The sequence below is a fragment of the Heterocephalus glaber genome, unplaced genomic scaffold (genome assembly GCF_053883595.1).
Source record: "Heterocephalus glaber isolate CG9 unplaced genomic scaffold, H.glaber_assembly_v1.0 deba00000676, whole genome shotgun sequence".
Classification (NCBI taxonomy): Eukaryota; Metazoa; Chordata; class Mammalia; order Rodentia; family Bathyergidae; genus Heterocephalus; species Heterocephalus glaber.
The window spans coordinates 551,728-981,432 of record NW_028258156.1 but is presented as its reverse complement, the minus strand read 5'-3'; the positions used below and the strand labels follow the sequence as shown (position 1 = coordinate 981,432).

Sequence of the window (429,705 nt, the reverse complement as noted above, 5' to 3'; positions counted from 1 at the left end):
CCTGAGTTCGATCTTGGGTACCAAAATAAATGAATAAATAAAATAAAACAGAGCCAAAATTTTAGGATTTGATTTTTATTTCTACATTTTTATTTCTGCAGATGTTACATGAGATCAGCCAAATACAGTCTTCAGCTTGCCTTAAAATTATTTAATGAGTGTTGGTTTTTAAGCCTCTTTTGAAAAAGCTAATAGCATGATGATTTGCTTCATTTATTAATGGATAGAGTGCTCTGATTGCATGTCTGCCAAGTATAAAATTTATAAAGATTAAGAAAGAGGGGATACTGTGAGGTTCAACCTCACAAGAGTCTAGCACAGTTCCCTGCCAACGAGGGTGAGATATCTACATTTAATTAATGAATGGATCTCTGAGTATTAATCAAATATAGTGTTATTTCATTTTAAAACACAATTAAAATAAATTTATATCCCAGTTTAAAATGTAAATATTAACATATGATAAGGAAAGTAATATACAAAAATGTACATCAAATTTTTCATGTCTGACTCAACAAGATTAAACAAGAAAAAAACAAATGAAAATAAGACACATTTTAACATCTTTATTTTATGAGTAGCACCAAAGAAACCTTTTTTTTTTTTACTTAAATTCTTTTATTGGTACATTTTAGGTATACAACACATTTACATTTCTCATTGGGAACTTGTACTTTTACATGATGCATCTTGGTTCTTATTTTTTCCCCATTCCTAGCCCTCCCTTCACCCCCTCCACCCTTCCCTATTTACAAAGACTTTGTTTCCATTTTTTCCATTTCTCATCATTTTTCCTTTGCCTTCTTTCCTTTCTCCTGCCCCTCCCCTTACCCCTACCCCTTTGCACCTTTTCTTCCTATTTCCCATTATCAATTATTCATTCTAATCATTGGTACATTTTAGGTATGCAATATAATGACATTCATCATTGGAAATTTGCATCTTTACATAATCTTTCTTGGTTCTTATTTTTCACCCTTGCCCAGCCCTCCCTTCAACTCCTCCATCCCTCCTTATTTACAAAGACTTTGTCTCCATTTTTCCATTTTCTCATATTAATTCCATTCCCTTCTTTCCTTTTCCCTACCCCTCCCACTTCCCCTTCCCCTTTGCCCCTTTTCTTCCTATTTCACATTACCTATTATACATTTAGTCCTTATTTACACTTTCAGTTTCCCACACTAGAGAAACTATTTGGTATTTACATGTGGGTCCTATTTATTTCACTTAAGAGTATCACCTCAATGTGCATCCATTTAGCTATAAATGTCTCTAATTTCTCGTTTTTTATGGCTGAGTAGTACTCCATTTTATTTTTAAAAACCACATTTAAGGAAGCCTATTTTTAAATTCCAGATCTTCACTGCCCATGATGTGATTCGTGGCAAAGTTATTTAACCCTATTGTACCTGATTTTTCTCCCTTGACGATTGGGGATAATTATCATTGTGCTGCTGTCACTGGATAAATGGGACAGTGAATGTCAGATACCCAGCATATTATCAGCTGTTCTTACTATTATTATCATTCCTATGATCCTCTCCTGCCAATGCACATTTCTATAAACTGAGTATCACCATGCAGCAACTCACCTTTGTCAGCAGAGATAATGGAGGGTTTACTGCAAATTGCAAAACTCAGAGGCATTAATCACATGAAATGTGAAAACTGAGCTTTCTGCCATCTTTCTCTCCTAACTCACAAAAGAAGAGACAAGGGAATTGCTGAGACCATAATTATGTAGAGGAGACAGAAAGCAATTTACCATCACCTCATCTGGCATGTGCCAATGGGAGATGAAGACATCACACAAATATCTTTGGCTGTTGGTCTTGGTCCCTATCTCCCTATTTTCTGGTTTATATAATTTTCAGGAGAGGGGGCCCTATATACTTTTAATCTACTAACTACAGGGCATTTAGTGTTAAATCACTGTTCGTTAACTTACCAGAGACTAATCAAGATTGAGTGCCATAACAAGACTGAATTTGGGGGTGGTTGCTTTTTTTTTTTTTTTTTTACAAATTCCAAATTGTTTAATGCCTTTGATAACAACAGAAGCCCCATATTTTGAAACTGATTTGGTCAATGATTATTACAGAAGCACTTAAAATCATAATTATCAAATTCTCTCAAAAAGTTGATCAAAACTGAAATAAGGTGAATTTTTACATGTTTAAACTTGTAAGATTAAAAATAATGCTACTTGCTATTAAGTCCTATGTACATAAGTTTTTACCTAAATGAAATAGTATTATTAGAAGCACCATGAGGTACAGAGCCAAACTCCTATAAATATTAACATCACTAGCTTATACCTGTGTAAAACATTATACAAAAGCTTAAATTAAAATAGTTTGTATTATCCCACATCACAGGAAGAAAAGTAAAACCACTGCTTTTTACCATTTTTCTATTAACATCTAATTTTACAAATAAAACAGATTTCAGTTTGAAGCTCAAGTACAGATAACAGACAAATGTAAAACTTAAAAAGTGCCAACATGAGATAATTCAAATACAATATATGTTATATATTTATTTATTTCAGTTTTCAGATGTTTTAACCATTACAGGTTATCATGACTTAAATAAGAGAAAAGAAAGTTCAGAAAGGATAAGAAACCTTGTGTTCAGAGAATATAAACTGTTAATTCACTGTTAAACAGAAGAGGTCCACAATAACCAAAGTTACTATATGTTTTTTCAGTATGGCCCAAAAGAATCATTTTTTTCTCCAATTTAATGGAGATGTAGATCGAGTATAGACAAATAAAAAATAATTTTCATTTTCTTGAGTCTGACTTGATGAAAGGGGATATGATGTCCCCAGAAATGTCTGATGAGTGAGAACATTAAAACGACTAAGCAAATGGGACATATTTAATGGACTCTGAGAAACCTGAAAGATGCTATATGAATCTTGTTCTGCTAAATCACTGTTCTCTCCTTCAGGACATACTGTATCAATAGAAGCACTCTCTTCAGAATCAATTTGGGAAGTCTTATCTTCTAATAAACTTTTTTGCATCTCAAGAGATGATTGCAACCCAATTTGAGTATTCTTTTTTTTATTCTCTTCCACTTGATCCTTTGATTTCTTTCGCCAAATATTTCTGAATGAGAATTGCTGGATACTTCTATATGTGAGATCTCATCCTCTGAATCAAGAAACATTTCCTTTTCATCGTTTTCTAAAAGAGCTGACTGTGATTCAAGATTCTCATTAGCATCAAGGAACGGAAGGCTGTCTTCTGCAATTGAGTTGTGAGAGCCCACAAGATTTTTTAAGTTTTGCATAAAGTCTTCAGCAGTTGCAACAACTATTCCATTATCTATATAACTGAACAGCATCTTGATATTTGTCTGTTAAAAAGACTATGCGTTGCTGCTGTACGTTTTGAGCCTGAAGTCTGATAAGATAATCCAGTTCTGGAGCATTTCGAGTTTGTGAATCACAACCACCATGGTATGACAAAATTTCAACCAGATATTTCTTCTGATAGACATTGGTTGTTTTTTAATAACCAAGAAACTCAGCCAGAGTGTCCTCATGTAGGAGAAGAGGGTGAGAGGCTGACAGAGCGCAGCAGCGTGGGTAAATCTGCTTTCTGAACATTGAGATGCCCTTTTTCTGCTCAGATCCTGAGTTTACTGTGCTTGCACTGGAGATTTGAAGATCCTTCTCTGGAAAAATTCAATTGATGTAAAGAAAAGTTTCTCCACTGGATTTCAACCTGCCAAAGATTAAAACTAGACCCATACCTATCACTGTGCACTAAACTAAGATAGAAGTGGATTAAAGATCTAAATATTAAAACAGAAACACTAAACTTGCTGGAAGATAAGTTAGGTAGAACTCTTAATGACACTGGCATAGGAAAAGACTTTTTGAATGAATCTTCAGTAGCACAGGAGTTAACACAAAGAATCAACGACTGGGATCTCATCATATTAAAAAGCTTCTGCACTGCAAGAGAAACCACCAATAGAGCTAAAAGACAACCTACAATGCGGGAAAAAAATTTTAGCAGCTGTACCTCAGACAAAGGTCTACTATCGAGAATATATAAAGAATTGAAAAAAATCAGACCTCCTAAATTCAAAGACCCAATTCAAAAATGGGCATCCAAAATGAACAGACATTTCTCAGACAAAGAAGTAAAAGCAACAAATAAATATATGAAAAAATGTTCAACATCACTGGTCATTCGAGAGATGCAGATGAAAACAACACTGAGACTCCACCTCACCCCAGAAAGAATGGCTGCTATCAAGAAATCAACCAATAACAAATGCTGGCGGGGGTGTGCAGAGAAAAGAACCCTTCTCCATTGTTGGTGGGAGTGCAGACTGGTGCAACCACTGTGGAAATCAGTATGGAGATAACTCAAAGAACTAGGACTACAGGTCCCATTTGACCCAGCTATTCCCCTACTGGGTATCTTCCCCCAAAGAATTAAAAGAATCATACCACAGCGATATATGTGCACCTATATTTATAGCGGCACAGTTTGTAATAGCTAGAGCTTGGAAACAGCCCAAGTGCCCATCAACTGGAAACTAGATAAAGAAGATGTGTTTTTTTTTATAAAATGGAGTACTACTCAGCCATAAAGAATGAGAAACTAGAGTCATTTATAGCTAAGTGGATGCACATTGAGGCCATACTCTTAAGTGAAATAAATAGGACACACATGTGTAAATACCGAATAGTTTCTCTAGTGTGAGAAACTGAAAGTGTAAATAAGGATGAAAATGATTAAAATGAATAATTGATAATTTGAAATAGGAAAGGGTCCAATAGTGTAGGGGTGGTGGGAGGAGAAGGGGAAAGGAAAGAAGGGAAAGAAAAAATTGTGAGAAAGAAAAAAAATGGAAACAAAGTCTATGTAAATAGGGAAGGGTGGAGGGGGTGAAGGGCGCACAGGTAATGGGGAAAAAATAAGAACTAAGATACATCATGTTCAGGTACAAGCACCCAATGATAAATGTAAATGTAATGTATACCTAAAATGTACCAATAAATATATAAATAAATAAAAAACAAAATTTTCTCCAAATGCTGCCATCATGGGTTTTCCAGTAAAGGGCTCTGTCTTTCCTGATCCATGGCAGAGAAGCCCAGCAATCATAATGGTTCATCCATAGACAGGAGCTGCTAACTAGCACACAGATTTCAACATATTTTGACAGCAAAAGGTCACCCAGCGTTTGAGGAAAGCCTCTAAGAAGACAAAACCAAACAACAAAGAAGAACTTGGAGACACAGAAACAACAATGGAAACAGACGAAAACTCCTACCCATTCCAGCCCCACTTAAAAAGAGAAATAGAGGTAAGCAAAGGTACTGCATCTGTGAAACAGGAACAATTATAGAACAAGAAAGGACTCTTGGAACTTATAAAAATGAAGGCCAGGGCCGCGGATTTAGCTCAGTGGTTTTGCTGGCTGCTACGCAAACACAAGGACCCGAGTTCAATCCCCAGTACCAAAAAGAAATGAGGGCCAAAGTAAAAAGACCACAGCAAATTCAACCCAAAATAAAATAAAACAACATTAAAATTAGAGTATCACCTAGCAGGACTGTACCAGGTAAATGTACAGTTAACTACATAAAAGAGAAAACTGAAATAATAATGGATTAAATAAGGATTTATTCTCTCTTCAATAGAGGTAGACAAATTAAAGCTGATATAGTATCTCCTGAGCGATTTTTTTTTCAAATATATTTATAATAAATGTAGCCAATACATCAAAACATTCCTAGACTTTAAAAATTGTTGTTATTAATTCATATTAATTATGCAGATAAATGTGTTTCTGCGTCATTTCCATACATACATATATCATGCTTTGTTCAAGTCCTCCCTCCCTAATAATTATGTCTTGCTTTCCCCTCTCTCTCCCCTCCCCTTAGTTCCCTTCTCTCTCCCTATTAGTCCCTCTTCTACTTTCAGATTATCTTTCTTTTGTAGATTTCACATATGAGAGAAAACAAGAAATACTTTCTGAGTCTGGCTTATTTTGCTTAATATGATGGTCTCCAGTTGCATCCATTTTCCTACAAATGGCACTTCTTTCTTCTTTATGGCTGAACAATAATTTATTGTGTATACATACCTTATTTTCTTTATATCCATTCACCTGATGACAAGCACCTCAGCTCATTCCATAACTACTGTGAATAATGCTGCAATAGATATAGGTATGGAAGTATCTCTTTTGCATGCTGACTTCATTTCCTTTGGATATATGCCTAGGAATAGTATAGCAGGATAGTATGGTAGTTCTATTTTTAGTTTTTAAAGGAACTTCCATACTGTTTTTGTAATGGCTATATTAATTTACATTTCTGTGTGTGTGTGTGTGTGTGTGTGGTTTTTTTTTTGGTACTGGGGATCGAACTTGGGACCTTGGACTTGTGAGGCAGGGGCCGGAACCACTGAGCTAAATCCCCGGCCCTTAATTTACATTTCTACCAACAGTGTATGGTTCCCCACCCCCATCCTCACCAATATTTGGTTTGTTGGGGTCTGCTTGTTTGTTTGTTGTTTGTAGGGTTTAGTTTGATAATAGCCATTCTGATTAGAGTGAGATGGAATCACAATGTGGTTTTGAATTGCATTTCCCTGGTGGCTAAAAATGTTGAGCATTTTTCCACATATCTATTGTCCATCTATACTTCTTTTGAGAAGTGTTTGTTCAGATAGTTTTCCCATTTAATGATTTGGTTACTTCTTATTTACTTTTTTGAGTTCCTTATATATTCTGGATATAAATCCTCTTCCAGGTGAAGAGGTGGCAAACATTATGTAACATTTTGTAGGTTGTCTCTCCACTCAGTTGATTATTTCCTTGCTGTGCAGACATGTACATCAATGGAATAGAACATAGAACCCAGAAATAAACCAACACATCTACACCCATCTGATTCTAAATAAAGGTGCCAGAAACACACACTGGAAGAAAAACAGCCTCTTCAATAAATAGTGCTGGGGAAATTGGCTATCTAAATGGAGAAGATTGACCCTAGATTCTTCTCTCTTTAACCCTGTAAAAAGGTCAACTCGTACTAGACCAAATTCTATAATGTAAGACCTGAAACTTTGAAAGTTCTAGAGGAAAACATAGGGGAAAGCCTCCAAGATATTGGCACAGGCAAAGATTACTGAATGGGATTCTAATAGTTCAGGAAACAAAAGCTAAAGATTGACAATTGAGATTGCATCAAATTCAAAAGAGATTTCTATCTTTCTGTTCTGTCTTTTTCAGTATGTGGTCTCTATCCTCAAATTCACTTCATGGCCTAAGATAGCAGTTGCAACTCTGGCCACCATGTCTGCATTCCAGCACTAGGGAAGAAGCCAGGAAGGACAATGGGCACCACTGTCAGCTAATTCACCTCCGAAGTAGTTTTCTAAGAAATCATATATCAACACCTCCACTTAGATCTTATTGGCCAGAACTTAATTACTTTGTCTCATTAACTTCAAAAAAGCCTGAGAAATGTACTTTTTTATCTGGGTACTTTCAACTAATAAGTGTCTTCCAACTAAGGAAGAAGGAAGAGTATAAACATTTAGGTAGACAATTAGCAATCGATTATAGGGTCTAACCTCTGATTCATAGGAAGTCTTCAAAGGGTGAACCCAGAAAGTGAATGGGAAGTTACTCAGAACTGCTTAAAATTATAACAAGGGACTTGTTTCCAGACCAATAGACTGCCAGGTGCCAAGCATAATGAATGAGAAAGGATTCCACCAAGGCCCATGCGTACAATGTTTCAGATTACTGCACATAAGGAGCAGATCTAAGGTATGTTCACAGACAAGAACAGGGCTAGTATAGCAATGGACTTCTCACCAGCACCATTGGAAGCCAGGGGACAGTGAAGCAGCACTGTCAACATTCTGACTAAACTAGTAATAAAATATGTGAAGAATTTCAACTATTGAAGAATCTGCTTGGGAAGTAACCCAGAAAGAAGAGGATATAGAAACAAGGAGACAGGAGAGCCAGCCCAAGAAGCGAGATCCCCAGGAGGGCAGCTATTCAACAGAACAAGGGAGCAATCAGCCCACTTCGCAGTAGAACAGAATGGTTAGAATATCTAATATTTGCATTGAAAACTGCAGGGGGAGGCAAGAAAATGAAGCAATAGATCCAAAGAAAATTTAAAAATGAAGCAATTGCAAAGCTAAATTTTCATCTATCATGTTAGAAGTTAGATGATAAGGTCTAAAATATATCAACTGAGAAATTTTAGTTTATGCATATTTTTTAAATATGGTCACCAAAAGAAGATTTTAAAAAAGAGCTGAGAGTAATTGCCTCTGCAGAAGAGAAGTGGAACAAGGAGATTCTGTTTTTCATTTTAGTACTATGTTTAAACTATGTGCATTATCTTTTATATTCTAAATAAAACAATTCTTAACAATGAAAAACAACCATGTTGTTGCTCCTCTACTAAATTATCCAAGCTATTTCAATGTCATTCTCCATTGGAATTACAGAAACAAAATACTAAATGAAATGAAATAATTGATCTGCATTAAGCTTATCTTTAGTAGGATTACAATATACCTATCAACTAATCCTATAGACTGTAGCAACCAATGTTTCTACTTTCAAGATTTTGCTATCTCAATCACAGCAACTACAAAAATGCCATTTTATCTCAGGAAAGTACACTAAACACATGCACAAGTGTGGGCACAGATGCCATTTCCATCTATTCTCTCTGATTCTATTTGAAGTCTGTAGAACAAAAGATACTCAGGCCTGGTTTACCAAGCACCAGACTGTTAAATTTCTGGGTCCTTAGAAACCCACTTTAACTGTTAATTTTTTTAAAAGCCATGAGTGAATTAATGAGATAAACTGTAGAAAGAATCTGTCAAATTGAATCAAGAAAGGAGACAGCTAACATAACATCTTTCCTCAGACAGCTATTGTTAAAAAACTCACCATACAAGTTTGTCACCAAGAAATCCAACTACTCAAAGCAGCATTTTCCTGAGCTGACAAAGACAGGAGAGTGTGTATGTACTGTGTTATTTTTCATGTACCCAAGAGCCCATGTGTTTTGTTCTTGCTTTCTCAGAAAGGGCAGCTGATTGAAGAGCCCAGGAAGCTTTTTTCTATTTTTAGATAGGAACTGGAAGACACTTAGTGGGCCTTTCAGTGTGTCCAGCAGGGCTGAACAATGTAAGAGGCAAATCAAGCCCTTTTCCTTGTGTCTACTGGCTAAACTGGGACTCTGTACTGACCCCAATCAGTACAAAGAGTAGAGAGAGCTCCATTTGTCCCTAATCGAGCTCCATGCCCTTCCTCTCTTTGCTGGCTTGTGATTTGATCCCTAGGGAAAGTCATTTTATTTCACAGATGAAGACTTTGTGGCCATTAGTGTTGCTAGACCTTCGCCTCACTCCAAATTAACACTGGTTCTTAAATCAAGGTGTCTTTGAGAAATGTCACTTCCAGATTAAATCATCAAGAGGTGAACTTCAACAAAGCTTCGGATTCCTCCGACTCTCTCCACTAGACTATGTAATAAGGAAATCTGCTCATGATGTAACGCTAAATGAGAAAAGCAGAATGTGTGTGTATACATATGTCTATAGATGGGTGTCTGTGTTTCAAAGACATGCATGAAAATATCTGGTTATCTATGCTGTTGAATAATTATGGATGATTTGTAATCTTTTTTGTTTCTTTCTTTTCTTTGTGGGGTTGTTTTGTTTTGGTGGTACGGAAGATCTCTACCATTGAACCATATCACCAGCCCCTTTTAATTTTTTATTTTGAAACATGGTTTGCCAAGTTGTCCAGGCAGGACTTGAACCTAAGGCCTTGCTGGGCTGTGTCCAACTTGTAAATTTCCTTGTAATTTAAAAATTCTCTCTGCAGACTGGTGCAACCATTGTGAAAATCAGTATGGAAATACCTCAAAGAACTAGGACTAGAGGTCCCATTTGACCCAGCTATTCCCCTGCTGGGTATCTTCCCAAAAGAATTAAAAGAATCATGCCACAGCGATACATGTGCACCCATGTTTATAGCGGCACAGTTTGTAATACCTAAAGCTTGGAAATAGCCCAAGTGCCCATCAACTGGAAACTGGATAAAGAAGATGTGGGTTTTTTTAAAAAATAAAATGGAGTACTATTCAGCCATAAAGAATGAGAAACTAGAGTCATTTATAGCTAAATGGATGCATAGGGAGGCCATACTCTTAAGTGAAATAAATAGGACACACATGTGTAAATACCAAATAGTTTCACTAGTATGAGAAACTGAAAGTGTAAATAAGGATTAAAATGAATAATTGATAATTTGAAATAGGAAAAGGTCTAAAGGTGTAGTGGTGGTGGGAGGGGAAGGGGAAAGGGAAGAGGGAAAGGAAAAATTATGAGATAAGAAAACAAAATGGAAACGAAATCTATGTAAGCAGGGAAGGGTGGAGGGGGTGAAGGGTGCACAGGTTATGGGGGAAAAAATAAGAACTAAGATACATCATGTACAGATACAAGCACCCAGTGATAAATGTAAACGTATTACATACCTAAAATGTACCAATAAAAGAATTTTTTAAAATTCTCTCTGCAGAAAGCTAAAGAACATATATTCCTTTAGTATTAAAACCAAAATAAAATATACTTTGAATAAAATTCTTTTCTTTCTATTTAAAGCAAAAGAATGTCCCTGCCTACCTGTGGAGAGGGAGAAGGAGCAGGTAAGAGGGGCTTGCTAATGGAGTTAATGCATGAGGTTGTATTGGTCCATTTGTGTTTCAAATATCTGATTCTGGTAATGTGAAAGTACAAATAGAATGATACTAGCATCTGGTGAGGATGCCCTGGCTGCATCACAACATAGCAGACTGTCTTATATGGCACAAGAGAAATCACATGGTGAGAGAGGAAGCAGAACAATGAGGAGAGGCCAGGCCTGCTCCTTTTTAACAACCTGCACTCCTAAGAACTCATCCACTCCTCAGAGGACTAACCCTATCTGTGAGGCCAGTATTAATTCCTCCACTGGGCCACACTGCTTAAAGTTCTCATGAGCTTTCAATACTTTGCACAGGGTACCAAGCTTCCAGCATATGAACCTTTTATGGTTTGGAAAACAGAGTCAAACCACAGCAATGGTCTTCACTTGCCCCCATGTGGAAAAGCCCAGTGAGTTCTGGTCTCAGAAACAGTGTAGAGTGATAGCTAAAAGTAGAAGCCAGAGGGTGAGACTCATGGTTATTGTGAGGATGAGATAAATTCATACAAGAAAAATGCTTAGAAAAATGCTTAGAACAGTGCCTATCACACAGGTAGGAGAGGTCTAATAAACGTTAGCTATTATTATTATTATTATTATTATTATTATTATTACTACTACTCCTCTAAGATTTTTGCCTCTCCCTACTCCTCCCATTCCTTTCCTCTCCAAAATAATAAACAATTGCTTATTGTCCTAAAGGAACTTCCAGGTATATTTTCCACCTGATACTATCTACATTATGATACAGATATTGAATATGTACTGGGAGTCATACCCTGAAATTCCTGTGCATTTTTTCCTGTAAGATACCATGGTCTTTGCTCTTAATAAGGCTCACTGCTGGTATTTCACACTTCAGCAAGTTTTTCTTGGTTCATTCCTTCTCCCCTTCTTCACTAAGTGCTTCCTGGTTATTTGCTTCAATAGCCAAGAAGGATAAATATATTCATCTGGTTAGGTTGTACTTTGATTTACGATCAACTCCTTTCAAGCATTTTTCAGGATGCAGCCTCTTATTTTTACCAAGTTGTAGAAAGCTGGTGGGCAGTACCATTAGACAAGCATGGTATTCTTTCTTTCTAGGTGATCTTGTGTATCTTTCCTTAACTTTACATTTTCTCTGTTCTACACATACAGGCATTGGGGCCAGAAAGCTATGTTTAACAGGAAACACACAACCAACCTTCTATTTGAACTTCCACCTTTAGATATGGAAAGAAGAAGACAAAGTGTTTCTCTTTTTGAGAACTGACTAACCAAGGCCCAGCTATGTAACCTGGAGGACTCACCCTTCCAACGAAGGAGCTGTCATCTTCCCTTGTTTCCAAGAAGTACCAATTTAGTACCACGTCAAGTGGCATCTTTCTTAAAACCTTAATGTGCAGAACACCAAGACTTTCAAGAACAGAGAATTCCTGATCATCTTGCAAACAGCATGTCTGTTTAGGGAGTATGAGCACTGATAGCCCCAGATGGCAGAAGGATCTAGAACTCATCTGCTTAACCTTGAACTACTTTTTATTTTAACATTTGGAATGTGTGCAGCTGTTTTTCAGAAATTTGCTTTAATATAAAAAAAAAGCTACAAAGAAGAGCTCTGACTCAGGATTGCTCAGAACCAGTCACTTTCATTTTCTATCACTCTGTTCCAAAGGTTTGCATGATTTCACATCAAGCAAATATAACTGGAGTCCTTTCCCACGGAGGGAGAAACACAGCATCCACTTTAGCTGTCATGTCACTTCTAAGCTGTGGTCTTTCTGGTGCAGAATTTTTCCTGGACATGTAAGAAAAAGTGGGCTAGATAATGTTGTGTTAACTTACTAATCACTTCAAGATTTATTGAGTGCTGGCTTATTATGTGATACCAAATGTGGCAGGTGCTAGTGGTACTAGGACAATGACATTGTTCTGCCCTTATAGTAGAGATGAATAAAGAAGCAGTTATGATACCATGCTCTAAGTGCTCAAGTAGAACAAAGAAGGGGGCATTAAATGTTCAGAGGGCCCACGGCCTATCACGAGGGTTCAGGAAGCTTTTTCAGAATAGGAGAGTACTGACATTGAAGGAAGGGGAGATGTTCTCCAGGAAGGAAGGAAGGAAGGAAGGAAGCGAAAGCTATTCTGAGATGAGGAAAGGACTTGGATGAAGGCAGAATCAGGACAGTATATGGTGAATCTGAGGGACCCAGTCCTTCGGGACAGCTGGAACACATTGTGATATTGGGAAAGCAGAGACAGAGATATGATGGGGGGCTGGTTCTTACAGGTCTTTATAGATAGTATAAATTATTTGTGCTTTATCCTAATATATAAAGAAAGCAAGTGAAAGATTTTAAGCAGATGAGTAAACTAAATAAAATTTCTCTTCAGGAAGATTATCATCACTGCAGAGGAGAGAACAGTTGGAAGCAAGGAGCCCAGTTTGGAGATGACAGCAATAGTACAGGCCTGAGTTGAAGCAGCAACCACAGGAGACAAGGAACAGGAGGTGTCTGGGCAGCAGAATTGAGAAGGGTTTTCTGATGGATCAGATGGTGGTGGTGGAAGTCAGGGAGAAGACTAGGATGAACCAGGTGCAGGACTGGAGAGAATTAGTGACCATCTGTGTTATTAGCAGAAACAAGTAATCCAGAAGGAAGGCTTAATCCCCTTAAAAGGGCTTCCCCTGTAACAGGATTGTTCCTAGCAGGATGGGGGTCACCATGGTGAGATGTCATAAGCCATACAAGCTGCAGTTCTAGTGAACACCCCAGCAGCAGACCTTGGAGTGGGCAGTGAGGTGACAGTCTTGTAGCATGGTAGCAAGACAGGATTCCTTTCTACCTACCTCTTCTTGCCAGCTGTGGGAGGTTTGCAAGCCCATTGACTTCTAAGTTCCCTCTTCATCATCAGATATAGTGGTCAAACGTTCAGCTAGTCCAGATGATGTTATGATAACAGGAGAAGGCCTTTAACAAATGGTAAATCACTGTAGGCCTGATAACTATTTCAACAAAGAAGCTGACAGCAGAGTTGGCCTTGTGGATAATGGATGATATGGACTCAGAGGAGCGAGATAAGGAAAGAAAATGAATCTTAGAAGGTGACAGACCTGGGGAGAAATGAGGAAGAGACCCAGTGTATCCATTAACCCCTTGTTCCTCCATTGCATTGACAGTCCCTTCTGTACACAGTGTAAACAGAGGTAACCTTTTTGTAGATAAATAAAAACACTCTGGAACAGGCTGAGAGAGATTGAATGTGGGAATAGTTATCAGTAACACTCCTCATTTTAAATAATTCTTGTCAGTAGGTGTAGATTAATTTAAAATATGTTAGAGTAAAATAGGTACACTTCCTTGTATTTCTGAGGCCTTTCATTATAAAATGAGGTGCATTCAATTTGATGACCTTCATAGAATCCACCTCTGGTTTTTCTGATGATGAGTCTGTGGCACAGCTAAAATCACTGATCCATTTTATAGACGAAAAAACTAAGACTCTGAAGGTCTAACAAGCTATATAGGTAGTTGAGAACAGCTTAAATTCACATTATTTTTTGTCTTTAAGATCCAGGCTTTGACTTTAAGTCATTAGGAGGACAAAAGGCCATGAAAACATTGTGAAATGTTGCTAAGCAAATCTTTTTTCAGTTTTTCAAAGAATAGGTGAAAGAGAGTGTTTCGGAGAATTCTTTTTTCTATTTGCAATTCTTGTTTCCCTAGATCTTGAAATGTTTTCTCCACTGGCTCTTTTTCCTTAACCTACATGGTAGGAGATCTGCTTCTTTTGATTCTTCCTCCCCTGTGAATATGACTTGTCTCTCTCCTCTTTGCAGTCAAGATTTAAGGAAAGAAGGGAAAGGAAAAATGATGAGAAATGGAAAAAATGGAAATAAAGTCTTTGTAAATAGGGAAGGGTGGAGGGCATGAAGGGAGGGCTAGGAATGGGGAAAAAATAAGAACCAAGATGCATTATGTAAAGATACAATTCCCAATGAGAAATGTAATTGTGTTGTAGACCTACAATGTACCAATAAAAGAATTTAATAAATAAATAAATAAATAAATAAATAAAGCACATACCAGGGTGTGTCCCGTGCTTCCTCAGCTCCCTTTCACATCTCAGCTCTCTAAGATCAGGCTTCTGCTTGATGTACTGCACTGAACTTGCAAATACTAGGGTCTCAGATGACCTCTTCCTGTTGTCAAGGTTTTTGGCCATTGAATGTGACACTTTCATACAGCATGACACTATGGGCCCCATTTCCCTCCCCTTGGTGTCTGAGGTTCTGCTCTCTCTTCCACCTACTGTGTGGGCAGGCTCCTCTTTCCATGCCTGTTCAGTAAAGCTCTATGTTCTACACAGGCCTCAACCTTCCACATACGGGGAAGGGAGATCTCAACCCATTTATGTTTCAGGACAGAGTGGGAGAATTCTCCGAGGCAACATGATGTGATTAAACTGCACCCACAAGGAGTGAATTCTTCCCAGGGTGTGCCTTTGGCACAGTCACCATTTGATTAGAACTCCCTGCTGTCTTCTGTTTATTATTCTCCGAAGTCAAGGTCCTTAGCCCAGGAACCCGCACAGCCTTGGCCTGGTATGAAGTGATGGAATACAGGGCCCTTAACTCTTACCTACTGCAAGGTGGTAACAGAAATGTCACAGAAGGCTCAGATCTGCCTTCTGCCTGATAGGGATTCCGTACTTCAGTGGAGCAGCCTTTATAGGTGGTGGGACCCACTGCCCTAAGCTTTCACACTGTGAGCTTTTATCTTATTTTATTATTACTTTGCTAAAACATACTTAACATGAAATTCACCCTTTAAATCATGTTAAAGGGTACAAATGAGTGCCACTAGATGCATTCAAAGCAGTGCACAGCCCTCGCCACTATCTGTTTCCACATTTTCATCCTCCCAAATAGAGAACTATGCTCCCATTAAGCAGTTACCCCTTATGCCCCTTCTCCTGGCCACCAGCAACCATGGGTTTTGCTCTCAGTCTCTGGAGATCTGCTTCTCCTGGATATTTCATATAAAGGATCTCATACAGCATGTGGTCTTTTTTTCCTTGCCTTCGTTCACTTAGGATAATGCTTTCAAGGTCCATTATCCGGAAGTATGTATCAGTACTTTGATCCTTTTTATTGTAGAATAATAACCAATTGTACAGACATACTACATTTTGTGTGGTCATTCATCTATTGATAGAAATTTGAGTTATCTTCATGTTTTGACCATTATCAATCATGTTGCTATGAAAATTCATGTACAGTAGTCCCTCATCTACAGTTTCACATAATAAACTGCAGTCTAAAAATGTTAAATGGAAAATTCTAGAAATAAGTCTAAATTTCTTGTGTTCAAATGACTTTAATTTTACTTGATAATGGCCCCAAAGCATAAGACTAATGATGATGACAATTTTAGTTGAGTACCTTATTATAATTAACCTAGTTTATCATTAGTTGTTTTTGTTAATTTCTTACTGTGCTAATTTGTAAATTGAACTTTATCTTAGGTATGAATGTATAGGAAAAACATATTGTCTATAGAGTTTGGTACTTGTACAGTTTCAGGCACTGATTGGAGGGTCCTGGAATGTAGCCCCCATGAATATGGAAAGACTGTTGTGTAAATTTTTATTTGAACTCTTGTGTTGAATTCTTTTTAGTAAACGTGTGGAAGAAGAATTTCTGGGTCATATGATAATTCAGTGTTTAACTTTTAGAAAACTTACAAACCTTCTTACACAGAAGCTATATCATTTTACATTTTTACCAGCAATCTATGAGGGTTCCAACTTGTGGACAACCTGGCCAATACCTATTATTTTCTATTTTTTCTTTATGGCTATCTTAGTGGGTGTGATGTAGTATCTCATTGTTCTAAGACTTTATTTTCAATGCTGATGACTCTCAAAACTATATTGCTAAGTATTTTCCTGAGAGAAATAAAAATGTTTATCTACAAAAGATAAACAGTCAAAATTGTCTTATTTATAATATTCCAAAACTGGAAGCAACCTAAATGTCCACCAACAAGTAAATAGATAAACAAATATTGGCTTATCCACATAATTAAATACTAATCAGATGTAAAATTATAAATAATATGAAATAGATCAATTATTTTAAAAGTTATGCATAACACGTGGATGAATCTCAAGCCATTATGTATAATTCTAGTACACGAAGCTCTAGAAAAGACAAAACTAATTAGAGTATCAGATCTATGGTTGCCTGGGGCCAAACACAGTGACTGGTGACAAAAGAGCAAAAAAGAACTTCCTTGGGTAAAGTAAACAGTTTATATCTTGGCAAAAGTGGTAGCTACACCAGACTATACATTTGTTAGTATTCAGTAAACTACACATTTAAAATTGAGTGTGCTTCTCTGAAAAAGGAGATTGAGGAGGATATAAGAAAATGGAAAGACATCCCTTGTTCCTGGGTAGGAAGAACCAATATAGTGAAAATGGCCATACTTCCAAAACTGCTATATAGATTGAATACAATGTGATTGAAATTCCAACAATATACTTCACAGAACTAGAGAAAACAATCCAAAAATTCATTTGGAACCAGAAGAGACCTAGAATAGCAAAAGCAATTCTAAGCAACAGAGACATGGCTGGGAGTATCACAATCCCCAACTTGAAACTATACTACAAAGCTACTTTGATAAAAATCAGCATGGTACTGACAAAGAAACAGACCTGAGGATCAGTGGAATAGATTAGAAGATACAGAAGCAACTCCAGACATACTCAGCTACCTCATCTTTGACAAAGGAGCCAACCACTATCATTGGAGGAAAGATAGCCTATTTAATAAATGGTGTTGGAAAAATTGGATTTCAATCTGCCAAAGATTAAAACTAGACCCATACCTATCACCATGCACTAAACTAAGATCAAGTGGATTAAAGATCTGAATATTAAAACAGAAACACTAAACTTGCTGGAAGATAAGTTAGGTAGAACTCTTGAAGACGTTGGCATAGGAAAAGACTTTAGGAACAAAACCTCAGTAGCATGGGAACTAGCACAAAGAATCAACAACTGGGATCTCATCTTATTAAAAAGCTTCTGCACTGCAAAAGAAACCACAACAGAGCTAACAGACAACCTACAATATGGGAAAAAAATTTTAGCAGCTGTACCTCAGACAAAGGACTACTATCTAGAATACATAATGAATTGAAAAAATCAGACCCCCCCAAAATTCAAAGACCCAATTCAAAAATGGGCATCTGAAATGAACAGACATTTCTCAGACAAAGAAGTAAAAGCAGCAAACAAATATATGAAAAATGTTCAACATCACTGGTCATTCAAGAGATGCAGATGAAAACAACACTGAGATTCCACCTCACCCGAGAAAGAATGGCTGCTATCAAGAAATCAACCAATAACAAATGCTGGTGGGGCTGTGGGGAGAAAGGAACCCTTCTCCATTGCTGGTGGGAGTATAGACTGGTGCGACCACTGTGGAAATCAGTATGGAGATACCTCAAAGCACTAGTACTAGAGGTTCCATTTGACCCAGCTATTCCCCTGCTGAGGATCTTCCCAAAAGAATTAAAAGAATCAGGGGGCCAGGGATTTAGCTCAGTGGTTTCACCACCTGCTGTGCAAGCACCAGGACCTGAGTTCAATCCCCGGTACCAAAAAAAAAAAGAATTAAAAGAATCATACCACAGCGATATATGTGCACCCATGTTCATAGCAGCACAGTTTGTAATAGCTAAAGCTTGGAAACAGCCCAAGTGACCATCAATTGGAAACTGGATAAAGAAGATGTGGTTTTTTTATAAAATGGAGTACTACTCAGCCATAAAGAATGTGAAACTAGAGACATTTATAGCTAAATGGATGCATATTGAGCCCATACTCTTAAGTGAAATAAATAGGACACACATGTGTAAATACTGAATAGTTTCACTCATGTGAGAAACTGATAGTGTAAACAAGGGTTAAAATGATTAAAATGAATAATTGATAATTTGAAATAGGGAAAAAGGTCCAAAGATGAAGGGGTGAAGGGAGGGGAAAGGGAAAGGAAAGGAGGGAAAGGAAAAACTATGAGAAAAGAAAAAAAATGGAAATGATGTCTGTGTAAATAGGGAAGGGTTGAGGGGGTGAAGGGCACACAGGTAATGGGGAAAAAATAAGAACCAAGATACATCATGTACACATACAAACACCCAATGATAAATGTAAACGAATTGTATACCTAAAATGTACCAATAAAAGACCTTAGAAAAAAAATTGAATGTGCTTTATTCATGTAAATTTTCCCTCAGTTAAGTTGAAAGAAGACTTTCAGAGCCTCTCATATGTGTAGGTCAAGGCTGTAAACCCAACTTGTCCTTTTCTTCTATAGTTCAGTGCATCTGAATTGGGGGTTTACTACAGTAAGTGCTAGCTTCTGTGCCATGAGATAAGGGTACAATGACACAAGTCTCCTAAGATCTAGTCTGGAGGACAGATGTTAATCTAATTATCAAACAGAAAAATGTCATCATTACAATTGTAATGCGTGTTACACAAGAAAGGTACACAAAGTTATGAGTGTTTATAACAGGGCAGGTTGACCTTGGTGAGATCCAGGTAAGTGATGACAAAATGTAGTTGAAATCTAAAAATTGAAGAGAATTTCATCACTTGGGATGTTCTCTACAAAGATGGAACAGCATATACAATGGGTCTGTGACAAGGAGGAATATTACCTGTTCAAGGCTTTGAATGGAGGCCAGCATGGATGGAGTACAGAGATGAAGACGGAAGGCTGTGAAAGATATTTGGAGAAAGGGTTAGAGTAGACTTTCAGACAAAGCTTAGGATCTTAATTATTACCATCATTCCAAAGGGAAGTCCTAAACTAAAGATAATGGAAGTTAATGAGATCAGCTTTGGGCTTTGAGATGATCTCTCTGGCCATTTTGTGAAGAATGGTTTGGAAGAGAGAAGTAGCATGTTTACAGAAAGGGTCAGATGCAAGATGTAGTATGTCCCCCAATGGTTCATAGGTTTGAGGCTTGGCCTTCAATGTGGTGGTGTTGAAATGGTGGGTCCTTTAAGAGGTGGGACCCATTGGGGGTTGGTTAGTTCATTTGGGGTATGCCCTAGGAAAGAATTAAGGTAGTTCTCTTGGGACCTGAATTAGTTCTTCTGGTGGTTAATCTCAATTGTGTCAATTTGATTGGCTTGGGAAATACTAAGGGATTTAGGAAAGCACACTTCTGGGTGTGTTGAGTAGGCCTTGGATGATGACTGTGGATATTACACCTGGTGCCTTTCCCCCTTCCTCTCCAATACCTTTCCCCTTCTCTGTTTCCTGGCCAACTTGAACTAAGACTTTTTGCTCCACTGTGCCCTTCCACCATAATGTTTCTGCCTTGGAGCCAGCCAACCATGGACTGAATCCCTTGAATCTGTGAGCCAAACTAAACCTCTCCTCCTATAAGCTGTGGGTGTCAGGTATTACGTCCCAGTGAAGGGAAAGCTAACTAATATAGTTCTCCTTAGAATGAGTTATAAGAGCAATCTGATCCCTCAAACTCCTTCTGGCTCCCTCCCTCAACATAATATCTCTCTGTCACACACACACAAAAATGCTGCTGCCATTGTGACATCCTCTAGAGGGGCTATAAGGTGAAGCAGTCACAGGGACCCTTATCAAAGCCAGCACTATGCTGTTTGGACTTTCACCCTCTAAAACTGTGAAGTATTTCATTATAGTGATGAAAATCTGACTAATACGCTAGATAAGATGTTACTCTGCAAGTCTTGACAGGGTGAGTTCTCTGGTAGTGGTGGTGGTGGTGGTGCAGATGCACCAATGAGATTGGATAGATTCAACGGGTAAGGTTTGATATCTCTCTCTGGATGGGTGGAGAGATGGGCAATAATGAGAGTGAATCAGGTTTGGGACAAAGACCATGATTTGGTTTGAAACATGGGGCTTGAAGTTCCTGGACTACCTCACTCTTTCAAGCTTTCTTTCCCCTGAAGTGTTTTCTCTTCCCAAGTTTCTAGCAGGAGAAATTCCTGTTCATCCATGGAAGCTCACCTCAAGTATCACTGTCCCTTTCTACCTCCCATAGACAGACTACATCATTTTTCTGTATTAGCTTTCTATCCAGGACATGCTCCTTCATGACAGAGAATTGCAGCACTCTATTTACAAGTTTGTGTCCACTACTAAGCTGTGAGCTCCCTAGGTGCACAACTGTGAATCCATCTTTGCACTTTCAGCCCCAGTTCAGTAACATCTGTAATGGCTGATCTACAAATAATTGAGGAATTGAAGTGCAGACATGTAGAAAGCAACTAGGATTTCTATACTGCCTTTCTCCTAGAGCTCAGAAAGCTACAGAACAGATATAAATACATGTTTGAAATTAGCAGATGAGCTATTCCAAGTAGATGGTGAGTGATGGGAGTAGAATAAAGGCTTTTTGCCTTTTACTGAGTCATTCCATTAGTTAGGAATATATTTGGCCACAAGGTTAGAAAACTCAATCTCACTGGCTTAAACAAACAAGAGCTATTTTCTCACATAATAAATAGTTTAGAGGTAGACAGTTGTCGTCTTTGGTTCAGGTGCCTAGCAATACCACATTGACTCTATTTTCCCCAGTGTTGTCCTGAACTATTAGCTTTTTGCCCTTCCATTCGCTGTCTCTTGGTTGTAGCCCACTAGGAAAGTCTTTCTCATTTGGCACATAAAGACCGTGGGAAATGGAAAGGCAGAGCTAACCAAAGATTTTTTAACTCCTCCCCACTAAGCCCTCATTCAACTCATTGGTCAGAACTGGTCATGACTTCCTTAGCTGTAAGAAAGGCTGGACAGTCTGCAAGGGGGCTGTCATAGTAGTCTTGGATCCATCCTGAGCCTACGTTCGGTCCCCAGGAAGAACCAGAGAATGGTTGGGCTTTCAGGAAGATGACTCACAGGGCTGCCACTGAACAAATGCCATCCTCCAAGAAGAGCTCATTTCTTCTCAACAGTATACACATTCTGGTGGAACTGGATAGGAATGAATCCTGCTGTAATGTCCATAGAAATGAGGTGCTAATGGGAGGGATACCATGCTTGTATGTGAGACTTTGGGCCTGAATGTGAGGCCTCATGAAGCTTTCAGCCCCAAATGTCCCCATTTTCCAGATTCCTCATTTACTATCTTTGCATCTTTCAAACTTTAAAACAACAACAATTACTTGATCCACACCAGCACCCATCCCTCTTATAACTAGCTCATGTTTGGGCTGCTGTCTCTCCAGTCCCACAGAAATGCCATCTGCAAATGTATCCTTTTGTCCTTTTTCGAATTGGGATACTAGTAGTTATATACTTAATGAGCGAGGCCATTAGGAGCTTCTGGATATTTTGGATTTTATTTTTAGTAACAGCATTCAAAATGGTTGATGACTTTCAGATTGGAGTACTGTTCTTCAGATTTCTTGTGCACTATCATTTATTATGGTCCTAAAGAGAACAGGACTGGAAAAGCACAGGACCAATAGAGGAAGCAAGTACTTTATCAGTTTCCACTGGCCACACACACACCCCTCTTCACCTAAACCCAAAGAGAAAACCATGTTCTTGACAACATAAAGGTGAAATACATCCTGAGAGCATTATTAATCTTTGCTATAAGCATAAGCCTACACACTGTCGGGCTATAAACATGACTAATTAAGAAAGCAGCTGAAGGCTGTTTGAGGAACTTACTTTGAGAGCAGCTGCTACAAAATCTAAACCTGGAGCCAGGTTGCAATCCCTGTGTGTGATACCCACTGCTGGCTATGACTGCTCCTTCCCCTGTGTTCCCATGCTCTTCTTCAGCCTCCTGGGAGCACTGAGCACAGGCCTCCCTCACCAGCACACCCTGGGGCCCCAAAGAGTCTGTGGCTCACAGATACTTCAAGACTGAAGGAGCTAGTCGAGAGTCCAGGAGTACACTTTTAGCTGGCAGGAATTCCCAGGCCAGGAGAGATAGCCAATGCTGCCCACTGATAATTGCACTTGGAGGAATATAGCACATCAGCTGCAGACACAATCTTCCTCATCCTTCAAGGGTCTGAACTTGAAATGTGATGGGGATTTGCTGGCCATACCAAGTTCTTCCTGCCCCTCACCTTTCCTGTTTTCTCTGCCCTCTGGCCCCACCTAAAATCACCTGTCTCCCTGGGTCACCAGGATAACATGAGCTTGCCCTTCAGTTCTCTGGAGTGCCATCAACTGCTGGAGAAACCTCTGACCTGCCCTCCATGTCTGGATAGGGTGCCTCCTCTTTGTGTGCTCACAAGACCTCAGGACACACACACCCACGCGCAAGAGCGCGCTCACGCGCGCGCGCGCGCGCGCGCACACACACACACACACACACACACACACACACGACTCTGTGTTTCAATCGCACACAGGTTGGCTTCCCTTTCCAAACTACTAGGGCAATTCCACTAGGGCAAGAGGCTACCTTGCTCCCTCTTTTGTTCCTATTTACTTATGACACCGACTGAGCTAAGGATGGGCTCGTGAATTTGGGAATGAATGGCAAGAGTGGTGTGTCCCCAGAGTGGCTGAGCTGGGCCATAGGTCGCCCGCAGAACAGCCCCTATCTGGGGAATTCTAGCCCGAGGTCCCGAGCTCCCCGCAGCTCAGGCTGGGGACTCTGTACCTGGGAGGCGAGTCGCGCGCTGGGCCCGCCTCCCGGGTGCCAGAGCGACCCCGCCCGCCCGGGCAGCGTCCCTGCTAGCTAGGCTGCAGCGGCTGCCGGGCTGGAACCCGAGAGCAGGTGGGGGCGACGGCCCCGCCTCCTCGTCCCAGCAACACCAGAGCTGGGCCGGGCAAGAGCAAGACACACGGAGCGCAGCGGCTGCACTGGCTCCGCCTTGGAGCACGGGCGCTGCGGGACGGAGTCCGGAACCGGCAGGCGACGGCGGGAACGGCGGCGGGAGCTCGAGACCAGCCTGACTCAGCACGGCCAGCGGCAGGTAGCGGCTCCGAGCGCGTGTACCGATCAGTGCCCTACGGGGAAAGGGTGGTGTCGTGGCTCGCTCAGGCCAGTCCCCAGCCAGAGTGGCCTCAGGCGGAGGCAGAGGTGCTGCGCTAGTGCCAGGGCCCAAGAGACCTCCGCCGGGCTGCAGCCCTAGCGCCCGACACCCGCTGTCCACCACACCTCCCGGACCGGGCCAGGAAGGGACCACGGAAGGAACCAGGTCACCACGGGATTGCCTGGTGACTTCCCGGGACCCGACTCTCCCGTGACAGGCCCTGGCGGCAAGGCCTCCTCGGCCTGGTCCTTCTCGACGCTTTCCTTCCCCCACCCCTGAACAAAAGGCCGGGGTCTCTCTGGGATGGGGGCTGTCGCGGGAAGGCTAGGGCTAGGGAATCATGGAGCCAGAGGTGCTTCTGGAAATACAGAAGCAGCCCCCGGTGAGGAAGCCAACTCCAGAGATGAGAAATGACTTGCCCAAGGTCACACAGCTCTGGTGAGGGGGACCGGGTGGGGTGCCGAGCGCAGGTGTCCGGACTCCCCTTCCGGGCCTGGAGTCAGTAGTCAGACTGTGTGCCAGCAGATGACATCTGGCCGCAGAAGGGGTTTAGAGTCCTTTGGAGGGGTCGGGGAGAAGGTGGCAGACACCCCTGCTCGATTTATCCGGAGAGGGGTGGGCGCCCCGCCGCCTGGCATCTCTGGGGAAGCTGGCCAGGTCTCCGTGGGCTGGCAGGCGCTGGCTCATAGGAACGGCGCCTTCTGAGGTGGCTTGCCCGCAGCGTGGGTGTGCCCGGGCCGGGCGTGGGGACCGAGTGTGCACGCTCCCTGGAAAGAAGTTCTTCGGGAAAGGGCCGGGAGAACAGCTCCTGGAGCGCTGGGACAGACCGGCAGCAGCCCTGCTTTGGGGACCGGCTGCATTTGGAAGGAAAGTCACTCTATAGCAGGAAGTAGGGCTGTCACTTTGCCTTTCTGTGCCTCACTTCCTTGGGGGTAAACGAGGGCCTTTGTTTGCCCCACCTGTGTGAATTAGAAAGTTTGTGCTCCTCAGTCTCCTCTTTGCCAGAATCCTTTGTCACTTTAGAGGAAGACTGAGGTACAGGTCTTGCGTCAGTGTTCATCGTTATCACTGAGACTGCAGGCTTCTCTTAAACAAAACCAAAACTCTACCCAAAGGACAGGGTCAGAAGAGGCTCTGCCTTTGGGCCTTGTACTGACCCAGTCAGGGGAGGAGGGAGGCTCCGGGTACTGGAAATCTTCCCCACCTTGCCCTACGTGGTGGGCACATAGGTGTGTACATATGCAAATTTAGGGACGTAGACCCTTGAGACTTGTGAACTTTACTTATGTAAGTTTTACCTCAATAAAAAAGTAAATAAATGTTTAATACTAAAATCCACTCACTGTGGTAGCACAGATTGCTGCAGTTTTCCAGTTAATGTGTTTTAAAGATACATTTAAAAACCACAGAAACCAAAGCAGGAAAAATAGAGGAGGCCAGGGGAGCAAAATAAAGTTCAGAAATAACAGGAAATGGCACATCCACTTTGCAAAATGCCTGTTCATGTGTTACCTTGTATGATTCTCAACAGGTCTTGAAAGGGAGGTGTTATTATTGTGCCTTTTCTACAGATGAGAACAAAAAAAAATGACAGATTAAATGACTTGCTCAAGGAATCTGAGAATAAGAACCCAGGAACATAGGCTTAAATTCTAGACATGCACCACACCATTAACAGGCAATTTGGAGGCACCCCAAACAGGGCAGAACATTAGGGTGACAGGCTTGTAGGGTAGCTTACCAGAAATACAGGGCTGCAGTAGAGCTGCAGTAGGGCCGCAGGGTCCCTCCTTTTTGTTCCTCCAGGAGTCTGTTTCCATGTGATTGTGAGAGTGACATTGTGCTACACTAAGTTCGCCAGCAGCAGAAGGGATGGAGGAAGTGTGTCTAAGAACATACAGTTTTAGGAACAGAAGAGAGCCAGCTGGTCCAGCCTGGCAACGCTCTTATTTGGGAGATGTATTGTTCAGAATCCATATAGTACAGGTTGTGATTTTTGCAGTCACTCCAACACACACAAAGAATCAATAATAGAACCTAGAAAAGATCTGGGAAACAAAAATTAGATTAACAATTGAAGAGAACAAAAGGAGGAACAGTCAATTTTTCTTGTATTCTTGAATTTATAAATATATTTATTAATGTTACAGCTAAAAACATAGAAAAATAACTAGGAAGAAGGCAGAAACTTTGTTTTGTAGCAAAACCTTTTATACATATACATATATATAAACTTTAGGGTACAGTAAGATTATGTCTAGGGAGAAATTTGTCCAAATGTGTGTTCTAGTGATTTTATAATTCTGCCTAAAATGTAGAAGTTAGAGAAATAGAAACATGCTTGTTTTACCCATCACAGAGTTGAGTGCTTGTCTGATTTTTGGAATTATGAGGGTTTGATGTAGATGCTGGGTTAAGTGGGGGCATCTATGGAGGCATCGCTGGGTGAGTTCCCTCAGCCAAGTGCCATCAAGTGTGATTATGCATCACAAAGTTATCTTTAGGCAAGTTTTGCCTTGTCACAGTAGTGTTCCTGCCATCTGGCTGCTGGAATATTTAAAAAGGAATAGTAATATTTGACTGACTTTGCTGATAGCATAGCAAAATAAACTTGAAGAGGGAACTATCAAATAAGAGTGATAGTGAGAAAATGATTAATTACTTCTTACTTTGCCACTGCACAGAACCGATGAGACATGTGCTTCCCAGCTGATGCAGAGCAGGTGCAGCATATGAGGAATTGTGTAGTGAACTGCAGAGTTCAAGTGTCAGGGAGATAAAGGAAAACAGAGCAAATGGGGCACAAACACTGGGCGGGCATTATGTGAGCCAAGCACTGTGGAGGAAGACGTTCAAGTGCATCTCAAAGAAATACTCATCCTGTGTGGGCGATGCATGCCAGTGAGACCCTGAATCCACCATGGTGGCATCCAGAAGAGAAGCCTGCCTATGGACTGTGAGTAAGAGTCAGCCCAGCCTTAGGTGGGAGGGGACAGCAGCCAGCCTCAGAATTTTGAGTTTCTGGAAGCAGGTGTTCACATGCATGTGTGCATCTGAGCTAGGGTCCAGCCTGCCCCTCACTGCTCCTTAGGAGCTGTGAGCAACTCATGAGGGGCCTGGGCTGAAAGCTTCATCTGTACAAAATGATCACAAGAGCCCTGTGAGGAAGCAGAGTTATCCTTCCTCCCATTCCTAAAGGGAACACAGAGACCAAGGGCTAAGCAGGTCTCAGAATGATCACGCGTGTCCTGCTCTGGTCTCCTTTGAGTCCTCTCATGCTAGTCCCATGATGCCCATGATCCACCTGGCTCTCCCTTGTACTTGAGTTCCTGGAGGGCAGGTGCTCTGTCTGTTTTATCTCTGTTCCCAGCACCTGCACCGTGTCTGGCGCATGGTGAGTCCTCCCTAAATGTTGTGGGATGAATGATTGAGTGAGTGAATGAGTGAATGTATGAACATCTTTAACAGTGTTTCAAGATGAAAAGCTGATTGTGTTTTAGATCTTTTATTCTAACTTTCATTGTTTCATTTTTCTCTGCTGATGTGGGCCATTTAGCATTGTATGGATGAAATGTATATGTTTTGCCTTTAGGGCTCAAGGATGCTAAGCTCAGCCTGTAAGATCAGAAGGCCTCTAATTCTTCAAGAGATTAAATATTATTTTTCTTTTGAATAACTTATGCTATTTAGGATATCTGGGCTTGAGTCTTCCACTTATCACTAACTTGCTGTATGATTTTAGACAAGTTACTAACCTCTCTCTGCCCTAGTTTTGTAGACTGTAAAATGAGAATAATAAAAGTATTTATCTCATATTTAGGCTAAATAAGATAGGCTCAATACTGAGGACAATGCCTTATTTATGTCAATATTCAATAAATTACCAAAAATTTTATTATGATGATGATTTGTGCTTTTAAAAGTTATTTGCTCTCAATATTCTCTGTTCCATAAAGCACTTGAGGACTTTTCAAAAACAGGTAGTAAGCCAGAAGTGTAGCTCAATGGTAGAGCACTTGCCTAGCATCCATGAGGCCCTGGGTTCAATCCCCAGTAATGAAAACATAATGGAGTAAACAACATAAAATTAATAGGCTATGAACTGGGCTAAAGGGCATTCAGAGAATAGAGACTTAGATAGAGTTAGAGGTAATTTAGAGAACAAGAATATATCATAAGGTGAAAGCAGTTTCCACAAATAGGATTAAAAAATTGTTAGAGCTTCCCAGCAGCCAAAACAAAAAGGAAATAGTTACCCGATCCACAGCGACCATGAGATAAAAACAGATCAGTTACATAGCTTTTCCTGGTCCTGAAACCTGGGATAACTTTCTCCTGGCAGCTCTTCAAAGCAGTTCCTGTTGCCATAGAGATCCAAGTCTTCAACATCCTCCCTGCCTGGTCCCTCCCTAAACACAATGGAAGTTTTGTCGTAGAGTAAGTGTTTCCTAGAACTTGATAGACTGCAGTTCCAGAGACATAATCCCAGGGCACACCCCACTAAATGCTCCTCTATGTGGTCCAGGGGCTTGCTATTTTCTTAGCTAGGCTTGCTGAGTGCCTGAGAGAGTAGAAAGATTCTTCCTTCCAAAGATGATAATTCTTCTGAGTGCCAAATGGACACCTCATCTATGAGAATATTGGCTCTGGTTGAATCCAATTAAATTAAGAACCAGATCAGTTCACATCATCCGGAAAAGGTCTGAGGATGTCATTATGCTCATACGTTCATTAATAGATTATGTAGTCATGAATTTTCTTGGTGTTAGTACTTCAGGGTTTCCCTTTAGCTGCAATTTTTACCACCTTACTTGGAAAAGAAAAAAGTTTAGTGCTAATAAAAATAAACGATATTGAATTTTTAAAACCTTTTATAATTGAAATAATAGTGGTCATATTGTTTCAGTCTTTTTCCATATGTACATTTTACACATACTACATATATGTTTTATATATGTGTGAGGTGATTGAAAAATGTGACGAATGTTTCAATTTTTTTAAATTTACAACAATAAAAGACATTCCCATCAATCTCTCTTAGAATACTTCCCCTCACTTCAAACACACTTATCCCATTGTTCTTGGCACTTTGTCAAGCAGTTTTGGAAGTGCTCTTTCCTAAGTGTCTTTATGAGGTGTGATCAAAAAACACAGTGAACGCTGCTGTGAAATGCCACCCGATGCAAAGGCAGGCTCATAAAAACATGACAGCGAGTCCCCATCCACTTTATTCGCTGGATCTGGTGCCACGTAATTTCTGGCTCTTCCCCCAAATCAAAATGACCATGAACGGTAAACATTTTTAATTGATTCGGGACATCGAGTAGCTGCAACAACACAACTAAAGACATTCGCAAAAAAAGGACTTCCAGAACTGCTTCAGAAAGTGGCAAGAACAATGGGATAAGTGTGTTGCAAGTGACGGATAGCATTTGAAAGGGGATTAATGGGATTTTGTCTTTTACTGTTATGTTTTGTAAAATGTAACACTCAGCATATTTGAGGGGCAGACACAAGTTTATTTGTTATGTGGAACTAGACTCCCAGCAAAGGCAGTCCCTGGCTGGTGCAGGAGCCCACCTCACACAATGCTGTTAGAGACCAACCTCTTTCATTTCCCCATTTCTCAATCCTCAGCCTGTAGGACTTCATTCTAAATCTAGTTGCCTCATGGTTACAAGATAGCTGCTGTGTCCCTAAGCTAACATCTATTCTCTAGGCAAGAAGAAAGGAAAGTGCAAATTACTAAAGAATGAAAGTCATTTGATTAAGGATGTTTTTGAAAGTGATACCCTTCCCAAACTACCACTTAAATTTCACTGGTCAGAAAAGTGTTACAAGGTTACTTCAAATATGAATCTGAGAAATAAAATATTTTAGTTGCATAAATTGCAACGCTTCCTTCCAATTAGTGCTGTGAGGAGGAAGAGGAAATGATTGAGTAGACGCCCACTAGTACAGATCTCCTCACTGATCGCCATTGTAACTCACGTCCTCGAGTTACTTAGAAATGACAGCAGGTGACTCATTAGGGTTAAATGTTATACATCTCTAGGTCTTTATGGAATTAGCACTAGAGAAGGAAACACATCCAACTGCCTCTGTGAAGATTCCTAACTCACTGTCACTGGCCTTGCTCCTTTTCTGAATATCAGATCTAAAATTGCCATTTGACAAAATACCCTAAACTCAGGGTTTCAAATTCAACTTGCTCGTCCTTGCTCATTTGTCACCCCCCACCACCACCACCATCACTTTCTCCTGCTTTTCTTTAACACTAAGGAGTCCTAGAGTTTCCTGGGCTCTTCCTTCTCTCCCATCCTAGACATCCATTCTAATTTTCTCCTTGGCTCTATCTCATTACTGTTACCCTAATTCAAATAAACACCCTTTCTTGCTCATCTGGATTTCCAAATTGGTCTGTTTGCTGTTTCTTCTCCTTACAATTTGTTTGCCATATATAGGTTTCTCCAGTGTGCTGTTTGGAAATCACAAATGTCTAACAAAGTCTTTTCAAATTGTTATTAACACATATTAATGGGACTCACTGTGGTATTTCCATCCATGCATACATTGTGGATTGATCTAAAACTCTCAAGTAAAGCCCACCTCTGACAGCCTGGCTCTATGACCACATCCACAGACTCCTACACTGGCACACGGCACAACTCTCCCATACCCTCCTGCAGCCGTGGTTTTTACTTGTCGGTGACCCAGGAAGCAATTACCTTTCATTTATGTTTCCAAAGTGTTTATATTTCTATTGATATTTTTTGCCCTAGATTCTAATTTGCCTGATATTAATAATGATGTATCAGGGCTAGGGATTTAGCTCAGTGGTTCCGCTGCCTGCCTCGCAAGCACAAGGTCCCGAGTTCAATCCCCAGTACCAAAAAAAAGAAAAAAAGACGCATCAGTTTGGGGTTTTTTTATTAACAGCTTTATTGTGATATGATTCACATAACATGAAAGGCACCTTTTTAAAGTATAAAATCTCAGTGGTTTTTAGAATATTCACAAAGGTGCTTCCATCACCATTATTTAATTTAAGACATTTTCATTAGCCCAAAAGAAACCCATATACAGTCATTTCCTGCCTCTGCAGTTCCTATCACAAATCTACTTTTTATTTGTTGCTTACATATTTTGGACATTTCATATATGTGAGGTTTTTTGGATTGGCTTCTTTCCTTAGCACCATATTTTTAAGGTTCATCCACATTACACCATCCATCAGTACTCCATTTCTTTTCATTGCCGAATAATACTCTGTTATATGGTATTGTGTTTATCCATTCATAAGGTGATGGACATTTGAGTCATTTCCACATTTTATTGTGAGTAATGCTTCTGTGAAAGTCTTTGTGAACATATGTTTGCACTTTTCTTGGGTAGATCCCTTCAGTGGAATTGCTGGTGAAATCATGGTAAAATTTTGCGTTCACATTTTGAGAGGCAACCTTTTGCCAAGTGGTTGCACTAGTTCACATGTGCGTCAGCAGTGTATGAGTATTTCACACCAATTTTTCAGTCTCTTGCTTTTATTTTCATTTTTCCATTTTCAACTTTGAAGCATCATTTTATTTTGGCAGTGCTTCTTGTAAAGAAGATACCAATATTTTTAAAAAACAATTTGAGTAGTTCCGTCTTTTTGTAAGGGAATCTAAAAACCTTTTTACTGCTGATTGCTGATACACTGGAAAGTATTTTGGTTTTTTTATATACCATATGCTTTCTTGTTACCTCCCCCACCCCTTTGCTGCCTTTTCCTAGAAAAGTTCCTGGCATATAGTAACCCTCAATAAGTAACCATCAGCAGTTATTATGAGCTATCATGTGTGGATAAGAATCATGTATCTGTAGATTTATTTATTCATTAAATATTTATTAATTACTTGTAATTACGTTCAGAGTTTTACTTAGTGACCAACATAGTGACTAACAAGTGGAAGGTCAGTAAATATGATCATTACTCATTGTATACATGTATTGAATTGTCACACTGTACCTATAAATATGTACCATTATTACATGTCAATGAAAATAATCAATATTTACTGCTTTGCATGGACTACGCAGAGATCGGTGTACTTGGAAAAAGCTAGGGAAGCAGTAGAAAAGGCATTGATTTTGGATCAGACTCATTTAGGTTCCATTTTGTTTTGTCACAACCCAGCTATTTGACCTGAGTGTGACTACTTTACATCATTGAGCCTTCCTTTACTCATCTGTGACTCTGTCATGCAGAGTTGTCTTGGGGTGTGAAAGGTAATTATATAAGTAAAAATCAGAATGACTAAATAGGGAGTATAGTCAGAACATTTGAACTGTTTTGTTAATGAACTGTTTAACAAAACAATCTTCCATGTGTTTGTCTCTTTTATTTGTGCTGAGCATAGTACCCTGGGCCTTGTGCATGGGAGGCAAATGCTCTACCAGTGAACTAAACCCTTAGCCCCAGTGTCCATCAGTATTAAGACACCAACCACATAAGCTCAGGGAATAAATTTATAATGTAAAATGATACTGGTTCTTTCCTATGTGTTTGACATAAACTGTTACTGCCCTATCAGAGCACAGGACAGTTTCCTCCCTCATATGGGAAAATCAAGGAAAAGAACCAGTGGTGTGCTTTCTACTCCCTCTTAATGAAACAAAATTAAATTTTAAGTCTCCACTGCCCCTTAGGTTGTTTTTTCTAACATTCTTTTAAGATTTGAACGTCTTAATTGTGCTGCTTTACAGCAATTCAGTGGCAAAATAAAGTAGCTTCAGAAATAGGTAAGATAATTACCTAAAACATGAGTTTAAAATTCACCTTCCTCACCTTTTAACAGGTTTATCATGACTTATTGGTGTTCTGGCTTTCACCCAAATGTATATGCCCTAAAAGTTTTAGAAATTTACCTGCGGACTTCTAGAAGGAAGGCTAAAGTGTAAACTAGGTTCATGCCAGGTACTCTGCATTCCTGTTGTTCATGGATGCTCATTGAGTTTTAAATGATAGTGTTTGATCTGTAGTCATTTTAACATTATTCATGTAAATTACATACCAAAGAATGGTGGGCAGAATAGCGGTCTATAGGAACTGGAGGTGCAGTATTTTGTAGCTAGGGGAACAAAACCATCAGTTGTTACTTCAGACCTGTGTACCTCCTGGACAGAATCCTTGTGTTCTTGCAACTGATGAAGAGCAAGGATCAGTTACAACTGGAACCAACTTACATATGATTTATGCCCAATAGGGAATCATGTCTTAAAACCATCTCTTGTTACATGCTACCTGTGTGTTAATAAGAGTTATACCTTAGGGTTATGATTGGTTTGAGGAGAACCATTTTATTCCACTCTTGCCTATTTTACTATGCCTTTGGTCAGCCACCTCTAACACTTGTACATGGCTGTAGGAGTGAGTTCAGTTGCAGCAAAAGTCTGCATGTGGTGATGCCCACCATAGTTCTAGTAGCTCCTCAATTGGATCAAGTCACCAAGATGATTTTAATTGTCCTCTTAATTCATCTGTATTTACCTTTTAGGCATCGAGCATTCTCCTAATTCAGATAACACAAAACCTTCTTTTAAAAAATATTTCTTTACAGTTCTTCCAAATAGAGTTCTCTGTGTTGGGAGCCCATGAGTTTTACATTCTCAATTAATTTTTGGAATAGGTGACAGTGCACACGATACCTATTTCCAAAAGTGTAAAAAAGATATGCAGTGTAAAGTAAGTCTTCCTCACACCCCATTCTCAGGCCATTTAGTTGTTGTGCATTCTTCCTACATAGGCCATATGTGCGCACACATATGCTTAAGAATGTATGTGAAAATGCACAGCACCAGTGAAGGCACTCTAGGTTTAGATACACTTCTGCTGCTTATCATTCATTTACTATAACCTGAAGGCTATTTCATATTAATATACATAGGGCTACCATATTCTTTTGTTGTTGTTGTTACTGGGTATAGAACTCAGGACCTTGCGCTTGCAAGGCAGGCACGGTGCCACTGAGGTAAATCCCCGGCTCTAACATATTTTTTTTAATAGCTATCTAGCATGCCATTAGAGAATATAAATCATTACTTGTTATCTAGTTCCCAGATGATGACTATATAAGTCATTTCTAGTCTTTAAATATTTTTTAAAATGTTGAAATGGATGTCACTGTACATGCTTTTCTTCACAAATTATTGGAAAGAGAAGTTCCTAGAATTGGAAAATACATGTTAAAGTTTCATACATTTGCCCACTGTCCTTTACAGAGTTATGCTAATTTATATTTTCACCAATAATTACGAGAGTGACTGATTCCCTGCATTCTCCCCAACACATATTTATCAAACTTTTGAGTTTAGCCAATCTGATAGATAAAACATGGTATTTTATTGTGGTGTTGACTTGCATTCTCTCATGGTGAAGAAAGGGAATGTCTTCAAAAGTGTTTTAATGCCGTTTGTATTTCCTTAGCAATGAATTGTTTGTGTCCTTTGTACCTGTCACATCTTTTATTGGATTATTGCTATTATGGCCTATAGGAATACTTTATACAGGAAATAAAACCGTCATTTAATTTTAATTTTAATTTACTGTAATCCTTCCTCCAAATTGTGGTATGATTCATTTTAATATAACTATCTTCCAATTTATAATATAACTTTTGGTTTTATCATGTTTTATGCATGCAAGTACTTAATATTCTGCAGAAACTTTTTCCTTTATAGCTTTTAGAAAGGTCTTTTTGACTTTGAGATATTTTAAAAAATTCTCCCATATTTTATTTTAATATATTATGATTTCCTTTTGTAGAAATCAAAATTTTGTTGCTTTGGAATTTATTTTAATGTAAGATACGTGATCCTTACATTTTTATCCAACTGAATTCTTTCCATATTGCTACCTAATTTTCTTAATAATTGTTATTATATAACTTATTCTCCCTTATATGAAATGTCTTTTTCTGTAACCATAACCAAACTCTGCAAAAATACTTAGATCTATTTTCGGGCTCTCAGTTTCATTACCTCACTGATTCTCTTTTTTTTTTTTTTTAGTACCAGGAATTGAACTCAGGACCTTGCACTTGCGCGGCAGGTGTGGTGCCATTGAGCTAAATCCCTGGCCCATACTGATTTATCTATATATTATTACCAAATTATTTTAATGAGTGAAGCTTTATAATTTGTTATGTGATGACTAACATTTGTATAATATGTGGACTTTCTGCTCTTCTCTGTTTTCCCCACGTCTTCTCTGTTTCTCAGTATGGTTTTAAAGTTTTATTTCATGTTTTGCTAAGTTTCTGCTTAGGCATCCTTTTGTAAAGTTGCTACTGTGAACACAATTATTTCATGATATTTTCTAGCAATTATGTTTATTTACATGTACTAGAGCTAACTTTTGGATTTTGTTTATTGATTTTGAAGAGCCACTTTTTGTAACTTTCTTACAAGTGGAAATAATTTCTCAATTGAGTATTTTAGGTTTTCTGTACATATTGTCATATCTTTTGAGAAAAATGACAAGTTAAGCCTCCTTCTTACTAAATAATATATATTTTATTTCTTTATCTAATTGAACTGACTACAACCTCTAGGATGATGATACAGAGTAGTGACTATAGTATACATTCTTGTCTTGTTCCTGACTTTAACTGGAATTGATTTAATCTTTCCTCATTTGCCATGATATGTTTTCAGTGGTATCATGAATATTTCAGGGCCAGCTATGGAGTTATCTTATGGTGTATTTTTACTAGTACATGTTTACAGTGCATAATGTTTACCTTCTTTATGTGGAATTGGTATATGTACATGACACATCTTAATTCCTTTTATCATCTCCTTTCCTTCATCTTCCTCCCCACTCTCTCCATCTCCATACTTCCTTCTATCTTTTATTTTGCTATTTATTTATAATTTGGATTTCTCATATAAGAGAACCATTTTGATTAAGCTTGTGTGTCTTATTTATTTCACTTAACATTATGGTCTTGAAGTGCATCCATTTTCATACAAATGAATCAAGTTTATCTTTCTTTATGGCGGAGAAGTACTCCATTGTGTGTAAAGACCACATTTTCTTCATCCAATCATCTGTTGGTGGATACATAGGCTGCCTCCAAGATTTAACTATTACAAATCATGCTGAATCTTTCTAGTGTGTTGAATTATATCAGTAAATTTCATAGCATTGAGACATTCTTGCATTTGAACTGTACTTGGTTGGTATATATTTAGTGTGTCACACAATTCTGCTTATTTAGGCATATTGTTTTGTTCCTCTTTGTACATAAATGAGATTGGTCAGTAGTTTTGGTCAGTAGTTCTTTTTCTCATGTTTGGGTCTGAATGCTACCTGGTAAATTAACTTCTTATGGGCTGAGCAGAAGCCAATGATATGGCATTCATGCTTCTTGGTGGCAGTCTTTGATACTTTTTGTTGTTTCTTCTCTTCAGATTTTTCTCTCTTGTCTCTACTACTCTAGTAATTCATGCTTTCCTGGAAAGTTGTCCATTTTAATTCAGGTTTTCATATTTGAGCAAAATCTTGTAATATCTTCTAATGCAGTCATTATTTTTCCATCTTCTTTTCCAACTTTGTGTGTTTGTGCTCTTTCTCATTTTTTAGTTAGATGATAATTATTTTGAAAGTTTTTTTAATTCCTAAGTATTTTTAAATTCATAAATAAAAATTAGTATCTTTCTTCTACTTCCCTTAGGTTTCAATTGTTGTTATTCACACTTCCTAAGAGATTTTAATGCTTTGTTTTTTAAGTGTCATTACTTACAGCTGAGACTTCCTCTGAACATTGCCTGAGCCATGCTCTGTGTCTTCTGACTGCTACACAAAGTTTCCATTAACCTTATTTATCACTACTCATTAATTCTGGTTTTTACATCTTTGTTCCAGGAGTTATTTGATAGTTTTTAATTTTTCAAGTGATAGCATTTTTATTTATTAGGATTCTGAGCAGAGAATATTGTCTATTGTGTGTCTACTTTTTCGTTATTCAGGTTATCTTTGCATTTTTTACAGCTAATTTATAGTATTCCTATGACTTTCTTAGGAATGCTTAAAAGTGCTAATCTTATATTTTTAGTATAGATAGTCATCTTAATTTTTTTTTTTTTTTTTGGTACTGGAAATCGAACTTGGGCCCTTGTGCTTGCTCAGCAGGCGGCAAAACCACTGAGCTAAATCCCCGGCCCAGTCATCTTAATTTTTTTCTCACTTTCATTTAGCTTATTTAAGTCTTACTGTTTTATTATCCAATAAACCTGACGTGGGCAGAGAGAGATGCAGTGAGAGTCCTGTTCTGAATATAATTTTGTCTGTCCTTGAGTATATTTAAGTCTTACTGTTTTATTATCCAATAAACCTGACATGGGCAGAGAGAGATGCAGTGAGAGTCCTGTTCTGAATATAATTTTGTCTGTCCTTGAGTATCCTGTGGTTTTTATCTTATTGATTTTGTTACTATTTGACACAATTGTGTTTATGGCTGCTGACTCAAACTTTGTGTATTATACCCTTTACCATTGTAAAGAATCTGTCTTGTTTTATGTTTTCATAATTATTTCAATTTTTTCTAATTGAAATTAGGTGTGTATCTTTTATATAGCTTATAGTTGAATTTTTATCCAGTCTGAAGGCAAATCTTGTAATATATGAGTTTAACCTATTTCCATGTGTATGTTTGCTATTACTTCTATTATGTTCTGTTTTTATTGTTTAATTTGCTTTTCTATATATCCTTAATGATCTGTGTTTTTCCTTTGTTTTGTATATAGTATTTACATTTTTTCTGTTGTATTTGTACTTTTAATACACTTATTTGCACCCTTAAATATACATGATTAGTTAACTTTAAAAATATTTGACTACCTGCCTAATAGCTATAGAATCAGTATATATTTTATTCTCCATTCTATTTTTTTTGTTTGTTTGTTTTTGTTTTTTGTTTTTGGTACCAAGGATCAAACTCTAGTCCTTGTGTCTATGCAGCAGGCAGCAAAACCACTGAGCTAAATCCCCAGCCCTATTCTCCATTTTATATTCCTTTTAACGTAATAAACTCTTCCTAGTTAGAGATCTCTATTTTGATATTATTAATAGTAGTTCCATTTCTTTCAGTTACCATAAATTCATAGATGTTTCAGTCTTGATTATACAGTTAATTCATTTTCACTGTCATTTTTTAGATTCTACTTTCTCTTCTCAGCTCTCATTGGGCTGAAGTTTTTCCTTTAGTAATATCTTAAGTAAAAATTCAGGGGATAAATCTGGCATGTTTAGAAACATTTACCACTTGCCTTTTTACTGAATTGACAGTATGAGTGGGTCTTACATTATTTCTCTGGGAAATTAGGACATGGCTAATATGTGTCCAAAGCTGTATCATTTTTTCCTCCTATAGCATGTGCCTGTCTAATAAGACATAGAATTGTGTCTCTTTTAAAGTATATACAGTATTTGCCGCTATATATTTGAATATTTTTCTCCTCCATTTATTTTCCTCAGGAAAACCAATAATCCTTTTCAGCTTCTCTAACCTTTTTCAGTTCTTTGTCCCTCTCCACCCGCTCAATTTTCTCACTGTTCCATGGTGCTCAGTATGTTTTTAATGACACCTGTTTTCTTTAGGCTTTTAGTTTGGTCTTCATTTTTCTCTTTCACTTCTGCTACCTACTTTATGCTTCATCTTCTATTATCTTGCTTTATCTTCTCAGAATTCTTATCTCTGTTCCTTGAGTCCTTATCTTAAAGAGTTAATTGTTTTATTAAATTCCTTGAGTTGATAATTATATTTTTATCACAGCTTTCATCTGCTTCACAGCAGAATATTTTTCTGATGTGTCTTTTACCTGATTTTTTTTTCCTGTTTCTTTCCCCATCTTTCCCCTGATTTCTTTTCCCTATAAACCTTATACTGGTTCCCTTTCACAATTGTTCATCATAGAATGAGATGAATTCTTCTTGGAGTAATTGTTTGCAGCTTCTATTGAGGAAAAGAGCAGAGCAGGTTTGAGACCAAAAAGAATTCTCTTTGACTCTGCAAGGAGTCTCTTCCGAGAAAAAGAGGGGAGAGAGGCAGAGAGGAAAGGAACAGGAGAGAGGGAGTAGGGGGGTGGAGGGGGAGAGAGGAATGAATTTGTTACAATACCCTTATTGAAATGTAGATTTGTGTGCATGCATGCAAATAATTCTGGGCCCTCTGGTCCCCAGCCAACAGACAAGCACGGGTAATCCGGGTAATCATGAAGCTGCCCAGGACGCAGTCTCTCCTTTGCCAGAACACACCTGCTAAGATGCCTTGCCTCTGCCATACTGCTGCTCCCTGGTGGGTGTCAAGGATCTTGGCTCAATCCCGCTGCCATCCACATACAGTTCCTGCTGTGCAGGTTCTGTGTGAGGTCTGGAGCTCCCACAAATGGGACCTCTGCACCTTAACCATCCCGTGTTTGATCATCCTGGGCCCTGGGCAGTCCTAGCTCATTTATTGAAGTTCCAGGTTACAAATCTAATTTGACCAAAGAAAATGAGTTTATATTTCAGACTTCTCCTTCAATTTTTATTTTCAAATGATTTCCAAGAAAGGGAGAGAAAAGAGAAATTTTCACTCAGCCATTTTAAAACCAGAACTTAGCTTTACTTTGAAAAGTACTTTTTAATTTAGATGGCAAATGAGTAAGCTGTCTTCTTTCTGCTGCCATTTTAATAAGACCATTTCCATTTCCAAGAAACCACTATCTCATTACTTAGAAAAACAACATCTGAAAGAATTTTGATTTTAGCAAGGATCATATGCTATTTTTAATTTCTTTAATATTTATCTCAAAGAAGTACTCCTTTGCTTCTCACAGTTGTTCACATCAGGAAGGAACTAAACCTCTTCACAATTTTTAAATGGAAAAATAAATGGACATTAAAGTAAAACTGGTGGCCTATTCTCCTAGTTATCAAACTGTTCCTCCCTGGCTACACCATTTTGCAACATGTGAGGTAAGGCCTCTCAAGTAGGCACTATGAGCTTTGAGAACCCAGCTTTCAGAATGTATTTCCCACACTGAGAATGTGGTCTACCAATGGGTAGAAATTCTGCATGTCTCGTGCCTTTTAGTGTGCAATATTTTTCTCTAATAATCATTATGATTATCTAACATATGGACGCAGAGACAGAAGATTCATAATATGCCGCTGCCAAGTACAGCTCTATCTTTTGCTTGAGCAATTGGCCTAATCATTGATACATGTGTATTTACTATTGTCTGGATATATACATTCCAATGCAGTGATGCTTGGCATTTTGGCATTGTCTTTGGTCTTGGCAATTCCAAGATACCTAAGACATAGTCCCCATCTTTGAACCTTTGAGGAGCCCATGATCCAATGAGAGAAGACACATAGACCTATGAAAAAATAATTGTCAGAATACCTTGCACCGTAATAAAAGTGTGACTATTGGTCATTGTAAGCCTGTCCCAAAGAGAAGAAAATTTGTGCAGAAAAGCACAAGAGTGGCACAAGAGTGAAATTTTTAAGGATTAATAGGAATTTTCCAGGTGGTGAAGGCCATGGCATGCAGGTTCAATAGCATGGTTAAATACATAGAGATATATAGAAAAGCTATGTGTCTTAGTCTGTTTTGTGTTGCTCTAGCAAGGTATCCAAGGCTAGGAAGGTTAAAAATAAAAGAGGTTCATGGTTCTGGAAGCTTAGAAGCTTGAGATTCTGTGTCTGACAAGAGCCTGATACTATATCACAATAGGGTGGATGGCATTACATGCGGAGAGAGCAAGTGAACAAAGGAGGCTGATCCGTTATATTACCCTATGTTACAGTGGCTAATCCAGTCCTGCTCCCTCTGAGAGGTGGACATTAGTTCCTTAAAGAGCAATATTTCCATGACTTAATCACCTCCTACTGGGCTCCAACCCTGGAACGGTCCCTCCACTTCTAAATGCTATTATATTGGATCCTTTGGGGAACAAACCATATTCATACCATAGCAGTGTATAAGAAAGTGTCAACAGTGTAGTATAAATTATAGGTGGTACACAGCAGAGTTCAGAATGAGATGTAGAATTTGGCTTCATAGCAGAAAGCCTGGAGAGAGTACACGTTAAATCTGAGAGTGAGGCCATGGAGTCTGAAAGGTGACAGCTGCCATTCAGGGTATCAGACCTGGCTGTCAGTGAACTGTGCTGGTTGCCGTAGAAGGGAATCTGCTAGTGAGTGAGGTGAGGATGGTTCCTTGCAGAAGACTGAGGTTCTAGTGCAACTTCAAACTAGACAAGGGACCCAGGGTGTCAGAATCTCATTGATACTTCTCTGGCCCATAGTAGCAGCAGTAGTGATAATAAGAAGTACATGAGCAAATCTAAAATGTCACAAGTAAGCCCTGGAAAGAAAAGCTCTGACTTTTCTGGTATCCAGGAGCCACCTCCAGTCTACACACTATTTCTTTGGTTTTTTTCAGGGTAGCATTTCAGAGGTACTCAATCCTCAGGGATGAGGTACCACCTACCCTTAAGAAAGAAAAAACACCTCCTGATAAACTCTAACATCATAAAATAAATTAAAGGGGTGGCCATTCATTTTTTAAAAACAGCTCATTATTTTGTAGTATTAATTGCAGGTTTTCAGTGAATAACCTTTTTTAGTGCACAATAAATGCCTGTATTTCCTGAAACTAGAAATGCCATTTTTCAGAAGCATAATTATTATATAAAATGAAGTTGACTTATAAATGTGTGATTAATCTGATGTATTTTTAATAAACCCATTTCTTTTAGTTAATTCAAGAGTGGGGGCAAAAACAGATAGGAAACCAGTATTTCTACTTTTTACCCTTGGGAACCACACATACAGTGATTTTTATGGTTCTCAGCCTTAATTTAAATACCTGAGTCAGTGATAAATGTTATCAATATCTCCATTTTTCCTTTCTGCAAATACTGTTCAAATATTATAATGAATTCAATGAATGAGCTGGGAACAGATTTGCATTTCAATAAGTCTTTTAAAAGGAAACCAATTTATTAGCTCATTGTGGGTGTGAAATAGTGGGTTTTGTATTAGAGTGTATTAAGGTGTGTCTTCATTTTAGAAATTACACAGACAAGTCCACGTGAATCCTTTATGCACTTCACCTGATAACTAAATATAATTCCAGGTAGGGCTGAGCCATTTCAGGAGCTGGTATCTGGGATCAGGGGTCAGAAGTCCTGCCTCTCATGTGTGTGAGAGGGCCATGGGCCCTCAGTCATTTTCTCTTTCACATCAATTCCAAGTACAGTCTGCCATTTTCCTGGACCCAGCCTGCTGAAAGTAAGTGAATCTACAAAAAAGTGAGTCTTTTCCCTAGATGATATACTTCTGACTGTATGAGACAGAGTTTTCACCATCTTAGGTATCCTGGAACAGAAAACTTGAGTAGACTTACCTATCCCGTGCTGGTAAAATTATTCCCAAAGATTCTGATTCTTTGAGCCTGGGGTGGAGACTTTGTCTTTCTTATAAGCTTTCACCTTGGAGAGATTCCCAAAGTATGTTCTCCAGAGCAGCAGTGTTGGGAGATCAAGGATTTTGTTAGAAATGCAGACTCCAGGCCCCAACCCAACCTGAACCCAGTGAGTTGGAACCTGCACTTAACAAGCCCCCTGGATGTTCATCCTCCATCGGGAATTGGTAAACATAGCCCCCTGGAGCTCTGTGGAGGCGCCCTGGGGAAACCTGAGATGCTTTTAGGCAGATAAACAATAAACATTTTTATTTGGATAATTACTGTGTTTATTCTTATTATTTTCCATTTATGGCAAGTGGCGTTGGTTTACTGTTATGGTAAAGATTTAAAGTCAGGTATTATTTTTCAAAATAAAGTTATTTATTTAAAACCATGAGTTGATTTATAATAAATGTGAAGTGAATATAAGTTCAGATGGTATGTGGATATATATAAAAACTATAAAAGTTGTTTGTATATAAGAGAGCTACTTCAGCATGGGGCTTACGTGACTGGCATCTGGAGCTAGACACCCTGGGTTTAATAACAGCTCTTCCACTAACTGATTGTGTGACTTAGGGTAAGTTTCTTAGCCTCTCTGTGTGTCAGTTTCCTCTTCTGAAGAATGCAGACAACCATAATGTCTATTTCATTGGACGTCATGGTGCTTAAATGAGTTACTATACAAAAAGCTCTTAGAACAGTGCGTATCCCATAGTAAGGGCTGTGTCAGAACCAAATTGTTTCACTATTATCTAAGACAGGAATGCTCAGGGACTTTTTTTTCCTGTACCTTGTTCCCTCCTTACTCAAGCCAACATACCCAGCCTCCTATCAAAGGCTGTAGACTTCCAAGTTCTTATACCATGGAAGAGAGTGAAAGCAACAGCCTCCATGTGACCATTGGAGGACAGTCTGACCTGGAGGAGTGGCTGGCTGTGGCTGAGGGTCTCCTCACCAAACCACAAGAGGAAGTGACTACAGAAAGTGAGGGTTCCACAATAGTATCTGCTATCACCTGGAGAGAAGGTTTGAAAATGAAATTCCCTTATTATTCTACTTATCATTTTGGAAGCCTTCCCAGATGTATTTTGAGAATGTTTTATTTGGACTTTGTCTGCACAGGGCTTGTGAGCTCAGGGTTGTGCTTTCCTGGCTGCAGGGCACCTTTGATAGATTAATGCAAATGCCTGATCTTTGGATGTGGCAGGACCGTGCTGAGGCTTGTGAGCTATGGACTGCCTCAGGGGGAACATTTGCCTCCCTTAGTTCAGAGGTGGGACCTCTCTGTTCTTTTCCCTAATTTCATAGATGCAAAACCAAGGGACTCAGAAGGACCATACCAACACATAAAAAGTTAGAATAGACAGGGAATCTTAGTTTAAATGTATTTTTAGAACCAGCCAAAAATGCTTTTGTCAAATGGTAGCTGCAACCCTTCTTGTTTATATGTTTTTTTTTTTAATAAGCACACATTCTATTTGTGAACAGCTATAATCGGTCAGGCTACTCTTGGGGGAAAAATTTATAAATGTTTTGATGAGAGTAAAATTGTTCACCATGAATTATTTCTTTCTGAGACAAAGCTCAGTTGGTATAGAGATATACTACTCTTTATATGAAAAAGATAGGAAACCCAGTCCACATGTATTGCTGAATGGGTACAGATGGGCAGAGGAGGAAGGGAAAGAAGGGGACCAGAGGGTGGCCAGAAGGATAGTTCATTTCCTGCATCAAAGGGGTGCCTTGCCCATCAAGCCAGAATAGTTCCTGTTAAAGAGGTCAAACTGTGGCAATCTGTTCTTTTGGTCCACTGGACTTCAAAAGATGCTTTTCAAGTTACAGTCAGCCTTCATACCCATGGGTTCTCTGTCTAATGATTGAACCCAATATGGATTAAAATACTTCGGGGAAAAAAGTACGTCTGTACTGAATATATAAATACAGGCTTTTTACTCTTGTCATTAATTCCTAAACAATACAGTGTGACAACTATTTACGTGACATTTACATTATATTAGGTACTATAAGTAATCTAGAGATGACTCAGCAGTGGTGGTGAACCTTCGGCAGGTGGGCCATTTTGCCATTGAAAGCTCTGACTTAGAGTATAAGGGAGAATGTGTGTAGGTTATCTGCAGTTACTATCCCATTTTAAGAAAAGGATTGAGCATCTGAGGATTTTGGTATTCGAAGGTGTCCTGGAACCCAGCCCTCGTGAATACCTAAGGACAACTATACTTAGCAATAATTTTATTAAAATTGGATTTCATGCAAAAGTCTAAATATGGGCCTTTGTGGGGCTGGGGAGGTTCTGGCCAATACTGAGCTTATATTCCCATGAAATGTCAGTGAGCCAGAGCTGAGAAGGGAACTTTCTTCTCTTAGCCCTGTCCCCTTTGCACCCTTTTCATCTGTAATCTACCCCATCTGTGATAAGGGTCACAGCCTGTTTTCTTTCTACAAGAGATGGAGGGAAAAAGAGTTCCTGGCCTCTGGCTGCCTCATAATGTGAGGAATACCTCAGGCACAGGAAAAGTGTCTAAGAGATGGTGGTGACCACAGCAAGACTAATGTCTGTGCCTACCCAAGGAAGGAGACACTTGCAAAACAATTGAATGTCATTTAAACCCCTGAGTGTTCCCAGCCTTCTCCCCTTTTCTCCCACATGTGCAGAGCCCTGCAGGCAGCATTAATTCTCCCACTTCTGTCTCTGCTTGTATTATCTCAGCCCTGCTAACTAGAACAAACCCTAAAGCCACCTGTTGATCTACTAAAAATGCAGTAGTTCTACCAAGTGTTTACTTGTACCTTTCCCTCAAGATTGAAATGATGATGGTATTCCTCAGCAGTCCCTACTTTTCTTGGGGGCATTTACCCTATTCCTCCTTTTATCATAGTTTTCTGTGGTGGTGGTGATGCTAAAAGAGCTTCCAGCATGTGTCTGCTATGTGTCAGTCAGTACTGTGGTCTTTATTTAAGCCTATCAGTAAACTAAGGATTAAGTATTCTAGCTCCTATTTTACAAATAAAGAAAATGAGGCCCACTGAGGTTACGTGGCTTGACCAAGGTCGTGCATCAGAATAAAAGCCAGAAGCATCACCCAGTTCTGTCTGATTCTAAGGGCAGAACTGGCCCTGAGTTTGGCATCTCATGTGGATGCACCCCGTTGCTTCTCTTTCCCTTATCACTCTCTGTGATCATGTTTGAATACCTAAAGTGCATTTTAATGCTGATTCTCAACTCTTTCACAAGTCATGAGGCAGTATAAAAGCTTTTAAGAGACTGGCTTTTTAAAAACTCTTAAACATTTGAAATATAGTTCAGAACAAAATAGCATTTTTAAATGGGTCACGAGAGAATACAAAGGATCAAAGAGCTCATGGTACAGCCTGTGACTTCCTAGAGCTCTGTATTCTTAACTGTCAGATTTTAACAAATACTTCTCTGGATAATTGCTTAATTATTATATCTGTCAAGAAAAAGCCTGTACAACCATCAAGTTCCACATATAAAAATATCCTTTAATTCCAGACTCTGAAAAATCACTCTCCCTGTGATTGCAGTGAGGCAGATCCCAGTGGCACCTAATCATTCTCAGATTCCTAGGGATAAAACTAGCTGGAGGACAAAAGCACACAGGGAGAAGGGAGTGGAAGGATTGTTCTCACCTTTGTGAGGTCCCTTTCACTTCATAGTTCCAAAAACACTTTTAGATCTTTGCAAAATGGAAGCACAGAAGTAATACAACCTGAATCATACCCATTTAATAAAGTAATGAAGTGCAAGGAAAATTAGGTTTTGGATCAGGAAGGCCAGGGCTTTCAACTCAATTTTGATTCTGTCTCTGAAATTTCGTAGAAACTGCATAACCTGAGACAAAACTTGGTTGTCTGTTACATGGAAATACCACCCATAAGACTGATGAGTATAAAATAAAACAATGTATTAAAAGTCCCTAATGTTGTGCTGAGCATATATTGGACTTCCAAAAAGTTACATAGCTGATCTTCATTACTTGAATATTCTGTATTTGCAAATTCACCTACTTGCTGAAGTTTATGTGTAACTCCAAAATCAATATTCATGGTGGTGTTGTGGTCATTCACAGACATTCAGAAAGTGGTAAAAAATAAAATAAAATTGTCACCGACCATGCACATTACCAGCTGAGGTGGAACTAGCAGACAAAAAACTAACTTTTTCAGCTCGAACACCAGAAAGAAGTGTCCCTTCTCAGAGTCTATCTAGTACCTCATGTTTTGAATGTTTATGCTTTTGCTGCTCAAGTGGCCCTCAGGCCTAGTACTGCAGTGTTGCTTATGTTTCTACGCCCAAGAAAGCTGTATGGATGACTGGTAGAAAATATGTGTGTTAGGGCCGGGGATTTATTTAGCTCAGAGGTTTCACAGCCTGCTGTGCAAGCTCAAGGACTTGAGTTCAATCCCTGGTACCAAAAAAACCCCCCAAATACGTGTGTTAGACAAGCTTTGATCATACATGGGCCACAGTGCTGTTGGCCAGGAAATCTGTTATTCTGCTCATGCCCACTACAAATGGAGTAATACCCACCCACATTGGTGAGAGAGATCCATCATTAGTCTTCAGATTCAAATGCTAACCCCCTTCAGAAACAACTTCACAGAAACATTCAGAAATAAGTTCCACCAGCTACCTGGAATCCCTCAGGAGGGAGTAACTGAGGGCCATTGTGGGCACATGTGGAATCCCTCAGCCCAGTCAAGTTGACACATAAAATTAACCCTGACATGACAATTTTATATAGAACATAGCTATAATGACTAATAATAATTGACTGTACTTTATTCAGATCCTGTATTAAATAGGTTAAGTATTAGTGGCTATAGCAAATTAACTCTAAAATCTCCGTTGCTTAGCACAACAGATGTTTTATTTTTTCATGTATATAAAGTCTCAGGTGTTTGGCAAGTAGTATTACAAAAGGTGTGTCAGAAACCCATATTCCTTTCATCATGTGGTTTGTTGTTGTTGTTGTTGTTTTGGGGACCAGGGATGGAGCTTAGGACCTTGCGCTTGTGAAGCAGGCACAGGGTCACTGAGCTAAATCCTTCATCATGTGGTTTTGACAGAACATAGGACAGTTGCTTTCCAGCCAATGGATAGAGAAAGAGAGGAATGATGGGTAGAAGGTCTCTATAAGCCAGCCCAGAAATATAGCACATCACTTCTGGCTTCATTCTATTGGCCAGAGCTCAGTCACATGCTTACACCTTCTTGCAAGGGATGCTGGGAAGTGAAATCAAACTGTGTGCTGAGGATTTCATGAATAACCCTGCCATTGTTTTCTTAAAGGTATTTTCCTACAGTCATTTTCCCTCAGGTAAATAGCAAACTTTTAGGTAAGTAGCATTTTAGTTTTTTTAAGCTACTCTTCCAAACTCTTTCCATCAGCAAAAGTGAGTCTGTTTCCTCTCATGTGTCATAGTTAAAAGATGAGGTCCTTACATAATGACACCACTCTATATTCTCTTGTTCTATTAATACTTCAGCCAGCCTGCTGTGAATTTTTGACTGAAAATATTTTTGCCACCTCATACAAGATTATATAAAGAATATACCCTATGCTGTCTATGAAAGAAAGTGTCAAAATACAAATAGCTGCTAATTTATGTTTGTTCCAATTAAACTGTGGACTCACATCCAAGTTTGTTTTAGCATTCAGCCTGTAGGATGCTAGCTGTGTTGGATTTCATGTTATCGTGTATATTAGATTGTGAATAAAATAACATTGACAGTACTTGGAGCAAGCATCTACTAAACTCTGAAATAACTGCTTGATTTTACCGTGGTTTTATGCTGAGGGCTCTGAAGAGTATTTTTCTGTCTTTCTGCTCTTAATATCAAAGAAGCAATAGCAATGATTATAAGGCTCCTTTTTTCAAGGGGATACTTTATAAGAAAAGTGAGGTCTTGTTCAACGATCAGCTCACATATATCCTTGTAGCTCTTAGAAAAATTATCATGGACTCTTTCTCCAAAATGTTGCTCAACATGTACATCTTATACCATTGTCAATTTTAGAAAATTCTTAATGCTACTGAAAAGAGGCTTGTACCATAGGATCCAGCTCTGCAATACCTGAGAATAGGCATAAAAAAAATTCAAGGTGGTTATAGTGGCACATGTCTGCAATCTCACCATCCAGAGGGGCTGAGGCAGAAGGATCAGCAGTTCAAGCCCAGTCTGGGCAACTTGTCAACTTAGTAAGACCCTCTCTCAAAATAAAAAATTAAAACAAAGCTGGGGATGTAGCTCCGTTTGAAGACCTTGCATTCAATCCCCACAAATGAAAGAAAGAGAAAGACCACAATGAAAGGGAAGAAGGAAGGGAGGGAGGGAGGGAGGGAAGGAGAGAGAGAGAGAGAGAGACAGAGAGAGAGAGAGAGAGAGAGAGAGAGAGAAAGAAAGAAAGAAAGAAAGAAAGAAAGAAAGAAAGAAAGAAAGAAAGAAAGAAAGAAAATTTGAAATCAAGGTCTAACAGAGACATTTGTACCCCAGTGTTCATAGCAGCATATTTCAGAATACCCAAAAACTGGAAGCAACCCAAGTATCCATGAGCAGATGGTTAAATAAAATGGGGTATAGACACATAAAGGAAAAATCAGGAATTAGTACATGCTACAATGTGAATATACAGAAAATATGTTACATGAAATAAGCCAGACTTAGCCAAAGATTGTGTAGTCACATATACGTAAGTAAATTCTGTAGAACTGGCAAATTCATAGTTATAGAAAGTAGAATAGAGATTACCAGGTGCTTGAGGATGGGAACAATGTAGTTATTGTTTAATGGATACAGAGTTTCTGTTTGGGATGATGAAAAATTTCTGGGAGTGGGTAGTGGTCATGGTTGCATGACATTGCAAATGCACTTGATACAACTGAATGGTATACTTAAACTAGTTAAATGTTTTGCCACAATAATTAAAATCACATTGGAAAAACTCTTGACTTTGAGCCTTTAAACCTGGCTTCCAATCAGGTCTACCAGTTACTAATTATGTATGACTCGTCAAAACCTCATGTCTCTGCATGGCTTTTTGCTTACCTATAAAAATGGGATATTGCTACTGACCTGAGAAGAGCATTGTTATGGAAATTAATGTAGTTATCTTGTCACGTGGTAGCCACAATGTAAAAAAGTAAAAGAAATAACATGTAAGCAAAATCCAGTGGAATGTGTTAAGAATAAAGAATTATGATGCATAATACTGTTTTTCGCTTCTATAGAGGTAACAGTATTTCATGAAAGGATACAAATGTCATAGGATGTTAAAAATGAAGAAACAGAGGGACAGGTCGTGTCTGGCCCTCTAAAGACAACAGAAACACAAAGTCACTCCTGCTTACATCTGATGTTTATTTCAGTCTCTACTTAAATTGTATTTAGGGTCTCATGTAGCTTTTCCTAATTCTTGTGGAGCTTTCTTTAATACAGTGTATCCTGATACAGGTCCTAAGACACACATCTGCACCCACACGTGCACGTGCACACACACGTTCGGCACAGAAATACCACATTTACCTGGAATTCAAACATCCCACAATATTGACTGGTTGAAACAAAGCCAAATTTGGAGAATCTTGCCCAAAAGACCTGTAGAGAAAATACCAGATAGAGAGAGGTGCAGATGAGAGGTGACATGACCTACCCAGGGGTCTGTGCAGAAACCACGACCCAGGGACAACAAGGAAAGTCAAAGCTGGCGGGAGAGGAGGGGGCAGGAAAATGACTACCGCCCCTTGTGAGCCTCACCCGAGGCTGGCATAGTGAGTAATGTTGAGTCTGTGACATTCAGAAAAGGTTAAATTTCATTCTGTTTCTTCTCTTCTGGTCTAGAAGATGGGCATCTATGCAGAATGCATTGAAAATAATAAAACTATAGGTTCAAGGCTAATGATATAGAATTCAGTTATCTGAAAAACTCATTATATGATAAGGTGTAGCTATTTATATATTCTATTTATCCTGAGACACAAAATGCTAAATTCTATCAGCTTTATCACTTAAGTTTCTCTAGAATCTGGCTACTTTTGTCTGTCTCCAATACATAGCCCAAGACCAGCCTCACAGTGAACATCCTGTGAGTGAATGAACGAGTGAACTAATGAACAAGTGTAAGAATGAAACTGTCTACAATGTGCATGTCTGCAAACCATGTATTTCCTGTGTGTGAGTAAAGACATCCAAGTTTAAAACTACCTCTTTTCTTTTTTTCAGAGCAGAAACGACTCTCTTGGGACCATTTATTAGCAAGACACACCAACACTGTGACATATGCCCGTGCCGCCACCACCACCGCCTCCTTTGCCTCCACCTCCTCCGCCCCCGGGGGCTCCTCCCCCTCCCCCTCCATCAGCACCCCCGGTAAGACCTGTTTTTTCTGTCTGCCCTACTGTGAAGCCTAAGCTCATTGGATATGCTTGAGAAGGGGGTTTTCCATGTTCAGAAGCAGCACTGCCTAGCTCCTCTGTGGCAAGTGGATGTTGGCAGCATCAGAGTCTGATTTCAAACCAGCCTGGCCCAGCTGTGTCTCTCCCCTCCTCCCCGGCAGCTCCATCCTCCACCTCAATGGCCTCACTTCCCCTCACTTCCCCTATGAATCCTGCTGCTTGGTTCAGAATTTCTGACTCTCCCTCAGTAACTTTCCATCTCGCTAGAGGCCTCACAAGAGAGACTATGCCAAAGTGCACAGCTGATAAGGCTTGGAGAAGTCAAGTTCCAGTGTGTTACTTGAAGGATAATAATGATAACTTGGCCTCGGTCCCCTAGATCTAGGTTTAACTCAGTTTAGTGCCCTGTAAAATGCCACAGTGAAATATAAATCTCTGCTTGAAGCTTCTCTGACTACACAAGACTGAAGTGAGTCCCCATCCATTTGTGTTGCCTGTTGGTCGCTGTTGGCTTCATAGCTGGGTTTGGGTTTAGGAAGAGCGCTGAGAGGGCAGATATTTTGTTTTCAAATAGGAATTCTCAACCTTGATTCACTGACATTTGGGACCAGATCATTCTTATTGTGAGAAGACTGTTGTTGTTGTTTTAGGATGCTTAGCAACGTAGCTGGCCTCTACCTACTATATGCCAGTGATACCAATGGTGGTGGTTAAATGTCCCAGGGAATTGCCAAATATTCCCCAGTGGGAAATAAAGTATATAGAAAGAACAGGAATACATAGTGGAGTTTCATTGCTGAATCTGACCTCAGAAAGTCAAATTCACAGTCATCGCAAGGTGATGAACAATTAGTAAAGGAAACACATGAAATTATCATATGGATCTTAAACAGACTTGCTAGCACTGAAAGTGCAATTTATAATAATTTCAAATACAACGCTACAGAATTAATAGCCAGAAAAAATAAATTTATTGAAACCCATGTTATGAGAGATTTGGGGAGATAGTATCTTTTAAACATTGCTTGTGACACGCAAATATCTAGGGCTTAACAAATGATGAGCAGGTCTTACTGAGGAATGTTCTCTGGCAGAAAACAATAAGCCTGTGTGTAGTATAGTGTTTCCCATGGTAATCAGGTTGGGGATTTTTGGTGTGTTTGTTTGTGTGTGTGATGCTGCACCTTGAGCCCAGGGCCTATGCACTGAACTACATCCCCAGCCTTTTTAAAAAAATTTTAAATTTTGAGACAGAGGCTCACTAAATTAATAAGTTGGCCATGCTAGGCTCCAACTTGTGTCTTCCTGCCTCAGCTTCCCAGAATGCTGGGGTTGCAAGCTTTTACCACCACACATAGCTAGGTTAGTTTTGTTTTTAGTTTGAGAATTAAGGAAACCCTGAAGGAACCAGAAAGAATGGATACAATGATGTGCAACAATGCCCTTTATACTAGTGACAATTAAATGTATTATACTATACTATTAATTAAAAATTGCATTTGTCATGTTGTTGATTAAAAATTACATCTATGGTGATTATGAAAAAGTAGATAATGAAATTATGAATTAACAACATACCTTTTGTGTATAGTGAAATCAGCTACATGTAACAAACACATCATAAATAGCAAAGACCAGAAAAGAATTTGATAATGCCAATAATAAAATTTAATATTTCATTAAGGAGTTCTTCTTCTTTAAAGATGCTAAAATTCAAAATAGTTCTAAATTTGTTAATGTTTTCCATTATTTCCCTCATTGCTTTTCCATCTGTCTCATAAAGGAACAGGTTAATTGTGATGACATGAATAACAGTGTAAATTTCAATTTTCTTTTGCAAATGTCTTTTTCTATAATCTAAGAAAATATTTACAATATGTATTTAAGATAAAGAATTAATGTCCTTAGTGTATAAAGAGCTCTTACAGGTCAATGCATAAAAGATGAATAAAAGGGTTGGCACAGAATATGGTCAAGAAGAAGAACAAACATTTTGGCCTTACTGTAGTTGAGTAAATGCAACTGAGTAAACCACAGGTTGAACATCTATAATCCAAACATCTGAAATCTAAAATGTTCCAAAATCCCAAACATTTCGAACTTCAAGTCAATGTTCAAAATTTTCAGATATTGAGTCATTTTGGATTTCGTATTTTCAAATTAGGGATATGCAACCAGTAAGGTATATGCAAATATTTCAAAATCTGCAAAAACTAAACTCTGAAACTCTTTGCTCCCAGCATTTCAGTTAAGGGATGCTCAGCCTGTAATGAGAAACCATTTTCTTTTATTAGTTTGTTAATGATACATTCTGAAGTTTGGCTGAACTGTGAGGAACCAGGCTCTTATAACTCTTACTGAGTGCAAAATTTGTTATAATTCCCTAAGACGCAATTTGTCGATATAGACCAAATCCTTCAGAAAATGGTTATAGCTTATATGACCCAGGATCATTTCAATTTTTCTTTAAATACTTAATTATAGGAGTCTATAAATATATAGCCATAGAATATTAATGGTAAACATTACTTGTAATAGCAACCAAAATAGACAGAAAAGAAATCATCTAAATTTTTAATTGGAGAAGATTCAATAAATAGTTATATAATTCACAAAGTGGCATATTAGACAGCCATTAAAAATCATATCCAAATTATTTTGTAACTTCCAGTGTATCATTGTTCTAGACAGGAACTTATCCATGGAAGCTTAAATTACTGAGTGAAAAGTTGTTTTGAAAAAAAAAATTCTCTAAACAATCCTAAGTTTATATGGAATCAACAGAGATCAAAAATAGCCAAAGCAAAGTTGAGTAACAAGAGCAAAAAAGGAGGCATCACAATCCTGGATTTCATGTTCTATTACAAAGCTATAGTGATAAAAAGCAGCATGGTACTGGAACAAAAAGACGTGGATCAATAGAACAGAATAGAGGATGCAGAAACAACTCCAAGCACATTCAGCTACCTGATCTTTCACAAAGGGGCAGAACATACAATGAAGGAAAGATAGGGCCGGGGATTCAGTGGTTTCCCCGCCTGCTGCGCAAGCGCAAGGACCCAAGTTCGATCCCCGGTACCAAAAAAAAAAAAAAAGAAACAATGCTTAGGAAAGATAGCCTCTTTAATAAATGGTGCTGGGAAAACTGGCTATCCACATGCAGAAGATTGAAGCTAGATCCATATATACACTAAACTGAAATTAAAAATGGATCAAAGATCTAAATGTTAAAACAGAAACACATAATCTGCTGGAAGATAAAATAGGTAAAACTCTTAAAGACATGGACATAGGCAAGAACTTTCAGAACATAACCCCAGTTGCACAAGAAATAATATCAAGGATCAATAAATGGGATCATATCAAATTTACAAGCTTCTGCACAGCAAAGGGAACAAACAACAGAGTGGAGAGACAACTTATATAACGAGAAGAAATTGCCAGCTACGTCTCAGACAGAATATAAAGAACTCGAAAAATTAGACACCTAAAATAAAAGATTCAATCAAAAAAATGAACAACTGAAATGAATATTCTCAGAAGAAGAAGTACAAATGGCCGATAAATACACTAAAAAATGTTCAACTTCATTGGCCATTAGAGAATTGCAGATTAAAACACTGAGATTCTACCTACTCCAGTAAAAATAACTATTATCAAGAAACCAAAAAGTAACAAGCGCTGGTGAAACTGCAGGGGAAAAAGAACCTTTATACATTGTTGGTGGGAATGTAAACTGGTATAACCACTATGGACAGCAGTATGGAAATTCCTCAAAAAAATTAAAAATAGAAGTCCCATTTGACCCAGCTCTCCCCCTTCTGGATTTCTTCCCCAAAGAGATAAAGATGTCATGGTACAGTGATGCATGCATATCCATGTTTATAGCAGCACAATTTATAATTGCTAAATCTTAGAAGTGGCCTCTACGTCCATCAACAGATGAATGGTTAGAGAAAACGTGGTATTTATACAAAAAGAGTACTACTTTACCACAAAGAAGAATAAACTTGAATCATTTATGGGAAAATGGATGCATCTTGAGACCATAATGTTGGGTGAAATAAATCAGACACACAAGCTTAAATATCATATGGTTTATTACATGATAAACCCAAAATATAAAGAACAAAATAAAAGAGAGATAATGGAAACAGGAAGATAGATCTTTTTTCAAATGGAAGGGGGACAAAGAGATGGAGAAAGGAAGGGAATGAAAAAGAAGATGTGTTGTTTACATGTACCAACTTCCTTTAAGGAGTGTAATTATTATGTACTTCAAACATGCACCTATAAAAAATAGAAACTGGAAAAAAATAAGAAGAATATTCTCTGTACCCTACCCATCACTCACAAATTAATTCTTTTGTGGGGAAAGGTACAGATTACTTTTAATTACACAGGTGGGAAAGCCCCTTACAACAGATCAGACTCAGTATCTCCTGTAATGGACAACCTTGTATCACAAGTCCTTTGCTATGATGCAGTGAGAAATCCATAGCATCGCCATATAACAATCTGCCCAAATCACCCAGCCCTCCATTCATCACCAGCAACCAGGAACCTTGGTGCACTCACATGAGATCTTGGTCCTCCTCCTCTCTTTACTTCTCAGGGACTTCTCATCCACTCTTCACTATGGCCCACCCTACCCTGCATTGTGTGGGCCCTACCCGCTCCTGGGACCCGTCCCCCATTCTCATAGCTCTTCCTTCTGCCTTCTGCCCTAAAGACTCTTCCCACTAGGTTCAGCCCAGAGGTCACCTCCTCCTACCCTCCACTGGCTTTAATACATACTTTAAAAGCCCTCTTTCGGGGCAGTGACAAGCCTTCAATTCTGGTTTGTTAGTTGGTTGGGTGGGTGGGCTTGTTTGCTTGTTTGTTTGTTTGTTTGGGGGTGGTTTTTCTTTGGCTTGGGGTCTACATTTGATGTTTGTGCTCTCTTATGTCCCTTCCTCTTTTGGGGCTTGTAATAGGCACTTAGCTCATTGAATGAATAAATGAATATTTGTATAAAAAGTTTGAAAAATAGAGTTAAAGTTTCTTATAGCCAGTGTGCAGCACTCTAAATACCTGTGCTGTTGGTCAAAGAATTATTTCAGTGGTGTAGGACCACTGAATGCATACCAGTGGCATTTTGCTGTGGTGAGGGAGAGAATTGCACTCAACTCAGAATAAAGCCTGAGCAAGGGGAAATTTGTAGCCAAGGAGCAAGGAATGGCGGTCAGTGGATGGAAAATTGATAGGAGGAAACATTAGGAGCAAGAAAGAGTGGGGCTAAACTGTCCTCACAGGGTTTTTCTGTAACATGGGCCAGAGGAATCCAGCATCTTCTAGGGGATGACGAAAGTTAAAGACAGGATCACATGTAGTGGATGGTCAGATATTGAGGGTTCAGGGAGGGAGCAGCAGCTGAAGTGACTTGGAAAGGTTCTTGGGAACTTTGCAAGGAAGTACACAGATAGGTCTAAGAGAAGGTTTGGAAGACAGACTAAACTTTTGTCAAGCAGAAAGTCTTTGTCAGTGGAAAGATTTCTCTCTCCTTCCTTCATTTCCCCTTTCCTGCCTCCATCCCCTGCACATCTCTTTGCTTTTTTCTAAGAAGGTAGGAAAAGAGGAGGAAGAAGAGTAGAGGAGGCTGCCAAAGCTTTGGAGCAAGCTTTCACTAAGCCAAGAGCACTGACACCCTTGATCTCGCATTTGTCTGCTGCTCGCTTCTCTCTCTCTCTTCAGATTTACCCCTTTGTGTCAACTCTTTATAATCTAGTTACAATATCAAAATGGGTTCCCTTATAATGAAATTATTGTCATTGCTTTGTTTACAAGGTGTAAGTTTTTAAGATTTGATTTTTGAAATGTAGCATAATTTTACTGAGCTTTTGTTGTCAAATGTTTTTGTGGCTCTGTGTGTGTGTGAGTGACTGAGGATTGAACCTAGAGAGCACTGAGTTACATCCTCAGCCCTTTTATTAAATTTTTATTTTGAGACAACACAAGGTTGCTAAGTTTCCCCGCTGGCCTCAAACTTGTGAACATTCTAGGCTAGAATTACAGGCACACACCACCACACCTGGCTTTCAAACATTCTTTGACCCCTCATCTCCAAGGGCCCTTGGACCTAGTGTCCATGGTAAGTGAATAAAAGCTTTGAAGTCCTCTGAGTTCTGTTTTCTTGGCACACTCCCCTAGGATGAGTGGACTCTACCCAAAGGGAGCAAATCTATGTGCCACTGACCAGCTGATAAATTTTGCAACTGGGTTGCCCAGGCAGGGCCTGACAGTAAGTAGGGTTCGTAGCCACAGCATGTGTGTTTATTTATAAATAGATTTGTTGGGTTTTGTGGCATTGTTTTAATGTTGCCATTCAAGCTGAAACAATCTCAGAAGAAAAGGAAACAATTGTCCTGGGCCAGCCATACCTTATAATTTCATCAACAAGGGGATACTGGCTTGGTAATTGTCATGGGTAAGCCAGGTCCTGATGCTACAAACCAGCTCCTTGCTCCTTTGTGCCTTCGATGAAAGAATTTAGTCGAGGTACATAGGTGCTCCCACAGAAGTATGGGTAGAGTTTACTGTAAAGCAGATAAAGAGAGATTTAGATCTTCAACAAGAAGGCGCCAGGTAGGATATCTTTTGTGCACACAAGAGTTATTCCTGGGGTTTAGTCAAGTATGGTGACAAATAGGATGTCTTATAAAAAGACACACGAGTTATCTCTGAGGTTTAGGAAAGCTATGATGTTTATGATGCTTATCAATGTTTTTTTCTTAGAGGTTACTTTGGAATTACAAAATGTCTTACTTGTTCTTTTCAAAAGGTCGGTTTTCCCTCAGAGACCTTAATCATGTAAGAAATTTAGGAAAGGAAAAGTTATAATCTAAATAGGATGTCAGCCCAAAGTAGGAGAGGTTTCAAATGCTCCCCTTTCTGATGTCATTGGGCCATAAGCCATGGCAACCAGGAATACTGAATACCTTGTTTTGGAAATAGACATCCAGGTGGCCAGGTATTGGAATGAATGTGCACAGAGGAAATAACCTTAAAATGTCATTGTGCTCCTGCAGTCATTTGGGGTCTGAGACCTAACAAGTGATTATCAATGTATTATACCCTGATATCTCTGTTTCTTCCTTTGACTGTAACTGGCAAATCATGCTATTTTGGACCTCCTTTGTCCCGCAACCCTGCTCTTGTCTTACTATCTGCCTTTATCAAGAAAAGCAACACTCTAAGGAGGAAGACACCATGGTGCCACACATTCCTGCCTGTCCATTCTGGTCTGATGTTTCAGGATAATGCTGAGTGAAAATTATGAGAAGTCTGTCCTGGCCCCTTGCTATTTTGCTCCCTCATTACTGTTTGCCACAGACTTTGTTTGCATTCAGGAAGCTCAGCATCATAGTTTTTCTCCTCACAGTCTATGGATTTCATGATTCATGAGCAAAGCAGACTTTCCAGTGTTGGAAATATCAGCGGTGACTGGCATGGGAAGGTTTTCTCACCAAGTCTGGAATGCAAAGGCTCATAGTATAGAAAAACATGCCAATCTGTGAAAGGCAGTATAGAAAATAGTGTTCTCGGAAGTTCCATGGGAGACTTGGAGTCTTGTGTTTGCTGTTGTTTAAAAAAAAAACCCCAAGGTTGGGGAGCAGGCACTTGGTGGAAGGGCACTTAGTAGAACTGCATATTACACTATGTTTTGGCAAAGGTAATTTGCATGTCTACTGGTCCATTTGAAATAATGAGAGACTTAAAAATTCTTAAATAAGTTCTCCTGACACTATAATACTTTTATTAGTGTCACTATGATGGATTGGAGACATTTACCCATGATCATTACTGGGCAATGGAATATGGAAAGGCATATGCATTACACCTTGCGATTAGGATGGGATTAAATTGACATTTGGTCTCTGCTTACCAATCTGTGAAACATACCTTTGTCTTCATGTAATTTTGAAAACTTGATTCTTCTCTTCTTTGTTGGTTCGCACCAGGATCAGTAAGGGCGCTTTGGTGAAAACCAAGCCATCTTTGCAGTAGATTCCCTGTCTGTAAGAGAGAGAAAGGTGTGTTAGGTCCTGCCACTCATACTTCCAAAGGACCATTCAGGATTGCATTTGAACGTGTTTCTTCTTTTATAGCTGTGAGGAGGGAAAGGTGGCAGGGACAAAAAGGAAAAGGCTTGTGGTTGTGTGCAGGACACAGGGATTGGGCACTGATAATGCCTGGGACTGGAAGGAAAAGCCTGAGGGTGCTTGTGAAAGGCCGTATCCAGTGTCACAGGAGCCCAGGAGCCAGAGCTACTCCCACACAGTGTCTGAGCTGAGACTCCAGCAAGAAGGGGACATGCCATGCAATGCCAGAGGGTGACTCATGGATGTGACTAACCCAGGGGCGCGCAATGGTAAACAGGCCGGAGAGGTGGTTTGAACTCTAGCAGAAGGGCCAGCTATAAATGCAATGGATGGTCAGTCTACTGGGATTTTCAGGAAGCAGTTCCAGGGATTGCTTCTGCCTTTTAAATGTAAAGCCAGGAAGTCAATGGATTGCACTCTCTTGACATTGGAAGAAGCTTCCGAATTTCCTTCCTGTATCCCTAACCTGCTCCTAAAATGGCAGTTTTCCTTTTTCTTTCCTGTTCTTTTTTTTCTATATGGCTTCATCATTTTCCCACTTGCTTTTTTATTTCTCCCTTTAAATAGAAAAAAAACCCATACTGCAAGTTATGCTGTAAGTAAAACCCAGAGCTTAGCAGCAGAGTATCAGCATTAAAGAAGTGAGCACAGTGCAAAGGAATTGAGTTATGTCTTGTCTTTAGCTTACAGCTGCCTGGAGATGAGCTCAGGAAGACAGTCTCTGATGCTAGGAATCCTAGGCACACCGTGGGGGAGAGGGAATAGTAAATGCCACTTATGCCCTGTGACAGCAGGCTGCAACTTTCACCTTGACCAAGCCATCATGCCGGTTTGCTGGGGTTTGGCTGCACAGAATCCTGAGTCTCTGCCTTAGAAGAATTTAGAACCCAAATCCAGAGAAACCTGGGCTTGTCATGCATCACTGGAAATGTTGGGTATAGAATTGGATTCTGATTCCCAGGCAAGAAACTTGAATGATATATTGCTCTTCGTTAAGTGTTTCCTGCCTGTAAGTCCCTTGTTGTCTCATCTTTAAAAAATCTTGTACCCAGAATTAATCACCTTGCATCGTCTAAGGTCACTTCTCTAATCATTTGAGCTCGCTCCTGAACACACAAGAGTTGGGTGAGGGTTAAGAGAGGGTCTTGGGGCCAGTAGCCACAGAGCACCTAGTGCATGACTCAGAGACGGAGGGTCTGTGCATAGGTCAGTGCCTGGTGCATAGCAGACATTTAGCATCAGTACCTGCCAGTACCTGGCATCATCTGCTAAGCTGGTGAGTTTACTGATGATATTGTAAGTGGCCAAGTAAACCTGTCAGCCAGCTAGCCAGCCACTACTTTACATCTTCCACCTGCCAAAGCCTTGATAGTCAGAATACATTGTATGTTGTGTGAAAACAGCTTATAAAAAAGTGTGGTTTTATCAGAAGTAATAATTCAGGGTCAGCAACAATTCAGCATTTGGGTATTATTTAAAAATCCATAAAATATCCTTTGGCAAATCTTCCCCATTCCAATTTACTGTTTCCTAAGAGAACAGATCTGTATCTTTGCTTTTTATGAAAATATTTTAAAACTCATAGCAAGTACACAGTGTGACTATTTTGTAGGTGGTATCAATAGATTTCCGTTTTCATAAGATTTGTTCACAGCAGAGGAATTTGAATGTGTTTTCCATTTGGTGAGAACAGGATTCCACCTGTACCGCAGAGTATTTAAAACCCATGTTTGTGTCCTGCAGCCCTCTGTTCAGCACTCATTGTGCTTAGTTGCCAGTAGAGTTCATGTAAAGATGCAGCCTGGTTGTTAAAAAACAAAAGCATAGGTTTTAGAGTCATACAGATTGGAAACTGCATTCATGATGTGCCATTTCCTAGTGATATTATAACAAATAAATTGACAACTCTCGAGCCTCAGTTTCTTCATCTGTTAGTGAGAAAAATAATGGCCACTTCCTAGAGTATATTGCCTCTAACATGGAAGCTTAATGAAGGGAGGAATTTTTGTCTGTCTTCCTCACAAGGCATCTTCAGCACTTTGGGCAGTGCCTGGCACATAGTGACATTTGGCCAAATATGCAGAATAAATGAATTGTGGAGTCTGTGAGATTCCACTAAGATAACAGTAGCAGTTGTTGTTGATCAAATGCTTGCTCAATAATGATTGGTAGCTACTATTCCTTCAGAGATCAGAACACAACTGGGCAAATCTTGAACTGACATGTTCAAGTCAAAGGTCCTTGTCAGTGCAAAGCAGCAGGTCAAACTCTAGAAGTCAAGATAAGGTTGAGAGCTTGAGTTATCCAAAGGAGATATTGGGCCAGAAGTCTGAAAATAGTCCAAAAACAAAGAGATAGAATTACTACTTTTAGGTTTCCTGGGGTTCCTAACTTACTATGCCAGAACCTGCTGCTGCAGGCAGATTCTGAGTTACTGGTTTGCCTTTTGTTTTTACTACTGAGTTGAGGGAAGCTAGGTGCACAGGTATAGTGGCTGGTAGCTGGAACAAGACAGATCAGAGCCACATAGCTTTAGCTATGGAACTGTCCCTACTGGGATGAGCGATTCAAGCATGGAAATCTGGAGGTGTCCTTCAGCATCTACTCCAGTGAAATGGCAGTATAGTTCAGATATTTTAAACATTTGGAGAAGGCTTTGTTTTCTCAGCTGCTGTTTCGTTTGTCATGTGACAAGCAGCTTCAGTGGTAGAGCTCCAAGAGGCTGCAGAAGGAAAGGACATGTGTTTTCCTAGGAGGTTTGACTGAGACACCTGTGAGAATCTAGATTGCCTGGCTCTGAGCCTCTCTGCAAAGCAGAGAATGCAGTTCACTTGGTTTTGTGGCAGCTCTGGGAAGTTGAAGTTCAAATGTCGTGGCTTGGTCTTTCTCTACATAAGCCAAACATTCATATAAAACTCTAATGACTGGGTAAATCTAAACATAGATGGGATTTTTATATTGGATGATATAAGGAAATTATAGTTAATTTTATGGTTAATTTTGTGTATTTAATGGTAGTGTTATATTTTAAGAGTTCTTTTATAATAAACACTGAATTATTTGTGGAAGATACACAGTATTGTTTTTAGTAAGCAGGGATTGGGAGGGGAAATTGTATTGGAATAGAGATGGCAGATTGCTGGAAGCTCATAACTGTTGAATTTGGATGATAGTACCTGGGTGTCCTTACACGTCCCACCATTTGTATATAGTAACAATTTTCCAAACTAAAAAAGAACTGTAGTGGCACCAACAAACTTTCATTTAATGCAAAGTATGGATAATTTTGCAGAACCAGGGAGTAATGTAGCATGCTTTCACTGATGCAGAGGGGCGTTTGAGATCAAATATTATATGGCTTTTAATTTTACAAAATAAGAGCTATGTTGACACAGATTGTCTACTTGAAATTCTGTATATTGCTGCGATTTATTTCCTCCTCCCCTTATCTGGCTTCTGTTTTTCTAAGGATTAATGTTAAGGCCTTTTGGTTCTCCTCCCTACAGCTGAAAGGTCATCTATAACCGGAATGGTTTGGAGTTTTCCTCTTAAGGAGAATGGATTCAAGCAATGTAGACAAGGAGTGTCCAGAAAGCTGTGGGCTCACCACATAATCTCCCTTCCCTAACATAGTTGCTCAAATAAACCTTGGAAACAAGTGAACACCAGATAAGTGTTTTGTGAAACTGTTGCATTTGCTGTTCCCTACCTTGTTCCAAGGACATCTGGCATTACTTGGTGTTCTCTCCTCAGACAAAGCACAGAGGACATAGGGATAATGATTAAGGCAAGACTCCCAGTCAACAATTCTTCATAAGGACAAGGTCACAAAATATGGAAGAATTTTCACCTTCAGTATTCTCTCATTTCTGACTGGTGAATGAGAAGGCAACTCTGAGGTGAAAAACCTATGGATATAGAGATAGCTGGCAAAGTGTGTTATGGCTTAAATATATATGTGTGTGTGTACACATGAGATATATATGTATACGTGACAAATGTATATAGCATAGATCTCGTATATTATATATATATATATGTGGATTGTGTATATATCTGTGTATATATGATGTATGTGCATATATTATATATAATTGAATGTATATAGTATAATTACATATCTCATCTATATCATTGTTTAAGGGGAACACAAAAAATCATTGAAGGAAAAAGAGGTCCCTGATTGTGCTGGTAAAGGGTCTTAGCAAAGATCTGTTTACATCCTGTAACAGAAACACATCAGGTTAATAGAGTTTTCTAGGAAATTAAATCTACGATAGTGTTTAATAATTAAGATCAAAGAATCATCGGAGAAATTTTTTGTGTTTTCCTCGGAGTTTTTTGTTTGTTTGGTTTTCTTTGGTACCGGGGATCGAACTCAGGATCTTGTGCTTGCAAAGAAGGCAGCTGAACCACTGAGCTAAATCCCCAGCCCTTCCTCTGAGATTTTTTTCTCATTTTCCATCCCACTAATTTCTCAGCCACATGCAAACTCACACATCAGTTCCTCATTATTTTCTTGTGATTGTGCTTATAGCCCAACCTCCTGTCCTTTTTAACCAAGTATTTTCAGTTGAATCACCCTTCCTGACTCACTTGGAAAAATCATGGCTGCTTCTCCTCATCAAGGCCATTCATCCCCTCCCACCACTGAGTTATGTCCAAATGAATAATAAATCTCCATTACAGACAGTGCAAGCCCTGGCCCGCTGGGCTTGGATAAGACCATTAATCATGGAATGCATCTGGAAGTTACGGTGAACTTTGTGAAGCTCAGGGTTGTTTCTTCCTTCTTACTTTAGCGAGACCAGCTATGGGGCCATGTGTGGTAGTGGCTGGCTGGCTCTGGTTGGGGATCCAGGAATTAGGACAGAGGGATGCTGTCTGAAGCAAGCCTTGTTGCCAGCCTGAGCAGCCATGCATGTGGTATACACAACATCTGCCTCAGTCATACTTACCCCGAGGGAGAAACATAGGCTCAGCAAGGACAAGTACTAGCTCAGAGTCACATGGCTGGTGGAATCTTATAATTCCTTCCTCTGCATTCTGTGCCCTACACTTCATTGCCTCCTGGGCTGCGGCTGAGTAGAGATGCCTGGGTACAGGGATTCCTTGATAGTGCTTCCTATATGGGACCTTTGCTGCCTGGTGTGCCCCCCTCCTTTAGCATGGTGGCTAAGATTTTTAAGCCAAACTGTATGTGTTCCTATCCTGGACATTGTGTGGCTTTCATTGGCCAAATTACTTAAATAGTCTGTGCTTTAGTTTTATCCTCTACCAAAATTCTTTCTATTTCATTATGGCCAATTAGAAGACAAAATGAATTAACACATGTAAAGTACTCAGCCAAGAATAAGGACCGTAAGTGTTCACTGGTCATGGTGTTTTGCATAATTTGAATACTCTTTTCCCTTTTATTGATATTTTCCTGGCTTTGAAGACTAATGTGCATATGCTGCAAAACAAAGACATTTCATTGCAGCATGCATGCTGATAGGCATATTGCCAAGTGTAAACACCATTACACTGGAGCTGATTTGTTTACCACCTGTCTTCACCACACATTGGTGGATTCCCTGAGGAAGGAGCTGGTGCTTGCCTTCTCCGTCCCAGTATCTACAGTGGGTATCAGTGGGGTGCCCAGCCTTGGGAGCTGCTCAGGAAATACCTGTTCCCTGACTGAAAGCATCCTTCCCTTGGGTTCGCTGGTGACACCACAGCTCATGTCACAAGGCCAAGCCACCTGCTGCAGTGGCATCAGCCTAAAAAGAATTTAAAAGGTTTCACCAAAGTTGCGCTCCTCCCAGAATTTTCTCAGTATTTATAGAACACTATTCTGAGGCCCTCAAAAAGTTGTCAGCTGTGGTTCAATTCTTTAATCCTGAGTGAGATGAAATTGGAAGCTAAAATATGAACTATGGCATTCCCACATGCGCTATTACCACCTATTACTAATTTTGATGGCAATGTTTTATTTATTTATTTATTGTATTCAATTCTTTTATTGGTACATTGTAGGTCTACAACACAATTACATTTCTCATTGGGAATTGTACCTTTACATAATGCATCTTGGTTCTTATTTTTTCCCCATTCCTAGCCCTCCCTTCACGCCCTCCACCCTTCCCTATTTACAAAGACTTTATTTCCATTTTTTCCATTTCTCAGCATTTTTCTTTTCCCTTCTTTCCTTTCTCCTGCCCCTCCCATTACCCCTACCCCTTTGGACCTTTTCTTCCTCTTTTACATTATCGATTATTCATTCTAATCATTGGTACATTTTAGGTATACAATATAATGACATTCATCATTGGAAATTTGCACCTTTACATAGTCTCTCTTGGTTCTTATTTTTCACCCTTGCCCAGCCCTCCCTTCAACCCCTCCAGTCCTCCCTATTTACAAAGATTTTGTTCCTGTTTTTCCATTTTCTCATATTAATCCCATTCCCTTCTATCCTTTCCCCTAGCCCTCCCACCTCCTTCCCCTTTGCCCCTTTTCTTCCTATTTCACATTACCTATTATACATTTAGTCCTTATTTACACTTTCAGTTTCTCACACCAGAGAAACTATTCGGTATTTACACAAGTGAGTCCTATTTATTTCACTTGAGAGTATCGGGTGGCAATGTTTTAGTATAGATAACTCTAAATGGTAAGAGGGGAACTAAATTTAACATATGTTTGCCCTTGACACACCCTTTAAGATGGGTCAGTGCCAAATTGAGGGGTTGTGTTTTATAGTTGGGAAATTCAGACCCACTGCAGTGTGCAAATGACCCTGTGGCAGAACTGACCGGGGTCAAATTGCTTGTTCACAATATCGAGTTCTTTTTGGTAAATGTCAGGGGGCCCTGTACTGGCAACCTCACTGTCATGTTGCGCACCCAAGGGCTATGGACTGAAAGTGTGCCTTTGGCCATTGCCAATCCCACATGCTAAGGTCCTAATCCCTGGGACTAAATTTGGAGATAAGGTCTTTAAAGAGGTAACTGAAGTAAAACAAGGCCAATGGGCCAGGACCTAATCTACTAAGACTGGTGCCCTTGTACGTAAAGGAGATGAGAACACAGAAGACCTGTGGGACTAGAGAGAGGTCAGCCATCCACAAGCCCAGTGGAGAGGCCTCAGTAGGAAAGAACCTGGCTGACATGTTGAGCTTGGGCTTCTAGACTCCAGGACAGTGAAAATTAAATTCCTGCTGTTTAAGCCACCCAGTCTGCAGTGCTGTCTTATGACAGCCTAAGCAGCCATAGCACAGCACCTTTATGCACCTGTAAGCACAGTGACTCCCTGACTCCATCTTCTCAGCAGAGCTCCAGCTTCTGCACCTGTAGCTGCTTCTACCACACCTGAGAAAAGGCCAAGGGGAGGTGGCTGCATTTCTAGACAGTTCCAAGCATCCCCAGACAGAATCTGCACCTTGTATCTTCACACCTCTGCTGCTGTGTTTTCACAATCCCAAGTTTTTGTGCTGTTTTGTTGTGCTTTTATTACTGTTTGGGAAAATACAGAAACTCTGATTAGAAGGAGGCTTTTGACTCTAAAATCTAGTTTGAGCCTTTGCTTCTAGTGACGTTAATGCTGAGTATGTTACAACAGTAATGCATTTCAGAATCAATGGCCAGATAACTGCTATTTCTAGAAGCTTATGCAGGCAGTTACGTCAATTCCTTGCAACCTTGGATCGTTTTAGAATCCATTATAGGCTGGCCTTTCAGCAGTCGCAAGGCAATTTGCCCTGTTCATCTGCCACACTGCAGCTGCTAACTTCCTTCTCGGGTTCTCCTTGTTCTTAGTGGATGCTTGCTGGAGTGCTGGGGCTTGGGTGTGGCTGGAGCTCACAGGCAGACCCTGGGTGAGCCCAGGAGGTCGAAGTGTAGACATGCAGTTGCAAAACTACAATGTGCTAAATGAATGATAATCCACTTTTTACAAGCAATCTCACAGCTTCCATTTTTATTCTTATTACTTTCTCTTTCAGCTTTGCTCACTCTATCTAGAGTCCTTTCATTGTTTTATCCCTGTATAGTAAATACATATATAGGATACTCAGATAAATTAGAATTTCATAAAAATAGTAATTCAAGTATAAGTGTGAAGCATAAGTGGAATATACCAAAAAATATTGGGTTTTTTTTTGTTTGTTTGTTTAGTTCTTCTGTTTCTTTCTTTCTTTCTTTATTTTTCCGTTAAGTTTATTGGTACATTTTAGGTATAAAATACAATTGCATTCATCATTGGGATCTTGTACCTTTACATGAGTATCTTGGTTCTTATTTTTTTTTCCCCTTCCCCTGCCCTCCCTTCACCCCCTCCACCCTTTCCTATTTGCAAAGACTTTGTTTCCATTTTTTTCCTTTTCTCATATTTTTTCTTTTCCCTTTTTTCCTTTCCCCTACCCCTCCCACTTCCCCTGCACCTTTAGACCTTTGCTTCCTGTTACACAATATCAATTATACGTTTTTAAAATTACAATATCAAGATCTAGGAGACATTACCACAGATTTTACAGAATTTAAAAGGATATAGAAAGCATATTTCAAAAATCTGTTTTGAAATAAATTTCACAACTTTTAAGAAGTACCTTGGAAGACAAATTAATGAAACTAACTCTGGAGGAAATATAAAATTTGAATAGCATCTATTAAAGAAAGTATATTCCTAGCTTGAAAACCTACCTATATGACAACAGCAGGCTCATATACATTTTAACTAATAAATTATATCAAACAATTTAAGCAGAAAAAAGAAGGAACACTTCTCCCCTCATTTTAGGAACTCAACATTGTGCTAATCCTAAAACTGGATAAAGATAATAGAAGAAAAAAGTATGAACATAGATAGAAATTTGTTTAACAAAACAAACTCTTAGAAGTCAGATCTGGCAGGATGTAGAAAGTGGTTTTGTTATAGGGATGGCAGTGTTGGTTCAGCATTGGAAGATCCACCCCCAAAAGTCATCATTTTAAAAGAGGAAAGGAAAAAGCCATATGATCCTGTCACTAGTTGGAGAAAAAGTGTTGGACTAAATTCTATAGCTGTTCATGGTAAAAGCTATCAGGAGACTAGAAGTAGAACAGAACCTTCTCAACGGATTAAAGACCTGTACTCCATACTTCCAGCGAGAATGCCTTATATAAATGGAGAAGATACAATGCTTTCTCCTACTCTTCATCTGTCCATTAGACTTAGAAACCTAAGCCCCACCAAAATAGTCTGGCAATAAAATGACACAATTAGGATAGGATTGGCAAGGTAGAAGCAAAATCTTTACATGTAGATGAAATGATCATCTACAGAGAAAGTACTAAGAAATCTCTAGGAGCCCCTAGAACTTGTATTTGAATTTAGCAGGATTAGAAAACACAAGGTATATATAAAAATTCAGGTCTGTGTATACTTGCTATAAATGAAGAATTGGATATTGAAATTGAAAAGTTATGTAGGAGTACAAAGGACCTAGAAAAGTTAAAAAAAAAAAAAACAGTGTTGGAAGACATTTAATACCTAATTCTAAGACTTCTAAAGGTACAGTAATCAAGGCAGTGTTGGTGTAAGGAAAGATATATAGATCATTTGAATAAAACAGAGAATCTAGAAATAGAACCACACATATATGGTCCACTGAGTTTTGAAAGATTATTTAGCAGTAGCATTTTATAGAATATAAACTCAATTTAAGAGCCGAGGAAGAGATAGTGTTTTCAGCAAACGGCACTAGAACACCTGGTATCCGTATATAAAAAATTAACCTCAACCCTTTATCTCCATACATGAAAATAACTTGAAGTGATCTATGAACCTAAATATGAAAGCCTAAAAGTATAAAACTTTAAGAAGAAATTATAAGGGGAAATGTTTATGAATTCAGGGTAGGCAAGAATTACCTAGTATACAAAAGACATGATGTATAAAAGAAACAAATTGATAAATGAGATTCCATCAAAATTTAGAACTTTAAATGACATCATTAAAATGAAAAGTAGTCCTCAAACAGACCATATTTACAATGCATATAACCTATGATCAGATTATATAAAGAATTCTTAGAGCTCATTAATAGACAATCCAATTAAAAAGAAGACATAAGATGATAGCCAGTACAGCACAAGGAAAGGTGTGCAACTCTAGAATCAGAAAAATACTAATCAGTACAACAACAAGATTGAATTATACACTCATTAGGGAGATGAAGTTAAAAGTTTTAGGGCTGGGGATTTAGCTCAGTGGTTGTGGCGCCTGCCTCTCAAGCGCAAGGTCCTGAGTTTGATCCCCGGTACCAAAAAAAAAAAGTTTTAAAAGCCTTGTCATGACTTTTTCTTTTTGTTGGATTCTCACCCTTTGCATTTAATTTGTCACGGCCAATGGATTCATTCTGCTGGGTTTCCTGGGGTTGTGATCCTCATTGTCTTTTTCCTAGGGTATTGTCTAAAGATTTTTGGAGTGCCGGTTTGATATTCATGAAGTTCCTGAGGTGCTCTTTATCATGAAAGTATCTTATTTCTCCATCAATTTTGAAAGATAGTTTTGCAGGGTACATCAATCTGGGTTGGAGGCTGTTTTCCTTTAGGGCTTGAAATACATCACTCCAAGCTCTTCTTGCCTTGAGGGTTTGCATTGAGAAGTCTGCTGTGATTCTGATGGGCTTTCCTTTGTATGTGATTTGTTTCTTTTCTCTCACTGCTTGTAGAATTTTGTTCTTCTGTTGGATTTCTGAAATCCTAACAATTATATTCCCATGTGTAGATTTTTTTGATCAAGGCTCGCTGGAGTCCTATGTGCCTCACTTATCTGTATGTCAAGTTATTTTCCCCTCCTTGGGAAGTTTTCTGCCATCACTTCTGTGAAGAGATTTTTTATGTCATCTGCACCCTCTCCTCTTTCTTCATTGACTCCAGTCAGACTTATGTTATTCTTCTTTGCATCGTCTAGCAGCTCCTGGATTGATTTCTCGTGTTCCTTTACAATTTTAAAGCAATTTTTCTTTTCCTGGTCACTAATTGCAATCTTTTCTTCTATATCTGAAATTCTGTCCTCACATTGGTTCATTCTGCTGGGTAGACTTTCGATGGAGTTTTAATCTCCTGGAAATCTGTTTGCATCTGTTTTATGGATTCCATTTGTTTCCTATGTTGGGATTCCATCATGTTCTTCAGATCCTCTATTTTTTTTTATCTGTGTCTTATACCATGAGCAAAATCTTTGCTGTTATCTGAGTAATTATTTCTGATTTCATTTTTCCCAGATCCTCCTTTGTTGCCAGTTCAAAGAGTCCAGGTGGTTGAGTATCAGATTGTTCCATCTCGTTTCCCTTTGGGGTTGCTGTAGGTGATCTGGAAGTCTGGTTTTGAGGCTTTTTTACATGTCTTCTCATTTCCATGGGTAGGGGGTGCTTCTGGCACCCACGCGGCTCAGCTTCTCTGCCCTAGGAACTTGGGATGGCAGCGGGGGAGCTTCCTTTTGGGTGCTGGGACCGGCTCAGCTTCTCTGCCCTAAGAGCTTGGGGTGGTGGTGGTGGGGAGTTTCCTTCCCACCAAAAAATATTGTTGTTCACCTGAAATTCATACTCAGCTGGGAATCTTGTATTTTATCTGGTAATATGATTTCTGTCTCTCACTATGCCATTTGTGTGCTTCCTACATATGCATGTTTATAGATGTAACTGTAGAGCTGGGATAGAAATATCTCCACAGAGTTGCTTGCTGTTTTCCTCTGTGAATCTACCACATACTTTCCACCCTTATTCATATATACCAGAGAGGTTATAAATATCTCTCCCCTCTCCTTTGTTCACTTTTCTGCATTCCTCCCCTTATTTCGTATCTCCCAATTTATTCTTTAGAACTGTAGTTGCCTTCCTCTATTGTTGACCATATTTAATAAAATAACTTCTCTTCCTTCTTACATTAAAAATATTTGATAGTTTTCTCTTTAAAACCTAGTAAAATAAGGTTTTTATCAGCTTAGATATTCTGATTTGCTTTCTAAAATTTTTCTTATGTATTTATTTTGATGTGTTGTATCAGTGGATTGATGGCCTTTAAAATTGGATCATATCCTTGGAAGGTTCATGGGTTAGAACATGCCATGTACAGACCTTGTGAGCAGCATAAAAAGTCTGAGAAATAAATTTTTCATTCTCATCACATTTCATTAGCATCCAGCAGACATAAGTCACTGTAATATTTTGGGATTTTTTTTAGAATCACTAAGCTAGTTTTTGGGAGACCCAAATCAGTGAAACCAAATCATATGATATATGAAAAGGTAGGAATACAAGGTAATGTATTCACTGTAGCAAGACATAGAGTGTCAGATGAGGGGACTTAGTGGCAGCAGACTTCAGTCATTAAGGGGCCAGGCAAAGATAGCTGTCTTCCCCACAGTGGGGGCTATCGTTCTGGGGACTCACCTCCTTAATTAACTTGTTGTCCTAAAAACACCTCCCTCACCCCTCCTTTGTGCCACCTTTGGACAAAGTGCAGTTAAACTTTGTTCCCCTATAACCTAGTATTTTAGAAGTTAAACTAAATTGTCTCTCTTCAGAAGAAACATAACATCTTCCAGTTATGTTAGGAAAAGTATTCATATTTTTGATGTACAGTTATGTCTTATCTCACACCATAAAAAACTGAGACAGCTGTTTTTAAAAATTCTGCTTCCACAAAGTTTTGCTAAGCCCTTTCTGCAGTACTTGGCTTCTGTGGATTTCTTTTTCTAGTTTGTAAGGTGTCGATTCATTCTTTTATAAAACAAATGCAACAGCTCTGTGCAGGCATCCACCAGTACAAGGATAGGACACACTTTCCAGGTTTTGGACTCTTGTTGACCAGCTTTTGGCCACTGGTGTTACCTGGAGTTTCTACTATTTCCCCCTCCCCAGTGACTTCAATGCCAAGTGTGTCTGAATATCACAGTTTTCTCTAAAACGTCTCCATTGGAATGTATCTGTGTGTATAAGATTTAACTGGTAATAGATTTTATTTTTTAGGGCAGTTTTTGTTCACAGTAAAATGGAGGAGAAAGTACAGAAAGTTTTCACACATTCCCTGTCTCCGCATACACAGCCTCCCCCACTAGGAACATCAGATTTTTCATCAAAACTTAAATTCGGTGTTTTGTTAAAGATTCACTATTTTAAAGATCATCTCTTTTGTGACATTTTTACTCATAGGAGTAGAGTAAGTAGCAGACATTATTGGAATTTTTAATGTGATTTCTTAGTAATGTTTGTGTAGTGATTTTTTTTATAGTCAGTGCCTTACATTCATATAACTTGGTCATATATTCTTCCAGCACAAATATTTTGGTTCTCAAAATGAAATTAAATATACTAGAGATCAAAATAGTAGCTGCCACATCAAAGGCAATCGATGTTTAACCATACAGATATTCTAGTCCTTAAAGAGCCTTGGGACTTCCAGAGACTTCCTAGTCTTTAAGTGGCCTTTTCCCTGAGCAAGGCCATTTTCTCTTCCTTAGAGTGCAGAGTTAATCTCACTAAGATGCCTAGAAGGCAGAGACCCATCCACACAGAGGAAGGATGGAATAAGTGGGTCCGTCTCAGTTTGCAGAAGCAAGGGTTGCATCAGCCCACGCCACTCTGATTACACACAGCCTCAGTTAGCAGGCCTAATTTTAGGAGGTGCAAGACAAAAATACAGTTGAGAAGAGTGTACTAAAAATAGCCCCCCCATTTACTCTGTTACAGTTCACTTGCTCAGATAGTTTGTGTGCTCCATGTAAGTAAAATTCCTTCCGTCATAATTAGCACAAAGGTATTTTTGATAGCTATAAAGAACAATAAGCGCCTGAATTTCATTTTGATTCCTTGCAGCTGTCAAGACCTTCAGCTTACTTCTGGTCTCCTCTAAAATAGCTGACATCCAGTTAAACAGATGCTACTGTGTTTTTCAGGGAGGGTTTGCAGAGGATCTATTTTATTAAAAATATACAAGGAGTGTCATTAGTGAGAGCATGTTGTCTGAGTCTCACTCAGGTGTACCCACAGGCCCTTTATGCCATTTTCATGGCAAAACAATTGTTTTTGTTTTCAACTCACCCTGTATTTTTCACATGAAGAACAAGTCCTCTTTTAGTGACTTTTTTTTTAGAGCTTAGTATGTTTAAGACTGTGCTGAGTTCTGAAGAGTGGATGGAGACATAACTTCTGCCTCAGGGAAACTACTGGAGACAGATGCATGTTGGAATGGAAAACATAATCTCTGCAGCTGGCAGCAGAATTTCTCTTAGGAGAGGGCTTGTTTGAGGGAAATATCTTGATGAGTCACAGGAGAGGAGGGCTGGAATTTGAGGGGAAGAATGAAACATCAAGAAGGAAGGCTAATCTGTACCTCATGAGGCTAGGTGGAGAACCTCCTCCATCCATAAGAGGTGAAAATAATGAAGAAGGAAGGTAAGAAAGAGGTCACAACAGTGGTTTGAGGTTGGTGACTAAGAGGATACTGAGCTACATGAAGTTCCCCAGTGTTGGGACGGCCAAAGGCCATTGGAGGGCCAGTGCACATGGGAGGTTGTTGATGAAGACTGAGATGAAAAGTCTTTCTGTTCTCCACCCACATTTCAGTCAGTCTGCTGGGTTCACAGTGCTTTAGGTGAACATTTTGGGGGCAAAGAGTGTCACTGGAGGCTTTGTGCCTTGTTCCCAAGACCATGAGAAGCGGAGCAGGGACAGATGTATGAAAGGAGATAACTGGAAGCAAATGTGCCCATGAGACTTAACCTTTCCTGAACTTGCAAAAATCTTTTGGAGGCTTCAGGCTTCCTGAAGGCATTCAGAAGGACACCGAGTCAGCCTCTTCTCCAAATCAGGGTCAGGAAACTCCAGCTATATCTGATTTACTGGGCTAAATTGAAAGTATACAGCTGTTACACAATAAGTGTGTAAGAGTGGAAATGGCAAGAACAGAATAATTAATTCCGACTCTTGGATTAATGTAGAGTTCTCTGAAAGAGTCTTCATAGCTGGGCCTGTGCAGACGAGTGTGATTTTAAGAGGCAGAGTTGGAGAGGGTCGTATCAGGCACAGGGAATGCATGAGAACTGGCTTTGAGACACTAAGTGTGTTAACAGTGAGGGGATGAGGAACTCGGCAAGCATGACTGATATATAGTGGGTGTAGGCTGGTGGAATCAAGAGACGTGGTCATGTTCTGGAAGTTCTTCAACATCATTCCAAGTGAATTTGGGCTTAATTCTGTTTATGGCTGATTTAGATCTAAAGGGGAAAATTGGAATACAACATGAAAGTTTAGCTAGAGAGGAAAGATTTGAAGATAAGAGTTGCATTAGGAGGCCACTTAGAGCCATGACTCCCAACTTCCAACTCCCAGCTACCCCCATGAAGGATGACCTGCTCTCATTGCTAAGATCAGAGGTGTGGGCTAAGTGGTCTGGGTAAGAAGTGAAGAGAGTGACTACAGAAAGTGGTGGGATCTAGAAGGGATGGTAGGAATTAGAAATCTATTTTGGAAGGACAGTTGATAGGAGATGAAATTGACAAATTGTTGAGACAGAGGGTTGTTGATTTTGAATGTGATTGGCTTACAGATATTCCTGGGATCCACAGCACAGGAGGAGTAACAGGAATGAGAGGGAGTGTGGTGGAGTTGATGCGTTTGTTTAGGGAGTCATAAGATTAAGGTGCTGGTGGGACACTTACATGGAGATGTTCAAATATAAGCCCGGAGTTGCAAACTCAGTGAGTTCTGAAATGATCTATGTTGCATAAATGCTTTCAAGGCCAAAAGTAAATGAGTAGACTCTAGGTATTTCTACTCTGCTAGCACACTCCTGAGCTTTCCCACAAAGGTCACATGCGGAAGTGTCTGGCTTCCCCTGCTTTGTCCCTGCCCATAGAAAATTATCCTCAAGTACTTGTGTGAGTGGGAGCAATACAAAAACTAATCAAAAAATACAATGTGTATTTTTAAATTCTTTAAAGTTCATTACGGTAAAAAACACATTGCCATCAATCCCCTCAAAGCATTCCCCCTTACTTCAAACACACTTATCCTGTCATTTTTGGCACTTTCTGAAGCAGTTCTGGATGGAAGTCCTCTTTAGTGAGTGTCTTTAGGTATGATCAAAAGTATAGTGAATGCTGCTGCTAAATGTCATCCCATGGAAAAGCAGCCTTATAAAAACATTACAGTATATCCGGATCTACTTTAGTCACTGGATTTGGCACCCTGTGACTTCTGGCTCTTTCCCAAAGCCAAAATGACTATGAAAGGTAAACATTTTGAAATGATTCAGGAAATAATCGAGGCAGCCACAACATCACAACTAAAGACACTCACAAAAGAGGACGTCCAGAACTGCTTCAGAAAGTGACAAGAATGATGGGATAAAACGAGGGGTAATATTGTGGTGGAGATTAATGTCAATGTATTTTTTTATTGTAAGAAATTTAAAAAATTTTGTCATTCACTATCTTTTTGGATCATACCTTGTAGCCTCAGTTTGGCAATGCTAGAAGAATAAGAAAAGAGTTTGTACTTTTCTTGCAAATTATGGCATGGGGGTACTGATTTACTGTATTTGTGTTTGACTTTTCATTCATATGCAAATGGCTGTACCAAATACTTTCCTATGGAAAAAATATAACTTTACAAACGAGGTTTAAAATGCCCTACCAAGGTCCCGAGTCGCACAGAAGACACTGAATCACCCCCTGCAGACAGGCAGCCACCTGGTTCCACAATACGAAGACGCAGAGGACACCAGACCACCAGACCACGGTACTGAGTCCCGCTGCTCCCAGCCCAGAGGTAGGGGCTTCTGAGCTGCCATCTCACTGCTCCTGGTCCAGAGGAAGGGGCTTCCTGGTCACCATCCCTCCCGCTGGTCCCAGCCCAGAGGAAAGGGTTTTTGGGCCACCTTCTGTTCTGCTTCTGGCCCAGAGGAAGGGGCTTCTGGGCCACCATCCCTCCCACCGCTCCCGGCCCAGAGGTAGGGGCTTCTGAGCTGCCATCCCACTGCTCCTGGTCCAGAGGAAGGGGCTTCCCGGCCACCATCCCTCCCGCTGCTTCCAGCCCACAGAAAAGGGATTTTGGCTCACCATCCCTACCACTGCTCCCGGCCCCTGGCCCACCTCTCCCAGATCAGAGGAGGTAATCCGTGCAGGCGCTAACAGCCCCCTGCCCCAGTTGAAATGAGAAAACACATAAATAAGTCTCAAAACCAGACTTCCAGATCACCTACAGCAACCCCAAAGGGAAATGAGATGGAACACTCTGATACTCAACCACCTGGACCCACTGAACTGGCAACAAAAGGGGATCTGGAAAAAATGAAATCAGAAATGATTTCTCAGATAACAGGAGAAATTGTGCCCCTAGTGCAAGACATGATTAATAAATCTAGAGAGGAGCTCAGGAACATGATGGAATCCCAACATAGGAAACAAATGGAATCCACAAAACAGATGCAAATAGATTTCCAGGACATGAAAAACTCCATTGAAAGTCTACACAGCAGAAGGAGACAATGTGAGGACGGAATTTCAGATATAGAAGATAAGATTGCAGTTAGTGACCAGGAAAAGAAAAATTGCTTCAAAATTATAAGGGAACATGAGAAATCAATCCAGCAGCTTCTAGATGATGCAAAGAAGAATAACATAAGACTGATTGGACTCAATGAAGAAACAGGAGAGAGTGTAGATGACATAAAAAAATCTCTTCACAGAAATAATGGCAGAAAACTTCCCAAGCAGGAGAAAAGAGCTTGACATACAGATAAGTGAGGCATATAGGACTCCAAATAGCCTTGATCAAAAAACTCTGCACATAGGCATATAATTGTTAAGATTCCAGAAACTCAACAGAAGAAAAAAGTTCTACAAGCAGTCAGAGAAAAGAAACAAATTACATACAAAGGAAAGCTCATCAGAATCATAGCAGACTTCTCAACACAAACCATCAAGGCAAGAAGAGCTTGGAGTGACATATTCCAAGCCCTAAAAGAAAACAGCCTCCAACACAGATTGATGTAACCTGCAAAACTAGCTTTCAGAATTGATGGAGAAATAAGATACTTTCATGTCAAAGAGCACCTTAGGAACTTCATGAATACCAAACCAGCACTCCAAAGAATTTTACACAATATCCTAGGAACAGACATTGAGGATCACAACCCCAGGAAGCAAAGCAGAATGAACCCACCTGGCATGACAAGAAATTAAATGTAAAGGGGGAGAACCCAACAAAAAGAAAAAGTCATGGTAATGACAAGTCAATACATTTCAGCTATAACCATCAATGTTAATGGTCTCAATTCACCAATCGAAAGAAATAGACTGGCAGAATGGGTCAAGAAGTAAAATCCAACAATATGTTGCATGCAAGAAACACACTTAATTCAAAAGGAAACTCATAGACTGAAAGTTAAAGGGTGGAAAACAATACTCCATGTGATGAGAACCTGAAAAAAAGCAGAAGTAGCTATCCTCTTTGCAGATTAAGTAGATTTCAAACCAACACTGATTAAGAGAGATGAAGAAGGATACTACATCCTTGTTAAGGGAACGATCCAAGAGGAAGAGATGACAATCATAAATATCTATGCACCAAACACTAGTGTGCCCAACTATATAAAACAAATACTAACAGACATGAAAAGTCATATATGCACTAATACAATTATAGTGGGGGACCTGAACACCCCACTGTCACAAATAGATAGATCAACTACACTAAAAATAAGTAAGGAAATACTAGAACTCAATCGAACTCTTGAACAAATGAACTTAACAGATGTTTACAGAGTCTTCCACCCCACAAAATCAGAATACACATTCTTTTCAGATGCACATGGGTCATTCTCCAAAGTAGACCACATACTCACACATAGAACATGTTTAAGTAAGTGCAAAGGAATTGAAGTTATCCCCTGTATATTACCAGATCATAGTGCGATGAAATTGGAGGTCCATAGCAAAAGAAACTCAAAAACTTTCTTAAACACGTGGAAATTGAACAATACACTTCTGAATAACCAATGGGTCACAGAGGAAATTGAAGAAATCAGACAGTTCCCTCAATTAAATGACAATGACAATATAACATATCGGAATCTGTGGGACACAATGAAAGTAGTCTTACGAGGGAAATTCATAGCAGTGAATACGCATATTAGGAAAACAGAATGAGCCCAATTAAACAACCTGATGCTGAACCTCAAGCTTCTAGAAAAAGAAGAGCAGGACAACCCCAAAGCTCATACAAGGGAAGAAATTATAAAGATCAGAGGAGAAATCAATGCAATGGAGACTAAGAGAACGATGCAAAAAATCAATGAAGCCAAGAGTTGGTTCTTTGACAGAATCAACAAAATTGACAAACCCTTAGCCAACCTTGTCAGAAAAAGGAAAGAAAAGGCCCAAATCCATGCAATTAGGAATGAAAAGGGTGAAATGACAACAGACCCAGCAGAAATCCAGAGGATCATCAATACCTACTTCCAGAACCTATACGACAATAAGATGGAAAACACAGAAGAAATGGACAGATTCCTAGATATATATGAATTACCAAAGTTGAACAAAGAAGACCTAAAAATTCTGAACAACCCAATATCAACCTATGAAATTGAAAAGGTAATTAAAAACTTATCAACTAAGAAAAGCCCGGGCCCTGATGGCTTCACTGCTGAATTCTATAAGACATTTAGAGAGGAACTGCTGCCACTACTGTTTAAACTCTTCAATGAAATTGAAAGGGAAGCAATACTTCCAAATTCATTCCTGGAAGCAAGCATCACCTTGATCCCCAAAGCAGAGAAAGACCCAAATGAAAAAGAGAACTATAGGCCAATCTCACTAATAAGCATAGATGCAAAAATCCTTAATAAGACAATGGCTAACAGAATGCAGAAGATCATCAAGAAGATCATACACCCTGATCAAGTGAGATTCATCCCAGGGATGCAGGGTTGGTTCAATATATGCAAATCAATCAATGTAATACACTGTATCAATAGAGCCAATGACAAAAACCATATGATTATCTCCATAGATGCAGAAAAAGCATTTGACAAAATCCAACATGCATTTATGATAAAAACCCTACAAAAAATTGGAATAGATGGTCTCTACCTCAAACTGATAGAAGCCATCTATGAAAAACCAACAGCCAATATCATACTAAGTGGTCAAAAACTGAAATCCTTCACATTAAAATCAAGAACAAGACAAGGATGTGCACTATCACCACTCTTGTTCGATATAGTTCTGGAAACATTAGCCACAGCAATTAGACAAGAGAAAGAAATAAAAGGAATAAAGATAGGTAATGAAGAAGTCAAATTGTCATTATTTGCAGATGACATGATACTCTATATAGAAGACCCCAAGAACTCCACCAAAAGTCTTCTAGACTTAATAACCAAATTCAGTCAAGTAGCTGGTTACAAGGTCAACACACAAAAATCAATAGCTTTCCTCTACACCAATGACAGACTCACTGAGAGAGAAATAGGGCAAATAATTCCTTTCACAATAGCATCCAAAAAACAGAAATACCTAGGAATCATCCTAACGAAAGAAATCAAAGACCTCTTCTCTGAAAACTATGGCACTCTGAAAAGAGAGATTGAAGATGATATCAGAAAATGGACAGACATCCCCTGCTCCTGGGTAGGAAGGATTAATATAGTGAAAATGGCCATACTTCCAAAACTGCTATATAGATTTAATGCAATTCCAATTGAGATCCCAGCAGCATACTTCATAGACCTTGAGAAAACAATCCAAAAATTCATTTGGAAAAAGAAGAGACCCAGAATAGCAAAAGCAATTCTAGGTAACGGAAACATGGCAGGGGGTATCACAATCCCCAGCCTGCAACTCTACTACAAAGCTACTGTGATAAAAACAGCATGGTACTGGCAAAGAAACAGACCTGAGGACCAGTGGAACAGATTAGGAGATGCAGAAACAACACCAGACACACTCAGCCGTCTCATCTTCAACAAAGGAGCCAAACACCCTCACTGGAGGAAAGATAGCCTCTTTAATAAATGGTGCTGGAAAAATTGGGCTTCAACTTGCCAAAAATTAAAACTAGACCTATACCTCTCACCATGCACTAAACTAAAATGAAAATGGATTAAAGATCTAAATATTAAAATAGAAACTCTGAACCAGTTGGAACAGAGGTTAGGGAGAACCCTTGAAGACATCAGTGTAGGAAAAGATTTTATGAACAAAACCTCAGTTGCCCATGAACTAGCACAAACAACCAACAAGTGGGATCTCTTCTTATTAAAAGGCTTCTGCACAGTGAGAGAAACCGCCAGCAGTGTGAAGAGACAACCCACAATGTGGGAAAAAATCTTCACCTGCTCTTCCTCAGACAAAGGGTCTATAAAGAACTTAAAAAGATCAGACCTCCCAAATTTAAAGACCCAATCCAAAAATGGGCATCTGAAATGAACAGACATTTCTCAGATGAAGTAGAAATAGCAAATAAATACATGAAAAAATGTTCAGCATCACTGGTCATTTGAGAGATGCAAATGAAAACAATGCTGAGATTCCACTGCACTCCAGAAAGAATGGCTGCTATCATGAAATCAACCAATAACAAATGCTGGCGGGGCTGTGGGAAAAGAGGAACCCTGCTCCACTGCTGGTGGGAGTGTAGACTGGTGCAAGCACTGTGGAAATCAGTACAGAGATACCTCAAAGAACTAGGACTGGAAGTCCCATTTGACCCCGCTATTCCACTGCTGGGGATCTTCCCCAAAGAATTAAAAGAATCATACCACAGTGATATATGTGCACCCACGTTCATAGGAGCACAGTTTGTAATAGCTAAAACTTGGAAACAGCCCAAATGCCCATCAACTGGAGACTGGATAAAGAAAATGTGGTTTTTTAATAAAATGGAGTACTACTCAGCCATAAAAAATGAGAAACTAGAAACATTTATAGCTAAGTGGATGCACATTGAGGCAATACTCTTAAGTGAAATAAATAGGACCCACATGTATAAATACCGAATAGTTTCTCTGGTGTGAGAAACTGAAAGTGTAAATAAGGGCTAAATGTATAATAGGTAATGTGAAATAGAAAGAAAAGGGGCAAAGGGGAAGGAAGTGGGAGGGCTAGGGGAAAGGATAGAAGGGAATGGAATTAATAGGAGAAAATGGAAAAATAGGAACAAAATCTTTGTAAATAGGGAGGAATGGAGGGGTTGAAGGGAGGGCTGGGCAAGGGTGAAAAATAAGAACCAAGAGAGACTATGTAAAGGTGCAAATTTCCAATGATGAATGTCATTATATTGTATACCCAAAATGTACCAATGATTAGAATGAATAATCGATAATGTAAAATAGGAAGAAAAGGTCCAAAGGGGTAAGGGTAGTGGGAGGGTCAAGGGAAAGGAAAGAAGGGAAAGGAAAAATGCTGAGAAATGGAAAAAATGGAAATAAAGTCTTTGTAAATAGGGAAGGGTGGAGGGTGTGAAGGGAGGGCTAGGAATGGGGAAAAAATAAGAACCAAGATGCATTATGTAAAGGTACAATTCCCAATGAGAAATGTAATTGTGTTGTATACCTACAATGTACCAATAAAAGAATTTTTTTTAAAAATCGAGGTTTAAAAAATACATATGGAAAGGGTATGGGAGCAGTTCTGCAGTCTCAAACCTGCCTTCCTACCTTGTTCCCATTTTTTGTCCGATTTTGACCTATTAGCATAATAGTTTGTGGTACCTTCTGTTTGTCATTTATTTACTTCTTTTGGATATTGTTTGTTTATATTTAGTAGATATTTCCCCATTACAGATCAACAAACTGAGGCTGTCTTTGTAGAGAACTTTGGACCAAAATGTTGTGCTTAATAGATCAAGAAAGTCCAATAAATATGGGCTGAACTCCTGGTGTGCAGCAGGCACTGGGCTTATGTGGTGGAAAATGAATGAACTGGCATTGCCCCTCAGGATTGCTGTGAGATGCACATCATATGCACCTGGGAAGACTTGTAAGCTGTAAATGTTTTGCGACTACAGCACCGAGTCATTGTTGGTTAGGAAGGATCAGTGGGTGAAAGAGCCACTAGACTTCTCAGAAAGCATTTGATGGAAGAGGTGTATTTGAGCCAGATAGAGCCATGATACCCTCCTAACCTGTGGAGGGGCTGATGGCCTTTATGTATGATCTATCTGAAAGTGTTTTTGCAGTAATTTGGCCACTAAGTGATTGAAAGGCCTAGCCTGGTTACTGAAATGGCAGGGGGTGTCTTCTGGCCATGGGTGCCCTGAGAATATAATTCCCGCAGGCTCATTCTTCTTACAGCACATTTGTATTAGCTACGTAGCTAGTTGTACCTTCTGGACCAGAAAACTTGTTCCACGAAGACCTCATACATGTACAGACTAGACTGTTAAACAACTAAACTTGAGTTCAAGATGAGGCTGGGGTGGGAGAAGGTGCCCTTCTTTTTGTTTTTTAGAGAATGTATAAGACATTGTTATTTAATGATGAAACTTTCTCATATTATAGACAATCTAGCAGTGATGGTGAACCTTTTAGAGCTTTCAGTGATAACAAACAGCACACTGCAATGGAAGTGCCACAGGTTCACCACCACTGCTCTAGGGCCATGAAGTGGTAATGGGCTAGGGAGACCCTGGGATAGCAGCTAATGAGGTCAGGAAGGCTTCAAAGGCCTGGCCATTTGTTAGCCTGAGGATATGTCATTGTCATTGTTCTGCAAATGATCAGAAATCAGAACCTGGCAAGCTGCCTAGTGGGCATCTCAAATTAATACATACCTGTGGTTAAAAAATTAAGTAGTGTAGAAAATTGGTGATGAAAGAAGAGCAACAGTGTGTGTGGGGATATAGTTTGAGTGTATGAATGGTTCTTACTTTTTTGGCTTATTTGGAGTACAAGAAATGATGAGTTTGTTTGGATGTGTTGAATTTGATGTGTAATCTCTAAAAAATGCGCCAGCACTGTTCGATACTTATTTATCACATTGAGACATCATCTGTTGACCTGTTGCTATGAGACTTGAGGAGTTAGCTCCCTTGTATTACCCTCACCTCCTCTGTCCACCTTTTCCATTACTTTTGGTACTTGTGAGACTACTTTTGAACTTCCTTTTGTGGTCACCTTTGATCTTCAAATAATACCCTTAAGCTCTATTATTTGTGGTCAGGGTTGGATGGTGTTTTGACTCTGTTATGTGAAATGAGCCCATTGGTACTCTTGCCCCTTACTCTTTCTCTTTTATCTTCCACTTGCCAAATTTTCTCAGCTGTATTTTTTATTTTGCTTTTATTTTTCAAATTAACAGTAAGGGTGACTTTCTCAGAACAGAGTAACAACTCTATGAATGCCAACACATGAGTAGATTTGTGCAATCAGCTGTACATGTCCAGCACCCCCTCAAAGCCCGCTTTGTGCCTCTCCTTTGAAGTTCTACCCTCCTTTCATCTCTATTCCCTGGCCGGCATTGATCGCCTTTTTATTTTCTCCATATTATTCCACTACTGGGGAGCTCCATGGTTTGTTTATCCACTCATCTGCTGAAGGTCATTTAGGTTGTTTCCAGGTTTTGGCAATTATGAATGAAACTGATATAAGCATTCATGTACTATATACATTCATGTATTGTATACATCTTTTCTATGAACATAAGCATTTCTCGGGTAACTACCAAGAAATGAGATTACTTGATTATTTGTTGAGTTTATATTTAATTTTATGAGAAAAAGCCAAACTGTTCATTACCATAGCCATACTGTTTCCTAATCCTATGAGAGTTTCAGTTGTGTACATTTTATGGTGTGCTTGTAATATTGTTTCGCTTTTGTTTTTGTCTTTTAGCCATACTGATAGGTATGTAGCATCATGCCATTGTCATTTTAGTTTGCATTTCACTTATGGCTAATGACATTAAACATCTGTTCCTTTTCATATTTACATTCCATGTATCATTTTTGGTGAAATATCTAAGGCTTTTGTTCTTTTCCTAAGCAGGTTGGTTTTTTTTTTTTTTTTTGGTCTTATTGTTGAATTTTGAGTTCCTTGTACATCAGTACCTCGATTCATGAACTTAATTCGTTCCACAATTCTGGAGAAGATGGCCACTGTCATGTTCATTACCCGATGTGGCGTTCAGAAATAGAAGCAAGATTTTGCCAAGTTTCTATTTATAAACCCAATTATTCACAAACAGAAGGTCTTATTGTATATTCTAGATACAAGTCCTTTGTAGGATATACAATTTGAAAACAATTTTTTCCAACTTGTAGCTTGTCTTTTCATCCTGTTAACCATTTATTTCCCAAAACAAAACTTTTAAATGTTTTATAAAGTTTAATTTTGTAATCTTGCATTTTTTGAGTTGTGTTTTTTTCTAAGTCTGGTCTAAGAACTTTTCTCCATACTCCTTATTTCTACCTTTTATTTTGCTATTTATTTTTACTCTGGGTTTCTCATGTAAGAGAAACCATGTGCTATTTAAGCTTATGTATCTGATTAATTTCACTTAACATTATGGCCTCAAGGTGCATCCATTTTCCTACAAATAACTCAAGTTTATGTTTCTGTATGACAGAATAGTACTCCATTGTGTGTAAATACCACATTTTCTTTACCTGTTCATCTGTCAGTGAACATATGGGCAGCTTCCAAGATCCAGCTATTAGGAATTGTGCTGGTATAAATGTGGGTATACATGTATCACTGTAACGTGATGTCTTTAACTCTCAAAGGGAAGGGGATCAAGAGATAGAAAGTGGCCGAGGGAGGGAAAGGATAAGGGGTTGGAAAAAAAGGAATCGGGGTATGTTATATACATGTACCAACTCTACACAAGGAATGTAAACATTACGTACTGCAAACATGGACCCAAAAAAAGGAAGGCGATCAAGACACTGGTGGGGAGGGGAAAAGAAGGAGGGGAAAGGAATGAAAAGAGGAATGAAGATGTATAATGTGCATGTACCAACTTCCCACAAGGAATGTAAACATTATGTACCACACACATGTACTAAAATTTATAAAGAAATACAAAAGAAATCTGCTATATTTTCATTTAAAAAATACTATAGTTTTACATTTTCTATTTAGATCTGTGGTTCATTTTGAGCTAATTTCTATATAAAGAATGATGCTTAGGTCAAGTTTCATTTTTTGCATATGGATCTCCAATTGTGCCAATACCATTTGTTGAAAAGTCTATTTTTCTTCATTTCAATTGCCTTTGCACCTTTGTCAAAAATCTATTGACTCTTTGTGTGAATTGTGTGACTATTTGAAGCTCTGTTTCTGAGCTTCTTCATCTGTTCCATTGATCTACATGTCTATCCCTTTGGCAGCACCACAACATCTTGATTACTATAGATTACTGTGAAGAGTAAATTAGGTAGTGTCAAGACTCCAACATTACTGTTCTTCGGCAAAACTGTTTTGGCTAATCTAGTTCCTTCACATTTCCATATAAATCTTAGAATCAGCATGCCTATATCTATTTAAAAATTATATTGGTGTTTTGATTGGGATTGAATCAAATTTGTAGACCAACCTGGAGAGAATTATCATTTTTGCTGTGTTGAGCCCTCCAATTCATGGACACAGCATGTCTCTTCAGGTCTTCTTCCTTTCATCAGAGTTCTGTGCTTGTCAGAATCTATATCCTATACATGTGATCTGTACATGAATATTTCTTTTATCCTTGGAGCTATTTTAAAGTATTTTTAAATTCTTTCTTTCCTGTTGTTTATTGATGGTATATAAAATATGATTGATTTTTTTGTGTTAATGTTGTATCCTATTACCTTGCTAACTCATTTCTTAGTTGTAGGAGTTTTCTACATAGAAAAAAATTTATTTCTTCCTTTTCAATCTGTATACTGTATATTTATTTGTCTTGCTTTATTGCACTTGCTAGGATTTCCATTATGTTGTCAATTATGACTGATGAGAGGGAAGGAACCTCCTTGCTTTGTTCCTAATCACACGGGGAAATACTTTACCACTAAGTATGATGTTAGCAATAGTCTTTTTGTCACTGCTCCCTATCAGGTTGATGGAGTCCTTCTCCATTTCTAGTCTGCTGAGAGTTTTTGTCATGAGTGGATGTCCATGCTTTTTCTGCATCAGTTGATTGATCATGTGATTTTTCTTCTTCTTTAGATTCTCAATATGGTGAGTTTTATTGATTGACTTTTATTTATGAAACCAAATACTCCTATATTGCATTCCCGGAACAAACTCAATTTAGTTGTAGTTTAACATTCTTCTTCTAGATTGCTGGGTTCTGTCAACTTCTCCATAGCTAAAGTTGATAACATGTGCCTTCTGTTGTGTGATCATAGTCAAATGTTCCCTGCTTTGTCTCTAAAAATTAAAATTCCTAAAACAATATTTTCAAGATTATGAAGTACAGATACAATAGTATGGAAGCAAGTGGGATTGTGTACTTACATTTTTGTCTTTGAGACCAGCATACTCTCGACAATATAATGATATGATAACTCCTTTCTTACTCTTTTAAGTTGCTCACAGTCAATGTCTTTCTTGGATAGTTATCCCTTTTTCATGGAGTTTCAGATTCTCTTTGTTTTTATTAGGGATAAAGAGAAGAAACATATTCTTTTTTCTTTTGATACCCAACACCATTCAGCTTTTTACATATCCTCTTTCTTGGAATTTATTCTTTTTTTTCTAATTTGAACTGGCGATTTTCTAAGCCTGCTTACACACCTATCATCTGGAGATTTTAAAAAATTTTTTTGGTTTGTTTCCTAGATTCCTAGCTTTATTCCAGGAAAGACAAGCTTTGCAACAGGAAAAGGTGGGAGTCTGTGGAAACTATTAGAGGGAGGTGATATTAATAGCTAACATTTATTGAATAATTGTGACTTACCAAGTGCTCATTATGTGGATTACCTCATTTAATCCTCACCACAATTTATGCAGTGGTTGTTATTCACTTCCCAATTTTACAGATGAGAAAATTAAGGCCTGAAGAAGCCAGGTAATTTGCTTGTTATGCTACTAATGAATAGCAAGTCCAGGTTCCCATTCAAGATACCCACCTTTTTTTTTTCTGTACTGAGAATTGAAGCCAGGGCCTTCACACTGAGCTACCTCCCTAGCCCGTCTTTAAATTTGTTTGAGGCAGAGTCTCACTAAGTCACTAAGTTGCCTTGGCTGAACTCGAACTTGCACCACCACTCCTGGCTTACAGCCCATAATATATTTAGTGCAAAGAAAAGCTGTCTCCCACTAATGGGAGCTAATGGGCCCCTCTAGGGGTTCTTAATCTACCAAGAACTCTTGGCTACTGGCAAACTAGACCCAGGCCCTTCCTTAAATGACAACTCAGTGAGAACAGGAGAAAACTAAAGAAGCAAGGCCTGAACTCACTCTTTCCATTGCACCAGACTACCTTCTTAACCATTAGCTAGGGAGATGTTGGGATCCAACTAGAACCAAAAAACAGTGGCCCGGGGAAGAACAAAGGAAGTGGAGAACATGGACCACAGAGACACTGGGTGAGGTATAAGGATCCCTGAAAACCAAGGCAGAGTGCTTTGGATGCCACATAGGGAAAGAGAGGCCTTGATCTCCACTAAATGGTCCGGCACTGGAGTGAGAGCCAAGGGTGTTGACAGAACTACAGAGCACATATGCTGGGCATCCTGGATGTGCTGAGCCATGAGCAGGGCCTAGAGAGGTTTAGAAGCAGATTCTGGAATGAACCAGAATCTCATCATTGGTGCTCTTCTTGGGCAAAGCTATGAATCATTGTTCCTCTAGGATCCAATCCAAGTCCAGACTCAGGGGCTTTCCATGCAAAGGACCTAGAGAAGTGACTGTGTGAAATGAAAGTCTAAATCCACTTATGTTTTTATGATTTCTAAATGGCACCATACTGTTCTTTGGAAATATCTTGAACTTGCCAGAAATTTTGGAATTTTACCCTTCTTGGTTATTTTTTCTTTTTTTGTCTCCTTTTACATGTGAGTCATGTTCATGACTCCTATTATTTCAAAGTTAACAATGCTCAGAACCCTGCTTTTACCCTGCAGCCAGCAGGGAGGCAAGAATGGAGATAGGGACCCAACTCTGGAAAGAAAGAGGTGGACCGGCAAGGCTGATGCAGAAGAGGTTCTGTGTTACCTGATGAGGGAGTTCCAGGTACAGGTAGTTTACAGCTAGGCTATCAGCCTCACAGCATAGGGTTACTCTATACAGTTTCCATTTTAAGTGCCCCAGCCCTCCCCTGCCAAGACAGCTGCTGTCTCACATTTAAGGCCCTCACAGGCTGTTCTTGGAGTCCATCATTCAGCCCTGGTTATCCTTCTGAGCCCTGGCAGAGGCCTAGCACTTAGAAGCTCTGCTCTTTCCCAGCCCTTCCTTTTTCTTTGAGGCCCCTTTCCTGTCCCTTCCTTCTACTTGGGCTCCCACATTCCTTATGAAGCGGCATTTATGGCTGGTCCCAGGCCAGAGGGAAATTGTCCATCTCCACCTGTCCAGCTGCAGGCCTGCTTTCCATTTTCTGGGTGACATCACTGCAGAAGAGGCTGTACAGCTCAGTGGTTAGGACAGCCACTGGTGCCTGGGTTACCTCTCAGCTCTGCAGTTCCTGGCAGTGGAATCAGCTTCACTTCTGTGCCTCATCTGTACACTGGACACAATACTCACAACTAGTACCCTCATAATGGGGTTGTTCAAGGGCCCTTGAAATGGGTTAGTATACTTGGAACAATGCCTGGCATACAAATGCCTTCCCAGTAGAGTACTTTTTGTTATTGTTTCTGCTGTCATTGTCACCCTTTGTATATTGCATCCCCCTTGCTAGTTCCCTTACCCAAATTTCAAAGTCACCTCTGTGTGCACCCTAGAGTAGGCAGAAGGAGCCAGTTCTCAATGAAAGCTTGGTTATTTCAAATGAAGGAGAGAACATGACTGTAGGTATCCTTGAGGTTGCAAGTTTGGGTGAATGGGGAAAAGCCTTTATCAGAAATGAGAATGACAATTTAAGAGTTGGAATTGAGGATAGTAGTGATGTTTTATTTGTTTGCAACTTAATTGGCAGAGAGGAAGCTGATATTTCTTCTTTGTAGTACTTTTTGTCTAAAAGAAAGATATGAAGCCTCACTAGTTTTTGTGACACTGTTCAAACTGTGCATTACTTAAGCTGTTCCTGTGCCATACCCTTGACTCCTAGCACTGGCCTCTTCTTTCGAGTCCATGAGTTAAGATTCTAATTTTGGAGACTAGCTATGAGGCTCAGATCTAAAAAATAAGTTCTGAGAAAAGACGCATATACATACAGGTATGTATATATAAACATATAAAAATGTGTATATACATGTATGTATCTAAACATACACATCTAATACACAAACACATACATACACACATATGTACATGTACTCTCTGAGAACAAGATCCTGTTGGTCTTAGCCCTGTTGCATTCCTGGCACACAATCAGCCTAACACAATGCCTACCACATAGCACTCAAATCTGAGAAATTATTGGGTTACATTAGTAACAATGGTTTTCTCTACTGATTTCTATTTAACAATTGATTTCTATTTACCAACTTTCCAAGCCCCCTCTCTCCAGCAGTTTCCTTGAACTACTAATAAATTCATTTTATTAGTTAAAATAACCATCATGTACATTTAAAGATGTGATTTGTCCAACACACCATCAATGTTTAATGCCCTTTTGAATGTGTGGCTTGAGAGTGGTTAAGTCTATGAGAACTGCCTCTGTCAGCCTTGTTTGTATATGTCTCAAATCCCTCTTTCTCTGTATTTCTTCACTTTTACTCTTCCCATCCCCAACATTTATTCTCCTACTTTTCTAGTTAGTTTCTACCGAAGGGACTTGGGATTCATATTGGAATTAAAATTCTCATGATTGATAAAAATAAGTACTGTCATTTATCACCAGAAGTATAGCTCATAGTTAGAAAGGGACTGCCACACAGTGGGGCTGGTTTATAACACAGGATTGGGTAGAAAAGTGCTAGCATTTCCAAGTGAATGCAGGGGATGCAAGTGGAAATGCTAAGCCAGAGAGTGATATTAATGGGGACTTTAAATGTTCTATTCTGAATAAGATGGACAGCCACTGCACGTTGTTAGAAGAGTGACATGGTCTGGGTGGCAGGTGCTTTGCTGAGGATCAGGATGTTGCTCTAGGAACATAGACAGGGCTCTTCATCTGGCCTTCCAGGATCTGAAGGCTCCTTGGAAGGCTGCCAAGAGACAAGTGTGAAAAGAGCAAGGAGATGAATGAACTCAACCACTCAACCAAAGGTCTGAAGGTGAACTCCAGTGTGTGGAATGGAAAGCCTGGGCTGCTCCCTAAGGGCAATGGGAGGGATTTGAACTGGATCCTGAGAGTAGTGAAGAGCCAGCAAGGATCTTATGGAGGGGGATGACATGATAAATGCCATGTCCCTAGGAATATCACTGTGCTGCTATGTGCAGGAGGCCAAGACAGGGAGCAGGATAAGTAGGTGATGCACTGCAGAGGCCATGCTGGCCTGCATTTAGACAGCATCACAGAATGGGGCATGGTGGGATATGCCTGTTATTTCAGCACTTGGGAAACTGAGGCAGGAGGATCATGAGTTCAAGGCCAGGCTGGACTACATAGTGAGACTCTGTCTCAAAAAAAGAAGAAAAGAAAGGCATGTATAAGAGGTCTAGATTCCAGAAAACTCATTCGGGAAAAAGCTACAGGATGTTGTGATGGGTTGGCTGGTGGGAGAAAAACTGAGGACCTGGGATGGCCTCTGGGTCCTGGGTTACAGAGCGCATGCCACATGTAGTAATCAAAGTTGTCTCAGTGGGTGAGATACCCTGATGGGTATGTTTTTATGGGTGTAAAGAACCAAGGTCACCTATAGCCCACAGCCCACATGAAAAAAACCCTAATTTGGCTTCACCTCCAGATGACAGAGGCAGCACAGTGTGAGGAAAGTCAATGCTCAGGATGTGGACTGTGTGGTTTAAGACATTAAGCTTCAGAAAAGTTTAGAGGAGCCATTTTTTCCGCTATGGATTTAAATTACAATTTAGATTTCCAAAAATGAGACATAGAACTGTTAGAGCACAATATGCTTCGTTCTTGAACAGTCTGACTTATGCACATTTGGGCACAAGGAACATTGTGTCAGGTCCAACTAGGGAGAGTCTGTATCATTCTGAAAATATTTCAGTCTCTTTGGGACCCCAAGTTCCTTGTGTTCTACAAAAATATGGTAGGTGGGGGAAGGGACCACAGTGCGTTCCTGGCTGTCCTTGTGATCCAGACTTGGGAATGAAACCCAAGAACCAAGGCCACTGATACCTCTCTGTCCCAAGGCTGGGAAGCCCAGGGTAGGCTGAGGGCTGGCAGGATGAGCATGCTCCTGTGCATGGAAACCTGTGCACTTCCCTGAGGTTTAGCAGCCACAACAGAGACTGCAAAGCTGGAACTATATTGAAATGATTAGGTTTAGATCATCTTTAAGAGAAATCACCTGCTTGAGCTGGATCAACTGGCTAAATTCTCACAGAACCCTTATCATAGAAACCATTATCAGAAAGATGCAGGAATAGCATATGGTGGCAAGGTGACAAATAGCAGACAACGTGGATTTCAAAGTTTTAATCTGCGCTGAACTCTCGTGCCTTCCCCCAAACAACATTGTGCCAAGGTTGACTCATTGGTTGGTATGATAAATGAATGTGCCAAAGCATTGTTTGATCCATCAAGATAAGAAGACAGGCACCTCACCAATTTTTAGTCCTACTTTTGGCTTTGTTGGTACTGTCATTCGATTTTGTTATTTCTAATCTTACTGGCTCACTTGTTTTTTGGCCTTTACACCCAAGGGGATGAGTTAATGTGTATATCTCTTCCACTGTCTTACATCTTTTTCGGATGCTGGGTCATTTCTTTTGAACCTTGTTATAGGTAAACTGAGTAAACCAAAGCTTTGTGTGAAACCTAGCAGATTTTCACACTCAATACCATTGTTAACAAGGAAAAACAAGAGTGCTCTTTGAAGTGTCTTGAGTTTTTTTGTGGATTTTTTTGGTTCTTGTTTTTGGTGTATTTGCTATGGGAAAGTGTCCAGGAGTGGCTTTCTTTTCTTTGGTTATATTTTTAAAAGTTGTCGCTGCTCTGGTTTTGCATAGAACAATACATTCAATGAATATTTAGGAATCTTTTCTCCTGTTTCTGCATCCTGTAACCACAGTAACAAGAATTCTTAGGGCTTAAAAGATTTTTCAAAAAGAAAATTACAGTTGAATTATTAATAAATATTGCAGATGGAGGAAAAAATGACTGCTTTGAGTGACATGATCTTCAATGTGAGAATGAAAATGTCTTTTTGTATAAAGCCTATTAAGTCTAAATATATATGGGCACTTAAGCACACAGTAAGCAATTTCTCCCTGCCTGGTGGGAGAGCAGAAGGTGGATGGATACCATGTTATGCCAGGTGAGGGAGAGCCCTCTAGTGGAAAACACCAGGGTAGACACTGGAGCAGGAAAGAAAGAAATGAAAAGAGAAAGAATATTAAAATTAGCACCAAGTTGAACTACATCATGTAAACATTATGTAAATTTTCACATCCTCCTGTTGATGTGAAAGTTGTTTTTTTAACAAATCTATCATCAACATATCTGCCATGTAATGTCAGGAACTTACTGAGGCATGTGCTAAGTAGGTCCTAAAATTAAAATCATTATTTCAATGCAACATTTTCATAACCCCACGTGAAATACCAGGTATGGGCAGTAGGGTCAGGGAGTGGGAGATGCATTTTGGTAATAAACAGGAAATTGAGTCTGAATTAGGTGAGAAGACCTCTCTCCCAGGAGTAGTGAGGCATAGGGCTTTCTCATCACTCCAAGTGCTTCCTTAAACAAAAGAATGCACCATGTGAACTCTCACCTTCCCCGTCATTTGAGTTGGGCCATGAATATCATTATCATTCTCTGCTGTTTGTCTCTCTAGGGGGAAAAAATTACAAAGTACTTCATCTCCCATATCTCTGGCCATAATACATACCTGAGATTGTAATGTCATGCAGACAAAAAACTTCTGTGCCCTTTTGGCTAAGGTCATAATGTTTCTGTTGGTCCCTTATTTCAGCCCTTGTAAGCAAAATGAGAGGAAACTTGAAAATTCTTAAATTTTGCAATTTAAAATGACTTCTCATATTAATAGTTTATATAGGGTGTCTAAAAATACGCTGTGTGGGAAATGCCCTGTTGTGTGTGTTCACTTAGATATGTACTCCATGTATCTATATATTGCCAATGAATCTGAGTTAGGACGCCTTGCTCTCAGCTGTCTCATTCACCCTCATCCAGAAGCCCCTCTCAAGGGCTCAGAAAGCATGTTTCCAGGCAACAAGAACCAGACTTTAGAGCTTGTGCCTTTCAAAGCCTGCATAAGATTCACAACCCAAGCTGTAGTCAGCCAGTGAAAATGTGGGCTCAGCACATTTTAGCCGAAACCACAGTGGGCTTTGTTTCTAATCTGTGATACTACATAGTCTAAGAGTTTCTAGTCAGCAAGCATACTTTGTCTTTTCTAAACAGAAAATGACTGTAGCAAAGATTTGTAAACCTTGGTTACACTCCAGGGGCCATAGGGTCTCACATCTTCCGTGAAGTCTGCTAGCTATTCCCGTTGAGTATCTTCCCCAAAGAATTAAAAGAATCATACCACAGTGATGTATGTGACACATATAACTCTTTCTGAGCTCTCCACGGTCTTCCTCTCTGTGGGACATGGTAGATGCTCAGTCATATGCTGCATTAGAGGTGACCAAACTCCTTGCAATGTGTCCCTGGGTCACTGTGCCTTATGCCCCCTGGATCTCGTTCATTCATTCATTCATTTATCCACCCATCCAGTAAATACCTATTGAGCCTATCTTAGGTTGGGTCCTGCCCTACTGCTTGGGGATGTATTGGTGGGGAAAAAAAAACAAAACAGGATCTTTTTCTGATAGGGAGGCCATAGGGGTGATAAACATTAAACTCATAAACACAAGTGGAAATTTTTCACAATAGAAAGAGATATAAACTTACATCTCAGGATAAATATGACTGAGAAAAAAAGAACACAGCACTCTGAGAACAGTATTTGGCATTATTTAAATTTGGGGTCAGAAAAAGCATCTGACATGGTGATGTTTAAATGGAAACCCAAAGACAGATGGTATTCCCTATACAGGAGGGACTAAGGAATCTTTCCCACTTTAAGAAGTGTTTAATCATCTCTAAAGCTGCATGGTATAAACCTCTTAACTGGGGGATCCTCCTGGCTATGTCTCCCAAAGCAGCCCCTTTCTTTCCTATTGACCAAACTCCCATTCATTTTTTTCTGATGCTCCCTTGTTCTGATGACCCATGGAAACCCCTGCTGCAGGTCAGCTCAAGCTACAGTGGAAGTGAAACAGCTAGATTTCAGAGTTATTTGCAGAGTTAGGACAAAAGATGTTTTTTCTAATGTATTTATGAAGTATTTTAGCAGTCTCTAGGACACATATTCTATAGATGGTATGTGCCCTTGATTGCTAATGTTGCAAAGTAAAAAGCACATGGCCTTTGGGATTCAGCTCATTTGGAGTGGAAAACCAGCCCTGAGACTTCAAACAGAGGAATTCATAGTCTTAGATTCCTCCTCTGTGAAAGGGGAGCCAACTCCATTTAAATTGATACAGTTTTGTAAGCAAGGAGTCACTAAACATTTGCTAAAAGCCCTGCCTTCCCTTTCTTTCCAATTCCCTGACCTTTCTGGGCCCCAGTTTCTGTTGAGCACCCTAGTCCTCCCCTCAGCTCCAAGATTATGTGAAGGTCACCATTCCTCCCTCAGTGCCAGCTCCCACAGACCAAATCTGGTTCAATTAAAAGAGATGATGGACTCATAATGGATCACCTCAGACCCAAGAGTGGGAGGATGTGAGCACCAAAAGACCTCAGTACTGCTCAGAATAGTCCAGGATCAAGCAGGACACAGCAGCAATTTCCATCAACAAGCTGGGGTCAGCCACAGATTTGGTCTGCAGGACCTTGGGACACCAAGCAGGGTGAACATCCAGAACCTGTGGTAGGACCAGGTATGCAGAGAATGGAACTTCAAGTGTGTCCGTGGTGCTTACCTAGGAAGGGGCAGGGGGCCTATGATAGAGGGCTTGCTAGGCCTCTAGATAGAAGGCCTCTAGGCTTATTTGCACAAGATGAGCATTTGGCCAGGGCCATCTAAAAGAGTCCATTCTGGGTTCCAGGAAGCAAGGTGTGGGTAGGGACCAAGGCAGTCCCAGGAAAAGCTAGAGGTAACTGAAAGTGTGTGATCAACCTTGGGGAAAACTCCCACCAGACAGGGCATTTGCTTATCTGTACATGTTATATGTGATTACAGTCAAATCCCTCTTACTTCCTCACAGGTTAACACAGACACTTCCAGCTTGGGAAAGGCAGATCCGAAAGGTCGGAGTGCACTGTTGGCTGATATCCAGCAAGGAACTCGCCTGCGAAAAGTCACACAGATCAATGATCGCAGTGCCCCACAAATCGAAAGTAAGTGAGCAGCTCCATCAGGCCTGCAGGACAGGGTAGGTATGTGGAGTGTAGCCAGACACCCCTGGCTGGGCTGCAGTTGTGACCCAGGATACACCTGGGCCACCTCTATAGACAGACCAAGCGGGCAAGAAAATCAGAACTTCCTTTTCAGGTTTGCAGATGGTTTAGACCTGCGCATATCTTCCATCACTTTTCAAGTGTTTAAAATATAAAAATTGCATAGTGGGGTATCTTTTTATTGTGATAAAATATGCATAACAAAATTCATCACTTTTACCATCTTAATCTATCCCATTCAGTGGCATTTAGGGTATTAACAATGTTGCTATGACCAACTATCCCCTCCATCTAGTTCCAGACATTTCCATTACCCCGAAAGGAAAGCCCATATCCATTAGCAATCACTCTCCATTCTTCTCAGCCCCTACCCACTGGCAACCACTCATCTACTATTTCTGTGGATTTGTTTATTCTGGATATTTCATAGGAATGGAATCATATTGTAAGTGGCCTTTTGTGGCTGGTTTTTCTCACTGAGCATAATGTTTTTGCACTTCATTCATGTCATAGCTTATATCAGCATTGCATTCCTTTTTTCATATAATCTCGTGTATGGATGTGGCCCATTTTGTACCCGTTGTGGAGTAACACTTAGAGATCATTTACTCTGTGTCAACATAGTCCTCAAATTTAATGATAGAAACTGAAAAATCTCAATATTTTAAAATGCAGTTTCTGTTTCATTTTTTCACAAGGAAAACAAGATTCAGAATTCTGTCTCAAAGGATCATATGCCTCCAGCCTTCTGTCTTCTAGAGCGTGACAGAGAAAAAGTAGACCTGTGCATGGGTCAGACAACCTGTGTTGAGGTCTGCTGCTGCTACTGGGCAAATAGAGAACCACTATGAGGCTCATTATGCTCATTTGCATAACGAGGGAGATAATAATACCTGCCCTTGTTTGTCAATGTTGTTGAAATAATACATGCAGAACTATTTAGTAATGTAATGTATTGCATCTTCATATTTTTACAATGGGTGCACGATGATAATTCTCAAAGGTAGTCCTAAAAATATAATTGTACCTCATATATATTAATACACAAAGACATATTTTTAAAGAAATATTTTCAACATTGATTATAATTTTAAAAATTAGTTTCTGCTTAGACTCACCTTCTAATTGCTCAAGCTCAATTAACAAATTAACCCAGTTTATTGGAACACCTATTTCCTAATCACTCCAATGAGGAAGCAATGTATATTAATACTGTGCTCAGAATAATCTTTCATCCACCAGTGGGCACTGTGCCCTAATTTCTGTTACATATTATCTTCAGCTTGTAGACGAGTTCTGCCAGGAGTTCTTGTTAAAGCCAAACATCTTCTCAGTTTCTGCAGGTGGTAAGCACACACAGCTGGAAGGCTGGAGTTACGATCCCAGGCTCCCAGGCTTTCTGAGCCATAAAAGAAACAGTTCAGGGGAACATGAGGGGCTGGGGCCTGAAAGCTGGAGAACTGGGAAGGAAAATTCCAAAGCAGAAATAATTATAGGCCTTCACTTCCTGCTTGAAATTCTGGTCAATGCTCTATAGACAAGAAGTTAACATGACTGACTGAATTAGATCTGTGGGTTTCCTTTGTGTTGTCGTTCCAATGACAAGTTGAAGAAAGGTACATCTCTACAACTACCATGATTGATTTTTCTAATTTGCAAAGTGTTGCCAGTTCCTCTGCTGGCATCCACCAAGTAACAGTCTTCAGGTATCTTTTTCCTTGGTTACTTTTCCGAGTGGTTGCTACTACAAATGGTCAGCTCTGTGGTAGGAAGAGAGAGGACAGCAAATAGATCTAGGCACATGAGTCTTCAAGGGAAGGCAGAGTGTGCTTGGGGAAATGCTGAGTGGAAAGGGGATACTGAAGAGAGGATAATGGGCAGCTGCCAAGGACAGTGTTAGACCATGGCCTAGAGTGAGAATGAGCTGCCCAACTCTGCTCTCAAGCCTCACTGACTAGCCTTTTCTCTCTGAAGGTTCCAAGGGAACCAACAAAGAAGGCGGAGGCCCTGTGAACTCCCGAGGAGGAAGCACACCCCCAGCCCTGGGAGATCTCTTTGCTGGTGGCTTTCCTGTATTGCGACCAGCAGGCCAGAGAGATGCTGCAGGTAAGGAATACATTTTTTATACCTTTTGAGTCATCTTCTAATTTTTCCTTGATTCCTATAATTCTGAGGTTGGGTCGTTTTGTTTTCGTCATCTAGCAGCTGTTGGATCTAGCTTGCACAACATCTTGTCATTTTTAGGGTATCAATGAGTTGATGATGTACTATGTAAATCTTGTTTTCTGATATTTTGTCTTCACGTTGGTCTAGTCCTCTACCCATACTTTCCATTGAATTTTTCATAACACATGCTTCTGCTTGCTTTCTTTTCATACTTTCTAATTCTTTGCCAAGTGGCCATTCATGTCTTGTCTTGTTTAGCTCAATTAATTTATTGTTTGTTTCTTCTTTAGGCTTGTCAAACACTTTATTGGTAAAATCTTTTATCTGTTTAATTAAATCCTCTTTGAGCTCATTAAACATCTTATGCATTTGTTTATATGTTTCTTATTTTATCTCTTCAAACATTTTGACCATTTGGTTTATTTCTTCGCCTATAGCTTCTTCTACTTCAGTGACCATGAGATAAGCTTTTGGGGAATTACAGAGGTTTGGAGACACCCTGTCACCTTTCTCATGTGCATATTGTTTTTGCACTGTTGGCTGAATATCAGTTAGGGTAGAGAAGCTCTGTCACTACTGTGGAGACCTCTTTAATTCGATACTGTCTCCCTGTGATGTGTCCTTGGATTTGGTTATGTTTTGCTATTTATACTCCTCATCCTATTCAATAGAACATTTTAAGTTTTTCTTAGTGCCCAACCTTCTTCTGCAAGCTTAACCCTCAGCACCACTCAGAGAGGAGAAAACAAATTGAGGTAATGTTGACAACACAAAGGCAAACCAGATATTGGCATACAGTAAAAACCATTTAAAAGCAACAATTTTGCTACTGTCAAAAATAGAAAAGAAATCAGCAAAATAATAGGATTATTACAGGATGTTGACATATCATAAGAACCAATAATAGCTACAACTATACCATCCTTAACAGTAGAAAAGAGATCTGCAATAATAATGTAGACACAAAGACAAACCAAATATTGACACTTAGTAAATACCTACTAAAAGCAATAACTATACCACCATTAACAATAAAAACAACTCAGCAATAATAGCGTAGAGTCAACTAAATAGCTAAAAAGTAATAAAGCATAGTAGTAATAATTTTTAAAATGGAAGAGGTTAGGGAATGGAAAATGAAAGAAGTAAAATTTGAAAAGAAAAAGAAGAGAAGAGAAAAGTAAGAAAATTAACAGAAAGTTAATAGAATTAGGCAAGGGTAAAAGAAAGAGACAAATAAGAAAAAGAAAAATCAATAAAAAGAGTTAAAGATAGAAAAAAAGACACAAAAACAAAACCCAAAGAAACCAAAAAGAGACATGAGTTCAAAAAATTCCTCCATGAGTTTAGGTGAGTAGTTTCTCTCCAGGCCTGTGGTATTGGAATCCACCAGATATGGGTGAAGGATACTGAATCACAACTAGGGCCTATTTTGTTTGGATGCCCACTTTGTGTGCGTGAATGCTGAGTCCTGCCCTACCTTTCCCTCAGACAGGGTCAATCAGTCATGCGGAATCTGCCTTAGGGCTATATTCACGCCAGCAGTTTTTAGGGTTTTTGCCCTCCTGTATGCCCCAAGTCCCGTTTATCTCTGACTAGCTTTATGGTCTATGGGCTCATGAGATGCCTCCAACTCCAGAGATCCCTCTTCCATATACCCCAGGATGTGGCAACTTTACAAGCTAAGGTATCTCCTTGATCACACTGGCGGATGGGAAAAGGAAACAGACCACTAAGCTCTGTGCTTGAAGTAGGTCTGCCCCTTTTCCATAACTATCTCCCAACAGTCAGGGCAAAGATCTATCTCACTGTGGTAGGATGATCCCAGAGACTGTGATGTTCTGTGACTTCTGATTCCCAGAGTAGCTCAGTAGTAAACAACAAACCCCTTCCCCAAATGGTTTCTGAATATATCACCACTCCCAACTACAGCAGACACTGCAGTGAATTTCTTTCCCAACTCCACCCTGAAACACTGCAGGAGTCACTTTCAGAGCAAAACTCCACACTGTGTTGGCAGCTTACAATAACCATGGGCTTTCTTGGGGCCAGCATTGCCACGATGGTTTTCCCCTGCCGCCTGGGAAGGCCGGCTCTCTGAGACTGCCTTGTGCTATGGAGAGGATAACACCCCAGGAGCTGGCATTAGGGTTCCAGACTCGTCTGAGGGTTTCAAAAACTTGATGTCTGATGTCTTCAATCACTTAAAAAGCTTGGATTTGGTATTCAGGGGCAGACTCCATTCTGGTTTTCAAATGTATTATCCCTTAAATTTCATCCAACAACTGGGCACATAGGTAGGCTCTGCCATATTGAGGGAGCTCCCTGGGTTCTCTGTCATCATCTCTGTACTACGGAAAAAGGTTGGAGAACTGTCAGGCAGAACTCACTCCCTGAGTTGACCTTTGCCCTAGACGGCACATAAAATAACTTATGTTGGAGTTGCAGGTGGAAGATCCTAACCCTGGGAAGGCCAGGTTGGGAACTTCCGTTCCTGGTCATGGTCCTAGCTATTGTGGCAATGCCTGCCTTTGGCCTTTGGCCCCTGGCATCAAGTCAGCAAAGGTAGATGCAAAGACTGCAAAGACATTACATGTTCCAGAATCACCTCAAAGAAAATCCTCAGCAGAGGAATGACAGCATCACTGGCCTGCCTTAAGAACAGCCATCCCATAGTAACATTGTCTGGGTGATGCTCACAGCCGGAGGGTCACCAGGCTGGGAAACCAGATAGTACGCACTGTACTATCAGGCCACTACCAGGTCCCGCCCACTTAGCATTAGACACCCAGTCCCTTGTCCTCTCCCTCATTGGCCTTTTAACATCGGATCCTTTAGTGTATGATTTAACACCTGGCTGCAAAAACACTGGAGACTCTTACGAACTAAAAAGCTCAGAACTCCCAACAGATACTGGGGCTCATGATCTGAAATGAAACCTGTGTTTTCTTTGTGGCAGCACCCAGGAAATTTTAGGTGAGAGCAACAATGATTTTTTCAAGTGTTTTCTACATGCTGCCATGGAGATTATAAAATATAGGGAGGGGCACTGACATAGGGGAAAATGGAATTCCTTTTAGGGAGAATGCTACATTTGGAAGAAGTATTTTGAATCCCTCCTGACAAGACAATGACAGAACACTCCAAGATTGTATGTCAGGAGCGATTTCAGAGCTTCTATACAGTAAACAGGGACAGGAAGTTTTCCTCTAGAAAGAGGCAAAGAGAAATAAAGATGAGAATTAGCAATCAGGTGCAGGGCTGGGCAGAGTAGCAAGGATCTCCTGACATACACCCCAGTCTTCCATGAAGCCCACCAAACACAAATGCTCACCATGAACAATTTCTTGTTGCTTAATTCAGAAGAGGAACTGAATTTCAAGCTCAGGCTGGTGTGCTGAATTAGCTACTATATAGGGTGAGAAATCCGGGATAGCAGGAAAGAGGCAGCTGCTAGGAAGCCAGCAAGTCTTTGGGAAAGGGGACTTTGAACTTCCCAAGGTCATGGAACTAGGAGGTTCAAGATCACTGGATCTGGATTGCCAAGGGCAAGTGTCTCCTGCTTATATTCAAGGAATCATGAATCTTCTGTTCTCAACACAGAAAGTAAGAAAGTCCTTGCTCACAAAATGCTGGAAGGAAAACCTCCCTAGCCAGGACTTCTGGTTGGTAACCTGAGGATCCTAACTAGAGCATAGGGCTGGTGGGCCTCGCAGGTAGCAATAAATGCCCTAGGGGCTATCCCTGAGATGAGGAAGGGTGTAGAGGTTGCAGAGATCAGGGCAGTCCTGTGCTCTGCGCTAGGGGACCCGGCGACTGCTGGCAGATGAGAACGGAGGTGGCACATTAGAGGAAGGCTGGAGGCCTGGGTTTGTCTTGGAAGACACCGGATCCTTCATGCTGGGAGGAGCCTTGGGGCTGGGCCGGCTGTGTGACAGCTTCTGCACCTGAAGCTTCTCGGTGGACAACAGAAAAAATGGTGCTTCCTGCAGCTCCTGGACCTCGTGCCCGAGGGTGTCCCAGACATCGGGACTTTCTCCTTCCTCAACTGCTGCACTAACCTAGATTTCCTTTCACTTCCAGGTGGCAAAGCAGGGCAGGGCCCTGGCTCGCGCTTGCCTTCCCCCAGGCTGCCCACCAAAACCCTCAGCGGCGCCCTGAACCCTCCTGCGTCTCCCCGGCTGGGCACCGCCTCCGAGGGGCCCGGAGCCCCGAGAACAGTCCCTCCGCGACCCAGCGTGCCCGCCCCGCCGCCGCCGCCGCCGCCCCTGCCTCCACCTCTGCCCCCTTCATCTCCCAGCAAAACCCCGCTGGTGTCCCCCCCAGGCCCGCCGAGCAAAGGGAGCCCCGCTGTGGCGGCGCCGCCTCTCCCCTGCACGCCCCCGCCTCCACCCCCGACTCCACCCCCGCTGCCTCCTGCCCCCGCACCCAATGACAAGGCGGTGAGGCCCCCACTGGCCCCCTTGCACCTGCCGCCCGTCCCGCCCCCGCTCCCGCTCCTCCCGCCTTGTGGGTATCCGGGGCTCAACTCGGAGCCCGCCAGCCCCGCCCAGGAGGTGCGGGAGCTCCCGGCCCCGCCACCCCCTCCCCCGCCCCCTCCGCTGCCCCCCTTCGCAACGTGCTCCCCCAGGGCTTCTGCACCTGCGCCCCCGGCGCCAGCCGCCAACTGCAGCACCGAAGCCCCTCCGCCGCCGCCCCCTAAGTCCCCCAGCTTCCAGGCCCAGCCGCAGAAGGCCAGCGTGCAAGCCTTGCCCGCGCCGCCCGGCCCTCCAGGGTCGCAGCCGCTCGTGCAGAAGAAGAGGATTGGCCGAGGCCCAGGTAAGCAGGCCGAGGCCCGGGTAAGCAGGCCGTTTGGCGCGCGGAGAGGCTGTCCTGAGCCATGTGCGAACGTCGGGATCGCTCAGACGCTAAGATTTTGTTTAACATCACAGCTCTTCAGTGCCCCCTGGTGGAACACAATAAAACCTTGCTCTTCTATGGGACTTGACTGAGGTATCATTTTAGACATGGAAACCGAGGATAAGGGAGGTTGGAGACTTGCCCAAGATCATGCAGAAGAGAAAGCAGGAATTCTGGCCTTGATCCCCTTGCCATTACTACCTGTGTGACCCCGAACAACCACTTAGCCTCTCTGGTTCCTTCTCTTTTCTAAAATAGGAATGGCGACTGTTGCTGCGTGGTAGGATTGTTGTGAACATTGAGTTCTTCCATATATGGTGATTGGAACGGGCCCTGGCAACAGTGAGCTCTAACGAAGGGTTGTCTATTGTGTCAACCTCTGGCTTCAGATCTGTTCCTTAGGGCTGAGGGGATAGATGCAGCTCATTTCTCAGAACAGGGCTCCTTTTGGTCTTTGCCTGGGTTATTCCAGTCTGGCTCCCGGCCCACATCTTTCCTGGCCCTCTATAGATTAGACGCACATTCTGCCTTTTGGTGAGTCCTCCCACTGACTCAAGAAACAGGGCCTGCATTTTTTGAGCCAAAGAATAAGGATAATTCCTTCACATATAGAGCCAAGAGGATTGTCCTTTGAGTGTACCTGGCTCAAGACTAATTTCATGCGCCACACATTCACACGAATCTGCGCCACACATAGACATACTCAGAAACACCTACATCCATACACACACTGACTCATCTGTGCACTCAGACATGGATAAACACACACCTCATACTCAGCACCCGTACGCAGCTACACTTAGACACATACCACATTCTTCAGCCTGTCAGCAAATGTTTTGATGTGGAAAGTTTCTTAAATTATTTTCTTGAATTAAAAATGATACAAACTCATGGTACAGCAAAATAGAAGGAAACCGAGCTAGTCATAGTGACACATTCCTGTAATCTCAGCCCTCTTGGAGGCTGAGGTAGAACTGGAAGTCCCAGCCCTGTCCGGGAAAATTATTGACTTAGCAAGACCATGTTTCAAAACTAAAAACTAAAGAGCTGGGGTGTAGCTCAGTGCCCTGGCTTCAGTCCCCAGTACTGCAAAGAGAAGAAAAGAGCAAGAGGAAGGAGGAAAACACTCATAATAATGTCATCACCCAGAGATGAAAACTACCATTGGGACGGGTCCTCTTCACTTTTTCTCTGAATATATGTCCATTTAAATGGACATTTTTAAGACTTGATCAGTAGAGGTAACATTTTAATCAACTTGTCTCTTTTAACTAGTCACCTGGAGGGCCAGAATTTATAGTTGTGAGCCCTTTCTAATATTTTGATTTTTAAATATTCATGATGGAGTGAAAAAAAATCATGCTTTCGATTTGGAGGAATCTGAGTTCAAATCTGAGGTTCCCCACACTGCTGTATAATCTGATCCCTGTTGGGTGTTTTTTAAAGATCTTTGGGGGTTTTTTTTATTTGAGCAATAGGAACAAAATTATACTACCTTTCCCATAGGATGACTGTGGATATTCAGTGAGGGCCTGCATGTGGCTGAGGCTGCAGTGCAGTCCTTTCTTCTCCCTTCTCATAAGGAAGGGCAGCTTCTCATTTACAGACAGTTTGTAAGAACAAATAAATGCTTGCTGGATGCTGCTGCCTAGGAAGGGAAGTCCAGAAAGGAGGAGGAAGGAGACTGGGCAGATGCCAAAGGCAGAGCAGAGGCTGGGATGGCTCAGGGAGGGTCACAGTCACTGCTGCTGGGGCACCTCCTCCTGCCCTGGACCGGGACACCTGCTGCAGTAGGTGCAGTAGGTGCAGTAGGCCTTTCTCTTTGCACCTTGGGTATGAAGCTTGGTCTGCTCATGTGCAAAGTGAGAGTAAATTCTGCTTCAGCACAACTCGAGAGAAAGGAAAGAGACTATAACTGTAAACAGCACAGTAGCAGTGGCGTCATTGTCATCAGACAGGCAGCTGAAGATGTTGGCAGTCACTAAGGAAGCAAGCAGCAGTGGAATGCCTAAACTGAAGTGCCCAGACAGGGAGTCCCTGATTTCGAATGGAGTCAGACGGAAAAGTGTTGGCAGAGGAGACAGGGCGTCTCTCACACATGTGACTGAGAAGGCTGAAGGATATGGGTTGGATTTGAGTTGGTCCCTGGAGGGTTTGGATTGAGGGAAGGAGAAAGGGGGTTTGCAGTGCAGGAGAGCTATCAAACCAGAAGGTGGGGTCAGGAACAACCCCCTGCAGCTGAGCTCTCACCTACTCTCTGTCCTTCTACTCCCACCAGTCTGCAATGGCTTCCCTTCTTTGGCTTGTACCATGTGCCAATGAGGGATATTGCCATCAGTAATAGCCCAGTAGCTAATCAAGTCCTTACCAGATGCCAGCTGACTTAAATCAGCTCTGTTCATCTTCCTGAGACACAACCCCCAACATCACAATTTTAAAAAGGAGAAGTTTATTTTGGGTCACTATCACCTGGGCAGAAATGATATGGAGAAAGGATATGGGCAGAGGAAAGCTGCTCACACATGGCAGCTAGGAGGCCGAGGAGAAGAGAAGAGATGGGGAGGGAGATACACCCTTCTGGGCTCACCTCTAGCCAGGCCCCAATCTCCTAACAGCAAGTCAGCTATAGCCCCCTATAATCCAGTCACCTTCCAGACACGAGGCTTTGGGGGCATACCCTAGATTTTAATCCTAATGTTATACAGTCTTCTCAACAACCCTAGGAGGTGTATGTACTGTTACGATTCCCATTTTACAGATAAGCAAACTGAGGCACAAAGAGGCTACATTAGTCATCCCAACAGGGGAACCATGAGTGAATCCCAGATTGGCTTGAGATATTGCCCTCTTACTCACTTTGTCATATTACATCCTAAGATCTAAACCCCTACCCGCTTACATAAAGCTGTAGAATCCACTGTACACATTCCTTTATCTGAACACCCCATCATCTTCTCTGGAAGGGACCGGTGGAGGAAAACTAAATCCACCTCCTGCACCCCCCGCAAGATCCCCCACCACAGAGCTTTCCAGCAAGAGCCAACAGGCCCCAGCCTGGACCCCCACCCCACAGCCTGGAGGCCAGCTGCGAAACGGAAGCCTGCACATCATCAGTAAGTGACGTGTGCTCAGAGTGGGATGCTGGTGAGGATGTGGCCCCTCAGCCTCTGGCAAGTGGGTTAGGGGTGTGTGCTTCTCAGTGAGTAGGGGGGCTCACTCAAGCATAGAACACCTGTGCGGTCTGTGAGACAGGGTTTCTCTCAATGCATTCTGCATGGTTCCGGGGCCTACTCTTGTATTCTGATTCAGATTTGAGAAAGGAGGAAAACGGACATTTAAACTAGCTGTGCTTCTCAGTTATGGTAGCACACACCTGTAAGCCCAGCACTTGAGAGGCTGAGGCAGCAGGATCACTGGGAGTTTGAGACCAGCCTAGGCTATATTGTGAGCTCAAGGCCGGTCTGAACTACAAAGTGAGACCCTGTCTAAAAAAAACCTATGTGTGTTCTCACACATGTATATGTGTGTGTGTGTGTGTGTGTGTCTGTCTGTCTGTCTGTCTGTCATCACAGAGAAATTAGTGTATGCACCTAAAAGACCAGAATGACTTGGATAAGGGAAAAAAAGGGAGTCCAGGGGCACAGTCAGAGCAAAAAAGTGAACATAGGAGGGAAAGCCACAAAACTTCTGCATCCCTGGGATAGTGTCTACCAGATGCAAGGGCTGAACCACAGAGAAGGGAATCAGCCCAGGGAAGGACCACACGGCCCCTCCCTCCCATCCTCTCCCAGGAGCTCTGGGCAGAAGTGTTTGCTCTGAGGAACCCGGTCCCACACTGGACACAAGCAGTTCCTTCTCACCCACCAGTGAGTCCCTGCCTACCTCCCACCTCCCTTGAAGCCCTCCAGCTGTCAGGAGCTTCAGGCTGCGGGTCCTTGTTGGGCCAAGGTTCTCCACCCTAACTCTGGACCTTGGGTAGCCCTGGCCACTTCTGCCCCTTTAGCAGCTTCCTTGTTGGTTGGAGTAAGTTGGAGGAGTGATGAGAATGACTGTGGGTTTCACCGCCCTGCCTTCCCTTATCACAGCCACTCCCTGGATCTTGAAAGGCAGATGGGTGGGTGTCTTAGAGGGAGTAGCCCTGCCATCCAGCCCCTTGCACAGAACAGGTGAGCAGAAGACAGAATTTTCAGTTAAATTGCCTGTGCATTCCTGGAAGAGATCACACAGGGGTCACAACAGTCACCCCACTAACTTTTACCGTTTCCCACATGTGCAGACGACTTCGAGTCTAAGTTCACGTTCCATTCTGTGGAAGAATTTCCCCCTCCAGATGAATACAAACCAAGCCAGAAGATTTACCCCAGCAAGATCCCCAGAAGTAAGTACCACCTTGACAAGACTCCTGGCTGTTATGACTGTCCAAAAGTAGGTACTCAATGTGTGCTGACTGACCACAGACTGAAGGATGATGTCATGATCTACTGTCCTAAAGGGATGTAATGCTTTCCCTACTTCTGGAAGTTTCAGAGTATTTTTTGTCCTGATACCTAGGGATTTATTTGGGGGTTTTTTACACACCAGGGTTAACTCTTTGCCATCAGATTTGGTTGCCTATATTAACTATGTACCTTTCCCCTTCCTGGAGCCTTTGATAGGGAACTAAACACCTCAAAACATCCCAGTGAAATGGGATAATGCTCTGCATTAATAGCTAAGGAAGAAACTGAAATTCTCCAGTTTAGAATTTCCACAAACCATGAAATGGAAAATGTCCTCAGGCCAGTGATTCTCAACCTTGACTACACATTAGACTGATCTAGGAGCTTTTAAAAACCTTGACGTGCAGGCTGGATCTGATCAGAAGATCCAGGGTGGCACCCAGATGTCAATAGTTTTGAACGCTGCCAGGTCATCCCAGTATACAGCCAGGATTGAGACTCGCAGCCCACCTGCCCCTCAGATCCAAAATTGAAGGGAGGAAAGGCAAAGGACATAGGGTTGACATATTGCCCAGTCAGTGATGCTGCCCCCTAGGGAACAGGAGTCAATGCTTGTACAGTGCTGGGCCGGATTGGACAGGAGGTAGTAAGGAGGAAGGGGCAGAGTCAACAACATGGGCTGAGAGTGGATATGTTCCTGTTGCACCACATAAACAAGACCCGTAGTACACAATCTGTTCACCCAGCTGGAAAAGTATCAGTGTCCAGGGCCAGCACCTGACCAGGAGTCAGGAACTAGGTTTGGTGACCCTGTCCTTTTAGAGGGACCTTGGTGAAGTCCCTTCTGATGGACTCAGCTTCTTGCAGAGCAGACAAACTCCAGCCTTCTCTGCTCAGGACAGAGGCTTTCTCAGTACCAGCCAGGGTGCAGATGTCCCTACTGGCTATGGGACTGCATGCTGGAGAAAGGGGCCTGTGTACTCTTCTGTTAACCGTGTGTACCTCCCACTTTTCTGATCTGGAGAGAGAGAAAGGGAGAGGATTAGTATAAAGGTGGACAGGGTGAGGGGATAACACATCCACTGAAGGTTCCAGTGAAGATCCAGCAATGGGAGGGCAAAGCTGCTGTGTCTGTCTTGCATTCCTGCTTAGTTCAGCAAATGCACATGAACTGGCCATTGTACACTAGGCACCCTGAGAACATGAGAGGTCGTCAAGTGTAAGAAACAAGGCCCCTTCACCAAGTCCCCACCACGCACACTTCTGAGATGTGTGTGCGTGAGAAATGAGCTGTGGTGAATGAGAGTGTCCTAAAGAGTGTTTAGCATGCCCAGGGTCTGCATGATGACTAGAGGGGTGGAGGTGGAAGTTGAGGACCCAAGTCCTAGAAAAAAGTGACATTTCCATGTACGTGCATAGGAAGGCATCTAGGCTGAGGACAGCACGGACCCAGGAGAGATGACAGTGGTGGTGCATTTAGGAACCATTGGTCCTCTGGTATGTCAGGGCATAAAGTGTGTGGCTGGGGCAAGGCTACACAGGTGACCAGGGGTTGTAGAGTGTCAGTAAATAGTACCTCTTATCTCAGCTTGTATAACATGCACAGGTATCAGAAAGCAGAGTACTTAGGTATTCAAATTCTTAATGAGTGACATGGCTTAGGTATTCAGCAACAGCCAACTTTCTCAGGCTGCCCACCAGTGCCTGAGAATAGAAGAAAGCTCTATCCTGTCACCCCACACAGCTTGCCAGAAAGGCCACAGTTGGAGTCTGCCCTCTGTTCCTTCCTTGTTTCAGAGAAATGTTCACATCAATCCCCACACCAAAAGTCATCTTCTGTGCTCAAAAGGAAACAATAAAACACCAAAAAACAAAAACCTATGAAATGAGCTGACATCCTACAGACTAGACAGCACAATTTCAATTTCAAACATAAGATGACTTTTATGTTGATGTGGCATCTGTAGACAAAATTAACTGAGCGTCTTCCTGCCGTCCCATGAGCATTAGTGTAGAAGTTTGTTAATGATACTACTGAGTTATCTCTGGGTTGTGCCTGTCTGACTGTGTTTCGCCATATTCTCTCACCATTGACCAAGTTAGGATTCTTTATGGTCTGGGAGGCAATGTTGGCTCTGTCACATGAGGGTGTTCTCATGCTGTGGGAGTGGGGCTTCCTGTCTGTCCCCTCCTGCATGCTTGCATTCTCTTTCTCCTTCCAGGGTGCACACACACATGCATGCGCACACACACGCACACACACACACATGCACAGCACACAGATACCCTAATGCTTAGCTCTTCCCATAACCATATTCACTTTCTCTGTTCCACCATTACTGGCTCTTTTATTAGTAGGATAATTTTGTCTAGTTTTTAAAGTATTTTAAGTCCATTAGATTCCTCAATAATTTAAACATAGAATAACCATATGACCCTTGTTAGTCAGCTTTCCATTACTGTAACAAAATACCCAAGACAATCAACTTAAAAAGAAGAAAGATTTATTTTAGCTCATAGCTTCAGAGGTTTGAGTCTGTAACTGATTGGCCCTGTTGCTTTTGGGCTTGTGGCAAGGCAGCACATGATGGTAGCAAGTGTGTGGCACAGCAGAGCTACTCCCTGCATGGAGGCTGGGGAGTGGAAGAGAGAAAGGAAGAGGCCAGGGTCCCACAGTCCCTTTTGAGGGCACACTTCCAATGACTTAAGACCTCCAATGAGGCCTCAGTCTTAAAGGTTCCACCGACTCTCAATAGCACTACTGGCTGAGGACCAAGCCTTGCACAAGTGAGTCTTTGGGGGACATTCGAGATCAAGCAATAGCTGACCCATCAGCTCCTCTCCTTGTCATAGAACCAAAAGAGTTTTAAACTAGTGTTCAAATAAAAACCTGTATACAAACATTCACGGGAGCATAATTCACAGTAGCCAAACAGTGGAAACAATTGGTGAACAGATAAACAAAATGTGGTATAGCCATCCAGTGGGGTGTGATCCAACAATAGAAAGGAGTGAAGTGCCGAGACACACCACAACACGGACAGAACTCGAAACATGAAGCTAAGCAAGAGGAACCAAATACAGAAGGCCACATATGATTCCATTTATATGAAATATCTAAAATTAGCAAATTCACACAGGCAGAAAGCTGAATTACTGGTTGCCAGGGAATCTGGGATGGAAAATGGGGAGTGATTGCTAAAGGGTATGGAATTTCTTTGTGGGGGATAAAATGTTTTACACAACATTGTGAATGTACTAAATGCCACAACTAGTAAATTTTACATGTATTTACTACAATTAAAAAAAAAGGACAAAAAGCCATATCAGTGGGAATCTTTGGGAAAAAGTACATAGGTCACAGATGTTTATTAACATGACAGTAGAAAGAGCAAAACCATCATTATCAGCAGATACTTAATGAGTTCCTTAGTCCTAGTGATTTTGCTTCATGAAATATAATGTGCCCTTGAGAGTCACATTATATAGTAGGAAGAGGGGGGAGAGAGACACCCAAACATGTCATTTTAGTTGGTATCCCCAGAAAAAACATCTTCCTCACAGTCAGTTCAGTAGGAAAGTGGCTGATTTTGAACATGACTATGTTGATGTCACAACTTACATTTATTTTTAAATTTTTAACTGCAGTACAAAACACATACTGGAAATTTACTATCTTAGTCATTTTAAGTGTACAGTGAAGCTAAGTGCACTCACATTGCCATGAAACTATTTAAATTATTTTATTATTATCTCTATATCTATTAAATAATAACTCCATGTTTCCCTTGCCCCAGCCTTTGACAGCCATTATTCTATTTTTCTGTCTCTATGATTTTGAGTAATAGTACCTCATAATAAATGGAATCACACACTTCATTTGGAAGTCCTATTTCTTGAGTGTCTATTCATGGCCATCTCAATATCAAGAATCAATTCAAAACATTTACCTTTCATGATCATTTTGATTTTGGGAAAGAACCAGAAGTCACATGGTGTCAGATATGGATGAGAAGACACTGATGTTTTTACGAGCCTGCTTTTCTTTGGATGGCACTTAGTAGCAACATTAATCATATTGTTTTTTATCACACTCACAAAAGAGGACTTCAAGAATTGCTTCAGAAAGTGGCAGTTGAATAGTGGGGTAGGTGTGTTCGAAACAAGGGGGAATATTTTGAGGGGATCAATAGCAATGCATCCTTTACTGTAATAAATTGTTTAATTTACACATGCACCATACTTGTCAGTCACCCCTTGTATTTCTGCCTTGTGATAAGCAGTTAGGCAGAAGTCTTGGTTCCAGGGGGCATTTTTGGCTACTCCTGATTATTACTGTTGACCACATACATTCCTTTATAAGGAGTCTGCCGGCATCCCATTCCTCCACTGCTGCTTCTCTTTCCTAGACACTTCTTTGTTTCTCTGAACCCACAGAGGTGCTGTAATGTCTACAAAATACTTCCCTTGACCCACTCTGCTCCTGAGTCTTCTCTGCTTGTCTTGGAGCCAACTCTGTCTCCAGATCCTCCCCTCCTATTCTCTCTCCACCGGAGTACTCCCCGGCTTTCTGCCCACACACCATGGCAAGAGCTCAGATCACAGCCACCAGTGGACTTCCATGTTGCCAAATCCCATGGTCAGAGGCATCAGCCACATTCCAGACCCCTCCTCCCTTCCAAAGCATTTCTCTATCTAGATTTTCCTGCAGCCCTCTGCCCTTGCTCCTGCTGCTCCCTGTTACACCAAAAGCTTCAGAGTCATCTCTGACTTGTTTCTCTTCTACTCCTACATTCAACTCACAAGGAAGCTCTGGGCCATCTTTCTTTGAAACACACCCGGAATCTGATCTATCTCACCTTGTTTTCCACTCCCACCCTGGCCTAAGCCACTGGCCATTTCTTCCCCTAATTGCTGTGAGAACTGACTAACAGGCTTCCTGCTTCATACCACAGCCAAATGATCCATCTGAACCTCAAGTCCAGTCATGCTGCCCTAAGATCAGAACCCTTCAGTGAATTCCCACCTTGCTCCAAATCAATTAGAAGTTTTTGTCACAGCACATAAGATCTACGTGAACTGTTCCACTCCCTTTCCACCATTCTCTTCCCACCTTAGCTTTGCTCCTGCTGCAACACCTACAATTTTTAGAACATTCCAAGTACATTCCTGCCTCTGAGTTCTTTGCATGTTCCTTCTGTATAAGACACTTTCCTCAGACATCCATGTGACTCACTCTGCACTTCCTCTCGATATTTGATCAGATGGTATCTCAGATGGTACCCCAGATCAACAGCTCAGGCTACCATAACTGCTCACAGTTCTGGAGGATGGAAAGTCCAAGATAAAGATGGTGGCTGATTTAGTTTCTAGTGAGGGTTCCTCTTGCTCTTCAGCATGCTCACATGGTGGAGAGAGACAGAGGACACGCACTGTGATGGTCACCAATCCCTTCGTGGGGGCCCCACCCTCATGAACTCATCTAATGCTGATCCCCTCCCCAAAGTCTCCATCTCCATGTAGCATCACACTGAGGTTCAGGCTTCAGCATATGAATTTTGGAGGATCACAATTCAGTTAAAACCAGTACCTTATCGGAGAGGCTTCCCTGACCACTCAATTTAAAATGGCAGTTCTATCTGCCCCAACAGGTTTTATTTTCTTCATGCTGATTTATAATTGTTTTCAAAGCATTTAGAGAGTATATATTTCAAAGCTTACATATCTCAAGTGTTTACCTGCCACCTATAATGCTTTGTCTCCCCAACACAGTATAAGGCCTCAATGCAGGGTCTGCATCTGTTTTTATTTTTATTTTTTTCCCCATTAACTTCATTGGAATATTTTAGGTATACCATACAGTTACATTCATCATTGGGATCTTGTACCATTATGTGAGTATTTTGGTTCTTATTTTTTTTCCCGTTCCCTTGCCCTCCCTTCACCCCCTCCACCCTTCCCTATTTGCAAAGACCTTGTTTCCATTTTTTTCCTCTTCTCATATTTTTTTCCTTTCCCTTTTTTCCCTTCCCCTACCCCTCCCAATTCCCCTGCTCTTTTAGACCTTTTCTTCCTGTTACACAATATCAGTTATACATTTTTTAAATTACAATATTAAGATCTAGGGGACATTACCACAGATTTTACAGAATTTAAAAGGATATAGAAAGCATATTACAAAAATCTTTTTTGAAATAAATTTGACAACTTCTAAGAAGTAACTTAGAAGACAAATTAATGAAACTAACTCTGGAGGAAATATAAAATTTGAATAGCACCTATTAAAGAAAGTATATTCCTAGCTTGAAAACCTACCTATATGACAACAGGAGGCTCATAAACATTTTAACTGATAAATTATATCAAACAATTAAAGCAGAAAAAAGAAGGAACACTTCTCCCCTCATTTTAGGAACTCAACATTGTGCTAATCCTAAAACTGGATAAAGATAATAGAAGAAAAAAGTATGAACATAGATAGAAATTTGTTTAACAAAACAAACTCTTAGAAGTCAGATCTGGCAGTATGTAGAAAGTCGTTTTATTATAGGGATGGCAGTGTTGGTTCAGCATTGGAAGATCCACCCCCAAAAGTAATCATTTTAACAGAGGAAAGGAGAAAGCCATATGATCCTGTCACTAGTTGGAGAAAGAGTATTGGACTAAATTCTACAGCTGTTCATGGTAAAAGCTATCGGGAGAATAGAAGTAGAACAGAACCTTCTCAATGGATTAAAGACATGTACTCCATACTTCCAACAAAAACTCCTTCTGTGAATGGAGATGATACAATGCTTTCTCCCTAAAGTGGGGAACAAGGGCAGATATGCCTACTCTTCATCTGTCCATTAGACTTTGAAACATAGGTCTAAACCAAAATAGTCTGGCAATAAAATGACACAACTAGGATAGGATTGGCACAGCAGAAGCAGAATCTTTATATGTAGATGAAATGATCATCTACAGAGAAAATACTAAGAAATCTCTAGGAGCCCCTAGAACTTGTACTTGAATTTAGCAGGATTAGAAAACACAAGGTATATATAAAAATTCAGGTCTGTGTATACTAGCTATAAATGAAGAACCGGATATTGAAATTTAAAAGTTATGTAGGGGTACAAAGGACCCAGAAAAGCCAAAAACAAAAACAAAAACAGTGTTGGAAGACATTTAGCACCCAATTTTAAGACTTCTTTTAAAGCTACAGTAATCAATGCAGTGTTGGTGTAAGGAAAGACATATAGATCATTGGAATAAAACAGAGAATCTAGAAATAGAACCACACATATATGGTCCACTGAGTTTTGAAAGATTATTTAACATTAGCATTTTATAGAATATAAACTTGATTCAAGAGCCAAGGAAGAGACAGTGTCTTCAGCAAATGGCACTAGAACACCTGGTATCCATATATAAAAAATTAACCTCAACCTTTTTTTTCCATACATGAAAATAACTTGAAGGAATCTATGAACCTAAATAAGAAAGCCTAAAAGTATAAAACTTTAAGAAGAAATTATAAGGGAAAATATTTATGAATTCAGGGTAGGCAAGAACTACCTAGAATACAAAAACCATGATGTGTAAAAGAAAAAAGAAATTGATGAGATTCCATCAAAATTTAGAACTTTAAATGATATCATTAAAATGAAAAGTAGTGCTTAAACAGACCATATTTGCAATGCATATAACCTATGAGCAGAATATATAAAGAATTCTTAGAGCTCATTAATAGACAACCCAATTAAAATGTAGATATAAGAAGATGATAAATAGCCAGTATAGCACAAGGAATGGTGTGCAATTCTAGAATCAGAAAAATACTAATCAATACAATAATAAGATTGAATTATACACTCATTAGGGAGATGAAGTCAAAAGTTTTAAAAGCCTTGTCATGACTTTTTCTTTTTGTTGGATTCTCACCCTTTGCATCTAATTTGTCACTCCCAATGGATTCATTCTGCTGGGTTTCCTGGGGTTGTGATCCTCATTGTCTTTTCCTAGGGTATTGTCTAAAATTTTGTGGAGTGCCGGTTTGGTATTCATGAAGTTCCTGAGGTGCTCTTTATCATGAAAGCATCTTATTTCTCCATCAATTTTGAAAGATAGTTTTGCAGGGTACATCAATCTGGGTTGGAGGCTGTTTTCCTTTAGGGCTTGAAATACATCACTCCAAGCTCTTCTTGCCTTGAGGGTTTGCATTGAGAAGTCTGCTGTGATTCTGATGGGCTTTTCTTTGTATGTGATTTGTTTCTTTTCTCTCACTGCTTGTAGAATTTTATTCTTCTGTTGGATTTCTGGAATCCTAACTATTATATGCCTATGTGTAGATTTTTTTTTATTAAGGTTAGCTGGAGTCCTATATGCCTCACTTACCTGTATGTCAAGTTCTTTTCCCTTCCTTGGGAAGTTTTCTGCCATCACTTCTGTGAAGAGTTTTTTTATGTCATCTGCACTCTCTCCTGTTTCTTTATTGACTCCAGTCAGTCTTATATTACTCTTCTTTGCATCATCTAGCAGCTGCTGGATTGATTTCTCATGTTCCCTTACAATTTTAAAGCAATTTTTCTTTTCCTCCTCACTAATTGCAATCTTATTTTCTATATGTGAAATTCTATCCTCACATTGGTTCATTCTGCTGCACAGACTTTCTATGGAGTTTTTAATCTCTTGGAAATTTGTTTGTATCTGTTTTATGGATTCCATTTGTTTCCTATGTTGAGATTCCATCATGTTCCTCAGATCCTCTATTTTTTTATGTGTCCTCTCTAGATTTATTAATCATGTCTTGCACCATGAGCAAAATCTTTGCTGTTATCTGAGTAATTATTTCTGATTTCATTTTTCCCAGATCCTCTTTTGTTGCCAGTTCAGAGAGTCCAGGTGGTTGAGTATCAGTGTTCCATCTCATTTCCCTTTGGGGTTGCTGTAGGTGATCTGGAAGTCTGTTTTTGAGGCTTGTTTATGTGTCTTCTCATTTCCACGGGGGGGGGGTGCTTCTGACACCCACGCAGCTCACCTTCTGTGCCCTAGGAGCTTGGGACGGCAGCCGGGGAGCTTCCTTCCGGGTGCTGGAACCGGCTGAGCTTCTCTGCCCTAGGAGCATGGGATGGAGGTGGGGGAGCTTTCTCTGCATCTGTTTTTATTCAGGTCCTGTTGCCAGCTCCCACTGAGCAAATATTTGTTGAATTAATAATTAAAATTTTCACTCATACATATAGTACTAAATCACATACAGAAAAATAAATTTAGAAATGGGACAAATTATCAACGGGGTTAAATAAATTAAGGCAAAGCCACACGGTAGAATACCATGCAAACATTGCTGACTATTCAGTGACATGGGAAAATGTTAGCACTACTATGTTAAATCAAAAAAGAATATCAAAACAGTATATAAGAAGAACATAAAATAAAATCTAAACTATGTAAAAAATGAGTATGTCTATGTAGAAAAAGAAGAATTTCATCAAATAGAGAAAAGAGACTAGAAATACATCAAAATATCAAAAACGGTTATCACTCAGTGGTAGAATCCTAGATGACTTTCATTTTTTTCAATATGATTTTGTCCAAAAGTTTTTTATAATATATATTGCTCTCAACAACTATTAAAACTAATTTTTAAATTGCCAGTTATTGGGGGAGATGATTAGCTCACCCCATCCAAGCACAGGCAGAGAAGGACGTGAGGCCCAGGGTGACCTGCCAAGGATGAGGAGGCCTGAGCCCTCTCCAGGGCCACCATGTCAGGGAGGGAGTGATGGTCAGGACAGTAACAGTGACAGGAAGAAAGAGGGGGAAGGCCAGATATGCAATGTCAAGGTTTAGTTAGATCCAGTGAAAACTATCATTTCCTCACTTAGGCATGATGAGAAGGTCCTTTGAGTTATTCAGCCCAACTCCTGCATATACAGCTGAAGAAACCCCAGGCAGGTAACAAATGGCCTGCCCCTGTCTCCAACTGAAAACAATCCCTAAAAGCCCAGAACTTTCATTAAAACATTATATTGTCCAGTGTTCTTCATTGCCCAGTGGTTCTCACATCGGGGGATGTTGCATCCCAGAGGCCAGTTGGCAGTATCTAGAGTTATGTTCTGTTACTACAGTAGGCCTGGGCATGGGCAGGGCTGCTACTGGCACCTAGTGAGTACAGACCGTGGATGTTGTTATGTAGCCTACAACATATAGGGAAGCCCCACAATGAGGAATTACCTAGTCCAAGATGTAAATAAAGCCTGGATTACAAAACTCAGACCTAGAAGTTTTTTGTTTATCAGACAGGAGTTTCTTAAATCTAAGAACAGCGATTTTCAAGGTTATCCTCTGGCATGGAATGAGGTCAGGGCCTGTCAGTGCCTTTTTACTTTTTATTCAAGCTGACTGAAAATCTAACACATTCTGTTGTTTGCTCCAAAATATTTTTATCGTAGAACAAGTGTACTCATTGATTTTTAAAAGTTCATCTGGGCATGGTGATAAACACCTGAGGTCCCAGCACTCTGGAAAGCTGATGAGGCAGAAGGATTGAAAGTTTGAGCCAGGCCAGGGCAACTTAGTGAAACCCTGTCTTAAAACACAAAATTTAAAAAGCCTGGGACTGTAGCTTGGTGTGAAAGCCCTGGGTTCAATTCTCAAAAGAAAAAGATCACCCCAAAGAAAAAAATATGTTTTAATGAAAGTTCAGAGCTTTTTTTGGATTGTTTTATAAGCTGCCGAGACCTGTCTTAAGATAGTTCATTTTAAAAACTATCTTACCTTAATAGGAGTTTTACACTGGCTTATATATGATCATTGTACAAAAATGCACAAATATTTAAGGGAGTTTTTTAAAATGGTAGTTCTGTCACCCAAGAGGAAGCATTATAGTTTATTATTTATGTTTTTGATGAATTTTAAAAATAATTGAGACTGTTCTATTTATATAGCTTCATCTTCCTAAAACAAGCCTTTATAAACATTCAAACAGCTGCTTAGTACCCGTGTCACATGATACTGAACCCCCGACGTAAAACCTTTTGCTGAACACAGGTTATTATCAGTTTTTCACTGGATAAATCTGTGATGAATGTTTCTTCATTTCATGTTGCTTTTAAGTAGCATACCAACCTGGATTGTTCTGAGGGCTTTGGGACATGGTCCCTGACAGAATTCCCTGACAGAGCAGGACAAGAACATCTCCTACCAAATGCAGCAGAGGAGGAAACACTGAGATGCACCATTCAGAACACCTGATTGAGGGGAGAGGTCTAGAATGCCTAGGGTCATGGCTTTAAAACTTGGGCACACCAACCAAACCATATATCAGCACGTATACAGATATGTATAAGTAAATACCAAAAAGAAAAAACTAGGGGGATTAGCCCCAGGCTTTTCACCACGGTGACTCTGGGACAGGAAATTGGGATTAGAGGGAGAACCAAGCAAGAGACATCTTGGGGCTTTTCCATTATCTTCTATATTATTTCTTGAATGCTTTATTATGAGTGTGAATTCCTATGTAACATGTGTAACATTGAAGCTCAAAATATGTTTGAGAGTTATTTGGATCTTCATGGACTACAAGCCTTATTCAATTCAGCAAATGCATTTCCTTGTTCTACCCAACCGTGGCACATACTTGACATGGTGCAGTAGCAGGCAGATGAGTGTCCCCAGAGGCCATGCTGTGTGTTATCAGGAAGCTGTACTGTGTATTTAGATGATGGGCCTTAGTGTGCTCTCCTCACAGCATACTGGACTTGACTCCTGTGTATCCATGGTCTGTGACGTAGAAGACAGGGTGGAAACACATGGTCTAGGGCCAGAGCCAGAAGGTTTCAGGTTGATGGGCTCATGTTGCTCTTGCCTCTCTGGCTGATGTTTTAAGCTCTGTTTTAGCAACTGTTTCTCCATGAAGTGTGCACAGCTGACCCTGAGCCAATGGATGGTGAGATCATTCTTGTTTCAGGCCGCACTCCTGGTCCCTGGCTCCAGGCCGAGGCAGCAGGGCAGAGCTCCGATGACATCAAAGGTAGAAATTCTCAGGTAACAATACACCCCTAACAAACACACCCCACAGGTCTCTGAATGTAAGGCCAGGCATTCTCCTCGGGGTTTCTCCTTCACAGCTGAACATTTTTCCTCAGACTCCTTTTCCTTGGGAAAGCCATTTGGTGTACCTTTGTTTCAAGCCAGTATGAGGGCCGGGGATGTAGCTCAGTGGCTCTGTGCCTGCCTGGCAAGCACAAGGTCCCAAGTTCAATTCTGAAACGCCCAGTTTCAGACTCTGAAGGGAGAAGGGGGTTCCTTGGAATCACTGCCACATGCAGAAGCAAGTGTAATCACTGGGAACCCCTTCAGACTCACTCTGCTCCATCGCCCCTGGTCTTCCCTGACAATGATGGTTGGAGAAGCCTGTGAGAAAAATTCTGTAACATTTATAAAATCTAATTAAATGTTTTCTTTCAACTATGGTTTCTTTTAGCACCCTTGGTATGTTTTCCTCATCAATATTATAATTGATTTTGACCAAATATTACAATCCAAGGCCCCGTGCCTACAGGAAATAGACAAAGTTCATCAGGATTTGCCTCAGCGCTTATACAGGACAATCTTTGAAGAAAGGTCTTTATTCTCAACAAAGGCAATTTCAGAGTGTTTTCTAAAGTGGACAGAAGTCATGTCTCTCACTGCACATGATAGGGCCTCACCTTTAACAAATGACAGGCTCTCATCTTTAAAAGTCCTTTCTTTTTAGAATCACGTATTCAGTCCTTCCCTGGCCTTCTCCAGTTTCAGAATTTGGTGTAACAGACAACAGGCTGGCTGTTCTTAAACTAGGCCATTCTGCAGCTGCACAGAATGTCAAGAAAAGTGATCTGAGAAAGAAGGGACTTGGTTCCTGAGAGGTAGGACAGTTCTGAGGAGAGGAGGACTTCCTTCCTCTAGCAAATATCAGGTGACTCAAGAATTGCAGGAACCATTCTCAGATGATCTCAGGTTCAAAAGTGGGTGTACAATTGTAGTTAAAGTATGTATGCGGAAGGAAGGGAGGGAGGGAGAGGGGAAGGAAGGAAAGAAGGAAGGAAGGAAAGGAAAGGAGAGGAAAGATATTTGCAAAACTGTTAGTAGGAAAAGAGGATTCTGGGAAGATGGCAGGATAAGAAGTACAAGGAGTCTGTCTCCTTGCCTAGATAACAGTTGCACTGGTGGGATCTGTCTGGTGGAACTATCTTGGAACTCGGGGGTCTGTTGAAGGTGTGTAGCATCCAGGGAAAGTTCAGTGCTAAACTGCAGTTGATTTTAGTCAGTTTCAGCTCTTAATACAAGAGCCCGTTCCCTGGTCACCAGAGTAGGCAACTGGGCACAAGTATCTGGAGCAGCTTGTGCCAGCTGATGGGAACCAACATGAGCAACACTTTAAAACCCCAACCTCCAAATACTGAGGATCTGTGCTCTAATAGCTTGTTGTTGCTTCTGTTCACAGATGTGCAGATAAAAGAGGTGGGCAGTCATGGTTGCATCTTTTCTCCTATTGTTCTAAGCTCCTCCCCTTCTGGCTGAAGTGACTTACTAAGGATTATTTTTTCCTTCCCTTCATTTTTCTCTCTTTTCCCTTTTGGGAGCCAAGCATTAAAAAAAAGTTTTTACAGTAAGATATTTGACAGTAACTTCGTATCTGGGGAGAATTGGAAAGTGAGCGTGTATGCCTGGGAAAGGCGCAGGCTCAGGAAACACCTAGGACCTCCTGTGTGCACCTCAGGCTGATTCGTGGCACAGAGACAACCAGTGACAATCCAAAAAATAAAATAAAATAGAAACAATAATGGAAAAAATAAAAAATGCAACCCCCAAGGAAGAGAAAGAATCTGATTTCCAGGGTTACTGCACTATTTGATTCAAATGTATAGTTTTCAACAAAAACACAAGTTATATGAAGAAACGGGAGTAGGGTTCATTCAAAGGAAAAAATAAACCAACAAAAACCACCCCTGCAAAAGACCTGATGGCAGATCTGCCAAAGACTTTAACACAGCTGCCTTTAGTGATGTGCAAAGAAAGGGAAGGTGTCGAAACTCAGGAAAGTTATGTCTAAACAAAAGGGAAACTCAATAAAGAGACAGAAAAAAAAGGAGGGCAGGGCATGCCCCTCTGTGCAAAGGTCCTGGGTTCATCCCCAGAACCCTAAAAGAAGGCAGATTTGAACTGGCAAAAGAATGAATCAGTGAACTTGGAGGTAGGACAGTCAAAATTGAGTCTGAAGTCAGAAATTCTAAAAAGATCCACAGTGAACAGAACCTAGGAGACCTGTGGGACACCGTCAGGTGAACCAACACATTTACTGTGGGATTTTTACAAGGAAAAGAGATAGAAGAGGATAGAAAGAACACTCGAAGAAATAATAGCTGAAAAAGCACCCAAATTTGATAATAAGCATGAATATAAACTTCCAAGAAGCTCAACAAACTAAGTAAGATTAACCCAGAGTCTTACATCGAGAAACACCGTAATTAAACTTCTGAAAGACGATGAGGATTTTAAAAGCAGCAAGAAAAAATCAGCTTGTCACATACAATCTTATCCTTGATAAGAGTGTCAGCAGATTTTTTTTTTATCAGAACTTTGGAGGAGAGAAGGTAGGAGGCCAATATATTCAGAGACTAAAGAAAAAAGCTGTCAGCCAAGAATTCTACTATATGTGCCTAAACTATCCTTCAGAAGTGCGGGATAAATTAAAGTATTCACAGATAAATGAAAGCGGAAGGAATTTTTCTTACTAGACTTGCTGTTCTTCAGGAAATTTATTACCTTCTCTTTCCTTAATGTCCTATGCAACTACAGAGCTTGAGAATGACCCAGTTTAGACATTGGCACTGGGTTATCGTGGATTTTTACTTTCTTCTTAGTGTACTTCTGCAATTTCCATACTTACTACTGTTAAGATTATTAAAAAATATAATTCTTATAATCATAGTCCCATACCTTTATATGGCTCTTTACATTTTTCAGTTAGCTTGTCTGATCCTTTTAAGAACCCTATGAACAAGCTGGAAAGACAGCTTTAATGGCATTTTTACAAAAGAGAAAACTGCAACCCAGAGAGTCTAGCAGCTTGTGCAAGGTCATATGAACACACTTTCTGACCTCTGTCCAGTGCTCCTGACATTGAACCTCCCTGTTTATCCCGGTGTGTTAGAATCTCCAGGGATAAATGCCATCTTCACCACCAGTGTGGCAGGGCTGTGGGACATTGTGCAGAATCTGGTCCCCACCCTCATGACAAGCGCATGCCTAAATCAGCCCAGACTGATGATTTTTATCTCTGACCATGATTGTGCAGTAAAGGATGGATTATGAATTCTCCTGTGTGCATCCCACAGTCAAGATCTTTTATGTCTCAACGGAGACCTCCTCAATTCATTCTCAGTGCACCAAAACACAGAGCAGTGCCCAGAAAAATCACTGGTTCTAGATATCGAGCAATGGCTCAGTGAATGCTCTTTTTATGGATACAGTGAGCACTTCATGGGTGGGAGACCTGGGCTGGAAGTCTGAGGCCTGGGCCCCTTTCTCCCTTTTCTTTTACCTTCACCTGGTACCTTCAGAATATTCTTTGTGTTCCTTGAGTGTCTTCCAACTGAATTGCTGATGCTCGGTCCCATAAATGTTTATAAGACAGCATTAAGTCCCCGCATATAAGCTCCATTTGCCATATTGTCTGTTTGCCCACCCACAACCCCTTGGGTAAAATCAGCTCTTTACATGGGTTGGAACCATCTCCCCAACCTTGATGTCCTTGTATGAGTGAGGCAAAACCTTGGGCAAGTCTTTTGTGTGCAGTGTGTCTTCTCGCACCACCCAGCAATGTTCTGCCATGTTTCCACAGTTAGCCCTAAAGATGCTCCGGTGAGAAGATGATGAAACCAGTCCTGGGGCTGCATACGGCAGGATGGTACCCACTGAAGAATGTGTCTCACTCTGCTGTACTTAGACTATATTCGGCTGACATACAGGCTCTGACAGAGCACTTATTTATTGTAAATAGGTGGTTTGCACGGGCTTTAAAGCACCATTTTAGTCGACTTTTATTTGAGTCATATTTTTTAAAACTCCATGTCTCCATTTTTTAAAATGCATATTGGCATTAGTCTGTCTGTACAAATAGAGCCCTGTCATACCCCGTAGTGTCTATTCTGTGACTGTAAATATGCTTGCAGGCTGGCCCTTCCTAGATTCTGAACCGTTTTTAAGAGTGTTCTTAGTTTGCAAGTAGTCCCAAAGTCATAATTACCCACCATGGCTTCTTATTGGCATGACTTTATATTCTCATTGCACCAACTGCAAAATCAAACCAAATAATGCCTTATAATGATGCAGCTCAGAGGAAGTAATGTGTCCCCACACCCCGACAGTGCCGCGCAGCCTCCAGTGAGCGAGATGCCACATCTTGCTTCCGTTTTGCAGTACAGGGATGTCTTTTTTGCTGCCTAATGTAAATACATCGCAATGTCAAAGCAGGAGTAGGCTTAGCCCCTCCAGAGTCTTCCGCAGGGCCCCTTTTGTAACTGAATTATTTTACAAGTAGTCAATGCTCTTACTGTTTACAGTATCCCTGGTGTCCATGTCTCTGTCATTTACCTCCTGTCCCTGCAAGATCCTAGCCCCATCCCAGTAGTAAGGATAAGGTCAGCTATATGAGATTTTGATATTTTATTTTTTTGAAGATTAAATAATGTACACAATTCATGATTATAATAAACTACAAATTCTGTATCAGAGGTCTGTCCATCCCCATCCTCACCCTGAGTTCAGGATTTCCATGGAAAATATGACATGAAAAAGAACATCTTGTAAAATATGTGCCTCAAAAATCTGGCCCCATCCCTATGCTTTAGGACCCTGGGAACCAGCCCTCAGGCCAAACAGAGCTCCCTTCCGAGCTTAGAGAACATAGAAGGCTGACCGTTTCCCCTGCCTTCTGGTGGGCACCTGGGGCCCAGGGATGTGTGCCAGTTCCACTGCCCTGAACACAGAAAGGCTCAGGCCCTGCTGAGACTGCCCTCCTACTTTCCTTGAGCCAGCAAATGTGGAAGTGTATCTGCTTGCTGCCTGACCCCAAATGCTCCCCAACCCTGGCAGAGAGGGCTATATTAGGGAAAGGAGAAAAAATAGAAACAGACTGATCCTGGGCTGTGCTCAAAATAGCTACAAACAAAAGGAAATTGAGAAGGGAGAGGAGTGGAAAATGTTTGTTTTGGAGCCACCCACTCACATCTTTAGGATATCAGGTGGAGGCAAAGCCATCCAGAAATGGTGGACAGGGACGAGGGTTTGGCCGGCCTGACCGCAGACACCTGGACATTGTCTGGAGCAAAGATTAAGCTGGTATCCTACATCAGTGCTGTGCTTTCTGGATCCAGACAAGCAGCTGAGAGTCAGGATAAAGTTCCTATCTCTGCAGCATGACTCAAGTCAAAACTGTAATAGTGAAATTTACAGGCCTTTTGTATTACTGATGTGTTGTGGAAGGTTTCAGAAAGGTCAGAATTTCTTTGTTGGAACGGTATCCACTCTGCCTTCCTCCCAGGTGTGTAAGTAATTATAAAAGCTTTAATTACCATGTCGAAGAAGCCCTAGACAAAGGCAAGCCCACCTCCAGAGTAGACCACCTGCCCTGATGCTGTGTTCGTACGTGCATGTTCTGCACTGCTGGTTTATAAATCAAAAATCAAACTAGTCAAGGACAGAGGAGAGGAACAAGCAGAAACCAAAAACAGCACGTAGAGAGAAACCTCAGGACTCTGGCATCACATCGCTCCTCGAGGCTGTCACTGAATCCATAGCCTCTGTTCTTGAGTGCTGGTGCACGAGTTCCCTGGGCAGTAACCATGATGTCACAGGGAGAGGCTCCTTTGCTGTCCTCCCAGATTCCCGCTGACTCTGCCGTCTGTGACTCCCCAAGTGTGTCTCCTGTATTTTATATTTATTGATGTCTCCTCTGCAAGTTCATTTCTTTGTACCTAATAAACTTTAATAAGCAGAAATGCTTCCAAGATTGTTTCCTAGTAAAGTTCCACCTGTGGTCACCACTACTAATGTAAGCCAATTTTTTTTAATTGGAGTGAAAGAATTGTACATATTTATGGGAGATATATATATATGATCAAATTTGAGTACTAAGCCAAACCTTTGTAAGGATTAGGAGGGATTCTAAGAATGCCACAGCAAAATGGATATTACAAGGACCCTGTGCTTGCTGTAATAAGTGCTTATTGTGTTAGAAACCAGGCCTTCCTCCTTTGAGCTAATTTCATGAATGTTTCGAAAAATCAAGCAAGGTAAAAAAAATTGTTTTCAGATGCATTTGAAAAAGTAAATAGCACTATATTAAGTTTTATTATTATAGAATGGGCGGAGTGTAATGCTTATAAATTCTGCTAAAGTGTGTTAAAATGGAACAACTTGCTGCTTAAAGCCCCCTTAGTTCCCTTCCCCCAATTCAGCAAACCTCTCAAAAAAATCTGTATGAAGCAGAACTATTTCAACCTCCATTTGTGTTTTATTTTATTTTATTTCATTTATTTTATTATTATTTTTTTTTTGGTACTGGGGATTGAACTCGGGTCCTTGTGTTTGCGAGGCAACTGGCACCACTGAGCTAAATCCCCGGCCCATTTGTGTTTTAAATGGATGCTGGAAGCTGATACAGGGGGGTGAGGTGTATCTGCTGTGTGAGTTTGGAAGGCAAACACAGACCTGAATCTTTTGTTTTGTCTCTTACAAGTTTGGGAAAGTAAGTCTGTGCCTCTGTTTGTTCATCTGCCCAATGGGAGCATGTGTATCCAAGCCAGCCCTGAACCCTCAGAGCCAGGGAAGGACACACCTCACACTGACAAGCAACCAGTTTACATATTTCATGCTCAGACACAGCTCTGCTGGCTGCATCCCGGGAGATCCACTTACATGTTTGCTGAGCTGCTGAGACCACATTTCACTAGCCCTGCCATTGGGTAACAAAGCAAGAGGGGTAATTAAAATTGATAGATGTTTCAGAAATAGATCTCATCTAGAAACTGGCGTTAAAGCTAGCTACTAATTTTGCATCAGAATGAGTTAAGGGGCTGACTTATTTTGCCTGTCCCAGACTGGTGGAGGTACAGATAAACTGTTTAAGGACTGAAAGAGCCAGTCAGAATGGGGAAGAAAAGCAAGGGCCCAAGTAATCTACAAAGCAGACGATGAACTTCAAAGTCATTGACCATCGAGGGTGGTGAAGGAGCTGTAACTGTAAGGACCCCTTATGGAGTTAAGAAGGGGAGGAGGTGGTCCCCAGAAGAGTGCGCAGAGCAAGTTAACGGGAAGGACTGCAGATTCCAGGAGCAAGTCCCGAATTCTCAGATCATCCCCCAGGAGGCTTTGGCATCCTTCATGAACCCATCCTATTATGGGATGCATTGTGCTCCCCCAGATTATACTTAAGTTCAAATCTTGAGTACCTCAGGGTGTGACCTTATGTGGAAATAAGGTCATTGCAGATATAACTGATTAAAATGAGGCCACCCTAAAGTAGAGTGAGCCCTAAATCAAACATGACCGGTGTCCTTATTAAAGGGGGGAGCAGTTTGGACATAGCCAAGCACACAGGGAGAAGATAGTATAAAGAGGAAGGCAGAGATTGGGGTGATGCCAGAGATTTCCAGCAAAGCAGCAGAAGCTCGGCAAGAAACTTGGAACAGATTCCCTCTCACAGCCCTTGGAAGGAATCAACCCCACAGACACCTTGATCTAGGACTTCTTGATCCAAAACTGTGAACATTTTTCCTGGTTTATGATACTGTGTTACAGCAGCACTAGCAACCTAATATGCATTCTGTCACCTTGGAACTTTTCCTCTGTGTGTTATGTTTATTAAGAACAAGCTGGGAAGGGCCAGGGATTTAGCTCAGGGGTTCCACGCCTGCAAACGCAAGGACTCGAGTTCGATCCCTGGTACCAAAACAAAAAAACAAAAAACCAAGACAAAGAACAAGCTGGGAATAAAGATGAAAGAATTAGTATTTCCTTATCATGCACATGAAGCCATCATCTAGACAGACCTTGATAGGTCCATTCATTACTGGTAATTAAGTCCTGTTTTTCTGAACAAGACAATCAATTGTGTTCTGCCGGCACATGAGTGAAGAGAGCTTTTTTTTTCATATTGGTATCCTTGAGTTGTGGAGTTGCTAAGCCTTTAGAATAAACTATCTGATGATCTAGTTTGGGTTTTTTTCTTCTTTAAAAAAATCATAGTAAAATACACATAACATAAAACTTGCCATCTTAACTATGTTTAGTGTTTGGCAGCGTTAAGTACATCTACGTTGCTGTGCACCCTTTGCCACCACCCATCTCCACAACTCTTGTCATCTTCAAAAACTAAGTATCTATCAAACTATTCCTTATTTCTTCTCCTACCAGCCCCTGGCAACCACTCTTCTACTTACTGTTTCCTTAATTTTGACTACTCAAGTACTTCATGTAAACGTAATGTCTTCCTGTGACCAATTTATTTTACTTAGCTGAATGTCCATACATGTTGTAGCATATGTCACAATTCCCTTCCCTTTTTTAAAGACTAAATAATAATCCACTGTGTAGATGTACCACATTTTGTTTGTTCATCCATCCATCTGTGCATACCTGCTTCCACCTATTAGCTACTGTGAGTAATGCTGCTGTGAACCTGGTGGGCAAATATTTCTTCCAGACCTTGCCTTCTGATCTTCGATGTATACACTCAGAAGTGAAATGACTGAGTCATACAGCAGCTCTATTTTTAATTTTTTAAGCATTGTTTTCCACAGTGGATGTACCATTTTATGTTCCCACCAGCAGTGCACAAGGGTTCCAGTTTCCCTACATCCTCAACAACATTTTTTTTAATAGTCCCTGTCCTGATGGATCTGAGTTAATATCTCATTGTAGTTTTGTGTTATTTTTAAAGAGTGAATTAATCCAAAGAAAGGTACCTAATACGGGAAATTGGGAGAATGATAGTTTCCTGAAGTTTCCAGTTAGAAAAACATAGCCCCTTTCATTCATTTTCTATGTTGTGACTGATGCCTACATTTTTTCATGAGACACAAGACAGAAGACATTAATCTCAGTATCTTTTATTGTATGCTTGATGCATTTAGAGACAATCCCAAGGCAAGCACTGGATAGGGGTGTTATCTGGCTTATAGATGTGTTTATACAAAAGACTGTTAAGACTACACGGTCAGTTCCCACTGCAGGAAACAGAAAGATTTTATTTTCCCTGGCAGTAGCATTTTCCAGTTAACACATTTAAATTCTCACAACATGATTGCAAACATGTACATATTGGTTCCCACAAGAAATCTGCAGATGACATTTTGGGGTGTTTGGCATCAATCGGGTAAAGCACATTTTGACACACACCATAGAAGGGGAGCGGGGATTCTGAACTGGGTGGAATGAAATGCCACAGCTACAGGAAGCATAAGGTTGTGCCAGGACAGCTGGGCATATCACCTGCCATGCCTCCCCCTGGATGTGAAAGTGGCCAGTGAAGTAGGTCCCCTCCCATCTCTTCCCTGGGCTTCCTTCCTGAAGCCGAGAGCTCATCCTTTCCAATACAGGATGCAGGGCTCTCCAGGAAAGAATGCAGAGGTGTCATGACTGACACACTGGTCCCACCTGGCTTCCTTGCTGAGCCAGCCAGAGATACGTGTCACCTGTGCCAATGCTGGATGATGTCATTTAGGATGCAAAGTTATTTGGTCGATAATTATGCTTTATAGCTAAAGATTCACCCAATAGTAAGGGAACTTCATGACTAAGATCTAATAGGCATACACCTGCTCTGTTAGCTTGTAAGGTAGACTCCTAATAATAACACTGAGTCTTATGTTATTGAGCACTAGAATCTCTGTAATTTTGATTATATCCTTATTCTACCTACAGGTTCAAGTCACCTCCAAGAATGAAAAGGGACTATTTTTGCTTTGCTAATTAACTTTCACTAGTGTATCTGCCTTAAGTCTTCACCTATGGTGAATCCCACTTACTAGATGAGACTAACTAGCTTATGTTAGATCACAGGGAAGAAGTGGGGGAGCGACTTTGTCCTTTATGGCCATGATTTCTTTCTGCACAAGGCATGCACAGCCGCCTCATCTTAATAGATACACAAATGATACTCTAGGAAGCTATTTACACACAGTGACCTTTAAACATTGTCATATTTCATCTTGTATATTCATTTCCTATATTGGCTTCAGAAAAGCAATCCCTTGTGAAGAAATTATCCATGTAATGAGCATCTTTCCAAATCACTGTTAGGAGCATTTAAAAATGAACAGTCCCCCTACAACAACCCACTCAAAGTCCAACAATGTATTTTCAGCTGTTAATTTAAAGAAGATAAAGGTCACTGAAAGTGAGTACATCCACATCAGTAGATTCCTCTCTCTCTCTCTCTCTCTCTCTCTGTCTCTCTGTCTCTCTCTCTGTCTCTGTGTGTGTTCCCCTAGCCATCGTGATCCCCAAAGAACCAGTCCACTGCTACTATTTGGGTTCTGGCTGCACACAGACCACCTCCATTGCCTGGCAGCTTTTGCCAGGCTGTGCCAGAGGGCTGTGGTACCCTCTACTGGTGAGGCAGGGACCTCACAGCTGTGCTGTGCAGTGCCAGCCAAGACCATTCTCAGGTAGAGTTGGCCCTTCTCTGCAATGCTTGATTGAGGCCAGGGCCCCTAACCGAAGTAGCCATTGTGTTCCCCACTGCATAACTGGGTAATGACATCAAGCTAGCAGCCTTGCCTGCGATCTTGCCTGCGATAATGAAAGGAGGCCTCTGTGTAATTTACTGTCTTCTAGATTCCTCATCAAACCTGGAATCACCTTGGCATTCGCAGACATGGTGAGGGTAGGGAAATGTTTCCTAACAGCCGGAAGGTAGAACCATGCAGTGAAATCCTAGGGTGGCTTTCAGCATCGTCTCATTTTACATAACCCCTCATCAGGTGGCCTTGGGAAGGCATAGGTACCTGTATCATCCTTGAGCCCCATCCTTTCTTCCTGAGCAGCTGCAGACTCCTCACAACTACAAGGCGCCACAACCAGTAGCCATTAATCTTGTCTACTAAAATACTCTTCCCATCTCACCATGGGTAGGTGGGAGTTTTACATACAGAATTTACCAAACAGCTGAGCAAAAGTAGGAAGAAAAGGTTTGTTCCAATAAAACCTCTGATCCTTAGTGTCCACACCCATATGATGAAGGATGGGGGCCCTTTCAGCCCTCATGGTCTAGGATTCTGCTGCTGGGTAGGAATTACTAACCCTAAGCCATTTCCAAGACTGCAGATGTTCACAATATTTTTGTTTGCAGATTCCTGTCAAGGATGGTAAAGCATAATGAGGAACAAATGGCATTCTCCCACTGGGTGCTCTATTATCTATGCCCCTGGCTATTTCAGGAGTGGTTGAGAGTTTCAGTGGAGCTCAGCCCCCACCACCTTCTACCCACTTCATCGAGCAGTCTAGGGCACAAGGACTAAGGGAGAAGACCCAGGAAGCGAGCTGCTTCATATACCAATTCGTGAGACCCAACAGGCTGGGCAGGAAGGGGGTGGGTGGACTCTTACCAGCACCAAAATGCTTCTGCATCCTTCTGTCACCTAGTTGCCCTCTGTCCTCCCAGAGCCCACCTGGTCTTCCCTACATGTTTTTCTGTACTCTGGTGGCAAACACAACATTGGGAACAAATCAGCTTAAGTACATTCTCTTTTCTGAGATAAAGTAGTGGCTGCTCGACTTTCAGCCACTTTGACTGCAATCTAAATAGACAAGAGTTTCTCCTTTTCTCTCCCTTGTTAGCTGAGAGAGCTGCAGCTGTGTGAGATGGAATTCTGCCACAGGGCCATTTAAGGGATCCTAGACTAGATGTTAGCAACTAGACCTGGATCATTTCTACCCAAAGGTGCATCCATAGGGTGAGTGCACTGCCATGAAGGAACAGCAGCCATGCCCTTTGGGAGAGCCATGCAGGGATTCAAGGAGGTCACCTGCATGTTGTCCCGGGATCTCTAAGACCCAAGGGCTCAGACTAACACAGATGCCCAGACTCCTGCCTGTGGAAGCAGGTCTGGAACCACACAGAAGATGGGTCCTTCAGGATCGTGAGCACTGGGATGGAGCTGGGCCTGAGGAGGCCCCTCCTGATTCCTTCCTGTTCATCTATCCCAGGAGACACAGGTGGAGACTGCGCTACACACAGCTATAGGCTCAAGGGAAGGGGAGAGGTTCTCCCTTGACTCCACACACAGGAGCCTGTGTACAGGCAAATGCCTTTTGTTAACCTGGAAGAAACTAGTACTGAAAGACTAAGACTTCAAAAGAGCTTGCTTTTCCCACCAGCTCAGCACAGTGAGCCTGTCTTTCAAGGCCCAATGAACTCTAGCTCTCCCGGGAGAGGCTAATGTGTCCACTGTCACTGAAATAAAAGGTTAGCAGCTTTGAATCCACAATTCATCACACAACCAAACACCGGGCAAGGGGGATACACATTACATAGCAAAGGAAGGGGAACTATGGCAAAGAAGGAGCCGTTTAGAGACACAAGGTAACAATTGGATCTGGCTTCAGAAAAAGAGGCCACATCGTAACTTTCTCGATTGACTCAAACAGGAGAGTGGTTTGTTTTGCTGGTAATTTAGTCAGGTGGGAAGTTTTAAATAAGAAGGGGGAAAGGAATGCTTACTTCACTTAAAGAACTTAATCTCCGTGTCGACACAGTCATAGAAAAGGTCCCCCACCTCGGCGGGGTCCGGGGGATAGGGGCTACTCAGGATTTCCTCCATGGCTTCCAGACCTTGCTTCTCCAGCTCCAACATCGTCTTCCTCAGTGTGCGGCCCTGCTCCTGAGGAAGGACATGGCCACTTCACATGTCAAACCGTCATGACAGTGGACACTGACAACCCACTGGCTTCCTTACCAAAGTCTGGCCCACCGCCTCCAATATGGTCCACACCCTGCCACAGGGACTCCCTTTCTAAACTCATCTGGATTTACTACCAGTCTTGCCCCTTTTTACTTCCTCCTTAGATAGTCCATTGTGCCAAACATAAGAAAATAAGCTTGTACAGGCCACAGAAATACACGCACCAGTTTATCTTCAGGACAAATTGGACCTACTAAAAGTTGGTAGCACAGATGAATTCTGACACATATGTTCTTTCCTCCTCCCCACAGCAAAATACAGCCTTAGATTTAAATTAAAGTTCCTCACTATTGATTCCTGCGGACATTGATTAGATGCTGGGGAAACATACATTGGGCATTTTTCTTGTTTGAATTGTTATCTTTTAACTTTGTTGTTGTTGTTTTTGTTTTTGGTACCGGGGATCGAACTCAGGACCTTGTGCTTGCGCGGCAGGCGCCGGAACCACTGAGCCAAATCCCCGGCCTGTTGTCTTTTAACTTTATTAGCCAAAGCTTTGAAAGTGGGAGGAGCACTTGGAAGAATTACTTTAAAAGAAAGTAATTTGAGGGAACTTGAGAATCTTTTTTAAAACTGTATTTGTATTATGGTAAATATATATATATATATATATATATATATATATATATAATAAAATACATATATGTCCTATATATATATGTCATAAAATTTACCATTTTAACCATTTTTTCAATGTACAGCTCAGTGACATTTAGCACATTTACACTGTTGTGTAGCCATCACCACCATCTGTCTCCAGAATGTTTTTGGAGAAATGCTTATTTGAAACAACATATGATTGCATCTTTAAATAAAGCATTACCATCAAGCATCCTTTTTATCCTCAAAAGTACGCAAAGAATTTTAGACAGCACATTGAGTATCCCTACTAGAACCGTGCACTTTGTTACTCCTAAATTACCAGTAAGTAAGAGATATTCTTAGCCCACTGAGTTCCAGAGTAAGATCAAAAGCAGAGGCTTTGTCTTACTTGGCTTCAGGAGAGCGGGTGGGCGAATTAACACCAGCATTCTGGGGAGAGCTGGGGTAACCTGGCTTTCTGGAAGGAGACTGCTCGAGCTGGACAGGAGAGAGAGGAGCTTGCAGGCTGCTGCCCTGGCCCCTTTCTCTCTCACCTCGCCACCCACCAAGGGCCCCCACCCAAGCTTACCTGGTCACTTTCCATGACAGCGCGTGCCCACTCGTGGGCCTTATACAGCTCATGGCGGCGGTCTGGTTTCTCCTGGAACCGAGGCTCTTTTTTGGCAGGGTCATCGTCCCCAAAACAGGGGGACTGTGCTTTGGGGACAAGTTTTACATCATCAACAAAGATGAAAGGCTTGAATATTGACCTGGAAAGAAAACAGAGCCACTTAGGCTAGACTGAGCTCAGAGCCTGAGGACACCCAGAAATGGTCCTTTTACTCAACAAAGAACACTGAGCCAACTTTCAGCCAGGGGGTGCTGGGTAGTGGGTGAGTACATGCCAAAACAGACACACGGAGTGTGCTATTAGCTATTTCAGTAAAACTAACAGCCATTTATAAGCTTTACGATCTTCTACTTATAGCAAGGAAACATCAAAACAGAGTGTCTCTGTTCAGGGTGCACCATCTGAGAGACCCTTTTCAGTTCTACAAAGTCAGGCAAATAGACGTGCAGTGTTGGGGGAAAGGGTATAATGACCCATCAGTCTGAGGTAAAGAGCCCTTACTGCTTCTTTCCTGGATAAGGGTTTCTGTTTTTGAGGTTCTGTCCCACTGAAAAAATCTTTGTAACGTCTCTCACAGACTCAAGGAGGGGACAGATTAAGGCAGATGACATTGAAGGATCCCAGAGCCCCCACAGGGGCCCAGTTTATCAGATCTGGATATTTTTTTCCTCTTCGAAATGGGCACACCTTGGCCCGCTCCAAGGAGCCTCACATGGGACAGGAGTGAGCTGCAGTGTTGACTCTCAGCCCTGAGGGAGGTGGGGCCTGGGGCAGCCAGAGCAGCCTCATCAGTGCACCATACAAACATTTTTCTGAGCCTATGACTGAAAAGGATAGGGAACCAGTCACCGCTGCTGCCCAAGTCCAGTCCTGGACTTGCAGCAACAGCAGCACTGCAGAAGCTGAAGCAGAAGGTGCGGCTAACAAGATCCAGAGAGACTCATAGCATCCAAGTCTGGGGGCACTGCTAAGCACACTGGTAATGAGAAGGGCCCCTAGGCTAGTTTCCTGCAGCGACCATGGGAAAGAGGGCTCAAGAGAGGAAAGACACTAGTCACAACATTGGACACCAGAGCAGACCAACTTAACTGGAAAGCAAAGGCATGGGACCTTCACATCCCACGCTGGCGAGGGAAACTAGATAAGGACAAGTGTCAGGGACTCTGCTGTCTCCTGCAGGTGACTCACTTATATATCGTCAATGGGAGATGAGTCCCCTCCCCGGCCCTCTCTGCTGGGAAGCACACAGCATGCTGGGCTGCGCCCTCCCAGGGCCCTTCCCTCCCCTCCCATCATCAAAGGGAGTCCCCAAGACATAGGAGAGCCTCATGGGAAGAGACCATGCCTTTCCCTTTCTACTGACTGTTGGAGGTGAAATAGGAACAAATGCAAAACTTCCAACTGTCTAAACCAATTCTGATTCTCAGGAAGTGCGGGTAGGGGGAAGAAGAGAAGGAAAGTGTGCCCGGCACAGAGAGGCATCCGGAACTGCCTGTCTCTGGCTGCTTCCATTGCCTCACCCTGTCCTATAGGGCCAGACAGCACCAGAGCATCCCTGGAAGGCTGGCGCTCACCAGATAGCAGTGGCAGACAATGGCCTGCAGACTCCTTAGGGGGCGGGGGACAGAGACCCTCTGTAGCCTCCAACCTGCTCAGTCCACACATTCTCAGCTCCCGGGCTCTAAGCTGGGCAAAAATAGTGACAGCGTGGCTTCCCCATGCTCACCCCGGGCTCTGAGGCTTTTTGGTGGAACTGCTGCCATCTCCACCGCAGGCAGCCAAGGGGCTGCAATCTGTACAGAAGCCTCCTGAGCCTAGGCCAGAGAGGATGCCTCCTGGGAGAGGAGTTCCTGGCTTCCCTTTTTGTCTACCCAAATCATAGTGATGTCCACTTGTGAGATGCTACTTCCTATTGTCCCCACACCTACCTTTGTCCTCCACCACTCAAAAATAGGGCAACAGGAAGCTCCTCATCAGGACACCTGCACTCCCCTCCTGAAACCCTGGTGCTTTACTTCCTGTGTGTCTCTTCTGACACAGTGGCCCCAGGAGAGAACCCAGTCAAGGGGTCCAGGAGGGGACAGTGTGGCACCAGAGGGGCAGAGAACCATGCTGGGGATGGGGCTGGCACATGAGGCCTCTCTCTGCCTCTGACCCACTGTGGCCCCCATGCTTCTCCTCTCTGGCTCTTATCTGGACTAATGTGATCCTTCTGGTCCCTTCCAGTGTCTAAAAGTATTTTGCTATTTCTATGTCACATGTTTGTCATGAGGCCCATGGCCCCACGGCTCCAACTTCAAAGTAAGCTCATGCTAGGGGGTGAAGGGCGCACGAGTAATGGGGAAAAAAATAAGAACCAAGATATATCACGTACAGGTACAAGCACCCAATGATAAATGGAAACGAACTGTATACCTAAAATGTACCAATAAAAGAACTAAAAAAAAATTTTTTTAAAAAGTAAGCTCATGCCACCTATAGTCAGTCTTCTGCATCCAACATGTAAGAAATCGGGATGTTTTATTGGATGTAACTTCAAATCTACTCCACATCACTGGAATATGGATGTTAGTTTAATTAATGGATGTTTCTGGTGCTTTTCTAAGATAATAAGTGCTATATGTTTATTCCTTCTACCTATCAATTTTGTTTTTAAAATAAATAAATACAAGCAGCAGGTGCCCATAATATTTAAAGCAGCCAATGTGTTCTAAGGTTTTTTTTCAAAGTCTGTAAGGAAGTCAGTGTTCCCAACTGCTAAAAAGATGAAGTTAAGGTAGCTGAAGAGGGATTTTCTGAGACTAAGTAATATAAATAACAAAAGCATATAAAGACAATTACTATTTCAGAATAATCAATAAGAACTATTGCTGATAATGTGTAATAAAAGGAATATTTACTTCAGATTTGGGAATTATGTATCATTCAGGCTTGATCATTTGTCATGTCCCCAAAACAGAACTGTGGGTGATTCAGTGACCCCCAAATGTTCTGATTTCTTATCAATCCTTACTGAAAATCACATTTAAAATTCCAACTAGGTAAAGAGGTACTCTGGTATTTTCCCACACGTGAACCACAGACAGCAGGTTCTTCAATGCCACACGAATAAATGTATGCCAAATAATGACCCAGAGAGACTGAATGATTTGGTTAAGGTCATATATCCAACTAGTGTCAAAGCTGAATCTGGGTTGTGACCACTTTCCTACCACCCGTCCAGGATAAGGCCCAATTGGCCATACACATGGAGCGCCCCAGTGTCCTATGGACAACTGTTACAGAACACAGCCTCATTCTCCAGAAAGTTCATGGTGCTCCCATCCCCACGGCTGACTCTGAGAATGATCTTCAGAAAAGTCACTTAGCTCAAAATTCGTCCTGGCCACTTAGCCCATCCATGATGTGGTATGAAATAAACATCAAATGTTAGGCTGAAAGGGGGAAGTGCTTGCAATGGCCACAGGCAGGCAGCACACGGCTAGTTAACAAGGAGTTTAAAGCTGGCTGAGCCACTTTAAAGAGACCCTCATGAAGCACAATTAAACCAACAAGACCTTGTGCAACATACAGAGTCATCAGGCCCCAGGCACACAGCTCATGACACAAAGCACATCAGAGGCCTCGAAGTTCTTTCTCAGAGCCACAGAATTTTATCCCTTGAGTGACACTTTTTAGGCATAGCCAAGGAAGGTACGCCACTGGAGGTACCTAGTTTATCTGTTCTTTTTCCTTCAAAAACCTTGTGATGGATTTACCAAACTATAAAAAAAAATCTGTTTTCCCATCATTTGTTTTCTCATTTTGGAAGAATAGCAAAAATATCATAAAAATCTCTTAACATGTCATACCATAAGCCACTTTGCATTTGGTTCTTGTGGCTTCAATCAATCATTCACATATTCATTCAGTAATTATGTGTTGAGCTCTGACCATGTGCCAGGCACTGTTCCAGGACCAGGGACACAACGCTGAGTAGCGTGTCCTGTTTTACAGATGAGATGACTGTGGCTCACAGAAGCTCTGTGCTTTATCCGGAGTCACATTCCTCATAACTGCCAGGTCAAGAGCTAAATGCAGAACTTCTGGGTCCAAACGATGGCCTCCCATTCTTGGATCCTTCCATTGCTCTCTTATACACATTGTGCTGCTGCAAAAATCATCATCATAATAATGATGTTTTGTGCTCTGGGACTTGAAGTTTTATTATGAGTGGCCACCCAACAGTTCTGACCTCAGGCCAGGGCTCTGTTCTTGCTGAAGAGGTGGACATTCCCCCAAGCAATTAAACTAGACTGATCTTGTGACCTGGAGAATCCAGTGAAGGACGTTAGGTACAGAAAGGAACAAGACAGAGGCCCCTGCTCTGATGAATCTGCTAAACTGTGAATCAATCTGCAAGGAACCTAGGAATAACCAGTTTGTCTCAGAATACAGGTGTCCCTCTGAGCAATCCATCTTTGGGTCACTGCAGCTTTATTGCCACAATATGTCACTTTAATCACATCAAAGCCACACCTGACTGAGAGCGGCACCAATCCATGGAGAGAATTTCAATTTTACAGGGAAAGAGAACTAATGCTTTTGGAATACAGGACAACTTAAAGATGGTGTGCTTGGCCCAGTGCTTGGGAGGATTTAGAAAGTCAAAAGTGTAACATGGAGAGAGAGGAGACACAGCGCTGGAAGAATTCAAAATGCAGTTGGAAGGGAGAATGCCCTTCCGCGGGGGTCCTCAGCGCTGCGAATCTGTGCGGGTTCTGCCCTGCATAAGTTATGGTGTCTGGCCTCAGGACATTTTCTTCAGTAACAAAAAGGTACGCCCCCATGGCTGCCACTGAAGTAGGTCAAACACTCCATTTTCCTTGTATATTACCATCCTGTATCTTGAGTATTTGTGCACTTTCCCATATGCAAGGACCTCTTAGTACTTTGCTAGTCTAAAATATCTTTGAAAAAAAAATAAGCCCAGTCTGCTGACTTCTGTAGTATAAATACTTCCTCTGTGGCATATTTTAAGCTACCAATGGCATCAGGGAACACAGAGTTGGGCAGAGATGCATACAATCTGCTCTCCTTGGCTCCAGCACACTCAAAGACTCTATTCCTACCCAATTCCTGATATCAATGAAGCTTTAACAAGTTGCAGCTTCCTAGGAAATGGCTTCCAAAAGTCAGAACCAGCGCACCAAAGCCAATTAGTGTTGCTATATGAATGACTTAAGTACCTGACTCGACAGAATATTGATACTGTGGAATTTGCCTTCCCCATAAAATTAATGAAAGGACTTGCACATCCCCCTCAATCACTTACATGGTACCTGGCTCACTGTAGGATGGAGGGAGGAAAGAACGAAGGGATAAAGTGAATGTGAGAGAAGGTCTTTTCAAGAAAAGGATTTATAATTAGTTCAGTGAGCAATGAACAGAGAAGTGCTCAAGCAGACAGGACAATAGTGAGACTCCATTCTTTGGTTCTAACACTGACTGGAAGAAATAAATACTGTATTATAGTCCTGCTCTTAGATCTAGTGATTTGCAAGCCCACTGCTCTGAAACTATCTAAAAATTTCTAATATTATTAGCACTCACAGAAGCCAAGATCTCCTTAATTGTGTTACCTAAAAACCTTAAGAGTAGGTAAATATGCTTCCTGCTGACAAAATACAAAATGTTGAACATGCCCAATTATAGAGAAACACTGAAATGTTGAATAGGACAAAAAATAACCTATGACAGTTCTACAGTCACAGTGGGAGACACAGCCCATGTAACTAGGGAAGATAAAAATGAATGTCTTCCAGAAAAGCCTTAATCTTCTACAAGGTCTTTTCAATTAATTTAACCATGAATAATTTTCTTTGTAAATTACTTGAAATTTTCCATTTTAAATATCAGAAGGCTATTTTGCAAACCATTTCTATAATTGGATTAAGCCATGTACTTCAGCCTGAGAAATGAAATTCCCCTACATTCATGTCCTGGCATCACAAAGCCTGTCTCCTAAGCAGGATGACAGCAGGTATGTGAGGCAGCAGGGCAGTGAGGGGTGCTTCAGTCCAACCCCCTCCATGAAAAGCTCCTGCTTCCTAAAAAATAATGGCCAAATACCTTATCTGAACATTCCAGGAGCTTCAGAATAAACATCCATTCATACCCCCAAAAGGCCAGCAGGGCCATCAGCACTAGGGGAACAAGCTAGGGCACATCCGTCAAGAGAGGAGCCCAGACCCCAGGGAAAAGAGGAGCCCCCAGATCTGCAGACCAAAATGTGGGTGGAAGGTGGGACCATGGAGCCGGGGGTTCAGAACTGGGAGATGAATTGCAAAACAGGGTCTGGACTCAAAGAGGAGCGTCCAGAGACGGGTGGGGACACTGACCCACTGAGCGGCTGCGGCTCCCTGTTAAAGGGCAGCAGGGGACCCCACCAATGTGGCTGGGCTTGTTTAATGGAGAGGCAGGAGGCAAAGGAGATGGAAACTTAATCACCAGCCTTGTCCACAAAAGGAACCACACTGTAACCTGTGCTACCTATAACCTGTGCCATGCTCTTTCATGCTCCTGTGCCATTGCACATGCCAGTCTCTCTGCCTCCTGCTTTTTACACCTAGTAAACTCCCATTCTCCCCACAATGTGCCCCTGGCATTCCTCAGGGTCCCCTCAGAGTTCCTTCCTCAGTGAAATTCTCCCCTTCATCATGTCATCTATGGGACTTCTTTCCTTGTCCTCACCTCATCCCTGATACTCCAGAAGCATATTTGGTATGCAGTGATTCAGTGGGTAACTAAGTATTTGCTGAGTGAATGAAAAAATTAAGAATAGTTTATACTAAGTTCAATAGTCAGATCTTGTTAGATGATCTACTGATATTGGCAGTAGTTTTAAAAATGAGGCCAAAGGGCCAGGAGAAATGTTTGACTTTTCCCCTGAGTCATTTAAAATAAGGAGGTGAGGGGAAGAGGGGAGGGGAGAGAAAGAGGAGAGGAGAGGAGAGGACAGGAGAAAGTGCCCTGGCTAGACACATCCTTGTCTCGTATTCTTGAAATAATAACAGGAGAATGAACATTTTCAGCTTCAAAAGGAATGAATTTTATCAGTAGCAGATTCTTTGGTAGCAGATTCAAAAGCTTAACTGACATTAAACAATGATTACAGTTTTTGCCCAGTAGAGCACTGAAGTGCTCCAGAGAACCTACAGAATAGGCAGTCTTGCAGAGCTTTTCATGTTGAGGATCAGACTTACCTTACAGAGTTCAAGGTCCACCTTGAAGATTCTAACACAGTAGCTTTGGGTCAAGGCATGTGTATTTTTCTAAGACTTCTTCCCAAATAATTCTAATAGTGAACAATTTTTAGAAAGCACTGAATGGTTGGTTCTAGGCTACTGATAATGTGACCTGTGACATACATGACATTACTGGAGAGGGGCTGCTCTCTGACTGGTAGATCATAGACGGTCTAATAAATAACAGTTAAAGCTACTAGATACATACTTGGGTTATCTCATTTGTTCCTCCCAACAAGCATAAAAAGCCAAGGTCTAGTTACAGAAAGTAGCCCCTGCACAGTTACAGTAACTGAAGCTTAGAGAGGTTAAGTTACTTAAACAGCCACTGGGTGACTGGGGTGGATTCAAAATCCATTTTAGAGGCTGTGTTCCTAACAACTGTGCAATCCTCCCTCTTTACTGAAGTATGTGAACAGAAAGCAACTCCTTAAAACACAATGTCTTCAAGAATACCTAAAGTTGCCTTAACCCATAATTCCTTCAGGCCATTTTGTTCAGTGACTTATAGGAACTGATTTTTCTGATAAATTTGGGCATCTCTGTATCTCACTAATTGCATTTTGTTCATCTTTGTATCCCACATCTATAGCACAGTGCTTAGGCCACAGTACATATATTCTCAACAACTATTTGATGAATTTAAAAATAACAATTTCATTTGGTGATTGTAATAAATACTATGTGACTACAGCCACTTCACCCAATCAAATTAGATGGAGCTACAGCACTTCACCTAATCACACCTCTTTGTGCTCTACTGCCAGTGCTGAGATGGACTGAAAAAATGTGATTTCACTATCAAAGGAAAAGCCATGGTCAGGAACTTAGTTCATGCTTGTTGAGTGAGTTTTCAAGGTGGTGCACACTTTCTGATTCCATGACTGTGCCTCAGACAAACCTGGAAGGATCTGGAGTCCCCGTGAAGTAGTGAATGCATGGAGAGCTTCCATTCTGAGGCAGGACAGACACTATACTGGCTGTGGTGAGGAAAGATTCAGAGTCTATGCAGATTCCACTGGCTTTGTCCCTTAAGATGTTAATCATCGTCTGGACAGTGATGGTTTCTAAAAGAGGAGAGATGGAAAGAGCACATGTAACTGTGGCAGGCTAACCCAAACCTATCCACTTCTTTCTCCTTTTACTAATAAGCCACCTACAGTTACAGCTAAGAGCATAATTATTCATCTACAGAATATATTTCCCAGGTTCCCTTGTGCCTAGTTCTGGCCATGTGGCAAGTTCTGACCAATGGGAAGTGAGCAGAAATGCAGTGTTCAAATTCCTGGTCACACCTACGTCCTTACCCTTCACTTTTCTTTTCCCCTCTCCTGCTATCTGGGAGACTAAAAATGGAAGACTTGTGTTGAACAGAGTGCCCCCGACCCTAGTATCTTATTTGTCACAAAAACAGGGTTGTTCTTCCTGTAGTATTCTGTAGTCTGGACTCTGCCGATGGTGTTCTTCTTGTGTTGTTCTGTATGTTCTTCCATCCTCTGTATCTCCTGTAAATCTGTAGCTAGATTCAAAAGCTTCATCAGATTTCAGGCTGATATTTTGGCAAGACTATCTAATGACCTTTATCAAGCTAGTTCTTTTAATTAAAAACTTCCAGCTTTTTTAAGTTCCCATTTAAAAATGAATACTGTCTTACCTTCCCATCCAGAATATATTACTGAAGTTCTACAGCAAAAGTTCTAACAAATTCTTCTAGATTAAGGACCAGGAAACTTTTTCTTAAAGAACCAGATAGGAAGCATTTTAGGTTTACGGGCCATATTGTTTCCATTATAACTTGCCTGTTGCAACTGCTCAACTCTGCCACCATAGCATGAAGCATAAACAATACATAAATAAAAAGGAGTACTATAGTTTGGATTCTGAATGTTCCCAAAGGCTTGTGTGTTAAAGGCCTAGTCACCAGCCTGTTGCTCTACTGGGAGGTGGTAGAGCCTTCAGGAGATGGGGCCTAGTGGAAGGAATTTAAATCACTGGGGGCATGTCCTTAAAGGGTATATTGGGACAGCAAGGGTCTCTCTCTCTCCTCTTCTCCCCTCCTCTTACCTCTCTTTTCTCCGTCACTGGATGAGCAGTTTCCTTACCACTTGTTCCCTGCCTCACCCAGACCCAATAGCAATGAGCCAACTGACCATGAACTGAAACCTCTGAAATCATGAGCCAAAATAAACCTTTCTTCCTTATAAGTTGTTTATGTCAGGTATTTTGTCACAGTGACACAAAGCGGAGAAACTGCGTGGTTGTTTTCCAATTAAATTGTATTTACAAAACAGACAGCTGCTACAGGACACAGTGTACTGACACCAGTTCTAAATGGTCAGAAGTTTGGCTTACTAAATATATGTACAACTAAAAAATGTTAGAGATTTTTGGAAGAGTTTATACTCAGGTACAAAAGTAACAAACCATCTAGTCAACACAGTTACTTAAATATGAATTCTGACTTTTAAATCACTAACTGGGTGGCAGATAGAATGTTTGTAAAGAGAATTCAACACAACAGTTCGACCCAACAAACATTCATGGAACAAAGGACCATGCTGGATCACAAGAGGAACCTCAGATGAACAAAAGATAACACACCTACCATTATGGTCCAGCAAGATAATGAGAATAGGCAAGACAAAAAAATAGAGGAAAAAACTAAGTCAAATACGTCTATAATGAACCCTGAGGAGGGCTACAATAAATATCACAAAACACAACAGAACAACATTGATGATTAAAGGGGAAATGGCATCAATAGAAACAAGAAACCTCCATGGATGAGGAAGCACTATATAAAAATAAGCACAAGGTGCCCTCTTGCCAGCGTACCAGGGACTTTGGGTACAAGTTGGTTATTACAGTCTATTCTCTACTCTTCCTCTTTGTTCAACCTCCGAAGTTCAGACCAGTTTTCTGGAATTGCCATAAGACAACAGGTATAAGAAGGAAAATCATAAGGGTCAAACTCACCTTCTTGCTTTTCTAAGCTCTCTATGCCTGCACAGCAGTCCAGGTGGTCATCAGCTGGAGAAAAAACGTGGGAAAAATTGAACTCGTCCTCTCCTGTCCACCAGCCTTGACTCTGAGCATAAGTTCTGAGTTCAGGATGCTCTGCATCCATCTTAGTGGTGAGTGAAAGTTGATTGCAAATCCACTTTACTCCCTCTGTAGAAAGTGCAAAGCCCAGTTAGTGGAAAATATATTTATGGAAACTTAATCAAGAGAATCCTTTCCCTGAAATCCTGACTGTACAGAGAGGAATCAGTTCAAGTTTTGAAGAAACTTTTGAAGAAACTGTTTGGTCCTCTTTCCAAAAGACCTCTTAAAAAGTTTGAGCAGTCTTGACCAGGTATCTTCACATTTTAAATGAGCAACAACTTTACTGATCATGGTTTTACAATCAAAAGGAGATATGGGATGTTTTTCATTTTACCTAGATAAACTCCAAGTATGTAATATTTAAAAGAAAGGAGAAAAGTTCTTTGAAAGAGATACTGCACTAATAAGACAGAAATTTGTAAGAAACTGCTCCATGGGAATGCTCTGTAGCATCCATAGGCTCCTTGTTCCCACCTTGACTCATTTACACCTGGAAGAACACTTTATACCATTCTCTGCCCAAACATACATGATTTTCTAAAAAATACAAATCAGTTGCTTCTTCATTCAGCTTTTTTTTTCCAGTTCTCAATATTTAGAAAAACACAGTGGAAATGAGAATGAATTGCTTGAAAATAACAGACTGTACTTGCAAATGTATGTGTCTGGGTGTGTCCGTGTGTGTGCATGAAAAATATATGAGAATTTTTTTTCTCATAAAAACAGAAGTATAGCTAAAGAGACACAGAATCAGAAATGTCTGCATTCTGGGTATGCTCTGCTTCGATGATAGAGTTAGGACAGAAATCCTCATCAGCTGGCAGGCTTGCTATGTGTTCTATAAAACATGAGCTCAGATACAGAGGATGATTTGGCCTTCAAACTTCAAGATGCTGTCCAGAGTGAAAACAGCATCCTAGCAGTGCTAGCTCAAAAAGGCCATTCATAGCTGCTGCTCCAAGGGAGTATGCTGAGAGCTTCCAGGTTCTTGGAGAATAAAGTGAGAAAGAGAAACAGAGGTCAAACTACAAGATGCAATGAAGCCATTCCTGCCAGAAATCTAGTCCCTAGAGGCAGGATCAGTGTTGTACTAAGTTCTCCCAGGATGTTTTGCTCTGATTTATACTTCTAAAAGTGGCTGATAGGCATAGTCCTTTACTGTTCATTTTTTCATAGGGCACTACAAAATTAAAATTATAAACAATTCAAAAATTAAAAAAAGTTTTGGCCTAAGCAAGTGATTTTGACATCATTCATACTAAGCTAATAAAAAAGAAAATAAAGGTTTATGTAAACAACTCCACAGATGTTATTTTCCTAAAGGGTTGATTTATAGTAGACATTTGCTTTCAAGAATCAGCATTTAGAGGACAGAGTGCATTAAACCCTACTGCCATCAATCACATGGGCTACTGGGATCAGAGGACATGAAATCAATGAGTCCAAGAAATGGCTGAGATTTTTTATTTCAATGTTTAGTGAAAGACAACATTTATTTTGTGGAGATAGATTTTTTAAACTATTATGATGAAGGGAAGCTCAGCTTTTGAAATGCAGTTATAGATCAAAAAGTCTTAGATTCTACTCAAAAGCAATCTGAGTGCTTTGGAGCATGACCCACAGGCCTTCTTGATGGAGCCATTCAGCATTTAGAATTCATCTTAGGAGGGCGTATAAAGGAGTTTTAAGTTCCTGCATTGCAAGGGAGCTAGAGACCTGAAGGGCCATCCTGGCTGCCTCTGTTCTGTAAACACCACAAGGCAAGGCTCTGCTAGATGTATGTGGGGCAGACAAGGGTGGGAAAACTCCCCGTGGCTGCTCATTTTGCACCCTTGTGAAAATGAAAAGCCACTCCCTCTTCCAAACAGACACAGCCTTCACACAGCTTGACCAGGAAATCACAGACCAGATTTCTCTGCCTCAGTGAGGCAACTTTGTATAGGGTTTAACGTAGCCATCGAACTGATCACTGGGCTTTGTGCACAGGCAACAGGCTTCACTCCCAGTGAATGCACCAAATCTGCTTCTAACTCAGGTCAAATATGGTTCCAACACCCATAAGGTAGGGACAGCAAACAAGTTTCACTCTTCTGATTAACAGGAAGGGATTGCATAGTAAAACGTAGGCCAAGTATAAGCCCAACAAGAGAAGAATGCAGTGATCTACTAGCCATATCTGCCACAGGTACCGGAGAGGGAAAGGCAGCACATATGTCATGTATATATCATCCTGTCCTAAGGAATATAAGAGGAGGGTCCGGGCCAATTCTCTCTTACACCTATTTAGTCCTCTTTGAGGCCCTTTTCCCATTCCGGATCCCATTCCATCCAGAATATGAAGGCGCTGAGGTGATACTCTGAGACCACCATGCCCAGCTCTAACCTTTCCTTCCCAGTGTCTTTGAAGCAAGATGCTGCACCAGCCACACAAGAGGAATTCTATGGACACTAAATCCTGTATGGATGACCAAGTTCTCTGCTTTTCTAGGAACATTATCTCACAGAGAAATGGCCTGGTTGGCCCAGCGAGGCATTAAACAGTGCTCACACAGATCCAATCTCCTATTTCACAGCCAGATTCCGGCACAGGGCTGGAGGGTGACAACAGACAACTCCCTGTTGAAGAGATTCATAATAGTATGAATAAAGAACCACCACTTGGCCAACTAACAGTGTAATGGTTTGGATCATGGAGCTGCTGGTGATCAGAACTGAGTCCTTCGCAGGAAGCAAACAGAAAATATGAAGTGTTTACTGCATCATTCCCCTGGGTCAACATTCCTTCACTCTGAATTTGGAGACTTCAGGCTCACATGTGGACAGAGATGTCCACGAGTAAGAGATATGCCTGAGCATGGAAAGCCAGCATGGACAGGGTCAGCAATCAGCATAAGTCTGGGTCTGGTGCCATGTGTCCAGCCAAATTTCAACCTTGAAACTGTGCTCACAACTCTTCCATCTGCACACACGCTCACCTGTGATTTTCTCAGCAGCCCAGTACTTCCCTACAGTCTCAAGCACCCAGGCTTCTTCACGATCTACAATCAGGTATGCGCTTTGAAAACTTTGGCAGGAGCTGGCATCTTCATAATAATTCCCACCTTGTCCATATTCTTCCAACAAGGAGACGATGACATCTAAGGCTTCTTTAGCTGTTGTTCCTCTTTCTAAACCAAGCCTACAGTGAAGAAAAGTGCACCTCAGTCATCTCATACCACTTGATTATTACCACAGCAACCAAAGGCTGGGGCAAGGCTGAGTCCTAAAGCACACCAACAAGTATAAGCATGTTAAATATGCAGGCTAATAAGCAAACTGATCAGCAATACTTTAACTGAGAATACCTGTCTCATGTATTCAGTTACCAATCATGGGAATGTTTAACATGCTTGGAAATCTTTCTGGGAAGAGAGAAGAATGGGGAGCCACTGGTCTCTCTCTCTAGAAAAGAAGGTCAGCCCCTCCTTTCTCTGCTGACTCTGTCTCCTAAGGGCCTGCAGCCCTGCTCTAGCCCTTAGTGAGACCCCTTTACCGTGGCACATGCCCCTTCCTGACTGTAGCCTAAGCATAAGGAAATCTCTGCCCTGCCCAGCCTTGGTCGCCACTATACTACAGCAGGTATTTTAGTTTCTGCTATGACCTGTTTGTGTCCACTGAAAATTCATGTGTTTATATTCTGACACTCAATATGATGGTATTAGGAAGTGGGGCCTTTGGGAGGTGATTAAATCCTGCCTTGCTCTATCCACCATCTGGGGACACAGCAAGAAGGCACCACCCATGAATTGGAAAATGGTCCCACAGCAGAATGTTGGCACCTGGATCTTGGACTTCCCAGAACTATAAGCAATTTATTTATGGTGTTTACAAGCCATCCTTTCAATGGTGTTTTGTTAAAGCCGCCTGAATAGACCAAGACAATTAGTAATAAAAGTGTCTGCTTACTGACCATTGTCCTGTATGCATATAATTTGCTCAGAGATCTCATTAGGAATGGGTGGCTGATTAGGACATGATCAATCCCTTTTCTACATATTTCCCTCCTACCCATCAGCCTACATCTATTGGTGTGGTTAACAGTGTCAGTTATCAAAAGAACATAAATTCCTTCTGAAGTGAGACATCCATCTTCCCTGGCCCTTCTAATTACTAAACTCTTTAAGTAAGACATAGATCACCGCCCTTTAAGTGACACTAGGCAGATTACATAATATATTTGAACTTCAGTTTTATGCCACCTATACAATAAGTGCCTATCTCATTGAGCTGCTATGAGAATGGGTTTTATGAGATAATGAACATGAGACTATGTAGCAATACTGCCTAGAATCAAGAAAGTGTGGTAAGGACATTTCAGGAGGTAGAACATTGTGGCAGAGAAATACATGATTCAGAGATAAAGAGACCCAGTTTCTAGCTCTGCTTCTGCCATTCACTGGCAGTACAGTCTTAAGTAATGTGATCTTCCAACTTTTTATTTCCTTCTTGATAAAGTAAAATGATACTACTCCCCTCTTGGACTGATATGAAAGAGGATGGCACATGATATATACTCAGTTCATTTACTCATCTGTTCATTCAAATTATAATTCTACTGGCAAGAGCTAAAGTCTTAACACAAGGACAACAGCTACTGAGATGGTGGTATAAGCCTCTTCCTGGTGAATTTTTCAACAGTTTAATACTTCCTGATTCCATTGTGCTGCCATAGAGAAGAAAAGCTAATGTAACTACAACCCATGGATTTAGTCTTGTAACAGGCTTATTATTTTAATCAGATCACTATGTACAAATCCATTTGACATTTTTCATTTTTAGCTTATTTAAGAAGACTTGGTTACAAAGCTGGGATTTACAAAGTCCAGTTTACAAAGATCCTAAGGCCTTAGAAGAGTGATAAAAGAATAAACCAGATGCTTTTGTGTCCCATGAGCATGATAACTGGGTTTCCACACTGCTATCTGAGATATGCCCCTTCAAATCTTGTTACAATGTTGGCACATTACTCATCTACACGAAAAAAGCAATGAATCCATCGAAAGATCAAATTAAGTAGACTTTTCCCTTGGCAATGTAATCTTCTCCAAGGGGTAGTAGCAAAAGCAAGTGCTCATACTATCTTGAGTATAAGGACCAAACAAGTATGCCGTGAGACATCTCATCACCCAGAGCTGTGCACTCTGCAGGGGCCCTAGTCACAAGAACTCATAAACACATTCCAGGCAGACCCCTGCCCGAGTCCCTTCACACAGCACTAGGTGACCCCTATGAACATGTGCTAGGAACACATGGATACCTGGCCTTGTCCAACAGCCAGATTTTTGGAGTTTGAGATTTCTCTTTTGTAGCTTCCAATTCTCTCTCCTGATGTTGCCTGCTTATGTTCCACTGAGACCGCTATTACACTTGGCTTCCACCCTGATCTGGATGTCCTCCAGACAGAGTAGGACCTCAGCACCCACCTAGAGGCATAATTCTGACTGATATGGGTAAAAGATACTCCTTTCACCCACATGACTCTGACTGATCTGAGTAAAAGATACTCACACCTGGTCTCCTGGCCACAAGGTGAGGCCAGGCTTGCCCTCTCCAAAGTACACAGGTCATGAAGAACAGCATAGTTATACACTCTCCACCTGAGACTGAGAGATGGAGCTGAAGCCCACCACACTGGGCATAGAGGAGATGCCAGAGAGCAGCCTATGGTCAACCAATCATATGGTTACACATGTCACCCAACAACTAAAAGATGTTCCCAACTTTCTCACCTCCCAGATGGGGTCAATGTGTATGATTCCAATTGCAAACAACTCTTTGATAGCCCCAGTGGTTAACTTCACTTTGCCTTAGCCCAAGCAGAACCAGGACACAGAAAGAATGAAATTAAATGGGCCAAGGTTACAGTCTCACTCTGACATCTACTTTCTGTGCAGTTCAAACCCTTCCAAGGTGTGTGCTTTGTCTGGGTTGTTCTGGATCTGAGCCTCAGAAGTTCCTGAATTCAATTCTTAGTTTTACAGGAACATCTTTATTTGGGTCCGTGACCTTCTCACAGGTATGTCAAGCTCATCCTGCCAGTTCCTGAAAGGTCAATACATCTCACTAAAGAAGATGAGAAATATCTGCATCTTTGTTTAAGAACTCTGATTGCTGGACTAGAAGGATCCGATCCCTTTTTATCCCATATAAATTAAACTAAGTTAGAACTCAATTTTCTGTGGACATATAATTGTTGCCCTGGAGAAAATGAAAATACTCACTACCCCTCCCCTTAATGGGATGGGCCTGGTGTCTTATAGGATTCAGCTAGAAACTACTTTCCTTCCTCCCCACAATCGATAAGTCTACAAGGCCTCTCTGAGTTTATGGCCTTTTGGATATTAGAAGATTCCCAGCCTTTAGTCAGAGGGTTGGAAGCAGGAAGGTAATGTTGTGAACTGGTATGTGTGTCCCCCTCAGAATTTCTATGTTGAAACCTAATCCCCAGTGTGATGATATTTAGAGGTGGGGCCTTTGAGAGGTCATGAAGAACTAGGTCATGAGGATGGAGCCCTCAGAATGGGATTAAAGCTCCTATAAGAAAAGAGACTGGAGGTAGGCATGGCAGCTCCAGCGCTCTCAAGGCTGAGGCAAGAGAGTCTCAGGGAGTTCAAGGCCAGCCTGGACTACATACCAAGACCCTTTCTCAAAAACAACAACAACAACAAAAAGAGCCCACCCTCTTCTGCTGTTTGCCATGTAGGTCACGAAGAGCAGTCGGCCATCTACAAACAAGGACATGAGTCCTCACCAGACACCAGATCTGCTAGTATCCTGACCTTGAACTTCCCAGCTTCCAGAACTGAGAAATAAATGTGTTATTTAAACCCCACAGTCTACAGCATATTTGTTATAGCAGCCAAAACAGACAAAGAAAGGTGGTAAGTAGATGTTAAAGTGATAAGCAGATGAAGTAGATAGTTTGAGATGTTAAAATTATGGAATTATTGTTTTCTACTGAGGTCCTGCACTAAACCCCAATAGATCTGAAGAGTCCAAAAGAGTCACTCATGCTAAATGCCCCATAATCAAAGTGAAGCATTAAGGAAGGAGAGAAATCCCACAACACACTAGTTTAAAAAAAAATCCAGTCTACCTTGGTCAACACAATAAGGAAGTCCCTCCTGTTTTAAATCAGCAAAAAAGTAACATGAAGTGACCTAATGGTAACCAATTGATTTTTTCCTATTGTTCTGTTCCATTTTTTACACTTTATAAAATCCGCTATTCCACTTTTACCTGGTGGGAGGTCTTATTCTATTTTGTAGAATTAAGGCTGCAATGATTCATGCAACATGAATGAATGCCAACTCGACCTCCTAAAACTAAATGTATTGTCACTTTGTCTTTTGACAGGGTGAAGAATGTATGAAGCTTTTTGATTCATCTCCATCTCTCGGAGTCTTGAGCTTCCTGTCTCATTAAGAGAAATAAAGTGCAATTTAATATGGAGTGTGCTGCCTCCTACCCGGGGTCAGCAGGTCTGGTATCCCTGGCTCACCACCTTCTAGCCCTGAGCCTTTGGCAAGTCTCTTAGTCTCCCTAAGCTCCAGATTCTTCGTCCACCAAATGTAGGTAAGCACATCTACTTCATTAGGTTGTTGTGAGAATTAAATGAAATAATACATGGAAAGCACGTCTTCCCAGAATGTTAGGAAAATCCTAACTGTACATGTACACGAAAATCCTCCTACAGACATTCACCCAGGCCTCCTTTCCAACCACCTGTGAGTTCTCACATTCACTAACAATCTAAAGACAAACTGCAGACTTTCCAAATTTTCACACTGGCTTCTTTTCAAGGACTGCTGTGTTTTTTAATGTGCTGAGGGACTGACGGGATATGTTCAGAATTATAAGATGTTCTGAAATGCTGAGATTGCCTGGGTTCTAGTACTAATATTAAATACAAATGGGAGCAGCAAAAATGAGTCTACAGCAGTTATGCAAAAGAAAGAAGAAACAGAGAAAACTGAAAGAGTGTGGTGACCTGCTAACCTGGTGCCAGCTTGGGAGGAGAGGCTTACATTTCAGGGATTGCGAGCCAGTTGTTAAGGCAGTGGTAACTTGAAATCTGTCATGGCGGGAGGATTTACACCACAGGAATTGGAAAAGGCCACAAATCAGGGCTGCCTACCCCCACCCCGAGCTGAGTATTAGACATTTCCAGCATACCACTGACCAGTGGGTTCCCAAAGTTCTTGGTCCTCACATATATGAAGGACATACTATCATGACAAACAGACCTTGGATTGTAAGAGACACCTTGACATGGAGAAAATAAATTTCCATCTTTTCATCAGCTCCTGTCAGCAGCTTGATACTTGAAACCAATCTCATAAAAGATGTGAAAATGTCTGTATGTGTTCATATGCCTTTTCTTGGCAAAAATAATAAATAAATAAATAAATAAATAAATAAAGGACTAGTTGTCAGACTCTCACAGAAATCTGTGGATCAAAAGCAACAAAACAAAACAAAAACAAGTAACAGGCAAAACTTGGCTTTTACCATCAATGTCACTGGAAATGAATTTTAAAAGCAGTATTGCCTAAGGCTTGCATTCCCCCAAACCTCTAAGAAGCACACAGTTTGTACCTCAGTTTTAAGGTCGGTGCCTATTGAAATGCTACTGTCATTCACTGATGTCTCTTTGAACCACAATTGGATTGGGCATGTGGATGGAAAGCACAAAGGACTGGGGTACCTACGGGGAAAATGCTGTGTTCTCTTAATCATCAGCCACAGTCCAAAACAGAACTGAAGTAGAGTGTAAAACACAAATAGTCCACTCTCACAGGAGGTGTCCAGGAAAGAAGTATGTCCTATCAGGACAAGCAAGGGCAGAGGAAATAGAGGTACCTCTGACAGCAATACCTAGAGAGATTCTGAGCCCAAAATTGAGGGAATGTAACCAACCCACAACAAGTTCCTCCTACAGCAATGTTTCTCAGCCTGTTTTGTGCATCAGTCACCTTAGGAGGGCTGGTTAAAACAGACTGCCAGATTCAGTTAAGGGTGGAGTAGGGCCTGAGAATCTGCATTTCTAACAGGCTCCCGTACCACACCTGGCTTCACAACCACTGCTCCAGAACCTAGCTGCTCAAACTAAGGTTTGTAGAGCTTCCTGGAAATTAATACAGGAGGACTTCTGGATCAGGAGTCACCTGTAGGACTTGGTTGATATGAAATGGCCTCTTACATTCTGACAAGGCTTGGGTGAACTAATTATAGCTGGTTTAAAGCTGAAACCAGAAGTTCAACACCAAGATCCACTGAAGGTACAGATACCTGCACCCCACCTCCCTCCAGGAATCTGCCCATGATGGGTCCTCTTCACACCCTTTTCATTGCAAGAGCCAGACAGGCTAGCAAGGGAAGGAGATGGACTTAAATAACTAAGGTTCAGTTCTCACCCTGTCATCTCCTCTGGACAGCTGTTATTATTCCAGACCTTGCTATCTATCACAATACCAATTATGTGCCAAATATACCTTCTCTGTCTACATCCTTCAGTCTTGAAGATCCAAGTTAAACACACCTCCCCCCACCATCCCAAATGTGCTTAGTCCATGGCAAACTGAACGTCCAGCTGTGTTCACTGAGGGCCGCAGCCTGGAACTCTGACATTCATGTGACATCACATCTCCTCACTTTGAGTCTCCTCTCCCCTACTGTCATCCCTTAAATTGTCCATAAAATCTGCACTGCTCAATTTTCTGTCTTTTCCCTACAACAAGACTAAAATCCCTTTGAAGTTTTGAGCTTCTTCACATGCCACAGAGTCCAGCAAAAAGTAGATATTCATGAAAACCCTGTTGCATTATTGGTTGATAATCTTGAAAAGATAAACTGAGGGTTGGAAGAATAAAAGCATTTTCTTCCATCATCCTTTAGAAGTTAACTGTCAAAACGGTGATTTTTGTCATTCTGTAAGTCCCAGACTGAAAATACAATAACTCAGAACACAGGTTATAAATGAGGAATTTCAAAGGCATATTTTTCATTACTAATTCTTCATTTTCAGAATTTCTATTAAGTACAAAGGTAAAAAAAATACTGGAAGAGCAATCAAAACCTAAATTGAAAACTTGTTATTCTTATATTCTATTAGTTAAGAAAAAACTGGGTGTAAATAAGAGAATTTTTCTGCCTTTTTCCCAGTTCAGTAATATTGCAGTGAGTATATACACTTGATCTTAGCCAAAAGGCCGAGAAGCGATTGCACCAAGTGTATAAAAACCAGGAATAACAAGGCATAAAGGCAACATGCTACCTAACTGGGGTCCCTACCAAAGCCATGCATTGAGTGACAGAAGTAGTGACCACACAGGCTTCTGTCTAAATGTGTAATTTCCCCCTACGAAACCAACGTTAAACCTTCAATTCCTTTTCAAGGAAGTTCATTTTGGAAGGGTGCTCAGAAGCCATCCAACTGAAAACAGAAGGGAAGCTGGCCCAGGGAAGGGGTGTAACTTGGTATACCCACACTAAGAGCCAACACCTCAGCTCAGCCTGATCTTCATTCAGCTATGTTAGGATTCCATTTCACTGCTTCAGTTTTTTTTTAAAGTCATTTCAGAAGGTTGTGTTGTTCTACTCCACCCTCTACTTTAGTCCTTCACTCAAAATTCAGTTATTCATCACCTATTACGCACCAAGCACACAGTTCCCAGGGCTTGTGGTACAAGTACACAAACAGATGAAGATCCCTGCCTCATCCAGCTTCTACATGCTGCTCTTTCTGGTTCACGGTGTCTGGGAGGGGAAGGAAAGGAGGAAAAGACAACTGAGATGCAGCAGGGGAAGAAAGTGATCTCTGCTCTTTTATTTATTTTACATATTTGTATATATCTTTTTCATACTTCAAATACCATAAAGTTCACCTATTTAAACTATACAGTTCAGTGAGTTTTAGCCTATTCACAAAGTTGTGCAACCATCACCATGATCTGAATTTAAACTATTTCAATACCCTAAAAAGAAATCCCATACCCATTAGGAATCACTGTTCATTCCCTCATTCCCACCCCAACTTCAGGAACTATTAATTTACTTTCTGCCTCTATGGATTTGCATATTCTGTATATTTCATACAGTGTGTGACTTTTGTGTCTGGTTTCTTTCACTTATGTTTTCAAGGTCATCATGTTGTAGCACATAGCAGTATTCAATTTTTGCTGCTGAATAATATTCCACTGTAATCTATTCTTTTTTTCCCATCAAAAGGTATACATCATCTTTAGGAGAACTACATTACAAAATATGAGGTTTAGGAAGAAATAAATCTTGTACCCATTTTCAACATATTCTGGGCAGTTATTTTTTTGAAAATCACCACGTAGTACCTGACCAGATCCATCCCCAGTAAGGCTTCTGTCTCAGCGGCCGGTTCTCTGGCATTGATGGCTTCATTGGCTATGCACACTCCATGTTCGTTAGCTCCCATTTCTGCCCCCCACAGCCAGGCAGGTCTGCTTATCACTATGGCATGGGTCCTCAGAACTTGGTCGATTGAAATATAAGTGCACTAAAAAGTGAAGACAGAGAAGAAAGAACCATGATCTATCAGGTACCACTGAAGTATCTACCTTGGTACACACACAGGACCATCATACAGAGTTACAGAGCCAAAAAATAAAAGACCTTGGGAATATCCAGCTTTTAAAAAATCTTAATGCAGCTCAAAGGCTTCCATGGTGAGTTTCAGTCCCTCTGATTCAAGCTAACCTATTCAGGTACTTCCGTATATGTGATCCCTTTGAACCAGGTATTCAGCACATGATTGTCCAGAACACTTTGTGGCTGGTCATCTCCATAGTCACAGACTCCCACCAGCAATTCAAAGGAGCACAGCTGTTTATTCTCATTTGCAAAAATCCTCCCAGATCAGTGGTTTTTGAAACTTTTTTGAAGTTACAGAGCTCTTGCTTCAAGAGAAACCTTACCCAGAAGCCTGACATAGAAAGAAGATAAAAGGGAGAATGTTTTGTCTAAAGAAGAGAGGTCCCCTGAGCCCCTGCAGTGATCTTTATGGCTTCGTGGAACTTATGTGACTGCAGTAGAGGTAGAGAATGGGAAATGATGATAATATTTACACCAAACTACTGCATTACAGTGTAAACTCTCTTGTGAATAGTGCTTTCCTGTCTGTCCCATTTGGATTTTCACTCTAAGGCAGCAAGGGAGGCACATAAGGAAACTGTCCCAGGAAAGTATATTTCTAGTTGCTGTGGCTGCTGCAGTACAAACCACTTAGGTATGTATGTCTTATCTTCCTCAGGCTGCTGTGTCTTTACCTGAAAAAGGAAGGAGCTACTTTAGAACAAACTATTTCTTCAAAGTATTTTTAATCTCAGAACCCTTCCTTCATACAAACTCTTGCATAGAAGCATAAACAATAAAACTGGTCAGTGAGTTGGGACAAAATGAGGAAGAGCTTAGGGACCAGAGATAACCACTTTAGTCCTGGCCTGCTTGTCCTTCTTTTCTCCCTCCCCACATGGTGGCCCGAGGGGACTGGGCAGGAGTGCTCGGTGACCCTGGAACCTTCCTGACTCTCACATCCCATAAGCATGTGGCACACACTTTTTTTTTTTTGGTATCAGGGATCAAACTTGGGACCTTGCGCTTTCGAGGCAGGTGGCAGAACCACTGAGCTAAATCCCTGGCCTTGGCACACACATTTTGATCTTTGCTTTTGTATTTGTTTTCAGTAATAGGGATTGAACCCAAGGCCTTTGCACTAAGCTACATTTCCAGACCTTTCTATTTTGAAAGACAGTCTTGCTAAGTTGCTAAATTACTCAGGCTGTGCTTGAACTTATAATCTTACTGCCTCAGTCTCCTGGGTAGCTGCTATTAGCAATGTGCACCATGCCCAGTCCTTTTTAAAAACTTCAATACAGCTATATCAACTGAATACAGCTCACAAAGTTACTCTGCATTGATTCCCCATAATTTCTAAACCTCAGGTAAGAACTGAAATGCCATGTAGCACAGGTACTTGTTGGTCAGGTGACCTCTTCACCCACACAATTAACATCAGGTGTTGCTCTGATAGGTACTGTGATACCACTTAATACACATGGAAAACTGTAGGCCAATTAAGTCTGGAGGCTGCCAAGGAACTCTTGAAGGGTTTTTTTGTGGCAAGTTGATAATAAAATACTCTTGAAGTGTTTTCCCTTATTCAGTTGCCAAAAATTATTTATTTTTAAAAGTGATTCTTGTAAAGAAAAAAGCTTGCCAAAGTAGTAATCATAACTCTACTCCTCTGTGCTTTCCTAAATGAAGCTCAAGTTTCTATCTTAAAACTGCAGTCTTCTGTGTGAAAAAGTATTTTAGGAATTCTATGGTTTGGATGTTGAATGTCCCCCAAAAGCCCATGGGTTAAAGCACTGGTCCTCAGGGTGCCACTGTTTGAGAGTAGTGGAGCCTTGAAGGGGTGAGGCTTAGTGGGAGGTCACTAGGTCACTGGGGTGTGGCATTGAAGGGGACAGTGGGACCCCAGTTTCTTCCTCTTTCCTCTTTGCTCCCTGCTTCCTGATGTACACAGCTTTCTCTGCCACATGTTCCTGCCATGATAAGCTGCCTCACCAGACCAAGGCAATGGGGCCAATCAGTCACGGGCTGAAACTTCCAAAACTGTGAGCCTATTTTAGTTAATTATCTCATCTAAGCGCAAGATCCCGAGTTCAATCTCCAGTACTGTAGAAAAAAAAGCTAGCCAACACAGGCATTAATCAAGACTTTCCAATACACTGTCCTTGATGAGACCATGACAAATTTTCTCTTAAAAAGAATGAGTAAATCAGGAAGGAATGGCAGCTTCTTAGGCATAGATTTATCATAAAGGCTTTTTATAGACAAGAAAAAGTAAAAATAGTAAATAGCTTTATTGATTTGTCCTCAAATTCATTTTTATGTGTTTATTTTTGTTTTACCAATTATTACCCACTATAGTCAAGGCATTTTATGCCAAGAGCTGCTAAGAGAAAAGCAGTGAGGTTAGCCAGTCCCTGTTCTTTGCTTAGGAAAGAAAAAAGACATGCACACAAATTACTATAACCACTATGATGACCCATAAATGTCACTGAGCCCGTCCATTTCATACTTACAGCATCTCACCCACTCCTCTGATCAGTCCTTTCCTGTTCTGGCTTTTCTTTTTCCCATTCCATTCCCTTTATCCCCTTCTAAAATATTATTTCTTACAGGTGCCTTTTTATGCATGCTATCTCACTCAATTAGAATGTAAGCTCCATGAGGGAGGGGAATATCTTTACTGTTTAGTTAAATGACATATCCTAAGACTGGAAAATAGTAAGCATCAATAATTCTTTTTTGTGGGTGGGTGGATGGGTGGATGGATGGATGGATGGATGGTTTACAAAGGTCTAAGGGAGCATAATAAAGGCCAAAGGGAAGATGGAACACATCTACTTGGTCAGAGGCTTTAGCAAGGGAGTAACATTGAAGTTGATATTGAAAAATGGGTCCGGCGTGGAGGTATTCCAGACAGAACTAAGAGCCTTAAAAAAACCAGAAATGGGGATGTCCAATGTGTGTTCATGGCCCAGGGAGGTCTCCACTGTGCAGCTAAAGGAGCTACTATGATGTCACTGCGGCACAGAACTAACTGCAAAGGCTCAACAAGGGCTGACTGATAAAAATGTGGCACATGGAATTAAAAAGACCAGATGGTTCTTGAGGGAGTTCAAAATATATGCAGCCAACCTGACACCTTTCAGGCCAAATTCAGAATGATGAGGAAGGAAGGGATCCCCAAGCACCAGATGGGCCAAATCAGCCTGTCGTAAGCCCCAGCTTGAAAGCCAAAGAGCCAAATCCCTCTCACAAGCAAGGGAACCTTAGGGAGCCTGTAACACGTGTGCCTTGCAGCCTCTTTGTCAAGGACCACAGAAGCCTGGGCTAACAAGGGCCCTCTGTGAGAGCTATTCAGGCCTGCTCCATTGTGTTTTAAATCTGCTAATCACAACCACCTCTGGGGTTTGGGGGTAGGGTGGGAAGGGATGAACACACTAGTCTCACAAGATTGGTTATTTAAAATCCCAGTTTGAGAACAAATCTCACAAACTAAGGAACATTTAAACAAGATGTAATTAGCTAAACTTTATAAAGCCAGTCATCTAGAACCTGAACTCCACAAGCAGTCTTTTTGTAAATAAAATTCGCCGATCTTGACAACTGCCACATTATTAATGAGCAGAGAAGCGGGATTTGAGGTAGCAGAGGTTTCAACAGAGAAAAATATTCAAAAAGCATATGAAATCTTTCAGCGTAGCAAAAACAATTTAGTGCTCCGAGTCAAAGTCCTAGCTAGATTTCTATTAGAAAAGAAAAAGAAAGAAAAACGTGTTCAATACTTGGATGGATCTTTACAAAGGTGGTTTGGTTGTCAGCTCCAGGTATTAGAAGTAACCCGGGGAAAGAGATGAGCATTTGTCTTGCTGCCCCAGGGGTACTCACACTCTATCTTTCATAAAACAAATCCATCAGCCAATGCTACTTCTAGGTGCCAAAGCCACGTCATCCAAAAATGCCCCAAGCAGGGAGGGATCATGATGAGGCATACTTCCAAATGCCAGCACTGCCTAACTGCTGAGTCATGAGGTTTTAAAGGAATTGCCTGTCCAGAGCTTGCCATTCTCACATCTGCAGGGGGACACCTGCCAAGATGGAGGACAGAAAAGGCGAGCCTTGGAAAGGCCCTACATACAAAGACAAAAACAATTATTCTGCAGAGCAAGCCCTTTATTGTCTTGTGGCATTGGGTCGACAGTGAAAAGCAAGATCAGCTTCATGCCAGAGCCAACGCCACCCACGTTCCAGCACACACTATTTCTGGGCATCACCCAGTGAAAGGGGAATACACACTCGCACAATAGGCATTTCAGTTAATGAAATGCAACCATTGTGCCTTTCCTACTGTACTCAGATGGTGAACACAACCCTGGCACCACCAGTGAAAACCACTGTGGGATGTGTTGATGAGTCAGCCAAACTCCTTAAGGAGTGAGGAGAACAGGCAGGGAAAATGGGATGCTTCAGAGAAACAGCTTTAGTTTTAGGAAAATTGCAATTCCAAGCACCATTGCTCATGAGGGTTTTTGCTTGTTTATTTTAATTTTTTTTACATTAATGTCTTGCCTGCTGTTTGACTGATTATATGTCCTTAAAGTTCATCAATCTAAGTAAAGACTAACAAAGGTGTCAAGGTTAAAGGGCAACATGGTTAACTACATTTTAGAAGAACTGCTTTGCAGTTCCTTGAAGCTTTAAGTGATCTTTGGGGCTGAGCAATGCAGAGCCCTGGGGTCAGGAATAGTTTTGGGAGGAGACATGCTGGATAGACAATCTCTGCTCAGCCAAGATCTCATGGAAGTTAGGGGGACACTTCTATGTGGCCCCTAATCCTGACACTGAAGAAAGAAAACAAAAAAACAGAAAAACAGAGGCCATGAGCTCCATTTCACTCTGTCAGGTCCGAGAATGATTTGCACTTTGCCATTGTAAGAAATAGCCTTCAAAATTAAGTCAGGTCTTTCCCCACATAATCACACATACCACATATATAGCCTTCATCTGAACAACTTTTCTCACAGTGCTACCATGTCATCACTAATTTTTTTTTTTTTTGGTACCGGGGATCGAACTCAGGACCTTGCGCTTGCAAGGCAGGTGCTAGAACCACTGAGCTAAATCCCCGGCATCACTAATTCTTTATCTTCTGTTCTCAAAATATTTTCATTGGTGAGGAAAAGCGAAATGATCCTCCAAGAGCATGCTCCGAATCATAAAATTTAGATAACCTCCTTGAGGATACTGTGTCCTCTTAGCGCTTTGTGCAGTGGAAAAGGGACATAAATTAAAATTGACTTTCAAAAAAAGGAAAACAATGGTGATGAGATTTAATACCAAATAGCATACTCTTAAAAATATTATGTATCATATCTAACTTTGCTATCAAGAGTTCTCTCTGTCTCCATAAACTATGGTATAATTAGCCTCTTGGGCACCAAGTAAAAGAAATACAAAGTTTAGCTATTTTTCTGGAACAATTGGTTTTCTGGAACAATATTCTAATATTGGTTCAACATTTTTCTAAATAGAAGGTTCAATCATGTAAGAATAGACTTACACCATCCATGGGGATGCATACACAAACAGGTGTACACACACACACACATACACACATATACACACATGCAGAGCACACAGTAATCCAGGAAATCATTTGCTTCCTCCACCTTCCCCCACTCAGAGGGAGGAAATTCACCTGGAGTGAAGTCGAAGTGAGGTTCAGTGATACCTTCAAAGAGGAAAGAGTTTTCAGAACTAAATACATATTTGCCCATCCTACCTTGCAACCCAAAAAGAAGCTGTTAAAAACTCAGTATCCACAAGAGAAACAAAGAATATAAAATTAAGATGTTCCAATCTTCTGTGTGGCTGAACAAAAAGGTGCAGCATAATTTCTGATCTCTGTGGATCTCTGAAGGATCTTATTTCTTATTCTTCTGGACTTGAGTAAGTGGACTTGATATATGGTAGGTGATGAATGGATGGAGCTGACTGATGAGACTGGATGAAGAGGGGGGTAGGTGAGTGGACCAGGTGGAAGGAAGACAGCCTAAGAGGGTGGACCAGCTGGAAGTGTAAGCGGGCAGATAAGTAATCAAAATGACTCTGGCATGTGGTTATCCTCAGCAAATGAGTTCCTGGGACCTCAATGTTGGAGTATGAAGTTCTGGGGAAAGTTCAGGATACAAGTGCTTAAAATATCATAGAATGGATGTGGACTAAGTAGGTTTTTATAGAAAGTTGTCACTCCTTAAACCTTAAAAGAAAAGAAAATACATATGCTAAGGAGTGCTTTTAGGAAAGCTACATAATAATAATTGTAGCTCATATATGCTACTTTCATAGAAAAGAGTGAGAAAGTAAAGCTAGATAGTCATAGTTTCCTTTGTTTTGTTTTGGTTTTTTGCATTTGCATAATCCCTTGGAGGAATGAGCAAAAAATTAATAAAAAAGGATACAGAAGATAGGAATCCAGATAGGTAGAGATGGGAGGAGGAGGATTTCTTAGTTTGAATCTTTTTAATTCATTTAACCTCTGAACTACATTAATATATTATCTACTCAAAATGTAAATTTACATTAAAGAGTAAATAAGTTGAAAACTTATGTTTACACAAAAACCTACACATGAACACTTATAGTGGCTTTATTCATAATTGCCATACCGTGGGAGCCATCAAGACATTCTTCAGTAGGTGAGTGGAAAAATAAACTGTGGTTCATCCCTACAATGGGGTGTTGGTAATAAAAAGATATGCATTATCAAGCCTACCAAAGTCATGGAGGAAACTTGCACACCAGTAAGTGAAAGAAGCCAACCTGAAAAGGTGACATACTATATGACTCCAACTACACATTTGAAAAGGCAAAACTATGGAGACAGGGAAAAGATCAGTGGTAGCTAGAAGATGGGGAAAGGGATGGATATGTGAGAAGCACAGAGGAGTTTTAGGGCAGCAAGAATATTTCTGTGATACTATAATAGTGGATACATGTCATTATATGTGTGTCAAAACCCACAGAATATACAACACAGAGAGTAAACCACAAACCTTAGATATTAAAAAAATGTACTTATATCAGTTCATCAATTGTAACTAGTGTACCAGACTAATGCAAGAGGTTAATAAAGGGAAGACTGGAAGGCAGAATGAAGGGGTAGATGAGAACGCTCAGTACTTTCTATGCATATTCCTGCAAGTATTAAATTGTTCTTTTTTTAAGCCTATTAATTTAAAAAAGAAAAGAAAGCAAAAGTGAGCAGAGTGCCAGTTGAGAAGAGTTCTGAACAGCATACAAATCATCCTAGACTCACCCTCTAAACAACCAAATATTTTTCAATAAGGGAGTGACAGAGCTGTGTTCTGAAAAGAAAATTTTAGTAGCCTGCATGGAGAAGGATCCAGGAGACCATGGATGAATAAGATTACAGCCAAGAGAGGATGGAGCCAGCTGAAATGAGACTGGGCCAAAGGGAGGAGATGGGGATATAGTACAGAAAGCAACAAGACTCAATGACACTGTCCCTGTGCATCCAGAAATGTGGGATAATGAAGTTCAATATCTCCCCCTGGTTTCCAGTGTAAATTATGTAGCAGACAATGGTGCTGTTAGAGCAACAGGGACAAATGACATGGAGAAAATAAATTTGGTTTTTGTCCTGGGAGGCTATATTACCTGCAGAATATACATGTGGATATTACAGAGGCAGCTCAAAACCCAGGTACAGAACTTAGCAAAGAGATCAGGGTTGGCCTGGAGAATAATTATGATATATATCAAACTGCACCTATTTATGTAAGGGGCCATGATTTAACCTACAGACTACTCAAGTAATAATGTACCATGGGTTAACCAGTAAAAGAAATTTAGTCTCTTTCCTAAAATGACTGTTACCATGAAAGTAAAATACTAGGAGTTACATAGCCTATAGCACCAAAAAAGAAAACAAACTTTTTTCAGACATGACTATAAATGATGTTATAGATACTATGGCTTCTTAAAAAATTACTTCCAAAATATAGTGGTATAACTAAAACAACTACTTCTTATGCTCATGGATTGGATAGGCCAGGCATGTGGACCACAAACAGCAAGGAAGGTGCGTGTGCCCACTCAAATGTCTGGCCTGGAATCATCTGGAAGGTCTTTCATTCACCTGTCCAGCAGGTGCTGCTAATGGTCAACAGGGACCTTAGTCTTCTCCATATGGGTCCTGCTGTGTAGACTTGGTATGTGGGCTAATTTGAGTTCCTGCCAGCATGATGGATGGCTGAGTCCCCAGGGATAGAGTCCAAGGTAACAGACAGACACACAAGCAGAAGCTATATCCTTTTATGACCCAGTCTTAGAGGTCACATATCACTTCCACATGGTCCACTGGTCAGAGCAATCACAGCCCTCATTGAGTTACCTGGTGGGGTGAAAGATATGGATGTAGAACTTACCTCTCCCTGGGAGACATGCCTTTCACATTTTAGAAAGTGTAAGTGGGATGAGATTTGGTGCAGCTATCTTTGGGGAATTTACGTCTGTCTGTGTGAAAAGCCAAGAAAGTATTGTTTCAGTTCATATGTCTGGGGTTAGAGGTAGAAATATCCAGGGAAGAGAGACAGGGAATGTCAGGAACAACTAAAGCCAGCAAATTTCATCCATACAGTGTCTACTCTGCTCTGGAAAAAGGGAGAAACAGGTTCACAGTGCAGAGTAGTAGGCTTCTGGGCCAACATACCACCGCTCGAAGCATAGAGCACGAGGCTTCCAGGTTGATGTGCCACTGCTCCCAGCACAGAGGAGGAGGCTTCCAGGCCAAGGTACCACTGATACCACCACAGAGGAGGTGAGCCACATGGGCACCATCAACACCCTGCCTCCCCTGTCGAAATGACAAGACATGTAAATAAGCCTCAAAACCAGATTTCCAGATCACCTACAGCAACCCTAAAGGGAAACAAGATGGAACTCTCTGATACTCAACCACTTGGACTCCCTGAACTGGTAACAAAACAGGATCTGGAAAAAATGAAATCAGAAATAATTTCTCAGACAACAGCAGAGATTGTGCCCATAGTGCAAGACATCATTAATAAATCTAGAGAGAAGCTGAGGAACATGGTGGAATCCCAATATAGGAAACAAATGGAATCCATAAAACAGATGCAAATAGATTTCCAGGAGATTAAAAACTCCATTAAAAGTCTGCAAAGCAGAATGAGCAAGTGCGAGGACAGAAGTTCAGATACAGAAGATAAGATTTCAATTAGTGACCAGGAAAAGAAAAATTGCTTTAAAATTGTAAGGGAACACGAGTAATCAATCCAGCAGCTGCTAGATGATGCAAAGAAGAATAACATAACACTGATCAGAGTCAATGAAGAAACAGGAGAGAGTGCACACAACATAAAATAAATGTTCACAGAAGTAATGGCAGAAAACTTCCCAAGGAAGGGGAAAGAACTTGACATACAGATAAGTGAGGCATATAGGACTCCAGCTAACCTTAAGAAAAAAAATCTACACATAGGCATATAATAGTTAGGATTCCAGAAATCCAACAGAAGAATAAAATTCTACAAGCAGTGAGAGAAAAGAAACAAATCACATACAAAGGAGAGCCCATCAGAATCATAGCAGACTTCTCAATGCAAACCCTCAAGGCAAGAAGAGCTTGGAGTGATATATTTCAAGACCTAAAGGAAAACAGCCTCCAACCCAGACTGATGTACACTGCAAAACTATCTTTCAAAATTGATGGAGAAATAAGATACTTTCATGACAAAGAGCACCTTAGGAACTTCATGAATACCAAACCAGCACTCCAAAAAATTTTAGACAATACCCTAGGAAAAGACAATGAGGATCACAACCCCAGAAAGATCAGCAGAATGAATTCATTGGGCATGACAAGAAATTAAACTCAAAGGGTGAGAATCCAACAAAAAGAAAAAGTCAGGATAATGATAAGTCAATACATATCAGTTATAACCATCAATGTTAACGGTCTCAACTCACCAATCAAAAGAAATAGACTGGCAGAATGGGTCAAGAAGCGAGATCCAACAATGTGCTGCATACAAGAAACACACTTAATTCAAAAAGAAACTCATAGACTGAAAGGTAAAGGATGGAAAACAATACTCCATGTGACAGGAACCTGAAAAAAAGCAGGAATAGCTATACTCTTTGCAGATCAAGTAGATTTCAAAACCAACACTGATTAAGAGAGACAAAGAAGGACACTACATCCTTGTAAAGGGAACAATCCAAGAGGAAGAGATGACAATCATAAATATCTATGTACCAAACACTAGTGCACCCAACTATATAAAACAAACACTAACGAATATGAAAAATCATATAAGCACTAATACAGTAGTAGTGGGGGACCTCAATGCCCCACTGTCACAAATAGATAGATCAACTAGACAAGAAACAAGCAACAAAATACTACAACTCAATCAAACTCTTGAACAAATGAACTTAACAGATATTTACAGTGTTCCACCCCACCAAATCAGAATACATATTCTTTTCAGCTGCACATACTTGTGCATAGAACATATTGAAGTAAGTGCAAAGTAATTGATGTTATCCCCTGTATATTATCAGATCATAGTGTGATGATACTGGAAACCAATAGCAAAAGAAACTGCAAAAATTTCATACACACATGGAAGTTGAACAACACACTTCTGAATAACCAATGGGTCACAGAAGAAATTGAAGAAATCAGACAGTTCCTTCAATTAAATGACAATGACAATATAACATATAGGAATCTATGGGACACAATGAAAGCAGTCTTACGAGGGAAATTCATAGCAGTGAATACACATATTAGGAAAACAGAGCGAGCCCAATTAAACAACCTGATGCTAAACCTCAAGCTTCTAGAAAAAGAAGAGCAGGACAAACCCAAAGCTTATACAAGGGAGGAAATTATAAAGATCACAGCAGAAGTCAATGCAATGGAGACTAAGGAGAATGATACAAAAAAAATCTATGAAGCCAAGAGTTGGTTCTTTGAAAGAATAAACAAAATTGACAAACCCTTAGCCAACATTATCAGAAAAAGGAAAGAAAAGGCCCAAATCCATGCAATTAGGAATGAAAAGGATGAAATTACAATGGACCCAGCAGAAATCCAGAGGATCATGAATACCTACTACAAGAACTTATACGCCAATAAGATGGAAAACACAGAAGAAATGGACAGGTTCCCAGATACTTATGAATTACCAAAGTTAAACGAAGAAGACATAAAAATTCTAAACAACACAATATCAATCAATGAAATTGAAAACATAATTTAAAACTTACCAACCAAGAAAAGCCTGAGTCCTAATGGTTTTACCACTGAATTCTACAAGACATTTAGAGAGAAACTACTGCCACTACTGTTTAAACTCTTCAATGAAATTGAATGGGAAGCAATACTCCCAAAGTCATTCCTGGAAGCAAGCATCACCTTGATCCCCAAAGCAGAGAAAGGCCCAACTAAAACAGAGAACTATAAGCCAATCTCACTAATGAACATAGATGCATAAATCTTTAATAAGATACTGACAAATAGAATGCAGAAGATCATAAAGATCATGTACCCTGACCAAATGGGATTCATCCCAGGGATGCAGGGATGGTTTGACATACACAAATCAATCAATGTAATACACTATATCAATAGAACCAAGGACAAAATCCATATGATCATCTCCATAGATGCAGAAAAAGCATTTGACAAAATCCAACATGCATTTATGATAAAAACCCTACAAAAAATTGGAATAGACAGTCTCTACCTCAATCTGATAAAAGCCATCTATGAAAAACCAACAGCCAACATCATACTAAGTGGTCAAAAGCTGAAATCCTTCACACTAAAATCAGGAACAAGACAAGGATGTCCTCTATCACCACTTCTGTTCAATACAGTTTTGGAAACATGAGCCACAGCAATTAGACAAGAGAAAGAAATAAAAGGAATAAAGATAGGAAATGCAGAAGTCAAACTGTCATTATTTGCAGATGACATGATACTCCATATAGAAGACCCCAAGAACTCCACCAAAAGTCTCCTAGACTTAATAACCAAATTCAGTAAAGTAGCTGGATACAAGGTCAACACACAAAAATCAATAGCTTTCCTCCATATGAACAATAGACTCACTGAGAGAGACATAGGGCAAACAATTACTTTCACAATAGCATCCAAAAAATTGAAATACCTAGGAATCAACTTAACTAAAGAAATCAGAGACCTCTTCTCTGAAAACTATAGCACTCTGAAAAGAAAGATTGAAGATGATATCAGAAAATGGAAAGACATCCCCTGCTCCTGGGTAAGAAGCTATCAACATAGTGAAAATGGTCATAGTTCCAGAAGTGCTATATAGATTCAATGCAATCCCAATGGAAATTCCAGCAGCATACTTCACAGACCTTGAGAAAACAATCCAAAAATTCATTTGGAACAAGAAGAGACTTAGAATAACAAAAGCAATTCTAGGTAACAGAGACATGGCTGGGGGTATCACAATCCCCAACTTGAAACTACACTACAAAGCTACTGTGATAAAAACAGCATGATACTGGCAAAGAAACAGACCTGAGGACCAGTGGAACAGATTAGAAGATGCAGAAACAACTCCAGACACACTCAGCCACCTCATCTTTGACAAAGGAGCCAAACACCCTCACTGGAGGAAAGATAGCCTCTTCAATAAATGGTGCTGGAAAAATTGAGCTTCAACTTGCCAAAGATTAAAACTAGACCTCTATCTCTCACCATGCACTAAACTAAAATCAAAATGGATTAAAGATCTAAATATTAAAACAGAAACGCTAAACTTGCTGGAACAGAAGTTAGGTAGAACTCTTGAAGCCATCGGTGTAGGAAAAGATTTTATGAACAAACCTCAGTTGTCTGTGAACTAACACAAACAATAAACAAGTGGGATCTCTTCTCACTAAAAAGCTTCTGCACAGCAAGAGAAACTACCAATAGAGTAAAGAGACAACCCATGATGTGGGAAAAAACTTTCACCTGCTGTTCCTCAGACAAAGGTCTACTATCTAGCATCTATAAAGAACTTTAAAAAAATCAGACCTCTCAAATTTAAAGACCCAATCCAAAAATGGGCATCTGAAATGAACAGACATTTCTCAGACAAAGAAGTAGAAATGGCAAATAAATACATGAAAAAATGTTCAACATCACTGGTCATTGGAGAGATGGAAATGAAAACAACACTGAGATTCCACCTCACTCCAGAAAGAATGGCTGCTATCATGAAATCAACCAATAACAAATGCTGGTGGGGCTGTGGGGAAAGAGGAACACTGCTCCACTGCTGGTGGGAGTGTAGACTGTGGAAATCAGTATGGAGATACCTCAAAGAACTAGGACTGGAAGTCTCATTTGACCCAGGTATTCCTCTGCTGGGTATCTTCCCCAAAGAATTAAAAGAATCATACCACAGTGATATATGTGTACCCATGTTCACAGCAGCACAGTTTGTAATAGCTAAAACTTAGAAATAGCCCAAATGCCCATCAACTGGAGACTGGATAAAAATAATGTGTTTTTTTTATAAAATGGAGTACTGGACCAGGAATTTAGCTCAGTGGTTCTGTCGCCTGCCTCGCAAGTGCAAGGACCCGAGTTCAATCCCCGGTACCAAAAAATAAAAATTAAAAATAAATAAATAAATAAAATGGAGTACTACTCAGTCATAAAAAATGAAAAATTAGAGACATTTATAGCTAAACGGATGCACATTGAGGTGATACTCTTAAGTGAAATAAATAGGACACACATGTAAATACTGAATAGTTTCTTTAGTGTGAGAAACTGGAAGTGTAAATAAGGACTAAAAGGTGTAATAGATAATGTGAAATAGGAAGAAAAGGGGCAAAGGGGAAGAGAAAGTGTGAAGGGTAGGGGAAAGGAAAGAGGGGAATGGAATTAATATGAGAAAATGAAAAACTGGAAACATAGTCTTTGTAAATAGGGAGGGATGGAGAGGTTGAAGGGAGGGCAGGGAAAGGGGGAAAAATAAGAACCAAGGGAGATTATGTAAAGGTGCAAATTTCCAATGATGAATGTCATTATATTGTATACCTAAAATGTACCAATAAAATAAAATTTAAAAAGAAAAGAAAAGAAAAGGGAGAAACATTCAGATTCAAACATTTGCATTTATGAATACCCATTGAAATCTAAGAAGCTCACCAGAAAATCTAGCACTCTTTTTCACCTACAGGAAAAGAAAAGCCCAATGAATTTCAGGGGCTGGACTGTTGCCTCAACATGAGAGACAAATCACTGTGGTGAAATGCCTGTGGGGAACAATGTGCTGACATCCACAGATGGCCCACACCCTCTCTGTTCACTTCAGTGCTTTGTCAAATTCATCTAACATAAGCAGCTTCCATAGAGTTCTGTTGCTCTTTATTGTTGATTTGTGTTTTTAAAAGACTGAAACTAAATCAGTAATTTAAGATGCAGACAAGAAAACAAAGTATTGTATGGATAAATATCCATTTAGAGCCAAATATGACAACCAGAAAAACTCCACATAGAACACCAAAGAGTAGAGGAATGGAAAGAGCTTATTCATTCACCAGTCCCAAATTTTTCTCCAAATTCTTCTCTTCATCTTTGAACAAACAACTACTGTTCAAACACAAACATAAATACCAACACAAACATACACACAAATATACCATAACCAACAAAGTTATTCCATGAATGTAAACATGGATCAGTTTACCAAATAAACAGAAAAAATAGGTAATATTTCTATAATGAAAAGACCTTCAACAAAATTTAGTATCTATTCCTGAGTTCTCCTTTTTTAAAAACACTCAAAATATAAATTCATGTAGAGTTTTTGACATGATAAAACAAAGCAAGTATCAGTCCCAAAGCCAGCATCTTATCTAATAAGGGAGCCTTACAAACAGCCCCACTCAGATGAGGGACAAAGATAAATACATCCACAATTTCCCTACTCATTCACATTGCATCTAAGACATATGCCAAACCAATCAGACAAGAAAATAATTAGAGATGTAAAAAGAATCAAAGTACTGTATCTCCATTTGCAGGTGATATAAAAAGATGCATGCAAACCAATGCCAAGAGAATCAATGATAAAAGCTGACATAACCAATAAAAGAATTTATTAAAATAGCAGAATAAAAAATTAATCAAATGGATCATTTTAACATGATAAAAATACATAAAAATAATACCAGACACTATGATAGATGCAAGGCTATAATTTCCTTCAGCACTATTTATAATAGCTAAAGATTAGAAAATAATCCAAATGTCCAGTAGCATTATGGCACATCCACAGAATGGAACACTGTGCAGTTCTAAATGAGGAACGAAGAACATCTGGATGTACTATATGCCCTGATCACCAAGGACAGAATTTTCGTTGAAAAAAGCAAAATGGAGAAAAGTATATGTAACATGCTATTGTCGATCTAAGCAAAGAGGAAAGCATATGTATATGTAATATATTACATATATAAGTAAAATTTTAAATGGAAAAATACGTTTAAAAAGTTTCAGCCAGGGATGTAGCTCAGTGGCGCAGTGCGTGCCTGGCAAGTAGGAGGTCCTGAGTTTGATCCCTGGTACCAAAAAAAAAAAAGTTCCAAAACATGTATCTATAGAGGAAAAAGAAAATGGAATAAAGAAGTCAAGAAGGGGAGTTAGTCTTTTTAAACTATATCTTATTTTATAGACTTGACTTTGGAAGCATGTAAATATTTTAGTAAAATTATAAAACCATAACAAACACAGAATTCCCCATGCACCTTGTTCTGAAAGCTATGAGCAAATGTGAATGGAAATGGGAATCAACAGAAACAATGTGACAATCTGACAAGTGAGCAGGCTTCCAAGAAGGAAGTCTGGTGGCTGGAGACAAAGCCAAAGAAAGAGAACATACACAGACGAATGGAGAGAATGCAATGTGTAACTTACCTCAACTTTGCTCTCTGGTTCATGATCAGCAGCTGAGAAATACACAACCTCCTGAACTTCATCCCTGGGCCGGGCTGAATTTTTCCCAAACACCACCAAACCATCCTTAGCACGTGGCGGGAAGGCCACAAAACAGTAACTTGGAGGAGCCACCGCCATCCTAAAAAGAGAAAGGCAGCAAGAAAGTGGGAAGAGGCCTGACACATAGCATGCCAAAAGTGAGATCTTCAAATGTATTCCACTAGCTCAGGGACTTCTAGTGAGCTGGGTGAGTGAGCTCATTCAAGGATCCCAGCTGGCATAGGAAGCTGTGGTGCTGGGAGTCGAATTTCAGAGCAGAGAGGCCAGATACTGTTTTGGTACTCTGTGGGATTAAAAGAGCTCAGATTTGCAACAAACCCCAGTCAATGGCAGCCAAAAGTGCAGTGATGTAGGAGAAAGGAAAGGAGATTATTGTTTCAGGCAGGAGACACACGCACACTCACAGGCAATCTGTCACATGAATAAATGAATAAATAAATAGTCCATCATCCTCTGGTATTTGCAGGGATTAGTTCCAGCACCCCTCACAGAAACCTAAATCTACAGATGCTCAAGTCCTTTATATAAAAAGCATAGTATTTGCATATAACCTTCACACATCTTCTTGTACACTAAATCATCTCTAAATTATTTATATCACAATACACTATAAATGCTATGTAAATTAATTCATACACTGTACCATTTAGGGAATAATGGCAAGGAAAAAAGTCTGTATGTGTTCAGTACAGATGCACTTCCACCCCTCCCGCCCCAAATACTGTATTTTCCATCCTAGGCTAGCTGAATCCACAGATGCAGAACCTGAGGATGCAGGACACACAGACACAATAGCCACCTGGACTCTGTAACAGTTCACTGTGCAGGTGCCTTGGACCTAGAGATGCATGGCCACCGCATAACAGATTTTAGGGTGTAATGAGGAAATTAGTCTAGGAATAAACTGAAAGATATCACCATCACCCTTTTAAAAAATTTTACTCTACCTCAATGACATAATGCTCAAGCACATTTCAGGTTTCCTCCCACCTCTCCAGTGGCTTGTTCTCTTCTAAATGGTAACTGCGCATTCTTACTGTTTAATCCTCCATTCCTCATTTAATGCTCTTTTCTTTCTGGGAAAATTCATGTACATCCAGAGTTTCCCTTGTCAGGTAAGCACCAGTAACCTACACATTTAATTCCCACTCACTTCTCAACTTGAGCTCCTGATAGGCAAAGTTGATTTTATCTTCTTCCCCAAAGTGGGTCCCTTTCCAAGGTTCCCTATTTCAAAGGCCAGTGCCCCATCCATCCTGTTGAAGGATCTAGGGCTCAGGAACTATACCTGCCATCTGCTTTTCCATTACCCAACATGTCACTGCATTCTGTAGATTTGACCTCCTAAATCTCTATGGAAACTAGCCACGTCCTTCCATCCCTTCTGCCACCACTTTGCACCAAGCTACATCATTCTAACCTGGACCACGCAGTAGCATCTTACAGGGTTACTGCAAAACCTCTATCATTCCCCTTCCAAACACTCTCCATGTTGCAGCCAATGTAATCTTTTTCAAAAGAAAATCTGATCATGTAATTGAATAGAGACCAAAATCTGATCATACTAGTGTCCCCTCCCAGCCTTATCTGACACCACCCAACCTTCACTTTCACAACTCCAGCACAGAGGCCTTTTCAGTTCTTCTGTACCTCTAAGGCCATTGCACCTGTCCCACACATAAGCATTCCTTTCCCTGCTCCCTACATCAAAACTATTTGCTTAGTAACTCCTGTAGCTTCACAAAGCAGCTCAAATGTCAGTCTGTACTATGTACAGCTCAAATGTACATCACTGTACTATACTCTCTTAAGGAATTCTGCCTTTTCCTTTATGATAACCATCACAATCTGAAATATTTGTGTAATCACTGTATTATCAACAATCAATTGTTCCTACCCCCCAAAGACTAAGCAATCTGAAAACAGGAACCGGGTCTATTTTGCATGCCATTGTAGACCCAGCTCTATATAATGCCTTATGCACAGTACATTTTCAACTAATAATAAGTAGATGTTCTTTTCTGGTTTGTTAATATTTCACAAACAGAGGTTGAATCTCTACAACTCTTTTCTTACCACCATGCCTACACCTGCCCAAATGCCCTTTCCTTAGTCTTTAGGCACAGCCTTCAGAATCTAATTCAAAACTGCTTGCTTTCAGGAAGGCATCTCTAAAGGACTCAGTAATTTCTTCAGTACCCACAAGCTTTAACACACCCAGTTTGTTCTCGATTAATGTGCATTTGTTGCTTGAAAATATACAGTTTCAAAGAATGCTCCCCAAGGGCAGGACACTTGCCACCCAACTACAGAAGCCTCCTCTTTAGCCTCCTGCATTATAGGCACTCAACAAACATATCTATTGAACCAACTATTGAATTTGTATCATCAATTATCCAGTGCAAATGTGTTTTATTCCAAGTCCAAAATGTGAGAAGTAAAGTGCTGTGCTCAGAAGAGCATTCACTAGACAGATACAAAACTTAGCTCCACCAGCTACAAACTGTGTGACCTTGGGTAAGACATTTACCTCCCTGTGCCTGCTTTTCCTCTTGCAAATGTCTTGTCCCAGCCCACTGGTTTCTCCTAAATGTCAAATAACATGATGCTTGAGAACATATTTTGCAAATTATGGAGGCTACATAAATGATACCTTGGGGTTTGACAGTTAAAATAGGATTAGCATCTCAAAATTTCTGCCAAGCAAGGCAATCAAAATTGACTTGCCTCGTTCATATCTGTAGCAGTCATCAAATTGCAGTCAGCAATATTCTATGCTTAGAAACATCCCTGTGAGGGACAATGGTGCTATTTCTGACCAGGCCACATCAGGCTCAGCTGTACATGCCTACCCTGAGCTGTCGGAGTCCTCACTGCCCTGCTTACAGCAGGTCCCTTCCCAGGGTGCAGAGAAATAGGGGACCTCTCACAACTCTGGAAATAATTCCTTCCTAGCTCCCAAAATGTTCTCCCTCCTCTGTGAGAAAGAAAACCCAGGGAGGAAAGACACTCTAGTTCTTTCTTCCCTTAACTTTCCTTGTGTTCACAAAAACTGCTTAATTTGTACACTTGATGGGTAGAGAGAGACAAAGAATCCCTATGTACAAGAAAGACCTAGAATAACTCTAACATGAAATGGCTTCATAGAGGCTTCCTAGAACTATTGGCTTTATAGAGAGCAGGAAGAGTGGCTGGCAAGTGAAGTAAGGGTAGCAGACGGAGAGAAATCTAAGTTGGGGGAAGGAGGGATTGATCTTGGTTTTCAGCCTTAAGTATGTAACAGGACTTCCCTTCTTCCCCCATCCTTGCACCATTTCAAAAGTGCTTATGTCTGATCTAGGAGCAGAATCTCATTTTACTTGTTCCTGAAATCGTAAGAGTACATTAACCTTGCATTTACAAGATGTATCTGTGGAAATTAAGCAAAACCTTTAGGGTTTTTAACCAACACCTAGTCTTCAGATAGGGTATCCACTTGGTCATCAAGTCAGCTAAGCCACTTGACTATGATGTGGATATAGGCAAGAGAAACAAGAAATGTGGGCCCAGGGAGGCTGGCTTTCCACTGAATTTTGTGAATGACTGGGAATGCCAGAAAAGAGCACATTTTCAATGTGTACAGCTAAATCAACCAGCAAACTACGACAATCAGTAGCAAACTAGCTGAGCTAACTGTCCATTTGTTTTGCCGGAATCCACATTAGTAGGACTCTTCCTTCCTCTAGGATAACAAAAATGTCCAATCTCCACTCTTCTATAGGATGGCTACTAGCCTCAAGTGACTACTGAAGTGTAGTTAATATGGTTAAGGAACTGAATTCTCACCTTTATTCAAAACACTGATTAATTTACATTTTAAGTGGCCACCTGAGTTTATTAAGAACTCCACTGGCCAAGGCAGCCATTCCATTTCCCAAAGAAACCCAGAAAAGGAGATTTCCATGTTAAGGCTTCTGATGATCCCGAAGTACTTATTTGTGAATTTCCACTTATCCTAGAAACAAAATGTGCTCTCATCCATAAAAACCAAAGTAGCAAAGAAGAGGTAGGACACTTCTGAAAGACCGAGGAGAGGGAAAAAAAAAATCCTTAGCAAGTAGCTACTGAAGTCACCAGGTTTGGTTTCAGGAAGCTCTTTCCTCCAAGCTAAAGGTAAGAGTTCTAAGGGTCAATTCCATTTCTCCTGATGTGCAGCTCCTCATCCTTACTCTGAATACTCAGGAAAGCACCCCTTACTTCCACCTGGAAATCCTTTTGTACTCGGTGGGTCAATTCTCATCTTGCTCCTAAATGAATGTGTGATCCCTTCACTTTTCTTCAAACTTCCACCTACCTCCTCTAAGCAGTGCCTCACTTTCTGCGGCACAAAGGGGGTGGGGGCTGCTCCAGAGAGGACATGCAGGTGGAGTGGGGCCACAGTGTGATGCTGTAGGCCTGAAACTGAATCCAGGAGCATACAAATCAGTGTTTCTCAGCAGTGTGCTGTGGCCCTCTCATGGGTAACAAAATCAATACAGTGGATAAGAACAACATTTTTTTAGAAAAGCATTTTTTAGAAAGAACATATGCATCTCACAGAGATTTTCATAAGTGTTGGTAAGTGTTGATATAAGAAATTTTAATTTTTTTCCCCAGAAGTGGGGGAATTGTATCCAGGGCCTTAGCACTAAGCTACATCCCCAGCTCTTCCTTTTATTTTTGAGACAAGGTCTTGCTAAGTCACTAAATTGCCCAGGCTGGGCTCAAACTTGGAATCCTCCTGCCTCAGCCTCCCAGAGTGCTAGGATTACAGCCTTGCACCACCAGGCTCAGCTAAGAAACTCTACCTTTAAGTCTGGATATATACATAGGCACATATAAATGAGAGTATACACTGTATAGAGAAACAGCATTTCTCTCTCATTGTGGCTCTCAAGGAAAAAGCCTTAAAAGCAACAGGCTTAAACATTAGGCCTACGGAATAAGGCTGCTTTGTGGCAAATGCCTATTAAGATTCCTGCCAGGCTAGCAATAAACTAACAGTGCTAATTAATGAGACACTCCAATTTAACTCCCACCAGTGGGTAAGCTGACAGGCATTTGCTAAGAAGCTTTAAAGTGCATTTACCTGTAGTCTGTACTGTATATCCATGTTCTCTAGGTTCTCCAATTGAAATTATTTTTAATGTTTCAGGCTACTGAGGGGGAGGGAATAATATTAAAAGACAGAAAGTTGGGATAAAGCCACAAGATGGAAATATGAAAACATCTTGGTGCTTGTATCATTTTTATGGTGGATAAAAGATGTCAGATTATTCATTAGCTGGCTGGGTACAAAATAATACAGCTAGGCCAGGGATGTACCTCAGTGGCACTGTGCCTGCCTGGTAAACACAAGGCACTGAGTTCAATTCCCAGTACCAAGGGGGAGAAGAAAAAAATATATAAATAATATATGGCTGGTATTTTTTCCTCCCAGTCCCCACTCCTATCAGTTTTCAGTGTAATCCACCAGTTTTCTGTCCAATAACACTTCTTCAGTTGTTGGAAATATTCTCATCTGTGCTGTCCAATACAGTAGCCACTAACGAGATGAGGCTACTGAGTACTTCAGCAGCTAGTGCAACTGAGAAGATGAATTTTTAATTGATTTAAAATTAAACAGCCAACATTATACTAAATGAAATTAACCAACCACAAAAGGCACAAATACGAGTATCCCTTATTCAAAATGCTTGGGAGTAGAAGTGTTTTTAGATTTCAGATATTTTCAGAATATGCATAATGAAATAGCTTGGGAATAAGACTCAAATCTAAACACAAAATTCACTTATATTTTATATACACATTAAACATATAGCCTGGAATCAACTTTATGTAATATTTTTAGTGTTCCTGCATTTTCACTGAAACCCACATTATATGTGACCAGGTGTACTATTTTCCATTTTGGTGTCAAAAAATTTCAGATTTCATATTTTCAGATGCAGGAGGCTCACTCTATATTATACAATTTCACTTACATAAGGTATCTAGATTCGTCAAACACCCAGAAACAGCAGGTAGAAGTGGGGTTCTAGGATTTGAGAATAGACAGTTCAATTGGTAGGGAGTTTCCATTTGGCAAGATGAAAAAGTTCTGGAGATTGATCACATAACAGTGAGAATGCACCTAACACTACCGGGCTGTACAATTAGAAACGGCTGAGATGATACAGTTTATGTACTGTTTAGTACATTTTTTAAAAGTTTTAAATAGTCACATATGGCTAGAAGCTTCTATAGTGAAATGCAGCTTTAGACATGATACCATCACTATGGTGAAGTGTCCCTAGCTCAGTCTCTAAGCCTGCAGAACCTCCCTCAGGATACACAACTTCCTCTTGGGAATAAGACATTAGTGCTCTCCTAGAGCTGGCTACAAAGGGTGTCTCTCTCAACACTCACCCTCTTACTGGTGGCAGGAGGCTGGCCTCCGGGCTTGTGGGATCGGAGTGCTGAACTCCTGTAGCTAGGAGACCACTTGCAGAATGTCTAGACTAGAGGGAGGAAGCCGCGGGGGAGAAAAGATCTTTGTCCTCAAGTTCAGTGAGGAGTTTTGGAAGGCATGAATGCCCTGAGCCCAGGCAGGGGTTTTCTTTGCATGACTGCCAAATGCCCTGCCTCTTTATCTCAGTGAGGCTAGAGTTATCCTCCTCAGGCCCTTAGCCAGTAAAAAGAAAGCCTTGAGTCGCCCGAGAAAGGAAGAAAATGACTGTCTGTATGAGCTATAGGCTTGTTAACTGTCTTGCAAATAACTGTGACAAACTGTTTTCCTCACACACGAATGAAACCCAACTCACCAGCAAGGCTTTCCCTCCCAGTTTTCCTAAATTTCGATATCTGTGCATTACCACTTTGTAGAATTGCAAAGAAAAAATTATCTTCCTATTTTATTTAATGATGAATTCATTTTTAAAAGTATTGAAATTTCTGCTGAATTAAAAATAGGGCAAATAATATTCATTTTTTAAATTGATTTTTCTATCACATATCTTGCTACTGAAATAGTAAAGAATAATGAAGTGTTTGGGAAGGGAATTATTAAACTAAAAATCAGGATGTAAATTGCAACTAACAAAATCATATATATACATATACATAAACATATATAAACATAAATATACATTAGCACAGACTCATCACATATTGCCTAAGAGAAAGATAGAGTCTACTCTTTCACCAAATGCTCAAGACAGAGCACAAAGCTTTAGGCTTCCACAGCCAGTGAGATCCAGCTCCTAAATCAGTGCCTTGAGTGAGGAATTATCAAGAAAGACCATATAGAGTATTAAGTGTATTAGTCAGCTTCCTGTCACTATAATAAATACCTGAGATGATCAACTTACAAAGTGGAAAGCTTTATTTGGCTCACAGTTTTGGAGATTCCAGTTTTGGAGGCTGACTACTCTTTCCTCTGTGTGTAGACAGCGCATCATGGTGAACAGTGCATCATGGTGAACAGTGCATAGTGTAGCAAAGCTGCTCATGTTATGGCCAAAAAAGCAGAAAGAGAGAGATAGGAAGGGGCTGGATTCCCACTAACCCTTTAAGGACCCACCTGTGATAACCTAAAACCTGCTATTAGGTTCCACCTCTTAAAGTATCCACCACCACTCAATATCACCACCCTGGGGTCAAGCCTTTGACATATGGGTGTTTGGGGACACATCAGATCCAAATAACAGAGATAAGTAAGCAGGCTTTGGAGCCTACCTGGGTTCAAATCTCAGCCTTTAGAAAGCTGAAATAACAGGAAATACTTTAAGATCTAGAGATCTCCCACAGACATTCAGATATTTGACAATTCCAAGATCTGGCAACACTGAACCACATACTTTGATATAGCAAGAGTTAGGAGTGGCTCCTCTGAACAAGATCTATACTCCCTCATGGCCCTCTGCTCCCTGACACTGCAGCCAAAGGACTGACTCTCGTCACCACTGTGCAACTACACATATTTTACATTGCCTCGCTAGTGCTGTGGCCCTTTGTGCATAGGGCCCAGAGACACACAGACCCATTCTCATCCTGATTCCACTCACTAATTCTAAGCCGCAGCTTCCCACATTTGGAAAAGGGACTAATCCCCCCCCGCAACATAGCACATGAGTTAATACGACAGCATATGGAAAGCACCCAGCACAGAGGCTGCATACAGTGGGCACTCAATACATGTTCACTTTCCTCCCTCCTACTGTGACAACACAGTGAAGTGTTGTCAGCACCTGGCTCATCAGACTCACTCATTTTCCCAAGTACAACTAGAATGTACTTAAAGGGACAAACCACTAGATCTAACCATCAACTAACAAAAAAACCCAATTGACACCATATAATATTCGTTCAGCAAAATCAAAATTCTGGGAAAATCTATAGGACAAAACTGGTTTTTTCAACCATCAAAAAGAGGAAAAAAGAAATAAAGTTATTTAAGATATACTAATCAATTTTAATGAACAAAACTTATTTGGATCCTGACATAAGCAAACTGAAAAACTTTACAAGACAACTGGCATAACATGCACATCAACTGGATAGTTGGTGATATTAAGAATGACTGTTAATGTCTTAAATATGACCACGATGCTGTGGTTATGTATATAAGAAGAGCCCAGGTCTCTTAGAGATACAGACTGAAATAGATTCATGTGACATGATACAGTGGAAGTGCAGGGCTGGAAGAAATGATCAGAGCTAAGATGAAACAAGACTGACTGTAAAATAAAAATGGTTAAAGCTGGGTGATGGTTAGGTACACCGGGTCTGTTCTCACTGTTCTCCACTTTCATAGATGCTTTAAGTTTGCTATAACAAGTAACTTTCTAAAGGTAAAGCACACAATATTTAAAATTCTTTTAAGGTTAAAGAATGATGTTCTGGACTGATATACTACTAACGAATGTTTTTTGGAGTTTCTACTCGTAAGTAACTTACTCAGGGGCTCAGATACATCCTTGAGAAAGGCCTGGGAGAGATTTTAAGTGTGGCTTTGAATGTTCCAGCACTATGGAAGACATACAGCCTGTCCCTTTACTTTCTTTCTTTTCCCTAAGTTTTAAAACAGCTGTCTCTGTTTATCAGATAGTCCCATGAAGACAAAAACCCACATAAATCCCTACTTCTCAGCACCCAGCTCAGAGACAGGCATAGAATAAGATGTTTGTTGAGCAAAGGGCAGTTCCTATATTTCACCTTCAGAGAGAGAAAAAGATGAGCAATCGCTTCTCGGCCTTTTGGCTAAGATTAAGTGAGAAAAAGATGAGCAAAATCTGATTTGGACAAGATGCTCCCAGACTGTGGTTCAATCCATAGTATTCAACTTTGGCCAAGTGTCAAAAGTCTGGGGAGCTCGTTAAAAAGGCAGGTTCCCAGACACCCCTCCTCAGAGATTCTGATTCAGAGGATCCAAGCTGAGACCTCAGGAAGGGTATTTTTAACAAACCCAAGTGACTCTGATGCAGCCAATTATGACTGGTACATAACAGCCACAGGGTTATTAATCTCTTTGTCTCTCAAAAGTATTATTCTTTTTTTTCTGCCTGGTCCACCCCCCCACACACATACACTGTGGAAACTTTCAACACAACAAATAAAAATAATGCAATAAATCCCCTGCAGGCATTAGCCAGCCTTAAGGTCATCAACTTTCTGCCATCCTTATTTCTCCATTTTATTTTTAAGGAAAACATTTAATTTTATCAGAAGTCAGAAACTGCCTTGGCAGTAATACTTTCTGTCCTAGCGATGAAAGGAGGTGAAGCCCCTTGTCCCAGGCTAACTTGAAAGAGGGTGATTTCCTTTTCCCAACACTGGTATGACAGATAGTTGTAGAAGGCCTGGTTTTCTCCATCCTTTGGGCTTTAAAACTGAGAAATCAGATTTGGATTAATTGTTATTTAATGTTTCACATTCAATTTTTCACTACTTTATTTAAATCTCACCCAACGTTTTTTCTTTTTTCTTTTTGATGCAGGGGATTGAGTCAAGGCCTAATGCATGCTATGGGCAAAAAAAAAAAAAAATCATAAAGAAATACAAAAAAAATTTAAGTGTAGTAATAATATGATTGATGAGTCACATTTTTAACCTTTATATATTCAAGCATTTTCAAATCCTCCACATGGAATTAAAGAATCTATAATGAAAATTTTTTTTTCATTAAATTCTTTTATTGGTTCATTGTAGGTCTACAACACAATTACATTTCTCATTGGGAATTGTACCTTTACATAATGCATCTTGGTTCTTATTTTTTCCCCATTCCTAGCCCTCCCTTCACCCTCTCCACCCTTCCCTATTTATAAAGACTTTATTTCCATTTAAAAATATTTTTTTTAAAGTAGAAGAGTTGCAAATAAAATAATCTGTTATCTAATTCAACAAATACAGTTCTGAAATAGGGCAGAGACTCATGATCGGGGAGAACCCCACAGATCAGCCATGGCAAATGAACCAATTTTACCTTGTGTCTGCATATGATTCTGCCTCATTTGCCAAGACATGATCCCAATGAGAAATACAAACTGAAGCAAGATGTCTGATTTAATATCTTGAATCATATGACAGACTAGTAACTAAGAAAATATAGAGGCTTCTATAAGACAATGAAATGTTTGCTTCAAAATTTATATTTACTCTTAGGTAATCATTACAAAAGTAGTCTTCAATTCTAAGAGTTTTATGATGCTTTCCAATGTTTTCAGAAAATTTTTCATGGGCATCCTCACATAGTCACTGTTGGGGAAAACATGTAATGAGTATAACTCATGAATTTAGTTACATTTTCAATGAATTTACACATATTAAAGTACAATGGAATATTTATATACTTGAAAGATAATAGTGCAGATACTTACATCTCATTATGGGTACATCCAATGTTGAGACACACCTGAATTCAAAGACCACTCACAAAAATTTCACCACATCCAGTTATCTTCTGCCCACCTCTCTGGTGCATTTAAAATATGGTTCCACTTTTTTAAAATGCAAGCTGCACAAACATCTACAATGTGAGAGTTCTTTAAGAGATCCTGAAATAATAAACTGAGTGGCATTCATTCCTCCTTGACACACAATATTTTAAAATCCAAGGGATAGACAACCAAAGTTGGATTCATTTTTCACTGAAGCTAGTCAAATTAGAAAAATACAGTCAGATCAAGTTCATTGTAATGAAGATGTTCTCCTATGCACGGCAGATGGGAAGACAGTTTTCCATATTTCATAAGGAAGGGAGGGAGGGAAAAGAAAACAGTTGCATCACATTACTGGTATAAGTTAGCTGTGCACTGTCGGCATAATGACTCTGAGAGACTGTATTAAGGCTGTTTAAGAAAGTCAGATAGACTTAGATTCTGGATGCATTTTCTACTTGCTAAATTCTTCTTCTGTAAAATGGGGCCAAGATGTCAATCACGTGTAGCTATGGGGATTAAATGAGATAATGTATCCAGAACATCTGGAATAAAGATACATTCAAGAAAAGTGTGCTTCTTTAACTTGTTCTTTAAAAACAGAATGCTGGAGATAAAGGAAGAATTTGTTTTAAAATAGGCAGTCCTGTGGTTAGCTGCAAAAGCATTCTCTGTGGGAAATATTTGGGAGCTACTCAGCAAGCCACATCTAGGGCCTTTCATTTCCTTCTGTTCTCATTTCTGACACTGCTGCCATTGTGTCCACTAATTTGGCAAGGTTGCTTTGAATTATGACCTCCCTATTCCCACCATCTGTCTTCCTCTCCCATCTAAACTGTTCATTGTCTACTTTGATCTTTTCCCATTAATGTAACTTGGTATGTATCTGTTAACTCTGTAAATTGGGTACCCAAGTACAAGATTGGCTTCCCAATCTTGGTACTTGACTAACTCTGTGTTACTGTTTTAAAAAAAAAACTTCAACATCAATTTTCTAAAGAAGAAATAAAGTAATAAAATACAAATCTTGGTAAGTGTGAAACCAGAGGATCACTTAATGTCTTGCAAAATGGAATGTAAAACTACATTAATGTTAGAGCTGTTTGATGTGTTATACTATTAGCAAATTTATCCCACTATACTATCAAAAAAACCCTGTATGCATGCATATGAATATATTCATATGTATCTGTATATCCATATATGTGTATAACTGAACATTCACGTAAATATAAGTATGTATGACACATGGGTAGGTATTAGAGAGAAAAACAGGCAGAGATAGAAATGGACCTGAAAGGATTAACATCTGATAGGTGGGAGTGGGGGTAAGGTTAGGGATATAAAAATAGAAATTTAAAATTTCTTACAGCAAGGTCATATTACTTTGTTGGCTTTTTAATTATCTTAAAATTTTTATTATTATAGTGCCTAAGGATACTTTAAGACCTTCCATTAAATCTTTTGGGTCACTAGGGTAATACTAAGTACAATAAAAAATACACTGAGGCTTCACTTTGAGAGAGAAAAAAATATTCAGGAGGGCTTTTTTCACTACATAATTTTAATTAGGATTTTTAAGAAGTCAGATGAAGTATAACTCATATTTTGAGCATCTAATCACCTACAAGCACTAAGTTGAACCCAAGGGAAGGTGGCGTGAAGATGTTCTCAGGGACTTTGTCATCAGGAGGAAGAGCATTCATGTATGTACATAGCAGAGAGAGGAGTGTCTAAGCCAACTTAAAAGGATCAGAAAGGCTTGGGGAGCTTTCCAGGCACTGGCTCACCTCAGGGGAGGAGACTTGGCACTGACAATTTATGTTAAATAAAGGAACCATAACAGCAGAAGAAGGGACTGTGAGACAGCTCAAGTTCCCCTCCCAGCTTCAGCTCCTCTCCCAGGCCCCTGTCCCTGTCCCTTTCCTGTCATTTGACTGACTGACATCCTATCTAGTTCACTCCATCCCTGGCTGGCCCAGGGAACTTCTGAGGAAGGCAGGGCAGGAAGATGTGACGAACACGGTTCACTTTTTTCTCCTTAATTTTTTTTTTTTAATGCAGGGGATGGACCCCGGAAGCACTAGGCAAGCACTCCACCACTGAGTTATACCCCTCAGCCCAAACTTTTTTTTTTTTAATCGCCAAGTGCTTCCAGAGTTCTTCTGGCCCTGTGTTTGGAATTACACCAAATTTATAGATTCATTTGATAGAAGCAACTAAAAGCAATATTCATACAATCTAAAATTTTATGTTAGAATATTATGCATTTACTGGGTGCTTAATAATGTAATAGTAATAAATAATATATAAATATATGTATAATCATGTAATCCTTACAACAACCCCATCATGCAGATATTGTCCCCATTTTACATATGAGAAAACTGACATTATTTAGCTTGTCCAAGGTGGTAAAACAAGAAAGTAGAGAAATGGGAATTCAGACTCCAAAATGTTCCAACTGTCAGGCTGCCTAGACTCCATATTCCCAGTCAAGGACAGAAAGCATCTCTTCCCTGATGTGAGCTTTTCTCCAAGTCCATCATCAGAGAACTATAATTTTCCTTATCAGGATTCTTCCCATTTCCCGATAAGTTTACCAAAGAGATGCATTTCCTCAAAATGAAAAAAAAAAATGTAGGGCTTTATGTGGATAGAGAAAATTGGAATGGATAGAAAATACTCCTGTTCCCTGCTGGAAAGAGCCAATGTTACATGGAAATGTCCATCCTCCCGAAATTAACCGGTGGAGTCAACCTGGCAGCAATGAATATACAAATAAGGCTTTTAGAGAAAATATGTCAAAAATGATCTTTGAAGGAGGGAGGTGTAGCTCAGTGGTAGAGTATGTATTTAACATGTTCAAGGCACTGGGTTCAATCCCCAGCAGCACCAAAAAAAAAAAAAAAAAAAAAAAAAACAAAAACCTAGAAGGTCATTTACAAAATATATGTGGGATTAGCCAAATTGTTTTGGGAATGAAAAACTAATGAAGAAAGACTAGGCTCAAATGGTATTAACTGTATTACAAAGTTTCAATAGTTAGATGATTTGATATTGATGCAAAAGTAGAGAATGCTCAAGGATGACCATCATGTAGGAAATTACTATATGATGAAGGCCAAGAGTGAAACCAAGGTGAAAGATGCACTAACTAATGAATCCTGCTGGGATAATTGACTCTGTTGCATGAGAAAGGAAGGAAAGAAACTGTCCAGGTCCCCAATTCACTGCTGTCAAAAATAAATTACTGCAATTTAAAATTTAACAAAATGTAAAACATTTAGATCTATTTTAATGACATTGAGGGGAGCCTATGTAAACAAGCAAAAAATAAATAAAACCAGTATCTCCCAAAGGAAAACATTATAGACTTAAATAAAAAAATAACTTAAAATTTCTTACGGGGCAAAACTTTATAAATGAAATACTATGGCTGATATGTTTGTGCACACCTGTACTTCTAGCAACTTGGGAGGCTGATGCAAGAGGATCACAAGTTCAAGATCAGCCTAGAAGACATAGCAAGGCCCTGTCTCAAAGTAAAATATAAAGGCCTAGGAATAGAGCCCAGCATAGAGAGGTTGCCTAACATGTATGAGGCCCTAGATTCAAACTCCAACACCACAGAAAGAAAGAGAGGGAGATGGGGAGAGAGGGAGGGAGAGAGAGAGAGAGAGAGAGAGACATAACATCAAAAAGAGACAATTTCCTTAATATATAGAGTTCTTATAAGTCAGTAAAGATTACTCCAAATAAAAAATATGAAAAGTACAGAAATATCATTTCAAAGAAAAATAAATACAAATAGCCAATATATTTACTAAAACCTATTCAATCTCATTCAGGAGGAACTACAAATTAAGTCAGTATTTTGATATAAAAGGTTAATAAAAATTTAAAGTTTGATAACAATGACGTGGGGAAAGTAACTTTGGGAAATTTGGCCAAATTTAACAAATTAAACATGATTTGTATTAGTTACACTTTAAAGACAAAATTACAATGTGTGATCAAAAATAATATATTTTTTATTACAGTAAAAGATATGTTCCTTAAACCCCTCTAAATGTTCCTCCTTGCTTTGAACACACTTATTCCATCATTCTTGCCACTTTCTGAAGCAGTTCTGGAAGTCCTCTTTCATGAGTGTCTAGCTGCACTGTTGTGGCTGACTTGATGTCCCCAATAGATTCAGAATACTTATGTTTCATGGTCATTTTCACTTTGGGAAAGAGCCAGAAGTCACACCGTGTCAGATCTAGTGAATAAGGTGGATGAGGACACAATGTAATGTGGCACTCGGCAGCAGTATGCTGTAATTTTCATCACACCTTGTAAAGACATGAAAGAAAACTTCCAGAACTGGTTTAGCATGTGGCAAGAATGATGGGACAAGTGTATCCAAAGTGAGAGGGAGAATTTTTAGAGAGATTAATAATGTGTCTTTAACTGTAATAAATTTTTTAAATGTAAACATTCACTGTATATTTCAAACAAGTCTTGTACCTCGTGGATATGTCAACCAATTCACTACATAATGATATTACTTTTTTCATTTGTTTTTACTTTCCTTTAAATACCCCTAATATCCACTCCACTGGAATAAAGAAAAAGGTAGGCCAAATATTACTTGCTGTACTTGCAGCTTTAGGTCTGCAAACTCATCTATTGTTACCATCAAACCCCAGGTTGCACAATGTGGGAAATGATAAAGGAAAGGAAGTTGGAAAGTACAAAACAGAATCTTTGAAAACTATGCTATTTTTGCCAGCTGCAGGGAAATCCCATGATAGAGACTGGGGGAACTAAATATAAATGGTCATTTCAATTAAAATGCCCATACTACTTAAGTATAGTCTGTGTTGCTTTCGTACATAAAGACCATGTGCAGATGCATCCTTGAGTGTGACCTCTGATTCAGATGTTCAGTCCAGCAAGTACAAAAATGAAATTGTCAGCATCCGTGAAATCAGTCCACTTAGAGAACAGAGGAAGGCTCGTCTTTTTTGTTCTTGTTGTTCTCTCATACACAAGTACAGAAGTAAAAGTTATCTCATTATATAGTGTTCTAATAAATCAATGTGAATTCCCTTGTATTTTTTAATATGTCATGTCTTATCCCATGGAAAACACCTACTGTCATGGTGGACAGCTCTTGTTCATTCCGTTTTTAAAAAGGAGACAAAATAACAAGTGCCTTGTTCAAGGTCATGCTCCTAATTACAGGCAGAACCAGAGCTGGGACCCAGGGCCCCTCATTTGCTAGGGTGCGCTGTCTGTCCTGGGGTTCATTAATCTCCTTTGGGTGATTCAACACAGATATGTCAGATTGGGGAAGTTACTATCCAAATTATTACTATCCAAATGTACAACACAGTTACTTCGGCACTGAACCATCCTAGCTACAGTCCCACCACCATGACACCTGCCAACCCTGTTTCCATTCCTGAGTCCTCCAATCCCTTTACAGCCTGCTTATTAAGTTTCAAAGGTATTGCAGGGCTGGGGATGTAATTCAGTAGTAGAGAAGAAGCCTACATGTACAAGGGCCTGGATTCCATCCCCAGCACCATGGGAAAAACTGCTATAACCCAGCCGTTCCAAAGTACCACAACTTCTCCCCCTCTGCAAAGTGTTACTGATCACTCACTCCTTGCACTGCTTCTCCACTTGTGGTTTGGATCAAAAATGTCCCCTAGAAGGCTTACAAGCTCAGAAGTGGGGCTTTTGGAAAGTGATTAGATCATGGGAGAGCTAATCTCAACCTCATCAATGGATTAATCCATTGATAAGTTTACAATGAACGTGCTGTTAGGAAGTGGGGCCTGGTGGGAGGAAACATCACTGGAGCATAACCTGGAAAGGAATATTCTTGTCGTCAAGTCCTTCCCCTCTCTCTGGCTCTCTACTTCTTGGCTGCCATGCAGTGAGAAGCTTCCCCCACCATGCCCTTCCATCATTATGTTTCTGCCCTGGAGACAACAAGCCATGGATTGAAACTGCTGAAACTGAGAGCTAAAATAAACCTTTTCTCCTTTATGTATGTTGAGCATTTGATTACAGTGATGAAATGCTGACCAATACAACACTCACCCTATCCTCTTCCAGTGTCTGTTTCTCCTTCTATGCCCAGTTCTAATACCATCAAGAGCCTCCACTTCCTGTTAATGACCTAGACCAACACTGCCCACAGAAATTCAACACAAGACAGACAGAAGTCATATCATCCAATTTTGTATTTTCTAGTAACTACATTAAAAAGATAAAGACTGCTGAAGCTTTTTAATAATATATTTTATTCAACCCAATATAGCCAAGTTATTACTTCAATATCATATCTATATAAAAATTACTAACAACATACCTTAAATTCTCTTCACATTAAATTTTTGGAACCTGGTGTGTTTTTACATTATAGGACATCTCAGCCACATTTCAAGGGCTCAGTAGCCACAAGAGGCTAACAGCTGCCAAATTGCACAGCACAGAACTTGCTTCTTGCCTCAAAGAAAATGGTGATTCCTTAAAAATAAGTTTTGTAGCCGGGGATTTAGCTCAGTGGTTCCAGCACCTGCCTTGCAAGCGCAAGGTCCCGAGTTCAATCCCCAGTACCAAATAAATAAATAAATAAGTTTTGTATATTTGTATTTTTATTGTTCTCCACCAAACATATTTATGTATTGTTTTATCTCAGATCTATCTTCACATTCATGCTCAATGAAAGTTTTTTTAATGGCCTTTGTCTCAGCATAACACATCTACCCCACACCTAGTACCCATCTACCCCACTGTCACAAGACATTCTCCCTGCTCTCTGCCTCCTACCCCCTTCTCCTTCCCACATCACTGGCTGTGAACACAGAACACGAGAATGTCCATGTCTACACCACCACTGTATAAACACTAAACCCATACACAATCTCTACTTCTGCTTTGGTAGATTCAGAGTCACTGATCATAACATGCAAACTTCTAATTCAAATTACAGAAAAACCTTCTGATTTCAGGGCAAGTTATTTTAAAATGGACTTGTTATTTACTTCTACTTACAATTAATACACTCAAAAAAAACTAGATACATGGACCTCTTAGGGTTTTTCCAAATAAACTGGCCAAACACAAACAGAAGCGTCTGATTTTTAAATAAAAGAATATACTTCCCACCTCGGAGATTTTGGTTAAAATTAAGGTTTTAGTTCTTCAGTGAATGTGAGCTGTACACAGATTAAGAAGGTCAATGGTCTTGAAATAAGAAACTATGGTAAAGTCCCTTACTTTAAACACCTATAGGTTTTTAAATTCATGGAACAGCTTGGTTTCCCATTGCTCAAAGTATCTGCCATCCTAACAAGAGCAAAGGTGCCCTTTTCTCCCCGGCTTTGAAAGGAGGCATGTGGAATTTCAGACTGGGGAATTACAGGGCCTGGACTTGGATTCTCACTGTCAGTAGCCAGTCAGCTCTATGATCTTGGTGGTCCATCTGGCCTGCTCAATTCAGCCTCCTCACTGTAAAAAGGGGGCTGACAGAAAACTTGCTCAGGATGCCTCCTGCTTTGCCACTCCTGGCCCACCTTCCTCTATTCCATTATCCCCACAGCACTTGCTTCCTCCTGCATCTCCTCCTTCCTAAAAGACAAGATGGCTGGCAGCAAGGCAGTGCAAAGGGAAGGGAAAAAACCCTAAAATGAGTCACCTTTCAAGAACTTGCCATTCCCTGGTACCTGGGTACTTGCTCATGGTGCCAAATCAGCTCTTCCAATGCAGCTTTCTGTCTGTACAGTATTTGCTCTTGGCTGAGGCTTACACTCTACACCCATCTCTTTTAAGAGCTGCTTGTAGGTACAAAACAGTATCTAAGTTGTGCATCGGACATCAGCAGTCATATAGTCAACTTTAGCTGAGCCTGAAGAAAATCAGATCAAAATGTGGTTTTGTATCGCTTTGACAAGTTAGAGAAAATAATAGCAGCTCTCCAAACTTCCCACTCACCCCCTAGGATTCTGCCAAACGCTAAAATTTAACTACCTACAAGAATCACTCTCTACCTGAAACCCAAGAGAGACTTCTCTCCAAGGCTGAAGTCAGAGGGCAGCCGTTGCTGGCTGTGGTCTGTTGCTGCTTATCCCTGGCCTGATTTTTCATGCTGCCATTTTGAATTAACATAGGTTTCAACTGCAAGTGATGTGTCTTCTAGCCAGGGATGGAGCACAGCTCACACACACACACACACACACACACACACACACGCACCAAGAAGCTAAACACAGGCATAGATTAAGGTACTTGCAAGCCACAATTACACAGACAAGCCATATTACTTAACAGAACCCTATCAGGTCAGCTTTGAGTCACTGAAAATGAGTTTTAGATGCAAATGGGTGTAATGGACATTTTTACCCCTAAATCCTAATTCTCATCAATTCTCTAAAATTCAAGGATCCTTCCTGCTTTGCACACCTCATGGGTTATGTCGCCAAATAATCGGTCCCCAAACAAAAAAAGCAAACCGAAGAGGCACAGGTAAACTGAGGACATCTCTCAGAAAGACACGGGTGCCTTTTTAAATATGTACCCCGGGGCCGAGGATTTAGCTCAGTGGTTCCGGCGCCTGCCTCGCAAGCGCAAGGTCCCGAGTTCGATCCCCGGTACCAAAAATAAATAAATAAATAGCCGACCCACCCGTTAACACCCAGGTGCGGCCTGAGGAGAAGTTGTGTCAAGTCCTGAGCGCGGCCAGCGCAGACGACAGCAACAGCGTGCTTTGGCCCTGGGGGAGAATCGGAGGCCCCGGGACACGTGCGGTGGTCGCGGGTCAGGTGCACGCAGGCCGGGACAGAGCCGAGCCCGGGGCCGCGGCCCGCAGGCGGCCATGTTCACCGAGCTCGCCGCGCCGCAGGTGAGCTACCTTGGGGAAGACGCCGGGCTCGCTCCGCCACCGCGCCGCGCCAGCCGAGCCCCGGCCAGAGGGGCGCAGGGGTGACGGCCACGCAGGCACACAGCCCGGGGCTGCAACTTGGCCGGCCGGGAAAAAACACGCGGAAAGCAGCTGAGAGCGGGGCGGGGCGGGGCGGGGCGGGGCGGGGGGGGGTTCTCGGAGTTAAGGGGAGGTAGGGGGAAGACAGGTGGGGGGGGGGGGGCACGTGCCTGCGCCCCGCAGTGGGGTGTCCCTGTCCTGAGCCCTCGCAGCCTCCGATTCCGAGTCACCCCGTCCGCAGCCGAGACCATCTCTCTGCTGATTCCCCAGATCCCCAGCTCGCCTAACCCAGCACCCTGGGCTCTGAGGGACGGCGATGGCTGACCAAGGGGAAACCCGCCCAGGGAAGGGGCTCTGTGGACGCCCTGAGCTCAGGGTCGCAGCTCACCTGCTGGGCAGTGGACTCCGGGATCCGCCCTGAGTTGCGGAGACAGCGACCACCCAGGTGCGGGCGCTGCCACGGCCAGATTACTGCGGCGACATCGGCGGCTGAGGCTGCAGTGGCGAAGGCGGCGCCCGGCGCGTCCCGCTTCCCAGATAAGCAGCGCTGTGGGCCCCCGCCGCCCTCGCCAACAGCTGGCCGGGTCACGTGACGCCGGCCCTGCCCTCCTGTCTTTGCGCTCTGCGTCCCCGGGTCCAGTCTCTCGCCGCCTGGGCTACAGTAGTATTGTGCTCCGCCTGCTGGAGGGGCGGTCCGGGAACCATCAAGAAGTGGCCCCTTTTGCTTGATTTTTATGTCTTGGTTGCCGCTCTCCCAAAAAAAGAGACCTGAGCTTTAAGGAGCGAGGCCCAGCTTCCTCCCGACGCCTCGGCGTTGGCTCCTAGGCAGGATTTCCCAGCGGAGAACTATGTCCTGGGCTTCGTTGATATGTGTGTCCCAGAAGACGCCCTGGTTTAGGACCACGTTGATATGCCAGACCTTTGCACATAGTGGCCCAAAGAGTTTAACTCGCCTAAGGTGACACAGCAAGTAGCAAAGACAAGATTTCATGCCAGGACTAATAAATTTATACAGCAGTGCACTCGTGTGTGTGTGTGTGTGTGTGTGTGTTGCCAAAAAAAGTCTACCTTTGATAAATTAATAAGAAAAGACCATATCAAAAGAGAAGAGATCATTCAAGGTTTTAATATAGTGCCACCCAGGCTCATGAAAAGATACTCAAAGTCACCTGCAAATCAAATATACAAGGTAGTATTTCTACCTATTAGATTAACAAAAATCAAATCTCTGTAGAGGACAATTTGGCAATATCTCCCAGAATAATGAATGCACATATAGATGTGGACCAGTGATTGCTTCTGCAATTTATCCTACAGATACACTGACATAGGTGTCAAATGAGCACAAGGTCATCCATTGTATATTATTTGTACTAGCAAAGATTGGAAGCAAACACCATCTGTCGAAAGACAGGCCAGGCGTGATTGCTCACACCTGTAATACCAGCAATCTGCAGTCCAGCCTGAACAACTTATTTAGATGTTTTCTCAAGATAAAAAATTTTTTTGAAAGGTGTGAAAATGTGGCTCAGTGCAAAGGCCTTCGGTTCAATCCCCAATTACACATGCACCCACACGCACACACACATACACACACACAAAGACTGTACAAATAATTACACCATCAATACCGTGGAATGCTACCCAGCAATTTTTTTTTTTTTTTGATACCGGGGATTGAACTCAAGACCTGGCACTTGCAAGGCAGGTGGTGGAACCACTGAGCTAAATCCCCGGCCCTATCCAGTTTTTTTAAAAAAAATAAATGATTTCTATGTAGTCATACAAAAAGGTTTCCAATATATAAAGTGAAAGATTTTTTTAAAAGCTAGGTACAGAATACCGTGTTATATTGCAAGAAGAAAAAATATATATGTCTGTACTTATATTTACCAGTATACATAGGATATCTTCATAATACACAGAAAACTGCAATAGTAGATGCCACCATTTACTTGGGTGAAAAGCTTGGGTGACTGGCTGCTAAGGACAGAAGGAGACTTTTCCCATGCCTTTGGAATATTATGTGTACTCACAGTTTGCAAATGAGTGAACAGATAGCAAAAGAGACCTGAAGGAATCAGTGTGAATACTGTAGAATAGAGCATTAGTTCATAGAGTCTTGGTACACAAAGCTGCCTTTTGTTCATTTACTCCAATGGAGGAAACTGTAGCCCAGTGATTTTTAAATAATCAATACTAGAAAATCCTACAGAGCTTGTTCTGGGGCCCCATCCAGATCTATTGGATTGAGTCTCTAGGGGTGAGGCCAGGGAACTTGCATTTTTTTTTCATGCTCTCTGATGTTTCTCTTGCACATTAAAGTCTGTGAAGCACTGTTTTAAGGGTGCAGTTTAATGGTACTCAGGAAGTCACCACCACTAGAAAAGCAAATCCAAATCCAATTCTATGCTTTCCTGGTGCCTTTGTGTGTCACTTCTCATGTGCAGGACAGCACCGGCAAACCATGGCTCTCCCTTGGCAGAAGGAGCCAAGTGGCAGATAAGGCCTTAGTATGTAGACATGGGAGCCTCCCAACCTACCTACTTGTCCTGATTTGGGGGGAGGGGGGTGATGGTGGTGGTGCTACCAGGAATTAAATATAGAGCCTTCACACTGAGCTACATATCAGTTCTTTTTTATTTTTTATCTTGAGATAGTATCTAAGTTGCCCAGACTGGGTTCAAACTTGTGATCCTCCTGCCTCAGCCTCCTGGAGTGCTGGGATTATAGGCATGTGCCACCACACGTGGCTTTGTCCTGAAATCTTTGAAGCCTATTGGTGTGTCCCCACACAGCCACAAGGACTGCATGGCAGGAGCCTCCAGAACATGTGATGACAGAGGACTTACTGTCCCCAGGTCTGAATGGCAAAGTTACTACCTGATCTGATTAACATTTATTAAGAAGTAGCAAGACATTTGTCTCAGCTTTGTATAGGAGAGACAGCCCCTGCTGCCATTCAAGTCACAAAAATAGAGATAAGGGAACAGAACACTCCAACAAATATAGAGAACATCAAGAAATATCAGTTAGGGCTTTCATCACTAGCCACTATCAATGATGTGAAAATTAGCTTCAGATAAATTACAAGATTTCTGTGAGCTAGCTGGCAGGGTAAATTTGTCTTAAATAACATGGAGTTGTTACACAGTCATTTATGTTTCATATAACCATGTTCAGAGACTTAAGAGCTTAATAAATAAAAGTGTACCAGATGACACCTCCCGCCCCCCATAGAAGTAGGCAAAGATTTTTCTTTGCACAGAAAAAACAAAGAACAGAGTTAAGGTGGTGATTTCAGCTTTTATGCATTGTCATGTAGGGTTACTCACAAAATATCCCTCTAGGGAAGTAGTACTGAAGGACCCTAGTTAGCAAGACAGACTCCATATTGCTGCTTGACCCACCTGCCTGCCCTTTAGAGGAGCTCAGAAGGAGGAAGCTTAAAAATCTCCCCTTAAAAAGTCTCTTAAGAAATAACAATTAATCAACTATTGTTTTACAAATGTTCTAACAGCGGGACGTTCAGCTTCTGTACCTTTTGCTTGCTTTACTAGTTCTATCCCATAGGGGGGCCTAGAAACTGTTAGCCTCAAAGGTGTATAAAACATGTTTGTCTCCCCCCAGTTGGGGCTCAAGTCTGATGCTTGGCTCAGTCCCGGCCAGTAATAAACTCCTGTATGGATTTAATATCGGTCTCTGGTTGGTTCTCTTTCACTGGGTCTAACAGTACTATAGAAATATTTCTGGTTTTATTTACAAGCAGTAAAATGAAAATAAGATTACCAAGGAAACCATAAAATATTCAATCCTGACAGGTTTGAAAAGTATAGAACTGTATTTCTTCATGTACTATCCCCTCCCCATTTAGATTACTATTGAGAACCTTCATAGATTTTTAATTTATTCTGAACATGAACAATGAATTGGTTGCTGTAACAAATCACCACTTGGTGATTTAATCACCACTTGGTGGCTTAAAGCAACAGAAACTTATTCTGTCACAGTTCTAAGGCAAGAAGTCTGAGATGGTAGAACATTGCACCATTCAGAGGCCATGGGGCAGAATCTATTCCCTGCCAGGGCCAATGTCTGGTGGCTGCCAGCATTCCTTGGCTTGTGGTCACATCACACCAATCTTCTAGGCCAGCATCTTCCAATTTCTGTCTGTGTTCTGTAGCTTCCAGTATGACCAAATCTCTCTGTGCCTCTAGCATTGGTATACATGGGATTGTATTTAGGGCCCATGCCTGGTGATCCAGGATAATCCTCTGTGCTCAACATCCTTAGCTTAATAATGTGGACAGTCTCTTTTGCTGACATATAAGATAACATCCCCAGGTTTCTGGAATTGGAACATAGATATCTTTTATCAGGCTATTTTCATCCTGTCACAGGTTGTGTTTTTATTTTATTTCACTTTGATACTTTTTAATTTCTCTTTTTTCTTTTTCTTGTGGATGTTTATAGTTTTCTCTCTAATTTTCAAATATTTGAGTTCAGGGATATTATTGTTACTTTATTCTAATTCATTTATTTTTTTAGCAGTGCTGGGAACCAAACTCATGGCCTTGTGTGTGCTAAGCAAGTGCTCTACCACTGAACTGCATCCCTAGCCCTAATTGATTCTAATGTAATTCTATTTTGGTCACAGAAAATATATTATTTCAGTTCTTTAAATGTTATAGAGATTTGTTTAATTAGTCAGATGTGGACCATCTTAGAGTTTCATGTGTACTTCAAAAATGTGTCTATTCTTCAGGCCAGGGATTTAGCTCAGTGGTTTTGCCGCCTGTTGCGCAAGCGCAAGGACCCAAGTTCAATCCCCGGTACCAAAAAAAAAAATGTGTCTATTCTTCTCTTATTGAGTATAGTTTTATAAAAATCAACTAGATCAAGTTGCTTGACATTTTTTTTCAGATCTTTTCTGTCCATATTGATTTTTCTTCCTATTCTATCAATTATAAGAGAGGATTGCTGAAATCTTGAATTATATTTGTGGATCTTTCTGTTTGCTTCAGTTCTATCAGTTTGGGCTTGTTGTATTTTGAAGTGTTGTTGTGAGATGCATTCACATTTAGGGTTGTTATGAGTTATTTTTAAATGTTTCTTTAAAAAAAAAAACTCTGATGGGCCCAGGATTTAGCTCAGTGGCGCCGCACCTGCCTCACAAGCACAAGATCCTATTTTCAATCCCTGGTACCAAAAACAAACAAACAAACAAACAAAAACTCTGATTATCCTGAAGACAACTTCAGCTACCTCAGTGGTTGTATGGTATATTTTTTCCATCCTTTCATATTTTAACTTATCTCTGGATTTATATGTTAGTGGGTTATATGAACCGAATAGAATTAGATCTTGCTTTTTGTTCAATGTGACATTCTTTGCTTTTTTAAAAAATTAGAGTGTTTAGATCACAGGTTCTTAAACAGGGTCAGTTTTGTCACAGAGGATATTTAGCTGCATTGGAGACATTGTTGTCACAATGGCAGAGGTTGGCAGGTTTCTAATAGCATCTAAGTCTGCAGCGGCCAGTTGCTAAACATCCTATAAAACAAAGGACAGCCCCTACAACCAATAATTATCTGTCCCTAACTATCAGTGGTATTGAGGTTGAGAAACTCTGCTTTAGACTGTTGAAATTTAATGTAATTCTCAATAGCGTAGACTTTAAATATAGTATTTTGATACTGCTATTTGCCCCATCTCTTCTTAGTTCCTTTTCTTGCTATTTGGCTTATTTTCTTTCTTTCTTTCTTTTTTTTTTTGGCACCAGGGATTGAACTCAGGACCTTGTGCTTGTGAGGCAGGAGCAGCACCACTGAGCTACATCCCCGGGCCATACTTGGCTTATTTTCTATTGAAATTTTTAGTATTTTATTTTATAACAACTCTTGTTTAATTAGTCATATCTGTTTTTTTATTTTTAATTATCCTAGGATTTACAGTATGACTTCAAACTTATTACTGTCTACTTTCACATAATACAATTCCAAATATAATGCAAAAAACTTTCAACAGTATACTTGTTTGTTTCTCTCCCATCCCTCCTGCACTTGCTGTCATTTGTTGTAGGTACAGATTTAGTGTAGTGAACTTTCTCAGTTTTGTCTGGAAATGTTATTGATTCTTTTTCATTTCTGAAAGATATTTTTGCTAACAATGTAATTTTTGGCTGAGTGCTTTTCTTTCAGAGATTTAAAGGTACCATTCCATATTCATAAGATATTGTCATAAGCTTACACAGTTTTTGTAGATAGTTTATTTTAAATTATCTTTCTTCTCCTATATAGCTTTTTCCCTGATGACTGCTTTTTAAGGTTTTTTTCTTCATCTCAAATTTTGAAAAATATGATTATGGTGTATCTTGGTATGGCCTTTTTCAGTGTTTATCTCACTTAGAGTTCACTGAGCTTATTGGATCAGTAGGTTTATAATTTTTATCAATTTTTGATTGCTATTTGTTAAAATATTTAACCATCATCCCCCCTAAATTGCAGAGATTCCAATTACGTATATATTATATCATGCAATATTGTCCTGTAGGTCATTGAAGTTCTGTCTTTGCCTGTTTTTTTGTTTGTTCCTTTTCTCTCTGTGCTTCATTTCAAATAATTTCCCTTGGTATTTATTCAAGTTTAGTTATCTTTTTTCTGTAATCTCTAATCTGCTGTTAATATCATCAGCGAGATTTTTATAGTTGTACTATATTTTTCATCTCTTGAAGTTTTCATTTGATTCTTTTTTTATATCACTTATTCCCATGATATACTAATTCCATAATTTCTATCAAACTTTCGTTTGTTTTACTGATCAGCTTCTCTCCTGTCTCCTTGCTTATTTGTAACTTGGCTGCTAGACTTAATGAATGCTACACTGTGAGTGATAGACTTTTCTTTATTCCTTAAAGCGTATTCTAGCAATTACTTAAGAATCCTCTTGGTGCATTTGGGGCTGCTTTATAAAGTGGCTATGCCTGCTTCAGGGTGACTTTAACTGTATGGTTGCTTTAGCACCATCACTAAGGTGTGAGACATTTGGGGTCTGTATGAATATTCCATGTAACCAACAAGCTGATAGAAATTCAAACAATTTCCAGTTTGTGTGAGCTCGAGATTGTGTGGTTTGCAGTGCCTCAGTAACTATTCTTTCCTCAGGAACTAATTCTTGTCCAGCCTGTGGCGTGTCACTGTTTGCATGCACAGGTAGGTATTCAGGCAATGTCTCTAAGGGACAGTTTCTGAAGTTCTTTCTGTTTAGTTTTCTCTTTCCAGTGCACTGCTTCGCAAATTCTAGCTGCTTTGAACTCCCTAAGCTTTTCTTAATCTGTTTCTTTCACTTAGCTGGATAATCAGGCTTTGTTTTGTCTCATTTTGTTTTTTGTGGGTTGTTTTGTTTTTTGAGATGGGGTCTTGCTATGTTGCCCATCCCGATTTCAAACTCCTGGGGCCCAGCCATCCTCTTGCATAATCCTGCCCAGTAGTGGGACTACAAGCAGGTACCACCATGCCTGTCTTGTTTCCTTTCATTTTGCCTTCAAGTAGAAAATTGATCAACTGATGGTTGATTTTTTTTTCCTCTTTTTTTTTTTGTACCAGGGATAGAACTCAGGTCCTTGCGCTTGTGCAGCAGGCAGCAAAACCACTGAGCTAAATCCCCGGCCCTATTTTTCCTCTTGAGAATAACATAATTCCATATTACCCAATGTGTTTTCATATTTTCCCCCCTGATTTTCTAATTGTTTGCAACAGGACAACTATGCCATGGTAGTTTTTCCTTCCTAGGAGCACTAATTTTAATGCTGCTAAATGGAACCAAATATTTGTATACAGACTAAACTAGACCCATTATTTTAAGAATTACAAGTGCAGTCTACTTACAGAACTTCTTCAACATACTAATTTAACAAGAAATTTATCCATCACACGTGGCAGGAATTGCACTATTGCTACAAGGATGAAAAGGAGGTGGTTATCATAGACTCTCCTTTCGAGAATTATAATTCCAGCACTAGGGAGGCTGAGGAAGGAGGATCATTGTGAGTTCAAGGCCAGCCTGGGCTAGACACAGTGGAAGAGAAACACACACACACACACACACACACACACACACACACACACACAGAGAGAGAGAATATTCAGCAGCAAGCATAATAAGTACAGAGGTAAAACAGAGTCATCCCTCAGTGGTATATCTATGAGAACTGTTTCCAGAATTCCTATGAATACCAAGATCTGCAGATGCTGTTTCCTTATATAATAACACAGTATCTGCATATAACCTATGCATATCTTGTGTATACTTTAAATTATAGCTAATACTTATAATACCTAACACAATGTAAATCCCATGTAAATAGTTGTCATACTGTATTGTTGAAGAAATAATGGCAAGAAAAAATCTGTACATACTCAATACAACACAATTTTTAGAATGTATTTGCCCCCCCCTTGGTGGAATACAAGGATGTGGAACCTGGGGCTACAGAGAACTAGCTGTGCAACTGTGTGTGCATATATTTATTGTATGTTGCATCACAGTGACATGAGAGTTATGGAAAGACAAATACCTTGATTTAGCATAGTGAGAAATGTAAACAAGTTTAAAAGATAGTCATAAATAAGGATTACTCACACATAGACAATTTTTTAAAATGATCACTGATTTTGCCCTTTCTTCTAATCAGTGTTATCAAATGTCTAAAGACCCCTAAGCAGTGATTCTGAGATAACATATATGTAGTTGAGAAATGCCTTTAGCACATTGCATATGGAGATATTTTCCACTTAGTGCTTCCTTTAGTGTATAATGGTAGGAGGAGGAAAAAAATATCTATCATGGGGGTAAATCTCATGGGGATGAACTAGACAATGTTATGTGAAGGAGACACTTACACATGAGTAAGAAAGCCTCATAATTGCCTCATGCATCACCTTTGAGAATCAAAGGAAGGAGCTGACAGTAAAGCTGTGGAAAGATGAGGATGAAAAGCACTAGTCAAGATTAGTCAGCCACCTGTCTTTATCCTATGACAGCAGTGTTTAAAAGGTTAGTTTTCTGAATTTGGTTCCCATAGTAACAGACCTTTAGAATGCCCTCAAATCAATTTACAGAATTACTGCCCATATTGAGCATAGGCAACATAAAGAGATTGTTCAGTTGTTAAAATCTATCTTTAAATTATTTTTAGAATTTAAATAATCCTCAAGTTCTTTGGATATATAATTTAGACAACTATAAATTGCATTTTGTCAAAAAGAAGCTTTAAAATCGTATTCATTATTATTGGGTGATGAATTTAGAAATTCAGTTATTCAACTATGTCATTTCAATGATGGCTACTAATTAATTTTAAATAGAATCCATGAATGTTTTAGATGTAGTTTTAAACACACATTTATTATATATGCTTCATACTCATTGCTAGATGTTTAGGAATCATTCATAGAATTGTATGGATAATTTAAAGGGAATCCTGAGACTTGATCTTGGCATCATCAATGAGCAGACTAGATGGTGAAACTTATGACTTTCAACCTAACCCTTCTTTGCTGATGCATATACTATAAATATATTTTATACTTTTTTTTCTTTGCTGGAATCAAACCCAGGGCCTCACACATGCTAGGCAAGTGCTCTATCACCAAGCTGCACACCCAGCACTAATTTTTTTTCTTATGTTCACATGTATGGAAAAGATCTAGCTCACCCTATATACAGTGTTAAAATAGGACTTGTTTTTACTATTCGAGAAACATCTGAAGCCACTTGTTAGTAGATAGTTTATGAAGAATTGTACATGTTGAACTTCTTATATCTGCAATTTTAACAGCATTGCTCACTTAAGATAATGTCTCTTTAACAGAGGTTACTATTATTTTCTACTTCTTCAGCGAACTAAACAGTCTTACATTGCTGTAGGAATTTTCAGTTAAAGGAAGACTTCTCTTACACAATAAGCAATTTCAAGACTATTAATAATATTCAATAAAAATTAAATGTGAAAATTATTTTACTGTCAAATGAATTTATTGGAGGACTTATCTTTACCCTAGATAGAAAGGGTTGAGCTTTCAGGATTAATAGAAAATGTGCAAAATGGGCAAAACCCTAGAGAGAGTGGACCAATGGCTGGAGGCTTGTGTGATGGTGGGGGAGCAACTGCAGGGTTATGAGGTGATGAAAGTGTTCTATAATTAATTGTGTTGATGGTTGTACAACTCTGTGAATATATTAAAATTTATCAAGCCTTGAAAAAATCACTGTACTACATACTAACGTTACAAAATAAAATAAAATAACCCCACTCCTCAAAAAGAAATATTAGAAACCTTTGAACAGAGCCCAGCTCAGAGGAAATAGGACACTGACAAAGAGTTAATAGTTTTGAAGATACTCCTGCCATAGTAATAAAATGTTAGGGAAAAAAAAACCCACTGCAAGTAGAGTTGATTTACTCCTTGGTTGTAATGTAAAAATCAATTAATTTTAGTAGGCTGCTTAATTTTCTTTATAGATTATGATGCAAAACATAAGACCTTGGTTACTTCCATATGTGGCAAGGAAAAAAGTATATGACATCATGTGAAAGACTACATTCTTTATAAAGTTTAGCCAAAAGAATACAAGTAAATATTCTCAAAGAATCATTGATAGGAGGATAGAATGAGAAAATAATGATGCTCTGGAAAAAACTTGCAATTCCAAATGGGAATTTCATTGCAAGACCCTTCTCAAAAGTTCTTTCATTTTCCTGCAAGTAAAATGTTATCTCTTATTTAAAGCAAATCTCCTTGTATTTGCACTGCTATTCCTATTGGTACTCTATGTAAGTTTAATTATTGATTTAATTAAATTTAGCTACTAAAAAACATTTTAAAAATCCAGATGCCTTAAATAGAATGCATTCTGCAGAAAAATAGCTACATAATTCCAAGAGATACAAGCATAATGAGAAAGAGCCACTAATATGTGGTTGATTGTTATAACATTTTAGTCTCTTAACCACAGATAAAAAATAGATTCAGAATTATATTAACACATATTCTGGCAGAGCAAGTCCAACAGATAAATGAAAACATGCTATATAAGAAATTGAAACTAAGCCCCAAAGGTCTTTGTACCTTTACTTCATTCTTTATAATAATGAAAACTGTCCCTCAATACCTCAATTTACACTCTGTGAACACTTTTTACTGCAACTGTTTGCTGGAGAGAATATCATCTTTACCCTACTGCAGAGTGGAATTTTAAATTAGTGAAATAACTTGTATATTCCCAGAAATCCCCAAGTGAGATATAATTTAGCTGTTATTAGAGGCCAAGGGGACATCATTCACTTTACTCTGAATTTTTACAGAAAAGCCTCAGCAAATATCTTACGTCATTTGTTTCTAGACTATCATAAAACAAAATTAATGTTAGTCTAGCTCATAGGCACTCAAACTAGCTTTATAGATTATTGGATGACTTATACCCACTGAAGTCATCTATTTTATACCAGAGTCTTTAATAGCAGTTCAGGAACACAAAGATCTGGTAAATAAAAGAAATCCACAGATAGTGCACTATGTGTTGCAGAATTGCTATCATCTTCCAATTGTTTTTATTCCTTTCTTAGTAATAACCTAAAAACATCAAAATGAGCCATTTAAGACCTTCAACAAATCTGAAGCTAAGGAGGGAAAGATTATTGTTGGAGTTACACAGAGAACTACCTGTACTCGGAAATTCTACTTATGAGTGAAACACAGATATGTGGGCTAAGGACAGAATGACAGACTCAATGTACAGAGGAATTTTAACTGAATGGCAAGGACAAGATTTCAGAGACAGGGATTCATGTACTGGAAAGAGAATTTCAATTATTGTCTTTGATATAAAACCACATATACACATATGCTACACATTGAGAATCCATTATCCAAAGTGCTTGGGAACAGAAGTATTTCAGATTTCAGTTTTTTATTTTTAGTGTTTGCATAGAATACCAGTTGACCACCCCAATCTGAAAATCCCAAATCCAAAAATGCTCTGTAACCTGAAGCAAACAACTGACATAACAGAGGCAAAGATGAAAGAGACCAAAGTAGTTTTTAAATTTTATTTTCAGTGCTGGGCATTAAATCCAGGGCCTCACACATGCTAGGCAAGCACTCTACCATTGGACTATACCTCCAAGCTCCCAAAATAGAGAAAAAAGAATTTCCCTTCAAATAAAGATTCCAAATCCGTATGTAAGAATGTATGTATTTCTCGATTCTTTTTTCTTTTCATCAACCATGATGATTGAGTGTTCCTGCCATTGTGTGAGATGTGCCTCCCTCTAAACCTTGTAACGTAAGTCAGCACATTACCCAGTTGATGTTTTAAAGGGAAGGGGAGCGAGAATGTGTGGATTTCACTGCTCTGAAGGGAATACAGAAATCCTACTATTAAGAATGCTACAGCTTTTCAAAGAGCCCTTCTATGATTAATAGCAATGCATTATTGATAATCATAATTATAGCAGGACACATGCGCGCTGCGGGCAGGGGGAGCCGCAGCCACTGCCGCTCTATTTCCGTAATTTTGAGATTTTTTTTAAAGTACTTTTTTATTCTGCCCCAGCTGATGTTTGAGCCAGCATGTCGCGGAGGAAGCAAGCGGAGCCTCAACATTTCCAATCCGACCCTGAATTGCCCTCGCTCCCCCTGCAAGATGGAGACACAGAGAAGGGTCAACCGTCGCCCCACGAAGAGCAAGGATGCCCACATCTGTGACCGGTGCTATGATGAGTTCTTTGAGTTATCAGATCTTCTGCTCCACAAGAAGAACTGCACTAAAAACCAATTAGTTTTGATCATCAATGAGAATCCAGCCTCCCCACCCAAGACCTCACCCAGTCCCCCTCCCAATAATCCTGATGAACAAATGAAAGACACGGTGAACAAAACAGATCAAGAAAACTGGAGCGACCTTTCAGAGCACAAGGGACTTGACAGAGAAGACTCCATGGAGGTGGAGGTCTCAGTGGCCCCCAACAGTGGCAGTAGGACGTCTAGCAGCAGCACCAGTAGCACCGCCCCAAGCCGCGAGGGCAGCTCCTCCACAGGTACCTCAGCAATCACAACCTCTCTACCTCAATTCGGGGACCTGACGATGCTGGGCAACTTCTCCGTGATCAGTAACAACGTCGTCATCAAGAACCTCCAGAGCACCAAGGTGGTGGTGGCCCAGTTTTCCCAGGAAGTGAGGGGCAGTAAGTCCTCCAGAGGCAAACCTGCCATTTCAGCCCTCATGGAGCAGCTCTTAGCGCTGCAGCAGCAGCAAATCCACCAACTGTAACTGATCATACAGATTCGACACCAAATATTGCTGATGGCTTTTCAGAACACAGACTTGCCATCTTCTAATCCTTCTCAAGGTACTTTACGAACATCTGCACATGTTGACACATCAGATGCAAGACCTACCATCACAGCTCGTTGAGCCCAGTTCCAACCTTGGCCCCAATCAGAACTTGTCATCTCTCATCAAAAGAGGTCAACAGCTTTGTGCATGTTTCTCCTCAGGACAGTAAGGACACCCTCACCAGTCACATCCCTCCTGGGCCTCTGTCATCCTCTGCCACGTCCCCAGTTCTGCTCCCAGCTCTGCCCAGAACTCCCAAACAGCACTATTGCAATATGTGCCGCAAAACCTTCTCCTCGTCAAGTGCCCTTCAGATCCATGAGAGAACTCACACTGGAGAGAAGCCCTTTGCTTGCACTGTTTGTGGAAGAGCGTTCACAACAAAAGGCAATCTTAAGGTACACATGGGCATGCACATGTGGAATAGCACCCCTGCACACCGGGGCCACCGGCTCTCCGTGGATGGCCCCATGATATTTCTAGGAGGCAATCCTGTCAAGTTCCTAGAAATGTTCCAGAAGGATTTGCCGGTGAGGTCAGGAAGCGGAAATCCTTCCAGTTTCTGGAATCAGTATGCAGCAGCGCTCTCCAATGGGCTGGCGATGAAGGCCGACGAGATCTCTGTCATTCAGAATGGTAGCATCCCTCCAATTCCTGGAAGCCCACGCAGCAGGAGCAGCTCATCTATTAGTGGGCTGACTGGAAATCTGGAGAAGCTCCAGAACTCAGAGCCCAGTGCTCCTCTGGCCGGCCTAGAGAAAATGGCAAGCAGTGGGAATGGGACCAATTTCCGCTTCATCTGCTTTGTGGAGGACAGAAAAGAGATTGTGACAAGTTAGACCAGCCACACACTCAAGACATAGCAGTCCTGTTCAGAATGCACCTATGGTTGCCTCCTGCTCCTGCCCTGTCCCCTATCTTCTGTTCTTCTGGGTCTATGAACTTCAACATTATGAAGACATTCTTTTCTACTTTGTTCAACTTCTAGAGTTCTAAGAAAGCTTATTTATTAGTGATATAACCTTGCTTTGCAAACAGAATGCAACCATTAACTTTGGTCTTCTGTGTTTTGGGCTAAATACTAATTGACTAGAGTGCTGTAAACTTGCTGTAACATTTATGGCAATTGCAAGTTGCCCTGCTCGGCGGTCTTAATCTGGCATTAACTTATTTTCTATATCCAGTTTAATACAGTTTCTACAAGTAAATGATAATGCCAGTGCAACATACAGGAATCTATGGGACACAATGAAAGCAGTTCTATGCAGGAAATTCATAGCAATGAATGCCTATATTAGGAAAACAGAGAGAGCTCAAATAAACAACCTACTGCTGAATCTCAACTCCTAGAAAAAGAGCATGACAAACACAAAGCTTGTACAAGAGAGGAAATTATAAAGATCAGAGCAGAAATCAATGCAATGGAGATTAAGAGAATGATACAAAAATCAATTAATCAGAGTTGGTTCTTTGAAAGAATAAATAAAATTGATAAACTTTTAGCCAATCTTATCAAAAAAAGGAAAGAAAAGGCTCAAATCCATGCAATTAAGAACAAAAAAGGTGAAGTCACAACAGATCCAGCAGAAATCCAGAGGATCATCGATTCCTACATTGAGAACCTGTACTCTAATAAAAAGGAAAACACAGAAGAAATGGACAGATTCCTAGATTCATACGAATTGCCAAATTTAAATGAAGAAGATATAGAAATTCTAAACACCCCAATTACAATGAGTGAAATTGAAAATGTAATTAAAAATTTACCAACAAAGAAAAGCCCAGGTCCTGATGGGGTCACTGCTGAATTCTACAAGACATTTAAAGAAGAACTATCACCATTACTCTTTAAACTCATCAATGAAATTGAAATGGAAGCAATACTTTCAAATTCATTCCTGGAAGCAAGTGTTACTTTGATTCCAAAACCAGGGAAAGACCCAACCAAAAAAGAGAACTACAGGCCAATCTCCCTAATAAACAGATGCAAAAATCCTCAACAAGATACTAGCAAACAGAAAACAGAGGGTCATCAAGAAGATCATATACCCTGACCAAGTCAGATTTATCCCAGGAATGCAAGGATGGTTCAACATACATAAATCAATAAATGTAATACACTATATTAACAGAGTCAAGGACAAAAACCATATGATCATCTCAATAGATGCAGAAAAAGCATTTCACAAAATTCAACACCCATTCATGATAAAAAAAAAAAAAACCCTACAGAAAATTGGATAGAAGGTCTTTATCTCAACCTGATTAAGGCTATCTATGAAAAACCAACAGCCAACATCACACTAAATGGTCAAATACTGAAAACTTTCATGCTAAAATCAGGAATAAGACAAGGATGCCCACAATCACCACTCCTGTTCAATATAGTTCTGGAAACATTAGCCACAGCAATGAGACAAGAGGAAGAAATAAAAGGAATAAAGATAAGAAAGGAAGAAGTTAAACTGTCATTATTTGCTGACGATATGATACTTTACATAGAAGACCCAAAAAACTCCACCAAAAGACTTCTAGACTTAACTGACAGATTCAATGAGTAGCTGGATACAAGGTCAACACTGAAAAAATAATAGCCTTCTTGTACACAAATAACAGACTCACTGAGAGTGAAATTAGGGAAACAATTCCTTTTACAATAGCATCCAAAAAAATGAAATATCTGGGAAGCAATCTAACAAAGGAAGTAAAAGATGTCTACACAGAAAACTACAGCACTCTAAAAAAAGAGATCAAAGAGGATATAAGAAAATGGAAAGACACCCTTTGTTCCTGGGCAGGAAGAACCAATATAGTGAAATGGCCATACTTCCAAAACTGCTATATAGATTCAATTCAATCCCGATTGAAATTCCAACAATATACTTCACAGAACTACAGAAAACAATCCAAAACTTCATTTGGAACCAGAAGAGACCTGGAATAGCAAAAGCAATTCTAGACAACAGAGACTTGACAAGGGGTATCACAATCCCCAACTTGAAACTATACTACAAAGCTACTGTGATAAAAACAGCATGGTACTGGCAATGAAACAGACCTGAGGACCAGTGGAACAGATTAGAAGATACAGAAACAACTCCAGACATACTCAACCACCTCATCTTTGACAAAGGAGCCAAATACCCTCACTGCAGGAAAGATAGCCTCTCTAATAAATGGTGTTGGAAAAACTGGATTTCAACCTGCCAAATATTAAAACTAGACCCATACCTATCACTATGCACTAAACTAAGATAGAAATGGATTAAAGATCTAATATTAAAACAGAAGCACTAAACTTGCTGGAAGATAAGTTAGCTAGAACTCTCGAAGACAATGGCATAGGAAAAGACTTTATGAACAAATCCTCAGTAGCACAGGAACTAGCACAAAGAATTAACTGGGATCTCATCTTATTAAAAAGCTTCTACACTGCAAGAGAAACCACGAACAGAGCTAACAGACAACCTACAATGTGGGGAAAAATTTTTAGCAGCTGTACCTCAAAGGACTACTATCTAGAGTATATAAAGAATTGAAAAAAATCAGAACCTCCAAATTTAAAGACCCAATTAAAAAATGGGCATCTGAAATGAACAGATATTTCTCAGACAAAGAAGTAAATGCAGCAAATAAACATAGGAAAAAATGTTCAACATCACTGGCCATTTGAGAGATGCAAATGAAAACAACACTGAGATTCCACCTCACCCCAGAAAGAATGGCTGCTATAAAGAAATCAACCAGTAGCAAATGCTGGCAGGGGTGTGCAGAGAAAGAAACCCTTCCTCATTGCTGGTGAGAGTGCAGGCTGGTGCAACCACTGTGGAAATCAGTATGGAGATATCTCAAAGAACTAGGACTAGAAGTCCCATTTGACTCAGCTATTCCCCTGCTGGGTATCTTCCCAAAAGAATTAAAAGAACCATACCACAGCGATATATGTGCACCCATGTTTATAGTGGCACAGTTTGTAATAGCTAAAGCTTGGAAACAGCCCAAGTACCCATCAACTGGAAACTGGATGAAGAAGATGTGGTTTCTTTTTTTAGAAAATAAGAGTACTACTCAGCCATAAAGAATGAGAAACTAGAGACATTTATAGCTAAGTGGAGGCATATTGAGGCCATCTTCTTAAGTGAAATAAATAGGACACACATGTGTAAACACCAAATAGTTTCTCTAGTGTGAGAAACTGAAAGTGTAAATAAGGATTAAAATGATAAAAACAAATAATTGATAATTTTAAATAGGAAGAAAAGGTCCAAAGGGATAGAGGAAGTGGGAGAGGAAGGGGAAGGGAAAGAAGGAAAAAGAAAAATTATGAGAAAAGGAAAAAATGGAAACAAAGTCTTTGTAAATAGGGAAGGGTGGAAGGGGTGGAGGACAGGTAATGGGGAAAAAAATAAGAACCAAGATACATCATGTACAGGTACAAGCACCCAATGATAAATGTAAACATACTGTATACCTAAAATGTACCAATAAAAGAATTTAAGCAAAAAAAAAAAAAAGAATGCTACAGATATTATTAGATGGAAGTACTACATTAATGTTTTTAAATAGGCATATGATTTATAATCATGTTTAACACCTTAGATTTCAACTCATGCTAAAGTGAAAACAAAAATGTTCAAGTGTTCTACAGCTCTGGACAAGGAATTCATTGTTATTTTTCCCCAGGCTTTTTATGATAATGCTAATTTACCTTTTTAATAAAAAAGTGAGAAAAGTTTTTTCCCATAACATGCCAAATTCCTTTTCTCTTACAATGTCCAAACACTAAGAAGTTATCCATATACTTAATTCAGTGAGGAGATATGGTAGCAAGCTGAAATCTGTAACATTCTAGATGTAAACAATATCCTGTATCATGAGTAAAAGGAAAGTACAACTACATTCCTACAAAGAAAATGATTAGTTGCCTCATATGAACCAGAAATCATTGTTTCTTGTTATTTTTATGGCATCCAACATTTCTAGTTGCTTCATGTGAACCAGAAATCCTTGTTTCTTGTTATTTTTATGGGAACCCAACATTTCACATAATTACATAAGGCATTTTATAGCACTTATTTACTCAGTAGGCATAAATCATCATAATGTCCACCTGGTATACACACAATAAAATCCCAAACCAGTAATAACCACCATCCTCTCCTCTTCCCACAGAAAGCCCCCCAAAATAAAAAATGCTTTCTCCCATGTTAAAAATTCACAATTAATGATTACCTTCTTAAGTTTCATGGTTTAATGTTAATTTCAAAATACCTTAAACCAAACCACAGCTTTTCTGACAAATATACCTAAATAGAGTGATAAGCAGAGGTAAACTCTAAATATCACAGAGGTAAACCCTAAATATTACACCCCTCTCCTTCCATTACCTGTCAATTTTCCTCCATTTTTCCATTAAACCTAGATAACAAGAGGGACTTGTATATAACTCAGTGATAGAGCACATGTTTAGCATGCACAAGGCCCTGGGTCTCAACCTCCATCCTCAGAAAAAAGGAAAATACATAAACCTGTTAAGGAGATTAGTGCTTTAAGGATTTTTAAAAATAAAATCAGTTATTTTCCAAATAAACTTTATTTTGAACAACACAGTCATACAAATTTAAACATGACACATAGAACAGTATTGAGTCATTACATGTATGTGAAGTCACAGTTCATGTCTGAGTATGCTCACACTAATGGAAGAATGTAAATAGCTAAAACAAAAGGCTGGTAACTTAAGTACAACCATAATGTATGTATGTGGGTTTATGTCCAAATACTTAGATGAGAACTGATGCAAATTCATACAAGATGAATAATCACAAACATTTTTAACTCTTTTTGCTCTACCATATATGGCACTAGTAATGTCACACAAAGCACCATAGGACAAGCCACCTTTCCACATGCTATAATGTAAGGCTTTCTGTATCTTGAGTTTCTGTGCCTTTTTAGGTTCAGGAAAACATCAGTGACAATAATTTGCAAGATATAGCTGCTTTCTTCAGAGAAAGATGTTATATTCTTCCCAAGATATTCATGTTTTCGTGAAGGAAATCTCAATATATAATCAGTGAAAATAGTCTATATATGATGTAATTGTTCATAATCCTTTAAAATAAAAACAGTGGCAGTTATCAGGAATGAAAGATCTAAGACCTGTAATCTCTTGCTGCTTGCAATGTCTGAGGCAATTCAGATCTAACCCAAAATTATTCTGTAAAACCAAGGCCATTCCTGAATCATGGGGAGAAGTCTGATACTCCAGAGACAACCAGAAAACCTTCCTCAAAGGAGAAGGACCCAAAGACAAGCAACAGACAGCAAACCTAAGAGAATTAGGCCCAAGGGATTCAAACCTACCATCTTTTAGTAGAAGGTAGCAAGAAGACGCTGAATTCGGGGACTGAAAACTGGTTCTACAGATTAGCTGCTGACGCTGGACACAGCAGTCTCTTTGAACGACAATTTTCTCATCTATAAAGTAGGCACTGGAAGATCCACTAGCATTTTTCATAGACTCAAGAGTAATGAGAATCAAAGACAATAATGCACCTGAGGGGCCCTGCGAGAGGCTCAGTGGTGGAGTGCTTGCCTAGCATGGAGGAGGCCTTTGGTTCGATCCCAGCACCACGAGTAATAATAGTACACTTAATATGCTTTTGTAAACTAAAAAGGGCTGGTCTTAGTAAATAGAGACTTTTTAAGTATTAAGGATAAGAGCTAATTTGAGATAAAATTATAAAATCATCCCTTTTTTTAAAACCCAGGATAGGCACCTCTTCAATAGTAGCTTCTATAGATCTGCCCCTGCCACCCTTACCCTGGTGCTGAGGACTGAACCCAGGACTTTGCCCTGCCTGGCAAGTATTCTGCCACTGAGCTATACCCCTAGCCCTTTTATTTTATTTTGAGTTGGGCTTTTACTAAATTGCTGAGGCTAGCCTTAAACTTGAGATCCTCCTGCCTCACCCTCTGAAGCAGCTGGGATTACTGTGCATCACCATCCTTAGAGCTGCCTCATTTTTTGATGAGACACAAATGAGAAAATTTTGGCTTACTAGTTTTACTTATGATGTAATATTATTGTAGTATTACACATTAGTTGAGCTTTAAGATTTTTTATTTTGTGTTTGTTTGCTTGTTTGTTTGTGGTACTAGGGATTGAACCCAAAGCCTTCACACTGAGCTCTGCCCCCAACACTTTTTTATTTTGTGACACGGTTTTGCTAAGTCACTAAATTCTCTAAACTGTGCTTCATCTAGACTCAGCCTTCCAAAGTGGTCAGATTACAGGAGTGTACTACCATGCCTGGCTACTGGTTGTATTTTTACTCATTAAAGGACCAGGTGGGTAATCTGCTATCCTTCAAAAGTAAACATTAAAGCCAAGTGTGGTGGCCCAGGCCTGTAATCCCAGCACTCTGGGAGGCTGACATAGGTGGATCGCAAGTTGGAGCCTAGCCTGGGCAACTCAGAAACTTAGCGAGACCCTGTCTCAAAAAGAGAAAAAAAAGGGCTGGGGATGTAGGCCATGGGTTAAATCCCCAGTACTGCCAAAAAAAAAAAAAAGACATAAATGACTTTAGTAGGTCATAGTTGTTAGAAACAAACCTTATTTAGTTTTAGTCCAAAGCAGAATGTTCCAATATGCACATATCCATGAATTGCTCCTCACTTCCGTGTTGCAGTAAAGCAGTAACCGTTAATAAAAAGTCCACCATTTTCCTCCTGACCTCAAGAAGAGACTCAAAAACAGTTAAAGACAAACTGTTTCATTATAACATGAAAATAGCAAGCCTTGAGTTATTACAAAAGGCTTTTCAAATGTCAGTATCTAACTTTGAGAATATAAAGGGAAGTAGAAATACAAGGTACTGATTTATGCTATAACCTGGTCTTATATTGTGGCATGTTCCTGGTGGCAATTTTAAAATACAAGTGACACAATAATAGAGTGAAAAATGGTCCAAAAGTCTTCCATTCAAAGACAAATTAGTTGTTTCTTCTCAATAACTTACCAGAAAGAAATGGGTACTTAGAAACCCTAAAGGATTATTTAAATAAGTCAGAAAAATAATACAAAAATTTTAAAAAGCAAGAACAGATCATTTAAAAAATTTTTCTTTAAAGACATTTGCCTTCTCTTCAAAATAAATGCTATATAAAATGGGAAGACATCACTATAACTCATCATGTATATATGTAAATTCTCTGGCAGATATAAATCCATCTTTATCTTCATCTTCTTTATCAAAAATATCCTCCACCAAAACATCATGATGACTTTCATTCACTACTGCACCATGCTTTTCAAACTCCTTCTTTAAATATACTTTAACCTATAAAATAATGGATCTCATTAATAATTTTGATTCATAAGATATCCACACTAAGCCCAGCAATATCATAGACATGGACTAGTAGTTCACTTAACAACCTGTAATAACTATTAAGCAACTACTTTATATTTCTATTGAGGGTTAAAGAATTATAAGGAATTATTTCCCTTAAAAACTGTTGCTACCATGCTATAGTAGAGACACAAAATATTGCCCAGTAGCAAAGATAAAGCTTATATCTTACATATAATCCTTAGATCAAATATATAGTTTTTATTATCTCAAAAATATACCATGGAAAAATCCATTTTTTGTTTGCTTGTTTTAAGCTGGAAAACTTGCTTTTATTTTTGCTAATTTACACCAGGAAATCAACATTTAATATAATAATCCATTGTTCACATCAGGCTTACAAGCATTTTAAATCCTTAAATTGTACATTAATGTTCTATGACTCCAAATTGTATTTATTACTCTCATTCAAGTCTGAAGAAAATGATTATTAAGTTCTACACACAGCGGTCACCTTATATAACATTTAGTCTGAGGTCCTACACTCACATGAGAATTTAGAATAGTTAATATCAAACTGCCCTAAAATCTGATTGTATTCCTGGTTCAGGATACCTGCAGTAAATTTGTAAATCCTACACTAAGACACAAAATTCAACTAGGGTACATCTATATCTTATAAAAATATTTCAAAAAAGAGTAAACATTAACATTAAAATTTGACTAAGCTTCAACTTTATTATGGTGTTTTATTCAAGTAAGTTTTCAAAATGCCTGGCTTACTAAATTAATTGAAAATAATTTGATATAGAATTTATTATTAAAGTTTGTCTATCCATTCGAAGTGGCTACAGAGGGCTGGGGATTTAGCTGAGTGGTTTCGCCACCTGCTGAGCAAGCACAAGGACCGGAGTTTGATCCCTGGTGACAAAAAAAAAAAAAAAAAACCAAAGTGGCTACAGAACTAATATAAATTTTAAAATATTCTACATATTGCACTTTCCTGTTAGGCTTGGCGAATACTCCATGGCAAGATACCGAAACTATTGAAAAAAATGAACTTTTAAATCAATAAGTAGTTGATTAATTTCTCTGAAATTATCAACATTAACAAAATCTTCCAGTATTTTTAATATTTTGTTCCATAAGTACAGTTTTATAGTTTAATTTACTGAGGGAAAAATACCTGTCATGCCTTTCTTTTTGGTCCTTCAATGAGCAAGGTCATTTTTAAACAAATTATGCTCTTCCCTGGCTTAATATAAAACTATAATTTCTATTTTCCAAACTAAGAAATACACTAATCAAAAGCTAATAATTTTGAAATGTCTATATGTCTGTCATTATATCTTCTTCAAAACTTTCCAAGTTTTTCTAATCAAGATATTTTAATCATTTATGTACTAGAATTAAATTAAGTTAAAAAAACATTTTGCAAAAATAAAAATCACTTCCCAATATTCTAGATAAAAACAACCTATTCATTTTATCTGTGTTCCAGTGAAGGTATTAGTGAAATTTGTCCAGTGGTTTATTTTGATGTGGTCCACTATGGAATTCTTTAAAATTTTTGTTCTTCTTGTTTGTTATTATTATTTGGTTGGGTTTTTTGGGGGGTTTTTTGGTGCTGGGGATTGAACCTGGGGTCGTAAGCATGCTAAACATATCCTCTACAACTGAGATACACCACCAGTCCCAGAATGTTTTATAGCTCAAGTTCTGACTTCCATTTGGACCCTCATCTCTTTTACTGTTTGGAAGTTCTTTTGGTTGTAGCATCTAGGAATAACTTCCCACTTACGATCTATTATGGTTTACATGTGGGGTGTCCTCCAAAGGCCTCAAAAGGTCAGAGGTGGAGCTTCAGGAAGGTGATTGGAACATGGGGTGCTGTACTCCTCAGTGGATGAATCCACCACACATGAGTTCAGAGCCAAATGTGCTGTTAGTTGGTGGGGCCTGGTAGGAGGGTGTCACTGGAGGTGTGACTTGGAAGGATGTACCCCACCTCCACCCTGGCTCCTCCTTTGTCTCTCTGGCCTTTCTTTCTCTTCCTGGGCTTTGTGTGAGCAGCTTTCCTCCACCAGGCCCTTCCAACATGCTTTTTCTGCCTTGGAGCCAGGTGATCATGCAAGAATTCAGACCTCTGAAACTGGGAGCCAAAATAAATCTCTCCTTTAAGTTTTGGCTGTCAGGTAGTACATCTCACCAGTAGGAAAGTGACTAAGACACCATCTCTTTTCTCTCATTAAGTTCTTCCACTGCTCAAACAACTCATAACAGCTAAATTTTGGAAGCAGCCCTTTATCAACAAATGAGTGGATAAAGAATCTGAGCTAGACACATACAATGGGATACTACTCTGCCATAAAGGAGCATACATTTGAGCCATTTTTAGGAAATTGGATGCACCTTGAGATCATAATGTTATGTGAAATAAGTCAGACACTGAAGTTTAAATACTGCATGGCTTCTCTTCTATGAAAACCCCAAAGTATAAGTAATTTAAAGAGCAAAATAAAAGAGAACAATAGGAAACAGGGAGACAGATCTTTTGCAAATGGGATGGAAGGGGTGGAGAGGAAGAGGAAATAAGAATTAAAATGTGTTTGGTACACGTACCAACTACCCATAGTGAATGCAATCATTATGTAATGCAAATATGTACTAATACATTTTTAAAAATTCTTCCACTGCTCATATGGTTTTAAAATAACCCTGATTATTTTTCAAGTGTTCTCCATATACATAAGAAACTCAGCAAATCACTGTCTGACATCTTCCTGCTGTACAACACAGGCTATATGTAGACAAGCGAAAGCTACAGTGGGCCAGGATTCATTCTGTAGGTGTCAATCAATGCCCTCCATGCAAGGGGAGGCAGTAAGTCTCCTTGACCCATGTCTTGCACGTACTGGAACAAAGATCTATTAGGATGATATACTATCAAGGACAGTCCATAGGTCTAGAAGATGGAATTCTTAGAGGATTTAACACATAAGAAAATTCCTTTGAAAAGACATGAAAATCTGACTTTTGGTTTTTGGTTGTGGTACTGGGTACTGAACCCAAGACCTTCACACTGAGCTACTTCCCTGGGCCATTTTTATTTTTTATTTTGAGACAGGGTCCTGCTAAGTGGCTAAGTTGTCTAGGCTGGACTCGAAATTGTAATCCTCCTGCCTTAGCCCCCCATAGTTCTGTGATTACAGGCATACATAACCATACCTGGTGAAAATCTGACTTTTAATACAGAAGTAGAAATAGAAATCAATCTTGTGTTTGAGACTACTCCAATTTCCTCAGTTATGAGTGTGCACCACAACACCCAGCCTGAATGGTGCTTTTTAACATCAATATATTTCTCCCCAAAACAATGCTTCCTATGAAAAAGTCAACTTTCACAGCATTTGTATTTCAAGAAAACTTATATATAAACATTTTCCCTAAATAAAAATAAGTATTCAGTACATATATTTCTAAACAGTGAGCTACCAAAGAACAAAAATCTATAGGCAGAAGGAATAGTCACCTCGTGTTTAGAGAGTTTCCAGTCATCATTGAGATCCATTTCTTGGAATGACTCATGGGATCTTGGTCCATTTCGAATCTCCAAGAGGTCAACGTTGAATATCAGTGTACTCTCTGGGGGGATTTTACCTGACATTAGGAGAGAGGGGGCACATTTTTATTTAAAAGTTGGTTGTTGTTATTGTTGTATTTTTGTTTTGCAGTGCTGGAGATTGAACCCATGGTTTCAGGCATGCTAAGAAAATACTCTACCACTGAGCTACACCTCCAGCCCCCAAGTTTTAATACAAAACCATGATCCTGGTAAAAAGACTTTTAACTGAATTAAAGAGCCTTTCTAAGGTTGTGGTATATGGTTAAAATTATTTATATACTATAGTTATATATTAGTTAGATAAATAGACTAAAGAATGAATAACTCAAAACAATAAAGCAAAAGCATTCTGTTTTTGGCTTAGCAATTAAACACACACAGATGTACCCAATAGTCTGGATGTTAAATTTCAAATATAATTAAGATATTATATATTATATGTCAAGAATGACTTAAAGGGCTTTAGCTAATTCAGAGTTAATTATATCAGAAGTGATTTGCTAACTTTTGGGTCAGAAAGTCCAGGTCTAGAAGTACATACTATGGTGCTGGCATGGTCACTTCTACCACTGGGAGGCAGCATGTAATTGAGTGATCCCTGGTGTCATACTCTGGAATTGAAATTTACATCTGGCCACCTCTTATGTATGCTTTGGTTTTCTCAAAAGAAGAAAATCCATGAAAAATAAAGTGCTCAGCATTATGCTTAATAAATCTTAAGCTCTCAAGAACATATGTTACTGAGATTATTTTCTTATAGGCTTTAAAAATAATACAGGCAAGTTCAAAAATTTCAAAAAGTCAACATCCTCTCTGATATAGAACAGTATACACATATTTCAGGCATTTCATGGGAGGGGAGAAATTAAAATGAACTTTGGAAAAGGGAGATAAATCTTTAAAAGTGTAAAGAGCTTTGTTAGAGTTCCATGGTAGTGAAAAATGACAACCAACCAACCTACTGACCAACCAAACAATCTTTTTGGAAAGTATAGACAATTTTTTTCAAACTTGTCTCCTTATAACTATATTTAACATAAAGGTCTGAGTAAACTTGTTAAATATTTTTGAGTCCTCTTCCTCATCCCCTCTATTTCTGTGAAAGAGCATTTGAAAGTTTAAAAGAGCAACATTTACATTGTGAGCCAAAGCTTACCATTCCAGATGGAGACAGAGAAGAGACATGCCCTAGATAGGTGAGAAAACTGGTATCGTTCCAAGAAGACATGCAAGCAGGTACTAAAAGACTACAAAATCAGGGTTAAATATATATTAGGATAACTAGTTTTGTGGCACTCAGTTTGAAGATGACTATACTATGAAGTAAATTTGAGTTAAATATAGTATAGAGACAGATTAATGGGATAATACTACATATATAAATATTAAAAGTAAGGCAATGAAGATAGAAGAAAGCAAAATAATACATTTAAGCCTAGATATTTCCTATACACTGGATTTTCTTCTAAGATTATAATTAAAATAAGAATTGCATTTGATTAGTAGATCCTATCCTATGAGTAAGATTTATATAGCTAGTTCCATTTTTTTGAGACAGGGTCCCGCCATGTAGTCCAGGCTGTCCTTGAACTTACAGGGATCCTCCTGCCCCAGCCTCCCAAGCCTGGGATTACAGGCATGTGCCACCATGCCTGGCACTAGTTCCATTTTAGAGTATGTTAAGCTTCACATATAGCACCTTACTTCCTTCATAGAAAACTGGGGCTAGAAATCCTGACCCATACTTCCTTCTGTACCTTAGGAATGAATCTTGGTTAGCTTGACCTCTGGATGCTGGGAAGTTTTGTTGTTGTTGTTTTGTTTGTTTGTATTACATAAGAGTGGTTCTCTCTCTAGTTCTGATGACAATTTTAAATAAGTTTCATCATTGTGAGTAATATGCTCACTGAAGCAAATGTGGAAGATAGAACCAGAAGTAATTATAATTCCTAGTACGTAGTACATTGTTAAGATTTTAATTTATTTCCTTGTGATTCACTTTCTATATGTACAGTATATACCTTTGCTTACACTTACAATCATAGTATAAGTGTATATTGTAGCTTTTAATTTCCTACTTTTATATTGTATACATTTTAGATATAATTTTTTAAAAACCTTTGAAATGTCTTTTTTAATAAAGGGGTTACACTGTATTTAACTAAGCTCTTTTTTTTTTTTTTGGTACCAGGAATCGACCTTAGGACCTTGTGCTTACCAGGCAGGTGCTGCACCACTGAGCTAAATCCCCAGCCCTTACACTCTTATCATTGTACACTTAGGCTGCTTCCAATTTTTTACTATAGAAAAAATGCAGTGATGGGGTACCCTGTTCATAGATCTTTCTCTTAATACCTGATTATCCCCTGAGCTTAGATTTCAATAAGAGAATTATAGAATGAATGCACATAAACATCTTCAGGTCTCTTGGTACAAATCACCAAATAGCCCTTTGGAAGGTTGCAAGGGTTCCCACTTAAATGCCAGATGCTCTCCGGCTTGCCTCTGCTTTGTGCCATAGGGAGAATTAATTCATTTCAATTCACTATTATTTTTAAATAAATTATTAAAAGCTTCATAAATTTTCAAGTGAGAATTAAAAGAATCCCTAATAAGTGTTATGCTGGGGGAGATTTCATAGTTGCAAGCCACATACAGCTAATACACAAAACTGCCTTCAGTGCTTTAATAATCTGTATTTCAAATATCCAACTCATCAAGACACTTATGTTGAGTGGTCTTTCTTTTTATGTTGTTAAAACAAATTGCTGAGTTTCAGTTTGAGAGAATGAAAAAGTTAGTGCCACTGAACTAACTGCATACTTAAAAATGTTTCAAGGGGTAAATATGCCATGTGTATTTTACCATAACTTTTAACCCCCCCCCCCCACCATATTGTTAAATGGTATTAATAGAGTTCAAGGTTCCAGAACTTTTATTTCATTGTTAGCCCAGTTGCCCTTTAGATATTATGACTTTAACTGGTTATTTCAATTAGTAACCAAGACATAATCATATTTTCTAAAGGAATACAAAGCTTCTATTTACTTCTAGGGTAAAAAATATGCACAGTTGTTACTCTAACATGCATTTCCTAATCCAGAGAAGGACTCTAGTTCTCACAGAAAGAAATGTAGAAGTGTAATTACCTTTTCCTTCTTTCCCATAGCCCAGGGCAGGAGGAATGATGAGCTTTCTCTTTTCTCCCACACACATTCCCTTCAAGCCCCGATCCCAGCCTTTGAGTGCCTCCAGGATGCCCAGAGTAAACCAAATTGGCTGACCATTGTTATGTTTGTGACTATAATAGAAAGAAAACACATTAGAACTTTTGTTTTTTGTGGTGCTGGGGATCGAACTCAGGGCCTCGTGTATGCTGGACAAGCATTGTACACATTAGAACTCTTTAGTAACTTACTTTTAAAATTGCTGTGTTGCACTTTTTCCACCCATAAGTTATTAAGTTTTTTAGGTTGGAAATTAATGAAAACAGCTCTTCTTTAATTGTACACTCACAGCCCCAAATCAACTTTATAGCAATTCAACCACTGTCCTTCTTTCTTGAGGCAAATTTCATACAATTGACTCAGCTTCAGAAAGGCAGAGAGAATAAGAAAAATAATTCACAATGAACATTTACTGTATACCATGTATTTTCCTAAATTTGTCTCTTTTAATTTTAACAATGGTCCTCTGATCAGCAGATATTCTCTTACCCTCTCCCCCATACCAAGTCTGCAATATTTGCATGTAATCTACTATATACTTAGTAGATTATTTGTAATATCTGATATGATTTAAATGCTATAAAACGGGTTTTCAACCATATTACTTAGGGAATAATTACAAAGAAAAAAGTTTGTACATGTTCAATACAGACATCACGCTTTTCAAATATTTTTGATTCATGGCTCGTTGAATCCAAAGATGCAGATATCCAAATGTACCATTATTGCTCCCTTGTGTAGATAAAAAAATGGCAATTACACTTGCCAGTATTTGACCTTAAATATATCTAATTCCAAAGTTCAAGGTCTCAACCACAAAGTTATACTAACCCAGGAAGGTCACTAGGCTGTAACCCAGGGAGAAAATAATGGAAAATGGCTGAGTTTGGAAAGGAGGATGACAGGGAAAGGAGAATTCACTGCCAATACGTGTGGGTCCATATGGCCATGGACACAGAGAGACAGGGGCACAACTTCCTGTATCTGCCTCCAAACCTTCCTGCTGTAGCCTGTTGATGGGTCAAAGGGCTGCTACTCATACCCAGCCCCAAGTCTCTCTGCAAAGATATATGGTGGGCTATGGAAGAAGCCTAGAGAAGGGGCCCCTCAGTCTCTAGAGAGGAAAGGAGTAGACAAATTGTCCTGGCACATGAGATAATAAGCCAGAGTAAGAAATCAACCTGACAGGGCCAGGGATTTAGTTCAGTGGCACCGTGCCTGCCTCACAAGTGGAAGGTCCTGAATTTGATCCCGGGGAAGAGGAGGGGAGGGGAGGGGAGGAGAGAAAAATCGATCTGACAAACTATGAGGAGAGGGGGATGTTTGAGGGTTGAGTAGTGTCTGAGCCCCAGTTAGCTTCCTTTTGGAGCAATAAGGAAAGCATTCTATTCCAGGATATTTTATAGGTGAGGATAAAAGGTCATGGGGTACCATGGTTAAGAAACCTGGGTAAATGCCATTTCTTCTTCTTTTCTTTCATTTTACCCTCATGACCAAGGAAATGAAACACCAACCTTCAAAAATATGGGAAGTTTAGAAAATAATAAAGGAAGAAGCTATCTATTGCCTAGTTTGGCACATTTCATGTGTGTGTGCGTGTGTGTGTGTGCGCGCGCGCGCGCGCGCGTATTGAATCCAGTGCCTCACACATGCTAGGCAAGCACTCTACCACTGAGCTATATCCCCAGTCCTTTTTATTTTATTTCGAGACAAGGTCTCTCTAAGTTGCCCAGGCTGGCCTCAAATTTGTGATCCCCCTGCCTCAGCCTTCCAAGTATCCAAGATTATAGGTGTGCACCACTATATAGTACCCAGCTTTGGTGCATTTCTTATTATGGCTAAGCATCATACAGATTATGGCTTTGAAAACAGCAAACATGCTTTATTTAACATTTATTTTGGGGTGTTTTTTTTTGAGATAGGGTGTCTCATGCATTCAGGCTGGCCTTGAACTCATAGTGATCCTCCTGCCTGAGCATCCCAAGTGCTGGGATTACAGGCATGCTCCACCATGAGCAGCTAATAAACATGTTTTATAGACTTTTCATTTGATGCTACTTTTTCATAATATTCCAAGTAAGCAGATTCTGACCATTTACAAGGAGGCTGCATGACAACAGTCCCTTTATCAGATACTAGAACATTAGCAGTACAGTGCTAAATAATATATCATGGCTAACACCAAAGTTAGCACAGGGTTGTGGTCTTGAGACCCAGAAGAAATTAGCCTAGGCCTAAAAGATTGGACTAAAAGTGTGGATGTAAATGAAAAAAAAAATTTTTGTCTTTGTTTTTTGAGACAGGGCCTCACTTTGTAGTGCAGGCTGGCCTTGAACTCATTATGTAGCCAGGCTGGCCTTGGACTTGCAGCAACCCTCCTGCCTCAGCTTCCTGCCTCACCACCACGCCCGGTCTGTAATTGAAAATTTAAAATGTAATATCACAATATGTTTAATGTCCACTGTGACTGGCCTTGTTGACAAGATGAAAGGGCTGTTGAGAATTCTATGTCAAGTTATTGCTTTGGAACTTTTTCCCAGAGTTAATATGGTTCGGAGAGGAGTGCCACTCACTTCTTCTACATCCTACAAAAGGCCAGATCTGGATGCCCATAAAGGCAGTCTATCAGAAAACAGAATCAAGGACGAGGTGCAAAGATTCATGGCTGTAGTTCTTGTCACTCCATCTACCTGCAATGTCCCCCATCTCTTTCAAGGCCTGTCTTAATTATGATCTCCAGGAAGGTTTTCTTTCCCTGCCTCCCAGGGAATAATAAATCCCAGACTCTCCCCTACTGAACATCATTTTCTTGTTTCCCTCTCCCCTGTGAGTTTTGCATCTCCAGCACCTGACTTTAAGGCCATTCAATATGAGTATGATAGATGGATAGAATATCATCTAATGAACGACTGATTAGAAACCAACTTGGATGCGGAAGATTAGAAGCCAAAATTTCTGAATTTCCTTGGTCCCCAGCACGAGGCCTGACACAGAGGAAGTGTTCACTAAATGCCTTCAAAATGGAATGAATGGGAGCAATGCCTAACTGGAAATCATTATATTTGTAAATCTTTTCCACTTTACAATTTCTTTGTTTAAAGAACAAAAATGATGATATAATCACCTGAAAATCTTTCGTGTAAGACTTCTTCATGAAGTCTCCATGTAATACCCACCCTAGTGAATAAAGGATAACTATCTAGAAAGAAACTAACAACTATTGAAATCATGGTTTTATCACTTGACCAAAATGTCATGTCAAAACAAAAGTTAAATAGATGAAACAGCATTAGCACATCTTTTATAAAGAGGCAAATAACTGTGTATTTTGCTCTTGAAGGTGCTGTGAGAAGTTTTAAATAAATGTCACTATACCAAATCGAAATGGAATTATTTTCCTCGAGGAATGGAGTTTGAAATATTAGAACTCTCTTAAGCGTTTCCACTTACTGCCTTCTTATACACCTAGATATTAATGTAAAATGTCAAAGATTCTAGTTCTAATGTTTTACAATAAAAATTTAACAGTGTTATCAGGACCACGTGTCTTGAGTAGGTCCTTCAAAGGCCTAGTCACATAGAATTGGTTTTGCACAATTTTCTTTCCTCAAAGATGGGAATCAGATATTTCAGGTTTTCAAAAGACAAGTAAAAACCAACTACATTCTACCTTGCCTACAGGAGCGCTGGCGAAGGTGGGGGGTTCTTTATTATTTTACCTGAGAGGCATAATTACTTACGTGGAGTGAAATAAGGAGCCGTCTTTTTCTAAGTAGCCCTCATAGTGGACCAACATCAAATCCCCTCCTTTGGTCTTGCGATGGCAGATGAATGGCTTCTGGAGAACTTCAATTTTCACTTCTGGCTCGGGGATCAGAGCTCCACTCAAAGAGGTGATTAACAACGTCAAGATCGCGTTCCACAAGAAAAACCTCATGTTACGCTGAAAGAAGTCACAACGAAAACAGAGAAGGTCCCCGAGTGCAGAGAGTTAAAAACGAAGTTATAGGCTTAAGGATCACGGCCTCTGGCAAGCTCAGGACTCTCTCCTAGAAGAAGACGTGGCACTTTTACTACCAACAACTTTCCCACACATGGCAAACTCACTTTAAAGAGTTAAGCCCAAACCCGACCTTGACTGGTTCTAAAATCGCGGCCGCTGGGGAAAGGAGGAACTCCCATTGGCTGGAGGTACTATCGCTCAGTACTCTCCAGCCAATGACACTGCAACCAGGTAATTTACAGCCGGGTTGAGCCTCGCGGCCTCCAGGCTGGGAACAGTCCGGAGCGGTCCTAGAGCCTGGAGGATTAAAGAATTCCACTAGCCAGAAATTGAGAAGGGTGCGGCGCGAGCTAACCGGAAGCTCCGCCAGCACCTGTGCCTCTGTAAGGAACCCCAGCGGAGCAAGGTTGGGAGAGTCTAGGGTCAGGTGACCTCGCATGGCCCCCCAAGATTCCATAATCCAAGGCTCCTGGTATTGCTTATGAGTATACAATATGAACTGTAAGGATTACAAGATGCTTTAGGGTTCACAAAGCGCATTTCCGAGCATCAACCGCACTACAACAGCAAGACAGGTTCTTTCATCCCATTTAGGAGATACATTTAGGCTGGGAGCAGTTACATGTTCTGCTTAAGGTCCCTTGGCCCCAAAGCATTTGAGTTCTGCCTTCAAATCAGATCTGATTAATTCCACAACACCGCGTAATGTTATGGCTGCTACCTTACCACATAAGTGACTTTAATGTACAAGGTGAATAATAAATAAGGACGTGCGTACTTCCACTTTAAAGAGAAATAGTAATCATGGTTACGAATTAGTCTCATCTTAGTTTAAATTTTCTAGTTCATGTTTTGCGTAATTTCAAATGCAATACATGTCCATTTTAGTGGATTTAGAGCAAACTGGAAAGCACTGAAGTAGTATTTCCAGATAAAATACTGAGGAGGCGAATATTTGAATTTCCGATAAATAAGCAATAATTGTTAAATACTTTTATGTACTAAATCTGGTAACCTTGCACTGAGGAAAAAGAACCATGCACAAATAATCATTTTAACATTTTGCTGCATGAATCTGCGCTATTATACCTAAAGCAATCTGGATCCACACTTTTTCTCAAGTTCCTTCCACTTATCCTATGATTAACGTTTTCCCGGATCAAATATCCTTAAATCTGTGCATTTTCACACCCGCACTCCATAGGAAGTCCCCTAGGGATCTTGTTAAAATGTAGATTTTGACTTGGAGTTCCGGTCTTGGGGCGAGATACTGCATTTCTAACTAGGAGTGTCAGTGCCTTCTGTCCCAGGACCACTCTTCCGGTAGCGAGGCTTAAAGTTTACATAAAACCCTTTTACACTGGGCGCAGCGTTCCACTCTGGAATTCTCGCCTCCTGGGTCAGACAGAGGGGTCACTGCTCCCTTTTACTGGGTGTCTCGAGTGCGTCAAATCAATTAGTCAACCTTGAAATAAAGAGTAAGGAATCAAGTAGACTTCAAACATTGGGAGCCGGGACCCTATCCCTGAACAGCACCATTTACGGTCAAACTGGGTTCCACCTCGGTCTCGGGGGATTCCTCCCACTCCCCTTAGCCAACGCTCACTCCGGAGCCAGTACCCAAGACTCAATTTCCCGGCAGGCCTCTAGGGCTACCTCAGCCCGGCGGCCATCGCCATTGCTGCGAAACCCTGGAATGGATTTCCGGAACGTGTGCGCGAGCGGCGCACTGGGCATGCGCAGTCGAACGGGGGGGGGCTGTGGCTAGGGGGCTGAGGTAAAGCTGGGGTGCAGCGGGCTACTGTCTGCCTCGCTCGCCTTACTTAGGAGGCTTCGGCCGCCCCCGACCTTCCCAGCATCTGGGCATCGTTGTGGACGCCGGGTCCGGCCCTACCGCGCGGGCCCTCGCCGGCCACAGTGACCCCGCCCCCGGCCGAGGATGTGAGCAGGGCCGGGCGTCCCGCACCGGGCCCGGGCCCGGGCGCCGGCAGTGGGCGTCTGGGTCGTGCCGGACGATGGCCCTGCTCCAGGTGCTCCTTGCCTCCCGGGTCCAGGGTCAGTGAGGCGCCGGCGGGCTTGGACAAGCGGCCCGGCGCGGCGCCATGGAGGGGGTGCTGTACAAGTGGACCAACTACCTTAGCGGTGAGTGCCGCACCAGCCAGGGCGGGGGCCGCGCCTTTGTCTACGGCCAGGGGCGGTGTCGCCGCGCCCACGGGATTCGGGCTCAGGTCCACCGAGGCTTGCTAGCGCCTGGAGTGTTTTCCAGGGCAATTTTCTCCCAGGACCGTGTCACCCTGCTGCTCTGACTGGGTCCTCTGTTGGCGCTCAGTGAGAACGTCAGGGAGAACCACTGCAAACAGACTTGGGCTGACTTGAAAGGCGCGATGCCCTGGGTACCCCCAAGAGCGAGGGTCTCAGGGCCTGCTGTGTGGTACCCCCCGGGAGTCATTAGAATTCTCAGAGGAAGCTGGGCTTGTCTGAAGCTATCCAGGTTGGAAAGTTTCAAGTGAATCCCAGCAATCACCTGGAATTCTAGGTGTGAAAGGTCCTTTATTGAAGTTCCAGAGCAAACACTTTGGCTTTGTCACTTTACAGTTATTTGTGCAGACCCAGAGTTCTAGCTCAACAGTTCCAAAATTCCAAAGTATGCCTAAGGTTTTTTATTTTTCTCACTGAATGTTTCTTTGGTTTCACAGACTCAGAAATTCTCCTAAAATGAAGGCAAAAATTGGCACCTGTTTTCTTGTCCTGCTGCAGAGTGGCTTAAAAATGCTTACCTCTTTTCCAATTCCTGGAAGCATGTTCTTCCTATCTTGAGAAAGTTCGAACTTTTCCTGAGTTGAGAAGATGATTTAGAAAGAGCAGGGTTTTTAAAAAAAATTGTTTTTGTTGTTGTTGTTTCATTTGTGCAACGGGCATTTAATGAGAGCCTGCTATATGCTGGAAACTGTACTAGGCACTTTTTTTGAAATTAAACTTTTTGTTATGGAATATAGGCGACTTAAGCATCTGAAATTTTAACGGCAGTATATTTGAAACCACAAGTGTCTTCAGTATCTTCTAGGGTGGAGGAGAAAGATTTTCCCCGCCCTTTCTTCCGTGGACAGTTGTTGAAAAGTTCAATTGTGGTGATTCTCCATGTTTTTAAGGATGTATATGACTGGAAAATGAGTTGGAATAGTAACTTCGAGTTCACGGCAAACGACGCAGACAGAAGTGTACCTGTTGAGTTATCACAATCTTTTCTGTGCATGATGTAGCCAGCAATGCATTGTTTATTTTTTCCTGTAATTACTCCTATACATGAGTGAGGAGAGGGGTTTTTTGTATAAGACCTAGCCTGTTTGAAAGACCTTCAGTGATGCCAACAATTAGATGACATTAGATGTGGATAATTCACAGCTGAGCTTCAGTTTGGTGAAGGCCAGAAGCTGATTAGCACTGTGTTAATAATATAAGAGGAGGAAGCTCAACCAAGCCATTTTCCTCTTGAAGTCTCTTAGCTCTTAAATGTATGGATTTTATGTCCTTGAATCAAATTTAGTTGCTTGTCTTCACTCAGGCTTTTTCTTTTATCTTTTTTCTTTCAGTCTCAACAATCTTACTTTTTGTCTTATCTCTATTCACTTTTTAAAAACCTCTTCCTTTTTTCCTCTTCTCTGTATGGACAGTTAGGTCTCTTAGTACAGTACCTATCGGTGGTGAAATCCCCCCCCCTTCTGTATCCCCCATTAAAGCAAAATTCACTAAAAGGATCTTCTATAACCTTTCTCATATGATCTCCATACCATCTGTTAAATTGGAAAAGAGGCTACTTTTTCTTCCCAAAGAAATAGTAGTTAATACTATGAGTGGTGCGGGGGGGAGCCCTAAGAAAAAGGACCTTGAAGTCACTGCCAAAGGCAGCTGTCTCTGTATCCTGCTACTTGTTCTTTTGACTTACGTACCCCTTACTTGTGGCCATGTTGTTTATGACCATCACACTAGTGGCTACTTTTCTGGATATACTTAGAATTAGATTCAATACATTCCTTTCATTAGGAGATAATTTTACTTAGGAAAAAAGAATGGTAATAGCCCTAGGAGGAACATGTGCATTATTGTCTCTTCCACCCTCCTTAGGGTTGGTCTCTCAAAAGAGCATGTTTGTCAGCAAATAAATTTTGATGACCACATCATTACTTTTTCTTTTTCTGAAGCTTATTTTTTTTTTTTTGGTACCAGGGATCGAACTCAGGTCCTTGTGCTTGCGAGGCAGGCGACGGAACCACTGAGCTAAATCCCTGGCCCCTGAAGCTTATTTTTAAAAGTTTTTTTTCTTGTGGTTTTGTGCATAATAACTTTAAAATTCATATAATCTCAATCCAAAGTTTTGGTTTTTCTGAAGTTTTCTTCAAAAGGAGTTGATAACCTCTGCCTTCTTTATGTATTTCTGTCATGTGGACAGCTTTCATGAAATACTTTGTGTCAGCTTTGAAGAAGTTAAATCAGTTTATCACTTGATCCTTTGAGTCCTGAGAGAATGTTAATTTCTTTACCTCCGTTTATTCATTTATTCATTTTTGTCTTGCCAGGATCAAGCCCAGGGCCTTGTGCATTCTAGGCAAGCTCTATACTCCCACCTCAATATTATTAATTTCATTTACCATCCACAATATTCAGGGTATTGTGCATAATAAGGGAAGCCTGGTTGAACAAGTCAGACACCTCCTGCCCTCCTTGAGCCTACAATCTGGTGGATAAGTGATTAGAAGTGTGTTCCAAATGGGTGTAATGGGGTGGGGGTACGGGGAGGGTAGTTTGGGTTGTGGAGGAAGGCTCCTTTGAGTAAGCAGAGCCTGAAGGACAAATTAAACTAGCTGGGGGCTTGGAGGGGGAGGCCAAGGCAGCAGTGCAATTGCAGGATACAAGGAAGAACTTTTCAGGTATAGGAAATGCCAGTGTGTCATGCCCCAAAGCAGGACTGAGAGATAACCCTTGTGTTTGAGGAAAGGAAAGAGGACCTGTCCTATGACAATAGTGAGGACACAGCAAAGATGCAGGGATATGTGGGAGGCCTGCTACTACAGGCCTTCATAGGCTGGCTTAAACACTGTGGTGTGGTTGTGTATATGTGTGCATGCATGAGAAAATGGTGAGATTTTAAAAAGCTTGCAGTGTATTAAGTTTTCTGGTTACATCCTCCTGCTGCATTTATTGTATTTTGCCAAGTACTGTAGTTAATTTTATGAACCTCTTGAATTAAAGTATCAATTACTAAAAGTTAGAAACATGAAGCCCTGAGAATAGTATTTAAATTGCTTCAGGAATGTACTTCTAGAGTGCAGAAACAGAAGTCTCTTTTCACTCAATTGCTAGGCATACTTGTACCCTGTGTGCCTTCAGTGAAAAAATAGAAGGAAAAAAGCTCTGAGCCATCTTGCTTTTGAAGGACAGCACATTGAACACTCTGGAATTTAGTGTTGAAATCTCTTAGATGTTAAAAGATTAAATTGAGGCTAAAAAGGGAATGGATTAAACACTTTAAAGTGCCCTTATTATGTTAGGAACACAATTGGGACTGCTAGGCACTGTACGTTATTGTAACTTTCAAGACCGAAAACTCAGTCAAAGAATATATATATATTTTTAAAAAGTATTATACATTAATGCTGTAGAACACTGGCTCTGGAATCAGACTGAAGTGAAATACTAGCTCTGTCACTGCCAGCCTTAGTCACTTACCATTCTGAGCTTTCCTTCATAAAAGTAATGGGATTTACCAGTTCATAAAAGTTGTAAAAAAACTTAGTAGCACTTATACTGTGCCTCTATTCTAAACATTTTGCATGGATTAACTTATTTAATCTTTGTAGCAATTTTGAGAAGCAGTTGCTTTTGCTTTCCCCTTTTTTCAGATGAAGAAATTGAGTCAAAGAGCAGTGGAATGAGCCCAAGATCACAGTTAATAAATTGCTCCAGAGGCAGTACTCCAGTGTGTCATACTTTTAAAGGTCTTTCCTACTTGAGTGTTATATAATTCTAGCTGATTCATAATGTACATATGTATTAATTGTGTTTGATCCAGAATATGAGAAATCTGTTTAGGGGTAGGAAGGAGGGAGGAGTTCAGGAGTAAAGAATGTGCCTATATTTTGCTATAGGAGATTTTTTTTTTGAGCTGTGCTATCCATTTTGTAGTGTAAGGTCCTTTTACTGCGGATTCAGCAGGCAGAAGGGTTACTGCATGGGCTCCAGCTGGTTGCAGAAATCTTGGGGCTGTCCAGCAAGTTAGCAAGTATGTTGCAGCACTGTCCTCCAAAAAAAGCTTGCACCGAACTGGCCACCTGGTTATCACTGGGGTGTTACTATAATTGTGCTTCCCTGCAGGTGAAAGGTGACTCTTGTCCCATATATTTTTGCTGTGTGCCAGGAAGACATCTGGAATATGACTGAACCAGAGCAAGATTCATAGTCTCATAACCATTAGTCAGTGTATTTTATTGTTATCATTTTGACGTATTTCTTGAGTTTATTCAGTACCTAAAATTCATCCATTTAAAATGTATAAGTCAGTGGTTTCATGTATTTACAGAGTGCAACCATTGCCACAATCAGTTTTAGATCACTTTCATTATCCTAAAAGGAAACCCCATTAGTAGTCATTCCCATACCTGTCTCTTAATTTTGGCAACCACTAATCTGTCTGCATAAATTTGGTTATTTCAGACATTTCATATTTCTCCTTTTCCTTAGCACTGTTTTTTAAAATTCATTCACGTTATAGCATGAATCCATACTTAATTCCTTTTTTATTGCCAAATAATATTCGATTACATGGAAATACCGCATTTTGCTTGTCCATTCTTTTTTTTTTTTTAATTTTATTGGTACATTTTAGGTATACAATATAATGACATTCATCATGAGGAATTTGCACCTTTATGTAATCTATCTTGATTCTTATTTTTTCCCCATTCCCTTGCCATCCCTTCAACCCCTCCACCCCTCCCTATTTACATAGACTTTGTTTCTATTTCTTTCATTTTCTCATATAAAGTCCATTCCCTTCTTTCCTTTCCCCTACCCCTCCCACTTTCCCTTCCCCTTAGCCCTTTTTCTTCCCATTTCACATTATTATACCTTTTAGTCCTTATTTACACTTTCTTACTTGTCCATTCTTAACTTGATGGGTTCAGTTGTTGATTCAACATTTGGGCTGTTCCATTTTGGGGGCTGTTACGAATAATGTTGCAGTAAACTTTTGTCTGTGAGTTGTTATATGGACATGTTTTCATTTCTCTTGGATATATTGTATATCTAGGAGTGGAATTCCTGGGTCATATGACTAACAGTTTGAGAAACTACCGAATTGTTTTGCAGAGTGGTCACACCACTGACAGTCTCATTAGTCATCAAAGAAGGTTCAGTTTTTTCATATCCTTGCCAATACTTATTACTGTATTTTTATTTTAGCTTATCCTAGTGAGTATGAAATGGTATCTTGTGGTTTTGATTTACATTTCTCTAACTAATGATGTTAACCATCTTTTCATTTGTTTTTTGTTTTTTTATTAAGTTATTTTATTGGTACATTTTAGGTATAGAATATGTTTACATTTATGATTGGGTGCTTGTACCTGTACATAATGTATCTTGATTCTTATTTTTTCCCCATTACCTGTGCACCCTTCAGCCCCTCCACCCTTCCCTATTTACATAGATTTCATTTCCATTGTTTTTTTTCTTTTCTCATAGTTTTTCCTTTCCCTTCTTTCCTTTCCCCTTCCCCTCCCACCACTCCTACCCCTTTGGATCTTTCTTCCTATTTCAAATTATCAATTATTCATTTTAATCATTTTAACCCTTATTTACACTTTCAGTTTCTCACTCTAGAGAAACTGTTCGGTATTTACACATGTGTAAATGATTGATCCTATTGATCCTATTTATTCCACTTAAGAGTATGGCCTCGATATGCATCCATTTAGCTATAAATGACTCTAGTTTCTCATTCTTTATGGATGTTATAAAAAAAAAACCCACATCTTCTTTATCCAGTTTCCAGTTGATGGGCACTTGGGCTGTTTCCAAGCTTTAGCTATTGCAAACTGTGCCGCTGTAAACATGGGTGCACGTATATCACTGTGGTATGATTCTTTCAACTCTTTTTGGGAAGATCCCCAGCAGGGGAATAGCTGGGTCAAAAGGGACCTCTAGTCCTAGTTCTTTGAGGTATCTCCATACTGATTTCCATAGTGGTTGCACCAACCTGCACTCACACCAGCAATGCAGAAGGGTTCCCTTCTCCACACACCCCTGCCAGCATTTGTTATTGGTTAATTTCTTGATAGCAGCCATTCTTTCTGGGGTGAGGTGGAATCTCAGTGTTGTTTTCATTTGCATCTCTCAAATGACCAGTGATGTTGAACATTTTTTCCTATGTTTATTTGCTGCTTTTACTTTTTTGTGTGAGAAATGTCTGTTCATTTCAGATGCCCATTTTTTAATTGGGTCTTTGAATTTGGGGGTCTGACTTTTTTCAGTTCTTTTTATATTCTAGATAGTAGTCCATTGTCTAAGGTACAGCTGCTAAAATTATTTTTCCCACATTGTAGGTTGTCTCTTAGCTCTGTTGTTGGTTTCTCTTGCAGTGCAGAAGCTTTTTAATAAGATGAGATCCCAGTTGTTGATTCTTTTATGGGCGTTCCCGTGCTACTGAGGTTTTGTTTATAAAGTCGTTTCCTATGCCAATGTCTTCAAGAGTTCTACCTAACTTATCTTCCAGAAAGGTTAGTGTTTCTGTCTTAATATTTAGATCTTTAATCCACTTTGATCTTAGTTTAGTGCATGGTAATAGATATGGGTCTAGTTTTGATCATTGGTGGGTTGAACTCCAGTTTTTCCAATAACATTTATTAAAGAGGCTATCTTTCCTCCAGTGATGGTGGTTGGCTCCTTTGTCAAAGATGAGGTGGTTGAGTATGTCTGGAGTTGTTTCTGTATCTTCTAATCTATTTCACTGATACTCAGGTCTATTCTTTTGCTAGTACCATGCTGTTTTTATCACAGTAGCTTTGTAGTATAGTTTCAAGTTGGGGATTGTGATACCCCCTGCCATGTCTTTGTTGCTTAGAATTGCTTTTGCTATTCTAGGTCTCTTCTGGTTCCAAATGAAGTTTTGGATTGTTTTCTGTAGTTCTGTGAAGTATATTGTTGGAATTTCAATTGGGATTGCATTGAATCTCTATAGCAGTTTTGGAAGTATGGCCATTTTCTCTATATTGGTTCTTCCTACCCAGGAGCAAGGGATGTCTTTCCATTTTATTATATCCTCTTCAATCTCTTTTTTTAGAGTGCTGTAGTTTTCTGTGTAGATGTCTTTTGCTTCCTTTGTTAGATTGCTTCCCAGATATTTCATTTTTTTGGATGCTATTGTAAAAGGAATTGTTTCCCTAATTTCACTCTCAGTGAGTCTGTTATTTGTGTACAAGAAAGCTATTGTTTTTTGAGTGTTGACCTTGTGTCCAGCTACTCTACTGAATCTGTCAGTTAAGTCTAGAAGTCTTTTGGTGGAATTTTTTGGGTCTCCTATGTAGAGTATCATATCGTCAACAAATAATGACATTTTAACTTCTTCCTTTCTTATCTTTATTCCTTTTATTTCTTTCTCTTTTCTAATTGCTGTGGCTAATATTTCCAGAACTATATTGAACAGGAATGGTGATAGTGGGCATCCTTGTCTTATTCCTGATTTTGGCATGAAAATTTTCAGTTTTTGACCATTTAGTATGATGTTGGCTGTTGGTTTTTCATAGATAGCCTTAATCAGGTTGAGATAAAGACCTTCTATTCCAGTTTTCTGTAGGGTTTTTTTTTTTTTTATCATGAATGGGTGTTGAACTTTGTGAAATGCTTTTTCTGCATCCATTGAGATGATCATATGGTTTTTGTCCTTGACTCTGTTAGTATAGTGTCTTACATTTATTAATTTACAAATGTTGAACCATCCTTGCATTCCTGGGATAAATCTGACTTGGTCAGGTGTATGATCTTCTTGATGACCCTCTGTATTCTGTTTGCCAATATCTTGTTGAAGATTTTTGCATCTATGTTCATTAGGGAGATTGGCCTATAGTTCTGTTTTTGGGTTGGGTCTTTCCCTGGTTTTGGAATCAAAGTGACACTTGCTTCCAGGAATGAATTTGGAAGTATTGCTTCCATTTCAATTTCCTTGATGAGTTTAAAGAGTAATGGTGATAGTTCTTCTTTAAATGTCTTGTAGAATTCAGCAGTGATCCCATCAGGACCTGGGCTTTTCTTTGTTGGTAAATTTTTAATTACATTTTCAATTTCACTCATTGTAATTGGGGTGTTTAGAATTTCTATATCTTCTTCATTTAAATTTGGCAATTCGTATGTATCTAGGAATCTTGTCCATTTCTTCTGTGTTTTCCTTTTTATTAGAGTACAGGTTCTCAAAGTAGGTATTGATGATCCTCTGAATTTCTGTTGGATCTGTTATGACTTCACCTTTTTCATTCTTAATTGCATGGATTTGAGCCTTTTCTTTCCTTTTTTAAATAAAGTTGGCTAAAGGTTGTTGATTTTATTTATTCTTTCGAAAAACCGGCTCTTTGATTTATTGATTTTTTGGTATCATTCTCTTAATCTCCATTGCATTGATTTCTGCTCTGATCTTTATAATTTCCTCTCTTGTACGAGCCTTGGATTTATTATACTCTTCTTTTTCTAGGACCTTGAGGGTCTGCATTAGGTTATTTATTTGAGTTCTCTCTGTTTTCCTAATATGGGCATTCATTGCTATGAATTTCCCTCATAGAACTGCTTTCATTGTGTCTCCTAGATTCCTGTATGTTGTACTGGCATTATCATTTACTTGCAGAAACTGTTTAATTTCTTCTTTAATTTCCTCTGTGACCCATTGGTTGTTTAGCAGGGTGTTATTCAGTTTCCATGTGTTTGTGGAGGTTTTGCAGTTTCTTATGTTATTGATCTCCAATTTTATTGCACTATGGTCTGATAGTATACAGGGGGTAACTTTGATTTTTTTTTACATTTACTTAGACATGTCCTATGAGCTAGCATGTGATCTATTCTGGAGAATGACACGTGTGCAGCCGAAAAGAATGTGTATTCTGGTTTTGTGGGGTGGAACAGTCTGTAAACATCTATTAAGTCCATTTGTTCAATAGCTTGGTTCAGTTCTAGAATTTCGTTGTTAATTTTTTGTCTAGATGATCTGTCTATTTGTGATAGTGGGGTATTGAGGTCCCCCACTACAACTGTGTTAGTGTTCATTTTGTTTTTCATGTCCATTAATATTAGTTTTGTATAGTTGAGGGCATTTGTACTTGGTGCATATATATGTATGATTGTCATCTCTTCTTCTTGGATTGTTCCCTTCACAAGGATGTAGTGACCATCTTTGTCTCTCTCAATTAGTTTTGGTTTGAAAATCTACTTTGTCTGCAAATAATATTGCTACTCCTGCTTTTTTCTGGGTTCCTGTGGCATGGAGAACTGTTTTCCATCCTTTTACTTTTAGTCTATGAGTTTCTTTTTGAGTTAGGTGTGTTTCTTGTATACAGCATATTGTTGCATTTTCCTTTTTAATCCATTCTGCCAGTCTGTTTCTTTTGGTTGGTGAATTGAGGCCATTAACATTGATGGTTATAATTGATAGATATTGATTCATCCTTGTCATGATGTTTTACTTTTGTTGGCTCTTTTATTTATTTTTCCCCCTTTCCCTTTAGTTTCTTTTTTTTTCTTTTGGTACTGGGGATCAAACTCAGGTCCTCTTGCTTCTTGCGCAGCAGGCGGCGAAACCACTGGGCTAAATCCCCGGCCCTCCCTTTAGTTTCTCACCTTGCCTGGTGGCTTCCCTCTGTTGAGCCTCGTGGAATTGTGACCTTCATATTTTTTTTCTAGGATATTGTTTAGAATTGCTTGTAGTGCTAGTTTGGTGTTCATGTAATTTCTCAGGTGTTCTTTGTTGTGGAAGTATCTTAATTTCCCCATCAATTTTGAAAGATAATTTTGCAGGATAGAACAGTCTAGGTTGGAAATTATTTTCTTTTAGGGCTTGAGATACTTCACTCCAGGCTCTCCTTGACTTGAGGGTTTGTGTTGAGAAGTCTGCCGTGATTCTGATGGGCTTTCCTTTGTAGATGCTTTGTTTCTTTTCTCTGCTTGTAGGATTTTGTTCTTCTGTTGGCTTTATGGGATCTTGACTATTAGATGTCTACGTGTAGATTTTTTTGATTATGGCTAGTTGGAGTTCTATATGCCTCACCTATCTGTATGTCCAATTCTCCACCACTGTCTGGGAAGTTTTCTACTATTACTCCTGTGAACAGTTTTTTTTAATGTCAATTATACTTTCTCCTGTTTTTTCGTGGACTCCTGTCAGTCTTATGTTATTCTTCTTTGCATCGTCTATCAGCTGCTAGATTGATTTCTCGTGGTCTCTTACTATTTTTAAGAAATCTCTGTTTTCATGGTCCTTAATTGCGATCCTGTCTTGTGTATCTGATATTCTATCTTCAGATTCTCTTAATCTGCTCTGAGTGCTTTCAGTGGAGTTAATCTCCTGAGTATCTGTTTGAACCTGTTTCATGGATTCCATTTCTTTCTTATGTTGGGCAATCATGGTTTCCATTTCCTTTTATGCTGGGCATTCATGGCTTCCAGCATGTTTCTGAGCTCATCTTTTTTTTATCTGTTTTTGTTCTAGATCCTCTAATCATGTCTTTCACTCTGCTCACCATCTCTGTAGTTATCTGGGAGATTATTTCTGCTTTGAATTTTTCTAAAGCCTCATTCATCTGTTTTGTTACTTCCTGTGCTATCAGTTCAGGGTGTCCAAGTGGTTGATTATCAGAGTTTTCCATCACGTTTCCCCCAGAATTTACCCTTGGTGGGGTGGAAGTCTGAGTTTGTGCCTTGCTTAAATGTCTTCTCATTTTTGTTTTTGATACTGTCCTTGGTTTAATTCCTGGGTTGATACTTCGAAATTGCTTATTGTTAAGTATCTTTGTTGCTTGTAATTAGAACCCTTATGGAATGATTGCTTCTCAAAGGTGTCTTCCAGATGTAGCTGGTCCTTAGGTTTTGAGTCTCTAATGACTGAGGCTATCTCATTTTCATTATACCAGGAAGGACCACTGACTAGATTAATAATAACACCTTAGCCCAAGTGATACAATCAGCAACACCATAACATCAAGTACATCTTAGAAAATGACAATTTGTGGTAGTTATTAATCTATCACCTTTAACTGTGTGAATTAAATCAAAATCGAGGAAGCAACCCAACATATGGTTATAATGAGTAAACTCTTCAATATAGCAACTTTACCCTTCGGGATGGGGAGTTAGAAAGAGTTGGGGATGGGAGGGATAGATAGGTAGAAGGATAGGGGAAGGTTAGCAGTGAGGCCAGAGCACACAGGCGAGAGAAAGAAAAAGAGAATAAAAAAAAAATAAAGAAGAAATCCGTATTACAGCCAGAACAGAAATAAAAAGGGAGATGAAGAACAATGTGGGACAGCAAGAGAGTGAGTGTAAGAGAGAGAGAAAGGAAAGAGAAAAGAAAGAAGGAATAAAAAGAAGAGAAAAACAAAAGTTTGCAAAGAGTAGAAAAAAAATTAAAAATAAGAGAAGAAAAAAACCCCCAAACTAATGATACTAATTTTGGAGATTAAAAATGAAAATGAAGGGCCTCCTTCGGGGTATGTTTCTGCTGTCACAATAGACAACATGGGCAGCAGTGTGCAGATATAAGTCAGTGAGTCTCAGCGAGCCAGTCACAGACCCATGAGATTCAGGCAGATTTCTGGCTGCAAGTCCCAAGTTGAGCTCCCTGCCCCCTGTAGGGTTGAACTCTGCAAGGTTGTACTGCAGGTTCCAACTGCCCTTCCCCTGAAGACAGTCCAGGTTCCGATGGGAGGTGATGATCCCTCCAACTTACCCAGTATGGTGGTCTGGTGGTCTGGTGTCCCCTGTGTTTTTGTAGTGTAGAACCAGGTGGCAGTACAGCCAAGAGGCCAGAGGACCGCGGGGGTGAGGGGTGGGGGGAGTGTCCTGCAGGTGTCCTGCAGGCGCCCTTGCAGCTAAGTGGATTGCCCCCGTGGGCGCAGGCGGCTTCCCTGCAACCCAGGACCTCTCTCAGGCATCCAGCAGATGTCCTTTTCATTTGCTTATAAGCCATTTATATATTTTTTTGAGAAATGTTTGTTTACATCCTTTGCCCATTTGTTAATTGGGTTATTTTCTCAATATAGAGTTACAAAATTTTTTTGATTCTGGATACAAGTTTCTTATCAGATATGTTATTTCAAAGTATTTTCTTTTACTCTATGGGCTTTTTCATTTTCTTAATGGTAGTGTTTGCAGCACAAAAGTTTAAAATTTTCATGCAGTCCAGTTTATTAAGTTTTTTTCTTTTATTGCGTATGCTGTTAGTATCATATCTTAGGAAAACATTTTCTAACTCCCAAGTCATGAAGATTTAGTTCTGTTTTTTCTTTTGCCGTTTTATTTCTTATATTTGGGTCTCTACATTTTAAATTAATTTTTGTATATGATGTGAGTTAAGAGTACACCTTCATTCTTTCACATGTAAGTATCTGATGCTTAACTTTGACCCATGAAATTCTTGGTTTCAGTGACAGACGATGTTAGCTTTCTAATACTATGATGAAATTTCTGAGATAATTAACTTATGAAGAGAAAAAGTTTTATTTTGGTATTAGAAGTTCTAGTCCTTGATTTATTGGCCCTGTTACTGTGAGCCTGTGGTATGGCAGCACATTAAGATGAGAGTGCAAGGCAGAGCACAATTGTTTACCTCATAGCCAGGAAGCAAAACAGGGGGAGGAGAGGGTGGGGGATCTTACAGTCTTCTTCTAGGGCATGCTTGGAGGGAGGTTGATAAAGATTGGGAGGAGAGAGGTATTGTCTCTCATTTTACACAAGAATAAACAAAGATTTACAAGATAATAAATAATGTAAGCATCACATAGTCAGGACTGCATGACTGTCATTTCAGTGGCTTTACATTCTATGACTCAGTGAGACCAGAGTGGAAATGAGGTTGATTGGGAAGGACTCTGACTGACCTGGAGGGATGGACAGAAGTGATTCTTGGGTTTGCAGCTTGAATGGTGATAGGATGCTGGATCTGTTGAGAGAGACATTATAGTCAGAGAGAAGATGATGTGTTAAGCTAGAAAGGAACCTTAGAAATTCATTTTAGTCAATTTCTCTGTTTATAAACTGGAGAATAATACCCAGAGGAATTGAATGACATACTCAAGGTGGTGCATTTGGATGTGATGAGTCCGAACTTGAACCAAAGTTTCCTGATTATTCTCTCAAGATGCTGGGGAGACACACAATAAGCATTATCCAGAACAAATAAATACCTAATTTGGTTGCCCAAAACAGACAAGAGAAGTGACTTACAGTAATAGGTTCTAACAGACAATTCTGAAGAGAATTTTCTATAATTGTATTGATAATCTCCTTACCATCCTCAAGCCTGATTCCCTTCCTGTCACTTCTTGAGGGCTGGATCTCCTTTTCTCTAAATTTCCAAGTTTGGCAAGTTATAACTGTTCAATGCTCTATAGATTAATTAATGTAAATTAAACCTGTGACTGAGTTAATGCTTGGTATTTGTTTTTAAAATTTTCATTGGTACGTGTTTGCAGTACATGATTATATTCATTGTGGGGAATTGATACATGTACATAAAACATCTCAATTCTTTTTTTACCTCCTTCCCCTCCACTCCCATTTTCCAAAAAACAATTTTTGCTAGAAACAGATTTAGTTATTTATAAGTCCTTATCGAGTTAATTGTTCTAACAGCCAGACTAACAAGCCAAAAAAACATTAAAGCACATAAGACTATTATGCTAAGTCAAGGTATATTTTTAGGTACATTGCTGGATTGTAGTAACTTTTTTTCTCTCCTTTTTTCCCCATTGTCTTTTATTTTGAATTTTATTTATATGTTGGGCTTCTCATACAAGATAAGCCATATGATATTTAAGCTCATGTGTCTCATTTACTTCATGTAACATTATGGTCTCAAGATGCATCCATTTTCCTGCAAGTGAATCAAGTTTATACTTCTTTATGGCAGAGTAGTACTCCATTGTGTACAAATAGCCTCTTTTCTTTATCCATTCATGTATTGATGGTCAGAGAAGCTGCTTTCAAGATTTAGCTATTATCAAGTATACACAGACCTGAATTTTTATATATACCTTGTGTTTTCTAATCCTACTAAATTCTAATACAAGTTCTAGGGGCTCCTAGAGATTTCTTAGTATTTTCTCTGTAGATGATCATTTCATCTACATATAAAGATTTTGCTTCTACCTTGCCAGTCCTATCCTAATTGTGTCATTTTATTGCCAGACTATTTTGGTTGGGCCTAGGTTTCAAAGTTTAATGGACAGATAAAGAGTAGGCATATCTGCCCTTTTTCCCCACCTTAGGGAGAAAGCATTGTATCTACTCCATTCATATAAGGCGTCCTCACTGGAAGTATGGAGTACATGTCTTTAATCTGTTGAGAAGGTTCTGTTCTACTTCTAGTCTCCTGATAGCTTTTACCATGAACAGCTGTAGAATTTAGTCCAATACTTTTTCTCCAACTAGTGACAGGATCATATGGCTTTTTCCTTTCCTCTCTTAAAATGATGACTTTTGGGGGTGGATCTTCCAATGCTGAACCAACACTGCCATCCCTATAACAAAACCACTTTCTATATGCTGCCAGAACTGACTTCTAATATTTTATTTTGTGAAACAAATTTCTATCTATGTTCATATTTTTTCTTCTGTTATCTTTATCCAATTTTAGGATTAGCACAATGTTGATTTCCTAAAATGAGGGGAGAAGTGTTCATTGATTTTTTTTTTCTGCTTTAAATGTTTGATATAATTTATCAGTTAAAATGTATATGAGCCTGCTGTTGTCATATAGGTAGGTTTTCAAGCTAGGAATATACTTTCTTTAATAGATGCTATTCAAATTTTGTATTTTCTCCAGAGTTACTTTCATTAATTTGTCTTCCAAGGTACTTCTTAGAAGTTGTCAAATTTATTTCAAAAAAGAGTTTTCTAATATGCTTTCTATATCCTTTTAAATTCTGTAAAATCTGTGGTAATGTCTCCCAGATCTTGATATTGCAATTTAAAAAATGTATAATTGATATTGTGTAATAGGAAGAAAAGGGGCCTGCCTATGGCAGAAGAGCTCCCCCTCTTTGCTGGTACAGATCTTCTTGCTGACCCATTTGTCCTTACTAATTTGGTGGGTATTTTATACTTAAAATGCGTCTGAATTGGAATGTTGAATTTTCATCAGAAATGTTTGAGAGAGAAGATGAGCCAGTCCCAGCTCCCGGAAGGAGGCTCCCCCGCCGCCATTCCATGCTCCTAGGGCAGAGAAGGTGACCAATGCTGGCGCCAGAAGCACACACGCCCACACCATGGAAATGAGAAGACACGTAAAACAGCCTCAAAAACAGACGTCCCGGTCACCTACAGCAACCCCAAAGGGAAACGAGATAGAACAGTCTGATACTCAACCACCTGGACTCTCTGAACTGGCGACAAAAGAGGATCTGGGAAAAATGAAATAAAAAATAATTTCTCAGATAACAGCAAAGATTGTGCCCATAGTGCAAGACATGATTAATAAATCTAGAGAGGACACAGATAAAAAAAATGGAGGATCTGAGGAACATGATGGAATCCCAATATAGGAAACAAATGGAATCCATAAAACAGATGCAAACAGAATTCCAGGAGATTAAAAACTCCATCGAAAGTCTGTGCAGCAGAATGCACCAATATGAGGATAGAATTTCAGATATAGAAGATAAGATTACAATTAGTGACCAGGAAAAGAAAAATTGCTTTAAAATTGTAAGGGAACACGGGAAATCAATCCAGCAGCTGCTAGACGATGCAAAGAAGAATAACATAAGACTGATTGGAGTCAATGAAGAAACAGGAGAGAGTGCAGATGACATAAAAAAACTCTTCACAGAAGTGATGGCAGAAAACTTCCCAAGGAGGGGAAAGGAACTTGACATACAGATAAGTGAGGCATATAGGACTCCAGCTAGCCTTGATCAAAAAAAATCTACACACAGGCTTATAATAGTTAGGATTCCAGAAACTCAACAGAAGAACAAAATTCTACAAGCAGTGAGAGAAAAGAAATCACATACAAAGGAAAGCCCATCAGAATCACAGCAGACTTCTCAATGCAAACCCTCAAGGCAAGAAGGGCTTGGAGTGATGTATTTCAAGCCCTAAAGAAAAACAGCCTCCAACCCAGATTGATGTACCCTGCAAAACTATCTTTCAAAATTGATGGAGAAATAAGATACTTTCATGATAAAGAGCACCTCAGGAACTTCATGAATACCAAACCAGCACTCCAAAAAATTTTAGACAATATCCTAGGAAAAGACAATGAGGATCACAACCCCAGGAAACCCAGCTGAATGAATCCATTGGGTGTGACAAATTAAACGCAAAGGGAGAGAATCCAACAAAAAGAAAAAATCATGACAAGGCTTTTAAAACTTTTGACTTCATCTCCCTAATGAGTGTATAATTCAATCTTGTTATTGTACTGATTAGTATTTTCCTGATTCTAGAGTTTCTCACCTTTCCTTGTGCTGTACTAGCTATTTATCATCTTCTTATGTCTACTTTTTTTTTTTTTTTGGTACCAGGGATTGAACTTGGGTCCTTGAACTTGCAAGGCAGGCGGCGGAACCACTAAGCTAAATCCCGGCCCCTTTTGTCTACTTTTTAATTGGGTTGTCTATTAATGAGCTGTAAGAGTTCTTTTTATATTCTGGTCATAGGTTATATGCATTGTAAATATGGTCTGTTTAAGGAATACTTTTCATTTTGATGATGTTATTTAAAGTTCTAAATTTTGATGGAATCTCATCAGTTTTTTTCTTTTATACATCATGTTTTCTGTATCCTAGGTAGTTCTTGCCTACTCTAAATTCATAAACATTTTCCCTTATAATTTCTTCTTAAAGTTTTATACTTTTAGGCTTTCATATTTAGGTTCATAGATCCCTTCAAATTATTTTTACATATGGAAAAAAAGGATTGAGGTTAATTTTTTATATACGGACAACAGGTGTTCTAGTGCTGTTTGCTGAAAACACAGTCTTTTCTTCAGCTCTTGAATTGAGTTTATCATCTATAAAATGTTAATGTTAAACAATCTTTCAAAACTCAGTGGACCGTAGATGTGTGGTTCTATATCTAGATTCTCTGTTTTATTCCAGTGATCTATATGTCTTTCCTTACACCAACACTGCCTTACTGTAGCTTTAGAAGAAGTCTTAAAATTAGGTACTAAACATCTTCCAACACTTTTTTTTTGCTTTTTGTTTTTTTTCTTTTTACTTTTCTAGGTCCTTTGTACTCCTACATAACTTTTAAATTTCAATATCCAATTCTTCATTTATAGCAAGTATACACAGACCTGAATTTTTATACATACCTTGTGTTTTCTAATCCTGCTAAATTCTAATACAAGTTCTAGGGGCTCCTAGAGATTTCTTAGTATTTTCTCTGTAGATGATCATTTCATCTACATATAAAGATTTTGCTTCTACCTTGCCAATCCTATCCTAATTGTGTCATTTTATTGCCAGACTATTTTGGTTTGGGCCTAGGTTTCAAAGTTTAATGGACAGATGAAGAGTAAGCATATCTGCCCTTGTTCCCCACCTTAAGGAGAAAGCATTGTATCTTCTCCATTCATATAAGGCATTCTTGCTGGAAGTATGGAGTGCATGTTTTTTTTTTAGGTACTGGGGATCGAACTCAGGTCCTTGTGCTTGCACAGCAGGCAGCAAAACCACTGAGCTAAATCCCCGGCCCCTTGAGTACATGTCTTTAATCTGTTGAGAAGGTTCTGTTCTACTTCTAGTCTCCTAATAGCTCTTACCATGAATAGGTGTGGAATTTAGTCCAATACTTTTTCTGCAACTAGTGACAAGATCGTATGGCTTTTTCCTTTCCTCTCTTAAAATGATGACTTTTGGGTGTGGATCTTCCAATGCTGAACCAACACTGCCATCCCTATAATAAAACCACTTTCTACATACTGCCAGATCTGACTTCTAATAGTTTGTTTTGTTAAACAAATTTCTATGTATGTTCATACTTTTTTCTTCTGTTATCTTTATCCAGTTTTAGGATTAGTACAATGTTGATTTCCTAAAATAAGGGGAGAAGTGTTCATTTATTTTTTTTTCTGCTTTAAATGTTTGATATAATTTACCAGTTAAAATGTATATGAGCCTGCTGTTGTCATATAGGCAGGCTTTCAAGCTAGAAATATACTTTCTTTAATAGGTGCTATTCAAATTTTGTATTTCCTCCAGAGTTTTATTAATTTGTTTTCCAAGGTACTTCTCAGAAGTTGTCAAATTTATTTCAAAACGAATTTTTGAAATATGCTTTATATATCCTTTTAAATTCTATAAAATCTGTGGTAATGTCTCCTAGGTCTTGATATTTTAATTTTAAAAATATATAATTAATATTGTGTAATAGGAAGTAAAGGTCTAAAGGAGCAGGGGAAGTGGGAGGGGTAGGGGAAAGGAAAAAAGGGAAAAGAAAAAATATGAGAAAAGGAAAAAAATGGAAACAAGGTCTTTGCAAATAGGAAAGGGTGGAGGGGGTGAAGGGAGGGCAAGGGAAGGGGAAAAAAATAAGAACCAAGATACTCATGTAATGGTACAAGATCCCCATGATGAATGTAACTGTATTTTATACCTAAAATGTACCACTAAACTTAATGGAAAAGAAAAAGATTTACCTCTTATGAATTGTGCTGCATGGCTATGCATACATCACTGTAATCTGATGTCTGTTAACTCCTCTGGGAAGATACCTGGAAGTGCGATAGCTGGGTCAAATGGAATTTCTAGTTTTAGTTCTTTGAGGAATCTCCATCCCAATTTCCATAGTTGTTGTCCTACTTTACACTGCCACCAACAGTGAAGTATCCCTTTCTCCCCGCAGCCTCTCCATCATTTGTTATTGCTTGGTTTCTTGATGATAGCCACTCTTTCTGGAGTGAGATGGAATCTCGGTGTTGTTTTAATTTGCATTTCTCTGATGGCCAGTGATGTTGAACCTTTTTTCATATATTTATTGGCCATCTGTATTTCATCTGAGAAATGTCTGTTTGTTTCAGGTGCCCATTTTTGGATTGGGTCTTTAAATTAGAGGTGTCTAGCTTTTTTGAGTTCTTTATATATTCTAGATATTAGACCTTTGAGGAATAGCTAGCAGAAATTTTTTTCCATTGTGTAGGTTGTCTCTTCTCTCTGTTGGTGGTTTCTTTTGCTGTGCAGGACTTTTTGATTTGATGTGATCCCATTTGTTGGTTCTTGGTATTATTTCCTTTGCATCTGGGGTTCTGTTCAGAAAGTCTTTGCCTATGCCTAGGTCTCTAAGAGTTTTATTTATTCTGTCTTCCAGCAGATTGTTTCTATTTTAATATTTAGATGTTTAGTTCATTTTGATTTTAGTTTAGTGTATGGGGAGAGTTAGGGATCTAGGTTCAGTCTTTGACATATGGATAGACAGTTTTCCCAGCACCATTTATTAAAGAGGTTATCTTTTCTCGAACAAAAGTATTTGGCCTGTTTGTCAAAGATAAGGCAGCTGAGTGTGCCTGGAGTTGTTTGTGCATTCTCTACTCTGTTCCATTGATCCACAAGTCTGGTTTTTTTGTGTTCTGTTTTTTTTTCCCCCCAATACCATGCTGTTTATATCATTGTAGCTTTGTAGTCTTAGCTTGAAGTCTGGAGTTGCCATGCTCCCTGCCTTGCCCTTGTCCAGAATTGCTGTTGGTATATTAGATCTCTTCTAGTTCCATATAACTTTTAGGATTGCTTTCTTTAGTTCTATGAGGAATGCTGTTGGTATTTTGATTGGTATTGCATTAAATCTGCATAACAGTTATGGAAATATGGCCATTTTGATTATATTGGTTCTGCCTGTCCAGGAACAGGAAATATCTTCCACTTTCTTATGTCCTCTTCCATCTCCTTTTCAGAATATTATAGTTTTCATTGTAGAGGTTTTTCACTTCCCTGGTTAGGTTAATTCCTAAGTATTCATTTTTCTTGATGATATTGTGAAATGTATTGTTTCCCTAATTTCTCTTTTAGTGAGTTTATTTTTGGTGTACAGGAACAGTATTGATTTTGAATGTTGACTTTGTATCTTACTATGTATGATACTGTTATGACTTATATCTGGATGTTCCCTGAAAGCCTCATGTGATCATGGGTGGAATTTTGAGAGGTGACTGGATCATGGGTATGTGATACTATATCATGGGTGTGTGATACTGGATTAGTTCACTGATAGGTTTATAGCTGGGTGTGATATTGGGAAGTAAAGCCTGTTTGAAAGAGATGAGTCACTGTGGGTATGATCTGGAATGGTATATATCCCTCTTATCTTGATCTTTGCCTGGCTCACTTATTCCTGCCTGCCATGTCATGAGCTCTTCTGTGCCATGCCCTTCTGCCATGCTGCCTTGCCTTGGAATCAGCCAACTATGGACTGAAACCCCTAAAAACTATACACCAATTAAATCTTTTCTCCTTTAATTTGTAGGTATTGGGTATTTTTGTCCCAGTGACAAGACAGTAACCAAGACAGCTACTGAACTTGGTTATTAATTTTAGGAGACTTTTGTGACGTTTTTGAGGTATTCTATATAGAGGATCATCTGCAAATTTACCTTCTTTGTTTCCTATCCATATCCCTTTTTATTTCATTACCTTGTTTAATTGCTTTGGCTGATGTTTCAAGAACTGTATTAGACAGGAGTGGTGATAGTGGATATCCTTTCTTGTTCCTGATTTTAGAATGATAGCTTTCAGCTTATTTCCATTTAATACGATGTTAGCTATTGGTTTGTCATAGATAGCTTTTATCAGATTGAGATAAAGCCCTTGTATACCTATTTTCTGGATGAATGGATGTTCGATTTTTATCAATGGCTTTTTCTTTTTCCCCATTTTTTGAAATAATCTCGTGATTTTTGTCTTTGCTTCTGTTTATGTGCTGTATTACATTTATTTATTTATTTATTTATTTATTTATTTATTTATTTATTTATTTATTTGGTACTGGGGATCAAACTCAGGTCCTTGCACTTTTGAGCCAGGCTGCCAAACCACTAAGCTAAATCCCCGGCCCTTGTATTACATTTATTGATTTGTAAATGTTGAACCATCCCCGTATCAATGGAATGAATCCTGCTTGGTCATGATATATGATCTTTTTGATGACTTGCTGCATTCTGTTTGCCAGTATTTTATTGAGGATTTTTAAAATCTATATTCATAAAGAGATTGGCCTGTAGTTCTCTTTTTTGGTTGGGTCTTTTTCTGGTTTTGAAATCAGGGTGATGCTTGCTTCCAGGAACGATTTGGGCTTCCTTTTGATTTCATTGAAGAGTTTGAGTAGCATTGGCCATAGATTTTCTCTAAAGTTCTTATAGATTCCGTGATGAATCCATAGGGACCTGGGCTTTTCTTAGTTGGTAGTTTCTCTTTTCTTCTTCAATTTCATTGATTGGTGGACTTTTCAGGATTTTTCTATCTTTTTGGTTCAGCTTTGATAGTTCATATATATTTAGGAATCTTTATTCTGAATTTTCCATTTTTTTAGAGTATAACTTCTCTGGGTATTTACCAATGATCTTCTGGATTTCAGCTGAATTCATTGTAATTTCATCTTTTTCATTTCAAATTATATGAATTTGGGTCTTTTCTTTTTCTGTTTTGGTAAGATTGGCTAAGAGTTTGTCTATTTTGTTTATTCTTTCAGAGAACCAACTCTTTGATTCATTGATTTTTTGGGGGGGGGGTATCAGGAATCAAACTCAGGACCTTGCACTTACGAGGCAGCGAGGCAGACAGCTAAATCCCCGGCCCTGATTCATTGATTCTTTGTAAATTTTTGTCTCAATTTCATTAATTTCTGCTGTGATCTTTATAATTTCCTACCTTGTACTAGCTTTGGATTTGTATTGTTGTTTTTCTAGGACTTTGAGATACATCATTAGGTTATTTATTTGAGCTGCTAAATTTCCCTCTTTGGACTGCTTTCATTGTGTCCCATAGGTTTTGGTATGTGGTACTGGCATTTTAATTTGATTGTAGGAATTTCCTTAATTTCAGCTATAACCCATTGGTGTAAGTCAAAGAAGATATTGTTTAATTTCCATGTGCGTAGTTTCTGTGGTTTCTTTTGCCATTGATTTCTAGTTTTACTGCACTTTGATCTGGTAGTATGCATTGGGATAATTTTACTTTGCATATACTTAAGATTGCTTTATGGGTTACTGTTTGATCTGTTTTAAAGAAAGTCCTATGTACTGCTGACAAGAATGTATATTCTGTTGTTGGATAGAACACTCTGTATACATATGTCTATTAAGTCCATTTGTTTGAAGGTTTGATTCAACTCTGATATTTCTTTGTTGATTTTTTTTTTGCCTGTTGATACATCCATTTGTGACAGTGGGGTATTGAGGTCCTCCATTGCAATTATATTGGTGCTTCTCTGATTTTTCATGTCCAATAGTGTTTCTTTTATGAAGTTGGGTGTGTCAATATTTGCTTCATATATATTTATAATTGTTATATTTTCCTGTTGAATTGTTCCCTTGACCAATATGTGGTGATCTTCTTTGTCTCTTCTGATTAATTTTGGCTTGAAATCCACTTTGTCAGAAAATAGGATCTCTACTCCTGCTTTTCTCTGGGTTCCCATTGCATAGAGTGTTGTTTTTCATTCTTTGAGTTTTTAATCTTTCTTTTTGAATTGAGTGTGTTTTTTGTATATTTCATATTGGGTTTTGTTTCTTGATCCATTCTGCCAAACTATCTTTTGAGTAGGGAATTGAAGCCATTCATATTGAGAGTTATTACTAAGACATATTGACTTATTCCTATCATTGCACTATTTTTCTTTTGTTGATTTCCTTATTTTTGTTTTTCCTTTTACTTAACTCCTCATCCCTCCTGATGTATTCATTCTTTTTGACATATTGGCATTGTTAACTTCATTATCTCTAAGGGATCCTTGAGAATTTTTTATAATCTTGGTTTGGTGGTCATAAATTTCTTGAGGTGCTTCTTGTCCTGAAAATATTCTATTTCTCTGTCCATTTTGAAGGAAAATTTGACAGGATACGTAAATTGGGGTTGAAAGTTGTTGTCTTTTAGGGTTTGAAACACTTCATTCCAAACTCTCCTGGTTTGATGTTTGTGTTAAGAAATCTGCTGCACTTCTAATGGGTTTACTTTTATATTTGATTTGTTGAATTTCTCTAACAGTTTTTAAGATTTTGTCTTGTGATAGACTTCTGATACTTCGAGGATAAGGTGCAGAGAGGTTCTCTTTTGGTTGTGGCTATTTAGGGTTCTGTATGCCTTGCTTATCTGTATGTGTATTTCTTTGCCTCCATTTGGGAAGTTTTCCACCATGATTTCTGTGAATATTTTTTTTATGCCATTTGTGTTGTCTTCTGACTTTTCACTTATTGCAATTACTTTTAGATTAGTCTCTTCTTTGCATCATCTAGCAGTTGTTGGATCCATTTTTCATATTTTCTATTCCTTTTAAGGTGACTTTGAAAGTTCGTCTTTAAAGGCATCATCTCTTCTAGTTCTGAAATTCTGTCCTCACATTGGTTGCTTCTGCTGTCCATACTTTCAATATAAGTTTTAATCTCCTGGGTTTCTAATTGAAACCTTTGCAGGGTCATTTGTATTTTGTATCATTTTGCTTTTTAGCTCACCCAGCTCTTTATTAGTATCTTCTGAAAGCTTCTGGATCATTTTGGTTATTACTTCCATTATCTTCTTAGTGATATCTTCTGTGATCCAACTGAGTACCTCTTTGTCTGTTTTCTGACTTCCTCTGTTACTATTTTATCAATTTGGTGTGTAGTTTATGCTATTCCCTAGATTGGCTTTGGGAGAGTTGGGATTCTGGGGAGGCATTTTACTTCCTTGATTTCTCATGTTATCTATTTTTGTTTTGTTTTGTTTGGTGCTGAGGTTTATGTACACTTACAGTATAAAGACTTTGTTGCTGTTATAGAGATCTCTTTATTTTCTCTTCAATGATGTACTTTGGGTATGGCTAACTATAGTCCATTGCCTCAGCCGCAAGATCTGACCACCTTGATTAATTTGGGAGAGTGAGGTTCTCTGAGCATGTATTCTAGTATTGTTCTCTGGGAATGTATTCTAGTACTGTTAATGTCAGAAAGGTAATCTCAGTGTTGGCTTATATGCAACCCTGGTAATATCCAGTGAATCAGCTATATAATATCATCCAAGACAAATTGTATATTAACATACCATAAAAACCAATTGTGTACCACCCTTAACCCTAGAGAAGAAATCCACAATTTCACTGTAAACATTAAGACAACTCAGGTATTTAATTACAACTAATATGTATTAAAAATGACAGCTATACTTCTGCTAATAGAGAAGATTTCAACAGTAATTTTAGAGAGCCATCAAAAGATTAATAAAGCTTTATGATTATATTAGTAAAGATACAGGGTTTAGGAATGGGGGGAATTCAAGAGGAAAAATTTGAAACCTTAAACTATGATATGAGAATGAGGAATAAGATGTGGTACAAATGATCTTATTGGGGAATAGAAGGATGTTTATAGAATTAGGTAAAGGTAAGAGAAAAATCTGATGAGAAATAGAAGATAAAAGAAAAAGGGAAAAAAGACATTTTATGGGGAGTAAAAATAGAAAAAATTACAGGGAGAAAAATTTAAAGGGAGAAGAGGAAAAAATAGAAAGTAAGAAAAAGATAAGAAACTAGGAAGAAGGACAAAGAAAATTCCCCAGACCCCAGTAAACTGGTGAAGACTAAAGAGGAAAGAAGAAAAAAACAAAACCAAAGAAACTAAAACCTATACATATACTCACCAAAAAAACCAACAAAGCAATAAAAGAATTTCTCTATGATTTCAAGTGTGGTTTTCTTCCAGGATCTACTATTTTGGGGCAATGTCCAAGTCAAGACATGTCCCTGCTCACACTGATGGATAAAAAAGACTGTCAGACTGCTGTGCTGAATGCAGGCAATAGCAGGCAGTAGGACTAGGGTGAGGGAACCAGTGCCGTGACTTTCAAGCCCAGAAAACTGAAGCCTGAGTGTGACCTTTTGCCATGGGGCAGAGCCTGTGTCCTCTCTCTTATACCCCTTAAAGAATCTCTTTCCAGCCTGTCTGCACCTCCATAACTAGGGCGGTCTCCCATGGCTGTCTCACCCAGTTCCTGTGGGAATGTAACACTGGGAGCCATGAAGTGAAGCTGTCTGAATCTGTTCTCAGTCCCGAGTTCAAACAGTCACCCTTTCCCCAGAATGGCATCCAACCAAACTCTTTCTCCAGGGATATAGTGGGTGCATGGACTGGAGTTATGCACCAGCTGTTGTCTGTCAAAGGGAAGCAGAATCCCACGCTCTCCCTGAAGTTCACAGCACCTGCTAGTTTGTTCCAACACTGCATTTCTCCTTGAACCCCTCTGGAGTCCCCACCTTTCACTGTGTCTGTGTCCCTTTCCTGTGAGCCACAATCCAGGGGCTGGGAGAAGGTACAGATTGACCCTTCCTTTCTCTACTTTGTGTTCTGTCTCTTCAGTTTCTCTGTGGGTTTTAATTTTCCTGTCAGATCATTCCTGATGCCCAGGAATCTACTTCTCTCTTTTTCTTCTTCCCCAAGTTGTTATTTTCCTGTGTCTGGATTCCAAATCTCAGAGAGGCTTAATGTCCATTTTCCCAAAGTCCTGTTTATTTGGTTTTCACACAGCTTTACTATTTATTTTAGGCTGGCCTTAAACTCATAGCAGTCTTCCTACCTCAGCCACCAAAATCCTGGAATTACAGGTGTATGCCACCACACTCTGCATGATTGTCTGTGAGGGTGAGGGTCTTTCTTCACTTTCTTCCTTCCGCAGCTATAGCAAAAATGTTACTGACTGACCTGGCAAAGGAACCCAACCATTTGCTATCCACTCTGCTGTCTAGAGCTCTGCCAAGGAAGCTGAGATACAAGGGAGGTGCTGATAGCATTAGGTGTGGCTGAGTACCCAGATGGGACTTTGGAAACCACCAAGGTGATGGAGGTCAGGGTTACATTAGAGTAGTAGCTATGCTTTGCTTCAATTTAAAATGGTAGGGTTTTTCACTGTCAACATATCTATACAACATGCATAATAATAGTGTATTATAACCATTATATATGGAAATTATAAACATAGAAACTATAATTTATGGTGAATAAATTAAGACTTAAATCACCACTTCAGAAAGATTATTAATCCTATTAAGAATTTTAACCTTAAGGTCCTGAGTTCGATCTCTGGTACCCCCCCCCCAAAAAAAATTTAACCTCATTTTATTTTCTTGACATTAGTTACTTTGTCTTAAAACTGATTGGGGGGTTGAGTTTTCTGTTGCTTTATATTAGGATAGAGATATGCTGTTGTTGATAACTAAAATAGATGACTTTAGCTCACACTATAATTTTGTGGAAAAGAAAACTAAATTAAAAAAAAGTTGAAGGATTTTCTTAACTTTTTGTTTCTTCTGTTCTAGTCTCTTGTGTTTATAGTCACTAGTTTTTCCTCTTACGATTGATTGAAGAGCACCTTTCCTTCACTTTCTTCTTTACTTTTGGCCTAATTTTCTGTAAAAGTTTTAAATAGGTCCTTCTCATTTTTTTTCCTGCATTCCTACCCAGCAACATTTTCTTAAGAACTTTTGAAATTCAATAAGCTACTGTTTTCTTTTTATGGTTTTACTGTGAAATAGTAAGATACTGTGATAAACTTATGATTTCTTGTGACACCTCAATTAACAAAGTTCTGAAGGAACTGTGATGGGTTTACTACTTATTTAAGAGTTATTATTTGGGCCAAGATGGAGTGAGCCCATTGTAGCCTCTCTGTCTCTCATAATTGCAATGAAAAAGTGAACAAAATAGAACAGCAAAGTATTACAGTTCTATCAAATGTACATGGAACATTCACCAAGATAGGATGCTTTCTGGAATATTTGTCTAATCTTCCCAAATATTGTCAAAATAATGTGTTTTTAAGGAAGTAAAGTTCAAAAGGTGGGAAATCCCCAAATATAAGGAAATTAAACAGTATGCTTCAGTGTAACACATAGATCAAAAAGAATATCTTCAAGAAAATTGAAAAGTATTTGGAACTTAAAATGAAAATAGTGCAGTGGTTACCTGGGGGTAAATGGTGAAGAAAGGACTTGACTAGAAAAGAAAACAGAAGGGAATTTTGAGGAATGGATAATGGAATTTTTCTGTATCTTGATTATCATGGTGGTTAACAGAGGATTATGTTTATCAAACCTCAGAACTATTTGCCAAAATTTTATGTTAAATTTAGTTAAGTGTTTAAGAGTACAGTTTCCCTCTTACACTGCAGTGTTTGGATGAGCTATCTGTCATAAGGCTGCTAAAGAAAAAATAGAAGTGAAGCTATGGTATTTTTTCGTCATAGTGGGTATAACTCACAAGTCACTCTTTTGGTTTGGATCTTTAAAGAAAAAAGAACATTTTTTTTTAGAAATTTCAATTTTTAAGTACTTGTTATTGGGATATAAAAGGGGAAGAAATTTCAGTGCAAAATTAACACAAGCATTGAAAATTTAGATCCAAATATATGTGCATACTTTGAAGAAAATTATTATCATTGGAAAAAACATTGGTCAAAAGTAGATGAATTGAAAAGCCTTTTGTTTAAAAAGTATGAATTTTAGGGCCAGGGATTTAGCTCAGTGGTTTCGCCGCCTGCTGTGCAAGCATAAGGACCGGAATTCGATCCCTGGTACCCGCCCCCCCGAAAAAAGAATTTTAGCTAAGTATGGTAGCATGTGCCTTAGTCCCAGATACTCAGCTGCTCAGGTGGCTGAGGCAGGAGGATCACTTGAGCCCAAGATTTCGAGACAAGCATGGAGAACATAGGGAGACCTTATCTTTTTTTAAATTTAATTTTATTTTTTTTGACCTTATCTTTTAAAAAAATGTAATTTGCAAGTAGTAACTTATTAATGAAGTGTAGAAAGACATTTACTCTATGTGAGAAAAGCTGGTGGCAGTTTTGGAATAATGATCTTCACATCTTTTTAAATTTCTTTAAGATTTTTTTTTTTTGCTTTCAGAATGTATGAAAATTATGCAGTTCTTTGTATATCAACTATACCTTAATAAAGCTGTTTTTAAAAAAATTTTTTTAAAGAGTATATGAAAATCATCATCTTTTGTTAATTTTCTTCTGAGTAGGTTATTCTTTTGGAGTTGTTACTACCTGGAAATGTTTTCCTAAACTTGATTTTTAGATTATTTATTGTAACTGTACAGGAATACAACTGATATTTATATTTCATTTAAACTAAAGACTTTGTTGTAAAATTTATGTGTGAGTAGAGCTGTATTTGTATCTGCCTTTTTACTGTGGATGCCTTTTCATTTTTTTGCCCTGGCTGGAACCTCCAATGTACAATGTATAATGTGTTTTTGTTTGTTTTTTTTTGAGACAGGGTCTTGGTATATAATTGAGGCTGGCATTGAACTCACTATGTGGCTAACCCCGGCTGACCTCAAACTTGTAACGATGGATCATGCCCCCTCAGCCTCCCTAGAGCTGGAAGTTCTGGGATTATAGGCATTCACTGGCAAGCCTGGCTCCAGTATAATGTTTAGAAGTGGTGAGAACAGTCTTGTCTTGTTGCTGATCTTAGGAGAAAAGCATCCTGTCTTTCACCATTAAATATGTTAGTTGTGAGGTTTTTTTTTTACATGTCTTAATCAGATTGTGGTGGTTCCCATCTATTCTTGGTTTGTTAAGTGTTTTTATGACAGAGTGTTAGATTTTGTCAAGTCCTTTTTATATGTTTAGTGAGATGATCATATGATAATTAAGTCTTTTGTTTGAAGAAAACAAGCCTGCAAACAGGCTTGAAATTAAAAGGTGCATTTATTAGCTCATCCTGATTGAAGGGTTCACATCCTGTCATCCAGACTTATCCTCATCTTTGTCCCTCAAATTCTCCAACTCCCTTTGCTGTTCATGTAAAAATTATGTTTAGGTCTCATGTGATACTGAAATGGATCCTAGCCCCTTTAGCGAGGCATCCTTAAAACCAAAGAAAAAGAGGGTCTCTAGTTTTCTTTTCCCAGACCTACCGAAATCCCTGAATTATCTCTGGTTGGGCCACTTGCCCATTTTGCAACTGTCTTTGAGGTCAGGTTATGTGAAGCTCCAGGTAGGCCTGATCCACATGCCTGCTTGGAGTAGCTTAGCCTATCCATATTACATGGGTGAAGTGTGGAGAAGGGGGTTTTCAGTAATTAAAATGTGCACAATGGATGCTGAATTGCCAAAAATAAATGTCAAATATATAATAAAATAATCCAGGACTATGAAATATGTATTAAATTGGCATTTAGATATATTTTCTTCCCCCTTCATGTGCCATCTCTAGAAGCAGTGAGTGATACAAACTAAAAAAAATTCTTCCTGCTCATTGAAGTTTCTTGTCTAATCCTTCCAAGCGGGAAGTTTGGCTGGCACCACATTCCATCTCTTGGAGACATAGCAAAAAAAAAGAGGATGGGGTTGGATGGGAAGATTAGTCTAATGGCATTTTGAGGAAGCAATGACCGGCACAGCCCATAGTTTTCATCTGCCCTTTTGTTACCTTGAATATTTTTATCATTTCCAAAACAACTGCATATTCTTTTAAAAGAAGAAGTAGATTAATGTCCTTTTCATCATCCTTGCCTCTTTTCTCCTACTGTATCCCAGTTTCTCAATACTGGACATCACAGATCAGTGTGTCTCACTACTGGCCTGGATTTTTCATCCACATTGAAATCTCATCTAATGAGAATGAAACTTCTGGTCTCTTAATGTGCCTATTGCAACTTCAGGAACTTTATGCTTAAAAGGCTTTTTTGGGTCATAGTTTCTGTGGTTCCAAACTATAGAATAAAATAGTAACATATTGAAGTTCACCTTGCATAATTAAAACTTCCCCTGGATAAATACAGAACCTGTTACAAGGAAGGTATTATTTCAGTTATGATTACCGGTAGCTTTTAAAACCAATTGCAGCTGTGCTTTATGGAGGAAGGGATGCTGTTTTAACTTTTTTCAGATTCCTGTAAGATAAAATTAATGTAGTACTGTTTTGTTTTTTCTTCTTCTTTTTGTAGTACATGGACTTGAACCAGGGCCCTGAGCATGCTAGGCAAATAGTCTACCACTGAGCTATATGGCCAGCTCCATTTTTTCAAATTTAATACATTTTTCCCACACACACACAACAACTCTGAAATCTGGAAGCATCTTATAATCAGTGCCATGTAATTGCTTAATTAACAAAGGGGCTTTTTTTTTCTTTTTTTCTTATATTAGTCAGCTTTGTATCACTAGGACCAAACACCTGAGAAAGTCAATTTAGAGGATTATTTTGGCTCATAGTTTCAGGCCTTAGTCAGCTGACTCCAAGGGAGAAACATCATGGTGGAAGGCCTTGGCAGAGAAAAGATACTCAATTCATGACAGCCAAGAAACAGAGAGCAGGGAAAGAGCCAGAGAGGAAGGAACCAGGAACCAAATATATCCTTTAAAGGCACCCTCCACTGGGACTTAGTTCCTCCAACTAGGCCCAGCCTTTGAATAACCCATTCAGCTCTGACCTTATCAATATTTTATTCCATTAATGACTGTCCTCATGATCCATCACTGCTCTACACCCCCCCCCCCACCTCTGAATACTGCTCCCTTGAGAAATGTGTCCTCAATACATGAGTCTTTAGGGGACATTTCATAGTTAAATTATAACATTGTATTACACAAAATAATGGTTATGTCTTACATTTGATGCTGTGATGTTTTATATGTCAATTTGTGTCACAGGGTGTTGCTATAGTTTGGATCTGGAATGTCTCTCAAAGGCCCATGTGTTTAAAACTTGGTCCTCAGCTTGTCACTGTTGGAAGATGATGGAACCGTTAATAGGTGGGGTGTAGTGGAGTGAATTTAGGTCATTTGGGGAGGTGCCCGTGAAGGGAATATTGTGATGCTGGCTTCTCCTTGTTTCCTGCTTCCCAGCTACCATGAAGTGAGCATATTGCTTCATCACACAGCTCCCTACTATGATTTGCTACCTTATCAAAAGTCCAAGGCAATCTGGCCAAGTGACCATGGACAGAAACCTCTGAAACTGAGCCAAAATAAACCTTTCCTCCTTGTAAGTTAATTTATCTCAAATATTCGTTACAGTAATAGAAAGGTGACAAGCACCGGCACAGGCATCCACACATTTAACCAAATATTATCCTGGATGACTCTGTGAGTGTGCTTCTGTATGTGATTAACATTTGAATCAGAAGACCATGGGCCTCGTCCATCAGTTGAGGACTAGAATTACAAAAAAAGGCTAAGAGGAAACCAATTCCTCTTGCCCAACTGCCTTGAACTAGGACATTGGCCTTCATTGGAACTTGTACTGTATGCTCTTCTGTGTCTTTAATTTGCTAACTACAGATCTTGGGACTTAACCTGCATAGAATCATCTGAGATAGTTTTTTATAATACATTTCTTTATGTGTATGTATACACATATCCTATTGATTCATTTTCTCTGGAGAATGTTAATACAGTTGGATCCTAAATTTGATCAAATGTAGTAACTGAGGATGCCTTCTACACAAAGCATGATAGCTCTGGGGAGTGTCACACCAATCAGGGTTACAGAATAAGCTATACCTGAAAAGATGCTACTATTCTATATCAGTATTGTAGACAGCTAAGCTAGTTAGAAAATATAAGGCAGTTAGGCAAGGCCTCAGCACAGAAAACAATTAAGACTCATTTACTAAAAGGTCAGGATTCAAAAAGGAAGAACTATTACACCTACATACTTCCCCTAGGGATGAATAGCAGTGATTGATAGTCTAAATAGACATCAGTCACCTTAATTGGGGACTAAAACCTCCCTAGCCTATTTATTCCTTCTGGTGAAATCCTTGTCTTTCCATGTATGCTTGCTATGTGACTAGCTTCCCCTTTTAATCAGTATTATCTAAGTGACTATACTTGTTGTGATCTTATTGGTTGATCATAGTTTTGTCCCACTTCATGATTTCCCATTGGATCAATATTACCTAAGGGATTATACTTGTAATCTTATTAGTTAACTGTAGTTTTCCGACCTTGAACCTGCCTCACTTCATGGCTTTGCTCAATAAAACACCTTTGAGAAGTAGGGTGGGCAGGCAATCCACTTTCTGGTCCCCTTTCTGTCTCTCTTAGACAGAAGCTATCTTTCTCTCAATAAATTCTTCCTACTCTTAACCTCCTAGAATTCATTCTTCAGTTTTAGAGAACACCTCAGTGTTTCAGAGATCTAACAGGTTGGGAGTTACAATGTTTCCCTTATATGGATTTTTTCCCTTATTTGGATTACTTGGTGCCCTATGTAACCAGGATAGCTGTTTCAGAGTGAGGGGCTAAAGTCAGAGTTTTTGTGCTAGATGGGGCAGTGTAGAAAGACATAACTTTCTTCCTAGCTCCACTGTATGCAACCTTTGTATCCTAAGTTAGGTTTCTTTATTTGTAAAATGAGCCGATTTGACTAGGTGATTTCAAAGACCTCTTCTATTTCTCCAGTTCTAAAATAATGATTCTTCTGTTTCAGTGAGAGGTGGCCCGAGGTACAAATAATGAAATGCTCCAGCAGAAGGCTTAAACATAATCAGTAACATCTGATTCTAAGTGAGCTGATTCTCTGCCTAAAAAGAACATAGTCTGATGATTGATTGGGTTTCCCAGGTTGCAATATTTCGTTCCATAAAGGGTAGCCTTCAAGTTTGCATTTCTGTAGAATTTGAAACCAAGGTCAAGAAACACTGCCTTCTGAAATAAAAATTTACAGGTTCATTTGAAGAGTTTTGTTAGCCAGGAATTGACTTGGGTAGGTGTAGAGTTAATACCATATGTATCCTGACGTTCAGTAAAGGATCTGAGTCCCTGGGAAGGAAGTCTTCAATATAAAGTGTAACACAAAGAGCATAAGCCAGAGTTTGTGAAAAGATTTATTTATTTATTTATTTTTTGGTACCGGAGATCGAACTCGGGTCCTTGCGCTTGCAAGGCAAGCGGCAAACCACTGACCTAAATCCCTGGCCCAAGATTTCTTATCTTTGATGAGAAAAGCTTGTATAGCAGGATATTTCAGTTCAGATATTATTGGAGAGTGGATGCTGGGAATTAGTTTTAACTCAGTTTTAAGGAAGTAAGAGACACTGTACCTTGCAGTCCTAAGTAATCTGGTTTCTAGAAAAGTAGACCCTGATAAAGTGATGAGAGCAACATCTTGCCTTCCCACCTAACTCCTTCGCTTAAATTTAGTGCTGACTGTTCAGCCTTCTGGTTACAAACATAGCTTCTTTATCATAATCTTAGTCCAGGGGTGCCCCAGGAAGTATAGTAGTCTCCCTGTAGAACATAGCAAATTGATTCCATGTGGTCATCAGTTGATGTCTTACCCACTTGGATGGTGTGAAGTAATCTCCAAGGGCCCATCAAACATGTATACCTACACAACCCTGGGAACCCCCCTTTCTCATTGGCTTTTTCTCTGGCTATTTCAGCCACAGCAGTTTCATGAGAGAAATGAATCTCTAAATGACTGTGGCATTTCAGAGAAAGGAAAAAAACTATGCCTGATGGAGACCTGAAAGGCTTATGCAGAGATAGTGAGGGATAACATTTTATGGAGATCTAGCTTGAAATGCAATAAATAAGGTTGGTTTGACTGGAATATAGGGTATCATAGAAGACTAGATAAGATATATGTCTACTATATGTGGTTTGTCCCCTGAAATCTCCAGTATTGAAGTGAGTGGAGTTAAAATTTGAATGTTTTAAGATCACTGTAGTTTTTCACTCTTTTTTTTTTTTTTTTTTTTTTGGTACTGGGGATCAAATTCGGGACCTTGTGCTTGTGAGGCAGGCGCCAGAACCACTGAGCTAAATCCAGGCCCAAGATCACTCTGTTTTGATGAATCAGTACTATTTTAAGTGAAACAAAGTTACTCTTTCCTAAGAGTCATATGATACTAGTTATATATCTTGTTGAAAGGGCATTGTAATCTTTGTTGCATTATTTCTAAATTTCTGATATTTTTTCTTAATCCAGAGAGGAGGGTGTATATGTAAAGCAATGTTAAGGACACAGTAATCATTTGTCTTAGAAAAATTAAAAATCATAGATTACTACTACTGTATGAGGAAAAAAAAGAATAAAAATTATTGTACATTCTATTTCCTTGAGAATCATCATCCATGCTTGTTGATCCTTCCAGAGTTCTATACTTCATGTGATGACTAAAACTATATGCCTCTGTGGTGTTTAATTTTATAAAAATAGGATCAAACATACAAGTCTCTTCTAACCTGCCTCCTTCTCTAGAATTTCCCTTGCAATGAAAGCTCATTGCAACTGAGCCTTGGTATCCTATAATAGGCCTTAGTTTCTGTGACCTGGTAGGCATTGCACATGCTGGTAGTAATTACAGTGATCCTCCTGCTTCTGTTTTCAGGTTGGCAGCCTCGATGGTTCCTTCTCTGTGGAGGAATATTATCCTATTATGATTCTCCTGAAGATGCCTGGAAAGGTTGCAAAGGGAGCATCCAAATGGCGGTCTGTGAAATTCAAGGTGGGAAACCAAACAACTTGCCAGTTTTATTTTTATGTCTCTGAAAAAATAAAAAAGCACTGGCCTCTGCATGCCTTTCTCTGCTGCTCCCACAGTACAGATCAAGATACACAGTGTCATGTCCTTGCAAGAAAGCCTTGTAAATACAACATAAAATTGCAGCCAACTTTCATAAGGAGATAGTTTAAGAAGTGGTCCAAATGAACAAGAGCAGTGTGCTTCATTACTCAGCTAGTACTCATTCCTTAGTCACCTGCTCACCTGGGCCCAGTAGCTATTTGAAAAATTTAAATCTTTCCTGTAGCACCAGACATCTCTGTGTTTAAATCAGATTCCGTATACCCACACACTCACTTCCACACACAACTCAAAGCAAAATAAGCAAAGTTCTAACAGACATACAAATAGTCTTCTTGGTTTTAGAATCTTGAGATATTCAGAGATGTAATTCAAAATAAAACAGATTAGATGGATATGTATGAGTGAAGGAACATGTAGTGTGCTTATTTCTTTTCCTAAAGGGTTCTGAGGAAATTCTTATACTTTAGTCTAACTTGTCAAGGGAAGTAGAAGAAAAATAGTGCATTCTTGATTGCTTCCAAATAAATCCCAAAAGATAAAGAACATATCCTTGCTTGTTGGCTTGCATATTAGAGCATTTTCCATTGCTACAACAAAGTACCTGAAGCTGGGTAATGTATAAAGGAAAGAGCTTTATTTAGCTAACAGTTTTGGAGGTTCAAATTCTAAGTAGCATGATGCCAACTCCAGTGAGGGCCCCCTGGGTGTGTCACATCATGGAAAATAGTATCACAGTGGGAGTTGGTGTGAGAGGGAGAGATTACATGATAAAACAGGAAGCCAGGGAGACTGTGGAAAAACCGGTCTTGTTCCTTTATGACAACCCTGTCCTGAGTATGAACCAGCATCCTATGAGAACTACACTCTCTGAAGGCAATGCTCCCAATGACCTCCCACACTGCTTCACCTCATAAACATTCTACCTAACATCATCCCACTAGAGACTGAGCTTCTGACACGTGAACCCTTGGGATTTCAGCTTTTTCTTTGGACTGGGGCAAATCCAAACCATAAAACGTGCAAACCTATTTGACCTCAAAGCAGCATATTTTATGTACACACAGCCAAAAGAGAGGTTCCTTCTATATTGTGATAGAAGATTAAATTGAGTGGTTGTTTTTTGGTCAAAGACTTACTGATGAGTTATAAAGCCATTAATATTAAAAGAGATCAACAGAACTGTGTAGGAAAAGATAAGTAAACAGAACTTTGTGTGAACTAGAAGAAGTAGTAAAGGCTGACCTCCTGTCCTGTCTGGGAAAAGCTTTCAGGAACTGGCACCAGTTGATGTCAAAAAGCTGAATGGGGTGGAGTCTACTCAGTGCTTGTAGGTCTCTGACCTCACTCTACCTTGCTTCCAGTTCATTCTGTAGATAATACCCGCATGGACCTGATAATTCCTGGGGAACAGTATTTCTACCTGAAGGCCAGAAGTGTGGCTGAGAGACAGCGGTGGCTGGTAGCCCTGGGGTCAGCCAAGGCTTGCCTGACAGACAGTAGAACCCAGAAGGAGAAAGGCAAGTATTGATTGTCCTCTAGTCTGGGAGCTTTGGGAATCACCCATTGCCATCTCTGTGTTCTCTCTTTTTTTTTTTTAACTTTTGTTGTCTCTGACCACCTACAAAGCTTTCTGTATCATTTAATTTCTTTTTTTTTGGTACTGGGCATCGAATTCGGGTCCTTATGCTTTCAAGGCAAGCGGCAGAACCACTGAGCTAAATCCATGGCCCCTTTCTGTATCATTTACATGCTATGTCACAGTACAGCTTATACCAGGGTCCATAGCTTATTCTACTTTTTTAGCAATGTCTTAGTGGAAAGAGGACAGTCTTTAGAGCCAGACACAAGTGAGTTCAAATAATGGCTTTGTAGTTTATTGACTCTGTAACTTTGGCATGGGTTACTTAAATTTTCTGAGCTTTAGTTACCTCATCTTTGAAAAAGAGGTGAGAACACTCCCTTGGAGGGATTACTGTGAGGATTAGTGATAATATATAACAGTGTAGTACCTAGTCAGGCACCAAATTGGAGTCCCCAGTTAGGCACAGACTTTGGCAAAGAGTAGTTGAGTCAGAGAAACCCTGGGTTGGGGTGTTTTGGGTAATAGTACCCTGTTTTCCTTTTCCTTTCTGAGGTGTGATGGATACCTAATGTCAGGTTGCTGCTGTTTAATATTTATTAATTTGACATCATTAGGTTCCCTGAGAACCATGGCACAATTTTCTCATTGAACTGGGGCAAAAATGCCAGGCCGAGCTGCATGGGTCCTGCTTGTTGCTGTCCCAGCTCCACAGCTGTATGTGCAACTGAAGAGATTCAGTGGGCAAAAGAAAGGGGAAATGGAGGGGAGGGGTTGTTCCAGAGAATATTTCTTGTGACAGTTGTGGTAGATGTTTCTAATTCTTCAAGTCGACCCAGTTAAATGGTCTCTTTATTGGTTGTTTTTGATACAAAATCAGGAATAAATCCTAGAAACCATTAGCTTTGACTCCGAGCAGATGGTAATATACAGTATTTTCAGGGAGAAAGAACAGAGGTGGTAGTAATTGTAGCTGAGACTGTGGCATCAGGTGGCTGGAGTGCCTTGTTAATTGTTATTGGGTAGGTGCCATTACCCTTAATAGGCAACATGCTAAACCGTCCTCAGTCAAAATAAGAAGCCATGCTCTTGGTGGTGATTGGACATAACAGAACAGTTTCCCAGGTGTGAGCAGAGCAGTGTCATAGGAAGTAGATCACTCTGACCCCCTCTTAAGACCCTGTGTGGCAGAACTGAGGCCAGAGCTCTGAACTCTGACTCTGCTGGCAGTTTTGATAGGAGATCCAGATGAAATGTTGTCTCCTCTTCCTGTACTGGTGATTATTCAGTATGTTGTCTCAAGAAACAATGTTTTACAGTGGACCCTTGACTTACAAATTGGGGCTGGCTGTAACTCAAGTTGGTTCTAAGTCAAGACTACTTTTCCCATAAGAAATAATGGAAATACCCATAATGCATTCTGAACTTCCCAAAGCACCCCTTAACTAATCTTTCCATAATAAAAAGGGTCGTATAAGGTGCATAATTTACCAGAAACACTAATAATTTTCCTAGTGTATTTACCAAAAAGTTATACAATGTGCCTAGTTTACCAGAAACAATTTCATACTGTACTCACCATTCAAGTTGTCATCTTTGGCTTGCAGGAAGGGAGTGTGAAATGGAAGGTGGTTATTGTTCGGAAGAAGAGTCTCCTTCCTTAAGAACATCAGAAGTCTGGCTCTCTGGTGTCCTTTCTCTCCTTGGTCTCAACCTTTTCAAAACTAAAAACTGGTCTAAGGTTGTCTTTTTCTGTCTTTTCTTTAACACTGTTCTGTAGTATGACATGACATCGTCGTTAAGCAAGTGAATGTAACAATTGGCTTTTTCCCTGTCTGGGTGGGTCTTCTCTACAAATGTTTGTAGCTCTGTCCATTTTTTTCAGAATTTCCTTTATTGCAGACAAAAGAATTTTGCTGCACTGATTGTTGAGACTCCCCCTCCTCTTCAGAAAGCTCCTCAGCTGCTGTTCTCTGTTGCTCAGCTAGAAGTTGCTGAAGTTCCTCTATAGACCGTTCCTCTGAGTGTTCCTCCAGCAGTTCCTCAACATCGCCACTATCTACCTGCAAGCCTGTGTACTCTGCTATTGTGACAGTGTCATCAACCGCAGGGTCAATTGAAGGCTTAGGCTCCTCTACATAGCCTTCAAAGTCTCCCTCCTGGGTAATTTTAGACCACACTTTCTTCTAGGCAGATCTCAGTGTCCTTAGAGAAACATTGGCCCAGGATTTCTCCTTTAATCCCACACAGGAAAGGATGTTGTAAGGTTCCTTCTAGAACTCTTTAAGGCTTAAATCTGTATCTGAGACCATCTGGAAGAACTTCAGGAACAGTTTCTTGTGAATAGCTTCTTAAAGTTAGCTATAACCTGCTGGTCCATAGGCTGCAGTAGAGGAGTTGTATTAGGTGGAAGGAACTCAACTGAGAGCCATGGGAGTTCTTCAGCCAGTTCTTCCAAATCTCATGGGTGAGCAGGAGCATTGTCCAGGATGAGGAGTAAACCTTTGTCCTCTAAACATTTCTTAACAATAGGACAGAAAGCCTCCTTGATTCACTCAATAAAAAGTGCTCTTAGGGCCGGGGATTTAGCTCAGTGGTTCCGGCACCTGCCTTGCAAGCGCAAGGTCCTGAGTTCGATCCCCGGTAACAAAACAAAAGTGCTCTTGTTACCCAGGCTTTTGTATTAGATCGCCACATGACCCCTAGCCTATTTTTCTTGACTGTGTTTTCTGAACACTCTGAGGGTCTCAAGAGTGATAGGGATGGGGATTTAGCTCAGTGGTGCCACCACCTGCCTCGAAAGCGCAAGGTGCTGAATTTGATCCCTGATACCAAAATAAAGTGATAAACCAAGAGAGGCTTTATCTTGAGGTCACCACTCGCATGAGCACATAGCAGTAAGGTTAGCCTTTCATTCATAGGCTTGTGGCCTGGAATTTTCTTCTCTTCCTGGGTAATGTACATTCTCCTGGGCACTTTCTTGCAGAAAGGACAGTTTCATCACAGTTGAAAACTTAATGAGAGCCATTTCTCTATGTCATCATTTTGAAGTGGTGTATATAATTTTCAGCAGCCTTTTTATCAGCACTGGCTGCTTCACCATGCCTAGTTACACTGTGAACCCTAGTTCTAGCTTTAAAATTGTGAAACCACCCCTTACTGGCATGAAATGTTTCACTATTATTATTTGTTGATAGATTTTCCCTTATGAGATCTGCATTTATAGCCCTAGCTTTTTCATAAATTATAGACTCAGGCTACAACCTGCCACCTCCCTTTCATTTATCCACATTAATAATAGCCTTTCTACCTTGTTTAACACTGTTGATCCTTGATCATAACTTAGTAATTTAAGTAACACCTTTATTAACGCTAGCTTCCTTATACAAATCTTTTCTCTGTAAGATTGTTGAGATGGTGGATTTCAACATGCTGTGCATATTAGCTAGACAGGTCACACAAACGCCACTCTCATATTTCTCCACAATTTCCTTCTTGTTTTTGATTATGATTGCTTCCTTTACCTTCTCTCCCTTTCTTGGCTTCTTTTCTAGCTTTTTTGGGGCCATTTTGATAGCAGTAATTGTAGTAATTATGTAAAGCACTGACCAAAATCACATCCACAAACATTCACACTTGGGCTCAGACTGATGCTTAGGTACACTTGCATACGCTTTCTGGCATCATGTGTCTTTGTTTATAACTTCACAGGTGGCCAGTATTCAGGTCGTAACTCAATACTTTGGTCATAAGTTAAAACTAAAATTCCCATCGTAACACAGGTTCTTTTTATGTGAGGCCAGTTGTAACTCTTGGGTCCACTGTACTTCACAATACTGGAAATACCCTTTTCCTGTTTTTCTTGCCCCCACATCTTTATCACATTGGTAACACATACTATAAACCTAGATTATTATACTGACTAGATTGGTTATTCATTTTCGTAACTGCACTACTATCATTTTGCCATTCAGAATTTGCTGAAAACACTGAAAACTTGAAAACCAAAATGTCAGAACTAAGACTCTACTGTGACCTCCTTGTTCAGCAAGTAGATAAAACAAAAGAAGTGACCACAACTGGCGTGTCTAATTCTGAGGTAAAATATTACTTTAGTGATATTATTGATATTATACATGAAAAAGTAACACTAGATTGCTTATACATGTTTATTCTCACAGAATTCCTGACTGTAATAGAATTTGCTATATTTTAGAAGAAAACAAAATTCAACAAAGAAAAGAAATGTGTGCAGTGTAGCATATGGAAGCATATAGTTTTCCTTCCTGTAGTGAATTCAGGATTAATTAATTGATAACATTTTGAATTTTTATCTTTAGTACTGACATACTGAATTATGTTTCTCCCTGTTCACATCACTTTTTTTAGTCAGTACTAGGGATTAAATCCTTGCCTTTGCAAATGAGCTACACCCTACCCCTTTTTATTCTTTAAACTTGTGATCCTTCTACCTCAGTCTGCCAAGGAGCAAGGATTATAGGCATGCACTAACTCACTTGGTCATTTGTACCACTCCTTTTTTGTACTGCTTTTTTAAAATACAGTCTTACCTGTCTTATAAACCATTTCCCAAGTGTGTTTATAAGGTGTTAGTGGTATATCTGCCAGTAGTGTATATCTGTCACCTTTGGTGAGACTGACTGCATTTTATTTCACCATAGTAATTGTTGTTCTTTGGAGTAGATGTATGTTTTCAGAGATGGAGACACAGCTTTGTTCTCTGTCAAGAAGAATTGTGATTTTTCATATTTATTGATAAAATGGTCATTCACTCACCCTAAAACACATTAAAGGATCTCTTTGGTGTTAAGCTATGAATGGAATGGTTCACATTAAATGGAGAGGGTCTCTGCTCTTTCAAAGGTGTTATAATCTGATGATGTCTACAACAGAAGAATGTACAGATTGTACTTAATGTTTTAATTCACTTTTTAGGTAATAGAATACCATACTACTAATAGTATATGTGGTTTGAGGTCTTTCTTATAAAGGTGATTTAACTTACTTTCATTTGCTTACTTCCTTTTGGGCTCTCTTATTCATTTGTCAGTGTTGTGTGTAATCATTGTCCTAGTGGGTTGGAGCAGGTAGAGAACTAAAACATATCAGTCGTATTCTTGTAAAGTCTAGAGCAGTTATTGTCAGCCCAGAGCAACTGTGCCCCCGAGAGACATTTGGTAGCATCTGGAAACATTTTTGATTGATATGATTGAGGGAGTGCCACTGGCATACAGTGAGTAGAAGCCAAGATGCTGCTTAATATCTTACAGTGAATAGGAGAGTTGCACCCTGCCCCTGCACATTAACCAATCCAGAGTGTCTATGGAGCTGAGTAGAAAAGCCCTGATGAAGAAAGAAGAGAAAATGTGACCACAGCAGTCTTTAATTCAGAAAGGAAAGTGCATATAGCAAGTGCTGTGGGAACTTGGTAATGAAAAGAATGGTCTGTCACCTGAGAGCTTGTTAGAAATACAAAGTGAAAGAAATATAGAGACCACTAAAATATGGTCTCCTCACTCTCGAGTCAGAGTGTGGCCTCAGTTTTCTGAACAGCTTACCAATACCATCGTCCAGAAAAATATACCGTGAACAAGTAAACAAACTTTTAGTAGCAAAAAAGAAATCAATTCGTTATTTAAAGGAATTCCAGTTGTCGAGACCTCTTGGTGTTCCATACTGAAAATAAATGATGCACAGTTTCTGGAAGCTTCATGTGAACTCCGTGCCCAGCACCTGGCACAGTGCTCTCTTACAATATTGTTTCCTTTAGCTGCAGTGAATTTGAATAGGTAAATGTGAAGGGTCAGATTGAAAGCAAGTATTGTGTGTGATAAGTGAATAAATTGGGCTAGTTCTGTTTTTTTTTTTTCTTTTATCACTGATATACTTGTCCAGCAAAACAATTAAGTACACTGTTAATAATTTGTGGATAAAAGCCTTAAAAGACATAACGCAATTGAACTTCTTCTTTTTTGGCAAGATACACGTCTTCCATTCTGGTTTTTTTGTTTCGTTTGTTTTTTGTAGGAGGGAATTGATGTCGGTACTCTGCTGAAATCAACTTGCAATACTTTTCTAAAGACCTTGGAAGAATGCATGCAGATTGCCAATGCAACCTTTACCTCTGAACTGCTTTATCGCACTCCCCCAGGATCACCACAGCTGGCCATGCTCAAGTCAAGCAAGGTAAAAGGCCAGCTCAGTTTGTCTGCAACAGGATTAATTTAGTTAGCTTTTTATGTTACTGAGACAAACAACTGACATCTGCAGCTAAGGAAGGAGAGGTTTATTTGACTCACAGTTCCAGGTGGTTCCATCCATGGTTAACTAGCTGCTGAACAGAAATGGCAAGGCAGAAAGGGTTGCCAAAAGAAAGCTGCTCAATTCATGGCAGTCAGGAAATAAAGAAGGAAAGACAGAGAGAGAGAGAGAGAGAGAGAGAGAGAGAGAGAGAGAGAGATGCACCTTACAAGCATGCTCCCAGTGCCCTACTTCCTTCAACTGGGCCCCACCGACTAATAGCGCATTCAACTAGGAACTCAACCAGTGGATTAATCCAAGAGGAGTATAGCAGTGCTATACATGGGGGTCCATGATTCACTATAAGGCCCACTTCTGAACACCAGAGACTTTTGGGGAACATTTTAGATGTAATCCATCACAAAGGTACAATGAAAAGCTGAAAGTCTAAGGATATAGCCTTTGGTGATTGATAAAGACATTTTTTAGTGGACTTCGCTTTATATCCATTTTTATGTCTGATTTCAGCCTTCCATTTCTAGTCAACTATTTTTGGCAGTTTGACCACCTACACACATCTCTAATGTAGCTTCTTTCTAACCTCCTTGTCCAAGGAATTTAGCCTAGAGTTGTAGTCACCTTCTGACTAGTTACCTTCAGGCTGACCCTTCTGGTCAGCAAACAGTATTTATATTAATGGGAATATAAATTGGATCACTTTATCTAAACTGCAGTGGCTCCCTTACTGCCTATACATTAAAGCTAAAATTTCTTAGCCCTTTCTTCCATCACCAGCCTCTTTCCTTGATATTACTTGGCTTGAACATATTGTGTCATCCTCCCCCTACATATACACACACTCCTTTATGTCATAACCCAAGAATACCCAACTCAGCTCTTTCCCAGGTTAGCTCTTACTCATTCTCTATTCATTTTTTTTCCAAATCTTCGTGTTGAACTAAGAGCTTCTTCACATACACTGTCCTGTTTTAGTTCTATTCTTTGTTGAATTAGTTTGAGGGCAGGAACCCTGTAGTGTTTACAGTACCTGTCATGTTAATATAATAACCTGCACATTAGTTTCCTATCTGTTAATCTTTAGTAAGCATAACTGAATTACAAATAAAGCCAATCACCAAAATCTTAGGTATGATAATTAGGCCTTTCAAAGGTCATCTTCCTTTTCCTTAGAAATTTGGATACCAGGGACAAATTGGAACCAATGACTCTACTTTGAGATGATTTAAAATTGTTTTTGTTGAATGGGACAGTTTATATTATAGTCATATTTACCACTTTCTTGTTTGATAAAATTCCGAATAATGCACTTTTGGAAGTTTAACTTTCATTTTTTTGCTTTTTTTAAAAGTTGAAACATCCTGTTGTTCCAATTCACAATTCACTGGAAAGGTATGGTAATTTTGTTTTGTTTTTCTTCTCCCCCCCCCCCAAAAAACGGATATACTTATTCCTTGTTTAAAAGTGTGTGGGGGGTGATATTTTGATCATATGGTGGTTTTTGTCATGATTTGAGATGGCACTAGAAGGAAACAGTATCTGACTTTTTTGGTTTGGGTGAGCCTAAAACAATATAGACCTTGATTCAGCACTAATGGGAAAATGTTGGCCTGTGCCCTAGGATATAGCTCTCACCCATTACATCTAGTAACTTTTCATCGCTCTAGAGTTACTGAGGATTGGAATTTCTCTTATGTAGGAGCTGAATATTGACTACAGTGTATTTATCCAGAAAAAGCAGTAGTGCTATTCTGTTTTATTTAGAAATAAAAATCTCAGATAGTTTTACAGGATGAAAAAATAATTTTATATCAAACAATTTCTAGTCCTGTAAATATACCTTCAATTTTAAAAAAACACATGCTGAGCTGGGAAATGTTGCTCAGTACTAGACCACTTGTCTAGAATGCATGCATGAGGCCCTGGGTCTGATCCTCAGCATTGGGGGAAAAAAAGGTACATATTGACATGGTTACATATGTTGTATAGGCATTTTTTTATATTGACAGTCCAGATACTTTTTCTTTCAAATTGTTAATTATTCATCCCTTTATATACTATTGTTTGCTTCTTTATTACAAAGATTTTCCCCAGTTTGGTTGTTTCTAATTTTCTCCTTTTCTAAGTATTTCTACTGGGAAAATCTACATTTTTTTCTTTTGAGTTATTGCCTGTATATGCCCCCACATTTTGAATGCTAGGTTCAAATGTATATATTTTTTTTTTTTTTAGAAAACAGCAAATGCTTTTCCTAGACTTGCCTTGTAGCTTGAACCCTTCTCCTTGTTTTTATTAAAAGAAAATAGCTTTGTTCTAACTTGGCTATGTATAATCACCTATAATAAGATACTATGATTGTCCCATTAAGAGATAGAGTCAGCTATTTCACTTGAATGTTACATAGCTTTCTCTGTTACCTTGAAGTGTGGCAGATCCCTCAGGATATGTTGTGGTCCTCTTGGGTATTTTTCTTGCAGATTGATAACAGAGTACCAGGGTGTGGAGGGGGTGACCACAGCATGTGGCTTCTAGATAGTTAGCTGCTAAGTAAGCTCATGGAAGTGGCTAATGGTGTTGAGAAAAAGCCTCCTAGGGAGAAGTTTAAGAAAGTCAAGTGTTAAATCTGGCACTTGAGATAGCTGATTGGAAGCCAAACAGCTGTCAATGACTATTTCCTGATGCTGGTGGGAAGCAGGAAGATTGAGTTAGCTAGGGACACAGGAAGAACCATTAAGCTCTTTTGACTTCTGAACTGCAGCCTTGTGACAAGTCTGTTTCCTATCATAGACTTTGGTGTCTGTGGGAGGCTGTGAGGTTTGACTTAGTTTAACAACTCTGTTTTTTAATTAAAAGGATTGGTGTTAAAAGGATTTGGTGATTGTGACCTCTTTCCCCATCCATCTAAATAACATCTTCCCAAGCAACCTATAACCAAATCACTGGACTTTCTGGCTCTTTTCTTTTAAAAAATATTTTAGGCAAATGGAGTTGAACAGTTGTGAAAATGGATCTTTAAATATGGAAATAAGTGGTGATGAAGAAATCCTAATGAAAAACAAGAGCTCTTTATATTTGAAATCTGCAGAGATAGACTGTAGCATATCAAGTGAAGAAAATACAGAGGAAAATATAACAGGTAAAAACAGAAGTAAAGTCTGAAATAAACCATTGAACAATAGGAAGTTTGGGGGTTTGACTTTTACCCATGGTGGGTTACACGGTAGGGATTGGCAGGGAGATAGTAACTTCACTAACAGCATTCTGGCCACCCATCTGACCCAGTGTTTAGAAGGGAATCCAGAGATTTATATGTTAATCCTAGAACATCTTAGTTGTTAACTAAGAAAAGTAATGCACACATCACTGAAGTTTTATCTCTTGAATAAATAATAAAGACAGGAGAATTTCTGTCAAAACATACCATCATGTGTTTGACCCCAAAATTTTATTTCTAGGAACTTGCCTTTAGGACATAGATTTAAGGACAAAGATTAGTTTTAAGGGATGTTCTCTATGCCATTCCAGTCAGTTCTCATTATTTGTAGTAGTTATTGTCCCCAGGCTGTGTCCAAGAGGTTCCTGAAGCTGAAATAAGGAACTTAATGTACTCTTTTGTGGAGTAAGTTTGCAGGCTCCCTGAGTGCCATCTTGGAAGAAGAATTTTCTGGACATGTTAGTAAGAGGCACAGGAAGGGTTTATTAGGCAGAGATTTTTGACGCATTCAGTAGTAAAGTATGGGTGCTCAGAGAAATGAGGCACATTATTTTCTGGATCAGGGAACATTTATGCTTCCTTGCAGGGATGGAAACCTAGTACCCAGAAGGGTACTAGCCCATTCTACAGGTATGGGGAGTTTTTGTTTTAGTAATTAAAACATTCTTAGGATTCTCTTAACCTGTTTCTTTATCATAGGATCAGGCTGCTGCTCTTTACTTTCTCAAACCAATTTGTGGACTTTGGGTACTTGTGAGGAATTTTGGGTGTAATGGGTCTTGGTAGGAAAGGAGCCTAAGTTTAACCAAAGGAATAGGGATATGGATCTCTCTGGGGAACTTTGGTTTAGGCCCAAAAGTTGCAGTCTTCTTAAAAGTACAATTTTTAGTTAAGATTCCATGTCTTTTCTGCCCATCTTTTATTTCTTCTATCCTGCTTCAGTTACGTTTCATAAAATCACCCAAATACTGAATTTGCAGATAGTACTGCTGCTTCTAGAGAAAATAACAGAGTGAGCTCCCTTCAAGCCTCTGGTCACAACATTTTTTATTGACTGATCAGTATATAACGTTGTTTTATGTGTGTTCCCATTAAAGGCACCATATTTATATGTATTGTTGATTCATTAGCATTGAACTCATAGCCAGTAGCACTAAAACTAATATCTGAAAGAAGCTTATCTGACACACGTATTTTGTTCCTAAAGCACATTATAGCCTTCTTATGTTTATGTACCCTAAATAGTACTACTACAAGTGAAGTCTCTTTTAAGAAGCACAAACATAATGGGGTATGGTGGTATATGCCTATAATTCCAGTTATTCCAGAAGTTAAGGCAGAAGGATCACAAAACCAAGGCCAGCCTAAGCAATTTAGCAAGACCCTGTCTCAAAATAAAATTTTAGTAGGCTGTGGATGTAGCTCAGTGGTAATGCTTGCCAGCATGTGTGTGGCCCTGGATTCAATCTGCAAAACAAAAGAGCACAAACATGCAAAATATGTGCTACTAAAGAAGGACATTTATTTATAGTATGAGAACTGAAACAAGAGGACAGAGCATTACCTTGTTTCACCTCAGCTAGAAATGTACATGTCAGGTGACAAATTTTTCACCACTCTGCATATGTCCATGAATGACTAGAAAAGTGCTGCAAGTATTGATTTTAGAGTTACAAATTTTAGCAAGTAAGCAAAGTCACAAATACCAAATATGCTCATAATGAGGACTGACTCTATTTTGGGGGGGGGGTACCGGGGATTGAACTTGGGACCTTGAGCTTGCGAGGCAGGCACTGGAACCACTGAGCTAAATCCCCAGCCCTAGGATTAACTGTATTTATAATAGAAGTTTAGAAGTTATCTAAATGCCCTTCACATGATCATATTGCAGTATTAGATGGCCATTAAAATAAGGTTTTTGAACAGTGTTGAGTGATAATGGAAATACTCATGTAACACTGTTTAATAAAAATAAGCATAATAAAATATAGTATTGGGCCGGGGATTTAGCTCAGTGATTCTGCCGCCTGCCTCGCAAGCACAAGGTCCTAAGTTCGATCCCCAGTACCAAAACAAATCAGATATTTAAGCTCAATTTTGTTTGAATATGTATGTGTGTGTTGTGCAGTATTTCAGATTTTTATTTTCTATACTTTCAGTGTTTTAGCAGTTTTTACCAATAGCTATATATTAATTTTTTGAGTTTTATTAATACATGTTTATAGCACATGATGATCACATTCCTTGTGGGGAGTTGGTACATGTACATAACACATCTTAATTCTTTTTTCCAACCTCCCTGCATCTCATGGTACCTTCCTATTTGTAAAAGATTTATATAATAGATTAGTTACAGTATCTTCTACTTTGCAGTTCAAGGTGAAATAATGAAGGAAGATAGAGAAAAAAACTTGGGAAATCATGACAGCAACTTGGTACTGCCTAGATCAGACTCTTCAAGTTGCTCTCCAGAATCCCTCTGGGAAGAAGGAAAAGAAGTCATCCCAACTTTCTTCAGTACTATGAATACTAGGTAGTGTACACCCTCTAAAATCACTGACAGTTGGGTACGGGTTTGCCTTCTGGAAAATCAGAAGTTTGGGGGTTTGACTTTTTGGTACCAGGGATCAAACTCGGGTCCTTGCACTTGCTGGGCAGGTGGTAGAACCACTGAGCTAAATCCCCACCCCCTGTATGAAAAAATTTTAAATTGCTTTGGTGAAATATCTTTGGAAAATTATCTTAATGGACCATTTTATAATTTTGAAAAAGTCATTCTGGGATATCCATGAAATCAGGACAAATGGTTTTCCCTACAGAGAGGCAGCTGTTTCTTTGACTGTCTTTGAACTTCAGAGAATGCTGATATATTTTCTGTCTTTCCTCCTTGATTTCACCAAATTTTTAAGCTTTAGTGATATTGAACTTCTGGAAGACAGTGGCATTCCCACAGAAGCTTTCTTGGCATCATGTTATGCTGTGGTTCCAGTATTAGGTAAGATTGTTGCAGTTATCTTACACTTAATTATTTTCCAGAATGTCTTCCTGCATTATTTTTCAGGAGAAATATAGTGAGATGACGCTTCATATGACCAGACATATACAGTTAAAATTATATGACCGTAAAGCATTAATGCAGGTTCCCATTTCATGTCTAATATGATTAAATATTGACCTCAGAGTGGTATAATGAAAAAAGAAGTCTGCTTTCTAGAAAGTGAATATAAAAGCAAAAGTGAAAATAATTGAGGAACAGGCCTGTAAACCTATTGATACTATGAAAAAAAATATTTTACCAGTTATAACAAAGATTAAGAAACCATTATAAGCCAGGAATAGTGGTGCATTCTTGTAATCTCAGTTATTCAGAAGCCTGAGACATGAGGATCACAAGATGAAGTCCAGCCTGGGTAACTTAGTAAGACCCTGTCTGAAAATAAAATTTTTTAAAGGCTGGGGATGCAGCTTAATAGTGGAATGCTTGCAAGCACATTTGAGGCCCTGTGTTAATCCCCAGAACTGAAAAAATAAATGTGTGTGTATAAATTTATTTAAATTCAAATCTACTTAGCATATGGTCAATAATACCAGGAATTACTTATGTGATGAAATTTGCTATATAATATATTGAAGTATGAATTTTAAAAAATTTAGGTATAACTTTCATAAAATTGAAATGTTAGGATTCAATTTTGATAAATTCAGCTACCTATATAATCTATATCCCTACAAAATATGGGACATTTTCATCACCCCAGAACATTTCCTGTGCCACTTGGTCCCCAATCCACTAGTCAGTCTTAGGCAGTCATTTTATCGATTTCTTTTACCTTAGGTTAGTTTTGCCTATTCAAAATCTTCACATAAATGGAATCGTATTATATGTTCTTGCATGTGGCTTTTCTCACTTAGTATATTTTTGGGATTCATCCTTGTTGCATGTATCAGTAATTCATTCCTTTTTATTATTGAGTGGTGTTCTATTAAATGAATATACCATAATTCATTTCTTCATTCTATTGATGGACAACTGGGTAGTTTCTGTTATAAATAAAGTTGCCCTGAACATTTTTGTGCCTGTAGGCATATATTTTTAATTTTTATTTTTTAGTAAATAGGAACAGGATTACTGTTTAACTTTATAATAAATTGTCAGACTGTTTAGAGTGATTGCATGGTTATACACTTCCAATAGCTGTGTATAAGTATTCTAGCTGCTTCACATTTTCAGTAGCATTTGGCGGCATCAATATCTTTGTTTTTAACATTTCTCTTGAGTGTTTAATGGTATCCCATGAGAGCTTTAATTTGCATTTACCTAATGGTAATGATGTTGAACACTTTTTTCATATGATTACTGATATTGCTGTATCTTCTGTTGTAAAGTCTGTCCAAATCTTTAACCTATTTTTAAAATGGATTGTTTTTCTTCTTACTGGTTATTAAAAGTTCTTCATATATTCCATTATACATCATAAATATTTTCTCTCAGACAATGGCTTACCTGTCTTTTTTTTAAGATACCTTTTGAAAAGCAGAAATTTTATTTGGATGAAGTCCAACTTAACTTTTTCATAGTTGTTTTCCATATCCTAAGAAGTCTTCATTTGTTACAACAAAAGGTCATAAAATATTCTGTTTTCTTGTCTAGACCCAGTTTTTATGCTTATGTCTGTCATTTATCATGGAATTACTTTTTGTATATAGTATAGTAAGGGATTTGAGGTTAATTTTTATTTTCCTTCTGATACTCTGATTGTTCAAGAATTATTTATCAAAAAACCAGTATTTTCTCTTTAACATTTTTCTGGCAGTTTTGTAATAAGCCAGTTGACCTTATTAAAAGTTTTATTTCTGGACTCTTTGCTGTTCCAATGATCTGTGTATTTCCTTATACCAGTACTACAGTGTCTTTATTATTATAAAGCTTGAAATTAGATAGTTCAAGTCTTCCAATTTTGTTCTTATTTGAGATTGTTTTGGAAATTTTATCTATATCCTTTGCATGTCTATAAATTTTAGCTTTTCAGCTTCTGTTAAAAAGCCTTTTGATTAAGGTTACATTCTGTTTGTAAACCAATTGGGGAAAATTGCTATCTTGAACAACATTGAATTTTCCAGTCCATGAACATTCATATTCATATTCATATTCTCTCATATCCACTTAATAAGTTATCTTTATTTTCTCTAAGCATTTTGTACAGTTTTATTTTAGGAATAAATTTTAGAATTTTGTGGCTTTTGATGCTATTGTAAAAAGTTTTATTTCATTTTCCAGTTATTTATTGATAACATGTAGATAAATTGATCTTTATGTGCTAAGTGCTAGAGTAGTTTTTGTATAAATAGCTTTTTCTTTAGTTATTAAAATTATATTTTTCCTATAATTTATTAATATTAATGAAATACATTATTATAATTAATTCTGTCTTGCTATTTGGTTCTACCAGGTTGCTATTTATTTTCTGTTTTCCTGTCTGTTCCTTTTTGGTTTTTGTTTTTTGGGGGTCTTTTTGGTACTGGGGATCGATCTCGGGACCTTGCACTTTCGAGGAAGGTGGTGGAACCACTGAGCTAAATCCCCGGCCCCACTGTCTGTTCTTTTTAATGCCTTTCCTCATGCTCAGCCAAGGATCAATTATTTTTTAGTGTGCTATTTTATTTCTTCTCTTGGCTTTTTAAACTGTTGTGCCTTTTAAAATATCAATGAAATTTTTTTAAGAATTCCATTATCTTTTCTCTTCTAGCCTTTTTAAGCTGTACTTCTTTTTCAGTAAATATTATTTTAGTAAACTTAAGTAATTAAAATTGGTAATTATATTTAGCAAACGTATTTCTAACAAATATTCAAACCAAAAGTGTAATATTTTCTAGAAGATATATTAAAATAGTAAAACAAAAGTTAATAATATGTTTTATTTAACATAGTATATCCAAAATATCTCAACATGTAATCAATATAATAGAATCATTACTGAGCTACTTTGCATTCTTTGGTACTAAGTCTGCAAAACTTGGTATGTACTTACATTTCAATTTAGAATGGTCACTTTGCAGGTGCTAAGTATTCTTATATCTAGAAGCTCTCATATTGGACAGTTCAGCCTTGAATACACAAAAGTGTATTCAAAGTTTATAAGATTATCTGCATCTCACCTGCTGTTTAGGACCTCTTTATAGTTACTCACTTCAGAATAGTGTGATCGAAAAAGGTAGTAACAGTGTCAAGCTTTTCAATTTTACGTTTAGAAAATGATATCTGTTAAATGTATTGCTACTATTAAAAATATTTTGTATTAAAAATTTAAAAATCTCTTGCTGTAATCCCACCACTCTGGGGGCTGAGGCATGACGCATGCAATTTCAAAGCCTGCCTGGGCTTACATAAGTGAGTTCAAAGCTAACCTGAGCTACACAGCAAGATCTTGTCTCAAAAAACAATTCAAAAAAATTTTGGTTCTTTCTTCTAGATAAACTTGGCCCTACAGTGTTTGCTCCTGTTAAAATGGATCTTGTTGGAAATATTAAGGTTTGTATACTGGCCTGTCTCTGTGAAAACTTGTAAATAAAGAAAAACATTTTCGATACTTTTGTGTTTAACAAGGATTTAAATCAAAAAGTAACAAATTATTACAGTTCCTTCAGGGAGCAAAAATCTTTGTTCTCAAACATTGTGAATGCTCAGCAGGATAACTAATGACACCCTTGCTGTATGTTGGAGGCAAGCTTTTTTGGGGTGGAATGTTCTTTTAAAGATGAAACCAGCATTTCCTTATCAGGCCCAGAGCATGGATCAGTGGAGATTCACTGTTATGTCAACATTGATTCTGTGCTTTTTAGGTATAAACAATGATGTTACATGTTCCCCAAAAATGTTAGAGAAAATAATTAGTGGTCTGGGACTCAAAATGTCTGACTTCTGGGTGCAGCTGGGCTAGCAACTTACAAAGTCTCTCTGAGCCTCATCCTTCCTAGTTAATGAGTGAGTAGGGCTGAGGATGTAGCTCAGTGGCACCACCCCTCTTATGCCCTAGTTAATGAGTGAGTTGTATATATTACTTTTAAACTTTGGGTCTTTTTAAAAATGTAGATTGAATGTTACTTTCTTGAGAATATAGTAAACAAAGATCAGTCTCCTTCAACAGTAAATACCACTTTTTGAAGAAACAGGATAAAGAATTTCTGCAGACATGCTTACTGTGTATTCTGAGGGAATAGTTGCATGAAATATCATGCTTATTGTCCTTGTTGAGTTTTATACTCCAAATGAAAAATATCTGCTAAACACAGCTCTAAAAGAGGCTTGAAGGCAGGAAAAATACTTCAAAAGAATAGTTTAAAACCCTATGAGTAATATTTAATTCTAGTTTTAGCCTCATAGAATTCTCAAACAAACAAAAACCACATTGCCTTGAAAACATAAGGAAGAAAGTTAATAGTCTTTCATTTCCTAGAGGCCTTCCTGCCAAAGTTGTCTCAATACTAATACTGATTTGCTTGGTAACTTTAGTGTTTTTAACTTAGGTTATTTCCCTGTTTTTCCTCCAGAAAGTAAATCAGAAGTATATAACCAACAAGGAAGAGTTTACTACCCTCCAGAAAATAGTGCTGCACGAAGTGGAGGCGGATGTAGCTCAGGTTAGGAACTCAGCTACTGAAGCCCTCTTGTGGCTGAAGAGGTGAGGCAGTTGGTGGGGCAGCAGCTAAAATCAAGCACAGTTGAAATGTTACCAGCAAGAAATTGTTGTGCAAAGAGACTACTTCTGAATAAAGAATCTAACCAAATTATATCACCCTTTTTAGAAGGCCTGATGAATAGAACATCACCTTTTTTTGCATCTCTTCTGATAGTGTTTATATTAAAATACATATATGAATACATATGATAGAAATCTTAAAGCACAGGAAAGCCAGCTGGTTTCTCTTTAAGTCACTAGCTTTCCAACCTTAGTGACATCAGAATTTCCTGGAGGGCTTGTTAAAAACACTGGACTTAGAACCAGAATTTCTGGCTCCTTAAATTTGAGGTAAGACCCTGGAATTTACATTTCTAATAAATCCCAAGTAATGCCACAGCCCCAGTCCTGGGACCACATTTTGAAAGCCACTGCTTTAGGTATATCAGATGGGGTAAGGGAAAAGTACAGAGTGTCATAGAAGGATATGACAGGAAAGAGACTCAGAAAAGACTACTGTATGATTTGGCCTGTTTACTGCTGTGCCGAGATATTACTGAAATAGGAGCATTGGTATCTGCTATTTTTTTTTATACTCAGTCAATATAAGAAAACTTTGAAAATATTTTTTTGTCTTTTTTATTTCAGAGGTCTCAAATTTTTAAAGGGATTTTTGACAGAAGTGAAAAATGGTGAAAAGGATATCCAGACAGCCCTGAGTAAGTGTTCTTTATGTTTTGAGAGATCAATTGAATACTGTTTGGAATGGAGACACCTGGAGGAGGAAACAGGATATAGGACACTTCTGCTTTTCAGAGTTTAATTTTATTTCTTATTTTTGTTTCTTATATTTGATTTTGTTTCTTATTTGTTATGGGTTGTTTGCTTCCTGTGTGCTTTATTTGAAAAGGATTTGTGAGCTAGGCATGGTGGTGCACACCTGTAATCCTAGCACTCAGGTCACTGAGGCAGGAGGATCCCTGTGAGTTTGAGGCCAGCTTGGGCTACATAATGAGTTCAAGGCCAACCTGAACTATATATAGCAAGACCCGGTCTCCAAAAAACGAAACAAAACCAAAAGAGGGACTCATGAGACAGAAACCTGGTAATCTAGTTTCTTATTAAAAATTAGTATAAGGAAGCCTGAATTGATAGAAAACCATCCCTGAAGTTTAATAGGAAGACATAATATTATTAAGAAGTTAGTTTTCTTAAATCTTCAAATACAGTGCAATCCTCAAATAATTATTCAAAGAGAAGCTAACTTTAGAAGCCATAAAAGGAATTGGAGGTAGAACTCCTGGGAATTTGCTCTCGAATGAAATTAAGGGTTAATCATCATCCTCTACTCCTCAAGTTGTCTGTGTCCCATTTTGTATGATAGAGCCAAGACTTAGAGAAAGGCCTTGTTCAAAGGAGATCATACTATAGTATCCAGCATCTTAATGCAGTAACAGCAATATTGTAGGTGCTCAGTCAACATTGCACAGGGGTGGATGGATGCATGCATGCATGCATCTGTCAGACTTTATTTTGGAAAATACTGACTTGGAAGCATCCTCACAGAGTTCCTAATGAAGTGGCTAAACTTACCACAGTCTATCAGAAATTCTTCCAGCATAGGCCTTGAGGCATGTGTGTGGAGAAGACTGAAATATCATAATATTTTGAAGCCCTATATTACTGTAATTTACATAGTTAAGTGTTGAGTAGCCATGATTATTACCAGTAAAATGAACTAATTAAATGTTTCTGGTAGGGAGGGTAGCCAGTGTTCTGCATGTCATTTTTTCAGTTTCACAAGTAGATTCTACCTCCTTCTGTTAGTCTTCCTTCTGGGCCATGAATCCTGAGAGATTCTGCCCCCACATATGATTTCCTCAAGCCACCCTGTCTAGAAATTGCTGGTATGACATAAAACAGTTAGTATGGACATTTCTGTAGTACTCTGTGGATTTAGACAACTTAATCCTCACATTAATCCATTTTTATACAATAGGGAATCAAAATTATGATAGGCTAAAATACTTGCTTCAGACTTCCACAGGGATCTGAAGCAGGGTCACTTTGGAACCCTTGTCTCAAAACTCCTCATGTTTTGCACAGAGTCTTCACCATCCCTGAGCACTTTGCATTTTTAATTTCCCATGAATCTCTTATTTCCAGGATAGGTTCAGTTATATTCTCCTCTCGTGTTGTGCTTTTTAAGTACTAAAAATGTATTCACCACATCTGTACATGCCCCTAGCCAGAATCTGTGGAATGGTAAGGCATACAGAGTGACTAGGAGCATAGATTCTGAAATGGTTCATGGGCTTCTGTCACTTACTAGCATTGTGCTCTTAGGCAAGTCCCTTAACTCTCTGTGCCTCCGTTTCTGTTATCTATAAAATGGGGCTGGTGATACTGTTTCTCCAATGAGGTTGTTGTAAAGATTATATAGTTTCATGCATCTGAAAAAAATTCAAAAAGTATTGGGCACATAATAAGCACTCAGAGGTTCACTCCTGTTGTTTATACTTTTATCATCATGATCATCACCTCCATCACATACGAGGTTGATAACCTGCCCAGAAATGGGGCTTATTGATCCCAAATCAGAAATGGTAGGTAAGTTTATAAAGCTCAGCTACTAAACCAGAAGCGTCTCTTCAGACCAGCTTCTTAATAATGGAAATTTCACACTGGAAGGCTGACTTCACCTGTAGAAAAGGGCAAAAGATTTGGGAGTCAGTGCTGTGTGCCTGGTGGATTGCACAGGTTCCATGCTGCTGTTTTGGTAGGTCTGTCTGCGGAGAGGAGGAGGGCAGTGCTAATCCCATTTAACCCTTCCTGGAGCTGGGGTGAAATAGAACCAGCTGCTCACAGGAAGAAGCTTTGACCCTGAAGGTGGAATGGAGGTGGAGAATATATACCCTTAGACCCTGCCCCCACCCCAGTTCTGTACCTTTTTCTCCTCTAGCTGATACTTTTTATTTCATGTGGAGGCTGGGCCCAGTAGATGCGGACTCTGAAGAAAAAAGAGACTTTGAAAGGCAAAAAGCTGCTTTGTGATTGAATTAATCATGGCTGATCTCAGCTCTTCCTTTCCCCTCTTTCCCTACAGCTCTATTTTCAGTGTTAAAAAGGGGGATGTGAATTTGAAATTTTCATTCTGAAGTTCATGTTCATTTAAAGATGATTTCCTTGATTAAAATCTTATCTTTGATTGTAGTAATCTCTAATTTCCTGCTCCTTTTCAGTGAGAAGAAATGAAGTGTACCTAACCTACTTACCCTTCCTCCCCTCCAGACCCAGGCATAACAAGCTCTGTGCAGACAAATGTGGTTTATTGAGACTTGTTTACACGATAGCTGTTCACACCCATAGGCTCCTCAATGCACGTTTCTTAGGGGATAATGGCTTTTCTTTGCTCATTTTAAAGTCACAGACTTTCTAAGTGGAACTGATATCTTGCCTGAAATGAGAGATGGTGGATACGTAGGTAAATCAGAGGGTATTTGTTCTTTATGTACCATACATAGGCAAATTAGCCTGGTTTGTATTAAATTCAAAAATTTAATTTGATTTACGGTGATAACAGTTACTGTTAAAGACTACCCAGTGTAATGATTATACCAAGTTCTTCATAAACATTTAATCTTCCAAATAAATTGGTTTAGAGAGGGTAAGTACCTTCCCTAGAGCTTCAAAACCTAGATCACTAGTTGTCACATTGGCCCCAGGACAGTAGCATCTTCACTACTTGGAAACTTAGTAGAATGCAAACCATCAGGCCGCAGCCCAGACCTGCTGAATCAGAAACTCCAGAGTGGGTCCTGGCAGTGTTTTAACAAGTCATTCTGGGAGATTTTGATCCGCACTGAGGTTTGAGACCGGCTCATCTACCAGTAGATCTAGGACATTGAAGCTCACCTGCCACTTGACTACATCTTGATTACTTGAAGGGTTTTTTTCCTCTCTGTAGGAGAGGGATTATTAATAAGTAGGATATTAGTCATAGCATCAGTTAATTTTGCCTCCTTTCGTCATAATTAGATAGCTTTTCAGTAAAACTGCTTAAGAAATGTTTTGAAGTAAATGCGTTTAAAACTTTTGTAGTCATCGTGGCTTTGGAGATAGGTGATGATATGTCAGAGTCCTACATGACACATTGGAGCCAGGTGTGATGATACATGCCTGTAATCCCACCACTCAGGAGGCTGAAGTAGGAGGATTGCTGTGATTTTGAGGCCACACTGGGCTGCATAGCAAGACCCTGTCTCAAAAAAACAAAAAACAAAAAACACACACACACACACACACACACACTGGAATGATTGATGTCTGTTACCTTTCTGGAAAATGTATCTGTTGTGATTTTATTGCTGCCATGCTGTCACCTAGAACAGCTCCTAGTACATGGAAGGAGGTCTGATGCTTCACACTGCCCCCTTTTTTACTTGGGCCATGAGATAGACTCCCAATACTAGCAATCAGAGTGTAACATTTTGGGTAGTCTCATGCCAACAGTGCTATTTATCCTTAGCATCCTGTGTCACTCCGTAGAGGTCATTTTAAGGAAGGAGATGAGTCCTGAAGGCAGATATATTTAATAGTCTGCTCTAGGACTGAGCCCTTCTATCTGCAGATGCCACATCAAAAAGATTTTGGAAAGCACCCTTGTAGGTAGAAGGAAGAAAAGTTGCCCTGTCATTTCATGCACCATTGTACTAAATGTTAGGTGCTCTGTCCTGTTCTTTCATTGGGATAGCATATTGCCACATGTCTCACTTTAGAATGATACCATTGATGTCAGCGAAAGATTAACCCAAAGAAGATCTCTGGTGCAGGATAGGAAAAAACTTTTAAAGGATGCTCAGTCATGTATTAATATAAAAGGCTTTCAGAGACAAGGAGAACTAAGTGAGAAAAAACTCATATTCACATATTTAATATCAGATCATAACTTGACTAATTATTCTGTAACACTGTGGAACATGAATCAAGTCATGCCCTCTTTAAAGACCTTCCAGCATGTGTCTGCACTGGCAGGATTGCCTGACCACCAGGTTTTCCTCATGATAATGTCTGAAGTTCACAAAGATCATCTCTGAGCACTTACTTTTATTCTGTGTTTTTTAAAAAAGACCTGTGTATTTCATAAGCAGAAAAAGGTGCTAATTCTTCAGGAAATGACTTGCAAAGGCGTATTTTTCATTTTCATTATTGTTTGACAAAGAATAAATGTTAATTTTTAGCAGCATGGTTTTGAGATGATACACAAATGCCCCAAGTTCTCATTGCTTTTTAGCTTTATAACCATGGGCAAGTCACTGGGACCGCCATGTCTTCATTTATAAAAGACAGAGAATTGGGCAAAGTGATTGTCAAGTCTTCCTAGTGGGAGGTTTTGATTGAGTCTCTAGGTAACTGACATGTCTCAAAGAATTGGGGAGAAGGTAGCATTTATGTCTTTCAGAGGCCAAAAATATTTTCAGGTTATAGAATATGCATTATGATATTAAATGGGTATTAATATATTTCATTATCTAATATTCTCTGGGTAACCAAAATAGGTAAGGCTTAGACTTCATCTTATTTTAATGCAGCCCAAGGTGGCAGGGATATTTGCGGCCCTAGAAGTCAGCTAAGGATTTTTGGCCTTTTTAAAAATGAGTTTTAGTTAATTTGTTGATTTTAAATTTCAGCAGTTGGCTTCCTGGCCTGAGGCAGGACCCAAATCAAATTCTGTGATTCCTCTGTTAGGCCATCTGGATCATCTTGCAGTTGGGACTCTCCTCTGTCCAGGTGCAGGTACAACAAGCAACAGCTGCTTCCTCTGAAGGGCCAAATGGGCAGACACAGATGGCACTGCTGTAGGCACACCCCCTCGTCCTTAGGTCAGGGTGGCAACGCTATTTGGGCTCATAGAATACTTTTCTTCTTGCCTTCTTCCTGTCCATTAGAAGAATGGCAGGGAGAAGAGTTTCCAGGCTTTTTTTGAATGGTTGACCTGGCTGGCAGGAATCCAGAGCCCTTTTACACAAGCAGTTTGTTCAGTCAAGTTGCTTTGTATCTGAAGGCTTAGAGACCAGGACAGCTATATCTGATACTTATTGTCAAAAAGTATGAGTCTCATCTTGTTAATTCTCTACAAGAATTCCGAACCAGAATGATGACTTTTGTCTGATAGTGACTTTTTAACAAGAAAATAATACATTCTATATAGGATAGCTAATTTTTTTTCTGTAAAAGAGAATATTTCTCTGGAATGCACACTGGTTAAGTCTGAGAGAAATGACTATAGCAGTGGTAGTGAACCAGTGGCACACATGCCACAACGGGCTGTGTGTTACCACTGAAAGCTCTAAAATGTTCACTATCACTGGACTATAGGTTTCTTTAGTTTCTCCTATTTTTAGTTTTTTTCATATTTTCTATGATGGTCATGCATTATTTGTGCAATCAGAAATACATTTTTTTTTAAGTGCTACAATGCCATAGAAGTTCAGAATCCTTGACGTAATGGATAAAGGCCATCACAATTTGGCTCCAGCCTCCCTCCCCAGCTGCAGTGAATTGCTCACTAATGCTCAGCATGCCATGACCTGTCCCAGTTCCATTGTGCTTCTGACTATTGCTACCCACTCCCCTTTTCTCTACCGAGCCTTCAGAACTCCTAATTCTTTCTGTCCACCATACTCAAGCTGGATTTATCTCTTATCCTGTAGCACTATGTACAAATCTCTACAGTAACTGTTAGCAAGCTCCCTTATAAATCAGTCCTTCAGCTTATTCCTTGCACAGTATGTGGGGTGTAGTAGACCTGCACTAAATTCTTAAGCAGACCATTGTTTGTTGTAAATATGCACCAACAGATTTGAATGTATTTATAATGGTATTTGATGCCCTGCCTGGATTATGTCACAAGAAAAGAAGAAGTCTCTGTTATCATAGGTACCTTGGTAACTCCCCTTAGGATGTTTTCTATGGACTTGTGTACTCTCTTGCCAGTCCATATGGCTCATCAGATGGTTGAAATGGTTGGAAATGTGGTAGTCTTGCTGGTTTTTCTCAGTGATTGTGTCTGGTATCTCTACTGTATACTTGTGGATCAGCAACCCCCTTCTTTAGATATCTTCACAGGCCTTGTGTATCACATGTCCCCTTCCAGAGAATCAGCTAGGTTTGTGGCTTATATTAAAGATGCATGTCTTTGACTATTCCCTGGTCTACTTGGTGTTTTCTAAGGAAGAAACTAAAATTTAATCTTCGTTTCTCCTTTATGCTGAGTCGTCGTCACACTTGAACTTAACTCTTTATTACCTCTGCTTGAGCTTTACCACATTGATTTTTGCCATTTCAGTCTGTTCTTAATATTCTAGACAGCCAGGGAAATCTTTTGTGATAGTCCAAATGTACAGTCTTTTATATAAAATATATTGCAACTAATATTGAATATTCTTTTATACAAAACATAATTGTACTTGTGCAAATTCAAATTATGTAAAATTGAAATAGGATAATTATTAATAAAGCCTCCAGACTTTTACAATAAAGGTTGACTATGCTCATTACAAAGCTTGTGAGTTTGAGTAACCTGTGAAATGTTAGTAAGCTGCACCCACATGGCAGGGTCATTTTTGCAAGTAAAACACAAAAATATCTGACTTCCTGTGAACTACATTGTTTCCACTGCATAGGAACTTGTACTTGGAGTCTTACTGTCACTTTTTCTGTTATTTTAATATCTGCTCTTTATTTTAATTGAAAATATTTTTATAGCCAATTGTCACCTATGCATTCATTAAATGGTTGTTGTACTTGTGCTAGGTGCTGAAACTAACACAGGAAATGAGTAAGTTTGGAAGAGAGGATTCAGATGTGGTCAGGTAAAATACAAAGATGAAGGAGGTCAAACAACCACTGGGATATACTATGCTAGTAATACTACTAGAGAGGATACTTACAGATAAAATGGAGCGTTGAAGTAAAAATGCAGGGTGGTGATGCAGATCTGTGCCTCCAGAGAACACATTCATCACTTCGGGAAACCAGATTTGAATTTTATATATGTTGAATAATTCCAAATTTTCAGGAATGTATTCCTTGCATAAAATGCAGCAGTTCTTCTGAATTTTTTGTGATTGAAATTATTATATCCCAGTTTTAAAATTTCACTTTAAAACACCTTGAGAAAGAAGTAATAATTATTGACTTTAAAGTACAAAACATGAATGACTTTAATTAATAGGCCTCGCCAGTTACTTGGTAATAAACTTGATAAATTCAAGCCATTCTTTTTTTTTTTTTTTGGTACTAGGGATCAAACTCAGGTCCTTGCGCTTGTGCAGCAGGCGGCAAAACCACTGAGCCCTTCAAGCCATTCTTCCCATAACATTGTTTGTTTTGGATAGACTTGGGCTCCCTGTGTGGCCCATACTGGTCTTGAAGCCCTAGACTGAAGTGATCTTCCTGCCTAAACCTTCCAAGTACCTGAGATTACAGCATACACTGCCATGCCTGGCTTTTCCATAACGTTTGTAAAGGTTTAACTATTAATTCAGGGCCTTAGGAACACTGAGTGCAGACATTTGACATCCCATAATAGTGTCAGGGTTTGAAAGAACCTTAGAGATCATTTTACATAGGGGGATACAGATGATTAAAGAGGACAGCTAAAGGCTCAGGGTCATGCCACATTTCAAAGAACTGCATTTTTAAAATTTGTAACAGTGTATTCTTAATTATACTTAGCCTCAATTTTTCAGTATCCTATCCTCCCTCTTTATTCCTTCATATATGTGTTGAACTTTTCCTACTATGGTACTGTGTTGACACAGGGTAAGAGTAGAAGGATCTCTTTTCAAAAAAAGAAAAAAATTCCACATGAGGTTTTTTTTTCTTATGTAAGACTTTTGGGATACATAGTTTTGTAATTAGATATTTTCACCAGTTCCTAACATGTATAAGACTATATACTATGGCATACATTAAAAAGTACATAAATAACAAAAAGTACATCAAATTCTGTTGTACCCATTTCTCATGGAGTTTTTTTTTTCTTTTGAAGATAATGCATATGGAAAAACATTACGGCAACACCATGGCTGGGTAGTTCGAGGTGTTTTTGCGGTAAGTCATTCCTCTTCTCCCCAGTGTTTGGATGGTCAGAAGCAAGGTGTTGTATTTTGTGATTGTGATATTTCTGGTTGGTTTATTTTTTAGGATAAGAAGAAAATGTTACTCATTTTGTTTGTGTTTATAGGTCTTTGGTGTGTAGAATTGTCAGCAATAAAAAGTGTCTAGAATAGCAAAGACTATTTTAAAAATGTGCTTTACTCTAATTCCAGTGACCTTTTGGAGAGATTCATCTCCAAAGTTGGTTGCCTGTCTGATATGTAGTAAAAAGCTCAAGTATCAATGCCAGAGGTAGGTAGGAAGCAGAGATCTGAAATACTGTTGAAAGGACTTATGCATTCAAGTGATGAATTCAAGCTAATAGCTCCCTCTTCTGCCCATTGTATTCAATTATTATTTAATTCTTGGCTCTTACCTGTCTTTTTTCTTAGCTGAATTTTATCTTTAATATTAACTGTATTGCTTAGACCAGCAGGTAGGGCTAGAAATCTCTTATTTAGTTATTTTAGATGTTTGTATTCATGTGTTTTGCCTCATGTTAAGCACCACCTCTCCCTTTCCAATATGTTGGAACACAAACCCAGGAATCTTAGTCCCTCAGATCACTTAGCCGCTTTATAAGTAGCAGGTATAGATGGCTCCTTTATGTCAGCAGTATACTCATTCTCCCCACTAGGGAAGGGTCAGTCTTGGTAGTAAAATGTAAGCATGAAAAAAGCAGGGTCTCCTGTCATTGTATACTAGGAAACTTCACAGAATATGAGTGTTCTTTGTAAGAGAGGAAATAAAATAGCTTTGCAGATAATATCTTTTACTAATTTAAAGTATACATCACTTGACTAAAGTAAGAACTGTTAGGGTCATGACTTCTTCTTACCTTCCTGCTTTCTTTAGTAAAGATGTGGGAAGAATGTACAATACAAGAAATCAATTTTAGTGGAAATGACATTTTTTGAAAATGTGGAAATGGCTTGCTACCATTCACTGGAATAGGTGCCAGACCAAGTGCAGCTACATATTGCCCATATTACCTTCAGTTTACATTTCATGGTCAGAATAAGACCTACCACATAGCTATTAGGTGCCTGTTGAATACCAAAGACTGTACCCTGTACTTTTCATGTTCATTATTTTAGTTTTCAGGATAAACTCCCACTGTTTCATAAGTTCAGAGTGATTATGTCCAGTCCCAGAATGAGCTAAGGCCAGGTTTAAACCTATGTCTGCTGACCCTAAAGCTGGCTGGTGCTCCTGCCATCACAACTCTGTGCAGTGAAGACAGAATAATTCAGAAACCTTTACTGAGTCCTTAGGCAGTGGGTGCTGACCATGCTCATTGATCTTCCTGAGTAAATGCAAATGAACATCTCCCGTGTTCCTGACACATGCATTCCATTGGTGAGATGATTCAGTTAAGGAACATTCATTTGCCCTGTTTATAATAAACAAGTGTTGGGTTTGTTTTGTTTGTTTTGGAGCTTTCTTTTCAGTTTAGGGCAAAATTTAACCCTGAAATTTTGATGATCCAAGAGATGTTGCCAATAAGAATGCAGGTATAATAAAAATTTATTATAAGCAGGAGTGTTCAAAAGGGCTTTTCAACTTACAATTTTTTTTCCTGATTTATAGTAATGTAAACTCATTGTTAGTGACTTAGAAATGGAAGAATAGAGAGGGAGAAAAACTAAAATTTCTCATATTTCCATTTTTTAACATTTTTATGTTTTACCATCTTAGCTTTTTTTTGTATTTTTATTTACATATTATTGTAAACAATGATATACTTAATTTATACATTTGCTTTGCTATGTATTTCTACTTATAGATGTTAATATTTGTATATTTATATATGTATATTTTGTATCTTTATTGCTTATGTATCTTATGTATGTGTGCATGTATCTTGATGTTCTTCACTTTATAAATGCATGTAATTTTTTTCTGTATTTAGTTTGTAGTATAATTTTGTATTCTTTCTCCCCTCTTAATAATTCTGTTATGAGCATCCCCCCCCCATTAACTTTATTGGTACATTTTAGGTATACAATACAGTTACATTCACCATTGGGATCTTATACCACTACATGAGTCTCTTGGTTCTTATTTTTTTTCCCCTTTCTTTGCCCTCCCTTCACCCCCTCCACCCTTCTCTATTTGCAAAGACCTTGTTTCCGTTTTTTTCCTCTTCTCATATTTTTTCCTTTCCCTTTTTTCCCTTCCCCTACCTCTCCCAATTCCCCTGCTCTTTTAGATCTTTTCTTCCTGTTACACAATATCAGTTATACATTTTTTAAATTACAATATTAAGATCTAGGAGACATTTCCACAGATTTTACAGAATTTAAAAGGATATAGAAAGCATATTACAAAAATCTTTTTTGAAATAAATTTAACAACTTCTAAGAAGTAACTTAGAAGACAAATTAATGAAACTAACTCTGGAGGAAATATAAAATTTGAATAGCACCTATTAAAGAAAGTATATTCCTAGCTTGAAAACCTTCCCATATGACAATAGCAGGCTCATAAACATTTTAACTGATAAATTATATCAAAAAAAGAAGAAAAAAGAAGGAACACTTCTCCCCTCATTTTAGGAAATCAACATTGTGCTAATCCTAAAACTGGATAAAGATAATGGAAGAAAAAAGTATGAACATAGATAGAAATTTGTTTAACAAAACAAACTCTTAGAAGTCAGATCTGGCAGTATGTAGAAAGTGGTTTTGATATAGGGATGGCAGTGTTGGTTCAGCATTGGAAGATCCACCCCCAAAAGTAATCATTTTAACAGAGGAAAGGAGAAAGCCATATGATCCTGTCACTAGTTGGAGAAAGAGTATTGGACTAAATTCTACAGCTGTTCATGGTAAAAGCTATCAGGAGAATAGAAGTAGAACAGAACCTTCTCAACAGATCAAAGACATGTACTCCATACTTCCAACAAAAACTCCTTCTATGAATGGAGACGATACAATGCTTTCTCCCTAAAGTGAGGAACAAGGGCAGATATGCCTACTCTTCATCTGTCCATTACACTTTGAAACATAGGTCTAAACCAAAATAGTCTGGCAATAAAATGACACAACTAGGATAGGATTGGCATGGCACAAGCAAAATCTTTATATGTAGATGAAATGATCATCTACAGAGAAAATACTAAGAAATCTCTAGGAGCCCCTAGAACTTGTACTTGAATTTAGCAGGATTAGAAAACACAAGGTATATATAAAAATTCAGGTCTGTGTATACTAGCTATAAATGAAGAACCGGATATTGAAATTTAAAAGTTATGTAGGGGTACAAAGGACCCAGAAAAGCCAAAAACAAAAACAAAAACAGTGTTGGAAGACATTTAGCACCCAATTTTAAGACTTCTTTTAAAGCTACAGTAATCAATGCAGTGTTGGTGTAAGGAAAGACATATAGATCATTGGAATAAAACAGGGAATCTAGAAATAGAACCACACATATATGGTCCACTGAGTTTTGAAAGATTATTTAACATTAGCATTTTATAGAATATAAACTTGATTCAAGAGCCAAGGAAGAGACAGTGTCTTCAGCAAATGGCACTAGAACACCTGGTATCCATATATAAAAAATTAACCTCAACCTTTTTTTTCCATACATGAAAATAACTTGAAGGAATCTATGAACCTAAATAAGAAAGCCTAAAAGTATAAAACTTTAAGAAGAAATTATAAGGGAAAATATTTATGAATTCAGGGTAGGCAAGAACTACCTAGAATACAAAAACCATGATGTGTAAAAGAAAAAAGAAATTGATGAGATTCCATCAAAATTTAGAACTTTAAATGATATCATTAAAATGAAAAGTAGTGCTTAAACAGACCATATTTGCAATCCATATAACCTATGAGCAGAATATATAAAGAATTCTTAGAGCTCATTAATAGACAACCCAATTAAAATGTAGATATAAGAAGATGATAAATAGCCAGTATAGCACAAAGAATGGTGTGCAATTCTAGAATCAGAAAAATACTAATCAGTACAATAATAAGATTGAATTATACACTCATTAGGGAGATGAAGTCAAAAGTTTTAAAAGCCTTGTCATGACTTTTTCTTTTTGTTGGATTCTCACCCTTTGCATTTAATTTGTCACTCCCAATGGATTCATTCTGCTGAGTTTCCTGGGGTTGTGATCCTCATTGTCTTTTCCTAGGGTATTGTCTAAAATTTTGTGGAGTGCCGGTTTGGTATTCATGAAGTTCCTGAGGTGCTCTTTATCATGAAAGTATCTTATTTCTCCATCAATTTTGAAAGATAGTTTTGCAGGGTACATCAATCTGGGTTGGAGGCTGTTTTCCTTTAGGGCTTGAAATACATCACTCCAAGCTCTTCTTGCCTTGAGGGTTTGCATTGAGAAGTCTGCTGTGATTCTGATGGGCTTTCCTTTGTATGTGATTTGTTTCTTTTCTCTCCCTGCTTGTAGAATTTTATTCTTCTGTTGGATTTCTGGAATCCTAACTATTATATGCCTATGTGTAGATTTTTTTTTATTAAGGTTAGCTGGAGTCCTATATGCCTCACTTATCTGTATGTCAAGTTCTTTTCCCCTCCTTGGGAAGTTTTCTGCCATCACTGCTGTGAAGAGTTTTTTTATGTCATCTGCACTCTCTCCTGTTTCTTCATTGACTCCAGTCAGTCTTATGTTATTCTTCTTTGCATCGTCTAGCAGCTGCTGGATTGATTTCTCATGTTCTCTTACAATTTTAAAGCAATTTTTCTTTTCCTCTTCACTAATTGCAATCTTATTTTCTATATGTGAAATTCTGTCCTCACATTGGTTCATTCTGCTGCGCAGACTTTCGATGGAGTTTTTAATCTCTTGGAAATCTGTTTGTATCTGTTTTATGGATTCCATTTGTTTCCTATATTGGGATTCCATCATGTTCCTCAGATCCTCTATTTTTTTATCTGTGTCCTCTCTAGATTTATTAATCATGTCTTGCACCATGAGCAAAATCTTTGCTGTTATCTGAGTAATTATTTCTGATTTCATTTTTCCCAGATCCTCTTTTGTTGTCAGTTCAGAGAGCCCAGGTGGTTGAGTATCAGAGTGTTCCATCTTGTTTCCCTTTGGGGTTGCTGTAGGTGATCTGGAAGTCTGTTTTTGATGCTTGTTTATGTGTCTCCTCAATTCCACGGGGGGGGGGGGTGCTTCTGGCACCCACGCAGCTCACCTTCTGTGCCCTAGGAGCTTGGAATGGCAGCAGGGGAGCTTCCTTCCGGGTGCTGGAACCGGCTGAGCTTCACTGCCCTAGGAGCCTGGGATGGAGGCGGGGGAGCTTCCTTCCAGGTGCTGGGACCAGCTCACCTTCTTGGCCCTAGGAGCCTGGAATGGCAGTGAGGGGAGCTTCCTTCCAGGTGCTGGGACCAGCTGAGCTTCACTGCCCTAGGAGTCTGGGATGGTGGCGGGGGAGCTTCCTTCCGGGTGCTGGGACCAGCTCACCTTCTTGGCCCTAGGAGCCTGGGATGGTAGCAGGGGAGCTTCCTTCTGGGTGCTGGGACCAGCTCACCTTCTTGGCCCTAGGACTGTTATGAGCATTTTTAATTCCATGTCTTAGAAAAACAATTTTAGTGACATATAATACTTCTTTTAATATGAAGTTATCATAATTTGCTCAATCCCATGTTAGAAACTTAAGCTGCTTCTGAGTTTGTTCTGAGAAAGAACATAGCATGTGTTTACGTGCATTTTTAACTAAAACTCATTTCCTCAAAATAGGTTCCTATAAAAATTGTTGTGTCTGATACCCAGAACTGCAACCACAACTTACAGTTTTGAGTATTTACTGGGCAGAAGACATTGTTTTAGGTGCTTGACATACATAAAGTTATTAATCTCATTACTCTGAAATAAGTTTTCTTATTTTCCCTGCTTATAGTCAAAGAATCCTGAGACACAAAGAGGTGAAATAATATACCCACAGTTACAGAGTAAGAACATTTTGAAGGCTTTGAGTATTATTGCAAATAATTTTTTAAATTGCCGGGATTTTTAGAAAATAGATTGTGTTCAGCATATGATAATAGCCTTGTAAGTAGAAAGCTAAGTTTGTGGCTTGACTGGTTCCTTATCCCCTCTCCTATTCCCCAAGTTATCACTGCTTTGGAAGATTTATTGAGATTTTTGACATGCTAATTACCATAGCCAAATTCATTCTAACTGATCGTAGTTTCTCATGGAAACATCTTTTCCATCCAAGGAATTTTACTCATCAGCCAAATAGATTTTTATCTTCAGACAGTTGTAGTCTTCTGAACTGATGCAGTGTCTGCCTTCAATTCCATCATTAACCAGTTATCATTTGACCTTTTTGGTTTCTTCTTCAGCCAGACCAAACAGTCAAATTCTATTATTAGTTCTGCCCTTTATTTCTAGAGTGCTGGTTTGGTTATAGATAAAACTCTAGATTAATAATCATTTTCTCTAAGAGTTTTGAAAGCATAACTGTATTGTCCTCCAACTTGGACTGCCACTACTAGAAAATCTAATGCTATTCCTATTCTCTTATATATAAACTGTTTATTGTCACCTCTGGAACACTTTTATATATTTTTTTTTTATTCTTACTCTAAAATTTCATGATAGTCTCTCCCCCCTTTTCTTTATCTTTTATTGTGCTGAGCACTTAATTAGGCTTTAAATCAAGAGACTCCTATCTTTCAGTCCTGGGAAATTTTCTCATATTATGTTTTTGGATATGGCCATCTTTTCATTTTCTGTTCTCTCTCCTCTTTTACTCTCAGCATTATCTGAGTATTATATACCAAGCAGGGGGTAAGCACTTTTTACATATCCTATTAACCCTTAAAATAAGGAAAGTGGTATTAGCCTTCTACAAATGAGGAAAATGAAGTTCTAGGTTAGCATGTTGCTTGAATTCCTCAGGCTAATGTGAGATTCATTCCAATCTACTTCATCTATACCTGTGTTTAGCTTCTGCATGATAGTGCTACTCATTTACTGAAGAAACGGGGAGGACTGATTCTCAAAGACATTTAAAGTGTAAGGAAAATCTAAAGAGCAACTATAGAATAGTAATTCAAGCTTCTCTATTGATCTCTGGAGAGCCAACCTAGTGTAGGTATCAGAAAGGAGATTTTTTTTTTTTAGCAAGATTAGCAAATAAACTGGAAAGGAAGAAGAGGGATGGGGAGAAGAAGGGAAGGGAATAATAAGGAGTCTAGGAAGTCTTCTGATAGAAACTGGCATGGTGTGGTTGAAAAGCACAGAGGTGATCACAGGTTCCAGTAGGATCAGCTGACAACAAATGTTAGCACCCTTTCTTTTTAGAAAATACTCAAGAATGCAAAGGAACTGTTTTCCATGTTGGGGAAAAAATAGGATATATACAAAGAAACATAAAGGGAAATGAGATATAAAATAGAGTTAGGTACCTTAGAAGGCTGAACATGTGGGAACAGAAACATGGCAACATGCATACAGATCGATTCTGGGAAAGTAATCGGGAACACCTTGTGGATGAAAAAGAAAATTTCTCAGACTCCTCCTCTCAGCATTTCCCAACTTGGTGGCATTATTTATCATTAAGGTGGCCCAAGTTTACACTTGCTGCTTTTAGCTTTAAAGGTATATGATTTAATGCTTAGAACATAATTTTAGAGAATTCATGAATGGAGAAAGATGTTCATATTTCTTTACTTTTGCTCTCTTAGTTTTTTGAACATGTGAGTGTGTGTATGCATGTCCACATGCATAAGAGTAAGTGTGCAAGAAACAGTCCTGATGCAGATCCTCACAGGCAATTCTTTTGCAGTTAGCCCTGAGGGCAGCTCCATCCTATGAAGATTTTGTGGCCGCATTAACCATAAAGGAAGGTGACCACCAGAAGGAAGCTTTCAGCATTGGGATGCAGAGGGACCTTAGCCTTTACCTTCCTGCCATGGAAAAGCAGCTGGCCATACTGGACACTTTATATGAAGTCCACGGGCTGGAGTCTGACGAGGTGGTATGACAGCTGCAGGACAGCACCTCCTAACTTCAGGGAATAAAATTTGCTAAAGTATTGTGTTCCCCTACTTAATTTTCAGCAAAAGCTTCAACCCTTTTCAACCCCTTGGGGGGATGGAAAGGAGCAGGCAAAACCTAGTGCTTTTATATATAGTTTTGTAAAATATGTATGTGTTTTATGTGTTTAAAAATCAAGGTGCTATATATTTTAGTTCAATGGGCCTACTGGAAACCAAATTGTAGTTGTTACAGACTTGAACAGCAAGTAATAAGAGCGGATTTGATGAATAGATTTGTTTGTATTGTTTTATATTGTTTTGTTTTAGTTTTAATGGGCCACTCAAACTCAAGCTGCAAATGAGCAATTCTGTATCAAAGACTAAAATTTATACCCAGTGGTAAACCATCTTAGAGTTAGACTGGACACTTAAGAGAAAGTGTAAGCCCCTTTGTGAAGCAATGATAATGTCGTTTGCTGTTCCTAGACGTTCTCCAGTGGATCTTCTTCTCTGGCTCTCAGTGAGAAGAGCCTGGTAGAGAGAAGGTTTGGGCATTAGTGTGACCATGCGATGGTGGGAAAATGTGGGCAAGGACTGCCATCCCTTTTGACAGGTGAGGCCTTTTGTGGCTCCAGATGAGAGGTGTGCCCTGACCTCACTGGAGGGCAGGATGGGAGAAGTGGACACGTCATTTGAGGTGACACCTATCTTGTGCCCACCCTTTGCCACATTTCCATGGCATTATCTCAATGGGACCTCACAAGAAAACCATGACACTCAAGGAGATTCTTATTCCACTTCCAAAGTGATGTTTAGAGGTGGAAGGATCTCCTCACACTCGTGTAGTCTCTTAAGTAGTGATTTCTAAATAGAATCTGGACTATATTTGTATCGAAGTCACATGGTGTCACATGTCCATTCAAAGACTGGAATTACCTAAAGAACCCAATGTGGAAGTGGGACACAGGAATCTGTGTTTAGATGAACTTCCCGAATGATTCTTATGCACACCAGATAGAGGAACCATTTGATTAAATTCGAGTTTTCAGAATTTCAGAGTCTTGCAAGAACCAAATGATACGTCCTTTTTTCAAACAGGAAGAGTCCATCATTTAAGGAAAATAATTCAATGGAGAGCAAGAAGTGGAGCAAGTTTACTCAGCAGCATGCTTCATTGAGCCAGGATCAGTACCCAGCAAACAGACCTTGGCATAGCATTCAGGGCCATGGCTCTGAATGTGTCCTCTGATCAGTCATGGCTTTGAGACCAAAAGTGCAGAGCAAACTAAAGGCAGCTGCATATCAATCTCAAAAGCTTTGGAGTGGTGTCAGGGTTTATAGATGGGACTCGAATATTTTATAAAATAACCTTGGGAAGACATTCTTCTACAAAGTGTGATACCCAAACTGACCCTTGACTCCCAGTACTGGGCCAAACTGCCACAGTGTGCATAGGAGAGATGCCATGAGTACCTTCCTTTTTAGAGGCCACTTTCCTATGGTATCAGGAAGGGATGCTCCAGCATAAGATAGTTCCTGTGGGAGAACGTGAGTTGCTTTGAGGGACACAGGTGAATGGAGCAGCGCTGGATGATGCTGTAGATCCTTAGGGCAGGAGAATTCTCTCCTTAGCAGAATGCTTCATGTAGGAAGGAAACTGATCTTGACTTTTCTCTTAAACAGGCATTTATTTAGCCCACATTAATGAAACAAATTGAGCGAGGCAAGGTGGTACACACCTGTAGTCCCAGCTACTCTGGCAGCTAAAGCAAGAGAATCTCTTAGTCTAGGAGTTCAAGACCAGCCTAGACAATGGAGTGAGATGCTGCTCCTTAAAATTAAAACATAAAGTTGTTTTTTAAAATAAACAAAGTGTGTATTTAGCCTATAAAAGAACTTCTGGAAAATATTTAGAAAAATAATATCTTGTTTTAAGGCTAGAGAAGAAAAAGAGCTAAAGTGAGGTTGATTATATTTTAGCATTTGCTGTTGGCAGCTGCTAAGGTGTATGGGGTATTTTCCTGGCACTCAGGAGAGCTTTCTGTGGATGTCCTTCTCTGTTTGGGGTTGGTTGGTTGGTTGGTTGGTTGGTTTGTTTGTTTGTTTGTTTTGAGACAGAGTCTTGCTTTATAGTTCACACTGGCCTTGAATGCAGTGTGTAGCCCAGGCTGGCCTTGAACTCTTGGTGATCTGCCTCAGCCTCCCAAGTGCTGGGATGATAGGCATGCGCCACCACACCTGGCTTGGATGTCCTTCTCTGGCTAGTGTGAAGGTGAAGGTAGGACTAGGGTATAATTTAGACTTCTGCCCTTGACATCCCCCCCTCAAAGGGAAGCAAGAGAGGTCAGTTTTTGCTTATACTGTGAGTGAAGATGCTTTAGGCACTGTGCTCTTAAAAGGGGATGCTACCAGGAAATTGTTGGTGTTATGAAGCTGACTGTTCCACGAAAATGCTGGTGCTCCCTTCACTTCAAGTGATCTCCTGTGGTCCTTGGAGAGTAGGTGGATGCTCTGAAAACACCTCAGGTTTGCCATCGAGGCTCTGAATGCACACAAAAGGACAGCTGCCCTGTGTGGCCATTTCATGTTTTTACAAGTACTGCCTACATGTTTACAACTCAACTTTTGAAGGATAAGGAGTTTAGTATTATCTGAATAGAATAGCTTCAATAACTTGAATAAGTTCCATTTTCCAATCACCCTGTTTTCAGCCCTACAGAAAGGGAGTAATGTTTTTCAGTAGATATTTTCCTCACCGGGGAATTAGTTTGCCTAAGGTATATAAAACTGAGGATCCTTAAAAAAAACAAGCTAGAAATTGAATGTAATACTAAACAATAAATTCAGCTCGACCTGAATCTTGGCGCAGAGTTTCTTCATTTAAAGTCATCATCTGTGCTGATGAGCAGTGACTTTCTAAAAGGAGGCAATGGGATAAAATACTTCAAGCTTTCTTCTGTAGCCTTCCAAGAGCTCTGGGACACTTGAGCTTTCCTTTACCCTGACACTGAAAGAGAAGAAGCTCTACTATGTTCGTTGCTTTCATTGCTTGAGACATCTGTAGGATTTCTTTTCTGGTATAACCTTTAGAAGAAAAAGGAGATATGTTTTGCTGGGTGTTGGCAGAAGCGAGGAAACAGCATTGGCTCCTAGGAAGCACTTCCTCACACAGTTGTATCAAGCCTGACTTCTTTACTGGGAAGCCACCTTCTCATTGGCCAGGATCAGTGTACGCTTGTGGAACTGAACAAAAGCCTCTCACAAGCAAAGCTTTTGTCCTTTAGAAGCAAGTCTGATCCATTTAGCTAGTCCTGGTGACAAGGATTGGAAACCAGCTTGTAGCCATTGGGAGGAAGTGATTTTTCTCATGGGCTCTTGATCTAGCTCTAAAGCGAATTCCAGTGGGGTCTGGCAGAATGTGGAGCACACGAGCCTAGGGAGTTGATTTTGAAGGGTAATGTTCATTAGGTTGTGTGAGTAGTGGCTTGAGGTACCTTCTCATTATTATGTGTGTGTTGTTCTGAACATGAAGGTTCCCCCAGTGTCATGTTCCACAATGGGAGACCTCTTTACTCCATTGTTCAGCTTTGTGGCTTTTCTCTCTTTGCGACTAAAAAGTGCCAGCAGTTCCCCCCTTAACACTCCACCCCCAAGCCGTTGTGCCCCATTCCACAGCAGCAGCTTCCAGTATATGAACAGCATCTGGCTCCAGCTTAGACTCCAAGAGCTTCAGGACAGAACCCGTGTTCCTATTGGTAGCTATAGGACAGGTGAATACTGACTTGTGGCACCTGGGAGAGGTTTTCTGTTACCTGGTGAGTGCTGTTGAGAAGTTTGCACTCTACTCCTTTTGGTTAGTACTTCCATATATATCTCCAAAAAATTAATGCTTTCAACTTTGTATTTTCAGTAGTGTTCTTAATTAAGAAAAATGTGTGATAGGGACTAATAAATACAGTATACTTTATTAAATTTGAGATGAGGAAAAGAACTAAAAATTTTTATAAAGGAAACAATCTGATTATGAAAATCATATATACGGAGAAATATCAGATAAAGCAATAGAGTCAGAGGGTCATGAGCAATAGAAGATGATAATAAGGCATTTGGGAAACTTTTGTTTTTCCTACTAAGCTACCATGTCCTGTAGGAACTTGGTTACATAATGGTGCATTTCTGAAACACTGATTAAATCCAGTCGTTTCTGACTTTAGTCATTTGTTTTACAGCTGTTCAGTTCCTCACTCCTCATGTTTTCTTTCTTTTTTTTTTTTAAGGTTAACTACCAATCTTTTTAAATTTAAAAGTTTTCAGATGATGAACTTGTAAGTAAATGAAGTATATGGGAAGCCATTGTTCTGTTAGGTGAACTAATGTGTTTGGTCTTGAGGGCCTGACTTCAGATGCTTCATGATGTCATACAGTGTATGCACATACTTCATTGTGTGCAGTGAACCTCTGTTCCTGTAAAGTATATGTAGAATGCTTTATTTAAAGATATGTTCCTCTTCTGTATGACCCTTTGTAACCTGCAGTTGCTTTCTCAGGGGTTTCCTAGTCATGACATGAAATATTCACTCACTGTCTAATGATATTTTAAGACTTGTATCTATTACAGGTCATTTCCACAATTTCATAAATGTATTGTTCACTAAGCCTTCCCTATATATGTTCCCAGTTCCCATCCTGCCTCAGACAGTCAATAGTCTTGTGGACGGTGACCATTTGCATGATTCCTTGTTGCACTGCTGCATTCAGGCACTCCAGGGCATGATGGAACGGTCATTGATGGTGCCTCTCTAGTATAGTTAATGCATGCATTGATCTCTCTCCTCTGTTTCTAAAATAACCTTTAATTAAAAGGAAGAACCATACCATTACTGTGCATTGCAAAAGTTTTTATAGATCTTTGGTTACCTTTATGAATCACTTCCTTTCAAATGAAAGATGTTTTTAGCTAAGTTATGTAAGAATATAGGAATCAATGTCCTGCTTGTTTTAAATGCTTCATATATTTTAAAGTGTAGTCAGTATTTCTTCCCTGTACCTTACAAACAGAAACCACTCTGGATGGTTGGTACCCCTTGCAAAGCTTATCTCTTCCACATAGGCTCCTTGTGTATCTGTGTTTATTTACAGGTGTATAAAGAGTCAGCAATGATAAGGCTAATGAGCCAATTTCATGGCATGTTTAATGTATGATTCCCATGTATCATGAGAATTTAACTAGAATGTCATTAAACGGCCCAACTACCTCATGTGAAATTGGCTGTGGACAATCTGTGTTAGATGAGAAATGTGCTCAGATAAATTTATTCTGGTTGATAGATTGAACAAAGTGATGTCTGTATAAAGCAGAAATATATTAGACCATATGCCAAAGGCTAAAATGTACATACATTTTCTTGAATTAGTTCTTAAGTCAGTGTTTAATTCCACACCCAGGATTCTTATGAATGTTTGTTTCATACATCCATGCACTTTGAATATCTGTCACATGCAGACCATTACCTGTTCTAGTCCTTCAGCATTTTGAATGAGTATCTTATGCCAGTGAAAAGCAAGATAAACAACAAGTGTCAAATGGTTTATTGACTTCTTAATTTAATAGACCTTTACGTAGAATATAATGCAATATAGACTTTTAGGACCAAGTGATGAATGAGAATTTCATGGTTAGGTTTGTACTGTTTCTCTGTCCTAGTTATTATTCTGTATCTCATGGGGAGGGAGGAACAAGGGAGGGTTTTCCTTTTTTTGGAAAATGTTTGAAAACATCTGTCAGATTTTATATTCGTTAGTTATAATAAACTTATTTTTAAAGTATTTTATAAAGTGCTTAAGTATCATTTATGGAACACACATCCCTTGCCAGGCCTCATTCTAAGTCCTTGGCAAATATTAATATATCTCCTCCTCCTAATAAACTGTAGGGCAAGTACTGCTGTTTTTTTCAAGTTATAAATGAGCAAGCTGAAGCACAGATTGGAGAATCCCCTTTCTTAAGACAAACAGCTAACGAGGAATAGAGCCAGACTAACCCAGCTTTAAAATCTTCCTAAAACTGTAATACCTCAATAGAAGATAACTTTGAAGACAGCTAACCACTGTCCTGACATTGCCCTGCAGGTTTTAAGCATTCTAGAAAGACAAGCTCTTTTCAGAGGTACCTCTGTTCTTTGACTTGGTTTAATTCTTTTTCAGAGATACAGTACCTCAGATACTCAACAGATAGATGAATTTGCTTAGCATGTTTGAGTGACCTTGTGCTGAATTAATTGACATTTTGTAGCAGACTTTTTAAATTTTGGCCTATCTCACTTTATACCAAAGTAGTAGTAGAAACACAGTAAATCCTAGCCATCAGTTCACCTCTAAACCCCTCTGCAATTCTAAACGATACCACATAAGTTAGACCTTAGGGACAGCAACTATGACTCACAGGTGACTGGACTAATCCTTTGGTGTTATGTTCTAGTTGGTATAGCTGCCTCTTTCACTGAATTTGACTTCACCTTCAAGCGAGGTACCCAGCACCTGACAATGCCTTTTCTGCCCATGACAGGATTCCAAAACTGTTGTAGAAGTTGAAAGTCACCTCAGGTGATGTTTCCTGATTCTTTCAGACCTGATAGTTCTGTTATATAAAAATATATCTGAAGCAAAACTATACATATCTTTTTTTATTCCTGTCTGCTTCCTTAGCTGCTTAAGAAACACTTTGGATGACTGACTGCTCAGAGTATAATTTATGTGTTCTTTTTATTTTGCCTTTCTTAATACACATATAAAACGTTCATATAGTGATATTTATATGTGTTAAATTGTGAACAATAGGCAAGGTCCAGTTCATGGTTCTCAGATCTGTACATGTAGAATCACTGGAGGGACTTTAAGCAAATAAAAAGAGTGATATCTGGGGCCCTCCCAGACCACTTAAGTCAGTCTCAGGAATGTGGCCTGTCACTGATAGTTATTAAAATCCCCCAATTATTGTAATGTCACCAGAAAGTGACACTTCCTCTCCCAAAGCTGCTGGTTTAGTCTTTTTAAATTGTGCTGTGGGATCTTTCAGGATAAATGAGGCCACATCACAGAAGCCCATCCCCTAGAGAAGTGATGGTGAACCTTTTAGAGATGAATGCCCAAACTGCAACCCAAAACCCACTTATTTATCGCAAAGTACCAACACTGCAATTAAACCTGAATACTGAGGTTTTAGTTTTGAAAAATGTCATACATTAACATCTTTTGTCTTAAAAGAAAAACAGCACATGTGCCATAGGTTCACCACCACTGCCCCAGAACCTAAAAAAATGAACAACTAAAGCAAATAAAAATTTAAAAGCTAAAAACCAGTTTTTTAAAAATTCAGCAGCATTTGGCCATGGTGGCACACACCTATAATCCCAGCACTCAGGAGGTTGAGCCAGGAGGATCACTGTGAGTTCAAGACCAGCCTGAACTATGGAATGAGACCAAAAAAATAAACCAACAATCAAGCAATAGAAGGAGTCTAACTTTGTGTCCTAAATTCAAAAGATGAGAGCCAAAGAAAATTATCAGACATTTCTGGCAAGATGGAAGAGCTCCTAGCCCCTCCTAACATTGGGGAATTTGTGAATTCCAGAAACCTCATTAAGATCTCAGGTTTTGGAAAGAATTGATTAATAAGTTGAAGGAGAATGGGCATGCTTATTTCTTCCTTCCTCTAGTGGACCTATTGTGGGCAGAGTTAGGGTGGGGTGAGGATGATGAGGGTAGGGAGAGTTTACTGGGAAGAGAAGCAGGAAATGGGGGACTGGGCATAGCTTATTTCTGAGAAAAACCCACATTCCAAGGATGGCCCCATGATATATAATAGATATGTTTCCTCTCTATTTGGAATTCACTCTAAGAGTTAGTGAAGTATCAAGACAGAGAACAATCCAGTCCCTATAGCAAAAACTTATTTCTGCAGTTTAGATCTTAAATGTGGCCAAAGGCCCATATATTAAAGGATTGGCCCCTAGGGTGGTGCTGTTGGGAATGGTGCAACATTTTAGAGGTGGGGCCTCATGAGAGGTCTTTAGGTCATTGGGGGTTTGCCCTCAAAGGGGATTGTGGGACCTGGGTCTCTTTTCTCTTTTCCCCCTGGCTACTAAGGTAAGCAGTTTTGCTCCAACTGGCACTGCTGCCATTGTGTGCGGGCTTCCCCCCTCACAGGCGCAATGAACAGGGCCAATGGATCATAGACTGACACCGCCAAAACTGTGAGCCAAAATGAACTTTTCATCTTTATAAGTTGATTATCTTGGGTATTTTATTATGCATTTTTAAAGAAATATCTGTTGGGTTAAAGGAATATTTAAAGTTGAACAGTTGCTTCAGTTCACACTGATTTCTTAAACACAAGCAAATTAGTTGAATGCTATTTTAAAATAAATGTGATTAGAAATAAATATGAGAAAATAACCGTTATCTTTCTATATCTGTGTAGAGAAAAAAATTCAAAAATAATAGTTGTTTTAGATTGATACTGATTTTGTTTGATCTTTGTGTTTTTTATATGTTGTGTGGTTTTCATTTGATAACCATGCTATGATTTTTAAATGGAGGAGGGTGGCTGTGGATGTAGCTCAGTGGTACTGTTATGGAAATCTCAGAAAGAAATACACAGAGACACAGAATTCGGCTAAAATAATAAAATTCCTTCTCGCAAGTGGACTGGAATGCCAGAAACCAGTCTGGTCAGTATCCGCATCCCCTTTGTTCAGCGTTTCCCTTTTTATATCCTTTTCAGCCATTATCTCATCCCTAGTGGTCTTTGATGTGTAAATACAATTCCAGTTCCTATTTACAAATCACAGACACAAGATAGGCACATATACATTGTAAATTCACCCTGGCATAGTACTTTTGTTAGGTTAATGAAGTTACCAGTTAGAGTCAGACAACTGGCACCTTAAACAAGGAGTTATGGGAAAAGCAAAGCTTAAAAGAACACATTACTTATTTTGTTTCTACAACTACCTTAATATTCAATCTGTTAAGTTATCTAAAACTTTTCTGTATCAGTACAACATATGCTTAGCATACATGAGGCCCTGGTGCCATCCCAGCACCAAACAGAAAAAGAAGAGGAAAGATAGTGTTCTAAAAACAGGTTTAAGAGCATTGTCCAGTGTGAGTGACTCCCTGGTATACACTGCTCCTTTCGATGACATTTACTTTGTGTTATGGTTTGGATCTTAAATGTCCCCCAAATGCCATGTGACTTGGTCACCAGCCTTTGGTGCTACAGGGAAATAGTTGAAACTTCCAGACATGGGACTTAGTTGGGGGAAGTTAGGTCACTGGGGGCATACTCTTGTGGGGGATATTGGGAACCTGGCCCCTTCCCTTCTGCTTCCTGGCCACCATGAAGTGAACAGCTTGGCCCAGAACAACCATGGACTGGAACTCTGGAAGTGTGAACCAAAGTAAATCTTTTGTCACAGGAACAGAGAGCTGACTAACACACTTTAAAACCTCTTTCAGCTGAGTGTTCTTACCTTGATTAGTGTACCAGAAGATGGTCACAAGACCAGAGCTAGCAAACTTCTTCAACCACAGTGGGACTCATAATAACTATCACAAAACTGTTACAAGGATCATATCGGAAATTGTGCATAAAACTTGTAGCATGGCTTCTCACACAGGATAAAAACTCCCAAAATAGTGCTGAATGTGATGACCCATGCCTGTAGTCCCAGCTACTCAAAGCTGAGGCAGTTGCTTGTGCCCAGGAGTTCAAGACCAAACTGGGCAATGTAGTGAGAACCTTTGTCTCAAAAGCATAAGCCCTCTCAAAATGATGGTGGTGACAATAGTTGTTATTGTTGTGTGGAACGGAAGTCAGGCTCCATCATGACGAGTTTTCCTGGCTGAAAAGCCTTTTCTTACCTGGGCCCCCTGTCCTTCTCCATACAGCTCTGCACTGTGTGTCAGGCAGTATGTTGTCATCTCACCACATCTCCATGTGCACCCAGTACCCCCTCTTGGTTGAGCCCCAGAGCCAGATGTGCATCCTAGTTGGAAGGTTCCAGAAGAATGGTTAAGCAGGGCAGACACTACCCACTGAACCCCACCCTCTGTATGCCGGAGGACATGGAATATATTTTTCTGCCCTCACCTTGTCTCTTACTCTGGAGCACACTCATTTCTTTGAACTGGCCCCCTCCCAACCCCTTGAGTTCTGCCTGCACTGCGAGTCACTGTCCCCAGGTCTCTGGTCACTGTAGTGAGCACATGATCCAGAACAGACCTGCCAAGGGTGTACCCTGGGAGTATGCATCTGAAGACAGAGAGTGTCCCTCTCCACTAGGATCACTAATTGGGATGGCATACCCACCTGCACCTGCCCTCCCCTGGCTCCATTTCAGTCTGTGGCATGAGGAAAGCAGGGCACAGAGGGAGCTGAGAGGGTACCACAGGGTGCAGAGAGCAGGGGGCTGGGGAGAGAGCACATAGGATGTGTTGAGTGCTGGAGCAAATCATTCCTGGGCCAGCTCCCTGCTGCCTTTTCCAGTTATGTAAGTTGATAAATCCCACTTTATTGAAAGCTCTTTGGAATTAGGTTTTTGTCCCTTGTAACCAAAAGGGGCCTGAGAAATTTTCCAATAAGTCCATGTTCTTTTATGGTAGACTTAATAGAAGAAAACTGAGAAACATATCTAAACTGGATATCCCAGCTGGGAATCCAATTTAAAACACAACTATTTGTTTCTGCTCCAGCACCAGAGCACTTACTGGGCTGAGTTTTTGAGTTGTTAGCTTTTGCCTCCTTCCTAATGAACAATTTTAATTATAAGTACTACTACCAAGTACTAGGTGAGAAGCTTTATATAGATGATCTCATTTAAGCTTAGAATAAAGAGAGTGCCATTTATTATTAATTGCCTTTTTAGGTGAGAAAAAGACTTAGAAATGTTACTTGTTTGGCCTGAGATGAGGGACAAAGCTTGGGAGAGGTAGAAGAGACAGTGGTGGGAACCAGTTACTCTCTAGCTCACATCTATAGTTCACTCCATAGCAAGGCATCTCTTAAAGATATGAGGGTCTTGCCAGGTTGCCCAGGCTGGTCTCAAACTTGGGATCCTCCCACCTTGACCTCCTGAGATTATAGGTGTATGTCAGTGTGCCAGGCTAGGGCCCACATCCTTACCACTGTGTTGGGTCTCTGCCTCTGTGTTGTATGACTAAGAGAAAGCAGAGACTTTGGAATCGGAAAAATGGGGGTCAAATCCCAGCCATCTTCACCCTCACTGTGGGGCTTTAAGAACATTAGCTAACATTTTTGAGCTTCATTTTCTCCTCTGTGAAGTGAAATCCAAGTTGAAAAACCCTAATCTGAAAACGTGGATCCAAAGTGCTCCAAAATCTGAAACTTTTTTAGTCCCAGCATGATGCCGCAAGTGAAAACTTCTTCGACTGTCCTCACAGGCCAGGTCACAAATTGTAGTCCTGCACTAAAAATGTGTGAAATTACCTTCAAGCTATGTATATAAGGTATAAATAAAACATAAATAAGTTTAGGGTTTAGACTTATATCTGCACCCCAACATATTTCATTATGTAAACACAAATATTCCAAAATCTGAAAGAAAAAAAAACCCTGAAAGATAACAGTTCTGATGCCAGACATTTTGGATAAAGAATACTTAACCTGGAATGAGATTTTACACCCTGCTTATAAAAGTTTTGCAAGGACTGAATGAGGCCATGTGTATAAGTCACCAGGCACGTTGCCTGACCCGGACTACACATGCCCAGTGTGTTCATCACAGCCCACTTTCCAGTCTCCTAAGCTCAGCTGACTGCCACATACGGTGGGTGCCCAGCTCCATGAGTCCTGCCTGTGTGAGGGTGAAAACTGCATTGGGCTGGGAATAGTGAGATCTGAATTCAGGTCTTGCTCTTGTCATTCTTAATGTAGTGCTCTTTGGTCTGATCATTTACCCCTCCATCGTTTGTTTTCCTTGACCATTTGTTTCCTCATCAGGAAGTGTAAAGTGGCAAGGTTACCAGTTAGTATGAGGTGACACACTGCAGGCACACAGCACTGTGCCTGGCCATGGCAAGTGCCAAGTAAACTATGACAGCGGAAGGGTGAGGAAAGGCAAGTCCATGTTTTTGAAGGGTAGCTAACTCCTCTACCTACCCCAAATGCACCTACACTCAAAGGAAATGACATCATCTTTAGACTGTTCAAAACTGTCACCATTTATTCTATATTGGCTCTTTCTAGGTTCCTTTTAGCTGTTTGATTTAATCTGCCAAATATTCAGGATTGGTAAGAGAACAGTTTCTATTATTAAAAAATCATTTGCCTGCCTCACAAGCACAAGGTCCTGAGTTCAATCCCCAGTACACAAAAAAACCAAAAAGAGTCCTAAAAATATCTCAGATTTTAGAATGATAAATTTAATCACACACCAAAATGGAATTCTCCAATATCTAGCTCCTTACCAGTTTCTTACATTTTAAGATAGTTCTGTTGGCAGAAATGTTGCCACATCAGACAAAACACCAAACACGAGCAAATTAGTATGTGGTGGATGAGAGCCATGGATTTAGCTCAGTGGCATCGTGCTAGCCTCGCAAGTACGAGGTCCTGAGTTCAATCCCCGGTACTAGAAAAAAATATATGTGGTGGGTGAATCCCCAGGTTAGGTGACTTGGAGACACAGAAAGGATTTAGAAACACTCCCTGCTCTCCAGGAATTTGCAGTCTAATGGCATAAGAAGTGTTATTGACTGTGCTATACAACACAATGTAATGCACGCTGAGTAAGATGTATGAACCAAGTGCTTGAGAACATAAGTGCTTGATAGCATAGCACCAAGGCTCCCTGGAGCAGGTGACAACAAGGCTTGTGCATAAGGAATAGGGCCACTTAGACTCTCTTGGCTGCAAGTGACCAAAGACCTTAGCAACACTGTTCACCAACTCAGCCTCCTGAATGTGTGTAGACACTACCTCTGTTTGCAGAGGACACATTCTTTTCAATCACAAATGGAACACTGACCAGATTAAGCCATGCTGGACCATAAAAGAAGTCTGAAATTGCTGATCTGAGGAAGGCTTGTGGAAAGAGGTGAGTGGCTGCAGTGTAATTCTTCAGTCTCTGAATTCCCACAGGAAAGACCAACCATATAATAAAACCAAAAATTCACAAACAGCTTTTACTACAAAACTGAGTGCTTATTTCCAAGGCAGTATCAAGTTACCACAAACTAGGTGGCTTAAAACAATAGAAATGTATTCTCTCACAGGTCTGGAGTCCAGAAGTCTGAAATCAAGGTGTGGGCAGTTCTGTCTCCCTCAAAGATTCTAGAGAACAAGGACCCCTTACTTCTTTTTATATTCTGCTGGCTGTGGTCTTTAGTGTTCCTGGTTTATGGCAACATAACACCAACCTCTGCCTCCATCTTTCATGGCCATCTTCTCCCTGTGTCTCAAAATCCCTCTCTCTTCATAAGCACACTAGCTGTTGAGTTTAGCAACCCTTCCAATTCAGTATGACCTAATCTTAATCTGATTATATCTATAAAGACCATTATTTCCAAATAAGGATACATTCATAGGTACAGAGCTGAAGATATAAAGATATCTATTGGAAAGTCAGTTCAACTCAACACTTGGGTTTCATTACACCTAACTACATAGTAATGACTTTTTTCCCCTTAAGGTCAGGAATAAGAGAAGGATGTCAGCTCTTGCCACTTCTATTCATTACTGAAATTGAGGACATACATGACCAGTGCAGTAAGGCAAGAAAAAAAAATACACAAAAAAGAAATATTTGCAAATGATGTATAAAGAAAGCCCTAAGGATTGTACAAAGACTACTACAGCTAATAGCTAAATTTAAGATGTTTACAGGGTATAAAATCAATGTAGAAAAATAAAATATTTTTTACGTATTAGCAAAAAACAATTAGAAAATGAAATTTGAGAGTGCCACCTAAAACATAATAATCTGTCTTGATCTATTTAGGGTTCTATAGCAAAAAACCATAAACTGAGTGGCTTATAAACAATAGAAATTGATTTCTCATAGTTTTGGAGTCTGGAAATGTAATCAGGGTGCCAGGACAGTCAAGTTCTGGTAAGGGCCTCTTCCAACTTGCAGGTGGCTGCCATCTTTCTGTGTCCTCGAATAAAGGAAAGACCAAACATTCTCCCTCGGGCCCCTTTTATAAGGTCACTAACTCTGCTCATAAGGACTCTGCCATTGTGATTCAATCACCTTCCAAACACCCTAGCTTTTAACCCATCATATTGAGGGTTAGGATTTCAACATAAGAAACTGGAACATAAACATTCAGACCATGGCAAAACCCATACAGTCGTGGAAAAATTAATAAAATATGTACAAAACCTTTACATTGAAAAGCTATAAAGCATTTCTGGTACAAGTAAAGATGACCTAAAATAAATTTTGTAAGGTATACTACATTTGTAGGTTAGAAGATCTAATATTGATGAATTGTCAGTTCTTCCCCAGTTAATCTAAAGATTCAGTACAAACCAAACCGAAACAGAATACCAGAAGGTAGACATGACACTAAAGCAACAAAAGAAAAAAATAAGTAAATTGAACCTCATAGAAATTTAAAACTTTGTTACAACAAAGGACATTATCAAGAAAATGAAAAGATTACCCACAGATGGAGAAAATATTTGCAACTCATATGTCTCATAAGAGCCTTCTATGCAGAATACAAAGAACTCTTACAATTCATCAACAAAAAAAGACAACCTGGTTTTAAAATCAGAAAGAAAAGGGGCGAGCGCGGGGGCGTGGCCCGGGCGTGAGGGCGTGGCCGGCCGGGTGGGGCGGGGCGAGGAGGCGGTGCTCCTGCTGTTTGTGCAGCCTGGGACACAGCGGCCGTGACCCCAAGGTTCCCGCGGCCGAGCCCCGGCCGCGGACCAAGGAGTAAGTCGGCGCCGAGGAGCACCAGCCCTGCGGCAACTTGGAGGGCCTGCGCGCCGCCTGGCTCGCCCCGCGCCTGCACCCGCCCGCGCGAGCTGAGGCCGCCCGCTAGGCCAGCGCTACCCATTCGGCCTGCAGGCCCGGCCCGCAGCATGGAGCCATCCGGGCGCCCCTGGGCCCTGCGCCACGGCCTCCGCTCCTTCTGCAGCTCGCGCTGCTCGCAATGCTGGGAGGAGGAGGAGGAAGGAGGAGGCAGCGCAGGCGGAGTCGCGGCGCTGCCCCCGGGCTGCAAGCATGACGGGCAGCCCGGAGGGAGCAGCAGGGCGGAGGCACCCTCAGAGGGCAAGGTGGTGTGCAGCCGCCTGGAGCTCCCGCAGGTCCCGCCCCCAGACACGCTGCCCAACCGCACGGTCACCCTGGAGTGGAGTCATGGCTGAGACGGGGCAACGCATACCAGCCGTGCACCGGAAGGTACCGCCCCCCCCCCCCCCCCGACACACCGGCTGCAGCAGGAGTCCGTGGCGCTCCTGCCACCACACACAGGTGCTCAGGCCTTGGCGTCCAGTGGCTGATGGGCTCGGCTCTGAGGAACAGCTACAACTTCTGCTATCATATTGAAGAAAACTTGTGAGAAGAGAAATCTTTGCCATATTTCTGATCTCAGCAAGAAAGGTTTGTGCCTCTCATCACGCACAGCAGCGATGGTATCCATCAGTGTCTTGTAGATGTTCTTTCAAAGGATACTACTGAGAATGTCCATTCATGGACTGTTGCTGCAAGAATGATGCAGGCAGGGTCAGCTGAAGAAGCCACGATGAAACCAGACTCATGGGCCCTAATAGTGAAGATATTTGAAGTCTTTATATTCTGAGATGGTTCGTTATGCAGTGATGATTGAACCAGGATACTGATTTCTGTGACATCAGGATCTGGGAGTGAGAGGAGGACAAGGAGCTGTGCTGCCTCCTCTTGGACAGCAGAGAGCCCCTGTGATGGAGGTGCGGAAGCCACAACAGCCCCATGCACAGGATCTTGCTATGTAGTTTGGGCTGGCCTTGTACGCAGTATGTAGCTAAGGCTGACTTCAAATGCATATCCTCAGTCTCCCAGTGCTGGGATTACAAGCATCCTCCACCGCATCTGGAAGCAGTTAACAATTTGCTGGCAACTCGTGACCTGATACTCTCTTCCTGATAAACGCTGCTGCACCCAGCCAGCCGCACAGTCATGAAGGGTTAACAAACAGTGCTCCAAATGGGACTATCCTGTACAAGCTATCTTCTTCAGGTTCACCTCTTTGAAGATCCTGAAATCAAGATTTCGATAGCTCAATGTTGCTGATATCCGGTTGACCCTCACATAGAAGAAATTTGTTATACAACTTTCTAGAGTAGGCCCAGGGACACCATAGACACATAAAATCATCAGATGTACTTCACAGTGCAAAACAGCAAAAAACTGGAGGAGCAGAGCCCCCCTCCCCCCACAGTGCCGAGGTGAGCTCCACGGGTGCCAGCAGCACCACTCTCCCCCACCCCAGTGGCTGCACTGAGACAATATTTGGATCCACAGCACAGAGGCGAAGGGGGTCATAAAGGACATTGTTCTGAGCTCCAGAAGATAGAGCAGAAGTGAGCAACAGAAAGAGGGCCTCTCTGAGTCTCCTTGATGAAAATGGAAGCCCACTGGAAAAGTGAAGAAAATCTCTGCAATAAAGGCACACCAGACCACTGTAGTTGCACACTGAATCAGGCAGGATGGTGTGTGACTGCAGTCCCAGCACTCTGGACAGCTGAGGGAAGAAGGTCACATGGTGGAGTCCAGCCTGACCAATTTAGTGAGTTAGTGAGACCCTTAGTGGGTATCTGGAGTAAAATGTCTGAGGATATATAGTTCACTGAGGAGATGCAGAGTACAAGCCCCAGTAATGCAAAAGTGAAAAACTAACAGATAGATGATAAATAGATAAAAATATTCATAGATACTTAGATAAAAATAACAAAATAAGTGGCCACTGATTTATTTAGTATGAAGAAAAAATGGCTGTCACGGGCAGAGACAAAGAGAGAGTCCCCATAGTCCCGGGCCTGACTCTCCCAATGATGCAGAAGGTTGTGGAAAAATCAAATAGAGATCAAAAGTGTAGGTTGTACTTTTATTCAGCAAGCATGCAAGAGTACAGCTGCCTTCTCGCAGAGACAGGCGGGGTGCCCGAAATGGAGCCACCATTGCAGGGGGGCTCTAGATGCTGATTTTCTAGTAGTTGGGGCCTATCCTGCCTCAGGGCTGAGGGCTCCCCTACTTGATTGGTTAATGATTGACTTAGCTCATTACTAGGGACAACAGGGAAGGGTCTTTTCAGGGGCCCTTTACATCTTAGAGCCAAGGTTCCTTTTCCTTTTGATCTTAGCAGGGTATAGCGTGAAGAGGTGCAACCTCAGCAGACTGTCAGCTTTTTATGAGTGGTTAAGCCTGTTCTGCCAGCTATCTGAACTCCTTTGGGGAGGGGCTCATCTCTCCCTGCCTAGGGGGTCTCTATCCCTACAGGGCTATAGGCTTTTCTATTACATGGAGACTCAGATTATGGAACCCTTAAGACATGAGCTCACTTCCTTGGCAACATCTCCAAACAGAACTTGGAACCCTTGTTAATGGGTGTCACAATCTTGTAACAGCCATCTCCCAAGCTCACTCCCAAGCTGGAGATGGTCAACAGCAAACATGCTGAGCTGCTTCTCCACTTCGAGAGGCCGCAGCCTCAGGACCCCAGGTAGAGAAAGTATCTGTGAAAGATTAAGAAGACAGCTGAGTCCATCCAGATGCCACATGACTGTCACAGATACCTCAGGGACGGTCTCCCCGGGAGTGACCACCAGTAACCTACCAAAATCAAGGTACCCCACTGAAGTCTCCCTAGGCCGAAATACCAATGGCACAGAAACTGGAAAGTGCACAGTGCAAGTATCACCAGGCCCAGAAACACCCAGTAGCTCTGGGCAGGTCTCCCCAGAGCCAGGCACAGAAAACCTAGAGAATCAAAGTCCAGGGCGGAGGACAAAGTCACAGCCACTGGCCCCCGAGAGACGCTGAGAAGCCTGGTGTACATCCATCCAGGCCTGGCCGCCACTGTTGGAAACAACTTCACGAAGAGCCTTGCAGAATTCCAGCCAGTGTGGTCCCTGCAGGCAGTCAGGCTGCTCTCATTTTCTGAGCCCTGCCTGCCTGTTTCCCTGGACAGCCAACCCATCTACAGTCCCTTCTTCTCAGGCACCTCCACCACCCACACCTCTACCCGATTGGCCCTGACTTTGGGAAGAGACATCATGACAAGGTCTCTTGAGAATTCCATCCATTTTGAGGGCCTGTGTGATACAGATCGAGATGTGTGGTGTTTGGACAATGAACAGCTCTTCACCACACGCTGGGTAGAGGAGGAAGGAGACCCATATACTGTGTCACCTCAGTTGGAGTTAGAAGACGCCATTAGGCTTTCTGAGCTAAAGAAAGATTCTGAGCTCTTAATTCATTCATCTCCTTGTATACCTGAACATCCTCAAGTGCCCTGTCCAGGAGGAGAGAAATCCGTCCACCATGGAGCTGCAGGCTGCTGGAGAAAGTTGTATTATGCAAATGGCCACACTTTTCAAGCCAAACGCTTCAGCAGGCGAGCTCACTGTGCTGTCTGCACAGACCGTGTAGGGGGACTTGGCTGCCAGATGTATAAGTGCACCAACTGTAAACTCTTGGTTCACAAGAAGTGCCACAAACTTGTCACAATTGAATGTGGGCAGCATTCTTTACCATCAGAGCCCGTGGTGCCAGTTGATCCATCATCCATGGCTTCAGACCCTGCACACACAGCGACCCCACAGAACCTTGCAACTCATGAGGCTTTAGAACAAGTTGATGAAGAGAATGAGGCAGGGAACAACAGGGAAAGTGGCAAAGCTTCATCTGGTTTAGGTCTTGAGGACTTTGATTTGCTCCACGTGATTGATTGGCAGAGGAAGTTATGGGAAAATACTGTTAGTCCAACTGAAAAAATCAGATTGTATGTATGCCATGAAAGCAGTGAAAAAAGAGCATTTCTACATTCATTGGGTACAGAGAGGCGCATTCTACAGCAGACATCCAATTGTCCTTTTCTAGTTGCACTGCATGCTTGCTTCCAGACAGAAAGCAGACTGTTCTTTGTTCTAGACTATGTCAGTGGGGGAGATCTACTGTTTCATGTGCAGCAACAAAGCACATTTCCTGAAGAACATGCCAGGTTTTACTCTGCAGAAATCAGTTTAGCCGTCAACTATCTTCACCAGCAAGGAATAATTCACAGAAATTTAAAAATGGAAAATGTATTACTGGACTCAGAAGGGCACATTAAACTCACCAACTGTTGCTTGAGTAAGGAAGGTTTACAGCCAGGAGACACAACCCGCATTGTCTGTGGCACTCCTCATTTCATGGCTCCAGAAATTATAAGAAAGGAAGATTACAGTTTCAGTGTGGACTGGTGGGCTCTTGGAGTACTTATGTACATGATGATGATCGGAGAGTCTCCATTCCATCTTAATGAGTGCTCTGATATCCCTTGTGAAAACTCAATCGAGAATCTCTTCCAAGTAATTTTGGAAAGAGACATTTTCATACCTCATTGTCTGTCTGTACAAGCTGCAAGTATCCTAGAGGGTTTTCTGAACAGGGACCCAAAAGAACGACTGGGTTGTCATCCTCACAGGGGCTTTGCTGATGTTCAGGAGCATCCATTCTTTCAAAATGTGGACTGGGACATAATGGAGCAAAAGCATGTGGTGAGTCCATTTAAACCAAATATCTCTGAGGGATTTGGTTTGGACAACTTTGATCCTGAATTTACTAACCAACCTGTCCAGCTCACCCCAGATGATAATGACATCATGAGGGAGCTTGATGGATATGAATTTACAGGTTTTGAGTATATCAATCGTCTTATGATGTATGAAGAAGAAGGGGTCTGATCTTCATTTTTCAACTATGGATTTTGCTTATTTTGCCACTTAATGCTTGGAAAAACTTGTTACCAGCCTGGATAGAATTAACCATTTCAGAGTTGTTTGGAAGCTAATTTTAATTTATTGTTTGGAAGTTATATTTAGATGTAATACTTGATTCTTATAGTCTATAGTAGAGAATATGGAATTTTTTGTTCATAGATTAGATTTTAATGAACTGATTTAAATAACAATGAGGCAATTGCTTGTTAACCACACTTGTGTATACATCCCATTTGTTGAGTGGGACATAATGCTTAATATTTTTTCTTTTTATCTTTTTTGTCTTTTCTTCATATAATTTAGTTTGAAAGTAATGAAAACATCAAAGGAAAATATTTATAGACATTCACGTGTTCATTTCTGAGGCATGTATGTTTCTCTTAAATGCCTGGAACTTGTTTTAAAACAAAAAACAGTATTCACAACATAAACTTATAGAGAATTCTAACAAGTCAGAAATATGTTTAGGATCTTGCTTTTAAGTGTTGTTCTTTTCCGTAGGGCATTTCAGAATGTAGAATAATCACCCAGGGTTTGTTTACCATGTTTATTACTGAGCCTACATTAGAATTCTTTTGGGCTTTTGAACTTCATTTTGAGAAACACTTTCTTCAAGATATTCTTTTGTCCTCCAGTTAAATAGTAGAAAGTGTGTTCATGATATAATATTTTAAGATGTTACAAGCAGAAATTTACAACTTTATGAACATTTTTGAACAAATTTTACATGAATGACTTCATTAGATACCTTCCTTGTTCCCCCCAACAAAATCTTTTCAGTTTTCTGCCAATGATATCCAAATGATGAGCATTTTTCTTTGTTGAGGTTTTCACCATTACTCAGGGTGGTCTTTTGCTTTTCATTTTTTTAAGTAATAAGATTAACTGTATATTTTATAGAGAACTGCATTACAAATATGTTTTCAACTATTTTTGTAGTATTTAAGTGTTATGTCAGTTCTTTTCATGTCATGTAGAAATTGTCTCAAAACACTCTTTAGGGGAATAAGTCAGTTTATAGTCAGAATGGCTGACATTCTGGTGTTCTAAAAAAATTATTTTGCATAATCCTATAGTCAGATCATTTTAAGCATATGTAGCTTGGGTTAAATTTCAAGTACTGTGTTCAGCACTGGTATATTTACCGTACACATTTGTTTTGTTTTGATTTTTGTCATGTAGAACACTGACTTGGTCATCATAATATAATCTGTGTTGTATTCTTTTTTCACGTTACAGCGTTTAAATAAAACATTTAATATAAATTCAAAACAAAAACAAAAAAGCCAAATCCTTAACTTATATTTTGACCTTAATATGTAGCAAGTACAGAATTTTGGAAATTTTTGATCATTATAAGGTCCACATTTTACCATGTATGAAATTTTGATGTAATTATCATTATATTAAAAAACAGTAACGTGTCGGTCTCTGGGCTTTTTTAATGTTTTTGTGTATATTAAATAGTCCAAAGTCTAGTAAAATCGGTGATAACCATGTCAGCTTTAATATCCTATTTTGTCTCTTATGCAATATGAAGAACACAAACTGTGATGAAACTGAAGTGGAAATCTATGCAAGGACTGCAGACAACATAAGAATTGAAAATTCAAATGAACAGCACAAATAGTTGGAGTACAATTGGAAGTGTAAAAAGAACGATTCATTATAGGAAGGCCAAATAAACCATCCAGAGGGAGAGCTCACAGAAACAACAATAATGGTAGGCATGAGGACAGCTATAGAAATGTAAGGCATACCTCTGTTTTACAACTAAGGAAATGAAATTCAGAAATACTTGATAGCTGAACAAGCTGATTTTCATAATAACTACCAATTTCAACATAGGTGAAAATACACCATCTAATGAATGATTTCACCTTCCTGAATATTAAACACACATTTTGGGTTAAATAATTTGATATATTAAAGCATATTAATTCACAAATATTTACATAATAATTCTGTTCTTCATTTATTAGTGTTTAAGTTAGTTTTTGTACTGTTTTCTCCTTAACTGTTGCACTTAAGAAGATACTGCAGGGCTGGGGATTTAGCTCAGTGGTTCTGTCACCTGCCTTGCAAGCGCAAGGACCTGAGTTCGATCCCCGGTACAAAAAAAAAAAGAAGATACTGCAAACCATTTTGATAAATTTGTTTTCATATGTTTCCGCTTGTTGACCTATATATATGCAGCCTTATGGTATCACCTGAAACAAATGAGGTCAATATCAAAATATAATAATTTTACAATTAGATTATGCCATTAGTCAAGAATTTTAAAACCTTAATTTTGAAAAGCACTGATTTTCTACACCTTTCTTCACTTAGAGAAAATGCAAATATAATTGGAAAATAATCTGAAAGTATTGTAGAGTAGTTCTAATTTCTAAACATAGTAGTCTCTCTTGAGTTCTCAAAATACTATATGGAAATTATATTTATCAAATAGCTATTAGTAATTATTGATGAAGTATTGTTCACTTATTGAAGAGTAAAAGAAAATATAAAAGTGAAGCTTTTTTATATTTGCACTTTATTTGTAATGTAAAGGGAATTCTAAGCTCATGCCTGTCTTCATATTATATTAAAAAATTCCACAGGAAAAAAAATGACAAAGGAAAATAGACATTTCTCCAATAAAAATTCACAAGTGGGGAGCAAACACATGGAAAGATGCTCAGTATCATTAACAATTAGGAAAATGCAGACTAAATCAATGAGATAGCACTTCATACCCACTAACATGGCAATTAATAATTTTTAAGCACTGGAAATAAGTATTTGGTAAAAATGTGAGAAATTGGAACCCTTCATATTGCTGGTGGGAATGTAAAATGGAACAGTTGGTGGGTAGTTTGACAGTTCCTCAAAAAGATAAGGCCAGAGCTGGAGCTTGAGGATAGAGCACATACCTAGCATGTGTAAGGCCCTGGGTTCCATTCTCAGCACTCACCACAAAAAAATAGACATAGAATTACTGCATGACCCAGAAATTCCACTCCTAGGATAGACCCAAAGAGATTAAAAGCAGGGACTTGCACAGATACTTGTATGCCAGAATTAGCACCATTTTTCACAATAGCTAAAAGGTGGAAAGACCCCATGTGTAGCAACGCATGAATGTATAAACAAAAATATCACTTATACAATAGAACATTATTTGACTATAGAAAAAAATGAAGTTCTGATGCATGCTACAACATGGATGAACCTTGAAAACATTATATCAAGTGAAGTAAGTCAGATACTAAAGAACACTTATATGAAATTAGTACACTTAGATGAAATAGCTAGAATAGGCAAACATAGACAAAAACTAAGTTAGTGATTACCAGGAACCGGAGAAGTGGAATGGGGACTTACTGTGTGATATTTACAGAATTTCATTTGGAAAAATGAAAATGTTCCAGAACTCAATACTGATGATGTTCCTACAGCATTGTGAATGTACTTATGACACTGAATTACTTAAAAATTATGAAAATAACAAATCCTATCTTATTTTACCGTAACTTTTAAAAATAATGTAATACAACAATACCCACTTATCCAAGGCAGATACATTCCAAGATGCCCAGTGGTTGCCTGAAACTGCAGATAGTACTAAACCCTATGTACACTATGTTTTTGTGTCCTATATGTACATACCTATGTTAATTTTTAATTTATAAATTAGGCATGGTAAGATGCTAACCACAATAAAAGAACAATTATATACTATAATAAATGTTACATGAATGTAGTCTCTCAAAATAGCTTATCGTACTCATTTTTTTTTTTTCCTTCTTGAGATAATGTGAATTGTGAGGGGTTTTTTGTGTTTGTTTTTGTTTTTGTTGAGACAGGGTTTCACTGTGTACTTCAGGCTGGCCTCAAACTTACAGCAATTCTGCTGCTGCAGCTTCCCAAGTGCTGGGATTACAGACATGTGCCACCACATCTGGCTGTGAGTTGATTTTTTTTAAACTTAGGAAATAAAATTTTATTGTATAAATTTTACATTTGTTGTATATGATGAAGCATGGGAAGTGACCTTTTGTTAATCCATTTTTCTTTGACATTTTTCATAAGAAAGTATTTCCTAATACATTCTTGGATAGTACAAAGTTTTATACAGAGTATTTAACAGTTGTGTTAGTATTAAGCGTCTCTGGACACAAGATACAAAACCGGAAATATGTCCCCAAAAAGTGCAGAAAGAAGACCTCTGCTAAAGAGTAATTTCCAAGAACTCGATATTTCCCACAGCAAGGCAGACAGTGCAGAGCCCTAACTCTGTGGTTTGATTATCTGCAGCCATGCAGTAAGGCACTCAACAAGACCGAGGCGCTGGGATGTCCCCTTCGGAAACAAATTTCAGCAGAACCACCATTACCATTTGGATTTCTTTAAAACAGCTTTCATCGTAGAGTGCTTTTGTGATCCCTCCTCCCAGAACCTGATACAGTAATCAGAACTGTTTATTTCAGGACTGCCTGGAGTTTTTTGTTGTTTTTTTTTTCCATTTTTTGCTGGTTAGGGCTCTTTATTTCATTCTGAACATTTTTTTTTGTAGAAGGTGTAAGCAGGTACTAGAAGCAAGTGCTGCAAAGCTGTAGGTCTTTTCTGTGGTATTAGCGACTGCTGGAAAGAACAGTAACTCTGGCCCAGCTGCTGTTTTTCACCCAGGAAAGGAGTTTTTTACAGAATGAATTGGACTTACACTTAATAAAAATAGATCTTAACTGAAGAGCCACTAACTGACTCAAAGGCAAAGAATATACTTCAGCATTTACACTGAGTTCTATTGAATTTTCTGCTGCTGCTAGATATGGATTGTTTCCAATTACCGGTACCAATCAATATAGAAGTAGCTGAGGGCCGGGGATTTAGCTCAGTGGTGCTGCCACCTGCCTCACAAGTGCAAGGTCCTGAGTTTCATCCCTGGTACAGGAAAATATAGCTGATCTCAGACATGTTCAGTGTTGAAATAATCAGATCTATTGCAGGCTGGGCAACATCTCCTAAGGATACCACTGGCGGCAGCAGGGCACTTGCATGGTTGGTGGTGTGGGTGGAGGAGGCCCTGGGTGCCTCCAGAGGGCCTGAGTTGATTGTAACCGAGGCACTTTACAGCTCTCTTTGGGATGTCCCCAATGCCAACATCATTGATTGCACTTTGGGGCCATTATTAAGTAAAATCGGGGTTACATGAACACAAGCACCACCTCAGATACCACAGTGGTAGATTTGATAAGGGAGCCAGCTGCTCGGAGACTGATGGGCAGGTCATGGATAGGCTGGATACACTGGACACAGTCTGGCTCCGTCCCATGATGTGACAGGAAGCTCTGTCCTACTGCGCAGAACAGCGCAAAACTTAAGACGTATGAATTGCTTATTTTTGTAATTTTCCATTTAATACTTTTGGGCCACATTTGACATTGAGTAACTAAAACTATGGATAGAAAAACCACAGATAAAGAGGAATTATACCAAAAATCACTGCATGACTTGTACACTTTAAAAGGTACACTTTAAATGGTATATGAATTATATATCAATAAAGCTGTTTTTCTCAAATAGCAGTTTTTTGGTAGAAATTGATGTGCTAGGTCTACACTTCATGTGGAAATACAAAACATCTACAGAATACAACAAAGTGGCCCATGTTTATTCATTTTGTATTACAGGAACAGTTTGTATGTGACAACAATGATCTGTTCACTTTGAAGTTTGGCTCCAAATGGTAAAACCTGAGCTTAATGTACTGTTTTATATTCTCATTCATTCTCTCTCTCTCTCTCTCTCTCTCTCTCTCTCTCAGCTTTTGAAACTCTATTCAAGTTGTAAAACTAACCCAAACTTATATTTTTAAGTGGTTCTGTTAAGTTATATCTTTCTAGGAAATTGTGCATTTGTTTTCAATGTTCTGGTTGTGGATTTTAAGTAAAATTGTGCATAATAACTTTGAGAACTTACTCTGGACAAGAAGCCAGCTAGAACCATCCCTGCCTTCTTCTAGAGAAAGAGGCTGCCCCCAAGCTCAGCTTCCCAGGGACCAGTAGCTCACGTCCTTTGGCAGGAGAGCCTGCAGCATCCCACAGTGAAACTATAGAAGAAGCTATGTGGAAGCACATACACCATCATACTCTTTACTATTTTAACACATTTAGTCTTCACTGCCAATCACTGTATTAATATCTCCACTTTACAGAGGAGGAGCCTGAGAGACAAAGTACTAAGTGGCTTGCCCAAGGTCACCCGGGTAGTAAGTAGTAGCACTGGCATCTAACCAGTAGGTTAGCTCCTGTTTCTATTCTCATAACTACCACACAAGAGTGCCTTTCACGGAGACTGTTCTTTTTGGATGTAATGATTACATCTTCTAAGAGTTTTCATAATTTTAAACATGTTTATTTTACATTCTCTTTCATATCATCATTCTATCGTGATGTTTGGGTGAATCTTCTGGTGCTGTTTATTGCATCTGCTGACTCTTATGGAGGGTTTGTCCTGCCTGCCATCACTGTTTGCAAGCTCATTGTAGAGAGGCTTGTTTTTCTGAGAGACTCTCTGCTGGCCTGAGTTGTAGAAGAGCCTCAAGAGCACTTTTGTATTTGCCATAGAAAGATTACCACACCCAGACCACCTTTATTGGTCATTTGTCACCTGGAGGACATTTATTCTTGAGGTTCCTGGACCACCTGCAAATTCGAATCTCCACATTTGAGGAGGAAACAACTCTGAAGGATTTGTTTTTCAGATGAACAGTTTTGCCCACTCAGAAGCAAACAAATTCTTTTTTGTTGCTCTGTTCCAGTGACTTTTTCCTAATCTGCTCTTCCTGAGTTGGGACAGCCCTGTAGAAGCTACTGCAGTTTTTCACCAATCCCAGCTGTACCAGCATCTCACATCCTCACCACCCACTTCTCTCTTTGTTACTAATACACACAGAGCCTTTCTTTCTCGTTTGCCAGTTCATCCATGCATTGAAAATCATTTTTGTCAAACATTTCTAGGAGAATATTCAGATTCTCTTTTCCCTCTTCTTCTCTTTTGAGAATTAGAGGTCTCTTTCCATTCTTTAAAAAATATATTAATATTTTCTCTTCATAAGAGTAATAAAAAATTGGGGGCACACATAAAAGTACCATTCATGTTACCATTACCAGAAAGGACCACTGTCTATGTGTTTCCTTCTTTTTGCATATATATATATATATATATATATATATATATATATATATATGAATGAATGGGTATATGTATTACTACATAACTGGATTCATATGTGTGCATCTGCTTACATGTGTCATTGTCACCTAATATTGTATTGTAGCTTTTTCTTAAAAAAATATCATTAAAACCAACCAAGAAAACATTTCCATCTTAGGCTACTTAAGGATAAATGGGAGACATTTTGATTCATTTTACTATTCTGTGCCCTGTAACCTAGAAATAAAAAAGAAAAGACCTATGCTAAGAGCCCTAAAATCCTAATTAACTTTGTGCCACTGATAAATGCCTTATATTTTAAGAAGATAATGTTGTATCTCTCCCACAGAAATGATGTTCATTGACTATTCTGAGTTACTTGATTATATTTCTGGTTGCCAATTTGCTGCAAACCTTAAATACTTGGATACTCCCCTGTTCTAGTGTTCTTGGTCGAAATTGCTCTCTCAGGGAAGCCTGAAATGTCTGAAGCAGTTCCTCCAGCACAGCTGCTGAGTACGGGCTGTAAGAGAACAGAACGGAACATCAAGTCTCTCCACAGGCCAGAGTATAAAGATGACCCGAAACCAAGGCTGGGAATGACAAGTATGCTAGCTGGAATGGCACCCCCTCCTTCGCTCCTAAAAGCAGTTTGGCTTCAAAAGAACAGGCATTGTGTTTCACTTGGTCTTGCAAATGCAGGTCTAACTTTGTCACAGTCTTTCCATCTGCCCACCACCATCCACTTCCCAGCTGACATAATGATTGAGGAAGGCAGACTGGACATTTGAGAAGAGATAGTCCTGGAAAGTGGGAGAAGTGGGTAGGCTTGAAGGATGGAATGCATTCTTGGGAGACAGGTTCTCAGCCCACAGCAGTCAAGAGAGCAACCCAAACTCACAGAGCACAATGAAGTGGTAATGTGCACATTTTCTAGAAATTGCCCCGTAGTCCTCCCCAGTTGTCAGCACAATTCAGTGTCTCAGCCAAATGGATAGCAGTTCAAAGTTAGGTTCTTTTTAAAAATTCTTTTTTTTTTTTTTTTGGTACCAGGGATCGAACTCGGGTCCTTGCACTTGCGCAGCAGGCGATGAAACCGCTGAGCTAAATCCCCGGCCCTTCTTTTTAAAAATTCTTAAAAATTTTTTTCACTGTGGAAGTTAGGTTCTTGTCTTTTGTTTTTCTTTCTTTTTTGAGACAGGGTCTTCCTATGCCATTCAGGCTGGCCTTGAACGCACTATAGAGCCCAGGTTCGCCTTGAACTCATGGCAATTCTCCTGCCTCAGCCTCCCAAGTGCTGAGATTATATGGACATGTGCCACCACACCCAGCTGGAAGTTAGGTTCCTGAGACTCAAGTTCCAAGTTCAGTTCTTAAAACTTACAGTAGAAACAATAGTTTAAAACGCCAATTCTTTGAATTGATGAGAGCCAGGATTTATGAGAGGGAGAGGAATTTTAAGTTTTAGAAAGCCCGAGAAGATCAAACCACAGAGTTTATATTGCCAACATCGTATCAGAAAGAGATTGGCAGCACAACTCACAGTAGTAAAATCTTGGAAATGAAATCTTGGAAGCACCCTACATACCCATCAATAGATAAATTAAAAATGTGGAATTTATTCATAATGGAGTATGACTCTGCCATAAAGAAGGATAAACTTCAGTTATTTGTACAAAAATGGATACACTTTGAAAGTATGTTAAATGAAAAAATCAGATGCACAAATATTGCATAACTTCTCTTATATGAGAAATGCAAAGTATATATAATTTTAAAAACAAAATAAAAGATAGTCATTAGGAAATAGGGATAGATCTTTTGCAAATAAGAGGATCTAGAGATAAAGGATGGGGTAGGGAAGGGAGAAGACGGGGAATAAAAGGAATTAAGATATAACAAGTACATGACCTACTCCCTAAGGTGAATGTAAACATTATGAAGTGCAAATGTACTAAAAGATATGTACACTCATGTTTATAGTGGCACAGTTTGTGATAGCTACATCTTGGAAACAGCCCAAATACCAATCAACCAGTGATTGGATAAAGATGTGTTTTTTTAATAAAATAGAGTACTACTCAACCATAAAGAAAGATAAACTACAGTCATTTATAGCTAAATGGATGCACCTTGAGACCACACTCTTAAGTGAAATAAATAGGACACATATGTGTAAATACCGAATTGTTTCTCTAGTGAGAGAAACAAAGTGTAAACGAGGACTAAAATGTATAACAGATATTGTGAAATAGGAAGAAAATGTCCAAAGGGGAAGGGCAACTGGGATGGGGCGAGCATGGAGAAGGGAAAGAAAAAAATGAGAAAAGAAGGAAATAATGGAAACAAAGCTTTTGTAAATAGGGAGGGATGAAAGGGAGGGAAGGGGAATGGGAAAAAAAAATAAAAACCAAGATATATCATATACAGGTACAAATTCCCTAAGATGAATGTGATTATAATGTGCACCTAAAATGTACCAATAAACCCAATGAATTAAATAAATAAATAAATAAATAAAATGTTAGAAATTTCCACAAAAAATAAAAAGGTTAAAAAAATTTAAAAATAAATGATCAGGGCCGGGGATTTAGCTCAGTGGTTCCGGCGCCTGCCTCGCAAGCGCAAGGTCCTGAGTTCCATCCCTGGTACCAAAAAAATACATAAATAAATAAATAAATGATCAAAAAAGATGCATAAAATTGTAATTTCCACAAAAGAAAAGCACATGAACACCAGAGGTTCTTAACTGGAAAAAAAAAAAATAACTAGATGACTCTTGTAGATTAAAGGCTGCCCATATTTTATTCAAAAAATTTTAACTAAAAAAAAAGATAAAAATATTTAGATACTGGTGAATTCCCAAAAGGGACACAAAGATGTGCGACAGTGGCCAAAGACCCGTAGAGGGCTGTCACCTGGTGGCCTTGCAGGGGACCATGACCTGGGCTGCAGTGGAACACATCACACCTCTCTCCCCAGGGAGCGAGCTTGAACTAGGCGTTTCCCCATGCCAGGGTACCCAGGGAGCCCTGAGGTACTGTTACAGAGAGGAAATGATGCGTGAGAGTATCCTAAATTGAGTAAAACCTAAAATGCCGGCGGAAATGGGAAAACACCTGAGTTTATGTGGAGCTTATTTGATCGTTTTCCTGCTATCAGGTCGAATGAGGCCTCAAAAGAAACATTAAATTGTGTTACAAGAAAATAAAGTTCAACTGCTTGCCTATTTGAGTTTGTGGCCTGTGAAACTTTTCCCCGTCAAACCAGGAGGAGCCAAATGGGCTTTTATTGTAACTATGTAGGTGGGCATCTGAGGGGACCCAAGGGAAAACACAAGGGCTGGGCCCAGGAAGGGCTGGAGCAGGGACAGGAAAGCCAGTGGGGCCTTTCTTGGCCTCGTTGCTGCTTCCCTCTGCACATCTGATTCCCTCTTCTGAGGCCCCTCTTTCTCCACTTCTTCTACCATGTGCCAGAATATTGTGACATCGGATCCTAAGTTATCTGACAGTTCTAGACACATACTGATTCTAATTGTCTCTCTCTTGGCCTCATTTCTAAGTTACTGGACAAGAACCTGATTGGCCCATTTCAGTCCCATTTCTGTTTCCCTCTGTTCAAGCAACAGTGACCTGAGGAGCACAGATGTGACTGCTGTGTGTCCAGCACCTTGGGTCAGGGCACAGTGACCAGAGAACTGGAAGTGCTTGTGAGCTGGGAAGACACCCCAAAGATGATGCCTCTCAGGCTCTGTGGGGCTGGTGCTCACTTTTTCCATCCACAGAGTAGGAGGACTAATGTCTGAGATCTCCGTCCTACTAAGCAAAGGCCAAGGGAACTAACACAAGCCGACTTCTCTCCATGCACCAGACATCACAGGAAGTGACCTGGGTTATCCTAGCACATTCTTAAAACAATCCCAAGAGATGGATGGGCCTTTCATTTTCTATCTTTATAGATAAAGAAATTGATGCTCACAGAAGTTTAATCTCATCAGTAGCAGGTGGCCAAGCTCAGACCTGAACCCAGACAGAACCAGGGCTGCAGTCTGGGAAAAAGCTATTATTAACATTGAGATAATGTCGGAGCGCTGCGCCTTACATTCTCAGCTATTAATAAATTGCCTGGGACAGCATTCCCATGTGGTAAATGCTGAACATTGGAAGCCTCAGAGAAGGCTTATCATCACAGAGCACTTTGCGCACGCACGTGAATCTGGCAAACACCTCTGAAAAGTGAGCACCCATCTGCCGTAAGAGGTTTCTGCCAAAACACATTTTATTAAAAGTGAAAAGGGAGATGAAAACAGAAGCTGATGCCTACTTTAACTGTAATTGACCTTCAGCCACCACTTGGTGCAATGGATTAGGGAGCTTCTAAGGCTTCCACCTCACCTCATGTTGAGGTGTGAATTTGCCAGCTTTGAGCCTGTTGTCCCAATCTTTGGATGTGCTTATGTGCTCTGATCTTCTGACCTCCTGAGCTAAATATAACTCTTTTTGGAACTGAGCTGATACACAAAGCTCAGGCTCTTTTTATAAAGAGGGATTTGCCAACAGGTAATGATTAATCACCAACTGTATCTCAGCCCTGAGAATATTAATCCTCTAATGAATTGTACCTACAATCCATGCTTTGGAGAGCAGTTAGTTTTTCTATACCACCCAAAAGCTAAGAACCTAGTCACTGGGAAAGTTCAAACTAAAAACACAATCAGATACTTCTTTATACTCACTGTGATGGCTATAATTAGGAAAAAACCCAAACAGACAATAACAAGTGCTGACAAGGATGCAGATCAATTGGAACCTTTGTATATTATTTGTACAGAGAATGTAAAATGGTACAGCTGCTGTGGAAAACAGTCTGGCACTTCCTCAATTTGTTAAACATGGAATTACCACATGGCCCGGCAATTCCTCTCCTGGGTGCATACCCACAAGAATGGAAAACGTGTGTTCAAACAAAAGCTCATACATAAACAATGATAGCAGCACTGTTTACAACAGACAAAAAAATGGAAATAACAATACCTACCAAGATATGAATGGATAAACAACATGTGGTATATCTGTGCAATGAAATATTATTTAGCCATAAGAAGGAAGTACTGCTATATGCTACAGCATGGATGAACTTTGAAATCATTACATTAAGTGAAAGAAGCCAGCCACAAGTAGCTACATATTATATGATTCCACTTATATGAAATATTTAGAAAAGGTAAACCCACAAAGGAGCCAGAAGGAAGAATAGGATAGGACTATGGAATGGATACGGAGTTTCCATTTGATGAAAATGTTCCAGATCTAGATAGTGGTGATGACTACACAACACTGTGAATGTACTAAATGTCACTGGTGGTAAACTTTACATGTATTTTCCTATGATTAATAAAAAATATTTCTAAAATTTAATGACTTTTAAAAATTATCTCTGTAAAAATCACCAGCAGGTTCCTTTGCCCTAAAGCCATATATGTGAATAGAAGAGCTTAAAAAGTATGTTTTAAGGGTCAGGGATTTAGCTCAGTGGTTCCGCCACCTGCCTCACAAGCACAAGGTCCTGAGTTTGATCTCCAGTACCAAAAAAAAAAAAGTATGTTTCAATCTTTATTTTAGAAGAAAGTCTTTATACTCAAATTCTACCCTGTCCATACTTCAGTTCCTTAATTCTTGGAAAGTTTTGGGGTTCTATCATTGTGTCTCAAAGAAAGATTTTTTCATTCAATCTGACTCCTCCAAAATATGATTTCTGGCTTTTTCTTTACCAAAGCTAATCATGGTACATTTTGTGATCAATCTGTTTCACCCGTGGGAAAAATGAAGCAAAGATCCAATGGCAGAGCCAAAAGATGCATGCCAGGATTAGACTAGGAAGCAGAAACAGCAGGGTTCCGCAGGAAAAAGTACTTAATCTTCTCTTTGTCAGGTCTGCTTCTCCTTTGACCAGACCATGTTTCTTTTTCCTTCTATGAGAGGCTGATGAGAAATCAGTGGCTCAGGCTGTCAGAAATAGACCCAGAGAGGGCCTGGCATGGTCCAAGAGACAAAGAATTTAGTTTATTGATGTCCCTTTCTTTACATGGAAAAATGAGTCAACTGCATTCATTCGTAACTTTTAATCTTTGTGTCTCTGCCCAGAGACACATTTTGGAGAGGATGCTGTTTAAATTTCTGAATCAATAAACAAGCAGGGTCAAATATCCAATAGTAGCTAACTGTTATACGCAGGGACAAAATGATGGCATTGTGAGGGTAGGTTCATCCTGCTCCCTGGGTGCTCACACTTTCCCTGCCTAGGCCTAGTGCTGCTTGGAGCCAACGTATAGTAGCTCCTTCCCTCTAGTTTGCTACAATTGCCACTAAGAACTTCTGAGGAAGTCGGAGCCTGGTGGGCCTGAGAGACCTATAGAGAAAGGCAATATACCTCAATTTAGACAGTGTATAAAAGTGGTCCTTGTTTTACATGGTTTGATTAATAAAGATGCAAAAGCAATCCACAGTTGGTAGAAACCATGCTTCTTGAGCTAGTGATATGCAGTCTGATTCTCTCTCTCTCTCTCTCTCTCTCTCTCTCTCTCTCTCTCTCTCTCTCTCTCTCTTTTGTACCAGGCATCAAACTCTTGGGCTTGCAAAGCAGGTGGCAGAACCACTGAGCTAAATCCCTGGCCCCTGATTGTCTCTCTCTATGCTGGGCAGCAGTGGTGGCTGGCTGTAGCTCCCAGGCAGCCCTACAATCACTAGAGGAAACCACTGATGCTCTACACTGTGCTCTGTTGATAAGTGAGGGTATCTGGAAGCTTAGGTAGATGAAATGCACTTTGACTTAAATGTAATTTCCATTTACCATGGGGTTACCTGGGAGGTAACCCCTTCATAAGTCTGGAAGCATCTGTAGAAAGAAATCCAAGAGCTATGACCAAAGAGGAGTGAATGTCAGTGCAAAACTCATGATTCTGCCTGGGAATCCATCAGTTCAATGGCCTTTCTTCTAAGAGGTAGACTCAGAACACATTGGCTTGGGAGCTTCTGTAGAAACTGATCCATCTGGCTACTCTAATTAGGTTCAGACAAGAAATACCATCAGATCTATACACGGATCTCTGTTTCCTTACTGCCAAATATACATAGATCATGAAAGACCCTGAAACTGTATATGTGTTGTATATCTGGCTGCTTTTCCCACTGTGCTCTTCCTCCACTTTGTCTCTTAAATAGGTTTACTGTGACTCATGTTCCACTTGTCTACAATATTAATCCACTCCTTCCAAAGACATTTGATGTTGTTGCTTTAAAATCATGGATATCTATCTAAAAACCCTTATAAGGTTCTTTCTTTATGGTAGTACCTTGAACTTGGTATAGAAAAATTATTCTGTTGAAACAGATGTCATTTGGAGTATCTTCCCTGCCCAGTACTGTACTCTCTTTCACTGAGAACAGCTCCATTTCCACAAAGTGGCCACGTTTGTGATTGATGACTCCCCCACCCAGTCATGAATGGACACCTGATTGGGTCTAGATTGGGGTGGATTCAGACATGGTTGCCTGCCTGTTAGTGGGAATGAATGTTATAGACACTGGTGAGCAGAGGCTGCCATCATGAAAAACCATTCTCTTTCATATGTCTGGAGAAGCAGAAAAAGTGAATGTTTAAAGAGAAGAGGGGAACTAATGTGTAAATTAAGGGATACATTAAAAAAAAAAGATCTGGCTAGAAAGGGAGATGGACAAACAAAGGGGAAAGGGAGAGGTAAGGAAAATTATGAGAACACAATAGTTTCTGATCATTTTCCAGGTTCCTGTGGCCTATAATTTTCCTTGGGCTCTCTGAGATACTCTAGATTTTTATACCAAGTTTCCCTGACTTATTCCCCATACCCTCCATGGTAACTTGAATGAGTTTCTATTACTGAAAACCAGAACACTTTCCACTAAGACAACTAGAAACTACTGCTAGTTGGTTCTGAGTCCTGAAACAGAATGAACCTTGATTCTCTCTGAACTAATGAAATACCACTATAGGCATTTAGATCTGGAATCATCTAATCTAGTGGTGGCAAACCTATGGCACGCGTGCCACAGTGGGCTATTTGTTATCACTGAAAGCTCTAAAAGGCTTATCATCACTGATAATCCCACTCATTTCATTTACAGTTGAAGCAGTGGTGCCTGAGAAAGTCATGACTTACCCCAGGTCACACAGGAGATGGGAGGACCAGAGCTAAACCACAGGTCTATTGAATCTTTAGTCTCTGCACTAAACAAGACTGCCTTGACTTCAAAATTTTTAGCACCACACTTAATTCACAGAACACCTGAGTGATGTTTTAGGTCCAGTGTTTGGGAATGCCAGTCAAACACAGGGACAGACAGGAGATCCAGGCTGAGCATTCTGAGTATCACAGTCCTCTGGGTTAACCCCAGAAATGGGATTTAGAGAGCTAATGAAGGTCTTTTTAGGGTGAATAATCAGAAACTATGAGGAACAGAATATGAATCTCTCATTTTCTGAGCTCTGAGACACTAAGAATCTCATGGCTATGGTTTTTTTGGGTTCTTTTTCAGCATGAGAAGATAGCCTGCTGAAGAACAGGGCCAGCACAGAGGAAAGCAGAGACAAAAGGCATAGATGGATACCCAAGAATTTTACTTGGGTACCAGATTCAGTCATGCCTGCAGTTGTTTAATTCATGAACTTCTCAGTCACCAGACTCGGTGCACTTAATTTTTTACTTAAATAGTTTTAGTTAACTTTTTAGTGTAGTTATTTCTCCTGTCAGCAAGGGATTGGTTCCAGGATCCTTGTGGATACCAAAATTCATGGATATTTAATTCCTTTATATAAAATGACATAAAATTTGCATTTAAAACTATACAATCTTGTTATATAGTTTAAATCATCTCTAGATTATTTATAACACCCAATACAATGTAAGTGCTGTGTAAATCCTTGTTATATGGTATTGTTTAGTGAAAAATGACAAGAAAAATGCCTGTGAATGTTCAATACTGATGGAACTTTTTCCAAATTTTTTAGACATAATAGCTAGATTTATTGAGGGTTTTTTTCCACTTGTGAAACCAAGCAGTCAGGCTTCCATAACCACTCTACTATACTGTGGTGTTACAATTTAAATTAAAAAAATGTTATTAGTATATGTTTGTAGTAAATAATGATTATGCTCATTATGGGGAACTGCTACATCTACATAGCATCTCAATTTTTTCCCCTTCCCCTCCACCCCTTTAAAAAAAATTTTGCCAGCCTCAGATTCATTTATGTATTTTAAAAGTCTTCTCAAGCTAATTATTGTAAATATAGATTAACACCCAGACTAACCGGCCAAAAAAGCATAAAACAAATAAGATAGTTATACTAAATCAAGGTACATGTTTAGATACATTGTTCATGCTGGATTGCAGTAATTTTTTTTCTTTTTCTCTTTTTGTATTGTCTGTCTTTTCTTTTGCACCTTATTTATCTATTGAGTTTCTCATATAAGAAAACCCATGTGATATTTCTATGCTTGTGGGTCTGATTTACTTTACTTAACATTATGGTCTCAAGGTGCATCCATTTTCCTACAAATGACCAAGTTTATCCTTTATGGCAGAGTAGCACTCATTGTGTATAAATACCACATTTCTTTACCCATTCATCTATTGATGGACATATAGACTTCTTTCAAGGTTTAGCTATTATGAATTGTGCTGCTATAAACATGAGTATGCATGTATCACTGTAACAGGATGTCTTTAACTCTTTTGGGAAAATACCTAGAAGGGGAATAGCTGGATCAAACGGAATTGTTATTTTTTAAATTTAATTTTATCTTTATTTTTGAGAAATCTCCATATTGATTTCCATGGTGGTTGTACCAGTTTACATTCCCACCAACAATGAAAAAGGGTTCCTCCTCCACCGTACCCCTACCCCCCCCCACTCTCATCCCCACCCCCACAGTCTCTCCAGCATTTGTTATCAGTTGATTTCTTTTTTGTTCTGGAGTCCAGCTTCTTACCCACTATACCATACTGCCCCCGCCCCCCTTTTGGATTCTTTGGTGATAACCATTCTTTTTGGACTGAGATGGAATCTCAGTGTCATTTTAATTTGCATTTCTTGAATGGCCAGTGATGTTGAACATTTTTTCATGTATTTATTGCCCATTTGTATTTCTTCATCTGAGAAGTGTCTATTCATTTCAGATGCCCATTTTTGATTGGGGAAGTCTAATTTGTTTTAGTTCTTTATATTAGTCCTTTGTCTGAGGGGTAGCTGGCAAAATTTTTTTCCCAAGGTTTTCTCTCCACTCTGTTGGTGATTTCCTTTGCTATGCAGAAACTTTTTAATTCAATTTGATCCCACTTGTTGATTCTTGGTATTATTTCTTGTGCAACCAGGCTTCTGTTCAGAAAGTCTTTTCCTACCCCTATGTCTTCAAGAGTTTTATCTATTTTGTCTCCCAGGAGATTAAGTATTTCTGTTTTACTATTTAGATCTTTTATCCATTTTTATTTTAGTTTGATGTGTGGTGAGAGAGATGGGTCTAGGTTCAATTTTCAGCTTGTTGATAACCAGTTTTCCCAGTGCAATTTGTTAGAGGCTATCTTTTCTCTAGCAAAAGTATTTGGCCCCTTTGTCAAAGATAAGGTAGCTGCGAGTTATGGCTTGCATCTAGATGTTCCCCTAAAACCTTATGTCCTCACAAATGGGACTTTTCTAAGGTGGCTGCATCTAGGGTGTGTGAATATGGATTAAAAGTGTGTGAAAACTAAATCAGTCCACTGATTGGCTTAGCACAGTTCTCGGTGTGAGTAATAGAAAGACATCCTAGGTATGGGTGGCACCATTCAATAGGCTTGTATCCTGGATGGGATAAAAATACAGAAGGCTTGCTGTTTGCTGCTTCCTGCTTGACACTCTATGAACTGTTTCCCCTCTGCCATGCTGCTTGCCTTGGAGCCAGTCAACTGTAGACTGAAACCTCTACAAACTGTGAGCCAAATAAACCTTTCCTCCTCTAACTTGTAGCTATCAGGTATTTTGTCACAGCAATAAAGAAGTAACTAAGACACTGAGTGAACCTGGAGTTGTTTCTGCAGACTCTATTCTGTTCCATTGATCCACAAGTCTGTTTTGGTTTTGGTTTGGTTTTTCTGGATTTTTTTTTTTTTTTTTTTTGCCAATCAATGTCATGCTATTTTTATCACTGTAGCTTTGTAGTATAACTTGAAGTTGGGGACTCTGATGCCCCTTGATTTTGCTATTCTAGGTCTCTTCTGATTCCATATGAATTTTAGGATTGCTTTCTCTAGTTCTGTGGAGAATGCTGTTGGCATTTTGATTGGGTTTGCACTAAATCTGTGTAACAGTTTTTGGAAGGATAGCCATTTTTACTATATAGGTTCTGCCTATCCAGAAATGGGGTATCTTTCCTTTTTCTGATGTCCTCTTTGATACTTTTTCAGAGTACTATAGTGTTCATTGTAGGGGTCTTTTGCTTCCTTGGTTAGGTTAATTCCTAAGTATTTCACTTTTATTGATGCTATTGTGAAAGGTATTGTTTCCCTAGTTTCTTCCTCAATGAGTTTGTTAATGGTGTACAGGAATCCTATTATTTTTGAGTGTTGACTTTGTATCATGCTATGCAACTGAATTTAGTTTTTAATTGTAGGAATCTTTTGGTGGAGTTTTGGGGTAGTCTATGTAGAGGATCATGTCATCTGTAAATAATGATAATTTAACTTCTTCCTTTCCTATCTACATCCTTTTATTTCTTTCTCTTGTTTAATTGCTCTGGCTAATGTTTCAAGAACTATATTGTACAGGAGTGGTCATAGTGGACATCGTTGATTTGTTTCTGATATTAGAGGGAAAGCTTTCAGCTTCTCTTCTTCAGTGTGACAGTGGCCATTGGTTTATAAGGGTTTTATCAGATTGTGGTGAAGATCTTGTAGACCTATTTTCTTCAGAGATTTTTTTTTTTTTTTTTTGTACCAGGGATCCAACTTGGGTCCTTGCGCTTGCGGTGCAGGCGGCAGAACCAGTGAGCTAAATCCCTGACCCCAGAGATTTTTTTTTTTTTTTATCATGAATGGATATTGCTTTTTGTCAAATGCTTTTTCTGTGTCTGTGGAGATGATTGTGTGATTCTTGTCCTTGCTTCTGTTTATGTGATGTATTACACTTATTGATTTGTGCATCCATGGAATGAATCCTACTTGGTCATGATGTGTGATCTTTTTGATGATTTACTGCATTGTTTGTCAGTATCATATTGAGGATTTTTGCATCTATGTTAGTCCTCTGGAGCCCCCCGCTTTCATTTTGCCTCTGCAGATTTGGTCTACCTTTTCCACAAGCCATGAGCACGGAGCTGGGGAGAAAATGCAGATAATCCCTTCCCTTCTCTGTGTTGTGTTATGTCTCTTCAATTTCTCTGTAAGTTTTAATTTTCCTTTCAAATCCTTCCTACTTCCCCTCTCTTTTTTTCTTCCCCAAGTTGTTATTTTCCAGGGTCTGGATTCCAAATTGTGGAGAGGCTGTTATTGTTGCTGACCATCTTCCATTTTCCTGGAAGTCTCTAAATAATTTTGATCCAAAGTTGGTTGAATCCTTGGACAAAAAATCCACAGAAATAGAAACAGACTGTATATGTAATCAAGTAAAGTAGAATATCAAAACATTCATTACTGATCATTATCTAATTTTATGTAGTATTCTTGTTCTTCTTTATATATTACAGACAGCCTACATCCCTGGGTCATTATAAGCAGGTGTTAATAATTTCAGTTAAAAGTTTATTTAATATCAGTCATTAAGACTAACTTAAAAGCAATAGTAACAAATACAACTATGTGTACACTTTTTTTCTAAAGAAAAACTAATTTTGTCCTAAACCAGTAGTTTTTGTACTTTTTAAATTAGATTCTGTCTCCTTTTACTTGTTTTGGATTTATTGAGGACCCTGAGGAACATTTTTAATGTACATTATAACTATCCATATTTACTAGTTTAAAAATAGAAACTCAAGATATTATAGTATTTACTCATTTGAAGACGATGAATGGCTTGAATGTTAACATAAATAATATCTTAATATTAGCAAATTAGTTTTGACTTTGTAAATCCCCCTCAAAGGTGTTCTAAAGAATAAGGCTAATGTCTTATGGAATATGAAAGGAGGCTAACACCTGAAAAGTGAGTTTTATTTTTAAAACTTACCTTACTTGTAGTACTTGGGTCTGAGAAGTACCTTTGTAATGCTTTAGAATCTTAGCAAACTTTGCCCAATTTTAGTGGGCTCCTGATTGATGCCTTCACCTACCATATAGAAGGTTATCCATTATTTGGTGTGTAATTTGCCTGAATAACAAGGATTCTAAACCTTTCAAGAATAATTTCTGTACCTTATCTTGATTTTATTGTATTCTCCATTATTTAAGGAAATAAAAATACAAAACTTCTTTACTGATGAAAGAGCAAAGGGTCCTATCTATCTTTGCTGTCCTAGGAATTGAACCCAAAGGTGCTTTACCACTAATTTACATTCTTAGACCTATTAAAAATTGTTTTCATTTTGAGACAGGATCTCACTAAGTTACCCAGTCTGGCTTTGAAGTTGGCAGTCCTCCTGCCTCAACTTCCTGGTGCTTATTTTTAAATGCTAAATTATGACTCTAATTAAATGTTAAAAAGTATTATTTTAAGGCACTCATGATTCAATCTTAATCAAAGGTCCAAATATCATCAGAAAAGTTTTTTTGTTTAATTTTCATCTTCCCCCCAAATCAGATTTTAAAATCTAGAAAAACTAAAACAAAATTAGGACTTTTTGCCATTCCTTTTTTATTTTTCTATTGTGGTAAAATATATGACACATAAAATTTACCATTTTAAGTGTTTCTAAATGTACAAAAACTCAGGATAAATTTTATAAAACTATCTCTGAGATCTTCTAGAGGGCCACTGGAAAACCAGGTAGCTTTTCTTTACCTTTTAAAAAGAGAGGTTCTAGGTTCCTTGGATATGTTGCTACTGCAGGACTTGCATGAGGAAGGTTATCAAATTAGAAGAGATGCTGTTTTCCCTCAGTTAAATTTGTATAGATAAAATATTGTTGACATCAGTCTCTTAGAAGTGGAGTATTTTATCAGACGTCCCTGGGGATTTGTCAATGCCCTGTCTATGATTTGTTTTTGCCCTCTAAGAAAATGCTGATCAAAACTCTTATGAAATAGATTTGTTGTGTTTTTCTATATTTATCCGAACCCTGGCAGTGCTGTGCCTGATCATACCACCTGCCAGGAGTGTAGTGTTCTCAATTCGAATTTCAAATACTACAAAATGTTACCTTGGCCTGGCTGTAGTCTTATATCTTTAATGTGAATCTAGTATCTTCTAGGGCAGTGATTTGCACAAGGAGATGCACATCAGACTTACCTATGGAGCTTCATAAAAATAAAGATGCCTACGTCCTATTCCTGAGTCTCTTTACTTCATATGAAGTAAACATTATGCCTTGTGATCATTATATCTCGAGTTTTTTCTTGATAAAAATTACCTTCCTCCATTTTTGTAAATCAGATTGCTTTGTTTTTAATATCACTTTTGGAAGTAATATTTATTTATTAGTAGTACATGTTTGTGATACGTAACAAATGCATCCATCATGGGGGACTGGCATATACACATATCGCAACTTACTTCCCCTTCTCCTCCTGTCCCTTTCAACTCTCCCCATTCTCAGAACGCTTTCCCTTCTCCACAAAATCTGTCTTCTTGCTTTGACTATAAGCTTGTTATATCTAGTAAGAACTTGTCTTTTTTTGCACCATCTTTATTATCTTTGTTTGCATATCACACAAGCAATCAAACAACCTTATTGGTTAGACCATAATTAAGCACCTGCACCTCTCCCAACCTGACCTTTCATATTTAAAGATTACTAATTATAAATTAACCATAGCTATTTTAAGTTTTTGTCATCTATAGATAGTTTTTGTTTTACTCAGATGCTTCCCTAAAGTCTCTGCTATAAGATGTAGCCCAGATTTTGTCTTCAACTAAGAATAGAGCCTCATAGAAAAGAACTGTATCAGATACTTGAGATCACTGACACTTGGTTATGGGCTTCTGAGCTGGCCTCCCTCAGATACTTTTCAAACCATACTAGCAGACTATATCAGGATCTCCATGATTTTTTTTTAGCTAAAATGACTGAAATATACAAAATAAGAGTTAAATTAAGGAAGTCTGAATGAACTGATAAGGGGAATTTCATTATGGTGGGTTTTTTCTTTTTAAAATGTACTGTAGTTGATTTTGTTTCAGTGTTGTCTGTAACCTATAAACTTCAATAGACTCTGCGTTTGTAAACTCAAATGAAACATCTAAAATGATACCTGATTCTCACTGACCCAAAAGGATTCAAAAACTCTTATTGAATCTCCTTACTTTTTATGGTAATATAGTTATTGAAAAAGGGTCAACAAGAATCTTTTCTCCTTCTTACTAGGATGCAATTGGATAAGTCAATTGCTCGGCCAGGTCTTAAACAAAGTGTCATTTTTCAGAATGGTTACTTTATCAGATATGAGCAGCCACTTTGAAGAAGCTAAAGTGGATTTTATTGTCTGGTTTACAAGATCTCAGCCTTACCAGAGGGAGGAATGTTACTTCTATCAGGCCAGAACACTTAAGAAATTTTGGGAATGTTATCGTTTACATCAAGAATGACCCCCCCAAACTCTCCTATGCTCAGAGGTGAGGCTTTTGGAAGGCAATTAAATGATGGAGGGCACCTTAGCTGACTTGTGAGGAGGTAGGGTCTGGTTGGAAGACAAAGGTCATTGGGAGCCTGACCTGGAAGGGTGTATCTCCCTCCCCCGTTCCTCACTTCTCTTTCTGCTTCCTGGATGCCACTGTGTGAGCAGCTTCCCTCCAGCAGACTCTTCCACCATGCTTTTTCTGCCTTGGACCCAGCAGACCATGGACTGAAAATGTGAGCCAAAATAAACCTCTCCTCCTTTAAAGTTGCAGGTGTTGGGTATTTTGCCCCACTGATGAGAAAGTGACTAAGACAGATTTTGGTTCCAAGAGTGGGGTCATTGCAGTGACTGTTATCTAAACTTGTGGTTTAAAAGCCTTTGGAATTGGCTCATGGGAGGAGTTTAGAAAAGTTTGAAGATGCCCACTGGAGAAGGTCTAGAAAGCTATGCACCAAGCTTGATGGGAGATTCTAATCAGAGCTCATAAGGCCAGATGCTAATAGAAATATAGGTGACAAAGATCTGGAGGCTCAGGAGATTTCAGTTGTGAACAGACTCCATTGGCAACTGGACTTAAGATCATATATATTATGCTCTGGTTCTGCTGGCTTTTGGTCTTGCCTTGGTCTGATTTCTACCTGCCTATTTCTCCCATTTGAATTGGGAATGTTTATCCTGTGTCATTGTATGTTGGAAGTATTTGACTTTCTTTTTTATTTTTATAGGGTTTCACAGCTAAGAGTTTGCCTTGAGTCTCAAGACTCTGAACTTGGGCCTCTCAGCAATACTGGAACTAATAAAACATTGGCAGCTGTTAGACATGGACACAATACATTTTGCATAAAGAGATGAAAATGAGTCTTTTGGGGGCCAGAGGTAGAATGTTATAGTTTAGATCAAGAATGACTCCCAAAACTCTCATGTGCTCAAAGGCAGGGCTTTTGGAAGGTGACTGAATCATGAAGGCACTACAGCTGACTTGCTGTTAGAGGTGGGGTCTGGTTGGAAGAGGTGGGTCACAGAGTGCATGACCTGGAAGGGTGTATCTCCTTCCCCAGCTCCTTCTTTCTCTCTCTGTTTCCTGGCTGTCATGATGGGAGCAGCTCTCCTCCACCTGGGCCCTTCCACCATTTCTAACTTGGAGCCAGCCAACCATGTTGAAAATCTGATCCAAAATAAATCTCTCATCCCTTAACTTGTGGGTTTTGTGTATCTTGTCCCAGTGATGAGAAAGTGATAAAAGAAGGGACTTTAAGAAGTAGATTTCCCTAGTTTATTAATACTACCAGGGAAATTTGATGGTAAGAGTTTCCTAGCAACAAGATAACAAATCTTTTCAAAATATCATCCTGGAATTCCATGTAAAAGCTTCTACACAGAAGTTAATCTTGTAATTGGCTAATATTGTATGGACTTGGATTTTGCAACGTGGTTGGCAGGAGGATCAGAAGCTTGAGTTCAGCATGGGCAACCTAGCAAGCACTGTAGCAAAATAAATAAATTACCTGAGTTCAATCCCCAATACCAAAAAACAAACAAATAAAAAAGTAATTAGTTAATTAAAATTTAAAGTTTAAAAGCCTGGGGGTATAGCTCAACCAGGTCCTGGGTTCATTTCTCAGTAACACACATATATACTACACACAAAGAATACCTAATTTATACTTAAAATTTTAACATACACACATGATTTAATAAAAGTTGAACTGAAACCTTCACATACACAGAAGCTACTAAGAATCCTATGTATATACTCAAATTTTACATTTTACATTTCCCATTTTAAAACTCCTTGTGGATTCTTTGTACCCTTCCCCCATCACAAACACACACACACACACACACACACACACACACTCACATATTTATTTCCTCAAATTTTTACAATGGAGTTATGGTTACATACCCATTTTTACAGAGACTGAAACTGGGTTTCCCTGGGGCCACTAATCCAATGTCACACTACTCAGTGTTCAAGGCATGACCTGATGTCATTCTAACACCTAAGCACCGTGTCATACATGCCAACTGTACTCTTTCCCTCAGCTCTGGTCCAATCACTGCAACCAATGACAGGTACCTTGAGCCACACATCCCGAGGTGCTGGTGCCCAGGTCATGGTATCGGGGTAAATGGACGTGTCCTGATAGAGATGTCCACTGAAAGAATGAGAGCAGTTACGTTTTTAGCAAATCACCTGGGTACACCCCTTTTCCTAGAAGATATCCCACATCCTTGAAGGAGTTCTCTGGTAATGCTCTTGAGACATCTCTCCAGAGGAGAGATCCTGGAGCAGGGTCCTAATAAGGCTCAGTAATCCAATAAAATAGGCGCAGAACTATAATCACGATCAGGAAAGGAACAGACAAAAATGTTAAAAGAGTGCTTTGCCACTTTAAAGTCTGTGTTTGCTTCTTAACACCACCAATCAGATGTTGCTGAGAAGCAAGTTTTGTGTGTTATACTTTACTAAGGGAGCAAAGGTTTAGAATGGGGGACTGAGAAACTATCCTCTCTGAAAATAAGGCCAAGGGGAGGGACTGATGGAACAACATAGAACGCTGGAGTGTTTGGATGAATAATAAAGAGATCTTTAAAAACTCAGTCATAAATGAATGCTTGTTTGTTTAGCATTAATAAAAAGAAAATATTTACCAAGTGAATCTGGTCAACTAGACATGTTTTAAGGCAAATGTAGTCAAACCATGTATCCATAGTGCCTTCACATCCTAGATTCAAACATTTTAGAGGGATACAAAAAATAATTTTGTAGAAACTAACATTGGCAGATTCAGAAATAAAATTCAGGTTGGATTTTCCCAGCTAGAGGGTAGGAATGCTGACATAAATTCTTCTCCTGAGCTTTACTGGGCATTTTGGGTAAATCACAATGACTTATGTAGATTTTTAATTTTTGTTGATCTCCCAGTTTCGTTTTTCACTCTTTTTGCAGTGAAACATAAACTGGCATAAGTGTAACTCACCTGTCTGCTCTCTGCTTACCCACCCAGGCCTGCACCCTGCTCACTACTCCCACATGTATTGGGATGGCTCTCAGGCTTCTTGTACTGCTCTCTTGGGTGCTGTTTCTCAGATCCTAGGATCTTCTCATCTTCCTTATGACTGCTATGGCAAGTCACATGCTCCTCCACTGACCAGTTTTCTCTCATAAAGTATTTGTTAAATATAACTTTGTAATTGTGGTCATCCATCACTCGGAACCAACTTAATAGATTTAAAACATATAGACTTTACTCCCCCTTTTTGAAAAAGGAGAAAAGCAATGTGTTTTACATATTTTCATCTCAAATTCAAGGAGTTTTTCATTTTTGAATTTCTAGACTAACACATATTATGCTTTAAACAGCAGGTAAAATGTCAAGGAAGCTTGTGCTACCCTGAGGTGCCCATATTTTTGAAACATGGCATTTTGTAACTTTACAACAGCATATTGAATTTTTATATCCACGTGCCATTCTCCTTTGTTGTCTTATGTTTCTACTACTACAGAATAAATTCAAACAAACTTAGCAGCTTAAAACAACATCCATTCATTGGCTTAGAGTTCTGACAGTCAGGAGTCCCAACACAGCTGTGGCATAACTTCGTTCTCTGCTCAGGATCTCTCAAGACTGAAATCATGGTATCGATCAGACTCAGTTCTGGTCTGGAGGCTTTGGCGGGGGTCGGGGGGAGGCTGCTATGGTCATGTAGGTTGTTGGCAGAATTCAGTTCCTTGTATGGTTAGGACTGAAGCCTGTTTCCTTGCTGGTGGTTGGCTGGGATTTTTCTCAGCCCCAAGACACTGCTCTCTGGTCCATGCCAGGTGGCCCTCTCCATCTGCAAAGCCGTTAGTGAAGAAACTCATTGGTGATGAATTCACTTTGTGCTTGGAATCTCTCCCAGAAGAGCCCAGTCTCTTACAGGCTCTCCTGACTAGCAAGGCCCACCAAAGATAATCTCCATATTTCAGACCTTAATGACATTTGCAAAACCCCTCACAGCAGCACCTAGATTAGTGTTGGAGAATATGTGTGTACACTGGGGGAGAACAGGGACCTTGGGGATATCTTAGAATCCTGCCTAATTTACAGTCTGTAAATTCTTCAAAGCCAAAAACTGGGCCTTGTGCATCCTTGTTTGGTAGCCAGCGGATGCTCCACTGTTATTCATGGAACTAAATTGTTTTAAACAATTTGAACTGAAGAGAGGAAATTATTCCGCAAAGCATGAACTTCTAGGTAAGGAAAACTCCCAAAAGAAAAAAGAAGAGAAATGATGCAATGCTCATGATGCCTTTGGACTGATAACCACCCTTACCATCTTTCTCTTCCGAAAAAGTAAGTGGAGTTTCTACTTTCACTATGGGAAGGCAAGAGGAATAGAACTCCCGCCCTAGAAATGTGCAAAGCTGGTACCTTTTCAGAACCACATCTATTCCATCGGGTAAAGGTTGTGTTCAGTGGAATCAGGGTGAGCATCCCTTGGCTAAGTAGGGGTGGAGACCCCTACTTGCCTATCTCTACATCCTCAGGAATAAAAAGGTGCCAGAATCAGGAGACACACTTTAAAGATAAAGCGAACGTTGCTTACTGAATGTTGCTTAAGGAATGAATGCTATTCAACGTGTGTGTCTGCCGGTAGTCATTCAAGCCTTGCCTTCCAAGGTTGTGTCTAATGCATTTTCTGCAGCCCAGAGACGCCCATCGGGGTACCTGGCAGCCAGTGACCATCCAACGCGTGCAATGCTTGGGCAGTGTGCGCCTGTTTTATCTTAGACTGTCTCTTTTTCCAAATCAACAGCTGACCATTTCAGATTATGCCATGTGAATTCAAGGTGAAGAATATTAAAGCTAGTCAGATGAAGCTCATTTGTAAGAAGTACTCTGCTTTATTTAAAGCAAAAAAAAAAATCTTAGTTTCCAAATGATGTTCTACAAACGCACTAAAGGGAGACATTGGTTTACGTTAATCAGAGGCTAGCACTTTGGTTTCTGCAAGTACAGCTCCTTTTTTCTTACATGTTCTCAGCTCTTTCACCACTAGCCTCATACAGGATCCAAGTTACCTGCAGTTCTGTGGGCGCTCCGAGCATCTAAATCGAGGGCCAGAAGACGCTCTCCAGGCTCCAACTCCACAAGGACGCTCACAGGGCGCTACGAGAGAGCCGCTTCCCTGGGACCTGCGGAGCCGCGGAGGCCGGGCCTGCGCTGTGACGTCACCGGGCTCGCGGGCCGCGGCGCGGACTCGGGCTCCGCAGATTGGCCAGGACCCGTGACGTCACGACCCGGGGCGGGGCCGCGCCGGCGAGGGCCCCGGGATGCTCGGGGTTCTGTGTCAAATCTAGCGGTGAGAGAAGGGGACGGGGAAAGCAGTCTCCAGCCAGGGAGCCGCCTCCACCCGCGCACCGCCCTTCGTGCCGCCCCGCGCCCCGGCCCCGCCGCGCCAGCCTCGCGGGCGGCCAGAGGGGCCAGGGGAGGAGCCGCGGGCGCGGGGCCGCGCTGTCCCCGGCCCCCGCCCGTCCGCCCCCTCGCCCGCGCTCCACAACGCGGGTAAACAGTCCCCGCTGGCCAGGCCTCCACCCGGGGGAGCGCGGCCGCCGCCCGGCCCGACTGCCGCCCGCACGCCGAGGAGGGCGCCGCGGAGGCGGAGGCGCAGGCGGAGGGGCGCGGGCACGGCGCGGCGCGGCAATGGATTTCCAGCAGCTGGCGGACGCTGCGGAGCAATGGTGCTCCAACACGCCCTTCGAGCTCATCGCCACCGAGGACACCGAGCGCAGGATGGATTTCTACGCCGACCCCGGCGTCTCCTTCTACGTGCTCTGTCCGGACAACGGCTGCGGCGACAGTTTTGTGAGTGCGGGGAGGGACGCGGCGCTGGCGGAGGGTGCGCGCAGAGCCCGGGGGCGCCGGACGGGGGTGGGGGCGTGACAGCCCCGTCGGGGAAGCCCCGGGCCGGGTGGTTGGCGGGCAGCGGGCAGGGCGCCGCAGGGACCCGCGAGCCGGCCTAGGGCGGGAGGTGTGGCGTCCTCCCGAGTCCACCCCTCCGCACCCCGCGGACGCGGATTCGGAAACGCCACCCCGTGGTCGCCGCGCGGTGCCCGGCTTGGCGCACCCTGGGGTGGTCCCGCGTCTCCCCGACTAGGCTGGGCGCTCGGACCCTCCCTCAGCTTCCGAAGTCCGGAGCGTCCTACACCAGGTGTCCGGTCCGGGCGAGGAAGCCTGTGCGCTTTCCGGGGCGTAGACACAGCTCCTGAAATTGCCCCTCGCGCCTCTCCGTGTTATGCCTTGTGCGGTCTGTTTGGACACAAAGCCTCTGTCCACCTTAGCGATGCCCGATTTCCTGGACCTTCTTTGCGGAATTACACCCTGGATCTCAAAAACGCACGCGCGCGTGCGCATACATCACACACACACACACACACACACACACACGCACACACAACGTGGGCACACCCATCCCCCTTCCCCTTGCTCCCAGAGCTCCTCTCTGAGCCGCGCGCGATGTGTGTGTGGCCGGAGCAGGTTCCGTCCAGCCTGGAGCCGGCTGCGGCCGTGCTGGAGTCTTTTGGCTTTCCCCGAAGGGGGGCAGGGGCGGGGGACCTGGAACTGTAGTGTCCAAACCTTCGACTTTGCATCCTGTTTCCACTTGGGGTCTTGGAGCTGACAGTTTAGGAAGGGGATGTGGACGGCAGGGGAGTTGGGGTTGGAGATGAGACCAGACGAGGTTGGCACTCCATAAAGGGTTTGTAAGCACGGGGAATAAATAATGGTCCCCAAATGTAAGATGGAGTCTGCTGTGGACTCAGGTTACCGTGTGGTCGCCAGCCTGAGCCTGGAGCAGGCCCTGCTGCTGCCCCTGCAGACTGAGGCAGCACGGCACCACACGAGGCTTGGTCTGGCACGGCTTCTCTGGTGGGGGTGTGACAAAGCCGGGCCGCTGTCCAGGGGCCATGCACCCTGCCACCCACGGCAAGTTCCTAAGAGTGAAGAGACCTTCCTTGGACCGGAAAGGGGAAGGCTTGTTGGCCAGTAAAGGCTGCCCTTCCCACCACGCCACCTCTGGGTGGGTGGGAGGAGAGCCCACCCGGGCCCAACCCTGAGACACTAGAAGAGGAATGGCTTTGGGTGATGGCCAGATTTGAGTTCTAGCTGTGTGACTGTGGCCAAATGCCTTCCCTAGAGTGCAATTTCCACATCCACAAAATGAGTTTAATAATAACAGTGCCCTGCTAATCGTGTAGATAAAGCACCTCAGGGTCCATTATGCACAGCAAGGGCCCCACAAATTTGGGATTCCAAGACCTGGTGTTGCCCAGAGTTCAGAGCTTACCTCTAAGAGGCTTAGTTTTCTCACCTGTAAAATGGGGGTTTCTAAGTAAGTTACTTGTGCTGAACAAATAAGCTGTTAATGCATGTAAGTACAGGTTAATTGTGCATAAAATAAGCAAAGAAGGGTTGTTATTGGGAGGAATGGGGGATCATTAAAGAGATGCACTCCATTTTGAAAGTGTGACTGAGCCCCAGGGAACTAGTGTAAAAGGCAGCAAGGTGCAGCTAATTAAATGTTAGAGTACGACCAGGAGTCCCTTCTGGCTTCTGGCTGCTCTGGCCTGTCAGAGTCCTTCCCCCTCCTTCCTTTGCAAAGAGGACGAGAGTTGCTCATGATTCCAGATTTTATGGGGTAGGTGCCCCCCACTCTTCTGATGGGACCACAGGGGACATAGCCCAAAAAATGACTCCCCAGGGTGAGCGGGACAGGAAGACAAAGGCTGTTCTCTTGCCTGGAATGTGTATCTCAGACCACCATAGAGAAACCTTGTTTGTAGCAGGCCACCCATATTGGAAGTGTTGGATGGTGATTTAAATATAATAGATAAGGTAAAAGTTGGAAGGAATCGATAAGGAAGATAGAAAATAAGTCCTTGGGCAGACTAGGACTTTTCTCAAAGTTTCTGGAGGTCGTAGTGGATAAGATGCCAACTGTGGCAGTTTTCTTAGGCAAATCTCCCCTTGAATCTGTCCCAGGCTAGGTGTGTCAGGTTTTGTTTGCCTCTAATAAGAGTCCTACCTTGATTCTTTTCCCTTTTCCAAGGAAATCTGTTAGGCATTAGAAGAAATTTGAGTTGAGTGGAATCTTTGTTATTTGGAAGATTTCCTTTGTTACTGACCGTCGAACCCAGGGGCTTCACACTGAGCTACAGACTTGGCCCTTTTGTTTTCTTATTTTGAGACACGGCCTTGCCAAGTCACTAAGTTGGCCAGGCTGGGCTCAAACTTGCATCCTTCTGCCTCAGCCTCTTGAGTAGCTCCGGTTACAGGTGTGTGTCACCATACCCATCAGGATTTCTTTGTCTGGTTTGTTGCTGTTTGAGACAGTTCACACTGTCCTTAACTCGCTGTGTAGCCCAGGCTGTTCTCAAACTCAAAGTGATCCTCCTGCCTCAGCCTCCAAAGTGCTGGGATTATAGACCTGTGCCAGCATGCCTGGCCCATCAGGATTTCTTATCGATAAGATTTACATAGCATCTCTCAATTTACAAAGTATCTACATGTTTTGTCAGTCATTTGACAAACATTTGTTGGGGCCTTATTTTCTGCTGAGTCTAGGCTATCTGGCATAGCCTTCATGGTCCTAGGCCATTTTACCCAGCTAAGAGATTGTGTGGCATGGTGGTCAGGAGCACCGGCTCAGGTCAGACATCTTCTCACTCTGTGCCACAGTTCGACATCTGTCACCTTCCTAGCAGGGTTGTTAGACATCAGGGCTTAAAGTAAGGTTGGTGATCTTAGGGAATGTCTGGCAGGGTTGCTTGAAAATAGTGCCTAACTTGTACTAAACCCGCAGTACCCAGTAGTCCCTCTGGGTGTTGTTGTCCATCTAATTGCTCAAGCCAAAAACCTAAGGAACATCCTTAATGCCACCCTTTACCCTTCCCTGCATCTGGGTCTTAAAAATTCTGCTAGAATCCCCTTCGGAATACCTGCAGTGTCCACTCCCATGCTGTCACGGTCCAAGCCACTGCCATTTTTCATCTTCTGTTCTAAACTTAAGATCTTTATCCCCACCCTTAGCCAGTCTCCACCTAGCAGTCACTTTGGAGCTATTTAAAATATAATCTTGACCTATATAAAACTTAAAATATAGATAGAGGGGGTGGTGATTGTCAGGTCACCAGCATTCCTCTCCTTACCTAAGTGTACTTCCCATCATTATTGCCATACAATCCAAGCCTTTGCCCTTGACTTCAACCCTATACCCAATCTGACTTCATCTTGACCATTCTCTCCCCATTGCTCACACTGGCATTTCTGGTTCTCTCACAGTTAAGCTCATTCCTGCCTCAGGGCCTTTGCACTTGCTGTTCTCTTTGTCCAGAACACTCTTGCCCCACCTGTTTACATAGCTGGCTCCTTTATGCCATTCAGGCCTAGGAAAAGTCTTCCTGACTCCACCTCTCTCACCTTAGCCTTTTCTATTTTTTGTATAGTGCTCATCAGACTGTGAGTCTTTTTCATTGTTCGCTTGTTTTCTGCCTCTACTAGACTGTAAGCTCCATGGAGCAGAGACCTTGTCTGTTTTATTACTGTATCCCAGCACCTTGAACAGTGTCAGATAAGTGATAGATGCTCAGTACATTTTTGTGAGAATGAATGAATAAATGAATGAGTGATCTGTGACAGTCTAGTGAGGAAGACAATTGAAAAGTATAAGAATACAGCTTTGAAAAAGAACAACTACTACTTGATTGTTCATCTCACTCTGTATGAGACGCTATTCTAGGCACTTTGCATATATGAGCTCTTTGGATGGGGACCCTGGGGTGGGCCCAGCCATCCATGTTTAACGGCCCACAGGCGATTCACATCCACACTAACACTGGAGACCTTTGCTCTCCTCCACGACTGAGGCCTCTCCGTGATGACTCCTGTCACCCTGTGAGGTGTACACTGTGCCTTTGCTCCAGCTGCCCTGTTGGAAAGTCAGCGCATTCTGGACCTAGATCCAAGTTGGCCAGGGTATGACACAGGTTCTCTGACTTCTGCTTCTTTTTTCCCTCTTATCTTTTTTCTGGCCTATGTGGCATTTGGTTATACATGCTTGAAGTTACTGTGGCCATGCCTTGTGGCCGAGGACTCTGGGTCTTCAAGTGCCTGTTTCTCTTTGACTGAGGTTAGACTCCAAATCCTGCTTTCAGGAGCCTCAGCCCTGCCCTGGACTGTTTCCCACCAGAGCAATTGTCCTCCCTCAGCCCTCTTCCTAGTGATGTTCCCGAGGAGCCAGTCTGCTTTATCTGTGGGCGCTGACGGGAGGCAGTGCTGCTTTCTTTTTGTGGGCTGCCGAGAAAACTGTAGTGCCTAGCAAGTGGCCAGACCCTTGTATATTGCTCTGTTTGTCCTCTTCTCAGTCTTGGTTTTACCTTATTTCCTTCTATTGTTTTTCTTTTGTCCTTTTTTTCCCCACTGAAGACAATTTTCAGTTTATCTTGTCTTATATACTATGATTCTTTGCGAGCTACCTTGATTAATTTTAGAAAGAAGTAGTTAAAATAACTACTTGTTGTGAGATATGATAGATACACAACAGTTAACAGGTGGTAAATGGTGTCTTTCAAGTGGCCATGCCCACCTGGGTCTCTCTGACTCAAGTGTCATGTCCCCTGCTTTATCATGTGGACAGGAATTCAAACACAGAAGACCAAGAAAACTGGGAATCCAGAGGGAGGTAGACAGCCAAATAAAGGAAGTTTAGGCAGAAACACTTTAGTGACTATTTAATCTCCCTTCTCCAACAAATACTGAAAAATGAACAGTTCCAAGAGTAATGGAAATTGTGGCATGAACAATCTTCATGAGATTAGAGATGCCTAGAAAAACTAAACGGATCCCAGGAGGGTTGTGGATGTGTTGCAGATCTGTCATTAAGTGAGCACTCTCCTGTTTACATTGTACTTAAAGGCCAAATGTACTTTTAAAAAGTAAGACTACAAGTATTTCATAAATCTACCCATTTCTGAATTAACCGCCACCCAGTTGCCCTGGACAGTATTCAGAGAGAAGTCACACTGCGTGTCTGATTTACTCACTGGGTGACCTTAGCCATGTGGCAGGTGGGAGCCCAGCTCGCCATTTGTCTCCTCATCTTCCTGCAAGTGTGAAAGGGAAAAGAAGGCACTGTGTCCACCACTTACTGAGGGTGTACTACCTGCCAGCCTGGCACCCAGCCAAGCACCAAATAAACTTTTAACTCTAATCATCACAGTAAGTCGCAGGAGGGCAGGCTTAAAGTTGTGTGCTTCTAGTTGTTAATTCCATCTTTAACGTAGTTAATGTAGTTAATAATTTGAGATAAGCTGAAACTTACAAAAATTGAGTATGAAAACGGACACTAAGCAGAATTTATTAAAGTAGGGCTTTGTTGTTCTTGCTGAATCTCCATTAAGAATAAAGTGAGATAATGGGTATAAAAGTACTTTGTACTGTTAGACTTTTGTGCAGTGTGAGAGACTATTATATAGTGACATTTCAATGCCTCAGCAGCTTTAAAGGTCTCTGATTAATAACGAAGAGTTCTAAAGCTAGAGGACCCCAGCCATTGGTTTCATCAGGTCGAGGAAAACGTGCTGGAGAAGTCTGCTGGAATTAGAGCAGCAGATGTCAGAAAAGGACCTTTACAGAATGAACTAGGTGATTGGGGTATGAAGATGGCACTTTAGCACCTTGTTACCCGCACTTGGATCTGAGCAATATTTTAAATCTATGGTTCTACTTCTTGGAAATCCTGCAGTGAAAAGGAACGCAATGAAATGTGCTCATTGAGTGACAGGCATAAGACTTTCTAGGGCATTGTGCTGATCATTTGTATGAATGGAAGGGAGTCAGCATGCACTTGACATGGACCATTTCTCCAAATAGATCTTGTCTCCTGCTGCCTAGCCCATGTTTCTTACTCTAGTCTGCCAGATGTTTTTCCCTCTCCCAGGCCTCAGCACTGTTTCACCAGTGTTGAACTGTCATCAGTTGGTGCCCTCAAGACAGGTCTATGGATACTCTACTACCCTGTAGCCAGGTGCTCCATCTCGTTCACCTTTGTAGAGCCTAGACTTCTGTTTTCAGATCTTAAGCCTGTTTCTTGGGCTTATTCCAGATCCTTGAACATTATGGAAGAGCCTTACCTCCTCTTAAAGATGTGCTGAAACAGATATTCTCATATGGCAAAAAAAAAAAAAAACACCCCAAAAACCTTAACCAGCCTTAAGAACAAAATAAAACTGAAAACCTCTCTGCATATGTTATGTGCTTTAGTGGTGCTTGGATAGACTACCCTCTTAAAGCATAGTGAAAGAAGGAAAGCTTTTAGAAAGCCCTTGTTTCCCAGTAACTTAGTGAGGACTTTGCATTTTTTTCTAAGTTCATTTTATTCTGAATTAAATTTACCACCACCTCCACTCACAGGCTGATTTGGGTAAAGAACGTCTTGTTCCAAGTTCATGGTTGTCTGTGCTTAATCCTGCACCCAAAATCCTGAAGGATTTTGAAGGCAAAGAGCCTGGTTTCTCCTCTCTCCTATTTTAAAAATATCCTTAGCCTACTGGAGAAGGTGAGCAGTAAAACCATGGGTGAGGAATAACTGCCTGCTGCCGTCTTTACTACCTGTGAGCAGATGGCAAATGGAGCAGGTGAGAATAGGAACCACAGTTCTGGGGTGGGATGGAGCTCTGTGAATTGGACATTTTCTGATCCACTTCCATGCAAACAATAAAAAATGAGGCCAGTAATACAATGGCGCATGCCTGTAACCTCAGTGACTTGGGAAGCTGAGGCAGAGGAGGATCCTGAGTTTGAGGCTAGCTTGAGCATTTAATGAGACGTTGTCTCAAAATAAAAAATTAAAAGGCCTAGGACTGTAGCTAAGTGGTAAAGCAATTGCCTAGCATTTGTGAGTCCCTGGGTTTCATCCCCAGCACTGAAGGAAAACAAAGGTATGGATTTGACTCTGGAATGGAGGCTGTCTTCAAATTCATGTAATTCTTTAAAAGTCTGTGCGTCGTTCTGTGACTTTCACCGAGGGTGATGACCTGTGTTTCTGTTTTCTCTCCGCCCTGACACGGGCGCACAGCACGTGTGGAGTGAGAGCGAGGACTGCCTGCCTTTCTTGCAGCTAGCACAGGACTACATCTCCTCCTGCGGCAAGAAGACGCTCCATGAAGTCTTGGAAAAAGTCTTCAAGTCCTTCAGACCTGTAGGTGCCTGCTTGTTTTCTGCAGTGATTGTGTTTTAAATCAAGAGGATGGTGGGGCAAACGTAGGCAAAGCCCCTGATGACTAACTGTTTTTCTTCTGTCTGCCCTCTGTGTAAAGATAGCACCCAGGGTAGGGAGGCTGAGGGTGGGAGGAGGGAGAGGGACGGGATGTGACACAGCTGTTTGTTGCAGGGATGATGCTTATTTCTAGCATCACTTGAGTTCAGTTGAGAATCCCTGATGGGGTAGGAAGCACACAGATCCTTTATGAGACAATGGAGTATTCTGTAGAGTTAACACTCCGGAGCTGAGAAGCCTGCTTTGGGAAGGTAGTACCTCCATGCTTATAGGCATGGAGAAGGAAGAAATTGGATACTGTTTCTGTCCCTTTCTTTTTTTACCAAGTCTCTTGTACAGAGCTTGCTTTTTTCCTCTCTGCGTCTTGGGATTTAGAAATTTTTCTGAGGCTAGCTGACAGCCTGGTGTTCCCGCTAGCAGACAAACATGGGAAATGCGTACTCAACCCTATTTTGAAAATTTCTACTTTCCTTCTCTCTTTGTTGGAAGATAAAGTCAGATTGCTGACGTCATAATGTTCCCCCCACTTTCAGTTTTCTTCCCACTGGACCTGCTGCACACGTTTGCTGTAGAATTTCTGTTTATTTTCCCAGTCACTTTTAATGCTGTCAGCTTCTCTGCTGAAATTGTCAAGCTTGTCTTTTAGCTCTTTGAACACAGTAAGCCTGGTCGCATAAGAGAAAAGCGCCTATGTCTGACATTCCAGCATCTCAAGGACTGTCGGTCTGATTGTCGTCTTTTGTGTCTGCTGGTTCTCACTCCTGGTGTTTTGTTTCTTTGTGTGTTGGGTATCTTTCTGTACAGGTTAGTGTATTTGAAAGTGTGTGCATAGGACTAACTGGTGGCCTAAGATGACATCACCATCCTCCAGAAAAGATTGTTCTTAGTTCCTGCCCAGACTTGGGAGCCTGTCAGTTTGAGACTACCTTCAGTTGAAGGCTTGTGCTTCTCCAAATGTTCCACATGATGAAAAAGCCAGCCTGCAGACCTAGTTTTGTCAAGTTCATCCTCATCCTAGGAGTGTGGGCCTTTGGGGGTCTCAGTTTAAAGTGGGGACAGTCTGCTCCCCTGGGCTTTAGGAGCACACACCCCTGCCCTAGCTCTTAGAGTAGGCTGAGAATACAGTAAAGCTTCTAGCTGTGTCTTCCAGGACTGCAGAAGCCCTTGGAATCAAAGCAGCTATTTGCATTGGACTTACCTCTCCAGGTTCTAATTCTGAAGTATATGTATCTAAGAAGGTACTTTGCATACTTAATTGTATATGACATTTTCCCCCTGATTTAGCTGTTCTCAGTGGAAGAATTGGTCCCAGTCACTTAGTCCACCATTATAAGAAGTGGAATTTCAATGGCTTTAGTCACATTCTCTGATTTGTATCACTCATCCAACCAGTTCATATTGGCGTTGTTACTTTTCTAATGTGGCTCATTCATAAATGTTTGATTTTAAACTACGTGCCTGTCCCATCTTCAGTCGTTCGGTGAACACACTTACTAGGCACTTGGCACCATGTACTGCTCAACCAAACAGGTGAACATGTTAGATCTCACAGAGCTTACGTTCTAGTTGGAAGAGACAAGATACACAAGTACAGCATATAATGTATCACTGATAAGTGTAGCAGAAGAAAGAAAGAAATCAGAGAGTAAGAAGTATTAGGGGTCCTGAGATTTTTAATTAGGTTTCACTGAGAAGATAACATTGGAGTAGAAATGTGAAGTCAGGAGTGAGCCATGTAGAGAGAGAGCAGTCTAGGTAGAGAGAACAGAAGGTCTGAAGGCCTTGGTGTGGGAGAACACCTGTGTCCCAGGGATAGAAGCTGCCAGCAGCAAGAGGAGGTGCAGTATAGTGAGAGATGAATTCAGGGGACCAGGACCTTGCAGTTGTAGAAGGAGTTGGCTTTAATTCAGGAGCAGTGGGGAACTATGGAAAAGGTTAGTGCAGGAGGGGACGTGATCTGACTTGGTGTTCTGAGTGGCTCCCTTTGATAATTGTGTTGCAAATAGGTGGAGAATGGAAGAGAGGAGCCAGTGCAGAGGCCAGTGCTGTTCTTCAGGTGGACATGATGGTGGTTTGGACATAGGAGAGGTGGAATAGAGAGGCTGGATTCTGGAGATGCCTTGAAAGTAGACACACCCAGCTGTACTTGCTGGTGGATTGCAGTGAGGATTGAAAAAAAGAGGGAAGACAAGGATGACACCTCCATTTCTTGCCTGAGAGCAGTGGAAAGAATTGCACAGACATTGACTGATAGAAGGAAGGCTACAAGAGGAAAGGTTTGAGTATAAATACCAGCTGAGCTCAGTTTTGGACATGTCAGTGTTTGAAATTCCTACTAAATATCCCAATTAAGTTAGGTTAAAAAAAAAATCTTAACTAGAGGAAAGTATCAGTCAGCAAACAGTATTCACTTAGCAGCTGGTTCCCCGCCAGGAGTTCCTTAGCCTGCCCACCGGTTTTCTCTGGATGTCATTGGCGCTGGCAAGCAAAGCCTGTGCACTGTTGGTTTGCCTGGGGAAGGCAGGCTCCTGCAGAGTTCGTTTTGCTCTTTTCCTTTACCAAGTGTATTGTATTTCAGCAATCAGGCAGATTTAAGAAGAAAAAAATGCAGTCTAAAAAAGAAAGATCCATAGGTGTATAGCTGAAAGTAGTTGGGTTGATTGAGTATTTTTCTTCAGATTGACCTATGTGTGTCTTGGAGATAGGCTGGATTGTCTGGTGCTGGGCTTCCAGGTTTCACTAGCAAAATGGAGCCCTACATTGCGCCCAAGGTGTGGAGGCCTTGAGCAGTTGTGGTGCCCCCTGTGGTGGGGAAGCTTAATAAGCTGGTGACTCTTGGCTGGGCCTCTTTGCCCTGAAGGAAAGCTGGTGGGAGGGCCCCTCTCTGTGTTAGTGTAGAGCAGGTGCTTGTGGCTTTGGTTTCTCTTCCACAGGATGCATCCCAGATTGAATGGAAAGCAATGTCAGATCAGAGAGAAAACTTACCTGCTCTGTCTCCATTGAATAGTGCTCTTTGTCCCATGATGCTGTCTGTGTTTCATAGAAGTGAACTTTGTGTTTCTGAAATAAGACAGGAGGATTTGCTGCTGTTGTCATAGTTGAAAGTCGTTATTAGGCGCTTACCTCAATGTTACGGGGGCTGGAGCAGGTAAGACCAGCACAGTACTTCCTGGAACTTGGTAGTCATTGGGTCAGTTTGGGCAGTTGCCACTCTGTCCAGCAGTGCACCGCCCAGAAGGAAAACGCTCACCTGTCTCGTAAATCCTGAGCCCTAATGCCCTGCTTTCCCATGGTCACCCCCTTGCCAGCCTCTGCCCTGTGCATCTCTCCAGAGAGGTGGAGACCTGTCTGTTGATAGACTTCTGCTGCCTGGTGGGGCCTTCCTCAGTCAGGCCTGTGTACTTGACCTTGCTGAAGCTCAGGCATTCTGATTCCAAGGATGGAAGAGCAGAATCTTCCTTCTGAATCAGGCCTTCCTCAGTCATCTGCTTGTAAGGCCGAAGCCACGGCCATGCTAACTAATACCCATGTCCATTGATAGCTACACCTCCAAGACCAGAGGTAGTGAACCTATGGCAGCTGTTTGTATCATTGAAAGCTCTAAAAGGTTCACCATCACTGTCCTAGACTGTACACTGCACCCCTTTCCCTGCCTGCCTGCCCCCACAGAAATAATCAGTACCACCCTTCCCTAAGAAATCTATTGTTGGATTTGAAAAGAAGTACAAGTTATTATTATTTTTCTTTTAACCATCCTACTCCTTTTATTTTTCTTATACTTCATCATATTTCAACACAACATGAAAGGGGCAGGCACAGCATCCCCAGTCCTTGTCCTCAGGGAGCTGAGCAGGTCTGGGAGAGCCACCAACATGGGGAGGCCCAGGTACAGGCCAAGCATGGCTTTGGTCCAGGCGTTCTGTGAGCGGGACAAGTGACACAGTCCCACTCCCCACTCAGTTTATTCCACTTGGAGGGAGTATTTCTGCGGGGAGGTTTTGCGCAAGTATGTATTGGATGTTGCTTGTGGTCTTTTTGCCAAGTCATGTGGGATCAGGATCCAGCAATGATGAAGGACTCAGGCCTGTAGCTGCTCAGGTTCAAATCTCCGTTCTGCCACTTGCTGGCTGTGGGGCTTAGACAAGTTACTTAACCTCCTTGTCTCTCCATGTCTTCACTTGTAAACTTAGGAAACTAATGATGACAGTCACCTTTGGTGTGCTGTGAAGATTAAACAACACAGATTTTGTCAGGTACTCAGTGTAGCACACCAGGCATGGTAAGCACTAAATAAATGTCAGCATTGATGTGGATGGGTTGAAGACACTGGGCAGAATACTGTTGGGAAGTGAGCAGGACTTAGTAGAGTTTTTATGGAAACCTTACATTTTTGGTGGACAAAGAAAACAATTTGCTAAGTGATTTCAACACATGCTTAACAGAGGCCTCTGGCTAAGATGAAGGATTTTAAAGAGACATTGGAGGGTAAGGCAGGCACTGTTGATAGGAGAACAGTGGGCAGTCATTGATAACCTAATCTATTCAACGCACGCTCTTAGCTTCGAAGACTCCCAAGGAGGATGCTCCTGCCCCCCACTGTAAGCATTAACCAGAGAGCTTCAAGTTTATGGATGATTTTTCTTTTCTTTTCTATATTTTCTAAGATCATCACATAATCAGAAGATACATTGCACTCTTTAAAAGCTGTATCATGTATAGTGTGTTAGAAGAGCTAGGATGTCAGAGAGAAAGTGCATTGAGGAGCCTGGTGGGATCTTGCAGAGGTTCCACTGCAGACATGTTCAGAGCGTGAGTGGAGCTGGCCCAGAGAAAGTCCAGGAAGGGCCCAGCCTGAGTTCCTCAGCTCAGAGTCCTCAGAAATGTGCCTGGTGGGGGAAGGTAAATTGGTGACCCTGTGCTCCCATGCTGTGGCCTCTTGCAGGTTGCTAGCCTTAGTGTTCCCATGTTTAAAATCCACTGTCCTGTGGATTCATGGGGAACTTTGGACTGAGACTCAGAACACAAAGGACTGTCACAGTGCAGCCTCCCCGCCAAGGCCGGTCTCGGTTTCTGGCTCATGGATGGTGTTCGTTGGCAGAAGCTGACAGTGTTCCATCCTGGAGTGACTCCATCCCAAGCCACTCCGGGGTCTCCTACCTCACCACAGAGGATCACTCAGAGAAGTCTGATTCTTGCCTACTCATTTCCTCTTGCCCTGGCACAACATGTCCCAGTGATACATGGATGTAGATGACAGTGCCACACAGGCTTTTGCCATCACCAGGCAGGCATTGCGCCCAGTAATGGCTTCAGAAACGCCCATGAGTAACTCCGGTGCATGTGAATTGGACAGTCACTAAGCTCTACATTTTTCTTACTTAAGGGGCCCTCAGTTGTCAGTTGGTGGCTGTCACTGATTGAGTTAGATAATGAAACAGTAGTTACGGGTGTCAATAGTGGTGATCATGCCATTTATTTTTTGCTCAATGTTTTCATATCTTTTATTTAGTGATGACTCCTGACAAATAAACAGTTCACAAGAGAAGAGAAGGCCTACTTTTTCCCATTTTGCTCCCAAACTCTTTATCTTTGCCCTTTCACATCATCCCTATGTTGTATGAGTGTGATCAGGAACCACTGCTTTCCTGGTGTGTCATCCTCCTCCCCCTTCCTTGTGTGCTGTGGATGTGAGGGTCCTGAGGCCTCCTGTGAAAAGTCTCTTGTGCTGCTTTGCTTGATGGTTCAGTGAGAGCCCAGCCTGGAGTTAGGTCCTGTGGGTCCTGAGGCTTCTCACTCTCAGTGGCCCAGTTCCTCTCCCTGGGATTGCTGTGTGACTCTCTCTTCCCTCTCTCAGGGAACAGAGATGCTCCTGCCAGGAAAATCCCCAATTCCAGCTCCCCGAGGTGAACAAGACTGGTGTTTTGGGGTTGCCAACACTGAGTGGCTAGAGAAGCAGGGGTGACTCCCTGTGGGAAGATCCTCTGTGCTCAGAACAGTCTGATTCTTGATTCCACTCCTGCTCTCTGCTTAAGAGCCTGAGAAGGATCTACCAGAGCGGAGCTGCCCCAGTAATCAGGAAAATCTGATTGCAAAAGAAGATGGAGACATGGGGAATTGAATGAATGACACTGGGTGTGGAGAAATTTAATTTTTCATGGCCTTGGTTTTCTGTCCATGTTATAAATACTCAAATCTGTTGTTTTTAGCAAAAACAGTAGCTCCTGAAAGTATGAGAATATCTACTACTCTTGCCCATTTTCCTCCTACACCCATCCTAACCAGCTCCCTCTTTTTCTCTTGTATCAAGAAGACAGACTGACTGGCCAGGATTCCTTCATGGGTTTCTTTGTACCACCCGCACTACCGTGGATGGTTAAGATAAATGGTGTCATTCCCCCAGAGTCCTCGGGATGTGGTTGGCAGTGTCTGTCACCTGGGACCTTGTTAGAAATGCAGAGTCAGGTTCCCTCTGAGACCCTCAAGTCAGGAGATTCTGTGTAAGTAAACTTCTGTGAGAATCACACATACAGCAAATGCTGCTTCAAGGGAGCCTTTGGAAGCCACAGGCGGGACCTGTGAGACCCCAGGCACGTATATTTGTACCTCAGCCCCAGCCGATGGGCTGTGCTCTCCAGGGTGCACCTCATGGTCTCCCCTTTTATACAGACACTCACCCACAGTGCCAGCTGCAAATGGCCTTGTGGTTCACACCATTGTCCAGAGAACCTAAGCTAGTCTCACAGATAACTGTGCTTTCTGGGCCTAAATGACTTTATTTCTTAGGTGTCAGTAGCTCTTTCAAGTATGGCCCTTCGTGTGTTGTTGTGTGACTCTAGGTTACTTCAAGAAAGCTTTGCGGCCCCAGGAAATGCTGACACTTTTGTCCAGAGTGAGCAGAAACTTCTATTTTCTTAGTCAATTGAAAGAATTCACTGAAATAGGAATGAATAGTTGTAACTGTCAGGAATAATTTAAATACACCAGGCACTTCAGCTTTTTTGGCCTGTTTTTTTCTTCATATAAGAATTTGTTGGTGTGGTGGAAGCAAGGACTCCAGGATCCTTCCAGGCTGTCTTCCTGTCTCTTATGAGTCTTCTTGACCGTGTAAGACGTGGCTCCAGAAGTTAAATTTACAGCCAGACATGCTTGTACACACCTGTAATCTCAGCACTCTGGGAGGCTGGCAGGAGGATCACAAGTTTGAGTCCAGTCTGGGCAATTTAGTGACTTAGGGAGACGCTGTCTCAAAAGAAAAAGAAAAAAGGATGGGGATATAGCTCAGTACAAAGGCCCTGGGTCCAATTCCCAGTAACCCCCACCCCACGATTTTCCCACCATAGATGGGAATGGGACACAGGTGGAAATACAATGCTAGATTGGCTCTGTATGATGTTCTTGGAGTCCCAGGGAAATTCTGCTTCTGCTATTTTTCCAGTCTATATGTGCTTCCAGACTGTAAATCTGCTCATAAATGTAAACATTAACACTGAACATTTTTTTTTTGGTACCGGGGATCGATCTTGGGTCTTTGCACTTGCGCAGCAGGGGGCGAAACCACTGAGCTAAATCCCCGGCCCAGCACTGAACATTTTTAAAACCTATTTTTCCTTGTAGAATAGGCACAACATTGACAGACAGGCATCTCTAGGGCAGCCTGGTGGTTAGGTGTGGAAAGTCTGCAGTCAGATTGCACAGGTTTAAATATTGCCTCTGTTCTTACCTGTAAAGAGAGATGTAATAGCAACTTCCCCACAGAAAGTAAGTTGATAATATTAACTATTATCATGACATCTGGAGCATAAAGAAATTGTCTCGCTCAGTGGAAGGCTGAATGGAAGCCTGGGAATCAAAGGAAGAGGCTGATGGAGTGAGATTCACCTCTTCTCACTTAGTAGAGTGCCTCATTCACAACATGGGGCATCCAGGAGCCAGCACAGCTGGAGAGAGACAGAGAGCCCTTGTGGAGGCTGGCTACTGAGGCAGGAGGGACTCCCTGAGCGGTCAGTCTTGGCTATGGGAAGCAAGGTGACCTAACTAGACGCATGTCTGTGAGGCTGGGCAGTTTGCAGACTGTGGTGCAAACTTTCTCCTTTGAGCTCCAAAGTTCCTCTGTGAAGTAGAACAAGTGTCATGGTTCCTCCTTAATAGAGGAGGGTGCTGAGGCTCAGGAGAGGTCATAGCTTAGCAGAACAAGTCCCAACTAACTAGAGCCATAGTGTTGGAACTCCAGGTCCAGAGTCTTTTTCTCCTCGCTTCTCAAGGGATCTACAGACCCTGCAGCAGAAGGTCAGTGAAGACCACTCCCCCCTGCCCCAACGCACAGGGAGAGAGCAGCTCTAGAAAGAGCAGTCAGTCAGAAAGCTTCTGGCCAGAGGGAAAGCCGCCCTGTGGCTAGTACTCCAACCCTTAACTGTGGTATATGGGTAAGAGAGAGAGGAAGAAGGGAAGGGAGGTAGTAATGGCCTCATTGTCCCTTGAATGAGGCACGCTAAGCTGAGAGAGAGAGACAGACAGACAGATATGGCTTGAGTCAGTGGGAATCACCTATCCCCTAGGTATGCTCTGAAGAAGAATCATTGGTGATGTGTCTGTTTAGGACAAGGATGGCAAATACGTAGATGCATGCCTCACCTGTGCCCCTCTTATCCATGACAATCACTGCTGCCTGACCTTGATGTTTCCCACCCCGATTTCTGAACCTAGGACTCCATGCAGCCCTACCAGTCAGATCCATGAAGTGAGAGGAAACCTGTTGACCAAACCTCATTATTGGCATCCCTTCAGGACAGAGAACAGTGAGAGTTACTGGTGAATTTGTGTCTTTTGGTGTTTAGATGGTTCTGGAGTTCCTGGTGGTGGCAGCAGTGTTTCTGGTTTACCAGCTGCTTAAACTATCTCATTTGACAGACACTTCCATTGTGCTGTGTTCTACAGCAGCCCTTCAAATGAAATTGACCACCGTAATAGCAGTGAATGGCCCTCATTGTGACCAGCCATCTTTTCTCTCACATTAGAGGCAAATTCTCTCTTTTATTCCATCCACTAAAGTCTGGAAGGGAGACAATGATAAGAAAAAGGAGCTTCTCTTTCCTCCCAAACACACAAGGCCAGACTACCCTGTCCGATGGCCAAGACATGCTTTTCTGCCCTCTGCTCCCAGCTGACAGTATCTCTGAGCTCTGAGGGTGCAGCACACATCTGCAGTTGGCTGTCGTGCATAAGATGACCAGTACTGCCCCACAGATGCTTTTGTCCTGAGTGTGTTCCCAGGGCTTTGTTAGACCTGTGAGAGTTGTTGCTCTAAGACTTGAGAGTTATGGTACTATTGATTAGACCCTGTTTACTCTTTCCCCATTGGAGCAGTTGGGGGACAATAGGGAGGCAATGCAAAGGCTTGTGTTTAGGGTTGTAATGCATTTAGCATCTGGGTAATTAGAGCCACTGAGTGAAATTGATCAGTGCAGCCCCCTTGTATAAAAATTATTTGGCCACTAGCAGCTGGTTATCACTGATAAGCCCAGGAGCCCTGAAGGCTGCAGCTTCCTGCCTGTTCTAGTGCTCATATTGAGCAGGCCTAGCAAATGACTCGGCTTCTAACCAAAGACCATCAGTGCCTTTAAAAAATGCTTAGCGTGAGTTTACTGTTAATTTCCCTGATCATAATTATAGAGCATTTGGAGAATACAAAACAGTAAAAAAGGAATAATATCCACAACCCCACAATCTACAAAAAAAAATGCAAACTCTTGACATTTGGATTATATTTCATTGAAGTCTGTGTGTGTGTGTGTTTGGTGCTGGGGGCTGAACTGAATCCCTCATGCTTATTGGACAAATAATCTACCATGGAGCCTTATCCCCAGCCCTTTTTAAATTTTATTTTGAGACAGAATCTTGCTGAATTTCCCCTGCTGACCTCAAACTTGTGATCCTTTTGTTCTACTGTGCCTAGCTTCTATGTATAAATTTTAAGAAAATCTGTGTCATAGGGAAAATGCAGTTTAACTGTGCTCTTTTTTGCACTTATTTACCTATGTGTTATATGACTAGTTTTTAAATGCCATTTTAAGTAGATATATATGATTCTGTTACTGATGCACCATAATTTATTTAACCATTTGCTGTTGAACACTTTAGTTGTTTCAACATTTTTATATAACCAGGTGTAGAGGCACATGCCTATAATCCTAGCACTTGGGAGGCTGGGTCAGGAAGACTGCCACAACTTTGAGGCCAGCTTGAACAATATAGTCAACTTAAGGCCAACCCAAACTACATAGCAAGGCCCTGTCTCAGAAAAACAAAAAATAAAATAAACATTTTAATAAATGTATTCTTCATAATAGCAGCATATTTTTAGGGGAGAAAATAAGTAGGAGATAGATTCTTGACCTGTTTTCGCTGTGGTACTAGTGATGGAAACCAGGATCTTTAAACTGAGGTATAGCCTTGTTTTATTTTTATTTTGAGACAGCGTCTCAGTAAATTGCCCAGGTTGAGCTTGATCTTTTGGTCAGTTCCTCCCTTAGCCTCCCAGAGGACTAGGGTTACAGGAAATGATAGTAGCACATCCCACTGCTCATCACACACTCCCACCAGCATCCCAGATGAGTGTGGGTGCACAGAATCGTATCCCTGGGCCAATGCAATATGTGGCTCTATGCTTTGACACTTAGAAATAGAGATTCTCAGGCTCCCCAATAGAAAGTTTATAAGAACAGTGGTAAGAGTAATTGAGTCTCTTGGGAAATCGTAGCTGCTGTGTTAAAGCCTGTGAGGTGCCTTGGAATTTGGATGTGATGCCTCTTGTCTTCCTGCCTGTAGTCCAGCTCATGCTCACAGCTGTTTCTTGTTCTTTCCTTGTAGTTACTGGGGCTTCCGGATGCAGATGATGATGCATTTGAAGAGTACAGTGCGGATGTGGAAGAGGAGGAGCCCGAGGCAGACCACCCCCAAATGGGGGTCAGTCAGCAGTAAAACTTCGAGGGCGCCTCTGGAGGAGAGTGAGCCCTGCAGTACCCTTGGTGGGGTCGTGTGCTCTTGGGTTAGCATTTGCATTAGCACCTCAAAACAGGACGTCTGGCTCCCAACATCCAAATTCAGATGAAATACCTTTTTCATGACCACAAAATATCTGTGATGAGCTTTGCTCCGAAATGACCTGAATTTCAGTCCCACTTCAGTGGGTTTTCTATGGAGTTGTCTTGTGGTAGCCTTTGCCACTTTGAATCTAGAGTCCATTTTGTGGCTGCCTATTCTCTCTTGAGTTTATGTTAGAGAGTTAACATTCCCTGATTGGAATGTAGAGAACTCTGAATGTATTAAGGATGTGTTTTGAGTCCTCACAGGTGACCTTGCTGAGGAAAACCATGGCGGAGAGGAAATGCAGTCTGCACTTTTTATGTATCCTTAAGTGTCCGTAAGTGAAAGGTTTTACTTATAAAGCACGAGTTTTAATATCTAGTCGTTCACCTGCACAAGTACAAAGGCAAGGGCAGAAGAGGAGAATCACTTAGCTTTGGATTAAGAGGGGAAGAGAGGCAGAGAAGACATGAGAGTATCGCCATTAGTACCTGCGTACGTAGCAGCTGGTTCCTGAATAGGTGTAAATGTTACTTCCTTCTTCAGTTGTTTGAAAATATGCTAATTCCAAAGCTACTTTTAAAGTCTAGTAGTGGAAGATATAAATGGGGTGAAAGACATAAATTATTGACTTCTTTCAGCTATTTATAAAGCGTCCTACATATGAAATCAAACATTTACCTTTTCTCTTTCTAATGAGGTGGAAACTTGTTAAATTGTGAAAACATCTACAATCCAAGTAAGTGCCACTTAGATTGTGAAGCCATAGATAAATTTAATAGGAAAATAAACCAGGATTAAAAAATTTTAAATGCAACAGAATTCTCCTTTACTTTCTTAATCTTTTATTCTTTAAAAATGAAAAGTCAAGAAAAGGCTCCTGTTATTTAGTTAAAGTTATAGTCAAGTACTATTAAGGGACCTAATGGCAGTGAATTCTTAGAGTGCCATGAAAGTAGGAATATTAATCATGGGGTAGCTGGGTTGAAAGGGGGCATTTTAATAATCAAGATACTCAGACAACTCATGGAGACAATTGCTGTTATTTAGCCAACAGATATTTACGGGTACATCCTTTGCAACACTTACTTTCTTGGACCTTTTCATATCTTTGATTCTAATACCTAAGGATGTGGTGCCTCCTTTATAGCACTCAACTATTCCTAGCATCTGGGTTGGGGATGTCTTAATCATGCACACTGGTGCCCATTAAGTCATCAGCATTTTGAATTTTAAAAAAAGAAAAACCAGGAGTAGCTGAAGCCACAGAACTCATGGGAGTCTTGTATATCTTCCAGGCATGTCGATGTAAACCTGATTGTCTCAGCATTTTCTGTTTGAGTGGTGCTGTGGGGAGTTCAGCTGTTCGTGGTCAACTAGTGTACTACAGTCTTAAGTCCTTGGGTGAAATAACACAGTGGTTTCCATCTGTGCTTTAGTACCCATATTTTCTTCTTTGCTTGGAAAACATGAGCAGTTAATTTCAAGTTAAATGAATTTCTTTCAAGTAGCCTATTAGCAAAACCCAGTTTGGGGTGAGTGGGTCCCACCTTTTGCAGCCCTGCCTGTGCTCCCACTGGCTCTGCTCTCCAGCAGAGAAGGCTGAGCTCTTCAGTCTGTCGCTATTGCCCAGTTTGGTAACCTCCGTTTTTACACAATAGGATGCAGGAATGCCTTCCGCAACAGAAATGAAGCTCTGCTACCTTGCATTCTAAGGTAAACTGGAATTTTATACATAGAAGCTTCAAATCTAAATTTACATATGTTTGGAAATGGAATGGACATTAATATAAAATATATTTTACTAAAAAAGTATTTAGACATTATCCAGTACATTTCGGTATTATCATGTTAATGTTCTCTGTATAACAACGGAGTTGAGGTAGACTGGGCCATTCAATGGGCTGATGAAAATTCCAGGCTTTGTTCCACCGCAGGGGTAAGAGACAACAACCCTGGATGAGACTTATTTTCCATGGCAGAACCCCAAAGGTATTAGCAAATCTGATTGTTTCCTTTCAAACTTCCTTTTCTTTAATGGTGTGCCCAGTTCTCCCAATGCTCCTGTTGATGTGCACACGTGCACACACACATGGTCACTCACCCACATCTACTACACTGTGGCTACTCTTTCTGGAGCTCTGAACCAAGACCAACTCATGAGGTCAGAGAGATTGGCAGCCTGTAGGTTATTTTGGAAATTGTTCCTGAACTGAAACAAGTTCATGACCTTTCCCAAAGGTCCAGACCAGAGTCACTTACCAGGAGGCAGAGATAGTATGGGAGAAACATCTACTGGAACAGGAAGGACAGCTGTGTCCTAGCCTTGACTCTGCCACTGTCTCCATGCCCATGATGAGTCACTTAACTAGAATCAGTCAGGGCCCTTTGCTCTTCCGGAATTAAATGCTCCTTCTGTGGCTGCCTTAGGAAGTATATGGGCAGAGGAGTAACAGTCACCGACAGTTAGGGCCAGGAGAAGGAAATATGTTTGGAATCTTGCCAAAGATCCTGTCTTTAGGATGACGGCCACCAAGCCACCTTAGAATATGTTGGCCTGTGAGCATCCAACCCCAGAGTCTGCACTGGGCCCAATCAGTGCAGCTAATGAGAGCCTGTCCCTAACAGGAGAAGGTACCTAAGAAGATGTATTTGTCTTGACTGTCCCTGCCCCATTTGCAGAAGGTAGAGCTTTTCTTGGTCCCCTGACAGTGGGGGCTTTTTGGTATGGTAAACATTTAACTCGGGTCGGGGGCATGTGCATGAGACTAGTTGGAAAAGAGTAAAAGATGAATACTTTGACTTTTTTGTCCTGTCATTCAGGAGAAAGAGAGAGTGAAAGTAAAGTCAGTGAGCAAATGGGTGAGTGTGTGTATGAGAGAGAATGAGGTGTTGTTGATCGATGGCTTGTTGGTCACTGGCCAGCTGTGAAATCTGAACTCAAGCTTGTGATCACAGTACAAAGCCAGGGTCGTTGGTGTGACTGAGCCACGGAGACACTCTTCTTATGGCTGCCTGGCTCCTTCACTCTGCCCGGTGATCGTGTCATGCAGGCTTCAGGGAATTAGTGAATTGCAGAGCCAGGGAGAGAGGCAAAGCCCCATGTGGTGCCTGGTCCTGCCATGAGTTCCGCTACACAGAGGCTCCATGTCTGTTGCCCAGGCTCACAGCAACACATGGTACATTTTATTTTTCCCTAACCAAAACACAGAAAGTCCATTATACAGGATGGTTCTCTTTGTGTCCTGGTGCCAGAATTGGGTTTCTAGTGTACTTAAGTGAAAGCCTCTCTCCTCTAGTAGTGGCCAGCATTGTTTGTGTATAAATAGAAACTCTTCTCTAGCATAATACATGTCTTTGGATATTGTTTCCATTTTATGAGAGCACAGAGTGTATGGTCCTAGGAGAGCTGACCCCAGAGTGTCACTGTAAAATGTATATTTTAGGAACCTACTTTGCATGTTAAAATTTATAGGTTGGAAAACTGGCACAAATCTGATTTCCCATAGTGAGGGGATGTCAGAATAGACAGGATTTAATTTGAGTGTAAGGAGAAGAACTGGGGCAGGGGGAGAGTTAGGTCTCAAAGTCATATCTGACTTGTGAAAAACAAAAACAAAAACCAGTCATCAGTCACCATATAACTGGTTGCATGGCTCTTTAGGGACCTTCCTTCCTCAAAGAGACTTGAGTGTTGAGAGGATGTTGGCATGGGTTTATGGCTTTAAAAACAGCCCCCAGCGAAGGACACAGCAGGTGTCCTGCACATCTGGTGGGACTCCGTTCCTTCGGGAACCCAGCTGCCAGCCAGAGAAGCCTGTCTTTCAGGAGAGCTGGCAGATTGAGGAGGGGCCATGGTCAGGATGCGAGGGGCAGGCCCACCTGCTCCACCTATTCCCGAGTTGCAGAAAGAGCACAAAGAAAACTGCAGTTGGGGGGGGTAGATCGCTTCTTCTCAAGGGTGAGCCAACTCCAAAGAGATGCTGTTGCTGGTTGCTTCCTCTTTAGAGAAGCCTAAGATTTTTTTTCTTTTGCATTAAAAAATAATCCTCTTTCATAAAGACCCACTCAGTTATCTTGGCCTTCTGATAACAGGTATGACACAACAAGCTGATGTCTTTTAGATTTTATAAAGAATAATTCTAAAACTTGCCAGAATGCCTGTAGCCTGTAGTCTCTATGGCAGTGAACATTTCATGTTAAAAACCCCATTTATAGCAAAAAAAGTTAAAAGTGTGTCCCAGACCACATAAAAATGAACATTTAGTTTGCTCAGAACTATGTTCAAGTTGTTCGGTACTAGAGAGGATGCTGGCACTGTTTTTGGTAAACTGCCTTTCCCTGGTTTTTTTGTTTTGTTTTTGTTTCTCAAGATTCATTTTCTTACCAGGTACTATAAAGATGCAGAGCAGCACTCTGTACACCAAATGTCAGCTTCTTAGAGGAGGAAGTAGATCTTCAGTGACAGACCAATCTGACACGATCTAGATCCATCCCTGATCTGTGAATGAGAGGCAAAATGTAGCTAAGAGAAAGAAAGAAGGAATGGGGTTATGGTTTGTTTTTTGCTTTGTTGTTGTTGTTGTTTTAGGCAAGAAGTGTTTCGTGTAGGGTGTGTGTTCTTTCTTTGCCTTCATATTTCCTTTGAAACAAATCTCTTGTAAATTACAAAACTGTGAAATGGGTTGCCAAAAACTGTTGCCCTTTGTTAGATGCCTCGAACCCTGTGAATCCTCTCTTGCACCCTATCCCCATCTGTTCCCTCCTCCCTCCCCGGGAGAGCAGGATCTCATCCAATGCTGTAATTACCATCCGCTTGCTATTAAAGAGCCTTCCAAACCCTGGTGGTATTTGCCTCATGTTTACTCTCTCCACAAAGTTTGGTCCTGCAGGACACCTATGTGCCTTGTAAATACCCAGCCAGGACCATCGGCAGGGGTTGGGCAGGAGACCTGGAGTGGGGGCAAGGCAGGAGGTCAGCACCTCGAACACTGACACAGATTCAAAGGTTAATGATTTGTGAGTTTTGAGGGCCATTCATGTATGTATCCTGATGCCATAGCTGGTGTTGAGTAATTTTCCACTCCTCCTTTGTACTTTAGTTTTGTATAAGAGGACTTATTTTTCCTAACCCAGTTAGGAATCTTTTGTGGTGCAATTAGAAGACTCTATCCTGTGGGCATCCTGTGATGACATGACGCCATTACTTTACTCTTTTTCCTCCCAGTTGTTGTAACTCACTGCACAATGGCCTTTAAATAATAAATCTGAAAGTTGGTGGTGAGTTCCACTGTTTGATTAAGAGCAAGTTGGTTTCTTCAAATGAATGGGTCTCCATGGATTGTGAAATTAGATTTGAGAGCAGCTTAATAGGCACAGCATAGAGGCTTGTGTGTTTGTGTTTTAAATAATGTAATTTGGCGTTCTTTGTTTTCATTGTGGCTGTTTTCCACGATTTTAACCAAGCTTTGGGCTGGTTACACACATTCCAAACCTCTGGCCCAACACTGACTGTAGCAGGGTGCTGCGGACCAAACCTTCCTTGTGGGAGGGTCCCTTTGTTCCTGTGACTTGATCACTCTAACAGGTGTATTCTGTAATGTAACTTACATATTATAGAATCATGGGTGTTAGAAATATCTACATGCCAACCTGGGTACATTAGTCACAGCACTCAGGAGGCAGAATCAACAGGAGCCCTTGAGCTGAGGAATGCTGAGATTAGCCTAGGCAACAGAGCAAGATTCTGTTTCAGAAAGCCCACATTTCCCCTTTGCAGTTAATCTCTGAAATCAGCGGGGGGGTGGGTGGAGGTTTGAGCCCAGATTTGTCCCTGGTGATCTGTGTGACCCTAGGCATGTCCCTTCTGCCCCCAGCCTTTGTTTCTCATCATAAAAAGTAAGCATGAGGACTCGTGTCTGCATTCTGTTGAGCAGTGCCATTGGGAATGTACCATGCCTTGGCCTTGGAGCCAGTGAGGCATGGGCAAACACTGGCATTGGCAAGCTGCCTTCAGACTAGAACCTAAGATTCCTTTTAGAAAAGAAGACCCCACCCTATGGTATACATGTATAGTAGCCAAAATGCCAGTCGCCCTATTTTTTTTTGCCTTCTTACTCTATCCTGTTTGTTTTTTGCAGTATTGGGTATTGAACCCAGGGTTTTTGCACTGAGCTACATCCCTAACATTTTATTTTGGTTTTTTTTCCCTTAAATTCATTTATTGGTACATTTTAGGTAAACAGTACATTTACATTTATCATTGGGTGCTCGTACCTGTACATGATGTGTCTTGGTTCTTATTTTTTTTCCCCATTACCTGTGTGCCCTTCACCCCCTCCACCCTTCCCTATTTACAAAGACTTTGTTTCCATTTTTTTTTCTCATAGTTTTTCCTTTCCCTCCTTTCACCTTCCCCTCCCACCACCCTAACCCCTTTGGACCTTTTCTTCCTATTTGAAATTATCAATTATTCGTTTTAATCATTTTAATTCTTATTTACACTTTCAGTTTCTCACACTAGAGAAACTATTCGGTATTTACACATATGTGTCCTATTTATTTCACTTATGAGTATGGCCTCAGTATGCATCTATTTAGCTATAAATGTCTCTAGTTTCTCATTCTTTATGGCTGAGTAGTACTCCATTTTATAAAAAAAAATCACATCTTCTTCATCCAGTTTCCAGTCAATGGGCACTTGGGCTGTTTCCAAGCTTTAGCTATTACAAACTGTGCCGCTATGAACATGGGTGCACATGTATCGCTGTGGTATGATTCTTTTACTTCTTTTGGGAGGATCCCCAGCAGGGGAATAGCTGGGTCAAATGGGACCTCTAGTCCTAGTTCTTTGAGGTTTCTCCATACTGATTTCCACAGTGGTTGCACCAGTCTGCACTCCCACCAGCAATGGAGAAGGGTTCCTTTCTCCGCACACCCCTGCCAGCATTTGTTATTGGTCAATTTCTTGATAGCAGCCATTCTTTCTGGGGTGAGATGGAATCTCAGTGTTGTTTTCATCTGAATCTCTCGAATGACCATCTCGAATGATGTTGAACACTTTTTCATATATTTATTTGCTGCTTGTACTTCTTTGTCTGAGAAATGTCTGTAAATTTCAGATGCCCATTTCTGAATTGGGTCTTTGAATTTGGGGGCTCTGATTTTTTCAGTTCTTTATATATTCTAGAATAGTAGTCCTTTGTCTAAGGTACAGCTGCTAAAAAATTTTTCGCATATTGTAGGTTGTCTCTTAGCTCTGATGGTGGTTTCTCTTGCAGTGCAGAAGCTTTTTAATAAGATGAGATCCCAGTTGTTGATTCTTTCTGCTAGTTCCCGTGCTGCTGAGGTTTTGTTCATAAAGTCTTTTCCCATGCCAATGTCTTCAAGAGTTCTACCTAACTTATCTTCCAGCAAGTTTAGTGTTTCTGTCTTAATATTTAGATCTTTAATCCACTTTGATCTTAGTTTAGTGCATGGTGATAGGTATGGGTCTAGTTTTAATCTTTGGTTGAAATCCAGTTTTTATTTTTTATTTTGAGACAGGGTCTCACTGATTTGCCCAGGCTGAGCTCAGACTTTCAATCCTCCTACCTCAGCCTCCCATAGTGCTGGGGTTACAGCTGTGCAGCACCCACCTGGCTGCTCCCTGCTCATTTGATCAGTAATGAGGAGTACGAAGCTCCTTGGCTCAGAGATGTAATAAACAGTCTCATTCTATAGTGAACTTGAGCTGGGTGGGAGTCTATATTGTCTCCAGGGTTCATTCTACACACACAGGGGTGGATGTACCACACCCCTGCCCAATTGGGATGAACAGATACTCTTTTCTTCATTTGGCAGCCCTGGCTGTGTGGTAGTTTGGAAACTGGGGGACTGCATCCTGAAATAGCTGGCACTATACTTTTCCTCTTAGCCCCATAGCAGGGAGAGACCCTCTGAAATACTTTGTACCTATTTTGGACCCAGGTTTTTTCCTTTCTGTGTTAGAAACAGTGACATTTAAAAAAAAAAATCTGTTCAAGCAGTAATTAGCTAAAAAAACAAGGCAGGCATTTCCTACTAGGTAATGTTTAAAGTAGAAACAATATATTTTCCTCCTGTATTTTCTAGGGAAATACTGCAACAACCACAGGATGTAAACAGCAGTGAAATGAAGTGGGTCCTATGGGATGCTTTTTAATTGGAAGCCTCTAGAGGTCAGTACCACATAAAGGAAGGACTCACACGCCCTTCCCCTGTGGAGCCTTTGTGAGAAGAGGGCGGTATGTACACATTGAGAAGGAGGAGGGCTGGCCCGGCTGGCCAGAAAAGAGGGAAGTGTAGTTTATGCATACACCTCTAACATTTGACTCCTGCCCCTGCCCCTTTTTGCTTCTTCTCACCCTTTCTTTGTGGCTCCCACACCCACGTATTACACAGTCAGCTGATTGACCAATGAATGAAGTGTGGCATTTGGCTCACCCTAAGAGGGTTGGGGAAATGCCACAGATGAGATGGGGTTCCATGCACTCGTTTTGGCAGGTACAGGGCTGCTCTGTGTTCCGTGTCCTGCTTGTGTGCCCTAAGCCTTGCTCTACTCTGTGACTCCCAGCAAGCTTCAGGGTGCCTGGGGCGGGACCAGGACCATAGGTTCCTGCTTCAGCCCAAATCTGGGTACTTGAGGCCTGCATGGGTTAGAGGTGGGGTGGGGAAGGATTTGACCTTTAGGAGACCTGTGCAGAATTGAGCGACTGGTACTTCTTGAAAACTGATAGGCATTCCTGGGGGCTCCCAGACAGAAGGTACACGAACACCGTGTAGGACTGGCCACAGGCTTCTCTCCACCTGCCTCCAAATCACAGCCAGAGGCAGCCTTGGCAGTCCCCAGGGACTCCCAGCATGGCCCTTGGTTTCCTTTTACCTGGGAACGGAATAAGGGAAACAATAAGACTTTTCTCCCTCTCTCTTTCCCCTTCTGTTATTGTTCCTGTCTTCTGAGGAGCCTTCTCACACTGTACCAAAGAGTCTTGAAGACTCTTGAAGATCCCCTTTGGGGGAATCGTGATGAGTCTGGAATGCTCACACTGAGAAGGGATATTGATGAGAAGGCCGAAACATGTCCATGTGCATTAGATGCTCAGATTCCCCCAGAAAAGCATCTTAACACTTAATACCATTAAATTCAGAGTGATGGTTTTCAGATCTTGCTGAGTATGTACTGTATATTTCTTACAAGTCCTGAGCACCCTGATGATTTTTTAGTCATTTTTGTCATGAAGCAAACAGTACAGAGTGAATACCTAAGATGTGTAGGCTGTTACATAGAAAAACAATTTACCAAACTATTATCTAGTCTTTGCTGAGTACCAGGCACTGGTACTGCTTACTCTTTTTAACTTAATTCTCCCAACAATCCTATAAAATAGATAGGGTTAATATCCTTCTTTTACAGATGAGACTGAGGCACAGAGAAACTAACTTTCACAAGATCACAGGTAATGCTGGCATTCGAACCCAGGCAGTTTGGCTTCAGAGTAGTTTTAACAACTGTGCTCTGAATAGCACCGTGGGAGTACAGGAGTGGTCTTATTTCGAATGAGAGCTGGTTCTTTCACATAGCCTTACCGATGTGGTGAAAGCTGCTGAGCTGTGTGGCTGCCCAAGCACAGAATGGAAGAGAGAACATTGCATGGACTCTGACCAGGTTGGCCACACTGGGTGCATTAGGGTGTAAACGGATAACTTTCTTTCCAGAATCCATGCACTTATAAAGATTTGAAATTGGCTGGAAGAACTAGGGCAGCAGTTTGTAAAACTAGAGGATTCTCAGACCTGCGCAAGGCTGGGGAAAAAGTCGATTTGCCTTTCTTTCTGGCTCCTTTCTGGGTCTTTTACCCTCACCACTTAGCATGCTGTATAAGGGAATTGTCTCACCACAGTGAAGGGCTTTTACCCAGACTTCCCTGAAACAACCAGCAGCAGAAATTCATTCTCATCCAGGTGAGACCTGAGAGCAAGAAGAAAACTCTCCTGGTCCACTGATCTCTGGTCTGTGGGAACTGAGCCACCATCACGAACTGAGAATTTCAATCACAGGGTATCCTATTCTGCAAACCATCTGAACCCATTTCCAGCTGCCTCCAGCCCTCTGCACTGCCACGTGGCTTACTGCAGCATATGCAGGGGGAGTGAGTAGAAACTGGACAACACATATCAAAGATGAGGTTTGTTTGCTTTTGTATGCATCTGCTTGTTTGAGTCTTCTCTGCTCTCATTGCCCTTACTAACAGGGAAAAGGAAGCTGTCAAGATCCATATCCCATAAGGAACATCGGTGCCCAGATCTATATATGTTGTCCTGCTTCCAGGATCCTGAATGTCTTTATATAAATGCCTTGTCTTGGGCACTTTCTGGTTGCTGAGACAAATACCAAACACTCACAATTTAAAAGAGGTGAGGTTTATTTTGGCTCACATTTTTAGTCCATAGTTGGCTGGTCTGCAAGGCAGGAAGGCATGGTGGAAGAGCCTGGGTGGAGGAAACTGCTCAGATCATGGCATCCAGGAAGTAGAAGAGGAACAAGGGAGGGAGGTGCACCCTTCTAGGCCTCCCCTGACCAGGCTCTACCTCCTAACAGCTAGTTTGCTATAGCACCCCCAAAATTCATTTACCTCCCAAAAGTCCTATGTAGGAGCATATAGGGCCCTTAAGGGACACCTAGATATAAATCATAACAATCTGTAATGAGAGGTACCCTCTGATCCCTGCAGACTAGTGTACACCCACTGGGAAGTAGCTTATGGAGTGTGCAAAGACCCCATGCAGCACTTTTCTGGTTTCCAAATGATACATAGAAGAAAGAAGGTAAGGCAGGAAAGGTGACAACCCTGTGGAGATGGAAATGTGCCGGGGAGCACAAAGCTCCCCAGGCTTGGGTTGAGGGCAGTGTCATGGTGACAAAGACAGATGGGATCCAGCTGTTGCTTGCCACATGAGTTTGACCTTCTAGATCTTTCTTTCCTTCTGCTCACAAATAACAAGGGCCCCTTTGAGGCTGGGGCTGTAAGGAGCCATAGAAAATACAAACTTGTGGAGAATCAATTTTAGGTTGGGTCTGCAAAGTCAGAATTTAAAAACTTCTGATTTTAGTATTCTCCATTATTGGAAGTAGAACTCTCATAACTGGAAAGGACATGAAATACTGTCTGCCTCTCAAGTCTATGTCCATAGTAGGATTGCATGTTGGAGTCTTCGACTGTTCAGGTGCATCCTTCGGAGAGGTGTCCTTGGTTCTGTCTTTCCCACCACACCCACCTTCTCTCCATCCTCTCTGCTCTCACCTTGCCTGTTGCAGAGCACTTCAGACAGTGGCCTTTCATATCTTTTGTGTATTCAAATCAATATTCAGGAAAAATGGCATCTCTACTAAATATGTACACTTTGTCTCATCATTGTTCCCTAAACAATACTATAAACAACTATTTACATAGTATTTACATTGTATGAAGTATTATAAGTAATCTAGATATGATTTAATGTGATTTAATGGGAAGAGGTACACAGGTTATATGGGGATACTGCACCATTTTCTATAAAGGACTCGACCATCTAAGGATTTTGATGTCTTCGAGGAGTCCTGGAACTGTTCCTTTAAGGCTACCAAGAAAAATGATTTAAAGCTCATCATCTGATTTTAATGTGGGATATCATTAAATCATTTACTAGACAACACTATTATTTCAAAAACACATCCTTGCTATGTGTAAGTAGCCTTAATTTTCAAACTGTACTTGGAAGAAAATATTGCGTGAAACATGAGCCTTAACTCCTGACACTGCCAGCTGGCTTGTACGCGACACCCCCTGGCAGTGGTGGTGAGAACCTTGGTCACCAGCATTAGCAGTCCTTTTTTCTCCTCCTTGTTGGGAATGTGTGAGAAGAAGTGTTGAAAAGTGAGGACAGGGATGAATGAAGCTATCCATCAATTCTCACTGTTTGTTTTATGGGGATTCCAGTTCCAGGGGCCTGAACCAGCTAGTCTAATTGGATAGAAGCGTCTAGTGCTCACCTGGGCAGGTGACAGAAGAAGGCTTTGGACGTGCTTTGCAAGTATAAATACAGTTGCCCAGAATTCTCATGAAGACTGTTCTCAGGTCTGCTTTCTGCATACTGCATCCTCCCTCCACCTTCCCTCACCACCTCGCCTATCCCTCATTCTGAGGTTAAAACCAGTACATTGGCAGAGGGGTGGAATGTGTTTGGTAGTAGTGCAAAACCAGCCCAATGAGTGATGAGTTTTGATCTCGCCTTCCTCCAAAGACTGCATTGGTAATGCTGATAAGCTTCTAAGTAGCTCCTGTTATTGGTTATAAGAAGAAGATAATTAGTGATTTTTCTGGAAGCACAAACCAATGCCCTTGTGGTGAGTAGGAAGTTTCTCCATATACATATGACACGATTAAAAAAAACAAAAACAAACAACTATTGGGGCTGGGAATTTAGCTCAGGGGCACCGCGCCTGCCCTAAAAGTGCAAGGTCCTGAGTTCAATCCCCAGTACAAAAAAAAAAACCAAACAAAAAAACAACTATTATCCAGAAGCAAGCCAAAAGTGTCATCCAGCTTGGTGCCAGTGAACCCATCTAACCATCCCCAGAGTCTTGTCTGCTCAGATCTCTGGCCAACCCTTGGATTAATTCATGAAAGAGTATTCCCCAGGGTGTATCTCAAACCTTGCTCTGCCCCCATGGATTAAACTAGAAGAGCACAAACAAAACTGGTCACATACTCTTGAAAAACTCAGTTTGGAAGCTAGTGTTGGCAATTATAAATAGAATTTTGACAAAAGAAAACATGACCAGTGGGGGATCCTGTTTCCCTCCCTGGAGGACAGTCCTGCTGCCCAGGAAGAGCATGGCCAGTGTGAGCTTGAGCAGAGCAGCTACTGGAAAGTATGACCTTGGTCTGTTAGTCCATCATCAATAGCATGGCACTCTTGTGAATTCTCTAGAAGTAGAATGTTTCATCTGGCATCACAGTGGTCTGCACTTTGAAGCAGTGATGTCATCAAGGAGGCAGAAACTAGGGAGTCCATCTTCGGGGGGTACAGTGACTCATGTTTTTCTGACCTCTCAACACTGATGTCATCTGTCTTCCCCAAACCACAGTAGCCTGGGGGGTGGGGTAGGGGTAAGGGTGGTGGTGGGGAGATGAAAATCAAATCCATAGTTACAAATTTGCATTTCCCTGACTCTCACTTATTTTGGAGATTCTCAGCCTTCCTCACATTCCTCTCAAATGTTCTTGGGGTGGTCCTCAGGGGCCGATACATGTGTTTCATAAGCTTGTCCCCAGAGCACCTGGCTCCCTCCTTTCCAACTTTATCTCACAGCCATCTCTGCTAATACTGCAGAATCCCCAGTTGCAGAGGGGCTGCCATGGCCTACAGATGAGCATGGGTGTCATCCACTAAAGTGGCCCCCTTGGCTTCCATCAGTCTCCAGTATTTGTTCTGGTTGTGTGGTCCAGTCTGCTCTTGTCAGTGACAAAGAAAGTGTCAACACCAATGAAAGTGACACCCCAGTGACAGCTCTTTCATCTTTTATACATCTTTTATTGCAGCCACTCACCAAAGGGGCATACATCCAAGTGGTTGGACTTTGCACTGAGTGACAGATTGAGAATCACCTTTTCTTCCAGCTATGTCACTGTGACCCTGAACCCAGTTTGGGAACCTGATGTGTTCCCGTAAGATGAGCTCTGTCATGGAGTCTACTTCTGGGAATTCCACCTCTTCTGCCAGTTTCTGGAAATGGTATAAACTAGGTCTTGCCATCTTCCTGAAATGGAATGACTTTAAGTTCTTTGGTGCTCTGGGTGTTGAACAGATTTGGTTTTTTCCAGAACAAAGGAGAACTAAGGGCCTAGATGATGCAAAGTCTCCCTTCCCATACACGAAGTACTTCAGTGTGGGTGTTCTAGAGCAGATGACTTTCCACACTTATAAAAGCTATTTTGTTTAGAGTTGAATGTCACAAAGTGATTTCTTGACTCTGAGTAACTAAAGCCTAGGCCACTGGTCAAAGTTGTAGACCACCAAGTCTTAAACTGCAAGTCTCTTAACCACTTAGCTTGTGAGGCATGCAGGTTCTTGGGCCTCATCCCAGGGACCCAGGGACATGGGGTACTGTGTGTTTACAAATACTCCAGGCTATCTTGTTGCAGGTGGCCCATGGACCACACTGTGAGAAACCTGGAGGTTTAGCTGGCCTCCAGGCTCACCTCATCATTCACCGTGTCAAGGAGCCAAGATTCATGGTGAAATTAATGTGTGCCAGGTGCTAGGCAGAAATGCTTTGCTGATCTTAATGCATCTTACTCCAGAAGAAGAGAATTTTTATAGGATGCTACAGCTATCTCCACTGATGCTCAAGAGTTGGAAGACAAGAAATCACCCTTTAAGCTCACAGTGACAAAGCTGAGAGCAGAAGCTAGTTCTGCCCGACTCCAAAGCCTGGTCTCTTTCAAGGATGATGTTTTTATGGCATATGAAACAAAAAAGAGCAGAGGCCAAGCTATATAGCAAGAGCACTTCATTGCAGCTGAAAACTATGACACCATCCTCAGTACATTTATTGGCCCCATGAGGAAAGAAAAGTATTACAAAGGGATCATCTAGCCTAAGATTGAATCAGGGGACTCCCTGGACTTTACTACAGTCCCGTGATGTAATTGTTCCATTGGGCTGGCCAGTGAAAGCTCACAGTGTAAGAGGACGGAGCAGGCTTCATTATCCAAATGTGTCATGTATTCATTTCTCTGTCCACTTGTTTGTTGCCTGTCTGCCCCAGTGGTCATATGCTGCATGAGGAAAAATAGTCTGTTCTGTCGTCCAGTTATCTCCAGTGCTTAGCATAGAACTGACTTTTAAGGAACCTTTGTGGAATGAATGAATGAGTGAATGATGTGTGGGGAGAAGACAAACAATGCTACTTTTTCTTCCCAGAAATGTGGGGAACCTACTTGGCTCATGCGTTTATGTGTTGAGTGACAAGCTCTGGAAGTCAATGACCTGTGTCACAAACTCCCATGACCTTGCCTTTGTCCTCATGTCTCTGAGAGTTTTTGGTCCATCTCAGAGATCCTCCAGCACATCAGGAATAGGAACAGTAGTGAGGGGTGCAGCTCTGCAGGTGGGAAAATCATGAAGCAGAGCAGCCCTAGGTGCATCCCAGAGGGAAGTCAAGAACACACTCGGCCCCTCCTGCTTTCTGCAGTTTCCTAGACAGATGCTGTCCAGGTGCAGAGCACTGTCCTGTTGGCTGGAGCTGCTTGCCAAGGTTATTGGCCTGTACACTCTCTGGAAGGACTCAGGGCCCCATGCCAATGGGGTTGGCCTGAGGCAGAAAAATTGACCTGCCTCATCCAGGCAGCAGTGCAATGAAGCTACCCACATGCTGAGTCTTTATCCAATCTCTTAGTCACCTGTTCTCAGAATCACAGGGACCCTGAAGTCACAAGGCCTCTTTCCACAAACTCCTTCACAGGAACCTTGCAGGATCCTCAGTATCTGCCATGAGGCCACACAACTTTGTGACCATCAAGGGCTGAGCCAGGTTCCTGCAGCCCTCACAGGGCCAGCCCCCAGCTCTGGCCTCCTGCTTGGTGGAAGTTAGGGGCAGAGCTGAATCTCGAGACTGGAGAAATGAATTGTCTCTCGCTTACTTCTGCCTTTCCTTTCCACTTAATTAATCCTAATTGGTGCTTGCTCTGTACTTCTAGGTTCTGAGCTCCCTTCTCAGTACTCTTGGACACACTGTTCCAATGCTAGCGACTCCCCAGTTTCTCTCCCTGGTGACTATACAAACAGGTCTTACCAATATGGTCACCCCAAACCATAGACCTGACCCTTCAGACCGCATAGAAGGTTGAGTGGTGCTTCCCTGCTGTTGCCAAAGGTGGGCATAGGAGTTTGGATTTGAGAGAGCTGTGTCAGAGCTTGACAATTTATCCTCTGATGGCAGAATGGGTTCTTACTGCAGCCAGGTTCTAGCTGATGCACCTTCTTTCAACAGAGTCTGCGTTGACCTCAGGGAGCCTTGTCATGTGCTTGTAAAAACAACTGGAACCAGTGTCCATGATGAGCCACTGATAGAGGGTCAGATTCATTTTCTTACCAGTCAACAAAATCCTCGACCTGCAGACCACTGGATTTGAAAGCCCTCTCCTGGGATGGTCTTTTCCCATCATCCCCACGGTTTGTTCTGTGCAGTATATAACATGGTGCTGATGCTGTTGGAGCTGCCAGTCTGGTGGGAGCCTGCAGTGACTTCTATTTATAGGGAAGGCATTCCTTGGGCACACCAGAGCATGCTCAGCTTGCTGAGCAGTCAGCAAAGTCCCTGACAGACACTGAAATCTCCTCTGGCAGAGAAGGGCATTATTCTGCCACAGACAATGGTAGGGTGGCCCGCGCATGATGTCAGATGAGTTGACAGCAGCAGCTGCCTACTAGCTCCCACTCCACGTTTACAGCTGAGTGCTGCCAAATCCAGTGAGCAGTCTGGGGTCTTGGGTTTGGAATTTGGAAAACGAATTGTACCAAAATGCAGGGACTACCTAGCTCCCTCCAGCTGGCTCAATAAGGACATGGCCACAAGCCATAGGTTATTACTTAGTTCCATCTGCTCATGTCTTTAGGGGCAATATAATTGCTAATGGCAGTAGATTGGGAGGGTGGAGCCATGCAGAGGAACAGTCTTGGCCAGGTGGCTTTTCTTCCCCAGCAGGCCCAGCCTGAATTCCCTTTGCCTCCCAAAGCCAGGCTGGTCACATCAAACCTCATGAGGAAGCTACAACATACAGTTGAACCCATTCAGGTAGAAGCAGAAAGGGCTCCACCTCTGTGAGACAGTGATGCTGATTTCTTTATGTAGCCAAGGGCTAAAGGTTGGTTAGTTAACCATTCATTAGTTAACTCTGACCATGCCTGAGAAGGAAGACCAACCTACCTCTTGGCTGGATGTGCACTTGGGAGAAACAGAGCTAAGCTTAAGTCCCAGCTCAGCCACTTCCTAGTTGTAGGACTCCAAGCCAGTGAATTTCTCCAGGTCTCAGATTTTCCACTAGTAATTTGGGATAAATAACCTAATAGAAAAATGAACCACGGATACAGAGAGGCAATTCATAGAATAGAAAATACAAATGGCCAGTAAACATATGCAAGCGCTTTCCAGCTCTCTAGCCATCAGGGAGCTGCAAATTAGAACAAGACCTTGTTCTTAGGAAATTGGAGAAGTTTGATAATATTTCAGCAGTGGCAAAAAGGCACCATCAGATGCTGTCAGTGGGAATGGAAATTGGTTCAGCCACATTAATAGACCATTTGTCAGTCTCTGGAAACCTTACATGTGCAAGCCCTTCAATGTCACAGTCTCACATCTGAGACGCTATCCTGAAAAAGTAATTGGGCATTATGGATGTACACGGTCATTGTAGTATTGCTTGTAATATTGAGAAAGGAAAGCAGAAGTGAAAAGCAGAGGGGAAGGAGGGAAGAAGGCAAACTGTTCATCAATGGCAGGACAGTTGACAAGCCACGGACATGTGACTGCAGGCAGAGCTATAGGTTCTGATGCAAAATAATCATAATGAGCATAGTTACCTGAAGAGAAGTAGGGACAATACCTGCAGGGCAACAGCATTTATTCAAAAATAAATGGCTGTTTTCATTTGTATAGGTAAGGGCAGGGTAGAGGGCAAGGAGGCTGCATGTTCGCTCAGCTATGCACAGCAGTGACCTCTTGGGAGGAGGTAGGAGCAGCAGGAAGGGAAAAGGAGATGATTTTCACTCTGTGGACTCTATATTCTTAAATCTGTGGTTTTGTGCAGCTGACAACATGTGCTGTAAGGTAATCTTGCCTCCTATCACCCCAGTTCCTTATAAAGCCATCTGAGCAGCCAGGCATAGTGGTACATGTCTGTAATCTCAGTATACTGAGAGGCTGAGGCAGGAAGATCTCAGTTTCAGCCAAGCCTGAGCAACTTAGTGTCTTAGGGAGACCTTATCTCAACAAAACAAAAGAAAAAGCTGGCTGGGACTGTAGCTTAGTTCCTGGGTTCAATTTCTAGTAAAACCCACACAGAGTTATCTGATCAAGATTGAAATGGAGACGGCTGCAGCTAGAGCAGTTTGGAGGAAGGACCCATGCAGATCTGAGCATGTTAAACTTCCAGTGCCCCCTAGATGTTAAAGTGCAGCTACTGAGCAAGAGATGCCCAGCAGGATCAAGGTGTCTGGAGCTCAGATGAGGTATGGGTTAGAAAATCACAGCCCAAGACAAGTCTGTCGGGCTTGTGGGCAGTGAGGAGAAGAGTTCCATTCCTAAGCTAGGGAGGGGCTCGGAGCCAAGTGTAATGCACACCTGAGCTCTAAATCCCAAAGTCTTCAACATAAATTTATCTAAACAAGTGGAATATCAGTTCTTTCCACCCATGAGCATCATAAGATGGACTCCCCCATCTTATTCTTAGCACTACTCCCTGCTTTGCCCTTGAATCTACAGCTTGGTGTGGCTGAGCTCTTTTGGTGGTGTCTGCAGTTCTCACTACCTGTTGGCATCTGGACTGCAGATCCCCTTTGCTTTGCTGCAAGCTGCATGCAGCTGAGAAGCCCCGCCCACTCTAACCTCTGCTTAACTCCTCACCTTGGTCTTCAGCTCTAACCCAGACAGAGCCCAGATCCTTTCTCAGTAAGGAGAAATCTTAGCATAGATTCTCATTCAATTGCCAAAAGGTACAGGTATTGTTATTATCACCTTCTTGAAATACAAGAAAATAGGGGGGTAAGATGGGAAGTGTTTCTATTCTATTTCCGTGTGACAGATTACCATGAACTCATCAACTTAGAGCAACAACACACTTACCACCCCACAGCTTCTGTGCATTAGGAATCTGCATGTCTCGGCCGGGTTATCAGCATAAGGTTCCCTTCTGGGGCTGCAGTCGGGGGATCATCCAGCTGGGACCTCATATGAAAGCTCAACTAGACGCAGATTTGCTTCCAACAGTGTTGACAGAATTCAGTTCCTTTTTTTTTTTTTTTTTTTTTTTAACTAAGGATTGAAGCCAGGGCTTTTGCACTGAGTTACATTCCAGCCTTTAGAAATGTTTTTTGTTTGAGACATTGTCTTGCTAAATTGCTAAGTTGCCAGGCTAGGCTCACACTTGCAGCCCTCCTGCCTCAGCTTCCCAGAGTGCTGGGATTTGGTTCCTTTTGAGATATCAGCCTGGATTCCCTGCTGGCTGAGTTCCGCACCATTTGTGCCTGTGCACCCTTCCTGCCCACCCTACCAGTGCCTATGAGCACAGAAGGCAGCAGGGAAACTGACTTGAGACAGGAGCTGCAGTTGCTCCTGCCCTGATCTCAGAAGCAACACCCCATCACCTTCTCTGTGTTCTGTTGTTAGAGGCAAGTGGCCAGGCCCGTGCACAGAGGCAGGGACCCTGGAGGCTTTGTTCACAGCCAGCTAGACCCAGGCAAGAACACCTGAGGCTTAACCAGGTTTTTCAAATCCCAGTGCTTGGTTCTTCCTTCTCGGCATGCCTGGACTTGCTATGGCCTGAAGAAAAATAACCAGGATATTATGTTCCTCATGTGACTCCATCTATTAAAAATTTTTGGCCAGAGATGTTGAGTAAGCTGGTTTTAAGAATCAAAAATCAGGACTTTCAAATTAGCATGATTTTCCAAAACAGTGTTACCTACAGCCCAGTAGCAGAAATGATGCCAGAAGGGGTCCTGTTTATTAAGTCAGCTAATGACAGTGGCCATTACCTTTCACACCAGGCCTAAATCCTAGGCATTAGCCAGTCTTCTCTCTGTGCCCAGGCATTAGCCATGTTTAATGCTGCTGTTCAAGAGAAGGAGCTGGGTCAGAGGAGCGAGAGAACCAGCCACCCTCACTCCAGCAGTCTCTGTGAGTCACCTGCCAAGCCACTTGGGTGGACACAGTCTGGTCCCCAACAGACAGACTGTCCTTTCACAGGGACTGCTGGGAGAAATGGTAAATATCAGCCCCCCTCCTCCCCACCCCTCACCTACCACTTCCTGAAACCTCTGACAGGGATAATCCCCAGCACGGTGGCTTCTGGGGAGGGGCAAGGCCTACTCTCAGCATCCCTCTGCTTCTGCACCTGTCCCCAGGCGGCCACTGAGGGGCCCTCTCTGCCTGCTGCCCCCACTCCTCGGAAGGGTCACTCTGGGGTCCTGGACTTCCATGCATCTCCTCACCTGGTACCTGCTTCTCTCATTGGACTCTAAATGAGTTATATTGATTTTCACTAGAAGCCAGACACACTTCTAGGCACTGAAAAGAATACTCCTTACATGCAGAATGTAGAGGCCAAGAACATAGCTTTAAAGTCAGGTGAGTCCTCCCTTTCTGTAACAGCGACCCTACTTTGGCAAGTTGCTTTAACTTTCTGAGCCTATTTCTTCTTCTGTAATATGGAGATCATTATTCCTACCTCCTGGGACAATTGTGAGGATGAAGTGATATATTCACAGGCAGCACTTAGCACTGTGCCTAGCACATAATAAATACTTAACACTTCTGCACAATCAGCTAGAGATAGACCATTCCTTTCCTGCCCACACCAACCTCACCCCTACCAAGCAGAAGGCTCTGCAGAGGCTGGAACCATGTGTCTCTGTCTCTCTGGTGTCTCGTTTACTGTTAAATCCTCAACACTTGGCCACCAGGCCTGGCAGGTGGTGAGTGCTTACTAAACATTTGTCAAAGGGGTTAATAAGTGAACAAGTACTACTACAGTTAATGACAAAAATATATATATGGTGCAACTTTCCCAGGAGCTCAAAGATCTCTCAGTGTTACTTAATTCAATTTCAAAGTCCACCTTGGATGGTAAGTAACAAATTTGACAGTTTAGACATTTGGCCAAGGCCTGAAGGGCTAAACTCGACTTGCCTAAGACTGTACAACAAATCTGGTGGCTGGGTTGGCATATTTATAAGGTTGACATTCAGAGTCTTGGATTCTTGGCTCATTATTCCTGCACACCCAGTATCTTGAGGTCATCTTTTCAGCTGCACTGATTTCACAAATAGGGGAAACCCCCTCTGATTTCCAGAACTCAGGGGCTTTCTAATTTCTTGTCACCATGAGTCATTTTTGTGCTGAGCAAATGGCAGAACAAAACCCACCTCTAGTCTCTGAGTGTGACCAGACTTCCCTGTGGTGTCCGTCAGCATTTGTGCATAGCGATGTTGCTTACCCACCATGACCAGCAGCCATTCCTGGAGAATGAGCACTAACCTCAGACCAGGCAGTCTGGCTTCTAGTCCCAGCCTCACTAGCTATGTGATCTTGGACAACATAACTGAAGTTCTTTGCACTTTCATGTTCTCATCTGAAAAGGAGAGGAAATAGCACCTTGTAAGGGCTTAATAATAAGAGATGACAGAAGGTACTGTGCCCAGCACACATCTTAAAGAACTCTTGTGAACTTTGGGTCTGAATGCATGGCCAGTGTTAATTGTCCTACATGGTAACCCAGAGAAAATCTGGTTCTACATTTCTGGCCCGTTGTCGCATATATTCCCATTGATACTTTGAGTGACAGTGATTTTCAAGATTTATTTTAGAGCAGACCTTTTTTATCAAGCAAACTTAACATGGAATGGAGCCAAAGGATATGAGACCCATAGAATTGAACTCACTTGTCAAAGGGGGACAGCTTAGATCTTTCTCTGTGATCTGCCTCTCAACATTTTTCAGTGGCTTCCTATATATGTCCTGAGCCCCAAAGCTTCCCAGAACTTGGTTGGAAAACAAGTATGCTACAGTAGTATTCTAGATAGTCCCTTCCAAAGTAACAATAATATCAGTACATTATTATTATAAAAATCCTGCTATTATAATTTATTATTACAGCTGATATTTATTGCAGTGGCTCTCAGACTAGCTTGCGTCAGAATCACCTGGAAATCTTGTTAAAACAGAGATTGCTCTGGCTCCATCCCCAGTTTCTGATTCAATAGTCTAGGCAGGGTCAAGACTTAGCATTTCTAACACATTATTAGCAATGCCTATGCTGGAGCATGTGAACACACTCTGAGAACGGCCAGGTTACTATGAGCTCTCTATGGGATAGATACTGAGCTAAGCACTCTACATAAATGGTTTTACTTAATGCTCAGAACTGTCCTATGAGGTAGGTATTGTGCTATTCAGGTCCCATGTTTACAGATGAGGAAGCTAATAGAGTCTAAGTAACTTGCTGAAGCTCTTCCACCTGTGAATGGCAGTTTCCCATCTAGGTCTACTGCAATCTAGTCACTGTTAGCCCTGCCATTAAAATGTTAAAGTGAAACCCACTGTAAGGGGTGGGTATACTAATTTTCACCCATTAAGCCAGTAAAAATAAGTTCATGAAATGAAGTGGCTCTTAGTGCCAGTGTTCTGAGATAGGTTTTTTATTGTTTCGGTTTTTGGTTTTTTTGAGACACAGTCTCACTCTGTGGTCTAGGCTGGCCTTGAATTCATTATGCATCTCAGGCTGGCCTTGAACTCATGATCATCTTGCCTTAGCCTCCCAAGTGCTGGGACTACAAGCATGTGCCACCCTGCCCAGCTCTGTTCTGAGATAGTTGAATACTGATGAACAGAAAGACAAAAAATCCCCAGGAAAGCCCAAACAGCATATGGGCTGCCAGGTGTCTCAGGACACCTTGAAGATGTTTCACCTGGAGAGACAGAACTTATGACCAAGGATGGAGAAGATGATCAAGAAGATAAATGTTGCTGGGCACAGTGGCATACTCCTGCAATCCCAGCACTCTGGGAAGCTGAGGCAGGAGGATCACAAGTTCATACCCAGCCCAGGCAACTTAGCAACTTAGTGAGAGCCTGTCTCAAAATTAAAAATTAAAAAGGGGCTGTAAATGTAACTCAGTGAAGATGCCCCATGTTAAATCCCCAGTACCACAAAATAAAATAAAACAAAAAAAGGACTAATTTTGCTTGATTCACTTACTACTTTAATAATTCACAAAATACAAATTGAGTGCCTACTCTCAGCTGGGTGCATTTGATGCTATAGTTACAGCAACACTCAAAATAAACATGGTTCTTGCCACTTAAAGCTCACGGTATACTCAACAATATTAAATAACAATTTGTCCAAATCACTAAATTGTGAAATTCAGCTCTGGCCACATGAGTCTCTTTTGCCCCGGACTTTTCAGTTCTGACTCTTCTGAGCTTATTTTCTTGTATTATTCACTCTGTCTGTTGACTTGATGAATTTCCACTCTGATTCATGCAGTCCAACCCTATTCTGACACCTTGATATCAAAAGCCTAACCTTGTTTTTTGGCAGTTGTAGAGGGGGGTTTTGTTTTTAACTATGGATAGGATTTGGCCAGTATTTGATAATTGGTAACTTGCATATATGGCTAATAGGTGAAGGTTTTTTAATTGGCCTATTCTTGTGTTCTTACTCATTACTGCTAATTGCCCAATGCGTCTGATATGCCAGATAAATACTTAGCCAATAGTCTGATGCCTGGATCCAGAACCATGGTCCTGGAGGGAGGGAGGCCATGCAGCTCTCTATTCTGCCACCCAGAACCTTCACTTAGAGGAGGTTTAAAGCAACAAAACTGAATCCTAAATATCATAGGGTTCTATTTGATCCTAAGGGAAGTTTTCCCGAATCCTTGACTTAGCAGCCTTTCTGAGAGAACTCATTTCAGGGAAATCTCTGTCTTATTTGTTCCAAGTTAGATATACTTATTGTGGCAAAGCTATATTTGTTTTTAGAAGATGTAATACTTTTCTAAATTAAGCCTTAACAAATAAAAAGTCAAGTTTCAAGGAGCCACGTGAAGGAAAGAAGCAAAGGAAGGGGAGAAAGAATAGGACTGTAGCAATATATCCATGATTGTAGGGAAACATGGAATTTGTATAATGAGCTGAAGAAAGGCTAGGGCTAATGGATTTCTCCAGTCTAATCTGCAGATTTGTTTACATTAAAAATAAAACTAACTTTAAGCTTCACAAACCCAACCCTAAGGCCGACATATGGACTGTTTGCTTTGAACAAGTGGCAGCAGCCAGTCTTCCCCCAGAGTTGGCCCAGAGAACATTTTTGAAACACAGACTGTCACGATAGCTGGCACATGGGCATGTGGAATGAAATGAGTGCTTTCAAAAAGAAAAAATGAAAAGAGAATGATAATAATAAGCCTACACACTCAGCTTTTTTGGTGAATGTCAAATTTTACTCACCAGTTCTAACAGAGTCACCAGTGATTACTCTTATTTGGGTATTTCCAGTGGAAAAGTATCCAGTTTGTGAAAAGTCTCAGCAGTTTGTTATGAAGGACACAGCTTTCATTTGGCACAAAGCTGGACTGGGCTGAGTTGCCCCATCAAGATACTGCCTGCTGCCGACTCATGCCCGGCCCTCCCTCTTGGCAGGATCCCTATAGTGTGGCACTCAGCCTTGGTCTTACTCCCAGGTTGCCTGGCGAGGCCCACATCGGAGTGGATGATGGAGGAGGATATGGAGGAGTTGGTACAGCTGAATGTTTGAGAGCTTCAGATCTAGAGCTGGAGAGACCTCAGTTCCAATTTCAGATCTCCCTCTTCCTGTGTGACCTATAGCCTCCAGTTATAGCTAGATCTCAATAATAACATGGAATTGTCATTATTGTTATTTTGTGGTGCTGATGGTGGAACCCAAAGCCTGCTGGGCAAGCCTGCATGCTATGCAAGCGCTTCCCCACTGAGCCACACCCCAGCCCTACATGCACTTATTCAATGAGAATATACACTAAGGGCTCAGCTCAGGGCTTGGCATAGGAGATATGCTCAGCAAATGGACCTGTTATTACTGACAGTCTCCACTTCGGTCTTAGTATTCATGTGGGCATTTTAAAAGACCAGTCCTCAACTTTTTACCAGATTATGAAATTTGTTAAAATTAGTTTCTAAATCCAATATACAGTGCGACCCAATGGAACATTCTGCAGTAGTAGAAATTTCCCTATCTGTGCTGCCCAACAGAGTATAGCCACTTGGTGCAGGTAGTTACTGAACACTTCAAATTTGGCTAGAGGAAGTGAGTTTTCAAATTTAATTAATTTAAACTTAACTAGCCATTCATGTGTCATCTGTGGCTACCATGGTGGGCAGCACAGCTTTATGAGATTAAATTTGCCAAATGTATGTGAGAAAAAAGCAAACACTGTGACAGAACAGTTCAATGGAAATACAGAGAAGCAGAGGGTGTTGACTAAATTAGAAGAAGAAATCACATTTCTAATGAGTGATGGACAGGATTCTTGCTACATCCTTTAGTATAAAAACAAGTAAACTGGAAAACATCTCTAAACTTTAGAAATCAAACAGTCTGATTTCAAGAGCTGCTGAAAAGTTGTAATTCCACTGATACAAAAGGGACTGAACTTTAACTTGAAATTTGCAATAGCAAAATTTGTGCCATTTGGTAAACACCCGTGATGAACAAATAAGGCGGCAGCAAGTATGGTCGCTGTACCCCACTTGAGGGAGAGGCAGTGTCCTGGTCAAAGTACAGGTGCGACCTGTAGAGGTGAGGTCCATTTGGGGGCAGTGATCATAGACGAACTGAGCTGGCAATCAGCTCCCTCATTAGCAGCCTGGTGAAAAAGCCCATAGGGGAAGAAATAAATAAAGTTGGCATGTGTTTTATCCTATTGGCACAACCCAAGACACAGGTATACTTGTAAATGGTATTTTCAGTAATAACTGAAATGTGACACATGCATTGTGTCAGACTGTCTGGTGTCTGTTAATAGTGGGAGAATTATAATAAAGGAGGTCAAGAGTCCAGATGAAAACAAAGTAATCTTTCAAAAGCACTGGTTATGTAGAGCACTTTCTACTTTCCCATAGAAATTCCTCATGATTGAAGTCACAGTGGCCCTGCACTGGGATTGAAGAGACCTGGTTTTGAGACTTGGTTCTGCTGGCCACTAGTCAGGAGTCCTTCAGCAAACCACTCGTGCCCTCTGTCCTGTTTCCACATGTGTAAGAATAGAGTTGATACCAACTCTCTGCTTCCATTCTTCTATGGGTTGCATGCAAAACTATAAACCACTTTGCAAATGAAAAGCATTCTTCTTCATCATCACCATCACCACATCATTGTCCTTTTGACTTTCTCAGCCATCCGTGGAGGGGCCAGGCAGAGCAAGTGGACAGTGTTACAGGTGAGGACACTGAAGCTGTAGAGGTTAAATGACTTCCCCAATGGCGCACTGTCCTCATGAGCTATGAACACTGGGGTGTTTAGCTGATAAACACACATCTCTTGCTCTAGAAAGGCTTCAAGTCAAATCCAGCCTGTGTTGGTAAATAAAGTTTTATTACAACACAGCTACCCTGATTCACCTCAGAATTGGCATTGGTGGCTTTTGTGCTGCAGTGGCAGAGCTAAGGATTTCCAGTAGACACCATGTGACATGAAGAGCTGAAATACGTCTCCTCTGACCCTTTCAGAACAAGTCTACTGCCCCTAGCTTTTCAGGGCTGGAGTTTTACACAAACACCATCTGTCTCTCAGGACTGGCACTGGAAGGGTATAAACCATACACCTAAGCTGTTGACGCTATGACCAGCACCCTTGGGCTGTAGATCTCCCTTGTGTCCTAGAAACAAAAGGACACAGGAAGAACTGCATCAGGACTTCTGCCATTTCTCACCTGGGCTGGCATGGTTTTGAGGGAGTACAAGGAGGATTTGAATTGTATTACTTAGAAAACAGAAATGAGAAATCAATTGATTTGTCAAAGCCTACCTGTTAAACAGCAGAAATATAAATTTCTTTTGTTTCTTTTTTTTTGTAGTAGGGATCAAATCTAGGGATACTCTACATCCCTAAGTTACATCCCCAGCCCTTTAAAAAAAATTTTATTTTGCTAAATTTCCCAGGCTGACCTTGAATTCGCAGTCTTCCTGCCTCTGCCTTCCAAGTAGCTGAGTTTACAAGTGTGGACCAGCATACCCAGCAGAAATGTAGATTCTTGATTAACATAGTATCAGTTCCTAGTGCTTCTGGGTCTAGGAGTGCTCACAGATTGGTCTGGTATTTATACAGATATAAGTGACAACTGAGGAAACCTGTACAATATTAAATAATTCATATTACTTAAAAGAATGCTATGTAGGTCCCAGTACCAGGGATGAAACTCAGGACTTTGCGCTTGCTAGGTAGACATGGTGCCACTGAGCTAAATCCCCAGCCCTCCAATATAGTTCTTAAATTGGCAACTAGATGGCCATTGAATATTAGAATCTTATTTTTATAAAATGATTTCACTTAGATAATTTTGATTTAAACATTCTACATACATGTGTTATAATTTCTAATTTTTCCTTTTAATTTTAAAGATAAACTTCCAATTTTTAGAAGAAAAATACATATTCAAAAATATGAAATTTTTACTTGGAGTTTTTTTACATTTATTTTAATTTATTTTATTTAAACTATATTTAAATTTTACATGCTTTGAACACTGCTACATCTATTTTTTTTTACACCTATTTTTATAGTCCTTTGAACATTATGTCAATGAAATAAAATCCTGGTTTCTCATTTAGGATGGTAATCATGTTTTGTTTTTTTACTTTTTGATTTTGGCAATAACAGAAATATCTTTTTCATTTAGTTAACAGATGGGAAAGTGACTGAACAGAATCATTAATATGGCTATTTGTCCTGCACCCCCAGCCTCCTGATAGGGCGCCTCTAGCTGGAATTGTGTTGATTCTGCTCTACTCCAATATCACTGGGAATCTGTCTCAGGAAACAAAGGAAGGGGCGGGGCTTCTCCTTCATCCTTTGGTGGCATTATCCCAATTCCCTTTGCTTTCCAGGTAGGGCTGGGTCTCAGTTACTAGCAGGCTGCTTCCCAGGAGCTTCTGTGGCTGCTGGGCACAAGGCCCTTGAAGCCCCATCTGAGGCACCTTCTCTGGGGGATGAGGGAGAGCTGCCGGGCTGGGCTGGAAACAAGGCAGCCTTTGTCCCTTTGTCCCACAGACAGCTGCTTCCCCTGGGGCTCCTTTAGGACAGCTATGCAGGGAGCTAGCTGAAAGCTGCTGCTTGTGTAATGGAGAGAGATGGTCTTGCAAACCCACCCAGGGCACTCCTAGAAACTGGCAGGAGGCTTTTTCAATTACCGGAGTGGCTTCCCTGCCAGGGTCAGGGCTCAGCTGGCATAGAAGCCTCTCATGCCCAAAGGAAATAGCATAGTCATTATTTGACTCATTTGTTGATTTGGCAAATACAGACTCCATGCTTACTGTGTGCCTGGCATGGTGTTAGGCACGGGACACAGTTGTGAAGATGGTGAGTGTGTTCTTATGATATAAGAAATATATTTGGAGTTGAGTGTAGTGGCATACACCTGTATCCCAGCTAATCTGGGGGCTGGGGTGGATTGAGGCCAGTCTGGGCAACTTGGTGAGACTTTGTCTCAAAAAAAATAAAAAATGCTGTGAATGTAGTTCAGTACTCCCTGGGCTCAATCCCCAGTACAAAAGAAGGAAGGAAGAAGGAAGGGAGGGAGGAAGGGAGGGATGGAGGGAGGGAGGGAGGGAGGCAGGCAGGCCAGCAGCCAGGTTAAGAAAGGAAATTTGATCTTTGTTCTTGGTTCTTGGAACTGAGCTAAATTTCCTGACAGGAATGACTTTTGTTATTCACAGTGAGCCTCTTTGGGTTCCACTCAAGTTTATGCTAATAAAGTGATGTACAGTGAGACTTCCAGTTATCCTCATAAGAGGATGGCAACTAGAGGATGGACTCTCAGCTCCATCTACCAACCCATGGGGAGGATAAATGGTAGGAGCTAGAGAACGAACTCTATAAAAACTCTGGGGTGGTCGAATCCATGTGTTGCCAAAAGTGTGGCAAGGGAGACAGGAGCTCCTGCACTTGGGACCCTTCTAGAGTGTACCTCTTCATCTGTCTACTCCCTTGTGTCCTTTCTAGTGAACCAATTGATGTAAAGAAAATGTTCTTCTGAGTTCTGTGAGCCACTCTAGTAAATTATGAGGTGGGGCAGTGGGAATCCCCGGTTTATAGCTCATCGATTGATCAGAGGTGTGGGTATCCTGGCCTTGCAAATGGCATCTGAGGTGTGCACAGACGAGTGAACTGAGACCTCAACTTGCGGGCTCTGTGCCAACTCTGGGTAGGGGGTGTTGGGACTGAGTTGAGTTGTAGGAACCCCAGCTGGCATCAGAGAATTGGTTGGTGTCAGAAAATATCCCATGAAACCCACCTCAGTGAGCTGACAGTGTAGCAGGGAAAGTAGATGATGAAACACATAATCACAATAAGCTGATATGCTCTCTGAGGGGCTGAGGTGAGGTGCCCCGGGAGCCTACACCAGGGGGACTTATCCTAACTGAGAGATGGAAGAGATGTCCCTGAGGAAAGGACTTTCAGGGTAGACCCAAAGGGTCCACAAGAGTTGTCCCTGCAAAGACGGCGGGGAAGAAGCTCTAGGCACAGAAAGGAGCATAGCAGTGTTGGGCAAGGAGTGTGGCAGCAACTGAGGCTGGAGGTATAGTCAGCCTGAATTTGAAGGACACCTGTACCAAGTGAGACAAACACAAGAAGAATCCTAACCTCAGAGTGCCCTATTACAACTTCACAAAGCCTCTCAAAACCCCTGTGGATGTTTCCCCTTCAGATGCACTAAAACACATTCATTCCCTTGTTCAGCTAATGTTAAATAAGCAATTTCTCTATGCTAGGTCCTGGATGAGGAGCTGGGGATACAAAGTGCTTTCAGATATTGTTCTTACACTGAAGGAGAGTACAGTTTGCCCACAAGAGAACCATAGTGGGTGTCTGCTTTCAGCTGGATGTCCTTCATCTCCTTGTGGGGACAACCCTACCCACAGGGTTCCAGAGCAGCTGACTCCCCTTCTTGGGGGTAGGCACATGACCAGGTGTGGTCATGGTGATTGGTTGAGAAATGGACAAGTGACCTGAGTTCAGCTACTGAAATCTTCCCTGGGATTTTTTATGGAACAAAAGAAGAAGACTCCCCACCATGTGAGATAGCAGATAAGGAGACTATGGGACTGGAGACCTAGCAGCTGCCTTTGTCACCTGGTAAAAAGATGAAATGACAGCTAACACAGAAGATCTAGGAGAGCCAGTGCAAGAGTGTGATTCTATCACTTGAACCTGACTGTACCTCCTCCTATGGTAGATGGATGGATAGATGTTGAGTTTTAACTCCATAAACCAACAAACTCACTTTTTTAGTTTCAGTTCATTAAAGTTGGTATTTGCTTCTCCCACAAGCAGGAGTTCTGATGAAAGTAGCCAGTTGGCAGATCATGCACTTCACAGTGTTGTGATTCCAGGATTATGGGAGGAAGAGGGTGACAGAAGAGCGCTCTGGGCAAGGGGCTGGTATAGCAGATGCTGCTGGGCTGTGGCTAATTTCCGGTTCACCTACCCTAGATGTCACTGGGGCATTAGAAGACCATTTATACACATGTCGTTGGCTTCCTGCCTCCAGCACATGTGTAGCTATGTGCTCGGCCCAGGTGCCGGATGGACCAGAGTGCTGAGGAGCAGGACTCAGGACCAGTCATCAACACAGGAGGGACTGTGGTTAGCGTGTCCATCCCCAGCTCCCTGGCTCCTGGGTGGAACAAGTCAGAGGTTTGGTTTACTTGGTCCTGGAGCACCTGTTAGTGGCTCTTCTCATCTGCATCACTTGGGCTTCCTGGGGTCACTGCCTACATGGGCCATTTGAACCAATGCCCTTACTTCAAGGTCTGCAAGGAGTGATTGAAACACAGTGAATGTTTACATTAAAACAAGACATATTGTAAAGACATATTGCCAAGAATGATGGGATAAGTATGTTCTAAGTGTGTGGAGAAAGGAAGTATTTTGAGGGGAGTTAGAAGAAATATATCTTTTACTGTAAAAAAATTTATTTAAATAGTCATCATATTTTCTGATCACACCTTATACTTTTAGAGAACCCAAACTCAGACATAAGAGCTTTGAAATCAGGCTGTTCAGGTTTGAATGCTGGGGCTTCCTGTGGACTTTGAACAACTTATTTAATTTTGCTACCTCTCCCTCTCCCCATCTGAATAGAAGAATTTCATCAACCTCATTAAATTGTGAGGATTAAATGAGATTCACATAAAACACTCCTTTTTTAAAAATTTTGTTTGTTTGAGACAGAGTCTCGCTATGTAGGGCTGGCTGGCCTTGAACTCATGGTGATCCTCCTCCCTCAGCCTTCCAAGTGGTGGGATTACAGGTATGTGCCACTGTGCCTGGCTCTCATAAAATAAGTTCTCAGTAAAGATTGACTATTGTTCTTTTTATTGATTGTCACCTAAGCACAACCAAAGAGTCTGGGAAATCCTGGAAATGGTGACATTGGAGCTAAAAAGTCAAGGACAAGAGCTACAGGGACAGGAAGGTGAGGGCCACATCAAGTAGAGGGACAGAGAGATTCTACTTTAAAATTCACTTCTTTGTCTGAACTCATAAGTATAGAAGATTATGTACTTTTTAAACCAGCTGTAAGTATATGCTTTAGCTGCAAGATAAGTTATTGAGATAGCACTTTTTATTTTGTATGTAGAAGAATGAGAATAAATGAAAGGATTATTTTCCTTTTCTACAATACTTGTCTAGATAGCAAAAAAGACGTTGAGCACTGAGGTCTGTAAGAGTTAAATTGTCCAAGTAACTGTGTGTGTGTGTGTGTGTGTGTGTGTGTGTGTGTGTGTGTGTAGTTGTCTCCCAAAATAGGAAAAGGCCTGAAGCCCATAGCTCTAAGAAGAGATATGCCATACTCCCTTTGAGTTCCTGGGATTAATAGCAAGACCTAGAGGGCCAGATGTCAACAGTGCGCTTTGAGGCTGGAGCCCAGACACCTGGGCTCCCAGTGTGACAGACTCCTGTGCCCCAGGTTGCCATGGGAGCTTTTGAGGGCTTGGGCAGAGCATAACCCCTGAGGGTAGCATGGCCTGATGCCCAGCAAGTCCTTTCCCGAGTGTTTTGCTCCATTTGCTGACTCTTGCACATGGTAAATCGTTTTCTTGTATGTTCTGTAACTCTCTCGAGCAGTGTTTTATCTGCACAGTCTTGGTTAAAGATGTTTCCCTCCAGAGTGGTTCTGCCTTATGTCTCAGGGGTACCACAGGCTTAGGACTGAGATCTTTGTTCTTTTCTCTTACCATACTGTGCAAGTAATGTAAATTTAAAACCCTAATATATGGAGGCAGGCCCATGGTCAGGGATAATCAAGGAATACATCTTTCCCATGTGGAGCCAGGACAAAGACAGATGCATTTCCATGTTGTCTGGCTTGGCAGGGGCATGGGTTTCATCCTAGCTAACTGTCTCATCACACACAGAGCCCTGCAGTGATTCTAGGAGGGGTTTCAATTCTGACTTTGCATCTTGGGTGGAACCAAGAAGGCTTTCTTTCAGATTCACACAAAGGCATTAAAACTCAAGCCCCCTGAGTGTTGTGTTAATTGGGATACATAATTATCAGCCTTGATAGAGACCCTAAATAGCCATAACTTACTCAAGGGAGTTTATTTCTTTTTCATATGAAAGTTCATGCTGGTGCAGCAGCCAAGCCTTGTGAAGCTGCCAGGGGGTCACATGCCCTCCCCATCATGCCTACCATGCTACATGGCCCCAAAGGGGTCTCAGCTATGCCTATGTCACATGTCAAACTGCAAGTTAGGAGCAATTGAGAGCATAGGTACCATATGAGGCCATTCTCTGGTGCTGTAGTGGAGACCCGCAAGACCTCCACCAAAGTGCAAGTAAAGCCTGACTTGGATAATCAGAGACATGAGACACAATTTCAACACCTGTGGTAGATGTTAACTGATATTTCCTATAGTCAGGCCATGATGGTGTAGATAAGCTAAGTAGGTTTAAAGGAGGAAACCAATGTATGTGTTTGTGTGTGTGTGTGTATTATATCTCTCTTTGCCTGCATGTGTGTGGTGTCTGTATGTGTTGTGTGTCTATAAGTTTGAGAAACTGTATGTGTCTGTGTTTTGTGTTTGTATATATGTGTAGGCATCATGTATGTGCCTATGTGTTTGCCTCTGTGTACTTGGGGTGTACGTATGTTCATCTCTGAGATTTGTGAAGCTATACCTTACTGTTCAGCCAGATAAACATTAACTCATTAGAATAAACAATAACTGTAGAATTAACGCATGATCTGTTCTAGCATGTTAAGTACAAATCTCAGCCCACAAACACAGGTGTGCATGAACTAGAATATTGTCCTTCAAGAGCAGTTCTACCATGAGCCTCCACTTCTGGAGTGTGGTGGGCAGAAGACGGATCTCAGTGAATTCAGCGTGCCACCCTCTCCAAGCACCCTTCCCTGTGAGATTGAGTAGTACCAACATGTGAGGACTTGTGTAGTACCAGCATGTAGTACCAACATGTGACAGTCACATCTGGTCTTCACGGGCATCTGTCCATGTTGGTATTAGGCAGGAGCGGGGCGGGGGGGCAGTGGAGGACAAGGAAACCGGTACCAATTTCCAGGGAAGAAGTCTGGAAGGGATGTGGGTCCAATTATACTGCATATGATGTGGATGTGGCTAGTCATCTCTCAGGGCCTCGCTGGGGGCCTCCGTTACCCTAAGGGTGTTGGGTTGTAGTTGGTTTGTTGTTTCAATTTCTTTTTCCATACTGGGGATCAAAATCAAGGCTTCATGCATGGTAGGCAAGCATTCTACCACTAAGCTACAGTCCCAGACCTTTTTTAGAAAATACTTTATTTTTTGACAAGATATCACTGAATTTCCCAGGCTGGTCTCAAACTGGTGACCCTCCTGCCTCAGCCTTCCAAGGAGCTGGGATTACAGGGGTGCACCACCATACTTGGCCTGATTTTTTTTCTTAAATTCTTTTATTGGTACATTTTAGGTATATAACACATTTACATTTCTCATTGGGAACTTAGACCTTTGCATGATGCATCTTGGTTCTTATTTTTTCCCCATTCCTAGCCCTCCCTTCACCCCCTCCACCCTTCCCTATTTACAAAGACTTTATTTCCATTTTTTCCATTTCTCATCATTTCTCCTTTCCATTCTTTCCCTTCCTCTACCTCATCCTTTCTTTCTCATCATTTCTCCTTTCCCTCCCACTACCCCTAGCCCTTTGGACCTTTTCTTCCTATTTTGCATTATCGATTATTCATTCTAATCATTGGTGCATTTTAGGTATTCAATATAATGGCATACATCATTGGAAATTTGCACCTTTACATAATCTCTCTTGGTTCGTATTTTTCATCCTTGCCCAACCCTCCCTCCAACCCCTCCATTCCTCCCTATTTACAAAGATTTTGTTCCTAGTTTTCCATTTTCTCATATTAATTCCATTCCCTTCTTTCCTTTCCCCTACCCCTCCCTCTTCCTTCCCCTTTGCCCCTTTTCTTCCTATTTCACATTACCTATTGTACATTTTAGTCCTTATTTACACTTTCAGTTTCTCACACCAGAGAAACTATTTGGTATTTATACATGGGTGTCCTATTTATTTCACTTAAGATTATCGCCTCAATGTGCATCCACTTAGCTATAAATGTCTCTAATTTCTCTTTTTTATGGCTGAGTAGTACTCCATTTTATTAAAAAAACCACATTTTCTTTATCCAGTCTCCAGTTCATGGGCATTTGGGCTGTTTCCAAGTTTTAGCTATCACAAACTGTGCTGCTATGAACATGGGTGCACATATATCACTGTGGTATGATTCTTTTAATTCTTTCGGGAAGATCCCCAGCAGTGGAATAGTGGGGTCAAATGGGACTTCCAGTCCTAGTTCTTTGAGGTATCTCCACACTGATTTCCACAGTGGTTGCACCAGTCTACACTCCCACCAGCAGTGGAGCAGGGTTCCTCTTTCCCTACAGCCCCGCCAGCATTTGTTATTGGTTGATTATGACAGCAGCCATTCTTTCTGGAGTGAAGTGGAAGCTCAGTATTGTTTTTATTTGCATTTCTCGAATGACCAGTGATGTTGAACATTTTTTCATGTATTTATTTGCTATTTCTACTTCTTTGAGAAATGTCTGTTCATTTCAGATGCCCATTTTTGGATTGGGTCTTTAAATTTGGGAGGTCTGATCTTTTTAAGTTCTTTATAGATTCGAGATAGTAGACCTTTGTCTGAGGAAAAGCAGGTGAAGCTTTCTTTCCCACATTGTGGGTTGTCTCCTCACACTGCTGGTGGTTTCTCTTGCTGTGCAGAAGCTTTTTAATAAGAAGAGATCTCACTTGTTGATTGTTTATGCTAGTTCATGGGCAACTGAGGTTTTGTTCATAAAATCTTTTCCTACACCAATGTCTTCAAGAGTTCTACCTAACTTCTGTTCCAACTGGTTCAGTGTTTCTATTTTAATATTTAAATCTTTAATCCATTTCAATTTTAGTTTAGTGCATGGTAGAGATATAGGTCTAGTTTTATTTTTTTATTTTATTTTTTTTTGGTCCGGGGATCAAACTCGGGACCTTGCAAGGCAGGCACTGGAACCTCTGAGCTAAATCCCTGGCCCTCTAATTTTAATCTTTGGTGAGTTGAAGCCCAATTTTTCCAGCTCCATTTATTAAAGAGGCTATCTTTCCTCCAGTGAGAGTGTTTGGCTCCTTTGTTGAAGATGAGATGGCTGAGTGTGTCTGGCATTGTTTCTGCATCTTCTAATCTGTTCCACTGGTCCTCGGGTCTGTTTCTTTGCCAGTACCATGCTGTTTTTATTACAGTAGCTTTGTAGTACAGTTGTAAGTTGGGGATTGTGATACCCCCTGCCATGTCTCTGTTACCTAGAATTCCTTTTGCTATTCTGGGCCTCTTCTTGTTCCAAATGAATTTTTGGATTGTTTTCTCAAGGTCCATGAAGTATGCTGCTGGGATCTCAGTTGGCAGTGCATTGAATCTGTATAGCAGTTTTGGAAGTATGGCCATTTTCATTATATTAATCCTTCCTACCCAGGAGCAGGGGATGTCTGTCCATTTACTGATGTCATCTTCAATCTCTCTTTTCAGAGTGCCATAGTTTTCAGAGAAGAAGTCTTTGATTTCTTTCGTTAGGATGATTCCTAGGTATTTCCGTTTTTTGGATGCTATTGTGAAAGGAATTATTTGCCCTATTTCTCTCTCAGTGAGTCTGTCATTGGTGTAGAGGAAAGCTATTGATTTTTGTGTGTTGACCTTGTAAGCAGCTACTTGACTGAATTTGGTTATTAAGTCTAGAAGACTTTTGGTGGAGTTCTTGGGGTCTTCTATATAGAGTATCATGTCATCTGCAAATAATGACAATTTGACTTCTTCATTACCTATCTTTTTTCCATTTATTTCTTTCTCTTGTCTAATTGCCATGGCTAATGTTTACAGAACTATATTGAACAAGAGTGGTGATAGTGGACATTCTTGTCTTGTTCCTGATTTGAGTGTGAAGGATTTCAGTTTTTGACCATTTAATATGATATTGGCTGTTGATTTTTCATAGATGGCTTCTATCAGTTTGAGGTAGAGACCATCTATTCCAATTTTTTGTAGGGTTTTTATCATCAATGCATGTTGGATTTTGTCAAATGGTTTTTCTGTGTCTATGGAGATAATCATATGGTTTTTGTGCTTGGCTCTATTGATATAGTGTATCACAGTGATTGATTTGCATATGTTGAACCATCCCTGCATCCCTGGAATGAATCCCACTTGATCAGGGTGTATGATCTTCTTGATGATCTTCTGCATTCTATTTGCCAGTATCTTATTAAGGATTTTTGCATCTATGTTCATTAGTGAGATTGGCCTATAGTTCTCCTTTTCAGTTGGGTCTTTCTCTGCTTTGCGGATCAAGGTGATGCTTACTTCCAGGAATGAATTTGGCAGTACTGCTTCCCTTTCAGTTTCACTGAAGAGTTTAAACAGTAGTGGCAGTAGTTCCTCTCTAAATGTCTTGTAGAATTCAGCAGTGAAGCCATCAGGGCCCGGGCTTTTCTTAGTTGATAAGTTTTTTATTACGTTTTCAATTTCATTAGTTGATATTGGGTTGTTTAGAATTTTTAGGTCTTCTTCATTCAACTTTGGTAATTCATACATGTCTAGGAATCTGTCCATTTCTTCTGTGTTTTCCATCTTATTGGTGTATAGGTTCTGGAAGTAGGTATTGATGATCCTCTGGATTTCTGCTGGGTCTGTTGTAATTTCACCCTTTTCATTCCTAATTGCATGGATTTGGGCATTTTCTTTCCTTTCCTTTTTCTGATAAGGTTGGCTAAGGGTTTGTCAATTTTGTTGATTCTTTTAAAGAACCAACTCTTGGGTTCATTGATTTTTTGTATCATTCTCTTAGTCTCCATTGCATTGATTTCTCCTCTAATCTTTATAATTTCCTCCCTTGTATGAGTTTTGGGTTTGTCCTACTCTTCTTTTTCTAGAAGCTTGAGGTTCAGCATCAGGTTGTTTAGTTGGGCTCGTTGTGTTTTCCTAATATGCATATTCACTGCTATGAATTTCCCTCGTAAGACTACTTTCATTGTGTCCCATAGATTCCGATATGTTGTATTGCCATTTTCATTTAATTGTAGGAAGTGTCTGATTTCTTCCTTAATTTCCTCTGTGACCCATTGGTTATTTAGAAGTGTGTTGTTCAATTTTCATGTTTATGAAATTTTTCCAGTTTCTTTTGCTATGGATCTCCAATTTTGTCGCACTATGGTCTGATAATATACAGGGGATAACTTCAATTCCTTTGCACTTACTTAAACATGTTCTATGCACGAGTATGTGGTCTATTCTGGAGAATGACCCATGTGCAGCTGAGAAGAATGTGTATTCTGATTTTGTGGGGTGGAACACTCTGTAAACACCTGTTAAATTCATTTGTTCAAGAGTTCTATTGAGTTCTAGTATTTCGTTACTTATTTTTTGTCTTGTTGATCTATCTATTTGTGACAGTGGGGTGTTGAGGTCCCTCATTATAATTGTATTAGTGCATATGTGACTTTTCATATCCGTTAGTATTTGTTTTATATAGTTGGGCACACTAATGTTTGGTGCATAGATATTTATGATTGTCATCTCTTCCTCTTGGATCGTTCCCTTTACAAGGATGTAGTGTCCTTCTTCATCTCTCTTAATCAGTGTTGGTTTGAAATCTACTTGATCTGCAAAGAGGATAGTTACTCCTGCTTTTTTTCGGGTTCCCTTCGCATGGAGTATTGTTTTCCACCCTTTAACTTTCAGTCTATGAGTTTCCTTTTGAATTAAATGTGTTTCTTGTATGCAGCATATTGTTGGATTTTGCTTCTTGACCCATTCTGCCAGTCTATTTCTTTTGATTGGTGAAATGAGACCATGAAGGTTGATGGTTATAAGTGAAACACATTGACTTATCATTGCCATGAATTTTTCTTTTTGTTGAATTCTCCCCCTTTACATTTAATTTCTTGTCGTGCCAGATGGGTTCATTCTGCTTTGCTTCCTGGGGTTGTGATCCTCAATGTCTGTTCCTAGGATATTGTGTAAAATTTTTTTGAGTGCTGGTTTGGTATTCACAAAGTTCCTAAGGTGCTCTTTGTCATGAAAGTATCTTATTTCTCCATCCATTTTGAAAGATAGTTTTGCAGGGTACATCAATCTGGGTTGGAGGCTATTTTCTTTTAGGGCTTGGAATATGTCACTGCAAGATCTTCTTGCCTTGATGGTTTGCGTTGAGAAGTCTGCTGTGATTCTCATGGGCTTTCCTTTGTATGTGATTTGTTTCTTTTCTCTAACTGCTTGTAGAACTTTGTTCTTCTGTTGAGTTTCTGGAATCTTAACAATTATATGCCTATGTATAGATTTTTTTTTGATCAAGGCTATTTGGGGTCCTATATGCCTCACTTATCTGTAGGTCAAGTTCTTTTCCCCTGCTTGGGAAGTTTTCTGCTATTACTTCTGTGAAGAGTTTTTTTTTATGTCATCTGCACTCTCTCCTCTTTCTTCTTTGACTTCAATCAGTCCTATGTTATACTCCTTTGCATCATCTAGCAGCTGCTGGATTGATTTCTCATGTTCCCTTATAATTTTGAAGCAATTTTTCTTTTCCTGGTCATTAATTGCAATCTTATCTTCTATATCTGAAATTCTGTCCTCACATTGGCTCATTCTGCTGTGTAGACTTTCAATGGAGTTTTTAATCTCCTGGAAGTCTGTTTGCAATTGTTTTATGGATTCCATTTGTTTCCTATGTTGGGATTCCATCATGTTCCTCAGCTCCTCTCTAGATTTATTAATCATGTCTTTCACTAGGAGCACAATCTCTCCTGTTATCTGAGAAATTATTTCTGATTTCATTTTTTCCAGATCCCCTTTTGTTTCCAGTTCAGAGAGTCCAGGTGGTTTAGTATCAGAGTGTTCCATCTCATTTCCCTTTGGGGTTGCTGTAGGTGATCTGGAAGTCTGGTTTTGAGACTTATTTACATGTCTTCTCATTTCAACTGGGGAAGGGGGGTGCTGTTGGCACCTGTGCCGCTCACCTCCTCTGAGCTGGGAGAGGTGGGACAGGGGCCAGGAGCAGTGGGATGGACGGCGGCCCAAAACCCCTTTCCTCTGGGCCGAGAGTGGCGGGAGGGATGGTCGCTGGGAAGCCTCTTCCTCTGCTCTGGGAGCAGTGGGCTGGATGGTGGCCCAGAAGCCCCTTTCTCTGGACCAGGTGCAGTGGGACAGTGGCTCATAAGCTCCTACCTCTGGTCCGGGAGTGGCAGGATGGACGGCGACCCAAAAGCCCTTTCTATACCTGGCCTGTTGTTTGGGTTGTTGATACACTGCTGAATAACTTTGTTTTCTCTATCCTTGCTCTGTTTGTGCCAGGTTAGCACCACTCACAGGCTCCTGGTTTCTATCCATTCTCATGGAGAAGTCAGTCGAGTCTGCAGGTCACAATATCATTATTGCCACTTTCACAAATGTCCTGCATATTCTGATCCCTCAGACCTTTGAGTGCTTCTGTCACCCTATTCCTCTCTGAGTCTCAGTCTGGAGCCAAAAGCAGGGCACATGCCCATCTGTGGCCCCTGGGAGTATCCCCCTCTTGACTCTCTACTCTCCTTTCTGCATGGGAATCCTCAGTCTGTGGGAGGCTTCAGGGAGGAGGAAACTGTACCCCCTCAACTGGTGTCCTCCCAACTGTATCATCCCCAGCCTGGATGTTCCTTGTTACTGAGCTTTTTTGAAAAGCAAAACACATTATTAAATGCATTTTCTCCACTTTCTGTAGAGTCTCTACTTCCCTGAGGCAAGGATCATTTGGCTTGACTGATGAGGAAAGGACTCTGGGGGGAAGGATAGAGGGGAGGGAGAAACACCTCGGGGAACACACCAGGAGAACCTCCCTGCCATCAGGATAGGAACCTGCTTCAAGCACTGGTATCTGGTGCATATTTTTGCCCTCGAAACCTGCACAACCCCTGGGATGATTTGAATTTTGTAGCAAACACTGAGCACAGTTCCCCACATTGTCTGATAGGTTGTGGACCTACTTCAAATTAACAGAGAATAAATACTGTAACAGTCCCTCAAACCCAATGTTTGCAGCCAATGTCCCAGTCTCTGATATAAGTGTCAGGTAGCTTTGCAGGGCTGTCACTCATCCTGTGGCTAGCCTGACAAACAGAACATCACTGTGCCTCTAGGAATAACTAAACAGCACAGGCTTGGTGGCTCTATTCCAAATTTGCCATCCTTTGTAAAGCTATGTATGAAGTGTCCCACTTTCTGGGCCTTCTGGTCTACCTGCAAAGCCTCACTTACAAAGTATGCTGCTAAATGCTAATTCTTATGGCAGATGGTCAAGGACATCTTTTAGGAGAAGGGAAGATACATTGGTGGCCAGGGATTGCATGTCATTTCTGGCACAGATGTATTGCTAGTTGCAAATCCCTGCTTCATATGCATTAAAATGCTATGTGTAGATTTCAAGGCAGAGTAGTGTTTCTTAAAGTCAGTTCTGTATAAAAGTAATAGACATCATATGAAAATAGGATTTTTTGATCAAATATATTTAGCAGATCAACTTCTCAGACTCTTTAATATACAACTGTATACTGCAAACGCCCAACAAGAGGATATTTACAATATTAACAATACACCTTGCCACTGATCCCTCCTGTGGCTGCTGCCAGGTGAAACAACTTTGAGAAATGTTGTGGCAATGTACACCTCTTGTTACAATATATTTTTCTGTTTTTCTGACCATTGTGATTTGAGGTTACAGAAAATACTAGCTTGTCAAAGCTAAGTGACAGAGAAAAACGCAATTTGAAATCACTACCAAGGTAGCAACTCAGTATTTCTCTAAGTTTCTGATACTAAGAAATCAATGGCTGGATTATTGTCAGTGTTCATTCAGAGCTGAGCTTTTCTGGCTTCATTATTGTTTGTCCGTAGATCAAGTTGTTTTATTTATACTTTCTTTTTTTGAAACATAACAGACTCCATATTCTAAAAGATAGTGGTTATCATGTAAAGCACCTCAGGGTCTTTTCAGATGAAAAAAATAATTGCCACTTCATTATTAAATCAATCCATCCACCCTTTACTTGTACCTACTATGTTCTGGCCCCTAAAGAACACAAACTTGAATGGGACAAAGTACCTATTCCTTTAGTAATCTTCTGTGCCACCCCTGCCTGGTACCTTCAGCCATTTATGTTCTAGAAAATGTTACAATAACACATTTGTAGGTAAAAGGACTCATCTGGAGATGAGCAAAGTAAGTAACTGTCCTAATTTTGCGAGGTGAGAAACTGTTTTAAGGAAGCAGAATAAAGGAGGAAAATCATTATACTTCACTTCTGCTTAATTTCAGTGAACTTCTTAGAAAAGGTGGCATTTTGAAAGATCCAAAATAAAGACCACTGGAAGCAATCTCAAGACAAGCTATTCAATAAATGTGTGAGGATCCAGGCTTGGAAATGATACCATAGAGGATAAAGGAGGCAACTTCCACCAATAGCTCAGAAGAAGTAACTCTGGTCATCCTTAGCCTCTTTGTTCACAGTAAAGACTGCATCTTTTGTATTTCCAGTTCCCACTGTTGGAAATTGTCAAACCAGAGTTTCATTATGATCTTAGCCCTTAAACAGCACAGTTCATCCAATGATGACAGGATTTATAAACAGAAATTAGGCCTTGGACCAAGCTTGTAATAAATTATAAGCTTCATTACATAGGTGAGGAAAAATGACCAGCTATTGAATGACAGATTTGCCATGGAGCAAGAGGATAGCTCTTTGCAGCCACTTCAGAAAGTGTGCAGTGTGCATTCTGACTGACTCACAGGGTGACTGTGTTTGGGGAAAGCTGCACAGAAGGAGGATAATAAAAGGCAAACGATAAGGCAGACAAGTAGGGGTGAGCATTCCTTCCATCCACTACTCCATCAAATCATTTGGACCTCCAGAGAAATGTTAGCATGATGTGATGCTTATAAATATGAAAGGAAATGATGAAATTATTTGTTTATTCAAGCCTAATTAAGATCCATGTAGAAAATTGGAGTTTGTACTCTTATTGAAATGAACAAGAGGCCTATTAATAGTATTAGGATGTGACCTCACTGTGGTTAAAAATATCTGAGTTGCTTGTATATAAAATATCAGGTAAGCCATTTGCATTAGTGTGGGCAACAAGAAAAAGAAGAAAGAAGAGGAAATGAGAACACAGCAGTAATAATAGACTTGGATTACCACCAATGCTTTTGAAAGAGCTCAGAGAACTTCAGATTCAATACAAGTGCCTCTGCCAAGGACTCACAGGGCTTATCCATGAGCAGCTTGCTACCATGTCCAGAGGAACATCTCTAAGATCTGCCCTTTCCCTTGGTCCTCCATGCCAAAATCTGTCCTGTCCTCACCTCTTAATACTATAGCCATCCTTGTGTGGCCAGGAAGCTTCATTTGGCATCTCTGTATACTGCTGCCATGTTATAATCTACCTCACTTGATTTTGCCTCTCTTATGCACGCATTCATGTTTTTCTCCATCTGTAACTGAGAACACTACAGATTATTAATAAGATGACCTTGTTGAGCCTAAACAAAGGATCTTAGCTGTGTTCTTGTTTCTTTGGAGACCTGCTAAGGCAGATAGACCCAAAGGTGTCTATAATTTCTTTGAAAGGCCTGGAATCTTTTACCCAGATTTGGTGGTAGGTGCCTAGAATTGGGGAGCTCTAGGTCATGAGAGGGAAGATGGGTGGCTGTGATTTTCTCTGGTTTGATGGACAATGTTTGAGCTATTCTAGAAGAGAATGATGCTGATCAAGTTGTTTTTGTAAAGTGAGCTGTGATACTGGAATATGATTATAGGCTGCTGGAGCATGGAGGTGAAATGCCCAAACAATACTGCTTAGTCCAAACACACCCATACACACACACACACACACAGAGTGATAGTGTATTGCAAAACCAGAGAGGGGAGGCTCTTTCCCTTTTACTGCAGAAAACTCATCTTCTGTCTGGTTCCACAAAGCCTGGTAGCCTTGGGATCCCAAGTGTTTTAGATCTTGGATTTTTTCCAATTTTAGAATATTTGCATATGCATAATTGACTTCTGCATATTTGGGCTTTTGCCTATCTTGAGGATGAGACACAAGTCTAAACATGAAATTCACTTGTATTTTATAGCCTGAAGGCAATTTTATACAATATTTGTATTGTTACCTGTGTTTCAACTGTGACCTGTCACAAGGTCAGATGTGGAATTTTCCACTTGTGGTGTCATGTTGGTACTCAAAAAGTTTTGGATTTTGGAGCACTTTAAATTTTGGGTTTTCAGAGAGGGATTTTTAACCCCGATCTGGGTGAATCACTGTGAAAATTATGCTCAGAGGCAGCGCAAGGGAGCTGAACTGCTGCCATCAGCCAAAGAGTGAGCAAGAAAAAGGAGCTGCCCTGAACCAACTTCTCCACTTCTTATTGTCTTAATTTTACCTTGTGATCTTCACCATGGACTTAATGGCAATTATGTCAACATAATGCTTTCAGAAAAGTTGTTCAAATCCAAAAGATTTGAAAACAGGGATTCAGAGATATTTGTACACCTGTGTCCACAGCAGCATTATTCACAATAGCCAAAAGGTGCAAATGTTCATCAGTGAATGAAAGAATGAACAAAATTTAATATATACATACAATGGAATGTTATTCAGGTTAAAAAAGAAGGAAGTTATGACACACTACAGCATGGATGAACCATGAAGACCTGATATTAAGCTAAATAGTCCAGCCTCACAGAGATAAATATTGTATTATTCTACTTATTTGAGTGTGTAGTCAGCTTTCCGTAATGGTAACAAATACCTGAGATAATCAATATACTTTCAGCTCACAGTTTCGGAGATTTCAGTCCATCATTAATTGGCCTCACTGTTTTGGGCTGTGGGGAGGCAGCACCTCAAGGCAGAAGTGTGTGGCCCAGTAAAGATATTCACCTTGTAGCTGAGATGTGAAGGAGAAAGGGATGAGAGACCCATAGTCCTCTTTGAGGACACACTTCCAGTGACCTACACCATCCCACCACATCCCACCTCTTAAAGTTTCCACCACCTGTCCATAGTGCCAATCAAGGAAAAAGCCTTTAACTGATGGGCTTTGGGAGGACCTTCCAGATCCAACCTATAGCAATGAAGTATCCAGCCCGGTCAAACTCACAGAAACAGAAAAGAAAATGGTGGGTGAATGGAGAGTAGAGAATAGAGAATTATTGCTTAATAGATGGAGTTTCTGTTTAGAAGATGAAAATGTTCTAAAGCTGGATGGTGGCACAATCATGTGGACATGCTTAATGCCACTAAAAAGTGATTAAGACCCCAAATTTATTTTAGTACAATTTTTAAAAAAATTATTGAGAAGTACATCATTGGAAGAATGTGTTGGAATAGGAACAATGGTTCCCTAGGCCCACCACTACCCCCAGATACCTCTCTGCACTTGGGGTTGTTTATTGAGTTACATATTTTACTTAAACATAAACACATATTTAGTAATTTATTTTGCTGCTTTTGGACTCCTGAGCAAAAGAATAAAATGGTAACTTCCTCATTTTCCTTCAGAGAGAAGATCCAAGCTTTTGCATTCTCAATTTCTGCACTCCTTTGTTCCATGCGGAATGGTCTGTTTTTCTGTGTTTTAAAGGCTGCTGAAAAGACCACCACTCACCTAAGTCTTTAGTTGGTGATTCTGGACCCACCTAGGGAGGTCAGAAGTTAGAGCCTAGGAATTTGAGCTGATGGCTTGAAGGGCTGAGAGAGCATCAGTACTAGCAAGGGGTCCATGGTATGTGGAATTTGTGGGGCCCACTGGGAAGTTTTGTAAATATATGGGTGGAGGAGCCCATGATTGCAGCAAAGGTTTTCAGGGAGAATCTACCCAGCAAAGAAGTGCCTCACACGAGCACACCATTGCAGCCAGAGCAGAAAAGGGTCCTCCCAGAGTGTGTAGCCAACAATAGTGGCAGCAGCAAGTGGCAAAAGAGTCAACGGGTGCATGACAACCACTGTAGGTTAAGAAGCTGCCTGTGCCTTCATTTTAGGACCACCTAAGCTTCCTGTTCTTGTACCAGTTCCAGGAGCGGGGGAGGGAGCCCAAGCTTAGAGGGATGGGAAGGAATACTCCAGAGTTGGATGAGAGTCAAGAGGGAAGAAACAAAGAAGTGTCACTGCCTATACCTTTAGCAAATGCCTTGGAACATGCCCCAGCTCTCACAGTTGTACATATTTTATTCCACATCCCATCTGTGGCTTCTATTGTCTTCTCACACTGTGGGACACTTAAGAAGATATGGCAGATGGCTGTGTGTGGCAATAGCGTCCCTCCCTACTGGCAGAGTGATTTTTATAAAGTCCTTTTTCTTTCATCCAAAAATATTTTTATATCAAAATAATAGAGGGTTTTTTATATTATAGAAAAGTATAAATGATCTGGGGATGTGGCTCAGAGGTAGAGCACTTACCTAACATGTATAAGGCCCTGGGTTTAATTCCCAATACCACAAAAAGAAAAAAGTTAAGTCTCCTGAAATATTGCTCCACTCAATCACTGTCAAGATTTTAGTGTATTTTCTTCCAATTTTTCTGTGCATTGCTTAACTTTTCTTTAGCCAGGTACTTCACATTTCAGGTCTTGGGCCGGGAATTTAGCTCAGTGGTTCCACCGCCTGCTTCACAAGCACAAGGACCCGAGTTCAATCCCCAGTACCAAAAAAAAAACCCCCAAAAACCCACAAAAACATTTCAGGTCTTATTGCTTCAGGTGTGCTGATGAACCTGTATGAAGCCCTTTGAAACCCCAGGGACTCCTGTATGTAGCAAGCTGAATTAGGTGTCACCATGTGTCACAGCACAGAGAGAAAGCTGATCTGCTGTAAGAGACACAAACCTACCACCTTAGCAGATTCATCACCAATCACACCAAGTCCTAACAAGAGCAGTTTGTATGACATCAACCTGGTTCCAAAAGTTTATTGAAACTTGTGCGCTATTTATCTATAAAAACAAGATAGTAAATGATGGTTGGATTCCCAGGCCAGCTCACAAAAACTAAGGGACCAACAATGTAAATTAGAAATCGTCTGTACCAGTTCTGAACACGAATCTTCCTGCAGTCACCCTGGATTCCAGTTCTTGCTGAGGCCCATTTCCCATGTCTGGGATTCCTCCCTCTTGCTTTGGGTCCCTCTACAATCTGAGGTGTGTAGATTTGACTAGGCACATGGCAGTGAAAGGTCAAGTGCAAGATGAGACTTGGAGAGGCACAGTGTTATTCTCAAGTCCTGTGCTGCTAACTTGGGAGTCAGTGTGGAAATCATGGGCTTCCATCTGGACCAGATTCAAATCCCAGCTCCATTTTTTATTAGCTATGTGGGTTTGGGCAGATCACTTAATGTCTTTGGGTCTTGGTTTTATTATCTATAAAATGGGATTAAAAATACATATTCCTAAGGTTTTATGTGAAAATTACATAACATAGGGCATCATTTCTCAGACTTAGGAATGATTGTATCTTGAAGATGCCCACTGTTGATTCAAATTTTTGTAATTGGACCACAAATAACTGATCAGTATGTGAGGAAATGCATGTTAGCCACGACATAATGTTGACACAGCCACTGCACAGTGTATGTGTATTTCAAAACATCATGTTGTACATTATAAGTATATATATAATTTTTGTCAATTAAAATAAATAAATTACAGCTGGACATGATATCACGCACCTGTAAACCCAGCACTCAGGAGGCTGAGGTGGGAGGGCACTTAGTTTGATGTGAGCCTGGGCTATATAGTAAGATCAAGCCAGCCTCAACTACATAGCGAAACAGTCTCCAAAAAACAGAAAATAAATTAGAATATTTCTGGGTTTTATTTTTTGTTTTGCTGTATTTGTGTGTGGGGAGGTGGGTGGGGTGCTGGAGATTGATCCCATGATTGCACATATGCTAGACAAGTGCTTTACCACTGAGCTACACCCACAGACCCTCTTGGCCTTCTTTGCAGGGATTAGGGTAGCAAAGAGAGGGCTGTATACCTCCTTCCCCAGAAAACCAACATACACTGTTAGCTTTTCAGTCTCTGTATCAAGTTGTTAGTCTACATTGCCCACAGGGGTCAGAGATTATTATGCAAAAATGAAATCAAAGGCTTCTGGAAACCAATCAGGCAAGGCATTTGCTGATTTTTTTCATATTACTTTACAAAGCGGGAGGAGGGTGAGTCAAGATGCTATGTTTAGTTGATTTGAAAAATTTCACAGAAATCAACAATACCAGAGAAATGTAGTGAACAGTACAGGCCTAGAGATCCATTACCAGAATGGAAAGGATGCCACTGAGCAAAATCAATGGTAGGGACACATTTGACATCCCACCTGTCCACCAATAATCAGGATCAGATCCATCACTGTCAAAGGATTAGTCCATGGCAGGGACTCCACTGAGAAGCAAATGGACAAAAACAAAGCTATGGAACATAGAGCTGCATTTTTTTTTCATGGTAGCTCAAAACAAATCTCAGGGGTAGGCACAGCCCACTCTTTTTCTATTGTTTAAAAGCTCTTCATTCACATAAGCACATTCAAGTGTACTCACCAGTGTCTTTGTGAGCTTGCTGGGAATGGATCATGATGAGGGTGGGGGATCAACGAGGAACAGGTGGAAAGAAGGGGTGTCTGGGGCTTGAAAGAGCTGCTGGAGGAGGCCTGGAGGGAACTAGTTAGTGCACAGCACGGGGAGGGAGGACAGCACTGAGATGCTTCTCTGAGAGTTGACAACAGACTCATGCCTCAGAGTTACTTTCTCGTGGTGACCAAGGGTGGTTAGCCTGAGCAAGTGACTGAGAGCACAGGAAGGGGATGGTGAGTATGCACAGGGAGGAGGTAAGGAGAAGAGAGCGGTCTGCAGCTGGCAGTGAGCTCAGAAGGAGAGAAGAGCTTACAGTGGTCCCGAGGGCCCAGAGCAAAGAAAAACATGAGTACTGTCTCCACGGAGAGAGGTAAGGACACACCACCCTTGTCAACCTAACCCAACCTATTGCAAGCACCATAGGCCAGCAGTTCTGCCTGCCTGCAGGCTGACTGCCAGGACTGCAGGCTGAGGAGAGAAGTGAGAAGAGAAAAAAGCCCTACATTTCCTGTAGAGGCTAATGTCTCCCATTTTGCAGATGAATAAACCGAGGCTCAAAAAGTAAGTTCTGGATTCTTTATGGACTTATAGGAACTTCTGGGGCTGTCTTAATTCATTTCTGGTGTTATAAGAAAATCCCATTGACTGGGTAATTTATGGATAATAGAAATTGATTTCTCATGGTTCTGGAGGCTGGAAGTCCAAGATGAAGGTGCTGGTAGGTTGGCATCTGGTGAGGGCCAGATCATTGCTTGCAGCATGGCACCTCGATCACGGTTTTCTCCAACATGCTAGAAAGATAAAAAAAGAGATGAACATCTTGAATCTCTTTTATAAGGTCATTAATACCACTCAAAACAGTTCCACTCTCCTGATTTAATCACCTCCTAAACACTCCCACCTCTTAACACTGTCATGTTGGTGTCAAATTTTAACATGAATTTTGGAGAAATACGTACAAACTGTAGCAGGGCCTGTCCTCATGAACTTAAAATGTGGAAAGGTAGAAATATTTAGCTTTATTTGTGTTTTCTCATGTTAAAGGGCTAAGAATGAGATGGAATTCTCTGCGGTTACCTCTTTGTGGGGCCATCCATGGGTACAGGCATCAGGAGGAACTTCAAGCCCCTTCTGACCATGCCCAGCTGAATCCCAGAGCCTGGGAGTCTGGAGAAAACTCTGTCCCCAGTTCTCATAACCCAGAGTACAGTTCCTCAGGTTAAAACAAAGCATTCCCCTATCATCCTAGTTTTCTTTACACGAGCAGAAGAGGCAGATTTCAATGCAATCCTGTCCTTGCACCAAGGTGGCTTCAGTGAACACTTTAGCTTTAGTCATTACTGTGAATTGAATTGTGTTGTCTATAAAGACACTAAAGTCCTAACCTCAGAATTGGGCCTTATTTACAAATAGAGTTGTTATAGATATAATTAGTTAAGATGAGGTCATACTGGGATAGGGTGATCTCTTAATACAATATGATGAGTGTCTTTATAAAAAAAGAATTATAGGGCTTGTAATCTCAGCACATGGGGGCTAAGGCACGAGGATCATTAGTTCAAGGACAGCCTGGACTACACAGCAAGACCTTGTCTCAAACAAAGAAACAAACAAACCACCCAGATGAGAAGATACAAGACCAGAAGGCCACATGATGCCATATGATGATGGAGGCAGAGAGTGGAATGATGCAGCCGTATGTCAAGAAGTACCCAGAGTCCATTATCACCCTCCTGTTCAATATAGTTCTGGAAACATTAGCCACAGAAATTAGACAAGAGAAAGAAATAAAAGGAATAAAGATAGGAAAGGAAGAAGTTAAACTGTCATTATTTGCTGAAGATATGATACTCTACATGGAAGACCCAAATAACTCCACCAAAAGACTTCTAGACTTAACTGACAGATTCAGTAGAGTAGCTGGATACAAGATCAACAGACAAAAATCAATAGCTTTCCTCTACATGAACAACAGACTCACTGAGAGAAATTTGGGAAACAATTCCTTTCACAATAGCATCCCAAAAAAATGAAATATCTAGGAATCAATCTAATGAAGGAAACAAAAGACCTCTACATTGAAAACTACAGCACTCTGAAAAAAGAGATTGAAGAGGATATAAGAAAATGGAAAGACAGCCCCTGTTCCTGGGTAGGAAGAACCAATATAGTGAAAACGGCTGTACTTTCAAAACTGCTATACAGATTCAATGCAATCCCAATTGAAATCCCAACGATATATTTCACAGAACTAGAGAAAACAATCCGAAAATTCATTTGGAACCAGAAGAGTCCTAGAATAGCAAAAGCAATTCTAGCCAACAGAGACATGACAGGGCATATCACAGTCCCCAACTTGAAACTATACTACAAAGCCACTGTGGTAAAAAACAGCATGATACTGGCAAAGAAACAGACCTGAGGATCAGTGGACTAGATTAGAAGATGTTGTGCATCTTTTGTTTGTAAAATTCCAGACATACTCAGCTACCTCATCTTTGATAAAGGAGCCAACCATCCTCACTGGTAGAAAGATAGCCTCTTTAATAAATGGTGTTGGAAAAACTGGATTTCAACTTGCCAAAGATTAAAATTAGACCCCTATCTTTCACCATGCAGTAAACTAAAATCAAAGTGGATTAAAGATCTAAATATTAAGACAGAAACACTAAACTTGCTGGAAGATAAGTTAGGTAAAACTCTTGAAGACATTGGCATAGGAAAAGACTTTATGAACAGATCCTCAGTAGCACGGGAGCTAGCACAAAGAATCAACACAACAACTGGGATCTCATCTTATTAAAAAGCTTCTGCACTGCAAGAGAAACCACCAACAGAGCTAACAGACAACCTACAATGTGGGAAAAAAATCTTTATCAGCTGTTCCTCAGGCAAAGGTCTACTATCTAGAATATATAAATAACTGAAAAAAGTCAGACCCCCCAAATATAAAGACCCAATTCAAAAATGGGGATCTTAAATGAACAGACATTTCTCAAAGAAGTAAAAGTAGCAAATAAACATACAAAAAAATGTTCAACATCACTGGTCATTTGAGAGATGCAGATGAAAACAACACTGAGATGCCACCTCACTCCAGAAAGAATGGCTGCTATCAAGAAATCAACCAATAACAAATGTTGGCGGGGTTGTGGGGAGAAAGGAACCCTTCTCCACTGCTGGTGGGAGTGCAGGCTGGTGCAACCACTGTGGAAATCAGTATGGAGATACCTCAAACAACTAGGATTTCCTCTGCTGGGTATCTTCCCAAAAGAATTAAAAGAATCATACTGGGCTGGGGATTTAGCTCAGTGGTTTTGCTGCCTGCTGCGCAAGCACAAGGACCCAAGTTCAATCCCGGTACCAAAAACAAAAAAAAAAGAATCATACCGCAGTGATATATGTGCACCCATGTTTATAGTGGTACAGTTTGTAATAGCTAAAACTTGGAAACAGCCCAATTGCCCATCAACTGGAGACTGAATAAAGATGTGTTTTGTTTTATTTTATAAAATGGAGTACTACTCAGCCATAAAGAATGAGAAAATAGAGACATTTATAGCTAAGTGGATGCACATTGAGGCCATACTCTTAAGTAAAATAAATAGGACACACATGTATAAATACTGAATAGTTTCTTTGGTATGAAAAACTAAAAGTGTAAATAAGGATGAAAATGTATAATTGATATTGTGAAATAGGAAGAAAAGGTCTAAAGGGGTAGGGGAAGTGGGAGGGGTGGAGAAAGGAAAGAAGGGAAAGGAAAAAATATGAGAAAAGAAAAAAATGGAAACAAAATCTTTGTAAATAAGGAGGGGTGGAGGGGTTGAAGGGAGGGCAGGGGAATGAGGAAAAAAATAAGAACCAAGATACATCATATAAAGGTATAAGATCCCAATGATGAATGTAACTGTATTGTATACCTAAAATGTACCAATAAAGTTAATGAAAGAAAAAAAAAAAGAAGCACCCAGAACTGGTGGCCACAACAAAAGCTAGGAGAGCTTTTCAACTTCTTCAACTCTCAGAAGGAACCCATACCTACACCTTGATTTCAGACTTCTAACCACCACAACTATGTAAGAATGAATTTCTGATGTGTTATGCCATGCAGCTTGTGGTAATTTGTTAGGACAGCCTTAGGAAACCAATACATCCACCTTGCATAGAATTGGACCCCAGCAAAGATTGACTGGATGTGACTATAACTGAAAGGTAAGAGACCAGTGAGAGGGACTAGGTCCCGTCCAAAATCAGCAAATAGGTAGTTCAAACGACACTGGTCCCCTGTGGTTTGCCCGTAGTAGACACGCCTGATGGATTCTGGCCCTCCTCCCACAGGGCCAGGCCAAGGTTGTGTGGGAGCTCTTAACACTGACTTCCGGCTGTCAGGAAGGTCAGGGAGTCCTGCCTCCTTCCAGTCCCTTCTCTAAGAAGGCCTTCAACTCGCTCAGTCCTTACTCTGCAGTGTTGCTTTCTCCAGGTTTTTAGGAGCACTGGGAAGACTGAACCATCTGAAAAGTTGCCTGGCTGGGGAAGAGAATGAGTAGGAGGAGGAGAGGGCTGTTAGGAGACAGAAAGGTCAAGATGACCTGGGAAAGCCCACTTAGTACTTGTTCTATCTGAAATCTGAGCCAGCAGGCCGAGATTGGCAGCATTTAAAGACAATGCCAGGGGAATCTAATACAAGCCTGGGTTCATATTTGGTCAACTATACACAAAACTGTTTTTCTTTCAAGAAAAAACGAAAGCTACACAACACTCCAATCTTACCAGAGCTGTCTGCAGAAACAAAGAGTTGTGCATGTGAGTTTTGAAGGACATGTTTGGATTTGCAGCAGGCTCCCCCACGGGTGATGTGAAGATCAGCGCTTTTCCTGCCAACGTTTTTCCGCCTTCCCTCTCGCTGCTGTTCTACTGACACCAGTCTCAAATGAACTTTAAACAAAGACGTGTCTCTTCATTCCACCCACTTAGCCTGCTGCCACGTGTCTGCTGTCACATTTCTGTCTGTCCTTGGATCTTTGGAATGAACTGCCTCTGAATTTCATCAGACCTTATGTCTCTTCGTCTGTCATCTTCATGCCCTTCACACCAAGGCACAGTGATCAACTTTTCAACCAAGTGTTTTCTGCTGGGGGCACCTCCCCCATACACTTCCTACCACTCTGATATTTGCATTTCATGAATATGCAAATTAAACAAAATGAAATACTTCCTTATTCAGCTGAGAATTCACAGTTGCGAGGCTGAGGACTGGCTGGCTTATTTTTTAATAGATTATTACAACGCCAAGTTTAGCTGTGGTGTTAGTAAGCAGGAACCTCACCAGACGCATGCCTGCCTTCTTTGCTCTTCCTCTTCTATTTCTTGTCTCCTCTACATTTCTTTCTTTACTTCTTGCTTTTTTATTTAATAGAGGCAAAATATACATAACATAAAATATACTATTTAAAAATATTTTAAGGGTACTATTCAGGGAGAGAAAGTATATTCACAATATTGTACAACCACTGTCCATTTCCAGGACTTTTGCATCATCCCAAATAGAAACTCTGTACCCATTAAACAATAATGTTCCATTTCCCCTTCTTCAACCCATTCCACACTGTACTGTGGGACACTATACTATCCAAGTGGTCTATGATTAGGTGTAAATGTATATTACAAATTCTAGGGCAACCACTCAAAAACCATTTTAAAAAGATTATAATTTAATGCTAAGAAAAGAGAGAAAATGGAATCATATATAGCATTCAAATAAATACCACAATGGCAGAAAAAGTGTGAAAGATAGGGTGGTTTCCCACCTCTGTATGTAGATAAACCAACTTTATATTAAAGGGAGATTGTCAAAAAAAAAAAAAAAAAAAAAACAGTGAAAGATGAAAATAAGAACAAAGGCCAAACACAGTGGTAAATGTTTATAATCCCAGCACTCAAGAGGCTGAGGCAAGGGGATCTCGATTTCACATTTAGCCTGGACTACATAGCTATCCAAACAAACAAAATAAAAAGAAAGAACAAGGAAAATTAATAGAAAATAAGTACAAATAAGGTGAATATCAATCTAACCATATCAATAATCTCTTGAAGTGGCAACAGTCCAAATAAAAGAATTAAAAGACAGAGATTGTCAGAGTGAATCAGAAAGCAAGACCCAACTATATGTTGTCCATATGAAATTTATCTTAAATATACAGACACAGAGGATAAAAGTAAAGTAACGGAGAAAGATATATCATGTTAGCACTAATCAAAAGAAAGCTAGAGTAGCTGCATTAATTTCAGACACAGCAGCTTCAGAGCAAGAAAAACTATCAGTGGCAAAAAGGAATATCATATGATAAAAGGGTCAACAATCTCTTCCAACATTCTCACTCACAGACCATCAGTTGCACTTTGTTTATGAGCATCCCTACCTTCAGGAAACCAGGCCCCTTTATGACACGTCTAGCCAGCAAACTCTGTCTGGTATATCTGGACGCCTGCAGGTGGCGCACAGTGCAGAAGTGGGCGACCCACATGCTGCAGCTCCCACATCACCTCTGCTAGGTTTGTGGCTCTGGTGGGTGACCTCCCCAATCTGGCTACCACCTCCCTCGGTACTAACCTCTAGACAGTACCTTCCTTACAAATTCGTGCTGTACATTACACAGACAGTGGGATGTGTAGAGCGCTGCATGGCACGGAAGATACGTTACTAACCACGCCCGGGAAATTCAGACTCCATGTGGCTTTTCCCCATAGACTCTTCTTACACTTTGATAAGTTTTTTTGAAGTCATCTATAACCCCAAAACAGAACTTTTTTCTATTTTTTAAAGTATTTCTATTAAATTTGGAAAAAATACTTCTGGATCCTAAGCTCTCCAGGTGAAGTAAGCTGATATTAACAGAGACCGTCTTCTCCTTAGAGACACGGGGGGCCTGGGAGCAGGGAGGTGAGAGGAGGCTGGCAGGCCGGCCGCGGGGGCGCACACTGAGAATGCTCCGCAGGCCACCGGCCTCCAGGAGGAAGAGTAGAGTGAGAAAGGCAGACAGATGGGTGAGGCTCGCGGTATATGAAGATTGCAGTGCTCAGAGTAAAAGAAGCTCACAAGGGAGACTGAGAAGGAATAGTCACACGGGTCTGGCAGAGACAACTGGTTGCCTCAGCACCCACTCTCCCTTTCTTCTGTGGGGGTAGAATTTTGAGCTGTGTGGATGGCTACCCAGCTAAAATCCCTGGCAGGCAGCGTGACCATGTGGCTATATCTGACTAAAGGACTGGAACACGATGGTACAGCTACAATTTATTCTCTGAAAAGAAAGAGGCACTGGGGCCAGGGATTTTGCTCAGTGGTGCCTGCAAGCTTTGCAAGGACAAGGTCCCGAGTTTGATCCTCAGTACAGGGAAAAAAAGAAAAAGAAAAAAAAAAAGAAAGGCATACACTCCCTGTGTATTTCCCTTTTTCCAGTGGGGAATGTAGCCATGGGAAGGGCTATCTTGGACCATGTAGACAGGTGGCACACCTAGGTCTCTCCTTTTCTCAGTATTGCTGGGGATCACAGAGCTATGTCTCTACCCCCCAACACACACTTTTATTGCTTTATTCTGAGACAGGCTCTTGCTAAGTTGCTAAGTTGTACAGGCTGTGTTCAAACTTGCAATCCTCCTGCCTCAGCCTCCCAAAGCCCTGGGATTACAGGCAAGTACCACCAAACCTAGCTCAGGTGGAATGCCTAGGGATGGCGAAGCAAGGACTAGAAAAAATGTGGGCCTATGACAGTGTCACAGAGCAAAGTCAACAACCCAGCTCCCATGTTTGTGTGGGACAGTAGGGTAAAATCCTATGCTTTTAAAGTCATTATTTCTTTGGGTCTCTGAAATCTGAACATTTCAGACTGAAATGTGGTTCATGATATCACATGCAGGAAAAAGACAATTTTAAGAGGGAATTGACTAACAAAGTGAAATGCAGGTTTGATAGATCAAATAAGATAAGGACTGAAACTATCCTCTTGATTAAGCTGCAAAGAATAAGCTGGTGACCCCGGTGAGAGCATTTTCAAGGAGTAATAAGATCAGAATCCTAGTTCTAAGTAAAAGTGGACCCAAAGTGTGGCAGGATAGATAGCAAGTGTAAGTAATTAGTCAAAAAGTTTAACTGTAGACAATGGGAATACCTCTTTTGGGGGCCTTGGTTCAATCCCCAGTGCAATGAATAAAAAAATAAAGTAACTAAGTAAATTTATCTGTAAAGGAGCTAAAAGGTGGAGAGTCACATGGAATGAGAATGAGAATCCATCGTAACATTGATTGCATGTGTTCTCAGTCTACTTTAGTTAATGATGATTGCACATCAAACCACTGCAAAACTTAGTGACTTCAACTATAACTCATTTCGAGGAGTTCTGTGGGTTTACTCGGCAGTTGTTTGGCCCCATGTGGTGTGGGCTGGAGCAGAGGGATGCCTGGCAGGCCCAAATGTCTGTCTGTGTGTCCTAGCTACCATCTGGGAGGTCAGATGGGGCTGTCAGTCAGGGAACTTTGTTCTTCTCTGACATTGCTTGAATTGAGCTTCCTCACAGAATGGCAGCAAGGTTCCAAGAAGAAACATTCTGCAAAAGCATATGCTCCAAGTGCTTTCTAAGGCCAGAGCTGAAACTAGTGTATCTTCTTTTTTTTTTTTTTTTTGGTACCGGGGGAGCTTGGGTCCTTGCGCTTGCGCTGTGGGTGGCAAAACCACTGAGCTAAATCCCCGGCCCTTATATCCTCTTCTTTAAAGCAGAACATAGGACACAGGGAGGAGACTACATAAGTGTGTGACTGCAAGGAGGCACTGTGGACCACTAAAATAACAGTCTCCAAAACAAACATGACCCAGAGAGACACGAGGGACCACAGGAGGCAGGAGGGGATACAGGGGGTGATGGGTATGTTTTTATCTTGATTGTAGTGATGATTTCTTGGGTCTACACATGTGCAAATTATCAAATTATATGTTTTAAATATGCACAATTTATTGTATACCAATTATATCTCAATACAGCTATCTGAAAAAAGCAAGTAATGTACCCACAGAATAGAGAGAAATATTACCACTAATTGTGGTCTATCCATAGGTGGGATATTTTATAGCAATTATCAGTGACAAAGAGGGTATAAAAGAATACTAAGAAATATTCCTGATGTAGGGATGAATTTTTAAAAAGCAGGTATGAATTTTGAGTTTGCTGAAAATTCTGTACAAATACATATGTGTGGGCAAGGCTGGAAATGAAAATACTTCCATTAGGGAGGTGGAATACCATAGATTTTCCCTTTTAATTGTCCACATTTTCTGCCAAGTTGCTACATTTTCTTTATAATTACCCTCTTGATCTTCCTGGTTCCCAATCCAGCCCATTATCCAAAGCCCTCCAGCAGTCAGTTCTCTGGCTCAGGCTCCAGCAGCGTCAATGCTGCATCTGTCCTGCGCACTTGGTTCCCATGTGATTCTCTCCTGATGCAGGCCCACTTGTGCCAGACTGGAGACAGAGATAGTCAGGGCCCCTGCGGAATGACATCGCTCTTCTGTGTTCATCATTCCTAATAACAGGCTTGCTCCTCTCCCACCTGGGGCTGTCACACCAGCCTCACAATTACTTCCTTCTTAGTCATTCCCTTTGCACTTCCTTTTTCTGTCACCTTCTTATGAGCCTCACTGGATTAGCCAGCTCTGGGTGTCTGAGTCACTGGGGGGTTCAGCTCCCTCAGTGTCTGCCCTGCTGCCTGCCCACTATTTAGCAGATGGGTGCAAGGCTTCATTTACCTCAGCAGTGGGCACCCAGAGCTAGGAAAACAGCTCCAAGCCAGTGTCAGCTGCAGAGTTTCCTTCCTGCCCCTCCACCTCTCTCCCTCTTGCCTGACATATTATCTTTTCCACAAAGAAGCTCCTAGGAGAAACATGCTATTATTCTTTCCCAAGTGTCACACAATCACAAAGGCAATTTTCCAAGGAATGGGCTCTGTGGGGCCAGGGACCAGTGTTGGGGAAGAGAAGGGAGTCCAGGCTTTTCATCACACCCTGCTGCCTCAGTATCTGTTCCACCTGCTGCAGTGGCGGCCACTGTCTGCTTAGGGTCAACCCTGCCCCTTAGCAGAAGCTCTGAAGACAGGTGGCCACAGGCTGACAGTTACCCTTTCATGGGCCTAACTGCCTTCAACATGCCCAGAATGCTGTGCAGGCAGTAGGACTGTCAGAGACAGAGGATGCTTGTTGAGCCCAGCCACCTGGCTGCACCCAGAGGTGTCCACAGGTGTGGGTGGAGAGGTAGTGAGCAAAGCAGGCAGGATGCCAGTGAGCAGCCAGCCCCAAGCCAAGTGGTCCCTGGGGGAGGCTCTTTGGCCAGGACCAGGAAGCCTGATGTCTGTTAAACAACTCCCCAAGGTGGCCATGCTAAGGTGCAACCAGAAAAAACAGAAAGTTCATTGTACTATCAAACTGATTTGCTCTTAAAATGGGACTTGGGTTTTCTTTGGGTCGAAGGCCTGTCTGTTTCCAGTGAGGACAGCTATCAGATCCCGGAGGAAATGTAGGTCCTTTCTATGGTCCCTTCCTTTTGGAGCCATCAGAGCCTGCCTTTCCATGAAAGCAGCCTTTCAAAGCCATGTCTCTCCTCCTCCCCTGCTTACACTTCCCTCTGCCTCTCACTGGTTTTTCTTTGTTAATGATCTGTGATTTGCTGAAATTCAGCACAGGTGTTTTGTTTGTTTTGCATTTGCAGAAGTGTATTCAGGAAATTATACTTGCTACAGAACTTTTCTAATGCTGAGCCTAGGGTTCTTCCCTTCTCTGCCTTTGCCTGCTCCTCAGCAAGCACAAGTACAGGTGTGTGCATGTGTGCACCCGCCTACCCCTCCCCATTCACACATATTCATGAAGAAAGTGGAAGAACAGAAAGTCTTCCTTTTCTGACTTCAAGATTTACATAGTTTAGAATTTTATATAAGCCTGGTGTGGTGGTGCACACCCAAAAACCCAGCACTCTGGGAGGCTGAAGCAGGAAGATAGCAAGTTTGAGACCAGCCTGGCAATTTAACAACTTAGTAAGACCCAGTCTCAAAAAAAAAAAAAAAAAAATTAAAAGGTTGGAGATGTCACTCAGTGCACAGGTCCTGGGGTCAAAAAGCATATTTCTAATCATTTCATTCTTATATCAAATATACAGTATATCCAAACAATGGGGGAGGATCATCAAATTGGACCATCAGTGATTTAAAATTATATTTATACCTCATCCTGAAAGCTTTCTTTAGGAAGTTAAACTTATACATAAAGATTATACTTTTAAAAGTTAAAACATGATAACCATAATATAAAAAGCACGGCCAGGTGTGTTGGTGCATGCCTATAATCCCAGCACTAAGGAGGCTGAGTCAGGAGGTACACTTTTAGTTCAAGGCCAGCCTGAACTACATACCATGACCCGACCCTGTCTCAAAACAATGAGAAAAGAAATAATGCTTGAAATTCCTCAGATACTCTAAATACTGAAAGGATGTTTGTACAGTATTTTATTTTAGTTTCCATAGATTGAGAAACTGAAGGGCAGAGAGGACTCAACTCTCCTTAATCCCAGGCCCCTCGTTATGGGTCCGCACAAGGGGAGGTCCTTGGAGATGGTGTGTGGCACGTGAAAACATCTTTGTTTCATATCGTGTCTGGCCCACACTGGGGACTCAATAAATATCTGTAGAATTTAACTGTTTCCAGGAAAGGACTAACAATATCAGTGTGTTGACTATGGACATTTTTACTAGGACAATTAATTGTTTCATAAAAGTATAAATCCTATATTCTTTCTGTATTTCAGTAGCCAAAGGGGAATTAGCTGAGCTACCAAACTACAGCCCACAACAGACAGCGGTGGGCAGATTGAGAACACCTGATCTTCCCAAATTGACACTAGGATCACAGATGGCATCAATGTCTGGGTCTTATGAAACGATTAGGACTGTTTCACACAATTTGGTGTGCTTATAGGAGCTGCATTCTTCCAAAGTCCCCAGCAATGTAAGTTCACATGTCTTTATCCTGACCCAGGGTGAGAATGAATGAGGGCATGGTGTTGGGAGTTGGGTTGGTCTGTGTTTACCAAGGCTACATATTAGGATCATCTGTAGGACTTCTAAATAGTACCTATTGCCCAGGACCAATTATGTCAGGATCTCCAGAGCAGGGTCCTGGTATTATAACATAAAACTCTCTAGACAGAGCTCCAAAGAAGCACAAAGAATGGATGGTAGGAGGACAGTGTACCTGTCTGCTTTCTTTTTTTCTTCCCCCCATTAAGTTTATTGGTACATTTTAGGTATAAAATACAGTTACATACATCATTGGGATCTTGTACCATTACATGAGTATCTTGGTTCTTATTTCTCTTTTCCCCTTCCCCTGCTCTCCCTTCACCCCTTCCACCCTTCCCTATTTGCAAAGATTTTGTTTCCATTTTTTCCCTTTTCTCGTATTTTTCCTCTTCTTTCCTTTCCCCTACCTCTCCCACTTCCCCTGCTCCTTTAGACCTTTACATCCTATTACACAATATCAATTACACATTTTTAGGATTAAAATATCAACACCTGGGAGACATTACCACAGATTTTACAGAATTTAAAAGGATATAGAAAGCATATTACAAAAATCTGTTTTGAAATAAATTTGACAACTTCTAAGAAGTACCTTGGAAGACAAATTAATGAAACTAACTCTGGAAGAAATATAAAATTTGAATAGCACCTATTGAAGAAAGTATATTCCTAGTTTGAAAACCTACCTATATGACAAAAATAGGCTCATATACATTTTAACTGATAAATTATATCAAACATTTAAAGCAGAAAAAAAAAAAAGGAACACTTCTCCCCTCATTTTAGGAAACCAACATTGTGCTAATCCTAAAACTGGATAAAGATAATAGAAGAAAAAAGTATGAACATAGATAGAAATTTGTTTGACAAAACAAACTATTAGAAGTCAGTTCTGGCAGTATGTAGAAAGTGGTTTTGTTATAGGAATGGCAGTGTTGGTTCAGCATTGGAATATCCACCCCCAAAAGTCATCATTTTAACAGAGGAAAGGAAAAAGCCATATGATCCTGTCACTAGTTGGAGAAAAAGTATTGGACTAAATTCAACAGCTGTTCATGGTAAAAGCTATCAGGAGACTAGAAGTAGAACAGAACCTTCTCAACAGATTAAAGACAAGTACTCCATACTTCCAGTGAGGACGCCTTATACGAATGGAGAAGATATAACACTTTTTCACTAAGATGGGGAACAAGGGCAGATATGCTTACTCTTCATCTGTCCATTAAACTTTGAAACCTAGGCCCAAACAAAATAGTCTGGCAATAAAATGACACAATTAGGATAGGATTGGCAAGGTAGAAGCAAAATCTTTATATGTAGATGAAATGATCATCTACAGAGAAAATACTAAGAAATCTCTAGGAGCCCCTAGAACTTGTATTAGAATTTAGCAGGATTAGAAAACACAAGGCATATATAAAAATTCAGGTCTGTGTATACTTGCTATAAATGAAGAATTGGATATTGAAATTGAAAAGTTATGTAGGAGTACAAAGGACCTAGAAAAGTTAAAAAAAAAAAAAGTGTTGGAAGACGATTAGTACCTAATTTTAAGACTTCTTCTAAAGATACAGTAATCAAGGCAGTGTTGGTGTAAGGAAAGACATATAGATCATTGGAATAAAACAAAGAATCTAGAAATAGAACCACACATCTATGGTCCACTGAATTTTGAAAGATTATTTAACATTAGCATTTTATAGAATATAAACTCAATTCAAGAGCCGAGGAAGAGATAGTGTTTTCAGCTAACGTCACTAGAAGACCTGGTATCCGTATATAAAAAATTAACCTCAACCCTTTATTTCCATACATAAAAATAACTTGAAGGAATCTATGAACCTAAATATGAAAGCCTAAAAGTATAAAACTTTTTTTTTTTTTGGTACTGGGGATCGAACTCTGGTCATTGCGCTTGCGCAGCAGGCACCGAAACCACTGAGGTAAATCCCGGCCCTAAAAGTATAAAACTTTAAGAAGAAATTATAAGGGGGCCGGGGATCTAGCTCAGTGGTTTCACCGCCTGCCTCGCAAGCGGAAGGACCCGAGTTCGATCCCTGGTACCAAAAAAAAGAAGAAATTATAAGGGAAAGTGTTTATGAATTTAGGGTAGGCAAGAACTTCCTAGGATACAAAAAACATGATGTATAAAAGAAAAAAAATTGATAAATGAGATTCCATCAAAATTTAGAACTTTAAATGACATCGTTACAATGAAAAGTAGCCCTTAAACAGACCATATTTATAATCCATATAACCTATGACCAGAATATATAAAGAACTCTTACAGCTAATTAATAGACAACCCAATTAAAAAGTAGACATAAGAAGATGATAAATAGCCAGTACAGCACAAGGAAAGGTGTGCAACTCTAGAATCAGAAAAATACTAATCAGTACAATAACAAGATTGAATTATACACTCATTAGGGAGATGAAGTTAAAAGTTTTAAAAGCCTTGTCATGACCTTTTCTTTTTGTTGGATTCTCCTCCATTGTGTTTAATTTGTCACGCCCGTAGGATTCATTCTGTTGGGCTTCCCTGAGTTGTGATCCTCATTGTCTTTTCCTAGGATAATACATTGTCAGATATAACCTTGTTGGCCAATAGCTTGTAGAAAGCAGACAGGGCCGTAGCAACCTAGCCAGACACGTGCAACGTGCCGAATCAGCCCACTGCAGACAGGCGGGTCTGCGGACAGACGCCGTAGCAACATCACCAGATGGACGCAACGCGCCCAATCAGCCCGCGCCCCAGCAGCAATCCACTGAATATCGCCCCTCTCCTCTGTACAGCCACCTAGTTCCACACTACAAAGATGCAGAGGACACCGGACCACCGGACCACTGTACTGGGTAAGTTGGAGTCATCTTCACCTCCCATCAGGACCGGGACTGTCTTCAGGGGAAGGGCATCTGGAACCTGCAATACAACTCTGCAGAGTTCAACCCTACAGGAGGACAGGGAGCTCAACTTGGGACTTGCAGCCAGAAATCTGCCTGAATCTCATGGGTCTGTGACTAGCTTGCTGAGACTCACTGATTTATATCTGCACACTGCAACCCACGTTGTCTATTGTGACAGCAGAGACATACTCTGAAAGAGGCCCTTCATCTTCATGGTTATTTTTTATTCCCAAAATTAGTTTTATTATTTTGATTTTTTTCTCTTTTCTTTTCTTTTGCTCCTCTTATCTTTGATTTTTTTCCCTACTCTTTGCAAATATTTTTCTCTCCTTTTTTTTCCTTTTCTTTTCTTCTTTCTTTTCTCTTTCCTTTCTCTCTCTCTTACACTCACTCTCTTGCTCTCCCACATTGTTCATCTTCCCTTTTTTTCCCTGTTTTGGTCCTCATTCGGAGTTCTTCTTTATTTTCCTAGTATTCTCTTTTTCCTTCTCACCTGTGTCCTCTGACCACACTGCTAACCTTCCCCTCTATCCCTCCCTCCCAAACCCCTTCTAACTCCCCATCCCAAAGGATAAAGTTGTTATATTGAAGAGTTTATTCACTATATGTTGGGTTGGTCCTCGATCTTGATTTAATTCACACAGCTAAAGGTGATAGATTAATAACTACAACAAAATGTTATTTTCAAAGATGTACTTGATGCAGTGGTGTTTCTGATTGTATCACTTGGGCTAAGGTGTTGTTATTGATCTAGTCAATGAACCTTCCTAGTATAAGGAAAATGAGATAGCCTTAGAGTCATTAGAGACTCAAAGCTTAAAGACCAGCTATATCTGGAAGACACCTCTGAGAAGCAATCATTCCATAAGGGTTCTAATTACAAGCAACAAAGATACCTACAATAAGCAATTTCAAACTATGAACCCAGGAGTTAAACCAAGAATGGTACCAAAAACAAAAATGAGAAGACATTTAAGCAAGGAGCAAACTCAGAATTCCACCTCACCAAGGGTAAATCCTGGGGGAAATGAGATGGAAAAGTCCCATAACCAACCACCTGGATACCCTGAACTGATAGCATAGGAAGTAACAAAACGGATGAATGAGGCTCTAGAAAAATTCAAAGCAGAAATAATCTCCCAGATATCCACAGAGATGGTGAGCAGAGTGAAAGACATGATTAGAGGCTCTAGAGCAGAAACAGATAAAAAAAAAACAGATGAGCTCAGAAACATGCTGGAAGCCATGAATACCCAGCATAAGAAAGAAATGGAAACCATGATTACCCAACATAAGAAAGAAATGGAATCCATGAAACAGATTCAAACAGATATTCAGGAGATCAAAAACTCCACTGAAAGTATCCACAGCAGATTAAGGGAATCTGAAGATAGAATATCAGATATAGAAGACAGGATCATGGTTAGAGACCATGAAAATAGAGATTTCTTAAAAATAGTAAGGGACCACAAGAAATCAATCCAATAACTGCTAGATGATGCAAAGAAGAATAACATAAGACTGACAGGAGTCCATGAAAAAACAGGAGAAAGCACAATTGACATAAAAAAACTGTTCACAGAAGTAGTAGTGGAAAACTTCCCAGACAGAGGTAGAGAATTGGACATACAGATAAGTGAGGCATATAGAACTCCAACTAGCCATGATCAAAAAAAATCTACATCTAGACATATAATAGTCAAGATCCCAGAAACCCAACAGAAAAGCAAAATCCTACAAGCAGTTAGAGAAAAGAAACAAATTACTTACAGAAGAAAGCCCATGAGAATCACAGCAGACTTCTCAACACAAACCCTCAAATCAAGGAAAGCCTGGAGTGAAGTATTTCAGCCTTAAAAGAAAATAACTTCCAACCTAGACTGTTCTATCCTGCAAAACTATCTTTCAAAATCAATGGGGGAAATTAGATACTTCCACAACAAAGAACACCTGAGAAATTTCATGAACACCAAACCAGCACTACAAGAAATTCTAAACAATATCTTAGAAAAAGCAATGAAGGTCACAACTCCATGAGGACCAACAGAGGGAAGCCACCAGGCAAGGTAAGACACTAAAGGGAAAGGGAAAAAAAATAAGAAATAAAAGAGCCAACAAAAGTAAAACATCATGACAAGGATAAATCAATATCTGTCAATTATAATCACCAATGTTAATGGCCTCAATTCACCAATCAAAAGAAATAGACTGGCAGAATGGATTAAAAAGGAAAATGCAACAATATGCTGTATACAAGAAACACACCTAACTCA

The 429,705-nt window shown here is 40.5% G+C and overlaps 6 protein-coding genes, 2 non-coding genes and 2 pseudogenes across 25 annotated transcripts; 7 read left to right on the top strand and 3 right to left on the bottom strand.

The window, feature by feature from the left end:
- Positions 1-23,510: 23,510 nt before the first annotated feature.
- Wipf3 (WAS/WASL interacting protein family member 3) lies at positions 23,511-151,242 on the top strand. 7 transcript variants are annotated; one of them, XM_021254078.2, is made up of 10 exons: positions 23,511-23,772; positions 50,602-50,748; positions 95,380-95,512; positions 97,547-97,678; positions 101,822-102,556; positions 105,604-105,753; positions 106,917-107,018; positions 119,033-119,109; positions 150,421-150,598; positions 151,074-151,242. In XM_021254078.2, the coding sequence occupies exons 2-9, from the start codon at positions 50,659-50,661 to the stop codon at positions 150,493-150,495; spliced, it is 1,494 nt and encodes a 497-aa protein (XP_021109737.2). In that variant the 5' UTR covers positions 23,511-23,772; positions 50,602-50,658; the 3' UTR covers positions 150,496-150,598; positions 151,074-151,242. The 7 variants fall into 7 exon arrangements, with proteins under 7 accessions (XP_021109737.2, XP_087062712.1, XP_021109738.2 ...); XM_087206586.1 differs by lacking the exon at positions 119,033-119,109; XM_021254079.2 differs by lacking the exons at positions 150,421-150,598; positions 151,074-151,242 and adding an exon at positions 122,951-125,151.
- On the bottom strand, positions 54,859-192,254 carry Scrn1 (secernin 1). 2 transcript variants are annotated; one of them, XM_087206588.1, is made up of 9 exons: positions 191,711-191,900; positions 171,325-171,484; positions 155,066-155,247; positions 146,654-146,856; positions 143,550-143,744; positions 141,475-141,640; positions 133,246-133,426; positions 58,716-58,829; positions 54,859-57,349 (listed from the first exon to the last, which is right to left on the bottom strand). In XM_087206588.1, the coding sequence occupies exons 2-9, from the start codon at positions 171,481-171,483 to the stop codon at positions 57,347-57,349; spliced, it is 1,203 nt and encodes a 400-aa protein (XP_087062714.1). In that variant the 5' UTR covers position 171,484; positions 191,711-191,900; the 3' UTR covers positions 54,859-57,346. The 2 variants fall into 2 exon arrangements, with proteins under 2 accessions (XP_087062714.1, XP_004839545.2); XM_004839488.4 differs by lacking the exons at positions 54,859-57,349; positions 58,716-58,829 and adding an exon at positions 128,204-131,993 and having other exon boundaries at positions 191,711-192,254.
- LOC147829203 (small nucleolar RNA U13) lies at positions 148,592-148,693 on the top strand. Its single transcript, XR_015449434.1, has one exon. It is a non-coding gene; the product is annotated as a small nucleolar RNA U13 (small nucleolar RNA).
- Positions 192,255-203,417: 11,163 nt separating the features above from the next.
- Fkbp14 (FKBP prolyl isomerase 14) lies at positions 203,418-224,058 on the bottom strand. 5 transcript variants are annotated; one of them, XM_021254072.2, is made up of 5 exons: positions 223,670-224,058; positions 219,852-220,003; positions 216,610-216,737; positions 212,338-212,471; positions 203,418-205,472 (listed from the first exon to the last, which is right to left on the bottom strand). In XM_021254072.2, the coding sequence occupies exons 1-4, from the start codon at positions 223,864-223,866 to the stop codon at positions 212,349-212,351; spliced, it is 600 nt and encodes a 199-aa protein (XP_021109731.1). In that variant the 5' UTR covers positions 223,867-224,058; the 3' UTR covers positions 203,418-205,472; positions 212,338-212,348. The 5 variants fall into 5 exon arrangements, with proteins under 5 accessions (XP_021109731.1, XP_021109734.1, XP_021109730.1 ...); XM_021254075.2 differs by having other exon boundaries at positions 212,338-212,454; positions 223,670-224,056; XM_021254071.2 differs by lacking the exon at positions 203,418-205,472 and adding an exon at positions 210,295-210,834 and having other exon boundaries at positions 223,670-224,057.
- On the top strand, positions 203,588-203,694 carry LOC147829202 (small nucleolar RNA U13). The gene has a single exon (XR_015449432.1). It is a non-coding gene; the product is annotated as a small nucleolar RNA U13 (small nucleolar RNA).
- LOC101698165 (sal-like protein 1 pseudogene) lies at positions 203,955-206,477 on the top strand (annotated as a pseudogene).
- A 1,619-nt stretch (positions 224,059-225,677) lies between the features above and the next one.
- Positions 225,678-296,845, top strand: Plekha8 (pleckstrin homology domain containing A8). 3 transcript variants are annotated; one of them, XM_004839485.3, is made up of 14 exons: positions 225,678-226,074; positions 260,714-260,830; positions 262,273-262,428; positions 266,465-266,589; positions 268,539-268,697; positions 270,121-270,161; positions 271,748-271,905; positions 274,357-274,516; positions 274,893-274,978; positions 278,454-278,512; positions 279,532-279,662; positions 280,308-280,378; positions 288,715-288,776; positions 296,597-296,845. In XM_004839485.3, exons 1-14 carry the CDS (start codon positions 226,035-226,037, stop codon positions 296,792-296,794), a joined length of 1,563 nt encoding a protein of 520 aa, XP_004839542.2. In that variant the 5' UTR covers positions 225,678-226,034; the 3' UTR covers positions 296,795-296,845. The 3 variants fall into 3 exon arrangements, with proteins under 3 accessions (XP_004839542.2, XP_087062711.1, XP_087062710.1); XM_087206584.1 differs by lacking the exon at positions 225,678-226,074 and adding an exon at positions 232,273-232,703; XM_087206585.1 differs by lacking the exons at positions 288,715-288,776; positions 296,597-296,845 and adding an exon at positions 285,350-288,707 and having other exon boundaries at positions 225,687-226,074.
- Positions 296,846-302,612: 5,767 nt separating this feature from the next.
- LOC147829201 (protein kinase C iota type-like) lies at positions 302,613-333,955 on the top strand. 5 transcript variants are annotated; one of them, XM_087206583.1, is made up of 4 exons: positions 302,613-316,557; positions 318,320-318,502; positions 320,628-320,728; positions 322,455-333,955. In XM_087206583.1, exons 1-2 carry the CDS (start codon positions 315,073-315,075, stop codon positions 318,407-318,409), a joined length of 1,575 nt encoding a protein of 524 aa, XP_087062709.1. In that variant the 5' UTR covers positions 302,613-315,072; the 3' UTR covers positions 318,410-318,502; positions 320,628-320,728; positions 322,455-333,955. The 5 variants fall into 5 exon arrangements, with proteins under 5 accessions (XP_087062709.1, XP_087062708.1, XP_087062705.1 ...); XM_087206582.1 differs by having other exon boundaries at positions 318,320-320,728; XM_087206579.1 differs by having other exon boundaries at positions 302,613-318,502; positions 322,455-333,953.
- On the bottom strand, positions 320,720-321,620 carry LOC101724374 (proteasome assembly chaperone 2 pseudogene; annotated as a pseudogene).
- An 11,105-nt stretch (positions 333,956-345,060) lies between the features above and the next one.
- On the top strand, positions 345,061-369,000 carry Mturn (maturin, neural progenitor differentiation regulator homolog). The gene is made up of 3 exons (XM_004839484.4): positions 345,061-345,610; positions 352,878-353,000; positions 363,945-369,000. Exons 1-3 carry the CDS (start codon positions 345,449-345,451, stop codon positions 364,053-364,055), a joined length of 396 nt encoding a protein of 131 aa, XP_004839541.1. The 5' UTR covers positions 345,061-345,448; the 3' UTR covers positions 364,056-369,000.
- The last annotated feature ends 60,705 nt before the right edge of the window (positions 369,001-429,705 follow it).

Coding starts and splice junctions, on each gene's coding strand:
- Wipf3 (XM_021254076.2), top strand. CDS start 50,659: ATGCCCGTGCCGCCACCACCACCGCCTCCTTTGCCTCCACCTCCTCCG. Junction 95,513..97,546: donor CAGTGCCCCACAAATCGAAA/GTAAGTGAGCAG, acceptor TTCTCTCTGAAG/GTTCCAAGGGAACCAACAAA. Junction 105,754..106,916: donor CGGAAGCCTGCACATCATCA/GTAAGTGACGTG, acceptor CCACATGTGCAG/ACGACTTCGAGTCTAAGTTC.
- Scrn1 (XM_004839488.4), bottom strand. CDS start 171,483: ATGGCGGTGGCTCCTCCAAGTTACTGTTTTGTGGCCTTCCCGCCACGT. Junction 146,857..155,065: donor CTGGGGATGGATCTGGTCAG/GTACTACGTGGT, acceptor TCTTCACTGTAG/GCTTGGTTTAGAAAGAGGAA. Junction 131,994..133,245: donor CTGTCATGGAAAGTGACCAG/GTAAGCTTGGGT, acceptor GTCCTTCCTCAG/GAGCAGGGCCGCACACTGAG.
- Fkbp14 (XM_004839487.3), bottom strand. CDS start 223,866: ATGAGGTTTTTCTTGTGGAACGCGATCTTGACGTTGTTAATCACCTCT. Junction 220,004..223,669: donor GGCTCCTTATTTCACTCCAC/GTAAGTAATTAT, acceptor TTTCTATTATAG/TCACAAACATAACAATGGTC. Junction 216,738..219,851: donor CTATGGGAAAGAAGGAAAAG/GTAATTACACTT, acceptor TCCTAATGTCAG/GTAAAATCCCCCCAGAGAGT.
- Plekha8 (XM_004839485.3), top strand. CDS start 226,035: ATGGAGGGGGTGCTGTACAAGTGGACCAACTACCTTAGCG. Junction 266,590..268,538: donor CTGGCGTGTCTAATTCTGAG/GTAAAATATTAC, acceptor TGTTTTTTGTAG/GAGGGAATTGATGTCGGTAC. Junction 278,513..279,531: donor ATCTTGTTGGAAATATTAAG/GTTTGTATACTG, acceptor TTTTTCCTCCAG/AAAGTAAATCAGAAGTATAT.
- LOC147829201 (XM_087206579.1), top strand. CDS start 315,073: ATGACAAGGTCTCTTGAGAATTCCATCCATTTTGAGGGCCTGTGTGAT.
- Mturn (XM_004839484.4), top strand. CDS start 345,449: ATGGATTTCCAGCAGCTGGCGGACGCTGCGGAGCAATGGTGCTCCAAC. Junction 345,611..352,877: donor ACGGCTGCGGCGACAGTTTT/GTGAGTGCGGGG, acceptor ACGGGCGCACAG/CACGTGTGGAGTGAGAGCGA. Junction 353,001..363,944: donor TCTTCAAGTCCTTCAGACCT/GTAGGTGCCTGC, acceptor CTTTCCTTGTAG/TTACTGGGGCTTCCGGATGC.